Source organism: Pseudorca crassidens, chromosome 5 (assembly GCF_039906515.1).
Source record: "Pseudorca crassidens isolate mPseCra1 chromosome 5, mPseCra1.hap1, whole genome shotgun sequence".
Lineage (NCBI taxonomy): Eukaryota > Metazoa > Chordata > Mammalia > Artiodactyla > Delphinidae > Pseudorca > Pseudorca crassidens.
The window spans coordinates 94,231,613-94,808,328 of record NC_090300.1 but is presented as its reverse complement, the minus strand read 5'-3'; the positions used below and the strand labels follow the sequence as shown (position 1 = coordinate 94,808,328).

General features: G+C 39.9%; 4 protein-coding genes, 1 long non-coding RNA gene and 1 pseudogene across 23 annotated transcripts; 2 read left to right on the top strand and 4 right to left on the bottom strand.

Moving 5' to 3' along the window:
• Positions 1–32,605: 32,605 nt before the first annotated feature.
• Positions 32,606–87,065, bottom strand: CD47 (CD47 molecule). Of its 4 annotated transcripts, none has more exons than XM_067738971.1 (11): positions 86,856–87,065; positions 73,891–74,238; positions 63,473–63,562; positions 46,242–46,349; positions 44,959–45,051; positions 43,828–43,920; positions 42,384–42,476; positions 36,813–36,844; positions 35,415–35,439; positions 34,757–34,789; positions 32,606–32,853 (listed from the first exon to the last, which is right to left on the bottom strand). In XM_067738971.1, exons 1-11 carry the CDS (start codon positions 86,899–86,901, stop codon positions 32,849–32,851), a joined length of 966 nt encoding a protein of 321 aa, XP_067595072.1. In that variant the 5' UTR covers positions 86,902–87,065; the 3' UTR covers positions 32,606–32,848. The 4 variants fall into 4 exon arrangements, with proteins under 4 accessions (XP_067595072.1, XP_067595069.1, XP_067595070.1 ...); XM_067738968.1 differs by lacking the exon at positions 86,856–87,065 and adding an exon at positions 85,638–85,755; XM_067738969.1 differs by lacking the exons at positions 34,757–34,789; positions 86,856–87,065 and adding an exon at positions 85,638–85,755.
• Positions 66,818–67,350, top strand: LOC137225241 (mitochondrial intermembrane space import and assembly protein 40 pseudogene; annotated as a pseudogene).
• A 49,478-nt stretch (positions 87,066–136,543) lies between the features above and the next one.
• LOC137224521 (uncharacterized) lies at positions 136,544–150,238 on the bottom strand. 2 transcript variants are annotated; one of them, XR_010943369.1, is made up of 4 exons: positions 150,081–150,238; positions 149,913–149,982; positions 142,522–142,880; positions 136,544–139,130 (listed from the first exon to the last, which is right to left on the bottom strand). It is a non-coding gene; the product is annotated as an uncharacterized lncRNA (long non-coding RNA). The 2 variants fall into 2 exon arrangements; XR_010943370.1 differs by having other exon boundaries at positions 136,544–138,517.
• Positions 150,239–163,785: 13,547 nt separating this feature from the next.
• On the bottom strand, positions 163,786–224,066 carry IFT57 (intraflagellar transport 57). Its single transcript, XM_067738966.1, has 11 exons — positions 223,729–224,066; positions 221,017–221,179; positions 220,066–220,184; positions 216,136–216,226; positions 208,096–208,164; positions 189,915–190,037; positions 169,823–169,894; positions 168,903–169,034; positions 167,353–167,415; positions 165,477–165,543; positions 163,786–164,194 (listed from the first exon to the last, which is right to left on the bottom strand). Exons 1-11 carry the CDS (start codon positions 223,932–223,934, stop codon positions 164,016–164,018), a joined length of 1,284 nt encoding a protein of 427 aa, XP_067595067.1. The 5' UTR covers positions 223,935–224,066; the 3' UTR covers positions 163,786–164,015.
• A 140-nt stretch (positions 224,067–224,206) lies between these two features.
• Positions 224,207–385,424, top strand: HHLA2 (HHLA2 member of B7 family). Of its 15 annotated transcripts, none has more exons than XM_067738952.1 (13): positions 224,207–224,433; positions 249,411–249,477; positions 273,707–273,822; positions 274,839–274,884; positions 275,667–275,790; positions 276,422–276,517; positions 367,118–367,207; positions 368,785–369,135; positions 370,138–370,404; positions 377,943–378,260; positions 380,818–380,961; positions 383,526–383,584; positions 384,372–385,424. In XM_067738952.1, exons 7-13 carry the CDS (start codon positions 367,144–367,146, stop codon positions 384,417–384,419), a joined length of 1,251 nt encoding a protein of 416 aa, XP_067595053.1. In that variant the 5' UTR covers positions 224,207–224,433; positions 249,411–249,477; positions 273,707–273,822; positions 274,839–274,884; positions 275,667–275,790; positions 276,422–276,517; positions 367,118–367,143; the 3' UTR covers positions 384,420–385,424. The 15 variants fall into 15 exon arrangements, with proteins under 15 accessions (XP_067595053.1, XP_067595055.1, XP_067595052.1 ...); XM_067738953.1 differs by lacking the exon at positions 224,207–224,433 and adding an exon at positions 224,676–225,013; XM_067738954.1 differs by lacking the exons at positions 249,411–249,477; positions 273,707–273,822 and adding an exon at positions 339,810–339,852.
• Positions 385,425–386,954: 1,530 nt separating this feature from the next.
• On the bottom strand, positions 386,955–555,463 carry MYH15 (myosin heavy chain 15). Its single transcript, XM_067737164.1, is given in 48 exon segments — positions 386,955–387,815; positions 389,368–389,504; positions 389,972–390,106; positions 400,921–401,018; positions 401,686–401,790; positions 403,571–403,653; positions 403,656–403,737; positions 406,185–406,310; positions 410,023–410,049; positions 410,052–410,228; positions 410,461–410,653; positions 416,536–416,647; positions 419,469–419,597; positions 421,767–421,871; positions 421,874–422,115; positions 425,641–425,837; positions 428,201–428,319; positions 438,929–439,021; positions 439,024–439,054; positions 452,739–453,046; positions 453,049–453,127; positions 456,876–456,987; positions 460,114–460,259; positions 461,911–462,026; positions 462,029–462,086; positions 463,825–463,980; positions 463,983–464,071; positions 470,692–470,954; positions 474,788–474,924; positions 476,739–476,862; positions 477,767–477,884; positions 481,432–481,467; positions 481,470–481,518; positions 482,352–482,419; positions 484,203–484,217; positions 485,417–485,537; positions 486,608–486,787; positions 493,965–494,135; positions 494,746–494,829; positions 495,566–495,765; positions 528,390–528,528; positions 529,757–529,889; positions 536,406–536,574; positions 539,476–539,571; positions 539,649–539,712; positions 548,799–548,942; positions 551,333–551,439; positions 555,265–555,463. Coding segments are annotated over 46 exon segments (5,682 nt in total). The 3' UTR covers positions 386,955–387,815; positions 389,368–389,504; positions 389,972–390,024.
• Positions 555,464–576,716: the final 21,253 nt, after the last annotated feature.

Below are 576,716 nucleotides of genomic sequence, written 5' to 3'. Positions count from 1 at the left end.
AGGTCATTGCTATACTAACCAGGACCCAAATAAGAGACCTCATTCTACCGTGATTGAAATGTTCCGAGTAATGGGATTTTGAATAAATTAGTTATTCATCATGGAAGAGGTATTAGAGATAAATACCATACCTCATTGCTATTCTGAGCTGTCTACCAGTCATCTACTTTAAGGAGAAAAATAGAAGAATTAATGTGGCTCTGAACAGGGATCTGCTTAATGATTTCAAGGTTTTTATCTGGAGAGGATTTCAATAAACTACTTTAAGAGAAGTGTAATGCAAAAAAAAAAAAAAAAAAAAAAGAAATGCCAAGGGCCTGTATGACTGCTGAAAGGTGAGTTCTCTAAGGCTAGAAATCAATGAAAAGGGTGAATGTTACGGAAAGATTTTTAAGTACTTATTCAGGGGAAACTAAATAGAAAATCAATCAGGGAAATAAAAAATTCATAAATCCAGTTGCTTCTAATTGGCTCAGAACATAGTACAGAATTCAAAGTGTTTGCCTATGAGCAGCTCTGTCTCTTGAAATTATGACTCTTATCATAGGAAAGAGCATTTGGGTTACTTTTTTTTTTTTCTATCAAAGAAAATTCATCGGGCCAAAGCAATCCTGCAAACGGCTCATGCTGAAGAACTCTTCATTATGGACAATCATGGAGAAATTCCTGCTAAAGATTTACTCAAGCTAGAAGGAACATATTTTCCTTTCAAGTCTTTAAACATGTATTAAGCCCCTACTATGTACACAGCATTTAACTGGACCCTGTGGGAGATGTACAGATTAATGAGCTGTGATGCCTGAGTATTCCCAACTTAGAAGGGGAAACAGGCGAATGCCTAATTAACTTTAGGATAAGTACAAATGCAATAAGGGCTTAATAGTAGAGAGATCACTACACGGTATGGGAAAAACAAGGGGCATAGATGATTTCTGACTAAGGAGATCTGCAAAGGTTTCCTGGAGAAGGTGAAATCTATATCAGGGGGTTAGAAGATATTCCACCCAGAGAGAAGACTTGGAGCTAATGTCCAGTGGAAGTGTGAGCTAGGCTTGGGGAGTGCAGAATATTTTATAATAACTTAGAAGAGTTGGCACAAGGTAAAATCCTGAAGAACATGACAGTTATATTTAGCACCATAACATCTGCCTCTGTGTCTCAAACTTTGGTGGGAGCCCATAATTTATGTGCTGCCCTCATTTCTCGTTAGGATGAAAGTTTCCTGATAAACATATACACTCTTAAGTGTTACTGACTTAATAGTTTACCTCTCCCAAGGAGTATTTGCTTTTTAAAAAATTTTTATTATATATTTGTTTAAGGTATAAAAGAACTCAAGATATGGAATTATTCATGATTTAAATAGTAAGGACAAAACTTTAAGAAGTGTCTGGTCCCCTTTTCTTTATCATGAGCATTTTTCAACATTCCAAAGGTTGTTCAGTGTTTGTTTGTGGAAGAGGGCCACGAGGAAAGAACCACACCTTGTTCTAAAGTATTAACCTCTTCCTGGTAGAGGAATTTCAGGTATCAGTGTGAAGACTGTATTTTTTGCGGGGTGGGAGGGGGGGAAGATTGACCAAAAAGGCCTCTGGGAGTTACCTTACTGTTGTGAGATGGGCACATATTTTAGAGACACCAAGTCCTGGTCTTAACTTCAGCTCGTCCTCTTGGAGCATTGAATCTGGGACAAGCTTCTCCACTTCTTGGAGACAAGACCTCCACGTGTGCAAGCTGGAGGTGATCACTGATCCTTTCCAAGACAGAGAGGAGCATATCATCCCCTCACATCATACCAGGAGGTGCCCTCTGATTTCACCTGAAAGCAAAATCTTTCCCAGTACAGACACATAAGGGTGAGGGGCTGTGAATGTTCCTGGAGCAGCTACAGTTTAGGCCGTGGGGGACCTCGTGCTCCCTAGCTCAGCAGGGCCTCATGGCCCTCTCCCACCACCCTACTGAACCCCATATCCCTCTCTTCCTAGTTGTTTCTCCTGGTTGGTCATCTTTCAGATCTCAGAGGACAATTATTTCTTCCAGGAGGCTTTCTCTTGGCTTCCAGGCCAGGTTGGATCCAATATATTCTCACTGTCACAGCCACTTCTAGTTTACTAACATTCAATGTCTACATTCCTTGCTAGACTGTAAGATTCACGAGGGTAAGTATCAGATGAATATGGTTTACAGCCTGGCCCTTGGTCGATGGGCTTACATATTCTAGAATGAATTAATAAAGGAAAGGGGAAAGGAAGGAAGGGAGGGGAAAAGGGAGGAGGGAAGGAAGGAAGGAAGGGAGGGAGGGAGGGAGGAAGGACCCTGTTAAAATTCACTCCATTATCACCATATAGACCATCTAGAGGACTGAAGGATGGTATGTTCAGACTGATGGGGCAACAGCTGAGGAAGAATTAGGAGTAGCTCTGATTAATATGTTATGATCTTTCTGGAAGAACAAAAAGGCAGCACTGGGGCCCACTCATTCTCACAGATGTCAACTTTGCTCTCAGTGCTATTCTTGCGAACGTTCGAATGCCAACATCACGACCCTGGGGCCTCATGAACTGCACATAATAAATTCCCATGAACTGACACTCTTCTGCTCAACAGAGAAATTCATAACATCTTTCACTTGCTTTGCAAACTGGACTTCTTTTACTAAGTATAGTGGATGAATATTTTTAGAGCCTTTCAGGAAAATAGAATATTCCATCAGAAAACATTCTGCTTCTGTTGGCAATTCAAAATATTTTATGGGATCTAAGAATGGAGAAGCTGGATTATTCCTTTCATTCTTATCTTGACTTCAGATAGTTCTTACAAGGGAGGGAATGAGATTACAGAGAGGTGAGGACACAGTGATAGGAGCCTATTGGGACAGCATTCGATTCAATGCAAGGAACAGCTATGAAGTACTTATTGAGTTGAGTGGTTCAGAGGAATACCAGGTGTTAGACACTGTGTTAATAACTGAAATGTTTTCTGCAAGTATGGTGCCGGGTGATGAATTACCTGATTTAATACTATTGAATCTAAAGTTAATATGGTACCACTATTATCCTAACTTTACAGATGAGGAAGCAGGCACAGAGATGAATTTTTAAAAAAGAAAAGAGAGACTTCCCTGCTGGTCCAGTGGTTAAGATTCCACGCTCCCAATGCAGGGGGTATGGGTCCAATCCCTGGTTGGGAAACTATTCCACATGTCACATGGAACAGCCTAAAAAAATAAAGAAAATAAAGAAAAAAAGAAAAGAAAAACAAAACAAAACAAAACCATGCCCAGGGACACATAAACATCGAGTGGTGAGGCCAGGTGTCCAACACTGGGATCTAATTCTTCAGTCTTTGTGCTTAGCCGCCGCTGGGAATGGAAGGGCAGAGATAGAACCAGGAGATACAGTCTCTATCACTGAGAAGCTCGGGGTCCATAGAGATGCCTCAGAGCAAGAACCCAGATTCCATCATATTTCGTATACTTCTTTGTGGTTCTGGAGGCTTCCTTTTGGAATTGGAGAGAAGTTTATTCTGTCTTGTACCTGCCATCCCTATAACCCTTTCTGTCCCTGAAACTGCCGTTGTGCCCACAGCTGATTGGACCACAAATGCCAAAGGAAAGCACTTTCTAGGCAGAGAAAACAGCCTCTGAGAAGTCCCTGAGGTAACTTTTTCCAGGAACTGAGAAAAGGGTGGTATGGAGAGAAAGAGAGAGAGTGTCAGCTGACAGAAAGAGAAAAAAGGGGTGTGCACAGCTGGGCTGAATCACATCCAGTCTTGCAGTCCAATAACTTGGCACCCTTTAAAGCTTTTTTCTTTAAATATTTACTCGACATTTGCTTACATGAGGGGCTGAGCGCTGCCTGGGAAAAGGGCAGAAGAGGAAGCTGTGCTCATTTATTTCACCATCCTAATTTAGCTCTGACCTCAGCCATCACAGACAACCCAGCCAAGCAGAGGTTCTATGGTAGCTAGGATCTTCCTACTTCGTATTGTGCCTCTCAACTGACCTCAGATCTCACTCTAGCCATCAGCTCTTTTTCCTCCAGTGTACCCTTTGGGGGTCTCATCCTCTCCCCATCAACCATTCTTGAGGGTCATGATTCCCCTGTCCCTAATCCCAAAGGTCTGAAGCTTCCCCCAAACATGCAGTAATCCCTAAGCAGAGATACTTCTCTGGTGATACTTTGGTGCCTGGTTATATTCTGGTGTCTCTCACAGAGGTTGCTCCAATGGAACTGCTCCAAGCTTGTCCTTAACTTGTCTCTGAGACAAAGACAGGTGAATTGGAGAGTGTCAAGTTCATGATGGCAGGTGGCATTGACCTAAGGATGTTGGGAGCCACTGGAGGGTTTTAAATGGAGTGGTGTGGCTTATGTTCTAAGCAGACTACCCTGGAGGCAGTGGACGAGATCCTAAGCGAGCCATGATTGGTGGGTCTGGAGAACTGAGAGGGGGTAGAGGCGACGATACTAGTACCCCTCAATTTCAAGTCTGCCGAAGTCCCCAGCTCTGTTTCTTTTTCTTTTTTTTTTTTAAATAGTAATCATTGTTGTCATTGTAATCACCTTCATTATCATGATTTGCAGGGCCCAGTACAAAATAAAAGGGTGAAGTCCCTCTTTTTTTTTTTTTAAGTTATCAAGAAGTTTAAGATGATGATAGCCCGTGAGGGGTTTTCTGAGCATGGGGCTGAGAGACTGCACAGGTCACAACCACCCCCCACCCCAAGCCTGCCCAGCCAGAAGCCACACCCTCTCTATCCTAATACGTTCTACCAGGCGACTCAGCTACTCCCTGTTTCAATGTCTCCTTTGACTTTTTACTGACTCTACTCTGCTTTTTCGGATTTATAGTTTCTGCTTACTGTATGGCATTTGGCCTCTGCCTTGCTGCTGACTGATGATTTTCTCTGAATATCTCATTTTCAGACCGTACACAAGACAGAGTCTGATAGGTCGAAATGGATACTACACAGATCTCTAGCAGAGATCATTTTTTGTTGGGAAGAGCCCCATCAATAATTCATCTCAAGGTCATAGGCTGACCTTGACTCAGGTGTCCACTCCTGGCCAGGCTGGCAGGTGCACATGGACAGAAGGGGGTCCTTCTGTTGTGGCCTCTGTGCACCCATGCCTAATTGCATCTCAGAGACAGAGTTTGGGCTGAAGTAGAAAAGAACAGTCTTACTGCTTTGCCAGGCAAAGGGGGACATAGCAGGCTCATGCCCTCAAAACTGTGTGTCCCCAACCCAGGGGGATTTGGTGAGGAGCTTTACAGCAACGGTTCAAATGCAGGGTTGCCGATGAGGATCAGGGTGTGCGCAAGACCTGCATTCCTTTAATCTGGCCTCAGGCAGTCTCCTGATGAGCTTCTGTGGTTTCCGAGGTTATCAAACTGTGACCTTCTCTCTGGAATGAAGAATGCTTCATCAAGCAGTTAACATCATCCATTTGTTGGGGGTTTTAGTTCTGCAGAAGAGCTCAAAGATATTTTTATGTGTATCCCTTGAGGCAGAACCAGGATCCTGTCCCAAGGCTGCATTATTGTTTCTTCACTGCTCCTCCCTTGTCTCTGCGTCCCCTCCCTTCCCTGATTAACAATTGTTTGAACCTGACCTTTAGAACTCAGGGGAGGTCATGGAGGCTGAAGTCTGTTCCCTGTGAACCTTAAATGGGGGTGGGGGCGCAGAAAGGCGTTTGTGTCCAGGAGCCCCACAGGGTCCTGCTCCGTTTCACTTCATTGGGAAGGCACAAGTGTATTATAGATTTCTCTCCAGTCAAAAATGTAGGGTTGAGTCCTTGTCCAGGCTCTAGAACTATAACAAATTATAAAAAACTTGATAGAGTCTTTCTTCTTGTACTCACAGGGCTTATAAATTTACTGGGGAGAAACGAGACAAAAACCTATGTCATGCTAAGAGGCACCTTTTGGGGCTGTGATAAGAAATGCACTGCACAGGTTATCTACGCCCCTGCCCCTGTCCTCCCAGGGGTCACTGGGAAGTGGGATTGCCCATGTGGCAGTCCTGGTCCCACCACTCAATTGTCATATGTCTTTGGACATATTCTTTTATTTCTCTGTGCCTCAATGTTCTCAGTTGTAAAATTAGGACAATAAGAGTACAGTCCTGATCTCAGAGGGTTTTGTGAGATTATACGAGATCATTTATTCCCTCCTCAGTAAATGATTTGGCCTAATAGTTTCTATTATATATCTTTCTCTTCCTTTTTTCGTAAATTTCTCCTCCTTCCTTTCTTGGACAGGCAAATCATATCCCTCTCTATCTAGAAGGTCTATGCTCCTTCCTGCTCCTGTGATTTTGCTTAGAGTGTTTCCACCACGTAAGTGTGTCTTCCATTCTCTCCCCCCTCCACCCTCCTTTTTAAGCCTGATCTATCTTCACAACCCAGATTCAGTCCAAGACCTTCATGCAACTTTTCTTGATTATTTAAACCCACATAGGGAAAGGGCTTAGACCTCAGAGTGCAGCTCCTCTTTACAGCTCAGGAAATTGAGGCTGACAGAGCCTGGCCTCTTTTTCTGTCCTAATCTCCTATTTACATCACTCATCTGTACCATGCATCATAACGCTTAACCATCCACTGCCTCTGTCCCTCCTGCTTCTTGTCTTAACAGGTACTCATTTTAGCCTTTAGATCTTAGTTCAAAGGATTCTTCCTCAGCCTTCCTCTCTCCAGAATAGATAAATCCTACAGGCTGTCCCTTCTGATAGCAATCTGTTCTTTCCCTTGGAAGACGTCATCAAAAAGCAATTCAGGATTTACTGCTGTAGTTAGCTGTTTAACACCCACCTCTCTCACTTACTGGAATGAAAGTGTTTTTAAAAATCAATTACTTATTGGGTGCCTGTTGTCAAACTCAAGTTCCAGTGCCCAACACACAGAAGCCAAACAAACCAGAACATAGGAGTTTGGAGAGAGAAAGGTTTATTGTGAAGGCCAAGCAAGGAGAATGGGTGGTTTGTGCCCCAAGGACCCATATTCCCTCATAATCTTCAAGGAGGAGTTTTGTTTTTTGTTTTTTTTGCAGTACATGGTCCTCTCACTGCTGTGGCCTCTCCCATCGTGGAATACAGGCTCCGGATGCCCAGGCTCAGCGGCCATGGCTCATGGGCCCAGCCGCTCTGCGGCATGCGGGATCCTCCTAGACTGGGACATGAACCTGTGTCCCCTGCATCGGCAGGTGGACTCTCAACCACTGCGCCACCAGGGAAGCCCCCAAGGAAGAGTTTTTAAAGGCAAAATTTGGGGGGAGGGCCGTAGAGTGTGTGACTTTCTTCTGATTTGTTAGTGATGAGTTAACAGGGTGGAATTCCAGGAATCTCAACCATCAGCCTTCTGGTTCCAACCAGTCTGGGGTCTATGTGATTGTGCTCAGCCTGAAGTTACCATCCTCCACCTGGGCAGGGGGCCTTAGTTCCTGTAGAACTCAGAGATATGTATCTGATTGCTATGCTTATCCCTTGAGGAGGAACTAGGAGTTTTTCTTGCTGTCCTATTGTTTCTTGACTGCTTTTCCTTTGTTTCAACATTCCCTCACTTCCCTAATTAGTAACTGTTTAATTCAGGGGAGGTCTGGGAGACTTAAGCCTTTTCCCTACAAACAAGAAATGGGAGACACAGAAAGACTTTTGCACCCGGGAGGGCCCCACAGGGTCCTGCTCAGTTTCCTGCCTACTATGTGCATGGTAGTGTGCTGGTTACTGGGGATTCAGTGGTGATCAGGCAGATTTGATCACTGTCTTCGTGGGTTTTACATAAAGTTACCAAATTGAGATGTCAGAACGAGTTCTTAGAACTTCTGGGAGCTCTCATGGATGGGAAATAGCTTAAAAAAATCAGCAATACTGGAAATTTTAGCCTCACTAAACTGAAGCAAAATTCTGAAGTTATTTTTACAATCAAACATACGATAAGAGAAATAGCTCAAGTACTCCAGGTAGCACAACGAAGAAAACTATTTTGAAAATGAGATACCACCTTCTTTGGGCTAGATTCTTCTCTTAAAGGCCAAGAGTCAACATTGACTCTGGTCTTAGACGTCCAAACACTCTAATGCTTTGTGTTTTTCTGACTGTTTGTTTCACAAGAACAGTCTAGTTCCTTTTTATCCAAGAGGCAGAACCCTGAGCACCTGAGCAGTTGTCTTCCTTTGTAAACTAATCTGAGTGCAAACAAAGCACTTCATTTGAAGGTCAAGAGTTTCTTTTGCCCTTTATTTAAAGAAACCACATTCTTGTGAAATGGCACTAAATTATAAGCACCCAATCCATTTAGGAGACTAGTAATTTTCTAGGCTTCAAATTGTCCATTTATGGAAAACACCTTCTGTTAGTCTGTTTGAAAATACTCTCCTTAGAGATTACAATGTTCACACCACCCTTTGACTGCTAGTAGATTTCAATTGCCTAATGTGCATTTCTGCTTAGCTATCTTGTAGGCAACTCAATATCAACAAGTCCCAAATTGAATTATGATCTGGTAACTCCTTTTCCATTCTTAACATCTGTGAGTGACACGTCTGTACTAGAAATCTGAGATGCAGTCTCTTATTCAAATACAAACTCCTGCATTTCTTACCTAAATGTCTCCTGAATTTGCCTCCCAATCCCCTCCCCAACTCTTTCTCCTCCTGCCATCCCTCCCTCCCCTGCTGGCTCAGGTCTTCATCTTTTTCACACCTTCACGGTACTTGAACTGTGGCCTCCTAATTTTTCTCAGGACTTTACTTCTGTCTTTCTGAATCTTACACTCCCATTACACCACAGCCATCCGTCTGCAATTCCGAATTTTGTCACTTCCTTGTCTAAATCCCTTCAGTGGTATCCTACTATCACCAGCAGTTTTGCTCAAGATGGTGGGGCTCTTTTGCAAGTTTGGGAGGGACAAGAAGGTCTTCATTGTGCTGGACTATCCATTCACACTGCAAGACATTAAGCATCCCTGTATGCAGGCTACTAAATGCTAATAGAAAATCTCGTTGTGATGAGGAGTATTATCAAACTCAGGTTCAGTTGCTTGAGTCTTGAAAGCCAGTACTTGAGAGACAAACGCTGGTAGGAATGGAAAGGCACTTTATTCAGAAGGCCAGCTACCTGGGGGGATGGCGGACTTGCGTCCCAAAAGCAACTCTGAAGATTCTGCTCCTCCACTAGTTTTTAAAGGGAGGATCATTTGGGGAGGTGGTAAGAGTCTTCATTATCTTCCACTGTGTGCAGACTTCCTTCTGATTTGTTGGTGATGAGGTAACAGGGTGGTGTTCCAGGAATCTTGTGCTCAGCCTGGAGTTACCATCCTCCACCTGGGTGGGGGGGTCTTAGTTCCTGCAGAAGAACTCAGAGACATTCTGTTATCTATATATCCCTTGAGGAGGAACCAGGACCCTATCCCAGGGCTGTACTATTGTTTCTTGACTGTTCCTCCTTAGTGTCTGCATTCTCTCCCTTCTCTAATAAGCAAATGTTTGCATCTGCCCTTTGGGACTCAGGGAAGGTCAAGGAGGCTGAATGAAGCCTATTTCTTACATCCAAGAGATGGGGGACACAGAGAGGATCTGTACCCGAGAGGGGCCCACAGAGTCCTGCTCCATTTCAGGGGGAGCAGAATACACCACCACAAAATATGCCATTTTGGCGTATTGATTAATTGAATTAAATTTACTTAGGAAACAGCCAGTGTAGGAAAGACACTCTGACCCTCTTTTGTCCGTCTGGAAGCAGGAAATAAATCTCCCATGTGAAAGATACTCTCCCTGCACCAGGAGGAAGAAAGTTATCTTTATCACCAGAGATAGGAAATATAGGGCAGAGATGGCTATATAAAAAAACTTGTTAATTCTTTACTAATTTACTACCCCAAACTCAAACCCCTTTGTCTGATCAATTCTTCACAAATTTATTGTTTCTTTATATAAAAGATATAAAAGCTGCCTGCTTTGGTCCCTTCGTTGAGTCTCACATTTTTATGAGCTCCTGTATATACACATGCAATTAAATTTGTTTTTCCTCCTGTTAATCTGTCTTACATCAATTTAATTATCTGGCCAGCCAGAGAACCTAGAAGGGAAGAGTTTTCCTCCTCTACAGTGACAACCAAGAAATGTACACACACATTCTCAGACATGCACTGGTACAGTCCCAGCTGCCAATCACCTCTAAGAGAAAAGTCCATACTTTTTACTATGGTCTGCAAAGCCCTCAGAGACCTGACCCCTACCTAGACCTTCAACCTCCTTACTGCACACTTGGTTCTCTGTTAACAGTAACTGCTGTGCTCTGCCACCTGCGTGACAGCTCTTCTAGTTCCTCACTCAGCTAACTCCTCATTCTTCAAGGCTCACTTCAGGGTCTCCTCCTTCCAGAAGGCTTCCTTGAATACCTTCCTTTACCTTGTTTCTGTTTGCCTCTTGCCTCCATCCCCATTCCAGCACTGACCGGACAAGAGCTTCTCCTCTGGGTGCACCCTGCACCCTGGGAATACTCTCCCAACATCCGTCCTATCAAGTTACCTGGACCTGTTAATGCTTGACTGCTCCAACATTTTTGTGGACAGTGCAGAAGAGACAGATGTGCTTCCCAGGTCCTTCTTCAAGGAAGAACTTGTTGTCTGTATTAGCTCCCTAAAGCTACTGAAACAAATTCTCAGGAACTGTTTGGCTTAAAGCAATAGAAATGTATTCTCTCACAGTTCTGCAGGCCAGAAGTCCGAAATCAAGGCTCTCCCTCTGAGGGCTCTAGGGGGCATCTGTCCATGCCTCTTCCAGCTGCTGGTGCTCCAGACTTTTGTCTGCATAACTCAAATCTGTGCTTCTGTCTTCACATGGCCTTCTCATCTCTGGCTTGTCTGCTCTTCTGTGCCTTATGTGGACACTTGTTATTGGATTTAGGGCCTACCTGCATAATCTAGAATGATTTCATATCATGATCCTTAACTTAATTACATATGCAAAGGCCCTTTTTTTCCGAAAAAGGTCATAACCATGGGTTTAGGAGGTGGACATCCTTTCTTTGGGGGGCCATTATTCAACCCATTGTACTGTCCAGCTGTGAGGAGTGTGCTCAGCAAATAGTCTCCAGCCGTCAGCTCCTCCAGGGGCTGGAGGGTCAGCTTGTAACCTTGTTAGACCAGGTTACCTGATGGATGAAAGTTAGGATGGGTCACTGGAGTTAGGCCACCTTGTCACATGGCAATGATTGGAAAATACCCACAGCGAAATTCTTTCCCCTGTCCTTTCATCTCCTTATACCCCCCATGACCCACTTTCCCTGGGTTTCTGTCAACACGAGTATTTATTGAGAACCTTTTAAACCCATCAGGGAGTGAGATGTTGAGGCTGCGACAGAAGAAACCTAATAGATTCCCTTGTCTTCCTGGAGCCAGCCTGCCTGGTAGGGAAGATGGGAAGCAGTGAGAACACAGGCGGGCTGATGACTAAGCACCATGGTGAACTGTAAGGAAAAGTGATGGCTTCAGAAAGGGATCCGGGTCAGGCTCTGTCCGCCTCAATTTCCTGAGCTGCAAAGTGGGGCTGTACTCTGAAGTCCAAGTCCTTTCAACACTCCGTCTGCTTCGGTGAGTCTCCTTATGTGGGGTGAAATAATTAAGGGATGTTTTATGAAAGCCTTGGGACTTAAGTTGGGCTGCGAAGAATACAGGGTCAAACGGGAGAAAGAGAAGGGGAGACAGTCCAGCCTGAACAGGAGGCAGGAGGGCCCTGGGCATGTAGAGGGAGAGGGGTAGGATTTGCCTGTTCTTTGGGGGAGGAGAAATGGCTTAGGAATAATGAAGAGGGTCACGGATGAGGCATGAAGCAGCAGGAGATAAGGGTGGATAAAACAGGGCAGAGGTGTGAGGCCTCCGAGACCTGTCTGCTGACAGTGTGGAGTCATAGAGCCTTTAGAGGAGTTTCAGAAAATGGAAGAGTTGAGATTATAAAAGTGGTATTGGGACTTCCCTGGCGGTCCAGTGGTTAAGACTCCAAGCTTCCACTGCAGGGGTCGCAGGTTCGATCCCTGGTCGGGGAACTAAGATCCCGTGTGCCGTGTTGGCGCGTCCAAAAAAAAAGTGGCATTTGTTTTGAAGAAAAGTGTTTGAGACACAGTATGGGTATGAAAAGGTGAGAGACCAGAAACTGCAAGGCAGCTCAAGATGCCTTTGCAGTTGCCCAAGGTGGGGGACACGATGGGACTTGGAACTCAGAGAGCAGTATTATGAGAAACCCACGTAAGTTGTTGCTTTATCAATTGGTGTGAACTTTAAAGAGAGAGAAATCTTAACTCCAAAGTTAAGATTCTGGGAAACACCCAGAAATAAGAACACTTGGAAGTCGTGGAGATTAAAAAGACTGCGAGCTTGCTCTGGGACCGTTGAGTTGTGGTAATGTCAGGACATTCAAATAGAAATGTCTGGCTGTTTGTTAGAGACGCCTCATTGCTGCCCTGTCACTGCGGCAGAATTGTCCTGTCACATTCCATCCTAATGGGCTGTCTCTCCACTGCTCCTGGGAAGACAGCCTCCTGTTAGCTCGACAAAGGCATTCTCTGCCTTATCTGGAATGTGACTTTTCCCTTAATTTATAATATCTTCTCTTGAATCTTTTGGTGTGTTAACATCCGTTTCCCACTCTCTAGTGGTTCAAAAAGAGGCGTGAGGGGTCATCAGGACAGCATCGATTTATTTATTTTACAATAAATATTTACTGAGTACCTACTTTGTGCCAGGACCTGTGCTAGGCACTGGGCGTCTAAGAGTGAGTAAAACACCCCTGGTTCCCTTCGTGGTGGGAAAGATGCAGAACAAGGGTGAAGAGTACAAGAAAGGAAAGGGCAGGATTCTTAGAACAAAGAACAGGGAGGTCTGAAGATCCCTGAGGGGTTACAGAAGGCTTTAAAAGAAGCAGCATTTAAGTGAAGCCTTAAAGGATGCTGGGGAGCGACTCAGGGCAGCGCTGCAGGGCTGCCCAGCTCCAAGGGCACCTTGCACGATGTGCTCCGTGTGAATGGAGATGCGCAAGGACGTGGCCCAGAGTGAGGGTCAGGGTATATGGTCGGGGTGGGGGTGGGGATGGAGCAGGGGGCGGTGAGGGACCCCGATCTGGTCAGCGTTTAGATACTGACACATCCTAAAGAAACTCATGAGGCATTAATAAATATAAACCAGCAGAGCTGTTTGCTAATTTTCATGAGAAATTAGAGTATACATTTGTCACGCAGACCAGGGATTGACAGCTTTGAGGTGCTGACTCACGCTAACTAAATTCCCAAGGCATTAATATATGCAAGCCCGCACGCCGGTTTGTTCATTTTCTATGAGAAGCAGAGTGAATCTGTCAAGATTGACAGTTCGTCTTCTCCCTGCGTGGAGGCCCCCTGGGAAGCCCAATTACCCCAGGGTTTCATGGCAAGCCTGGAATCAGAGGAGAGAGCAGTTAGTTACACGACCTGAGGGCTTCAGGACCTTGGACTCTGTGTCTGTTGTGTCCATCTCTTGTCGGGGACAGGCTCAGTGGCTTTGTCAGGGGAAAGAGGAGAGGTGAGTGCTTGGTCCATCCTGACCTCCTTGGCCTCTCTGCTCCAAAGCTTGTTAACCTTCCCAAGTCTCAGTCTTCCTTTAAATGTGTGAACGCTAACTGTAGCTTGGGCTTAACCCACTTACTGCAGCCCTTTATGCAATCAGCTGTGCTGTTGATGTTAGTCATTCACTCCAGGAGCACTCCCAGTGCTCATGTCCTCAGTGTCACTTTTCTGCTGTCCTTAGCCCATGTGTACAAGCTAATTTGGTCCCTTGGGTCGTTGTAGTAATAGCTACATGAATGGTGTTAGGGCAACTGAATCAAATCAACCTTTAACCGGGTAACAAGCAAGATCAGCCTTGGGAGATAATTTAAGCCAAGATTAGAACTCACACCTCCTGACTTCTTCTCTACCCTCTCCCTGGTGCCTGGTGCAGGCCTAGCTAAACACTGCCCCGCCACTGGGGCAGCCTGGGCCTGGCCTCCACTGGCTATTTCTCAGTCTGGATCCTTCGTGTGAAAGGCAGAATAAGGGCCCCCCAAGGATGCCCACATCCTAATCTCTGGAACCTGTGAACCAAGGGACTGACATGGTTAAGAATCTCGAGGTGGGGAGACTGCTGTGGATCATCTGAACCCAATGTAGCCACAAGGGTTCTTACAAGAAAAACAGGGAAGCAGGAAAGTGAGAGAAAGAGCTGCAATGACAGAAGCAAGAGGTCAGAGAAAGAGAGAGATTGGAAGAGGCTACTCTGTTGGCTTAGAAGGGATGAAGTAGACACAAGCCAAGGCATGTGGCAGCCTCTAGAAGCCGGAGAAGGCCAGGCAGTGGCTTGCGCCCTAGTGCATGTAGAAGAAACACAGCCCGGCTGACATCTTGATTTTAGGATTTCTGAAATATAGAACTCTTAGATAATAAGTCTGTGTGCTATCACACCACTAGGTTTGTAGTAATTTGTCATAGCCGCGATAAGAAACTGAAACACTCAGCTTCTCCAGGACCTTCCTGATCACATCCGCCCTCCTGTCTAGAGCGCCATCACTCCGGAGAGCCTGCTGGTGGGAGACAAGGCACCCAGTGCTGGTGCAGGGCAAGGGTTACGCTTCTCAAAGATAGTGCTGCGTTCAAAGCTCCAGCTCTTTGCTGCCCACGCGTAAGTGTTGATTCCGTGCCCTGGGCCCAAAATACAGTTGCACTGTCACTGTGTGTGCTGTGACACAGCCCTCCTAGGGCTCTGATGAAGGTGACGCCTTCCTTTGAAGCTAGTTGTTTAGATCAGCTCTACGGGAGCCCCAAGCAAGATGAGAAACAGGTCCAAGGTTCTCATCATGATGCAAGTTTCGTATCAAAAATTCAGTCAACCGACTGGAACAGGAAATAATTAATCAGGACATTACAGAGCAGTTAAGTACAATTAATTCATACAAAAGAATGTGAGTGTGCAGTTTTAGCTGCCAGAGTGATTTTATTTCCCTGCAAATTTAGTTCAAGATAAACAAACATCAGAGTAATCTTTTCAGGTTTTTCATGACTCATGGGTTATTTCCTCCTTTCAGTTACCAAAAATATTATTAAACCCATACACCAACACCTCTAAGTTGATTATATTCTGAAAAAACAGCTCCATGCTCCTGGTAAATGGGAAATTAACGCTGACACAGAAATCACTTTCCACACGTGTGTGTGTGCGTGTGCGCGCGCTCATGTTTGCGTGTTAGGAGGTGGTTCTGAATAAAATCTGGAGGGAAATTTGATTTCTGCCCAAATATCTTAAAATCTAAGCAGAAATGCATAAAACATTTATGTTGTGAAAACACTATCTAAGAAAGTGACTTCATCTCAAGGGTAAAGTTATTGATACTGTGTGGGTTTTCCTTTCCTCTTATCCTTTTTTTCCCCTTAGCACTGGGAGCTCTTATAAGGAAAGAGGTGAAACATGTAAGGCAATGTGTGTTGGCTGGAGCAACAAACAGCACTTCTGGTCTTCAGGCCAGTCCTTTTATCATAGCTAGGACATTCAAAAAGACAGGCCTGTAAGCAGGGCTTTATGTAGAGGTGGAAGAATTCATCATGCAGAAAGGTTGGAGGGAATATTTTCTCCCTTTTTGGCTTCAGAGAGCACAGTGAGCCCTGTTGAGCTAGAAAAATAGAGGTGGGTTCACGTGACGGATGATGACTGTTCGGAAGTGCAGATCCATCACAGCCACAATTAGAGAGGCAGGGCTTCCAGCTGGCTCTCAGGGTGGCTGGACTTTGCTCTTCCTGATAGATTTACTCCCCAGATTAACCTGATCACAAATTACAGCCAAAGGGCTGTCTGGTCACCTAAGGTGGAACTAGTAATGTCCTATTATGTGAAAATATAAACAGCTCCAATTTCTGACCTCATTCACAGTGTAATGATACTCCTATCTCTGAAGAGTCTTAATTCATGCATTTGGAATCTGTCCACCTTCCAAGAACTTTACTCTGATGTCTTTGATTTCCACCTTTACTGTAGAGGATTTTTTTTTTTTTTTTTTTTTTGGCTGCGTTGAGTCTTCATTGCTGTGTGTGGGCCTTCTCTAGTTGTGGTGAGTGGGGCTGCTCTTTGTTTTGGTGTGCAGGCTTCTCATTGCAGTGGCTTCTCTTGTTGTGGAGCACAGGCTCTAGGTGTGTGGGCTTCAGTAGTTGTGGCATGTGGGCTCAGTAGTTGTGGCTCATGGGCTTAGATGCTCCGTGGCATGTGGGATCTTCCCGGACCAGGGCTTGAACCTGTGTCCCTTGCATTGGCAGGCGGATTCTTAACTACTACACCACCAGTGAAGTCCCAGAGATGGTTGTTTTTTTTTTTTTTTTTTTTTGCGGTACGCGGGCCTCTCACTCTTGTGGCCTCTCCCGTTGCGGAGCACAGGCTCCGAACGCGCAGGCTTAGCAGCCATGGCTCACGGGCCCAGCCGCTCCGCAGCATGTGGGATCTTCCCGGACCTGGGCACGAACCCGTGTCCCCTGCATCGGCAGGCAGACTCTCAACCACTGCGCCACCGGGGAAGCCCCATCGTTGTTTTTTAAAAGGATAGTCTTGGTCGTTTACAAATATATACAGACACATTTACTGATGAAATGCCCTGGCATCTGAGATTTGCTTCAAAATGATCTGGGGCGGGGAGGGAGTGGAGGAGGAAACAAGATCGACCTGAGTTGAAAATACTGACACTGGGTGATGAGAGTTCACTACAATACACTCTATACTTTGGTATATATCTGAAATTTTTTCAAAAAAAAAAAATCAGTGCCTATTTTATTGAGGTATTTGTCCTTTTAACAAACATATTGAAATCATACTGCTCACTACGTTTTGGGATTATAGAAACAAATTAATGTTCTCCGGGCTAGACTTCTTATCATCACTTCACATTTCCTGTTTCTAAGATGACATTGGTTTTAAGACACACAGTTGTTTTCATTGCACCTTTGATGTCTCCTGACTTAAGGTCAAAGCCTACTTGGGGTGGAGGAGGAGAAATGACAGCCATATTAAATTGCACATTGATTTTCAGATGCCCTGATTTCAGACTATCCAAATGACATATCTTAGAATCAAGGAAGGATGGGGATTCTTATTTTCTTTTGGTTCTATAGTCAATATTTGGTTGTACAACCTGAAGCTTTCCCAGGAGAAAATATTATTGTGTTCGGTGTAAATGTGGCTTTGGTCCTTTATATACTTTTTTATCCCCAGTGTGTCAGAATCCAGCCAGCAAGTTGAAATAGGTTAATCTGGTCTTATCAGACGTGTCTCAGTCATCTGGAAGAAGATATTGACACAAGAAGTAACTATGGGTATACTCTTTAGAAACGTGTGTTTGCATCTGGTTTAAAACACTTCCAAGGATTCAAGGTGAATTCAGCAGTCTGAGACCTAAAATGTTTCTGCAGCACCGCCTTCCCGGGCACAGCTGCAGAAAACAGAACCGGGGCTTTGAGCCAGAAGGAACTGGGTTGAATGCTGGTTGTATCAGTTACCAACTGAGTGATCTTGGATGTGTTTCTTACCCTCTCTGAGCCTCACATGCCTCAGGAATAAAATATGTCTGAAGAAACTACTGCTGAGTGTCCTGAGATTTCCACAGAATAACAACATACAGAAAAGCACCTACTGCAGTATTAGAACACAGAAACTCAAGCTCTTAGCATTGTCCTGGAGCCCAGGTCAGGCTCCTACATACTCTGGATGGAAGATTTTAGCCCAACCTTCTGACTCGTATCCACAGTTAACTGGTCATTCTGCAAAGCAATCATTTGGTGGATTCACTGCCAAAGAATTGAATTTGGGGGATATTTTAGTCAGCTCGGGCTGCCATAACAAAACACCACACACTGGGTGGCTTACATAACAAACATCTATTTCTCACAGTTCTGGATACCCTGGGAAGTCCAAGGTCAGGGTGCCACCAGATTCCCCAGATTTGATGTCTAGTCACAGCCCGCTTCCTGGCTTGCCGAGGCCCTCACCTTCCTCTTTTTATGAGGTCATTAATCCCATCATAAGGGTCCCACCCTCATTACCTAATCTAACCCTAGTCACCTCCCAAAGGCCCACCTCCAAATGCCATTACAGTGGGATCAAGGTTTCAACATACAAATTTTGGGGAGACGCGTTCAGGACAGAGGCGGTGAATCGGCTCCTTCCACCCTGACTTGGCACTTCAGACGCAGAAGCTTCAGAACTTTCTCCAGATCTGATCCGTGGTCAGCAGGCAAGCTCCTCTGTGGCTCGTGTGGCCTTACCCAGGGTTGCTGGAGAAACTGTGTATTGTCTGGGTACCTAGCACAGAGTAGGCGCTCACCCGACGGGGATTGAGCGGGTGATTGTAACTGAAGAGAGGCCACCCGGGAATCCACAGCTGGGGCTGTAATTTTGCCCTGTCAACGCCAATGCTGCCGGGTTGCTCTTTTGCTAGGGTGTTTATATACCCTCCATGCGTCATGACAGTACTGATCTTGCTTCTGGTCTCAGTTCCATTTCAGAGCTGGGAAGAGCGTTTACCCACTTCCCAATGCTCTCCTGGCTGGGATCCAGGCAGCACTGAGCAGCCCTATGTAGAAAACTGAGAGAGCTTGTGGCCCGTCCTTGTCCATGCCTGCAGAAGGCTCCAGCACCTGGCTCTTCGCCATCAGTATCAGGCGGCGGTGGCTGGCAGGGACCATCCCACGGGCAGCAGGTCCACAGCGTGCAGACACCAGCTGGCTCCTCTCCCGGCACCGCCCCATCTGCTAGATGAGGGTGGCACCAGGAGAGGCTGGGAGAAGCTGGCCGGCTCACAACCTTACAATATGTGTGCGCCCATGTTGAATTTGAGCTGGGAGAACAAGGAAGGGTTGTGCTGGAAGGGCACCTCGCTGTCCCCAGGGAAAGAGCAAGGAAAGGTTCCCTTCCCAGCCCCCTTTCTAGACCAGCTGACACTGGGATTCTGTCCTTGGGGTATGTAACTTACCTACCTGAGCCTGAATTTCCTCATCTGGGTCAAAGACAGAGAAAATCATAATAGAAAGCCATGTTGTCAATACCAAGCAAACAAAATAAAAGTTAATTTCCCAAATTCCTACCTGCCCAAAGCCTGATGGATGAGATCTGTTGTTTGCTGCAGATGAGGAATCAAGGGCTAAAGATAATGAGACTCCTGCCAAGGTTAGGTGCCAAGCCCACCCCACCTTGACCTTGCGTACCTCTGGAGGAGGAAGGGCTGCACCAAAGTTGCAGACTCCTATCCCCCAAGTTTTCCAGGGAGAGGACAGGAGGTCAAATGGCTTTGAGAGTCAGGCAGGTATCATAAATGGATGGAGCATGCTGGGGGTTTGCATAGTAAACATTAACCACAACCCTCACGTCCACAATGATGCTTTCTCTACTTGCTGGTAAAACAAGTGGTCCTCCGGATATGTGTTTTGTTTTCTCATTTTTCGTGGATTCATGATCACAGAAAAATTATTTCACAACTCCAAGCACAATACTAAACTACAGGCTCAAGTTGCACCTGCGGAAGGAGCTGTGGAAACTCGGGAAACTGTGCAACAACAGCCCCTCACTGGGGGGTGGGCATGGGGACCAGTATGGCCAGATCTTCTACTGTGTTTATTAACAAATGCTGGAAATCCAGATTTTTAAAAAATGTAGAACCTCCTGGTTTTGCTGTTTTGTTTTTTCTCCTTTTCTTTTAATAGTGCAAATGTGGTTTAAAACTTTGTGTACACCAAATAAAACCTACCTGCCTGTGGCCCATTTGTATCCCACCTTCTGCCTAGTACTTGAATCTTGAAGTGTTCTTGCTAAATTATTCCAAATTTAACATTCCACGTGTCCTTCCAAGAAGCTGGGACGTTGGGAGGCTCTGGAATCCTCAGTGACCAGGGGAGCTATGTCTTTGACCTTGACTTGGGCCTTGTGTCCTTAGGGGATGCCAGGAGGCTGGTGCAGGCTGGATAGTGGTACAATCTCCTTTACTCAGCAGAATTTCTTTCCTGGGGTCTTTCTATCACCCTGAGGTGCTGGCCTCTTCTGTGGGCCACCTCCTGACCTCTCCTGGGGTGATATTAAAGAAGAAACACTGTCCAGCTGTCCTCACTGACTTTCTTGGAGAGATGACAGACCAGTAGCGCTAGGGTGAGCCCTTCGGGCATCGAGGTCAAGCCCCTCACTTTACACATAAAGAAGCAGAGATGCAGAAATCTCCCGCCACCTCCCTGGGGTCCACATCTCATGCATGACAGACAGCCAAGGGATGAGATCCTAGGCCTCCTGTCTCAATGCCCAACACTGTTTACTGTCGTGCACTGCCCCTGCCCGCACTGGGTACACTCACCCCTCCAGACCTTCTTTGGAGGTTATTGGGCGTTGGCGCTGCATAAATGGTGAACTTCAGAGCTGAGGCTGGGAAAAGTGGGGAAGGCCAGAGGGAAATTGAGGAGGGGGAAAATTTGGAGGAGGGGGAAAATTTCTCTCCTGAAAGTGAGCAGAATTCACCTGAGATCCATCCAAAAAAGGATTCTTGCTTATTTTGTCGCCAGGGTCTGTGGGCACCCATGCCCGTGGAGCCTGTTAGGTCCTGAAAGGCAAATTCGACCTGCAGGCAGCCCTGGCAGAGGTGTTTCACCCACTGGTCTCACTAGCTCACAGAGCTGCTCCCCCAGGCCCACAAGGGAGGCGAGCTCGGGCTCTGCGAAGACTCGGGCTGCACATCTCCCAAGGCCTCTCGCTCCATCCCCCCGCTCAGAGGGCTCCACTTGCTTGAGATTCAAATCCACACACTTCTCACTCAGCCGAAGGATTTGCTTCCCCTGATGGAATGTATCCTGGGAGGGAAAGAGTGACTTGAAGATTGCTGGTCCTGTGATTTCTAACCTGTGATCTGCTATTTCATCCTAAATGATGCATTCTTTTAAAAAAATCAAGAGCTTCAACTTTCTTTCCAACAACAACCTATTAAAAAATTTGTTACGAAATGGGGAAATGTGTGAATTTAGTTTTTTTTTTCTTTTCCTGCTTATGATGGGGGTGGGGGAAGTAACATTATTAAACTCCTAGTTATATGACACTAGACACTTACATACCTCGTCTCATGTAGTTCTCAAAATATTTCTTGAAGGTGTGATATCTATTTTAAAAACTTTTTTTCCTATGTTACAAATGAGGGGATCAAGGGTCAGAGAAAGTGAGAAACTTTCTAAATATATACCCCACCCTGGAGGGACTGTCTGTGTAATCCCGGCTACTTTCTTAGGCTTTTGCACAGTGCCTGGCTTGATAAATAGTTGCCGATAATGTTATTTCCCAGGGTGGAAGCCAGTGAGTGATGGCATTCATGAAAGATGAAAAAAGACCTTGTGAGATGAAGAAGAAAAGGAAGAGATTTGCATAATAAATAGTGAAATAAGAAATGACTTTGATTTATACCACAGCATCTTTCTTACAAGGGTTTTGAGGTATTTGACAGTTATCTCACTTGCCTTTTCACCAGTCCTGGCGATATTCCTGTCAAGTGAGGGGACATGAAGCACCGAATGATTTAGAAAGGGTCACACACGCAGCCCGAGGGCCAGACTCGGTTACGTCCTCCTCCGCGTGCTCGCCGACAGGCCCCACTGGAATCTTCAGGGCACTCCCTTTTCAGGCACCTCTGGGGAAAGGACCTTCTGCCCCTACCCCAACCCCATCACCTAGGAGCAGACAGTCACTAAACTCAGCAAAGAGGAGTAACTTAAATTCACCTTGGGTTCTTAGCAGGTGGAGAGAAAAAACTTAGAAGAATATGGAGAAGTGTTTAGACAACGCAGATGGGGACAACCTCCCAAATCTGTCTTCTTCCCCAAATCTGATCTTTAATGCTTACTGTGATACCTAGAACATTCCAGGAAATTGAGTTGAATTGAAGCAGAACCTCAAGTAAATACTTTGCTGACCATTTCTGTGTTGCTTTTATTACTAGAAAAAAGAACATACCAATAATTTTAACTATAGTACAGGCTTTGCTTATATTAGTTTGATATAGTATCATTTCATCAGAATCACAAAACGAAGGTTATAGAGGAAGTAGCTTTACAGTCACAATACTTAGGAGATTTCTGTACCCAAACTGGAAATCTAGAGACCTGTAAACTGGAAGCTGAGGGGAGTTCACATGAGACTCCTAAGTACACGCTTGTTACTACCTGTCTCAAAAGCTTGTCTGAGACACAGAAGTCTTAATTAAATGCAGATGAAAAGGTATCCTGAGTTGATTTTCTCATTTAACATTAGACTTTCTTGATTTAAGCAGCTCAGTAAGAAATGAGACATAATTGAGTCTTGCTTTTAATTAAAAATATAGATATATTTATTTATTTACTAGTTCCACTAAGATATTGCTTAATTTTCACTAATGCTGTTGATTTTTTCTTTCTTTCCATAGAGCAATACTCTTGATAATCTTGCTTGGATGCAGTTAATTGTTCTGTGTTTATCTTCCTGGTTTCACCATTAATTCCAGTGTAGAACCAATTATTTTTATATTTTTCACTGCTCAGAACATCCTTCCTACTGAACACTCATCAATAATGTCATGACTCACAGTATACTGTAATTCCGGGTGGAAGGAATTGAGGAATTGGTTTGGAAGAAGAAATGAGAGGGAGGTGTCTATAAAAGATTCTTCATTGGGAAGCACGGAATGGAAATGTTCCTAATGAAGGACACAAGTGCCCCCTTTCTGATATAATTATGGTTCTGTGATTGGCTTTCTGCATTCCTTTTTGTTCCCTCAGAGACAGATGACAGACTAAGAAAAGACTCCTGCATAGTTATTGCATCTCTAAACCCCCAACAACATAAACAGCAACATACCTTAATGGACTGTGACATATTGATTCACTACACACCTCTGGCCAAGAGTCAGGAGTTGAAACATGACATATGAGGATAGTTCAGATTCCCTCTCTGTGGAAAGTATATAATAGTCTCAGCGTCCAAGGCTTAATAGAAAACTAATCCTTCAAATGAATCGGGGGCCTTTAATCAAGCGCTCTCTGAAGCAGGTTCTGCACTCCACTCAGAGGACTTCAGCCAAGCAGCCCCACTTGGCTTCTGATTCCCCCTTGAACTGGGCATCACCCGTGGCCGTATGAGTAGGTGGAGAAGGAATAAATAGAAGCCACTTCCAATTCACAGCACGTCTCCAGCTGCCTGTTTTGCTTTCTATAGACACCCAGGAGCACTGGTGGAGCAGAGGCTCTAATCATTTTAGAGAAGAGAGTGAGCTGATTACATATAACCTAAGCCTGATCAAAACTTCCGACTGAAATACGTGCATTGGTGAAAGAATATTTACCAGGACTCAGTATTTTCAACATCAACTTTCACTCCTGTGTACTTGGATTTAGTGTCTGCTAGTTATTAGCCTAAAGGCTCTACATTCTCCATCAGATTCTATCTACAGTGATTAGAGGGCCTGCTCTTAACACGTTTTTAGAGCCTTGAGCATCAGCCCCTGACATGAATGAGTAAATGGGTGACTTGAGTATTGCTGGCAGGAGAAGCGGGTTCCAAAGACTCCATGTGCTATGAGGACAAGCTCCCGTCTTCCATTCCAGGAAAGGGCAAATCCACTCATCCGTTGCCTTTCTCTAATGTCACCTCCTGCCCTCTTGTTTCACTGAGGGAACCAGAAGGTGTCCTAACAGAACGCTGTGCTTGGAGGAATCAGGTCTGCAGTGTAGCAGCAATTGCATTAGTTTCTACACCAATTCAGTTTATGTTTGATTTGCTTTTTTGGTAATAGCCCAACATAGGTAAATCCAAATTCCAGCATATGTTATGTTCATCTCTAGACTATCATGCTAAGTTTTTTCCTTCTGGGCAAAAGTTTAATAAGAAGAGGAAAAAGAGAAATAGTTGACAGTTCCTGAGTGCTTATCTTGGGCCAGGTACTGTGCTAAATACTTCACACGCATTATCTTTCGTCAGCTTCATTTGTAAAACAAAGACACAGAGGCCCAGAGAAGTTAAGTTACTTGCACAGGGTCACACAGCTGGTGAAGCGCAGGGCGTGGGCACTCTGCCTCTGTGCATGTTGCCGCTCCTCTAAGTTCCTGCTTGGGGAGCCGGCTGCAAGGTTTACCAGGTCCTCAGAAGAGATGAAATCTAGACGCATAGGCAGCATCTCTACTCCACAGAAAAAGGAACTATTGTCAGAAAACACTGAAACCTCTGTGGCCTTCTTTCCAGGGTAAGAATAAATTTGCTGAACTATCCTTTAAGGCACTAATGACTAGGCCGCTGAACACCACCAGCTATTATTATTTTCCAGGCTGACACTTGGCCGGTTCTTTCTCTTCTTTACTTTCAGGCTAATAATTAGATCTAAATCCCTGACAGGACTCTAACCGTCACCCCAGGGGGTTCTAGATTTCTTTACTATTGCTTGCAAAGATATCATTAAAAAAAAAAAAGCCCTTTGAAACTATAAGTTACACTCAGCCACAGCTTTAAAAAAAAAATCTATTATCTATTTGAGTCTTTTGAAGAATACATGCTGCTGTCTCTCTCCTCATCTCGAGAGATCAAACCTTATTTTTATCGCCAATTTGAAGACTAAAGATCCCCAGGAGGACCAGAGAAGGTAGCCTCGTAAAATGTTGTTCCCATCGGCACCTGTGTCATTGCCAGGTTCACTTGGACAGCATCCAGGCTCTTAGAATGTTATTGACTTGGGTATTTTTGTTTTTGTTTTTAATATAAATTTGTTTTCTACATATAGTGAAAATTATGATGGTGGCTTTGCTTCTCAGGGGAAAAATATAAAACTGGGCTTTATGTGAATAAATTTATCTCTTGGCCTCCGCGTGAAGTCGCTTTGAGCAAGAGGTTTAGAGGCAAGGTGCTGCTGTCTATACCCAGCGGTTGCCCTGCTCTCCTCCACTCCCACGCCTATCTGTGACAGGCGCTCAAGTGGTTGTGATCATGCAAAGCAGCTTTTCTCTGTGTAAGCATACCTGACCCAAATGGGGCGCTTCAAATCCTTTGAGGAGCTAGAGGAGTCACATAAATAAGTAACTGGCTCAGGTGGGGATCGCTGGTCTCATTAACGTCTGTTAAAGAAATTGAGTGGCCTCTCAGGGGACCCAGTCGCTCAGGAAAAATCTGTTCTGAGACCTTCCTATCACTTTATATTATGACTCTTTGGAGAATCCCAGTTCCTTTGAGGAGGGAGGCAAAGAGCTGACTGGTCTCTACTAAGCCTAGTCTATTCACACAGTAAAGAAAATGATTCTAGCCAGAAGGCCCCAAAATGATATTTGGTGACTATTCCAGCCAAACATTTTAGCCAAATATTTTCCGGGAGACTGTATCGAATACTTTTTCAGAGATATAAAATTAATACGAGAGCATTTAATTTTACTAAACTTGAGCTTCTGAAAAAGTTGTTTTGTATAATTTCGAGCACAATTATTTTAAGGCAATTACTAAATGCCCCACAATCCGTCCATCAGCTTAAAGCTTAAAGAAAGATTCTATAATTTTCTAACAACTTTCTTTGAATGGGAGTGAGAACTGATACTTGTTGATGCTTTCAAATATATTCCTGCATAGGACCCAGGGAAATATTTTCTGTTCCACTTAGTAATAGTTGTCACCAGAATCACTCCCCGTTTATAGCTAGGCATATAGCTAAAGATATGAGGAGACATGGGTTCTATTGAATTCAGGCTGAAGTTTTAAAAATCCAACATATATGCCTACCAATTCAACTGTGAGAATTGAACAACTGGTAACATTGCAATAAAGAAAGGTTTCTTGGGGTAACCAAATATATGCATCCTCTGACTTACAAGGAGACTTACAAACATTACATTAAAAAAATATCTGGTTGAGCTGGGAGTGTAAACTCCCCAGAAGGTGAGCAGCATCCCTAGAATAAGCTACCTGGGAGGTGCAGTTGGAGGTGTTCCAGCCCAGGGCTCGCGCCTGAGGCGGTGCGGCAGCTATTCCTACAACTGCTGGGAAAGAGGCGTAGCAGTGGGGAAAGCAAAGGTTCCAGTACTTTCCACTTGCCCTCAACATGAGAGCACGAGAGAAAAATTTCCCCACAGAATCTACACAATGATTGGTATGTACACAAAAGTTCACTTCACCCATAATGCAGCCTAACCACAGTACCCCGCCCCCCCCAACAAACAATGCTTTTAATAAAAATGACTCAGAAAGTCTTTATGGACTGACCTGAAGAATTAATTACCATTTATTTTTAAAATGAATAAGTAGAGCGCTTCCATGGAAGATAAAATCCATGTTTTAAACAAATGTGCTTAAACTTTGCAAACAATCCATTTGTTTAGAATGGAAGTCCACCAGATATTATGTTGTCAGTTTAACCTTGAGGAATTTTTCAGGCAATGCAAAGAAAATCAGGAAGCATATGATAGTTGTCTTTTTTGGAAGGCAGGTCTATGATTAAATAAGAGTATTTTTTTTAAATAAATTTATTTATTTTTGGCTGTGTTGGGTCTTTGTTGCTGCGTGCGGGCTTTCTTTAGTTGCGGTGAGGGGGGCTACGCTTTGTTGCAGTGCGTGGGCTTCTCATTCCGGTGGTTTCTCTTGTTGCGGAGCACGGGCTCTAGGGGGTGTGGGCTTCAGTAGTGGTGGCGCACAGGCTCCGTAGTTGTGGCTCGCGGGCTGTAGAGTGCAGGCTCAGGAGTTGTGGCGCACGGGCTTAGTTGCTCCGCGGCATGTGGGATATTCCTGGACCAGGGCTCGAACACTTGTCCCCTGCACTGGCAGGAAGATTCTTTTTTCTTTTTTTTTTTGCGGTAGGCGGGCCTCTCACTCTTGTGGCCTCTCCCGTTGCGGAGCACAGGCTCCGGACGCGCAGGCTCAGCGGCCATGGCTCACGGGCCCAGCCGCTCCACGGCATATAGGATCCTCCCGGACTGGGGCACGAACCCGTGTCCCCTGCATCGTCAGGCGGACTCTCAACCACTGCGCCACCAGGGAAGCCCAGGAAGATTCTTAACCACTGCATCACCAGGGAAGTCCCAATAAGAGTATTTTAAGAGGAGGCTCCCAGCGCCTGGTACTGTGCCATGGTGTTACAACATCGGTAAGAGAACGGCAGCTGCAGGTTTGTAAATCTGCCGAACTCACCTGCTATCTGACCTCCAGATTGACATCGGATGGCGGGTTCAGAACTATAAACCACTTTCTTTTCAAATTGGACTCTTTACCAAGCATTCCTCATCATCCAAATTGGGAAAAGATACCTGGTCTTCCACAAGTGACTATTAACAGAGCTGAAAAGCTGCCGTCTTACAGCCAAATGACTAAATCAATAAATGACTGCTGAATAAGTGGAGTTCTAGTGATTAAATCCATGATCACTTCTATGCAGTCTGCAGTGCTATCTTCGGCATTAAATAATCAATCCAATTATCCATAACTTAGGGTTAAATACACTTCATTTCCCTCTGATCTGATGGATGGGTACTTGAGCATGAAGCTTAAATACTCAAACTAAACACTGGGGGTATAGTTCCGGCACAGTCTCACTTCTAACCCCAAACACTGTAAATTGTGCTGAAATCTCTGAGCTACTGGTGAAATCGTGTCCTGCGTGGATGGTGTTACCATAATCCATTATTTTCTAAAGCTGTCAAACTTGAGCCCTTGAGCTGGAAATGTTGCTGCGCAAAAATGAAATCCATTTGCATCTGGAAGCCTACACCTCCGTGGGAGTTCGAATCAGGTTGAGTGCAGTTCTGTGCTACACAGAACAGCTTTCCGTGCAGGAGGCAGGATAGTAAATGCTTTCTGAACTTCATTAGTTACTCCTGCTGAGAGTGAAAAAAAGTCCGCATAAATGCATAAAAATTGAATTGCCTACGAGGTAAGGAATGAGGCGGTCCTTTGCCGCCAAATATTATTTTCCGTTCAAATGGTTTACGATCACACATACAATGCAGAATCCGAGTACATACCTGCAAGGAAGGTGCCTAAAACCTAATGCCATCTCAATCCGGCTACAATCCCGAGTTTGCTTCAGTTAACTCCCACTCTGTCCCCCAACCCCGCCCCAGATGGAACCCACAACTCCATTCCAGGCCAGACAGACATGTGGCTCAGGCTGGCCCAGTCGGGGTGTCAGAGATGCTCAGCCTCAGTGGCTGAGCGAGAGGTGCATGGCCCAGGCAGAGAAGCGAGCTGCAATCTGGGGTGGATGGGACTATTCAGAAAGGGGGAGGCACTCTTTTATTCTCCCCTCTACCCTCCCTGAACTCAGGAGAAGGTGGGTCTGGGATTGAGGTCAGTCATTCTGCCATCACACGCAATCTCTGAAGGAAGGCAACAGGGAGGAGAGAGACTAAAGCTGAAAGCTGGACAGACGCTGATCCTGAGGACGCTGCTTGGAGACCCACTAGCCAGCTGTACGTCTAAATTTTCAGCTGTATTAGCCAATAAATCCCACTTTTCTTCGATTTAGGTTTACTTTCATTTGCAATCAACATAGTCCTAACTGGTAACCAATTAAAGTGGAGAACCATTTCAATGTACATTTCAGTCTTGAAGAGGCTTATCTCGTTCTACAGATAAGGAGGCACACTGAGAGGCAGGTAAGTGCCTTGCTGAGGTCCTCTGCTAGTCAGTAGTACAGCCGGGACTAGAAAAGTGATGTTTTCACTCTACCAGGGGGAAAATTAATGCATTGGACTTGCTTAGAAGTTTTAATTAAAACTTTGCTCTGATCAAAAGTTTACTTATTGGATATTGTTATACTTTCAAAAAGAATTTATAAATTAATATTTTAAGTCATCCTTTGCATTGTTACCTAGGATATGGACTCGAAAATACATTGATAAACTAAATTTCTCGGTAATGCGCCTGTGGTCTGCTGAAGCAGCGATAGAAAGAAGCCCAACGAAAATAGCTTAAAATGTTTTATTAAGTATATATAATATTACAGGGTAATATTTACAAAGTTATGTTTTTTAAATAAAAAAGTATCTTGGCAAAGATTGCAGATATTCAAAGCTTCAAACAGTGATAAATTGATTTAATACATATAAAAAAAACCTTTAACGGTAACACAGCTGTAAAACAACTTTGGTCTTTAAATCACTGCAAAAAATGGCTGACAAATAGCACACCTTTCATTGCTATGGGAGAAAGCCCCCAAGAGAGGATTTTGCACATAGCAACGCTGGAGTTTTCTTTAGAATGGTTAATGGATATTTCTATGGTGTGGGATCTAATTCTCAGCAATGGCTTTTTGTAAATAATGCTCCATTTAATAGAAACAAAAATGCTTCCCTCTCTCACCAACGCTGACAACAACACTTTTAAGATTCCACTGATGTTGCCTTACAGAGAAGTTTATTACGAATGCTCTCTTTTTTTCCAAAAGGCTAAATTTATGGAAAAGCTGGTCTTAAATGTTAAGAGCTGTCGAAAGCCAAAGACAGGAAAACTTCCTGTTCGCTGCGCATCTCTTAAAAGTTACCTGGATCCTCCTTATTAGCCACAGAAAATGACTTAACAAAGGACCCCAGTGGGTGATGGCAGTCAGTGATTTTGAAAATATGACACATGTAAAACTAATGTTTTTAAACAAACGCTCCATCAAACGACACACAATAAAAAGATAAAGGGTTGCCCAACAATCATTTCTCTAGTTTCCACCAACGGGTAAATAAAGGGGTATGCCATTCCACGCATACACCACAGATGTCATTTTTGAATACCCATGTTAGGACAAGAGAAATCTAGGTGATATAGAGCTTAATTCGTATTAATGAGAAGGAGGAATAAACTCACCACTTTTTAAGCTTTATTGTAACTCAAACCACAATTTGGTTGGTCACTTACTAAACTGACTACAGCATCTTGAAAAGAGCAATACTCCCAACTATGGGATAGCTCCATTATTTTCATTCTGACATTCTCAGAAATTTTAACAGATTGAACCTGGGGTTTCCAGGTGAAAAAAATCGTCACCTTTGAAGGTTTTCAGAGCACGTGAAATTTGTCTAAAAAGAAAACTCGCTAGCTCACCCTCTTACAAACACGGGGAAGTCTAAACACAGCCTGCTCTCAGTCATCAAACTTATGGAATGAGCGTCTAATATATGTAAAACACTGCAGGAAGAGAAAGGAAGGGAAAAAAAAAAAGCCTCTTGTTATGTACGGAGGAATTTTTTAATTGAACAAGAGGCAAGACAAAACCCCAACAAAGTTAGGCAGAGACACGTGAAGTACTAGGAAAGGTAAGTAAGAGATGAAAGAGGCAGCTGGACAGATAGGCACAGATCGCAAAGGAGAGCCAGTCAGGGAGGAAGGGAGGGAGGATGTTTTGAAGGAGAAAGAAATTTGATTTGGCCGAAAAGGTTGGAAAGGTTTGTTGCCAAAATGACAAATGGTGTCACGCTGAGAACATACAGTAAATGAAACTGGATGGAAGAGTCGATGGAAAAATTGGGATCACTAAGTGAAAAAGCAGATTATGGGGGGAACAGATGTATGATGTTCAAAACATTGTTAGCAACTTTAATTTGGTGTGACAGAAAACTTCCTGCCATTATAAGTCTAATTTAAAGAGAATGAACTGGCCCAACGATGCCCAAGTAAGAGGGTTCCTGCTGCTGTGGGTCCCTTTTCCAGAGAAGCTGACGAGGAACAGCAAGGGTGGACTTCATCTGGCGTTTCTCCTGCTACCTCTGTGTGTTGTCTAGGGCAGTGAATGCCTCAAAAGACAGGCAGTGTTAAAGAGAACACGAAGGATGGATAAGTTCCAAGACTGAACCCCAAATCAATGAGAGCTGACTACGTATTAAAGGTTCAACTTTGGTTCATAAAAAAGTTTACTATAAAGATTTCAGACCTGACTTTTTCTTAATAGAGAATAGGAATTTGGATCTTTTTCAAGTCCAACTGCTTTTGCCCTCCTTTCATCAAAATTGATTTCTAAAGGAACAAACAATATTAGTGAAATATAAATATTTTCAGAAGGAGAAAGAGCAGAGGGAGCCACCAAATTTGTATAAAGGAATACAGCTCCCTCTACGTATGAGAATATTTTGGACAGGAACACAATTAGGGAAGAACGTTTTTTTTTCTTTAAGAAGAGCTGTCTTCATAGTGTGTTCACTTTTCTGAGGCATCAGCAGGTTATAAATTTTGGTTTGCCACGGGCAAACCACTTGGTCCCAACGTAAAATATGACAAGGAATTTGGCATAAAAGAGGCACGTGGGAACATTCAGTGGACTAAGAAATAACTATTGATAATGCAACTACACATATGAATGTCTTATTACACAAACAGGAAGAATAACTAGTATTTTTAGAGGGCATTGGTGAGCAGTCAAAAAGCTTGGCAAATTACCTAGAATTTTTAAAAGTTTTAAGTGATCAAATATTCACATCAAATATAAGTCCACCCAATAAAGATCTTTGTTTTTAAATGTTTTCACTAAAAGCATGAAATTAACATTTGCTCTCCTGTAGGTACCCCACTGTTGTCCATACAGAAGATACATGTGCCTATCTTATACATGAGCGCATACACACACACACCCACAAGGGAAGAAAATCTAATAATCTAAAAGTACTCCAGGCGATCACAACTGTCAGAATGTTAATTTTCTTCTAATGGGGGTAGGAAACGTGGGTTTTGTTTTACTTTTCAATCTTAGAGTAAGGTGAATATGAGGCAGGACTACAGGAGGAAGATGAGGGGTGTTTATCATGCAACACAGATACAACAGTAATAAAATCACCCGTTCAGGGTTGGCCTGTTGGCCTGACGGTGACACACATTATGTTGCCATGCAGAAGACTCATAGTTCAAATCTCAATCTTGGTTTTTCATGCCCCAGATCAGAAAAGAAGCGAAGAAACACTGTAGATTGTGCCTTCAAATCCGAGGAAGGGAATACGTATGTTACAACCATCGCTATTTCTGCTGAAAAGTGTGAACATAGTTCTCTGAGAATAAGTCTGGCTCCTTTCTGCAGTGATGCTACCGTGTCACTGGACCATGTTCAAAGAGGAGAAAAAGTGCTACATCTCATACAGCAGCAGAAGCAAATAACAGAAGGACAAGACAGGATGTAAAGGGTTGTGTGAAGAAAAGAAGAAAACATCCATCAGTAAAATTACCCTCAATCTGGAAAGGGTCTGGTACACTGTATGTTGAAGGAACAATGTGTGAGTGGCAACCCCCAAGAATGAAGACCATGATCCCCATCAGTATCACATCCCACGGATGTTCCCAACTGAATTCCTGTCTGTGCTTAATGTTATTCCCTTGACCTGGAAGTGGCAGACACATTATTCAGCTAACACCATAATTGCCACAGTGGCTGTGAACCTGAGTTTTCTAAGGCTTGACGGAAGCCACAGTTTTCATAGATAGCTCTGGGTAACCAGGTTAGTGTCAGGAAATTTTCACCTTGAACCAATTTAAACTGGTGACCTGCAGTCAAGAGGCCCCAGGATCTGAAAGGCATCATTCTTGTAAGTTGCCCACTCTACTTTGCCCCTAATTGAATAAAAATAACAACAGAAAACTGGATATCAATTGGGCACACAACACAGATCATAATTCTTTTATTAACTAAATTAAAAATGCTTTGAATAAAAACTTAACTGTAACAATCATTGAAAGGTCAATTATTTACTTTTTCCCATAGATGGAAACCAGTTACTTTTCTTGTTTTCTTCTCCAAAACAATGAATCAAGGCCACGGTGCTTAAACACAAGTGTACTTCTTTCATGTCGTACTACTCTCCAAATCAGAGTCCATCACTTTACTTCAATTACTCTGGAAAATTGAAAAATGAACATATAATTGCTATGATGTCTATTTTCTATGCCTTAACAAGTTGCTGTATTTTAAAATTTGAAAATCGTTTCAGATATATGGTATCTAAAAATAAAGAAAAATTATTTAATCTTAGCTTTGCAAAGGTCACAGACATAAACCAGGCAAATCATTAGCCTTTTTAGTTGCAGTAAGTAAAAGGCCAATGTCAAATGGAAATAAAAACCAACAAAATCTGATAATCTCCGTTTGCTGGGTTGGTGGAGAAGCCAAGAGACATTGATTCTTCCAAAGCAAAAGATATTTATCCTAGAACAATATTCTATCACTTTCACTTTAGATCGACACCATTCACTTAAGGTAAGAGAATTAAAAATGTGATTAGGTATAAGTGAGAGAGGAAATGGAACTGTGGTCCCAAGAGGGTACCTGGAACCTCACTCACCAAAAAGGCAGTTACACTATGGGCATTGTGCACTGTCAGTAGGAAGAGCCCACCACAGACATTTGGAAAAAACCCACAAATTCTGAACAGCTAAAAATTAGCAAAATTAAGGGAATTTCAAAGGTCATTATAGATTTCATGCGCTATGAACACGCAAAAACTGCTGTCTAACTTCTGATACAATGGTGCAAAAAAAGTCACATCTTAAAGGAAATTAACAAAGGAAGAGGCACTCAAGGTTCTCCTACTGGTTTTCTGAAAATGAAGACGTGTTTAGTTTTTTCATACAACCACAAAGGAATAACACCACAGTAGAAAAGGAAAAAAAAACAACGAAATTAAAAAATAAAACACCAGAATGCAAACACGGACAAACCATGCCACACTTTCAGGTACCAGTTCTTTCTTAAACGCCATTTAATGTATTCCTGCTAATCATGTTTTTTTTAGGAGGGCAGCGGTTAGCAGAGCATGCATTTTTTGTAATAAAGGCTGTGACACAAAGTTACAAAAGTGGGATCATTCTGTGACTGCTTACTGAACACAGTCTAAGCATTGTTTTAAACTTAGTCCACTAGACACAGTCAGCGTGTTTTTAATCTTACGCAAAAATTAATTACACTCAGGGGAATATAGCCTCTTGAGATAAATGCTGCATTTTGCTGTAGAGGTGAGCAGGCAGGTCACAGACTTTAAACAGTGAAATACGAAGCAGACTATTCACATGATCAAGGAATGACTGTAAATAGCAAAGGTATGAAGAAAGTTTTAATAAAATGAAAACATAGTTTTTAAAATGTTAACAGAACTAAAGTATCAGAACATGTTAAGGTAAAATCAAAATGAATGCTTACAGCACTCAATATCTCAGACTTACTTATCTTTAAGAACTAATAAATATAGTCTTTGAAAGTCAATAAAAATTAGAAGTTATTAGCCCAGAGTCTCCCCTCCCAAGAGCTGAAGTGACTAAACATTTCTCTCTCTCTTTTTAAATCCTTTCCCAAAAGGTTAGAACCCACTTCCTGTTTGGAAAAGCAGAGATATTAAGTCTCCATGGGTTAAATGCGACAAAATCACACAAGCACAAAAGAAACCCTGTCAAGATGATAAAGATTTGTGCCAAATTATCTAAGTGTCGTATAAAAAGCATTTTAAAGTTACAGTCACCAGACATTGCATCTGAAAAATACCTTTTTAAAAAAAGAAGTAATTCCTCTTTGTTGTGAGCAGTGAGACTGGTGAGTCTGATTAGTGACACCCTACGGCTTTTATATTACTAGTTTTGCAACTTTTAACAGAGTAGATTGAAGTTTTAGAAACCAAGAAATGTAGGCCTTTATGATTTGACAGTGTCCCTTTTATTTAAAAAAAGCCATACTTTCAAGAATCAATTTTATTTCTTTTCAATGTCCATATTCTAACCGACCTATAATTGTAGGTGCATTTTATACTTACCATCATTCATCATTCCTTTTGATTCTTTAAATGCTAAGAATTAGTAACAAGCCAAGCAGTTAGTAAGATTCCTCAATTAGAAATCATTTCTAGACAAACAAATATGCAGTAATATCATGCCAACTATTCCACAGCTATAAAGCCAAATTAATTTTAAGGTTATTATTTGGTTACAAAAGACTTTCTGTGGATCATACCCACAGGCTCCACAAAGGGACACAAAGTTGGGAATACAGATCTAGATTTAGGGAGAAAGAAAGTGAGATGTTTTGGTCTCACTCCAAGATGACAACCTGTGTCTTCCTGAAATTTATAATTAGAAATTGAAATTAACTGAGATTCTTCTCTACCGGGGGTGTTACATTTCACCTTGGCCAATTAAAAAGGCAACAGTCCCCTCACCCAGATATCACCTGGCTAGCACAAGCAACTACTGGAGAGACACAGAACAGTGCATTTTTCTCAGAGGTGAAAATGTTACAAAAGCAATACTCTTAATTCTTGATGAATAATCAAGAAAAGAGAGGTTAAGGCAATAAAAAAACCTAGATTCTTCCCAAGGCATAGACAGCATTCTAACTACTTTGGGGACCAATTCAAATTATTATGAACTGGTAATGGATCAAGAAGAATTTATAAATTTGTAATAACCACATACCATTAAGGGGTTCCTCTACAGCTTTCTGGAAAATATTTAAAATATATTTACATAAAATAGAATTTATTTCATGTCCTTTTCTACTAAAATTTATATATGCTAACATTTAAACTATAGATAAACAGTGAATATATATAGTCAAAAACCAAAGTAAAGCAATAAAAGTTAGTTAGAAAAGCAAAGCTTGCCAAGTCTAGCTATTAGTTTTATAATTACTGAATTCTTCTCTTAATATTCTTTTTTTATGCAGAATTTCCCACCCCACTCTGCCTCTCTCAGTTCAAGAAATCCTAACTGAGAAGCACAGACACAGATAGCAACATAATAAATAATACAATTAAGCCAGAGATGAGAACAAAACAATCATTTTCAAGTCGCGCAAATTGAACTCAGTAACAGGGAAAGCAAAAGTGTTATGATTTAAGGGTCTAATGGCTGGATTACGTCTAACAGAGGCACTTTTAAAACTTCGGGCTGTTTGTGACCAGTGTAGCTACGGCACCAATGTTTTTAGAGTGAACACCTGGGGTAAGGTGCAACCCCACTTCCCTCGCCTCTCGAGCACGTCTGTTGAGGCTTATCAGCTTTAGGGGTATATGTAATCTCCACTTCCTGCCACAGACAGGAGTCTTGCTTTTGGCGTTCCAGACAGAGCTATTATTAATCCTTTATAGGAAGAGGAGTACAATACAGTCCTTTCAAGATCTTACTTCCATAAAGTAGCTCTTGTGCTTGTCACCAGGATGAGTCTCTATCTACAAAGGTTTTTTTCACCCCCCCCTCATTAATCCCTCTCAGTGTATCTCCTAAATTTGCTCCTTTTCTTGGAATTTTCTCAGGTAGCTTATTAAGGTAGCCAAGATAGAGTAAAAACTACAGTACAGTTTGCAGGAAGAAAAATGCTTATAAAATGGGGGAAGGAGGGAAATGAATCAATTCAGAACAGCTATTTTTCGGCCATATTTCCATTTACTTTATAGATTATCATTTTTAATGAAATCAACTTAATATAAACTTCTCTCCCTCATTTTTAAGCCTGAAATATCATTCTGTATAGGCACATCAAATGGATCCAACAGGTGAGGCAATATATTGGAATCGGCTTCCTTCCGCAGATAACGACCATTATTCTTACACATAAACTTTTCAGTTCTGGGTGTGAGAAGACAGCACAATCTTAAGGAATCATTTATTCTATCCCATTGCCAGTAAATGACCAAACAGAAGTTTTAAAATAGATTGGATCTATCCATGCAAAGGTCATGAAATGACTTCAGTGTTCTCTTAATTTTATGTCACACCAAACAGAGAGCAATGGGGTTCAACATCTCAATCACCATTCCTCAGACTAAACCATCAAGTGACCATACCCAATTCATTGAAGAAATTTTAACTTACCCTAGGAGGTTGTATAGTCTTGTGATTGGAAGCTGATGAAATTAAAAAATAAGAAAATGGATTTAATAAATGAAAGAAATTGAGGCTACATTATGTTTAATTTTAAGATAAAATGTTTACGGCTAAAACTAAAGGTGCCAGAAACTCCACTGAAAGATTTCTGGCTTTGACAGACTATGAAAAAATACAGAACACTCTTAATTATATACGACAGAATAAAATGATGCAAATAGTCCACCCCGATCAAATAATAAACACACACACTCTCTCATTTTGCATGCCATATCTCCCCCCAAATCAGCCACTTGTTACACTTTGTGGTGGAAAAACTTTGGCATTGACTCAGCCCCTCTGTAGGCTCTACACCCCTGCCTACTTGACCCAGCTGGAATGTGGAAAGAATAGGGCAATGACCACTCCATCGCCCACCCTTAGCTCACTGCTCTCGTTCCCTGTAGCCCAGTCTTCTTTTTTTCTTCTTCCATCTTTCCAGTTTTCAAAGCTCCACCTAGCTAACAAACTAAAGAAAATATCAGATCCCTCTGAGTGTAGAGAATTATTCTAGGCAGCCAGTTTTAGTTACAATCAAGCCCTTCTCTGGATCCCTTCTTAGATGTTCAAGTTACCCTTCGCTGCTGCTCAATGGATTGGTTAATGAAGATGAAGGAATACAGGGCATGAAGAAAGTGACAAAAGGGAAAAGAACCGCTCTAGTTGCATAGGGAAGAAAAGAGAACTTCCTTACAAAAACCAAGTGAGAAGGTCCCGGAGCAGCTAAAACCAGTCCTAAATACAGAATCAGAGTCCTACAGATATAAGCATCAAGGGGCAACATCCTGCGAGTGACTCTGTAGGAAGGTGATGCTACTGGATAGTCAGTTCCACCGGTCTCTGGATTGGATGATGGCACTGGATTTACTTATGAGCAGACTGAGGCAGGCCCCCAGAACTGCTCTGGTTTTCTGTGCTAATTATGTCCTACCACTCCTCCATGTCCGCTCTACCAAGCTTCTAAAACTGATGGGAAATGCGGGTGACACCTGACCCAAGCCAATTTATAGAGGAGTCAGAAGCAGGTAAGGCTCCCTCCAACGGGGGGAATGGCAACGGACTGGCCTGAAAAGTTTCTCTCTCCCATTGGAACCTGGAGAGGAGACACAGAAAGAAGACTAGAAAGGTGGTAAAGGGAAAGAGGTGAAAAGGAGACAGAAAGTAAGCAAAGAGAAGCACAAAGCTTAGAGACAAAGGTAAGAAAACACACCAGTGAGAAGACATGAATAGGATCAAAAAAATAAAAACATTAAGGAGAGGATGAGCTAGCTGGCTAGCAGGTAAAGAACCAAAGAGAGAGGAACCAAGTAACTACACTGGCAGGAGGGCATCCGCTAACTCTTGTTACTGAGAGGGCAAATGATGACTCAGTCTTTAGAGATGTACTGGATTCTTCCAATTCCTAAACTACTTACTGTACTCTGTGAGGCCCAGTTATAGATCTGCTCTCATGAGATTCCCATCTCTGTTAGTGTCATGTGTGGCTTGAAAGTAAATCTCCTTTACTGGAGGCACCTGGGGAGTGGTTTGGTCCTTGCAACCAAACAAGAAGGGAACCTCTTTTCAAAGTACTATGGAGTGAAATGTGTTGGGAATATGGGTAAATCACATTTAGCAACCTGCCAAATAAACCAAGCAGAATTACACAACTTTATTAGGGACAATCATGATAGTTACATGTATATACAACTTACTTTAACTAAACCACGTCCTGTGTCTACGTTCTATCAAGGAAAAGAGCTCTGAACAGCTATGTAAATTTCTGATTGGCAATGTGAAGGGTCAGAGGTAAGATTTTAGAGCTATATTTTCGAGCTCATAAATTATTTATCAGAATTAGTATTAAGAACCGCCAAGCAACTCCTTTAATAACCCTAATAATGTGTAAAGAAGAGTTTCTGAGTTCTGATTCTCAGGTCCAAGGAACATCACATTTGGCTAGCCCATTCTGAAACAAAGATATCTATAAAGAACAGGGATTCAAAGGGCACCAGTCAGCTGTGATCCCTCAAATATTATAAAACCAAACAGTGTAGAAGTGAATTTTGCTTGAGTTAATCCTCTCCAATAGGCATATGACCTATGTGACTAAAGAATGATTGTGATTTATCTGCTGCTACCATGGGCCTAAGGCATTGACAGCCATGTATATATATATTTTTAAATCGCAAGCCTTAAGCATTCCATATGAGCTCACTTGCAATGCTTCGTCTGGATTTGTTCTTCTCTCCCAGAAACACTTGACCCATGCTATAAATATATTTCCAGGTTTTGAATTTTCAGGGACAACTTTTTCTATTGATTCCAGATTCACCTCTCCTCAACAAGGGGGAAGAAAATATCACTGAGTTTTATATATCTATTTCATGTCATTCTAAAATATCTGAGATGTGGTAAATATGGTTTCTGACTGCTAGTATGTTGATTCATATCAAAACATGACTATATTCCCTTATACTTAACTAGATAGCAATGGCTTAGGAAAATTAAAAAGTATTGACCCTTATGAAGAATGGACATAGGCATCCTACGTAGGTAACACACCCAACTTCAATGAGTTTAGTTACTTCTTTGTAATCTTCTATATTTTCTCACATTCTTATTGTTCTCAGCCCTTGATTTCATTTTATGAAATTTAATGTTTCAGTAAACAAACAAACAAAAAATCCTAACACAGTTTAAAAAGAACAACAGAGAAAATTAAACTTAAAATCCTACTGTTTAAAGTAATAATTAAGGCTACAAATTTAAACTGGGAAATAATGAAAATGATAAAAGTTAAATCTCTCATAGGGACATAAACTTACTCCAAGATAGCTTGGATTTTTTAAAAAAAAAAACTATCTGAGGATTTTATTACATTTAAATCAAGACACACTCTTTAGACTTTTCCAAAATAGAGCCTCTGCAACAAGTAAAAGTTACATTGGAAGTATTTACAATTTTTACTTCCTGATACAAATGCTCAAATTTGCAACCTTAATGTTATATATACTCAGATTTACACATTTAGATTATATATGAAAAACACATCAACTTTTCTAGTCTACCACGGTATCTAAAGAGCTACTTTCCTGTACCTTTTCTCTTCTTGCCCTTTAACTGACTGAAGGTATTCCTCTGAACTCTGGTATCAGACAAGTTGATTGGAATAGTTAATTTACAATAGTCTCAAAATGTAAATAAAACTGGACTAAATTCTTAACTTACATATGGTATATTTATATGTCAAACTATCATAAAGAAAAAATAATCTGGGGAACTTTCCAGGATTTCAGTTTCACTTTGAATTTGATGTGAGAATAATACGGTTGTAATTATATTATACTGGTTTCACAGGCTTCTTAGGGATGTAGCGGTGGAGAAGGGGGGAGAGCAAGGTCAAGGGGGTAACAGCTAGACAATGCCTATTTCCACTGAGTCAGCATCTCCAGACCTGCTGGTCTTCGTGAGACATGGAAGGCATGTGGGAGCATGGGAATAAAAGGGAGCGTGATCCAGATAAGGAGGGAAGAAAAAGAACAAAGAGCCGACCATCAGTCAAAGACACCTAATACTACATCACGCTATATGGACACTGCAGGTCACATACTGTGCTCAAGTATTCATAGGGAGCAACATCAGCAGCAGTGTCATCTTCAAGAACCAGACAAATGGTGATTAGAAGACTCAACGAAAATAGAATCTGTATCAGCATTCATAATGTGATACTCACAATGCCTACAAATGAATGCCATTCTGCTTTAGAAGTCTTAATTGTGCTTTATGGCTTGAACTAAGAAAATTTCATTGAGGAGACAACTCTGATTTATGAACACATAAACTAAAGGTAAGTAAATTTTAGTTAAGTATTTTACTTGTTTATCTAATAAGCATTAATTAAAGGGGGGCAAAAATATACAAAATAATTGAACTCAATGATTAGTCAGCAAAAGCTGAGGTTCATTTCTTTGAAAGTACTATACAAGTCATGTGGGGGATTCTTTGACTGTAACAATTCAAAGTCTATGTTAATTTTTAGAAACATATAAGGTTTACCTAAAGCAAAGCAGAAAGACTGACTTTTTTACTCCATTAATTTGTAACTTTTGATTATTTTGACAAATGTTTAAGAGTTTGCTTTACTTCATAAATAAAAACCAGAAATCTTTTATTTAAGGGAGATTAATATAACCAGATTGTAGGAAATATCTTTAGCTTAAGTAAGACATCACACTAGTTTTAGGTACTTAATATTAAAGGCATCTATCTCCATAAACATATTAAAAATAAGAATTTACACAGAGATCTGTTATTTGAAAATTGGAAGACTAAATACAAAGTTTAGAAACAATAAGCTAAGTCCACACTTACAACTGATTTTAAGAGTAGTAAAAGCCTAAAATTTAAAACTCAGTGTTCTGATTATACTGGTTTTAACTAAAAATATTTTAAAGTCAAATGTCAGAGGATACTGCTCTTTAATTAACAAAAGTGACAGATTTTGAATTTCAATTCTGTCTACTAGGGGAGTCAAGGTCTGTAAATAGTCTGCAAGAAGAGCAACAAGACAAATAGGTCTCTGTGAAAGGACTCTACATAGAAACAACGGGTGAATTAAAAATCTTTTTTATTAATTAAAATGAACCCTCGGGGCTTCCCTGGTGGCGCAGTGGTTAAGAATCTGCCTGCCAATGCAGGGGACACGGGCTCAAGCCCTGGCCCGGGAAGATCCCACATGTAGCAACTAAGCCCATGCGCTACAACTACAGAGCCTGCACTCTAGACCCCGCAAGCCACAACTACTGAGCCTGCGTGCCACAACTACTGAAGCCCGCGCACCTAAAGCCAGTGTTCGGCAACAAGAGAAGCCACGACAATGAGAAGCCCAAGCACCGCAATGGAGAGTAGGCTCTGGGGCTTCCCTGGTGACACAGTGGTTGAGAGTCCGCCTGCCGATGCAGGGGACACGGGTTCGTGCCCCGGTCTGGGAAGATCCCACATGCCGCGGAGCGGCTGGGCCCGTGAGCCATGGCTGCTGAGCCTGCGTGTCCAGAGCCTGTGCTCCGCAACGGGAGAGGCCACAACAGTGAGAGGCCCACGTACCGCAAAAAAAAAAAAAAAAAAAAAAAAAATCGTAGGCCCTGCTCACTGCACCTAGAGAAAGCCCGCACACAGCAACGAAGACCCAACACAGCCAAAATAAAAACCAAAACAAAACTAACAAATAAATAAATTAATTTAAAAAAAAGAATCCTCAACAATCTCTCCTTTTATTTAGTATAAAAAAGTTTATACATTCTAAAACATACAGCTGTTTTCTTTTTAACTAGTTAATAATCTAAACTTTTCATTAGTTCATATGATTTCTACCCTCTTTTATTGCCCCCCAAATAATTCCAAATTTATTTTAAAAATACAGCAGCATTCACTGTATTTTCTCATTTTTGGAGTTACCAATGCATTTCTTTGGTCCTAAACAGTAAGAATTAACCAAAAGCATTTTCCTGGCATAGGCTAATAACAATAAGGTTGACTTACCAACACATTTCATATAAACTAATCCAAGTAATTCTGCTAGAGCTAAAATACCCAAACCTGAAATCAGAAGAGGACCATGTACTGGGGTACACTCTGAAAAAAACAAATGAAATTCTATATTAGAAATTCACATGAAATAATTGAACTTTTAAAAAAGAACTAGCAATAACAGTAATAATATTCAGTTTTAAGGAGATTCTTTTTCTAATTATCAAGAAACAAAAATTATCTACATATGTTCATCACTATTAAGTCAGTCAGTGAAATGACTCCCAATTACTAAAAGAAAAAAAGCCTTTGTCTGTATAATATGTACCTTATCACACCAAGACTAATGGAAAATAGTGTGTAAAGCTAAGCCTCCAACCAACTGGATGGAGCCTGGTTATTTTAAAAGCTCTCCCACAAATACAGGCATAGCAGTTTGACTGCTGGAACAATCAGCCCACAAGCCATATACAGCCAATATTCTTATGGCAATGTGGAAAGCACTATTCTCAGTGGGGCGAAAATGAGAGTTCTAAAAGAAAGCTCACAGCACCAAATGGCTGGCAAGGATGTGGAGCGACAGGAATTTTCATCCACTGCTGGTGGTAATGCAAAATGGTACAGCCACCTTGGAAGACACTTTGGCAATTTGTTAAAAAACTAAATACATTCTTAACGTACAACCCAGCAAATGCGCTCCTTGGTATTGACCCAAATGGAGTTGAAACTTATGTCCACACAAAAAAATGCACATGGATGTCTAGAGCAACTTATTCTTAATTGCCCCGAACCAGAAGCAACCAAGCTGTCCCTCAATAGGTGAATGGATAAACAAACTGTGGTACATACATACAATGGAATGTTATTCAGTGCTAAAAAGAAAAGAGCTATCAAGACACAAAAAGACACGGTTACTAAGTAAAAGAAGCCAATCTGAAAAGGCAAAATATCGTATGATTCCAACTATAAGACATTCTGGAAAACGCAAAACTATGAAGACAGTAAAAAGAACAGTGGTTGCTAGGGGTTTAGGGGGAGGGAGGATGAATAGGCAGAGCACAGAGGATTTTTAGGGCAGTGAAACTTTATTGTATGATATTATATCTATGACTGTGATCCACGCCATTATACATTTATCAAAATCGTGGCATGTACAACACTAAGAATGAACCCTAATGTAAACTATGGATTCTGGGTGGTAATATGTCAATGCTGGTTCAACAACTGTAACACATTTACCACTCTGCTGGCGGATAGCGGAGGAGGCCGTTATGTGGGGTATATGGGAACTCTCTGTACTTTCTACTCAATTTTGCTGTGAGCCTAAAACTGCTCTAAAAAATAAAGTCTATATATTAAAAAAAAAAGAAGAAGAAAGAAAAAGAAACAGAAAGAAGAACTCTAAGAGAAATCCCTGGCAAGACAAAGTAAGACTAGAGAAGGATGAGACTTTTACCTGAGACACAGAGGCTGAATCCAACCACAGAGAGCAAGTGGCCCAGTACTTGAAGGATCAATATGGCAATGGTGAAGAAGGACATCCCCACAGCTGGAGAGAGGAAAAGTGGGTTGAGAGTGTTTAAAAAGCAATCACTCCTACTTGTATTCTGTGCAATCAAGAATAATATCCTATGACCAAAGACTGCCTCTGGAGTTCCTTGTCAGATGGTAGATTCTTTTCCAGTGATCTAAACCTTGCCTTTCCATACAAGCGGTCAGCTCCAGATACACACATTCAGCAATCTTTCATTTTCACAGTGAGCTGAGGTGGACTGGCAGTTTTTACCCCGAATCTTAAAACAGTGCTGCTTTTACCACCCTTGTGCATTTTACCACGTGAATGGCTATTATGCCTGCCTTTGCCACATGCACACAGAATTGCTCTGGTGGAGAGAACCGTTACACAAACACGCCACTGTAAGCATCCGAACCTCTATCCGTGTGCCTAGATCTGTGATTTTATAGCAAATCAATACCCCTCCAGTGTACAGCAAGCCAGAGATAGGCTCTAAGGCTGAGAGTTAAACATGTAAACAGAAAAAAATAGACTCTAATGATATAAAAAATACATTAATGATTTACTCCCAAAATGCAGTGAAAATGACATCAATTATAGTTGGATATCTACATCATTTTTTAAAACTACAATGTAAAGATTTGCCAGTAACAAAAAAAATAAATAAATCTATTATTTGTTATTTATAATCCTGTTTTGTAGAATTTTAAACAGAGAGGCTTAGCAAAAGAAGAGAAAGGGCATGTTTAATATCTACTTATAGCTTCAAAAAACTGAAATAAATATATGAAGATAATCATTAAGAAATTATGTAGCATAATTTTAAAAACCACTGATATCAAGTGTATATGAAAATCATTTTTTACAAGATAACTGAATGCCTTGAAAACCGAAGTTAACCTTAAAATTAATCCATATGGGGAAAATATCGCTAAGAATAGCCTGGGAAATCTTTTAATAAACCAACTTCTATTGAGTTGTTAAAAAAAATCATACAAGAATATTTTAACCAAAACTGCTGCTTTATAAAATGAAAAAGGTGGGCAAAATCATGCTATAACAAATACTCACCTATCATAAACACACAGTACTGAAGTAATATTAATATTGCTGTAGGAATTACAATTAAACCAAGTCCACAAGCATTCTTTGTTGAATATTCACCTGTTAAAAATTAAAAATACTAATTAATATTTTCCTACGTACTTCCTATTCTTATGGGATGTTAAAGTATTTAATTTATTAAATGTATTAATTTCAATACTACTCTTATAAACTACAAAAGGTTTAAAAATATATATTTCCCCAAAAACTTCACATAAAATAAATGACTTTTTTTTGATTATTCAAGACCAAACTTAAGACATTTAAATGTCAGCATATAAGTCTCAACACGTCAAACCTTGAATTGGCTCTACCCGCTTCTTACCTACCTTACATAATTCCAGTGAGAAACTCTGGAATCTCTTACCATTCCCTTCATTTGCTATATTCAACCTGTCCCAAAGTCAAAGCAGTTGTTCTTTCAAGTTGTCTTTTGATTCATATCCTTCCTCCCCATGTCTTTACTAACTCCAGTTGCAAACAGAGGTGCCAAATTTATGTTCCTAAACATTACACCTATACTGTATTCTGCTCAAAAAACAACAAAGGCTTTCTACAGTTTACACTTGTGAGTCCCAGCCTGTCTCTGCTGTTCTTTCCATGTGCTGCAGACCCTTATTTCCCACTCACACTGCCATCCTTCACAGGCAACTGCAATTTCAGATAGATCTGCTTCCCACATTTGTTCCCACTTCCAGGTATTGGCCAATGAAGTGTGCCTCTGGAGTGCGTTGAATGGTGGCCCTAAAGATATGTCCACCTCCAAATCCCCCGAATCTGTGACTATTAACTTATATAGTAAAAGATATGATTAAGCTAAGGATCTGAAAGAAGGAGCTTACCCCGGATTATCCAGGTGGGTCCTGAATCCAATGACAGGTATTTTTGTAACAGAGAGACAGAGGGAAATTAAGTGGAGACATGGAGCGGAGGAGGAGACAATGTGACCACGGAGGAAATCAGAGTTATGCTGCCACAAGCCAAGGAGCTGCACAGATTGCCAGATACACCAGAAGGTAGAAGAGGCAAGGAATAGATTCTCCCCTAGAGTGTCCGAGGGTGTATGGCCCCGATAACATCTTTATTTTCAGATTTATGGCCTCCAGAACTGTGAGAGAATTTCTATTGTTTTAGAATACCCAGTTTGTGATAATTTGTTACAGCAGCCCTAGGAAACTAATATGCACCTCCCCAGAAATGCCCTCAACCTTATCAATCTTGCTTTCCCTCATAATAACTTTACATCTTACCTGGGATGAAAAGAATGGCTCCAACAATGACAACGATAGTGAGCACTAGTCCAGTAACTAATAGAAAAATGGTTTTCTCCTTCGTATAACTGGATTTATATTTAAGCGCTTAAAAAAAAAACACAAAGAATTACATGAACTCAGTCACAAGAAGTAAAGCCATTTCTGTAACTTACAAGGTACAAAGATTAAACTGATAACTTACTACAATCGAATAACCTTTGAGGAACAAGTCCTTCACATCATGTCAAGCCATGTCAAATCTTTTTCACAATATGTCAGTGGCTAAATGGTGTCATGGCAGTATAAATATGGATGCTGAATTTATAGGTGACACTTTATTGCCCTAGAATGAAGTTATATATATCAGGCTTTTTTTTTTTTTTTTTTTTTTTTGCGGCACGTGGGCCTCTCAGTGCTGTGGCCTCTCCCATTGCGGAGCACAGGCTCCGGACCCACAGGCTTAGCGGCCATGGCTCACGGGCCCAGCCGCTCCGCGGCATGTGGGATCTTCCCGGACCGGGGCACGAACCCGTGTCCCCTGCATCGGCAGGCGGTCTCTCAACCACTGCGTCACCAGGGAAGCCCTATCAGCCTTTCTTAATCGTGGCATTATTAATATTTTGGGTCAGATAAGTTGTTGTTGTTAGGGACTGCTCTGTGCATTACAGAATGTTTAGTACCATCCCTGGCCTCTGCACACTACATGCCAGTAACAGCCTCCAAGCTGCGTCAATCAAAAATATCTCCCAACATTGTCAAATGTCCCCTGAGAAGCAGACTGCCTCAGGTTTACAACTAATATACACATTGCTGATGAGAAATAACTGGCTAATTAGTAATAGCAGCAAAAACAGAACTTTCTTCCACCTTACATAAAATTAGTAAAGCATCTGGAAATCTAGACATTTTGTTTTGAAAAAGTAGAGTAAACATTGGACAAATCACACCTTCTTGAAATCCTGAGGTGGGGGGAAATGCTTTAATTGTTCAAGTAAAACAATTTCATAAAAATAAACTACAAATAGGCCTTAACGTATGTGTTACGCTTTTGTCAAGTATCCAGCTTCCCTAAAAGAATAATGTAATGCATAAGCCTAAAAGTGTTACATTTTTATCCTATATTCACCTTTTGGGTTTTGTTTTGGTTAATATTAACGCTAATTTTTCACCAAGAAAGTTGTTAAAAGCAACCTAAAAGCAGACTGAGTAGCAGAGAGAAATAGAGTGCATGATGAAATTCTGCTGTTTCCTCTACACACGGTACTCTCCATGCCATTCATCAATGGGCGATGGTCCTGAGGGGGAAATTTTAAATAATTTTATGTTTAGCATTTAATTTGCATCCACTAAAATGACAAACAGATCAATTATAGTAAAAACAACAAATAAACTCCTAAATGACCATGACAAAATCTATGTTTAAGGTATTATAACCTAGGGTTAGATTATAACCTGTGGTTAAGGTATTTAAAGTATAATACAGGCATTTGAATTTAAAATCTCTACTCATACTTTAGATTGTAACCTCAACTTCTTCCTCTTTAGAGGGAGATGGAGGGCCAATCAGTAATCAGTCCTGAAGGTAAGTGAAATCCACATTAATCAGAAAAGAGTGAGAAACAATACAGCAAGCTCCCCAAACTTTCATTTGATCCATCCAGCCTCGAAATTTATGTGACTATGACTCAGTCATGTCCCTGCCTTCATACAGGGCAAAGATTTGGGGCTTCCCTACTTTCTAGGGTCAAACACTGGCTAGGATGAAATTCAGTGTAGAGGTCACAAAAGGCACAGACACAGAAAAAGAAACTTTCTCTAGACATGTGTCCATTCTAATCCCATGTTTCCATTTTAATCCCATGTATACTATTATTTAAAGAGAGTCTGAAAGTTCTGCAAAAGGGTTATAAAATAGAAACTGTTTCAAATGTACTTCACAATCAAACATTCATAAGAGACTCTTCTAGGTTTAATTCAGTACATAAAAGAGCTACAAAGATCAAGCAACAACAATTCACCTTAGAGTCCAGTATAAATTCACACAAAAAGTGACTTACACCATGCTTAAGAAAAATAAGAGTTTGAACCTCATATAAAATTCAATCTCTTCAGGCTTACAAGAGCCGTAGGAGAAAAATAATATCAACAATACAAACAAAAATAAAATGCCACAAAATGCTATTATTGACAGGGTTGCTATCATAGAATGGTCTTTTCAAAACCTTTTGGAGGTAGCTTTCATTCCTGTTGATTGGTTCAACTACTAATTTTCAAGGCTACCTAACCTCTTCCTCAAAATTAAGCAGCAATTTCTAACAAATATACTAGTGGGGTCTACTTAAGTAACCACAGGCAATGAAAGGTTATCTTCATGTTTTCTTTTGTAAACCTTTAAAAAGGGTTTCTTTTCACTCATTTTCTTTGCTTACAATGGCCACATTTTAGCAGGTCCCATAGCAAGTTTGGAAAAGTATCTTGTTGCTAGGTTCAGATGTCATGTTTCCAGCTAGCTAAATGGTCAGGAATCTGATATAGATGCCACAGAACCCACTAATCTTAAGGATTTTTTTTGTGTGTGTGATCTGTTCTTGTCCTTTAATAAGTGGATTTGTTCTTATTTATCAAACCTATCAAAACTTTAAATGTAACAATGAAAATAAATTCAAGTAATTCCCCGAACATTTAGCATTAAGATAATTTAATGTGTTCTTAACTGCAGGCTCTTATCAAACTTCCTGGTATGATTTTCTGGCAAAAATCCCCATGCTTTCAACGATAGACCTTAGCTAAAAGTACTGAAATAAATGCACAAAATAAAATAGGGGAAATACAGTATTTACATTTTTTAAAGACTTTTTTTTAAGCGCAGTTTCAGGTTTACAACAAAATTGAGAGGGAGGTACAGAGAATTACCATATACTCCCTTCCCCCACATATGCATAGCCTTCCTAATTATCAACTTCACTCACAAGAATGATACTTTTTTTTTTTTTTTACTAAGGATGAACCTGCATTGACCCATCATAATCACCCAAAGTCCATAGTTTACATTAGGGTTCACTCTTGTTGCTGTACATTCTATGGGTTTGGACAAATTTATAATGCCATATATCCAATATTGTATATTATACAGAGTATCTTCACTGCCTAAAAATCCTTTGTGCTCTGCCTGTGCATCTCTCCTCCCCACCACCCACTCCTAGCAACCACTGACATTTTTTTTTTTTTAACGTCTTTATTGAAGTATAATTGCTTTACAATGGTGTGTTAGTTTCTGCTTTATAACAAAGTGAATCAGTTATACATATACATATGTTCCCATATCTCTTCCCTCTCGCGTCTCCCTCCCACCCTCCCTATCCCACCCCTCTAGATGGTCACAAAGCACCGAGCTGATCTCCCTGTGCTATGCGGCTGCTTCCCACTAGCTATCTATTTTACATTTGGTAGTGTATATATGTCCATGCCACTCTCTCACTTTGTCACAGCCTACTCTTCCCGCTCCCCATATCCTCAAGTCCATTCTCTAGTAGGTCTGTGTCTTTAATTGCCTGCATAGTTTTGCCTTTTCCATAATGCTTTATAGATGGAATCATATAGTATGTAGCCTTTTCAGATTGGCTTCTTTTACTTAGGAATATGTATTTAAGGTTCCTCCATGTCTTTTCATGATTGACAGCTCATTTGTTTTCAGTGATGAATAATATTCTATTGTCGGGATGTACCACCCAGTGTATCCATTATCCTCTTGAAGAATATCTTGGTTGCTTCCAAGTTTTGGCAATGATGAAGAAAGCAGCTATAAACATCCATGTGTAGGTTTCTGTGTGGACTTAAGTTTTCAACTCCATTTGGGTAAATACCCAAAGGAGCACGATTACTGGATCATATGGAAAGAGCACATTTAGTTTTACATGAAACCACCAAACTGTCTTACAAAGAGGCTGTACCGTTTTGCACTCCGGCCAGCAATGTATGAGAGTTCCTGTTGCTCCACATTCTGACCAACACTGGGTATGGTTGGTACTTACATTTTTAACAGATACTTATAAACTTAGTGCTGCCTGACACGGGAATACCAAATATATGGGGAGAAAATGTCAAGTTTTTTCAACAAATTAGGAATTCTAAAAGTTTCCCTTTTATACCATCTATAAAGTAATTAAATCTAGCCAGCTTCTTCTCAGAGATGAGATAGGTTGTTCATTTGCTTGCTCTATAAAAACTTACTGTGTGCCCACCATGTACTGGGCCCTTTTATTAGCCCAAGTCATACCAACCAAATTGAGGTAGGAGTAGAGGTTACTTTATTCAGTAACAGTTGATCGAGCACCTACTATGTGACAATCACTATTCTAAGTGCTGACAGTGAACAAAGACAAGTACTTCTGCCTCAGTGCTCCTGACATTCTAATATGGAATGAGTGTGTGTGTTGGTGGGGAATGTGTCATGGGAAGTGTTACTCCCAGATCTTCTTCTCCAGTTAAATAAAAGGTGTGGGTCTACCCTAGCCTAAGAAAGCCCTATTATGTATTTAATCTGTCAGATTCATGTGAACAGAGAAATGACATGTCCCTCTAGCCACCTGAAGAAACGTGGCTAATACTATGAATAGCTACTCCATTAAGGTTTTCTTGTCTCCTTGTCACTGACATAAAGCACATACGAGACAGAATGCAGGCTGTGGCAGAAGAAGTCTAGTGAAATTACCAGGCTCAACTTGGAGATCAAATAAAACTATCATCTTAGTTTTAATGACACCCCAAAGATGGTATTCAATAAGGCCACATAGACCCACACAGGCTGAAGTCCACCTAACAAAACCCTAAAATCCATGAACTCAATGCCTGTTATAATGCATGACATTTAAATGATCCCTTACTAAGTGATTAGTGAGTTAGTGGCAAACAGGAAGGTTAAACAGTGAGGTAAAATGCACATCAAATAAGGAAAAAATCGGGGCTTCCCTGGTGGCGCAGTGGTTGAGAGTCCGCCTGCCGATGCAGGGGACACGGGTTCGTGCCCCGGTCCGGGAGAATCCCACATGCCGCAGAGCGGCTGGGCCGGTGAGCCATGGCCGCTGAGCCTGCACGTCTGGAGCCTGTGCTCCGCAACGGGAGAGGCCACAACAGTGAGAGGCCCGCCTACCACAAAAAAAAAAAGGAAAAAATCATAAAGGGAGACACGTTTGATTTTATTATTACAGTGCTATCTTCTGATAACTCTCGGAAAGTAATTTTAGAATGTTTTTGGTTTCTGTTGAGCTGCACATCAATATTGTCTCCAATGCAGGATAAAGCACATCTCATAAGTTTTAAAATAAAATTACAATTTCAAATTTTTTATTAAATTAAATTAAAACTACTATTTTAAAAATATTTAACACACATTAAAAAAACAGTGAAGGCTTTGTGAAACTGGATAAAAATGAATATTAATGCCAATAATAAACTGATTACTTGCCAGAAGGAGAGTAAAATAATTTTATAATGGACTCCATACACTATCCAACTTGTTTCGATGAAATAATTTTGTCAAAATGAAGACTGACTAGAAATCACATTCCCAGTCTACAGGGCCCGGCAATAAAAGAGCCCAATCTTTATGAAGCCTGGGCTTTGAAGTACTTTGAATATAAAAGATAAAAGAAGATGATGTCTAACACACTAACTTCCTTTCCTTGGTTCCAAACATTCCTGGTCTTGTGGATGGTGCCACACCTTCAGAATATATGCAGGAAGTTGGGACGTTTGAATTGGGAAAGGGTCAAAGGAATAGCAACTGTATTTCTACAAGAGTATACTGCTAAACTATAGTTTTGTTCAGTTCCTTCCACAATAAAATCAGTGTATAAAAACACGATTTAATAACAGAATTTGATAATTATGTGGACAGGACCAAGGGAAAGCAATGGGAGTCCAAGATTATTTAATAGAATTCTTTGTAATAATATCTATCATGATGATACTTTACTTTTGTGGACAGAAATTTCCTGGTGCAGTTAGTATACGTCTTTACTTCGGTCGGAATGATTTTTCTAATCTACAAAGAAATTCTGTTCCATTACTTCTTTTAAATGTGTTTTCATGGCCTAATCACGTTCAATATTAAGCTACTCCTCAAGATTGCACTCAAGGACTTAGTAGGATCTCAAGGCTGTTGTGATGGAGAATTTTTTTCCTTGAATTTTCCAACAATGATTTCTATAGAGACCCCTAACCAATTTCTGTAGAGACCCTTGAGCAGTAACCAAAATCCTTGTGGAAGGAATAATCTTGAGCAGGGAATAGAAAGTTAGAAAACGAAATGAAAGATGCCTAGAATGCACAAATTTGAAATAAATTACAGCTGTTCTCTCTTTGCCCGGTTCTGACATGCATGAATTTCAGTTACCATCATTTAGTTAAATAACACAAGTCCCCCCAAAACAGAGTTCACAATATATTAACTGAGTAATTGCATAAATTGTAAACTTCTCTGATATCTCTTCAATTCACAAATCACTGCATAAATAACAGATATGCATCATGATCAGTGACCACTCATGTTACCCTTTTCAAAGACTGCTGGTGACTGGTCACTGCACATCTGTTATTCAATTCACGCACAGACAGCAAAGCATATGTTGTGTTACCTCCTGTCTCCCAGTCATAAGCCACTGCAACATTTTACAATGGATAATCAAAAGAGGAAACAGGGCAATAAAGGTGAGGGAGCAAAGAAACGAGATGTGATAATGCTGGAAGCGAAATTCGAATAGAAGGTAACTGCGGTTACAGAATAGCTGACTGTGGAATGTCAACACTACTGCCGTTCAAGAGAGTCTAGATACGCAGCCAGAAGAACTTAGTAAAAGTGAACTTATTGGCATACATGAGGACAATGAGGCGGCTGTGACAAAGAATGAAGATGTCCCAGAGGACGTGACTCTGGCAGAAAAACTTCACATGAAAGGAATTCTTTGCGATGGATAGTTCATGACATTGAAAGTGATGGAAGCTGATCCGATCTTAGAAAGGAGTATGACAATTCACCAAGGCATAGACAAGATGCTTGCTCTGTATTCAGTTATATGAGAAGAGGAGGCAAGCATTTTTCAAACTACCCTTGATAAAATTCTTCAATTCTCAATGTTTTTTATGTTTTATCATGTACTAAATATTAGTTTTACTATTTTCTTCATTTCCTAATACATTTATTACTGACAGTAAGAGAGGTTTTAATGTTTTGACAAAAAGTTTAAAGGTCACGGAACTATAGTAAACTTTGGCATTTATTATTAGATTGTTCTGCAGAGTTTCAGCTTATATGGTCATATTTATAGTCCCGCAGTTCTGTGTAAAGCAGGGATTCACTGAATAATACAACAGTTCTAAAGAAGAAAAAATAAGAATAGATACTCCTATCTCAAAGAATTTCAACATGTTATCCAGTTATTTTTTTTAACATCTTTATTGGAGTATAATTGCTTTACAATGTTGTGTTAGTTTCTGCTTTATAATGAAGTGAATCAGCTATATGTATACATATATCCCCATATCCCCTCCCTCTTGCGTCTCCCTCCCACCCTCCCTATCCCACCCCTCTAGGTGGTCTCAAAGCACCGAGCTGATCTCCCTGTGCTATACAGCTGCTTCCCACTAGCTATCTGTCTTATATTTGGTAGTGTATATATGTCCATGCCACTCTCTCACTTCGTCCCAGCTTCCCCTTCCCCTTCCCCGATGTTATCCAGTTCTTGATATGAAGTTGAACCTTAATCCTATAAAAACTACAGGTCTCGATGGGCAGCAATTGAAATCATTCATCAAACATCTAAATGGTAGAAAATACCTGTTATATTGTCAAAGAGTAAGGAAGGACAACCCTGAAAATCAGCCAGAAACATAATTGTCAGTGCAGTGGAAAACTGAGTTGGTACAGTTTTCAGAACAAAAACAAAATACCTGAAATGCAATACTATTAAGAAAATTGTTACTTTGGTTAAGGCTCAGTGTTTGATTCGAGGATTCTCTGAGCTGTGTGCTAAGCGTAAGAGTCTGCTTAAAAGCTTGTAAGTTAAAGCTAAAGGCAAAGGTATTTAGGAACATTTTCCCGTGAGAGACCTTTGTCTTCAAAATGTGGTCTAAGGCTCACCACGTTTGGGACCCCTTGGCTTGGCTTCCAGAGTTTAGAAGTCTTCTCAAGGCTTCTTTCTCAGTAGGATCGATGGCATCCTGAGATACAGTTCAAGATACAGTTCTGGTATAAAGAAACTCTTTCTCCTCAAAGTGAAAGCATAATCTGCTGTCATAACTGGATGTTTAGCTGACACAGGGTTTAGGTTTTATCTTGGATCACCAAAAAGAATGACACTCTGAGCTAGAAAAACCAGAGAGAAACCCCCTGAGGTCAAGTACAGAAAAAGTTAAAAGGAACTAGAAACTTAGAAAGTCATGGGTCTGAGTTACTATTAATACTTTAGAGCATGTAAAGACTTGATTCAAGTCTTTTTTTTTCTTTTTGCGGTATGCGGGCCTCTCACTGTTGTGGCCTCTCCCGTTGCGGAGCACAGGTTCTGGATGCGCAGGCTCAGCGGCCATGGCTCATGGGCCCAGCCGCTCCGCGGCATGTGGGATCCGACCGGGTCACGAACCCGTGTCCCCTGCATCGGCAGGCGGACTCTCAACCACTGCACCACCAGGGAAGCCCCAAGTCTTTTTCTTGATATAAAAAATGCAAAACCAAGCAGCAAGTGGGGAAAAAGGGGGCTTTCCTGTTGGTGGAATCCCCAGGCCATAAACAGGAGGCCTCCTACAAAGCGTACCAAGGGAGAAGTAGATTTAGATTCATATCTATCCTGAAGATGTGACAGAAGGCACAGAGCAGTGCTACAAAGCCAGGGGCAATTTACATTTCACTTCTACATCTCTAGCATACCGCCCAGTGCCTAGTAATCAGTAGGTACCCTGTCAAAAGACATTTATTGAATAAATAAAGTGGGTCCACATTCTACTCTATAAATAACAGTTTCTTTTACTCAGTGTGTATATCCAGATATAGGTTCACCCTTCTTGGGAAAAGAAAACAAAAACACATTCCAAATAATTTCAAGACAGGGAGGCACTATAATGTAGTGGTAAATAGCACTGTTTCAAATCCCAGTACTACCAAGAAACAGTTGGTGGTGGGCAAATTGCCTAACCAATCTGTGCCTCTGTCTCTTGTCTATAAAATGGGAATGATAACAACAGTATCTATCCCCATAGAGTTCCTGAAAGAAGTAAATGTGATTTCAGATGTAGAGTACTTTGCACAGTGCTTATCACACAAAGCAAGAGCTCTACAAATATTTAGGTACTATTATCAAAAACACCTTTAAATGTGAGCGCAGGCTGGGTGAATCAAGTATATAGGTACCTCCTACACACACACACACACACACACACACACACACACACACACTACATTTACTTGTTCTAAGATGAGCCTAATTAAAAAATTGCCACTATGTGGACATATATACACTACCAAATGTAAAATAGATAGCTAGTGGGAAGCAGCGGCACAGCACCGGGAGATTAGCTCAGTGCTTTGTGACCACCTAGAGGGGTGGGATAGGGAGGGTGGGAGGGAGACGCAAGAGGGAGGGGATAAAGGGATATATGTTTAGGTATAGCTGATTCAGTTTGTTATACAGCAGAAACTATCACACCATTGTAAAGCAATTATACTCCAATAAAGATGTTAAAAAATTATTTACAAAAAAAAATTGCCACAAATATTTTTTTAGGTTTATGATCACATTCCTTAAAATATGATCAATAGAAGGGAGTTCCCTGCTGGTCCAGTGTTTAGGACTCCGTGCTTCCACTGCAGGGGGCACGGGTTTGATCCCAGGTCAGGGAACCAAGATCCCACAAGGCATGGCCCCCCAAAAAATATGACCAATAGAACACATATAAAAAAGAACATTTACCCTAACACAAAAATGAAAATTAAGATGATGTTTTTTAACCATCGAATTACCAAAGATTTTAGAATTATAATGATGTCAAGCTTGTGAGGTAAAAGACAGGTATTCTCACCTGCAGTAGTAATTGATACAATGGTGCTGGAAAACATGTTGGCAACATGTATCATGAGGCTTAAAATACCATCTCTGCCATTTCTAGTGTTACATACCTTTAGTATGTACTAAAGGTATGTAACACTAGATACTTTCATAGTATCAAGAAAATTTGGAAATACCCTTAATATCCATCAAGATGAGAGTTAAGTAAATTATAGTACATCCATAAAAGTAGAGCACAGGCAACTACAAAAAGATTTCTGAAAACACGGGAGGCAAATCAGCATTTACAAGTATGTAAGCTATATGAGTCCATTTATGGTTTTTCCTTTTTCAAGAAAGAAGACAGAAAGGGAAGGAGAAATTCACTAGAATACCTCAATAGTTTATTTCCAGGCTGTGAGACTCTAGATGATTTTTGTTTTTTCTCTAGACTTCCTATGTTGTATAAGGTATCCTAAAGTGATATGTATTACTTTTTTTTAAGTCAGAAAAACAATGGTAAAGCTTATTTTGTAAGAATACGGCTGATAGTGAATACACTCCCGGTTCAGTCCACTAAAAATAATATGTTACTAATGGTAATGTCACGATCAGCACAGTTCAATCAATCCAAATGCAACAAATCACACTTCAGCGAAATGATTTCATGATCTTAGAAAAAGGCTATTGCCTGTTTAAATCATATGACATAGGCCTTAAGGCCTGAGTCTGCCAATAGGGATAAAGGCTTTCCCTAACATCAGTGGACAAGGTCTTCGTGCTATACCGGTCTTTTTCTTGATATAAAAGACTTACTGAAATTCTAAGAAAATTTCCACAAGAATTTTAGACACTGTTTTGAAAGTAAGAGTTGTGAAATATCTTGACAGTTTTCTCCCTTAGCCCTTTCTCCCTCTTTTTTGCCCTTTTATACAAAAGTTGAGAACAGATTTGAAATCACAAAGCATTTCCAGAGTGCCATACATTGAAAAGAATCCTTAGAATACATAATCAGTCATTTCCCTTCCATTTTTATGTATCACTTTAGATACACATGACTTAAACTTCTGAGTAAAATTCATGAAATATATAATAGGTCAATCCACTACAATATTTTACTAGCTTTCATTTTATAAGGGTTGCACTAGTGAATAAAATAAATAAATGAAATCAGCCATTAATTACTCCTTGCCTTATATAAATGTTTACCAGCCTTCAATGACTATTTCAGTGTGCTATAGGGAGATGAGAAATAAATCTTACATTTTAAAAGTTTTGGGACTTCCCTGGTACCATGGTTAAGAATCTGCCTGCCAATGCATGGGACACGGGTTTAAGCCCTGGTCTGGGAAGATCCCACATGCCGTGGAGCAACTAACCCATGCGCCACAACTACTGAGCCTGCGCTTTAGAGCCCGTGAGCCACAACTACTGAGCCCATGTGCCACAACTACTGAAGCCTGTGCACCTAGAGCCCATGCTCCACAACAAGAGAAGCCACCGCAATGAGAAGCCTGCGCACCACAACGAAGAGTAGCCCCCACTCACTGCAACTAGAGAAAGCCCGCACGCAGCAACGAAGACCCAACACAGCCAATAAACAAACAAACAAATAAATAAATAAATGAAGTTTAAAAGTTTAGACTACTAAAAGTAGTCTAGTTTCATGCTTTTCCACATACCTGTCCAGTTTTACCAACACCATTTATTGAAGAGAGACTGTCTTTCCCCCACTGTATAGTCTTGGCTCCTTTATTGTAAATTAGTTGACCATAAGTGTGTGGGTTTCTTTCTGGGCTCTCTATTCTGTTCCATTGATCTTTGTGTCTGTTTTTGTGCCAGTAACATACAGTTTTGATTACTAAAGCTTTGTGGTATAGTTTGAAATCAAAGAGAGTGATAACCTGCAGCTTTGTTTTTCTTTCTTTCTTTTTTTTTTTTTGTGTTCTTCTTTCTTAAGATTGTTCATACAGGGTCTTTTGTGTTTCCATGAAAATTTTAAGATTATGTGTTCCAGTTCTTTAAAAAATGCCATTGGTATTTTGATAGGGATTCATTAAATCTGTAGATTGCTTTGGGTAGTATGGACAATTTAACGATATTAATTCTTTCAATCTATGAGCACAGAATATATTTCCATTTGTCTGTGTTGTCTTCAATTTCTTTCATCAGTGTCTTATAGTTTTCAGATTATAGGTCTTTCACCTCCTTGGTTAAATTTATTTTTTTTGATGCAATTGTAAATGGGATTGCTTTCTTAATTTCTCTTTTGATAGTTCATTCTTAATATATAGATATACAACAGATTTCTGTATATTGATTTTGTATGCTACCACTTACTGAATTCATTTACCAGTTCTAACATTTTTTCCATGGAGTCTTTAGGCTTTTCTATATGTAGCATCATGTTATACATAAATATGACAGTTTTACTTTTGCCTTTCCAATTTGGATGGCTTTTACCTCTTTTCTTGTCTGATTGCTGTGGCTAGGACTTCCTATACAATGTTGAATAAAAGTGGTGAGAGTGGGCATCCTGTCTTGTTTCTAACCTTAGAGGAAAAGTCTTCAGTTTTTCTCCATTGAATATGATGTTAGCTGTGGGTTTGTTATACGTGGTTTTATTATCTTGGGTACACCTACTTTGTTGAGTGTTTATCATAAATGGATGTTGGATTTTGTCAACTGCTCTTTCTGCATCAATTGAGGTAATCAAATGATATTTTTCTTTTGTCTTGCTAATGTGACGTATCATGTTAAATTAATTTGTGGATATTGAAACATCCTTGCGTTCCTGGGATAAATCCCACGTGATTGTGGCCTATGATCCTTTTAATGTACTGCTGAATTCATTTTGCTAGTATTTTGTCAAGGATTTTTGCATCTATGTTCATCAGGGATATTGTCCTGTATTTTTTTTTTTTCTAGTGTCTTTGACGGGTTTTAGTATCAGGGTAAATCTGGCCTCACAGAACAAATTTGAGGGTATTCCTTCTTCTATTTTTTTGGAATAGCTTGAGAAGGATAGGTAATAACTCTTCTTTAAATGTTTAGTAGATTCACCTGTGAAACTATCTGCTCCCAGACTTTTGTCTGTTCAGAGTTTTTTGATTACTAATTCAATTTCACTTCCACTAATTGGACTGCTCAGATTTTCTATCTCTTCCTGATTCAGTCTTGGAAGATTGTGTGTTTTTAAGAATTTATGTATCTCTTCTAGGTTGTCTAATTTGCTGGTGTATAACTGTTAGTAATAATCTCTTATGATCCTTTGTATTTTTGAGGTGTCAATTGTAACTTCTCTTTCATTTCTTATTCCATTTACTTGGGCCCTTTCTCTTTTTTTCTTGATGAGTATGGCTTAAAGGTTCATAAAATTTTATCTTTTCAAAAAGCCAGCTCTTAGTTTCACTGATCTTTTTTTACTGTTTTTTTTTAAAGTCTTTTTTTTCATTTATTTTTGCTCTGATCCTTACTATTTCCTTCTTTCTACTACTTTCGGGCTTTGTTGGTTCCTCTTTTCTAGTTCCTTTAGGTATAAGGTTCTATTGTTTATTTGAGATTTTTCTTATTTCTTGATGTAGGCCTGTATCACCATAAACTCCCTTCTTAGAACTGCTTTTGCTGCAATGCAAAGATTTTGGATCATTGTGTTTCCATTTTCATTTGTCCCGGGTATTTTTTAATTTCCTCTTTGATTTCTTCAGTGACCCAATGGTTGTTTAGTAGCATGTTGTTTAGCCTCCACTTGTTTGTGTTTTTTCCATTTTTCTTCTTGTAACTGATTTCTAGTTTCATACTGTTGTGATAGGAAAAGATGCTTGATATGATTTCAATCTTTTTAAATTTACTGAGACTGGTTTTGTGGCTTAGCATGTGATCTATCTTGGAGAGTATTTCACGTGCACTTGAAAAGAGTGTGTATTCTGTTGGTTTTGAATGGAATGTTCTATAAATGTCTATTAATTCTATCAAGTCTGATGTGTCATTTAAGGCCAATATTTTCGTATTAATTTTCTGTGTAGATGATCTATCCACTGACGTAAGTGGAGTATCAAAGTCCCCAGCTATTGTATTATTGTCAATTTTCCTATACTACTTGCTTTATATATTTAGGTGCTCCTTTGTTGAGTGCATAAATACTTATGAATGTTATATCCTCTTCTTGGATTGATCCCTTTATCCTTATGTAACACCTTTTTTTTTTTTTTTTGTCTTCTCTTAAAGTCTTTGTTTTAAAGTCTATTTTCCTTGATATGAGAACTGCTACCTCAGCTTTCTTTTTGTTTCCATTTGTAAGGAACATATTTTTCCATCCTTTCACTTTCAGTGCATGTATGTCTTTAGGTTTGAAGTGAATCTTTTGTAGGCAGCACATATAGAAGGGTCTTGTTCTTGTGTCCATTCAGCCATCCCGTGTCTTTTGATTGGAGCATTTAGTCCATTTACATTGAAAGTGGTTATTGATAGGTATGCACTTTTATTGTCATTTTGTTAATTGTTTTCTGGTTGCTTTTGTAGTTCTTGTCTGTTCCTTTCGTCTTTTAGTCTCTTCCCTCATGGTTTGATGATTTTCTTTAGCTTTGTGTTTCAGTTCCTTCCCCTTTACTTTTTGTGTAGCTATTATAGGTTTTTGGTTTGTGGTTACCATGAGTTTTATATACATGAACCTATATACACAGCAGATTGCTTTAACCTGATAGTCACTTAAGTTCAAACACATTCTGAAAACTATGTTTTTACTCCCCCCAACCCTGTTTTATGTTTTTGATGTCATACTTACATCTTTCTATTTTGTATACACAAATAACACTTACTGTAGTTATACTTGATTTTACAACTTTTGTCATTTAACATTCACTTTTTAAGTGACAATCCACTGCCTTTACTATATATTTGCCTTAGCAGTGAGAGTTTTCCTTTCATATACTTTCTTATCTCCAGATATGACCTTGTCTTCTCCACTTAAAGAAGACCCTTTAACATTTATTGTAAGGCTGGTTTATGAACCAGCTTGTAAGGTGGTGATGAACTCTTAATTTTTGCTTGTCTGGGAAATTCTTTCTCTCTCCTTCATTTATGAATGACAATGTTGCCAGGTAGAATATTTTTGGTGGTAAGATTTTTCCTTTCAGCATTTTAAATACAGCATGTCATTCCCTTCTGGCCTGTAAAATTCCTGCTGAAAAATTGGCTGATAACGTTATGGGAATTCCCACGATTGTGACTAGTGTTGCTTTTCTTTTGCTGCCTTTAAAACTCTCTTATCTTTAAGTTATGTCATTTTAATCGTGATATGTCTTGGTGTGGATCTCTTTGAGTTCATCTTTCTTGGGACTCTCTATGCTTCCTGGAACTGAATATCTCTTTCATCCCCCAGATTAGGGAAGTTTTAGCCATTATTTCTTCAAATATATTTTCTGCCCCTTTCTCTCTCTCTCCTCCTTCTGGGACCCCTATAATGTGAATGTTAGTATACTTGATGTTGTCTCAAAAGTCCCTCAAACTATCCTCATTTTAAAAATTCTTTTTTTCTTTTTTTCTGTTCAGTTTGAGTGATTTATAGTACTCTGTATTCTAGATCACTGATCTGTCCTTCTGTATCATCTAATCTACTGTTGATCCCCTCTAATGTATTTTTCACTTCAGTTATTGTATTCTTCAGTTCTGATGGATTCTTTTTTCTATTTTCTAACTCTTTGTTGAAGTTCTCACTGTGTTCATCCACTCTTCTCCAGAGTTCAGTAAGCATCTTTATGATCATTACCTTAAACTCTTTATCAGGTAGATTGCTTATCTCTGTTTCATTTAGCTCTTTTTCTGAGAGTTTTTCTTGTTCTTTCATTTGAAACATATTCCTCTGTCTCTCATACTGCCTAATTCTCTGTTTATTTCTATGTATTAGGTAGGTCCATTACATCTCCCAATCTTAGAAAAGTGGCCTTATGTAGATGTCCTATGGGGCCCAGCAGCAAGCTTCCCTATGGCTACCAGAGCCAGATGCTCCAGGGGTGTCCCCTATGTGGACTCTTTGTGCCCTTTTATTGTGTGTGAGGCCAACTCCTGTGGGCACACTGGTGGGCATGATAGGCTCCCCAGCACTGTTGGCTGTGCAACCTGTCAGCATGCAAATGCTACAAGTTGCATGATTGCTGGTAGGCTGTGCCGGTCCCCAGAGCTAATATGCTAGAGGGAGGATTCCAATATGGTGCCCTCCAGTGAAGGTGTTGGAGTGGTAGAACGAGATCACAAAAATGGCTGCCACCAGCATCTCACTTCCGGGGGGAATTCCAGCTGCCTCCTGTCTCTCAGTGAGGCTCTCCAAGATAAGCAAGTGGGTCTGACTCAGACACCTGTCAAACTGCTGTCTCTGTGCTGGGACTTGGAGCAAGTAAGTTTCTGTGCACACCTTTAAGAGCAAAGTCTTGGTATCCTACAGCTCTCTGGCTCTCCCAAACATAAGTTCCACAGGTATTCAGTCAGACATTTTGGGCACTTGTATTCATGGTTTAGGACCCCCAGGATGGGGAGGTGGATGTGGGGCTTGACCCCTCAGTCCTCGGGGAGGATTTCCATTGTTGTGATTTTCCTCCTACTTAAGGACCCTTAAGTGTGGGTCCTGACAAGACCACACCTCTGCCCCTCCTACTCATCTTGTTGTGGTTTCTTCTTTATATCTTTAATTGTAGAGTACCTTCTCTGTTAGTCTTTAGGTCGTTCTCAGAGACAGTTACTCTGTAAATAGTTGTAACTTTGGTGTGCCGTGGGAGCAGGTAAGCTCAGGGGCTTCCTACTCCGCCATCTTGATCGCTCCTTCTACGTCATCCTATCTTGTCAACACCAATGTAGGCTGTAACCATCTCTTTACCAAAGAAAATAATGTATGTGTAAATGCTCTATAAATATTAAAACCAGTTGAGTCAAAGGTATTGTTATTATCAGGATTCCCGATGTTCATTCTTAAGAAGCTAAGGAAAAAAAAACCTTCTTAGGAATTAAAAGTGAACTGAAGCAAAGTATGAGGAACAATATAGACTTCAAGGAGAATATTAATATTGACTGTATATTCTTATTTACCATGTTATCATGCTTGCTAATACAATTTGGTTAAATAAAATATTTCACCAGCATTGTCTGCCAGAAATAACAATTTAACCAGTATAACATAAATGAAAAATAGAAGTAAGTACTTACTCACAACACCAAACTGTCCCCAGAATAGAAGTATAGCCAAAATTGGGAAAATAACAGTGAGGATATTTTCATTTGGAGAAAACCATGAAACTGGGAAAAGAGAAAACAAAAATCACAATTAACATTTACTATAATCACTGTAGCTCCTGCCCATGAATAGTCAACAATATATTTTATTGTGGAGATGGAAAATAAAAACAATTGATTGAAACTTTGGTCTTAGGGCTTCCCTGGTGGCGCAGTGGTTGAGAGTCTGCCTGCCGATGCAGGAGACAGGGGTTCGTGCCCCGGTCCGGGAGGATCCCACATGCCGTGGAGCGGCTGGGCCTGTGAGCCATGGCCGCTGAGCCTGCATGTCCGGAGCCTGTGCTCCGCAACGGGAGAGGCCACAACAGTGAGAGGCCCGTGTAACGCAAAAAAAAAAAAAAACAAAAAAACAAAAAAAAAACCCCCAAAAAACCTTTGGTCTTAAAATAATTAAGTAACAAATTATACATATAATTTAACTTATACAGCAAATTTTACTTATGAAACAAGAAACTAGTTCTTTAAGTGCTTTTCACCACATTTTCCCTAACATATGACTTCTGGAAGGAGGTAATATGGTACAGGAGCTTAGAACAAGGTTCTGTAGCTATAGCGCCTGGCTTTGAAACCCAACCCTAACTTACAATCTCTGTGATCTTGGACAAAGTCTTAACACCTCTCTGTTCTTCAGTGTCCTCATTGTTACACTGGGATAACTGGACTGTTGTGATTGTTAATGAAGTTAATACATGAAAAGGGCCTAAAACAAATCTTGGCACTTACCAAGTGCTCAGTAAACATTAACTTCAATTATTATTATGTGCTCCTACAGTGAACACCTGTATGTGTAACATGCCAAGAATTTACCTTAAACCAACAATGAAGTCTTTCTGTAAAGACTTACTCAGGGTATCAAAGTGTGGAAGTTGTACAACTGGGTACCTTCACCTTACTCTGACTAAAACCAAGACAGATGTGAGCGCTGGCTTTTCTCAAACTTACTCTGGAATAGAAGACGTATTTATGAATAATCAGGCTTCAAATGACTGTTTAGATATAAAGTAACATGAGGGGCTTTAGGTATTAAGTGGTTTACAAGTTACCTAGAGAATGATAATATGACATGATATGTTCTATATAAAGGAAATTGTGATTTTAAGTCTTCAGAAAGATTTGTTGAGAACTTTTGAAGAATTATGTTTAATTGCATCTTATCAACTCTTAAGACGATAATTTTACCTGTGAAATTTCTTCTCTAACAATAAAGCCAAGTAAATGCACTGAAAGCATTTCAAAGTTTGCCTGTGAAGAGGGAATGCGCTGTGCACATTTTCAAATCTTCCACTGCTCTGCCTCTGTATCAGCATGCAAGAAGACTTGTGGGATTTCATACAGTAATACTAGCCATGCATTTCTTGTGTTAGCTTATAATGTTAAGCTCTGGTAAATGTTCACAACAATCCACAGAATATAATATTATGAATTCTATCTCACAGATATTGACTTTCCATAATCTAGCATTTTGCACTTCACATAGTACAGACTCAATTGGTTTGTTGCTGAAGGTTCCGATAGTCAAAAAATAGTGAGTGAATGAAAGAGAGTTTTTTGGGGTTGGGGGGTGGATGCTCTCATGGTTGCAGATCTCTACCAAGAGACAGATGTCTTCAGATACTCTGAATTCATATCTTAATTTCCAACTGAATTGCTGAGCATCTTCCCATACCAAAGAAAACCCATTTCAATTCAGTCTAAAATCCTACCAGGAAAAACTTTCATGAATCATCTTTAGTTTTTCGTATCTAATGCCCAGAGGATTTGGTAAAAGCTCAATGATATAACGACTATTCTTAACCTATTTTGCTCTACGTGCTTTATTATTTTTTTTGAGTTGTGTACATTAACTCCTCAAATCCTCACAACTATTACATGCCTCCTATCATTGAGGAAACTGAGGCCTAGAGAATTAAGGGTCTTAAGTATCTTAAATCTTCATGTCCCAAACTGACTCCTGAAACTCCTCCCCCTACTCCTTCAGCAAACCTACCCTCTCAGTTTTCCCCATTTCAGTAGTGGTGACCCCATTTCTCCAGTTGCTCAAGCTAAAAACCTTGGGGTCATCCTTGACTCCTTGACTTCTCTCACATCTCACTTCTGGCCTGACACTAAATCCTGTGGTTGCTACCTTCAAGATACAGCCAGAATCTGATCTCATGTTCAACATGGGCTGACAATGAAATGTTCTTTCTTCACTGGCCTCCCTCCTTACACAACAGAACAATCTTCAACAGTCTTAGCATATATTAATAGAAATCTACCAGTGAAAATAAGAAGTGTGTTTGACCTGGTCTGACCACTCATTTTTCACTTACTACACAAACATTTATTAAAAGCCCACCATGGGTAGGGTACTCTTCTAGGTACCTGAGATCTAGCAGTGAATAAGCCAGGTGGGGCTACCGGCTTGAGGAGGGGGAGGGGCTGAAGAAAAGACTCTTGTGGGTAGTAAGGCCTCATGGGGAGAGGAACTGGCTCTGAGCCTTGGACTGGAAAGAGCCTGCCATGTGAGGACAGGGGAGAAGATATGCCAAAGGAACAGCAAGTTGGAGCAACTGAATGATGGCCAGTGTAACTAGAATTTAATGATACAAGATAAGATGGAACGAGATTGCTGGGATTAAGAACTCTCTAATTACCTGTTACCTCTCTCTAATTTGTTAAGGTGGGGAAAGTTTTCTCAGCTTGTTAAGAAAGTTTGGATTTTATTCTATAAGCAATGAAAAGTGATCGGAAACCTTCAAGTAGGGAAGAAATGTGACCTGATTTATTTAAAATCTTCTTTGGCAGCCTTGAAGGGAATGGATTATAGAGAAGCAGGACCTACCAGAAAGTTAATGCAGCCATCAGGTAGTAGCAGGAAGGTAGGACACGGCCCACAAATGCAGTCCTGAGCTCAGTTTTACTCATCAAATTTAAAGACATAGTAGGGAATCGTCCCAAAGGAAAATGACTAGAATAGGGATGCTGAAACCATGAGCAATGGCTGAAGGAACTGGGGATTTTTACCTTAGAGAAGAATAAACTTGGAAGAGAAATACCATACCTCCTAGTGAGTGAGAAATTGCAGGGTTGCAAGTTTTAGCTTGACTTCAGGAAGAACTGGAACTGCCTGATAATAGACTAAAATCCTCTGGGCAGTAAAAGTCTCTTCCTGTCATGCGCTTAGGTAAATCTTTGACTGGGAGGGGGCGGGTCCGCGCGGGCCTCCAAGCCGCCCGCCCCTCAGCAGAGAGGCCGCAGCAGAGAGGTCACAGCGAGAGGTCGCAGCGAGAGGCCGCCCCCCAATGCTTCAATCGCCGGAGGTCGGAGCGCCGGGCTGCACCGTGGCCTACTGCTGGCAGGAAGGGAAGGATCGAATCATATTTGTGACCAAAGAAGACCATGAAACTCCAAGCAACGTGGAGCTGGCGTCCGAGGACCCCAATGATCCGTACGAGGAGCACGGACTGATCCTGCCCCACGGAGACCTCAGCTGGAACTGCCCGTGCCTTGGGGGCATGGCCAGCGGGGCGTGTGGGGAACAGTTCAAGGAGGCCTTTTCCTGCTTCCACTGCAGCACAGAGGATGTCAAGGGGTCGGACTGTGTAGTCCAGTTCCGGGCCATGCAGGAGTGCATGCAGAAGTACCCGGACCTCTATCCCCAGGAGGAGGAGAAGGAGAAGCCAGCGGATCGATTAGAGTAAATGGCTGCCTCTGAGGCCATCACAACCAAAAAAGAGGAGGGGTCTAGCTGATGAAGGCCCCGGGGCGCGCTGGGCTCCAGACTCCTTCAGAGAGGATGAACCTCTCCAAGAAAGTGTCTCTCCCTCTGTTGTTCTGTGCACTGTACTCTACAAAATAACGTACTGTGCTGATCAGGGGTCTTGGCCCCTTGACATATACACTGAAAAATGGGTTGTGAGTATGTGTGTCTCACATAACCTATCAGCGAATGTAGCTGCCACTTTTGAATTCTCTTCTCATATTGTCCTGAATTTTGCCTCTTTGAAATAACGTGCTGAATAATCTCAGCAACCCAAACTCATTATCTGGGAGTGTCTCTTGTGAGTGAGCAGATTTATTGTGATTCCTCGTATCCCTTTTAGTAGACTTTATACCTAGTTGGAAAGCGAAAGAGAAACATCTTCCTTTAAAGATGCTGGAGCGGGGCCATTCCTTGTAGAAGAGGCAGGATGATCAGCCCTTGAGTATTTGACCAAGCGCTATGCTTCATTTCTGATATATTTTGGTTTCCAGTTTGCATTGAGCTCCAGGTTTTCTACATTTGGAAAACAGAGCTTTGTACCCTCTGAGTGACTCCCTTTGTAAGTGAAGAGAAAGGCTGTTTATTTCTGTTCTTGTTATTCCCAAAGCCCTGGTTTGGGGTCTGTGTTCACATTGGCTCTGTCTCGGCCTGTTCAGATACAATGTTCTTGAGAGGTGAGAACCTAATCATTGCCAAAGTAGCACCCGAGAGACGAAACGGTGTCAATTAAAAGGAAAGCATGATTTTTACCTGAAAGAAAAATTTTTTTGAATGACCAACTACCTGGGCTGTGATAGAAGTAATTCAGGAATTACATGGGCAGATAGACTAGATGACTAATAGCTGACTCTATACCCCTATGCAGAAATAATAATAAGAGCTACTTCAAAGACAGAGGGTGGGATTATAGAACAAAAAATATTATTGTCTAAGTGATTCTTAACTGGAGCTTATCAGAATTACCTGGAGTTTATCCAAATGCCACATACTCTCCCCTTTCAGCTTCTACCCCAATAACTGTGTGTGTGTGTGGCGGGGGGGCAGGCGTGGGGTGACCCACGAGTCTCTCAATTTAAAATCACTGCTCCATCTCCCTGCTGTAATTTGTCTTCTCTCACTGACATGAACATGTTACCTCTCTCTAATTTGTTACGGTGGGAAAAGTTTGAGGATCACTGAATTGGATGTTTGAGTAGCAAATGAGATGCTAGGGAAAAACCCAATGTTTTATATAAAACTATGTATATGCCCATTAAGCTACTGATTTGTTAGAGTAATTAGTACTGTCAGACGACTAACTCTTTGTCTCCCGAGGGGAGAGGGAGACAAGATACTTCTCTAAGGTCCCTTTCAGTTTTGAGTTTCTATGGCACTAAGAAAATAAATTAAGCTTAAAATGGACTAAGAACAATATTAGATATTTTTCCAGTCCAGGATTAAGAAAGACGATCCAAAGTCAGCCAAACTCTTACTCCACCCAAGCTACGTCTGACAACTATGCCCATTATTCTCCAATTCCTGGTCAGGTAGAGTGGCTCGCAGGAAAATAAACTTACTAGTGGAAAGGCAATGAAATGATACTAAGAGGATGTGGTCTGTGGATAAGTGCTTACATTTTGCTTCCAAGTTTAAACATTATAAAAACCTAGGACCTCATTTCTCTTATCATTGTATACAAAATGGAATGACCTGAAAGAGCCAAGGAATCACTCTCATCCATTAAGCGTGCCTCTCCTTCAAATATATACAAGCTATACCTCCATGCACAGAGAACACGTTTCCACAGAGAATGATCACGATAAAATTTCTGACACTAAAATTCAAGCCAAATTTTTACTTGATGCTTCAGGACTGTGATGGGTTTTTTTTTTTTTTTTTTTTTTTTTTTTTTTGATGTATTGACTTGGCTAGGGTATAGTCCCCAGTTATTTAATCAAAGCCAGAATTCTAAGGTAGCCCCCAAACACCCTGCCCCCTGAAAGCAGCCTTTTTAAATTCCCTCCCCTGGAGGGAGGGATGGGACTGTGAATATGATGGATTTCATTCCCGTGATTATATTGTTTCATATGGCAAAGAGATTTTGCTAAATGTAATTAAGGCCCCCAATCAGTTGACTTTGAAAGAGTGATTATTCTTGAGGGAGAGGGGGCAGACCAAATAAGAACTTAAAAGGGTTTGGGATTGTTCTAGCAAAAGAAATTCAACATGTTCGAGAGGGATTCAACAAGAGGAGGATTCTCCTTAGCTGGCTTTAAATATGGAAGAGGCTGTGTGGCAAGGAATGGGAGCAACCTCTAGGAGCTAAGAGAAGCCCCCATCAGACATCCACCAGAGAAACAGGGACCTCAGTCCTACAATCACATGGAATTGAATTCTGCCAAAACCATGTGTGCTTGGAACAAGACCCAGAGCTCCTGATGAGAACACAGCCTGCTAATATCTTGATTTTAGCCTCGTAGGATTGGAGAACCCAGTCATACCATGACCAGAACTGTGATCTACAAAGTGGTGAGCTAATAAATGGGTGCTGTTTAAAGCTGCTACATTTGTGGTTGTTTGTACATGCACTTGAAAACTAACACGAGGATCTCAAAATGCCTTCATGTCAACATTATGAACATAACGTATCTCATGATGATGGTAATGGAAATGGCAACTTTGCTAAACTTGAGCAGACCCTTTTAAAACAAAACCCTAATATCTTACTCAGAAAAAAGTAAAATTTTAAGCCTCCAAGTTTTTGTATCATTAATACTATAAGTATAAATATTAATAACACATTTTATAACTATTATTATTTACATTTAGTAATCTTGTTGTTTACAAGGTGTTTCCACAGAAACTATATACAGGGGTGGTAAACATACTGGTTTTAAAGACAGACAGATCTAGGTTAAAATCCTGGCTATGACTCTGGTCTTGAACAACTACCCTAAATCTCTCATGCTTCCTCATCTGTTAAATGGTAAGACCTATATCTACCTCCTAGAGTTCTTGAGTTCAGGACACAATATACATAAACTGTCTGGCACATATACATAAACTATCTGTACCCTAATAAATGTAAGATTACTTTACTGTTCTTTTGTACTATCACTTCCTTGAAAGTAGGGATTATGTCTTCATCATCAATGAATCCATAGTGCCTAACATAGCACCCGACACATAGTAGGTGCTCAATAAATCTTTGTTAAGTAAGCAAGATATTTTGAACAAGCCTGTGATGGAAATGGTATTCCCATCTTACAGATAAAAAACAGAGGACCAGACAGGTTGAGTTTTTTTATCCAAATTTTCTTAAACTAGAAAATGGTAATGTATTGAAAAAGCTTTCTAAATTCAAGTCCTGTGCTCTGTCCATGGTACTATACTATATGTAGGCACCAGAGGTATATAAAATCTCATAGAGAGGTATACTTATCTCATAGGTAGTATTTCTAAAATACTGTGCTCCAAAAAAAGGGCACAAAGAATGGCCACTCTTAATTCACATTCTACTAAGTGGAATTCTCTATTACACAATTTCTATTCCTCACTTATGCCTATATTTGTGAAAAAGTACCACATTGTAAAAATGGTTTCTATTGCCTAAATCCCCAAAGTCCCCATGATGGGTAAGTCTCATTATCACAATACATTTGTATTCCACTACAGGAGTCCTGCTCCAATTAACTTTTTGTGCAGAGAGAAGGTTTTTTTTTTTTTTCCAGTAAAAACTGGGTACAAAATAATGACATGACAACAGGAGATGCTGGCAAGGATGTGAAGAAACTAGATCACTCATATGTTGCTGATGGGAATGTAAAATGGTACAACCACTCTGCAAAACAGTTTGGCAGTTTCCTTCACTTTGTTATACAGCAGACACTAACACACCATTGTAAAGCAATTATACTCCAATGGAGATGTTAAAACAAACAAACAAACAACTAAGCATACACTTGCATACAGCTGAGTAATTGTACTTCTGGGCATTTGTTCAGAGGAATGAAGATTATGTGCACCTAAAAACCACTATATGGTAGTTCACAGCAACTCCATTTGTAACAGCCAAAAACTGGAAACACCCAAAATGTCCTACGATAGGTGAACAGTTAAACAAGCTGTGATATACCCATACCATGGGATACTACTCAGCCAAAAAAGAGAGAGAAAGAGAACAAACTATTGATACAGGCACAACCTGGATAGATCTCAAGGGTACTGTGCTGAGTGTAAAAAGCCAGTCTCAAAAGATTACATACTATATGATTCCATTTACATTACACTGTTGAAATGACCAAAGTATAGACATGGAGAACAAATTAGTGTTTGTCAGGTTAGCATGAGGGAGAGCTTTGTGCAAATGAAATAGTTTTATATGATTATGGTGGTAGTTACATAAATATACATATCATAAAATGACAAAGAATATACGTACATTGTACCATTGTCAACTTCCAAGTTTTGATTTTTTTTTTTTTTTTTTTTTGTGCAATACGCGGGCCTCTCACTGTTGTGGCCTCTCCCGTTGCGGAGCACAGGCTCTGGACGCACAGGCTCAGCAGCCATGGCTCATGGGCCTAGCTGCTCCGCGGCATGTGGAATCTTCCCGGACCCGGGCACGAACCCGTGTCCCCTCCATTGGCAGGCGGACTCTTAACCACTGCGCCACCAGGGAAGCCCCAGGTTTTGATATTTTAGTATCATTATATAAGAGGTAACCAACCACTGGGGTAACTGAGTGAAGAGTACCCAGCACCCCTAAGCACCGCTCTGTTCTATCTTTGCAACTTCCTGTGAATCTGTAAGTATTTCAAAAAATAAAAATGAATGCAAAGCCCAATGTCTGAGACCTCTGGTAGAATTTTCTACGTTCTCTACAGTGAAACAGTACTTCCTCATTTGAATGGTCCCAGAGTAAACACAGTTCATATTTTTATAGGGTACTTTGAAAACAAAGAAAGATGAAACAATCACACACAAAATTATAAACTTTCTCTTCATCTCAGATGTTGGTATTACTTTCTCATCCATCTTCATTCCATCTTCTGGCCTTTCAAGTCTCATATCTTGAGTTTACCGCTCAGTGACCTACACTACACTAAAAAATTACTGGTCCCTATGCCTTGTTTTTTCATTCCAATGAAGCTGTACATTCCTTCAGAAATTTCAACTAGATATTAGGTTATCCAACTCCAGATTAGACTCCTGATGAAAGGTATACTCTAAAATAAAGAAAAAAAGCTCTTCAGTCCAAATTAATATCAAATAAATAAAAGTTACAGTGTAAGAGAGATTTCTGAGCAGAAAAGCTTTCCAGATTCTGCTAGCCTGCTCTAAGCCATCTCCTGCCCTCCCTCTCACAACACCCCAGGCCAGCTTCAGCAACCTGATACCTTCCTTCGTAAAACAAACACCCCCAAAACACAATTTACATCTGCAAAGCACTTTGGTTCACAAAGCACTTGTACACAAGGGATCTCATCTGGTGCTCATTAGACTGTAGAATACATAAAAGCAAGTATCTATTTTCATTCCCATTTTAGAGATGAGGTAACTTGACTTGGCAAAGTAACTTCTCCATACCATAAAGGTGAACAGTTAAGTTGCAGAATAGGGGATATAACTCAGATCTGTTGATTCCTAATCCTAAGCAATGTCAAAATATTCTATCAACCTAAGCACCCCATTCCCAACGTGGTAACAGATATTTAGTAACAGTAAATGCGAGAAGAACAGAGGCAAACAGCGGATCCAATTGAACTGATCTGATCCCATTGAAAGCAGAGGTTCTTAAAGTATGATCTAATCCTGAGATCGGTAATATGTCTAGTGATTCTAAATACAGCTTTCAAAATAGGAGGTTGAAATGTACTTCTATGTGGTTGAAGAACTCAGCTGGCACAGCAAAGAATAGAAACAAAGGAGACTTTAAATTTACTCCAGGTAACTACTGCTTTATGCAACTCACCAACTCAAGTTTGTGAAGAAAGGGCAGAATAACGGTGCTATAATTTAAATAATTATAAATAAATAAATTAAATTGGATCCCTAGCTCTCCCACATCTTGGCCGAGGGAAAAAATAACAAAGCAAGGCTAAGCACAGGAAACCTCAAGGAATCATCTATGATAACCTGATTTTTAATATTCTGATTCTCCTCCTAATCTGTTCTTTCCAGAGGAAGCATGGCTGGGACTTGTCAACCATTGATCAAAGTGTAAGGTTAAAAAAAAGGCAAAATAATTGGAAAAAGCCTTGAAAATTAATCACATGAAAGAAAGTACTTTTGATGGCAGCAAACAGAAATGCAGAGGAGATGACCCCCCGGACTGCTCACCGCAATATAACAGTCCTCAGACAAAAAGTTTGAGAACCACACAATGTACAAATTAACCAACAACAAAGGAGATTTACTGTGAAAAGCAGAAGAGCATATAAGATAAAACTCGTGATCTTAAAGCTGCTAAACATTCCATCAACATTTATTATTAATAGTCTGCTTTTTGATTCAAACGAGTTGGTGGCCCCATGTTACCCCCCCCTTTCTAACAGGATCATGTTGCTTCAGGAGAAATAAAAGGGAAACTTTATAGAAGTCTTACCAACACGATATTTTAGTTCTACGATGGTTTCGCCTTCTCTGCTTAATTCTGTTACTTCACAAGTGTAGTTTCCTAAGACGGCTTCACGTTTATCCATCGTCAAAGAGGCAATGCCATTTAGTAATTCTGATGGTGAGATTTTTGCACTAGTAAAGATATCGCTGGAATTGGACCTTTGCTGAACTCCATCAAAGATGAAAATGTCTTTTCCTTTAAATTTCCACCTGACATACAATTCAGCGATGCTCTTCGCCTCTATGTTATTAACAAAACATGGGATGACAACAGTTTGATTGCAAACGGTGTATTCTACAGATTTGGTTGTATTGAATATTAGCTGAGCTGAACCTGGAAAAGAGAAATAAAATGGTTTCATTTCATTACAGAATTCTATACTATGAGATTTTACGTATGTTACAAATCCTTAAGATAAAGAGAAATACTTCTATTGTTCACTTAAGCAAGCAAGCAGCTATAGAGAAGAGAAGATGGGCAAGGTTAAAAAAAGAAACAAATTATTTTAATATTAACATGCACAGCTGATAGACAATACTGTACACTTCTTGCTTATTCATTCCCAGTAAAACAAAATATACATTCTCCCACATCTTGGGAATAAATTCAGCAACTGTGTTAGAACATGCAGGTGTAGTATCTGGCTTTGGAAGCTTTGAAGTAATCATTACTGTCTTCTGATATATGTAGAAAAATACTATCCTTACTATGAGAAAATTTTAAACAGAAAATAAAACCAAATATTATATTCAGTCTTAACTTCTATACACTCCTCCAAATAGAACTTGCTAAACTGATATGAAGTTTATCTCTATCCCTATGTTGCATTTCCGAAAATGGTGTCAGGCTCTACTGTACTTAAATATAAAAAGTAAATCACATGAGTCACATCACATCTTTCCACTAGGATGGAAAGTCTTAGAATGCTAAGGAGAAAAAAAACATTCTCTATGGCTATTTTCCCATTGCAAAATACAGACAGCAACGACATTTTGTATGCAAGTATTATAAAAGATTATACACAATTGAATGGTATTTTCCCACTCCCACATTTCATTGAAACTAAGGAACAACTTCCAAATGTATATTACAGGTATCCCTTCCTTCTAGAAACCAAAAACCACCCAAAATAAAGCTAAGATGCAAGTTGAAACCAAGAGCAGATACTGCTAATAAGTAGCATATATTCCATCAACTCTTTTCAATAGGATAAACTACTGGTTGTTGCCTTATAAAAGAGGGATTGAGAAATGCATCACCTTTCATCTAGAATGTGTAAAAATGTGGAGAAATTGTAGTTGTCTTCCATATTCTTCAGCCATTTATCAACTCTTTCATCTAAGTAGTTCCTTGGTGTTTCTCTCAAAAAAAGCACTAACAAATATAAATAAAACCTCAAGTTTAATCATTCATCTTTAAGATTTTTTCCTTCATCGGGGCATAGGATGGTATTACTCTAGGAACATAATTACTATTCAATAAATGCCCACTGAATTGAATGCTAGGATGCAAAGTGGAATATGAACTGAACAATGTTCAAGAAGTCTGAGAACAAATCCCATCTCTGTCAATTTTCAGTATGCGACCTTAAGCAATTCACTTAACTTCTCTATGCCTTGGTTTACTCTCTGTAAGTAAGAGGATCAAAAAGGGCTTCCCTGGTGGCGCAGTGGTTGAGAGTCCGCCTGCCGATGCAGGGGACGCGGGTTCGTGCCCTGGTCCGGGAGGATCCCACATGCCACGGAGCGGAGCGGCTGGGCCCGTGGGCCCGTGGGCCATGGCCGCTGAGCCTGCGCGTCCGGAGCCTGTGCTCCACAACAGTGAGAGGCCCGCGTACCGCAAAAACAAACAAACAAAAACGAACACTGGGCTGCTTCACAGAATTGTGGTCAGCAACACAGGAGAAAATATATTGGCAAGTGCTCTCTAAACAATACTGTGCTATAAATATGTAGGATGATACTATAAAAACTAAGCACTATACAGCATTTTAATGTAATGTTCCAGACCTTCTCTGACTGGCAGGTCTAAACTGTTACATTTCTGGGAATCTGCAGTCTGAATCAATCCCGTGGGCCTCCATAGCTCACCTCTCCCTAGTTCTTTATATTTCTAGCCACCCAAATATCAGGAAGCCCCAGGCAAAACCTGGACTTCCAACTGCATTCTTCAAAACCTTGGAGTTGTAAATTATTTCCCCTGAGAAATAAGCATTAGTGGGAGACTACAGTGTACAAGGAGAGACGAAAAGTGGCTATGATGTTGGAATTAGAAAGGAAAGAAAGTGTCAGAAAATATGGTCAACGATTTTGAAATGGACAAAAAGATTACCGGGAGTCCTTTCAGCGGAGTGCTGGGCACTGTCTGAGAGATGCGAGTGCTGGGCACTGTCTGAGAGATGCTTTTGGAATATCTGATTCTATAGGGGCCTGTGCATTTTGCTAAGACTGGGCTGCTTTTACAACTTTGTAAGTTGTAGAAAACTGATGGTAATGCGAATGATTCAGATCCATAGAGATACAAATAAACTTTGTTCTGCCATTGATTTCCACCTGGTGGAAGAGAGGAATTTAAACAATTACATTTTAGGGGCTTCCCTGGAGGTCTAGTGCTTAAGACTCAGTGCTTCCACTTCAGGGGGCACGGGTTTGATCCCTGGTTGGAGAACTAAGATGCTGCATGCCTTGCAGCGCGGCCAAAAATTAAAAAAAAATTTTTTTTTAAATTACATTTTACTGTGCTGAGGACACTGACCAATTTTGCATTTGCTCACAAATTCATTTCACCATTCCTGATTTCCCATATGTACATGTGTCTATTCTTCGAATTCTCTTTTAAAACCAAGATGGTTGTACCGTCTTGCTGGTTTGCTTATTAATGTGAAATAAAAACTTTGACACATGTTCATTTTATATTTGTTTGAGTCAAGATTTTATCTTCTAAAAATTATCCTTTAATTAAAGAGATACAAGTGAAGAGTTAAGTTATCCCAGCGATCTTTTTTAGAAGTGGTAAGACCGCTTCTAAGTAAGTAAGAAGCAGTCAGCAAGCACTCCACGATTTCATAACTTCTGTTTAGAAAACAAATTTTCGAAAGAATACAGAAAGCACTGATTACACTGTTATTTGTTGTCATATTAATGCAAACATTTTTATAGCTGAAGCAATTTAAGTAGAATAAATGCTGTCAATAAACTTCAAAGTGAAATTGACCTGGATAAACTATAATTTGAATAATCCTTGCACTAATAATTAATAAATATAGTCCAAAAATGTTGCTCCATCAGCTGTTAACTACAACTTCATCCTCTATAAACATTTGTTAAAAAGCTATTAAGCAGTAAAATTATCTGATTTGGTTTTTCTCTATTTTGCCTACTGCCTTTTGATGAAACAGCAGAGTGAAGAAATGATCTAAAATAGAGCAAATAAAGGATCATATAGATAATTATCATGAATAAGTAAGTTCTGAATAATCAAGAAATGCCTACAGCAGTCTAAATCAGATAGAAATTGATAAGTATAACCATCAGCCATGCTAGAGTTACAGATAAATTAACAAATGAAACGAGAAAATTAACTTATATCAAATGCCAAAAATATTGGACCTTACAACCTCTGTGAATACAGACCACCAACTCAAACCATCTCATAACACAGTCCTCAAAACAGCTGCTATACACTTTCAGAAAAGGCTTAATACATGATACAGTACACAGGTCTAGGTCAGAAATGCTAACATGCAGCAAATGTTTATTGAGAATCACCTGATCTGAAACACTGTGACAGGATGTGGGGATACATTAATGGAAAAAAATGTATGAATTATCTTTAAGAAGCTTAGAATTCTCACTTGGGGGACTGACACATACTTTTTATAACCCAAGGTCATAAGGGCTGTCCTTCCTGAATGAAGTGCTATGGATGGGCAGGAAAGTAATCAGTCTTACGGATTTCAAGGAAAATATTTGTTGGGTCTTCCCTGGTGGCACAGTGGTTAACAATCTGCCTGCCAATGCAGGGGACACGGGTTTGAGCCCTGGTCGGGGAGGATCCCACATGCCGCGGAGCAACTAAGCCCATGTGCCACAACTACAGAACCTGTGCTCTAGGGCCCTTGAGCCACAACTACTGAGCCCGTGTGCCACAGCTACTGAAGCCCATGTGCCTAGAGCCCGTGCTCCACAACAAGAGAAGCCACCACAATGAGAAGCCCGCTCATTGCAACAAAAAGTAGCCCCCGCTCACCACAACTAGAGAAAGCCCACGCACAGCAGCGAAGACCCAACACAGCCAAAAATAAAATAAAATAAATAAATTTATTAAAAAAATAAAAGAAAATGTTTGCTGCTACTAGGGGAACAACAGAAGATTGCCATAGACCCTGACCATTTAGGCCTTCAATCTTTTATCGTTTCACATGTTCCACATAAAAGTTCTCTCCTGTGTAACAACCCTGAAATCACTCTCCTTTTGGAATAGGTTATCTTATACTCTCTGAAGGAGCCCTCTCTTCCTATTTCAAGTTGAGTCCTCCAGATAAGAAACCAGAAGCTTCCAATACTTCCACCTATAAATTTTCCTGCTACCCCAACTATCCACACCTCTCTTCCCCTCATTTCCTCCTCTTCAGAAATGAACCCTGTCACCTGAGAGCTAGTTTACATTTCTGCCCCACGCTCATCAATCTCCTCGAGAACTTTCCCTCGTTGACTATCATCCTCCGACATCCCTCAAGTTCATTTACAGTAGGTTTAAAAAAACTTTTGTAAATGCTTGAATATTAGCCAACTGAAAAACAAAATCCCTTGTACTTGTCTCTGTTTCCTAGCATCCTAGAAAGATAACCTACATGCATTTCTTCACCTCTTATTCACTTCTTAAATCTCTGCCACCTGGCCTCCACCCTGGCCTTTTTCACTACAACAGCTCTTGCCAAAGTCACCAATCATCCCCTGTGAAAACGGAATGCACATGGTTCACTCTCTATCTTGACTTCTCTACAGTTCTTGAGCCAGTGGGCAGCTCCTTTCTTGCTCTTGTCTCTTGGCTTCTACGTCTCTGGATTTCCTCCTAGAGCCTTCACCACCTCGTGGCAGCATTTTTTCTTTATTGAAATCTATTCCTTGACTCACAATAAATATTAGGTTCCTAAGGACTTCCTGTCCAACACTGCCCCCCACCCCTCCCCGCCCCAGTATTCTCCCTCACTCCAGGTTTTAACTACCCACTCATTTTATTTAACTAGGCCTCACCTTTCTCCTTAACTGTAGACCTTGGAAAGCCAACGGGCTGCTATGTGTTTCCACTTGGATGCACTACAGTTACTTCAGAGTCAACATGTCCAAAAATCTATTTACCCTCTGCCTATCTTCATTCCAAATCCTCACTTCCCTAAAGTATTTTCTATTATCCACCAGTCAACCAGACCTGGACCTACGAATCACGCTGGATTCTGGCCTCTCCTTAGCCATGGAGAGTTCTTGTTAGGCTCAGCCTATTTAACAGTTCCTAAATCCAATGTCTGTTGTATGAATTAATTAGACATTCATCATTTCTGCCTTGAACTATTGCCATACCCTCCTAACTAGCTCCCTGCCTTCAGCCTCAATGTTTCCCCATCCCAGCCATGTATTTTCCACAGTTCCCGAAATAACTGTTCCAAATGCAAATATACACTCTTTTGCCTAATATACTTTAAAGCACCCGCCGCCCCCCGACTTTCAGGCTAAATTCTAAGGGTATTAGCATGGAATACAAACTAGGTCCTTCAAGATCCTGTCCAGCTCCACTTCCTGTACTCCCTCATTTCCAAACTAAGCTCCAATCATAATGACCTTGCAATTCCATGGATATGCAAATGCACTCTCTTCTCCATGCCTTTCCCCCCACACACAAGCTGTTCCCCAGCCTAAGGAGGCCTGTACCTTTCACTGGGTGTTCAGGTAAGAGCACAAACTTTGGAGTCAGACCTTGGATGGTGACTTAGCACTTTCTAAGTGTATAACCTTAGGCAAGTTAGTTAATTTCTGTATCTCAGTTTCCTCATCTATAAAACGTGAATATTGATAGTGTACACCTCATAGAGATTTTGTTAAGATTTAATCAGATAAAGAACATGGAGTTCTCATTTCAGTGCCTTTCACGTACACAGCAAATGTTCAATAAATGGCAGCTACAGTTCACTAACTTTGGCTCTTCCTGAAAGCACGGTTGAGATGTTCAATCCTGTCCCCTTCGTTGCTACTACTCAACTGTATTCATCCCTTCTTATTGCTCCCACTGCCCCCTCTTCAAGTGCTGTCACTGCACTTACTATCAAATCTTGTAACTACTGTTTTATTTTACTGATCCCTCCTTTAGGATCAAAAGATAGTAATGCAAGAACCATGTCTTCATTTGGTATCCTATGGATCTAACCCAGGGTCCAGCAAGTAGGACTTAATACATTTCTTCTGAATGTAAAAATTTAAAGTATGAATCCCAAGAAAGGAAAATCTAAACATCATATCAGGGAAGATTCACTCTTGTTCCATATTTCAGAAGAATCCTCCACTGTTTCTTACTTCTATAGACCTGATTACAGTATCGTGAAGCTACATATTTTAATGAAAAATCTAAATCAAGTCAGTTGCAGATTGGATGGAACAGTTCCTTTAAAATTACTTGTAGTGTCTAAGAATGCTCTTCCTACCAGGTGGTCTTTAAACTGGGTCTGGAAGGAGAAGTAGGAATGTTATAGAAAAGTAAGAGCTTTCTAGGCAGAGTACACAATGAGTACAGAGGAATGAAGAAAGAGAATAACCGCAGGCTGGTGATTATTCAGGTGAGCTCTAGGAAAGGGGGCTGGAAAAGATGGTTAGGAAGTATTGTAAAGGCTTCCTTGAATGTCATGCTGAGGAGTGTGGAGTTGAAAACACAAGCAGTAGCAAACCACTCAGACTTATTTACATTAAAAAAAAATAATACAGCAGTATGAAGGGTGAATTGCGGCAGGAAAGGAGATGGGAAAGAAGATACATTAAGAGATCACTGCAGGAATCCAGGCAAATGACAACTGAAAAGAAGGCAAAAAATTACAGTAAAAAAACAAAAAAGGAAAATCGCCATAAGTCAGATGTGGGAGGTAAAGGAGAAGAAGAAAGAAGAATTGTAAAGTTGTTAACTAAAAAACAAACAACCCAATACAAAAATGGGCAGAAGACCTAAATAGACATTTCTCCAAAGAAGATATACAGACTGCCAACAAACACATGAAAGGATGCTCAACATCACTAATCATTACAGAAATGCAAACCAATACTACAACGAGGTATCACCTCACACCAGTCAGAATGGCCATCATCAAAAAATCTACAAACAATAAATGCTGGAGAGGGTGTGGAGAAAAGGGAACCCTCTTGCACTGTTGGTGGGAACGTAAATTGATACAGCCACTATGGAGAACTGTATGGAGGTTCCTTAAAAAACTAAAAAAAATACCATATGACCCAGCAATCCCACTACTGGGCATATATCCTGAGAAAACCATAATTCAAAAAGAGTCATGTACCACAATGTTCATTGCAGCTCTATTTACAATAGCCAGGACATGGAAGCAACCTAAGTGTCCACTGACAGATGAATGGATACAGAAGATGTGGCACATATATACAATGGAATATTACTCAGCCATAAAAAGAAACGAAACTGAGTTATTTGTAGTGAGATGGATGGACCTACAGTCTGTCATACAGAGTGAAGTAAGTCAGAGAGGAAAAAACAAATACTGTATGCTAACACATATATATGGAATCTAAAAAAAAAAAAAATGGTTCTGAAGAACCTAGGGGCAGGACAGGAATAAAGACGCAGACGTAGAGAATGGACTTGAGGACACAGGAAGGGGGACGGGTAAGCTGGGACGAAGTGAGAGAGTGGCATGCACATATATACATTACCAAACGTAAAATAGATAGTGGGTTGGAAGCAGCCACATAGCACAGGGAGATCAGCTCCGTGCTTTGTGACCACCTAGAGGGGTGTGATAGGGAGGGTGGGAGGGAGACACAAGAGGGAGGGGATATGGGGATTATGTATATGTACAGCTGATTCACTTTGTTATACAGCAGAAACTAACACACCATTGTAAAGCAATTATACTCCAATATAGTTGTTAAAAAAATTAAAAAGTAAAATAAAATAAAAATAAAGTTGCTAGCTAAAATATCAATAGTATGCATAACTAGTTAGATTGTGGATTAACTATAGAGAAAAGAGATTTAGGGGTGAATGTTCTTTCAATATTTAATAGGCTGAGTATTAAAGGTACCTGTGGTGCAATGAAATGGAGATGTCCAGTAGATCCCAGGATATATCAATTTGGATTTAAGAAGAAAAGTCTGAGCTACAAAGACTTGGGAAATACCAAGAATATAGGTGGTAATTGAAACTGTGAGCATAAACAGGATCACCCAGAGAGTCCTTGCAAAGCAAACAGAGCAGGTACCAGAGAATAAAGTGTTGGCGAATACCAATATTTATGGAGCAAATAGTTAAAGAGGAGCAAACCAACGATGTGGGAAAAAGAAGTGATAGAAGTAGGTGAGGCAGCAAAGAATGCCACTGCAGACACCAAGGGTCTTAATATGGACAAAACAGATGTCAAGCAGGATGAGTAAAAACAGCCTCTAGAGAGTTAAAAATTCACCATTAGCTTCTTTACCTGCAGCAATGTCAGCAGACTAGGGACTCGGCAGTATAAGAAAGCAGAGAAAGAAGGCAGTAATGGAAAGAGCGTGGAGCCTGGGACAAGGCCAAGGTTTTTTTGGTTGTTCTTCTTGTTTGTTTTTAATATGGGGTGAAACTTGAGCATGTCTGCTAGCTAAGAGGAAGGAATCAATGAAGAAGGAAAGATCTAAGGTTCAAAGCTTAAGGATTAAGGTGATTAGGCAGGTCTCCGAGATGGTGGAAGTGAAAGAGCTGTAGACAGGGGATCCTTTCCTTGGAAAGTGAATAGGAACACTTCTGACACTGGGTGAAGGAGGAGAATGAGACGAACGTTGCCTAAGATATTATGGACAAGTTTAGTAATGGTGGGCGGGAAGTTGAGAGAGTCCACACCACACATCACTATTTTTTGCAGTAGAGTAGGAAGTTAATTATTTGCTTGGAATGGATGTTCAGGATTGGGGTAAGAAGCCCCAGCAGTCACTAAGGTGAATGAAGCAAAGCTTGTTGAGTAAAGACGCCTGCAAGAAATGAATCCTACTAATATTTGCCATCAGGCTTGGTCTCTGGTAGGAAGAACTGGAGTCTCAAACTGAACTGGGTTAGAATTAGAGTCAAAAGGAGGATTTAGTCAGATCTCTCCTCAACAGAATCTAAATAAAGTCTGGGGTAAAATGGAGGTGTCCACACCTGTTTAGTTCTAACTCAAACTAATCTCCCACTCGATTTCAAAGTGGCCTCATAGGAACGGAAATGGTCAACCTAGAATTATAAGGCCCAGGGCAGTTTAAAGTCAGTAACATCCAGAATTACAGCCTTATCAAGCACTTAAAATATATTAAGTATTACTGCGGTATAAAAACAAAAAATCCCTTCTCTTCATAAACTACACTTTAAGTTATTAAGAGGCATACAGTCCGAAATTTGTCTGTATGTCCAAGAGGGCCTTGCAAAATGCTTAGAGCATAACGTGGGCTCACACTTGCTTGAAACAGGAAAAGCAATTTTGATAGACCCTGCACTTGCCAAATCCCTTGCCTTGCTTTTTAACCTATAAGTGTGACATGCATTCAAATATGCACTTATTCTCCTAATCTAAATCTTAAACCCTGGGATTGACCAGATTCTGAGTCTTATACAACTGCTCCATGGAGATGGAATAAAATATTCAGAGCAGGGTGTAACTTCTAATTCCTGTTGCAACTCCATGTAACCACAAAGAGGGAAAATTCAGGTTCTACTGTCTTAGTCTAGGTATATCAGAATCAAATTTCCTGGGTGCTCTATATTTTTTTTACTTTATTACTACAATGAGTTTAGCAAAATTGATCCTACACTATCATTCTTGTTCTTTTATCATAGAAGAAATATCGGCACTAGTACATAAAGTGAAAGTTGCTTTATCACAACCCAAGAGTGCATTATATTATGCTGAGGCACAAGATATAAAAATATAGAAATTTTTCTCTTGTATAAAAAGAGAAAAAAATTTTCTCTTGTATAAAAAGGTATGACAGCAAAAACCTAAAAGATGGGTAAAATGGTTATATGAAAATTACATCACGAAAAGAACATAAATGTATAGTAGCTAGAGTTGAATTAACATCAAGGAATGCAAACTTAGTTTTAATAATGCATTTTGGATTTAGAATGTTTATCAATTTTGGGAAAACCACCTATTTTTCCTCTTTAGAACCTGGCCTTTCAAATTTCCATTAACAATTCAGTGGCAAAGATAAAACATCTGCCAAAATACAGATGACAGCATGAGCAAATGTCCTAATGGTAGGCATTTAGTGTAATGCTTTAGCATACTGCCTCTAGACTGCTGGGCGGACCCGGAAATAAGTACTTTTAAATAGGCATTTACTTCCTCAAAATGGCAAATTGTGGTTAAAAGTAATATATTCTTGAGGAGAGAAGAAAACATTTTTGTTTAAGCAAGCCAAATGACTACTAGACTTATGCAATAAAAATGTTTTTTTAATCATGTGTACCTTTGATTTTAAAAACTCACTTTGAACAAAGAAAAATCATTCAACCACTGATAAGACAGTTCACATCACTGTCCTTATGTGAGTAGCGTTTTATTTACCAGTTAGTGAATACCACTGAAACTGCTGATGTGCTTTTAAACAATGTATAATTGGACATATGGGGGAGGGGGGAGGAAAGGAGAATAGTAACTCATTCTACATCTTGTAAACCAATAAAGGAGGTTGTATTTTTCCTGTAATTAGAAGGAATGGGCATTTTAGACAATTTCCTTTACTACAAAGATCAGTGGAAACTGTAGTGGTTACCAGGAAGTAGCATTTGATTAACAATCATTTATAAATGAAAATGAAAGCAAATCAAACCTGAGTACAAATAAACATACAAATCCATGACTTCCTTACTCATTTTAGAATCTAATTTCAGTCTCCCAAATACTTTGGTTTATAACTACTTGTGTTCTGAGACTGTTAACATCTCTTCATACATGTTCTTTTAAAACTACATATTAAACACACATGCATAAAAATCCATTGTATCCTATGACAAACACTATCCCTTCCTGTTTTATATTCATCAAATGCATAATGCCTCTGTTTTGTTTTTTTTTCAGGTTATTATTAACTAAGTACAATGAAATACCATAAATTCTGAATTCTAAGACTCTGTAGGGACTTGAGCACACTACTATTGTATGTAAATGAGTTCTAATTATATGTGATCATACCTATTACTAAAAGAGGCCTAACCATTTCTATCCCCAAAAGTACCAATCTAGCGCTTCTTTCTAATCTACTTGAAAATAGGACCCCGTTTTTAAAACAGTACATGATTTACACTTTTTACGCTTCAAACTAGCTTTGAGACCAACGGTCTGAATTAGTAATATTTTATTACAAATTCATAATCGGGTTCAATATAAGGCTTTCTGATCATACAACAGGTTTCTGATAGCAGTATTATTTGAGCTATAATGATAGTAATGGGCAGTAAGCCGTTAAGAATGATAACAGAAAACACTACCTTACCTAATATCAACCCTTCAGGTAACAGAGATTGATTATTAGCAGCTCCAACATTCCAGGCGGCTTCAGAGTGAGGAAAGAGAGCTAAGCCGGGACTTAAGGGCATTTTGGAAATAGCTTGAAGTCACAAGCCTTTATGAATGGCACAGTGAGGCGAATAACCCGTTTAAAATGTAATTAACTTAGCATTCTAGAATAAAATGTAACAACTGCTTGTTACTGTTACTCCAACTCAATTCTGAATTTTACAAAAAGTTCACAAGAGGCTCTATAATGTGAAGTGTGACAGGCACTGTACAGCCACGAAAATTCCCATTCCTTCCTCAGTTGTTATAGACGAAGCACACGTTTTAAAAAAGAGAAATGGATTCCAAAAGCTTGGGGGGCCAAAACGCCTTTGGCGTCGAAAGACACTAAATCTCACTCTGCCGCAAATATGCTTTGACTAGAGGTTACTGTCTTCATACTTCAAGCGAAATCTGGATTACTTTTAAAATGGTTCCCCTAAAAAAAGTAGGAAAACTTGAACGTGCAATTCGGACTGTATTAAAGTGGTTGATGGGGCGTGGGAGTAGCGAGAAAGAGTTTCCATCCAGGAAGCTTATATCTAGGGTATTAAAAAAAAAAAAAAAAGGCAGCCAGAAGAATCTTCTGATTAAACGCTGGGCTGGAAATGAAACTTAACTGTGTCCTTTACGTCCCCTTAACTCCTATGTTCAGGTGGGAGGACAAACAGGAGAAATCCCTTCTTTCAGACTTCGCCAAAATGCGCACTTGCATCGCATGAGGCTCGGGCCCTCCCACTCTCCCTCCTTCAACCCCAAATGCGTTTAAAGCACTGAGGAGGGTGCGAAAGAGGGGGGACCCTAACAGCTGCCAACCCCTCTCCTCTGATCGCGCCCTTTCTCTCTACAGCTAATTTTTGCGCGAGGTGCACGGTTTGGAGTCTTCCTCAGTGTGTGCATCTGGAGGTGGAGAACAGGGGAAGATAAGCCCCGCTCTCACCCAGGGGAAGAGGAAGAGGAGGCAAAGGAAGCAAAGAAGGGGGAGCAGATTACCCGCGGGGCCCTCCCACGTCCGCACCCCGGGCGTGCAGGGCCCGCGTGCCCCGCGCCCTGGCCATCCTCTCCAGGGAGCCGCCGGGCCAGAGGGGGCGCAGCCCACACACCCGCGGGGGCGGCGAGACACTAGCCGCAGAGCCAAGAGCGAGTGACCACTCACCGCAGCGCGCCGAGCCCAGCAGCAGCAACACCACCAGGGGCCACATCTCCGCCCCCGCCGCGGGGTCGCCGCCGCCGCAGGTGTCTGGAGCAGGCGCCGCCGCCGTTACAGAGAGGACCAACCGCCGCCTCCCGTCACAGTCAGGACCGGGCGCCCAGGCGGCTTGGCCGCGCGCAGGCGCGCTCCCGCCGCCCCACACCCGCTCCCCCTCCCGCGCGGGCCGCGCACGCGCGCTCGGCCTCGCCCCCGCCCCGCCGCGACTGCTGTTGACGCGTCGCCCTCACGACTCGCGGCCTCGAGTTCCCACTCCCGCCAGCTCCCCAGCGGTGGCGCGCGGCGGGCTTCCCGGTCACGCCCTGCCGCCCCAGTCCCCCGCCCTCCTGTCAGTGTCCCCGAGACTGAGCGCGTATTCCCACGGTCACCGGGGCCTCATTACCCCTGTCCCTGTCTGCTGTTCCCTTTTTGCCTCCCGCACCGCCGTGGGCCCCACTGTCCTCCCTCCACTCGTCCTCTCCTGCTTTCACTCCCATCCTCACGCTTCAGGAACTACCGCCCCAGGCGCTGCTCAGCCGGACCGCGGAGTGCCGGCCCCTCTCGAGCCCAGGATCACTCGCCTCTCCCGGGGTCCGACGTTCTCCTGCGCGCTTGGACCTTGACGCCTCCACGCCTCTCACTTCTGCCCGTTTCCCCCGAAGCTCCGCCGCCTGCCGCAGGAGCTCACACCGCGTGGGGGCGTCCCTACGCTTCCCCCAGCGGGCAGCGAGCCGGGGGGCACCGCTCCGAGGGCAGACAGGTGGCGGGCGCCTGTCTGCAGGGAACTTCCCCTCGCCCGTCGTGGGCGCTCCTCGGTTCACCTGCCCCCAACTGCTTTTGTTTTCCTAGCGGCTCTCGGGTTCTCAGCTCTTTTTCTCGCCTTGTTCTATAGTGTGTTCAACCTTTGAACGGGATTACTCAAACAAGTTCCGCTCGCGGTGGTAAACACTTTGAGATGTGGTTAATTCTGGAACCCTAGGGGCGATCAGGCATGGTCACAAACGTTAGAAGTATCCAAGATGTCCCTTCCTGCACAGTCACTGGGCCTGGTTAGTGATCTCGCCCTGTGCACTCCTCTGCTCAGTTTGGGTTTAGCTTGCTTGAAAAATGGGTTCGAAGTGTGGCTCCAAGCCACAGTATGGACAAGCCCTTTGAATAGCTCACCGAATCACACAGGCCACATCATTCATGCTAAAGCAAAAGCCCTTTTAGAACTACCTTTAACATTTACCCTAAACGATGAAAACTCTTGTCAAAAAGTCATGCTCTGGTGACTACTCTGATGGCGTGCATATCCTGTCCGCTCCCTTGGTTGTTTTTCTCTTACGCCGTGCAAAGCAAAGCAATTCCCCACCGCAATATTCCACTCCTCCAAATCCTCTACCCATGGCACTTCCTCCATTGCATCCCCATAGTAATAACATCCAGGAAATAAAATTACCACTCTGACCCTCTGTAGCAGTGTACTGTATAATATACTGTGTAACTCTTCCCTATGATTATTTTTTGTGTAGACCTTTTCCCCGCAGCGTTATCAATTCTTTAAAATCAGAGAGAGTATTTTAAGTATTCCCTTCTCCATGACTTTCTGTTGAACTGGGAAGACAGAAGGGGTTTTAAACAACTTGTTGATGTGACTTGAGGCAAGTGTTGCTCCAGTGAAATTTGATAGTTTTTTAATGATTAAAGAAAAAAAAGGAAGAGAGAGAGAGAGAGAGAGAGAAAGAAGAAAGAAAGAAAGAAAGAAAGAAAGAAAGAAAGAAAGAAAGAAAGAAAGAAAGAAAGAAAGAAAGAAAGAAAGAAAGAAAGAAAGAAAAAGAATTGCCTGGCAGATATCTTATTAGAACAATGGTTAATAATTATGGTAGTAATGATTTAAATGGCAGCCTTGACACCCTGAGGCTACCAAAGAGACTGATGGATTCTCCTCCCATTGCTGCTTATGTGGATACAAAAGAATCATCCATCAGACTTTGAGCATTCGGGACATTGTGTATCACAGAGCAGCTGGTTGGCTAAATAAGGTTGTCTGCTGTCCCTGAGATCAACCAACCCCCCTAAAGCTGAAGAGTGACTGGGAAGGACTGTCCCCAGCTTTCAGAGGTACAGATCAGTGATTCTCTATTTTATCCTGGGAGCTGCTGAGGCTATGTGCTTAATGTAGCTTTGTGCAGAAAATGGAATAGGCTTAAGTCAGGTAAAGGAGAGGCCACCTGGGTGACCACCTCTGCTCTTAGGAATCTAGCTGGTATAGGTTTTTTTTTTTTTTTTTTTTGCGGTACGCGGGCCTCTTACTCTTGTGGCCTCTCCCGTTGCGGAGCACAGCCTCCGGACATGCAGGCTCAGCGGCCATGGCTCACGGGCCCAGCTGCTCCGTGGCACGTGGGATCTTCCCGGACCGGGGCACGAACCCGTGTCCCCTGCATCAGCAGGCGGACTCTCAACCACTGCGCCACCAGGGAAGCCCTGGGATAGGTTTTGATGGTGGGGCAGGAGGAGGCCTGTTCCAGGAGAGACAATCCAAAGCAACCTACGTGGGTTTGATGATCTTCTCTCTGGGATAACCTTGGGCTCCTTTCTCTAGTACCTAACCACCTCACATTTGTGTTTCCCTTGTAACATTTGCAAGCATTTTTATTTGGATTTTGATCTCATCTTATCTTTATGTGACAGGTTTTCTTGGATGGAAGACAAGGGAGTAGTGCATAGAATGTTTGGAACAGACGTAATACACATTAGGTATATTACCTAAATTAATCTTCATACCAGCCTTAGAATGGGTATTATGATCTTCACTTTAGTGATGACAAAGGGAAAGAGGGACGATGAGCACATTGCCTATTCTGTGTGACACTTATCTCTCATTTGCATCTAACTCCCTTGCCCTCTTCTTCCTACATTTTCTTTTCACTCTGTAATGTCAAAGATGTTATAGTTTCCCCTTTGTAGATGAATAAACTTACAACCCCCAAATAATTGCTACCCTTTACCATTATCAACACCCTTATAGGTGAGGAAAGTGAAGCTTGCTCACAAGCTCAGGGAGGGGATGGTGGTTGGTCTGACTCCAAGGCCAATGAAAATGTTCACAAGCTTCCCTTCTGAATTCATGGTCATCTTCCGTTTCTTTCACTTTCTATCTTAACAGTACATCTACTTTTATCTTCCTCCCCAAACCTACATGCTACCACATAGCTCATATTGATATGATATTGTCTAAAAATTTATATTGATACAGTTGTATCCTTACTGTAATTTTTCATTCAACTAGACCTTTTTTTGGGCCCCATGTTGGAGTGCCATGCAGTGCCATGCATTGTCCCCGATACTCCTGAGAGCTAGCTCAGGGCTGTACCTGCCTAGCTGTGCAAGGCCTGTGCCTTGTGCAGAGCCAGATGAACCTTTCTACATAAGTGGACCCATGTCAAAGGATCCCGCAGTAGACCAAAGCCCAGGATAAGCCCAGTGTAAGTTAAGTCCCCCTTTTCTGTATTTTTAGTCATGTTTGGTGCATATGAGTTACCTTATCATACTGAAAGTACCTGTTTGCGTTGCTGTCTTCAAGTTCAATAGCGACTCCTTCCTAGACTGTAAACCCAATGAGGGGAGAGACCACGTGAGTCCTATTCATTGCTAGTCCCATTGCCTGGCATATCATAGGTAATCAACAAGTGGTTGTTAAAAGGGTGAATGAAAGAATCATAAATAACCTCTCAAGGCCAGGAACTCCATCTTCTATGATTGTCTGGCAAATTATCCATCGTAAGGGGATGTTCCATTCTGAAATTCTGTGAACCGAACTACTGAGCTAACCCTGGTGCTTATCTGGTGTACCAGAGGTTTTTATCACCACTAAGTTCCAATTTTTTGGTTTATCAATCATCAAGCTTGTTGCAGTACATGATGAGTATTATCTCTCTTCTTAGCATCTCTGAATATGATTTTTTCTTTTTGGGTTCATTTTTTGTAATGAAGATTCTTGTATTTTTAACACTTCGGGCCAGTGTGATACTAGCTAACTTCTGTGCCCTGGTCAGGCACTTTACACTCGTAACATTGGACTTTTCCATGCCGAGACCTTTCTACTTTCAGGCTTCTGTGCTTCAGTCATGCTGTTCCCTCTGCTTCACATGTCCTTCCCCACATTTTCTTCTTCTCTCTCCAACCCAAAGAATTCAAGCTCATCCTTCAAGGCCAAGATCAAATTTTACCTCCTGCAAGAAGCCTTTCTCAACCCTACTTTTCCTTTTTCGCATAACTCTCCACCATTTTTCAGGTCTAATGACCTCTTCCATTATATTATACTTTGTTCATGCTGCTAATAAAATGTGTCAATATATATTTCTTTCTACATACCTGTCTCCTCTTCTATCATGTTAGCTAGAAAAAAAGTGAAATGTTTCTGAGTATATTTGTATCTCCAGGGTCTGGCACAGTGCCTGGTTGAGATCTAAGGCTGTGTGTGTGTTAAATCAATCAAGAGAAATCAGTGTGCTATGTAGTATACAGAAAAACTTTAGCCTAGGTTTGAGTTACAGCCACGTACTACCAGTTAACCTTGGACAAGTTATGTAACCTTTGTGAGCCCTAGTTTCCTTTCCTCATTTTAAAAGCTAGATGATAGAATGATAAAAATAATAGAAATTAACCCTTCAAATTGCCTTGAGAATTTAGTGTTAATACTTTTACAGTTACATAGAGCTGTGCCTGGTGCACAGTAATCGCACAGTCAATATCAGCTCTTTTTATTACAATCTTCTTACAGTGAGATGGGTCTCCTAGATGGGCAGTGAAGAGTATTTCAGAAAGATCACCAATTACTGATCTGGAGCCCTGCAAAATTACTGTGGGTTGGTGAACTATCTATAATTTTGATTTAAGCTAGAGGCACATGTCTGTGCCCAGTGGGTAGGCCTTAATCCTCTTGCTCTTCTGCACCCCGTGTTCGTGATTGAATGCTGAGGGACCCACATCTCTGTTGCCTGGCTCAGGGCCCAGTGTCCTAGGATGTTATTTCAACTTGACCCAGTTATTAAAGCATAGGAGTCCCAGTCATTAAATAAAGCCGTGTAGCAATGAGGGTCTGTATTCTCCAGGCAAGGACTGGGGTTGGTTGGTTAGGCAGCTGGAAGATATCGACGTATGACTGGGGAGATGGACTTGGCTTAGGGAAATGGAAGGAAGGCTCCAGCAGCAGGAAATGACCTTCTTCCTCGCCCATGTTTCAATCAGGGGCAAATACTCGAAATAGAAACTGCTTCTCAGTAGGAGGATGGTAAGTAGGACTGAAGGTTTCTGATAAGAGATATCCTGCCAGAGAGATGACAACCTGATCTGGTGTGAATTTCCTTGTGGATGTCAGATGTGCACAGGCTTGTTTTGCCCGGGTCCGGGAGAAGCACAGCGTGTCCTGCTCCTGCTGCGGCTGCTGCTAGCCGCTACCCTTGTGGGGGGCCCGTACTCAGGACAGCGGGAAAGCACTAGAGAAAGGCAGCTTCTACTTTAGGTTGTAAAATGGCCAAAGGCTTATTTCTTTAAGAGCACATAACATTTGGGGTCCTGGAAAGGCCCCTTGTATCTTGCCTAACTCTCCTCTCTGAGGGCAGGTAACATACATATAGCAGGTCACACTATGTACCGAGACCTCACCATGCTAGTGTGTCATTTTCTGTGGCCGCCAGAACTAATTATCACAAATTTAGGGACTTAAAATAACACCCATTTATTATCTCACAGTTCTGTAAGTCGAAGTCCAGTGGGCTCAGCTGGCTTCTCTGCTTCTGGTCTCACAAGGCCAAAATCAAGGTGTTGACTGGGCTCCTTTCCCTTCTGGAGGTTCTAGGGGAGAATTCATTTCCAGGATCATTCAGGTGATTGGCAGAATTCAGTAGCTATAGGACTGAGGTCCACATTTCTCTGCTGGCTGCCATCTAGGGGTGCCCCTTAGCACCTAGAGGGCTCTTTCGGGTCATTGTGTATAGTTGCATGTCATCTCAAAACATGTCAGAGCTAGCAGTGGTACACAAAACCCTTTTTTTGTTGTCATATTTCTTCTGTCTCCCCTTATTCTGCCACATTTCTATGACTGACTCCTCTGCCTTCCTCTTCTACTTTTAAGTGCTCAAGTGATTAGATTGGGTCCCTCAGGTAATCCAGGATAATCTCCCTATTTTAAGGTCTGTAACCTTAATCACATCCACAAAGTCTCTTTTGCCATGTAAAGTAACATTCCCAGACTCCCAGCTATTAGGGCCTTGGAAATCTTTGGGAGGCATTATTCTGCCTACCACAGTTGGGTTCTTTTATATTTATGTCCCTCAATCCTCATCACAGCCCAATAAGGGAAGCCTCATTATACCCATTGTGCATGTGTAGAAACTGAGGTTCAGAGAGGCTTATATCACAGGTAAGAGATAGTGGAGCTGCAGTTTGAATCTTGCTTCAGAGCTCACACTCCTTCCTCCGCTAGAGGGAAGGAATAGTGCAAGCAAAGCAATTGCATGATCTGTTGCTCTCGCTGCGGTTCCCACTATTGTTTCACTAGTGTTGTTTCTCAACTTAGTGCGGTAGTCACCACTGTGTCCACCAAACTTCCAGTTCTCTTCCTAGGTCCCAGGTAAGTGTATCCACTAGGCATCAGCAGAAAACAGGTGGTGCGCTCAAATGAAGTGATTTAGAAGAGATAGATTAAGGTGGTGGTCCCCACCCCACTGGCCGTGGACTGGTATTGGTCCGGCTGGTTAGGAACGGGGCCGCACAACAGGAGGTGAGTGGTGGGCGAGCGAGCGAAGCTTCATCTGCTGCTCCCCATTGCCCCCCATCTCTCACATTACGGCCTGAACCATCCCCCGCAACCCCATCTGTGGAAAAATTGTCTTCCACAAAACTGATCCCTGGTGCCAAAAAGGTTGGGGACCCCTGGATTAAGGGACTGTTTGCAAGGATGTGGGTGGGGTTAAAGGAAACAGACAAGGGCTGTTAGCTAACAATAGCTATTGCTCCCAGGTCCCTAGGTCTGGAGGTGCAAGAGGAGGAAGTGGTCACCAGAAAGGGAAAGGAGAAACTGAAGGAGGGCTTCCAGGCAAGAGCTGTGGCCTTCAATAGAGGAACACAGCCACCACCAGCCTGCTGGAGAGGAAGGTGTCAAAGTCAGCCTTCACTCCCTCCCACCCTCTGAATTCCTGCTGTGGGCAATTCTCAGCTAGAAGCCAGGGGGGAAAATCTCTGCTTAGGCAGTTCTTGAAGTTCAGCTTTCCAGGCTCAGGAGAGTATGGAAGGGTGGAGAGTTGACCTGAGGGAGAATATCCAGCACACCAGGACTATCCCTCCCTATCCCCTTGAAACTGGGTAAGACTGACTTTGCCCAGTGTATTAGTTTTCTAGGGCTGCCCTGACAAATTACCATAAACGAGGGGGCTTAAAACAAGAAACGTTTATTCTAGAAGTCTTAAGTCAAGGTGTCAGCAGAGCCCTGCTCCCTCTGATGGCTCTAGAGAAGAATCGTTTCTTGCCTCTTCCTAGCTTCTGGTAGATGAGGACAGTCCTTGGAATTCCTTGGTGTGAGCTGCAACACTTCACTCTCTGCCTCCATCCCCACATGGCCTTCTGCTCTTTCCATATGTCCTCTCTTCTTACAAGGACACCAATCATTAGGTTAGGTGTCCAACCTAAATTTAGTATGATATCATCTCCAGATCCTTAACGATCAATAAATACATCAGCAAAGGCCTTATTTCCAAATAACGTCACATTCTGAGGTACCAGGAGCGGACGTGAATTTGGAGGGGAGACTATTCAACTCACTGTAGCCAGTAAAGTGTGTTAGCTCTGGGCATGGGATTTGCTGCTCTCTCTTCCCTTCCCCAATAACAATTAGCAGTGCTCCAGACAGCGGTTGCTCCCTCAGCCTGGGTCCTGGAGTGAAGATGGAGCAAAGCGGAGCCCCAGCTGATCTACAAGGGAAACGCAACAAGAATAGAAATAAGTGTGTCATCTCTCCTGAAGGGATAGCATCTGAAGTATTTAATGACCACAGTCCAGCCCTTCAGAGATATTTCCAGCAGCTAATGCAGCTCCCCATTTCCTTCCTTACATACAAAAACACCCTTGAATACTGGCGTTAACCAAAACCACTCTGTAGGCTCACTGTTCCTCTTAGCTCCAACTCCACTGGCAACATTTTACTGCTTATCATTCCTCTTTGGGGCCAAGGTGTAGGAAGAAATGGATTTTAAAGACAGCCTTTTATATCCTTAGATGGGCAAGTTTTCTAGAAAAAAAAGAATGAAGGCTAGAGCACATGGGTGTTCTTTGAAATTAGCTGCAGAGAAACTGTGTACATTTCAGGCTGAGAGTCTCGTCTCCAGTTTCAGAAGAATTCCCCACCTGCAGCAGCTGGGAATGTCTGCTAAGGAACCTTTGTTCTCCGCCAAAACCAGGGCTCCCTATGTGTGCTCCTCCCCCCGTCCCCTACTATGGCCACAGCACAAAATTACTCAAGACACTGTGCCTCATGAGGTTTGCTTATTGATGCTACATGAGTTCCCTGGGTACATCTGTCAACTTACTTTTCTCTAATACTGGTCTAATTGCTATGGGTGTGGGCCAGAGACTCAAACTATCATCAGATGGGCTTTAAAAGTGAAGTGGATAAACTAGGATCAAACTGCCAGACAAGACAGATGTACATATTTGGAATCATGAGAAGGGTTTCCTGATTCCATGTGCCTTTCACCTCACTTATCTGTCTGTCTTGAATGGCAGCCTGGACTTGAAGTCTCCCACACACCAACTGCCACTGCTGCTGCAGCTGCAACTTCTACTCACTTTCTCCCAATCATAGGTCCCATGAACCCCAATAGTAGGAGGAAAAGAAAAAGTTATTGCAACACTGTGCTTAGAGGGATGGTTCTCTAAGCATGGTATCTGGTTCAACAGCATCCGTAGCACCTGGGAACTTGAACCTTACCCCAGAAACTCTGGAGTGGGACCTAGCAATCTGTGTTTTAGGGAGTCTTCCAGGTGATTCTGGTGTATACCAAAGCTTGAGAGCCACCAGCTTAGGGTTTGATCTCAGAAGTCAGGTGGCCTGCCTAGGAGGTCATCCATCTTGGTAAAAATATCATCAGCTCCTCTGTCCCCTTTGATTTGCTGGGAAAGACCCACATGTAGTACAGTGGAGAATCCTTGGAACCCCGGTTATCTCCTGGCCCTCTGGGCATTTTGTATTTGCCGTAGGTCACAAGTTCTACCCAGGCTGTGGTGGTGACCTGGAGACAGAATCATGACGGCCACAAGAGAAGCATCTCACATGGGAGCAGGGCTTCTCTGACGTCTCATGGTGAAGGAGTACATATCCCACCTCGTTCTGAGAGAAACAGATGTGTGCTTTAAAGAGGCTTGAGGATCTCTTCAGTTCTATATTTAGTGAGTTTAGCAATAGTTTAAGAGACTAGTTTTATTGTAGTTTACAAACGGCTTTCTTGTGTGTCCATCAAAGTACTTAGGACCTGAAATCTGTGCTAATCTCTTGAGTTTCCACTACGAGATGCCATTTTGATAAAATGTAGAAATCTTCCATATGGTTATGTAATTGTGCTTCTTTGTCTAGAGAATGAAGTAAGTGAAACCGGGGGATCCCCTGGAGAAAGGACAGATCAGTACCCATTTCACCAGATGACAAATTCAGAGGCACCCACAAGGCAGCATGTAAAGTAGGGGAGAAACGAGTCGTACTCTATCATAATTTAAAAGAAAATGATGTGTTCATTTTAAACAGTCACAGGGGCTAGACCACCTGGAGTTGGCTCTGGTAAACTAAGGTAAAGGGCTCGTCTTAACCTGCTCTATTGCTGGGAGGTACGTGGCATACTTGTCAGGGGGAATGCATGAGCGCTCCTTCCTCTGGAGATGAGAGAAGGGCTCCAGATCGACGAATCAGTCAGATTTGCTAATGGATATATTCCTCTCCTTCAGTTGTTCAGATGATTCTCTTAATTTTGTCAGCAGTACTGGATTGCCTAAGAAAGTCCACTGGTTTGCTCGCACGGCACAAAATCTGGTGAACTAGGAATTTTATATTTTGCCCTTTTTTGGCGAAAAGGTTGCATTTCTCAAGCTCTTCCTCTTTTCCACTCTCAGAACCCTCACTGTGTTTTGGAGCATGGTAAATATGGTCCCAGAACCCTCACTGTGTTTTGGAACACGGTAAATACGGTCCCAGAGGCCAACTGAACATGCTTGTGACTTGTGCTCCAATAGTCACCTCCCCTTTCCCTGTCTCCTCTCTTTGGGGGGCTACGTCTATGCCTATCCAGCTTCCTTTCCTTCCCCAAGAAGTGGCTTTGTGCCAGTGGAACTGGAAGCTAGATGAAAAGCTATCAAAGCACTAAGGGAAGGAATCCATGGTAATGTATGTAAGTGTGTGTATATATCACAAGTGACAGGCTCATTTCCATGCAAGTTGAGATATTCTCAGTGCCTCTAATTGATGCCCTGCATATCTGTGCGCACACACACTCTGATGGGGATATACATGGCTGGATTCACCCCATAGAGGCAAAGTGGACAGCTGCCCACGGGCTGGGATTTGATTTTGCTCTAGGATCCTCTCGGTGACTACCCCCGCTGGCCCAGGCCCTTTGCCTGTTGGGAATTCCCACATCACTGGCCTCTTTGGATTCAGGCACTGAAAGTTGTTTAAATGCAAATTATTTTCTGGGTGGTAGAGACATTATTATTCATTAATATTTGGGTTTTAATGAGTTTATCAGCTTAGAAGAGAACAGGCCAGAGTCTTTTGGTAATAGAAACCAGAGAGATATGTTTTAATAACGATAGGTGGAAAAGAAAGAGTGAGATAGGAAATACTATAGAAGCTATAGCCATAGGCTCAAGGAATAGCACAAGGACACTAGTTACACGGTAAGGAGTAAGATGGAAATAGGAAAGTGGGAAATAAGGTGGCTCCTTGAGTCCACAGATCATTTCTGCCAGGAGCTCCTAGAAATTTTTCCTAGGCAGGAGTGGTTGTAGAAACCCTTGCTGAGACAATGCTAAATTTCACATTTGCTTTGGCATCACTATTTCCAAGGATTTATTTAGTTATTTAAAGGTATTTATTGAACACCTAGTACATACCTAGGCACTGTGGGTGTATCAGAACAACAGACCAGACAGAACCCAATCCTCAAGGAGCTTGCCTTTTAGTGTGGGCTGCAGGGGGTGGGCAGAGACAGCAAACACAGTACGTAAGGGAAGTGTGGTAAGTTAAATGTGATAGAGGCTCTGGAGAAGAAGAAACCAATGAGAGGGGCTGGGGAGGGAGTGCCATTTTAAATGAGGTGGTCAGAGAAGGCTCACTAGAAGCTGACATTTGAGTAAAAAGTGAGTAGGGAGTAAGGAAGCCACACAGATGTCCACGAAGAGATCATTTCCAACAGAGGGGAGAGTAAATGCAAGGTCCTGCATCAGGAGTCCGACTGGCTTGTTTGAAGAAGAGCAGGGGTGTTGGAGGTAGGGGGATCTGTGGGTAGGGCAGTGGACAGTGTGGTCAGACGAGACTGAGCACAGGGGAGAATAGTTGGGGATAAGGTCAGAAGACCGTGGGGAGTCCAGTTAACTGGACTTAACAGCACCTTATAAGACTTAACTTTTACTCTGAGTGAGAGAGTTTTGGGGGGCAGTGTCATTAGCCAACCTTCAATTTAATAGGCTATTGCTGGGGTCGGCCAGAGTTGGCAAACATTCTTAGTAGGTCACGAGGTCTCTGTTGCCACTCCTTGACCATGCTATCATAGCACAAGGTAGACTAATGGGTGTGGCTGTGTTTCAACAAAACTTTATTAACAAGAACGAGGGGCAAGCCAGATTTGGCCTGTGCTGACCCTAGAGTTGTTGCAGTAACCCACCGGAGAGATGAAGGTGGTTTGGGCCAGGGTTGTAGCAGTGAAGTTGGATCAGATTCTGGCTACATTTTGAAGGTAGAGCCCACAGGACTTGCTGTCAGACCAGACGTGGGGTGTGAGAGAAACCAAGGAAACCGAGGAGAGAAGCCAAGGGTGACTCCAAGGTTTTTGGCTTGAGCAAATGGGGTCACCACTACGGAAATAAATGGAGAAAACCTAGTGGGGAGGTTCAGTGTGGGATTGAGGGGAGGGTATCAGGAGTCAGTTTGGGAAATGAAAATGTAAGACGCATTTAGGATAAAGGAATTGGATCATATGTTCCCTTACTCTCCATCCAGCCCTAATATTCTATCATTCCACAACTGTGAGAGAATGAACATCTACCCTAGTGGTTCTGCGGTAATTGTGCTCTTCAGGGAGACCTTCCACGCTGCATTACTCCATCTTTCCCAAATGCAATTGGTGATTATGCAAGCTAGAGATCAGTTGCTGGAAGGGAGGAACACTGAACGGGAGGCAAATGCCAGCTGAAGCTACCGGGGGGGACTTGGAAGAGTGGCAGGAATGGTGTACGTGCCCGCGCAAATTCCTGTGTATCTTAGTTTCCTGGAGGTTATTCATACTGGAGGGTTGTCAGCCCACAAGGCTAAGAATGTTCAGTTTGTTTTCAGAGAAAAAGCAAAGCATCTTCTTCGACTTCACCTCTGCTCCACTCTCAAAACGGCCGCGCTTCAGACACACTCACCCTCTGCATAGATACCCCAGAGCTGGGCGCAGGTCCTGACGGCCCATGGGGACCCGCGGGACACAGACAGGGTCTTTGCCATCAGTTCTGCAGGCAATTTCCTCCCTCTTCTTTCTCATCTCTCCTCCCTGGGAGATATGTCTTCTGTCTGCCCAAATTCTTTCCACCCCAGAAGTGGCTCAGTGCCAGTGGGGTTGTTTACTGTGTGGGGAGCTGGCAAACCACTTTGGGAGTGAGCTGATAGTAATAGATTTAAAATACGAGCATTTATCAGAGCAGCAGATGGAGGCAGCAGAGTGGAGCTCCTAGAACGGAGGGCAGGGAGTGTTTCATTCAAGTGTAAAGCGCGCGCCATCTAGACTCAGCTGGCACCAGCTCACGAAACCAGTGAAGAGAAGGAGGAAAACAAAAAAGGCCACCTTTGTGCTAGGTTCCGGAGGTCACAGCATTCCCTCACCGCTCGTCCTCGGGGTCGCAAAGACTGCATTCACTGCAGCATGGGAAGGAAAACCCTTCTTGGTTGTTTTCCTTAACATATTTTACTTCCCTAAAATATACTAATTTTAATAAAAATTCCGAAGCTCAGAACAAATGGAAATATAGACCATTTCATTTATGTATGTGTGCGTTAGTTCGTTCGACAAACACTTATTACCTGCCTAGACATGCCAGGAGCTGTGGCATACTCTGGGACAGAGAGCCAGGCAGATGTATACGTTGTTGTTGTAATTCCTAAATATTACAACTGTCAGAAGTATTTTCGTTTTAATTTTTTACCACCATCTCCACAAAACACCCTAAAACTACATACATTCAAGACCTATTCTATTTACTGTTGGAACTAAAGGAGTATATTTTTTAGTGCTAAATTTCCTTAGGGCCCAAGTACTATACTCAACACGTTAGTGGGGAAAAAAACCCCATGATATTAATTTCAAATCACCTGTTTGAGAAGCGTATTATTATTTTTCTTACGTCTTTATTGGAGTATAATTGCTTTACAATGGGGTGTTAGTTTCTGCTTCATAACAAAGTGAATCAGTTATACATATACATATGTTCCCATATCTCTTCCCTCTTGCGTCTCTCTCCCTCCCACTCTCCCTATCCCACCCCTCTAGGTGGTCACAAAGCACTGAGCTGATCTCCCTGTGCTATGCGGCTGCTTCCCACTAGCTATCTATTTTACGTTTGGTAGTGGATGTATGTCCATGCCACTCTCTCGCTTTGTCACAGTTTACCCTTCCCCCTCCCCATATCCTTAAGTCCATTCTCTAGTAGGTCTGTGTCTTTATTCCTGTCTTACCCCTAGGTTCTTCATGACTTTATTTTTTTCTTAAATTCCATATATATGTGTTAGCATACAGCATTTGTCTTTCTCTTTCTGACTTACATCACTCTGTATGACAGACTCTAGGTCTATCCACCTCATTACAAATAGCTCAATTTCGTTTCTTTTTATGGCTGAGTAATATTCCATTGTATATATGTGCCACATCTTTATCCATTCATCCGATGATGGACACTTAGGTTGTTTCCATCTCCTGGCTATTGTAAATAGAGCTGCAATGAACATTTTGGTACATGACTGTTTTTGAATTATGGTTTTCTCAGGTTTGCCCAGTAGTGGGATTGCTGGGTCATATGGTAGTTCTATTTGTAGTTTTTTAAGGAACCTCCATACAGTTCTCCATAGTGGCTGTACCAATTCACATTCCCACCAGCAGTGCAAGAGTGTTCCCTTTTCTCCACACCCTCTCCAGCATTTATTGTTTCTAGATTTTTTGATGATGGCCATTCTGACTGGCGTGAGATGATATCTCACTGTAGTTTTGACTTGCATTTCTCTAATGATTAATGATGTTGAGCATACTTTCATGTGTTTGTTGGCAGTCTGTATATCTTCTTTGAAGAAATGTCTATTTAGGTCTTCTGTCCTTTTTTGGATTGGGTTGTTTGTTTTTTTGATATTGAGCTGCATGAGCTGCTTATAAATTTTGGAGATTAATCCTTTGTCAGTTGCTTCATATGCAAATATTTTCTCTCATTCTGAGAGTTGTCTTTTTGTCTTGTTTATGGTTTCCTTTGCTGTGCAAAAGCTTTAAGCTTCATTGGGTCCCATTTGTTTATTTTTGTTTTTATTTCTATTTCTCTAGGAGGTGGGTCAAAAAGGATCTTGCTCTGATTTATGTCATAGAGTGTTCTGCCTATGGTTTCCTCTAAGAGTTTGATAGTTTCTGGCCTTACATTTAGATCTTTAATCCATTTTGAGCTTATTTTTGTGCATGGTGTTAGGGAGTGTTCTAATCTCATACTTTTACATGCACCTGTCCAGTTTTCCCAGCACCACTTATTGAAGAGGCTGTCCTTTCTCCACTGTACATTCCTGCCTCCTTTATCAAAGATAAGGTGACCATATGTGCATGGGTTTATCTCTGGGTTTTCTATTGTGTTCCATTGATCTAGCTTTCTGTTTTTGTGCCAGTACCATACTGTCTTGATTACTGTAGCTTTGTAGTATAGTCTGAAGTCAGGGAGCCTGATTCCTCCAGCTCTGTTTTTCGTTCTTAACATTGCTTTGGCTATTTGGGGTCTTTTGTGTTTCCATACAAATTGTGAAATTTTTTGTTCTAGTTCTGTGAAAAATGCCAGTGGTAGTATGATAGGGATTGCATTGAATCTGTAGATTGCTTTGGGTAGTAGAGTCATTTTCACAATGTTGATTCTTCCAATCCAAGAACATGGTATAACTCTCCATCTATTTGTATCATCTTTAATTTCTTTCATTAGTGTCTTATAATTTTCTGAATACAGGTCTTTTGTATCCTTAGGTAGATTTAGTCCTAGATATTTCATTCTTTTTGTTGCAATGGTAAATGGGAGTGTTTTCTTAATTTCAATACAATCTTACCTTAAGAAACAGGAAACATCTCAAATAAACAACAGGCCCAGTCGCTCCACAGCATGTGGGATCCTCCTGGACCAGGGCACAAAACTGTGTCCCCTGCATCGGCAGGCGGACTCTCAACGACTGCGCCGCCAGGGAAGCCCTTGTTGGAAGATTTTTAATCACAGTTTCAATTTCAGTGCTTGTGATTGGTCTGTTCATATTTTCTATTTCTTCCTGATTCAGTCTTGGCAGGTTGTGCATTTCTAAGAATTTGTCCATTTCTTCCAGGTTGTCCATTTTATTGGCATAGAGTTGCTCGTAGTAATCTCTCATGATCTTTTGTATTTCTGCAGTTTCACTTGTTACTTCTCCTTTTTCATTTCTGATTCTATTGATTTGAGTCTTCTCCCTTTTTCCTTGATGAGTCTGGCTAATGGTTTATCAGTTTTGTTTATCTTCTCAAACAACCAGCTTTTAGTTTTATTGATCTTTTCTATCGTTTCCTTCATTTCCTTTTCATTTATTTCTGATCTGATTTTTATGATTTCTTTCCTTCTGCTAACTTTGGGGGTTTTTTTGTTCTTTTTTCTCTAATTGCTTTAGTTGCAAAGTTAGGTTGCTTATTCGAGATGTTTCTGTTTCTTAAGGTAGGATTGTATTGCTATAAACTTCCCTCTTAGAACTGCTTTTGCTGCATCCCATAGGTTTTGGATCATCGTGTCTCCATTGTCATTTGTTTCTAGGTATTTTCTGATTTCCTCTTTGATTTATTCAGTGATCACTTCGTTATTAAGTAGTGTATTGTTTAGCCTCCATGTGTTTGTATTTTTTACACATCTTTTCCTGTAATTGATATCTAATCTCATAGCATTGTGGTCAGAAAAGATACTTGATACAATTTCAAATCTCATAGCATTGTGGTCGGAAAAGATACTTGATACAATTTCAATTTTCTTAAATTTACCAAGGCTTGATTTGTGGCCCAAGATATGATCTATCCTGGAGAATGTTCCATGAGCACTTGAGAAAAATGTGTATTCTGTTGTTTTTGGATGGAATGTCCTATAAATATCAATTAAGTCCATCTTGTTTAATTTCAAGCTTGTGTTTCCTTATTTATTTTCATTTTGGATGATCTGTCCATGGGTGAAAGTGGGGTGTTAAAGTCCCCTACTATGAATGTGTTACTGTCAATTTCCCCTTATATGGCTGTTAGTATTTGCCTTATATACTGAGGTGCTCCTATGTTGGGTGCATAAATATTTACAATTGTTATATCTTCTTCTTGGATCGATCCCTTCATCATTATGTAGTGTCCTTCTTTGTCTCTTCTAATAGTCTTTATTTTAAAGTCTATTTTGTCTGATATGAGAATTGCTACTCCAGCATTCTTTTGGTTCCATTTGCATGAAATATCTTTTTCCAACCCCTTACTTTCAGTATGTATGTGTCTCTAGGTCTGAAGTGGGTCTCTTGTAGACAGCATATATATGGGTCTTGTTTTTGCACCCATTCAGCCAATCTGTGTCTTTTGGTGGGAGCATTTAGTCCATTCACATTTATGGTAATTATCAATATGTATGTTCCTATTCCCATTTTCTTAATTGTTTTGTGTTCGTTATTGTAGGTCTTTTCTTTCTCTTCTGTTTCTTGCCTAGAGAAGTTCCTTTATCATTTGTTGTAAAGCTGGTTTGGTGGTGTTGAACTCTCTCAGCTTTTGCTTGTCTGTAAAGGTTTTAATTTCTCCATCAAATCTGAATGAGATCCTTGCTGGGTAGAGTAATCTTGGTTGCAGGTTTTTCTCCTTCATCACTTTAAATATGTCCTGCCAGTCCCTTCTGGCTTGCAGAGTTTCTGCTGAAAGATCAGATGTTAACCTTATGGGGATTCCCTTGTGTGTTATTTGTCCCTTGCTGCTTTTAATATGTTTTCTTTGTGTTTAATTTTTGACAATTTGATTAATATGTGTCTTGGCATGTTTCTCCTTGGATTTATCCTGTATGGGACTCTCTGTGCTTCCTGGACTTGATTAACTATTTCCTTTCTCATATTAGGGAAGTTTTCAACTATAATCTCTTCAAATATTTTCTCAGTCCCTTTCTTTTCCTCTTCTTCTTCTGGAACCCCTATAATTTGAATGTTGCTGTGTTTAATGTTGTCCCAGAGGTCTCTGAGACTGTCCTCAGTTCTTTTCATTCTTTTTTCTTTATTCTGCTCTGCAGTAGTTATTTCCACTATTTTATCTTCCAGGTCACTTATCCGTTCTTCTGCCTCAGTTTTTCTGGTATTGATCCCATCTGGAGCATTTTTAATTTCATTTATTGTGTTGTTCATCATTGCTTGTCTCATCTTTAGTTCTTCTAGGTCCTTGTTAAATGTTTCTTGCACTTTGTCTATTCTATTTCCAAGATTTTGGATCATCTTTACTATCATTATTCTGAATTCTTTTTCAGGTAGACTGCCTATTTCCTCTTCATTTGTTAGGTCTGGTGGGTTTTTATCTTGCTCCTTCATCTGCTGTGTGTTTTCTGTCTTCTCATTTTGCTTATCTTACTGTGTTTGGGGTCTCCTTTTTGCAGGCTGCAGGTTCGTAGTTCCCGTTGTTTTTGGTGTCTGTCCCCAGTGGCTTAAGTTGGTTTAGTGGGTTGTGTAGGCTTCCTGGTGGAGGCGACTAGTGCCTGTGTTCTGGTGGATGAGGCTGGATCTTGTCTTTCTGGTGGGCAGGTTCACATCTGGTGGTGTGTTTTGGGGTGTCTGTGGACTTATCATGATTTTAGGCAGCCTCTCTGCTAATGGGTGGGGTTGTGTTCCTGACTTGCTAGTTGTTTGGCATAGGGTGTCCAGCACTGTAGCTTGCTGGTCGTTGAGTGAAGCTGGGTGCTGGTGTTGAGATGGAGATCTCTGGGAGATTTTCGCCGTTTGATATTATGTGGAGCTGGGAGGTCTGTTGTGGACCAGTGTCCTGAAGTTGGGTCTCCCACCTCAGAGGCACAGCACTGACTCCTGGCTGCAACACTAAGAGCCTTTCATCCACATGGCTCAGAATAAAAGGGAGAAAAATAAGAGAGAAAGAAAGAAAGAAAGAAAGGAAGAAAGGAAGGGGGGAGGGAGGGAGGGAGGAAGGAAGGAAAGAAAGAAAAAAAAGAAAATAAAGTAATATAAAATAAAATAAAGTTATTAAAATAAAAAATAATTATTAAGAAAAAAAAATGGATGGGTAGAACCCTGGATAAATGGTGGAAGGAAAGCTATACAGACAAAATCTCACACAGAAGCATACACGTACACACTCACAAAAAGAGGAAAAGGGGGAAAAATCATAAATCTTGCTCTCAAAGTCCACCTCCTCAATTTGGGATGATTCATTGTCCATTCATGTATTCCATAGATGCAGGGCACATCAAGTTGATTGTGGAGCTTTAATGCGCTGCTTCTGAGGCTGTTGGGAGGGATTTCCCTTTCTCTTCTTTGTTCTCACAGCTCCTGGGGCTGAGCTTTGGATTTGGCCCCGCCTCTGCGTGTAGGTCGCTGGAGGGCGTCTGTTCTTCGCTCAGACAGGACGGGGTTAAAGGAGCAGCTGCTTCAGGGACTCTGGCTCACTCAGGCCAGGGGGAGGGAGGGGTACGGAGTGCGGGGCGAGCCTGCGGCGGCAGAGGCCTGCGTGACGTTGCACCAGCCTGAGGCCCGCCGTGCGTTCTCCTGGGGAAGTTGTCCCTGGGTCCCGGGACCCTGGCAGTGGCGGACTGCACAAGCTCCCCGGAAGGGAGGTGTGGATAGTGACCTGTGCTCGCACACAGGCTTCTTGGTGGAAGCAGCAGCAGCCTTAGCGTCTCATGCCCGTCTCTTGGGTCCGCGTTGTTAGCCGCGGCTCGCGCCCATCTCTGGAGCTCCTTTAAGCAGCGCTCTTAATCCCCTCTCCTCGCGCACCAGGAAACAAAGAGGGAAGAAAAAGTCTCTTGCCTCTTCGGCAGGTCCAGACTTTCCTGGACTCCCTCCCGGCTAGTCGTGGTGCACTAACCCCCTGCAGGCTTTGTTCATGCTGCCAACCCCAGTCCTCTCCCTGCGCTCCGACTGAAGCCCGAGCCTCAGTTCCCAGTCCCGCCCGCCCCAGCGGTTGAGCAGACAAGCCTCTTGGGCTGGTGAGTGCCGGTCGGCCCTGGTCCTCTGTGCGGGAATCTCCCCGCTTTGCCCTCCGCACCCCTGTTGCTGTGCTCTCCTCCTGGCTCCGAAGCTTTCCCACTCCACCACCCACTGTCTCCGCCCGCGAAAGGGCTTCCTAGTGTGTGGAAACCTTTCCTCCTTCACAGCTCCCTCCCACTGGTGCAGGTACCGTCCCTATCCTTTTGTCTCTGTTTATTCTTTTTTCTTTTGCCCTACCCAGGTACGTGGGGACTTTCTTGCCTTTTGGGAGGTCTGAGGTCTTCTGCCAGCATTCAGTAGGTGTTCTGTAGGAGTTGTTCCACCTGTAGATGTATTTCTGGTTATCTGTGGGGAGGAAGGTGATCTCCGCGTCTTACTCTTCCACCATCTTCCCCTCGTCTCCGAGAAGTGTATTATTTTTATCATGTCAGGGTAAAGTCGATAAATTAGAAAACACTCAGTTGTTGTCTAATCTCCAATCTACATTCTCTTAGAGTTGTTCTTTGTATTTATTTATTTATTTTTGTTTGTTTTAAAGTCATTTATTCATCAACCTTTGTTGAACATTTATTCAGTTTCAGATTGTGTGATTCCTTGGGCAGGTATGAAGGTGACTGATAGACATTCCTGCCCTGCACACCTGCCCTCCTGCACTACAAGGGCTTGGACCAGAACTATATTCAGGAGAGCTAAGGACCACGGAAGGAAAGAGCCAGGGAGCACCAGGGTTGGAGAGGGGGACTGTGGTGAGGATGATCGAGGCTTGAAGGAAGGTCTAGACTGGATTAAGCTGACCAGCCGTTCTCAGCAGGACAGGTATTGCTCCTTCCAGGAGTTTGAGAATCTTAGGGGGTGTTACTGGTGGTCACTGATGGGAGGCATTTAGTGGATGAAGGCCAGAGATTCTAGATGTCCTGCTATACATGGTTTGGTCCTATATTGCAAAGAACAATCCTGCAGCCAACGTGATGTTTGAGTGTCCTGCCAGACATTTATCTGGGTGAAAATTTGGTTATAATTATCTGAGCCTAAAATCCAACTCATGTCATATATAAACACAAAGTACACTTTGCACGGTTTTAATAAAAATTGCATTTCCAGGAATATGACTCTCTATGAGTCAAAGATTGCATTCTGTTCTTTTTGGAATTTTGTCAAGAGTCAATCACCATCCTGAAAAGTCACATCACTGACTGTCTCATTGATCATCGTATTTGTTTTGCCGATACAATACACCTGAATTGGTCCATTTGTATCTCTCAATCCCCAGTGGTTCTAGGCAAACATTTGTTATGTCTTTGAGTGTAGTTGTGCCCAAGCATTTACATACAGAAACACATATTTTATTCTGTACTACTTGCATTTTTTTCCTATTATAGTTAAAGTATTATTTTGGATTTTTTAAGATTATGAGTTATATGTTACCCATGACATTTGTTGCAAGATAGTAAAAAGCAGGTTACTTTTAAAAAATATATTAAAAACGGGTTCTAAGGTGAGAACCAGTGAGATGGGCAAAGTAGGTGGAAAAAGCATTCTAGGCAGTACTCTAAAATGTGAATAAGAATCGCCTGGAGATTTTGTTAAAATGTGGATTCTGATTCAGTAATAAGCCCCTGGGTGATGCTGATGCTGCTGGTCCATGGACCACACTCTGAGTAGCAAAGGAGAGGAGATTGCAGGTGTGAAGGTATGAAGTCTTGGAAGAGTTTTACCAGGAACTTGGTATAATCAGAGCACAAAATGCGAAGGGTTGTATGGTGGGAGATAACTTAAAGAAGGAGGCAGGGTCAGAGCAGGGAGGACCATGGCCACCCTATTTTGACTTCCTTTTGTAGACAGTAATGTGCCCTGAAAGGATTTTAAGCAGAAATGTGTAATGTTACATCTCTGCCACCATGTGGGACGGCCCTTCTGGATGTAGGAAGTCCAATGAGAAGGCTTTTGCAATTAAGCCTCGCGAGAACATAGAAATAATAAGGACCTGACCTGAGGAAGCCACAGCAGAAGTGGAAGGAAGAACACAAGCTTGATGATTTGGAGATAGATTTACTAGGACTTGGTGATTGACTGAATGTGGGTGGTAAAGGACAGGAAGGATGAAGAATGACTTGCAAGCTTCTAGCATGAGCTCTAGTTGTATGATGATGCTATTATTGACCAGCACTGGGAGCAGAGGAGGGCATACAAGCTTGGGGCAATGTTTAAGGAAATTGATTTTCAGATAAATGAATTCCCAGCGCCTATATCCTATCAAAAACTAGAAAGATGTCCGGTTGGGCTTTGATGTGAGGACTTTTATTGAGCATATTGTGGAGAAAAAGAACCCTGTACACGGTGGGAATGTAAATTTGTGCAACCACTATGGAAATTAAGGTTTGGAGTTTCCTCAAAAAATTAAAAATAGGGCTTCCCTGGTGGCCCAGTGGTTGAGAGTCCGCCTGCCGATGCAGGGGACATGGGTTCGTGCCCCAGTCCGGGAAGATTCCACATGCCGCGGAGCGGCTGGGCCCGTGAGCGATGGCCACTGATCCTGCGCGTCCGGCGCCTGTGCTCCGCAACGGGAGAGGCCACGACAGTGAGAGGCCCGCGTACCGCCAAAAAATAAATAAATAAATATATTAAAAATAAAATATTATATGATCCAGCAATCCCACTTCTGGGTATATTCTCAAAGGAATTAAGATCAGGGTCTCAGAGAGATCGTGCACTCCCACGTTCATTGCAGCATTATTCACAATAGCCAAGGGATGGGTACAACTTAAATGTCCATCAACAGATGAAAAGATAAAGAAAATGTGGTATATACACACAATGGAATATTTTTCAGCCTTTAAAAAGAAGAGAATCCTGCCATTTGTGACAATGTGGATGAACCAGGAGGACATTATGCTAAGTGAAATAAGCCAGACACAGAAGGACAAATAATGCATGATACCATTTATATGAGGAATCTAAAAAAGTCAAACTGGTAGAGCAGAGAGTAAAATGGTGGTTGCTGGTGCTGAGGGAAGACAGAAATGGGGAGGTGTCATCTAAGGGTACAAAGTTTCAGTTATACAAGATAAACAAGTCCTAGAGATCCACTGTACAACAAAATGCTTACAGTTTACAATACTGTATTATATACTTAAAAATTTGCTAACATGGTAGCTGTTACATGTTATTACAAAAAATTAAAAATAATAAGCGAGAGGGCAGGAGGAAACTTTTAGAGGTGATGAATATATCTATGGCATAGATTGTGGTGATGGTTTCATGGATATATACGTATCTCCAACTCATAAAGTGGTATACACAAACTACCTACAGCTTTTTGTATATCAATCAAACCTCAATCAAGGACTTCCCTGGTGGTGCAGTGGTTAAGAATCTGCCTGCTAATGCAGGGGACGGACACAGTTGGAGCCCTGGTCCGGGAAGATCCCACATGCTGCGGAGCGACTAAGCCCGTATGCCACAACTACTGAGCCCGTGTGCCACAACTACTGAAGCCCGCACGCCTAGAGCCTGTGCTCCGCAACAAGAGAAGCCCCTGCTCGCCGCAACTAGAGAAAGCCAGTGCGCAGCAGAGAAGACCAGCACAGCCAAAAATAAATAAATTAAATAAAAAGATTATTATAATAATAATTTAAAAAAAACCCTCAATCAAGTGGTTTTTAAAGAAGTGTATTGTATTTCACTCTAATGGGCATCAAACATACGGGTGTTCTTTTGCCATACTCTAGTGGATTTCTGAAGGAGTGGGGGAGGAACATGTACGATTCCTACAAGCTCCATGGTTGTCCAGGACAGGTGTTAGGATGAGAAGAAAAGGAGCAGTACTAACACACTTATTTTATTATGAAAGTGGATGAAGTATAATCATCTGGTAGGTGTCAGAGAGCAGAAGACACAGGTGGAATGAATTCCTGCTTCCCAGGGTCGATCTCTGTCTCTGTCTTCGTGTCTCTCTCTCTCTCTCTCTCTCTGTGTGTGTCTCAACACACACGCATGCACACACACACACACACACACACATGCACACACCAAAGTTCTGTCTTTGTGCTGTCGCCAGTTTACAGACATTGGCATGGCAGGGAATTTGAGGTGGTCCTGCATGGTCATGGGCCTGGTATCCCCCTTCTTGTGTTTAATTGTACCAAACTCCACAAACGCCATGAGCAACTAGTCTTCTTTGAGTGCTCAGGACCAGTCCTTGCCCGTAATCTTAAATTGCCTTATCTCATTTGATTTTCACAATGACTCTAAGAATAAATTTTGTAAACGACGAAACAAGCTCACAGAGGTCAGGTAATTTGCCTAAGGTCACGCAGAGAGAAGAAATTACAAATCTAGCTTTGATCCCATTTCCTTTCTTACTCAAGCTGTGATTCATTTCCTCTAACCTCTCCCAGTTACACTGAAATAATCGCTGTTCCTCTAACACCCCATGTTGCTTTACACCTCTGCACACACTGCGTACTTCTGCTTGGAATCCTCCTCTCTGATATTCAGCTGTCAAAGTCCTACCTAGGGCCCCTCATGTCTGCGGAGATTCTTCTGAGCCTCCTGCCTTGATGCCCTGTACACATTCCCCTCTTGCACGCATCACGCTTCACTGTAATGATGTGTTTACACATCCCTCCCTGTCTCCAGGCTGTGAGCTTCTGGAGGCAGGGCCAGTCTTAGTGTTCTTGCCTCACTGTGTCCGGCAGATATTACTGTCCAGTAAGGGCTTTTGAACTAAACTGGTGTGTACAGTCCCTGGTGGGTTCTCAGTAAATGTCACTGGACATAATAGTGCCTGGGAAGAACAAACCAGTTTCTAGAGAATGTAAACACTAGTAATGGGAAAAAAAAAGTGGCTTGGAAAATCATAATCTTTGAACGCATTATTTATGTATGAAACTTTTAACGATTGTCTTTCTCTCCTGTAATCCTTCACCATTAATATTAGGCTTACTTATTAAGTTTAGTTTATTGGGAGTCAATGTTTAATTTAAAAATGTAATTCTTATTAGGGTTTTAATAAATAACATGTAATAACTGCCAATGATATTTTAGCATATAAAACACTTAATTTTTAACATAATTAATTTTTAAAGAACATGTAATAGAAAAATTACTCTGCATGCAACTCTACACCTTGACCAAGTTTTAGGTCTAATCTTATCTTTGATTCTCTTTGTGTTTCTCATTCCACAGCTTTCTCTCCTTTTTTCTTCCTATTATTTCTTCAGTAAGGTTTACGTGAAAGAAGATGGACTTTCTTCAGGGCTACTGTAACGTGGGGAAAACAACACTGACTAAAGAAAGACAACAAAATATAGTTACTTTTAATATATAGGAAGATATAAAAATGTCTACAAATAAACATTTTTGGGTTTAAACTTTAAAATTCCATTTTTCTATAGGCTGTGGTTAATTTTATTATAAATTAACAAGTATTTAAAACATCTGCAGTGCTGCCTGTCCTGGCTTTTGTGATTCAGAAGAGGTTCTGGGGTTTTGGCTCACACACACACACACACACACACACACACACATTAATATATCTCTAAAAGCATTTGATTAACAGATACACACAACTATATATAAAATAGATAACCAACAAGGACCTACTTTATAGCACAGGGAAATATATTCAATATCTTCTAATAACCTATAATGGAAAACAATCTGAAAAAGAATATATATGTGTGTGTGTGTGTGTGTGTGTGTGTGTGTGTGTGTATATATATATATACACACACACACACACACACATATATATATATATATAACTGAATCACTTTGCTGTACACCTGAAACCTTGTAAATCAACTATACTTCAATAAAATAAATAAGTAAATAAAACAAAAACCAAACCCAGATGCAAACTAATATCCTTAGCAAGACAGCTCAATTAGTAAATTGTAAACTTTCACTGTCAACTCTAAAAAAATAGAAAAATATTCCCTAAAAGCATCTGTTAGAACCTTCAGGGAACAGTCACTCAGATAACCACAAGTAGTGTTAGTTTATCATACAACCATGTTTCTCAAACTGAGGTCACCACACCTCCGAGGATTACATGAGTTATTGGCCAGGAGTTTACGGAAAGCAACTGAAAAAAATTGTGGCACATCTCCTTAAGTTGTTAATTTAAATTAATGGATTAAACATTATTTTTATATAAAAACCAGTACAGATCTCTTGAGGAGAATGCAAATTTCTCATGAAATTTTAAAGATAAAAATAACGAGAGACTGCAAAGAAATGTTGAACTTGTGATAAGCTGCTTGGGCTGTGTCCCAGACTGCTAGTAGTACACAGGATTTTCTTTTCTTTAGTTAAGTGGAAAGGTCAGAGAAGTATTGTATAGGATTTACATAGAAACAAGGACAATAGCAAGAACTGCTCAACAAAATGTTGGAAATTGGAATGTTGTTCAAAGAACAGAGCAAGCTAAAAAAAAAAAAAAAATTCCAGGATGGCTGTAGAAAATGAATTATCTTGACATCACTTCAGCAGGTGAATGCTTCATCCTCTGCCCTTAAGATAACTCCATCTAGGGTCTATATGACTGCTTTGACAGTTCTTACTGCCACCAGCCAACCATGCTCTCCATTCCTTTATATATCTTTTGCTTTCTTCTTTCTTATTGCATTTGGCTTCTAATAATTTTAGTATATCCAGTAGTCTTTCATATCCTTTCCAGCCGACTCTCTTTCTGGGTATCTTTTCTTCTGCTCCATCTTTCAAATGCTCAAACCAATTTGCGTATTACACGTAAAACTCTCCAAAGAGGGAAAGTAATTCCTTTATTTAATCACCATTATCCCTATTTTGACATAGATTTTGTGCCAAGCTGCCTCATAGAGCACCAGCCAGCCTACATGTTGTTTGCCCTTGAGTTCAGTTCCCACTTCTGGGGAGGTTGGCTGTTGTTGTGTCAGAGGAGTACCACAGCTTAAGGATTAAAATCACATCAGTTGAAGGATTCACCTGGGTCAGGTTTCCTCTGCAGGAGACTGTGGAAGTGTATCATGGACACTCTCACTCTTGCCTTCTCCAAAACAGCCCCTCTAAAAGATGTCAGAAATGGATTCCTTTAGAATGAGGCACAGCTGATATAAGAAGATAAAGATCTAAAGCCCTTTCATTGACACCAGAAATCTGGATAAAATTATATAGAAATTTAAAGAACAAAAACTTTGTTTGAAAGGATCACATAGGTAATGCAGGTATTCTTTCTTATTTATTTTTCTTTCTGTTACTTTTTTTTTTTGTATCTCAGTTACAGAACATTGAGTTGACCATACTCAGTTCCCAGCCCACCATCACTATTGGTCCGAGCAAGGCCTCCCTTTGTTGATTGAGTGATTAATTGGAATCCTCTCCACAATGTCTCTGACAGACATTTTAAACTACTTCTGGAACTCACTATCTCTAAAGGGAACAGATAATACCATATATAGAGCCCTCCAACTCTTAGATAATTCTTTCCTACATTATACCAAAAATAACTTTCCTATAAGTTTGCCCCAATGTTCCCAGGTTTTTCCTGTAGAACCATACAAAAAAAAATCAATTCTTTCCTCAGCTGATAGCCTTTCAACCCTACAAAGTCAGCTATCATGAAGAAGTAAATTTTCCCTTTTCTATGTGAAACATATTCTGTTTCTTAATTGAGTCTTCATATGATGTGGGTTTAAGACAGTTTACTACCTAGTCACCTTCCCTTGGACAAACTCTAGTTTGACAATGACTTTTTAAAAAATAGGTATTTAAATATTTTGAAATTGATGTGCTCTGCCAGTGCAAAATATGATGAGTGCAACCCTCCCCCCTTCCTTAATTTCAGTTTCTATTAATGTATCCTAAAATTTGTATTCATTTTTTAAAAATAATACCATATTTTTGACTCTCATTGAACTTTAAATCTTTTTCAAGTGAACTGCTGTCAATCCAGAGCTTTTCTACCTTGTATTTAAGTAGTTGATTCTTTGAACTCAGATGCAGAACTTAACATTTAACCCTATTAAATTATATATCGTTAATTGCATTCCACCTTTCTCCTTTGTCAAGGTCTTTTTCAAGTTTGATTCTTTAAAATGGTTTATCCATTTTTCCTCCCACTTTCAGTCATCTATTAATTTGATAGACAAAATTTATGTTGGAATTCACCTAACTTACTGATTAATATGTTTAGGGTTTTAGGAAAGAGGGCAGAGAACTTTAGAGTGGCTCTCAAATGTTAATGTACAAAAGAATTATCTGGGACATTTGTTAAACATGCAGATGACCAAGTCTCATTTATGGAAATTTTGATTCAGTAAGTGTGGGATGGGACTTCACATGTGCATTTCTAACAAGCACCACATGTGATTCTGATGCTTTGGGTCCTAGGCTACACTTTAGAAACATATTTAGAAATTTCTTTAAGCCGGAGTTAACAGTAATGTGTTCATTCATTCTAATAGGGTGGTTGTCTACCACAGTGCTGAACACATGGTTAATACTGAATGAATGAGTGAAGGGATGAAGGAATGAAGAATGGGAAGGAAAGCTTAGCTGATAACCCAGTTTATATTTTTCCATGTTAATCATGATACCAATATGATTGACTTTTTCAAATACTTTGTTGCAATTAAATTGTATCTTTGATATTCCCCACTGGGAAAGGTGTATTTTGCATGACTTATTCTTCATAACATATGTAGTCTCCTAATGGTCGTGTCCTTTCTAAGTGCTCACACATCATGCATTTAATTCCTCTAAAATTTCATTGAGAATTAAAGGGTGTTTTATATTCAAACCCAGAGATCTCCCTCTACTAATTCCTGCTTGACTTATAAGAAATTAGGGTGTTTTTAGTGTTTGACTTATTCGTTCCCCTTCAGGCCATGTTGTTCATCTTTTGTTTTAACATCTTTGCAGATATTGGGTTGGCCAAAAAGTTAGGTGTTACAGAAAAACCCGAACGAACTTTTTGGCCAACTCAACAAATAAGAACCCAAGTGCCAGACACTTCAGCATGGAGCGATTTCTTACTTTTCCCCTGAATTTATAGTTTTGAAAACTATCAAAGTCCACAGAAAGACTCAAAGACTAATACAATGTTCTTTACCTAGATCAACAGTTGCTAGCATTTTGCCACATTGGTTTTTTTGTATCTAGTTATAGCTAGATTTCTTTCCCCTGAACCAACTGGTCACCATGTTTCTTTAGTCTCTTTTAGTCTAGAACAATTCCTCTACCCTGTTTTCTGCATTTTTGGGGAGGACATCTGAATTATCTAAGTATGCTTCTTGTTTGTGTTTGTTTGTTTAGTATTTTAAGTGTTGGCTTTCAAATCACATAGTTTTATGTATTCAAAAAATAAAATTAAAGAGTATTTTTTTTTAAAGCTAACTTTAAAATTTGTTCCTAAAGGGGGATTGGAGTTGCATATCACAGAATTCAACACAAATTTTAAGGAATCAGATCCTGAGTACAGGAGAGAGGGACAGAAAGCTGGGTGGAAGCATCCTAGACCCCGTGAAATTTAAGAAAACTTCAGCAAAGCCATTGGGATTTCTCCAGACTAAATCAGCCATCAGATGAGGAAGAGACCTGCCTTGGCATCCTGATGGATTTCAGATCCCAGCCCTGGGTCTGTGGGAGGAGACCTGAGAGGTGACACAAGGCTGCCACACCAGGGTCATGCCCTCTTCTTGGGGTGGTCCTCATTTGATCGATTGCAGGGCTCTCAAGGCGAACTGCCCTCTCACCCCAACTCAGGACAGATCTGGAGGGTCCCCACCGAGGCTCTGTCAAGATTTCATCACAGTTCAATGTCTCACTCTGCTCAGTCCTGCTTCCTTCCTTTAGCTACACCAGCTGAGGATTTTAAGAGCATTCTCTAATAAACCCCATGCTCGCCCATCTCCAAGCACGGCTCCAAGCTCTTATTAGCTATGAATGTATGTAATCCTCAAACACTATGAGGTAGGTGCTATTAGCATCCCTATTTTATATGTGAGAACACTGAGGCACGGAGAGTGGCTAACTGATCACCCAAAGGTACAAAGGCATGACTCACACACAGGCAACTGACAGCCCGGCCACTCCCTGAGCTCTCCTCTGTGACAAGAGATGGCTGTTGGCACACACAGTATCCTAGTTCTATCATATTTTCGAGATGCTTCCTAAGCAAAGATGTAGAAAAACTTCCTGTAGATTTAGCAAGGGAGGGGATTTGTCCTGATCATGTAAGAAAGGCAGGTAAAGGCAGTCTAACCAGACTGCCTTCCAGAGGGCTTTAGCCCTAACTGTTGTTCTTCCAGAGGGCTTTAGCCCTAACTGGGAGTACACTTCACCCTCTGAGCTGACTCCCTGGAGCTCAGTTTTCCTCTGGTGACATGATACACCTGCCACTCCCACTCTTGCCAAAGGAAAGAATGTGCACAGCACAAAAAAAATGAAAAGAGAGATAAATAGGCTTCTCTTCCCAGAGACAAGAGGTAGTTAACCTGACCTATTTGGGTAAGCATTCAGAGCTTGTATAATGTAGCTTAACCAGCCTATTTAGCATTTATGCAATCTGCTCTGCTTTCAACAAGCTCTTTAAGATGTGACTTATTTAAAAATCTTCATAAATAATGCAAGGTCAAAATAGCCACTTCTATCTATAGGAAGACTCAAGGAATTATCAAGACTACTTTTGCAGTTCACAGTTGGGAAATCTTTCCACTCCAGTGATTTTTTTTAAGCCAAAAATAGGATGACCAACTGTCCTGCTTTTGCCTGGGCTGAGAGGGTTCCCAGGATGTGATATATTTTCTTTGCTGAAACATGTGAGTTGATCACACTACAATAGACACTTTATGACCCAACACCATTATGCTACAGGAAATGCCTGTTTCTCTATTGCAGATACTTTCTATTATCTCAAAAATATTATATTTTATTATTAAACTAGAAAATTTAGAAACCATGGAAGGAAATAAAAGAGAAACTAAAAACCACACAAGTCCATAATGCAGAGATCACTATTTAAACCTTTTGGCACATTCCATGCATTTTTCTGTGTGTGTGTGTGTGTGTGTGTGTGTGTGTATACGTATATTTTACAAATCTAAATTGTGCAGTACAAATAATTCTGTGTCCTGATTTTCACTTAGCATGAGCATTCTACCATAACAGTAAATATTTTTTGAAAAGATCATTGCTAATTGTTGTATAATTTCCACTGAGGATGTGCTATACTTTATTTAACAATTCTCCTATTGTTCAGCATTTAGGCTAAATTTTTTTCTGTTAAAGGTAATGTTGCATTGAACATCTTTGGTTTTCTAATGATTTCTCTTGCAAAGGTTTCCAGGACCGAACTGGGTGAAAAGTTATGGGCTTAGTTAATGCTACTGAATCCTATCTCCAAAATGCTTCCAGAAAAGGTTGTACATCAGCAGTGTTTACACCTGCCCCACTCAACTCCTGCCAGCACTGAGAATTTTTTCAAGCTTCATCAATGTTACAGGTTAAAAAAAAGTTACTCTAAACAATCTACATTTCTTTGTTTGTTAATAAAGCTTAAACCTCTTTCATATCTTTCTCATTTGAACTTTTCTGTAAATTGTTTGTTCATATAGTTTCTCAGATTTTGTATTTCATATCTTGCTTCTCAGTTTATATGAATTCCTTACAGTCTAACTATAATAACTCTTTTTATGTCATATTTGTTTCAAATACTTTTCCTGAGTAAATGTTAGATAGACGTTTTTTAAATACCGTTAAAACTTCCCTGGTGGCACAGTGGTTAAGAATGAGCTTGCCAATGCAGGGGACAGGGGTTTGAGCCCTGGTCTGGGAAGATCCCACATGCCGCGGAGCAACTAAGCCTGTGGGTCACAGCTGCTGAAGCCCGCGTGCCTAGAGCCCGTGCTCCGCAGCAAGAGAAGCCACCGCAATGAGAAGCCCATGCACCGCAACGAAAAGTAGCCCCCCACCTCGTCGCAACTAGAGAAAGCCCAGGTGCAACAATGAAGACCCAGTGCAGCCAAAAATAAATAAATAAATTTATTTTTAAAAATACCCTTAAAACCTTAGATGTTAATGACAGTGTATCAAATTCTGCACACATGCATGGGCACACATACAACACTTGGGAGAGGTCTACGCTTTCCTTTAAAAGTCTATTTTTTTTAACTCAGCTCATCAGACTTCAATTATTTTGTAATATTTGAAAAGAATATGTGTAATATATATGTAGTTTTGAAGAAAAATGGTAAAACAAAATCACATGAATTAACCACCCAACCTAAGAACTAAAACATACTAACTACTCAGTGTTCCTCCCTGTGATGGCTAATTTTGTGTGTCAACTTGACTGTGCCCTGGGGTGGCCCAGATTAAACATTATACCCGAGTATGTCTGTGAAGGTGTTTCTAGATGAGATAGCATTTGAATTGGTGGACTTAGTAGATTGCCCTCTTCTGTGTGGGTGGGAATTATCCAATCTGTTTAGGGCCTGAATAAAACAAAAAAGTGGAGGAAGGAAAAATGTGTCCCCTTTGCTTCCTGCCTGCCTGTGGAGCTGGGACATGGGTCTTCTCCTCCCCTTGGACTGGGATTTCCCCCATCGGCTCCCCTGGTTCTCAGGCCTTTGGACTGGAACTACACCACTGACTTTCCTGGGTCTCCAGCTGGCAGATGGCAGATGGTAGATCACAGGACTTCCCAGCTTCCATCATATCATGAGCCAATTCCTTATAATAAATCTCTTCCTATACGTATATGATTGGTTCTGTTTCTCTGGAGAATCCTGACTAATACGCTCCGCAATCTCAGATTCCTGTCTTTCCCAAGATGTAGCTACCACCTGCTTTTGCCTTTATCATCCCCTTGTTTTTTTTTGAAAAAACCGTTTGATCCTGTATATGTTTGTACCTCTAACCATATGTTTAGTTTTCATATTTTTGAGCTTTACAAAAATAGATTCATCTTTTAACTTATCTTCTCAGTCTCGCTTTTTTCCCCCATTAAGTACTATATATAAGATTTATCCATCTTTTATGCGAGTATATGATTCATTCATCTTCACCCCTGGACAATATTTCATTTCATGAATTATATATATTATACATATACCTCTACATACAGGTATATACACAGTAATCGAACGGCTGGGCTGAAGTGTATGTTCATATTCAATTTTATAAGCTATTGCTAAATTGTTTTCCTGTGTGGTTGTACTAATTACATTCCCAACTGCAGAGTATAAGATTCTTGTTGCTTGACTTTCTTGCCAATACTTTGATATTTTCAAGTATTGAAATCTGGTAGCCATTTTTTACTCAGGAGATTTGCACTCACTTTTTAGGCTTATTTGTCCAAGTTCTTAAAGTCTGAAAACTAGTTCTCAAAACAAATCCAACCTCTTTGGATTTGGGCTTCTAGTGTCTCCTTGAGGTCAGTCACCTTGGCATGGTGGCTTTACAGGAAAACCCTTAACAAGCTGTTCATAATGTGTCTTGCTGGATCTAATGTTCAACCCTTCGGAAAAGAGGCTACATCAGTTCGGACAAGTGAACAGCAGATGGAGATAGGGATTGGGAAGACTGGCTCTCACTTTGTTCTGCCCCTGCAAGTTTGCAGGGCAGGCATATAAGTCACGTCACCTCTCAGCATCCTATCTGCTCACTAGGCAAAATGCAGCTGACCTTCCTCCCTGCCCTGCAGTGAGGATGAAATCCTGTTGTGGAGCACTTTGAAATCTTTGGATGAAAAGCCCGACAGAAGCGCCAAGTGTGATTGTTACCCGTGCCAGCAACACTAGAAGATCGCATAAAAATAGGAAGCAAAGAAAATTTCATTTTACAAAAGCGTCAGGGAGAAAATTGGCTGGTCAGAAAGTCAGTCCCTGTTTTTGGTTCACATAGACATTGGCTTTTATAAAATTAGAAAAAAAAATAAATGTACACATGTTTGTCTTCGCCAGGCAGAAACCCTTTGATCGTCGCCATCCCTGTGACATCAGGTGAGTCACTGATGCAGAAGGGAGATTAATACATTAGGAGACTCTGTGAAATCACTTCTTCGTAGTTACCCCCCAAATCTCACCTTTCATTACAAGGCACTAAAGCCATAAAGTCTGAGGAGATGTTTTTTATATATATATATATATATCCTTCAGCTGAAATGGAGACCTGGCCTCTGCTCAGATGTCCTCAGACGCTCTCAGACCCCTATCCTGCACTTCACATGAGAACATGAGAGATAACAGATTTAAATTCTCATAGGGGACATTTGTAACAAACTTTGATATATTAGGAACCCCCAAATAAAGTGAATCATGCCAGTTAATGCGCAGGTTCATTCTAAAAATGACTTAGGCATAATTTTAGTAGCTTAGACCCATCTTTGGTATAATGCTGCAAGAGACTTGTGATGAGCTGTAATCACGTTACTTATGAATCGGATGGGCTGTGGAGACAGTTCCCAACCACAGAAACAACAATTTCAGACCCTGATCTTGCCACCTATTATGACACTCAGAGAATTTAGAACAGGAGCTTTTGATTCTTCTGCCACTTCTTTATTACCCAAGGTTTTTATGTTGGAATTTTAAAAAGTCAACCCCCTAAAGGGTGGTTTGGTTGCTGCACCCCACTGAGAAGCTGAGAAGTAAAAGGTCAGAAGGTGTAGCCATGGGTGTAAAGGGGGATGTGAGTGACATGAGTCCACCCACAGCAACTGTTCCATGAAGTTATGAATCATTGTGTTCAGCTCCTAATTTCCACTCAGGAAGGCAAAACTACTGAGCCTATGGAAATGTTTTGTTCAGAATTTCTCAGAGAGAGGGTCCTCACAGTGTTTCGTGGAATAATTTCTATTCTAAATGGCATAATTAAATTATTTCCCTAGAATTGGCAAGGTGTGACTTTGGTAGAAACACTTTCCATTAGGAAATACCCCTTACAAAAAAAAATGTTCCCTGTAGCACCCAGTCACCTGGCAATCTCTATTTATTCTATTCAATAACACATTGAGAAGGGTCATTCGCACTGGATTTTCAATTGCTTACCTGAAGAAATTAGTTGAAAAGTGGAAATCCAACCTGCTCATAGTTTCTTTATCTGCCCACACCTAATAATTGGTTTGACTGATTTTTCTTTTTAAATTGACAGATTATTTTTGCCTCTGTGAATTACAATGTTACAAGGGTCTTCCTTTAAAATATTTTTTTTTGGATGTTAGAACTGTTCATAGTCAGGGTAAAATTCCATTCCCATCTTCATCATTCTTGTTTGTATAATATGAATTTTTAACAATGGCGGACAGTGGATAATTCCACATCCTGGAAGTATCACGTTGATTAAGACAATGGAGCACCATAGGGAAATGATGGCATGTTAAGGGAAAAAGAATATGAAATTGTATCTGTACCATGATTTCAAATACACACGTTGTGTATATATGAGCATGGACTGAAAAAGGAATATGGACAGAGGAAAAAGGCGGTTGATTAAGATGGTGGGATTATGGAAGTTCCCCCCAGTTGTTTTTAGTTCTCCATTGGCACTCTTACAATATCGCATGTGTAGTAAGTACAGTTATAAAAGCATTCAGTTGGGTGCAGGAGAAGATACAGCAGGAACCTAGTAAAGTGTAAGCTGCAGTTCCCCTCACTTACCTGGGCCCAGTGAGAACCTGAGTTGCTGGGCTCTGAAGAGTGTTCCAGGTGGAGAGAAGAGCCGCGTGACAATCAGAAGAATTTCTATGTCAGCATTTCTGGTAAACTGCCTGAAAAGATCTCAGAAGAAAGGGACTTGATCCTCCAGTGCTCCTGAAATTTGTCATTATCTATTTTCTCATTCAAAGTAAATATTCACTTCCATGCCTAATTTTGTATTTGTAAATCTGCATCATTGTTTTTCCTTAACGAGGGCTCTTGTAATTGTATAAGCTTCATGCTTCACAAACCCTTAAGGTGCCTTTGATTAGCTGGGTCCTCAGAACATTAACTGAGGACTGCCAAGTGTGAAGTCTGCCACCAGAGTCCATCCCTGACTTTTCCTAAGTACCGTTTAGAAAGTGCTCTTGTGTTTGGGTCACCACACTTCTGATTCCACTCTGTCTCCTCCTAAGCTGATTTCGGTTCTTATTAATGGGAAAAGCAGCTTGGAAATACCAGCTCAGAATCTCAGGGTAGGAAGGGCCCTACCTGAGGGTCAACTTCAGCCACTGCTCTGCCACTCCATTCTCCTCTTCAAGGCACATTCCAGCCTGAGCTTCAACCCCGTGCCAGAGGCAACGCACTACTAAGGCTTTTTTCTCGTCTTGTGTCAAACCTTGTGGCTGCTGGTATGGCTCTGTTCTCATGGGTTCAGTAGAACAAGTCCAGCCTTTCAGATGACAATGGCAGAGAGCAGGGAAAAGGAAATAACTCAGTTCTTCCTTAACTTCCCTACTAGGCTCACTGTGAAGGGTTTTAATACAGTGTTGACTTAATCTTCACAGTAACTCTCTGAGTTAGGTATTATTATTATTACCTAGGGTTATTAGATTTAGTAAATAAGATAGAGAATGCCAGTTAAATACAAATTTCAGATAAAAGCAAGTAATTTTTAATGTAAGTATGCCCCTTCCCCCAAAATGTGAAGTGAACTTGTCCTTGGAGAACAGCTACCAAAATGCCATACATTTTTATTGGCAACCGAATTATTATGCCCCTTTTGTAGCTGAGGAAACTAAAGTTCAGAGTCTGGCAAGAAGCAGAGGTGGAATCCAAGCCCAGGTCTTTGGTTTTAAAGCTGTTTTTTTCCCCTTCATCATATGATACAATTATGCAAAATCTCCCTCTGACCCACTCCAAGCAAAACGTGGAATTAGTTCTAGAGAAGAACTACCAAAGCTATTAAAACAAATAAGCAAATGTGAAACAAAAAAAATAACAAACCAAAAATCAAACACATTTTCAGCTAAGAGAAGACAACCCCCAGGAATCTACTGCTCCATTTATTTAACATCGTGGGCAGAATTCCTGGTGAGAAACCAGCAAGAGCTGTAGCTTGAAGTGAACGCTGGCAGCGTGGAGTGAACAACACTGGGAGGTGTGAGGTGACCCTGAGAAACAGAAGAGAACTGTGGGCTGGAAGCTCCTTCCACACAAAGCTGTTTCCAAGGTCTCTGGAAAGCACCCTCCTTTGTCATGGCAGCGATGGGAAAGGGGAGGTTGGGCCCCTGCTGCACGCCTTTCCACCTGGGTGTCACTGGAAACTGATGTCCTAATCATATTTCCCTGTCACCTCTCAGCACTGATTTACTTTCTCTTCCCATTCTCCATGCAGCAGAACTAATTGGCTGCCTAATTGCCAAAACTAATTGCTGTGACATTCATTGTTCATCTGCTCTCTTCTCTGGCTTGAGCTCAGGCAGGTGGCTTACGCAAAGGCAAGGATGGAATTATTTCTGGGTTGCTTTGGGGACAGGGTGCTTCAGAGCAATGTCCCAGCAATTGCTTCTGTCATGTAGGTGGACCAAGGAACCAGCTTCCTTGCTGCAGAGAGGACAATGTTTGTTGGCAGAGGTTCACCTTCTTCTGGCTTGAGATGGTGTTACTCTGACAGATTTTGAGTCCATTAAATCATACTTTTCAGGGAGTCCTTTTCTCCCATTTAGAGATTAGAATTAGATTTGTTGATTAAAAAATTCAGAGAGATGAGCCTGCTTTTCTCTGGCCACACAGTTAGTTAGAGGCAGAGCTGAATCTGGTGCTGGGACTTCCCAATTCCCACAATGATCTCTACTGCACCTCAACTATTAAAGATGCACTCGGGGTTTCCCTGGTGGCGCAGTGGTTGAGAGTCCGCCTGCCGGTGCAGGGGACACGGGTTCGTGCCCCGGTCTGGGAGGATCCCACATGCCGCGGAGCGGCTGGGCCAGTGAGCCAGGGCCGCTGGGCCTGCGTGTCTGGAGCCTGTGCTCCACAACAGGAGAGGCCACAACAGTGAGAGGCCCGCGTAACACACACACACACAAAAATAAATAAAAAAAAAATAATAAAGATGCACTCAATTTTTCTTTTACATTTGTTTATACATTTTTATTAAAACACTGTCAAGTAGTTTCCTCATTGGTAGCTGTTAATATTTATAACTGTTTAATAATAATATTTATTTATAAATATTATTTATAAATAAATATAATATTTATTTATTATTTATAAATAATAATACTTATAACTTAATATTTATTGAGCTGTTATGAATATGAAGCCCTTTCCATGCATTATCTCATTTAATCCTCAAAAACAGCAGCATGAGCAGGTGCTATCAGCATCCTTATCTAACAAATGGGGAAACTGAGGCAGAGGAAGGTTAATAACCTGCTTGGGTTTGATGCCAGAGCCCATCCTCTGGCCAACACAAGGTCATGTGCAGGATCCTGATGGCAGCTTCTAGATTCTGATAGATGGAAGAACTTCTGAAGATGGATTGAAGGTTGGAGTTGGAGCAGTTTGAAATTAATCAACAAAATTATGCAAATTAGTATTAAAATTTATTGTTAAGCCAGGAGTCATGACATCCTCTTTCCTCCATATTGTTGAGATAAACACAAATGGACCATAATCCTGGTTTGGGATGAACTTGAGGAGATCAGGAGGAATTCCTGAGACTTATCGGACAGTGGAAAAGGCAGTGTGTCGAGAATCAGAGGCCTGAGGTTGGGTTCAGTATCTGCCTCTAGCTAGCTGTGTGGTCCTGGGAAGACCTGGTTGCCTCAGTTTCTTCTTTTGTGAAATGAAGGGATTAGACTCCATGGTCTAGGAGACCAAGGCTGCTGCCATTCTATGCATCTCGGATAGCATGTCCAAGATGGAAGCACACAATAGCAGAGGCCTGTAATAACTTTCAAGACAGCTCTCCAGTGGCTGGAAATAAAAGTCTTATTGTTTGGTTCTTGATCTTTTGCCCCCTCGGTGACAGGAAGAATAATAAAAGCAATAACACTATTGTGTGAAATAAGAGTTTTCTCATCCAGAAGTGAACTACAACACATACAATAGCAAACTATTTGGAAGCTGAGAAAATAATTATATAATTGATTGAACAGCGTAGGAAAAACGAATTAGGATAAGGGAAAAGGACTAAGAGTTTAAAAAAGTTTTAGAATTTTGTTTGCTAAAAAGTGTGCATTGTCATGGCCGCTGAGCCTGCGTGTCCAGAGCTTGTGCTCCGCAACGGGAGAGGCCACAGCAGTGAGAGGCCCGCGTACCGCAAAAAAAAAAAAAAAGTGTGCATTGTAAGGTGACTAACATGTAGAAAGAAAGAACTATTTCAGAGAATTTTTAAAAGGAAAGCCTAAGCACAATTAGAAAAACACGAGGAAGGAAAAAAGAGAAATTTAATTTTATCTGAGGAAAACAAAAGTTGTGTTCATGAAAAACAAAGATTTTGAAACAAAGACTTCTGTCTTCAGTTGCCTCTTTTAGAATTCTTCTGGGTAATTTCACGAGGCCCTTGTGATCTTGCAACATCTAAATGCCTATTTGAGGGAAAGGTAGTAAGGCATGAATTTAAAAATTAATTTTCACGGTATAGATTTTACAGTAGAATGCTCCTTAGCAGGATGTACCATGGAAACCTGGTAGAAAGACCCCTGGAGAACAGGGCAGAATTCAAGTTCCCAATCTGCTTCTTCCTGCTGTGTGACCTTGGGCAAGTCCCATCCTCTCTCAGGGCTTCAGTGCCCTCCTGTCTGCATGAAGTCATTGGATTGAATGCCTCCAAGGCCCTATTCTGCATGTTTGCATTTCTCATCATAGAACATGGTTAAAGAACCATTTTGTAGTCCTTGGTCTATAGGCTACAGACATTAGGGTAAAACCCAGAAAGTCTATTTTTAAAATTCGGAGTGTTGGGTCTGGTGAAACATTCATATTTCGGACCAGGAAATTCTGCTGATAGAATGATCCTAGAGCAGTCTGCCTTGTTTGCAGGCAAAAGAGGAAGTGAACACAGGCTCTTCTTTTTCCTGTTTCCTTCTTTCCTCAGGCGAGTGCGCACACTTTTGTGGGGAGCCACAGCAGCAAACCATTCAAGAAAGCACTTGAGCAATTCAGTGTGGCCGTAACTACAGCTCCTCCCAGAGGACCTCGCTGAGCCGCTTGGGCTTAGGGACGCCGTGTGCCCTGCATGGCCATGGGGAGCCAAGTTAGAGCTTCAGCTGCAGCCTGGGAGTGACAGGCAAGAGGCTGCCTTGCGGTGGGGTGGGTGGTGGCAGAGCCACCTATCAAATGGAAACACCTGCCACAGAGGGTTCTCTGAAGCCTGAGAAATAAATGTCCAGGGCTGTGGCCTCCACCATTATTCTGGTTAGAATGCACCTATCGGATCACAGTGCCATGAAGGAAACCAAGAAAACCGCTACTGTGAGCACTGGCCTGCAGAGATAATGAGCCATTGAAATAATTCTGAGATGGCAGCCAGAGGGGCTGGGATGGAGGAGAAGTCAGGGAGTGGGAATGGGGAGATAAGGGGGGCCAGACACAGTAGCCTAGGGGCTGGTTTCACTTCAGATACGTGACCTAAGATCTGCGTGTGTGTGTGTGTGTGTGTGTGTGTGTGTGTGTGTGTGTGTGTGTGTGCATGCGCGGGGGGGTGGGCTGTCACTGGAGGGGGAAGCATGGGGAAAGGGACTGAAAAGAGAGCTGTAAAACCATGACAGGATAATAAGCATCTGAAATATTTAATTACTACAAAGTGTTCTGCGGCTTTATCTACAGCCAAAGTTTCTGTACCGCAGGTTGTACCTTGCAGACGTTTGTGAGATCAATTTGGTCATGCAGGGGTTCTTAACCTGGGTCCACGGACACAGTCTCCTCTCCCCCCAGAGGCACAAGCATAAGACTGTATTTCAGTATAATTGATTTCCTTTGTAATCCTATGAGTTTTGTTTTATGCATTAAAAAACATTAGCCCAAGAAGGGATCCATGAGCTTCACCACACTGAGTAGAAATGGCACCAAAAAAAAAAGGTTAAAATCCCAAGATCAAGACCAGTATTTTTAAAAAGTTATTATGATAGACTAGATTAAAATGAAAAAGAACAATTTGAGCTCTGTATGTGATAAGGGTGAGTATTATTTTGTGAAACTTTTGTTTCAGATACATAAATAGGTGTGTGTACACATACACATATGTATATATATGTGTGCATGTGTGTGTTTATACGTATACATATTTATTTATAACAGTAGAGTATGGTCCAAAAAATTGGTAGCCACCAATCTATTGGCTTCTAGATATTAGGGTAAAAACTTAAAAATCCCATTTAAAAATGATGGCTGCAGAATGTGGTAAAATATTTATATTTTGGATGCAGACATTTGACATTGGACATCCATCCCCTTGGTGGTTGGTCACCAGCTGGCCCTGACCACGGCTTGTAAGGCACGGCTACATCTCTTTCTGCCTTGTTGAGGCCTGAGTTAATCTGAAATGATGAAACCTCTCAGAGACACATGTTGATTCCTGTGGCTACCAGGCACCAAGAAGTGTTAGAAACAGAGGTATTATATTATTTCCTGAGAAGTGTGTCTTCCTGTTATTTCTGCCAGGAAGTTTGTTCTTTCCTGCCAAAACACCAAAGCCATCTGAAGACACAGAGAGAGCGGCTCCCACTCCCACTTTTTTGCTCCCAGCAAAAAAGGAAATGTGAAAGTGAAGACAGAGAAATAGGGGGCAGAGAGGTGAGCTGTGGCAAATGTTCAGGAGAAGGCGGGGTAGGGTCATCAAGGAGAGAAAGGCAAAGAGAAAAACAGCAAGTGTATAAGGCAAGGAGCGGGCCAGCTGACCCACAGCACAGTAAAAAGCTATCGCTCTAGTCTGTTAGCCCCCTGCAGGATTCACAGCATCAAGGATGGTGAAACTAAAAGAAGGAAAAGGCAGTTCAGCAGGAAAGATCAACAAAGACAAATCCTGGGACTAGACCAAACTGGGATTACACTTGAACCAAGCCAGAGATATGGCCTCCCCTGTTAGTGAGCTAATGCTAACTTACTAGTATTTTAAAAATGAAACTCATATTTACTTGGTTAGCGTAGAAAATGTAAGCTTCAGCAGAGCAGGTGGACTTTGTCTACCTCATTTCCTAGATCAGCACTAGTGTCCTGGTAAAGGCACAATCAATATTTGTAAAGGAATGTTAATTGATCAGCCGGTAGTTGCTATTTAAGATTACTTGGAATAATAATAATAGTAATGACTAAAATGTATGCAGTGCTTAATAGTTTAGAAATCAATTTCATGGATATTATTTCATTCAATCCTCACACAGTCCCATCAGTTATCACCACTAGCAACCTCATTTTAAAGATAAGGACACTAGTTTAATGCCATTCGATGGTAAGTGTCTGGGATTTTAATCCATACTCTCCGATGTCAAAGCCAATACAGCACTTTGCCTCTTTTGGAATGTTGTACACTTGATGTAAAAGCCTTGTAAATGTAAGTAGCTATGCCCGTAGTAGGTATGTGTATAAGTTTGGGTCCTCCAGGAAGCTGACACTCTGATGGAGTGTGGCAGGAGGAAGAGGAAGTACCACATGCGAAAGATAAAGAAGGAGGGAGTGGGATGGGGCAGGGATGCAGATCTTGCATCCCTCCTTGTGAGAGAAGAGGTGGAAGGAAGCAGACTCAAGCTGAGAGTGCCTCAGACCATGTTACAGATCTGATGAAGTCTTAACCAATATGAGGGGCATCCCTGAGCAAAGATTACCTGTAGTGGAGCCCCACGTTAGATAGAAATGGCCAGGCTCTGACCCCTCACCTCGCTCATCAATGTCTGGGTCTGCCCAGGAAGCATGTGTCCTTGGCTTGAAGGTTGAGGTGGATTCTGCAGGCACTGCAGCTGGATGTTATCAGCTAACTGCTCTTCTTATAGCTGAGTGACAAGTTCTTTCTCAAGGGGAGAGGCAAGCGGTGCACCCCCATGGTCAGTACAGCAAATATTGAATGTTAGTTAAGATATGACATTTTCTTTACAAATACAGTTTAGGTACGCTAGCTGGATATTGTTTTACGTAGAATACTTTGACTTTCTAGTTAGTAAACTATGGCCTGCGTAAGGACTAAACGTCTCAGTTTGAAAATACTAAATTCCTGCCTACAGGGTTAAGAGAAGAAAAGGGGTTACACTAGGTTGAGCAATTAAAATCTGATACACTGGGTCAGGTCAACTGTTACAAAAATAGGGTGCTGCCACTCCATTTTTCACATTCATGGGGCCTTGGCCTATTGATCACAACACTCTTCCTCATGAGTTGTGTTGTCCGCCTCAAAATTATTCTCAGCATAGTGATCCAGACAGCCACTGACAATTTATCAATGTTGGCATCTGAGATGAAACCAATTTATCAACCCAGCACTAGGTAATAGGGACAAATATGGGTCTTTGAGCAGGTGTGTGTGCACAAATGTGCGTGTGTGTGGGTGCTAGGGAGAGCAAAGAGCTGAGGGAGAGGTAACGAAAATGAACACTTGAACCTGTTTATTAGTTAGGGACTTAAGTTTCAAATACTTTTTAAAAAACATTTTTATTGAAGTATAATTAATTTACAATGTTGTGTTAGTTTAAAAACACGTTTAAAACTTTTTAAAAAGTCTGAACCCAGAATACTTTGTCCTCCCCAGAAGCAACGTTATAAATAAGAATTATACACAAAAGTAAGCACCTAAATTCCTACTTTCCCATACATAAGTATTAATAGAGATGCTTTTGGATCCTAACAAAAAACTCAACACTCATTGACCTTATCGAATAGGGGTTTTCTTTTTCTCCCATAGTAAGAAATTTGTACACAGGCAACAGCCAGCATGAGTTCAGGGTTTTCACAATGCATCCCTGTGTTTCTGTTGCTGCTTTCCTCATAGTTACAGAATGGTTGTTTTTGTTCCAGATGTTGCTTTCAATGCCAGAAGAATTTGGAAGTGGGGTTGCCCTGGAAAGAATGAGGAAAGAACGAGCTCTCTATGAAACCTCCCCTAGAAGACTTCCATTTACATCTCATGGGCCAGACAGGATCACTGACTGTCTCTAGCTTCAAGAAAAATGGGGAAAGCACATGTTTTGTTTTTCAGCCTCGATAGTGGGAGGTGGAAAGAGACAAGGGATTGGGAGCAGCTCATAAACAGCTAACCAGCTGTGAATGACACACCTAGAGGATAGTAACAATTGAATTCTACCGGTTAAAGTGACTCTCAGACATTCTTGAGCACAGGTGGAAAAGACTGTTTACTATTCTACTCATTTCCACTTTCCAAATGAAGGCCAGGTACAAGTACATTTGTTGGATGAGGGTGGATTCTACATATATGTGCGTTAGCAAAATAAATGCTTATTTTGCTCTTCAAAGAACCTATGGCTTAAAATCAAGTCATTAGGTAATTTTGAGCCCAAATATTATGGATACATCATTATTCACTGTAGGATTAACCCAACAACTCACTGCAAACTAAAACAAGAATTCTAAAATTAAAGTAACAATGAATTGTAATTAAAGGTAACAGTAACTTCAACAGAAGTTGAAGTCTCCCGCCCATCATGATAACAGCACTAAAAATGTAGAGCATATTTACTCAAAATTACAGAAGTTCCAAACTATCTCCATGCCTTTAAGGAGGTCACATGCCAAAGATGACAATCCTTTGGTGCTATTCAATCTTCTTAGTAGAATGTAGAATTAAGTCCTTGGTAAACGCTAATAGTGTGTTATTTTAGATCACAATACCATATTTTAGTAATCCTTAGCAACATACTTTGTTGGTTATTAGAAAGAAACTCTCATTATATGTAAAAAAGAAAATCTAAGGCATTGTATGTCATGTATGTCGTTTACTTCCAAGAACTGGAGGAAGGAAATTTTGGGGATTCGTTTTTGGTCCAGTTTTGGATAATACATTGAACGCTATTTTAAAGAATCATGATGCAGTAGAAGACAGAACTGGTTTGAAGTCAGCTCCAGGATTTGAATTTTCATTCCACCTCTGACTACTTGGGCAATTCTCTTAACCTCTCTAAAGCCCACTTTCCTCATCAGTAGACCAGCTACGAATACAGAAACTCTACCAACAATCAAGTTGCAAGTGAATCCATTTGTCGGAAAGTCCAAAGTGACTAAACTTGCAGTCCCAAGTGCATTTCCAGAAATAGGAGCATGAATCAGTTCTGTAAACTTTTAACTAAGGCTAGCAGTCTTATTCATACATGTGCTATGTTGTGAATGCCTAGATGAGACAATAGAGCTTGGCACACACAAAATATTGAATAAATATTTTTTGAATGATTGAATGATCTATTTTCGCCACATCATCCTTGTTTGTGTCTACTGGAAGTCTATGCAGGCAGATAACTGCTCTCCTTGGGAATCTACCAGGGTTCTGAGCTGTCCCTTAGCAGCTAGTCACCATCTTACCACCTCCCCACTGGGGTGGATGTAAGGCAGATTGGAAGAGAATTTCTCTTTGGCTAGAGACAAGAGTTTCAGGAGTAGGGCCCCATCAGCTAATCCTTAAACTTCTCCAATGCCTAGAATTAACCCAAGGCTCCTACCCACCCCGTGTCTAGCCACGCACTCAAATAGTGTTCCACTGTGTCCCTCTTCCCTTCTCTTGACGATATTGTCCATTGCAACAAGCACAGCATCTTTATATGTTACATGATTTGCTCTTTGTCCTTCAGAATCATTTCTACTCTTGAATAATACATTCTATATTAACATGAAACATTCCTACTTTTCTCACCACTTTAAAAATTTAAAAATCTCTTCTGTTTCCATGGTGATTGTATATCTTGCAAAGACTTTTAACACTCAGTGCTCTTGGACTTACTGGACCTGATGTGGTTAATAATGTTCGGGAGAGGTGTCTTAAACACAAACACAGCAAGATGCACTGATGGTAAGTAATGCAGTTTTAGAGTCCAAAAGGCAGCAGCCCACATTCCAACATCAACTGCTGGTACCATGCAGTGTGTTCTCACAGGAGAGTTCTGTTTTTATCTGTGCACATCCATAGGTTGAAAGTCGGCAAGCAGAAGAGTGACTGTAACTAATCTACTTTCTTCACAGTTTTGTTGTTGGAATAAAGTGAAGTGAAACTGTGAAATGTTATTCAGAGCTTTGTTATCATTTCCATGAAACATGCCCCATTTCTGCACTTCCATGTTGGGACACCAGGGCCAGATCTTTGTCCCACAGCAAAAGTGGGAACTCCAAGCTCAATCCCTCTTTATTTCAAACATATGAGCATGTGTTCAGTCATCTTCAATTCTCTTTTTTATTTTCTTTTTCTTTCTCTTTCTTCTCTCTCTGTCTCTTTTACCTTCTTTTGTCTTTATGATATTTCAAGTTAAAGAACATTGTTGATGCTGTTACAGATCAATATATATGGACCAGTGGACCAATAAAGAAGTTAGTATATAAAGTGGCTAAAACCCAGTAAAAATATCTAGCTTCTACATGTCTATTTCATTCTGAGGGTGGTACATGTTTTATTTACACACACACATACACACACATGCAGTCTCACTTAATTCTCCTAACAGCACAACTCTATAATAATGTTATGCCCAATTTTTGGACGAATAAACAAATTAGATAAGTTGCTTAATACACACACACACACACACACACACACACACACACACACACACACACCCACTATCAGGAGAGGTAAGGTTCCGGGTTTGCAGAGTTTTCATCCCCTACAGCAGGAAGGGGAATAGAGACAAAATTCCTATTTGCAGATAACTTGCAAACTCTCTTCATTTTCACAAGGAAAGAGTTCCTATTATTTACTTAATGGAAGAAGGCAAATCATTTGATAAATGTTTTGAATTGGACTAAAAAAGGACACAGATTGAGATTAGGGTGAAGGATTTTTATTACATCCCAGAGCACCAATATAAAGTATGTTGCAGTTATGTTTAACTGAAAGTTTTTCTAAATAATAAAGAGGAGACTCACTGGCATTTCTGAAATGCTATAGGAATGAGGAAGTGGAGATGCCAGCTCATGTTCATGTCATGTAATCAAATAATGAACGACCAATTTTTATGTTAAGTTATAGAATCACACAGTTATAAACAATTTACCTAGAAGGAGGGGGTCATAGAGATAACCTATAGGAAAACAAGATGGATTTTTCCAGCCAAACTTGTCTTGGATCACAACTACCTTAGACATATTGTTAGATTTTATAAAGATATTTTTCCTCTCACACTTCACTTTCACTATCTAGAAGCCAAGTTGAGGTATTTTCCTTGATGAGGGGGATTTGTAAGGACTAGCTCAAGAGTGGAGTGGGCTTTAGGCAAAGCTAAATGCAGGGGAAATTATTGCTGTAGCTGCACCTAGTTTCAGTGTTTGAGCCCAAGCCCTATCCCCTCCCAAGCACCTCGAATTCCTGCAGACACAAAATCCACCACAGAAGCGGCTCCCTGCTCTTTTTACCAGTGCCCTGGGCTTAATTTCTCTTCGCCACCATCCAAAATTTAACAGTTCAAATATTTATTTCTTCAGGGCCTCAGTTTGTGAACATTAATTGGTACCAATACCCATAGTTCTTATGATGTAAAAGTAGTTTTCTTCCGAGTACATAGTTTGCATTTTAACAAAGGTAAAAACAAATGCCTTAGTTCAAAAGACTGGCATCATAGGGTTGTTAAAATTTAACTTCCTCCAGGAAGTATACCCTGTCTCCCTCCATCCCCACAGGTTAAAATGTTATAGAAAGGCTCCCGAGCAAAGCGTACTTTTCCTGCCATGGCACTGAGCACCAATTACTGTGATCACTGTTTAACTGGCCCCCTTCTGGACCCACTGTGAGTTCTGTGTACGTTGCAGCCTCATATATATTCATATACATATGCTGCTCTATGAGTTCCCACCACCTAGTTCTGTGATGAAATACTTGGAGGACCTCAATAAATACTTGTGGACTGAAGAATGAATGAAGTGCTGAGGATTTCAGAAGCTATAGAAGAGTGAGGGGAGAGGAGGGCAGCATTTTCGAGGCCAGATGGTTTTTGTTTATGCTTCCTACTTAGTTATTTTATGAGGCTAGAAGGCCCTGCTGACCAACCTCAGAAAACGGCACTTGAAGATAACAGACACAGATTTCAATATCACTTTATGTGCTTTTAGAAACCCACTCAGCATTGGATGTAAATGGTTAGTTAAGGGGTGCCGTCTTAATCTGTTACAGCCAGAGGTACTGTTCATATACAGAAATTATACAGAAAAAGTCATGGCATCCACGTTTTACTCAATGAGGGAATTCATTGTTCAGGTTGAAACCAACATGAAAATTACTCCCTCCACCAACAGGAGCAGAGAATGAGAAGAAAAACGAAAGTAAAATCTCCCCAGTATGACCTAGAATACAGCAGACCCTCCTTATCTGCTGTTTTGCTTGCTGAAATTTCAATTATCCGCAGTCAACCTTGGTCAGAAAAGATTAAATGGAAAATTACAGAAATAAACATTTCATAAGTTTTAAGTTGCACGCTGTTCTGAGTAGCATGATGAAATCTCGCTCTGTCCCTCCCGGGACGTGAATCATGCCTTTGTCCAGTGTATTCCGCCAGGTAGTCACCTAGGTTATCAGATAACTATTGCAGTATCACGTTGCTTATTGTCAAGTAACCCTTATTTTACTTAATAATGGCCCCAAAGTAGTGATGCTGGCAATTCAGATACGCCAAAGAGAAGCCGTAAAGTGCTATCCAAATTTAATGTAAAGGTGAAAGTTCTCAACTTAATAAGAAAAAAAAAAATCATGTGCTGTGTTTGCTAAGACCTATGGTAAGAATGAATCTTCTCTTTGTAAAATTGGAAGAGGGAAAAAGAAATTCACATTCACCACATTAAGTGATAAGTGCTTAGTTAAGATGGAAAGGGTATTAAATCTGTAAAATAAGATATTTTGAGAGAGAGAGACCATATTCACCTAACTTTTAGTACAGTATATCATTATAATTATTCTATTTTATTATGAGTTGTTGTTAATCTCTTATTGTGCCTAATTTATAAATTAAACTTTATCATAGGTATGTATGTATAGGAAAGAAAACGTAATATACATAGAGTTTGGTACTATCTGTGGTTTCAGGCATCCACTGGGAGGTCGTGAAACATATCCCCTGTGGAAAAGGGCAGGGGGCTCCTCTGGCCGGATAAAAAAGAGAAAAAAGCTTTGAGGGAAACAAAAATAAAAAGAGGAGTATTTCAATGATATCCCAAGTAAATAGTGGCTAGCATTCTGATTCAGTCTCTGGAGAGTATGAGACCTTCCTTAGCAATACAGTGATAAGAGCTCTTCTCAAAGTAAAGCAAACGTGGAGCAAGTGAATGAGAAAATATTGAGAACAGGGGCCAGCTAGACTGCAGCCTCTCAGAGCAGGCGGGGAAGGCTTGGCTGAAAAAGGAGGAAAGGAAAGTTTATCCTAGACCAGAGACTACTCTATTTGTCTTGCCCGTGGGAGTCTTCTTCAGTTCTCAGTGAGGAGGAATTGTGAGTTATATCAGAACTCCACTGTACGGAACATACAGTTTTTTAGTACAGCTATGGCTAAGTCAACTGCATGTAGCTCTCAGTAATATGGCATTTCAGTCATTTTCAATTCTTCTTTTTCTTTTTCCTTTCTCTCTCTCTCTCTATCTCTTTCACTTCCCTTTGCAGTTACGATATTTCAAGCTAAAGAACCTCTCTGATGCTATGATAGATAAGTATATGTGGACCAGGTGGACCAATAAAGAAGTTAATATATAAAGCAGGCAAAGCACAGTAAAAGCATCTAACTTCTACAGGTTTAACATCTAACAAAACATGTGACATGTTCTGTTTATATACACACACACACAATCTCATTTAATTCCCCTAACAGCACTACTCTATAATAATTTTATGCCTATTTAAAAAAATTTTATTGAAGTATAGTTGATGTACAATATTATACGTTACAGGAGTACGGTATAGTGAATCACAATTTTTAAAAGTTATATTTCATTTATAGTTATAAGATACTGGCTGTATTCCTCATGTTGTACAATATATTCTTATAGCTTATTTTATACCTAATAGCTTGTACCTCTTAATCTCCTACTCCTATGTGGCCCCTCACCTGTTCCCTCTCCCCACTGGTAACCACTAGTTTGTTCTCTGTATCTGTGAGTCGGCCTCTTTTTATTGTTATATTCACTAGTTGTATTTTTTAGAATCTATTCCATTTGGAATCTAAAAAATGCCTATGTTAAGATGAATAAACAAATCAGGTAAGTTAAGTAGCTAGGTCAATAACTAGAATGTGGAGCATGAATTCAAAGCCAGATTGTCTGGCTCCAAAGCCTTTATTCTTTTCCCTGCCTATCTTGGGAGATAACATGTACAAAGTAGGACCAAATGAGTGTTGCAATTACTGCTTAGCTTAGATAAAGATGTAATATCCTCCTTCATAGGGAATACATTTCCCTAGCCTTGAAGACGAAATTGCTTTAAAGCTACAAGATACAACTGAAGATTCAGAAGCTATCCATGCACAAGTTTTTAAACACAGCATCTTCATGGTTTCCTCCTTCCTTTAGCCTGGGTCAGTGGACAAAATGGCCATGTTCCTGCCGTAGAGATCTCATCCATTGTAGATGTTCCTGAATAGATGCCTGAGGCTCCAAGGCTTAGGGGAGTCCCTCCAGGGTCCTGCACACCTTCCACAGGGCACCCAGATGAGTGGCATGCCCTGGCACCGGTTCAGGAGCTACCACTTCTACTTCTCCCTATTTGACTTACAGTATGACCTAGTACAGGATCAGAATGTTGATATATTTTAATTTGCTCATATGCCAAATTGCAGTGTTTATATTTGCAACTCTGAAAGTTGATGGGGAGAATAAATAGAATTGGAATTCATAAATATGAACGCCATGAGGTACTTTGAGCTTCACTAAAAGGGGAGATACACAAGACATTACACTGAGAAATTGTTTAGGAGCAGCAAATGGAGAGAAGCAACATTTTGTTTTAAAAAAAAGCCCCACATCACAACCCTTTCATTATGTGCAGCACATAATTTAACAGGTGTGTGATTTATTCATTTATTCACAGACTCATGGACAAACCATTCCATCACAGCACTATTGTCTGTGAAGCAAAACACATTTACAACAAACTGTACCAGCTTCTTCAGAGACACTGAATTAGCTGACCTCCAGAAATCCTTTGCTGCCAGTTGAAAAGAGGGTTAATAATCACCAAAATGGTGAACATGAATAATTAAACTTGACCTCAATAAACTCTTTTCCATCCTGTGATTTCTGGGTCATCAATAACCAGTGCTTGATATGAAAGGAAAAAGTATTTTGGTGTATTATTTCCACTGGAGAAATAATGAAAAATAACAGTTTCTCTACATGCTTCGGAATGGTCAATGACCCTGGTAGGATTCTATAGCCCTGCCCTTCCCACCTTCCTCAGTTCTTCTCTTGGAGGAAGATGGTCTTCTGATTGGTGAGACTAGGGAAAGTGTCCCACCTACTCGCCACATTTCCTTACTGGGCAAAGTTAAGTGTTGATAGGTCACTGTTCTTTTTCTCCTGGTTTCTTAGACCCAAGTGCTCCTAGGAGCTGCACGTGCCTATCTCAAGTCTCCAAGAGGTTAGCTTGTCACTGATGGGTCCAGCTAAGTGATTTGTTCTTGCTTCTCCACTTGCAGGTGGGTAATAAGTCATGGTCCAGTGGATCCCCAGGTATAGACACTGAACAGAGAACTAGGAGGTCCGGGCTGAACTTCCGCGCAGGTTAACAAAGCGCCCTGTGTTTTCTGGCCCTATCAGAAAACTGATCCTCTGCTTGGACGTCACAGTGTTACCCTATCCGGCTTTACTGCTGGTAAAGCTGATGCTGTGCTCTGGTTCTCCAGTTGCTCCTTTTGCCAAGTTCTTAACTGCGTGGAATTGGAAGGTGAGGATTGGATGAGTGATTTTTACCCTGCCCCCCAAACTCCAATAGAACGGGAGCATCCCTGAAGAGAGGCAGGGCAGCAAGGAGATGGGAGGGGAGGATATCGTGGAGGAATGGGTGTGCCTGTGGGTGTGTGTGGAGAGATAGCTACTTTTCACTTTCTGCCTGCCTTTAATACATTACAGTGTCCTAATATAAAAAACTAAAAAGCTATGTTCAAAACTGATCCCGGGGACTAGGATGCTGCTGGCACAGTGAGGAACATGCAATCGATAAGTAAACAGACCATGTCAGCCTGAAGAACTTTCAGAACAACATTTCTACTCCAGAAAAAATAAATAAATAAATAAAAGTAGATTGAGTCTATTTAAATATTCCCCAAGATCTCTGTTAAATTTCAGGTAATAATGTTTCTTCCTTTGAACCTCATTGCATGTTTGCCTTTGACTGAAAACAGCCTGAGCTAGACACCATTTGATATTCACCCTGTGACTATTTTAGTATTGGGGCTGGACCAAAAGAAATTCATGCTCACTGAAATGATTTTCACTTACTGAAACGAATTCACTTTTTTCTTCCTTCAGCAATTCATCAATCTAATGGGAGAAACAGAAGCTATCATAATAATGAGAATAGACTTCTAGGAGCAGCAGCCAATATCAATACTTTAATAATGCAAATTCGATTGCTATATATTTGGCTTCAATTTTTAATTAAGTTTTTTGCCATTGCATGATCCTCTCTCTCTCCACACACACACACACACACACAAACTTTATATATATATATATATATATATATATATATATATATATATACATATTTTATAGCACAGGTATCACATTTGACCAGATCCTATTATCTCTGGACAACATTAATAATGACATGGAGGATATCACTATTATCATCATCATTATCATCATCTTGATAAACATTTTTAGAACGTTTTGAATGTGGCTGTGAACTGCGTTTTGGATAAAGTAAATACCTCCTGTACGATATATCCCAAAACAATAACAGTAATTGAAAATTATAGAGAATGTTTTTTAAAGTAACATATTAACATCATATATAAGTATCAGAATTTCATAATGTGTCATGGCTTAACTTATATAACACAGGACACTCTTAAACTAGAAGGGCTACCAAATTCTATTATTTCATTGTTTATGTATAGAACAATTTTAATTATTTTTAGGGGTAAGTGGTTCTGAGCAGCAGGCATCTATCTACCTAAGAATGGTATGAAATCCTGTGGCTTCTCCCATCTCGTCCCTCTATCTTCAGTAAGATGCTCTGGGCATCCCATAGTTAGCAGGCAGTTCCCAGTCTCTCGCTCCTTCATTTCTGACCTGTTCCTGGGCTATATCCAGCCTGTTCCTGACTCTGCTTTATTGTCCCCTACTCTCTATCTCCTTTTATTCCTTGAACCAGGCCTTTGATTTTGGGTTCCCTTCAAGGACTCTTGCCTCCCTTTCTATCTGCTTGAAAAGGGATAACCCACCCCAGCAGACTCCAGATACAGCTGCTGACCTAGTTTCTCTGGTGGGTGGATTTGGACAGCACAGATTCAGACTGTAATGCGGTTGTTCTTCATCCTTCTGTATCCAGTCATTAAACATTGGATTTCCACAAGGCTTAGCCCTGGGTGGAAGAAGGAAAGTCTACACTGGTTTATAAAATAGTTACTAGATTCTGAGAACCATGCTAAGAGTTTTAAATTCCTCATGCCGTTTCATATTCCCAACAGTGTTATAAGGTAGGAAATATTATTGTCTCTGTTTTATAGATAGGAAAATTTGGTTTAGAGTATTTGCGCCATTTCCTCATGGGTGCACAGTTAGGAGGAAACCGAGCTGGGCTGCAAATCCAGGCAGTTTTACTCCAGGACCCCTGCCCTCAATCACCACTCTGTATTGCATGGGTTACATGGAATCTCTAAGTGATCTCATCCACACTTACGAGTGCAATTCCTATCAAAGCATGATGACTCCTGAACTTCAGGTCCCTCCTCCAGATCTCCATTCGGATGTCTCAGAAACACTTCAAGCTAAGCATATCCAAAAGTTAACATAATTATTTTCCCCTCCAAACCCAGTCCTCTTAAGTGTTCCCTCCATCAGGGAAGGACAGAGTCCTCCATTTAGTGGTACAAGCTAGACACCTAGGCATAATTCCTGACTCATCCCTCTCCTCTCCTTTAATCCTGTATCAAATCCATTATTAAGTCCTGTCACTGATACCTCCGAAATGTGTCTCAAAGCAGTCTTCTTCTCCCCATCTCCACTGCCACCCGCTTTGCCCAAGCCACGGTTATCATTCATCTGACCTGGTTCCATAGACCCCCGAGTGGTGTTCTCACTTCCAACCTTGGCCCTCTTCGTCTGTTCTTGACACTGCAGTATAAGAGGACTTTTTAAAATGCAAACTGACCATATCATCCCCTGCTTCACATGGTTCTCGTTGTTCTTAGATAAAGAACTGTCTGCTTAGCTGGACCAGCAAGGCCCTGTAAAGTCTGACCTCTGCCTGTAGCTCCAGCCTCATGCGAATCTCCTTCTCTCTGTTCTCTGTACTCAGGACCACTTGCTTGCTTTCATGTGGACATCTTCAACCCACTGCAGAGGAAAAATGCTGTTTCCTCTGTCTGAAATGCTCTTCCCACCAAGTCTGATTAACTTGCTCATTCTTCAGTTCTTAGACCACATGTCACTTCTGCAGGGACACCTTCTTGCCGCACCACCCCCGACCTTCCCAGACTAGGACAGGTACTCCTGTAATATATCTTTATAATACCCTGAACCTCACTGTCGTTAACACTTAGCTCTGTTTGCAATAATGCTTTTTTTAATGTGATTATTTACTAAACCACTCTCTTCCCTGTGGGAATATAAACTCTAAGGGCAGAGACCAAGTCAGTTTTTGCTGAACATTGTATCCCCTGCAGGCATTGATAAATATTCATTGAACGAATCCAAGTCGACTTTTAAAACACAACAGAATTCATTTTAAATGCAACAGATTAAATGGCAAGAACTAAATTTCTGTTGAGTGATAGGGAATACATTAAATTTTAAGATAGTTAAAATTTTTTGACTCAAAACTCTCTTCTGTTGTAAGCCTCTTACCACACTCTGAATTGTATAATCCTTTTAATTTTCTTACTGACATATGACAAAAGGGTATGATCTAATCTTTTCCATCCTTGGGTCTTGAAACTTGGCCTCACTGCAGTGTGTGGCAGCCACAGGGTGCTTTGGGATACTGGCTTGGCTGCCCCCTTTCCACCACACTCACTACACTTCCCTGCATCTTCAACCATTTGGGCTTCCCAGCTACCCTGCCTTCAACTCAGAGCCTGTTGCTAGCCCTTGGTTGGGGTGATTCTTAGGCTCTATTTTTTGCTCCATCCTTGGATTTTGTGTCCCTACAGCTTCAGCAGAAGTGGGGAGTGCAGGGCTGGGGATGGAAGGAAGAGAGGATGGCATTGGGAATACTGATGGTTGGGCTCATTCCAGAGGCATGGCAGGAGGGAAATTTGTGAAGGTCTGACCTAGAATCCAAACAGTCTAGAAGAAAGAACAGGGAGTGTTGAGAATTGCATGAAAAGATGAGATACTAATAGGATTCAATATTTTCAGTGTGCTTTGGGGAAATGATTAAGTGCCAGGTCTTCTAACTCTGAATCTCTGAGACTGGCCCAGAAATCTGCACTTTAATATGCAGCCCAGGTAATTTTGATGCATGTGGTCCCTGTACTGCACTTTGAAACAACAGTGGCATAGAGTCACCTTTTATTCAGAGCACTGTTAACACTTATTCTCAAAAAAAAAAAAAAAAAAAAAAGCCCATATTCTTAGCTCTACTGACTTGCTTGGAACAAGATATATATATTCCACCAATGGGCTGATCCTCTGGTCCCTTCTATTAAATATATTAACGGCTATTATTGTGTTTTTATGCTAAGAAGCATAGAGGAGCAGTTACCTGTTTTTCTTTGTGAATCCCAGGAACATCTGTTGCTTAACACCTGGCGTTCTCTGTGACAGGTGTATGCTCGAGATAGCAATGGTAAAAAATCAGATGACGTTGGCTCAGATCACGATTTGCAGCCTGTCACTCCTGCCAAATGGGTCAGTTGAGGTGGAAACCACAATTTGAGCAGATGTGTATTAATAAGTTAGGGAAGTGTGACAATTTAAAGGCAAGAGGACGAGAAGACGGGCTGTCTTGTGAAGTGGGAGAGGCAGTTTTCAACTGTCCAGGAAGATCATTTTCTTTCTTCCTCTTTATAAGTTCTCATTCCCTCCTTACTCGTCCCCCAAAGCTTTAGGTACTTCCAAAGCCTATGAAGGAGATAGAAGTTGGAACATTGTTTGAACAAAAGAAAGCAGTTGTGTCGAGTGGAGACCTCAGCTGGATACTGTTAGATTGTCTGGTTCAAACCTTCCACTACGTAGACAAGGAAATGGAGGCCTGGGGACATTATGCGATTGAGCCCAAGGATGGGCTACTTTATCTTTTATTCTGTCTGGAACCCAAAGCACAGCTAAAGTCCAGGTGTCAGATGTAGTTTATTATTCTTCCCACATTATCACAACATGGTAACTCAAAGAGTTCTAGGCAAGGGAAATGGTCAATGATGTTCTCTCCACTACAGTGGAGATTGTATGACTGCAAGCACCTTGCCTGTCTTGTTCTTCACTGTAACCTCAGCGTTTAAAACAGTGCCAAGCACATTGTGAGTAATTGGTACGTCTCAAGAAGCCCTGTTAGCTTCTACTTCAGTGTTTCTGGGAACCTTGAGCTGCCTATAAGAAGTCTGGCTACTCTGATGGAGATACCAGGTGGATAGACCATGTGCCAAACCAGAACCTGGGAGTGAGACCTTATTTGGAAATAGGGTCGCTGCAAATGGAATCAAGTTAAAATGAGGTCATATGGATTAGAGGGAACCTAAAGCCAGTGGCTGGTATGCTCATAAGAAGGCCATGTAAATACACAGATACACAAGGGGAAAAGGCCATGTGATGACAGAGGCAGAGATTTTAGTGATGCAGCTGCAAGTCAAGGAACCTCAAGGACTGACAGCAACTGCCAGAAGCTAGAAATGAAGAAGGATTCTTCCCCAGAGCCTGCAGAAGGAGCGTGGCCCTGCTGACACCTTGATTTTGGACTTTTAGCCACCAGAACTGTGAGACAATACATATCTGGTTTTGTTTGTTTCTTTTGTTTTTGTTTTTGTTTTTGCATTACATGGGCCTCTCACTGCTGTGGCCTCTCCCGCTGTGGAGCACAGGCTCTGGACGCGCAGGCTCAGCGGCCATGGCTCACAGGCCCAGCCGCTCCGCGGCACGCGGGACCCTCCCGGACCGGGGCACGAACCCGTGTCCCCTGCATCGGCAGGCGGACTCTCAACCACTGTGCCACCAGGGAAGCCCACATATCTGTTGTTTTAAGCCACCAGTTTGTGGTACTTTTTTTTTTTTTACAGCAGCCCTAGGAAACAAATATAAGAGAAGCAGCCTTGGAACTGCATGGAAAGGGAATGAAGACCAGCTATACAGCATTCTGGTTGGTTCTTCAGGTGACTCTAGGCCCAGCTGTCATCTGACCACAACCACATGAGAGACCCCAGGTGTGACAAGCAGAACTGTCAGGGGGCCTCAGACACCTGAGGATCCACGGCATGGGGCGTCTTGGACATTCCAGCCCAGATGACTGCAGCCCCAGCTGTCATCACCTGCGATAGAAGAACCACGCACCAGAGACAGTCCACCCACTGAATTGTGAGAGAGAATAAAACAGTTGTTTTAACCACTACATTTTGGGATGGTTTTACTACACAGCGAGAGATAACCAAAATATTTGGATTCCTCAGAGGCAGCCTCTGAGATAAGGAAGTGATTTATTAGGAGGTACTCCCAGGAATACTAGGAGTGAATGGGGAAGTGGGACAGCAAAGGGAAGACAACCAAGCCAGGATGTGGCATCAAAGTCCCACGGAGGGTAAGTTTGACCTAATCTTGTCAGGAGCACTGGAGACAGTGAAAGTCCTAACTCAACATTGACCCCATCAGGGTCAAAAACACTGGTGTAGCTAAACCCCTTCACCCTTCAGTCATTGGTTAAGAGCTGGCCCAGGGACAGATAAACTCTCAGACACTTCTCGCTCTTTGGGAGGGGTGGGGAGGAGGTTAGGGGAGGTTAGCAGCCTGAGGGCAGCTCTTCAGCAAGGAGACACAGGTGCCAGGAGTGAAGATGCTCACAGAAGCAGGGGATGTAAATTAGAAAAGGGAGGGTAAGCCGTTCATCCCAGTTTGCCAGGGACTGGATTTAAAATGGAAAGCCCCACATCTTGGGAACCTGCTCAGTTCCAGGCAAGTCAAATTAGTTGGTCACCCTAGAAAGGGATCCCAGGGGACATGGGCAGAGCCTGACAGCATCTGCTATAGCGGATGCATGAATATCTCTAAACTGGAGAGAATGGGGCTCACAGGACTCGCCAGAGGCACCTCTGTAAGAGTCCAGGGATGTTGGACTTCAACCAGCAGTCAAGGACCCTCTTAATGATAAGAGCCTGTGACCTATGACAGGTATTAATGATTTCAAACTGTTTCAAACACTGCAGAAGGGCTGAGGATGATCAGAGTGGGGAACTGTCTTTTAGTTTGGCAATTAGACCCATGGGTGAAAGAAGAGGGGCAGACACACAATGGTACAACATGAAACTCAACAATGGGTAGACAGCGCAGCGTCCTCCATGGACGAGGGTGTGAAGGGAACAAGAAACCTGGGAGTTAGAGGAATGACGGGGGACAGGAAGAGATGAATTTAGTGCTAGGATGTTTTTAAAAATGTCTGTGTTGCATAATGATCATTTTTGGATGTTTTCTCAGGGAAAAGAGCTCATGGATGAAAATGAAGGTAAAAGGTAGTCAGGGGAAGGGTGAGACTGGTGGCTGATGGTTCCAGTAGGGGGAAGAAATGAAGTCCCAGTCACTTCAATTACAAGCCCAGAACCTGATTTATGTAATGAACAGAATGGAAATAAGGATTTTATTAGCAGGAATGAGAACTCTTCAGTGAGAAAAAGCAAAGAGAATGGGGAGATTTCATTTAGGCTTATAGATTAATGAATGGTCTGAGGACAGTACACATAAATATGTTCATTTAATCTCAGCATATTAGATGAAAGGTGTTTGTTTTTCAACCAAGAAAGAAATGCTTATAGGATAAACAAAAGGAATGCTATTTTATTTAATTCAACAAGGAAATATATGGAAGAATCCCTGCTCACAGGGTGTAATATGTAGGCTAAATTGATAAAGAGGTTCAAGACAGGTTTGGATAAATTACTGAGTGCAAGTCCATATCAGATTAATAAAGAAAGGTGTTTAAGATTTTCTTGTTTATTTTTTCATATGTATTTGATTTGATTTGAATATTTAGTAAATGTAAAAGTCCATACAGTGAAAACTTGCTCTCTTGACCCCTGTTCTACATCTCCCCAGTCCCTGCCTCTCCCAACAAGTAATCACTGTTATGGATTTTCTTTATCTTTTAATATACTTTTTAAAGTGCATATACAGGCAGATAAGAATAAATTCCTTGAAGGCAAAGAGTTTAATCTGTTTTGTTTGCAGTCATATTCTCAGAGTCTAGAAGAGTTCCTGGGACATCGAAGATGTTCAATAAATATATATTAAATGATCAAATATATTTACCCCCATAATTGTTAAACGAATAGCAGCATCCTATACATACTTGCTTCTTTGCATATTGCTTTGTGTATTTGAAAATATGTCCTTGAGATCTTTCCTTATTTGTACATAAAGACCTTCATCCTTTATTTTTTTTATTTTATTTTTTTTTAGCGGTACACGGGCCTCTCACCGCTGTGGCCTCTCCCGTTGCGGAGCAAAGCCTCCGGACGCGCAGGCTCAGCGGCCATGGCTCACGGGCCCAGCTGCTCCGCGGCATGTGGGATTTTCCCGGACCGGGGCACGAACCCGCATCCCCTGCATCGGCAGGCGGACTCTCAACCACTGCGCCACCAGGGAAGCCCCCGTCCTTTTTTTTAGAGCTGAGTTATAGTCCATTGTATGGATGTGCCATAATTTATTCAACCAATCTCACTAACGACCACCTAGTTAGTTCCCAAGTTCTTGTTTTTACAAATGTCAGTGCAATGAATAATCTTGTGTGATTCTTGTATTTGTAGGATAAGTTTTCAGATGTGCAACACCAGTTTTTAAGAAGTCATGTCTTCCCTTAAATGTCTCAGATAATGGTGACAGAATTCTTGATCAAATGGACCACTGACCTGCCCTGCATGACATTTCTTATGTGTTTTTCAGTGGTCATTGCTAACGCCAGATGTCTTTGGCCTGCTTAAAAAAAACCAGAGAGATTTGCAGGATGAGAAATAGTGGAGTATAGGAAGCAGTGAAATTGACACATGGATGTTTAAGATCAGGCTGAAACATCACTGCAGAATCGAATCTAAAATCCCAGCTCTTGTGTGGCCACTGCTCGGATGGCTAAGCTGGCTGTCTTCACTGTGAGAGATAGGTCTTAATTGCCGCTGTATCATAATACACATCTATGTTTTTACTTCTTTTCTAAGGACAATTGAGTACCCAGGGTTCTTTGCTGATCTCATCACCATAGCCTCTTATTTTCATCATAGCCTTGGGGCTTTGATCTTATTATTTTGGTCAGACTGTGACACCAGGGACATCAGGCTGAAATGACAGCATCCCCCTTGGTTTATCTCAGTGTTGTTTCTTACAGGGGAGTGCAGAGCCGAATTGCACGTGGATGATGGTGCTAAAAGAGAACAGTCTCTGAATCCTTAACCCGGACACACGTGGCTATGCTTCTGTTCCCTGCCATGTTTCCGTCGGAAACATGAAAATAATAATACATGCCCTGCACCCATTGAAGGTGTGGTGGTGAATATTAATAAGCTTCAAAATGCAGTTTGAGCTCTTCAGCCCTGAGGTTCTTGATAAAAATTGGGGTATAGAGTTAGTGAGATAAAGAAGCACATTCCAACCATGACCATTTTTCATTATAGAGTACCTTGACAACTGCTTTAAGCCTCGCACTCCAATACAATACCTAGGAACTTTCAGTACAGCGCACGTGTATTTTTAATATTCGGCTTTATCTTCTTATGTACTAACTGTCGGAGACTGTGGTCGTTTAGTCAATCAGCAGATATGTTTTAGATGTTCACTGGATTCTGTGGAGGCATCAGTCTCAGAAAGAGCCCTGGGCTCCTGCCCAGGAGATTGGCTTTTCTACGACTCCTCCCCAACCACCTGAAAGCCTGTGAGCAGCCGCTTCACCGGAGCCTCAGTTTCCTTTTCAGCAAATCGGGGTAATGACTCCTGCCCTGTGCGTCTCTGTGAGTGAATGGGAAAGCTCAGTGACAACGGATGGACAGGCTGTTTTGTAGGATACGGTCCATTAAAGATTAATATGACTATTAATGTCTATGCAGGGTACTTCCTCACATGGGAAAGAAAACTGAGATGTCAGGAAACAGGGGCCACACACCCCAGGCCAGGGCTTCCCAACCTCAACTGAACTACAGACCGGGAATATATCTAAGTTTTCTACTGTGATATATCAAAATCACATAGGCCTATATATGTATAAAATAGGTACACAGGATATATGTAAAATATGCATATATGGATATAAACTATAGGGATACCAATACTTCAGTGATAGCAACAACAAAAAGATCTTCCTTTCAGTCAGATCACACTGAACTGGGCTATGACGCAAGTTGGTTTTCTGCCCCCTGAAGAGACAAGAAATGTCAAAGGGGCCAATGCCAAACTCAGAGCCCTGCCAGCCCACGTTCCAGCCCCGGGAACAGGCTCGTGGCCTTTGGATGCCCTTAGGAGCCTGGTACAACTCCATTCCAAGAGCTCTAGGGACTCAGTGAGAAGGGGGGAAAAAAAACCTGTTGATCCTTTTTTTTCCCTGAAAGTAGACAGCTAACTGAGGGCTTGGTGATGCTGGTGCCCATGGTGGCGATGAGAGTCTAGGAGAAAGTGAAAATTCACTCGTTTCCACTCAAATGCCTACTGGGCTCATCAGGTAATGTAGAAGAGTGAAGCAGCCAATGTAAGAATTCTTATCATCCAGTGTCGTTATATTTCGTAATCAGAACTGCAACGGACTGAGGTTCAACAGAGAGTATCGATCCTCTTGATCTGAGGTCACAGATGGGATGCAGGCTTCGTGTTGTGGCATCCTCCGATTTTTAGTTGAGGTCTAATGAATTCTATGTGACATTATTCTAAGTTTTGGATGTTGGCGTGTGTATACATGTACTTACACATACATGCACAGATCATTATGTGAGGCAAGCTGGGGTGGTCTCCTGGGGATCCCTGGACCCTCAGGGGTGGAGAGGAGATAGTGGTGCCAGGCACAAGGAGCAGACATGATTATAACTCAACAATATCGTGGTCTCTCCTTCTGGAACTCAGCCTAACCTCCAAGGTGCGGGAAGAGAGGCTGCTGGGCCATGATGGAAACATTCATCAATTTCTTAGGGACTGGCAGCTGAGAAAGACTCCTTTACAACTGTTTTAGATTCCCCGTGTGATTTGTCAAGGATCGGGGTTCCCCCGGCCATAAGAGAGTTAACAGGCAGATAATGGAACTATGCTTTGACAGCTGTGTGGGTTTCTAAGCGAAAACACTGTGCATTGTATTACAGGAAATGAGGGTCTGGGAAGTGGTCTTGGTGACTCCTAGAATCATAAACGCTGGCTACTTCTAATAAGGGGAAAAGGTAAACAGGCCAATGATTAACTTCGTTGCACTTGTGAAATAGAAGAGCTGAAATGTAAGAGCTAAGCAACAGACCTCCTGTAAGGTAATTCCGGGGAACTGCTTTGCTCCAGAACTGGAAGGATAAGTACTTCCAAATGACTCATTGTCTTGTTTCTTTTGACTCCCTGGAATTTCCCAAATGCTAAGCGACAGGCAAGAAAGTGTCTGCCAGGGCACAGCCTAGAACTATAAGTCTGGATAGGGTACTTCTATTCAGTTGATTATTTCAATTTTCTCACCCATTAAAGGGTATAGCAAAGAACACCTTTTCATACACCGTGAAAGCTGATTTGGAAACCAAAGGCTTGATTCTTTTCTTTCACTATTAAGCCTGTGTGTAGAAATCAACCACACCTAATATAATCACACCTGTTTCTATTTTGATGATGAGATCAAGGGATTTATAAGCTGAGGCGTATAACCCCAGGGAAGCGGGAGGGTAGGAAGTGGTGCAAATCAGTACACGTTGAGCACCCAAAGATGCAGTCATGTCCACGGTCCCATTTAATACTCACAGCTTCCCCAGAGGGAGGTGTCATTACCTTCATTTTCTAATGAAACGAGTTTTCTTTTTGAAAGTTTGTTCTAATTGGAAATCAAAGTAAAAAATAAAAGTGATACACAGGAAACAAGGGAAGGAGGGAAAGAAGGGAAACATTAAAAGCTACATTCTCCTCACTTACCTTTAACTGATCTGATTAATCCTTCTTACTTTCCTTCCTCTGGACAGCCCTTAAGGGTAAGCACTTCCAGTCCTTGGTCCTTTCCCAGTCTCTGCTTCTGAAAGATCTTACCTACTCCAGGCTTGAGGTACAGCCTCCTGAAAGACGACTCCCATCTCTAGCCCTGATTCTGTCCTAATTCCAGACCTGTGCAGCCTTGCTGGCTCCCAGCTACCTGAGGGCTCCCAACCCTACCTAAATGGGCAGGGCTGAACTGCTCACGGGCAATGGGTGTGTGTGAGGCCAGAGTCACTCCAGCCCCTTCCAGAATCCCAGTGAGAGCAGGACCAAAGAGCATCTGCCTGAGCCAGGAGGTCAGAAATCTGACTGAAGGGGGCACCTTGGATCGGCAGTACCCTCTGGAAATAATGGGGCTGCTGAGTGGTTTCCAAGGGCCTTGTGTTTTCTGGCATCCTGGGCATTTTGGATCCCCTCCCAGGTGTGTTCACTGCATGGGGACACCCATCCAGTATCCCTACCAAATCCTATTTCCCTACCAGCCCCAGGGCCTGGGAAGACCAGCTCTTATACTCGTTCTCCACAATCTGGCTTTACCTACTTTTGCATTTGGTATCATATCCACTCTGCTCTGACCCATGTCCCTGGATTGAAACCTCAGGATCGCCACCTCCTGATTCCAGACTGGACTAAATCGTAATATCCCTGAGCAGACTCCGTCTTTGCCATATGGGCCCCCTCCAAGGCACGGAAGCTTGGTCCATTTTCTCATTTTCCATTTTAGTTTCAAGTCAGGTTCCTCCACCATCTCCCATACCAACTACTGACTGACAGTCCCAGCAGCTGCCTGTTTGAGTGTATCCACATGCATGTTTTGAACATGCTTCAAATCCCACGAGACTCAGATAAAGTAGGGCCTCTCTCCTGACCCTGCCTCTGGTTCCTTCTCTCTGTTCAAATGGAAGAAGAGTCAGTGGCAGAAGGCCTAGAATGGTGTAGTTGTCATCCACAGCTACCAAGACTTCCTCACTTATTTTCCACTGATGCCTCTCTGGAAAGTCATGACTGGTGTCTCCCTCCCTCACTCAGCTCACTCTGCCCTTTTTGTGTGGCTTTGCCACTAACTGGGTGACTTTGGTCAAAGTTTTTCTTCAAGCTGTTCTGAAAATTTAATACAGGCATACCTTGTTTTATTGCACTTCACGTTACTGTGCTTCACAGATATTGTGTTTTTTACACATTGAAGCTTTGTGGCAACCCTTTGTTGAACAAGTCTATCAGCACTAATCTTCTAACAGCATTTGTTCACTTCGTGTCTGTGTCATGCACTGGTAATTCTCACAACATTTTGAACTTTTTCATTATTATAATACTTGTTATGGTGATCTGGGGTCAGTGATCTTTAATGTGACAATTGTAATTGTTTTGGGGCACCACGAACCATGCCCATATAAGATGGCAAACGTAATGGATAGACGGTGCATGTGTCTGACTGCTCCACTGACTGGCTGTTCCCCAGCACTCCCCTCCTTGGGCCTCTCTAATCCCTAAGACACAGTAATATTGAAATTAGGCCAATTAGTAGCCCCATAATGACCTCTAAGTGTTCAAATGAAAGGAAGAGTCGCACGTCTCTCACTTTAATTCAAAACCTAGAAATGATCAAGCTTAGTGAGGAAAACATGTCAAAAGCTGAGACAGGCTGAAAGCTTGGCCTCTTTTGCCAAACAGTTGGCCAAGTTGTGGATGCAAAGGAAAAGTTCTTGAAGGAAATTAAAGTGCTACTCCGGTGAACACACGAGTGATAAGAAAGAGAAACAGCCTTACTGCTGATATGGAGAAAGTTTTAGTGGTCTGGATAGAAGATCAAACCAGCCATAACATTCCCTTAAGGCAAAGCCTAATTCCAAGGAAGGCCCTGACTCTCTTCAATTCTGTGAAGGCTGAGAGAGGTGAGGAAGCTACAGAAGAAACGTTTGAAGCCAGCGGAGGCTGGTTCATGAGTTTTAAGGAAAGAAGCTGCCTCCATAACATCAAAGTCCAAGGTGAAGCAGCAAGTGCTGGTGTAGAAGCTGCAGTAAGTTATCAGAAGATCCAGCTAAGATACTTCATGAAGGTAGCTGGCTACACTAAACAACAGATTTTTCAACATAGATGAAACAGTCTTATATTGGGAGAAGGTGCCAGCTAAAACTTTCATAGTGACACAGGAGTCAATGCCTGCCTTCAAAGTTTCAAATGACAGGCTGACTCTCCTGTTAGGGGCTAATGCAGCTGGTGACTTTAAGTTGAAGGCAATGCTCATTTACCTTTCCCAAAATTCTAGGGCCCTTAAGAATTCTGCTAAATCTATTCTGCCTGTGCTCTCTAAATGGGACAACAAAGCCTAGATGACAACGCATCTTTTTACAACGTAGCTTATGGAATACACACCCACAGTTGAGACTTACAGCTCAGAAGAAAAGTTTCCATTTAAAATATTACCACTTATTGACAATGCACCCAGTCACCCAAGATCTCTGATGGAGATGTACAATTAGATACATGTTGTTTTCATGCCTGCTAACACAACAACCATTCTGCAGCCCACGGATCAAGGAGTCATTTCGACTTTTAAGTCTTAGTATTTAAGAAATACATTTCGTAAGACTATAGCTGCCTTAGATAGTGATTTCTCTTATGGAATCCGGGCAAAGAAAATGAAAACCTTGTGGAAAGCATTCAACATTCTAGATGTCATTAAGAACATTCGAGATTCATGGGAAGAGATCAAAACACTTACATTAACAGGAGTTTGGAAGAAGTTGATTCCAACCCTCATGGATGATTCTGAGGTGTTCAGGACTTCAGTGGAGGATGTAACTGCAGATGTGATGGAAATAGCAAGAGAACTAGAAATAGAAGTGGAGCCTGAAGATGTGGCTGAGTTGCTGCAATCTCAGGATGAAACTTGAACGGATGAGAAGCCGCTTCTTATAGATTAGCAGAGAAAGTGGTTTCTTGAGATGGAATCTACTCCTAGTGAAGATTGTTGAAATGACAACAAAGGATTTAGAATATGATATACACTTAGTTGATACAGCAGCGGCAGGGTTTGAGAGAATTGAGAAATCATGATTTCTCTACAGAGAAATCATTCGTGAAAGGACGTGTCAATCGATGCAACAAACTTTACTGTTGTCTTATTTTAAGAAATTGGCCACAGCCACCCTATCGTTCAGCAACCACCATCCTCATCAGTCAGCAGCATCAACAGCGATGCAAGACCCTCCACCAGCAAAAAGATGACAACCCTTTGAGGGCTCAAATGATGGTTAGCATATTTCAGCAATAAAGTATTTTTAAATTAAGGTATTTACATTTTTTAGACATAATGTTATTACACACTTAATAGACTACAGTATAGTGTAAACATAACTTTTATATGCACTGGGAAATAAAAAATTTGTGTGACTTTATTGCGGTGGTCAGGAACTGAACAACAGTATCTCTATGGTATGCCTGTACATATATTAAGTTCCTTTCAAAACAGTAGTTGCTCAATAAAGGATTATTATAATTTAAAAAATGTATTACACTATAACCAGCTTGACTTACCGTTGCCCTCCCACGTCATATATCTTTACGTTTCTCAGATTGAAATTATTATAGCATAAAGGGTTCAAGTCTACTACTGTGGGGCCTTGGGCATGTTACTTAGCTTCTCTGCAGCTCAGTTTCATATCTGTAAAATGGAAATAATACCTCCCTCATTCAGTTGCAAAATGAAATCTGGTAATATAGATAAGACGCTCAGCACAGTGGCTGGCATATAGAGTGACAATCACTATATTTGTGCCTTTGTTCACGTTAGTCTTCTTAGAATACTGCTTCTCCTCTTTTTCATTTTGCAAAATTCCAGAAGAAAGACCTGGTTGAAACTTCATTTCTTCCTCGTGGATTCATGTTTCCTCAATTGTGTTCCACTGCATTCAGGTCTAATATTACAGTTTATTGCATGATACATATTTGATTTACCACTTTCCCTGCTTGACTCCTTATCCTGGTATTGATTTTACCTTTCCTTTCTCCCAATGTTCCTCTAATACTTCCTCTCAACCACCTGATCCCTTACTGTAACACACTCCCATGACTTTGTGTCTTTCCTTCTGCCAGGAATGGCTTTTCCCCATTTTTCTTTGCTACTGGAATCTTACTCATCCATCAAGAAACAACTCTACGAATCCTTCTCTGTCTCCTCCAAGTTAGAATTACTTTTTTCAACTAAGCTTCAGTAACACTGTTTATTTCTCTGTTAGGAAACTTAGCATTATAACATTTTAATTATACGCACATATCTTTCCCATTAGACTGTGAGCTCTTGGAGGGAAGGATAATGTCTTATTCATATTTGTTTCCCTCAGTACCTAATATTGTGCTCAAAATATAGGAGTAATTCATCAAATTTTTGTTGTATTTGTACTACTTAAATGTACTAAATAGCATCGCCTAAACCAATAGGTCAGACATATGACGGAAGGTGACACTTCTGGATCAGCAGTACCTTCTGTAAAGCTTGTGGGTTGCTGAATGGTTTCCAAGAACCAGATGAATAGGTGGTTTAAAATGTATCACAATATCCATCTGAAATAAAATATCCAGTCATGAACATAAGTATAAGCTAACATTTAATGACTAACGAAGTCCAGGAAGCGTAAAAGAAACCAGGTCATATGCAAGGGCAATAGATCAGTGAAACTACGAAAAAAATCTAATAAACTCTGGCTGTGATTTTTAGTCCCTGTGTATTATGAAGAATTCTTACTGAAATTTATGCTTGTGGAAAATTGGCCAGCCTCAGTCTCAGCATGGTTGGGTCAGGGACATTTCCTGTTATCAATAGGAAGCTGCTATACAATTAAATGGATTAATGATGCAGTGAACTGAATTAGTTGTTTTCTGATGGAATCTACTCCTAGTGAAGATTGTTGAAATGACAACAAAGGATTTAGAATATGATATACACTTAGTTGATACAGCAGCGGCAGGGTTTGAGAGAATTGAGAAATCATGATTTCTCTACAGAGAAATCATTCGTGAAAGGACGTGTCAATCGATGCAACAAACTTTACTGTTGTCTTATTTTAAGAAATTGGCCACAGCCACCCTATCGTTCAGCAACCACCATCCTCATCAGTCAGCAGCATCAACAGCGATGCAAGACCCTCCACCAGCAAAAAGATGACAACCCTTTGAGGGCTCAAATGATGGTTAGCATATTTCAGCAATAAAGTATTTTTAAATTAAGGTATTTACATTTTTTAGACATAATGTTATTACACACTTAATAGACTACAGTATAGTGTAAACATAACTTTTATATGCACTGGGAAATAAAAAATTTGTGTGACTTTATTGCGGTGGTCAGGAACTGAACAACAGTATCTCTATGGTATGCCTGTACATATATTAAGTTCCTTTCAAAACAGTAGTTGCTCAATAAAGGATTATTATAATTTAAAAAATGTATTACACTATAACCAGCTTGACTTACCGTTGCCCTCCCACGTCATATATCTTTACGTTTCTCAGATTGAAATTATTATAGCATAAAGGGTTCAAGTCTACTACTGTGGGGCCTTGGGCATGTTACTTAGCTTCTCTGCAGCTCAGTTTCATATCTGTAAAATGGAAATAATACCTCCCTCATTCAGTTGCAAAATGAAATCTGGTAATATAGATAAGACGCTCAGCACAGTGGCTGGCATATAGAGTGACAATCACTATATTTGTGCCTTTGTTCACGTTAGTCTTCTTAGAATACTGCTTCTCCTCTTTTTCATTTTGCAAAATTCCAGAAGAAAGACCTGGTTGAAACTTCATTTCTTCCTCGTGGATTCATGTTTCCTCAATTGTGTTCCACTGCATTCAGGTCTAATATTACAGTTTATTGCATGATACATATTTGATTTACCACTTTCCCTGCTTGACTCCTTATCCTGGTATTGATTTTACCTTTCCTTTCTCCCAATGTTCCTCTAATACTTCCTCTCAACCACCTGATCCCTTACTGTAACACACTCCCATGACTTTGTGTCTTTCCTTCTGCCAGGAATGGCTTTTCCCCATTTTTCTTTGCTACTGGAATCTTACTCATCCATCAAGAAACAACTCTACGAATCCTTCTCTGTCTCCTCCAAGTTAGAATTACTTTTTTCAACTAAGCTTCAGTAACACTGTTTATTTCTCTGTTAGGAAACTTAGCATTATAACATTTTAATTATACGCACATATCTTTCCCATTAGACTGTGAGCTCTTGGAGGGAAGGATAATGTCTTATTCATATTTGTTTCCCTCAGTACCTAATATTGTGCTCAAAATATAGGAGTAATTCATCAAATTTTTGTTGTATTTGTACTACTTAAATGTACTAAATAGCATCGCCTAAACCAATAGGTCAGACATATGACGGAAGGTGACACTTCTGGATCAGCAGTACCTTCTGTAAAGCTTGTGGGTTGCTGAATGGTTTCCAAGAACCAGATGAATAGGTGGTTTAAAATGTATCACAATATCCATCTGAAATAAAATATCCAGTCATGAACATAAGTATAAGCTAACATTTAATGACTAACGAAGTCCAGGAAGCGTAAAAGAAACCAGGTCATATGCAAGGGCAATAGATCAGTGAAACTACGAAAAAAATCTAATAAACTCTGGCTGTGATTTTTAGTCCCTGTGTATTATGAAGAATTCTTACTGAAATTTATGCTTGTGGAAAATTGGCCAGCCTCAGTCTCAGCATGGTTGGGTCAGGGACATTTCCTGTTATCAATAGGAAGCTGCTATACAATTAAATGGATTAATGATGCAGTGAACTGAATTAGTTGTTTTCTTACAGCCAAGTAATTGAACTCGTTGTGCATTCTACATATTTTTAGTTGTACAAGCATGATCTTTGAATCTATCGTGTAAGAAGATGCTTGGGCTGCTTTAGCCTACTGATTCGAGAAGCAGTAAAAGGAACTGGGTTTAGTTAGGAAGGCAGTAAAGTAACATCAATAAAATGGTGCAGGGGATGCACATCTGACACACTCAGTAGGTTTATGGAGACAATGAGTTTTGAGAACAATTTGCAAATCTGGTCTAATTCAGTTAGTACTTTAATAATCTACCTTAAAATATGGTGGAACATTCTGTTGTCTATTCACTGCATTTGGTTCTAGTCTATGGAACATTTTAATACTTATTATCAGCGGTGTGCTGGTAAACCGGATCTCTGTTCTGTTTTCTTTTTGTTTTTTAAAGCCCTGCTTTTTAGTGTTTTCCTATTTCTATGGTGTAAGTACTCCCATTATGGGCTGGTTTTAAGCTACCAAGTTTAACAAATGCTCTCAAAGTTTCTGAATCTCTGACAATCAGCTCTTAGGAGATGGTACACCACTGCAAGTTATTACAAACAGTGGAGGAGAGCCTGTTAAAGTTTTAAAATCATGCAGTCTTAGGACTAGAAGTATCCAAAATATTCTAGTCCTACTGCTAACTTTTCAGAAGAAGAAAATTGACACTAAGGAGAAGTAACATCCTAAAAGTCATGCAGGCCATTACTAGCAAACTTGGGATTGGAATCAGAGTGTCTGGACTCCCCATGCAGTATTCTATGCAAAAGCCTTTATATAGGGAGTAGAGAAAAAAGTAGTCATTGGATATAAATGGAAATATTACTGTATAATCTTGCGTTGGGATGTGGATGGGACAGGATGGGTGACAGGGGCTGTGAACGAGAAGTTCCCTCAGAGCTGTTTCAAGCCGTGTTGAGAATCACTTAGGAAACCGTGAAGTTTTTAATCTTGGTTTGTTAAATGGGCAGGCCACTTAACCTTTGGGGGCTTAGGTTTTATGGTTTTTTTAAGTGACAGTTTTTAATATTAGTATGTCTTAAACTCTAGTGTTTGTTACATAATCTAGGGTACTTATTAAAAATCATTCCAGGCAGGGCAAATTTTGAGATTGTATACAGGCCATACTTTAAAAAACAATAATTTAGATCCTCTTTAAAGACCCTTTTAGATCTAAAATGGTTTACCTGTTTACTCGCAGCCAGGAAACATTTCTAGAGTGGTAGCTCCTTAAAGTAGTTCTTCCATTAGCTGCATCAAAGTCACATGAAAAGGGCTTCCCTGGTGGCGCAGTGGTTGAGAGTCTGCCTGCTGATGCAGGGGATGCGGGTTCATGCCCCGGTCCGGGAAGATCCCACATACCGCGGAGCAGCTGGGCCCGTGAGCCGTGGCCGTTGAGCAGCTGGGCCCGTGAGCCGTGGCCGTCGAGCCTGCGCGTCCGGAGCCTGTGCTCCACAACAGGAGAGGCCACAGCGGTGAGAGGCCCGCGTACCGCAAAAAAACAACAAAAAAAGTCACGTGAGGAGCTTTTTAAAATTTCTGACCACCCAAGGTCCCACCAGAGACCTGTGAAGTAAGAATTGAGGGAGAAGAGGGCTGAAAAATTGGGTATTTTTCTAGAAGTTGCCTGTTTGATTTTGATTCCCAATTAGAGTTAGGAACTTCAGCCGTTTCTAGCCTAGAGACTGCTGTGTAAGGTAAGAAAGCAGTAATTAGTTGTTAACCACTGACCCATACAGTAGGGGCTATGTACAAAGGCTTTATCCAATAGCTTCTCAAGTAGGGGATGAGAAGAAGCAGGTGGGCTCTAGGGTACTGTCTGAGGGTCAACTGGAAAATGTCCTTGTAGTACTTAGCAATGCAAGGACAAAGTATGGAGGGGACCAAGATGGGCCTAAAATAAAGCACTGATGGTAAGTCAGCAAATCACAGGTTTGAACTTTGCATGTCTGTATCAACAGCACCCAATTATGGAATTGGGTGCTTGAGACCTGCTATGTAGAACATATTAAGATAAGCATGGTTCTTGCCCTTCTCTTCCCTGTATTTTTAAAAAGACTTGTCAAACAACAGCAACAACAACAACAACTAGTGAACCCCAAATTGTTTTTACCCTTTAGAAATGCCATTACACCTCTTCAAATATAAAGTTTTAGGAATTACGACCTGGCTGTTGGGCACACTCAGTTTTAAAAAGGTAATGCTTTGACAATGGTTGCTATTTGACCGCAAAGTAGAGGGGTGCTTTCTAACTACTATAATTGCATTGTTATAATGAAGACTAAAGAAAACACAAAAAGCCTTTTGGGCTGGCAGAGAAGAGTTTTAAGAAGAAAAGCACTTGGCCATTTAATCCCATGTTCTCTACAAAGTTTCCCAAATCCTCAGTCTACTGACATTCAGAGAGCATCCATCCCATGCTTGTTAACCATCCACACAGCAGAGCTTTGAATCAGAATTACATGTTTTCTCATATTCCTACACAGGTCCACCAGTTCTAATAAAAGGTTGGAAAATAATCTCAGATTTGTATACTGATTTTCACATACCCATTTAATTAAATCTGCATTCTTAAAGCATGTTCTGAGTGAAAAGTGTCTGTGATTACATATTTGCAAAAAGAAGGAATTACATTTGTTGCTTGCAGATTCACAATGTAGATGAGAAGTCCTGAAGAAAATGAAACTTGTTTAACGTTTCTCAAATTTACTGGTTACAGAGACTTTTGCTTTTGTTTAAACTCATGGGAAATGCTGACCTAGATAAATTAAGAGGGCAGTAGAGAAAAACTTCCTTAGAGGGGCCAAAAAATTCTTCCTACTTGGTCAATGAGTAAATGATTATATAAGCTTAAGACATGTTCACCAGGCCATATAATTTTATTGGAGAGGTTATATGATTTACACAGTTGATTGTCTATTTGATTCAGAAGGGGACTAAATTCTGCATAAAGCATATCATTTCCAAGAAACATCATTTTTTTAACCTTTGTATTTTGTAATAATTTCAGATTTATAGAAAAGTTGTAAAAAATGTACAATGGATTTCTATATATTCTTCTCTCAAATTCCCCAAAATGTTAACGGTTCACATTTTAAAAATCATTCTCCCTTTCTCTCTATATGTGTGTGAATATACAAACACACACATATGTATATGTACATTTTTTTCCCTGAACCATTTGAGAGCAAGTTGCTGACATGATGCTCCTTTACCTCCAAGGACTTGTGTGTATTGCTAAAAACAAGGATATCCCTTTATATAACCACAGTACAAATATCAAAAAATTAACATTGATTTAATACTATTATCCAGTCTACAGACCTTATTTGAATTTTACCTGTCTCAATAATGTCCTTTTCTGGGACTTTCCTGGTGGTGCAGTGGTTAAGAATCCGCTTGCCAATTCAGGGGACACAGGTTTGAGCCCGGGTCCGGGAAGATTCCCACATGCCGTGGAGCAACTAAGCCTGTGTGCCACAACTACTGAGCCTGCGCTCTGGAGCCCGCGAGCCACAACTACTGAAGCCCGTGCGCCTAGAGCCCGTGCTCCGCAACAAGAGAAGCCACCACAATGAGTAGCCCGCCCACTGCGATGAGAAGCCTGCGCACTGCAACGAAGAGTAGCCTCTGCTCGCTGCAACTAGAGAAAGACTGCGCGTAGTAACAAAGACCCAATGCAGCCAAAAAAAAAAAGTCCTTTTCTAACAAACAAAGTTTTGTTTTGTTTTTTTTCCTGGCCCAGGATCCAGTCTGGAATCACTTGTTGCATTTAATTATGTCTCTTTCACCTCCTTTAATTTAGAGCAGTTCCTCAGTCTTTGAGCTCATGATGCTATCATTTTTGAAGAACACAGGCCATTTTGAACAGTGTCCCTCCATTGGATTGTCTAATGTTTCCTCATGACTAGATTCAAGTCATACATTTTCAAGAACATGGGCTTTTTTCAGGAGAGACACATGATGGCTATTTGTTCCACTACTAGTAAGGTTAACTTCTGATCACTTAAAGTGATATCTGCCAGGTTTCTCTACCATAAAGTTACAATTTTTCTTTTCATGTAATATCTTATAGGCTTCGAGATTATGTAAATATTCAGTTTTTCATTAAACTTTCACCTACGAGTTTTAGCATCTGTCACCCTAAATAAAGAGGTAAATTGAGGCAAGCTCAAATTACCAGAAATATTGGTGCCATTTTTCCATTTGCTCATTTCATTCTCTGTGTCCCATTTTGGTAATTATTGCAATATTTCACTTTATTATTAATTATTATTACATTATTATATGATTGGTGATCTTTGTTGCTACTACTATGACTATGACTCACTAAACCTCAGATGATGGTTAGCATTTTTTAACAATAAAGTATTTTGTAATTAAAATATGTACATTGTTTTTTAAAGACAATGTTATTGCACAGTTAATAGACTACAGTATATTGTAAACATAACTTTTACATGCATGGGAAACTGAAAAATTCATGTTACTTACTTAATTGTGATATTCACTTTATTGCGGTAGCCTGGAATTGAACCTGCAGTGTCTCTGAGATATTCCTGCATGGTAGTTTCCAGATGGTGATTTCTAAACGCAGTATTCCTTTTACTTTAACTGTCATTCTAGTGTAAGGAAGACCCTTCTCTTCTGCTGTTGATTCATTTATCTCTATCTGTATGGACTTGTGGTTTCTTGTTTCATTCTGTGGGTTATAATTTATTACTATAATTATTTGTTTTGACACTCAATTATCTCAGATTGGCTGGTGGGATACCCCTCAATCTGTGTCCTTTAGTCATATCCCCATCATTCTCTGAGCACGTCCTTACTATCTGGCAGAGCAAGGTATTCCAGGCTTATCTTGTGCTTTCCCTGCCCCAGCCCAGGAATCAGTTGTTTTTCTAAGAAGTCTGGGTATGTCTGTTGGGTTTTTTTCTTTAAGTAGAAAATTTAGAAACCAGGATGTGTTAGGTATTCTCATTGTTATTGGACTGTCACTGCTTCTAGACCCTCTTAGAGGACAGAACTAGTAAATACATGTATATGTGTATATGCATATCTGTATCTATAAGTATTTATATTTTCTATTCATCTATATGTATGAAAAACCTATGAGTTCATACTGATGCTGCCAATTCCAGTCCTGGACCCATCATTTATAATTACTATCTTGAAACTGTGTCAAATCTCATAGACTTGAAGACATTAAATTCACCTGCTGTAGAATAGCAGCTACAAGATATTCTGGAACTGCATAATTCCAGTCATCTACCCATTCACTTACTAAGTCACACCCTATGTGCTAGGACTTGGCTAGGAATATGGAAATGAAAAAGACTTTCTCCTTGTCCTCAAGCAGCTCAATCTACTAGAGACAGTTGAGGAAAAAATAATTACAATATAGTACAATAAGTTCTGTATTAGAGTTATTCACAGTGCTCTATGGAAACAGAGAGGAGGGCCCCCCAACCCAACCCGAGTAAACTGGGTTATTTCAAAGGAAGTAAAAATAGGTTGCTTACAGTAGTTATTGGAAGAGTTCTTAGATTACTGAATTTGCATGAAACGAAGAGTGCACTTTGATTCCAAGCAAAAGTACATTTTGTGGAGAGCTCTGATTTATCTAGAAGGGTTCTCTGCATCAATTGAATTCATCACAAAACTACTCAGCCCTGACAATACCTATGCAAATAAGTTCCAGGGGAATCACTGTTAGTTTGTGGGTCCAAAGGTTAGGTTTCACACTTTCTATTCTGCCCCTTCCTCTGACCATACAGGAAGGGAAAAATTTTGAACTTTTTCAAACTGCCTGTTATCCCAAATTAAATAAACTGACTTTGCCATTGTATCGATTGCCACCCTCTTGTGTAATAGTTTACACATACTGATTTTCTTTTATCTAAACTCAGTCTTGAACTAGAGAGAGTATGAAGGAAAGAAAAAGATTTGTGTGTGTGAGGGTGAAAGTAATGGCTAAAAAAAGAAATTGGGGTGGGGATAAAATATTAAGATAAAAATGAGAAAGGGATTTTATTAGTTTTGTTGTATATATATGTATTCTTATCAAAATTTATCACTAGGTAAATTTATTTTCCCCCTTCTTTTCAAAAAATAAATGTGGACTATCTTGTGGTTTGAGTGCATCTCACCAGTTTCCCCCAGTTCCAAGTTGGTCACTTTAATATTGCTTATTTCACCAATTTAGAAATCCCAGACTAGAAAGTTGCTCAGTAATACATGTAAGTAAAGATCACCAGCATCAGCAGGTTGATCTTGACATGACTTGCTGTCTCTCCTTCTGCTACAACATGATTCTTTAGTATAGCTGATACCATAGAAAAAAGTAGAACTGAGAAATGTATATACATTTTCATCACTATAGGAGCAAAGCCAAACATGACAGAAATGTTTATTTTTTATTAGGTGGCCTTAGATCATAGAAGATATAAAATCAGTTTAGTCATGAAATGCTCGTGATAAATAATAGACTTCAAGTGTTAATAAAGATACTGAAGATTTTTCTGATGCTTTCTTTTTAAAAAATGTAATTTTAGGTAACCATAATGCTGAGGCAAGGGTAGTTTGGGTTCTTGGAAAGAATCCCCAGCCATCACTGGCTGCCTCTGGGTGCAGAAGTACTTGTGTGTGGATCCAGTGGAAGGGGCCAGGCTTATGTCAAAGGTCCATGTGCTGACAGCAGCGGCAGCACCTGCAGAAAGCACGGGTCCTACACATTTGGCATCATGTACCTCTTCCTCAAGTGCACGGAACCATAAGGACAGTGAGCCACCAGGTGGGGGCTTTAACACATGTAATGATTAGTGAAAGCTTCTTTGAAAGTGAGAATTTTTCATTACTTTATTAAATATTATATTCAATTCAAAGGCTTTGACCATCCATAATCATCATTGTATGTATACACACATACAATATGTGTGTATATATGTAAAAAATACCCGTTCAACATGCTTTTAAAGGAATAACTGTTTTGAAGTCTATGCAACATGAAATATGATTTGATATAAAAAAACTAATCAGAAGCCTGAAAAACGGTATGTTTTAATAAGAGCCTATTGCAGATTCTGGAATGATTGTGGCATGCATGTCCCTGGTCATGTTGGACTTCTCCTTCAGTTTTGACTGGAGTAATGTGTGTTCCACAACACCGATTCTAATGTCCATCTGAATAGTTTCTTGCTTCAGCTTCGTTAAACTCTGTTTAATCTTCACCAAAGGAGCTGCAGAATGAAAGTAACATGGAATAAAAATGTTCATTTGGAGTATCAGTGTATTACAGAATGGTATGACATTTTCCTCACTTTGTCTTAAGCCAAAAGTGGGGTTAAAAACACAGCCAACAATTTACTGACATTCACACAGTTTTGCTGTGGCATTTTAAACACCTGAGATTTCTAGGCTGGGAAATGATGCAGCATTTGAGGTACTGAGGCTGAACTTCCTTTCTTTTCTAGAGGAAGAGTTGCTAAAGGTGTGTTTAAGAATGTCTTCTATATATATATATATATATATATATATACACACACTTTTTTTTTTTTTTTTTTTTTTTGCGGTACGCGGGCCTCTCACTGTTATGGCCTCTCCCGTTACGGAGCAACAGGCTCCGGACGCACAGGCTCAGCGTCCATGGCTCACGGGCCTAGCCGCTCTGTGGCATGAGGGATCTTCCCGGACCGGGGCACGAACCCATATCCCCTGCATCGGCAGGCGGACTCTCAACCACTGCGCTACCAGGGAAGCCCAAGAACGTCTTCAATATTTTTTAAGGGGCTAGTATATTTATCTAAAGGAAAAGGGGATACAATGGAAGAAAAAGAGAAGGAAGAACTACCTTTAAGACATAGCTAATGGCTCATTCAAACATTCTACAAACCCCCTATACATCACCTTCTGAAAGATCACTCAGTATATTCTGTTAGAACTCTAGAAAATCTTTCTAGAGCAACGAAGGGCCTTAGGCAATCACCACTGGGCCATGTCAAAGTAACTAGCTCACAACAGAGGATGATTACTGCAGGATTATTAATTCTTCTCTATTTGACCCTTGCCCAGTCTTTGACCTTTCCCCAGGGAAGAGGGGAAAAAAAGGTCATCACATCACCACCTTTGCGCTGTTTGGGCGTACACTTAGTGCTTTTTTTGTACATAAAATGGAATAATGAAGCTCATTTGATGAAAACAGAACAAAATATTATTTTTTTAAACTGGCATAACAAAGTGCATATTTAACTATCTCCTACTCTATTTCTGAATTAATACAGTTTGAATTTTTTAAAAAATCCTAAATGATAGTAAAAAAAAATTACGACTCTTCTCAGTTCATTTATAAGGAAAACAGTATACTGATTATCAGACCTCATTTTTGCACCATGTACCTCCCCTTCAAACAAATTCATTTTAAAAAGCAGCCTTCCTATTTATTAATACCTCTTTAAAAAATAGATTTCTTAAAGATATATTCTTCTTTTGCTCATTTTCTTCTTAAAATGAGTGTGTACTTACCACCATCAGTCATACTGCTGCCTTTTTCTTCCATTTCTTGTTTTACCTTTTCTAGCTCTTCTGTAACCTTTCATTGAAAACAAAAGTTTTCATGAGCACTGTATTTTAATAAACTTTCAAAATTTTTGTATGATGTATTAAAAAATTAATTCAGATATAATACATACATAAAGGGATACAAAGATATTAGCAGTATTCTGGACATAATTTGAATAATAAAGTATGCAGACATGAAAAGCTTTTTATCTTCTGAGAGTGCTCCTATTGTTAAACTTCACCAAATTATTCTTTTATTGACTGTCTCAGGTTGTAACATGATAGAATAAAAACGATCAAGTTGTTTTTTTAGGCATCAAGCACTCAAGCTTTGCAGTTATCTCATAGCATCTACCATGCCAGTCTCTAATGATCAGTTATTAACTAAAACAGCACAAACATCCTAAAAAGATTTTAAATTTCTAGAAGTTTACTACGTATCTTTAATATTACAGTTTTATAAGAGAATATGCCACCTTTTCCTCTACAGGACACTAAAAATAACGTTTATACCATATGGGTATATATAAAAATATTCTAACTGCTTTACTTTATCTAATCCATGAACTCCAAGAGGCACACTGGGCTGTTATATTGGCTCTAATCTGTACTCTATATCATACTCAAAATTATACTCCTATAGCCTCTATAAATTCCAAACTAGCATAAATGTAGGTAGAAAATATCTTTTAAAAATTGAAAAATTTTGATATGATCTAGAATGAAACCATAATCGTAACTTAGTAGGCTTTATTTTTATCATGCTGGTGAGTAAAAACTTCCTTGGGAATAAAGTGCTCATCCAAGTAAAAGCAAATTAACTTCTTTCAGGCACCTGAAATGTTACAACTGGGGATAACTACATACTCCAAAAGAACTAAATGGTTCCCTGGACTCCCTTCAAGTGTTAATTTACCTAACATAAGTGAGCACTTTACTTCTGTATAATGTTTTATCTGCCTAGAAGCACCACGGGGTTAGAGTCTAAATATTTCTAAAGTTATATTTTTAGTATTTTAAAATAACTATTTACTCTTCAAATAATCTCCATAAAAGAAGCTTAATTCTATTATACAGAAAAGTTTGTGACAATTATACTTGATTGTATCCAAAGATAATCTTGGACTTTAGTCCCATATTGGCTACTGACCTTGTTGTAAGGTTTTTTTTCCTCTCAGCTCTTCAGTGAAAAATGGGAGTATATATTATTAATATACATATATAAATATACATGGGTAAGATCTAATATATAATATATATGTATTACTAATATAATTCATGTAGTATGTTATATGTTAGGTCTTACATCTCCTGCAAGATGATGAAAATAAATACACTATACGTAAATATTCTGTAAGTTTTTAGAAGGGAAAGGGTTACAAGCCATTCCCAATTTGTGGACAGAGAAATACGCAGGATCACACACAAGTTACTAACAACAAGCACTAAAAACAAATCTTATATCTTAAAGACTAACATTAAAATTTATTATAAGACATTTAAGTCAATGCTTTACCTACTCTTCTATATATTAATTACAATTATGTTTTAAAAAAGATTAAGGAAGATTATAAATGTGCTAATATTATGAGCATGTGTTATGTTACATTTAGTAAAACAACTTCAGGCATTTTTGTGGAAACAAGTAGTACATAAATAGGTAATTGATTCACTGATAAGACAATTTAGGGATTTTCTCCTGAAGGAAAGGATTTAAGAGCCACAGGAGGCAATTACTAGAGGAAACAACCCACAGCAGTAGCAGATTAAACCATTCATGGCTCTGAACCATGGTACCCCGCTGACAGGTGAGAATCTGGCAGGAGCACACAGTATGTACCTCAGACAGGAGTCTGGTCCTTTCAGTTACTCCACCGTTTCCCTGCTGGTAACGCTCCCTTGCCTGAGGGAGAAAACATTTTGTTTAATGGCAAGTTCAAAACAGAAGCCCATGACTTAAATATGACCTCGTTGTGTTTGTAATTTTTGCATATCATTTTATGACAACGCCCCTCCTTGTTTGTGAATACTATTGTGAAAAGTGACATTTTAACGGTAGCTATTTTATGTCCCTCATAGGCACCATGTATTTAACAAGAGCACTATACAACGATGAACTACCTTAACCTTCATATAATAATTGTGTAACTCACAGGGGCATGGTTCACAATAAAAACTGTCCTCAGCCACTCCTAAACAGTTTAGACAACGGCTCTTGGTCGATCTAATCTGCGTGCTATGCAGAGAAAACATGTTCTAAAAAATAAATCATAATACAGCATCAGAGTCAGTAAGTAATAAGGATTAACAAACAGTATGACAATATGGAATATGTCCTTGGGAACGAACTTAATCAATTATTTAATATCAATGTTTGAGAGATACAGGGTGGCTTTAATCAGAGACTTTTTATACATTTTAGAAGGAAAAACATTTGCAAATAGACGTGTATATGTGTGAATAACTAATTAAACAAATAATAAAACAGTGAAGGTTACTTTCTGCTTGGTCTTTGAGAACTTCTGAAAGTATGGAAGTATCTCAAGTTTATTTCCATTTTTTTCTCCTTCTAACCTTGTCTGCTGAAAGAAAAAAATATGCCTTCAACTGACATTCGCAGTTGTTGAGGAAGACATTAGTAGTCTTCCTCAACATCAGGGAAGAGGGGGCATAAATCCCAAAGGAAAGCCTTTAGATCCCTACTGTTGGAACAAAGCACTGCTGCTTTCAAAGGCTGAAGGTTTTATTTTATTTTGGTAGAATTTCTAAAACTTTGAAAAGATTAAAAAATTTGCTCATTTAATTAAACTGCTTGCCTTCGAACGTGTCTTGCTTTCATATTCCTTATTATGTGGTTGTAAGCCACAATGGCAAGGATGTCTTTTCTCCCTGACACATGTAAATGCATACTATTCCACTTCCTCCTACTCAGACAGTAAATTAACAGCAGACTTAGAAACAAAACCAGGTGTCCTGACACTCTGTTCCTGTTCTAAGCCATGTTTCTCAGCAATATGACTTCTTTTACTTAAATCAAATGAAGAAATACATTTAAAGACTTCTAGGAGATAATTTCTATCACATGTAAAATGGAGATGACAAGTTGTATTTGCTTCCTAAAGTGGGCAGAGAATCAATGTGCTGCTGTTTGTGAAAAGTATTTCATGATTCTCAAATGAAAGGTCCTGTGTCGGGACTTCCCTGGCGGTCCAGTGATTTAAGATTCTGCCTTCCAGTGCAGGAGGCGCGGGTTCAATCCCTGGTCGGGGAAATCAGATCCCACATGCAGTGGGGTGAGGCCAAAAACTTAAAAAAAAAAAAAGTGCTGTGTCAAGTTTAGGGATTAGGGTCATTAATTGGAATGAACCCTGGATATCATTCCTCAGTTACCTCACTCAGCTGGGCTTGAGCTGCACGATATTCTTGAACCAAGTGCTCAAGCTGATTGTTGATGTACTTTTCCCGGCTGCCAATCTTCTCCAGAGTCCTGCTAATTTCACTATGAAGTTTGTCCAAAAGTCCCTAGAAATTTTAGTAGACAGAGAATTCACAAATATATTCTTCAAAAGTAGTTTTAAATGGGTTAAATCTCCCTCAATTCATCTCACAAATTCTCAACCACCAATGAAAAAGTAGTTTGAAATTTTCAGCAACAAAAAAGTCTGTAATGAAAATTATTTTAGTCACACTTTGCAGAATGTTAAAATAAAAAAGCACCTGGTAGTGTTAGTCAATTTATTTGTCCTTACGCAAATCTAAAATATATGTGAGTGGAATGTGCTTTATATAAAGTCCACAATCAAAGTAGGTAAGGGAATAACACAATTTTCTTATAGCACAATTCAAAGATGACTGGAATATTCCAGTTGGAAGTAGATCATTAAACTTATAGCTCTAGGCTGGGACCCATAACTTCTTACTCCAGCTTTGCTTCTTTGTGGTATTCTCCAAAAGTCCCTATTTCTGGCAGGGCAGCAAGCCTGGGAAGCTGTAGGTTCTAGGCGTTGCTGGGCTGATGCTGTTATCCCCTGAGATTCAGTGGGGAAAGAATGATGAAATGATTCTAATGTGCCTACCTATATATCTAGAGTATGTAATAATATACTAGGTATATATCATATTGCTTTTATACAGTTACCTTTCTTTAGTTGGTTTAAGTGTTAGGGCTGTTGAAACATAATATGGTACATTCAATCAGGAAACTCCTCAAGGGCAAGGATTGGGTCTTTTTTCCTTTCGTGTTCTCTCTTAATAGGTATTACACAGATGAGTAAATGTACTCATGTACTCATCTGAAGTAATTCACATACCTTGGTCTCCTTTAGAGCAGATTCAATTCCACTTTTGTGCTGGTGCATTTGGTCAACATGGATTCTCCAATCCTATAGGCATAAGAGCATACAGGAACAAGTAAAACATACTACATTTCCACTACTTTTTTGAAGTTGTATCCTTTATTTTAATTACTTTGGTTGCTGCCCTATTTCAGGTAGGAGAGTCCTATATATAGCTTGCAATCAGATTGTAAAGAAATGTGTGTAGAGCACTTTACGATAAAAGGTTCTAAATAAATCTAAATTATTTTATGTATTCACAGAGTGATGTCTCACAATTTGAATGTAAATTATCCCTGCACTGCTGGTGGTTAATAGTTATGACTACCCATCAAAATGAAAAAAATTCTAATTGCTAGAAAAAAATACCTGTTTAAACAGTAACAATTATGTTTGCCAGAAGCAACTCTGGAATCAAGTAACATATATCAAATATTAGCTTGTCCCTTGAAATTAAAGTGGGACGCTTCTTTGGACTTTGGAATCTCTTTCTTAAGAAAAGAAGTCTGTAATGATAGTTAGAGTTCATATATTTGAGATGTATTGTACTACTGCTAGACCGATCTGAATTTGTGTGTGTATATATATATATATATATATATATATATATATATATATATATATATATATATTTTTTTTGCGGTACGCGGGCCTCTCACTGTTGTGGCCCCTCCCGTTGTGGAGCACAGGCTCCGGACGCGCAGGCTCAGTGGCCATTGCTCACGGGCCCAGCCGCTCCACAGCATGTGGGATCTTCCCTGACCAGGGCACGAATCCGTGTCCCCTGCAACAGCAGGCGGACTCTCAACCACTGCGCCACCAGGGAAGCCCTGTGTGCATATTTGAACTCTCTAATCTAACATTTTAATTTCCTACAAAAGATCCTCAAAATGTTTTGGTTTACATTACTAAAGGTAACAATTTTAAGACTTGAGAAATACTCATCAGAAGAGAAAATATATTAAGGTGAGTTGGAGTAAGTGATGGAGCCAGGATATCCCTCAATCACACACATCTGCTTGCATGCCCTGACGCTCCACTTTGCTATCTACACTATTTAGTGAAGGAAAAACAATTTTGTGAATAATCCCATTCTACTGACTTCTTAACTTTGCAACGTGGGCCAGTGACCATAGGGTAAAAAAAATCCTTGGGTACTTCACACATACCAATTATACAATTACATTACAGCTGCAAAGAACCTCAAAGAATATCTAGCCTGACCTTCATCATTGCAGAGATAGGCAAACAGAGGCCCAGCGACAGAAAGGGGCACACCCAAGGCCACAGAGGTGGTGGTACACCTGGATCAGAAGCCAAATGCACTAATTCCCATGCAGTACCTTTTGGCAGTTCAGAGTTAATAAAAGGAGGAATTGGCTGCGTGACACCAGTGAAAGAGCTAGAGCAGAGAACAAACAGCACTTTCCTTTGTCCTTAAGCATTTTTCTGTCTCATGAGCGGAAAGTATCTCAGAATACAGAGCGTGGAAAGGACCTTGAAGATCACCTACTCATCCGTCTAACAGTCATCTAAAGCAATGCCTTCATTTTGCAGTTGAGGGGACTGTTCACCACCTGTGACTACGGCTAGACAGATGCGGCCAGGAAACAGGCCCCTCCAGCTCAGCCGGTGAACACTGAAACAGGAAGGAGAAGCAACTGGCTGGCCTCCTGCGACGAGACCTAATATGGTTAAGCTTCAAAATGGAAACCTGCTTAAGCCCAAGCAAGCATCTTTATGAAAGATAATAAACCTAACAAGTATCATTATGTTAATCTTTTAAAGAAGTACTCATCCTGCCTGACTCCAAAAAGAATTTTAGAAGCTTAATAAACACCAAACTCAAGTATTCCTAACGGTCTCTGTCTCTGTCAATCGATATATATGTATATGTGTGTATATATACATATATAAATGTATAAACATACACACATATATATATATCTATACATATATAGTTTTAAAATTTATTGTAATTGATGTGTTTAAAATAGTTTGTGTTCTGCTTTTTCTACGCAGCATTATTTTCTATCCAGCAAATGTAAAAAATGTATTTTTTTCATGTTTTGATATTCAAAGTACTTTGAGAGAAGAAAACATGCCTGACTCATCTAAGAAGTATAACTATGATAATTTACGTTGATGGTAAGCTCCACGGAGGAGCTGGCATTTCAGTGGCACCTTGAAGTATGAGTAGCATTTCAACACACTGGAAAGGAGGGGGAGAGTAAGGGTATTTTAGGCTGAGGGAGTAACAAGAACAAAGAAAAACAGGAAAGTATATAGGGAACAGGCAGCCTAGGCTGGCTAGAATATAACACAAAAAGTTCTTGGGGTGGGGTGTGGAAGGTGAATCACAAGGAAACAAAGCTGGAGAGGTAGGTTGAATTAGATCAAGGGCTTTAATTAAGGAGTGTGGATTTTATCCTGTAGATAATGGAGAGCTATCAACGACTTTTGGTTTCAGTTTTAAAGACAAGTCTGTGTTTTGGGAAAGTACAGAGTGAAGGACTGATTAGAAAGGCAAGAGACTGAAGACAGATAGCAGACCAGTTAGGAGGTTGTGTCACGGTCCACATGACAGATTAGCAGGGGTTAATTAGAGCAGCGCTTGTAAGAATGGAAGGGAAAGGATGGATTCGAGGGACATTGCAGACACAGACTAGCAGCACTTGATTATTGACTAAGGGGAAGTGAGGGGTGGCTGAAGTGGAGGTGGGCCAGTAGAGAGAAGATGTTTGTAAGGTTTCTAGTCTGAGGAACTGAGAGGATAGTAATATCACAGTGTGACAAGAACAGAGTAGATTTCAGGGAGTCTGAATTATTGAGGAATTTGGTTTTGCACTTTTTAATTTGATAAGCCACTGGAACACTGTGTATTCTTATTGCCTTTCAAAGTGGAAAGCTAGTAATGATTTATAATTGTCCATCAGGCAAATCTGAATGTTTGTTTCATTAAAATCTTCTAAGTGGACACACTTCCTGATGTACAGCTATTTTTATATAAGCTTTAAAAGTGTTCTTACCCTTTAACCCAGCAATTTCACCTCTAGAAATTATTTCCAAGGAAATAATTGGGGATACACACAAAGATCAATGTACAAGTTCTGTGTAAAACAGCAGAAGACTCTCTATCTAACAGTAGAGGACAATTTCAACTAATTTTGTAATGTTCATTTCATCCCTAAAAATAATGGGGTATGATACCGTTTTTATAAAGCTCAAAGTAAAACTCAAGGATACACACTGTTTGGAGATACACACATATGTGAAAACACACACACACACACACACACAAACACGAAGAAGAAGAGGCAGCAGCAGCTAATGACAGTACACAAACCAGGGGACAGTTGTTACCTAAAGGTGGGAAGGGGCAGCCGCAGAGCAGCACATAGGTAACTTCCAGGATGTTGTAATGGTCTAGTTCTCAAGTTGGGTAGTGGTTTCATAAGTGATCGCTTTATTACTGGATTTTATAATTCTATATGATTGCATATTAAATACATTAGTATTGTATATTGAAATGTTAAATTCATGTTCCCCAAAATATTTCATAGTCAGAAAAAATGCATGTTAACAACATACAGTAATGTGGAAAAACACTGCCAAAGAGTATATTCATTAGCTGTCTAATTTAGTAAAAATTAATATTTGTGTATATCTGTATGTGTGTATTAACACAGGGATTTGAATACTGGTGTTTTTAATTTCTTCCTCATCCTAACAACATTTTCCAAATTTCCTATAAGAGAATTTTGTCACTTTTAATCATCCGGGGAAAAAATGTCAAAAACTTTCTGGGTGCCCAAGACGTTTCCTAAAGGGGTTATAACAGAGAACATAAATGACTGTACTTGTAACAGTTTAAAGACATGAATACACAGCTTTTAAAAAACTGCAACTGAGATGGTTAAAAACTTTACAAACGTTTGTGGTAAGAATGGAGAATATAGGTTTTAATGATATGTAAGGATTTGATCCTCCAAATAAGTAACAGTAAAAGGAACTGTTAATAATAACTATTCTTAAATAAGAGAGAATCCATTGGGTTACAATGCACTTTTAAACATCTTTCCTTACTTGAGACTCACAAAGATTTGGAGCACTAAGTACATATTCTCATCCCTTCCTTTTCACCACTATCCTTCCCTGTAAGAGGGTTATGTGACTTGCTGGCTGGTTGTGGGAGGACTGCACTTCACTGCTCCAGTGATGCCGGCCTTGGCCATGTGCTTCTCTTCGGCCAGTAGAATGATGATGGACATGGCCTATGCCAGGACTGTGCAGAAGCTGTAAGAGGCATCCACCAGCTCTCTTGCCCTTTCTTTCAGCCATGATAATAGGCATGCCCCACAGAGGGGTTTATCCTTTAGGTCTGGAAATATGAAACATGGAACATAGCTGGAATAGAGCCACAGCTGTGCCACGCTTTGGCAGATGTGTATCTTGAGTGAGAATAAATGTATGCTATTCTTATTGTAAACCACTGTGATTTGGGGGTGGTTTGTTATACCAAAAAACTGAGTATATATACACAATTTAGAGGGACAAAAAAGAATCAGATAGGTTAAATGACCTTTCCAAAGTTTTATGTCTGGAAAGCGGAAAGCACTCCATACCAGTGCTTTTCCCACATATTATATGCTGCTTTTCTTTATGATAAAATGAACTACCAAAGAGTATCTAAGGTAAACCAAGAATTCTTTTTGTTATATATCAAGTGAGACCACATGGGCCACTGGAGGTTACTAGTCACCTATCCCAAAGTGCTCTACGTGTGTGTCTATTAAGCATCATTTCTGATCTCTGTTGAAGTTGAGTTTTTCACCTAATCTAGCACATTTCCTCTCTATGGAAATGAGAAGACTAATAACGATATAGAATATCATTTCTTTAGACTTTCTATTTTTAAAAATCCTTTCATACAAACTCTCATGTGTAATTCTCTCTGTCACCTGTGAGGTAGATGGCAAAGGTATTGTTGAACTATAACTTCCCTCCTGGCTCCAAATTCTTTAGCACCAAATTATATATCTCCCTTTTTCAGAAACTGGAGAATTGTGATGACATCTCTGCAGATGGTGATTCACAGTATACTGTAAAATCACAACGTATGAGATCTTTTCGCAGAAGTTAAGGTGACTGGAAGACTATATGGATCTCTGGGTTTTCCTTCAACAGAACAGCACCTGAACAGTTTCCTTTGTGGACACAGAGACATTTTGTTTCTTTGGCTGGATCTCCAGCTCAGTGCTTAAAGTACCTCTCTGAAACTGCAGGGGAAAGACAGACTGAAACATGAGCTAAGCATGGCAAATGGAACTTCTATCTGTGTATAAGTTACACTAATTTACAACTTGTGAAATGTCAAACTCTCAGGTTTTTTTTCACCCAAGTTTGAGCTTCTTTATGTGTGGAGAGGCAGAGTGCCAAAGGACTCTTGATACAGAAAAGCTGAGGAAGGCACCTTCATGTGTACTGGGATGGTTTTCTCCTGGGCTCACGAAAAGTCCATGCCAGAGCACAGCTGACTCTGGCAGCAGGGGCCCTGCCTCTCTCCCAAGGGCAGGCGCAGGGCCCCAAGGCTCTGACGTGCCTTGAATTGCTGTCCATCACAAAATGCAACTTCTGCCATATACCCCACTTTTCTCCTCTATTCTTACTGTTCCTCCCTCAATTCTGTTATGAATAATTAGTGATGAAATCTTAATTCATTGTTCTGCTTTTGCAGTTTTATTTTAATGAATATAAAAATATTTACAAGGGCTTTTATGGGCTCCCTCCATTAAAGGTGCCTAACCCATTTTTTTCTTAATCATCTTAGGCCTTTTTTCTTAATCATCTTAGGCCTTAATTTTCTTAGGCCTTTGTTTCAGCTCTGAATTCACTTTCTCTAGGGATTTTCAAGATCACTCTGGGGAGGAAATCCTATGTACTTCACATCCATTTTGATATCTTTTTAAGTCTAATAACAACAACTTCCATGTTAACATTCAAGGAAGGCTTCATAAGTGTCAGGCACTATGCTCAGCACTGTTCGTACATCATCACATACGATTCTCTTAAAAACTTTATGAGGGTATTGAGATGCAGCTACTTTAAAGTAGGCTTCCCAAGCCCACACAGTGGTAGAGCCTAAACCTGCAAAGACCACTATATCATATTATGTCATTCCCCTGATGAAATGCAGTAAAGCCATAACTAAAAATTTTAATGGGGCAATGGTTAAAGGAGACTTTAGTTTTATCTTTAATATTTGAATTTTTATAAGAATGTATTTATATATCAACTGTATAGTGAAAAAATATATTTAAAACATTTTAGGATAAACATATATATATAATTAAAAACTTTCTCACAAAGAAATAGCCACACCTACATGGCTTTATCAGTGAATTTTCTCAAACATTTAAGAAAGAAATAACAGCAACCTTGTATGAATTCTACCAGAGAACAGGAAAAAAAGGGAGAGCAATTGCCAACTTGTTTTACAAGAACTGCATAGTGTTACACTAAAACCTGACAAAGTCACCTAAAAAACAAGAAAATTAAAGATTAATATCTTTTGTAAACAGATATAAAAATCCTCAACAAAATACCAGGAAATAGAATCCAATAATATACAAAAAGGTAATATAACATGATTAAGTTGCATTTATTCCAAAATGCAAGGTTAGTTTAATACTCAAAAATCAACCATTATATACAGTATTGTAAGCCATATTCATACTGCTTTACATTAGATCTCCAGAATGTATTCATCTTGCATAATGGAAACTTTGTATCCTTTAATCATCTCTCTCCATTTCCCCTTATCCCCAACCCCTGGCAACCACCATTCTACTACATGCTTCTATGAATTTGACTATTTCAGATTCCTCTTATAACAGAGATCATACAATGTTTGTCTTTCTGCGTCTGGTTTATTTCACTCAGCATAATGTCTTCTAGCTTCATCCATGTTGTCACAAAAGTCAGGATTTCCGTTATTTTTAAAGCTGAATATTATTTCATGTCTGTATAATATTGCATTGTATGGATATACAATGTTTACTTTATTCATTCATCAATTGATGGACATTGGTGTTATTTCTGCCTTTTGGCTATTATGAGTAATACTGTTATAAACCCACGTATCTGTGGTCAACTGATTTTCAATAAGGGGGCCAAGACCATTCAATGGGAAAAGAACAGTCTTTCCAACAAATAGTCATGAGGCAACTGGATATCCATATTCAGAACAATGAATTTGGACCTGTACTTCACACAAAATGTAAAAATTAACGCAAAATGAATCAAAGACCTAAATATAAGAGCTGAAACTAGAAAACTCTTGGGAGAAAAAATGGGTGTAAGTCTTCATGAGTTTGGATTAGACAAGGTCTTTTAATTATGACATCAAAAGCACAAGCAACAAAAGAAAACACAGATAAGTTGAACTTCACTGGAATTAAAAACTTTGGCTCAAAGGGAACCATCAAAAAAGTGAAAAGGTAACCCACAGAAGGGGAAGCAATGTTTACAAATCATATAATTGATAATGGGATAGTACCCATTATATATAAACAATTCTTATAACGCAAGACGAAAGACAAATAACCCAATTTAAAAAATGAGTAAAAGTGAGTAAAATGAGTAAACAGACATTTTTTCCAAGGAAGATACACAAATAGTTAACAAGTACTTGAAAAGATACTCAGCATCATTAGTCATCAGGGAAGAGTTTTAAAACCACAATGAAATACCACTTTATATCCACTAGGAAGGTGATTTTTTTAAAAAAAGGAAAAGGAAATTAACAAGTTTTAACAAAGATGTGGAGAAATTGGAATCCTAAATTCTTGCTGGTAGGAATGTAAAATGGTACAGCCCCTGTGGAAAACACTTGGTATTTCCTCAAAAAGTTGATAAAGTTACCATACAATCTAGCATTTCCACTTGTTGGAATTGCTGCCAAGTACACGAAGACAACTGAAGACATATGTTCATACAAAAACCAGCACCATAAACTTTCACAGCCAGTGACAAACTGTGTCTGCTTTAAGCCTACCTCCTTCTCCTTCCTCAGCTTTTTTCATGCTTCAATTTTCTTTCTCATTTGGGAGTAAAAGTTCTTTTTGTGGAAACACTTTGCTTTTTTATTGAATATATTTAATATATTTTGTTCTAACAAAAATTCATTTATTTGTGTTTTGGTTTTGCCTTGCTATATTGTAAATGATAACATTTATGGCCTGACATACAAACAATACATGTTATTGCATAAAAGTCAACTGCTTGTTAACAAATATATTGATTGTTTAGCAATAAAATGGAGAGAGTAAAAAAAAAAAAATCAACCATTATAATCCACCATAACAAGAGAGAAAAAAAGAGGAGATAAGTCAAATGGTCATCTCAATAGATGAAGGAAAAAAAAAAACAATCACTTGAAAAAATTTGACATCCATTCATAACAATAACTCAGCAAACTGGGAACCAAAGGAAAGTTCCTTAATCTACCTTATGATATTTGTGAAAGTCATAAAGCTAACATCATCCTGAATGGTAAAACTGAAATACTGAAAGCTTTCCCCCTGCTAATGTCACTTATAACCAACACAGACTAGGTATTTCAAGCAAGATAAAGGAAATAAAAGGGATAAGCTTGTAAAGAAAGAAATGAGATTGATGTTATTTGCAGATGATATAATTGTATACACAGAAAATGCAAAAGAATCTACAGGCTTACAGTTAGAATAAGTGAATTTAGCAAGTTTGCTGAAGATGTATACAAATATACACACACAGAGAAATGTATTTTTGTATAACAGCAACAAATAAACAGAAAAGAAAATCTAAAAGATACCACTGAAACAAATAGCCCGATGTAATAGAACAGAATGTCCAGATACAGACGCTCACAAGCATGTTCTCTTTTTATGACAAAGCAGAGCACTGGTAAAAGGATAACTTTTTCAATAAACTGGGTCAACTGCATATACATATGAAAACCAAATAAATCTTGAGTTCTACCTCACACCCTCATACTGTACACAAGAATAAATGCTAGATGGACTGTAGATCTCACTGCAAAAGGTGAAACAATACAGCATCAAAAGGAAAACAGGAGAATATGTTCATAACACCGGGAGAAGCAAAGATTCTTAAACATAGACTTAAATAAAGAGTAAACGAAGATTCTTTAAACAAAGATTAAAGCATAAATATTAGCCATACTCCACTCCCTGCAAAAGAGATCATTTTGAGTATATTAAAATTAAGCCGCCTTTATCATAATACACCAATAAGAGTGAAAAGGAAGCTAAAGAGTAGATATTTGCAATACATATATCTGACAAGGGACTCATATCCAGAGTATATAAAGAACTTCTATAAATCAAAAGAAAAAGCAGATAAGCCAATAGCAAAAGACAAAAGAGAATATCCAATTGCCAGATAAACATATGGAAAGGGGCACAATTTCATCAGTCATCAGGAAAATTCATATTAAAATGACAGTGAGACATCACAACAAACCTACCAGGATGACTAAAATAAAAACGACTGAACCAATACTAAATGTTGATGAAGACGGGGAGCAACTGGAACTTTCAGATACTGCTAGGAGTATAAATTTGTGTAACCACTTTCAAATATGCAGACACTATGACCTAGCAATTTCACTCTCAGCAGAAACTGCAGGAGAAAGGTGTACTTACGTTTCCCAAAAGACACTACAAGACTTTTCAAATCAGCATTATTTAAGTCACAAACTATAAACAACTCACATAAGCCAGATGTGGGCTCCCCTGGAAGGGCACAACCTTGAGTTAGGCAGCTCTGCACTGAAGGAGCAGACAGCTGGAGGTTGTCTGCTGACCGCACTCTCTGCGGCTGGGCGGCAAGTCCTTGTTTGGAAGGGGATCTGGACAATTCATCTCTGTTTTAACCACAGGGAGACAGACTTAGTTATTAAAATGATAACTGTAGCTGCAGTGGTAGAGAGGTAGGGCCAAGGGTGAGCTGCAGTCCCAAAGCGATCAGTCTCAAGATTTCACTGTGGAATACTGATGTTCCTGTGACATGTTTAATACTCCATCCACAGTGAATGATAAAATTCTCTGGAAATCTGATGGCAAGAAATCAGGCTAAATGAAAGAGGCAGAGAAGACAGCTTGATAGAAGGAGTTGCATATGTCTAAGCTCACTGTAGCAAATATTTTTGGGACAGGTCAATAATTTATCATTCTCTTTGCAAGGATATGAGCAGCATATTTCCCTCCTCTACCCAGAACACTCCTTTCTCTAATGACAGAACATTATTTGTATTCCCTCCTTTTGCCACTTTGCACAAGCAGTTTTGCCATCTCTTCTTCCTGTTCTAATTGTTAGATTAATTTGCAGCTTCATCACTGCTCACATTTATGTGTGTATTTGTGTGTGTGTACGTGTGAGAGAGAAAGAGAGAGACTGTCCATTAAATTAAGTAACTTTTTCATGAGATTACTTTCTTAATGAAAAATGCCCATCAGGTTGCAGGATAGTTGCAGAGTGTGGCTTTCCTAAATTTTTAAATGTGACATTTTTCTTTAATTGTCAGCAGCTTAAAGTCTTCTGTGGTATACACCTTTGTGGTGTGAGAGCATGATTTTTCTTCATAAGTGTTCAAATAACTAGACATACGACCTAGGAAGAGTTCAGTATGTACGTGTGCTGTATGCTGTATGTGTGTGTTTGTTGCAGGGGGTGTGGCAATCAAGCTGGAAACATATGTTTCCTCGGGAAAGTTCTTGCTTTCTAGATATTGTTCTTGTAGACAAAAATACTACGTGTGCATAGAGGGTAAGCAAAGGCTATCATAACAATCACTGGGATTCTCACACCTGCCTGTAATTGAACTGAAACTGGAGATCCATAATCTCTCCATAAAATACCTTGTTAGTAAAATGATTACATTTCTAATGTGTGCTCAGAAATTATCTTTACTACCATCTGCTACTAAGCATTTTCACATGTTGACTCAGACTTATTATTCATGCTTATTCTATCCACACCCCTTTTCTATGGGCCACACAAATCTTCCCAGCGAGGTTTTCCAGACTTTAGAAGGCATTGCAAGCCTTGAGAAGAGATTTGGCAAGGCAGAGATTGGGGGCCTTCTGAGAATGCAGGAACACCCTTAGGCTAACTCAGAATGTCACTGTTTCACAGGATGCTGAGGAACCATGGTGGAGAGCTGGAAGAGATGACCTCGCCAGTCCCTCTCAACTTTGAGAATCTACTAATCAAAACTTTGATCTCATACTGATACTCAAAAAACAAAAACTGAAAAAATGGAGTCATCTCCATATCTGAAGAACTAAGAAACATTAAGTCACTACCTTGGCCTAAAGAAACAATCACATATAATGGGAAAAAGACTATGGGGGTAACAATTTGTCCAAATATTAAGAAATTTGTAATAAAACACTCTGATAGTGAGAACCGCTCTAATACTGTTGATTGGAAAAATGAGTCAAGGCAATTAAAAAGTGCAGTTTATAGGGAGGTCCATACGATACATGGTTTCTGCTTCAATTCATATTTTATATTAAGTAAAAGGAAACATGAAATTATACTTCGTAATAATGATGTATTTAGGCTAGAAATTTCAATTATAATCAATGTATATTAACTCAATGCTCTCAATCACAAATGTCTATTTGAGGTATATCGACCGTGAGGCATTAGTAACTTTCCTCCTTAGCATTTACATAACATGCAGTCTTTATTGGTTATTTCCTTAAAAATCTACCACTGTTGATGCTCTTTAGTTAGAGATGATGGTAATCTCTAAAGCAAAAACACTTGTTCTCCTATTTCAACTTGTGATAAATGAAACCTTTACGGATCCAGCTGAAACATTTATCATGCTCAGGGTAAATAGGAAGAAAGGCATCATCAACTAACTTTAAACACAGAATACCCTGAATGTTCAACAAGACTGGGACAGAAGCAGCTGAAAATCATTTCCAGTTGCTTAAGGATGGCTGGGTTTTTCTACACCCCTATGCAGTATTTTCAAATGTATAATTTAAGCATAGTATTCTTTCCCACAACCCTGTCCATGACCTACATGCTACAAAGGAAAAAAAAAAACGTTGACCTTGAGAATACAACTTAAAGTCCACCAAATAACACCATATTTTAAAAATAACACAAAAATCCAAAACGGTATTCTGTTTTGTGTAGTCTCCCTTAAAGAAAGCTTGCCTGTAAAAGTCCATCAGTGAATACTTCCCCTCATTCTCTGAGACGACGTGGCAGTTGAGTAATCACACCGGCTGCTCTAAAAATGTATGTGTGTCTAGTTAATTTAGGCAGTTTATTTTGATAGCATTCACCTCTTTCTGATTACAGCAGGTGTTTCAAGGATAAATTTGCTGAAAATTGTATTTTGTTTAAACAACAGCAGCATGTACATTTATGGCCTTACTATATTAAAAAGCATTTACTGTCTCGCAGCAATGGATACAATTACAAACATTTGTGACAGTAACTGGAGCTATTACTCCTGCATGGAGTCTCATGAAGACCAACTTATTGCCACCTGTATTTACATGTGTTACTGGTAATTGCAAAAGCTGATTTTTAAAAATTTGGTTCCTTATTTTTTAGAAATTGTGTGACTATGTTTCAACAAAAGGTCTGTCTACCAGAACATCTGTAAGAATTATAAACGTGGTTTCTCCGTTATTTAAATAACAGGCAGAATTCCATTTTATGAGGAACATATATGTAAAAGGTATTCCTGTATCCTAGCCCACAGAATATATTATACTTTTTTGCTCATGACTGCAAGAAATCTATCAATATAGCCTATCCGGCAACCAGAGTACAAGTCTTGGGAAATGCTCTTTACTCCAAAACTATAATAATTTATAAACCCCTACAGGTCAGAAATATTTAGAAAGCTAAATTTTATTACTCTGCATCCAAACACAGTGATGGCAGAAGGTCAAAGCAAGTTGACCTTCCACTGCTTCGGAATGAAAGAAAATACCCTCCATTGCTTCCAGATACAGATTTGTCTACAAGAGTGAAAAGAGGAAGCCTACCATTGTCCATTTCTGCATGATTTGGCTTCCAATTTCAAGAGACTTAGATCTAATATGGCAATTCTGTGGTCCTCCCAGGTTCATTTAAATGGAATTCCACCTGCTGATTAATGAAGGCCTCTCTATTCCCTCTTAGGTTTTAGCTCTCACAGTGACTAGACAGCCCAAGGGCTCAAGACTATTGTCATGATTCCATCCTTAGCAGAAAGACTCCCAAAAGGTTTCCTGCTGTGAATTACCCAAGGCAACACCTGTACGGTTTATTTACATTAAAACGAAATCCAATTGCTTAGAGTTGAAATTTTAAGTTTAAGGTTCTTTTTACAACTGCAACCTTCAGAAAGTTGGACACTGAAGAACAATTAAGGATGTAAAAAAGCAGTTCAGTGAAGCAAAGGCTTGAAATAATTAGACACACATGCTGTAGTACTTCCTAAGCCTTAAATAAAAAATAATCTCTTTATCTAAATTCCTTGTAATGAACCTGAAGATTTACATAATTACTAAAGACATTTTGGTGGAATGAAGGGGGTACCTAGCCCACTATCTTTTAAAACAACAAAGCAGGAAACATTTAATTATAATTTGGAAAAAAGTCTATTTAAGTCATTAATCAAAATTCTAATTACAATATCCACAGGGCATTAAAGCATGATAGAACATTTGTTCATTGCATTATATACCTAATATTAAATCATTACAATATACAATCTTTTAGGAATAAATACTGCATAATTGAAAAAAAAGGGCCTATGTAAGGTTTCGTTGAAAACTGATTTCACGCTTGCTGCTCTTCTTTAATTCTGGGGAACAGAAATAAATATTATTAATGATTACTTAGTTTCTTTGTAAAAACCCCTGACTTGAAAAAAATCATTCTCCTGATAAAGATTAATAAGAGTGACCATTTTAAGAAGACACTTTCCCTCGGTTCAATGAATGAAGTTGAGAAACTGAACATACAAATGGACAACAGATAACAGCTAGATCATTACCCAAAATATTTAGAATCCTGACCCACAATCTGTGGCACCTAGTCCAGGAAGCCAAATATAACCTCTGTAGCAACTGACTTCTGTAGCAAGGACTTTGTAATTGTCAGCTTCCCCAATTTTTGCTCAAACCGCACTCTCCCGCCCCGCCCCGCATTTCCAATGTAGGACCAATTAGACAAAGCCAAATGTCCTCCCCTAACCAATCACATGAGAGGCCCTGCTTCTAGTGAGCCCACCTCCAAATTTCTAGTCACATATGAACATACTTGAAGCGTTCCCTTTTTTCCACTACACGTCTTTCAAATTCTCCTGCGTGCCTTAAGTTCTCTGCCGACGCAAGTAGTGATGGCTGACTCCCTTGCTATGGCAAGCTCTGAATAGCCTCTGCCTGTTCTCATTTAGGCGGCTTCTGTTTATTTCCACAAAGCCAAATAAAAGCTTGCTGTTTTTAATAGTAAAACAGAAACTAAAAAAGATAGAATAATTTTCCTCAAGAAACGGCATTAATTATTTATTTAGCAATCAAAATTAATCAAAAATACAGAGAGTGAAATCTATATGAATATGCATTCACATTTTCTTTCTATTCCCCTAGAAATAGAGGACATGCAGAATTCTTTCACAGCTCAGCTTCAACCATTTTATTATTCAACTCAGCAACTGTCAACTGACTCACTTAAAAGTTTAAAAAATTACTATTATGGAATTTAAAATATTTCAATCAAGTAGGAAATATTACCCTTCAATAATTATCATAAAGTACCCTGAGGAAGAGCCCCTCACACAGTTAAAAACAGGTAAAAGCAGCTACAACCTACAGGCTGGTCTGACTGTACATTCTTGCAGCAATGAGTAAGTATACAAGATTTCTAAATTTCATTTTCTATTTAATCTTCATTTCTGCTTCTTGCTCTCCATGTTTTCTCTTTCAGCTGGATTTCCAAATTCAACAATCACTTGTTCTCTAAAATGATCCACTGGCCGATCCATTTCTTGCTAGTGGTCTGTGTTCTCCTAAGAAGGTCTGTGTTCTATCCTAAGCATCAGTTCCTGCAGGACAATGCCCTGTCATTTCTCCACCCAGATCCTAGAGCTCCTGGTTTGACCCCAACCTGCTGAGCTTGGCCAAGCCATCTCCCTACCAAGCACTCAGCTGGAGACTGACAGTAACCTTCTAGCACTACAGACAGCCATCTAAAGGTATGGTTTGTAATTTTTAAGGCTATGTGGAAAATGCTCATGATGAAATGATATGTTAAAAAAAGAGGTAAAATCTCAGCACCATACATAAAAGCCCACAGAAATAGTGGTCAACATATATTAAGTGATTCTTCTGGCACCATTCTAAGTGCTTTAGATATGTTAATTCATTTAATACTTTTTTTTTTTTTTTTCCAGTACGCGGGCCTCCCACTGTTGTGGCCTCTCCCATTGCGGAGCACAGGCTCCGGACGCGCAGGCTCAGTGGCCATGGCTCACAGGTCTAGCCGCTCCACGGCATGTGGGATCTTCCCAGACTGGGGCACAAACCCGTGTCCCCTGCATCGGCAGGCGGACTCTCAACCACTGCACCACCAGGGAAGCCCCCTTTTTTTTTTTCATTTAATACTTTTAATAACTTTGTTGAGGTAAGCTTTATAATGAATTCCATTTTACAGATGAGGAAACTGAGGCACAGAGTGGTTGTGTAACCTACCCACAGGTTCCAACCGCTAATAAGTGTTAGACTCAAGATGAGTACTCAAGTGTCCTGAGTTTAGAATTTGTGCTTTTCACCAGTATGCTATATTGTCACTAATTGAATAGGTAAGAGCCTGGGTTGGAGGTTCAAATATCATATCTGTCACTTACTAGGCAGAGGCAAATAACTTCTCTGTGTTTCAGTTTCCTCATCTGTAGTAAAAGGTACCTGCATATCATAGGGCAGTGGAAAGGATTAAATGAGTCAATGTACGTAGTGCTAAGAACAGCACTTGGCACAATGCAAACACTTAGTAAATATCATTTATTATTATTATTTTCATCATATCATATATACCTTTACTAAGGAAAAAATTAGAAAGATTTACCAAAGTGATACTTATATGAATCCAATTACACCCTAGGTAAAAATATAAGGCTGATTGTTATCAATATTCCCTTAAGTGATGGAAGCATTAGGGCAGGAATTTTGTAAATTCTTCCTGAATACTGATACAGATACAAACCTAAGAGAGCTATCATAGAATACAATAATATTACAAAACAATATTGTAACATAACAATAATTAACATTTATTAGGCAGTAACTATGTGTCAGACACTGTTCTTGTTTCTTTACAACTCCTCCATGAGGTAAGGAATATAATTAGTCCCATTTTACAGATGAGGAAAGGAGGAACAGAGAGCTATAGTAGCTTGCCCTAGATCACACAGCTAGTAAGTGGTAGAAATATGAATTTTGGGTGTCAAGGGAAGGTGTGTGAGATAGGCTCCATCCTCTCTGGGTCTTTATAGCTACCAAAGTTCTACTAAGTTTCTGAAACTCTGGGTCAATAAATCAGGATTTGATGGTGGGACTAAATGTGCAATCCCTAGCTTCTAATTCACAGTACACTACCTGCCTCCTCTCCCCTTGAAATATTACTTCTGTATTATTTTTATAATTAACAACAAAATTGTGTTTTAAAAAGACTCAGAGATTAGGATAATTCTTGACCAGTTACAGATTTAAGTCTAGTGAGTATAATCACAGATGTTTGCTCTTAGTGTTAAATTCCACCAGCGTAGTTATATAACACTTGTGGGCACTACTATGGGGTCTAATAAAGAACAATAAAAAAGAGATAAAAAAAATCAGAAAAGGAAAGAGTTAGAGAAATAAAGAGTAAAAAAAAAAGAAAGGAAAGAACAAAAAGTCCAGGATGTATTATACTCGTAGACGATTTTATTAGGTGGCACCGACATCCACTCTAGTTTAGGTGTCCTCAGACTGCCCTTCTAAGGAATTGATGCCTGAGCCTTACTCACTTGGTCAGAACTGAGGCCTTAACGAGGATTGGCTAATGACCTGGTTAATAACCCAGGATTTTGCTGAATTTATCAACTCTCTTGGCAAAACTTCTGACTGTCTTCAGATACATTATTCCAAATTGAGGCAGATCTGAGATGGGTATATAGCTACTCTAGAAGTAATCACCAGGAGCATTCTCTATACCCAGCTCTAAAAAGGGAACTGCTAATACAGTCCATTCAAGCCAGCATATGACAAAAATCCTTTATCTTCAGTTGTGGAATGTATTATTTGCAGTTTTGGCAACATACTTATTTTCCCAGTTGTAATTTGTTTAAGCTAATATTAAAATTTATTTGCATTCTTTGAGAACTGGTAATAGTAACAAGTAGTGCCAGAAACAAGAATAAGCTAGCCTAGCAATAAAAACCTGATTACATTATGAAGAATATACAAAATAAAATACTGGTGTATGACAGGATGTCATCAAGCATACAGACTATAATATGCAAAAAGAACGGAAAAGAAGATTTACTTTTTTAATATAATACACTGCTGGGAAGCATACAAGGACTAAAATGAACCTGTGAAGAAAAAAAAGCAAAACATTCGATCCAGTGCCAAATAAATATGGGACTTTTTTTACTTCTAACACAAGGTAATTTTAAAGAAATTTATCATTGTTTTAAATAGTGCTGACCCTATATTACTTATCTCCTACATCTCTATGCTACTTAAAAATTAATGTAACAGTGATCAGTAAAACACATTGATCTGAAAGTAATTAATTCCTTTTCTTCCCCCTCAAACATGAAGTTGAAATCTTGAAAGGTCCTAAATGCCTGCAGTGAGTAAGAGGTTATTGTTTTGTCCAAAAGTAAAGGAGAGGGTTTGGTTTTGGTAGTTAGGAGTTGAGGAAGAATGGGATCAACCATGATTCTGGTGTCAACACTTCCTGATTAAGGAGGATAATGAGTCCGTGAGAAACCACATGTATAACCAGATTACTTTATTTCTGAGACATGAAAAACATTTCTCTATTCATTAGCCCCTTATTTTCTCAAATCAATGTATAATTTTATTTTTCTTAAGTAAGCTGAATAAAGAATTGACCCTAAAGCTGTAATTCCCATTTGCTACAGCTGAAATACTTAGGAGAAAGAAGGGTTTACGAAACACTGGACACAAGGACCAAATTATCTAGAGAAGAATTCTGAAAAAGTAATCAAATAGGACTCTATGTCAGTATTTTTACCACAAAAATCTAAACTCAAAATGACATTCACATATTCGAAAAAATACCAACCCCCCCAAAACTTTATCTGACATTTTCGAATGTTGCCTGTAACATGGACTGTATAATTAATGACACAGTATATCCTCATAAGGTCAAGGCTGGTAATGAATGGCATGAGACTAAGAGTCCAACCCCGAATTAGTTAATTCTTCCCCAAATCAGGAGAACATTGATTCTTTAAGAATCCAGGATTTTGACTACTGCAGTATTGGTTTATAAAACTGTATAGGTTAGCAGTTACATTTATATTCTCTCTTTCTTTATTCAGTTACTTCTACTATGTGGAGATCAATGACAGTTCTTAAAAAAAAACACACACTCGTGTGATCCTATTAGATTTTAAGTGAGATGTTTGATTTCAAGAGTTTACTTATCTTGAAAGTAAACAAATTAAACTTGCTTCCTCACGGGACTAAGATGTACTTGAGAGTTCCCAACTACACAATTATTTTAACATGTTGTTCTAACTACAGTCGCAATAATAGTGATGTTTAATTGTATGAAGAAAATTTGTTCTGACAAAACTAAAGAATCAGAAATTACATTTTCACAAAAAAATTCCATTTTTGAAAATTATGACTTCCAGCAGAGATCAAATCAGGAAAGAAATTCTTATTAATATGTATTTACATATGAGAGATACATAAACAGAGAATTTACCCCCAATGTACTCAAATAATAGCTGTCCTCCATAATGATTGGGTAAATATATTGTAAACAGGCTGTAGGATTTGCCCACTTACTCCAGATAAAGCTTGTTCCACAGCTGTTCACAGTCCAGGAAGACCTCTGTTGTCCTTATCTTATTTTAGGACTGCCCTAGGAGTCTAGGCTACTTCTTAGCTTCTCTAGGATACAGTTCTACATGCCCAAATCCAGGCAATTGAAGTATGAATTAGCTTCCAAGGCACTGAAAACAGCAATCTTTGTATAGCTGCTACTTTGGGGAGCAGACATACAACCACATTTGTAGAGTGACAAGTTTCCCTAGAACCTTGTTCCATAATTCTGGGGCTTGTCTCTAGCCTCCAAGGATAAAAATCCTTGAATTTTTTTTACCTAGATGTCTCTCTAGCCCCTTTTATAGAGATTATTATAATACTAATAAGAGTAGTATTGTCTAGTCACCTATTAGCTTGTTCTGAAGTTCTTACTCACAAATTGTAGGAAAAAAGTAAGCAGAAACTTGATTAAATGGGCCAGTTCATCTGGCCTAATCCCCAAATCTTTATTGCATATGATTTCTTGATTATGTTCTTAATATTAAACTTTTAATCATGTGTACTGAGTAGATTATGTAAGGTAGCTTCCAGGATGTCTTCTGTTTTGTCAACCAGCAGAGTTCTAAACCATTTTTTAACTCTACTCAGTTAGTATACAGTCACAGAATTCCAATTTCATTCACTATTCACCTAAACAAAATATGATTGCCAAGAAAATATATCAAAATGTATTGAGAAAATACGCCTTAATCCTAGGGAAATGTGATGTGTTCCAAATCATTTTAAAGATACACTCCTTGCTTTGTGGGCCATATTACATTATTTATTCATTCAACAACAATTTATTAAATCTCTATTAAAATAAAACATTGGAAACTGAATCCCTTCTTAAATCACTTTTGTAACTGGGAGTACCCTTGACCCTGAAATGGCCTTATAAAAATCTATCTGAACAAAATGTGTTCTCTCTTCTATACCTTATTGTCAGTCCTGATCGTGACTTTCAGTTGTGGTAGTACACGTTCCACTTCTAGATTCCATTCCGCAGCATCTGTTGTGGATTCCAAAATATCTTCTTGTTTGGCAGACTCGTTCATATCCTAAGAAAGGAAAGATATCACAGGATTGAGAGTTTATAAAAAGAAATGGTAAAATTTTGAGGCATTTTAGCAGCACTGCACAATTTATATCAAGCATGGTAGTATTAAAATTACAGCGGCAGAAGAAATTTTTTTCTGTCCTCTTATCCATGTTGAAAGAAAATGATGCACCAACCTGGTAGAATAGAAAAGTTACTATTTATAAAAGAAGCAAATATGTGATTTAACTATTTTTACAAAGAATAATTTTTTTGAGATATCAGAGTGAACTCAATGGGAATACTGTCAAATGAATAAGCCATTTAGGTATGTTAATTGGTAATGGTAGAAAAGATGCAAACACTCACATGTTTGGTAACAAAACATTGCCTTAGTTTGAATTCACTGTACTGAAATACAAACCCAAAATCTGAAAGACAAAAAAGATAAGATCCCAGAAGTAAAGGGCACATTGTTTACAAATTTTGTATTTATAAGATGATATTTTGGTTAGGTCAAACCATAATATAGCTTAAAAATGTGATTTAATGCAGACCTATTTGAACTCAAATAGGGTAGAGGTCAACTTTCTTGCATTTGTTTTTTGCTGTTGAGTAATAAGCTCAATTCAGTCCTGTCTTTGAATCAGAAAAGGAAAATTTTTTTTTTCCATTTTCTCAGCCCTCCACATTTCGGCATTAAGTATGTATGGATCTGAAAACATAAAGAACGTAAAAATTAATGATTTAAAGATAAAGTTTAATGCATTAATTTTGGTAGTATTTTTCCTTTTATGCTCCCTTGAAAAATTATTTAAAAAGTAAGAAAAATATAAAAAATTATTAATATAGAAAAAAAGAAACCTGAGAGATACAAACAGCCAAATACAAGGTATAAACCCTACATGGATTCTAACTTAAACAATCTGTAAAAAGATGTTTTTGAGACAATTAGGGAAATTTGAATACGAAGAGTATTAGATGATATTAAGGAATTATTATTAATTTTATAGATATGACAATGGCATGATGGATACGTTAAAAAAAGGCTTTATAAATCAGAGATAAATGTTGAAATATTGACAGGTGAATTTACATAATGTCTGAAATTTACTTTAAAATACTATGGGGCGAAGAGAAAAGGAGGGAGGGGCTTTAGAGGAAACACAATCAACCAAAGGTTAACTGTTAAACAAGGTACTGTTGCATAAGGGTTCATTATCTCATTCTAATTCTGTATATGTTTGCAATTTCCCATAATACAACATTTAAAAATAAAAGACTATATAAACAACCTCATGGTGAAATTACATTCTCATTGTGAATTTATGTCACTAAAAGATACTTCTTGTCCAGTATAACACTAAGTACAAGAATAACCTTATATTGGGATTTAATTTTGGGGGGAGCTTGAGGTCTTCAGGGGCTTTGAACTGACTCCCGACTGAGTCTCTCGGTCACTGCTGATGTGAAAAAACCTCTCTCTCTCTCCTACCTCCCAGCTCATATTAGCAAGTTCTAAACAGACTCAGAGCCTTAAAAGGAGCATATATTGCTTTCTGTTCAGAAATTCAGGGGGCTATACAGTTCTAACCACGCAATTAGAGAATGGGTAACTAATATATGCTTTTTGCATTTCACAATATGTGGTCTGAATTTATTCAGTTAGGATAAAAAATACAAGCATTAATTTAAGAAAAGTAAAATGTGGAAACTCCAAATGAAAAATGTCCAAGATTCTATTTTAAGCATTAAAGTGCTCATTTAAATATAGAAACATTGTATTATTTTGAGCACCTAATATAATGCTATAGACCTATATAAACTGAATCCAAGGTAGCACAATAGCATCATAGCTGGGGACGGGTGGCAGTATTCACAAAGCAGACATGTGTGAAGTTATATAAGAATGTATGTGATGGCATGAGAAGAGATACTGGGTCTCCCAGTGGAAACCTAAAGCCACAGGGAAAATTCTCAGTCATGAAACTCCACACTAACATTCATTAATGTTCATATACTTGCACACTCACTGGCACATCCCAGTACCCATCCCTGGCTCTAGGAGGCCCAATTCTGACTGGCTCATTTTCTATAAAAAACCGGGTAGACTTACGAGGATGACAGTGGGGGTGGGAGGATGTACACACTACCAGTGGGATGTGAGCGCTGACATTTGGAGCGTGTGTGTGATATATACACAGGCTTGCTCCTTCCAGGGTTATGAGCTCCACATCCCAATCGCACAGAGCCAGACTGAGTCGAAAAGGGGCACGTCCTTTTAAGCAGCAGTTCTGTATGATTCCTAATAGAACGCAGGTGTTCTGGTCACTGATTTAAAAATAAGTTTGACTTACAGAACCACTGTTTGGGTGAATTGAAACTAGTGCTACTGATTAAATCCTTGAGCCACTCTTCCCCAACCCCATCATCCCCTCCATCCCATCCCCCCTTCTTCCCTTCCTTACAGGAGGGTGGAGTCCAAAATCACCAAACAAAGCCAGAGAGGGTACCCATCCACATTCCCACCTTCTTCAGGCCTGAACATCAGATTGTTCAAGCTGTGCATAACATACTTAAAATTTTCACTCAAGGAAGGGCACATTTTTCTAATTTTCATGAAGGCAAATGGTCAGTATTGGCTCTGTTTGAATCGGACAGTAGAGTACATGGAGATCAAACACCACATCAAGACAGCCCTGTGCATAAGCTATAATACTGTTTGGTTTTATATTGGGCACTTCAGTAAGTTACATTTACCCTTCTTAGCTTATTATTTGGTTCCTTCAGGCAATAATTTGCTAATTCCTACTCCCAATGTCCTGAAATGATTTAATGTAGCAGCTCAAAAATTTTCACTCATTCCTAGGCTATAGTTAATATACTGGGGGAAATGGCCTAGTTACTAAATGAAGAAAGGGCAAAAAAAGAGAACATTAGGCTTGGTAGAACAGCATTAACTTATTCAAACTATACAGTCCCTTTCTACTTCCATCTTTGCACATCTATTTCATAACCTTGTTCCTCACTCAGAATTTCCTAATGCCTAATAAGTGGATACATTAACTGAGCAAGCCCTACATATGAAGTATAAATCATTTTAACCACACCTTGGTTACAATACTTTGAGAAAACCTTTCCTTTCCGATTGTTTCTCTAATAACAAATGGTATTTTATGTGGAGCTATTAGTTAAAGAGAAATAAACTGCTGTTTCCATTTAATCAAAATTTTACATCATCATGACAAAGTTCCTCTCTGAAACAACATTAACGAAGATAAAGCATGGCTCCTGGGAAACTGCATTTTCCAGTTAATGCTGCTGAAGAAACAATTAGAAGCTCAATAAGACACAGGTTATCCCGAAGTCTCATTTATAATTAATTAATTTACCAATAAGCCATTTGTTAAGCTCCTACAACATTCAAGGTAAGAATCCAGGCACTGTGCTTGGTATGGAGAGATAGAAGGATTTAATCCCTGCCTGCAAAGAGTTTACAGCCTATTAGGAAGAGTCTGAGGCTAGTTAGTGGGGGTAATAATTGGTCCTAAGAAAAAGAAACTGATGAGAACTGACCCTAAGACTGCCAAAGGGAGAGCTGAAGATAACAGTCCAAGGCATCCCCTAACGTAACCTTGAGGCATACTACCCAGGGTCAGTTCAAGGATCGAACATGGAAGGTTGGCGCTCCGTACTGCTCCCTCCCCGGGAGCCCCTGCCTCCCTACCTCCCTCCCGGAATGACTAAGGGCAGAGGGGCCCCACCCCCCAACCCCGCCGCCCAGAATGGAGCCCGCGTTTATGCGGAGCTGTAACTCCTGGCTCAGGATCTCTTCCCTCCACTGCTGCTGAGCCGCCCCAGAGCCCAATGGGAGGGTGGAGCGACTCCCAACCCCGCCCCCGCCCACGGCTGCAGCGCCGCCAGCTCTGGAGGGGCCCCTCCGGCCGAAGCCGTGACCTTCCTGGGGACCGCGGGCCAGGAAATCAAATTATCAGTGCCCGAAGGAGACTGACCAGAGGCCCAAGAACACAGGAAATACCAAAAGTCATCACACAAACATCAGCCCCACAGAACCCCTAAAGCCCAGATCCTGAAGAAGCAAAAGGGGAGACAAACTGCCTCAAAAGGGATGTTAGTCATGTATACTCCCTGTAAGAGTACATCAAAGGGCTTGTTTCCACTGAGGATGACAAGAGATGCTACAAAGGCACTTTCAGTTTTCAATATAATGGAAATAAAAACTATTATACTGGCATTGTAATTTATTTTCCCCATACCATCATTGAGGTTGGGTGCCTCTTCATATGTAAAATGATCATTTTTATTTCTTTTTCAGTGAAATTTAATTTCATAGGCTCCAAATATTTTTATTTGGTCACTTCTATTTCTTCTTTTGATTGAGAGGCAATTCAAATATACTTTATATTTGTGGTGTCTTCTCCCACAGCACCCTTCCAAGCTAATTACTGTCCACACGGTCACTAAAAAATTTGTCAAGGAACTTGCTTTCACAGGTCATCCACCACTCAAGACATTTGATGTGAGGGCCATCTGCCTTGCACAGCCTTATATCAAGAGCTCTGTATGGAGCTCTCTGCACTCTACTTTTGGACCAGATAAAGGACAGGATGACGATATCATTATTTCCTCACAACCAGGTCAATGCTCAAACATCATTGCCAAGCTGACAGACAACAGGCCTGGGATCTTCTCCTATGATTTTCCCCAGCTTGCCACCAAGACATTTGATCTGAACCATGTCACCATCACCTTAGTCCTGAGAAGTTTGTTTCTAAAATGAACCTGAGGGACTTCCCTGGTGGCGCAGTGGTTAAGAATCCGCCTGCCAATGCAGGGGACACGGGTTGGAGCCCTGGTCCGGGAAGATCCCACATGCCCTAGAGCAACTAAGCCCGTGTGGCACAACTACTGAGCCTGCGCTCTATAGCCTGCGAGCCACAACTACTGAGCCCGCGTGCCACAACTACTGAAGCCCACACGCCTAGAGCCCGTGCTCCGCAACAAGAGAAGACACCGCAATGAGAAGCCCGCGTACCACAACGAAGAGCAGCCCCTCCTTGCTGCAACTAGAGAAAGCCCTCGCGCAGCAAAGAAGACCCAACGCAGCCAAAAATAAATAAAATTAATTTTTTTAAAAAATAAAATGAACCTGAAATACAACCCCCCCCCCAAATGCAATGTTACTTGCCTGCTCAGAATCCTGTTCCAGAAAGTAGTCTCCCCTTTTCCCAGGTAATATTAATGGGATAGTTAAGCATCTGAAGAAATACTGTGTTCTCTGTGTGTGTGTGTATTTATACACACACACACACACACACACACACACACATAAATATACATAGTTGGTTGTGGTTGGTCTTATGAAGATAGGGGTGTAATAAGAGAAGGCCCTGCATTTCAGTAAGGGAGATCATGTGAGGATATATAAAGCCCTTTGCATTGGATAGCGTGCATAGTGCTGCAAAGCTGTTCTGGTCAACTAGGCTAAGTATGACTACAAAACCTGATACATTTTCAAAGTGCAAAACCTCTTACTTAACTCTGGGGGCTACAGGTAGGCCACGGCTACCAGTAGGGGGAGTAATGTATTAACAGAGAGAGACGGACCTATTAAGTATTAATACAGAAAACTGTTACAGGTGATATACAGTGGAAGCACTGGTCATGTTTTTGGTATACCTGTTGAGTTGCCATCTTAAAACAAAGAACTTAAAACTATCTCTTTGGGGAGAAACTATTCCTAATGGGTACTGCACACACATTACTGGAAAACCCGGTAAGAGAACAGGGACTAATCAGGTTACTGGCCAGAGAAATGTTGACTATGACTTCCTGATGTCAGCAAGAGTTAACTCCACTCATTTCAACTCTGCTAGGTCCATAACAACAAAAGCCTGGTACTACAGGATCTTTTTGATCCCAAGGGTCCAAGCCAGATTGGGCAGTTGGCTCTGGTTAAGACATCCCCCCATTGGGAATAAAGAAGAAAGCTGGGAATAGCGTAAGGCAGTATTTCTAAAACTTGACTAATTATGGCCACCCTACATCCCTTGATCACTGACTGAGACCTCGTCTGGTAAAGGGAACATATATGCCTGCATGGGCAGACCCAAGAGTGAAGCTCAAGGCTCAGGCAAGGAAATGAGAAGACATTTCCTTGGGAATGGAGTCCCCATGTCAGACATTACAGAGAGATCACAAGTTCAGATGGGAGCCTGCTGGGAGGACCTAGATCGTAAGGGCCTGGACAGAAGCTGGATTCACAGACTTCCAGGTGAAAACGGGAGATGAAGGGAGAGTTAGAAGATCCCAACACCGAACTAGTAATGAAATGAGAATAAGTGGAGGTGCTTACGTCTACAATTACCAAGCCAAAATCCCTACCTCTTAGGAAGATCAGACACCACTGTCAGACTGGATTCTGGATACTGGTAAATGCTGACATTTACTGGCTGTAATTTTTTTTTTTTTTTTTTTTGTGGTACGCGGGCCTCTCACTGTTGCGGCCTCTCACATCGCGGAGCACAGGCCCCGGACGCACAGGCCCAGAAGCCATGGCTCACGGGCCCAGCTGCTCTGCGACATGTGGGATCCTCCCGGACCGGGGCATGAACCCGCGTCCCCTGCACTGGCAGGCGGACTCCCAACCACTGCGCCACCAGGGAAGCCCTACTGGCTGTAATTTTTAAAAAATATTTGTTTATTTGGCTGCAGCGGGTCTTAGTTGCGGCATGCAGGATCTTCGTTGCTGTGTGCGGGCTCTTAGTTGCGGCATGCGGGATCTAGTTCCCTGACCGGGGATCAAACCCAGGCCCCTTGCATTGGGAGTATGGAGTCTTAACCACTGGACCACCAGGGAAGTCCACCCTTACATCTTTCTGATGTCTCGTATTGTATGTACTATTCCGTAATACAATGATGCCCTCAGGGCGGAGAAATCTGGATACGACTGATCCCACACTAAATGATCCCAGATAACTAAAGTTGCTCACATTCTGCCTGTATACTGTTCCTGTAGCTTCCTGTTATCAAGATGCCAGTGATCACCTGCGGCTGTCTCCCTGCTTGCCTGTAGTACCCCTTCCTCCTCCTAGGCTGCTGTGGGTTTAGAAACCTAATAACCAAGCTTGTTAGAACGTAGGCAAAGTCAGAATACAGGGGAAAAAAGTGGGCACTCAGGGACAGGGGGCAGTGAGGTTAGGTCTCTTCATAGAATATTTTTAAATGGAAGTGTTTATACTTATTTTGGTTGCTCAGAGGCCTTTTTTGCATTTTTCCTCATCTGCTGTTTTTTCAAGATATGATAGGTGGCCAAAAGGCTAACATAGTATATACGGTCTTACTATGAATTAAACAGGGTTTCTCCTAAGGATATCTAGTGTCCCTGTTTCCTTACAATCTATCAATAAAGCTAGATAGAGGGATAAGTTATTTCAATCAAGAGTGTTCATCAAAATCCAATGATTTTAACAAACTATACTTAAGGCAGAGTTAAAACCTTTCATGTCCCTACAAGCCAATTCTTCTTCATGATTAAAGAAGCACAAATTGTGATTTTGGTTCATTATTTTCTTTCCAAATTAGGTTTTACATAATTTAACACTATATTACTATGAAGAAAAAAAAATGTTTAATACCATAAAAAAAGTATCTTCAGATTTGTTCTGAATAACCAAATTAAACCCCGGCTAATCTATCAAAAGAAATAGATAGATGGTAGCCTCTATCTTTAAATATATGAAGTTCATAAAAGGTTTTCTTAAGTTCAATTTTAAGACTATCAAAAGAAATTTTATTCTAAGTTATAATGTGAACCAAGATGAATAAATTATGCTCCAACAAATCAAAAAAGGTAAAAAGAAAGCTCCCCAAATTAACACAAAATAAATTTAATTTTCCAATAGGAAATATGAAATTATTTTTGAATGACAATTTAACCTCCTATATTATTTCTATTTAATACATCAAACTACCTTTGCTACTACTTTAACTACTTTAGCTACATTGGTACACTAAGTGCTAAGATAAAACCATCTCTGACTTTTTATTTTCTCAAAATAAAACCAAAAGAAAGTATCCCTGGAAGTATGTCTGGAGGAACTAATGTAGACATTATACTTGGTGTTGCAGAGTATGCAAAATAAGTCTAACTTTTTATGGCATGAATTTCTAAAAGGCTTCTTTCCTTCGAGATGGCAACCACATAGATATACCAGTGCTCAAATACCATACTTGGTCAATATCAAGAGAAGGGGTCCCCAACCCCCGGGTCGCACACCTGTATTTGTGGCCTGTTAGGAACCAGGCAGCACAGCAGGAGGTGAGCAGCTGGTGAGTGAGTGAAGCTTCATCTGTATTTACAGCCACTCCTCATTGCTCGCATTACCACCTGAGCTCCGCCTCCTGTCAGATCATCGGCAGCACTAGATTCTCATAGGACCGTGAACCCTACCGTGAACTGCGCATGTGAGGGATCTAGGTTGCACACTCCTTATGAGAATCTAATGCCTGATGATCTGAGGTGGAGCTGAGGCTGTGATGCTAGCGCTGGGGAGCGGCTGCAAATACAGATTATCATTAGCAGAGAGGTTTGACTGCACAGGGACTATAATAAATCAATTGCTTGCAAACTCATATCAAAATCCTACCAGTGAGTGGCAATTGACTTTGTCCGTGCTAGAAGAGGATCAACTGCTTGAGATCGCAAATGACGGTGGCCTTAAAAGTTTGTTTGAGACAACTTCAAATCTCCATACATTCTGGATTAAAGTCAAGGCGGAGTATCCTGAGATTGACACAAAAGCACTGAAAAGCCTGCTTCCGTTTCCAACACCCTATCTTTGTGAAGCAGGGTTTTCTGCAGTGACAGCAACCAAAACGAGATCACGGAGTAAACTGGACATAAGCAACACACCTCGGGTGTCACTGTCTCCCATCACCCCCAGATGGGACCATCCAGTTGCAGGAAAACAAGCTCAGGGCTCCCACTGATTCTGCATTATGGTGAGTTGTATAATTATTTCATTACATATTACAATGTGATAATAAGAGAAATAAAGTGCACAATAAATGTAACGCACTTGAATCATCCCGAAGCCATCCCACCCCCGCTCCCGGTCCGTGGAAAAATTGTCTTCCATGAAACCGGTCCCTAGTGCCAAAAAGGCTGGGGACTGCTGTTGTAGAGGGTGAAATAAGTCTAACTTTTTAATGGAACAAATTTCTATAAGGTTTCTTTTGAGATTGTAACCACATGGATATATCAGTGCTCAAATACATCTGAAGAACTCGATTCATATACTTACTGAGAGGAACATGAAAGTCCACTTAACTGTCAAGAGTAAATATTCCCAGGACTCAGGGAAAAGGGAACTAAGTTGTCTTGAGAATCACCACAGCATGATGTAAATGTTAAGTGGATGAAATCAGGAATGCCGTCTCTGGTCAAACCCCCCCTTCATCACTTACTAGCTGTCATTAAACCTCAGGGTTCCCATCTGTAAAATGGGAATAATAATAGTACCCTCTCCTCATTGGAAGGGTTGATGTGGTGATTAAATTAAATGATGTATTTGAAAGGCTTTCACAATACTTGGTACGTAGTAAGCCCTCAATATATGTTAGCAGCTATAATTATCATTATTACATGCCACGCTTGGTACTAGATACCTTTACATATGGGTTAAGTGCCCAGTAATAACACCATGAATCAAAGGAGACTTATTTCTATTTTTTTCGAATGAGAAAAATGAGGTAGAGAGCAGTTAGGTAATTTTCCCAATGTCACATCATTAGTAAGTGGCAGGGCCCAGGCAATGTTACCCTAGAGCACAAGCTCTGAAACACCTTACTGTACGCCTATCAATCCTTTGTCATATAGGTAACAACTATATCCGCCCAGTTTATTACTTGTTTTTTAACTTTATGGTGTTCCCCACCCCTCCATATATAAGGTTTTAATTTTTATGCGTTCAGATTTATTAGTATTTTTCCTTTATGGTTTTTAGTTTCCTTGCCATGCTTTATCATGCCTATTTCAACCCATGAATATTACACTTGCCACTCATATTCTTGTGCCTCATCATTTTTTAATTTGTTGATCCATGTGAGGTTTATTTGGGTGTAAGATATGAGGGAGGAGTCCATCTTTTTTCTCCAAATGAATAGCCTGTTATCCTATCACCATTTAATTGAATAGTTTTCCTGATTGATTTGCATTGCTTCATATACTAATATAACTGTATATGTGGATTATTTTATGAACTCTGCACTACTTCATTAATCTATTTTTGTGTCAGTATAATTTTTTTCAGACTTACACAAAAAATTACACAAGTAGCACAAAGAATTCCCATATACCTTTCATCCAGATTCATTAAATGTTAGCATCTTACATGACCTCAGGGCAATTATGCATAAAGGGATATAATGTTTATATCCGGGAGCTGAGATTTGAAGAAATTTTTTCTTTGTACTCTTTTGTGCTTTCATTAAAAAAAAAAAACCAATGAATATACTTCCCTTTTAAAAACAATAAAGTTTTTTTCAATAAAAACAAGTAAAAATATATGTTTGATTAACTTCCAAAAACTAGCTGGTACAGGTGGTAAATGCTTCAGGAGTTGGAATAAGAGAGAGAAGTGCGTTTTAATGGCGATGGTGAGATTTAAGTTTAACTTTACAAGGAAGTTTGGGATGTAAACAGGCAGAAAAGGCAAGCCAAGGGTTTATATAGCCAGGAAGGCATCATAAGCCAAAATATGAAATATTGAATGAACACAGCTTGTGAAGATCACACGAGAAGAGAGACGAGGGGCTTAAAAAGGTGAATACTGGGGAGCAAAAAATATTGAATATATTGTGAAAGACCTTAGAGGACAGGCTGAGGAATGTGAATTTTGTCCTTTAAGCCAGAGGGGAGGCAAAGTAAAGTTACAAACAAGGTAAAATAACTTAGCCCACCAAACTTTATTTAGTACCTACTGTATACCAGGTACTGTGCTACTCCAGGGACAGTGAATAAAATGATAAAAAATCCTCATAAAAGAACATGCTAGTTGTGTTTTATGAAGATTTGTGGGTTGTACATTTGTGGATCATAGGATTAAATGGGGCTGGGTTAGAAGGGAAGGTATCACTAAGAAGGCAGAATTTGAGCTGAACCTTGAACATTGAAGAGTCAGGTAGAGAGATGATGGGAAGGCATTTTGGGTAAGAGACAAAGGAAGAGAGGATAGGATGAGAGCAGATATACTCCTGAGGTGTTTCAAAACCTACGAGAGGTCCTCTTTAACTTAACCTGGAAAAGTTATTCCAGTGAAAGAAAATAAAGTTGGCTATGTGGACAGTTGTCAAATTGCTAAGGGTTTTGAAAGCCAGACCAAAAATGTATTGCTTTATAATCTGTATAAACTGTCCTGAAGGCAACGAAAAGCCATCAAAAGTTACTGAATTCAGAATGATCTGACTAAAGCAACGTTTTGGTAAGTAAGACTGAGGAGCGAGATGAAAACTATTTTGGAAAAGGGAGGTGGGGAGATGAAGATGAGAGAGATTTCAAAGGCAGCATCCAGAGGTCTTAGTAACTAACTAGATGTCCTGGATGAAAATGAATCAGTCAGATATTCAAAGCACTAACACTGTTGGGGGGATGGGTGGGGGTGGGTGTATTTAAAGATTGTACGTTTGCAGAGGAGGACTGAAAAAAAGCACACATTCTGGGTATGCAACTAATATACTGAATTACATAATAAATATAGGCTGTTAGTGTTGATTTAGGAAATACAACCTACCCGTTTATAAAAGGACGGCTTTCAAATGATTCCTGGAAAAAAAATCATTGTATTACTTTTCATTAAATTCCCCTTAGTCATTTCCGCAGGGGAGACCCTACGTGACAGCAGATTGAGTCCAGTGGGACTTCAATAATAATTCACGTGACAGATTATGAAAATAAAGCCATGCTATCACCAGAGCTTCCTAATTTACAACAAAATGCAACCTTCTTGATAACTTATATGCTATGTAAGCTTTTTATTCAAAAATACTCATGGTGATCTAGAAATTTATTTGTATTGAGAGACTGGGGCTTTTTCTATTCTCCTACAGCACCTAAGAATGTTTGTAACTAATTCCAGTCTCTAGGAGAGGTAAAAAATTATACAAAATAAGAAATGCATCAAATGTATACTCTAGGCCGGCACCATGCTAGGTGTGGTGCACAAGTTCTATTAATCTTAAAATAACCCTTGGTTGAACTGTGTCCCCATCTTACAGATAAGAAAGCTGAGTTACAGAGAGGATAAATCAGTATGGCCACATGGCTAGTGACATGTGGTCAGGATTTTATCTAAGGCTGCTTTTCCACTGTAGCATTGACCTTGAAGGTATGGACTCAGAGCTAGAAGGGACCTTGAAAAGTCCTTGCTTCCTACTTCTTTCTAGGCTCACAATAACACCATGAATGAAAATAAGGATCTTTCCTATTTCAAGTGTGCGTTCAAAAGCTACACTAAAGATCAAGTAAAAGTCTCTTTTACACCCAGCAAGGACTGCTGTTTGAGCCTCCTCTGAGCAGTGAGGAGTACAGCATTTTTCTCTAACCTACATTTCCTATTCACCTCCAGATGTAAAACTGATGGGGTGGTACGGGCTAGCTACCAGAGAAATAAAAGCATTTACTCAGTAATGTGTTCCATCACACTCGAACATGTGGCGTTTTAATTGTTTCTTCTGTGAAACACCAACGATAGACTTCCCACAGTCAGAGCCCAGATAGGAGAACTCACACCCAAATGTTTCAGGAAAAGAGAAGAAAAAGCATTTTCCTCGAGCAGGAATCAGAACCAGGGGCCTCCTATGGGGCACGTTGTGTTGTAGAATGGTATTTTTTTCCTGTATTAAGAAAGGACATTTTGTTGAAGAGTAAAGTGTAAATCATATGTAAAATGAGGAAAATGTAAAGTATTTAAGATATTAATCGAAGTAGATCCATCTTCTCCCCCTTTTGATCACAATATTGCAGCCTTGCCACAATGACATCCTAAACTAAAACTGAAATGATGATTTTTATTCTACGCCCAGATTTTTACCTCCTTACAGCTTCTGCTTTTTAAGCTAAAAATTCTCTCATTCTTGGTACAATGAATTTTTTGCTAAGTAATTAGAAACCAATTGTGTTTAAACCTTTTGAGATAGTTGGTTTTATGCTGTATAACTCAGGATTTGGTTTCTAAAACCTCAAATTTAGCATCTCAAGTAAGAATGGTGTCTATGGCATGTTTGAAAAAAGTGTTTTGAAATGAAGTGATGGGCATTTAAAAATAGAATTCAGAGAGCACACAGCTTCCCTCCCATCTTTTTTTTTTCCACTGGGGGAGAAGAATGACACATCTGCATCATGCTGCCAGAACACTACTGCTGTGATTCTACTGAGCTTCAGAATGGAGGGGAGCTACAGAGACCACTCATAATTACAGCACAGTTACCATGAACATACAGGTACGTTCCAATCAGCATACTCAAGTTTGAAACAGAAATGACCCAGAACACCTGCCGAACACCTTGCCACCAGAGCCTTCCTTCCCTGCTCCCACCCCTCACATCTCAGAACATTCTACCGCACCCCTAACCCTCACAGGCTCTGCCCAACTGTCAGAGCTTTAATTCCACACAAGTGTCCCTCCCACCACGGCCACTCTCAGGGACGCTTCCGCTCAATTTCAGATTTCAAGACCATTCAGAAATCAGAGGGACAGAAAGAGTGTAGAACTTTGTGGGCTAGCTTCAAAGACTAATATCCATCCATATTTTTTTCTTTCTAAGAAAAAATTCAAAATTTCAATAACTAACCTGCAAATCAAACTCTGGAAAAATAAAGCAATCCTTCACTAATTGCAGAAGTTATTATCTTGCAAAGTACAGGCATACCTCAGAGATATTGCAGGTTTGGTTCCAGACCACCTCAATAAAGTAAATACCACAATAAAGAAGCAAGTCACGCAATTTTTTTGGTTTCCCAGTGCATATAAAAGATGTATTTACAATACACTGTAGTCTATTAAGTGTGCAATAGCATTATGTCTAAAAACATAAGGTATGTGCTAATTTAAAATATTTTATCATTAAAAATGTTAACCATCATCTGAGCCCTTAGCAAGCTGCAGCAGTAACATTAAAGATCACTGATCACAAATTGCTGTAACAAATATAACGACAATGACAAACATTTTGAAACATTTGAAAACAATTTGAAACATTTCGAGAATTATCAAAATGTGACACAGAGACACAGTGAGCAAATACTGTTGGAAAAATGGCACCAGTAGACTTGCTTGATGCAGGGTTGCCACAAACCTTCAATTTGTAAAAAATGCAGTATCTGCAAAGCACAATAAAGTGAAGCGCCACAAGATGAGGTATGCCTGTATTATTGGTCAAACCACAATGGGGTAACAGAATTGGAGGAAGAAATCACAGCAAAAATGGCTTTAAAATACTTTTAAACCTCAAAGTAAATAACTATTCTTAAAAACACCTGCTTCCCAACAAACCAGTGCCAAACAATCACTATAAGCGTTCGTGATTGATAGGAAGCGCCATTTTCTTAGAACACCGGTTTCAGTGCTCATGAAATACTGCTGCTGCGTTACAGTCTGATTAGGCAGACATCTTAAAGTTTAGTCAATGGGCACACAGCATCTCTTCACAAATTCTTCAAATTAGCGGTTACAGGCTTCAATTATGCAGTGGGAGTCAGGAAGCTAGACCTCTAGGGTCTCCCTTCAAGGAAGGACTTGCGCTCAGTTGCGGGCAAGGTGGCCAGCAGCCGGCTTCCAGCTGTCAGCTCCCTCGGGCTCTGTCCCACCTGCAGAGCCACCTTACCTGGGGCCGCATCCTTCCCAGGGCAGACCGCCTCCAGCGACCGGCCCAGCAGGCAACACTTCTCACCCCGGCCTTTCACCATGAACATCTTGCATCCCAAACTCTGTCTCAGTGTCCACTTCCAGAGAACACAATCTGCAACATATGTCTCTTTCATTTACCTTTTCTCGTGCTCCATTTACCACAAATCTCAGGAAAATGCTCATGTACACCCAGCTTCTTGAGTCACCATGATACTTAAGGGCACACTTTTCAGGGCCTAGACTTTGCTTTATTTAATGAAAGAAAGGAATATAAGTAGATTTCTCCCTGTATTATCCTACACAGTACATAGAAGAGGACCCAATTATTGCTGAGTTCTTTTCTCTATGAAGATTAAACTATACTTTCTCATAAAGCTATAAATATAAAATAGCATTCATTCACGTGTGTATTCATTCAACATTATTCAGTACTGAGCACTTTCTACACACCAGGCACAGGTACAAAAGCAGTTAAAGAAGCTTCTGCTCTAGATGAGTTTGCATCCTACTGGTTGAGATAGACAATAAACAAATCAGATGAATACAATGCCAAAGTCTGTGAAGAACAATAAAATGGGGAGGATTAGAGAATGACTGGAGAAACATCTATTGTTTCAAAACCACAGGTAGAGGGGGACTGTTGTAAGCTGCACATTGCTAGGCTGGCAGTCACGTATACATTCAGTACATCAATTTCCTAGATAGTATCCATCATTCTTGCTCTAGTGTAGAATTCATCACATCAACTTTAGTAAAATAATATTTCTTCTGCATTGTGAGCCCACATGCTGCATGAAACACAAAATCTTAAATCTGTGTTACTAACCTATAGCGCAATTCTGTCTTGGGGAAAGAGCAGCCTGAGCCATCGCAAGCTGTAGTCAGATACAGCTGTCTCAGGCAGATGGCTTTAGTGGGCAACATCATAAACTTGCCAGATTTTTTTAAATATGAAAGGGTTTTCTGCCTCATTAGTACTTCATGGCTGACCATCCACAAACACCTGGTGTTCAGACTTCTTCCTCTTGTGAAAATGAAACTATACATAGTCTTAGTTCAAAAAGGTATATGTTATATAATCATTGTCCAAAGGATCTAATACCTAGATAATTATAAAGTCATACGTGGGGGAAAACCCATCCTTACACAGCTTAATTGAAGTGAAAAATTGAAATCAGGACCAATAGGGACTTAGAGTAATGGTAAAGGCAAGTTAAATCACTTTGCTCCTTCCTAATACTCAAACTACTTAGCCCAGAGGGAATTACAGGTGGCCTTTACCGGCCTCTATTTATATCATCAACATAAGAATGAAGAGTACAAATATCAGCTTCTTTCTAAGAATAACGGTGTATGCATCTCTACTTATGCTTTTTTCTTCATACTTTAGAACTCTGTCATCACATCTTCAACACATACAGGAACACCAAGCACCACAGTGTCCTTGCTTAAGATAGGAATCTACCCTGTTGAACTCTTGTTTTAAGGTAAAGGAGAAAAAGAAATAGAATTGGGAGTCTGGAGAAACTGAGTTCAAATTAAGCCACTGTAATTTATTAGCTTTTTAAAAGATCAAACTGTCCCAAGGTGATAAATTTCAGTTTTTGTATCTGTAAAATGAAAATAACATCTTCTCAAATGCCTTACAAGGTCACTAAAAAACGTGTTTTAAAGTACTTTGAAAACTACAAAGTGATGTGCAAATGTATTGTTACAACTGGAGTTTATCTGTTTGGATTTAAATGTTAACACATTATTCTGAAATAATTTTCAATTGAGCAACAAAAAATACATTCTTTCATTTAAGAAGCATTTATTCAGAATTTTCTGTGTTATACTATGGAGAATATAAAAAATGATAGTTATCCGTGTTAGCAAGAAGCTTGTACAAGTCAGATTTGAGAGAAGGAATGTGGGGGGAAGGTGTGGTTTTGGTTTTTGCCAACACCTTTTAAGTACTTTCTATGTGCCAAACATCATTATAAATGCTTTAGATGTAGTAACTCTTTTAATCTTTAAAAACTCTACATAAAAGCTAATATTTTTATCCTCATTTTACATTTGAGGAAGATAAGGCACAAGAAGGTTGGAAACCTGCCAAAGGTCAGACAGCTAGTTAAGTACTGGAAGTCTCAAAGTCAACTCACACACTCAGTCAATTTTACAGATGAGGAAGATAAGGCACAAGAAGGTTGGAAACCTGCCAAAGGTCAGACAGCTAGTTAAGTACTGGAAGTCTCAAAGTCAACTCACACACTCAGTCAAATTAGCCACAGCGTTATGTTATATTACATCTCAAGTTGGGCAGAAAACGCACACATATCATTAATAATACTGACTAATGCTGACTAACAATACTAAGGCAGTGAATGATAAGTGAAGAGATTAGCATGGGGTGAGGTGGCCAAGGAAGTCTTCATGACAGGAACCCAAAACTAGATCCAAACTTGTTGGTAGAATTGAGATAAGAATAATTAAATAAAGAACAAATAAGACTGTGTTTCATACGTACTTTTTTGAGCATGCAATAGGTATCACTTTATTGAAATATAACATACATATAGGAAAACAGAAAAATCCCAAATGTACTTTTGAAATATCTCATTGAGTGGGTTCTCTTTTATAGACTGGATTTATTTCCTAATTAAAACAGAGCAAAAACTGACTTGAAGCAACATATGACTACCTATCCATATACCAGTCTTAATATAAACCATTTTATTTCAAAGAATTACCATTTGAGTATTTCCTATAATCAAGACCATTCAATACTGCCCATTATAATGGAAAATAACTTGAATTATATATACATAACATATATATATATATATGTTTTTCCATAATAAAAAAATAACATATATATATGTTTTTCCATAATAAAAAAATAACATAAGGCAAATCAATTATTTCCAGTTTACATGAGAAGCCCTGAGTTGATATTCCATGGTATGGACAGAAGGCTTTCCCACTTGCCCCTCTGATTTGTATATTTGCTATAATTATAATATTGTATATATAGAAAAACAGCTTCGAGAGCTACTTTTCAAATGACACACAAAGCAATGGCCAAGAATGATTTCTACTTGTTTCAATTTCTAGCAGAATATGTGTACTGACTGCTTGTTGGTCCTGTGTGTATCCTATGTAACTTACCAAGCGATAGGTCTGGGCCTTCAAAAGGCTGAGATCAATAAAGTTTTCTTCATTGTCTGTCTCCTCTTCCTTAGAAAAATAAAAGAGTTTAAAAGTTAATAATTATAAAAGTTGTAATTAAAAAAGGTATTTTCAGATTTCACATACTTAATATGCTAAGCTCTATAGAAAGACTAATGCAGGAAAGGGTATTTAAAAGCCTAGTAGTGTGCATAAAGTAGGGCATAATGTTATCTGTTTTTTGATGATGCCATTTAAAAATAGGACCTCTTTTAGAGTCACTGAAGAAAAGAAAAAAAGAGAGAAAGATGCCACTGCTGTGAAACTGGGGATAAATAAACATAAAAACATAACAAGAAACAGTCCCAAGTGGCATATCTGAAATAAAGAGACACTGGAAGGAGTTAATGGAAATTTTGAGTAACATGACTAAAATGGACAAAAATAAGAGGCTGACAGATATAGAATACTCTCACCTACTCCAGGGACCAATCACATTAACGTATATTTTTGACATCTCATCTTTTATATGCTCAAGTTTAAAGATATTAAATATTAAATGTATATAAGGATGTAAAATATATACATGTAAGATACTAAACTTGTATCTTAGATATTAACTATCTAAAAGAAAAGTTCAGGCAGATTCCAAGCTGGTCCTGATTCCTAGCCCAACTGATATGGGGAATGGGGTCAGAAGAGACCCTTTGAGAATCAATTCCCTCTCCAATATACAGTAAATACAGAGTCTGAGCAGGCTCTCTAAGCATATACAACAAAACTTTAGTTCCCCTTTCTCTTCAAATGTCTTTGTGGTGACAAGTGACATAGTGGGTGAAACAAATTTAACAAGACTATCCAAAGCTTAAAGACATGGTAATAAAGCAAATGGAACTTGGCCCTGAAGTCTTGTACAGAAAAAAAAAAAAAATAAGTGGGTGTTGTTTGGTGGACACTTACACATGTAGAGTTGTACAAAAGCTGCAGTGGCAGATTTCAAAGATAACCCTTATCTTTAAGCATTTAGAAGTATCAAGCTTCTTTTCTGACCACAACACTATGAGATTAGAAACCAATTACAGGAAAAAAACTGTATAAAACACAAACATATGGAGGCTAAAAAATATGTTACCAAATAATCAATGGATCACTGAAGAAATCAATGAGGAAATCAAAAAATACGTAGAGACAAATGACAATGAAAACACGACAATCCAAAACTTATGGGATGCAGCCAAAGCAATTCTAAGAGGAAAGTTTACAACAATACAATTCTACCTTAAGAAATAAGAAAAATCTCAAATAACCTCTCATTACATCTAAAGCAACTAGAGAAAGAAGACAAAACAAAACCCAAAGTTAGTAGAAGGAAAGAAATCATAAAGATCAGAGCAGAAATAAATGAAATAGAGACAAAGAAAACAATAGCAAAGATCAATGAAACTAAAAGCTGGTTCTTTGAGAAGGTAAACAAAATTGGTAAACCTTTAGCCAGACTCATCAAGGAAAAGAGGGAGAGGATTCAAATCAACAAAATTAGAAATGAAAAAGGAGAAGTAACAACAGAGATACAAAGGATCATAAGAGACGACTACAAGCAACTATACGCCAATAAAATGGACAACCCAGAAGAAACGGACGAATTCTTAGAAAGCTAAAACCTTCCAAGACTGAACCAGGAAAAAATATGAACAGACCAATCACAAGCACTGAAATTGAAACTGTGATTAAAAATCTTCCAACAAACAAAAGTCCAGAACCAGATGGCTTCACAGGCGAATTCTATCAAACATTTAGAGAAAAGTTAACACCTACCTTTCTGAAACTCTTCCAAAAAATTACAGAGGGAAGAACACTCTCAAGCTCATTTGACCACCATCACCCTAATACCAAAACCAGACAAAGATACCACAAAAAGAGAAAACTACAGGCCAATATCACTGATGAACATAGACACAAAAATCCCCAACAAAACACTAGCAAACCAAATCCAATAACACATTAAAAGGATCATACACCCTGATCAAGTGGTGTTTATTCCAGGGATGCAAGGATTCTTCAATATATGCAAATCAATCAACATGATACATCACATTAAGAAACTGAAGAATAAAAACCATATGATCATCTCAATAGATGCAGAAAAAGCTTTTGACAAAGTTCAACCCCATTTATGATAAAAACTCTCCACAAAGTGTGCTTAAAGGGAACCTACCTCAACATAATAAAAGCCATATACAACAAACCCACAGCGAACATCATACTCAATGGTGAAAAAAGCTGAAAGCATTTCCTCTAAGATCAGGAACAAGTCAAGGATGCCCACTCTCGCCACTATTATTCAACGTAGTTTTGAAAGTCCTAGCCATGGCAATCAGAGAAGAAATAAAAGGAATCCAAATTGAAAAAGAAGAAGTAAAACTGTCACTGTTTGCAGATGACATGATACTATACATAGAAAATCCTAAAGATGCTACCATAAAACTATTAGAGCTCATCGATGAATTGGGTAAAGCTGCAGGATACAAAATTAATACACAGAAATCTCTTGCATTCCTATACACTAACGGTGAAAGATCAGAAAGAGAGATTAAGGAAACAATCCCATTTACCATTGCATCAAAAAGAATACAATACCTAGGAATAAACCTACCTAAGGAGGCAAAAGACCTGTACTCATAAAACTATAAAACACTGATGAAAGAAATCAAAGATGATACATATGGAGAGATATACCATGTTCTTGGATTGGAAGAATCAGTATTGTGAAAATGACTATACTATACCCAAAGCAATCTACAGATTCAACGCAGTCCCTTTCAAATTATCAAGGGCATTTTTCACAGAACTAGAACAAAAAAATTTTTACACTTTGTATGGAAACACAAAAGACCCCGAAGAGCAAAAGCAATCTTAGAAAGAAAAATAGAGCTGGAGGAATCAGGCTCCGTGACTTCAGACAATACTACAAAGCTACAGTAATCAAGACAGTATGGTACTGGCACAAAAAACAGGAATATAGATCAACGGAACAGGATAGAAAGTCTAGAGATAAACCCACACACCTATGGCCACCTAATCTATGACAAAGGAGGCAAGAATATACAGTAGAGAAAAGACAGTCTCTTCAATAAATGGTGCTGGGAAAACTGGACAGCTACATGTAAAAAATGAAATTAGAACACTTCTTAACACCATACACAAAAATAAACTCAAAATGGATTAGAGACCTAAATGTAAGGCTGGATACTGTAAAACTCTAAGAGGAAAATATAGGCAGAACACTCTATGACATAAATCACAGCAAGATCTTTTTTGACCTACCTCCTAGAGTAAGAAAATAAAAACAAAAATAAACAAATGGGACCTAATGAAACGTCAAAGCTTTTGCACAGCAAAGGAAACCATAAACAAAACGAAAAGACAACCCTCAGAATAGGAGAAAATATTTGCAAATGAAGCAACTGACAAGGGATTAATCTCCAAAATATACAAACAGCTCATGTAGCTCAATATCAAAAAAACAAACAACCCAATCAAAAAATGGGCAGAAGACCTAAATAGACGTTTCTCCAAAGAAGACATACAGATGGCCAAAAAACACATGAAAAGATGCTCAACATCACTAATTATTAGAGAAGTGCAAATCAAAACTACAGTGAGGTATTACCTCACACCAGTCAGAATGGACATCATCAAAAAATCTGCAAACAATAAATTCTGGAGAGAGTGTGGAGAGAAGGGAACCCTCCTATACTGTTGGCTGGAATGTAAATTGGTACAGTTACTATGGAGAACAGTATGGTGGTTCCTTAAAAAGCTAAAACTAGAGCTTCCGTATGACCCAGAATCCCACTCCTAGGCATATATCTGGAGAAAACCTTAATTCGAAAGGGTGCACACACCCCAATGTTCCTTGCAGCATTATTTACAATAGCCAAGACATGGAAGCAACCTAAATGTCAGTCATCAGAGGAATGGATAAAGAAGATGTGGTACATATATACAATGGAACATTACTCAGCCATAAAAAGGAACAAAATTGGGTCATTTGTAGAGGCATGGATGGACCTAGAGAGTGGCAGACAGAGTGAAGTGAGTCAGAAAGAGAAAAACAAATATCATATAATATCGCTTATATGTGGAATCTAGAAAAATGGTAGAGATGAACTTATTTACAAGGCAGAAATAGAGTCACAGACGTAGAGAACAAACGTATGGTTACCAAGGGGGTTAGGAGGGGTGGGATGAATTGGGAGACTGGGACTGACATATATACACTGCTATATATAAAATGGATAACTAATGAGAACCTACTGTATAGCACAGGGAACTCTACTCAGTGCTCTGTGGTGACCTAAATGGGAAGGAAATCTAAAGAAGAGTGGATATATGTATATGTATGACTGATTCACTTTGCTGTACAGCAAGAAACTAACACAACATTGTAAGGCAATTATACTCCAGTAAAAATTAATAAAAGAAATTTAAAAAAAGAAGTATGTAAGACAGTGGTTCTCAAAATGTGGTTCTTAGACAGGCAGCATCAGCACCAGCATCACCTGGGAGCTTGTGAAAATGTAAGGCTCCATCCCAGAGCTACTCAGAAAGTAGAATCTCTGGGAGTAGGGCCACTAAAATAAGATAGGGGAACTCTGCTAATCTTTGGGGAACTGGAAAGATTTTAGTAAAACATGAAACAATATAAATGCAGATTCCATACACTCAACTAACGTTCATATTTTTGGGGATGGGGCAGTGGGGCATAGAGGTGTAGACAAAACTGATCTGTTTACATGTTAAATCTTAAGCATACATGCAGAGCCACACCTTTGAGAAACAGCTCAGTCTATCCTGTGTTTGCACTAGTGATGGTCTACTTAACCAGAGCAAATGATTGAAATGCCAGTGACTTAGTGCCCATGGGAGAAGAGACAAGTTTATAATGTTTTTATAATAACCTAATCAGTACTATTAATATAGGTGATCAATAAATACTGGTTGAATTGTGGTGGACTGAACACTCATAGGCAAAAAGCTTTAAGAGTAGGTACTAGAAAAAGGATTTAAGTTACTAAATATTATTAAGAAAGCATTCGAAAGGAATTTGAATATAAACAGACTCAAAAATAGTTTTAAAATAAATTAAGAGGATTTTAATCTCAGTAATTTAGAAGGCACTCAACAATTTCCTGTCATTTCTTTGCCTAATATGTATCCTCTTAATTCTTTTATTGCCAATTACTAAGGATATGATTATATACTGTGAGAACATTCTGTGAGAATATTCTTTGAAAATATTCTGTGTCATGATCCCAATCCTCCCTCCCTTCCTCTCTGCCTCTCTCTCTCCCTCCTCCCCTCTCTCTCCTCACTTTTTCTTTCCAATGTGTCCTATCTTTATTTGGCCAGTCTAAAACTGAAGGTTTTGAGTTCCTTGTTGATTATAGACTAACTTTACTCTGTCAGAAATGATCTTTACCATCCTTGAGCTATCCCACAAACTGGCAACAAAATGAAGTACTATCCCACCAGCCAAAGGCTTTTTGGCACTGATCCAGCTCTCCTTAGCAAGAGGAATGGGAGAGGTAAGAGAGGGTTCCTTAGGATAATATAATGACAATAAGGAAGAAAGGAAAGAAAAAAATTCAACAGACATGACAGCCTCAGAGGCAACCCCCTGAGGAAGGCCTTCAGCTTGATCTTATGACAGCAGAAGGTCTCTACTTCACAGTTGGCAAGAAATGTGTGAAGAGGCTGCTTTCTAGTTTGTTTCTCTAATTTACACAAACAATAATGCTGCTTTGAACTTTAAATGGTTCTCAGAAAAAAAAAAAAAGCTATAATTTCTAAAAGTTACAAGCAATATGCTGACAGGTGATTTTTGGTCAAATATTTAATGAACACTTACTAAGGCACCAGGCACTGCATAATAAACTGGAGATACAAAAAATGTGCAAAATTGGTTTCTGCCCTCACAGAGTTTTCCTTCTGATTAGTAGGTTTTCTTCCTTTTTTCCCCCTGACGAGCAGTTTTGAGTTATAGGTCTTTGAAGCTAAATTTTTTTTTTTTTTTTTTTTTTTCCCGGTATGCGGGCCTCTCACTGTTGTGGCCTCTCCCGTTGCAGAGCACAGGGTCCGGACGCGCAGGCTCAGCAGCCATGGCTCACGGGCCCAGCCGCTCCGCGGCATGTGGGATCTTCCCGGTCCGGGGCACAAACCCGTGTACCCTGCATCGGCAGGTGGACTCTCAACCACTGCACCACCAGGGAAGCCCTGAAGCTAAATATTGATGCACTAGGACCAGGTATCTGTAGATAAGCTATTAACTAATAACTAATAAACAGTAACTAAGAAGACAAGATGAGGAAGATACCCGAGTAAAATAAGTGAGATGAACAACTGGGACTATGTGAGGACTTAAAATTTTCTGAGCCTGAATGGAAAGATCTATTACACAAAGTATAAAGTCTAAACTTAAAACGCCCAAAATGATCTGGACCTGGTCTATCTTCCCAGTTAATCTTAAGCCACCCTCCCGCTCACTTAGGAGATACGGCCACTGTGGTTTTCTCTCAGTTCCTTGGTCATGCTAAGCTCCTTCCTGCCTCAGAGTTTTTGTACGTCCAGCACCATCAGGTTCTTGCCCAGTGCCTGCTACATAACAGATGCTCAATGAACACATGAATGACTACATTTTTACCTTAACTTTAAAAATTTATCACATTAAGAAAGATACCTTTTAAATTGTTTTGTTTTATAGTGGTCTTTTTCCTTCTATAAATAGCAGTCATCTTTTTAATACATATGGTTTAAAATATTTCTACTGCTAATAAAATACATGTTAAAAACTTTGAAGATATAAAGATGTATAGAAGAGAAAATAATCATCCATAATCCCTCTACCCATATATAACTAATGTTAATATATTAATATTTTTTCTGCATATTTTATATAGTTGAGTTTATGCATATAGTATAAGTTGTCATCCTCATGTCACTAACATTTCTTTTTTTTTTTTTTTTTTTGCGGTAGGCGGGCCTCTCACTATTGTGGCCTCTTCCGTTGCGGAGCACAGGCTCCGGATGCGCAGGCTCAGCGGCCATGGCTCACGGGCCTAGCCGCTCCACGGCATGTGGGATCTTCCTGGACCAGGGCACGAACCCGTGTCCCCTGCATCGGCAGGTGGACTCTCAACCACTGCGCCACCAGGGAAGCCCTTCTTTGTAAACAATTTTTAATGGGTATATGATATCCTACTATCTGATATAGTCTAATTTATTTAATGGTTATTTTCATCATTCACTATAAAATAATGCAGTGATTAATATCTTTGCAGCATATAGTACCTTAATAAATTACTTTAAGCTGAAATATAGAATATACTTTCTGTGGATTCAAAAAAATCACCTGAAAAATTTAATTGGTTTATGACAGTAAAATATACTACAAAGTTTTTTTCCCTGCCATTTTAATTTCAAATCATATGTACACTTCCTAAAACACCAGGGTCAATCCATATCTGGTTCTGAGGAAAAGTTCTTTTTCTCCACCATTTTCCTAGTCTAGTCTGTTGTAGAGACGTGAACATTTAATTTCACACTATGGATAGAATGTTAAGTATGCGGATAGGCCCAGATGCTGCCAAACAATTTAAACAATGTTGGTATGTATAAGTATTTTTTAAGTTCCTGCAGGGTGGTCTTCATCCTAATTTTAGAAGCATAAAGGAGTTCCTGAGAAATGAATGGTGTTCTTATGAAGCGGAATGTATTAATCCTAAATTCTATTGCTCTCTTCTAAATTCTTTATTATTTATGGCCTATTTAAGATCATGAATGGTTGTTAATAAAATGTTAACCCATATAACTAGTGGTCTACTACTTCCTGTCTACATTTGAAGAACCTCTGCTAAAATTCAGACCTCAATCATTATAGAACATGAGTATTAACTTAACTAAAGGTCTAAACAACTGATACTGATTAAGGGAAATGAATCCAATGGTGAAAATGAACAAAAAGTTCCGCAACACACATACCACAAATTCTTCATCCACTTTATTTAATGTTAATTCTGCATCATCTTCTGCAACAGTTTCTTCTTCTAATTCTTCCACTGGGTATGTTGGTCTAAAATAATAAAGCTTAACATGAGATGAGAGTAAAAAACAAAACATTTCAGCAGAGCAAAAAGGCATAATGTGAATATTAAGGATCCCCCCGCTACACCAGTTCTGGTCCTTTTTCACCTGCCCCCTTTTCCAGAATCACTGTTAAATGTTTCACGTATCCTTCCTGAAACCTTCTATGTAAAGAAGCAAAAATGTTTACCTCCAAATTTGAAGAATCAAGTACATAAATGGGATGATACCACGCATACTGTTAGCCAACCTACTTTCTTTACTTACTAATATACCACACTTAAGTATATATACAGTTGACTCCTGAACAACATGGGTTTGAATTGCATGGGTCTATTTACACAGAGATTTTTTTCAATAGTAAATACTACACTGCTACACGTTTTGTGGTAGATTGAATCTGCAGATGCAGAACTGCGGATTTGGAGGGATGACTTATAAGGAAGGCCTACTACAAGTTATATATGGATTTTCCACAGCCTTAAGCTCTGCATCGTTCAAAGGTCAAGTGTACAACTTCTCCTCACCGCCCCCAACATACCTGCACTGTATTCCACTGAACCATAAGTCATATGACTAGCAATCTCTGGCTGAAAATTGACGTTGTTTCTAGTTTCTTTACTAGACAATACTGAAAAGATCATCCTTATACATTTATCGTTTATGTATATCATTTAAAATAAATTTGTACAAGTATAAGGGCTGGGTCGACAACTTTGTACATTTTATTGTTTTGCTCGATATTGCTAAAACCAGCTTCCAAAACGTTACCCTAATTTACACTCGCACAACAGGGACTCTGTTTCCATACATTCGCCAATATGGTAAACATCTGCCAATATGGTAAACAAACTTTATTCCTTTCCAATCATCTAAGTGAAAAAACCTCACTCTTGTTTTAACCGCATTTCTTTCACATGAGAGCGGTTGAATACCTCTTCATATTTCAATTGGTTATGTGTGTTTTTCAGTGAAATGCATATTTATGCCCCCTGCCCTTGTGTGTATATTAAGAAAATTAATGCTTTGCTTAACTGTGTTAAGAATATTTTTCCTATTTATTTCTTATACTCTTAGCTATTCAGGACTGTTACAATTCTTATTACATAGACTTAGCAACATTTTCTTGCATGGGTCCTAGCTTTAACATCATATACATAAGGCTTTTCCATCACATGACACATCCCACATCCCTTTGGTCTTTCAGCACTCCTATAGTTTCATTTTTCACATTTACGTCTTTGATCAATCTGAAATTTATTTAAAAAAATTTTAATGTATCTATTTATTCATTTATTTTTGGCTGCATTGGGTCTTCGTTGTTGCGCGCAGGCTTTCTCTAGTTGTGGTGAGCAGGGGTACTCTTTGTTGCAGTGCGCAGACTTCTCATTGCAGTGGTTTCTCTTGTTGCAGAGCACAGGCTCTAGGCGTGTGGGCTTCAGTAGTTGTGGCTTGTGGGCTGTAGAGCGCAGGCTCAGTAGTTGTGGCACACGGGCTTAGTTGTTCCGTGGCATGTGGGATCTTCCTGGACCAGGGCTCAAACCTGTGTCCCCTGCACTGGCAGGTAGATTCTTAACCACTGCGCCACCAGGGAAGTCCTGAAATTTATTTTGATAGAGGTAATAAGAAGGACTCCAGCTTTGTTCTTATTTCCAAAATCTAAACAGTGGTCCTAACACTAAGTATTGAGCACTCTTTTCTCCATCAAGATTAATGACACACATTTCCCATACTGAAAATACTCAAAAGTATTTGGGGACTTCCCTGGTGGTCCAGTGCTAAAGAATCTGCCTTCCAATGCAGGGGATGGGGGTTCTATCCCTGGTCAGGGAACTAAGATCCCAAATGCCACAGGGCAACTAAGCCTGCGTGCCACAACTGCTGAGCTCGCGTGCCTTAACTAGAGCCCGTGGGCTGGAAACTACAGAGCTCACGCGCTCTGGACCCTGTGTGCCACAACTACAGAGCCCACACGCCCTGGAACCTGTGCGCCACAACTAGTGAAGAGAAAAAACCCGCACACCACAACTAAAGAGAAGCCTGCATGCCACAAAGAAAGATCCTGCATGCCTCAATGAAGATCGCGTGTGCTGCAACTAAGACCCAATGAAGCAAAAATAAATAAAATTAAAAAAATAAATAAATCTTTAAAAAAAAAGTATTTGCATTTATTTCTGGAAAGTTATTTTAAAAATCCATACCTCAGGTTAACAAAATACAAAAATCGACATTTAATATTAAGGAAGTAAAGTACCACAAACCAAATCAATCTTCTTAAAGAATAATTTCCTTTTTTTTTTTACTAGTTTGTTTTAGCATATTTAGATATATAAAATAAGAATCTATAAACACGTAACTTCTACGTCACTTACATATCACATAGTTGATATATTCTCTAATCCCTATTTTCAATGTTTCCCCCTACTTTCCCCCCATGTATATACGGTCCCTATAAATTATACAAATCACAATCCGTGGCCAAGAATAAGATATGCTAAGAAACAAAGGAAGTACCAAATTATCTATTTAATTTGGTACTTTGTTTCTTAGCATATCTTATTCTTGGTCACGCATTGTGATTTGTATAATTTATAGGAACCGTATATACATGGGGGGAAAGATACCAATTGGTTATCTTAGTGGTTAAGATACCAATAATTTCTGGTGAATTTAGAATTCATTAGGCAATAGATTTAATAATTTTTAAAAAATGCCAAATGCAGGATATCTCATAACATTTCATGGAATCTAATAAAGAAGTAATGTAGATTATGTACTCATTCTTCACACTGCACTAAGTGGTACTGTTTGGGTTGGAGCGTATGAAATTACCACTTTTTTTTAGTTCAAAAATAGATGAATATCGGTAATTTCATATGGTTCAACCTGATGATAACCTAAGCCAAGTACGTTTTTAAAAGTATTCATTAATAGAGAGTAGATAACTTTCCTGAGAGAATGTAACTGAATATACATTAAAATATACAAACAATATATACACCTTTCCAAGAAGGTAGTTCTAATCCAAATTCACTGCTTGCTCATGTTTTTAACCTGAATAATGCCTTCCACAGTCTCTAACCTATCAATAATCCCAATCTCCAAAGGACCAAATTTGTATATTTTCTAATTATAACCTATACAAATTGATAGTTTCTTAATATTTTATTCCCTTATCCATGTGGTCAACATTTATTGAGCATCTATGATATATCAAATGCTATGTTAACTGCCATAGAGTACATACAAAGATTTCATAATTTCTAGCAAGAAAGCCAGACCTGTAAACAAATGACTTTAATACCATGGTATAGATACAACAATAGAAATATAAACAAATCACAGGTCAGAGAAAGAAGCAATGAACAATGTCTAACAGAGTGTCAGGTGGCTTCTTCAGTATTATTCTTGCCCAGTCACTATAAACAAAGGAGAAAGTCCCACTTAAAATACTATATTAATTTCCATTTTTTTCCTTAAACCTGTAGCTATCATTTACCCCCATGTATATACTATCTTTGGTTGTATAAATAAATATATGCAAAGAAACTTTTAAAAAATGTCCTAAATTGACCAGGATATACAGTTACAGTTAAATCCTTAATAATTATATATCTGAACTGGGAAGGGGCACAATATCAAAACTGGTTTTGAAGATACCAGATATTCCAATTTTGTCTATACTAAGTTTTCTAATTAAGTGTGGCATTTTCAGTTTAGAACAGTCAAGAAGAAATACTTCCTATCAGTTCAACTAAACAGCTCTGAACCCTTAGAACAAAAAGCTCCGCACATAAAATTACTGTTGCCAGGTGGGGTAATTTTTACCTTTTCCAAGTGAAACCAATATATTTTAATGCTTCTTCGGCTAAACAGTCAAGAACATAGCATACATGTGCTCCATAACCCGATTTTAATTTTGAAGGAGCAAAATCTGCAGTTCTCCCCTGAAATACAAAAGATAAACAGGGTATAACTTGTTATTTATATTGCAAATGTCAAAATATTTTAAGCAAAGTACTGCTGAATAAATATATCACTTCTCTATTCTTCAAATATGATTTAAAATAACTAATTACATTGCTTCTTAGAAATCCATCTCTTTAGTCTTTTTTTTTTAATCCATTGGTACAGAAATACTAAAGGAAAATGAATACGTTTTACTGTCAAAAGTATCAAATTAAAAGGCAATAACCTCATGACAGCAGAAAAAATCATCAATCTTGTTAGGGTGAAAATTCAGTATAACCACTAGGTTGGTATCATATCATTAAACAACCATGGGAAGGATGAAGTGATTCACTTGTCAAAAATCAATAACATGTGTGCCAAAAATTCTTACTGCTTGTCCCCAGGAAAAGTCAGAAAAGTACAACTGTTATCATGGTCTATTAAATCAAAGTTCCCTTTCAAAATACAGTGTTCCAGCTTCCTAGTTTTTAGTCATTTTTTAGAAGGAGAACTAAGTATCCATAAATTTATCTCAGAGACATATCAAGATTAAGAAAAATATTATTACTTTGGGCTATAATGTGTGCACACTAAACATGTTTAGAAGTGGCATTAATGTTATAATATCAACCATTCTGAGACGATTTTACCTGAAAAATAAATCTAGATATAATTATATATATACATATATACACATATATATGCATGTGTATATAGTTATTCAAAGAGAATTCTTCTAAAAGGCTAGCATTTATGTGGCTGTATTACCAATATTAAAAATGTCCTAACTTGAGAACATGCAGAAAGAAGAGAGTTGTTTACACTTACGAATGATCGAAGTTCAGATAATATGTTAGAGATTGTTGCATTAGGGTCATCATATTCTTGAGGCTGCTCAAAGGGGTGTCCTGCTTTATTAATCAACCAAGCAGCAAGAGTGAAAAACATGTAGAACTGTTCCCCAGGATTGGTAGGCAGTGCAAAATAGTGTCTGTTTCAAAAGAAGGGGAGAGGGTAGAATATGAAATATTTCAAACAAGTCCATAGTAGCTAAAGGAGCTAAATCCAAAATTGCCAAAGGATTTTTTTTTCCAAATGGCTTTAACAACAAAACACATTGATAATTCACTCTTTGAAGTTTCTAGTAAACCACAACACTCACATTAAAGTTTTTAATCAACAGGATAAGGGCAATTACTACTGGTCACAAAATATTAGATCAAAGACTTTACATCCAGAAAGTGCAGGTCATGTTAAAAAACCGAGCATGTAGAACTTTGGCCAAAATCATTTATGTGTCAGGAATAATTAATAAGAGAGTACTTCCAGAAAATGGTCATTTGGAATTAAGAGATGCTCAGAGTTTAAAAAAAGACCTTAATGATTATTCACTATGCATTTTTACATTTTTTACAATGTCACTGTTATCTTTGCTTACTGATTCTACCCTATCCTCTAGGTTAAACAGTTGGTCTCATCTTGGCTGCATATTGAATCACTTGAGGATCTTGTCAAACTATTGCTACCTTACTAAACATTGCTTCTTCCCTCGCAGATTAAATCAGAACTTCTGGGAGTGAAGCTCCAGTATGGGCATGTTTCAAAAGCTTCCTAGGTGGTTCTAAGGTGCAGCCAGGAGTAAGAACCACTGTGTTTTATCACATCCCCAGTCTAACAAACATTTGTTGACTTTAGGTTAAATCCCCAGACTACTAAAAATAGCCCTATGAGGGTCAACATGATTTGTACCTAAACATATCAGGAATAAAACCTGCTAGCAACAGTATTCGTCAGTTTGATCAAAGATCTTATTTTGCTTTTATGTGTAGCCATCACTATTGTGTTTACATTTTGATTTATAGATATTATAACTATTTTTCATAAGAATCAGCAATCTACTCCTTCCTGTTTCCAAAACTTTTTCCTGCAGGGTAAGTGTAAATGTTCTCAAAGATAACAGAAAGCTGGAAAGAAAAAAAGGCCATGAAGTCCTTCCAGGTAGGTATCAATATATGTTCACCCACTACTAACAACCCATCTTTTCCGTATCAGCTGCTAACAACTCCAAGACAGAGGAATGGATACTGTTAAATACTGTAGACCTAGGACAGTGGCTCTCAAACTTTAGCAGGCATCAGAATCACCTGGAAGGCTTGTTAAAACAGACTTCTGGGCCCCGGCCCCACCCCTAGGATTTCTGATACACTAGACCAGGGAAAGGGCCTGTGGGACTGCACTTCTAATAAGTTCCCAGGTGATACTGATTCTGCTGGTCTGTTGACTGCACTTTGAGAACGATTAAACGAGGATATTTCCATGCAAATCCATGACTCAAAGTACCCTGCTAACCTGCTGAGGAAATAGTATACAGATTATATCTATAGAACCTTAAGGCCTTTCTTTTAGTTTGAAAAATATACTTGGAGAAAAAAACCACATTTTTATTAACATAGAAGATGTTGGTTGTTTATATTATCCTATTCATTTAAGTAAAAACTTCCAATCCTACAATTTCTATCATGAATCAAGCAACAATGATTCTTCCTCTAACTTTTCTCCTATTATGGACTGGCTTAGCAATATGGGCAGTTTACATGAAGCCTACATATCTTCTAATGTGAGTTACTGGAAGAGAGCAAGAAATGAGATTCAAACTGTCAAGGGAAATTATTTGAGACTAGCTGTAGCCTTTAAGAGAAAGTACTACAAATTCTTGATCTAAAATAAACACAAAAAATTAAGTAAGTACTAATGTGAAGGAAAGCTATAAAACTTATTTATGAGGCTATCACTAAGCTACACTGACTGGAAGAGAAAGTGCTGGCTGTCCACTACCCTCAGTAACTAATGCCAGTGGCTTCAGGATGATGGACTTATTCCCCACCAGAACAGGGCAGGCCTTTGGGTTCTATGAGAGAGAGACAATTCCAATAATTGTCATTTCATTTGTCTTTTTCACTTCTCAGTTTCCGAGAATACTGTTACTGCAAAGGCGGAAGTCTTTTAAACCATAGCAATTAGTGAACAAGTTTACTAACTGCATACAAAGTGCTCAGCAAGGTCCAGGTACCCACAGTTACAAGTTGTAGGGACAGGCTCTCAAAGAGAAAAACAAAAACTAGAGATAGATCTAAATTGATAATGGCATTCATCTTTCGGGATGAGATTATGAGTGACTGCAGTACTATTTTTACACATTTTCTTGTGTTTTCTGAGTTTTCTATGAGGTTGTTTTATTACGTTTATAATCCGAAAAAAAAAAATTGTGTTTTATGGAGCTGCGTGTGTGCTCTAGGCAAGCTGTCTTCCAATCCTATCTGTAGTTCCAAAACTTTACTCTTCCTACAAAAATACGAAGCCTAAGCTCCGTGAGTAGTCCGGCCCTCCGTCGCCAAGTTTGGGGTGAAGTGCCCTTTCCTGCGAAGGAAGACAGAGGCAAGTGTTCGCTAACCCGCGCTTGGCGTTCCCGCGAAGGCCGGAGGAAGGCATCTCCCCAGAGCCCAGCCCGTATCCAGGCGCTCGGGGGACGAGGGCACCCACCTGGACGGGGGCTTCAGGTTGTTTTTCCGGAGGAGATCCTCCTCATAGCGGAGCAACTTCAGCTTCTCCACCAGGTCCTCCATCACCACGAACATGTGGTAGGCCGCGCCGGGGCCCCGTTCCACGACCGCCTCCCCTGCCCCTTCGCCACGGGACCGAGAAACCCCATCCTCCAAACCCGACGGCGTGACCACTGCCGCTGCCATCGCGGAACAGACAGAAAGAGTCCAGCGTCAGCCCCGGCCCACAGACCTCCGCGGCCTGCGCTGGCTCAGCCAAGACCTCCGCGGCCGGTTACCAGGCGACCGCCGGGCAACCCATCACCAGGGAAACTAGACTCCGCCTCCTTCCCACCTTGTCTCTTCTAAATTCCCTCCAACCAGGGAGGGCTCCATGGATGGCGTCACGTGTGGCCCCGCCCCTTCCCCGCCTCTAGGGAGACGGTGGCTGTGAGACAGCCCCGCCCCGTGGGGGCGTGGCGTTCTCCTACTCACGTTAGGCCACGCTTCCTCCCGCTGAAATTTAAACACCGAGGAGGGTCTGCGGGCGTTTCCGCTGTGCTCTCTTGGTGGTCCTTAGCAGTCTTTAGGGGGCTTGGGCCGTTGGTTGCCAAGGGCCCCTGAGTCGGAGTGTGAGTCAGCTGGTAGCAGTTAAAAAGAGTAAAGGAAGACGTGCTGCAGTATTGAAGGCTACGCTAACCTGCTGGTATCTTTTTTACTTTTCTTTTCAAAACTGAAAGTTTTTCACAGTTGTAAAGATAGTCGATATCATAGGTTTCCCCTTACCTCAGGAGCTTTCCAACGAGAGTTTTCATTAATCTTTCTCTCATTCGGGAATGCTGTGTTTAACAATATATTGTAAGATTTGAAGTATTATAATTCTCCGCTGTTACTCCAGGGCTGGGAAAAGTTGTTGGTTGGGAGGGGGTGGGGAAGAAGAAAGGCTGAGGATAAGCAGAAAGGAGGCATGAGGAACGATTTGTTCTACCTCAGAAATAAGAACTCTAAACTCACATCCTGCTGCTTAATCTGTTGCAAGCCCATTACACGTAGTGTAAAGTTTGGGGGTTCCTTGTTCAAAATCAACAAAATAAAGGAGATAATCTTGAAAGGAATTTCCCTGCGCTATAACTCTTAAGTGTGGCTAAAGACAGAGTGTTAACTACTGTACTGCGCAGCTGTTGACCTGGAAAATACAAGAAAGGGCATAATTGACCACAGCTTTACAGTTGTCAAAAAGAGTTTGTGTATCAAGCAGATTTCCTACCAGCTACATAAAAAATGAGGTAAGTGGTGGATGCTGGAGGTTTCCTGGGAGAAGAAAATGTATGGCAAGAGGTTGAATGTATGTTTGTATTTATGTGATTTTTGATCTCTGATCTCCTGTATCTGCTACTAGAGAACATAGAAGAGGCCCATTTTTTGACAGAACTGAAGTTTAAAATTTATTTGTAGTATCTTTTTGTTAGAAAAATGGGCAGAAGAACACTTCTCATTTTAATATCAGTCTAGACCTAACTTGCTTTTGATACCAATAAAGGATCAAAGTGAAAAACCAGAAAGGCAAATACCTTTTTCTATTTACCAAAGAAAAGGAATATGTAAAATGACTGATTTATGTAGAAAATAACCCAAAGGGGAAGACCACTGAAAATTTTTTTAGATAAATGACATCATTTGCCTACTGCAGGTCATTAACAGCTGCTTTTAATAAAAACGAGTGGAAAATTTGGATTTGATTCTGCACCACTGCCGAACTGTTGTTTTTCTTTGCCTCCGTAGAACAGTGTTTCTCCCCCATACATACCAACAACAACCACCATACCTGTGGGTAAAGGGTACTGTGGTATGTCTATATAACTTTCAGAGAACAAGATAGATGCATAGCTTTTTAGGACTGAAAAAAAAAAAGTATAAGCTCAGTTATATGCTTTGAGGTCCTTGATTCATCCACAAGTAACCTGTGGCTTTTTAGATGACTCTCAGAACAGTGTCAGACTTTACAGGTAAATTGATTATAACCAAGGAGATGTTCACTTGAAATCAGGCTGCCTACATAAGATATTCTGACATTTTCAGAAAGTTATATATAACACTCAGAATGAAATAGTCAAACATTGTTTTTTGGCTGATGAGAAATCCTCCAACAACATATGTATTTTGATTGGGGGGAGAAAAAACCTTTCCCAGAATCTACCCATTTCCTTCCCAGGTACAATACTGATGCAGCCTGGCTTGAAACCAGTATGAATAATTATTTTCCCCTTTAACTGTGTGAAGAAGAAAAGATGAAATTAAAATATAAACTGTCCCCCAGTAACTGGCACAGAAGAAAATGAAAGAAACAAAGGAAAAACCAACTGTTCAACACTGCATATTTTCTCACAGAAAGAAAAGATGGGAAAGAACACTGAAATGTCATTTTATTTTTATAAGACCTAGGGATTATTTTTGCTGAAGTTTTGTTTACCCATAACAGTTTAACACTTCAAGAGGTCTTTTGCCTGATGGAGGTAGTTTCCTTCACATGTGTGAGAGTACACGCTCAAATCCTCTTCCAGCTTCCTCAGCCACCCAGGAGTTTTGGGGTACAGTTGTGTTAGTATTTTGGCAGGACTTGCTCACTGGTTGACTAAGGAGTTAAATAAGAGCTTGAAGAGAATGGAATGTTGAGACATGTGTATGCTTTCAAGAATCTTAAAGATTTATCCCTGGCTCTATGTGTTGACCACAATTGATAGCTGGGCTTCTAACTCTTTTATCTCTTGCAAACTATCTGTGAAATGATAGGAGGTAGTTTTTAGGGCCCTTAAGATATTTCTGTGAATGGATTAATCTCTGAAAACTAAAGAGCATCCCAATCAAAAGTGATTTAAGCTAAATAGATTTTCCTGGGAGATGCTGAGCAAGGCTAGGGGTGAAAAGGAGGCAGGTTCAAAGATGGAGGAAGGCTTTCCAGCTGCATCTCCTAATATAAGAAGTCCTTCAGGAAGACTGGGCAGACTTAAAGAACAAAGCTGCTTTGTGTTATAAATGGTCTAGTACCACCCATTTGGGATGTTAAAAACTTAGAAAACCACTAACTGAATAAAATTTCCTTAACCTGATAGAAAGTATTGGCCACAAATCTAGAAAGAAAAAAATGTTTAAATGTGAAGCATTAGAGGCAAAGCCTTTTAAAGTCAAGAACAAAGTGAAGACATCCACTCTTCAAAACTGTGCTAGAGATCAGAGCCAGTACAGTGAGACAAAAAATTAGTAAGTATTGCAGAAGAAAAAACTGTTGCAGGTAATATGATTAAGTGAAAAATCCAAGAGAATGTACAGACAAGCTATTAAGACAGTTCAGCAAGTTAGCCATATATAAGATCCAAACTAAAGAAAAAATATGTAAAAACCAAAAACCTCAAAAACAAACCATATATAGCACCCAGGAATAAGTCTATCATTATGATTACAGAGAAATTGTTAAAGTCATGGAAAATCCAAGTAGGGATACAATATTCATCAATGAGAAAAGTCAGTTATCTTTACCTAATCCATAAACAATTTCAAGTATAATTCCAAGAGGGCCTACACTGAAATTCATGTAAGAGTAAATTTAAAGAAGCAAGAGAAAGGAATCATATCAGGTAGTAAGTTCCCTAATAAAAGTATAACTTAAAATAATAGCATCACAGGAATAAATAGAGAATAGCCTGGAAACAGCTGAGAGTTTACATGGAAACTCAGTATATGACAAAGTTGGTGTTACCAACTAGTGGAGAAAGATGAACTGTTCAATAAATGCTATGGGTTATCCATATGGAAACAAAATTACATTTCTGAATTCCAGCACATAAATTCCATATGGATTGAAGACATAAATGTGAAATACTTGTAGGATGGTTAGAAGGAAGCAAAATAGAGTATCTTTAATCTCAATGTAAGGAAGGATTTCTTGAAGGAAATAAAGAACAAATTTTAAAGAAAAGAGAAACTCATCAAAATTTAAGAAATTAAATACAAATGAGGACTCCATAAACCATGAAGAAAGGAGATACTTGTGACCTATTTAATGTAATGGATTAGTTTCCAGGATACACAAAGATGATAGATCACTGTAAGGCCTCTGTGCCGTGTTGGAGGGTTTTAGATGCATTCTTCTAGGTCAGGATTTCTTGGCCTTAGCACTATTGACATTTTAGGCTAGATAATTCTTTGTTGTTGGGGGCTATGCTGTGCACTGTAGGATTTTAACAGCATCCCTGGCCTCTACCCACTAGATGCCAGTAGCACCCACCCATACTTGTAATAGCCAAAAATGTCTCTAGACTTTGCCAGCTGGCCCCTGGGTGACCATATGCCCTCTGGTTGAGAACCACTGCTCTAGAGACATGGGTTGAAGTAGCTAATGCCTATGTAAAAACCAGGAATGTAAAGGTAAATGAGTGACTGAGCGATGCGTGTATGTGTTATGGGGAGGGACTGTGGTGACCTAGAAAACTCATGAACCATCTCAAGGAGGGGACATTTTTGTCATGCAGGAATTCAGCTCAATTTTGTGATGTTTTATGATTTTGCAAGGATCTGAGCTTGGATTTATATGTCACTGTGAGATCCTAATGACTTTGAGGGTGACCTTTCTAACCCAGAAAATACTATTTCAGGGGCTACTTTAGTTGTTAAATGTATTTAATTTATTAATGCATTGAAGTTCAAAATGAGAAACCTTATTCTTTTATTTTGATATTCAAATCTTATTCAATTTGTAAATATAGTAAATTTGTTACAGTGGAGTTTAATGAGGGGATTTACAAAAATTCCTATAGAGGTTTTAAACTGTTCATAAGCTTATTATATTGTTTTAATATTATCTGACAAACTATTCTAGATACTATAAAATCTCCTGACTCTAAAAGTAAAAAGTGAGAGAGGAGGGAAATAAGTTCTATGAAATATTCCATTACTGGTTGTAAAGGTAGATTTTAATGTAAAACCAAAAGTCTAAATCAGTTACTCAACTGTGTATTATAAATGGGAATCACAAGTCAGTCTGTTTCTCTAACAGGCAGAACTTTCAAACATTAGATACTTAAGTATCTATAGGCACACATTATTCTTTAACATAATTATACTACTGTAGGTTTGACTTTCATCATTAGTTACCCACTTAAGAACTAATCATCATCCCAACCTTAACCTGTGAAATTTCACATCCAATGTTCCAAGAGATTCCTGGGCCAGAGGTCCAGGAGGTTATTGCCCAAAACACCAGTAGGACACACTCAGTCCTAGCTTGCTGTAATAAACTCCCTAACTTAGAAAGGGAAGTGAGTGGTTTTGTAACCCATTCTCCTGGATTTACTTAGTCTTTTAGTTCTTCTCTACTAAATGGAAGTCTTCTAACGCCTCCAAGATTATAGTTAACTGTTTCAGCTAACTTTGGCTCTCAAGGTAGATAAGTGCCATCAAGTTGCATTGTGTTATATGTATATCAAGGCTTTTCTTTGCTCCATGGTCTCATTTTCTTGGAGGAGAAACAAAGTGCATGGGTGAACTGAGTTCCATTTAATGCCTCTGTGTAGGTGATGGCGATGGTTATTGAAGGATTTCAAGTAGAGGCACCTGTGTCGTGGGAGGGGAAGTGGAAGGTGATTAAATTTGCATCTTAGAGTGTTCTGACAATATTGTAGAGAAGGGACTATGGAAAGATGAACATTGATTCAGAAGGCAATTCAAATAGTCAGGTGAGAGATGCTCCTGAACTGGGATGAGAAACAATTAGGATGGTGAGAAAATGATAGATATTCGGAAGGAGATTCAACAGAACATAGTAATGGGCACCATGATACGTTCTCTGGGACATGAATGGCACCATAAGGTGCCCCACTGTGGGGCAAAATGGCTGGTCTTTATACCCTTGTCTTCCTGGGTCATTGGCTGTGGGCTGTCCCAGACACCTCTGGGTGAGGTGGCCTCTATTATCAAGGGTAATTTTCTGGAAAAGGATGCAGCTGTGAACACTGAGTCCCCAATATTCATAGCAACTGGGGAATACATATATCAGCCTGGTGAAAAGGGATCTGGGCAGGCACTGGCAACTTTTACTACAACAGTTGACATTAAAATGCAACACTTCTGAATTTCTTATGTGGTTCTGAAGTAGTGAAGACGGTCTTAAGCTTTTGTTTTTAAAGAGTCTGCTAAAGATTGATCAGCTGTAGTATATACTGTCAGATGGCAAAATAGGTAACTCTGCAAATATTGAAACACTCATTCTAGTTTCTTGATAAAGTCCTATTCCATCATATACGTTAGTAACACTTAATTTGACACATGTTGGGTACTAACAAGAAAGATTGATTTTTCAGTTTTAAAGGTTAAATAGAAATAGGTTTATTCTTTAAGGTCTAGATTGAGAAGATTCAGTTTATTTATGGGACAGCATTTTTTTCCCTCAAGGAAAAATTAAATTCAAGACGGAGGGTAAATAATAAATGTCCTAAAATCTTTCTTAATGGGGGTCCCTAGAACCTAATAAAAGCAAAATCTGCTAGATGCCACACTTTGCATTGCAATACACAGTACACCAGGCTCTCTGATGGCCTGTTTTTCAAATGGTTATTGGCACCTTGTCTTGAGGTTTTGGAACCCATTGCTCAAACCATTACGTGGTAATCAAACATTAAATCCAAACACCTTATGTTTATTCCTAGCTATTTAGTGTGTTAGACCTGCGCGGTCTCCTAGGAGTTTCGACTCGCCCAGGAAACAACAAGAGTCGGAAGTCGATGCAAAACGCAAGAGGTTTATTGAAGGCCGGTGCACCGGGGTTCCTTGGTCCTCACGCAGGAGGTCGAAGAAGGAACCCTTTTGGGCGCGAATATGTCAGTTTTATAGGTTCCCACTTCCCCGTATGTAAATTATAGATTTGGTTGTGTTCTCCTGCTGATTGGTCCCGGCTTAGGCTCGGACCAGAGAGGGAACTTGTCCCCAGCTGCCTGATTGGTCTTTGACAGACACCTTTTTTACATTTTGTTATCTCCCTCCTTCTCGGAAGGGGGCCGGACATCCTGGAAATTCACCCATTGTCTAAGAAGCCCCTATTGTCTGGAGAGTTCTTAATCATTAGCTGGAACAATGTCCCTCGAGTCCCACAAGTGGAGATGATTTCCTACACCATACCTACATATTTTGCTTCATGAGTAGAACAGGTAATCCATTCTGCCTTTGCATCTAGTGAGATTTTGACGAGAGAATTTTTTTCTTTCTTTCTGGAGGTGTGAAGGAGAAAGCCCAGACTAATAGGTCCAGAGATCAGTATTTTGCTTTTGACAGCCACAGAGTATTTTCTAAATTTTTTTTCGCAGTAAATATTTGAGTACATACAATGTGTTAGGCACTATGCTTGGGCATGGTGATACAAAGACTTATGAGCCTCCTCTCTGTGCTCAAATAACTCATACTCTAGCACGGCATACATGTGTAAATTGGCAAGTGCAACCTAGGATATAGAAGAGTAGAGTGCATTCTTTTCTCGTACCCCTCCACAAGACAGTTGGTTGTGCCTCCTCTGTACCCCCATGGCCTGTGATACTTTCTCTCTCTGGAGTCCCATTTTTCTCCTATGCTCTGAAGGGTTGCGAAGTTTTAGGGGAAATTGGTAGGAGAATTCATATGATTGAGGTAGATCTCTTGCTTGGAGAGCTAAACTTCAGAATAAAGGTGATGGGTCCTCTCCTTTGTGTCTAGTATGGGGGACAATGCCCTTTAGCCTTTTGCTTAAGGGTGCAAGGGTGTATGAGCTGACTCTCTACCTAGGAACTTTAGCAAGGGGTCTGCCATTTAGAGTCAGGTATTTCCAGAATCTGGAGAAGAACATGCACCTATGTCCCATTCACTAAGAATTCGAATTGGAAAGTGTTTAAGTGCATTCCAAAGAACTCACCCCAATGTAGTCCTGAATCAAGAGCATAAACTAAAAATGCTTTTGACTTTCTAACAACTTATTTTCAGTATGTCTTTGTGCTTGATCTGCACACCCAATATACATTTCGAAAACTTGTAGCTACCGAGTTCCGAGGAATACTCATAAACTCTGTATAAAACTTTTCTTCCTTCTCTGCAGTACCCCAAGGCAGAGTATGGATTTGTCACAGTAACCTTCTGGGAGAGTAGACAGTTGTTATGGTACATACCCTGTGTGATTGTCTAAGCCCTCAGGAGGAAGGAGAGACCTTCCCCACAGCTCCCACATAGAGCAGGAGTTGCTGGTTTCCCAGAGAGCTGTGAAGAAAATTGCTAGCCATCTACCAGCCCATTCTTACCCTATTAATGTGAAAGATTTATACTTGGTCCATTTTCAGACTTCAGACTTTGAACAGACTTCTCCTTGCTTATTCTCATGCCTGTGAAGAAAAACTGTTTTTGTTTTTGTGGCTTTAAAATAAGATTTTCCCTCAGGTAGAACAACCCACCTCTAATTCTCTCAGTCTTCTTGACTATGATATATTCTTCTTCTTCCAGATGAACTCTAAAATGTATTCAGTGTGAAAATATGTACTCTTAGGATATTTTTTGTAATATTAAGTTTATCATCCAGGGATATAGCATATACTCTATTTGAATCTCTTATTGGGTTAAAAAGGTCTCTGAAAATCTGTTATATTTTCAATTTTTAAACTGACAGGTAATTTTAAAACAAACTGTTGCTGTTACGTTACTTACTTTTGCTAGTAGGTTAACACTGTTGAGTATGGAAACTCCATATTTTACTTTCTGAAGGCAAGGAAAGATTGTTATACTGCAGAAGGTTTGAATCTCCTCAGCTTCTTGGAGGAAGAATAATACTTCTGAAATGGGAAGCCAGAGCTTTTATATGTAAAATTAGAAATGCCCCAGAGGATCTTGCTCTTTCAAAAGGAACATGAAGTCCTTTCACAAAATAAAAAGGAAAAAGGTCTTTATTCTTGCTTGAAATACAATGACAGCTTCCTCCTGTTTTCCCAGCAGACCTAGTCCTCTTTCACACTTTGTCTACATTGTTCCCAGAGTAATCTTTCTAAAATGCAAATATGGACACATCACTGTCCTGCCTGACATCCGTACATGACCCTGCATTTGGGACAATGTCCGCACTTTTTAGCCTGCTATAGAAGCCTCTAGGGGCACATCCTGGGTTTGTGGGGCTTGAAGCTTATGCAATTCGGGGGTGGGGATCCTTCCTAATATAAAATTTTGAATTCAAAATGAGCCTCAGGGTCTTAGAAGGGGTAATACAAGGGGCAATTCTCCTTGAAACATAAATTTTACTAATTTCCTAGGGTATCTGCCTCTACTAAGGGAATTGTTTTATTATCTCAAATGAGTTGCAGTTACCAGGTTAATAAATCATGACTAAGGTAAAGTGTCCAATAAGCTAAAGTTGAAAACTTTTTCCTCTGCCCTTCTAGATTCTTTGGCTGAGGCTCTGTGAATTAGACTGAAAAGACAGATTAATGAGAGAAAAATAAACAGTTTATTAACGTGCAGTGAGCTCACATGCAGGAGAGAAACTCAGTGATGAGTAACTCATACGGGTGGTTAGAACTTGGGCTTATGTAGCATTTTAACAAAGAACAGTAAATGGTAGAGAAGAGACAAGACAAAGGAAAAGGGTTTTAAGCTTCCAAGGTAAATATATGGGGGAACCAATGGAAGATGAGGGTTGTTTTGGTAAAGCATGTTATGTAGATTCCTCTTAGCGCTGTCTCTGGCCTGGTAAGAGTCTCCAGTGATTTACGAATCTAAGTTTGTTTCAGGCAAATGGGGAGGGCAGAGCACATTTTTTTTTTTTTTTTTGGCGTCTGCTATTTCTCAACTGTCTTCAGCTCAAAATAATCCTTATGCTGAAGTGGCTTATTTTTGTGTGTCATATTCTGATCCCCTACAGACTTGAGATCTGACTAGAACTCAAGACCCAGTGGCTGCATATGGCCAGGATGGTTCTTCCTAAAATGAGACATATTTTGAGCCTTTTTAGAGTCACCACAATAAGGAAAATATTAAGCCCATAGTTTTCATACTAGGTTTATTTCAAATAGGTTCCAGTTCAACCCTTAAATTACTAAATTAAAGTTAGTTAAATTACTTCCCTCTGATTTGAGTTTGCAACTCTCTACACGGTAGTAACTAACTTCCTTCGCTAATCCTTGGCTACATGGTTGAAATATCTATTTTAACAGTCTTCTTGTCTGACTGAGCCACCAATCTTAATGATGTTTTAACAATGGCTGATTGGATCCTATATCTCTTCTGCCTTTGTCTGGCTTTGTAGTCAACACCACCAAAGTCGTGCTCTGATTAACTCTTCCTCACACCAGATGATGGTTCTGGTTTCTTTTCAGTTGAGACTGAGATGGTGGAATGATGAGAACGGCTACACATACTTTCATTGTTTCCTACCCCATGTGACCATCCTCTCTTCACTCAGTAAATTTGGTTCCTCCCTTTTCTTTCCTCTAGAGCCTCTTTTTAAAGATGGCAGTGATTTCTTATTCTTTAGGTGACTTTTCTCTAAAGCACTTGTGTTAGTTTGAGTCTTCCAAGAATCAGAGGCCAAAATGTGATTAGACATGCAATCTCATTTATTAAGCTATATACCTGGGATGGAAAATGGGAAGGGAGCTGGCAAAGGCTGGATCAACAGTCAGATCTTGGCGCAAGAGAGACCCAAGTGAAGAATAAAGGGAAGAAACTGTGTATGGAAGTGTTCGCTCCTCACTGCCATGCAGTCCAAGGACCTCAGTCAAAGCTGGCAGCCTTTTGTATCACCCTGTGTATGGGCAGGGTGAATATTCCTAGGTTTCTGCCAGAAGCTGAAGAGAACTTCCACGTGTATTGCTTCCTTCTTTGTGCAGGGAATTCGAGATACAGTGATTTGTCTTCTACTTTGGAGCATGTCCCAGCATACCTATGATCACTGGATTCTTAAAACTTCACTGAAGGGACTGGCACCTGAGAATTTGAACTCTCACCCTCTAGAGGGCATGCATTTTACCATGGCCTCCAGCCTACCAACCACCTGTTGTTCCTGCTCAGTCAGTATTATATCATGGATGTAATGGATAGGTGTGATGTTCTGTGACATGTCCTGAAGGTCTAGATCTCTTTGGACTATGACAAAGGACAGGAGAGTTAACATAGCCCTGAGGGAAAATTTTAAATGAATATTGTCGTCCATCCACGCAAATGCAAACTTCCTGGTTCTCTTTCCTGACTGGGATTGATTAGAATACATTCACTAGACTAATGGCTGGGTATGTGTACCTGATGCCATATTAATTTGCTCTATCAAGCATACCATGCCTGGTACGATAGCTACAATCTAGGATACGTCTTGGTTGACGTTGTGACAGTCTACAGTCATTCTCCAAGAGCTATCTGGCTTTTTGGAGGGGCCAGAGTATCAAATTAAATTGAGATATGATAGAACCCACCATTCCTGCATCCTTCTGATATTTATTTAATGCTGGTACTCATCTTTGCCACACCCCTCCATGGGATATGATAATGCTTTTTTTAAATTATTTTGGGAGGCAGTTTCAGAGGTTTCCATATGACTATCCCCACTATGACAGCTCTCACTCCAGAGGCCAGAGACAATGTGGAGATTACTCCACCTGCCAATTGTATCAACTTGAATCACACGTACAGGCACTCTATTGTCATGGTACATGCTTGCCATGGTGTAACAGAGTCCTTCCTCCTGGATCCCCAGCCCCTTCTTTAGTCAGAGGGTTACAGATGTGAACATCTGGTCTGGGAACTGAGTAAGCAATTGTGACTTTGTTGGTCAGTCACTTTCAGCATCCTGCTCCTCTGTTCTTTATTTGGTTGTAATATTAAGCAACACCCTTGTTAGCTGCCCACATGTTTTGCCTCTAGAGACACCATGCTCTGTTAACCATTTTTACAACTCCCAGCAGGTCAAGCAGCCTTGGCTGCCCTCTGGCCTTGCCAGTCATTATGATAATTACAGCCTCCTGGCTCCTGACAGACAAGTGCTGCCATCTGTCCTCTATTACTTAAAGCCCCTTCATCTCCATGGATGGTAACCAGCCTAGCTATGCAACTGCCTCTAGTATCAACATCCCTGGCTTGTAGAGGAAAGCCATCACAGAATTTCATAGTGGTACTGGTGCCCCTCTAACCAGTGCATTCCTGATGGTGTTGGTAAATGGAGTGCTCTTTGTGCCCTCCTACAGAGCTCGATCTTCTGGTGGGTCTTTTGGCCTTACATATCCATACCACATGCCCTCTTTCCTCAGCTACTTAATTCCTTCACTTGCCTTCTGTTAGGGTAACCTCTTTGAGAATTAGCTGGGCTTTTAGGAACTACCCCAGCTGCTAGTTTACCTACTCTCTGGGGTCCTTGCTAGGGTGTTAAATCCTGGGTCTTGATAAAGTGTCTCTAAGTCCATGAATTCTGGCTTATTCAAATGTACATTCTGTCCCCATTGATCAAGCACTGCAAAATCCACTTCCAGCAATAATTTCCTGGCTCCTACTAGTGTATCCCAGGTCATTCATATAATTCTTTAGGTGTATAGTCTCTTTGCTTCCTTATAAGGCCCAGCCCATCTTCAGCTGGGTTAAGCTGAGATTTAACCCTGTTTATTGTCCTGGCAGCCAAGACATATAGTAGGGGTAGCCCGTGTGTATATCACCTACTGCCTTGTCAGGGTGAAATTCTTGCTGTGCTGGGCTTGTTCTTACTGGGGAGGATTATGCTACCTCTGCAGTCCCAGAGGGTCTAGAAGGTTGCAGAATCAACATCCTCAGGACAACCACTCAGATGTCCCTATCCAGTTTCAGGGTTCTGGGTTTTCCCCACCAGGGCCCTGACCTTCACACAACTGACCTGCCTTGGCTGAGAATTAAAATGTTTCTTGAGCTCTGGAACTTTAATAATTAAGTCTTCAGCCTGCTGTTTAACTGTGTCTACCCTCCTAGCAAGAGACAGGCCTCTTAGTAAGCTACCACCAAGGCTTTCTGGCTCTTCTATTTAGTTTCTGAGTGATGTTTACAGCCCTCATCTCTCATTATCCTTCTGTAAAGTGTCAATGCAACTTAGCAGTAACCAGCCAACCCCTCTATCTTTGTAAGCATTGTTCCCCCCAATTTTTTTCAAATGCCAGTATCATCCCTACCTGTCGCAGCATTCACCTCCTGAACATTTTCCAGAGAGCATTTACCAAGGCCATCATGAATGCACTGGTGAGAGGTCACTAAAATCTAGCAATTTAGCCACTATCTTTTGCCAGAAAGTGTGTGATCCACCTACTAAGGAGGATGGTGTCCTCTGTCTGCCTGGTGGTGGGTAAGCCAGTACCAAACCCCCATCTTACTGTGTGTTTTTTCGGACCATTTCTGGTACTACTGGTGTTTGTCTGGGTCCTCTGAAATCAGACACCAAGACTGGGTTAAGTGTAAAAGGATTTTATTAGAGAAAATGCCTATATGAGAAAAAATGATGAGGGAGATGGAAAAGGCTGGAAGAGCAGTCAGACCGTGGGCAAGTCTGAATGTGAATGAGGAAGAGATGGAAGGAAGGTTGAGTGGAAGCATGCCATTACAGTCTAAGGAAGGCTCAGCAAGGCCGTCAAGGAAGTCCAGTCAAAATCGCCCATCCAAGGAGGTGCATGTCTCCTACAGAACTCAGTCATTGCCTGCAAGCAGCCCTTGGGTGTGTTGCCTCTGTCCAAACATGTAGTGGTTTTTCAGAGCACAGCTGTTGGAGCCTCTGGTCAATTCTGCTCATTCTCATGACCCCCACAGCTTAATCAGTGTTCTAGTTACCATTTTTGCATCACAACATACACCAAAATTTTGCAGCTCAAAACACCATTCTATTATATTTATAGTGTTAAAGAAAAAACAAAATGGAGGCCATAGTTTGAATATACCCCTAAATCAAACACTCATATCACATAACCAAAATAAGCTGTGCTGATTTCCCTGAAATGCTGACTCTGACCTTAAACAAATCTTAAGCTTTCTTCATGTCTGTGTGACCTTACAGCTTCCTAGCCAATAAGCTACAAATTAGTAAACTTATACAGTGCTATTACCCTAAAAGGAATGTAAGTTTCTAGTAACCAGTCACAATAGAAAACAATCTACAGTTGACCCTTGAATAACATGGGTTTGAACAGTTTGGGCCCACTTATATGTGTATTTTTTCAATAGTAAATCCTATAGTACTACATGATCTGCAGTTGGTTGAATCCAAGGATGCTGAACTGTGCTGGAGGTTGGTGTTCCTAACCCTAGGGTGGTTCAAGGGTCAACTGAACTCTTTCATTCATTCGTTGTAAATTGAGGTGTAACTGCTGAGACCTGAGCTTCGTGTTACTTTTGGTTTTGAAGTCTCCCTGTTGCAAAAGGTTTGTCTCTTGCTCAATAAAATATTTATATCAAGTAATGCTCTCTGAATTTTCTTTTGAGAATAGATTGGTCCAGAAACTCAAACAGAGCATAACAAGCATGTCTTATCTTTGCTCTGTGATGTTTGAGGCCTCAGCTAGGAAGACTGGAAGGCTAGGGCGACTCCATGGCTGAGGACTGGGTTCCTCCGAAGGCAAATTCACTCATGACAGGCGCCTCGACTGGGATGGTGTGACGATTAGGATGTCCAATAAGAGTTCGTACACATGGCTTCTCCATGTGGCTTGGCTTTCTTACAACATGATGATCTCAGGGTAGTCAGAGTTAAGAGTTTTCTTTTCTCCCTCATCTGAATTAAATCCAGGTTGATGAAAACCAGGAATTATCCAAATAAACAAACTACAGGGAGCTATTTCAAGATTCTTCCTTTTTCTGAGGTGGTTGATAAACATTTCAACTGTAGTCTGATATTTAATTCCAAAATAATAAAATCCTAACTTGCTTCCTGAAATGGCCTTTCTAAACTGGGAATTAGGGAAGAGTTCTCATCCAAAGGTAATTAAATGGCCTTAATAGGTAACTAATGACTTCTTAAGGACCTTCTCAGTGTATTCAAGTGCAGTGTTTACCACAGTAAGAAAACTATAAGAGAACTGGGAAGAATGACAGGACTTTGTCCTGAAGGACATATATCTTATATCTCCCTTTAAAAATATTACCAAAAAGTAAATGACAAATGTTAGATAATAAAATGGATTAAAGTATTTAATCTCTCTCTGCACAGTGGTTAAAATGCAAAGTAACAGAAGAAGCAAGAGGGAAATAAATGAGACCAACCAAAATACATCTTATGGCTGACTGTCAAATTAGCCCTGAGTTTGTTTAATCTCTATGTGATTTATACATGAAGAGCTAGCTAATTTGTGATATTGTTTGGAGAACTCAGAGGTATCAGAGTGAAGGCAGTTTTTCCAAACTAAAATGAGTTGGGAAGATAAGAAAATCCACCATTTAAAATAAATTGGCTTAGGGACTAGCAAAACTCAGTACAAAGCTCTATCACTAATGAAATCCTTATTGAAAACTTAGCTTTGACCTATCGCTAAATTTAAAATTCTTATTTTAGTCTTGTGTAGCAATAGATATCATTTATTTATAAATTTGATTTTGCCTGTGACAATTTGCATAGGCTGGTAACTTAAGAAATCTACACAATTTTAAAGAGAAAACAAACATCTACTGAAATTAGAAAAACAGTTTTCCTACCAGTCCATGCTTTTCATTATGTATTTGATAAAGCAATAGGTTTACCTTGAGTTGTACAGAATCTAATTTTTGGACTTGGGCCTGTCTTTCTCGAAGATTGGTAGGATTACACCTTTATCTTTATTATATTCCCTTTGTTTTTGTAGTCAGACTAGCATAGAAAAAAGTGGGTTGCTTTCTCCATGGTCTCTCTGGCTCACTTCTGATCAAAGAGAGAATATTTATTTAGAAATGGGGGGTAGTTCTTTTCATTTGTTTTAGCATAAACTACTGGGTTTTGAAAGCTTAAAATAATAATGAAAAATACCATGAATCCAGAAAGATCTGTTTGGGTAGTTATATCCTGATTAGAGATCAATTCTAAGTGTCTTGGAGAGAGGGGAAGTAGGGCACCTATGTTTGACATTAATTAAGGCTACAAAACTAGAGAGGAGATTCTTTTAGTCTGAGAAATTAATTGAATTTATCTGAGTCTTAAGATAATCTTTCAATATACATCAATAAAACATGTATTTTATAATACCAATTTGTCATTGGCAGTTTCTGGCTATAAAGTCAAGGTAATTAAGGATTAACATTTTAGATTACAAAAGTAACATTTGTTGAGAGTCTTCTTAAATATTTAGGGTTGGCGACCCTAATCTGCTAAAAACTAGTTCACTGAGCAGCAGTTATGCTGCTGCCATGCAGATGCCTATCCCCAACCAATAAGAATGTTTTGATTTACTGCATTTGAAGGCGCCTGTACATGTACATGGTTAAAATCTCTACAGTTGAATCTGAAATGCAGCTAGTAGCTATATCATCCTCTTGGGAAAGTAACGTTACTGCTTCTATCTTGCATCATGTTGCTGTGGATTAAAATGCGGAACTCCCTCCCTTTTCATGAAATACCGCTTGTTGGATTAACTACACTACCCTGTGACATTTTGTGATGTGAAGTTTCCTCCCTCAGTTATCACTTTGCTGTATCCATCTTGGGCTTCAACTTTCTATCAATATTGTTCTACCATACAATAAAGATTTTTTCTCCTTTATAAAGAAGAAACACAATCAAAATTAAGCAGTTCTGCCTCTTTTCACTGGATGATTTTTTAATCCTATTCTTCAAGTAGTAGGGTCTATCCTGTCTTTATTGCTTTTTCTTTTGAAAACTTAATTTCAACTTCCTGTTGCAGTCCTTTCTTGTTTTTTGATTATATGCCTGTTCCCTGAAACTATAATTTGGGTTGTTGAATTTATGTATATGTTTCCCTTTTTTCTTTCCTCTGTCACTTCCTAAATGATTCCAGAGTTTAGTTTGAGCCTCCGTTGCAGGCCTGAACTGTCTTTCACAATAATAGACTGTCTGGCATTTGAATGCTCTAACTGCTTTGAAATAAACCTTCCCAATATCTGGTGTACTTTTCACAATGTACTTGACATTCTTTTCGTTGATTGTAATAGATTCTGAGGTGTTTTCACTTTCTTCCAAAGTTTCTATTACTTCTACTTTAAAAAGCATAATATACGTTGATCAGAGTGAAACTAATTCAAGTGGAACAAATACTTAACTTCCAAAAAAGCATCTTCTTAAGAATCCTGCTTCATTCCTCTCAGAAGGATTTGTCACGCAAATCAAGAATTTTATAGTACAAATTTCCCCCACTACCTGAAAGTAGAGCATTCCTATTAAACTTTTCGTAGGCCGAAATGGTGGAAAGCAAAGAAGCAATTATCTTAGGACACATTTTGCTAACGGATGCACAAAGTAAATCAAGATAAAGCACAGATGCTCACAGAAACAGTTCAAAGCTATGGCAGCTTGATGCTGAGATTCTGAGTGTAGTTCCTGGGGAAGGAGTTTAGCGGGGCCACTCTCACTGCTTGAGGCACACACTGCCTTTATAACAGCCCCCTGCAAAACAAATGCTGAATGTAATTTTTGCTTTTTGCCTTTTTTTTGTAAAACCCAAAATCCTCTTTGGATTTCCTTCCATTAGCGAAAACAGGTACTAATGTGGGTAATTTATAAAAATGAAGTGGCGTAAAGCAAACTTTCAAAAAGGGGGGTGGTACCTGTATATTCTTTTTCTTAATATCCCCTCTATAGGAAGCATTCCTTTATCAATAGCCAACTTAGACAAAGTTTTATGTAACTAGAATTTTTCTGTTAGTTTTTACAGTAGAAAAAAATTGGAATCAACTAACGTGTCCGTTGGTACATAGTTAATATTCCATTGTATATATAGGCGCTAATTTAGGCAACATTGAAAAAGATGTTTTAAGATATTGGATGACGTGGAAAAATATGCATGCAATCAAAAAGTAGATTTGAAAATGGTATATAAGCAGCATAATATCAGTGTTCTAAAAATATATGCATATAAAAATAAGGTTAGTCATGTTATTCTGTAACGATGATTGCATTATCTGTGTTTCTTTTTTAATTTTTCCAGTCTCTGTAATCATACACTCTTTAAAAATAAGGAAAATTTACTAGACAGTTTTTTAAAAAATCACATATACACTTCTGTTAACACATGTTTGCTTAGTTGGCGTTCTATGTCTCTTTTATATGTTGTTTTATAATCTAATAATCCCTTGTCAAGTTTAATACAGGGACAGGGAAACAGTTGCTTGCTAAACAATTGTTCTGATTCTTTCTCCTTCATGATAGCTAACGTTTGAGTACTTACTGTGTGGTTAGACACAGTGCCAAGGGTTTTAAGTATACAGTGTTTTATGTATCTAATTTAGACACTACCTTGCTTAAGCCTCAAAAGGAATCTAGTGTTTTATAGATTAGGACACTGAAGGTCAGACTGTCTAAGGTCACACAGCTGATATGTGGTAAGCTATATCTCATCCAAGGACTCTAATGACAAAGCCCATAGTCTTTCCACTACAAAGTGAACATTACCATGCTTTGTCCAGAGTACGTGGGTAATATAGCAGCCTCTAACAGAATTATTTGGATATACAATAAAGCTTCTCCATTGCCCTGATTCTCAGTTAGATTTTTTAATTGAATTAAACTTTTAAGATAATCGTAGATTCACATGCAGTCATAAGAAATAATCCAGAGAGATCCTTTGTCCCCTTTTCCTAGTATACTCCAATGGCATCGTCTTGCAAAACTATGTGCAATAGCATCAGGATATTGACATTGACATAGTCAAGATACATCACCACAGGGATCTCTCATGTTGAACTTTTGTAGCCATATCCACCTCCCTCGCACCTCACTTAACCACTAGCATCTGCAAAACTGTTCTCTGTTTACATAATTTGTCATTTAAAGAATGTTACTTAAATAGAATCAAACAATATGTAGCCTTTTGGAGCTGGTTATTTAAACTCAGCATAATTCTCTGGAGATTCATCCTCGTTGTTGTATGGTTCAACAACTATGTATAGTTGGTACTTTTTTTTTTTTTCTGAGTAGTTTTCTATGGTATAGATGTACCACAGTTTGTTTAACCATTCGCGCATTGAAGGATAGCTGTGTTGTTTCCAATTTTTGACTATTACAAATGGAACTGCTCTGAATATTACAGGTTTTTGTGTGAACATAAGTTTTCATTTCTCTGGGATAAATGCTCAGGGGTGCATTTGTTGAGTTGTATGGTAGTTGCATGTTTAGTTTTTAAAGAAATTGCCATGATGTTTTCTGGACTGACTGTGCCGTTTTGCATTCCCCTCAGCAATGTATGAGTGATGCAGTTTCTCCACATCCTCACTAGTGTTTGGGGTTGTCATTACTTTTAAAACATTTTAATTATCATTTAAAATTTTTTATCATTTTTATTTAATTTTTTAATTAAAATTTTTTGTGATAGTTGTGTAGTGATTATCTCACTGTAGTTTTAATTTGCATTTCCCTAATGTCTAGTGATGCTGAACATCTTTTCATGTGCTTATTTGCTATCTAAATATCTTCTTAGGTACAATGTCTCCTCGTGCCTTTTGTCTATTTTCTTTTGGATTCTTTGTTTTTTTACTTTTGAGCTTTGGAAGTGCTTCATATACTTTAGATACTAGTTCTTTACCAGATATGTGGCTTACAAATATTTTCTCTCAATCTATAGTTTTCCTTTTCATTCTCCTAACAAGGTCTTTCACAAAGTAAAAGTTTAAATTTTTGATGATGTCAAGTTTATAAGTATGATTATGGATCATACTTTTAGTGTCAAATCTCAGAAATTTTGCCCAGCTCTGGTCACTAAAGATTTTCTCTTATTTTTTTTTTTTCTAAAAGTTTCACAGTCTTACCTTTTATTCTTAAGTTCGGGCTGATTTTCTGCGTCAGTCCTAGAATCAACTATTCTAGCCTACAAATCAAAGAAGTATGTGTTATGCTAACTCATACACTAAAACTTGCATGTACATATCTAGAAATATTTTTATATGTAACCATCTATATCTATAGTTAAGCTAAACTTGAGTTTATATTGATGTCTCAGACTCTAATCTATTACCATATGGATCACTCTAGCTTCCTTCCCTTGCTTATCTGTAAATTCCCAACAGTGAGAAAACTGACTCCTATCATCTGCCATCTATTTACTTAATTGCTCAGCTCCAATGTACATATATAGTGGTGTCAGAATTGTTAACCTGTACCCCAGTGGGAACAACTTTATCAATGAGAGTACAGTGCTTACGTACAATTTTCTTTTGTTAGAGACTCCACTCATTTCCAGAGTTACTTTGCTCAGCACCTTTCCCCCACTTTCCACCTTTTCAGTAAAGTTGTTTCATACATTTGTAGTACAATTAGATTGTTTTGTCACAGTTTGCATTCCATCCTAGAATCCCCTGAGCTCCTGAATGATTTTTTAAAATTTGCATGTATTAAGGTGTACTCTTTGTGCTATGGAATTCTGTGGGTTTTGAAAAATGCATAATTTAATGTATCCACAATTATGTTATCATACAGAATGTATGCCTTAAAAATATCCCCCATGATTCACCTATTCAACCTCCCTCTTACCCCTCCTTCTTAGAAAACACTGATCTTTTTACAGTCTCTACAGTTATACTTTTCCAGAATGTCACATAATTGTACAGTATACTGCCTTTTCAGACTGGCTTCTCTCACTTTGTATTATGCATTTAAAATGGTACTGGCACAAAAACAGAAATAGAGATCAATGGAACAGGATAGAAAGCCCAGAGATAAACCCACGCACATATGGTCACCTTATCTTTGATAAAGGAGGCAAGAATATACAGTGGAGAAAAGACAGCCTCTTCAATAAGTGGTGCTGGGAAAACTGGACAGGTACATGTAAAAGTATGAGATTAGAACACTCCCTAACACCATACACAAAAATAAGCTCAAAATGGATTAAAGACCTAAATGTAAGGCCAGAAACTATCAAACTCTTAGAGCAAAGCATAGGCAGAACACTCTATTACATAAATCACAGCAAGATCCTTTTTGACCCACCTCCTAGAGAAATGGAAATAAAAACAAAAATAAACAGATGGGACCTAATGAAACTTCAAAGCTTTTGCACAGCAAAGGAACCATAAACAAGACCAAAAGACAACCCTCAGAATGGGAGAAAATATTTGCAAATGAAGCAACTGACAAAGGATTAATCTCCTAAATTTACAAGCAGCTCATGCAGCTCAATAACAAAAAAACAACCCAATCCAAAAATGGGCAGAAGACCTAAATAGACATTTCTCCAAAGAAGATATACAGATTGCCAACAAACACATGAAAGAATGCTCAACATCATTAATCATTAGAGAAATGCAAATCAAAACTACAATGAGATATCATCTCACACTGGTCAGAATGGCCATCATCAAAAAATCTAGAAACAGTAAATGCTGGAGAGGGTGTGGAGAAAAGGGAACACTCTTGCACTGCTGGTGGAATGTAAATTGATACAGCCACTGTGGAAAACAGTATGGCGGTTCCTTAAAATACTACAAATAGAACCACCATACGACCCAGCAACCCCACTACTGGGCATATACGCTGAGAAAACCATAATTCAAAAAGTGTCATGTACCACAATGTTCATTGCAGCTCTATTTACAATAGCCAAGAGATGGAAACAACCTAAGTGTCCGTCATCGGATGAATGGATGAAGAAGATGTGGCACATATATACAATGGAATATTACTCAGCCATAAAAAGAAACGACATTGAGCTATTTGTAGTGAGGTGGATGGACCTAGAGTCTGTCATACAGAGTGAAGTAAGTCAGAAAGAGAAAGACAAATACCGTATGCTAACACATATATATGGAATCTAAGGGGAAAAAAAAAGGTCATGAAGAACCTAGGGGTAAGACGGGAATAAAGACACAGACCTAATAGAGAATGGACTTGAGGATATGGAGAGGGGGAAGGGTAAGCTGTGACAAAGTGAGAGCGTGGCATGGACATATATACACTACCAAACGTGAAATAGATAGCTAGTGGGAAGCAGCCGCATGGCACAGGGAGATCAGCTCGGTGCTTTGTGACCACCTAGAGGGGTGGGATAGGGAGGGTGGGAGGGAGGGAGACGCAAGAGGGAAGAGATATGGGAACATATGCATATGTATAACTGATTCACTTTGTTATAAAGCAGAAACTAACATACCATTGTAAAGCAATTATACTCCAATCAAGATGTTAAGAAAAATTAATCCATGTCCTTTCCTGATTTGATAGTTTGCTTCTTTTTTTTATAGCTGACTAACATTCCATTTGTACCACAGCTTGTTTATCCATTCACTTATTTAGGAATGTCTAGGTTGTTTTTAGTTTTCTGTGATTGTGAATAAATTTGTAATAAACATTCATGTGCAGATTTTTGTGTGAACATACATTTTCATATTAGTTGAGTAAATATCTAGAAGTATACTTGCTGGATTGTATGGTAAGTCTATGTTTAGCTTTGTAATGAGCTTTTAAACTGTCTTCTAAAGTGATTGTACCTTTTTGCATTCCCATCAGCAATGAATGAGTGTTCTTGTTGCTCTGCATCCTCACCAGAAATTAGGATTCTCAGTTTAAAAAAAAAATTATCCATTATAATAGATGGGTAGTGTAAATTACATTTTTATTCTTAAATATATACTGGAAACAGATTATTTTGCAATGCAGAAGAATTTCTTTTCTGTGTCTTTTTTTTCTCTTTAAATTGGAGTATAGTTGATTAACAATGTTGTGTGTTAGTTTCAGGTGTGCAGCAGAGTGATTCAGTTATACGTATACATGTATCTATTCTTTTTCAAATTCTTTTCCCATTTAGGTTATTACAGAGTATTGAGCAGAGTTCCCTGTGCTATATATTAGGTCCTGGTTTGTTATCTGTTTTAAATATAGCAGTGTGTAGATGTCAATCCCAAACTCCCAATCTTTCCCTCCCCCACACCCCTCCCCCCGGTAACCATAAATTCATTTCTAAATCTGGGAGTCTGTTTCTGCTTTGGAAATAAGTTTGTATCGTTTTTTTAGGATTCTGCATATAAGTGATATCATATGATATTTGTCTTTCTCTGTCTGATTTACCTTACTTAGTATGATAATCTCCAAGTCCATTCATGTTGCTGCAAATGGTATTATTTCATTCTTTTTAATGAACGCAGAAGAATTAATTAAAGGAAATGATACTCTTCAAAGACACTGATAACCATAGTCTTTGCCTCCTCCTCACAGAATAAGAATTGGCCTCACTGCTAAGGAATTTTCTTGAAGACCCCGGAGAGCCCATGTTTGTAAACATTCCCTGGAATCCATGATTCTCAGCCCTATCAGACCCAGTGCACCCTTACAACAAATGTTTGTAATGCCTTCTTTTCTATGCCAAAATGAAATGAATCAGTAATATAACCTAACTGCATAGTTTTAAAAAATCAATATAATTGATTGTTAAATACAGGAGAAATTTTAAAAATTAAAAATTAGATATTCAAGCATGTAGATGTTCAGTCATAAATATATTAAAAGACAATGAAGTAGTCAGGTATTAGTACTTTCTTCCCGAATAAGTGAGAAGATCAGAAGTCACTCCATGCAAGACACAGAGGGAAATTGAAGCATTGGTATGAGTGGACACTAGAATAAAATCTAGTATCACTCTTGTGCATAATTGAAAGAGAACTTATTTATATGTAATGAGGAGGAACAACCCCAGTTGAAGTAGGACTAATATGCCAAGATAAATTACAGACTGTTTTTTTTTTAATTTTTAAAAATTACAGACTGTTGAAGTGAAAGCAATGGTGAGATATTCTTGCAAATGAACTCAGTATTACAAGTATGGTGTTAAAATTTCATATATTGTGACATAAAGTGTTAGTGACAAAGTACATGTCTCCTGCCATTTTGAAATCCCATTACATGTTGGAACATACGTTCAGTCTCAGCTAAAACAGCCTGGGAGGCTATATTCTTCCATAAGCAATAGGGACTATAGAATAGATTGGAAAGAAACTATAAATAAGAGGCTACATGTACCCCAATGTTCATTGCAGCACTATTTACAATAGCCAGGACATGGAAACAACATAAATGTCCAATGATAGATGAATGGATAAAGAAGATGTGGTACATATATACTATGGAATATTACTCAGCCATAAAAAGGAACAAAGTATACCAGAAAGAGGAAAACAAATATCGTATATTAATACATATATGTGGAATCTAGAAAAATGGTACAGATGAACCTATTTGCAGGGCAAGAATAGAGATGTAGACATAGAGAATGGACATGTGGACACAGGGAGGGAAGGAGAGGGTGGGACGAATTGAGAGATTAGGTTTGATATAAATACACTACCATGTGTAAAATAGATAGCTATTGGGAACCTGCTGTATAGCACAGGGAGCTCAGCTCGGTGCTCTGTGACGACCTAGATGGGTGGGATGGGGGGGGGGAGGTGGGAGGAAGGTCCAAGAGGGAGGGGATATAGGTATACACATAGCTGATTCACTTCACTGTACAGCAGAAACTAACACAACATTGTAAAGCAATTCTACTCCAATAAAAAATAAAGGCTGTAGAGAAATTATGTGGTGAGCCATAAGGGACAATATTGTAGTAAGAGCTGAAAACAGGCAACCCCAAAATAATGCCAATGCTAGTTTCCCAATATAAGTGTTTGTCCCTGTACTACAAAGAAATAATGGAAGATGATAAGAATGTGAAATTTAAAAAATATTTTTATATTGAAATGTAGTGTTCTGCTAGTTTTATAATATTCGGCATGAAGTCGCAAAAGGAGTCCCAAAGCTATCATATATTTGCAATCTGCCTTGTCGTTTTTGCAATAATTGCATTTCTACACTGAAACCCTTTTTAACTAATATGCATTTTAAAATGCTGTATAATATTGAGTAGATAGAAAGTAGAGAGATACTAAACTATTCAATAGTTTTAAAAGTCTCTATCCCATTTAAGCTTTTCTCTCTATAACATCCTTCTCTTAAATTATGTTGACTTCTTGCATAAATATATGAAAAATCTTTTTAGTATCTCATCTACTGAAGTATCATTAGTTTGTACTTATAGTGGGTTTGGCACTCTGGGATATTAAAACTGTGTTCAGGAAGATACTCCATGTGTGGGATTGTCCTTTCTGTTTAGAATATCTAACATTCTTTGCCCCTAACCACTAAATGCCTGAGCCTCCGTGTCTCTGTCCCCAGTCGTCAGAAAAGCAAAAATGCTCCCACATTTCCAAGATGTACCCTAGCCTACAGTACCTCCCTTGTTGAGAACCTCAACTAAATCTATGTTTCCTAACCTTTCCTGAGGAATATTGTAAGTTTCAGCTGCTTGAGCGTAGTGAGTGAAATCTGGATAAGTAGATTCTGTAACAATTTCGTGGTGACTGGAGAGGCCATCATGTATTTGATGAAATGGGAGTTTCAGAACAGAGTTCAAATGATAAATGTCAGATTTTGCAAAGGTACGTGCAAAAAATGTCCTTGAGGAGGAAACAGGGTATTAGAGAAGAAGAAAGCTAGGTCAGAAACTAATGTTGCTCATTTTTTGTTGTTTTTTTTAGTCCACAAAACTGGGTGAGGACATGGGAAGAAAGACGAAAAGGAAACTGACATGCCAGTGTGTACCAGGTACCAAGAGCTGTACTGACACTTCCAAATCTAATCTCCATAAAACTCTGAGGAGGCTACACTGTTCTCAATTAATTCTCAGGTTATGGTAGAGGAGACTGGGATTCTAAGAAACTGTGTAACTTTTCCTACCTTGTTTGAAGAACAGAGTCTACCAAACGAGGAACAAGAAGAAAACTGGATGTTGGAAATGGAACACATTGGCATACTCATGCTGTTGAATGGGAAAGCAGGCTTGTTAGGTGACAGATCAATGTTTTGGGAGAAATAGAAAGCCTTTGTGAGATGGTAGGTCCAGACACTCTGTATTCCTAACCTGAGCTAAGGTCTTTTGTCCAAGTGGTAAGAACATACCACTGTTGTACTTCGTTCCCTGTAGGTAGGAACAAAATACACCACCCAAGCTTTAGGCTTTTTGTTTCAGGTCTAGCTGTGGCTAGACCCCATTAAATATTGTGGCCTGTGATTTTACAATAATTAAACATTTCAAATTGAAAAATGGAAGAAGTTCCCATTAGCTCATGTTAAAGATTGAATGTGGGTGAAATGTGTTGCTTTCTACAAGTTTATGGACAGAAAACCTCTAAGTGTTTATGTGCCATTCTTGGTAAGATCTACGTTTAAATCAGTAGGTCTTGTGCTTTAATTCTGGAGTCTCAAAGGTAGTGCTTAAAACATGCTCCTACCAGCTTGTGAGGACCACTTGTTAAATTTTCAGGAGTTTTGCCATCTGTTTATTAAATCCTTCATAGTTTGAAATCAACTGTGATGGCAATATTTACATCTCAAAATCAGAAAACCCTACAAATCCAGCCCCTACTCCCTGCTTCTGAACTAACTGTTAAACATTGTATAGGTATACTCGTCTAAAGGTTATAAAATGATTCACCTGTGGTCATTGGCATTTACTTGTACTCAAGGGTATCTTTCTGTGGCTTACAATCACTGGCCATATGACAACTACTGAAAAACTTATTTGCTCCTTTTACATAACACACTTTTGGTTGGGATGAGGTAAGTAACAAAGTTACTTATTTAGGGGGAGATCTCTAGTGCAGATAGTGGTGGTAATCAGATTGTGCCTCGTTATCATTAAAGCTTTTATTATTTCCCTTCATCCTCATTCTTTTTTCCCAAAGCCCTCTGCTGTCATTGATAAACATTCTAATCGATTTACTGCCTATATTTTTGAATGTGTTCTTATAAAATGTGTACTGTTCTGCATACATATATTAATTTATAGAAATGGTTCATCTCAATCTGTCTTACACTGTTCCATACCTTTTACACCCAGAACTAGTATTAATGATTTTTAATTTGACTATGTTGTAACCAATTGTCCTCTGGAAAGACTTCACTAGTCACTTTCCCATCATCCATTCTTGAGGATCCCCATATTCTCACATTCTTGCCAATACCTGACAATTTTCCAACTTTCTATTTCCAGGCTAATAGGTGTAAATAATATCTTTTCTTAATTTACATTCCTTTGATTACTAATGAGTCTGAGCACCTTGTTATACAGTTGCTAGCATTTGAATTTTCTGTAAATAGCTTGTGGGTATATACTTTGCACAACTTTTTTTCTTTGGTATTCCTGTCTCTTTATTGTACATTCTAGATATTAATTTCTTGTCAATTTCACATCCTGCAAACTTCTTTGGAAAAACAAATTTAAGTTCCTTTACTTAAATTAGGAACCCACAATCTCATATTTTTTGGTGAAAGTGTACTGAGAAGAAAATTGTGGCGATTGGTTCTTTCACCAGTCAAGATAGATTAGATCATGTTTCAGTATCAAACATTTTCCATATCTTTATGGTTTAAACAGGCAGCATACCTGAGAGAGAAATAAATATGTCAACTGTGGATCAGCAGAGGGGCTCCGCTTTTTACAGTAACGCAGGGACTGTCAGATCAGCCACCACCTCAGCATTGCTGGTTGCTAAGACAAAGGGAAAGAGGGAATTCTGAAGCATTTAGCACCAGCAAATAAATGCTTGGCCAGGAGTTGGTCATGCGGCCTTACCCATTTCCAAGAGGTCCAGGAAGTACAATCCTGCCATTTTATGAGAAATAAGCAAGATGCAAATAGTCAGCAAAAATCACTATTATCTGCCTTTCTGGCCATCAGATATGCAGGTTACCACCTTCTTTCCTGCCACCAAAACCCATTCCATCTTTCTTGAGAGACACAATCCAAAAGTCACTTAAAGTCAGTGCATCAGACTCAAAGCCCAGCATCTCTAAGTAATAAATAGCATTCTTTACATCAGGTCCAGGTGTGGTCCTTCATTATCTGGAAACCTGTGAATTAAAATGACAAGTTATTAGTTTCTCACACACCCAGTATAGATTGGTGGAATAAAGGAATGGTAACTGAAACAATAGTCCTGTTCAGATTGGGAAAGAATGGGAAGTCAATTTTAAGATCACCCCAGGAATGTGTTGTCAGGATCCTTTATGCTATGGGTGGAAGATATATATATATATATTTAAGATTTATTATTTATTTTGGCTGCGTCGGGTCTTGGTTGTGGCACGCGGGATCTTCGCTGAGACATGCAGGATCTTCCGTTGTGGCGCATTGGCTTCTCCCTAGTTGTGGTGGGTTTTCTCTTCTCTAGTTGTGGTGTGCGGGCTCCAGGGCACATGAGCTCCGTAGTTGTGGCACGTGGGCTCCAGAGCTCGTGGGCTCTGTAGTTTGCAGTATGCAGGTTCTCTAGTTGAGACGCGTGAGCTCAGTAGTTGTGGCACCTGGGCTTAGCTACCCCGCATGTGGGATCTTAGTTCCCTGAACAGGGATCGAACCCACGTCCCCTGCTTTGGAAGGTGGATTCTTTACCACTGGACCACCAGGGAAGTCCCAGATATATCTAATGAGGACTCAATTCCAAGTTCACTGTTTTCCAAGGTCCTTGGCTTAGGCCTTGGGAAGTTTCTCCTTTCTCCATTATCTTCTGTGGCTATAGTTCAGGAGAGGGTTGGAGAATATATCTGCCTTAGAGATTAAGAAACTTTCTCAGCTTGTGCTTTCAGGCCAAGAATCATTTTAAGTTTCAAATAATCATCAAATTTTGGTCTAGTCTTGTGGTTTCTTTGGACTAAAACAACATATTTAATTAGGTTCTCATCCATTTGATTTCATTCATCAGCATGTGCCAGTAGACATCCACAATAGTTTTCAAGACTGGGCTAAGTTCAATTAAGTGCACAGCTTGAACCTATGAGGATTTGGTGGGAGAATCATAGCCTTTGTCTGTTTTCACTGAGTCATTTTGTCCTCTTTAAATGACATAGTGGATGCCATAACCTTAACTAGATCTATGCTTTCTGATAACGGAAACCATTCAGAAGTTTTCAGTTTTAGTCATGCCTTTGATTTGGTTCTTGCTGTAAGGCTAAATTTTAATAAGCCTCTTTTTTTGTATGAAAAGTCTTCTTATCTTTTACCAGTTGGGGTTGAGAAGTATTTCCCTTCCCAACCCTGCAAGTCCTAGACTTCCTGGATCCTCTCTGTTCCCTTTCATTCTTTCTTGTAAACCAGCCAACTCTTTCCCCAAGTTAAATGAGTTAATCTATTTCTTGTTTGTTGACAAATATAACCAATGGTAATTAAAATTCTCTCTTCCAAGCTTTTCCCTCAGAAATGCAAGTTTATCAAGAAAATACATTACATACTTTCCAAGTGTCACAGGTGACAACTTAACCAAATGTTTCACCACTGTATAACATGGATTGTTATTCTTTCAGCCTCCAAAGTTTATTTTCTTGCTACCTAGCCCCTAGGCCAATGCCAAAAAAATTGATATTTTTGTTAGGTGATACCTCCTTTTCTAAATACTTACTTGTATAATGATCCAGGCATTCTTCTAAGATGAGTGACTAATGTAGCAGGTAACTGTGAGGTTCTGCTGCTTACTGGACTATCTTCCTTTTGTTACTGAATTAGAAGGAGGGGACAATTAATTGGTTCATTGTCTCTTAAGTTCTAATATTTCTAAGTCAGTTACCAAATATAATGTTCAAGTAACACTAAATAAATATAAATATATAAATCATCAGTATCTAAAACTAATATATTGAATATCTCTTTTCCCCCTTGTTACAATTGTAGCAAGCCTGAGGATATGTCTCATATGATTTGCCTTCTTGCCTGATTCTTTCACACAGGTACAAAGAATAAATGGGTAACTTGGTATTACCTGTCTTTGCATAATCAGAAATTTTTGAGGAATTGTGTTGAGGATACTCAGTCTCCAGCTTTGTGGGTTTGTCCTTTCAAGGGATTCTTGAGTAATTTTAGACACTACTGTATTGAAGTACTGATGTGGGGGAGATAGAGAAATGAACGATGCTCCTCTACTCTGGGGGGATGGGCAACAGACTCTTCCATAAGACTTGAGAGAGCTGACACCAGCTTCATGTTTAGAGTTTGTTGAGCAACAGATCTTAGACCCATCCAGAACTGCCAAGGCATAAGAGGTGGATGAAGAGGGTAAAGAAGTCTTGATAGGCTAGAGAGGGTCAAATATGACCCTGAATTAATCACACCACTGAGCTTGACATCAAGAAGACTCAAACTCCCAATGAACCCAGGTGGTTAACACCTGATTATTGGGTACCAGAGTATCAACTCTGGAAGATGGGCAGATGGAAGAAAATGACTACGTCAAAGAGAAATGTAGGCCAACTCGTGAAATCTGTATGTAGAGAAAGGGTTGAAAACTTCCTCTAAAGAGCCAGATAGTAAGTATTTTAGGCTTTGCAGGCCATATGTGATCTCTGTCACATATTCCTTTTCCCCTCCTTCTCTCCTAACCCCTCCTCCTTTTCCACCACCACCTCCTTTTCCTTCTTTTACTTCTCCTCTTCCTCTTTCTTCTGCTATAACTCTTTAAAAATGAAAAAAAACATTCTTAGTTCTTGGATCATGCAAAATCATGCCTGCAGACTATGTTTGGCCTAAGGGCTGTCATTTGTCAGTCCCTGGTATAGAGAAATTTATCCAGATATCTATAGGACCATGGATACTGGGATGCTACAAGGGAGGTTAGGGGACATCTGCAGGAAAAACTCATGTCATATAATGGAGTCATTATTGGTCAATGACTGTGCTAAAACACCAAATCCCTAGGCACCAGCAGTTATGCATAGAAAGTTGTGGATATGCCCTTTCTCCCTACAGCTGCATTGACATAATTACTGAACAAGGATGAGGAAGAAGCCTGAAGAAGGATCTTTAAATAGGAATGCAATTAAATGATTTTGAACTTAGCTGGAAATAATTATTGAATTGGACCACCTTTTCTACTGCTAAGCATACGTAGGGCTACAGAGCTAAGATGAAATTGGTTATAGAGATGGATTTTCAATTATGTCCTTAACAATTTGACTTTCTAATCTATACCTGGTTTATGAAGATGTTTGAACAACCACCAGTGAATTTGTACAATGTGGTTAAAAATAATTGGGGATTCCAAGATAAATAACTTTATCTCTTATCAGAGGTTTGGATAGGCATAGAGGGAAAGGAGTACAAAAGCTATATTCACAGACTAAAGGAGGTCTTGAATGTGCAAAAGATGTAAGATGTAATTTTTAAACAGTTTATTTGAGAAATTTTGTAGAATTTGAAAACTGGGTACTTTTCAAACCAGTTCTGACAACACCAAATTTACAGATACTATCAAAGTTTACTTGATTAGAAAAAAGTTTAGCACTATCTAGGCTATAAGAAAAAAATGGGAAAATTCTGAATATTGGAGACATTTAGGTTTTAAAACATACCAAAAGTTCAATTATAAAAAGAAATTTTAAAATGGCCCCTACGCTCATTCTTTGTGATTCCTGATGGGAAGATCTGTAGGACAAACAAAAAAGTCCCCATATCTTGAGCTGATATCTAGAAAGGGTTATTTAGTTCTTTTAATGCTCTGTATGTTTTGACCTAAGGAATTGCAGGTATCATGCCCACCTTTGGAGCAGTTAAACTCTTTTAACCACAGCTCTTGCGCAATAATCCTGGGAAAAGACCTCTTATGATCTTGAGAAAATCTAGTGCATGTGGCTTTGGTCTTTACATCTCTCCTTTTGAAGGTCTTACTGAGGTTTTGCATGGAACATGGCAGGTGTTTTGCATGGTACCTGACAGGCGTGTGCCAGGGCAGAGTTGTATAGGGTCTGAGTCAGGCTGGTACATGGTAGTATAAACCAGGTCAGGCATCATAGAATCCCCAGGGCCAAAACAAAAAGGAACCCCAAGGCTGGTGTATGGCTGTCAAGAACGTGTGTTTGCATCAACTTCTTGATGGCTTTTGCTGTCTTTAACTCCAAGGCAGCCCAAGTCCCCTTGCCTAGTTCTATAGTGCTTTTGTAGTACCTTAAATATTGGACATAAGGAGACTTCAAATTGTATTGCATTTTATCTCTTGGTCTAATGTCCAGCAAGACTATATTCCTGGAATGACCTGGGAGTCTTCAGAAAGTCTTGAGCCAGCCATTTCTCAGAGATGGGTTATTGTCTTGGCCTAGTCTCCGTCCATGGGATAGGCAGGAACTCTGTTAAGAGGTCTATAGTAGGTACTAATGGGGACAGTTCTGTCCTGATAAGTCCCCAGTCTATCCAGTTGTCCTTTGTTTGCCCAGTCCTTGGGCAGTGGAGAGTATGGCAATTAATGCTTCTGGATATCTTGTTCGGATGATTTGGGGGCAGAAATAGCTACTTCATTCAGTTGTCTGCTTCCTCTGAGGATCTTGAATCAGCAGTTGACTTACAGTTGAATGTCATTTTAAGGTCTCTAATAGTTGTAACTTTCTAATTATGTTAAGAATATTTCTACTTTTACAGCGAATTGGGGATTAATAAGGACAGTAAAGTTTCTGAATTAAGGACAAAGCCTTTCATAAACCATGAAAAATTGCTCTCCACCAAAATGTCTTTCCCTGTCAATGGATAGGGATAAATGTTAGGTTGACCTAGGTAGAAATCATGAAGTCTTACAGTCTCTCTTTTTCAATTCTGCTCACTGCAATTGCTGTGTCTTCAACCATCCAGAAAATAAATGTTCTATTACTACTACATATTCACCTATGGAGTAAACAATTTGAGAAAAGTTATTTGGAGATGCTCAACCAATCCTGTCATTCATAGTTTCAGTCTGTATTAACTTTACAGTTTTTTTCAGCATTATGTAAATTACAGATTGAGGCATAAACTGAGCATATCCTCTCTTACCCTAGAAAAGTTTCCCATTAATATTTAATGTCAGAAGCAATTTGTCTCAATTATAATTAATTGTATCATGGAGGATTTTAACAAGGTTCTTTGGAAGTTATCTGGTGACACCAGGCATCCTTCCTCAATTCCATAGATCTTACTTTCATGAATTTTAAAACTGGATAATTTCCATTTTTGCCCTGATTTGAGGGTCTAATATTATGCTTCTATTGTGGACTCCTTGAACTTCTGCATACTTTTTTTCCTCTCTATTCTGTAAGAGAGTGTATTTGTATTAGAACTTTAGTCAACGCAATCTATTAAGAATGGTGGTCTGCTATGGCTATCTCTTTTACTGTAGGCCTCTATCTTGATGATAACAACTTTCTTGGGTAGAGAATCTTTGTGTTTCTATAACATTTCAAATTCATGAACTACTGAACTACTAATGAGCTATTCCAAAATCAAATCAGTGATGTGTGTGTGTGTGTGTGTGTGTGTGTGTGTGTGTGTGTATCATTTACTAGCAATTTAACATGTCCTTTGTATGACCACAAGTTCAAGCATTTGAGCTGATTTGTCTTCTGTTAAGGGATTGGGTTCTACAAGAGAGTCTAGAGTAGTAATTGCATATCCATTTTGGTATTATTACCTTTCACTTTTAAGATAAAACCTATCAATAACAAAAAAGTCTGAATCTGGTATGGGCATGTCCAGAAGATCTGTTCTAGGATAGACACTTTTCAAAATATAGAAAAAGAAGCATGAGGTTGTCTTTCATTAGGTAAGGTTAATCATGTTGCTGGATTAAGAATGTTAATCAGTAGATAAGAATATGAAGGGAAGAAAATAACAATATTTCATAATTAGTTCAGCATCAGCAGAAAATGCTAGATGTTTTCAGTTAGCAATAGGGACTGTGCTGCATGTGATATCATCAGATTTATAGATGACTGTGTTAGTTCAGAACTTCTGGGAAAACAGATGTCAAAAAGAAGTTAGGGGCTTCCCTCATGGTGCAGTAGTTAAGAATCTGCCTGCCCATGCAGGGGACATGGATTCGAGCCCTGGTCTGGGAAGATCCCACATGCTGTGGAGCAACTAAGCCCGTGCGCCACAACTACTGAGCCTGCATTCTAGAGCCCGCAAACCGCAACTACTGAGACCACGTGCCACAACTACTGAAGCCTGAGCACCTAGAGCCCATGCTCTGCAACAACAGAAGCCACCGCAATGAGAAGCCCGTGCACTGCAGTGAAGAGTAGCCCCCACTTGCCGCAACTAGAGAAAGCCCACGTGCAGCAACGAAGATGAAACACAGACAAAAATAAAAAATAAATAAATAAATAAATAAGAAGAAGTTAGAAGTGCAAGAGCTTCATTGGAAGAAATGAGCTTGTGAAGTATAAAAGTAAGAGGGACAGAGGAGTAATCAAGTACAGTCTTTAGACTGTGATGCAAGTCTGATACTTGTGAAGGAAGAGAAAGAAGGAGAATTAAGAACAAAGCACCTCAAACTAGATAAATCTCAGAGAAAGTCATTTGGTTAACCCAACAGGGACCTCTAGAGCAAAGATTGCCCTTTAAGGAAGTCCCGTGTTAGGAAAAATGGCCAGGACCTTATACCAGAGTGACTGAGCACAACCTGCCTGGGGAGATTGTGTTCTCAATTTGAATGCTGTGGCAGATCTCAAAAGCACAGCTGTTGGAAGTTGTCAGCTAACTGTACTCCTTGTGGCAGGTTTTCTCTTTATAGGAGGTCCTAATGGAACATTACATTGCTGCCCTAGTCCCTACTTTCACTACACAGATCCAGTGAACACAAGTTCAGGAAGCAGCTTCTCCAGAGTTCCCATGGGCCTCTACTCCTGAGTGGGGACTTGGAGGGAGTAACCATAACTTTACCACTGCAGTTGCTCTTGTGGCTGTAACTGATGAGATGAATCCTAGATGACAGTCCAGATCTCTTGGACTGTATTAAGACAGAGAGCCTTATTAAGTGAGGACATTGTTAACTGTCTTTTAGGCAAAATTGTAAAGGAATTTTGTCTGTTTCACATGAATGCAGGTGTTCTGATTCTCATTCCTGATTGGATCAGAAAAAAAAAATTGTTAAATCTCTGGTTGCATACCATGTACCTGAGGCCTTACTAATCTGCTCTAGCAACGATACCACATTCAGCACAGTGGCTGTGACAGGGGCTACTAGTTGGTGAGCTTGCAGTGGACTATAGACACTCTCCAAGGTGCACTCGACTTCTCTAGGATCGGAGTGACAAATTAAATGGAAATATAATAGGGACCACCACTCTTGTATCCTTTTTGGAATGTGATGTTGTTTTTTCCTTACTCTTGTATCTGGTGTGAGAGTATTTCAGAGACTTCCACTTGACTCTCCTGATTCTGATAGCTCCTACCAATAAGGCAGGGACCCATTATTAGGGTTATGTCAACTGACAAATATGTCAATCCTAACTATATGTTTGAAGACTAAGAGACTGATGATGTGTGGCTCTACAAACCAAATAGATGCACTCTAAGGCAGTGGAATCCATTTATTACCTGGTCTCTGCATGCCCCCCTCTAACAGGGGAGCCTTAATTCTGTTCTGTGGGTATCAGTGTCAGTGAAGACCCTGTGTCCCAAAGTCCTTGAATTGTCTGGGTATTCCCCTTTCCCCTATTTTCAAGTAAATGGCCATAATTCTCATTGGAAAAGAACTAGAGGAATCATTACAGTACATACCTACCATGTTTTTTCTTTTTTCTTTTCTTTTGTTTTATATCTTTATTGGAGTATAATTGCGTTACAATGTTGTGTTAGTTTCTGCTGTACAACAAAGTGAATCAGCTATACATATATATATATATATATCTCCCCATATCCCCTCCCTCTTGCATCTCCCTCCCACCCTCCCTATCCCACCCCTCTATGTCATCACAAAGCATCAAGCTGATCTCCCTGTGCTATGGTTTTGAAAAGTCCTTCATCATGAGGACTCAGCCACCTCTTTAGTCAATGAGTTCCAGGTCTTAGAACAGATCAAGTCCAGGAACTACACAAAATAATGTGAATTTTAAATGAGATGACCACATTCAGCTTCCTGCTCTTCCAATCTTACCTTCTTTTGTTCGTATGAACTAGCAGCATCCTCACTAACTGCTGGTCTATTTTGTCTCTGGAAATACTACCACTCCATGTGGGCTAAGCCTCTTGGCTGCCCTTCTAAACTTGCTGGTTGTTAAGGGAATTCGGGGCCCCTGCCTTATGGTATTTAAGCACCACCACCTCTCCCCTATTATTTCCCACTGACCCCATTGCTATGAATAAGCCAACCCTAAGACCACCTTTCCTACTTTTAGCCCTGGCCTGAAGAAGAAAGCAAACACTGACCCTTTTAGAGATGCTGGCATCATACTCTCCAGCACATTCCTAGCAGCCTTGTTGAATGGCACATTTTCTAGGCCCTTGTGTGGAACATAATCCTGTGGTGGGTATTCTTTCTGGCCTCATATAATATATCCATTCCAGCAAGCCCACTCTCCTGAGCCCTTTCTCTACTGTCTGTCTCAGCAACTCAGGCATTTTTACTCTGCACGGTGTGGACCAGCACTGGGTTTCTAAGGCCACTCTAGCAGCATGTTCACTCCAACCCCAGGGTCCTTGCCATATAATAACCATACCTGCCCCCAAGTCAATAAACTCTCATTTATCCAGTCTGGTGCCCTTCTTGCGCAAACACCCTCAAAATCCTTTACAGTGGATTTTGTTCCTGTAAGTACAGGCCGACTAATTTTTGCAATTCCTTTAGGATCTAAACCCCAGCTGTCTTATGCTGGGATTTAACCCTAGTTATCAGCCTTAAAGCTAGGAAACAAAATGGGGGCATTTCTTAGGGTGGACACGTGATGCCTTATGAGGAAGAGCCCTTCAAAGTGTCTTCCTGTATGAGGTCAATATTAGTCTTTAATAGGGAGTGTTGGGCCACCTTTCTAGGCTCTGGTTCAGGGTGTCCACAGAGCCACAGTCCTCAGGGACACTCATCCAGACACCCTCCTGCCATGTTTCCCCAAATGTGGCCTTGTCTTTGGCATAGTACCCTCTGTTTTGGATGAGCTTTCATTAGTCTTTGAATTTTCCCAACCTTACCTGTCAGATTTGGAGTTTGTTCTTCATTTGTACCTGCTCTCCTTCTGAAGAATATAAGAGCCTCTTTGTAAGTTACTAAACAGGCCCCTCTGGTTCCCATACTTAGTTCTGATCTTTTTAGCTGCCCTACAGTGTCCCCTCTGTCATTCATCAACAAAACTTAGCCCTCTCCCCTTTTTTTTTGATAAGTCTGGCTAAAGGTTTATCAATTTTGGTTATCTTTTCAAAGAACCAGCTTTTAGTTTCATTGATATTTCCTGTTGTTTTTTTGTTTGTTTAGTCTCTATTTCATTTATTTCTGCTCTGATCTTTATGATTTCTTTTCTTCTACTATGGGTTTTGTTTGTTCTTCTTTCTCTAGTTGCTTTAGGCATAAGATTAGGTTGTTATTTGAGATTTTTCTTGTTTCCTGAGGTAAAGTTGTGTTACTATAAACTTCCCTCTTAGAACTGATTTTGCTGCATCCCATAGGTTTTGGATCATCGTGTTTTCACTTTCATTTGTCTCTAGATATTTTTGATTTCCTCTTTGATTTCTTCAGTAGTCCATTAGTTGTTTAGTAGCATATAGTTTAGCCTCCACATGTTTGTGTTTTTTGCAGTTTTTTTCTTATAGTTGATTTCTAGCCTCATAGTGTTGTGATTGGAAAAGATGCTTGATATGAGTTCAGTTTTCTTAAATTTACCAAGGCTTTCTTTGTGGCCTAGCTTTTGCACAGCAAAGGAATCCATAAACAAAACGTATTTTTTTTTGGTCTTGTTTTCTCCCACTCCGTAAACAAAAAGTTTAGGGACTGGGAGAAAATATTTGCAAACGATGCTACCAACAGGGATTAATTTCCAAAATATACAAATAGCTCATACAGATTAATATCAAAAAAACAAACAACCCAATAAAAACATGGGCAGAAGACTTAAATAGACATTTCTCCAAAGAAGATATATAGATGGCCAAAGGACACATGTAAAGATGCTCAACATCACTAATTATTAGAAATACAAATCAAAGCTACCATGAGGTATCACCTCACACCAGTCACAATGGCCATCATTAAAAAGCCTACAAATAACAAATGCTACAGAGGGTGTGGAGAAGAAGGAACCCTCCTACACTGTTGGTGAGAATGTAAATTGGTGCAGCCACTATGAAGAGCAGTATGGAGGCTCCTTAAAAAACTATAAATAGAGTTACCCTATGATCCAGCAGTCCCACTCCTGAGCATATATCTGGAGAAAACTCTAAATCGAAAAGATACATGCATCCCAATGTTCATAGCAGCACTATTTATTTATTTATTAGTTTTAATATTTTTATTGAAGTATAATTGATTTATGTTATGTTAATTTCTGCTGTACAGCAAATTGATTCAGTTATACATATATACATTCTTTTAAAATATTCTTTTCCATTATGGTTTATCATAGGATATTGAATATAGTTCTCTGTGCTATACAGTATGACCTTGTTGTTTATCCATTCTATACATAAAAGCTTACATCTGCTAACTCTAACCTCCCACTACATCCTTCCCCCAGCTCCCTCCCCCTTGGCAACCACCAGTCTGTTCTCTATGTCCATGATTCTGTTTTTGTTTCATAGATAGGTTCATTTCATAGATAGTTTGCACCTATGTTGCTGCAAATGGCAGTATTTTGTTCTACCTGAATGTCCATCGACGGATGAATGGATAAAGAAGATGTGGTATATATATATATATATATATATGTGTGTGTGTGTGTGTGTGTGTGTGTATATATATATATATACACACAATGGAATATTACTCAGCCATAAAAAGAATGAGATAATGTCATTTGCAGCAATATGGATAGACCTAGAGATTATCATATTAAGTGAAATAAGTCAGAGAGAGAAAGACAAATATCACATGATATCACATGTGGAATCTAAAAATATGATACAAATGAATTTATTTACAAAACAGAAATAGATTCACAGATATCGAAAAGAAACTTATGGTTGCAGGGGTTGGGGGAGAGATAAATTAGGAGTTTGGGATTAACATATACACACTACTATATATAAAATAGGTTAACAAGGACCTACTGTATAGCACAGGGAACTATACTCAACATCTTGTAATAACATTTCATGGAAAAGAATCTGAAAAAGAATATATATATATATGTGTATATATATATATGTATGTGTATATATATATATGTATGTATATATGTATATCTGGAAAAAAAGCAAAATTTAGCAATAATCAGCCAATTCTACTTTCCTTATATGTATTGTTACTCTTATTATATTTAAATGCCTGAATAGTCCCACTGGCAAGATTATCCCTCCATTGAGATGTTTTTGTTGTCCTAACCAGTGACATTTTTTGGCAATTGGGCCTCCACATTGTGCCAGGGAGTAGCCTTGCCTCACATGCCACTCAAGATGGAGTCCTTCTTGCCACCCAGCTAGTGACTGAATCAGCCCCCAGACCCCATTTACCACCTACTCTCTTGGACCACTCAAGGTACCAATTGTGTTAGGTTGTATCTTTTAGGAAGCAGTCACCAAGACAGAGAAATGCGTGAGTTTTTGTTTGTTTGTTGTTTTGCTGGTAATGCCTGGACACATAAAGAGGAAAGTAAGCAGGAATAGGGAAAGCTTTCTGACTATGACGAAAGTCTGACATTTATGAAATAAGGCAGTGAAGGAAGGACAGTTTGGATAGGAAGAGCATGAGCCTGAGATGTAGCTTTGAGAGTCTTTTCTAAAAAATTTTTATTGGCGTATAGTTGCTTTACAGTCTTGTGTTAGTTTCTATTGTACAGCAAAGTGAATCAGCTATACGTATACGTATATCCCCTCTTCTTTGGGTTTCCTTCCCATTTAGGTCACTGCAGAGTACTGAGTAGAGTTCCCTGTGCTTTACAGTAAGTTCTCATTAGTTATCTATTTTATGCATAGTATCAATAGTGTATATATGTCAATCCCCATCTCCCAATTCATCCCACCCCCTGCTTCCCCCTTGGTATCCATACATTTGTTCTCTATGTCTGTGTCTGTATTTCTGTTTTGCAAATAAGATCATCTATACCATTTTTTTAGATTCCACATATATGCATCAAAATATGATATTTGTTTTTCTCTTTCTGACTTGATGGACCTGACAAAGAGCTCCAGAGTTAAGACAGCATATCACAAGATGGTTGCATTGGCCAGAAATTATTACATTCCAGTATCACTGTTTGTCTAAGTCACTGGCTGGGAGCTGTTTGGGGAGGATTGTCTTTGGCTCAAATACAACAATAGATTCTGAAGATGCTACAGCTGGAGGTTGTCAGTGGCTTGCACTCCTTGTTATAGTTTCTCCCTTAAAGGGAGATCTGAGCAATGTGCTTTTATACTTTTATGCTGCCGGATTAGGTATGGGTTAGAGGTTAGACATTACTTTCTACATTTCAGACCCTTTATCTGAGATCATTTCCCTTCTCTTTGAATCACATTCATTAGAATTTACTTAGTGAATTTATTGTGGTTGTAAAAACCAGAATAATTTAATGTCTTTTTCTTCAGAATGTCTTTAGGTATAGAATGATGTTATCTTATCTTACATATATCATTTCTCTGTCTTCTGCCTTCCATGATGCTCTTTTAAGTGTTCAACCATCATTCTAATTGACTTTATTTTATAGGCTATCTTTTACTTCTCTCTGACTGCTTTTACAGTCTGTCTTTCTTTAATATTTATGATGTGTCAGTGTATGGTTTTATTTTTTACTGCTTCAGACTTCTAGGAAATCTTCGCTTTTTAATAATTATAAAAAATTATCAGCCACTATCTCTTCCTCAGGCTCTCAAGTCCTTCTGGACCTCCAATTAGACATGTGTTAGACTTTTCATTTGATTCTCCGTGTTTCTTGCCATCTCTCTTATATTTATATATCAATCCTTCTAAGATGCATTTTGGATTTCTTTTTCAAATTATACCTCCAGTGTACACACAGCAAATATAAAATTAGTCAGCTTTTTCATTCATACTCTGAATTTTATATTTTATGCACTGTATTCTTCTGTTCTACATATTCTATTTGGTTGTGTTTTAAATCTCTTCGTTTTTGTTCTTTAAAATCTCTTGTTCCTAGCTCAGTCTCAAACATCTCACTTCTTTAAACATATATACTTTTTATTCTTATTGGTAATTCAGATATTTGAAATGTTTATGGGTCTATTTCTGCCAGTTCTTACTCATAATATGTTGTCATTATTATTTTGTGATTTGTCTTTTGGTATGTGTATGGAGGTGCTCAGTTTTCTTGGAGTTTTATCTGTGGTAATTCTTAGAGTTCTGGGTTATTGTTAGGTTCCTAAAGAGGATTGATATTTTCTTTTCTTAGTATCCTGGAGGTTCAACTAATCCAGGACAACTGCAAATTAAATTCTGTGCTTGGGATTTCCTTGGACCACACAGGTAACTTGAATGTAGGCAGTAAGCTTGAGGACTAGTTTATGTTTATGTGTTCTCTGGGAAACATTTATTTTCTTTTCCCTTCCCCTAGCACCAAGTTTGAAAAGGCATGTTTTCTTGATGTGATCTTTTGGGGGCAATGTTCTTTTTTTCCCTTATTTTCTGAAGGAGTCAAAATTTTATGTGGGGATTTTCTATAAGATTCCCTAACTAGATGGGCCATAGGATTTAGTTTTTCCTCATATTAGCTCACAAAGAAGATGCTTGAGAATCTCTAGGGTTCCGCAGAAACTGACAGGTCAAGAAACTGATTTGGTGCCTATTTGTCCAGCATTCCTGGCTTTAAATAATTTGAGGGATTTTTTTCATATTCCTTAATCTTGTCTATTGATATTTTATAGAAGATTTAAAAAATATTTATATTTATTCTCTTAGATTCAGTTGGGAAGTGTTGTTTATAATATTAATCCACCATACTTCTCAAACTATAAATAATGATAGCTCTTTATCTATTATGTGTTTTATTTAATCCCAATTTTTCCCCAAATGTTCCTCATTCAAAAGAAAGGTTGCGTATTTTAGTAACTGGATAATTTAAATAAAACCAACTTTCAATAAAAATCTAACTTACCCAAAAATACTCCTGGGAGAAAACCTCCCTGTTGATGAGAAGGGAAAAAGTTTAACTGTAGTCCAGGAAGAAAAACCTATTTGTCTCCAAAACATTTTCTTTTTAAAAGCCAACTTGCTGCTTTCCTTTGCTATCTAATACAATCTTTATGTTAACAAAACTTTTATCCCTTTCTGGTTTATCCATAATCTATGCTACTTCTAGGGCCTTCATGTTTCTTTCTACTGATCTTCTCTCTTCGTCTCCTTTCCATCCCCACAGGATATTTTGAATGCTCTCATGGTAGGGCAGCATTCAATCCATTGGAACGTAGCAATATGCATTCCCAAGATTCCCATTTACATTATTTTTCCTGTGAAAGACACTGAAGGACTAAAAATTTTTCACTGACCCCTGAAAGACCTTAGCCTCAACTGTTCCTCTTCACCTCTTTCTAAACCAAATTGTCCCATCATTGGCTGCTAAACCATGGCCCCAATTTTGACGTCCCTGCATTTTGTCCTGTGATTAACACAACCTCAGTTTTCTCATACCTTTCAATAACTTATACAATGAAATTTGACCTTCCTTAATATAGCCTATAAAATCTTTAAGTGTCTTTTCCCCCCTAGAACACTCAACTTGAGCACTCATCACACTGTAACTTTTAAAATAAATGCTTCAGTTAACTCCTTTTGTTTTTCTTCTCCTTTCACACCCCTTTGTTTAATAAATGCTTATTAGTTTCCAAGCAATGTGGACCTTAGTTGCTATGGTGACAAAGTGAATAAATATGATACCTGTCCTCAAGCCTTTTTAAAAATTATATAGATAAGTAAATAGGTTCCATGTGATTTGAAACTTCTTCACATCCACTGGTAACTGAAGAAATACAATCTAAGTCTGGGTAAACTTGGCCTCTACAGATGAATAAGAGAAAAACTATGAGGGAATATCTGATTCATATGGAGATGGTAAATCTATGTTTCTGGGGATGGGAGTTCCTTGTATAACATGCAGGGAGAAAATACATTTCCACAGAGGAAGACCTCTGATCTTCATATAAAATAGGCTCCTCTTAAGGAATTTATCCTTCAACTCTCTTCCAGAGTGGGGTAGGAGATCCTGGCAAATTTACATCTTCCAGAAAAAATTTGAAAAATGGGTATGTAAAAGTCAGATGGATTCATTTACTGTTTTTTAAGGAAATGTAAATATTTTAAACAGACCACTGGGGTGGCAACCAAATTGACGTATCTGAGGTTTCTCAAAACACATTAGAGAATCTTCACCTTCAGATTACTTTGATTGTTAGAACCTGGAAGCTGAACCAATTAACCTCAGGGTTATTGTCTCCAGCTCTAAATAACTATTTAATAACTTAAAGAAATTCTCATTGTGTACTCCATTGTTTTAGAATTCTAAAATTATTTTAAAATTAATGTTCTTCACCCAATAAATTATTTACTTTTGGAATGTTATAGTTTAAATTTGATTATGCATAGCTCTCATCCAAGAATTTAATATGGGAGAAATAAGACTCTATTTATTACACTAGCTATGTCCTTATATTGCTGTTCTATAATGAAGGAAAGCCTGGTTTGTGACTGCTAGAAGAGAGGCCTGAGTTTTCCCTTGTGGTGGCTGTATGTAACTTCCTTACACGATAGTCCTTGACTCTGCTGGCAACTGTCTCCACTTCTGTTTTGCTGACCTCACTATAATCTTACTTCACCCTGCTGTGGAACAATGGGGCAACTGGGAATAAAGATAGGGCAAGACTGGTGATAATGGCAGGATTTTATTGCATTATTGCAGTAGTGTGCCTTTTTTTTGTAAAAGGTGAGGATATCGTGCAGAAGAGAGGGTTGCCTTGTCTAACCACTCTGTTCCTATGAGGTAGATATCTGGTGTCATCCCCATTCTGTTACTGGGGAAATGGCCCTGTTGCGAGAGAACTGTCCCAAAGGCACTCTTAAAAATCACAATAATACAGGAGGAGCTTGCATTTGAGTAGTCGTTTGAGTGTCTACTATGAACAAGGGGCTTTGTTAAGGAAATCACATTCCTGTACAGAGCAAAATCGCCAACTCCTAGGGGGAAAGTCAGGAATAGTCTTATCGGTATTGAGAGGATATAAGGGTCTGGCAGATACGGAGCCTGTCTGGAACTAGAAGATTCAGAGGAAGTCTTGTAAAATGCACTTGAAAGATCAGCAGACTGGTAGCATAGTTTCATTTCAAAGAGGAGCAATTCAATATTTCAGTGTCTACGGTGAGTCAAGCACCTTACAAATTCTCTTGTTTAATCTTCTGCACCACCCTGTGAGGTGGATGTTTCCCAGGTCTCACAGATGAGGTAACTGCAGTGTAAAGGTCAAATAGCCAAAGAGACAGTGAAGGACTTCTGCTTTCAGGAAGACCAAGTGGAAGTACTTGTCTCTTTTTCTCCCACTAACTATCAATACAGTGAAAACACTGAACACTGTATGTAGAACAAATATAAGGCTCTGAAAGGTAGAAAGAGGAAGGACAACAGGCTAGGAAACCCAGGACCCAAGGAGCTACAGTTTGGAGAATTCCCTGAGTTTTCTCTCAGCCTCTTGTATCCTAGACTTAGCACTGAAGAGACTGGCAACCAGAAATGCCAACAGGCACAGAGCAAAGGGCCCAAATAAAAGCCTGATCTCTCTACGAAACAGACCAGAAAGGGAAAACCTAGCAAGACAGAAAGCTTTTAGACAGTAACCTCTCCAGTCATACCAAACATCACAGAAAACTGGTGGTGGAAAGCCAAGACTTGCACCTTCTGGAGGCTGTAAGGAAGTGCCACGCCCTCCCTCAGGGGTGGTGGCAGAGAAGGCTGAGTAGGAAGCTGGGACTTTCCTCCTTTCTAGGCAGTAAGGAGAACTTTGCCCACCCCCGCCGTAATGAAGTGACGTCCCTGCCTTTCCCCATTGAAGCTGTAGCAGAAAAAGCCAATTAAAATGTAAAAGTAAGATCTAGAGTCTCATAAATTAAAAACATTTGCTCTGCACAAGTCTCTGTTAAGAGGATGAAAAGACAAGTTACAGATAGAGAGAAAATATTTGTAAACCATGTATCTGACAATGGACTAGTATCTAGAATACATAAAGTATGCTTAAAACTTAACAGTAAAAAGACAAATCATTAGAAAATGGGAAAAAACATGAACAAACGTTTCACTTGAGTATATAAATAAATAAGCACATGAAAAGATATTCAACATTGTTAGACGTCAGGGAAATGCAAATTAAAACCACAATGAGATGTCACTACCTACCTATCAGAATAGCTAAATAGTGATAGCACCAAATGCTGGTTAAAAAAATAGTGACACCAAATGCTGGTGAAGATTTAGAGAAATTGGATCATTCGTATTGCTAATGAATCACTCATACTGCTGGAGGGAATATAAATGGTACAGCTATTCTGGGAAACAGGCAGTTTCTTAAAAAACAAAATATCCCAGCAATTGCACTCCTGGGTATTTATCCCCCCAAAATGAACAACTATGTTCACTCAGAAACCTGTTCATAGATACTTATGGCAGATTTATTCATAACAGCCAAAAACTGAAGTCAGCCCTGATGTCCTTCAACTAGTGAATGGTTAAACTAGAGTACCCACACTATAGAATATTACTTAGTAATGAAAAGGGATGAATTATTGTTACATGCAACAACCTGGATGAATCTCCAGAGAATTATGCTGAGTTTATAAAGCCATTCCCAAAAGGTAATATACTCTCTGATACCATTTATAAGACATTCTCAAAATGACAAAATTAAAGAGATGGAGAACAGATTAATAAATGCCAGGGGTTAAGTAGGGTGAGAGGAGGGAGGTAAATGTGGCTTAAATGTCAATATGAGGTGGTGATGGACATGTTCTGTATATTGACTGTATGAATATTAATACCCTAGTTGTTACAGACTGAATTTTATCTCCCTCAGCAAAGTTCATATATTGAAATCCTAATCACCAGTACCTCAGAATGCAATCATATTTGGAGATTGGGTCTTTAAAGAGGTACTTAAGTTAAAATGAGGTCATTAGGGTGGGCCCTAATCCAATATGACTGTTTTCCTTATAAGAAGCGGAAATTTGGACACAGACATATACAGAGGGAAGACATAAGGACACAGGGAGGAGACGGCCATCTACATGCTGAGAAACCAACCCTGACATCACCTTGAGGTGTTCAGCTCACCTGAACTTTAGCTTCTGAGGCCAAGAGGCCTCAGAAGGAACCAATCCTGCTGACAACTTGTTCTCAGACTTCTAGACTCCAGAACTATGAAGAAATAAATTAATGTGGTTTAAGCCACCCAACCTGTGGTACTTTGTTATGGCAGCCCTAGCAAACTAATACATTAGTTACGATACTATACTACAGTTTCGCAAGATGCCACCTTTCAGGGAAACTGGGTAAAGGGTACATAGGATCTCTTTGTATTATTTCTTACAACTTTACATTAATCTATAATTATCTCAAAAAGGGAAAAATGAAAAAAGTGGTTCTGAGGTTCAAATGCAGGTCTTTCTGTTGCTAAAGTTATGCTAAAAAACTGACACAAACTTTTGATACAGTTCTGTGTCAAAGGGCCATCGGTTCTGAGGCTGAGTCAAAAATCCAAACTATGAATTCAGACTTAGGTGATTGAAGTGGGTGCTGACCTAGAGTCTTAGTGGTGACAGGTCAAAGGTAGCATTTTGCACTGAGGTTTTCCGATTTTCTTTATTGTGGATCAATACTTACTGACTACTTTCTTCCGTATAGAAAGGACTCTATTTCATAGTCCCATATCTGAGAGTGGGGAGTGACCTCAAGCTCTGTTGCTTTCATATATAAGTGAATCTACATCACCAGATCTTAAAGGTATTTGACACCACACAGTGTTCTGTGACTTTCCAAAAGTCATACTGCATAGTTCTAAGTGCAACTATTTCATAACGATTAGGAATATATCGCTTGTTACAGACATTTTTGGTACCACATAGACCTGAAATGCATGTCAGCTACATTGGGTCTTCGACTGAAAATAGTAATCTGAACTAAAGAAATAGTAGTCTGTTTCCATGCTTAAAAAATAAAAATCTAAAAGGCAAAATCTCTCTGTTGAACTCGGGATGCTTCTGTCTGTTTATTATGCAGTTAAGGGATTTTTGTAAGGATTTTCAGAGGTAATTTTGACTTTGCGAGTGTTTTGCTTTATCTGCTGACTTTAGAAATTAACCTCCTCATAAAATCCAATCCTACTTTGCTATTTTGACACTTCTTTTGTCTGAAAGTATTCATTAACATTTCACGTAATTGCCCCGTTTCAAGAGCAAGTATATAATTTCCTACAGAGTGAAGACTTCATAATGCATACCCAATAAAGTCCATCCCGTCTGCCAGTAGTTGATGCCTTCGTCTTACTATGGGCTTCAAAGAGATTTTTCTGCCGTGGATCCTGTTGAATCTTGTTAAAAGGTTACCACCGTTAGTGGCTGTTTATAATATCTATTATTCCCCAGTCATTGTTCTCCTGTGAACTTCTGGCTCTTTTCTATATACTGCTAGTGATTGTTGCCAAGTCAACATATAAGATTTTAAGCAAAATTGATCAGAGTACTTTCAAAGCTTTGTTTTTACCAAGATAGCCATGTAAATATGAATCTAATTTTGATAATAAAATTGAAGAATAGGGAAAGCCATGATAATGTACCTATGAGAACCTATTTTTTAGTGGAATATGAAGTCAAGGATGGGCTCATTGAAACAAAGATATTTTACTTTCTGACTAAGGAGTAAATTATATAGAACTTCAAGAAGAATTTTTTTTAATCAGGTATACATTTTTTTTCTCAAATTAAAAGCAATCATGGAAACAGATTTTACTTTATTATTTTTTCCACTGACATGACCTATTATTATTTTTATGTTCAAACAAACTACACTTTAAATGCTTTTTAAAAGTTGTAGTATTATTAATCATATGGATAATTCTGGTGTTCATAGACTAGTAACTGATAGGTTTTTATAGGTTTCTCTATTTCAGACTTTGAGAGAAATAGATTCCTTGGCCCCTCTATATAGACTCTATGTGTTCTTTAGGAAAACCCTGGAAAAAATTCAGTCAGTTTTTCCACATTGATGAATGTTTCAGCCAGTATATCTAAGATCCAGAAGCTGGGTCTTCATTTCTTTTTTTCATATTTATAATGTAACACACTGCATCTCAATCTTTAGTGACAGTCACAGTAATGTTTACATACAGGCTGCTTGATTTCTGGTATCTGTCAAATATTATAAAATGAGCTTTGTTGGCTCTTAAATCAGAAGCACTGTGGCTAACTGATCTGATAGTCTGCATAAGCTGCATCGAATTGTGCCTTTTGTATTACTATTTATACTTAGATTTGTCCTTTCCGAATCAAAAATAGTTTCACATTCGGCAGTTGTTTTTTCTTAATCCTGTGCTGGTATGTGAAGCTGATAGCAATACGGTACTTCGTCCAAGAGATTTCATTAATTTTTTGTACCAGAAACAAATAAATATGAATGACCATGTTCCATCTTTATAAAATTAATGAAAGCAAATACCCATTAATACATATATGTATATATAATTACAATGGGTAAATGTTGATATTATTGCTATTATAAACCTCAAAGCTATAAGGACATCATTGTATTTTCTCCATTCTGTGAGACTGTTTAAATAAGCCATCAATATATATAAAATCAGAAGCCATAAGAATAAAAATTTTACTTTTTAAAATTTATTTATTTATTTTTGGATGCGTTGGGTCTTCACTGCCGTGTGCGGACTTTCTCTATCTACAGCAAGTGAGGGCTGCCGTTCGTTGTGGTGCATGGGCTTCTCATTGCAGTGGCTTCTCTTGTTGTGGCTCACAAGCTCTAGGTGCACGGGCTTCAGTAGTTGCGGCACACAGGCTCTAGACGGCATGTGGGATCTTCCCAGACCAGGGCTCGAACCCAAGTCCCCTGCATTGGCAGGTGGATTCTTAACCACTGCACCACCAGAAGTCCTAAAAATTTTACTTTTTATTAGAAAACATAGGATGAAAAGAAAACAGCCAGGAAGGTTTATAGATATGGAACTCTATAACTGTTCTAGGAACTGATCCTATAAATGTCATCGGGTACAGATAGCTACTTCCAGCTCTTTTAAATCATCTGCAGAAGGGCAATTTATGTATTTGTCTTCATATTTACATATACATCATTCTTCTTAAATAATCACTACCTTAAAAGTAACCACAATTTTCCATTATTAAGCACCTAATGTGTTCAAGGCTCTATAGAGCTTATAGAAGTTATACTTGATATTCATATATTAAATCTTATAGCTGTTTGTGATTGAAGTGGAAAGAAAAATGAGTATTGAGTTTTAGGTCTGGTGATTAATAGGGTGATAAGAGGAATGAACCAGAAATTGAAAGAATGTGTTTATAGCCTCTTGTAACTTGGGTTCCTCCCAGAAGCAGAGCCTGAGATAAGTCTTTCATGCAAGTAGTTGATTTGGGAAAGGGACCCAAATAACAGAGGGGCACTGAGAAGAGTGAAAGAAAGAAGGAGGGAGGGCTAACCCAAGGGTGTGTTCTTGAGTTAGCTATTCCTGTGGGCAACTGGGGCTTAGTCTTGGTGGGGATGTTTTAAGGAACCATGTAGATGACCCTTCAGAATTATCAACCAGAGACACTGAAGAAAGGAGCAACTTGGCCCCTACAGGCTAAAATTAACAGTGGAGGGTATTAATTTTTTTCTCCTTTGGGATTCTCTCTAGGAAGCAGAGAATCCCTGGGACAAGCAAGACAGACACACAGACTAGCTGAGATGAGGCACCGTCAAGAACACCTATGCACAGCTAGTGGTTGATTCAACAGTGGCCAGAGCCAAAAGGTGGGCTGATGGGATGCGAGAGGGGAATGTGATGCCCATCTCTGACATTTATTCACTAAGTGCATTACTTGTTCACTCTTAGCACCTGTTTCCTCATCCTTAAAGAGTCAGGGGGTAACCTACCCTGCCCCTTTCCCAGGGTTAAGGATTTGTAAAAGCACATGGAAGCAATTTAAATGATAATGCACTGTAAAACTGAAAATAGTTGAGGCTGTTCTAGACATGAGACGTGTAAAAATACAGGGAAAACAGAGAACAAAGTGGAGGTCACAGAAAGAATCTAGAAGGACACGAGAAGCCCCTGCATATGATGTGACAGTTGTGTAGCAACCATGGACCAGGACCGGGAGACACGCACAAATGATGACAAACGTCACATTTAGTATCTCGGAAAATAAGTGTGTGAATTTAACAGATCAAATTTTCTACTAGCTAGTATTAGGAGATTGTTTCTTGCTAGAAATAAATATTGATTGAATTGATTTAGCAAATGCCTAATACATAATGCTTAGTCTGCCTCTCAGACCAATTTAAGATCATCTACATTTTATTCATGTCTGTCTACCCCTCAGCTTTAGAGCTCAAATTCACTTTATTCTGCAGTGCTTTGACAATTAAAAGACTCTAGCTGGATTATTAATTTCAGTCCTGTTTGATCTCTGAGGATTCAGCCAGTAGCTACTCTCCCATCCTCAAGTTACATGACAGTTACACTTTATTTCTTCAGAACTTTTGCAAATGTAATAAGTGTTAAATGCCAGTGTTACTTTAAATTCTCTTCTGAGCCTTAGTGTAGGTGCACGATAGATATAATCAGTGTTAACCATGTCCCATGTGCCGTTTCTCCTCCCATCAACTGGAAAGCACTATGGAGGAACCAGGCAGAGGAGAGCCTAAACTGGTGCATACTTGAATGGCTAACAGATCTCAGAGCCTAACAGCTGAATCTCTTCAAGCAGAGTCCCTATGGGCTTCCCTAATCTAGGTTCCTAATGGCTCATCCTACTTCCTTCCAGGTACCCTGTCCTGGAGAGGTGGTGACAAATACATCCCAAGGGAAAGGTACATAACCTAAAGCTGTTAATCTAGTCTTCAGTCGTGGTGTAAATGTTGAGGTAACTTTATCTGTGACGTCGACCTCAGAGCAAACCTCATCTCTCATCTACTGATATTCTTAAAAACCTTAATTCTATTTTTACTTCAGCTTGAACAGTCTCTGCATAATAAATATCTATATGGTATTTCATCTTAAAACTTCAAAAATGTTCAAAGAATATCTAGTTCTTCTATTTTGAGATTCTGTGAAAGTCTGTTCTCCCCATGTGTGGGCTTTAAGGACCTTAGCTAATTCCTTAAACTAATATTAGAGTGGCTGTGATGTACTGGGAACTATGTGGCCCTGGGGATTCAGAGGTGAAAGCTGGGATTGGCTGCATCTTTAAAGGCAGTCCCACTTTGATCTTATTTCATAATGGATCTTATTAAATAGTGATAAAAGGTGGCACGAGTGACTTTGGGGATCCTGGGAGGGGAGCAATGACCAATTCAGCTTCCAGGGGGTAGTAAAAGGCTCACTACTGATGAGTACTGAGTAGAAGAAGGAGGAAAAGAAAGAGAGGAAGGAGTTTTCCTCAATGTACCTGCCTTCTCCTCCAAGTGTCTCCACTGGCAGGAGGCTAAAGTGGATATGGGCAGTAATGCACGAAGGCTGGAAAGCTAGGCAGGGCCATAGGTTCAAGGGCCTTTTTTTTTTTTCCTGGAGCATAATTGCTTTACAATGTTGTGTTAGTTTCTGCTGTACAACAGAGTGAATCAGTTATATGTTTGTATTCCTTTTGATCCAGACAAAAGAGTCCTGTTGAAGTCCTGTTGAAGAGTCCAACGTTCTCGTGAAGTAACAAGCAAATACTGACCACCTACTATGCACTAGTGTGTAGTAGGCACAATGCTAGTTGTTGGGATACAGGGGTGAGTAAAGCATGGTCCCTAGTATCTACCACACATGTGAGTGTGTGTGTGTGAAAGAGAGGGAGAAGGAAACACCCAATAATTATAATAACGATATGTGATGTGATGTGATAGAATAAAGCAGAGGCACTGCTAAGCTCTCCCCGATGGAGTCCAGGGAAGTCTTTACAAAGAAGCTATCCTCTGAAGCTGAGTTTGTTAATTTTGGGTATTCTAGCAACCAGAAGTGCAATGAGAATTGTAGGTGCGGATAAGCTATGACTCTGTGTACGGTTATGGCTCTTTTTCATGGAACCGTCAGCATCCACTGCAATCAGCAGCAGAATTATCTTTATGACTGTGTAGCAAATTAGAGAGGCGTGCTCTGGACCTGGAGGTCAGAGAGCAGTCCGACCCAAGGGAGCTGCCTGAATCATACTGATGTTCAAGGCTGGCGTGCAGAGCATGGAAACCGGAGTGCACTAGCTACTCCATTATATTATCTGTAACTAGGCATTCTGATTTATGGACCTTAAACATCTGTACTGACCCTGACCTGGGTGGGGTCAGGAGTCCTGTGTAACATCATTAGTTTCCTTGATCTATTAGAGGTGAGTAACAAATATGCCTTCGACTTTACTTTCTGACTCAGAGTGCATTCATCATCACAACCTCTCACACCTGAATTCAACCTGTATCCTTATGGACTGCTTAGCGTTTGGCTGGAAGGCATAAATTTCTAAGTAAGGTAAGAAATTTTTTCTAAGCTGCTTATATCTAAAACTTAAAATAGGGCATGAATGAATAAAAAAGTGTATGGTTTTACTTAATGCCTTATTTTTCTGTTAGAAAAAAACTGACTGGTTATGTAAATTGATTTAGTGCAAATATCTACAGTCCATACATGCAAAATACATGCTTACTAAAAGGTTGTCTTGAGGGATCATGCTGAAATATTTCAAATAAGTTACTAAAAATGATAAAATGCAAAGGATGGAAGTCATAGTGTTCTGATAAAATTGTGAAGGAGGGAGGAGAAATGTTTGTTTTGAAAAGTATTCTGGGAAATTTATGTCTGAGGGTGTATTCTTATTTCTAATTGTTCATCTAGTTACACTACAGAGGCTTGTTAGCTGACCCAGGAATACATTTTTCCCCATATGGGGGGGGAAAAAAGGACTGTGGTTTTCCAGCAGAATCAAGTGACCTTTGAATTCTACTATAAGAAGCTGAAGTCGGGTAGAAATTTACACTGTCTCAAGCGACAGTCATTAAGTAAATCTCATTTTTAATGCCTAAGAAAGGATTCAAAAAATTAAGATTTAATTCTCATTAGATTTATGTTATTTGGGACTTGGGACAATAGAAAAAATACTAAAAGGTAATTTAAGTTTTCTGTGTTATTTGTAACCTGAGAAAGAAATCTAGTTTCCACATTTCCCCAAAACTTAGAGGAAATCATTTCTGTTAAAACAGTAAGCTGGTGTCATCTCCCACATTTATAAGCATGTTTTAATTAAAAGATGTAATAAGTTGTAGTGGTCAGATCATAGTCTCCGGGGTCAAATAATCCTTGGAGTGAATACCAGCTCCACCATTAAGCAATTGTGTATTTTTCTCTGAGCCTTAGTTTCCTAATTGGTAAAATGAGGTAGACAGGACCTGCGAGGTTTGCTGTGAAGAAATAAAATGTATTAAAGCATTTAGCAACATGCCTGGTATGTAGAACATGTTCAATAAATATTGATTATTATTATTTCAGAATATAGATATAAATGACAAGTAATTTCCTAATCATAGCGTTAGTGGGATATTATGATATACTATCATAATACTGAGTCTCCTAAAAGTTTGGTGGTTCTTAAATAAGAGTCCTTGGGGGAAGGCTCTGCTCAGTTTCAGTGTGCGGCCCCCCAGCATGCTCTAGCAGTGGTCTGTGCTGGGGAAGCTACCAATTCCTGGATTTAGTTTTCCTCCAGACACTTAGACAAGACCAAAGCTGTATGAATATTTTGATCAATAGCTGGGGATCCTGGGCGGGCCCTCCCAGCTGTGGTCAGTAACCAGGTGTACATTGTATAGTAAGGAAATTATAGATATCTTACCTCCTGAAACTGGCCGATCAACTAGAAATTCCCAGACACTTGCCTAGGAGGGGAAACTGTTCTAAACTGTTACATTACAGCATCCTCTTTGAGGCTTTGAATGAACCTCTGTGACTGACTTCCAACTCCAGACATGCAAAGATTTCCCCAGCAGCAGCTCAGGGGCTACCAAAGTGCCCAGTTACTTCTTGACTTATTTTAAGCCCTGGGAAAACCAAATTGCCTACTCAGTAAAACTCCAGTCTTTCTCAGACTTCTCCCAGGTGAGACTGGCCCTTGGGTATACACTCCCTAGGGCTCTAACCTGATTTGCCTAGAAAAGAAAACTAGGGTCCAAGTTCATTCCACTTACTTGGAGCTATAAACATATGTCATCCTAAAAATCCTGCTATTCTTGTTTTCTTTAACTTTAGGTCCTCCTAACACCATACTCTCTTTCTCACATGTGTACACCTTTCATTGGTAATCAGTTGTTGTGTTAATGCATTCAAAATCCCTCAAATTTAGCCCAAAGCGAAGTTCCCAGTAAACATTTTATGGTCTCTTTTATGATTTTAAAAAGTATATGTATTTCTTTCTTTTGTGATAGACTTTACCCTTGGAGGCTTGCTTTTCTCTGGATTTCATTTCTAGCGGGTCTCTGTGATAATGCCCTTTATTGCACCCCTTTCTGTTGAGGAATAAGATGTGGCTAGCAAGGGCAGCTTTTTATCATCTCTTCAATTTCAGAATTTTTCTCTGTAAAGACTGCTAAATGTCCCTTCAGAGGTTTACTTTTAAATTCTGAGTAATGGGGTGGGTTGGGGGTTGCTCTTCCTTTGCTCTTGATCTTGGAACTTTGTAGTTTATAAATAGTACATCACTCCTTATCAGCCGTTTAGAGTTCAGACCACTAATCCCCAACCTACTAGATATTAAGATACAAACCAGAGGTATGTAAAAGTACATTTCCAGCTTTATTAATGTAATACTTTCTGTTTCACATGTGTCTTTGCTATGGCCACCCAGATTCTGTCCTACGTACCATCTTTGAATAATGGGGTCCTTTTTATCTAATTTAATGTAGATTAGAGGCAATGTGGAGACCACTTTCTAAAGAGAAAAGCCTTCTCTTTCTGACGCATCTTCTATCTGCCTTAGCTGAAATCACTGGAATGTCCTGTCAATTATACAAGTTCAGTGTTACTAAGACTGACTTCGGTAATATTTATATCTATTGGATGATAAAGTTTGACATCATTTCAAATTAGGGAAATAAGTATTTCTTCTCTTGGAAAATATCCCTGTCTTATACAAGTACTTCATTAAACATTCCATTCCCAGTAATATGTTTAAAATTTTATTCATTATTTTGGGACTACCTTAGCCATATTTTTTCTTTTAAACCTATTATGGTTTAACTGGGCCTTCCTCATCATGATGTCCCAATTCACCCAATCCCTACCTTGGTCTGCATTGAGTATTTTATTTTAATTAATTAATTAATTAATTAATTATTTTCATTGTGTTGGGTCTTTGTTGCTGAGCATGGCTTTCTCTAGTTGTGGCAAGCGGGGGCTACTCTTCGTTGCGGAGTATGGGCTTCTCATTGCGGTGGCTTGGCTTGTTGTGGCACATGGGCTCTAGGCGTGCCGGCTTTGGTAGTTGTGGCACGTGGGCTCCGTAGTTGTGGCTCACGGGCTCTAGAGCATAGGCTCAGTAGTTGTGGCCCACGGGCTTAGTTGCTCCGCGACATGTAGGATCTTCCCGGACCAGGGTTCGAGCCTGTGTCCCCTGCATTGGTAGGCGGATTCTTAACCACTGCACCACCAGGGAAGTCCCCACATTGAGTATTTTTTATGTTTATTTTTTATTAATTAATTAATTTATTTTTGGCTGTGTTGGGTCTTTTCTGTGCGAGGGCTTTCTCTAGGTGTGGCAAGCGGGGGCCACTCTTCATTGCGGTGCGCGGGCCTCTCACTATCGCGGCCTCTCTTGTTGCAGAGGACAGGCTCTAGACGCGCAGGCTCAGTAGTTGTGGCTCACGGGCCTCGTTGCTCCGCGGCATGTGGGATCTTCCCAGACCAGGGCTTGAACCCGTGTCCCCTGCATTAGCAGGCAGATTCTCAACCACTGCGCCACCAGGGAAGCCCTGCACTGAGTATTTTTAAGAAGATTTTTCCATATTTAAAATGACTTTCTTAATTTATATATTCTTTGAATCGTTTCATCTAATCATCTGATCTCTAGAGAATTTATTATACCTCTTTTAAAGCTGTGCTATGTTTTTTAAAACCCTAAACATTTAATGATCATTTACCTATAATTATGTAAGCAATTTTTTTTTTTTTTTTTTTTTTTGTGATACGTGGGCCTCTCACTGCTGTGGCCTCTCCCGTTGCGGAGCACAGACTGGACGTGCAGGCTCAGCAGCCATGGCTCACGGGCCCAGGCGCTCCGCGGCATGTGGGATCTTCCCAGACCGGGACACGAACCCACGTCCCCTGCATTGGCAGGCGGACTCTCAACCACTGCACCACCAGGGAAGCCGCCCTGTAAGCAATTTTTACAATAACTTTTGATATAGTTGCCCAAATCCCCTCAAGCTATGTTTCTAAGAGACACAGGCATCAAGCTAAAATATTTAGCAAAGATGTCTCATTTGTTTAAAGCATTATAAATACAAATCAACACAAAACCAAGATGCCCATTTTTATTAGCAAAGTATTTAAAATGCCTAATGCTGGTGGTCTTGGGGTATGACAAACACAAACATAGCTAGGGTATATTACAAAAGCCTGTTTGAAAGCAATATCTTAATAAATATAGAGCATGCCGAATCCTAGAGTCAATTTCAAATTCGTAAAATGCTAACACATTGTAAAAACCACCCTATACCTAGTCAGTTACTGGGAAGATCATCTCCTGGTGGGTATATTGGAATAGAGTCCTAAGATCTAAGGTGCTACTGGTTATTAACTTTTTTCCTCTGAGATACATTTATTTGCCTGTGGGACCTGTAGAGAATAAAAATACGTGTATTTTTTATTCCCAGTACTTTTATCCTTTTTGATTATAAGGCAAAAAGCCTTTGGCATCTTCTAAACTCCATTTGGTAATTGTGGGTGAGGGGGTCTCATTTCTGAGTTCCAAGACTTTTATAATAGTTAAAACTTTTTGTTTATATACCATATGCTAAGCATTGTTCTAAGTACTTTTATACACATTCATGTTTAATCTTCCAAACCACCTAAGAGGTTTTCCCCATTTCTATCCAATGCCACAGAGCCAAGTATAAGATCCAGGATCTGTGTCCCAAGTCTTATTCCTTATTGGTGTTTCTCAGTAAGATCAATTACGTTATGCTTATATCCCTTCTGCTCAGCTATTATCAGACACAGATACCTAGTCATAATGTGACAAACTGTGGTCTATCCTATAATCAGTTGCCATAATTATGTCTAGAGGGTTAAGTGCTAGGTTCCGTTTTCATCTATACAGTATGTATTTAATATTTACCCATGAGCAAGGGTATATTCAAAAAATTTATTAACCCTTAAGGCAGGGGCACTAGGCAGTCAGTGGGGACACCACCCAGTCAGAATACACACAGCATTAAACAACCAGTAGGGTCATATAAATGTAAAGTGAATAGGTATCAATCTACTCCATAACCAATTCATCCAGGGATGTCTGTGTACCTCAAGAAAATGAGCAGCTAAGTTTACACTGACAATGTACATTATGTTTAAAGATACCATGTGGGATCAACCTTTGGAATTTGATAAGGACTCCATAATTACAACTGCAAGGCAAGCTCTTTCTACATCTTGTGTTGTTTCATCTGGGCCTAGGAATTGGAGATCCTCATTCTACTTGGGCCTTCCGTTCACCTTTAGACATTCTTTCTTTTATTACTTTTAGTTTAAAGAACCATCTTTAAGAGGAATATACCAGCAAAATAAGAATTCTACTATCTCTTAATTGTTAAACACATGCTAAACAGTAGAGCCCATCCTTCCTCCAGTATAAGCTCCAAATGTGGCTGTACAAAGTTTTGTTCTTTCTCATACTTAACTCTTCTCATTAGCTTCACCTCAAACTGGAATTTGTCTCTTCTGATATTTTATTTTATTTTGAATTTTATTTTATTTATTTTTTTATACAGCAGGTTCTTGTTAGTTATCCATTTTATACACATGAGTGTATACATGTCAATCCCAATCGCCCAATTCAGCACACCACCATCCCCACCCTGCCCTGCGGTTTTCCCCCCTTGGTGTCCATATGTTTGTTCTCTACATCTGTGTCTCAATTTCTGCCCTGCAAACCAGTTCATCTGTACCACTTTTCTAGGTTCCACATATATGCGTTAATATATGATATTTGTTTTTCTCTTTCTGACTTGCTTCACTCTGTATGACAGTCTCCAGATTGATACACATCTCTACAAATGATCCAATTTTGTTCCTTTTTATGGCTGAATAATATTCCATTGTATGTATATACCACATCTTCTTTATCCATTCATCTGTCGATGGGCATTTAGGTTGCTTCCATGTCCTGGATATTGTAAATAGTGCTGCAGTGAACATTGGGGTGCATGTGTCTTTTTGAATTATGGTTTTCTCTGGGTATATGCCAGTAGTGAGATTGTTGGGTCATATGGTAATTCTATTTTTAGTTTTTTAAGGAACCTCCATACTGTTCTCCATAGTGGCTGTATCAATTTACATTCCCACCAACAGTGCAAGAGGGTTCCCTTTTCTCCACACCCTCTCCAGCATTTGTTGTTTGTAGATTTTCTGATGATGCCCATTCTAACTGGTGTGAGGTGATATCTCATTGTAGTTTTGATTTGAATTTCTCTAATAATTAGGGATGTTGAGCAGCTTTTCATCAGCTTCTTGGCAATCTGTATATCTTCTTTGGAGAAATGTCTACTTAGGTCTTCTGCCCATTTTTGGATTGGGTTGTTTGTTTTCTTAATATTGAGCTGCATGATCTGCTTATATATTTTGGAGATTAATCCTTTGTCCATTGATTTGTTTGCAAATATTTTCTCCCATTCTGAGGGTTGTCTTTTCATCTTGTTTGTAGTTTCCTTTGCTGTGCAAAAACTTTTAAGTTTCATTAGGTCCCATTTGTTTATTTTTGTTTTTATTTCCATTACTCTAGGAGGTGGATCAAAAAAGATCTTGCTGTGATTTATGTCAGAGAGTGTTCTTCCTATGTTTTCCTCTAAGAGTTTTATAGTGTCCGGTCTTACATTCAGGTCTCGAATCCATTTTGAGTTTATTTTTGTGTATGGTGTTAGGGAGTGTTCTAATTTCATTCTTTTACATGTAGCTGTCCAGTTCTCCCAGCACCACTTATTGAAGAGGCTGTCTTTTCTCCATTGTATATCCTTGCCTACTTTGTCATAGATTAGTTGAGCATAGGTACGTGGGTTTATCTCTGGGCTTTCTATTTTGTTCCACTGATCAATATTTCTGTTTTTGTGCCAGTACCATATTGTCTTGATTACTGTAGCTTTGTAGTATAGTCTAAAGTCAGCAGTCTGGTTCCTCCAGCTCCGTTTTTTCCCCTCAAAATTGCATTGGCTATTTGGAATCTTTCCTGTCTCCATACAGAATTTAAGATTTTTTTGTTCCAGTTCTGTAAAAAATGCCCTTGGTAATTTGATAGGGATTGCACTGAATCTGTAGATTGCTTTGGGTAGTAGAGTCATTTTCACAGTACTGATTCTTCCAATCTAAGAACATGGTATATCTCTCCATCTGTTTTTATCATCTTTCGTTTCTTTCATCCCTGTCTTATAGTTTTCTGCATACAGGTCTTTTGTTTCCTTAGGTAGGTTTATTCCTTGGTATTTGATTCTTTTTGTTGCAGTGGTAAATGGGAGTATTTCCTTAATTTCTCTTTCAGATTTTTCATCATTAGTGTATGGGAATGCAAGAGATTTCTGTGCATTAATTTTGTATCCTACAACTTTACCAAATTCATTGATTAGCTCTAGTAGTTTTCTGGTGGCATCTTTAGGATTCTCTATGCATAGTATCATGTCATCTGCAAACAGTGACAGTTTTACTTCTTCTTTTCCAATTTGTATTCCTTTTATTTCTTTCTCTTCTCTGATTGCCGTGGCTAGGACTTCCAAAAGTATGTTGAATAATAGTGGTGAGAGTGGACATCCTTGTTTTGTTCCTGATCTTAGAGGAAATGCTTTCAGTTTTTCAACATTGAGTATGATGTTAGCTGTGGGTGTGTCATATATGGCCTTTATTATGTTGAGGTAGGTTCCCCCTATGCCCACTTTGTGGAGAGTTGTTTTTTTTTTTTTTTAACATCTTTATTGGGGTATAATTGCTTTACAATGGTGTGTTAGTTTCTGCTTTATAACAAAGTGAATCAGTCATACATAAACATATGTTCCCATATGTCTTCCCTCTTGCGTCTCCCTCCCTCCCACCCTCCCTATCCCACCCCTCCAGGCTGTCACAAAGCACCGAGCCAATATCCCTGTGCCATGCGGCTGCTTCCCACTAGCTATCTACCTTACTACGTTTGGTAGTGTGTATATGTCCATGACTCTCTCTCGCCCTGTCACAACTCACCCTTCCCCCTCCCCATAACCTCAAGTCCGTTCTCTAGGAGGTCTGCGTCTTTATTCCTGCCTTACCCCTAGGTTCTTCATGACATTTTTTTTCTTAAATTCCATATATATGTGTTAGCATACGGTATTTGTCTTTTTCTTTCTGACTTACTTCACTCTGTATGACAGACTCTAGGTCTATCCACCTCATTACAAATAGCTCAATTTCGTTTCTTTTTATGGCTGAGTAATATTCCATTGTATATATGTGCCACATCTTCTTTATCCATTCATCTGTCGATGGACACTTAGGTTGCTTCCATGTCCTGGCTATTGTAAATAGAGCTGCAATGAACATTTTGGTACATGACTTTTTGAATTTTGGTTTTCTCAGGGTATATGCCCAGTAGTGGGATTGCTGGGTCACATGGTAGTTCTATTTGTGGAGAGTTTTTATCATAAATGGGTGTTGAATTTTGTCAAAAGCTTTTTCTGCATCTATTGAGATGTCAATATGGTTTTTATTCCTCAGTTGGTTAATATGGTATATCACATTGATTGATTTGCCTATACTGAAGAATCCTTGCATCCCTGGGATAATTCCCACTTGATCATGTGTATGATCCTTTTAATGTGTTGTTGGATTCTGTTTGCTAGTATTTTGTTAAGGGTTTTTGCATCTATATTCATCAGTGATATTGGTCTGTAAGTTTCTTTTTTTGTGGTATCTTTGTCCGGTTTTGGTATCAGGGTGATGGTGGCCTCATAGAATGAGTTTGGGAGTGTTCCTTCCTTCCTCTGCAAATTTTTGTAAGAGTTTGAGAAGGATGGGTGTTAGCTCTTCTCTAAATGTTTGATAGAATTCGCCTGTGAAGCCATCTGGTCCTGGACTTTTTTTTGTTGGAATATTTTTTTTTTTTTTTTTTTGGTGGTACGCGGGCCTCTCACTGTTGTGGCCTCTCCCGTTGCGGAGCACAGGCTCCGGACGCGCAGGCTCAGCGGCCATGGCTCACGGGCCCAACCGCTCCGCGGCATGTGGGATCCTCCCAGACCGGGGCATGAACCCCTGTCCCCTGCATCGGCAGGCGGACTCCCAACCACTGCGCCACCAGGGAAGCCCTGTTGGAATATTTTTAATCACAGTTTCAATTTCATTACTTGTGATTCATCTGTTCATATTTTCTATTTCTTCCTGGTTCAGTCTTGGAAGCTTATACCTTTCTAAGAGTTTGTCCATTTCTTCCAGCTTCTCCATTTTATTGGCATTGAGTTGCTTGTAGTAGTCTCTTAAGATGCTTTGTATTTCTGTGGTGTCTGTTGTAACTTCTCCTTTTTCATTTCTAATTTTAATGATTTGAGTCCTCTCCCTCATTTTCTTGATCAGTCTGGCTAATGGTTTATCAATTTTGTTTATCTTCTCAAAGAACCAGCTTTTAGTTTTATTGATTTTTGCTATTGCTTTCTTTGTTTCTATTTCATTTATTTCTGCTCTGATCTTTATGATTTCTTTCCTTCTTCTAACTTTGGGTTTTGTTTATTCTTCTTTCTCTAGTTCTTTTATGTGTAAGGTTAGATTGTTTATTTGATCTTTGTTCATTCTTGAGGTAGGATTGTATTGCTATAAACTTCCCTCTTAGAACTGCTTTTGTTGCATCCCAAAGGTTTTGGATCGTCATGTTTTCATTGTCATTTGCTTCTAGGTATTTTTTGATTTTCTCTTTGATTTCTTCAGTGATCTCTTGGTTATTTTGTAATGTATTGTTTAGCCTCCATGTGTTTGTGTTTTTTACGTTTTTTTCCCTGTAATTTATTTCTAATCTCATAGCATTGTGGTCAGAAAAGATGCTTGATATGATTTCAATTTTCTTAAATTTACTGAGGCTTGATTTGTGACCCAAGATATAATCAGTCCTGGAGAATGTTCTGTGCGCACTTGAGAAGAAAGTGTAATCTGCTGTTTTTGGATGGAATGTCCTATAAATATAAATTAAATCTATCCGGTCTATTGTGTCATTTAAAGCTTGTGTTTCCTTATTAATTTTCTGTATGGATGATATGTCCATTGCTGTAAGTGAGGTGTTAAAGTCCCCCACTATTATTGTTTTACTTTCGATTTCCTCTTTTATAGCTGTTATCAGTTGTCTTATGTATTGAGGTGCTCCTATGTTGGGTGCATATATATGTATAATTGTTTTATCTCCTTCTTGGATTGATCCCTTGATCATTATATAGTGTCCTTCCTTGTCTCTTGTAACATTCTTTATTATAAAGTCTATTTTATCTAATATGAGTATTGCTACTCCAGCTTTCTTTTGATTTCCATTTGCATGGAATATCTTTTTCCATCCCCTCACTTTTAGTCTGTGTGTGTCCCTAGGTCTGAAGTGGGTCTCTTGTAGACAGCATATATATGGGTCTTGTTTTTGTATCCATTCAGTGAGCTTGTGTCTTTTGTTTGAATATTTAATCCAATCACGTTTAAGGTAATTATCGATATGTATGTTCCTATTACCATTTTCTTAATTGTTTTGGGTTTGTTTTTGTAGGTCCTTTTCTTCTCTTGTGTTTCCCACTTAGAGAAGCTCCTTTAGCATTTGTTTTAGAGCTGGTTTGGTGGTTCTGAATTCTCTTAACTTTTGCTTGTCTGTAAAGCTTTTGATTTCTCCATCGAATCTGAATGAGATCCTTGCTGGGTAGAGTAATCTTGGTTGTAGGTTCTCCCCTTTCATCACTTTAAATATATCATGCCACTCCCTTCTGGCTTGTAGAGTTTCTGCTGAGAAATCAGTTGTTAACTTTATGGGAGTTCCCTTGTATGTTATTTGTCATTTTTCCCTTGCTGCTTTCAATAATTTTTCTTTCTCTTTAATTTTTACCAATTTGATTACTATGTGTCTTGGCATGTTTCTCCTTGGGTTTATCCTGTATGGGACTCTCTGCACTTCCTGGACTTGGGTGGCTATTTCCTTTCCCATATTAGGGAAGTTTTTGACTCTAATCTCTTCAAATATTTTCTTGTGCCCTGTCTCTCTCTCTTCTCCTTCTGGGACCCTTATAATGTGAATGTTGTTTCATTTAATGTTTTCCCAGAGGTCTCTTAGACTCTGTTCATTTCTTTTCATTCTTTTATCTTTATTCTGTTCCACAGCAGTGAATTCCACCAATCTTTCTTCCAGGTCACTTATCCGTACTTCTGCCTCAGTTATTCTGCTATTGATTCCTTCTAGTGTATTTTTCATTTTGGTTATTGTATTGTTCATCTCTGTTTGTTTGTTCTTTAATTCTTCTAGGTCTTTGTTAAACATTTCTTGGATCTTCTCAATCTTTGCCTCCATTCTTTTTCTGAGGCCCTGGATCATCTTCACTATCATTATTCTGAATTCTTTTTCTGGAAGGTTGCCTATCTCCATTTCATTTACCTGTTTTGCTGGGGTTTCATCTGGTACATAGCCCTCTCCCTTTTCATCTTGTCTATCTTTCTGTGAATGTGGTTTTTGTTCCACAGGTGGCAGGATTGTAGTTCTTCTTGCTTCTGCTGTCTTCCCTCTGGGGGATTAGGCTATCTAAGAGGGTTGTGCAAGTTTCCTGATGGGAGGGACTCGTGGTGGGTAGAGCTGGCTGTTGCTCCAGTTGGCAGAGCTCAGTAAAACTTTAATCCGCTTGTCTGCTGATGGGTGGTACTGCGTTCCCTCCTTGTTGGTGGTTTGGCCTAAGGCGACCCAACACTGGAGGCTACCTGGGCTCTTTGGTGGGGCTAATGGCAGACTCTGGGAGGGCTCACGCCAAGGAGTACTTCCCAGAACTTCTGCTGCCAGTGTCCTTGTCCTCACGGTGGGACACACCCACCCCCTGCCTCTGCAGGAGACCCTCCAACACTAGCAGGTAGGTCTGGTTCAGTCTCCTATGGGGTCACTGCTCATTCCCCTGTGTCATCATGAGCACACTACTTTGTGTGTACCCTCCAAGAGTGGGGTCTCTTTTTCCCCCAGTCCTGTTGAGGTCCTGTAATCAAATCTGCTAGCCTTCAAAGTCTGATTCTCTAGGAATTCCTCCTCTCATTGCCAGACTCCCAGGTCTGGAAGCCTGACGTGGGGATCAGAACCTTCACTCCAGTGGATGGACTTCTGTGGTATAATTGTTCTCCAATTTGTGAGTCACCCACCCAGCAGTTACAGGATTTGATTTTATTCTGATTGCGCCCCTCGTACCATCTCATTGTGGCTTCTCCTTTGTCTTTGGATGTGGGGTATCTTTTTTGGCGAGTTCCAGTGTCTTCCTGTTGATGATTGTTCAGCAGTTAGTTGTGATTCTGGTACTCTCACAAGAGGGAGTGAGAGCACATCCTTCTACTCTGCCATCTTGAACAGATCTCCTTTTTCTGAAATTTTAATTCTAGCCTGTGACTATCCTAATTTTGAATTTATCCTTGATAATACCTTTCTAACTTTGGTTATTCTCTTTTTAAAATTTGAGTTTAGAGAAATCTTTTCAGTCCCAAAGTTTTCTTTGGCTTTTCTGTGTCTTTTTGTGGGCGGGGGTGGGGGGTGGGCAGGGGGAGGAAAGATGATTTGTGATACTATTATTTGTAGTGAATTTGAGAGACTCATCCATTGTGTCATTTTTCATTTTAGGGACTTTTACCACGGAATCATAGCTAAATCCTTAGAAATGTTTAGAAGTTAGTCTTTTCTAAAGTCTATAGCAAATGTCTATCTGTACTGGATGCATATTTTGTGTGTGTGTTTAAATAGCACGATTACCTTATTATGAGTCTCTCCAATAAACAACCCATTTTGTTCTTCCTCTTTTCAGGAGAGTGGAGTTATGTTGTGCTTGATTTAAAGATAGGTGACATGTGTGCTGTGTGAGGTAGTAGTTTGAATGTTAGCCTCAGATCTTGTCAAATAAGGATTCTAGTATCTGAGCCTATAGAGCTTTTGCAGAGCAGAGGCTTTCAATGTTTGCAACCACATCTTCTGCCCCATTTTTCATGAATAGTGTTTGATAGTGGAAGCTCAGAAATGAATTTTCTAGAACTCCCCTCTGTTTATACCTTCCCAGCAAAAAAGATAGCTCCATCATTTTGAACTATAAACCAATATTTTCATAACTTTTTCATTATAGCTTTGACATGAGTAAAGTTCTGTACTTCTTTGAGTATAAAAATCTTTTTCATTACAGCTGTGTATCCTATAATATAATTCAGAGACACTGTGTACTTACCGTATTAATTATCTATTGCTGTGCAGCAAATTAACCCAAAATGTAGTACCTTAAAACAACAAGCACTTAGCTCACAGTTTCTATATGTCAGGAATCTGAGTGCCTCAGGCCCAAGGCCTCTCAAGAGGTTGCAGTCAGTGTATCAACAAGGGCTGCAGTTTCATCTGAAGGCTTGGTAAGAGCAGGATCTACTTTGAAGCTCATTCTCATGGCTGTGAGAAAGATTCAGTTCCTTGTGGGTTGTTGGACTTGAGGGTCTTAGTTCCATGCTGGCTATGGGTATGAGGCCTCTCAGAATTCCATGCCATGTGGACTTCTCCACAGGATAGCTTACAGCATAGAGTGGCTCACTCAGAACAAGAGAGCAAGAAAGGGCCCAAGAGCAAGAAAGGGCCCAAGAAAGGGCCCAAGAGAGCAAGTAAGGGCCCAGTCTTTTTGTAACCTAATCATGGAAGTGATATCTCATCACTTCTGCTGTATTCTATTGGTCAGAAGTGAGTCCCAAATCCAGCTAAGATTCAAGGGGGAGGGAATTACATAAGGGTGTGAATTCTAGGAGGCAGATCACTGAGGCTCTCTTAGAGGTTCCCTATCACACTTACCAGGGGTGTCATGTGTGTGCACATATGAGTATGTGTTTGTGTGTGTGTGTGTGTGTGTGTGTGTGTGTGTGTGTGTAAAGAAAAAATGAGTCTCAGTAAGCCATGGGCTTAATCTAATAACTTATAAGAGGCCAAGCATGTTAAATGCTCCAATGGAAGTGATGACATTGCTATGAAGTGTAAAGGAGAGTAATTTGGATGAGGATCCCAGGAAGCTTCATGGAAGACATGGGGTTTATACATGACTTTGAAAGATGGAAGGGGCTTTGACAAGCGGGTGTTGTCATAAGGGGAATCCCAGTTTGGGACAGCTTGGATTGAGCACAGGGCACAGTCAAGAGACTGGTAAGTGACTATGACCAGAATCCTGGGGTGTATGAAGACTAGGGATAAAGGGGGAAATTTCAGAAAGATAGCCAGGGACTAGATTATGGTATCTTAAATTTTAGTTTGAGGAGTTTGTGTTGTAGGCAACATGATTCTTTTGGCTATTTGAGGAGAATAGACTAGTCAAATCATATATCTGGGCCATCTTTTCTGTCCTCCATGACATGTGGTATGAGGTTAATAGCAAGTGTTTTATATTTAGGCCTTGACGTTTGTTATGAATTTGTAATAAATTATTCAATTCCTTGCCCCACAATGTACGCATCTATAAAATGGTCATATTAGTATGTATTTTATAGAGTTATTGCTAGGATCAAGTAAAGGAATGTTTATAACATATTTAGCAAATTTCCTGTCACATCACCAACACTTACTGAGTGACTTCTATTAATTACAAAGCGAACCACAGAAGATCTTCTCATGTAACTGGGGGAAAGAGATCTTTCTTATTGCTTAATCCATCTTCCTGGCCAGCAAAAAAATAAGAGAGCTCTGTAAGATCAATTTTTTTCTAGTTGACTTTATTTACTTTATATATGTGAGTCTGAGTGCCCACCTGGAAGGCAAGAGCATCTTGAAACCACATCTCCCCAAAGATGTGTAGCTGAAATGGTCACATCTGGACACGCCACAAAGCTAATCAACTTCTCAGCCTCTTGATGATGCACACAGCACAGAGCAGAAGGAGGATGGCTTTGGAATAGGACTCGGGTCCACTGCTTGAATATCTTTGTGACTTTGAGCAGTTTACTTACTCTCTGAACCTCCACATTCTCATTTTAAATGGAGAGCAAATAGGGACTTAAATGGGGACTACTATAGCTCATAACTAATTATCCAGCCCTTTAACATCTTTTCAAAGATTTATCTCCATCGAGAAGGCTCCCTTAACTCCTCATCTTTTTAAGGCTCTATATAGATGTTCTAATTGAAATTTTTTTCTTTTCTATAGTTTATCCTCCATTACCCTGCCATCTAGAGAAGAGAAAGGGGTTTCTAAGAAGGGGAAGTCTCCCTTACTCGACTGTAGATTTTCTTGAAAAGAGAAAATGATTTGTAATTGATGAGTTTATTATAATCATATTTTCCAATTCTGCCTACTTAGAATCTTATTTCTCCTTTTACTATTTTACTCTTTGGTCAATATCATAAAATATCTCAACCTCCATCTTCCTCCCCAATCCGAGCTGACAATATTGTTTTAGATTCAGAATTACTTGTTCCTTTGAACTTGCTTTAATCTAACTTTTTTTAAACCTAATCTCTTCAGATTAGAGGACAGCTATCAAAAACATACTTCTACTCCCTAGCGAACTTAAAATCAGTCTCTGTGGAGGACAGCTATGACCTGGCATGTGGTACATGTAGAGCATGTACAATATTACCTACTTTACTAGACTGGGGGGGCCTGGTGAAAAAGAAAAATGGAAGTTCAGCTGGAGGCGTAGATAAGAATTATGACTCTGAAACCTGTGCCTCTGAAGATGCCCAGTGTATAGTACACAGGGACATCATCTCTTCACCGTGTGCCTTCTGACCAGGGCTTGTGGTGCTGTTGAAGGGAGGAGACACATCAACGGCTCCTATAGAATCACTTAAAAGGAGTTGTCAAGAGCTTCCTCTCTTTCAGGGAGTTCTGACAATTCTTATTTCTTTTCTTATGAACACAGGAATCTTTCTGAGGAATTGCTTCAGGATTAACCAGAAGGAACCCTGGTCTCACTCAATAGTTTCCTTCAGCCTTCCTCAGGTTCCCTAGAAATGGTGGGTCCACCCTCAGTATGCAGATCTTTGGGGCCCTAGAAAATCAGCATGACTTTTTACTAGTTTTCCAGCCTCAGAGGAGTACTTCCACTTTAACAACTAAATGATAGTGGCTCCTCAAACTGTTTTTTAAGCCAGGGACATGTTGTGTGTTTGGAGAATGCTAATTCTGGAAATGAGACCAACCTTCTCTCTTTGGCCTCAGGATTGTGTAGCCCATTAAAACAAAAACATCCTAGCATTTCTTGGAGGAAGAACTGTCCAGATGATATCCACAGGAACCAAATTGCTTCAGTGGCTCAAGTGTTGTTCAAATGCCAGTGGTAACTGGATTAGTCTCCAATTCTAAATGTACATGGGAGAGAGTAGGTAAAGATATGGAAGGGGTGTGGAGAGCTTCCCTTCTTCCAGTTCTTTAAGAGGCTATGCACTTAATGTTCTCAACTGAAAAGAATTTCTTTTTAATCTTCTCATAGAATTTAAAATAATAAACACTAAAGTTAATTGTAGGATAAATTCTTTAGGGATGTTGGTTTACCACTCCTTTCATCTTTGGTTATATTAAGTGATAATTACCAATAGGGGGCCTTTCTGCCACATTTTTATCTTTAAGGGGGAAGAGAAAACCCAAAGCCTTTCTGAAATCTAGGAGTGTTGTACCTAGTGTTTTTCCTGTTCACATGACTAGTCTCATTGTGAGAATCTAAGTGTCTTCTAAAGTAACCACATCAATTGTTAAATATCACTCCGCTACAGATGAACCAGTTTGCAGGGCAGAAATAGACACACAGATGTAGAGAGCAAACATATGGACACCAAGGGGGGAAAGTGGCGGGGGGCAGGTGGTGTTGTGATGAATTGGGAGATTGGGATTGACAAATATACACTAATATGTATAAAGTGAATAACTAATAAGAACCTGCTGTATAAAAAAAAATAAAATTCTAAAATTAATAAAAATAAAGTGAAGTGGTTTTTTGTGTGTTTTGTTTTTCAACAATCTGGATGGAAGGACCTCCCTCCCCAGATTGAGAATCATTGCCATAGTGAGCCATTGTTATTGATTGGTGTGTGTTGTATCTTTTAGATTGCCTAAAACAGAAGAGTGGTAAAAAAAAACAAAATTGACAAACTGAAAAATTATATTTGTAATCTAATTACATGTAAACTAAACTATCAGATTTATAGTTATCAAGATCAACTTGGCAACAAGGAAAAGAAACCTGTTTACTCTTTTCGAAAAAGCTCAAAATGTTAAATCGTTTTTGTAAAAAGATCCAGGACATATAGAATATCCTAAGTGAAAATGGGAGCAACTGATGGAGTCAGGGCTTGGAAATCTTAAGATTGTTGGTAGTGGAGGGGAGAAAGGAAGTATCAGCATGATAGAGCTTTGTGTCAGGGTAGGATGCTCTGAGTCTGAGATTTCATGGGTGGAACAGTTCTGGGTGATGAGGGCAGGAATCCATCTATGGAAATGGCAGGGTGAGTGGAGAAGTGATTAGTTTTGGAGTTCCTGACATTTTCCTCATGGAGTTTCGGATTTGTTATTACATGGGCATCAAAATTACCCACAATGGAGTCTAAAAAAAGGCTACAAATGAACTTATCTACAAAACCGAAATAGAGTTACAGATGTAGAAAATAAACTTATGGTTACCAGGGGGTAAGAGGGAGGAGGGATAAATTGGAAGATTGGGATTGACACATACACACTACTATATATAAAACAGATAACTAATAAGGACCTACTGTATAGCACAGGGAACTCTACTCAATGGCCTATATGGGAAAAGAATCGAAAAAAAGAGTGGATATATGTATTTTTGTGTAACAGATTCACTTTGCTGTACACTTGAAACTAACATAGCATTGTAAATCAATTATACTCTAATAAAATTTTTTAAAAAATTACCCACAATGGATAATTTTGGAGAGGGGGACTGAGTTTTGGTGCTAGTTTTCAAAATCTATGGGAACAGATCAGGATTTAGTAGATAACACATGAGGGACGGGCATAGGAAAGCCAAGATGGATAACCCAAGTCACAAGGTATTTGTTAAAAAACACTTTATACCTATGAAAGATACAAAGAATACTATACCCAACCATATATGCCCCATCCAGCTTAATACAGTTAACACTCCCTAGGGGCCCTTCTGTGTAGGAACAAGGGTCACTTCAGAGGAAATTTTGATTCTCCCAGTGAAATCCAGAGGCACTGAAGGTACAGAAATGATGGTTTGGAAAGACCTCTTTGTACAAGGAGGATGCCAGCTTCATCTGCAGATTCCAGTGTGAGAGAAGGTAGAAAAATGATACATCCTGTCTTAAGGCAAAAGAAAAGAAAGATAAATGGCACCTTTGGGAATGAATCAGATTTCAACTGAGGCTGGAAAACAGCAGAAATCTAAACAGGTTATAGGTTAAGGGCAGTTTACTGTGAAATGATGTTTTCAGAGGGCACAAGGGAGAGATTTTAGAGGGGCGGGAGAAGTAGGAGGCTGGGTCAGAGGAGGAGCAGCACAGAACCTGGGAAAGGGAGAATGTGAGAAGATGAGTGTCTTGTTCACAGAGTGAAATGCCAGCTTTTGCAGAGACATGTAGATGAAAAAGAACAACTCAGGGTTTTCAAGGATAACCTGCCAGGGGTTTCAGTGCATTCATTTGTGTCTTAGGGAAGATTCTACTACAAGCAGCACCTTAGCTAAAGATTTAGGTGCAAATGATTTATTAAAATAGTGCCCCCAGGAGAAACCAGTTAGGGTGGCCAGCCTGATAGGTGGGATGAGAATGTAACCCAGGTGAGCCAATGACATGCAAAAAGTTGTTGGCTCAGGCTTCTCGGAAACTTCTCAACAAGAAGTGCTGGCTGAAAATCCTTTTATTTTCATTGGGAATTGGAGATGTGTGGATGTCAAGCCCGGGACATGATACTCCTGCATGATACTCCTGTACTATTACCATGAGGAAAGCCGGATTTGCATGTGGAGAAACCCAGAGAAAGCAAAGGAGAGACACAGGACCTGGTAACATGATTCCTGGATCAAACTGGTCTGAGGCTCCCAAAATTTTCAGTTATGTTTTTCAGAAAATTTCTTTTGTTTTCTAAGCCAGTTTGTTCCAGCATTTTGTTGTCGTTTTTGATATTGCTTGCAACAGAATTATAAGTTCTCAAACACTTTAAGAAACCTATCATGTTTATCTAAATGTACTTTAATCATGGGACTGAGAGTAATCAAAAATGACTAATGATATCAAATATTTAGGCTTCTAACAGCACTGAAATATTTCATAGCATTAAATGAAAAACATTTTCTTGCCCATTGAAAAGGAAAGAGGAGGTTATACATCCACAGATATCTCTTCTAATTTACGCCTTCTGGTCTTGGAATTTGCCTTTTTACCATTTGAGAGCGAAGAGACCGAGGTCCTCCAAACCAATTTTCCCCATTGAATTTAGCTTTTTGTTTTACGTTCAAAACAACTTTATATCCTAAGTCTGCTCCATAAATTACATTTCTAATTTTTGTACATTCCTGTGTTTTTAGTGTTGCACCTACTTACATAGTTCTGCAAGTTATCTTTGAAGGGTTTTTTACCATTCGTTTGTCTAGCCTGTGGATCCCAAAGATGTGACAGCAGAAATAAATGACTGAATTCCAAGGATACCCTTGCTCTATTTTCCCACTTTTATTTTATTTTCAAACACATCTGTTGTTTTCGGGGGCATTTTGCTTTCTTCTACAGCTATCTTCTTCCAGTCCTTTCTCTTGATGTACCTCCTATTCAACTCAAAATTCTCTCCCCGTATTTTTCTCCCACCATCTGAAGTTGCTGTATTTCTTTCCCCTGCCCCCAATTATTTCAGTGTCCTTGTCTCTTACATTCTTATTTTCTTCCTTAGGCTAATTTGAGAGACTGTGTTGCTCCTCTTTCCCTTTGGATATTTTAAGAGTGGCCCACAGTAGTTTTCATCTGTTTGACAAATTCTTGTAATCTCTCCTTGTAAGAATTCTACCTGTCTTCAGCCTTAAGGTTGTCTTGCCTCCTGTCTTCTTGGAACCAAGCAGCATATTTTACTTCCCACTTCTGTCTGCCTGCTACCTTAACCTTGCTCTCATCATTTCTCTTGTGCTTCCAAGTTGGTTTAATCTGAGTGACATATTTGCTGAGCACTGCGCAGGAGCTCAGCAGTCTGGGTGTTGCTTGCACATTATAAAAGGGAAAGCAAAATGAATCCACTTAACTGAGCCAAGGTGTTTGGATGGTATTCTCATTTTAGAAGAAAATTGAGATATGGGTTTAGGAAATAAGGTTAGTAAGGATCTGAGATTTGATTTCTGTGTTAACACTTTATATTCACCATCTAATTCATACAAGAACGTATACTTACTAGTTACATAGATCTGCTTTTTCCAGTTGGGAAATGGATTTTAATATGAAGATTTAACAATCTGACCTGCTTATGGTATAGAAATTGGGTTCAAAGAGAGAATACCTCATTTTATTTTCTATTTCACTATATAATAGGTCTGAAATAGTAAGCACTGGATTAAACAAAACCTGTAAGTATTTTACTGGGCAGGTGTCCACCTGTCTCCCTTTATTTTGCTCAGTCTGTTGACACAGACATTATTTTATTGACAACATCTCCCCCAACTTTTCTGCCCTGCTAATTTACCTTGATTTGTTCAGGTTACAGCTGAGGACTTTTTGGCTCAGACAGTTTAAGACATTCAGTTCTGTTCAAGGCAAGTAATAGAGTTTTTTGAATTCGCTTTTCAGTTCTTTTCTTTTCCCCAATTCAGTTGTGGCCACTTCCTTAGTGTTTCCTTTCTGCAAGGGATTTTCTCAGGCAGAAAGTGGCTGCTCCTTGAGGAAAGTGCCTTTACCTAGTTCTGCTCCTGGGGGCCTAACTCAGAAGAGATTATGCAGTAGTGCCTTCCTGCAGTTGAAGGGAGAGGAGGTAGGAAGAGGAGAGAAGGTGTTCCTTTCCTCTGCTTTTCCTTCTGATGCTCCATTTCCTTCCAGACTGGCAGGAAAACAGCACCAACTAATAAGAAATAAAACATCATGGGGCTTCCCTGGTGGCGCAGTGGTTGAGAGTCCGCCTGCCGATGCAGGGGACACGGGTTCGTGCCCCGGTCCGGGAAGATCCCACATGCCGCGGAGCGGCTGGGCCCGTGAGCCATGGCCGCTGAGCCTGCGCGTCCGGAGCCTATGCTCCGCAATGGGAGAGGCCACAGCAGTGAGAGGCCCGCGTACCACAAAAAATAACAAACAAAAAAAAACCCATCATGGAATCCATATTTTCTGTTGTCTTCTGTAGAGAACTCAGAGTCCTCCTTTTTTCCTTTTCTCTACCCCTACCTCTTTGTTGCTTGATTGGTTTAGGCAAAAAAGTAAACGTTTCTCTCCCCTCCACTTTTATTTGACATGCAGCAACTTAATTAGGATGTCTTGGTCCTGAGTGTTCTGTATCAACTTTTCCTGGAACACTGGATTATCTTTCAATCAACAATTCAATTTTGTCTTCATTTCAGAGAAATTTTTCTTGTTTTTTCACTTGATTTATCAGGATATATCAAATCTTTCTGTACTATGGTGTGAAATAATAGGAATATATATATATATATATATATATATATATATATATATATATATATATATATGACTCTGACCCCAGTTCCTGGCACAGAGCTCCTAAAATCCTTGTAATTTCCTTGTAAGTAATAGGAATACCTGGAGTATCTCTTATTGTTTCTTTTCTTTTTTTTTTTTTGGAGTATAATTGCTTTACAATGTTGTGTTACTTCTCCATAGCAGCAGTATCAATTTACATTCCCACCAACAATGCAAGAGAGTTTCGTTTTCTCCACACCCTCTCCAGCATTTATTGTTTGTTGATTTTTTGATGATGGCCATTCTGACTGGTGTGAGGTGATATCTCATTTTAGTTTTGATTTTCATTTCTCTAATGATTAGTGATGTTGAGCATCTTTTCATGTGTTTGTTGGCCATCTGTATGTCTTCTTTGGAGAAATGTCTATTTAGGTCTTCTGCCCATTTTTTGACTGGGTTGTTTGTTTTTTTGATATTGAGCTGCATGAGCTCTTTGTATATTTTGGAGATTAATCCCTTGTCAGCTGCTTTGTTTGCAAATATTTTCTCCCATTCTGAGGGTTGTCTTTTTGTCTTGTTTATGGTTTCCTTTGCTGTGCAGAAGCTTTTAAGTTTTATTAGGTCCCATTTGTTTATTTGATTGATTTATTTATTTAAAAAATTTAGCTTCCACTTATTTTTTAAATTTTATTTATTTTTATTTTTGGCTGGGTTGGGTCTTCGTTGCTATGCGTGGGCTTTCTCTAGTTGTGGCGAGCGGGGGCTACTCTTCGATGCAGTGCGTGGGCTTCTCATTGCAGTGGCTTCTATTGTTGCACAGCATGGATTCTAGGTGTGCGGTCTTCAGTAGTTGTGGCATGTGGGCTCAGTAGTTGTGGCTCACGGGCTCTAGAACGCAGGCTTAGTAATTGTGGCACACGGCCTTAGTTGCTCCATGGCATGTGGGATCTTCCCACACCAGAGCTTGAACCCATGTCCCCTGAATTGGCAGGTGGATTCTTAACCACTGCGCCACCAGGGAAGTCCCCCATTTGTTTATTTTTGTTTTCATTACTCTAGAAGGTGGGTCAAAAAAGATATTGCTGTGATTTATGTCAAAGAGTGTTCTTCCTATGTTTTCCTCTAATAGCTTTATAGTGTACGGCCTTACATTTAGGTCTTTAATCCATTTTGAGTATTTTTTTGTGTATGGTGTTAGGGAGTGTTCTAATTTCATTCTCTTACATGCAGCCATCCAGTTTTCCTAGCACCATTTATTGAAGAGATTGTCTTTTCTCCACTGTATATTCTTGCTTCCTTTGTCAAAGATTAGGTGACCATAGGTGGGTGGTTTTACCTCTGGGCTTTCTATCCTGTTCCATTGATCTATATTTCTGTTTTTGTGCCAGTACCATACTGTCTTGATTACTATAGCTTTGTAGTATAGTCTGAAGTCAAGGAGCCTGATTCCTCCAACTCTGTTTTTCTTTCTCAACATTGCTTTGGCTTTTCGGGGTCTTTTGTGTTTCCATACAAATTGTACAATTTTTTGTTCTAATTCTGTGAAAAATGCCCTTGGTAATTTGATAGGGTTTGCATTGAATCTGTAGATTGCTTTGGGTAGTATAGTCATTTTCACAATATTGATTCTTCCAATCCAAAAACATGGTATATTTCTCCATCTGTTTGTGTCATCTTTGATTTCTTTCATCAGAGTTTTATAGTTTTCTGAGTGCAGGTCTTTTGCCTCTTTAGGTAGGTTTATCCCTAGGTATTTTATTCTTTTTGTTGCAGTGGTAAATGGGATTATTTCCTTAATCTCTCTTTCTGATCTGTTGTTGTTCGTGTATAGGAATGCAAGAAATTTCTGTGTATTAATTTTGTATCCTGCAACTTTACCCAATTCGTTGATGAGGTCTAGTAGTGTTCTGGTGACATCTTTAGAATTTTCTATGTATAGTATCATGCCATGCGCAAACAGTGACAGTTTTACTTCTTTTCCAATTTGGATTTCTTTTTCTTCTCTGATTGCCATGGCTAGGACTTCCAAAACTATGTTGAATAATAGTGGTGAGAGTGGGCATCCTTGTCTTGTTCCTGATCTAAGAGGAAATGCTTTCAGTTTTTCACCATTGAGAATGATGTTTGATATGGGTTTATTGTATATGGCCTTTATTATGTTGAGGTAAGTTCCCTTTGTGTCCATGTTTTGGAGAATTTTTATCATAAATTGGTATTGAAGTTTGTCAAAAGCTTTTTCTGCATCTCTTGAGATGATCATATGGTTTTTCTTCTTCAATTTGTTAATGTGGTGTATCACATTGATTGATTTGCATATATTGAAGAATCCTTGTGTCCCTGGGATAAATCCCACTTTATCATGGTGTATGATCCTTTTAATGTGTTTTTGGATTCTGTTTGATAGTGTTTTGTTGAGGATTTTTGCATCTATGTTCATCAATGATATTGGTCTGTAATTTTCTTTTTTTGTGATATCTTTATCTGGTTTTGGTATCATGGTGATAGTGGCCTCGTAGAATGAGCTTGGGAGTATTCCTCCCTCTGTTATTTTTTGGAAGAGTTTGTGAAGGATAGGTGTTAGGTCTTCTCTAAATGTTTGTTAGAATTCACCTGTGAAGCCATCTGTCCTGGACTTTTGTTTGTTGGAAGATTCTTAGTCACAGTTTCAATTTCATTACTTGTGATTGGTCTGTTCGTATTTTCTACTTCTTCCTGGTTCAGTCTTGGAATGTTATACCTTTCTAAGAATTTGTGCATTTCTTCCAGGTTGTCCATTTTATTGGCCTATAGTTGCTTTAGTAGTCTCCTATGCTCCTTTGTATTTCTGCAGTGTCTGTTGTTACTTCTCCTTTTGCATTTCTGATTTTATTGTTTTGAGTCCTCTCCCTTTTTTTCTTGATGAGTCTAGGTAAATGTTTATCAGTTTCATTTATCTTCTCATAGAACCAGCTTTCAGTTTCATTGATCTTTGATATTGTTTTCTTCATTTTTATTTCACTTACTTCTGCTCTGATCTTTATGATTTCTATGTTTCTACTAACTTTGGGCTTTGTTTGACCTTCTTTCTCTAGTTGCTTTATGCGTAAGATTAGGTTGTTTATTTGAGATTTTTCTTGTTTCTTGAGGTAGCATTGTATTGCTATACACTTCCCTCTTAGAACTCCTTTTAGTTTCTCTTGTTCTAATAGTTGTTTTGACCTCTTTTCTGACACAGAGCTTCTGAAACCCCTGCAAATTCCTAATTGATAAGAGTACTAGGAACATCTTTTGTTCTAATAAGGTGACTCTGTGTGGACTCTTAGACGGCTTCTGGGTGGGGACTGGTCACCAGAAAGACGGTCATGACTAGAAGCTTGGAATTTTCAGCCCTGACCCCAATACACTAAAAGAGGAGACAAAGGCTGAAAATGGAGTTAATCATTGATCATGATTAACTACTTTAGGCTACGTGATGAAGCCTTCATAAAAATCCCAATAATATGGGGTTCAGAGAGCTTCCATATGGGTGACCACATCCACATACCAGTAGGGTGATGCATCCAAACTCTATGGGGACAGAGCTCCTGCACTTGGGTCCCTCCCAGACCTCTCCCTGTGTATCTCTTCATCTGGCTATTCATCTGTATTCTTGATCATATCCTTTAATGAACTGTTAAACATAAGTTTTTCCATGAGTTCTGTTTGCTACTCCAGCAAATAATCGAATCCAAGGGGGAGGGGTTATGGGAACCTCCAATTTATAGGCAAATCAGACAGAAGTTGTGGACTTAGGGACCTACTATTGTAGATTGGCCTCTGAAGTAGGGACAGTCTCATGGGACTGAGTGAATCCTTAACCTGTGGGATCTGACACTATCACCAGATGCATAGTGTCAGAATTTAGATTACAGGATACCCAGCTTGTGTCACAGAATTGCTTTGGTGAGGGGAAAAAAAACCCACGCATTTGGTAACCAGAAGTGTCAGAAGTGAATTTTCCTGTGTGAATCATAAAGGAGGCACACAGGAGGAAAGCTGTAGGTTTTTTTTAAAAAAAATGATAATTGGCTTTCAGTAGTATCTCTTTTGTGTTTAGCTAGTTCTATATTGTTATTCTCTCTAGGAATTTTCATGCATATTTTGCTTCCTTATACCTGCAATCCCATATTCATCTTATTCTTTCATTTATCTTATTTTTGTGTACTTAATTCTTTGTGTACATGTTTTGGGTATTACTTTCTATAGATATGGACCTAAGATAAGTGAAGGCTTTCTTTTCTTTGAACGGTTTTATTCTAGGTTGGACTTTAGTTTCTTAGTCATTTGTATGCTATTCCTGAACCCCCACTCCTTCTTGGACTATGGTATGTATATTTACTGTATCAATTCTTTATTTTTCTCAGTGATTAAATAGTCAAATTGACATAGTATGTGTGTGATGGATTCTCAATTTTTGTCTATTGAATCTGAGACCTATGACCATTATCACAACCACCAATGCCACCACCTTGCATCAAGGAACTCTTCGAGGACTGGGTATTTTGTATTCGATCCTCATTTTCTTAGTGTGAGTTATTGGCCGGGGTAGACATTAAGCATTGTGCAATTCTTATTAGATAACTGGGTCAAAGTCTTCTTTAACTATCCCAGTGTTTACGTCAGTTAGTGAGGTGTGTGTATGTGTGTGTGTGTGTCTAGTTTTCTAAGGGAAAATGTGACAAGGGGCTTGGATGATTTCACCCAGTTAAAGATACAGTTGTATAAGCTATAATTTCACTGTAGAGTCAACTCCATTGTTTATGTTCGCATTTCTTTCCTACTACTCCCCAGTCAATAAAAAAGGGGGAAAAATGGTTTCTCTCTAAATTTGGTATATGTTGGTTTCCTAGGGCTCCTGTAACAAATTACCACAAACATCGTAACTTACAACAACAAAAACTTATTCTCTCACAGTTCTGAAGGCTAGATGTCTGAAGTTAAGGTGTCTGTAAGACCATACTCCTTCAAAATCTCTAGGGGAGAATCCTTCCTTGCCTCTTCCAGCTTCTGCTGACTGCTGGCATTCCTTGGCTTGTGAGTATAACTCCAGTCTCTGCCTCTATCTTCTCATGGACTTCTTCCCTGTGTCTGTGTGTCCTGTCCTGTATCTGAATTTATGGCATAACTTAATCCAGTATGATCTTGTTGTGATCCTTACTTTAATTACATCTGCAGAGACCCTATTTCCAAATAAAGACAAATTCTGAGGTTCTAGGTAGACATGAACTTTGGGGTGACACTGGTCAACCCACTATCGGTATACTAGAAAGAACTTCAAAGATTTTGCCAACACACCCACAAATCTACTGGGTCACTGAGGATTGGCTGTATCCCCTCTATTAAAGGCCATTGCTCATGACTTACAGACCACAATCTCTAGATCTGGTAAATTGCTCCTTCAGCCCTAGGTAATAAGTATGTTCTTCTCTGTTGCTAGCCTTGGGGGTGCAGCAGCATCCTTGTTAGTTTCCCTTAACCCTCACCACAGCTTTGTAAATAACCACATTAGTAAACTATTACCGACTACCCCAATATATTGTCACATTTGCTGCTCAGTCCCTGCCTGATTCTACCTCCATGCCTTATAACAGATTTTAAAGGTAGTGTTTCTAGTTCCTCAATGAGAACTATATTTATTGTAGGTTTTTCAGATGTATACTTTATCATGTTAAAAAAAAACTTTTACTCATTTAATGAGGTTTTTAGATTATTTTGTACACTATCAGTTTTTTCTTCATGTGCTCAGATGATTGGATTTTCAAGTTTAATCTGTTTAACGTGTTGTACTGACCTGGGTTCTCTAGGAAACAGAACCTGAGGCAAGGATTAAAATGTTAATACTTTATTTGGGAGGTGCCTTGCGAACCCAGGGTAGTGAGAGAGAAGGAAACTGGAAATGAAGCAAGGAAAGATGGGAAGCTCATGAAGGGATGGAGTACCATGCCGACCACTTCATGATTAGCCAGAAAAGAAACCCAGCTGTTCTCTTGGTAGTTGCATTCATTCAGCATCAGGAACTTCCGGAATGGGCTAAATAGAGAACTGTGTCTCCAAGCAGTAAACGGGAGGACGAAGCACATATCCAAGTTCCATCATCTGGTCCCTTTGATGGCAGTTCAGAATGCCAGGTTCCATGACCTGCAGTATGGCGTTTCATTCACACCTAGAATCACATGTCAAGAATCCAGGTATGTGACTGGTTGGCTCAGTTCTGCAGTGATAGCCAAAAGGGAGGGCCTGGTACTAATTAGGGAAAATGTCTAATCAGGTCCTAATGGTGATGGAAAGGTCTGTGCAGCATTTGAGCCGAGGCACAGATCTGAAGAGGCACGCAAGATTTGGGTCTAACACGAGGTGGGGGCCACCTTTATAGATCTTTCTAATACTAAACATTTGGATTCCTGGAGAAAACCCAACGTGGTCACTGTGGCAGCCATGAACATGTAGGGCTCAGATCTATTGTGCAGAGTATAATTGATTGACAGCCCCAGTTGCTGCCCTCTGGATGAAGCACCACCTTTGTGTTATGGCCATGTTAACCACAGGCCATGGTTGATCTTATTGGATGCTCAGCCATTATTTGCTCAGCTGATGATTGAGCCCAGTGGCAATACCAATACAGGCTCATTCCTGAGGGACATGGGAGTCCTCTGATGGGTGACTGACTTATGGACTCCTCAATGGCCTTGTCAGTACTTCCTGAGAACAGCACTGCAGTCTGAGGTTCTTTTTACTCCATTTCCTTTCTGCCCTCCTTTCACACCAGTCTGAAAGTTCTGCTGACTTGTGTTTCCTAAGCTTCACCCTTCACAGGAATTTCCCTCAATAAATCTCGCATTCATATTATCCCATGTCTGCTTCTTGGCGCACATGTATTAGCACAGTCATGGTCTATTACCTGTTTAAACATTGTTAGATTTGGTGTACTAACATTTTGTCTAAATTTCCCTATGTATTTTCATGAGGGAAATAGGTTGATTATTTTTTCTCCTCATGCTGTCTTTGCCTGGTTTTAATACCAAGGTGATACTGTCCTTGAAGTTTGGTAGAATTCATCTGGAAAACCATCTGGGCCTGCTGAGTGAGTGTGCGTGCGTGCGTGCCTGTATGCATAAGTGTGTGTGTGTGTGTGTGTGTGTGTATGTAGGAAGGGTTTAAACTATTGTCTCCTTTCTTTAATGACTGTTGGATTCTTAAAGCTTTCTATTTGTGTGTGTGTGTGTGTGTGTGTGTTTGTGTGTGTGTGGCAGTTGTGTAAAGATTCCTAGAAAACTCTTTTCAAATCCATTTGCAGAAAACGTTGCTATTACTATCTTTTCAAATCTTGGCTGTATTTGTATTTAGCCTACCTTTTTCATAGTTATACTTTTTCTCACCTAATGTTGCGAGAAGTTTGTCTGTTATTCATATTTAGTCTTGTCAATCAATTTTTGACTTTATCCTTTTCAATTGTATATATTCTATTTTATTTATTTCCACTATTTTCCTGCTATTTTCTTTTGCTGTTTTTCTAACTTCTCAGATTTTATGGTTATTTCATAAATTTTCAACATATATCCATTTTTAATGTGTTTATGACTATAAATTTCCCTTCAAGGACTGCTTTTACTGCATTCCACATATTTGTATATGTTGTATTTTTTGTTTGCTTGTTTGTAATTAAAATTTTAGTTTGGAGTAATTTTAGAGTTACAGAAAAATTGCAAGAATATTAGAATTCCTGTTTCCTTTGATAAGGAAAAATGTTATTTATCCAACCATTTTTTATCAGTACGGACACATGGAATTTAAAAAAAATTTGGGGGGTTATAATCCAATATTATAATTTAATTTGCTGCTTAAAATTTCCAGCTTTGGCCATTAGGGGCTCTTTGAGGTCCTTTGATATGCCCCCATTTTTTAAAATTAGCACTTTCTTTCCCCTCTCTATCACCCCCAAATTTGTATTCCTAGACCCCTCATATTTACCTAGAATAGAGCAAATATATTTTTCTAGAGAAAAATTCTAGACTAAATTAATAAAGCATATTATGGTATCTCCAGTTTTGATATTTATTTATAAGAAAAATCAATTCTTACATGGATAAAAAGTAGTTATATATCTTTTAACTTGCTTTCAGGCAAAAAAATTAAGACTGCAAAATTTGTCAAAAGTGTCAGTTAATAACGTGTTATTTTCATTAATCATATTCTGTTGGAGTTAATAGCATATTGTTCCCCTCTTGTTTGAAAAAATCAGCTGCCTTAATTGTTAATTTTTTTGAAATTTCTTGTCGAGTCAAAGTAATTCATTTGGATTATCAAGAGAAATTTTATAGTATAATGGTCTGAATTCTGATTCTCAAAAGTTGTTAATCACTAGAAATTAATTGCATCCCACATCCATATTGGCAGTGAGGGTGAATTTGCTTGTGTGTTATGATTATAGATTTGATTTCTCATCTGAGCAGATATAGAACTGGATGCCCCTCTGGTGCATCTCAAGATTGATTTGAAACTTTGAGAGTCCACTTAAAATATGGATTTGAGGAAGATGTGAGTACTTGCTGTATTATATTATATATATTTGGCTCTATGTCATTTGCCCCAGTATATACGTATTATATACTTTTTTAATGCAACATTTAACAGACATATTCAGTCTTTTTTTTTTTTAACAAATGGAGTTTTGGCAACTGTGTACTAATATGCCCACATACAAATACTATTTCTTGTGTAAGATTTTACCATTCACCAAAATGCACTGTGGATTTAGTAGAGGGTTATAGCTTACAGATCTTCCAGGTTGTTTTAAAGAAATAGAGAGTTGAGAACACTTAGGAAATTCAATTATTTATTTTCCTCAGTTTACTACATGGGAACAGGTGTGTATTATTGGAAAATTGTTCCACTCCTGGCAAACCTGTGTTTTTTTTCTCCAGGTATTTGATTTGCAAGTGGTTGAGAACAACACCTGGGAGGCTTGTCTTTCTGTGTTTTCTAATAAGCCTATAATCACTGTTAAGCCCCTAGGGGCAGCCTTTGCCTAAACTGTCTCTTGAGTGGTCCCAAGTACTGACACAAATTGACAAATAATTAGACACATGTAAATATGCCCACTAAATTTGGACCTTGGGTTAATGTTTAATTATGTTATTTAGCGCATGGTAAAACACTTCAGATGATGACTAACATTTTGAAAATATCAAGTAATATCCAATATTAAGTATGATTTATCCAGGTGTGTAAAGGGGAAAATGGAAATTCAATCAAAGGGAAGGTCCTGCCAAGTCAACCTATGCCAAAATTATTAATAAAATGGAACTCAATTCTTTTTTTTTTTTTTTTTTTTTTTTTTTCTGCGGTACGTGGGCCTCTCACTGTTGTGGCCTCTCCCGTTGCGGAGCACAGGCTCCGGACGCACAGGCTCAGCGGCCATGGCTCACGGGCCCAGCCGCTCCGCGGCATGTGGGATCTTCCCAGACAGGGGCACGAACCCGTGTCCCCTGCATCGGCAGGCGGACTCCCAACCACTGCGCCACCAGGGAAGCCCCTGGAACTCAATTCTTAATGTTACCTTCAAAATCCTCCAACTTTTCCCTATCCCTTTGCCTAGATTTTATTTGGGGCTGGGAATGGACATTGGGGGGCCATCAAATTTGGTCTCTTCCAAAAAGGAACTGAGCTAGAAGAAACAACACATGGTGTACATCTGATTTCATCAACTAAGACCTGACATGAATTTTATTACTTCTAGATTAATCCAAAGAGATGTCTGTGTCGCCAAACTGGTTTATTCTATAAAATAGCAGAGAAAACGGATGACACACAGTTGTTTTGGTAACCTTATAGCTCACTTGGTAGAAACAGAAGTATGCAGGTGTACTGTAGTGGCTGTGTCAGTTACCTGCCTGTTGTTGCACTCTGCTGTGCATCACAAGGAGCTACATTTCTCTGGCCCTCTTTCTCTCTGGCTTCTGGTAGGTTTGCTACTAGGAAGTACAGGAAAAAAACTTGATTGCTGGAGGGGGAAGCCGGACTAATGCCCCCATCCTTACTTCCTGGGGCGCCTCCTCTGCATCCTTCAGGGATTCTACCCCTACACCCCTGACTGTTAACACCACCTTCCATTGTCCCTCCAGCCCTAGGGGTTGTAACACCTTTTTGTTACTGCTAATCACTGGACTGCCTCACTCATCTCTGTTGCTTGCCACCTCTCCCATCACTCATACGGCCAATTTCCTGTAATTAATTTCTTCTTTGTGAAAGACCTATGGTTCTTGCTGTTTCCTGCGTGGACCTTGTAGACTGCTAGCTATGTCAGTGGACAGGTGTCAGTATGAGCGGTAGCCCCTGTTGATGTCCTGCTTGGATCCTGTTTGCCAGACAGGTGCACCCCACCTCCAGCTGTTATGAGTGTTGGCTACTATTAGCTCATAGACGTACTCTTCTCCAGAGAATTGCCCTTGCCCACAGATGCCTGGGAGGCTATGCCATCCCACCTGTGATGGCCCGTGACCAACGACTGACTGATTGAGGATACAAAATGTTGATACCTTGACTCAAGGATGAGCAAGACCATGGTGCCATTCATGCTCCAGTGCTTCCCATGCCATTCGTCAGAGACCAGACTTAGCCAAACCCATCTTCACTTGGCTTCTTTCCCTTCTCTATCCTGCTTCCCTTACTTCCTTACAGCTTTTCCTTTTTATTTTTTCATTTCACACTGTATTCTTTTTTTTTTTAACAACCTTATTGGAGTATAATTGCTTTACAACAGTGTGTTAGTTTCTGTATTATAACGAAGTGAATCAGCTGTACATATACATATATCCCCATGTCTCCACCCTCTTTGGTCTCCCTCCCATCCTCCCTATCCCACCCCTCTAGGTAGTCACAAAGCACCCAGCTGATCTCCCTGTGCTATGTGGCTGCTTCCCACTAGCTATCTCTTTTACATTTAGTAGTGTATATATGTCTATGCCACTCTCTCACTTCATCCCAGCTTAACCTTCCCCCTCCCCGTGTCCTCAAATCCATCCTCGACGTCTGCATCTTTATTCCTGTCCTGCCCCTCAGTTCTTCAGAACCATTTCTTTTGTTTTTTTAGATTCCATATATATAAGTTATCATACAGTATTTGTTTTTCTATTTCTGACTTACTTCACTCTGTATGACAGACTCTAGGTCCATCCACCTCACTACAAATAACTCAATTTCGTTTATTTTTATGACTGAGTAATATTCCATTGTATATATGTGCCACATCTTCTTTATCCATTTATCTGTTGAGGGAGACTTAGGTGGCTTCCATGTCCTAGCTACTGTAAATAGAGCTGCAATGAACATTGTGGTACATGACTCTTTTTGAATTATGATTTTCTCAGGGAATATGCCCAGTACTGGGATTGCTGGGTCGTATGGTAGTTCTATTTTTAGTTTTTTAAAGGAACCTCCATACTGTTCTCCATAGTGGCTGTATCAATTAACATTCCCACCGACAGTGCGAGAGGGTTCCCTTTCCTGCACACCCTCTCCAGCATTTATTGTTTGTAGATTTTTAGATAATGGCCATTCTGGCTGGTGTGATGTGATACCTAATTGTAGTTTTGATTTGCATTTTTCTAATGATTAATGATGTTGAGTATTCTTTCATGTGTTTGTTGGCAATCTGTATATCTTCTTTGGAGAAATGTCTATTTAGATCTTCTGCCCATTTTTAGATTGCATTGTTTGTTTTTTTGATATTGAGCTGCATAAGCTGCTTGTAAATTTTGGTGATTAATCCTTTGTCAGTTGCTTCATTGGCAAATATTTTCTCCCATTCTGAGGGTTGTCTTTTTGTCTTGTTTATGGTTTCCTTTGCTGTGCAAAAGGTGTTGAGTTTCATTAGGTCCCTCCCATTTGTTTATTTTTGTTTATATTTCCATTTCTCTATGAGGTGGGTCAAAAAGGATCTTGCTGTGATTTATGTCATAGAGTGTTCTGCCTATGTTTTCCTCTAAGAGCTTTCTAGTATCTGGCCTTACACTTAGGTCTTTAATCCATTTTGAGTTTATTTTTGTGTATGGTGTGAGGGAGTGTTCTAATTCTTTTACATGTAGCTGTCCAGTTTTCCAAGCACTGCTTACTGAAGAGGCTGTCTTTTCTCCATTGTATATTCTTGCCTCATTTATCAAAGATAAGGTGACCATATGTGCATGGGTTTATCTCTGGGCTTTCTATCCTGTTCCAATGATGTATATTTCTGTTTTTGTGCCAGTACCATACTGTCTTGATTACTGTAGCTTTGTAGTATAGTCTGAAGTCCAGAAGCCCAATTCCTCCAGCTCCATTTTCCTTTCTCAAGATTGATTTAGCTTTTTGGGCTCTTTTGTGTTCCCATACAAATAGTGAAATTTTTTGTTCTAGTTCTGTGAAAAATGCTAGTGGTAGTTTGATAGGGGTTGCATTGAATCTGTAGATTGCTTTGGGTAGTAGACTCATTTTCACAATGTTGATTCTTCCAGTCCAGGAACCTGGTATATCTCTCCATCTGTTAATTTCTTTCATCACTGTCATAGTTTTCTACATACAGGTCTTTTGTCTCCTTAGGTAGGTTTATTCCTAGGTATTTTATTCTTTTTTTGCAGTGGTAAATGGGAGTGTTTCCTTAATTTCTCTTTCAGATTTTTCATCATTAATGTATGGGAATGCAAGAGATTTCTGTGCATTAATTTTGTATCCTGCTACTTTACCAAATTCATTGCTTAGCTCTAGTAGTTTTCTGGTAGCATCTTTAGGATTCTCCATGTATAGTATCAAGTCATCTGCAAACAGTGACAGCTTTACTTCTTCTTTTCTGATTTGGATTCCTTTTATTTCTTTTTCTTCTCTGATTGCTGTGGCTAAAACTTCCAAAACTATATTGAATAAAAGTGGTGAGAGTGGACAACCTTGTCTTATTCCTGATCTTAGAGGAAGTGGTTTCAGTTTTTCACCATTGAGAACGATGTTGCCTGTGGGTTGGTCATATATGGCCTTTATTATGTTGAGGTAAGTTCCCTCTATGCCTACTTTCTGCAGGGTTTTTATCATAAATCAGTGTTGAATTTTCTCAAAAGCTTTTCCTGCATCTATTGAGATGATCATATGGTTTTTCTCCTTCAGTTTGTTAATATGGTGTATCACATTGATTGATTTGCATATATTGAAGAATCCTTGAATTCCTGGAATAAACCCCACTTGATCATGGTGTATGATCCTTTTAATGTGCTGTTGGATTCTGTTTGCTAGTATTTTGTTGAGGATTTTTGTATCTATGTTCATCAGTGATATTGGCCTGTAGTTTTCTTTCTTTGTGACATCTTTGTCTGGTTTTCATATCAGGGTGATGGTGGCCTTGTACAATGAGTTTGGGAGTGTTCCTCCCTCTGCTATATTTTGGAAGAGTTTGAGAAGGATAGGTGTTAGCTCTTCACTAAATGTTTGATGGAATTCACCTGTGAAGCCATCTGGTCCTGAGCTTTTGTTTGTTGGAAGATTTTTAATCACAGTCTCAATTTCAGTGCTTGTGATTGGTCTGTTTATATTTTCTATTTCTTCCTAATTCAGTCTCGGAAGATTGTGCTTTCCTAAGAATTTGTCCATTTCTTCCAGGTTATCCATTTTGTTGGCATAGAGTTGCTTGTAGTAATGTTTCATGATCCTTTGTATTTCTGCAGTGTCAGTTGTTATTCTCCTTTTTCATTTCTAATTCTATTGATTTGAGTCTTCTCCCTTTTTTCTTGATGAGTCTGGCTGATGGTTTATCAATTTTGTTTATCGCCTCAAAGAACCAGCTTTTAGTTTTATTGATCTTTGCTATTGTTTTTACAGCTTTTTCTTGAAAGTACACTCTTAGAAAATCAATTGCATAAGAATCCCTATCTCTGTTTGTGCTTCTAGGGAACCTGACCTAAGAAAATATATTTCACAGAGGAAATGGAGAAAATCAGTTAATCTTCTGAAATGGTTAAATGGAAGTTGTGAACAGAGTTTCAACTACAGTGCCTAGTAGGGTAGTGATGATGAGAATGAAAAACCCATAGCTGGAGGATCCTTGGAGGAATCTGCAGTTGTTGGAGAACTCAGAGTTTAAATATATAGGAAAATAGTGCCTTATAGAATTAAGAAGATGTAGAAAGGCTATGGCAAAAAGATGATACTGTGTTTTTGACTAAGTGTAGAGTGTAGAGCCCCAAGAGTATTCAAGGGTTAAATACTGGGGGGTGATTAGAAAAGCAAGTATGATCTAAGACTAGGTATACAAACTCTCTGAGACAATTATATAAAGGCCACTTTTCTCAGATTTGAATAACACGTAATTATCCTTTGGAGGAAAAATTCTCTTGTATCCCCCATTATGACTTAAATTATTTTTAGTACAAAATTATTGCTTTTTTGAGGTACTGGTGACACTTCCATGTGGCATGTTATTTGGTCTTCAGTTGATGAAAACATGGCTGCCCTGTCCTTATTAACATGGGACAAAATGGTCCAGCTTGATGCCAAGCAAAGGCAACATTAACACTGAAATTGTGTAGCAGCATTTTAAAGTGGTCACCTAGGAGACTGAGAATAGGGGTCAGTTTATCACATAAATAAACATAAAGTTCCTCAGTGACGTTTAGATCAGGAAGAATACATCATTGGACCATTTGAGGGGAAGGTGGAGGGATGAAATCTCAAGAGTGACTGTCTCTCAAAAAAAAAAAAAAAAAAGAGTGACTGTCTCAGACTCTACTTTGAGGGCAACACAAGCTACGACAAAGACTGGCATACCCCCTTCAGGGTTACAATGACTTCATGAGAGCCCTCCTTTTCTCCTCAGGCCCCAACTAAATTCTCCCTAATTTACAAGGCACAGTTCAGATAATATATTTGAGGGACCATGGATGGCTTCACAGCGGAGGTGTCACTTTCTCTTCTGAGCATACATCATTCCCAGTAGACGTCTAGCGCGTCCCACGTTTAGTGTAGTTGTATATCCCTTTCCGCCGGACTGGACTGTGTGAAACACATTTATTTTTGTCTTTGTGCCCAGAACACCAGCAAGTTGGCAGTCAAACTGTTGTACTAACAAGTACTATTAGTATAAACTGTTGTACTAACAGAGAAAAAGATATTGAGAGGGAAAGTAGAGGAGGTTAGGGGGCAGCCATTGAACCACACTCCATATCTTTGTGAGCACCTACTCTTTTGTCACCATGAGCAAAGCAAATCCTGTAGTGTCTCTTGGAAAAAAGCTGTCTCCACTCCCACATCCTTAGACTTGCCTTTAGCCGTTTTGTGGATTCCTTCTTCTGTTGAATCTGTTCTTGAAAGTCATTGCTTCTCAATTTTAAAATATGACAGGAATACTGTTGGGGGTGAGGGAAGTTGGCAGGAGAAGGCCCCAGATTTCTTAAGCCCTGGCCTGGCTATTCCCACAGCTCTTTTCTCCATGTCTTTTTTTTTTTTTTTTTTTTTTTCCCGGTATGCGGGCATCTCACTGCTGTGGCCTCTCCCGTTGCGGAGCACAGGCTCTGGACTTGCAGGCTCAGCAGCCATGGCTCACGGGCCCAGCCGCTCCGCGGCATGTGGGATCTTCCCGGACCAGGGCACGAACCCGTGTCCCCTGCATCAGCAGGCGGACCCTCAACCACTGCGCCACCAGGGAAGCCCTTCTCCATGTATTTTGCAACTTCCTCCTGTCATAAGACAAGCTGAAAAGACAACAGAAAGTAAGGAGAGGATGATAGAATGTGAAAAAATATTTGTGTACCTACCCTGTAGAGCTAGACATTTTATTTCATCAAGTTGTTGTGGGGATTAAAAAGCCTATTTGTATCCACTGCTACTCCCAACCCCCATTTTACAGGTGAAGGAAGACCTTAAAGACTATTGTATGATCAAAGTCCTATAATTAGTAAGTTTTGAAGCTGGAAGTAAAAAACCAGGCCTAACTCCAGAACTCATGCTCTCACCTGCCTCCTGTTAAGGCACCTCCTGGTATTGACAACAAGGCTCAGGTTCCCCACTATGGAAGGAGCCCACCACTCTGAGTTGGGACTTGACCCCCTACTCATCTGAATACAAATGTTGCTGTGCCTACCGAGAAAGATGCCAGGCTCTGTACCCAAACTTCTTTTCAGCTCTTCAGAAGAACAAATGCCCTTATTTTCCCAGATGGATTGAAAATGGTGCTTTTTGTACTCATGTTAAGTCTTTCTTCAGGGTCTCTCACCCTGTGAAATTAACTTTAAGGTGGCTCAGCGAGCATGTGCCAGGTTGCATTCTTCTGTCTCCCCACCCTCAGAAGAGCTTTGAGATCAGAACTGAGCCCTGGGTGTTTCATACAAGTGCCATGCACACTGAATGAGTGTATTCTGTGGCTCTGGAGAAAAGGACGTTGGCAGCTGGAGAATCCTCAGATATGACAGTGAGAACGTGGCCTCTCACTGTGTGGAATGGGAGTAACAGTCTCCTGGAGCTTAAGCGCGTGCTCAGGGTACATGTCTGTGTGCTGCCTCAGAGCTGTGAGCCTCTCCTTTGCCACTTGACTCTTCAGTTCATCCTGCCGGCCAGTCAGTATCTCCCGCAGCGGCTGCAGGTTGAGAGGAAGCACTTGGTGCTCACCGCTGCTCACCCTCTGTGTAGTCTTAGGCAAGTCTGTTAACTTCTGCTACAGTTCATCTGTCATGTAAGAGGACAAGGCTGGCTAGCATTCCAAGAAGCTTTTGACTTTGAGGATTCTAATCTGCTTGAGTAGGCAAGCTATTAGATAAACTGAGATGACTTATCTTACGGTGGGAACTTTCTCTATTGGAAACTCAGGGGGCTTTTCTCTGAGATAATAAAGCTCTGTCAGATGCTACAGGTGATGGATGCCTTAGCTGAGTAATGAAGCCAGTCGGGGGTTATTAGCCTACGTATGTTTTGGGTTAAATCCTTTTTATTAGAAAACAATGCAGAATTAGAAGATTAATTGAGATTTGGCCCAGTTTTAAGTACTATTTACCAAGCTAGAGATGGCTAGTCTGATCATTTTGAATGTTAAAAGCAGACCTACAGAAGCCTTGTTTTCATGGGAGAAAAGAGTCTTGATGCTTCTTCAAGTTCTTTGGAAACTACGTCAGCTGGCAGCTGGCTTTTCTTGGTGTTTTAAAAGGCACATAATAATCATAAATAGAAATATATGTGGTGATTTTCTTAAGGTTGATTGTTTGTTTTTAAACTGGAATGCCATACCTTGCATATTCTTTTCTCTTGATTTTCAAATACCTATTGCTCCCTTAAAACTACCTCCATTCACAAGCCTGATCTATTTGCGTGGTTTGTACGTGGCTGATGTTTATTTGGGTAATCTGAGGTAGCAGAAGAGGAATATATTTAATCATCTAACCTTTACAGTAAGGAACATTTGAAATGTCAGCATTTTATTTCAGGAACAGGTGAGCTATTGCACTAGAAGGCCTTTATTTATTTATTTACACCCTGTGTCTTTCTGAAAAGGAATCTGAAGCAGCTTAAAGCAGCTTATAATAAAGGGTAAAATAATATGAAAAAAATAGGAAAGAGGAAACAGAGTAAATATTCCAACCACAGGGGTCAACATAGTTGCTGTGATGAAATATGAACCTGTGTCTAAGATTCTTGGAAACTAGGCAAGGTGAGAAACAAATTATATAATCTTTAATATTCAAAAGAAGGGAACAAGTTCTTCTGGTTCAAAACTCAGATCTCTAAGAGAGCACATTATATAAGAGATGTTGGTTTAATCCATTCGACAAATATTTAAGCACCTATGATGTATTCAGATATGTGTCAGGTGCTGGAGGCAAAGCTATGTAGATTTGAGCGCTCTTTTCATGAAGCTCACAGTCTACAGGTGTGATAAATATTAAACTTATGGATCTATAACCAATTCTACTTTTCTTTTGTATCAATTAGTGAAATAATAATAATTCTTATATTCGCTTAAATGTCTCGCCTTAGTATTCTTCCCTGATTTTCCAATCTGAGACCTGAAAGATGAGTAGACATCACCCAGGTTAAGAGAACAGAAAGAGGAGGCTGGGTGGGCTGCAGAACCTGAAGAGAGTGGTACAAAGGAGCCTGCAAAGGCAGGTGGTGGCGAGCATGTCAGCAGTTCCCCAACACACTGATTCAGCCTTACTTTATCAAAGTAAAAATGTGGGTCTAAGTAGATAGCTTTTATTTCTTGAGAAATATTGCCCTTTTATTTTAAAATTACTATGCTGAGTAAATTACATACTTTAAGTCTTATTTCTTTCAAATAAGACTTGGCAACCCTATGTCAGTTCCCAAAATAACTTTAAAGAAAGTTGGTCCCTGAAATCCGAAAAGCTGGGAAACATTGGTCTGCATAGGATCCTCAACAAATATGGCTAGAGAGATGTCTATCAGGATAATAGAGGTTTAGAGCTGAAGCATGATTAAGTAACAGGATTTCCTCAGGGAACTAAGGTAATGTCTTCTAAGCACATAAGCCATGGCTGCCCTGGACATGTATTCAAATTACACAGTGTACTAGGGCATCCGGCTCTGGGATGAGTGGAGACTGAAATTTTGTCCGCATTCCTGTCCCCAAATCATGTACCCTGGTTTAGGGCAGGGTCTGCCTGGAAGAAAGGGAGCCGCCTTTTTTTTTTTTTTTTTTTTTTTGCTGTACGTGGGCCTCTCACTGTTGTGGCCTCTCCCGTTGCAGAGCACAGGCTCCGGACACGCAGGCTCAGCGGCCATGGCTCACGGGCCCAGCTGCTCTGCGGCATGTGAGATCTTCCCAGACCGGGGCACAAACCCGCGGCCCCTGCATCGGCAGGCGGACTCTCAACCACTGCGCCACCATGGAAGCCCGCCTTCCTTCCTTCCTTCCTTCCTTCTTCCCTTCCCTTCCCTTCCCTTCCCTTCCTTTTTCCTTTCTTTCTTTCCTTTCGTTTCTTTCCTTTCTCTTTCTTTCTTTCTTTCTTTCTTTCTTTCTTTCTTTCTTTCTTTCTTTCTCTTTCTTTCTATTTCTTTCTTTCTTTCTTTCTTGACACTGTGGCAACACACATCATCTTCCAGCAACCTAGTCTGATTCAAGGATAGAACTTAACAAGCCTATAGGAGTGTATATGGAATGCAGTTAGGATCTCTGAGACAATTCTTTCAGCCAGATATATTTTTTAACATACACAACTATTCTTCAATACCCATCAGCTAGCTGCTGATGATTAAAAATGGATCTAGATATTTTAGAAATTAAGCTGACAAGTGGAATTGTAAGTAACAGTAAGGAAAGAAGGGGATAGCTTCATGTCCCAGTCATTGATATAGGTACCCTATTAACGTAAATAGTACATAAGTTTACCAAAAGAATCCTGATGAGTCATATCCTAGAGAGGGTAAGGTAGCCTATAATACAGGGAGTTTGCTTCTTGAGAAAAGTATTAGCTTTAACTACAGTCAATTTGGAATTTAGTCCTTATTGGAGCAGTATTTTTCTTAAGCCCTATTAAAAAGTAGAGATGGTTCTCTTTCAAAGCTTTTTAGAGAGGGTATAGCTAGTTATCATCAATAGCCATGGGAAAATAGATCTTAACTAAAAGGTCTACTTTCACAAATATGACCTACTAAATATGCCTCACAGGATGAATTAGCTGCAAAATGCATCCATAGGTTACAGGGTTAATTGACCTGTTCTATGGAGTTCCTTTATAATTGACCAATTATGTGGATGACTGTGCTGAAAACAATGACTTGACTTTGCTAGTGTTCAGTCTAATTGCTGGAAATAAGTAATTACTCAAGTCACTTTTTCCCAGCATCTTTTTCTTCATATTATACCAATTCATGTTCATTGTAGAAAAATTAGAAAATACAGATAAGAAAAAAAATCATTCATAACCCTATCCCGTAAAGAAATAATACTAGCATTTTATTCATGCTGTCAAATATTTTCTACTTACATATATTTTGTGTCCATGTATATTTTTAACGAGGATGTCAGTTGTGCTGACCCTGCCTCTTTCGATCTACCTCAGATCAGCTTGTAATACCACTGCACCCCCCCAGTCATATGGGAAGTTCAGTGAATGTCCTAAGATTCCTAGAATTACTCAGGGACTTTGTTAACCTTGGTTATCATTTCTTTCTTCATCTTGTAGATGTTTCCCTATCTCCACTTGGCATACAGCTCCTTTTCCTCATTCTCCAAAACACATACAGTGTCACTCACAAGGCAGCATAAAGTCCTTTGGCCTCTGAATGCCTTATTATTTTGCTCTTTCTCTGTTTCTTTGCTCTTTTCTTCTTCACATCTCCCACACCACAAATTCACAGTGTGTCTATTTCTTATTCACAGTGCCTTAGGAAAAGGCCTTGATAAGATCACTGCATGTGACATTTAGGACCTAGTGACCTGGATGGGAAGATGTCAATGTCCCTAAAGGAATTCTAGTGATAGTGAGTAAAATGCTTTAAAAAATCCCATCATATAATGTTATTGACTTTAAAATAAAGAATGGGCCCATGCTATGTTTACATTGAAACCACACACATACATCTAACTACGTTGTTAACAGATTTCAGCGAATTTGGCCTTTTTACAACCGTCAGATTGCACTCACAATCTCTCTTCTCTAGATGGTTTGTCTCCATCTGAATTCTGCCGCACATACTATGGCAGCCATGAAAATACTCAGGTCTCCTGCTGGGGGGAGTATAATTGACTGGCAGTGCCAGCTGCTGCAACTCTGGATCCACCACCTCATTTGTACTAATGTCATGCTTCCCATGGCCAATCCCAATCACTGAGCACAGTTGGAGGTATTAATGCAGGCCCTTTGCTGCAACACGAGTGACTTCTCAGATGGATGACTGACATAAAAATTCCCCATCAGACTGGTTAAGGCTTTCTTGGAACCCCACCGTAATCTAAAACTTTTCCCACTCAATCTTCCTCCCCTGTCTTCTTTACAAGTGTCAGAACTTCTTCATCATCTGAAGGCCTTCTCTGCCTTCTCCAGCTCCCTTCTGTTTTCCTTCATGGGTGTGCCCCCCAATAAATCTCCTGTAATAATCCTCTCGACATCTGCTTCTCAGAAGTACCCAAACTAATACAGACATTTAGCAAGTGACCATAAAGCGTCATAAAACCTGTTTCTGCAAGTTTGGTGAAGTACTGAAACTCTTGTCCTATAGGTACTCAAAGTTCCTTGCCTGACAGGTTTATAAGAGGCAGACACTGCTCTTATAAACTAATTCTAGTGCTAACAGCTCTTGTAGTCATAGGCTTCTATTACACTCCTGTTTATGCAAGAGCAGATATGCTTGTACCTTTCACCAATGAATAAATATTTTTAGCATCTCTCATGTTAGTTGGCCGGTCCTTCAGTGCTGATAGAGTTAGTTATCACTGAAGCACTGACAGTAGCTGCTTCTGAAGCACGTGCTCCCGAGTGTACACACTGAACAGTGTTCCTCAAATATTAACTAACTACCCCTGGGGAGTAAATTAAAACCAGTGCATACACCTATTATATGGTCTATGCTTAATTATTTTAAACTAATCACAGTGGAATGTGAACTTTACCCATGTCAGTGTGTCAGTAAATGCGTCATATCTAATGACTGCATAGAGGTCAATTGCATGAATATCCCACTTATTTTAATCAATTCTGCAAGAGTTGGGGTTTGGGATTCCTAATTTTTAACTGTCAGTTTCTGATTTAGCAAAGCCTTTGTGTATACTTTGGAACATTGTCCAAATTTTTATAGAATATATTTTAGAAGTAGAATTATTTGGTCAAAAAGCATACACAGCTTTAAGGTTGTTTTTTTTTTTTTTTTTTGCGGTAGGCGGGCCTCTCACTGTTGTGGCCTCTCCCGTTGCGGAGCACAGGCTCTGGACGTGCAGGCTCAGCGGCCATGGCTCACAGGCCCAGCCGCTCCGCGGCATGTGGGATCCTCCTGGACTGGGGCACGAACCCGTGTCCCCTGCATCGGCAGGCGGACTCTCAACCACTGTGCCACCAGGGAAGCCCAGCTTTAAGGTTTTTGATATTCATTGCCAAAGAGTCATCCAGGAAGTTTGTTCCAATTTACAGTCCAACTATTACTGTATGAGTAGGCTTATTTCTTTATCCTTTATTTTCTGCATGTGAAATTACGTGTAAAATGTAAATGTTTAATCGAAACAACAACAAAAACCTTTGAATCCTCCACCCAGGTTACAAATTAGAATTTAAAATCCTTCCGTGTTTGTTGCTTCGAAACATGCCTTACCAGGCCTCCCCTCCTACAGCGGGGCAAATACAAAGCTAGCTGTGCGAGGGAGAAAAGGCAAGACAAACTCAATAATCTCTGGCTCTTGGGCTTCTGCTTCCAGGGAGTTTACAAGAGCACCTTCTGGGATATTCAGTGGGAGAAGGCCATTCATGAGTTCTGGGAAATCTGAGGCTCACCACAGTCTATGAATTTGGAAGGGTTGTAGTGTAAAACAGGTACTAAACATCTGATATGCCAGAGTGAAGTGAACTGCCCTAGGTTTCTTGCTTCCAAACTCACCATGGCCTGCTTTCAGCTCTCAGAACTAAATAGAGGCAGGAAAGTTCAGTGGGATGAGATAAATGCCCACAGGCAATATAGGCATCAAGACCTGAAGGAAAGAGCAACACACTTATCAGCAAATTGTCAAGAAGACCACATTTTTACCTGGGTCAGACTCTCCAGGGCATTTATCCAGGTGTTTATTTTAAAAAAGACTACACCAAGGCAGTAGGGATCATGGCCATACATCCTGCAGCATGTCTATGTGGACTCTTGATGCCCCAATCTGGTCTAGTTTCCATCTAGCATCTTGGGATGTCTGTTCCCTGTCCTCCTAGGAATTCCTTCATCCCTCTTCTATCTGGAACTCTTTTTGTTTCTCCTGTACCATGTCTTCCTTTTTCTTTGTTTATACTTTCATTTTGGTGGAACACATTTTCAGTAGCTTCTTGAGAAAGCTTATGGGTAGTAAATTCATTTTTTTGAGGCCATCATTCAACCCTCACAAAGTTTGAGAGTTTGACTATAACTTTATGTTACAAGTTATTTTCCTTCAGGAGTCTGGACATAACACCATTTTCTTTCTGCTTGCAATGATCCTATTGCAAAGTCTAAACTCATTATGATTCCTCATCCTTTCTGATCTGCTTTTTCTTCCTGGAAGTTGATAGAATCTTCTTTTCCTCTAGTGTTTTTAAGTTTGAGACGTCTTTGTGTAGATATTTTCATCTACTACTTCCATTCAGTAAGATTTTTTCAGTAATAACAGTTTACTTTCTATTCTGAGAAATTTTCTTTTTTATTGAAGTATAGTTGATTTACAATATGTTATCACTTATATGTGGAATCTAAAAAATAAAATAAATGAATGAATATAACAAAACAGACTCACAGACGCAGAGAACAAACTAGTGGTTACCAATGAGGAGAGAGAAGGTGAGCAGGGAAAGATAGGGGTAGGGGATTAAGAGGTACAAACTACTGGGAAATTTTTTTGAATAATTTTTTTTGTTTTCTGTTCTGTTTCCTCTTTTCTTTCTTTTTTTTCTCATCAGTTTTCTGGGGTTGTCATCCAATTTTCTTTTTTTTTCCTCCCATTTTCTGCTTCTTTGTCTTTTTTGCTATACTTTCTAGGAGACTTCCCCTACTTGTTCTTCTAACCTTCTAGTGACTTCATTTCTGTTATGTTTTCATTTCTAAGCTCTTGTCTGTTCTCCTAAATTTTTATGGCATCCTGTTCCTCTTTTATAGATGTAGCATTTTCTTATTTCTCTGAGGATGATGATAATTTTATTTCATTTGGTTTTGTTGATTCCTCCCCCTCCTGCATTATTTATTTACTTCAAGATGCCTTTTTATGAGGGAGATCAGTTTTTTTGGTTTCTTGGTTTTTGTTTTTTGTTTTTTGTTTTTGCGGTACGTGGGCCTCTCACTGTCGTGGCCTCTCCCGTTGCGGAGCACAGGCTCTGGACGTGCAGGCTCAGCGGCCATGGCTCACGGGCCCAGCTGCTCCGTGGCATGTGGGATCTTCCTGGACCGGGGCACGAACCCACGTCCCCTGCATCGGCAGGCAGACTCTCAACCACTGTGCCACCAGGGAAGCCCGGGTTTTTGTTTTTAATTACTGTCTTCCATGATAGGAGCTTTCCTCAGATATCTGGTAATATCTAAATGTCTGCTTAATATAAAGAATGAGGGGATCTAAAAAGCTCCTCTGTGGCTCTGAGAGCTTGAACTATGGGCCAAGCTTATCAACTGAGTTCACTGTAGAGTGATCTACAGTGAGGGTGGGGGAGGATCTCTGTATTCAGTATTAGGTGTAGGTTGGACGCTTTATCCTAACCTTTACTCTAACTCTAATCTGTGCCAGGATCATCACTCCAGACATCTTGCTTTTAGTTTCTCCAGAGAACAAGCTTCCAGATTTCTCTTGGGAAGGGCTATTACTCAGCAAAGTAGAATAGAGGAGGGAATCTGGAAAGTTTAACTTCTTTTTTTTTTTACATCTTTATTGGAATATAATTGCTTTACAATGATGTGTTAGTTTCTGCTTTGTAACAAAGTGAATCAGTTATACATATACATATGTTCCCATATCTCTTCCCTCTTGCATCTCCCTCCCTCCCACCCTCCCTATCCCACCCCTCCAAGCAGTCACAAAGCACCGAGCTGATCTCCCTGTGCTATGCGGCTGCTTCCCACTAGCTATCTGCCTTACGTTTGGTAGTATATATATGTCCATGCCTCCCTCTCGCTTTGTCACAGCTTACCCTTCCCGCTCCCCATATCCTCAAGTCCATTCTCTAGTAGGTCTGTGTCTTTATTCCTGTCTTATCCCTAGGTTCTTCATGACATTTTTTTTCTTAAATTCCATATATATGTGTTAGCATACAGCATTTGTCATTCTCTTTCTGACTTACTTTACTCTGTATGACAGACTCTAGGTCTATCCACCTCATTACAAATAGCTCAATTTCGTTTCTTTTTATGGCTGAGTAATATTCCATTGTGTATATGTGCCACATCTTCTTTATCCATTCATCCGATGATGGACACTTAGGTTGTTTCCATCTCCGGGCTATTGTAAATAGAGCTGCAATGAACATTTTGGTACATGACTCTTTTTGAATTATGGTTTTCTCAGGGTATATGCCCAGTAGTGGGATTGCTGGGTCATATGGTAGTTCTATTTGTAGTTTTTTAAGGAACCTCCATACTGTTCTCCATAGTGGCTGTACCAATTCACATTCCCACCAGCAGTGCAAGAGTGTTCCCTTTTCTCAACACTCTCTCCAGCATTTATTGTTTCTAGATTTTTTGATGATGGCCATTCTAACTTATTAAATAGTATAATAGGGTCTGACTGCATATTTTGTAAATCTCTGATTGCTAAGAGATTTCAAGCTCTAGTTTATTCCTGCCTCTTCTGCCCCCTATTTGGGCAAGCTGATAAAAAAAGCCAGGGCACTCCTTCCTTTGGCACCAGAGGGAAGTTCAAACCACTCCAGGAGTGAATTCTTCCATAGTCCCACCCCTTAACCATGATAAACACCAGGGCCACTCGCTCTCACTCTCAAGACACTCAAGCCAATTCCAGACCAGCTTGAGTGCTGTCCTGCTCTGCCCAGAAAGTTTCATGATGTGAGTAATACAGTTTGTTCTTACCTCTTAATGTATGCATGGTGTCATCAATCTAGACGTCCCACCTGTTAATAGGGAGGGCATCTTAGTGTGCTTGGGCTGCTATAATAAATTACTATAGACTAGGTGGTTTAAACAGCAAACATTTATTTCTCATAGTTCTGGAAGCTGGAAAGTCCAAGATCAAGGTGCTTGCAGATCCAGTGTCTGGTGAGGGCCCAGACATCTGGTTTGTAGATGACTGTCTTCTCACTATATCCTCACATGGTGGAGAGCAGAGAGAGAAGAAAGTTCTCTTCTTATAAGGACACTAATCCCATCTGAAGGGCCCCATCTCCCAATACCATTTCATTGGGTTATTATAGGTTTCAACATATGAATTTTGGGGGGATACAAGCATGAAGTACATGACAGAGAGGGTCCATGTCACCTGCATTGGATGGCTACAAGAAATAGCTTTCATGGAAGATTTTCTTAGTTTTTCTTTTCCTGCCAGTCCTATGCCTTTAAGCACATTGTGGTATAAATTGACTGGCTCCCACACCTTCCCAGTAGTAGTAACTAGAGATTAGATTTATTGGGTCTACTAAGTCAATTACTACTTGCCCACCTATCTCTAGCTTCCAAAATTTTGCTTACTTTTTTCCCTTTTCTGTTCTGTATCTCTCTCTCTCTCTCTCTTTTTAATTTATTTTTTATTTAAAAAAATTTTTGGCCAAGCCACACCGTTTTCGAGATCTTAGTTCCCAGACCAGGGATCGAACCTGGGCCTACTGCAGTGAAAGTGCTGAGTCCTAACCACTGGACCACCAGGGAATTCCCTGTATCTTTCTCTTTAAAAAAAAAAAAAAAATTCCTTCCCTAAATTTTTATTGACTTAAGAAGGTAAAAAATAAAATTAGAAACATGCATTCAACTGCTGTTTTAACCTGGAAATCCTGGGCAGCTCATTTCTTCAGAACTTGTAGACAATAGGTGCTATCTTTTCATTTATTGCTAAATTCCTGAAATGTATACTGCATTTAGTTCTAATTGCTCTGACAATTCAGATTATTGATATTATTGGATTCTGATCTGGTCCTCTGTTCATATGACTAAAAACCTAAAGTACGATTTCATGAGTCATGGCAGATTCTTAAATTCAGCCATTCAGTTTTCCCTAATTTTGCTTCCTAATTTTAGTGGCACTCCATTGTAACGCAGATGGAAGCCTTCTATCAACGTTCTAGAAACAAGTTGAAATGAAAATGAATTATCTATATCTATCTCTATTCCATTTGTGTGAGAGATGGAAAGATAATCAATTCATGGGTGTCTGTTTAAAATGAAAGCCACTCTTCTTCCCTTCCTGGTTATGAAAATTTGACCCATCTTTTGAACAAATTTAGCAATGATTTAAAATTCTTGGTTATACGTTCCAGATTTAAATTATGATTTCAAAATGCAGTTGTTAAGTTGAAAATAATGATCTTATCAAATGGTAAGCCTGTTTTGGCTTCACATTTGATTTATAGGTTGGTAAAAAAATTTTATTATTAATTCAGAAGTTATGTTTACAGTAAAAGCATATAGATGAAAATTAGTCCCTTTCTTCCATAAACTTTATCAGAGTCCTAGTTTTCTTTCTTACAAGCAGCAGGCCATATTAAATTTATGTCTTGAAAAATGATCTGTGTGAAGATAAGCAGGTATATAAGTATGTGGGCTTTTTTATGCTGACAAGATCATACGATGTATGCTGTTCTATACCTTATTTTATTTAACTGTATATTTCTGAAGATTATACCATATCATCACAGTTAGATCTCCCTTATATTTTTATTATGGAAATAGAATTTTTTGTGGAAATAAAACAAATACAGGAAAGTACACAAAATACATATGTTAAATGAATCAGCACAAAGCAAAAGCCCATCAGTTAAACACCACCTGGCCAGCCAAGCAATAGGATGTTCCTAACCCTTTATGTCCCCTCCAAGTTTTTACCATCTCTCCCTCAAAGGAAACCTCTTCCAAACTTTTATGATATCATTTTCTTTCCTTTAGTTTTACTACCTACATATAAATCCTTAAATCTTATAGCTTAGTTTTGCCTGTTTAGAATTTTTTGCCTGGGTTAGGATTTCTGGCAATTTAAATCCTGCAAATTTAGCAATGATTTAAAATTCTTGATTATACATGAATTGTTTCATGTCTGGCTTACTTAGTGCTTTCTATTTGTCCCATTTATTTTATGTTTTTTTTTTCCTTCAAGAGTTTCTTCTTTCTGGCCCTTACCAAAAATTTATTACTCTACTTTTCTCTTTACTACCTTGAAAGTTACACATTATTTTGCAGTTCTTTTACTGGCTAACCACGAAATTATGACATACATTTTTGGTTTTGAAATCCTTATATTAATTGGTATTTACCCTCTTCATGGGCAATGCAAGAACCTGAGACTCCTTTTAGATATCTTAACTCTTTTATCCCTTTTATCCCCTCCGTTTAACCCCTCTAAACTTTTAAGCCAGTATTGTTATGTCCTTTAGTTCTGTCTATGTTTGGAACACTATCATCATTGTCATCTCATCATCATCATCATTGTCCATTTACTTATTTAAATTCACCTTTTCATTTCTCTTCATTCCTTCCTAAATCTGGGACTTCTGGTATCATTTTCCTTCTTCCTGAAAAAACATGCCTTTAATATCCCTTTTAGTGCTGATCTACTGGTTACAAATTTTGATTTGTGTGTCTTAAAATTATTTCACTCTATTATTGAAATATATATTTTGCTAAACTTATAATTCTAGGTTGGTAGTTATTTTCTTTTAGTATTTTGAAGATATTATTTTGTATCTTCTGGTTTCCATTAACTCTACTAAAAGTCAGCTATCTGCCTAATTGTTGCTCTTTTGAAGGGCAGTCTGTCTTTGTTTACTTCCAACTGCTTTAAGATTTTCTTTTTCTTTGGTTTTTAACATTTCACTATTAGGTGCCTGGTTGTTTGCTCATTATGTATTCTGTTTAGAGTTGTTTTGCCTTCTTAAATCTGTAAATTAATGTCTTTCATTTTTGGAAAATTCTTACCCATTATTCCTTCAAATAATTCTTCTTGCCTATTCTCTCTTTTTCCCCCTCCCTAGAATTCTACTTATATTGCACTTTCTCACTGTATCTTCAGTTTCTTACCTTCCTTTTTAATCTTTCCATTCTTTTGTTTCTCTTTGCTTCATTCTGGATAGTTCTTTCTGACTGATCAATATCCAGACTACTAATTTCCTTTGACTCTCTAAACAGCTGTTAAATCAGTCTATTAAATTGTTGTTAATTTTAGTTATTATTTTCCAGTTCTTGTAATTTCTGTTTATGGTTTTCAGTCTTCCGCCAAAATTCTCTATCTTGTCCTGATTCCTTGAACAAAGTAAGTATGGTTATTTAAAAGTCTATGTCTAAAAACTCTGCCTCTGAAGTACTTGTGAGTTTTATTTTCAGTTATTTCTGTCTGTTTATTATCTTGTCTCTGAGTGCCCGGTTACTTTTTATTGTGTGCCAGATGCTATATTTACAAAAATGTTTTAGAAATAATTTTCAGCTTGGAATAATATCTTCTTGTAAAGAGGATTTGCGTTCTGCTTTTTTTCAGTCATATGGAGTACCAGTATTCTGAAATAACCTTAATCTAATTTCATCCACACAGCATGTAGAAGAGTACAAATGCTACACAAGATGTGATGGTGATGCCTCTTTTGAATGATGCTAAAGTATCTTCTATGGTAAATTGGGAGATACACAATCAGATTTCAGTATAATCTGTACTGGCTACTTGTCTAACCATCAACTGTGTACCAGGTAGTAGTTTAAGTGCTTTCAAATATCATTAATATAGTTCTTAAAACAATGATTCCAAGTTGGATATTACTATTATCCCTATGTTACGGATGTAAAATTGGACAGAGAGGAGTTGGGTTACTTAGCCAATGGTACATGGCTTTAAATGGAAAAGCTGAGCTTTGAATCCAAGTAACCTGGGTCCAGAGTCTCTGATCCTAACCAATGAAATAGAGTGAGAATTTTCTTTAGGGGAAAAAAATTGTAGGTTATTGTTTATGCCAATTTCTCTGAGCTTCCTTAGCTCAGTTCCTGGATGCTGAATGTACTGAACCAAAGGGCAAACACCATTAATAGAATCATTTCACTTAAGTTCTTTCTAGGGGCAAGTTTTGTGAATGGTCACTAGGCTAACTTAAAGAAATTGGTTTGCTAAGAAATAATACTGTTGAGGTGAATTTAGACTCTGAGTACTATATTATTCTGGGAAATGGCAAAATTTGGAATTATGTGGGGAAGGGCAGCTAGGAGTGGGGCTCTTGACTTTGTTTAATGATTACAAATTTAAATTAAAAATGCATTATCTGTTATTTTGGCAGTAGTGTTGAGTGTTTAGGAGAAAATCACAAAAGGATTATTATGTGGGTGTGGGGATCGCATTTTGTGTAAACTCACTGCTGTGGTTCAGAATTGGGAGGAAGCAGAATGAATAGTGGGTTAAGTGTGTGGCCTCTATAGACTCCTTTGCACTGAGAGTAGATGGAGAAACTGCATCTTAAAACTCAGAATCTTTGCTTGATTCATGTGTGGGATTTGTTTATTGTGTTTCTTTTCACAGTGACTGCTCAGGCTGTTTCAGAACAGTTGGCTGAATACCCAGAGAGTGTTTGATTAGCTAAGTTAGGAAGCAAGATGCCATCCAACATAGAGGAAATTTATCCTGGATAAATGTAGATCATTTAGTCAAATTGCTAGACTCTCAGCATGCTATGGCTTCCCTGGGAGAAAATACCATAGGCACTTTCTTAGAAACACAAGTAAACAGAACTTATTTTTGAGGAACCTGAAGAGCATGACTTAACATATGATTCAGGACCAGCCAATATGACCTTAGAGGGAAAGATTCAATAAGAAAAGAAAATGATCAGAGTAAGGCATGAAACTAATCCTACAGAGGGCTTTTTGAGTCAGAACTCCTCTTAGTTGCAAGTGACAGAAACCAGATTTCAGCTTAATCACAGCCATCAAGAGATGGGGAAGAGGACCAAATTATGGTCTTTGGGCTTACTACACTGCATTTCAGTATAAATTTATGCTCATTTTGTTGGATGGACAGAGGACCAAAATAGTTTCAACAGGACTAAATGTACTTTGGAAGGCTCTGAACTTAAAGGGGGCGGGGGAGAGAAAGAATGCATTGGCTCATAATACTGGGAATAACAGGCATGGCACTAAATTACACTTGACTGGATCCAGAGGCTGAAAAGATACCACTGTTGCCCTTGCACCATCCAACTTACCCTTGCTCTCTGTTCCTCTCTTTGTGGGCTTATTAACTCCTACTGCATATGTGCTTCTCCTATGTTATTAGAGAAGAGGGACACAGGTATATTTCACTCTTTCTAGATTAGTCAGGCCTGAGGCAAGTGTTGTATTGGTTACCTACTGATGCATAACAAATAATCCCCAAACTCAGCAGTTTAAAACAACAAACGTTGATCATCTCACACAGTTTCTGAGAGTCAGAAATCTGGAAGCAGCTTAGGTTAATGGTTCTGGGTCTCCCATAGGACTGCAGGTAAGATGTTGGCCAGGGCTGCAGTCATCTAAAGAAGCTGGAGAAACTGCTTCCAAGCTTATTCCTGTAGTTGTTGGTTGGGAGATTCAATTACTTGCCACATGGATCTCTCCACTAGGGCTACTCATACAGCATGACAGCTGGCTTCCCCCAGAGTGAGCAATCAGAGAGCAAGAGAAACCAAAATGGAGGCCACAGTTCTTTTATAACCTAATCGCAGAAGTAACATATCATTTCTGCAGTAGTCTGTTGGTTACACTGTACCAGAGTTGGTCTGTCTAGGATACAAGGGTCTGAATGCCAGGAAATGGAGTGATCATTGAGGGCCATTTAGAGGTCGGCTCCCACAGGGGCTGTAATAGGCAGAACTCTCAGGTGGCCCCAGGATTCTTGCTTCCTGGCGTACACACTCTGTATGATTCCCTTTGAGTGTGGGCTGGGCCTGTGAATATGACTGGGTAGTCACAGCCTTGATTAGAATACACTCTGTGACAGAGGTGAAGGGATTTTGCAGATGTCATTAAGGTCCCATAACAAATGATTTTGAGGTAACCAAAAGAGACATGATTCTGAGTGGGTCTGACCTGAGCAGTGAGTCCTTTAACAGAGGGTGCGAAACTTGAAGCAGTGAAGACACTCTCCTGTTGGCCTTGAAGCAGCAAACAGCCAGGTTGTGGAGAGGGCCTTGTGCCAGGGAATGGTGGGTGGCCTCTGGTTGCTGAGGGTTTCAGCACTACAGCTGCAAGGAACCAGATGCCACTGATAGTTAGCAATCTTGGAAGACAACTCCAGGCCGCAGGTGAGATACCAGCCCTGGCTGACACCTTGATTGCCACCTGGTGAAACTCTGAGCACGAGATGTAGTCAAGCTGTGCCTGACACCTGACCTACACAGATTGTGAGATAATAAATGTGTGTTTTTCTCAGCTATTAAATGTGTGGTATTTGTTTTGCAGCATAGGTACTAACATAGGTGTCTACCTGTGAAAAGAGATAGGTGGATGTCACCTCTGTTGATTTCTCCTCATATTGTGAATTGGGAGGAAAATCCCCAAGGAAGGAAAGACGCTGTTAGAGAAATGAGGGAATGGCAAGGCTGCTGGCAAAACAAACTTAGCTCTCAGAGTTTATTATAACATTTCAAACCTGGAGACCCTAGCTATTTCAAGGATGTGAATCATCAAGCAAACAACATCCTCCACTAATGTCTAAAACATTGTTCTCAAAATGTGATCTGTCTGGAGTGTTTGTTAAAATATGGGCCTCACTCCAGATATAGTGACTTAATCTCTGTGGGGGATATAGCTTAGAGCCATGCATTATTTTTATTTATCATTTCACAGAGTTTTTTTCATTTGGAAGATTTTTGAAATCAGAAAAAAGTTGAAGTACAGCGAACACTTGCTTGCCTCTAACCAAGATTCAGTTGATGAATATTTTACCCAATTTTCTTTATTTCTTGTATACATGTATGTGTACACTATTCTATTGCTGAACCATCTGCAAGTAAGTTACAAGCATTATGACACTTTACCCCTAAACACTTTAATATAGATCTCCTACAAATGAAGTAATCTCATATAATCACAGACCCTTACCACACTGAAGAAATGAAACATTGATGTATTATCTAATATATAGTAAATTTTTTCCAGTAGTCCTCAAAACTGCCCTTTAGATTATTGCTTCTTAAAGTTTGATTCATAAACCAGCAGCTTAGGCATCACAGTATTTTAACAAGAATCCAGTGGTTTCACATGCGCATCAGTTGGAGAAGCCCCGTAGCAATTTTTTGATTGAGGACCTAATCAAGGATCACGTTGCATTTTGATTATCAAAGTTTTCTTTGCCCTCTAACATCTTTAAACTAGAATAGTCCAAGGTTTTCCTATTTTCTTTCTGTTCTCTCCTTCTGCTCCCTTTTTGTTTACCTTTCTTCCCTTCATCTACACTGGCAAAAACAATGTGAAATTTAAAAACTCCTCTATGCTTTTGAAACTAACCACAGAAAATTGTGTAAGTGTTTTTTTTTTTTGTAATAAAGTATTTTTACATTAAAGTATGTACATTGTTTTTCTAGACTTAGTGCTATTGCACATCTAACAGGCTACAGTATAGTGTAAACATAACTTTAAAAAAATTTTATTGGAGTATAGTTGATTTACAATGTTGTGTTAGTTTCAGGTGTACAGCAAAGTGATTCAGTTATACATATACATATATTCATTCTTTTTCAGATTCTTTTCCCATATAGGTTATTGCATAATATTGAACAGAGTTCCTTGTGCTATACTGTAGGTCCTTGTTGGTTATCTATTTTTTCAAAGTATTTTTTAAATTTTTCTTTTATTTCTTTCTTTCTTTCTTTATTTATGGCTGTGTTGGGTCTTCGTTGCTATGCATGGGCTCTCTCTAGTTGTGGTGAGTGGGGGCTACTCTTTGGTTGCAGTGCACGGGCTTCTCATTGTGGTGGCTTCTCTTGTTGAGGAGCATGGGATCTAGGTACATAGGCTTACGTAGTTGCAGCATGTGGGCTCAGTAGTTGTAGCTCATGGGCTCTAGAGCTCAGGCTCATTAGTTGTGGTGCCCGGGCTTAGTTGCTCCATGGCACGTGGGATCTTCCCAGACCAGGGCTCAAACCTGTGTCCCCTGCATTGGCAGACGGATTCTTAACCACTGCTCCACCAGGGAAGTCCTGGTTATCTATTTTATATATAGTAGTGTGTGTATGTTAATCCCAAGCTCCTGATTTATTCCTCCCACCATGTTTTCCCTTTGGTAACTGTAAGTTTGTTTTCAATATCTGTGAGTCTGTTTCTGTTTTGTAAATAAGTTCACCTGTATCATTTTTTAGTTAGATTCCACATATGAGTGATATCATATGATATTTGTCATTCTCTGTCTGACTTACTTCACTTAGTATGATAATCTCTAGGTCCATTAGACCTAGAGATTATTCAAATGGCATTATTTCATTCTTTTTTATGGCTGAGTAATATTCCATTGTATATAAGTACCACATCTTCTTATCCATTCCTCTGTCGATGGACATTTAGGCTGCTTCCATGTCTTGGCTATTGTAAATAGTGCTGCTATGAACATTGGAGTGCATGTATCTTTTCAAATTATGGTTTTCTCCAGATATATGCCCAGGAGTGGGATTGCTGGATCATATGGTAGTTCTATTTTTAGTTTTTTAAAGAACCTCCATACCATTCTCCATAGTGGCTGTACCAATTTATGTTCCTACGAACCGTGTAGGAGGGTTCCCTTTTCTCCACATGCTCTCCAGCATTTATTTTTTGTAGACGTTTTTTTTTTTTTTGCAGTACGCGGGCCTCTCACTGTTGTGGCCTCTCCCGTTGCAGAGCACAGGCTCCGGACGCGCAGGCTCAGCGGCCATGGCTCACGGGCCCAGCCGCTCCGCGGCATGTGGGATCTTCCCGGACCGGGGCACGAACCCGTGTCCCCTGCATCGGCAGGCGGACTCTCAACCCCTGTGCCACCAGGGAAGCCCAACTTTTTGATGATAGCCATTCTGACCGGTGTGAGGTGATACCTCACTGTACTTTTGATTTGCACTTTTCTAATAATTAGTGATGTTGAGCATCTTTTCATGTGCTTCTTGGCCATCTGTGTGTCTTCTTTGGAGAAATGTCTATTTAGATCTCTGCCCATTTTTTTACTGGATCGTTTGTTTTTTTGATATAGAGTTGCATGAGCTGTTTGTATATTTTGGAGATTAATCCCTTGTCGGTCACTTTGTTTGAAAATATTTTCTCTCATTCTGTAGGTTGTCTTTTCACTTTATTTATGGTTTCTTTTTCAGATTATTTTCCCATATAGGTTATTACAAAATACTAAGTATAGTTTCCTGTGCTATATAGTATGGAAACTATTGACTGTTAATAGTAAAATGGTCTCTGGGTGGTGAGACTAGTGAGTTTTAATTTTTTAGTGTATTTCCTGCCAGTTTTTTGCAGAAAGGAATAATTGTAAAATCCTGACTTGCATTGTAAATTTCATAGGAGAACTTCCCATAACATTAAATATCAATCTAACATTTAAAATCACCTCATAAATAATGTACGTTTATATACCATATTATTATTTTAATCTTCCTTTTATTGGACATTTAAATTGCTTCCAATTCTTCACTGTAACAGAAAGCTTTGTCCATACATCTATTACATCTCTGATTATCATTATAGAATCCTAATGGGGTTGCTGGTGCAAAGCTTACAGTAAACTCTAACTGGGGTGTGTGCCCAGCTCATGTTGACTCCTTCAGAGGCTCTGGCTGTGTCATCATTCTCAGTCCTTGTACCTCATCATTCTGATCCAGGAACAGAGCACTTGAATTCAACCTAGTCCCCCTAAAAGATTTGGAAACCTGACAGAGGTAGAAAAGATGGGGTCATCTCAAGTAGGGACGCGGTGCAATGACCTCAGGCTTCTGCAGCTGGGTTTTGACGCTGCAGTACTCCTACTCCTGTCCTTCCTAAAGCTAGTTCGTGCAGCCCTTGTTTGAATCATTTGAGCACTTTAACTCCTTCCTTTCAAATCCATGTCTTACTTGTTATTCTGGGTTCCTTTCTGTTGCTACCACAAACGAAACCTCTAACTGATCCTGATGGTGGTTTGCATACAGCAGGCACATAGAGAAAGGTAGTACTGATATTTGGAATTAGCCATTGGACCTTGCTGAGGTAAAAGGCAGTGAGGCTCCCTTCTATGATCTGGGATAGAAATGTGAAAGCTTGTGGTAAGGGGCTGCCAAATATCTCACCAATCTCTCACTCTCAGGCAACTGGGCATCTCCTTGGGGGTATAGCTGAGTGTCTGGATAGCTGTTTCCAAAATTAAGAGAATGGAGGCTGATGAGTCACCCTGGCCCTGCCTATTATACTGCTGGTTCTGGTCCAAGATCACAAAGTCTTTAAGTGTATGTGATAGGATTCAAATTTAGGCAATCTCACTGTTTAGCCTTAGTTCTTAACCACTTCTTCATAGGCTCTGCTAAATGCAGCTAAGTCATCTTTTATGAAAAGATGCTAATGCCAACTGCCCCCACTGCAGAGTTGCCAGAGTTAACAAACCAAAAAACAAGACTATCCATTAAATCTGAATTCCAGATAACCAATAAGTGATTTGTTTTCGTGTGCATATGTCCCAAATATTGCCTAGAACATACTTGTACTAAAATATTATTAACTGTTTATCTGAATTCAAATTTCACTGGAGGTCTTATGTTTTATCTGGCAATTCTACATGGCCCAACTCTTTATGTCTCTTTTCATTATTGTTCTCTAAGTAACACAAAGTAATATAAATTCAGCACACACATGCCTTAGAGGAGACAGTGAAGAAAACATTTTCAGAGGAAATTTCAGAAATTCAGATTTGCTAAAATCATGGCAGTAGTGCTCACCAGGTAGCCTGTATTCAGTGAGCTAGCCTAGGCCGCCAGCTTTAATTTCAAGTGTGATGGCCTGATAAGTGCAAACCATTGCTTACTACTGTCCTACACTAGGTGACATTGAATTTCTTCTCCTCTATCATTCTGGGGTTTTCCTTGCTCTCAAAGTCTGCAAAAACTAAAAAAAAAAAAAACCCATTAGTTTGGATATATCTGTATGTGTCTGGCCCATCTACCTCTCATTTTGTTCTGCTATTGGAGGTCAGAAAAATCTTCTTTCCTACAAGAGACAGATTGCTGAGCCAGGCTGAAGAGTCCTGTAAAAATGCACATTGCCAACTCTTTTCGTAGGCCAGGACTACAGAGAAGATGCAGTGAAAATGGGATCCCTAAACTCAGCAGAGTTAAGAATCACAGTGAAGGCAAGTGATTGCAGCCCAGGTGGATGTGGTCAGAGATCCAAAGCCAGTGTAGTAATCAGGGCTCAGGAAATAGACAACCAGAAATCTTTGGCTCACATCAAACATGGAATTTTTAGGAATTAAATTGATGATCCAGCCTTTATAGTCTAGTTTTTGTTTGCTTGTCTGTTTTTACTTTTTTGATATATTAAAAAAAATCTTCAATTGCCATCAATGTTTTCAATAGCTAAACCAGGGCACTGGATGTGAATAAGGTATAACTATCCATATGTACATCTTTCAAGACTTTGAAAATATCCTAGGATGTGGTATTGCTTTTGATCAACTGTTTTGAAGGTACAGGGCATGCGAATAGTTACCATTTGGCTTTCCTACTCTAGGTAGCCTTCATAAAAGAGGTCAAAGAGCTGATGTAGGGATTCCAGAAGTTGTTAAGGATAGACATTTCTAGTATATACTCAGAGAAAAATGTGTTAATTATAGTCCCTCGGGGACTAGTGTGAGTAAACCTAGCTGACCCACAGATAGTCCTTCTGGGAAAATAGCATCCACTTCAAGTATTTACAACAGAGAGAATTTGATGCAGGAAACCAGGTGATAGAGAAGTAGGGAAATCAAATAGAAGAGAGTGAGGAACTCAGGAAACAGTAGGAAGTTACTTCTATGATGGAAGGAATTGATGCTATGGGATGCCAAGAATGAGGTCACCTTGTGGAATCTGGAACCCTGGCAGGTCTGCCTGACAGAAGTGTGAACCATGGAAAAGGTGGGGCTCGTGCCAGAAATGCTGCCCAGCACATTATTCTTTACTCAGGTGGTGATTCTCATTGTAACTGCTGTCCATATGTTGTTTCCTGGTAGGTCAGCCTCTGCTCAGTTCTGTTTGTTTCTATAGCTAGAAATTCTCCTACAGGGGTTCCTGGGTTCAATAAAGACACTGGAAAATTCAGTCAGAGAGAGGGAGATACCAACCAATGCTACTAGGAAGATTTTTTAAAGTGAGGTGTCTTTGCCCATGTCCCCATCTGTTCAGGCAGTGAGATCCAGGCCCAGCATGATTCACTGTGGAATGATGATTCTGCTTCTCCTTGCATTGGATTCTGGTCCTTACTCTCCAAAGATTAGCTATCACCTTTGAGAAATATAAATTCTCTCATCTACTCACCTCTTTATCAAACCTATCTTCTGGTAATTCCTCCTTGTCTCACTTCTATCCCCTCTAATCTTTCTCTAGACCCTAGCCCTTCTATGGATCTACCACCACCCTTGCCCTCCCTCTCTCCCCATGCCTACGGACACACTGAGTAACATTCCTTGGCCGCATTGCTCTCTCTAATTATGATCCTAATTCCCAACTACCTTACCTTAACCTTCTGAGTTGTATCTGGGACCATATCTATTGCCGTTCCTTCTCACTACATACTAACTAAAGTTCTGTGAACCAGACTTTTTTCCCTACACAGCTGCTGCATCCAGGAGTAATAATAGACTTGACAAAGCCAATGCTCATTAAAATCAGTGCTTCTCAGTTATCTGTAGTTAAATGAACAGGAAAGTTTTGTTTCTAATCTGTCATGGACAAATTCATCGGGAAGATGTAATAAAAATGGATTGCCAGAAAAATGAAATTCAAAAGAACATAAAATGCAAGCCTTGATTTTTTAATTATTACATACAGTAAGCATAGAGACTTTGATACCAATTTGACGGAGTAATTTTAAATGCTTATTCTCTATTCCTATACTTACATTATGAACCAGTAATAAACAGTTCGCTGACTGGCACCACCCTGCAGATCCCCCACTTTGAGTAGCTCTGCTTTAGATAATATTCCCCCTCAAATTCTGCTTCTGTCTGTGGTCCAAAAGAAATACTTCACCACCACCAAAACACTCTCATACAATATAGATATAAAAGAAGGCGCTTTATTCTAAGACATGGCACAGACTATAGTCATTCTTTCTGCCACTTACCCCTAAGCCAGAGCTGACATTTATGCCTTCCTTTTCCTATTACCCATTCTGTGATCTTACCTTGGGCCCATCCCTCAGCTATTTCCCCAGCAGGGTAACCTGAACCTTGATTCTTGAGCTGTTTTAGTTCTTGGTGCTCTTGCCTATAAAACAGAAATGGTCTCCCATTAACTTCTTCCACAGAACATCAAAACCAAAAAACAAAATGGAAGGGATCCACTAAGTTCCTATCATATTCCTCCTAGCTGTACAGCAGTAATTGCAAGTTCCCTTATTAGTCGTGGTCAATCGCCCCAGGCAAGACAGTTTCCCACTTTTCTGCCATTTTCCCCTGGCATGAAGAACCCAAATGACCAGTTTTAGCTTCCAGTTCAGAAGAACCATGCTGTGTCCCATGATAAAAGCATTCTTCCCTTAAGTACTAAAAGAAAGGATGAATGTCACTAAAGGGACAGTGAATAACAGTCATGAGAGCGGGTTAATCAGTTATACTTGTTAGACACACCAGTCCCTCTTCACTCCGTGGTTCTTAGATCCACATCTTGTAACCAAGGGGAGGCAGTGCCTTATTTAGCACATGGTTCGGAACCTAACCAGTAGTCTGCCAAGTAGTTACGTCATGTAGCTTCCAAGGTGGAATAAGATGCCCTGTAAGATAGCAGAGCTAAGTTCTTATAGGCATTCCACTATGTTAGAAGGCTAACAGCTTCATTGATAGGGAACATAAAATAGTGAATTACATTTGAATTAGTCCCTGGCCTTCTTTCTTTGTTTTTGACCAAGGAACTCCCTTCACAGCCAATTTGAGTGGGATAATATGATGGTATATGGAGTGTTCAGTAAGTCTGCAGTTGGTAGTTCTGACTGAGGCATGGTCAGGGGGAAGTGGAAAAGGGAAATGCTGTCCCCTTCTCTAATGAAAGTGATTAAATATTATCCAACAAGAAGCTGACTTGTCTTTGTTAGGTATGATGCCACATCAGAGATGTGAGCTGATCCCTAAGGCTGACAAGTTGAGCACTCAGCTGTGGCATAGCCTAGTCCACTTTGATACAGAAAAGGATTAGAGGGAAAGAATCTCTCTCCCTGCTGCCATGGCTGCCTTATTCAGGTTCCATGTGAATGCTTGCCAGAAAGGTTTCACCACCGAAGAGGCTCTCAATCACATGGATAGGTAATGATGGAGTCAGGTCAGCTGGGCCTCCTTTTCCTGCTTGCTCAATGGACTCCTGAACAATCTCATGCTCTGGATTCATTCGGAATGTTCTGTACTAACACCCCTTTTCTCAATCTTCTAATCAGCCTTCTTCTGTAGCGTTGCCCAAAAATGTCCAAAAAAGTGGTACAGAGCCTGGCTTAAGGCCTCTTCTTCATTTAGCCAAAACTACATTACCCTCTACTCAACGTCCTACTGGACTGGAAGTTTCCCCTACTCCCTTGTCCTTCAGGGTTACCCACCAGGGGCTCTAGTCCTGCAGGGCCTATTTACAGGTGGTGGCAGCTATTACTCTGCAGAACCGTCCTTGGTGCTCAACAGCTTGTTAGAGGAACCCCCTTTGAGGCCATAAGTTCTGGTTGAAGATGAAGCAGCAGCATGGTAGGCTCCATGGGCATGTAAGCAATCTGCGTGTGGAATTTATTTGTTCTTTCAGAGCTTGATGGAATGCTGGAAGGTGCGCTCAACTTTGTTTTTGCTTTTGTTGTAGATATTGGATCTCTGATCTGTAGAATCTAAAACTCAAGTATCTTCTTCATGAACTCTGTGTTATCTGATCCTCCTAGACACAATTTCTGGAAGAAATATCCCTTGCTAAAGGGAGTAAAGCCTTTCTTCAAAACCAGGAGATATTATTGCAATTCTCTTATTAGGAATTGTCACAGGCATCGTTCAATATCTGGACCTGCCTCAGTCATTGTATTATCTGGTCAGCTTGGTCTGTGAGGAGACCAATATATTCATGCGCACCGATGTGTCAAACACATATACCCTGTGTTTGAAAGGTCAGAAGACCAACTTAAAGCTTTTGTATTGTCCCTTCTTTAGTCTCAACTCTACAGACTCAACACTAAACTTACAGTGTTGAAGTACATATGATTATGTCATGACATGTCCAATTTATTCTTTCTACAAATGTTCATGTCCTAATTGTATACTAAGTTACTTTACTGCTATATAACCTTATTTTTAAAGGCTCCTTGAAACAATTATTTACTCTTTTTTTCTTTGAAAGAAAGAAGGAGAAGCAGGAACCCTAGAGAGTAAAATAGCTAGGCAAACTCTTTTCTAGTTGTATAATAGAAAACTTCCATTATTTGCAAGGTAAAGCTTCAGCTGAGAATCAGTATTTTCCTTTTAATGCTTACACTAGAAAGAAATAGGAATTTTAAGGTTAGTGTGGTTTTGTTGTTAGAAATCTCTTCCTATAAAAAACATAAGGCACATTACAAACTTCCATTGACTCGTAACTAATGTTTATTTTAGCTTCAAGATTAAAAGTAGTTTTTCACCATTAGCAAGAAAATGCATGTCTCTAACTTTACTCTGAATGCATGTCTCTAACTTTACTCTGGTACAACGTGATACAACTTCCTTCAGTATTTTGTTGTAGTGGGAAAAGAGATTATTTTTTTCTTTTATTTATGTAGACAGAAATGGAGCCTACTTCCTGTGTCAGCAGCTCTTCCTCAGGTAAAAGACTTATTTTTATTTTGTGTCACTTTGGAATGTTTGGAGACATTTGAAGACCCAACTAACAGCAATTTAAACTTAACAGGAAGTCTAAAGATATAAAATCCATAACAGGCAGATATAGGGACTCAAAATATTATTAAAAGCCCAGATTCTTTCCATCTTTCTGCTCTGTTATTCTTATTTTGTTGACTTTGTAATCCTCATACTTGTTTCCTCATATCTGTAGGATGGCTGCTACAGCTCCAGGCATCAAAACAGTGCTCAGAAAGTAGAGGGAAGGGGTTTGCCATTAAGTTCTGCTCTTGCATCTATCCCTGTTACAAGGATTCCATAGAAATCCTCCCAACAGACCTCTGTTTATTTTTCATTGTCCAAAATAATATCAAAATGTTTGTTTTTTCTGTTTGATTTTAGTAGTTAATTTTGGATACAAAGCAGTACAAGAGGCTGGCCACACTTTCCTACTTCTTTAGTCTCAGAGTTAGGAGGAGGAAAAGGTGGACATACAGACATATAATTGGTTCAGTACTCAAGAGTGGGATAAATATGGTTAGCTACCAGACTCTCAGTTTGCAAGAAAGTTGGGAAGTTCTGACTGGTTTGCGCCCCTGATGCAGGCCCAGCTCTTCACAGTGTTCAGCACCCTAGTTTCTCCTTTCCCAAATGAAGAGGACTTCTATCCCACATGAGTCATGGTCATCTCATTTACATTTTCTGAACCCCACCTCAGTTCTCCTTTTAGCTAGAGGTGGTCATACCCTGCACAAGGCTGGGTGGAGGGCGAAGGAGTTTGGTTAGCAAGAAAGGAAGGAAATGGTACCAGTGGCTATCACAGTGTCCTTTTCACTTTATCTATTTCACACTGTTAAGTTTGCTTTTAAATGGTTTTCTGTCACATCTATGTATTGATGCTTACAAGCTGGCTCCTTTTATTCATTTTCTGAAAAACAAATCTGACTTCATCATTAGCTTTCCATTTCCTTAGTATCGATTACAGAAATGGTCATGATTGAACCCTTGCACACCTTTCCAGCATTTTCTCTTCCAAGTTGCCTGCTTGTTTTTTTATGTTCTCTCTTTTAGCTGTATCTTTGTTCTATTGTCTGCCTAGACTATCTTCCCTCATCCACTTCCCTCTTCTCTTCCTTACAGGTCAGTTTCTCCTTATCTTTCGAAACCGATGCTTCAGGAAGCTTTCTTTAACACCCCGTCCCCTCTTAAGCTCCAATATTTTTCCTCTGTGCTTCCAGAGCACCTGGTGGGAGTCCTTGGTGCTGCCTGTATCTCTGCATTCTGATTTATTTGTTTATATAATCCATCTATCTTTTGGTGCCACACTGAGCTTTTTGAGATTAGGGACTATCTGACTTACAGTCCCGTGATCTGTAGGAGATGTTCAAATTGTGTGGGATTTTTTTGTTGTTGTTTGCTTGTTTGTTTGTTTTTAAAATAAATTTATTTATTTTATTTATATTTTTTTGGCTGAGTTGGGTCTTCGTTGCTGCGTGCAGTCTTTCTCTAGTTGTGGTGAACCGGGGATACTCTTTGTTGTGGTGCGCAGGCTTCTCATCGTGGTGGCTTCTCTTGTTGTGGAGCGTGGGCTCTAGGCGCACAGGCTCAATAATTGTGGCTTGTGGGCTCAAGAGCGCAGGCTCAGTAATTGTGGCGCATGGGCTTCGTTGCTCCGCGGCATGTGGGATCTTCCTGAACCAGGGATCAAACCCGTGTCCCCTGCACTGGCAGGTGGATTCTCAACCACTGCACCGCCAAGGAAGCCCCAAGTTGCTGTTTTTAATGACAGAAAAGATGGTAGGCTTGATGGATGACTGGGGTTCCATACAAAAAAAGATCTAGTCCTGTATCCTAGAAGGTCAGGATTAATTTGAGGTATTTCACTTTCTCTTGTTTCTCAGAACTTTAATGTTTTCTGACTTTAATTTAGAAATGAGTTGTGAGTAAAAGATAGGGCTGAAGCAATAGAGCTTTACAAACAAAAGTTGTTTGGCAGGATTGACTCTGAGCTGTACAGAAAGCTCGTTGGTACAAAGCCAACCTGATAACCACTGTACTTTGGCAATGACCCACTGAGCTGTGCACACAGAGCTAGGCCAGCAGTCTTTCTTTTCTTCTGGTTTATTCTTTGGGTTAGCTACAGCTTTAAATTCTAAGAACTGAAAGCCCCTAATTCAGGTCTACATAGGCACATGTACCCGCCAGAAAGCAGTCCATTGTAAATCATCACTTAATGAACACTCTAAGTGTTGCCGAATGAGGTCGTATAGACCCCTGCTTGGGCCCTAGGCTGGCCGAGGGCCCCTGCCTCAGTGGGGAAGTTTCTTTTTCTGCTCAGGTTCATGCAGCCAAAAAACAAAACTGAATCAGAGACTGAAGCAGCACAAGCTTTATTCAATGGCCAGAGAACGGAGAAGCAGGAACTTAGTTCACAAATAACTGCTCACCTGGGGGACAATTAAGGCAAGATTTTAAGGGCAAGGCTAATGAAGAGAAGGCATATGCACTGGTTTTAGGCTGGATTCTTCCTGGAACTGGGGTGCCATCTCTTTTCTGCCCTTGTATGGTCCTCTAGCATCTGGGTAGGAAGCAGGTCGAACCATCTTGGTGCAGACAGGCAGAGATCTTACTATAACAGTGAGATGGTAATGAGCTGCAGGGGGACCTTCGTCCCACTTTTGAAGCTCAACCAGCTTGCACCAGTTTTCTTGTAGTTAGACTCTCTTATTCCTGTGCTGTGAACACAGCTAGAGAGTATGGTTAGTTGTGGTCTTCTGTAGGTTTACCTGGAGGGAGGAGCAGGGGTAGGTTCTGGGGCAACAGCACTGGTAACATAGCAGCTAAGAATAAGTCTTGTCAAGATTGCGTTTTGCCTGTTCTTCACACTAAATCCTTGATTCTGATATTTCGCTATAGGTCACTCAACCCTAAAACACCCTGATGTGTAGATACAAAGAGGAGTTATTTACTTCTGTATTTGAAAGGATGATACAGGGATTGAGTTAGGATGGTTAATCTCATTCTGAGGAATACTGAATATATCACTTACCCTACAAGGTATTCAAATGCAACAACTGTGACCATCACAGGATGGGACTCTGATATCAGAATTAGGTGATAAACCTAAATCAACGTTAGGAAGGAAGGCTTCTATTGCAGTCTAGCCCAGATTCTTTGACCTCCAGGTACTGTTGCTGGCCCTCCGTACTACAGAAACATTGTCTCACACTATCTGTGGTGAGAATGCACAGTACCGTTTTAGAGCTTTCATTATTTAGCTGAAATCCTTCCGTTGGACACAATCAACCCTAGTAGTTGGTCTGGTTAAAAAGAAGTGAGGTATCCAAATTATGTATTTTTTTTTTTTTTTTTTTCTCTGTACGCGGGCCTCTCACTGTTGTGGCCTCTCCCGTTGCGGAGCACAGGCTCTGGACGCGCAGGCTCAGCGGCCATGGCTCACGGGCCTAGCCGCTCCGCGACATGTGGGATCTTCCCAGACCGGGGTACGAACCCATGTACCCTGCATCGGCAGGCGGACTCTCAACCACTGCGCCACCAAGGAAGCCCCAAATTATGTATTTTAAACATTTTTAAACTTAAAATACACAGCTGTCTATTCATTTTCTAATTTTTTGAGTGGAGAGCACCAAGGCCTTGTTCTGAGTATAGGGCCACTGTATGATTTTCTATATTATCTTTCTTACACAGACTAAATCAATAACTCACCATCCAGTATTTCCAGTTTTTGTTTCTTAAAAGTGTCCAGGGAGCTTGGCATTTAGATTGTTAAAAAGAATTCAATTCCTTCTAGAGCTTTACAATTTGCTTTCAGTCTTTTACTATTGTTTCTCCCACACCTAATATAAATAGCTGAATTTTCTTCCCTCCTTTTTTGTGCTTTTATTTAGCTTCTCCAAAGCATTCATCTTATTTAACTTAGTTGTTGGAGAAACACCAAGTTTGTCTTGTCCTCCCGTTTAATCAATTAACATAATATATAGTTGAATTATTTAATGATGATAACACACGTTCTGAACAGAAGGGAGTAGAAGTAGACAGGCACAGCCAACAGGCTTCCTGGAGGCATTTGATGTGCCATGGGCATTTTTCAGTGTCTGTTAAAGAGGGAGAGGTGACTGTTTCCAGGAAGTCCTTGGACTTACATCTGCACATGTTCCAAACTCACCTCACTTAATGCAGTCTTGTTCAATTACTTACTACCTTTATGTGATTGGCAGAACACCTGCTGTCTGCCTTGTTAACCCTGGCATTTTTTTTTGGTCTGTCACATTGGCTTTGCAGCCTTCTTGCTAAAACAAAACAAAAAACAAAACAGAAAAAACCCCTCCACTCTGTCCAGCTATATTCTTTCTCATATAGAGCACTGTTGAGGAGGATTATGTAATCTATGCTTTTGCCAAGAAGAAATATTTCATGATAGAAGTCTGAACTGGAAAATGGTCCTTGAAGGCTAGTAAGTGCCCTGGTCCCTTATATGTAATGTAGTTTCCTTTACATGTGCTTTGTCTAGGGCTCCACTTCTAGGAGACCAACCCCTTTGGAGATGGGGGTTTATGGACAAGAATGAAGCTTGTCCCATAAGGAAGAAAACCGTAAGGATGTGTGGGAAGCAGGATGGGGCAGAGATAGAAGCTAAGCAAGGATGGGGCTTTAGGTGAAGTGTCAACCTCATTTCCATGGTGGGGCTCTGGACCACAGAATGTCTCTTGACTTGAAGCCACCACTGGGGCGCAGAGTAGGGAGGGAGTGTAACTGCCAGAACCATAGCTTCCATCACCTAAGGACAAGCATCTGAAAAAGGCTACAGTGATGTGAGCAGGTAGCACTAACTGAGCAATGTGTGCTTGAAAATGAATGGATAAAAGTGATCGCAGGGGATCTGAACAGGTGATTAATGGTCTGCTAACATACAAAATATTAAATATGTGGCATTTTTGAAATAGCTACTATTATTCGGCCCAATTTATGACCTCCCTAGATTTTCTTGGCCTCACCTGTTTCCTGGGCTTTTAACTGGTTGGACAAAGACAGCTCCTTCCCCAATGCCACTGCCACATTTCCAAACCTCAGCAGCTGACCCTGCCTCCCCTGGGGAGGCCAACTTCAGCATGTCCTCCATTGTACCCTGCACAGTGGAAGCTGCAACAGCTACAGGATCCAGACATGACCCAAGGAGACTCCCAGAGGCTGCAGTTTCCCTTGCCCCATATTTCCAGATTCAAAGTGTCATCCTGGGAGACATGACGTCTGGCTTCCTTAGCGGCTGTCCTGAGGGGCCAGGTGCACAACCAGAAAGAGCATGAGAGTTCAAGCCCCATGGGGTAAACTTTGACCAGTGGAGAAAACCTATAGATAAGTTCCTTTTGTTCTCCTCCTCCGATGGATTGTTCTGAGGTGCTGTGTTTCTGCAGAGGATGCCTGGAGAGCGTCCCCTGTGACTGAGCAAGTGGCTCTGCGTTCTAAAGCTATGGCCCACAGGGCAACCGCTACCTCGTATCTGCTTTTCCTCCTTTCTTGTTTCACTCCCCTTCTCCTTCACTCTTGCTGCTCTGTAGCTGCACCTTTTCACCTCCCCCAAAATGTGTTAGCACGTGCTTTTAACCTGGGTTCCAAACAAACCAAGAGCTACTCCCTACACCCGCACCCCACCCCCAAAACGAACTTGAAGCGAAGACAGTACCTCTAGAGATTCAAAATTTCAACCCAATATATGAATCCTCAAGTGGAGGATTTTCATCATAAAACAACGGGAGATTTTTTTGAGTAAGGAGAAGGTAATCCTAAAATTGTTCTTTTTTCTATCTAAACAAAGTCAATCCTATTAAGATCTAAGTGTATGCTGAGGAGAAATCCCTAGGATGCTACAGAGTTTTCCTTTGTTATGACTTCTTTCACAGATTGCCTCAGTGCCCTGAGCACTGTGTAGAGGCACTGAATTTAAAAACAATGCAGCGGAGAAAGGAGCACCCTGGAAGCCACTTTTCCTGAAGGAATTCATAACGTGAACCGGCATGATTCAAGTGATGTGAAACATTCTTGTTTATCGAACAAGAAAATTGACCTTCTATGTGCAGCTGGTCATATCTAGGCCAGCAGTTATGAGGCCAGGACTAGTCTTGACTGTTACTAATGTGCAGACTAGAGAATCTGACCTGAACACAAGTGAAGTTTGTCATTGTCCCAATTAGTGCTGATGGCCTCAGTCAGTGTGGTCTGTAGCTATTAAGATGAGTATAGGAGTAGCTGTTCTGTTCTCTTTATTTTATGTTGTAGAATGGCCTCAATTTTTTCTTCTGTCTGGTTAGTCTCAGCATCTGGATTTCTTTTTGCCATGTTTCATTACAGAGGCTGCTTCTCTTTGCCTTTCTCCCCCACATCTGGAATCCAGCCAAAATGTACCAGAACAAGATGCTTTCTAACATTTGAGCCCTTTTGTGAAGGGTGCTGATTGCAACTTGGGTAGTTTCAGTTTAATCCAAGGTGGAAGATTTCTGCTGCTTTTAGGGAAGAAAATAAGTGTCTAAAAATAAAACTTAGGCATGAAAATAGGGCCAAATACTCATTAACTGCCTCACTTAGCTGAATGCTGAAATTATTTCAAAAGCGTTAAATCAAGCATTTGTGTAGAAGAGGTTGAGTGTGTTTTTTTATTCACAGTACTTTATCTTAGATGATAAACGGGTTACTGTAATTTCTCATTTTATCCAAAAGACATGAATTAACTAGTTTTCAGGGGCCTAATTTTCAGCTCATGCTGACCCTTGAATTGGAGCCCTTGTGTTCACAAGCCTTTTGGAATGTATGGTGTGGGCGAGTCAGGGTATCCATCCAAAGCTTGATAGGCTAGGGTTAAGAATTCGATCCGAGTGTGGCTGGAAGTCTCTGAAGGGATTTAAATAGGAGGCTGTTGTAGACTCATTTATATTTTTAAGGTGCGACCTCGTATGCTGTGTTGACAGTGGATTATAAGGAGGCAAAGGTAGAACAGTGGTATCCATCCAGATAACTATTTTCGATATCCAGGTAAGAGATGTTAGTGGCTTTGGAGTAGAATGGTAATGGTAGAGTTGGAGAGAAGTGCACAAATGATGGAGTTTTGTTGATCCATTAACAAGAGACTGGTTAATGGATTAGATATGGGACATGAGGGAAAGGAAGAATCAAGGTTGATTTCTAAGTTTCTGGACTAAACAGCATGGAGGATATTGAGATAAAGACTGGAGGAGAAATAGGGTAATTTTTATGGTCTTGTTCAGGGTGGAGAACAATGGTAAAGGGAATGAGGTATAAATCAAGGGATCATGTTTGTTGTGTGATGCCTTTAAGGCATCTAAATGAACAGGTCAAATGGGCAATTGAGTATATGACGTTGACTCAGCAGATAAATTTAAGAATCCTTGGTGTACAGATGTCACTCAGAGCCATGGAATACAGGGATCTGTAAGCAGCTCTTTGCAGGAAACCACACTTAGCAGGAAACACCTTTGTCTTGTCACTTTAGCAGAGCTATATTGTAACTAATCTTAAACCAGACACCCCCATGCTCTACTCATCTCCAGCCCAAGCACACCTATCAAGTCTTTGGATCACACAATACCTTGCCTAACCTGTTGGTTCTTTCCGTAGATCAAAGAAGTAGAAATGAAGGATAAGTAATCAACAGATGACCATATCTCTTCCCTAGCTTCCCCTTCAGTAATCTTGTGAACAAACTCTGTTAACAAGACAGCATCTAAAGAAAGATTACAAGAAGTCGAAAAGCCTGCACACAAGCCTGTACACAGTCGGGGCTGGTGACGACTCTGACCCCCTATCTCAATGATTCACTGAAATTACTTCCCTTTAAAAATTTTCACAGCCAAGCAGAATCTTCGGAGTTGGTTTTGTGGGGACATGAGACTGCCTTCTTACCAGATTTCTGGCTTTCTGATAAAAAGCAGCTTCCCTTTCTATCAACACTTGTGTTTCTCTCAGGTATTGATTTTCAAGCAGCAAGCAGCCGGACCTGAGTTCAGTAACAGGCTTATCTAGGGAGAGAGTACCATGAAAGTATAAGTCCTGAGAACTTTCTATACTTCCACATAAATAGGGCAAGCAAAGGAGGAGGTCCAGTAAAGGACTAAGGAGGAGCAGCAATGAGGAAGGAAAAACTAGGAGAATGTGGTGGCCCAGAAACAAAGAGAAGAATCCTCCATAAAAAGGACAAGAGCCAATTGTGTTGAATGCTGCTGTGAGATTGAGTAAGATAGGGACGAATTGTATCCACCATTTTTGGCAACATAGAACTTCTTGGTGTTACTGACAAAGGGTAGTTTATGACATGTCATGTAAGCAGGGGCCTGGAGTGGATTGGGGGGAAATTGTAAGGGGGAAATGGGGGTGGCTATTTAGACAATTATTTCACAAAGTTAATAGAGCTGAGAAATAGGTATATAGTTAATCCAGAGTCAGAGGAGAACGCTGTTTTTTCTCATGTTCTTTTTTTAAAATATTTATTTATTTATTTGGCTGTATTGGGTCTTAGTTGCAGCACGTGGGATCTTTGTTGCGACATGTGGGATCTTTCATTGCGGCTCGTGGGCTCCTCTCTAGTTGTGGCACACAGGTGCCAGAGCGCGCAGGCTTAGCAGTTGTGACGCGTGGGCTTAGTTGCCCCATAGCATGTGGAATCTTAGTTCCCTGACCAGGGATCGAACCCGTGTTCCCTGCATTGGAAGGCAGATTCTTAACCACTGGACCACCAGAGAAGTTCCTCTCATGTTCTTAAGATGGGACAGGGCTTCCCTGGTGGCGCAGTGGTTGAGAGTCCGCCTGCCGATGCAGGGGACACGGGTTCATGCCCTGGTCCGGGAATATCCCACATGCCGCAGAGCGGCTGGGCCCGTGAGCCATGGCCGCTGAGCCTGCGTGTCCGGAGCCTGTGCTCCTCAACAGGAGAGGCCACAACAGTGAGAGGCCCGCGTACAGAAAAAAAAAAAAAAGATGGGGCAAATTGAAATATTTTGCTCATGGGATGGATCTAATAGAGAGAAAGAACCTAATCATAGAGTAGAGAAGGGATGTAATTACAGGGACAGATTTCTTGAAGATAAAAAATGATGTGCGATGCAGAGCAAAAGTGAAGGATTTGGATTTGGGTAAGAGGAGAAGGGGAGGCAGAAAGAGTGGACAGGTGTTAATGGGTTGGTTAAATTGGTGGTAGGGGGATGAGGGAGCATCCCTGGTTAATTTTAATGAATTAATGAATCAAGAACATTAGCTAAAAGGAGGATGGGAAAAGGGGATATTGGAAATTTCAAGAAAAGGTAGAAAATATTGCAGTCATCATGGAGAATGGGAAGTTGAACCTGTAGTACAAAAGTGGAAATGGAATGCTCCAGAGTTACATTAAACAAAGTGGAGTTAGTTTTTGCTTGAAAGAGATTGATTAAATCTTAAATTGTTTTTTAATAGCCTATAAAGGTGAAATGTATTATTACATATTTACATATATTCATAGTAGAAAATGAATTTAATGATTACTTTTAATCTTACTATTCAAGAGATAAGCCTTGTGATATATATCTTTTCATATATTATACAAGCAAATACAACTATAAGAAAAAATACAAAGGTCTTATTTTCATAACTACTACTCTTTTACAAGTTTTTACTTTGCCAAGCACTTTATTTTATTTTTGTTTTATGTTACATTATTTTAATACTATGTTGGTTCCTATTACACGAGAGTGATTTAATATTTCTATATATTTCAAAATAACCACCATGGGAAGTCTAGTTATGATCTGCCACATTACAAAGATATTACATAATTAGGTACTATATTTCCCCCACACTGTACATTTCATACCATGATTCAATTATTTTGCAATAGGAAGTGTGTACCTTTTAATCTCCCTCATGCATGTCTTTTCTTCCCCCTACTCCCTTCACCTGTGGCAACAACTTGTTTGTTCTCTGTGTCTATAACTCATGCTATTTTGTTATGTTCATTTGTTTTGATTTTTAGATTCCACATATGAGGGAAATCATACAGTATCTGTATTTCTCTGTCAGACTTATTTCCATTAGCAAAATACCCTCTAGTTCCATCCATGTTGCCACAAATGGCAAGATTTCATCCTTTTTATGGCTGAATAATATTCCACTGTATATGTATATCAAAACTTCTTTATCCATTCATCTATTGATCGGCACTTATGTTGTTTGCCTATTGGCTATTATAAATAATGTTGCAATAAACATAGGGGTCCATATATCTTTTCTAAGTGGTGTTTTCATTTTCTTTTTATTTAGTTATTTAGTTAGTTGCACCAGGTTGTAGTTGCAGGAGGCAGACTCCTTAGTTGCAGCTCATGGGCTCCTTAGTTGTGGCATGCGAACTCTTAGTTGCGGCATGCATGTGGGATCTAGTTCCCTAACCAGGGATCGAACCTGGACCCCCTGCATTGGGAGCACGGAGTCTCATCCACTGCACCACCAGGGAAATCTCTGGTGTTTTCATTTTCTTCAGATAAATACCTAGGAGTGGAATTTCTGGATCATATGATAGTTGTACTCTTAATTTTTTGAGGAATCTTCATACTGTTTTTCACAGTGGCTACATCAGTTTCCATTCCCACCAACAGTGCACAAGGGTTCCCTTTTCTCCACATCTTTGCCAACAGTTGTTATTTGTTGTCTTTTTAAATTCTTTTTTAAATTGAGGTATAGTTGATGTACAATATTATATAACTTTCAGGTGATTCACAATTTTTAAAGGTTCTGCTCCATTTATAGTTGTTATAAAATACTAGCTCTATTCACGCTGTTGTACAATATATCCTTGTAACTTATTTATTTTATACATAGTAGTTTGTTCCTCTTAATCCCAAGCTCTATCTTGCCCCTCACCCCTTCCCTCTCTCCACTGGTAACCACTAGTTTGTTCTCTATATCTGTGAGTATGTTTCTTTTTTGTTATATTCAGTAGTTTGCTTTATTTTTAAGATTCCACCTAAAGTGAAATCATACAGTATTTATCTCTCTTTGTCTGACTTATTTCACTTAGCATTATACCCTCCAGGTCGAACCATGTTGTTAAAAATGGCAAAATTTCATTCTTTTTTATGGATGAGTGGTATTTCATTGCATATATATACCACATCTTCTTTATCCATTCATCTGTTGTTGGACACTTAGGTTGCTCCCATATCTTGGCAACTGTAAATAATACTGCTATGAACACTGGGGTACATGCATCTTTTCAAATTAATGTTTTTGTTTTTTTCAGATATATACCCAGGAGTGGAATCGACGGGTCATATGGTAGTTTTATTTTTAGTTTTTTGAGAAATCTCCACACTGTTTTCACAGAGGCTGTACCAATCTACATTCCTACCAACAGTGTAAGAGGGTTCCCTTTTCTCCACATCCCCACCTACATTTGTTATTTGTGTTCTTTTTGATGATAGCCATTCTGACAGATGTCAAGTGATAACTCATTGTGGCTTTGATTTGCATGTCCCTGATGATTAGCAATGATGAGCATCTTTACATATGCCTTTTGGCCATCTGCATTTCCTCTTTGGAAAAGTGTCTATTCAATTCTTCTTCCTATTTGTTAATTGGGTTGTTTGTTTTTTTGATGTTGAGTTGTATGTGCTGTTTATATATTTTGGATATTATCCACTTATCTGTCATATCACTTGCAAATACTTTCTCCCATTTGGTAGGTTGTCTTTTCATTTTGTTGATGGTTTCCTTTGCTGTGCAAAAATTTTTAAGTTTAATTAGGTCCCATATGTTTATTTTTGCATTTATTTCCTTTGCTTTAGGAGACAGATCCAAAAACATATTGCTATGATTTATGTCAGAGTGTTCTAACTATTTTTTCTTCTATAAGTTTTATGATTGCTGGCCTTACATTTAGGTCTTTAATCCATTTTGAGTTTATTTTTGTATATGGCATTAGAGAATATTCTAATTTCATTCCTTTACATGTAGCTGTCTAGTTTTCCCAACACCACTTATTAAAGATTCTGTCTTTTCTCCATTGTTTATTCTTTCCTCCTTTGTCATAGATTAATTGACCATAAGTGTGTAGGTTTGTTTCTGTGCTCTCTATCTGTTCCATTGATCTATGTGTCTGATTTTGTGCCAGTACCATACTGTTTTGATAACTGAAGCTTTGTAGTATGGTCTGAAGTCAGGGAGCATGATGTCTCCAGCTCTGTTCTTCCTCAAGATTGTCTTGGCTAGTCGGAGTCTTTTGTGTTTCCATACAAATTTTAAAATTATGTGTTCTAGTTCTGTGAAAAATGTCCTCGGTATTTTGACAGGGATTTCATTGAATCTGTGGATTGCCTTGGGTGGTATGGTCATTTTAACAATATTCTTCCAATCCATGAACACAGTATATCCTTCTCTCTGTTTATGTCATCTTCAGTTTCTTTAATCAGTGTCTTATAGTTTTCCAAGTACAGGTCTTTTACCTCCCTGCGTAGGTTTGTTCCTGAGTATTTTATTCTTTTTGATGCAATGGTAAATGGGATTGTTTCCTTAATTTATCTTTCTGATAGTTCATTGTTAGTGTATACAAATTCAACAGATTTCTGAATATTAATTTTGTATCCAGCAACTTTGCCAAATTCATTGATGAGCTTTAGTAGTTTTCTGGTTGCATCTTTAGGATTTCTATGTATAGTATCAGGTCATCAGCAAACAGTGACAGTTTTACTTCTTCCTTTACAATTTGGATTTCTTTGTCTTGGCTGATTGATGTGGCTATAATTTCCAATACTATGTTGAATAAAAGTGGTGAGAGTGGGCATTCACTGTTGAGTATGATATTAACTGTGGGCTTGTCGTATATGACCTTTATTATGTTGAGGTATGTTCCCTTTATGCTCACTTTCTGGAGAGTTTTTATCATAAATGGATTTTGAATTTTGTCCAAAGCTTTTTCTGCATCTATTGAGATGATCATATAGTTTTTATTCTTCAAATTATTAATATGGTATACCACATTGATTTGTGGATATTGAAAAATCCTTGCATCCCTGGGATAAATCCCATTTGATCATGGTGCATGATCCTTTTAGTATATTGTTAGATTTGGTTTGCTAATATTTTGTTGAGGATTTTTGCAAGTATGTTTACCAGTGATATTGGCCTGTAATCTCCTTTATTGTGATATCTGTGACTGGTTTTGGTATCAGGGTGATGCTGGCCTCATAGAATAAGTTTAGAAGCATTTGTTCCTCTGCAGTTTTTTGGAATAATTTGAGAAGGATAGGTGTTAACTCTCCTCTAAATGTTTGGTTGAATTCACCTGTGAAGCCATCTGATCCTGGACTTTTTTTTTGGGGGGGAGTTTTAAAATTACTGATTAAATTTTATTACTGGCAATAGGTATGTTCATATTTTCTGTTTCTTCCTGGTTCAGTCTTGGAAGATTGTACATTTCTAGGAATTTGTTCATTTATTCTAGGTTGTCCATTTTATTGGCATTTAGTTGTCCACAGTAGTCGTTTATGATCCTTTGTGTCTCTGTGGTATTGGTTATATCTTCTTCTCTTTCATATCTGTTTTTAATGATTTGGGCCCTCTCTTTTTTTTTCTTGATAAGTCTGGCTAAAGGTTTATCAATTTTGTTTATCTTTTCAAAGAACCAGCTCTTGGTTTCACTGATCTTTTCCATAGTTTTTTTAGTCTATTTCATTTATTTTTATTCCAATCTTTATGATTTCTTTCCTTCTACTAAATTTGAATTTTATTTGTTCTTTCTCTAGTTGCTTTAGGAGTAAGGTTAGATTGATTATTTGAGATTTTTCTTGTTTCCTGATGTAGGCTCGTATCACTATAAACTTCCTCTTTTAACTGCTTTTGCTGTGTCCAATAGATTTTGGATCTCTGGTTTTTCATTTTCATTTGCCTCCAGGTATTTTTTTAATTTCCTCCTTGATTTCTTCAGTGATCCGTTGGTTGTTTAGCAGCATATTGTTTAGCCTCCACATGTTTGCTTTTTCAGTTTTTTTTTTTTTCTTGTAGTTGATTTCTAGTCTCATAGCATTGTGGTAAGAAAAGATGCTTGATATGATTTCAATTTTTCAAAATTTACTGAATCTTGTTTTGTGTCCTAGCATGTGATCTATCCTGGATAATGTTCCATTTGAACTTGAAAAATCTGTATAATCTGCTGCTTTTGGAAGGAATGTTCTATATATATCTCTTAAGTTCATTTGGTCTAATATGTTTTCTTATTGATTTTCTGTCTGGATGATCTATGCATTGAAGTAAGTGGGGTGTTAAAATCTCCTACAGTTATATTACTGTCAGTATTTCTCTTTATGTCTGTTAATATTTCCTTTATCTGTTTAGATGTTCCTGTGTTGGTACGTATATATTTACAGTTGTTATATCTTCTTGGATTGATCTCTTGATCACTATGTAATATCCTTCTTTGTCTCTTGTAACAATCTTTATTTTAAAGTCTACTTTGCCTGATAGAAGTATTGCTACCCTGCTTTATTTGATTTTCATTTGCATGGAATACTTTTTCCACCCCCTCACTTTTGGTCTGTGTGTGTCTTTAGATCTGAAGTGATTCTCTTGTAGGCAGCATATATACAGGTCTTATTTTTGTATCCATTCATCTACTCTATGTCTTTTGACTGGAGCATTTAGTCCATTTACATTTAAAGTAATTGTTGATATGTATGTTCTTATTGCCATTTTGTAATTGTTTTGGTGTTGTTTTTGGTTCCTTTCTTCTTTTGCTCTTGTCCTTTGTTATTTGATGAGTATCTTTAGTATTATGTTTGGATTCATTTCCCTTTTGTGTGTGTTTATACATTATAGATTTTTGGTTTGTGGTTAACATGAGGTTTATATATAACAGCTTATATATGTATCCATGATTATTTAAAGTTGCTGATCTCTTAAGTTTGAACACTTTTTTTAAAATGTAAATTTATTTATTTGTTTTTGGCTGCATTGGGTCTCCATACAAATTAAAAAATTTTTTTTCTTTTTTTAAATTAATTAATTTCTTGGCTGCATTGGGTCTTTGTTGCTGCACGTGGGCTTTCTCTAGTCACAGCGAGCAGAGGCTACTCTTTGTGGTGGTGCGCAGGCTTCTCATTGCAGTGGCTTCTCTTGTTGTGGAGCACAGCCTCTAGGCACGCAGGCTTCAGTAGTTGCAGCACGCAGGCTCAGTAGTTGTGGCGCATGGGCTTAGTTGCTCCACGGCATGTGGGATCTTCCCGGACCAGAGCTCGAGCCCATGTCCCCTGCATTGGCAGGTGGATTCTTAACCACTGCACCACCAGGGAAGCCCTGAACACATTTTAACAACTGTAACAACCTTGCATTTTTATGCCCTCCTCCATGTTTACTGTTTTAGCATAATATTTTATATATTTTGTGTATCCCTTAACTATTCATTGTGGATATAATTTTACTACTTTTGTCTTTTAGTCTTCCTCCTAGCTTTATATGTGGTTGATTTACTACCTTTACTGTTTACTTGCCTTTTTGAGGTTTTTCCTTTTGTAATCTTCATACATGACCTTTTCTTTGTGCTTGGTGAAGTCCCTTTAACATTTCTTATAAAGTTGGTTTTGTGCAGCTGAGCAATTTTGCTTTTGCTTGTCTGTAAAACTTTTACTCTCTGCTTCAGATCTGAATGATAGCCTTCCCTGGTTGAGTATTCTTAGTTGTAGATTTTTCCCTTTCATCACTTTAAATATATCATGCCACTGCCTTCTGGCCTGCAGAGTTTCTGCTGAAAAGTCAACTGATAGCCTTATGGGAGCTCCTTTGTACATCACTTGTTGCTTTTCACTCACTGCTTTTAATATTCTTTATCTTTAAATTTTACCACATTTTTTTTTTTTTTTTTTTTTGTGGTACGTGGGCCTCTCACCGCTGTGGCCTCTCCCGTTGTGGAGCACAGGCTCCAGACGTGCAGGCTCAGTGGCCATGGCTCACAGGTCTAGCCACTCCACGGCATGTGGGATCTTCCTAGACTGGGGCACGAACCCGTGTCCCCTGCATCGGCAGGCGGACTCTCAACCATTGCGCCACCAGCGAAGCCCTAAATTTTACCACTTTAATTGCAGTGTGTCTAGGTGTGTTCTTCTTTGCGTTGATCCTGTTTGGGACTCTCTGTGCTTCCTGGACCTGGATGTCTGTTTGCTTTCCCAGGTTAGGGAAGTTTTCAGCTATTATGTCTACAGATATGTTCTCTGTCCCTTTCTCTCTCTCTTCACTTTTTGGTACCCCTATAATGTGAATATTAGTGCATGTGATATCCTGGATGTCTCTTAAACTGTCCTCATTTCTTTTTATTCTGTTTTTTCTATTCAGCTTCAGTGATTTCCACTACCGTTTTCCAGTTCACTGACCTGTTTCTCTGTATCATCTAATCTATTGATTCCTTCTAGTGTACTTTTCATTTCCATTATTGTATTCTTCGTCTCTATTTGGTTCCTCTTTATATCTTCTAACTCTTTGTCAAAAACTTCTGACTTTTCACTCTCTTCATCCATTCTTCTCCCAAGTTCTTTGAGCATCTTTATAATCATTCCCTTGAATTCTTTATTGGGTGGATTGCTTACCTCCACTTCACTTAGTTTTCTTCTGGGGTTTTATTTTGTTCCTTTGTTCAGAACATACTCATTTGCTGCCTTAATTTGCCATTTTTATTTCTATGTATTTGGTAGGTTATATTTCCTGACTTTGGAGATATGGCCTTTTATGGGAGGCATCCTGTGTGTCCCATCAGTGCTGTCCCCTCTGGTCACCAGAGCTGTATGCTCTAGTGGTTCTCCCTTGTGGGCTGCATGTGCCCTTCTATTGTGGTGAGCTGACTACTATGGGTGGTCTGGTAGGTGTGGCTGGCCCCTGGTCCTGCGGGTTGCCAGGCCTTGTGTTGTGTAGGGGCTGCCAGCCACTGGTGGGTGGGCCCACATCATGTGGTGGCTGGCTGCAGAGCCCCAGGGGGCCCTGGGGCTAGTTGTAGCCCATTGGTGAGCAGAGCTGGGTTCTGGGTGGGTGGTTGCTCAGCCAGGGGTCCCAGATATAATGTCAGCCTACTGGTGGGCAGGACCAGTTTTATGACACTGCTGGATATGGGCTCTAAGTTGTCCCAAAGCTGGTATTGGCCTACTGCTGAGTGCAGCTGGATCCTGGGGAGGCTGACTGAGGGGTCCAAGGTGTCTTGTAGCTGGCGTTGGCCAGCTGGTCGGCATGGCTAGGGTTCAGGGGTGTCCAGAGCAGGTGTCTTCCTGCTGGTGGGTGGGGCCTGGGGCCAGGGTGTCCTGGGAATAGAGCCTGTCAACTGGTGGGTAGAGTCATTTCCTGGGGTTTCTGGCTACATGGCCCAAAGTGTCCCAGAGCTGGTATTGGCCTGCTGGTAGGTGGGGCAGGAGCCCCAGGGGTTCCAGAGATGATGCCATCCTGCTGGTTTGTGGGCTGAATCCTGATACAGAAGGCTGTGGGACTGCAGTGGTCTTGGGGCTGGTGTCCGCCTACTGGTGGGTTGGTCCATGACCTAGGGGATCCAGGGCTAATGCTGGCTCAGTGCTGGGCCAAATTGTGTCCTGCAGTCTCTGGCTGCCAGGCTAGGGATCCTGGAGATGATGCTCATTCTCTGGTGGGCTGTGCAGGGTTTAATTCTGGATCATTGGTGGACCAAGCCAAGTCCCAGGTTCTCTGGCTACAGGGCCTGGGTGTCCTAGAGCTGTTATTGATCATCTGGTGGGCAGGGTGGGAGCCCAGGGGTCCCAGGGCTAATACTGGTCCACGAAGAGTACAGCTGTGTCCTGGGGCCCCTGGTTACAGGGACCTGAAGGTCTCAGAGTTGGTGTTTGGCCTGCTGGCGGGTGGGGCGGGGTCCCAATGGCTAGCTTTGGAGCCCCAGGACTCCCAGGCCTACTGCTGGTGTATATTGGGTGGGGTTGTGTCCTGGGTCCTCTGCTGGACAGGGCTGGGTCCTGGGGCTGTTGAGGCCTCAGGAGGTCTTGAGGTAGCAGGCTTGCTGGTGGGCAGGGCTGAGTTGTCCCCACACTGGTGCTGACAGGCTGGTGGGTGAGGGCAGGTCCCGTCACTAATAAACTAGAGGGAGGATTCCAGAATGGCACTTGCCAGCACCAGTGTCCTCACCATAGAACGACCTCCCCAGAATGGCTGCCACCAGTGTCTGTGTCCCCAGGGTGTGTTCCAATTGCCTCCTGCCTCTCTGGGAAGCTCCTAAAGACCAGCAGGTGAATCTGACCTAGGCTCCTTTCAAATTACTGCTTCTGCCCTGGGTCCCAGAGTATGTGAGATTTTGTGTGAGCCCTTTAACAGTGGAGTCTCTATTTCCCACAGCCATCTGGCTCCCAAATGTAAGCCCTACTGGCCTTCAAAGTCAAGCATTTTGGGGGTTCATCTTCCCAGTGCAGGAAACTTGGCTGGTGAGGTTGATGTGGGGCTCAGACGCTTCACTCCTTGGAGAGAAGCTCTGCAATTGTAATTATGCTCCTGTTTGTGGATCACCCACCCAAGGGTGTGGGTCATGACCATACCACATCCCTGTCCCTCCTACCCCCCTCTTTGTGGTTTCTTCCTTATATCTTTAGTTGCAGAAGATCTTTTCTGGTAGTCTTCAGGTCTTTATCATCAACAGTTGCTCCGTAAATGTAATTTTGATGGGCCTATGGGAGGAGATGAGCCTAGGGTCTTCCTACACTGCATTTGGCCACTTGCCAAACATTTTAGCTATTGCTCTGAGAAAGATGGAAACTATTAGAGTGATAATTTTGACATATGGCAAATGTTTTCCCTATTTATTTGTATTTTAATATGTTTTTCTTGCTTTTCCAGTTTTTTAAAGTTTTTTTTTTTGTTTTGTTTTTGGCTGCTCCACTCAGCTTGCAGGATCCTAGTTCCCCAACCAGGGATCAAACCTGTGCCTTGGCAGTGAAAGCACGGAGTCCCAACCACTAGACTGCCAGGGAATTCCCTGCTTTTCCCATTTTTATGTAGACATATCTGATATAGAAAAGTATAGCCATGTTAAAAAGGCCCTTTTCCAAGGCTGTATATTCATTTATTTTATTTTAGTATTTAAAATATAAAAATGAAACTATAAATTATTAATTTACCAGGTTTCATTTTGATAGGATATTATGAAGGAATCTAACTTTATTTTTTAGAATAGTTTTAATCATTCTTGCAACTCATATCCTACAACAGATTGAGTACAACTTTGTAATAGTAGAGCTCCCAAATGATTTCTTCAAAATTTTCTTTTAGAGGTTTTAAAAATTATCTATAATCCCATCACTAGAGAAAATCAGTTCTATTTACTTACTTGAATTTATACCATGGGTGTATGCATTTTGCCATCTATATTTTCTCACTTTTTTTAGTTTTCAAAGTACTGTTTGTAAACCATGATTTTAATGGCTGCTTCATAATTTGCACAATTATTGGACTTAAGAATATGTTTTCAGGTTTTGTTTTTTTAATGTGTGATTATAAATAACACCATAGTTAACATCATTGGCATTTAATTTTTTTTTTACATCTTTAATGGAGTATAATTGCTTTACAGTGGTGTGTTAGTTTCTGCTTCATAACAAAGTGAATCAGTTATACATATACATATGTTCCCATATCTCTTCCCTCTTGTGTCTCCCTCCCTCCCACCCTCCCTATCCCACCCCTCCAGGCAGTGACAAAGCACCGAGCTGATCTCCCTGTGCTATGCGGCTGCTTCCCACTAGCTATCTACCTTACGTTTGGTAGTCTATACATGTCCACGCCTCTCTCTCGCTTTGTCACAGCTTACCCTTCCCCCTCCCCATATCCTCAAGTCCATTCTCTAGTAGGTCTGTGTCTTTATTCCTGTCTTACCCCTAGGTTCTTCATGACATTTTTTTTTCTTCAATTCCATATATATGTGTTAGCATACGGTATTTGCCTTTCTCTTTCTGACTTACTTCACTCTGTATAACAGACTCTGGGTCTATCCACCTAATTACAAATAGCTCAATTTTGTTTCTTTTTATGGCTGAGTAATATTCCATTGTATATTGTGCCACATCTTCTTTGTCCATTCATCCGATAATGGGCACTTAGATTGTTTCCATCTCCGGGCCACTGTAAATAGAGCTGCAATGAACATTTTGGTACATGACTGTTTTTGAATTATGGTTGTCTCAGGATATATGCCCAGTAGTGGGATTGCTGGGTCGTATGGTAGTTCTATTTGTAGTTTTTTAAGGAACCTCCATACTGTTCTCCACAGTGGCTGTATCAATTTACATTCCCACCAACAGTGCAACAGGGTTCCCTTTTCTCCACACCCTCTCCAGCATTTACTGTTTCTAGATTTTTTGATGATGGCCATTCTGACCGGTGTGAGATGATATATCATTGTAGTTTTGATTTGCATTTCTCTAATGATTAATGAAATTGAGCATTCTTTCATGTGTTTGTTGGCCATCTGTATATCTTCTTTGGAGAAATGTCTATTTAGGTCTTCTGCCCATTTTTGGATTGGGTTGTTTGTTTTTTTCTTATTGAGTTGCATGAGCTGCTTGTAAATTTTGGAAATTAATCCTTTGTCAGTTGCTTCATTTGCAAATATTTTCTCCCATTCTGAGGGTTGTCTTTTGGTCTTGTTTATGGTTTCCTTGGCTGGGCAAAAGCTTTGAAGTTTCATTAGGTCCCATTTGTTTGTTTTTGATTGTATTTCCATTTCGTTAGCAGGTGGGTCAAAAAGGATCTTGCTGTGATTTATGTCATAGAGTGTCCTGCCTATGTTTTCCTCTAAGAGTTTGATAGTTTCTGGCCTTACATTTAGGTCTTTAATCCACTTTGAGCTTATTTTTGTGTATGGTGTTAGGGAGTGACCTAATATAATTTTACATGTACCTGTCCAGTTTTCCCAGCACCGCTTATTGAAGAGGCTGTCCTTTCTCCACTGTACATTCCTGCCTCCTTTATCAAAGATAAAGTGCCCATATGTGTGTGGGTTTATCTCTGGACTTTCTATCCTGTTCCATTGATCTATCTTTCTGTTTTTGTGCCTGTACCATACTGTCTTGATTACTGTACCTTTGTAGTATAGTCTGAAGTCAGGGAGCCTGATTCCTCCAGCTCCGTTTTTCGTGCTCAAGATTGCTTTGGCTATTCGGGGTCTTTTGTGTTTACATACAAATTGTGGAATTTTTTGTTCTCTTTCTGTGAAAAATACCCATGGTAGTTTGATGGGGATTGCATTGAATCTGTAGATTGCTTTGGTTAGTAGTTATTTTCACAATGTTGATTCTTCCAATCCAAGAACATGGTATATCTCTCCATCTATTTCTGTCATCATTAATTCCTTTCATCAGTGTCTTATAATTTTCTGCATACAGGTCTTATGTCTCCTTAGGTAGGTTTATTCCTAGATATTTTATTCTTTTTGTTGCAATGGTATATGGGAGTGCTTTCTTGATTTCACTTTCACATTTTTCATTATTAGTGTATAGGAATGCCAGAGATTTCTGTGCATTAATTTTGTATCATGCTACTTTACCAAATTCATTGATTAGCTCTAGTAGTTTTCTGGTAGCATCTTTGGGATTCTCTATGTATAGTATCATGTCATCTGAAAACAGTGACAGCTTTACTTCTTCTTTTCTGATTTAGATTCCTTTTATTTCCTTTCTTCTCTGATTGCTGTGGCTAAAACTTCCAAAACTGTGTTGAATAAGAGTGGTGATAGTGGGCAACTTTTTCTTGTTCCCGATCTTAGTGGGAAGGCTTTCAGTTTTTCACCACTGAGGACACTGTTGCCTGTGGGTTGGTCATATATGGCCTTTATTATGTTGAGGAAAGTTTCCTTTATACCTACTTTCTGCAGGGTTTTTATCATAAATGGGTGTTGAATTTTTTCGAAAGCTTTCTCTGCATCTATTGAGATGATCATACGGTTTTTCTCCTTCAATTTGTTAATATGGTTTATCACATTGTTTTGTGTATATTGAAGAATCTTTGCATTCCTGGAATAAACCCCACTTGATCATGGTGTATGATCCTTTTAATGTGCTGTTGGATTCTGTTTGCCATTATTTTGTTGAGGATTTTTGCATCCATGTTCCTCAGTGATATTGGCTTGTAGTTCTCTTTCTTTGTGACATCCTTGTCTGGTTTTGGTGTCAAGGTGATGGTGGCCTCGTAGAATGAGTTTGGGAGTGTTCCTCCCTCTGCTATATTTTGGAAGAGTTTGAGAAGGATAGGTGTTAGCTCTTCTCTAAATGTTTGATAGACTTCTCCTGTAAAGCCATCTGGTCCTGGGCTTTCGTTTGTTGGAAGATTTTTAATCACAGTTTCAATTTCAGTGCTTGTGATTAGTCTATTCATATTTTCTATTTCTTCCTGATTCAGTCCTGGCAGGTTGTGCATTTCTAAGAATTTGTCCATTTCTTCCAGGTTGTCCATTTTATTGGCATATAGATGCTTGTAGTAATCTCTCATGATCTTTTGTATTTCTGCAGTGTCAGTTGTTACTTCTCCTTTTTCATTTCTAATTCTATTGATTTGAGTCTTCTCCCTATTTTGCTTGATGAGTTTGGCTAATGGTCTATCAATTTTGTTTATCTTCTCACAGAACCAGCTTTTAGTTTTATTGATCTTTGCTATCGTTTCCTTCATTTCTTTTTCATTTACTTCTGATATGATATTTATGATTTCTTTCCTTCTGCTAACTTTCGTTTTTTTTTGTTCTTCTTTCTCTAATTGCTTTAGGTGCAAGGTTAGGTTGTTTATTCGAGATGTTTCCTTATTTCCTCTTTGATTTCTTCAGTGATCACTTTGTTATTAAGTAGTGTATTGTTTAGCCTCCATGTGTTTGTATTTTTTACAGATCTTTTCCTGTAATTGATATCTAGTCTTATGGCACTGTGTTTGGAAAAGATACTTGAAACAATTTCAGTTTTCTTAAATTTACCAAGGCTTGACTTGTGACCCAAGATATGGTCCATCCTGGAGAATGTTCCATGAGCACTTGAGAAAAATGCATATTCTGTTGTTTTTGGATGGAATGTCCTATAAATATCAATTAAGTCCATCTTGTTTAACGTATCATTTAAAACTTGTGTTTCCTTATTTATTTTCATTTTGGATGATCTGTCCATTAGTGAAAGTGGGGTGTTAAAGTCCCCTACTATGAATGTGTTACTGTCGATTTCCCCTTTAACGGCTGTTAGTATTTGCCTTATGTATTGAGGTGCTCCTATGTTGGGTGCATAAATATTTACAATTGTTATATCTTCTTCTCGGATCGATCCCTTGATCATTATGTAGTGTCCTTCTTTATCTCTTCTAATAGTCTTTATTTTAAAGTCTATTTTGTCTGATATGAGAATTGCTACTCCAGCTTTCTTTTGGTTTCCATTTGCATGAAATATCTTTTTCCATCCCCTTACTTTCAGTCTGTATGTGTCTCTAGGTCTGAAGTGGGTCTCTTGTAGACAGCAAATATATGGGTCTTGTTTTTGTATCCATTCAGCCAATCTGTGTCTTTTGGTGGGAGCATTTAGTCCATTTACATTTAAGGTAATTATCGATATGTATGTTCCTATTCCCATTTTCTTAATTGTTTGGGGTTTGTTATTGTAGGTCTTTTCCTTCTTTTCTGTTTCTTGCCTACAGAAGTTCCTTTAGCATTTGTTGTAAAGCTGGTTTGGTGGTTGCTGAACTCTCTCAGCTTTTGCTGTCTGTAAAGATTTTAATTTCTCCATTAAATCTGAATGAGATCCTTGCTGGGTAATCTTGGTTGCAGGTTTTTCTCCTTCATCACTTTAAATATGTCCTGCCAGTCCCTTCTGGCTTGCAGAGTTTCTGCTGAAAGATCAGATGTTAACCTTATGGGAATTCCCTTGTGTGTTATTTGTTGTTTTTCCCTTGCTGCTTTTAATATGCTTTCTTTGTGTTTAATTTTTGACAGTTTGATTAATATGTGTCTTAGCGTGTTTCTCCTTGGATTTATCCTGTATGGGACTCTCTGTGCTTCCTGGACTTGATTGAGTATTTCCTTTCCCATATTAGGGAAGTTTTCAACTATAATCTCTTCAAATATTTTCTCAGTCCCTTTCTTTTTCTCTTCTTCTTCTGGAACCCCTATAATTTGTATGTTGTTGTGTTTAATGTTGACCCAGAGGTCTCTGAGACTGTCCTCAGTTCTTTTCATTCTTTTTTCTTTATTCTGCTCTGCAGTAGTTATTTCCAGTATTTTATCTTCCAGGTCACTTCTCGGTTCTTCTGCCTCCATTTTTCTGCTATTGATCCCATCTAGAGTATTTTTAATTTCATTTATTGTGTTGTTCATCGTTGTTTGTTTCATCTTTAGTTCTTCTAGGTCCTTGTTAAATGTTTCTTGCATTTTGTCTATTCTTTTTCCAAGATTTTGGATCATCTTTACTATCATTATTCTGAATTCTTTTTCAGGTAGACTGCCTGTTTCCTCTTCATTTGTTAGGTCTGCTGGGTTTTTATCTTGCTCCTTCATCTGTAGTGTGTTTTTCTGTCTTCTAATTTTGCTTATCTTACTGTGTTTGGGGTCTCCTTTTTGCAGGCTGCAGGTTCGTAGTTCCCATTGTTTTTGGTGTCTGTCCCCAGTGGCTAAAGTTGGTTCAGTGGGTTGTGTAGGTTTCCTGTTGGAGGCAACTAGTGCCTGTGTTCTGGTGGATGAGAATGGATCTTGTCTTTCTGGTGGGCGGGTCCACATCTGGTGGTGTGTTTTGGGGTGTCTGTGGACTTACTATGATTTTAGGCAGCCTCTCTTTTAATGGGTGGGGTTGTGTTCCTGTCTTGCTAGTTGTTTGGCATAGGGTGTCCAGCACTGTAGCTTGCTGGTCGTTGAGTGAAGCTGGGTGCTGGTGTTGAGATGGAGATCTCTGGGAGATTTTCACCGTTTGATATTATGTGGAGCTGGGAGGTCTCTTGTGGACCAGTGTCCTGAAGTTGGCTCTTCCACCTCAGAGGCACAGCACTGACTCCTGGCTGCAGCACCAAGAGCCTTTCATCCACATGGCTCAGAATAAAAGGGAGAAATAGTAGAAAGAAAGAATTAGTAGAAGAAGGAAGGAAGGTAGGAAGGAAGGAAGGAAGGAAGAAAGAAAGAAAGAAAGAAAGAAAGAAAGAAAGAAAGAAAGAAAGAAAGAAAGAAAGAAAAGAGGGAGGGAGGGTGGGAGGGAGGGAGGGAGGAAGGAAGGAGGGAAGGACAGAAAAAAGAAAGAAGGAAAAAAGATAAAGTAAAATAAAGTACAATAAAATATAATAAAGTTATTAAAATAAAATAATAATTATTAAGAAAAAACATTTTTAAAAATAAAAGAAAAAAAAAAGGACAGATAGAACCCTAGGGCAAATGGTGGAAGCAATGCTATACAGACAAAGTCTCACACAGAAGCATACACATACACACTCACAAAGAGGAAAAAGGGAAAAAATCATAAATCTTGCTCTCAAAGTCCACCTCCTCAATTTGGGATGATTCGTTGTCTATTCATGTATTCCACAGATGCAGGGTACATCAAGTTGATTGTGGAGCTTTAATGCGCTGCTTCTGAGGCTGCTGGGAGAGATTTCCCTTTCTCTTCTTTGTTCTCACAGCTCCCGGGGGCTCAGCTTTGGATTGGGCCCCGCCTCTGCGTGTAGGTCGCTGTAGGGCGTCTGTTCTTCGCTCAGACAGGACGGGGTTAAAGGAGCAGCTGATTCGGGGGCTCTGGCTCACTCAGGCCCGGGGAGGGAGGGGCACGGAGTGTGGGGCGAGCCTGCAGTGGCAGAGGCCGGCGTGACGTTGCACCAGCCTGAGGCGCGCCGTGCGTTCTCCCGGGGAAGTTGTCCCTGGGTCCCGGGACCCTGGCAGTGGTGGGCTGCACAGGTTCCCCGGAAGGGGGGTGTGGATAGTGACCTGTGCTCGCACGCAGTCTTCTTGGTGGCGGCAGCAGCAGCCTTAGCATCTCATTCCCGTCTCTGGGGTCCGCGCTTTTAGCTCCGGCTCGCTCCCGTCTCTGGAGCTCCTTTAAGCAGTGCTCTTAATCCCCTCTCCTCGCGCACCAGGAAACAAAGAGGGAAGAAAAAGTCTCTTGCCTCTTCGGCAGGTCCAGACTTTTCCCCGGACTCCTTCCCGGCTAGCCGTGGCGCACTAAGCCCCTGCAGGCTGTGTTCAAGCCGCCAACCCCAGTCCTCTCCCTGTGCTCCGACCGAAGCCCAAGCCTCAACTCCAGGCCCCGCCCGCCCCGGCGGGTGAGAAGACAAGCCTCTCGGGCTGGTGAGTGCTGGTCGGCCCTGATCCTCTGTGCGGGAATCTCCCCGCTTTGCCCTCCGCACCCCTGTTGCTGTGCTCTCCTCCGCGGCGCCAAAGCTTCCCCCTCCGCCACCTGCAGTCTCCACCCACGAAGGGGCTTCCTAGTGTGTGGAAGCCTTTCCTCCTTCACAGCTCTATCCCACTGGTGCAGGTCCTGTCCCTATCCTTTTGTCTCTGTTTATTCTTTTTTTCTTTTTCCCTACCCAGGTACGTGGGGGTTTTCTTGCCTTTTGGGAGGTCTGAAGTCTTCTGCCAGCGTTCAGTAGGTGTTCTGTAGGAGTTGTTTCACGTGTAGATGTATTTCTGGTGTATCTGTGGGGAGGAAGGTGATCTCCGCATCTTACTCTTCCGCCATCTTCCCGGAAGCCTCGGCATTTAATATTTAATTGAATTTATTTTTAGTATATTTCCTAGAAAAGCAATACATGTCCACTGTAGAAAGCTTTAAAAATAACCGACAAAAACTATTATCCAGAGAACCACTATTTAACGTATACCAAATCTTTATTCATTCAACAGCCATTTTTCAATACCTATTATGTAACAGGTACTGCTTTAGATGTGAAACCTGTTCTTCAGAGTTAACATCCTTCTGTAAATTTAGTGATATGTCATGTCAGCCTCCTATGTGCAGAAATGTGTGTGCTTTTAAAAAGGGACTATACTTCTTAAAAGTAGCATTGTAATCTGATTTTTCTCCTGTAACATTAAGAGCTTCTTTTGATGCCATTGACCCATATTTTACAGTATTATCTTTAATGGTTGCAGAAGAATTATTTGTGTGAATGTACCATAGTTAATTTAATGAATCTCCTATAGGCAGACACTTTAATTCTTTCTTTTCCAATTCCTGTTTGTACTTAAAATCTGTAACTTGTATATTTTGCTTCTCTTTGATAGTATAACTAATACGACCTCCACATGACATGAAGGCACAGGCAGCTCTGTCTTTCTTCTTCATTCTTATATCATCTCTATGTGGATCTCAAGGTAAGCATCTTTATAATACACCCAAGTGTCAGTTGTTTGTATCATTAGATAGGAACATGAGCCACAAGGCAAGGGAGCTGTTTCCTCTGTAGCCATAGCTTATCAACTTTTCTAACTTTTCTTCTATCTACTCTAAGGTTCTTTCTAATCTGTTATCTGCTACCAAATATAAAATCACTAGAAAGGCAAGTTTGATTGATTGGTTGATTTGGTTTTTTTTTTTTTTAAGTGTAAGCTTGGTACTTACTTGACACTTGACAAAAGGCGTTATCAGCTTTGCTAGGCCCTGTGGCAGGCATTTTAAATTATCCAATGAAATATTAGAGGTGTTTAGTAGATCAATTAGGGAGGTCGACAAAAACACTCCTTTTCTTTCCCACCTTTCCATGTCTTTCTTCTCAGCTTGATGCCACATTCCTCTAGCACTTGGTACAGAGATAGACTAAATCTCTCTAAGGCAAAGTGGGACATAGAGTGGAAAGAGCCTCAGAGGAGGGGGCAGAGGAAAAAGACTTTGTGACAAGGCCATATGAACACCCGATTATCCCATCTAGGGTAGCTTTGAGCAAGGTCAAAGGAGTTTAGTCCATTGTCCGTAAGATAAGGTCCTTTCCAGTGCAAATATCACAGAATTCATAGATAGGGCATATGATCTACTAAAATGTTTTGTGAATTGGTTAAAAAATCTGGATACTGCCTTCAGTGATTATGAAATGGGTAAGTAGATTTTCTTTGCAAAAACCTGATTGTGATGAGTCCATTTGCTTTTTAAAATCACCTTCTGAAGTTGACAGTAAATATATATATATATACACACACACACACACACACACACACACACACACACACACACACACATACAAACATATATATTAGGAGGATTGGACCTCTACATTTATATCCAGAATAATATTCCTTAACTATATTTTGACGGACTCATAGTATATCCTGAGAGTTGTCTTAAAGCCAAAATAAATGAATCACTTCATTTCCCCTTTTGGACTCCTCCTCTTATGTGCACCCTTTCTTGAAACTAATGTCTACATATTCCCAACAGACCCCTTAATGCAGCATTGTCTTCTACATGCTCCAAATATTTCCTAACCCAGCCAAGTTAAGTTTATTCTATTCTTTTAGGGCCTGCTAGCTCCAGCTAGCTGGATAAACTAATTTGTTATTGTTATAGTAGGTGTTAAAAATGAATGTGTTCAGGAAATAAAAATCAACAGGAATCTTTAATTTATATAACATACATAATTTCCAGCAACTGTAGCAGGCCAGGATCAGAGGAGAGATGAGACTATTGATCAAGCATGGAACAAAATTTCTATGCTTTATGCTGTTGTCAATTCTCATGGTTACATTGAATACAACAGATACTCGATTGAAATTTCAGACACTCAAACATAGAGCTTCATGGCTTGTTTCTAGTAATTAGACTAGCAAGTGTTCTTGATAGATGATGTGGTCTGTTAATGATCAGGCTGCTGACCTAGGATAGTTCTTCTAGGTAGTCCTGGTATAACGCTTGATAAGCACCCATCACTAATTCTCTTCATAACTGCTCTTGTTTTTAGATACGTTCTTTTTAGCTTCCATAAGTCATCTTCCTATGAGTGAGCAAATAGTCATTGGAAGACTTGATGAAGATGTAATTCTCCCTTGCTCATTTGAGAGTGGGCCCGATGTTGTAGTTCACTGGAAGAATCAAGATAACTATGTTTACTCATACTACAGAAACAGTGACCAGTTGGAAAAGCAAGATCCCAGATATGTAAATAGGACATCCCTTTTCCTTGATGAAATTCACAATGGGAATGCCTCCCTATCTTTCAAAAGATTAAAGCTTCAGGATGAAGGAACTTACATATGCTACGTGGGAACATCACTTGGAAAAATCATAAACAAAGTGGTACTAAAAGTGGGAGGTAAGTGTACATATACCATTTTACAAAACATGACAATGATACCATTCCATGTTTTCTGTAATGCCTTCTTCTTAATTTAATATGCTATGGGCTTCCTTCCAAGATAATACGTACAAACTACGTCATTATTTTTAATTCATAGTGTCTCATAGTTTAGACATGCTATAATTGATGCACCCGTTCCTCCATTAGTAAGTATTTAGGTATTTCTAGTGTTTTACGTTACAAAAAATGTTGTGATGAACATCCTTATATTTAATACTGGGAAATGGTCTGAAACAAAAGTATCAGAAGTAAAATTTTAATATGGCACTTATACCAGCAGCATAAGAGTATACATTTTCCCCTTAAGTCTTATCAACACCTAATATTACCCATCTTAAGACATTCTGCCAATATGATAGCTTAAAAATATTGAATTGATTTAAATTACATTTTTCTGTTTTCTAAATGAAGTTAATTGTAATACTATATGCTTTCCTCCTGTTTGTATTAACTTCATTTATCTAATCATTTATTTATTGGGAGGGGCATTTTCTAATGGGTTGTTTTATCTAGCTCATGTTCTTTCTCCCTCTGTTCCATTTATCTGCTTCAGACCTTGACTCAGAAATCTAAGAATTATGGGTAAACAAAGAATCAAAAAGGCTCTGAGTCAGTACTTGAAGAGTACAAACTGCTGCGTGAGCTCTAGTTTATCAGCTTTGACACCCACATTTTGACTGCTCAGTGAGGCCATTAGATTTTTTTCTAGAATTCTTTCTAGAGAATTGAGCTTTCTAGTTGCTATGTATCCATACATGCTCTTTTTTCCTTGTAGATCACCAGACTATATCTTAAGGTTCTACAGAGTTTTTGCTGTTTTTCCTTTCAGAAACTGCCAAGTTTTGCTTGCAAAGCTTAGCTTTTCATTTCATGGGTATTAAAATAATGTGTTCTGCGCAGATGGGCTAAAAAGAAGCTAATGACAGTTCCTCACGTGCCCTTCTTTCTCCCACATAGCTTTTGTCACACCTGTGATGAAGTATGAAAAGAACACCACAAACAGCTTCTTAATATGCAATGTGTTAAGTGTTTATCCTTATCCAGTTATCACATGGGAAGTGGATAATACACCAATCTCTGAAAACAATAAGGAAGAAATCGGATCTTTGGGTCCTTTTTATATTAACAGTAGAGTAAATATTACAGGATCAAATTCATCTTATCAATGTGCTATTGAAAACACATTGCTGAAGCAAACATGGACAGGGAGATGGACAATGAAAGGTAGGCTCCACAAGGCTTTCTGTGTACCTGTGCTGTCAGAGATTGGGAGGGAATGGGGTTTGATTTACAGGTTAAGAGAAGAACACAAAGGAAGGAAATGCATTTGCAGCAGTTAGAAGACCAGGACTGGAGTCCCAGATCTAATATTACTGGCTCTGTTACCTCACACAGTCATTTTTACTTCTGAGCGCTGGTTCCTGGTTGGTAAAATGGAAGTAATTCTTACCTTGCAAGGTGTTTATGAGTTGAAGGAAAACAATTGTGAAATGGAAAGCAGAAAATACATCCATGAACATTACTGTATTTCTCTATGGTTCTTCTACATAGAATTTTCTACCTGCATTGGACTTTAGAAGATCAGAGGAGAAGGAAAGGATACTTGTTTCCGAGCAGGTCACAACCTCTGATTCTTGCCAGTTTTTCAACCAACAGAAATTAGTATTGCTTCTGTTTAGTCTCTTTCTGTTTAGTCTTCTTAAGTAGTATTAGCCCATTAATCTTCATCAGCACCTGTACTCCTTCCTCTCATTTATTTGAACAAACCCAAACTCTCACCAGTCTCTATATCTATAAGCTACTGTTTAAGAAGAGTTTAAGGAGAAGAAAAATTAATTTGGCACCATTTATCTAATTCTGAGGAAAATTATCAATATTCTTTTATACTTCACTAGAAGCAAAGCAAATTTTTTCTGTAAATCTCTATTATATGGTGAAAGTGGAGGTTAGCTTTCCTTTTTGGCCTTTTCTTCCCCTGAGTTTCTTTTTTTTAATATTTAAATTTATTGAAGTATAGTTGACTTACAATATTATATTAGTTTGGGGTATAAAACATAGTGATATTTTTATAGATTACACACCATACAAAGTTATTATAAAATATTGACTATATTCCTTGTGCTGGACATTACATCTTTGTGACTTATTTACTTTGTAACTGAAAATTTGTATCTCTTAATCATCTTTAACTATTTCGCTTCTCTTCCCATCCCTCTCCCTTCTGGTAACCACTAGTTTGTTCTCTGTATCTGTGAGTCTGTTTCTGTTTTATTATGTTTGTTTTTTAGATTCCACATATAAGTGAAAACATACAGCATTCGTCTTTATTTCTCTACTTATTTTACTAATTATAATACCCTCCAGGTCCATCCATGTTGTCACAATAGCAAGATTTTATTCTTTATTTATGGCTTGGTAATATTCTACTTTGTGTGTCTGTGTAACTCAAATCTTCTTTATCCATTCAGCTGTCAATGGGCACTTGGTTGCCTACATATCTTGGCTATTGTAAATAATTGTTTTATGAGCTATGAACATTGGGGTGCATATATCTTTTTGAATTAGTGTGTTTGTTTTCTTCAGATAAATACACAGGAGTCAAATTCCTGGATCATATGGTAGTTCTATTTTTAATTTTTGAGGAACCTCCATCATGTTTTCCATAGTGACTGCACCAATTTAAATTCCCACCAACAGTGCACAAGGATTCCCTTTTCTCCACATCCTCACCGACACTTGTTATTTGTTGTCTTTTTGATAACAGTGATTCTGACAGGTGTGAGGTGATATCTCACTGCAGTTGCATTGATTTGCATTTCCCTGATGATTAGTGATGTTGAACATCTTTTCATGTGCCTGTTGGTCATCTGTATGTCTTATTTGGGAAAATGTCTACTCAGGCCTCTGCCCATTTTTAAAAATCAGATCGTTTTTTTGTTTGTTTGTTTCATATTGAGTTGTATGAGTTCTTTATATGTTTTGGATATTAAACCCTTACCAGGTATTATATCATTTACAAATATCTTCTACCTTTCAGTAGGTCACCTTTCAGTTTTACTGATGGGTTCCTTCCCTGTGTAAAAGTTTTAAAATTTGATTAGGTCTCATTTGTTTATTTTTGCTTTTGTTGCCCTTGCCTGAGGAGATAGATCAAAAAAGTATTGTTAAGACTTATATCAAAGAGCATACTGCCTATATTTTCTTCCAGGAATTTTATGATTTCAGTTCTTACATTTAAGTCTTTAACTTGTTGTGAGTTTATTTTTGTATATGGTATGAGAAAATATTCTAGTTTTATTCTTTTACATATAGCTGTCTAGTTTTCACACCACCACTTATTAAGGAGACTGTCTTTTTTCCACTGTATATTTTTGCCTCCTTTTTCGTAGATTAATTGACCATAAGTGCATGGGTTTATTTCTGGGTGCTCTATTCGGTTCCAGTGATCTATGTGTCTGAGCTTTGTGCCAGTACCATACTATTTTGATTACTATAGCTTTGTAGTGTAGTTTGAAGTCAGGGAGCATGATAACTCTAGCTTTCTTCTTTCTCAAGATTTTTTTGGCTATTTGGCCAAAAAAATCACTAATCATCAATAATTTGTGTTTCCACACAAACTTTAGAATTATTTGTTCTAGTTCTGTGAAAAATGTCATGGGTATTTTGATAGAGGTTGCATTGGATCTGTAGATTGCTTTGGGTAGTATGGACATTTTAACAATGTTAACTTTTTCCAATCCATGAACACAGAATAGCTTTCCATTTATTTGTATTGTTTTCAATTTCTTTCATCAGTGTCTTACAGTTTTCAAAGTATAGGTTTTTCATGTCCTTGGTTAGATTTATTCCTACATATTTCATTCTTTTTTATTTAATTATAAATAAGACTTTTCTTAATTTCTCTTTCTGATATTTTTTTATTAATGTACAGAAACACAACTGATTTTTTGTACATTGACTCTATCCTGCAAATTTATTGAATTTGTTTATTCTAATAGCTTTTTGGTGGAGATTTTGTGGTTTTTTATGTATGGCATCATGTCATCTGCAAATAGCAACAATTTGAATTCTTTTCTTCTAATTTGGGTTGCCTTTTTTTTTTTTTCTTGTCTGATTGCTGTAGCTAGGATTTCCAATACTATGTTAAATAGAAGTGGCAAGAGTGGCATCCTTGTCTTTTTCCTGATCTTAGAGGAAAAGCTTTCAGCTTTTCACCCTTGAGTATGACGTTACCTGTGGGTTTGTTATATATGGCCTTTTTATGTGAATGTATGTTCTCTCCAAACCAACTTTGTTGAGAGTTTTTATCATAAGTGGTTGTTGAATTTTGTCAAATGCTTTTTCTGCGTCTTTTGAGATGATCATGTGATTTTTATCCTTTGCTTTATTAATGTGGTGTATCAGATTGATTGATTGATGGATATTAAACCATCCTTGCATCCCTGGGAAAAATTATACTTGATCATAACATATGATCCTTTTAATGTGTTGTTGAATTAATTTGGCTTACAATATTTTGTTGAGGATTTTTGAATCTATGTTTTTTGGGGATATTGGCCAGTAATTTTCATTTCTTGTAGTGTCTTTGATTGGTTTGGTATCAGGGTAATGTGGCATTGTAGAATGTGCTTGGAAGTGTTCTCTCCTCTTCAATTTTTTGGAATAGTTTGAGAAGGATAGATATTAACTCTTCTTTAAATATTTGGTAGAATTCTCCTGTGAAGCCATTTCATCCTGGACTTTTGTTTGTTGGAATTTTTTTAGTACTGATTCAGTTTCATTACTAGAAATCAGTCTGTTCAGCTTTTCTATTTCCTCCTAAATTAGTCCTGGAAGAGTATAAGTTTCTAGGAGCTTATCCATTTCTTCCAGGTTGTCCTATTTGTTGATGTATAACTGTTTATAGTATTCTCTGATGATTGTATTTCTGTGATATTGGTTGTAACTTCTCCTCTTTCTAATTTTATTTATTTAGCACACCTCTTTTTCTTGATGAGTCTGGCTAAAGGTTTTTCCAATTTTGTTTATCGTTTCAAAGAAACAGCTCTTAGTTTCATTGATCTTTTCTATTGTTTTTTGGTCTCTACTTCATTTATTTTCACTCTGACCTTTGGTATTTCATTTCTATACTAGCTTTGGTCTTTATTCATTTTTCTTTTTCTATATCCTTTAGAAAAGATACGTCATTTGAGATTTTTCTTGTTTCTTGAGGTGGGCCAGTATCGTGATATACTTCCCTCTTAGAATTGCTTGTGATGCATCCCATAGATTTTGGAACATTGTGTTTCTATTTTCATTTGTCTCAAGGTGTTTTTTGATTTCCTCTTTTATTTCTTCATTGACACTTTGTTTTTTAGTAGCATATTGTTTAGTCTCCATGTTTGTGCTATTTCCAGTTTTCCTGTAATTGATTTCTAACTTTATACTATTGTAGTGAGAAAAGATGCTTGATATGATTTCAGTCTTCTTAAATTTATTGAGACTTGTTTTATAACCTAGCATTGTGACCTATCCTGGAGAATGTTCCATGTGAAGTTGAAAAGAATGTATATTCTGATGTTTTTTTGTATGGAATGGTTTCTAGTTATCTATTAAGTCCATTTAGTCTAATGTGTCATTTAAGATCATTTGCTTATCTGGGAAACTATTTCTTCTTCAATTCTGAACGATAACCTTCCTTGGTAGAGTAACCTAGGTTGTAGGGTTTTTCCCCTTTCGGAATTTTAAATATATCATACCACTCCCTTCTAGCCTGCAAAGTTTCTGCTGAAAAATTAGCTGATGGTCTTATAAGAGTTCCCTTTTATGTGACTCTTTGTTTTTCTCTTGCTGCCTTGAAAATTTTTTTGTCTTTAACTTTTGCCATTTCGATTATGATATGTTGGTGTAGATCTCTTTGGGTTCATCTTGTTTGGGACTCTTTGAGATTCCTGGACCTGAATATCTTTTTCTTTCTTCAGATTAGGGGAATTTTTAGCCATTATTTCATCAAATATGTTTTCTACCCCTTCTCTTCTCCTTCTGGAACACCTATAATATGAATGTTAGTATGCTTGATGTTGTCCCAGAGGTCCCCTTAAACTATCCTCATTTTAAAAATGTATTTTTTCTTTTTTGTTGTTCTGATTGGGTGGTTTCCACTATTCTATCTTCCAGGTCACTTATACATTCTTCTGTATTACCTAATCTGCTCTTGATTCCAATTTTCATTTCAGTTATTGTATTCTTCAGCTCTTTTTTATATTTTCTAATTCTTTGTTGAAGTTCTCACTGTGTTCCTCTGTTCTTTTATTGAGTTTGGTGAGCATTTTTTGTTGTTTTTTTTTTTTTGCCGTACTCAGGCCTCTCACTGTTGCTGCCTCTCCCTTTGCGGAGCACAGGCTCCGGATGCACAGGCCCAGCGGCCATGGCTCACGAGCCCAGCCGCTCCGTGGCACGTGGGATCTTCCCGGACCGGGGCACGAACCCGTATCCCCTGCATCGGCAGGTGGACTCTCAACCACTGCGCCACCAGAGAAGCCCCTGGTGAGCATTTTAATGACCATTGCTTTGAACTCTTTATCAGGTAAACTACTTATCTCCATTTCATTAGGGTAGTTCTTTCATTTGGGACATATTTCTCTGTCTTTTCAATTTGTTCAACTCTCTGTTTGTGTTTATAAAATTAGGCAAGACAATTACCTATCTCAATCTTGAAGGTATGTCCTTTTGTGAGAGTCTCCCTATGCAGTCTCCATGTGCCCAGTGGCTTTGGTGGGAGAGCTGGATATGAAGCAAGCATGGAGAGGGGCCTTTTCTGGGGCACACCAGGGCTATCACTGGCACGGGCTGGAGCTGGGGGGTGGGGTGGGCTAGAGTTGGAGCCTGGTATGGACTGGGGCTTCTCCTGAGGTGTGTTGGGGGCTGCTGCCTTGGTGAGGGGTGGGGACTAGAGCTGAGCCAATCACAGGCCAGGGCTTCTTCTGGGGCATGCTGGGGGTGCAGCCTTGGTAGGTGCAGGCTGGAGCCAGGGGGGCTAGAGCTGGAGTCTGGCACAGGCCAGGGCTTTTCCTGGGGCATATGAGGACTACTGCCTTGACAGGGGTGGAGCTGGAGCAGTGCAGGGTCTCCCTCATGGGTGTGGGTCCTGACTAGATCACTTCTCTTCCCCTCCTATTCACCTTGGTGTATTTTTTTCTTTATATCCTTAGTTATAGATGAGCCATTCTGCTGGTCTTCAGGTCATTCTCAGAGAGAGTTGTTCTATATGTAGTTGTAGTTTTAGTGTGTCTGTGGGAGGAGGTGAGCTTAGGGTCCTCCTACTCTGCCATCTTGGCCCTGCCTCTACCCCTGAGTTTCAAATTCTCAAAATATTCACCAAGAAGACACTAAAAATATGAACTATTCACTACCTTTATATGATGTCAATAGTGTGAGCAGCCAGTGTTCTCTGTTCATCAGCCAGGCAGCAATGGAAACATGGGAAAGGGTTGAAAATATTAAATTGCACATATTTTCTAAGGAAAATCATAATTTCTCATGTTTATTCAGAAATGAGTATCCTGGAGTTCCAACAGTTCCTTAGGCTCAGCGTTATTTTGTCTTCTTGAGGATCTATTATGTACCAAGCTTTGCCACTCTCAGACTGTGAACTTAAGAACCGGATGTGTACTAGATGCTGTGGACTCTTACTTCTGGATCCACAGCATCTAGTACAAACATGTAAAAATAAAACTAAACCAGGAATGCAGCATACAAAGAGAGTGAGTAATTCTGTTCACCATGGTTGGGTGTGGGTCAGGTTTTTACAGAACATATGCTTAAGGAAGTTGCATAAGGGCAGAATTTTAAAAGAGCAGTAGGAAATTCCAGGAGAACATAGGCATTCCAGGCAAAAAACATACTAGACACAAAAGCACAGAGGAGTAAATATTGCTTGAATTTGTGGAAATATAAATGTTTGAGGGTTAAACTGAAGTATCAAAAGATAAGCCTAGAGTAGAAGGCAAAAACCAGATCAAATGGCTTCATCTTGCTGAAGAGCTTGAGCCAGCCCTGGAGGTAGTATGGAGCCAAAGAAGGATATGAAATATTGGAGCGACTGGAAGTGGCATTTTAGATGGCTTGCTTTGGCATCACTCTCGCACAGGTGGACTGCAAAGTAGGTATGTCTAGAACCAGGGAGAACAATTCATGGTAGTCCATAGAGGCCAGCTGACAGAACTAGAGAATAGGAAGGACAAGATGGAGTTAGCTCTGGAGGGACAAGCTAAGAATACCCAGCAGAGTCCCTGTTCTAAGAACTCGGTCCAGTGAGGAATTACCTGCACAGTTAGAAATATACTTCGTACGTGCAAGAAAAGAGACTCTGTCTTGAAAGAGAGATTAAGAAGTGGTTGAGACCATGAAATTAGCAGAGACTGCCACGGTGTAGATAGTGACAAGGACGTAACTCCAGCACTCAGGGTCAGCAGAGGAAGATCACTGAGTTTAAAAGGCTGATAACCATAGCAACATTCTTGAGTGATCACCGCCAGGCTGTAGGAGTTAAAAACCAGGTGTGTCACCTCCCTAGCTGGCCCAGGCTTAGGTCTCCTGAAGCCTAAGCTTAACCTTGGTGGGAGACTTTGAAATAGTAGTAGTAAAGCTTTTAATAAACTCCACAGTACAAATATTTCATTGCTTTCCAAAAGGTATTTTCAAAGATATTTCTAGGTGTAACTTAGAAAATTCATTTGAAAATTTTGTTTTCATTAATCTTTACTTTTCTATTGTGTTTTTAGATGGCCTTCGTAAAAATGAAAGGGAAAACGTTTCACTCTCGTGTAAACCTGAAAACAGTTTTTTCCTACCAAATGAAGATTTCAGGGTCACTTGGTCCAGGGTGGACAGTGGGAATTCTTTGGTCCTGGCTCACTTTCTGAACTCCTCACAAGAAACAATTATCAATGAACCCCTACTTTCACGGAACAAAATTCTGATAAGCCTGCATGACTTCTCTTTGACTTTGAAGGATCTTCGTCTTTCAGACAGTGGAGAATACCTGTGCAACATTTCTTCAAGCAAATATACTTTACTCACCATCCAAACACTGTATGTAGGTAAGTTACAAGTAGGGTTGCATAATGGGTTTCGGGTACAGCAGTAGAGATTGTGAACATCAAACAGGAAAATTAGGTTGCCATTTCAAGAATACCTTTGAATAGAATTTCTGAAAATACTGTTTACAGGGATACTTCCAGTCAAGACAATCTCCTTCCTTCAACCACAGGCAAGTCTTGCATTGAAAAAAAAGAAATTACTCCCAGAAGATTTCCTTTTTAGGGTTTCAGGGCTTCAGAAATGAAGAGGGAACCTATATGTTTTGTTACTCTGTGGGCTGAGCATCTTCAGTTCCTGTTACCACTGTGCCTCAGGGTCTGGGTTTGGGGAGTTGAAGCTGTGTAGGTACAGGAGGAAGTTAGAATTTGGACTCTGCTGGATGCTGGGGAAGCATGGTCTGTGAATCTGGTGAAAACAGTTACCAAAGAGCATTTGAAACATTACGTGTATGCCTGATTCGGCTCATTTTTTTCTTACCTCTATTGGTAGCTAACTGGTAAAACTCATTAATTAAAATATTTCTAGTCCAGTATCCATAGAGTCATAGACTGTGTACTCATGAAGTTGACTTTCAAGGTGGGCTGATCACCCTTACCCTTAAGTGATCAACTTGACATCATGGGAGATCACGGCACTCCTCTTTCTATTCTTTATTAAAATATAAGTCAGTGGAACATATGTTTTAGAAATATTTTTATCATTATAGTTATGAAAATTAGGAGAAATAACAGATTTGAAGGTTTGGAGATTCTATGTAGTGCGTTTTGGAGATAAGAATACAGGGTTGTCCTTGGGTCAAGGACAACTTCAAATAGATAGAAACTTCAAGACACTGAGTGATAACACTCCCTTTGTAGAGTTGCTACTTTGAGGGTACTGAAAACTGAGATGCAGATGAAGCTCCCATTTTTCCCCAAAATAGGACTGTCACTTTTACATAAAATACAGTTAAGCTTTAATTCTATTTTCTTAAATGTTGGATTCATTTTGGAGTTTAGAAAAATAATCAGGAAGAAACAGTCTGAAGACCACATCTGGCCCATCTTTCTAATTAGAGGTCTAATTTTCAGTTTACACAAAGTGAAGCATCATGACCATTCCACCTCTGTCAAAGAAAAGCTTTTCAGAACCTCTCATTCTGAAGTAAAATACTGGTCAGTTGAGACTGCAAGAGGGTTTGCCCATACTTCCCCCCAGAAAGAGGTCTATAGCAGGAACTACCCCATCGGGGCAGGGAACAGGAGAAACACTCTTTCAAGGAAACTTGCTGTTCTGTACTGAACTGCAATTTTCTGCTTGCTGCCTTGCCCAGGAAATACTGCAGTATTTGAAAAGGAGGCCCAGATAGTGGGGCTTATGATTCCTAGAGTCTGGATCTTCTCTAGAAAGGTTGCACTGAATTGAATGAAATTAAATAATTCTTGCTAAATTTTGCTGCTGAATCAATATGTGATCTTGGACAAATCCCTTTACAGATGGGGGAACTGAGGGTCATGGATAAAGTAAGAAGCTATACATTGCAGAATTTTCTTCAGGAGGAAAAATATGCCTATGAAAACACTTTAGGAAGTCAACATTTCTACTTAATTACTCCTTCTCTACGTGGGTATAGAATTTCAGGATGACAAATGTGTGGAGAGATTAATGTTTTATTGGTTGTAAAACATTAAGTAAAAGTATATTCATAAAAACTGACATCCATTATATAGAGCTGTTCATTTTAAAGAAAAGCCATAATTATCTTCCCCCCTGAATTTGACCTCTGTTCTCTAATGCTTGCTCCTTACTCTTTGGTAGAACATGGATTATAAGATTAGCTGATTCTGACTTTGGTTACTCAAGGTCTCCAAGTTTCTGGCTTCTGAGTTCCCCACTTCCTTTAATACTAATTATACCAATGCTAGTTCCAACCAAGATGCTGAAAAGAGTTCTGGCTCCTCCAGTTATTCCTGAGGAGCTCCAAGCACTATCGGTTATCCTGGTGGTCACCTGTCACCTTTTACTCAAGATCATGGCTCCTACTCAACTCTTCTCATCCCCTCTGCACTGCTCATCTCTATTCCTCTAGGATCCTGCCTTGTCCAAGCCAAGGGTACACTGCAACCTCCCTTCATCCCCCAAGGAATACACTAGGCTGAGGCTAGTTTGTAGTCATAATTATTCCTTTGTAAAAGTGTGTTGATTATCTTATTACAGTAAAAAACAATAGAGACTTAAAATACATAGAAGACTCATTGTCTCTCAAGTTTTCAGACTTTTTCTCTCCTGACTCTCATCCCCACTAGGCCCCAAATTGGTTAATATCACAGCTTTGGCAGGTTTCCCACAATAGACACATTGAGGTTGGGAGTTATTATTTATGCTCATGAACAACTCTGGTCCAGACAGGGCTGTTGTTCATATCTTTAATGGGTCTTTTCACTAGCAAGAGTTTTTTCACTAATATGAAATCTGTCTCCCATCCAGAATGCAGAAATAGCTAGTTATAAAATTAGTAAATATACTCTACTCACCATCTATACATTTTCTTTTATTTTCTGGTAACTTTTCTTCCAGCTTATAGACTTTTTGTTGAAGCAAGTCAAGGAACAGTTGTCGGAATAATTTCAACATTGGTGGCAGTCATGGTAATGGTGGCAGTCATGGTGGCAATTTTGTTAACTCTAGCTGTTAAATCAAGATACATGTCTTCCTACACAGGTAATATCTCATGGAGGATTTGGTCTTGTGCCTGGGTGTTCAGGTAGAGGTGTATCAAACATACACCTGCAGCTGCACACCTACACTGCTGCTAGGCATGTAAATAGATCTGAATTTTCTGCAGAGCTGTTTTTAAACTTTTTCAAAAATTCTTTAAAAGGTGCCCACATTTCCACCTAACTATTTACTTCTAGGAAATTATCCTGAGTTAAATGGTCAGAGACACAGCAAGCTATATACAAGCACATCCATTGAATCACACTGCCAGTTTTTCATTGAATTTTTTTTTTTTTTTTTTTTTTTTTTTTTTGGCGGCATGCGGGCCTCTCACTGTTGTGGCCCTCCCGCCGCGGAGCACAGGCTCCGGACGTGCAGGCTCAGCGGCCAAGGCCCACGGGCCCAGCCGCTCCGCGGCATGTGGGATCCTCCCGGACTGGGGCACGAACCCACGTCCCCTGCATTGGCAGGCGGACCCCCAACCGCTGCGCCACCAGGGAAGCCCCATTGAATATTTTAATAATAACAGGAAATTGATTAAATGAATTGAAAGTCACGTGTTATTTAAGTTGTTTTATTTCTCTTTTTTCTACTAAAGAGAAAATTTAGATATGGCAGTAAAATAATACACAGGATGATCTGAATTATCTTGCATTGAAAAATAGCTGAAAAGAAGCCAAAACGTTCTTTGCCTTTGTAGAGAGGTACTACACATCTCTCCACCACACATCTGCCCAGGTACTTCTATTATGTCTGGACTTCCTTAAGTCCCTGGGCTCTGTTTTCGCTTTCTTTGAGTTTCGCCTACAGTTGCTACTGCTCAAAACAGCATTGTCCTTGATTGGCTATTTTATTTTAATCCTTGTTAAGTTTTTAAAAAAACTTTTTTCTAAGTTTTCTGCTAGAAAACTGTGTTACTTATAGCAGTTTAATTACTTGTAGTAATTTAACATGATACATTAAGATTCCATGGTCACAGGACTTCTAAAAAGACTTTGCTTTTATCAACAGAATTAGATCTATGAAAAGCTTGAATTTACTTATTTCCACATTTTACAGATCAGAAAACTAGAATCCAGAAAGTTAACACAAATTCTAAGTAGGTATGTGAAACAGACTCTTATAAGCACCACCTAAGATGACCCAGCTAACCAGTGGCAGAGGTAGATCTAGGGCCCAAGAAGCTCTCCCTCCTTTCATAATCTCTCCGAGAAAGCTCTGAGTGTCCTGGGAGGTTTAAATAGATCCCATGTCCCTTATTTTGATTGATATTTGCCTATTGCCCCCGCTGAAGTTAGGGTTATTTGATATAGCAGACACCATTATTGAAGGTAGGATTTTAAGGGTGATAGTGAGTGAGAATTTCACCAGTTGTAGCCCTGTGATTGTTTATACTAATAGGTCAGTCCCCTTACTTGTTGCTCCTCTTAGCTGCCAGAAGTAGAAAAAGATGGGAGGTTGCAGGTAGTCTAGTTTGTCCCCCACATGTAAACCCTAATATGATGATACTTGTGATTAGATAGGTTCCAATTATAGGAGAGGGGCCACTACATACTGCTCAAGAAGGATGGTTTAGTTTCTATATTGGAAGTGTGCACAAGTCCAACACAAAGTACCTGGCACACTCAAAACTGGACAAAGGGGAGCACAGAAGATAGTGCATTCCCCCAGAACTTTGCTAGAAAACCTGAACTTGAAGGGACAAGAAGAAAGAGCAGTGCCCAAAACCTGCAAGGAGAGTCATGGAACAAGCTGTGTTGTGAGGGCGACCTTCACTCAGAGGACACAGATAGACTATAGGGAAGGAGCTAGAATAAGTACCTGATTTTGCCCTTCCCTCCCTTTGATCTCCACCCCAACTGGAAACCAGAGGGCAGAGAAGCCCTGCAGGTAGAACCCATCCAGGTCAGCTTCCCGTGGCAGAGAGCAGGATGGATCCTGATTCTGGAGGAGCAGTCAGGAGATATCAGAAAAAACCATGTTAGGGTATTGACCACTTAAAATAAAAAGAAGTTCCACAGTTCTGTAGTTAGGTGGGCTGAAAATATATTTCAAGCTGTTAAACTAAAAGTCACAAAACCTCCAGTTCCCAGGCTGTTGTTTCATATGTATGTTTTCTTTTTAAAGTCCCTTTTCTATTACTCTGTTTTAAAATGCCCTTAGTATAAATTATCCTAGATTTTAGCAAGACCCAGAAGGAAGGCCTTCCTTGAGAAATGACATTATGTCTCTTTTTCCTATCCATCACCACCTTGGCTATTTTCCATTGTTTATATCTGGTAGGAATCAGGCCAACAATCTTAAAGAGCCAGGAATTGCTGGCCTGGTTGAATTGCCTTTATCCCTGCTTTGGAGGACGCTGAAACAGCCATAAGAATTTACTGCTGTCTGTTTCTGATGAGGTATTTGTACATTAAATTCATTTTTAATGCTGTTTGTTGGAAAAAAGATTTGAAGAGGGGAGTAACTAACGTGCTTCTAATAATATAATTATACTGAGGAGGGAATAAGGGAGAATTTGGGTGTTTGCAAAGCCATGTTTTTTTAAGTTCTGTTTTTTCTTGTAGCGGGGCATCCATCTACTGATCAGAGATCTAGCCATGACGGTACTGTAGAAGAAAACGTGGTAAGGCATTTCCTTTATCAAACTATTTATAGTATAAGGATGCTTCTGTAAAAGGTAATTGAAGTTTTGACTGATTCACACATCATCATGCAGGACTTTTACACAGAAAAAAAGGCAGGAGGGATTGCAGGATAATAGAACGGGGAAAAAAATACACTTAGGCTTTTCCCACTGTAATTAAACATGCTCTACTTGCTTAAATAAGTGTGTGCTCTTATCATCTCCAACTGTTATTTGTAAAGATGATTTCAAATGGCACTATGTACCAATATACTTATTATTCTGATGGAAACATGGGATTGCATAGGAGTGGAAGGCAATACAGACAGATAAAGAAGAGAAAAGCAGACTATAATTTCTGCCCGGACTCAGACTGCTGACCTTCTACACTTTTCCAGCCACTTCTAGGTTCCTTCAGAACTTATAATTCACTTACGAATTATAGCGTGATTGCATACTTCCTTTTTGCTGCACACCTTTTATTATTTATGAGTTCCATTAATCAGAATAAATAACAGTAAAGAGTGGGGTAAACTTGTTTTTCTACTTGTTAAAATCTCAGGAACATCTAGCAGGAAAATTAAAATTAACTGATAAGACCCAGACTTCATAACTACTTATTTTATAACTGTCTCATGGATCTTGGATTACAGATGCAAACAGTAGCTTAAAGCTCCCTCCTTCCAAAAAACAAAACAAAACACTACCAGCATTTAAATACTTAAGATAAAAATGGTTATTCTGACATGAACAACGGTGATTTTGAGTCCATTTTTCTTGGTTCTAGGCTCTTTCAGAATATTCATTCAGTAAAGGAAGTGAAGACAGGAATTGACAACACAGCACAAACATCCTTAATATCCAGTGATCTCACCTCCCCTTTCTTCACTGCGATTCCAGCAATGGCTTGTCATGACCCAACAATTCTGCCATTGCAAAGACTTGTGATAGTGGAAAGAGAATAATTACCTTCTTTCTCACGCCCTAAGAATCATTCATTGACCCCCCCTACATGCATCAAGATTATAAATGCCTGGATGCCAAGGGTTCCAGTTCAGCTTGGAAAAGAACTATCCCATTCATTTACATTCCTGCTGCAATCAGCCCAGGAGGCTACAGTGAGGTTTCCTCCAAGAACTCAGAAGAAGTGAATCACTAAGAGATGATTCAAAATCTGATTAACTAATGATGGGTGAGTGGTAGAAGCAGAAGTCACTATAGTGAAAAGGTGAAAAACCAGAGCCTAGAAAACAGGCAATGGATTTGCTAAAGTATTGTACTCTAGTTTTATATGAATGGTTAATATCAGTTAAATCAACTAGATTTAGTATGGTGAGTCTTAGGAGCCCCAAAGAGTAAGAATGTCAGTATCTCTAAGACTACCCAGGGTGCAAAGGGCCCTATCAACTCAAGAATTGACATCTCTGGGGTTGGGTTGTACCCTTCAACACCAGGGTTTGCATAGCCGAGTGACCCTAGTTATGAAGATAATTTGATTTACTCTTTTGGCTCAGTTGTCATATTGTTAATCAGATTTCTAATAAATTTAGATTTTCATAAATTTTATGCAAGGAGAGAATGGATAATTCAGCTGACTAGATGATCTGTTCTCAATTTCATCATCAATATAAAAGAAAGAAAGCCAAACCAAGACTTTTGTTAACTTATTCAAGTTTTTAACCGTATAGCTTACAGGAGAAAACCAATCCTCAATTGTGTATTAATACTATCTGATCGAGAGAGAGGCATGGACATATATACACTACCAAATATAAAATAGATAGCTAGTGGGAAGCAGCCGCACAGCACAGGGAGATCAGCTCGGGGCTTTGTGACCGCCTGGAGGGGTGGGATAGGGAGGGTGGGAGGGAGGGAGATGCAAGAGGGAAGAGATATGGGAACATATGTATAACTGATTCACTTTGTTATAAAGCAGAAACTAACACACGATTGTAAAGCAATCATACCCCAATAAAGATGTTAACAACAAAAAATACTACCTGATCCAATTTTCTTTATCAGCTGGACTTCTTTCACAATCTCCTACTTTGCACATAGCTCTGTTGACTTCAGGTATTTGCTACAATGTTGTGACCAGTGTTCATCACAAACGGTAAAGTATTAAGGACGCTTAAAGAAAAACTTTAGAAAAAAGCACATAAGACACTTGGTGAGGAGAAAGTGCTCAGAATTGCTCTAGTCTGCTTACGGTGATGAGGGTGATAAATTTAAAGACCAAAGCCAACACATTGAGGATGGTGGACAAGAAGGACTCTGTGTCCTTCAACGCCGCTCAGTCCCTGAATTAATCTTAGAGCCACCTGTGTGAAGCAGGTTGGATCAGAGAGGCAGACTGCTGAGAACGACAGAATAAGGATTTATTATAGAGATTCAACATTATAGAACTGTGGGCACTGGTGAAGAAGTCTGCACCAGGCTGTCCCCTCTGCATCTGGTGCTGGGCCTGAGGTCGCTGTCGGTCAGTTGTGCCAGCGGTCAGGAAGGACAGCTGGACACGGACTGAGGATGGACTGGAATTTATAAGAACAAACTGGACCCCATGCAGTCTCTCAGGGCCTCCAAAGTCAACACTGTGAGTGACCTGTAAGATGATAAGCTGGCGCCCATTGCCATGGAGCTGCATACCTGCCGGGCGAGGATTCTGACAGGAGCTGAGAGAGCTGCGGGTCCACAGAGCTGTGGCCCGTCCCAGCTAGCTCACCTTTTTAGCCTGGAGTAATAGTTGCCAGCTATCTCTGTGCCTGGGGCCATACAATGACCTTATGAGCACAGAAAGAACCCAGCTGTTCCTTCACTTCTTCCTCAAATCTGGTGCATATTTCTCTTGTGACCAACTTTAATCCAGAACCACACAGGAAACGTACCTCCAGCTTAGCCAAACTGGTACAATACAAAGACAGCATACCAGCTATCACTGATCTGAACATCTTGAGTGGGTGTTGTTTCAGTATTGCACAAGTATGTAGCCTACATGGTTGTCCAGCAGGAGGGTTTTACCTACAAGTGCAAAATGACCAACTATGACTATATGTAAATCACTATAGAATGCTAAGAAAAGCCTGTTGTCTCCCACCATTAGTGGCTAAAAATATAGACTCATGGATGTAGAAATAAGGCCAGCAGAGTTCAGTAATAAACATTTACCAATATGCCTTAGTCCCCGTGGACCATAACATAGCTCATGTCTTCTGTGAATATTACTCATTAAGAAGCAATATGGACAAAGTATTTTTTTAACATCAGAATTTAAAAGATTCTTGCATCTATTTAATTTTTCATGGGAAATGTTTACTTGCCTCTGAGGAAAGTTAAAAAAAAAATCAAAAAAATCCCCACTACACTTGGAAGCAACAATATTCCCTTTTATTATTTCATTTTCTGATCACCTTGTTTAAACTACTTTTGACACAGCATAAACATGTTTTTTAAAATGTCTGTCTCACAAATGAGTGGATATATCGAAACAGAGACTTATAGATACAGAGAACAAACTAGTGGTCACCAGTAGCGGGAGGAGTAGAGGGAGGGGAAGGGGATTAAGAGGTACAAACTACTAGGTATAAAATAAATGAGGCACAAGGATGCAATGTACAGCACAAGGAACATAACCAACATTTTATAATAACTTTAAATGGAGTATAATTTACAAATGTCGACTCACTGTGTTGTACACCTGAAACTAATATAACGTTGTATATCAACTATACTTCAGTAAAAAAATTAAGTGTATGTTTCAAATGCAACTTAAGTTTCTGGCCATAAAACAGTACCTCCTTGTACTTCTCCAGCCTCTGTCCTTTATAAACAAGGACTGGTCATTCTTCATGAACCTGAAAAACAGAATATCAGCGTGTTCTGTGAGATTCCTGTGACTTTCATTAGTGCAACGCATACCAAGAACCAAACCCAGTGCTTTCCAGACGTAAGCAGGACTTAGCCAACTCTTCATTAGCTTCAAAGGGAGGCAGGGAATTGAGGCAATTGTCTGCATCAGAGAAAGCAGACACCGGTAATTCACCGCAAGGGTGTGCTCGGTCACTTAATTTTTTGCTCGCCTTGCATTGCCAGCGAAGGCAGCGCCCTCTATAGAAGACCCCATGAGGGAGACACTAGCCACATCACCGATTTGCTCCACAGACCTGATGCACAGTTCTATGAGAAAACCTTTTCCTTTGGTTTATGACAGTTGAAGGAATTTCAGGCTCTCCTCCTGTGAATGGAAAACAGTCATTGCACTGCCAAGGACGATTTTCCTATTCATCTCTGGCCTCTCAGAAGCAATTTCTGCTTCACTCATTTTATTCTTTGTTGGAAATAATCATGACAAAGTCGAATGCATTACATCTGTTTCCGAGGCCCTTCGACCTCCTGCAGCTGAGTGCAATTGCCGCACGTGTGAAGTATTTCCCTAAACAAATCCATTACGTGGGGTTGCTGGGCAGGTTCTGCACAGAAGACCCCAATCTGAGGCCATAACACTTCTCAAACTGAGGCCAGAGTTCAAACCACTTAACTGGATCTCTCCATATAGGCCTTATCCCTGAGACAACTACTTGCTCATCGATAGGAAACTTCTGGAGTCTGCAAATGTCTCATATTTCTCATATTTGGATCCAAATATATTCAATATAACCAACCAGTCTCTTCTTCAAAAGAGATCCTTCGCCCTCCCATAAGGTAGTATTTATTATTGGCTGCCCTATCTACTTATCTTGAACGGTTATTAGTAATTTATTTATAATAAATAAGAAAGACCAAGCATGTACCATGTTTTTAAAACTGAAATGATGGTGCCTGTGCTAAGTACTCTGTAGGCATTCTGTGGAGGGTATCCAACCCCCTTTAATTCTCTCCTTCTAAAGCCAGATCACACTTTAAAACTGTGTTTCTGGGAACAATCTCAATGAGGAAGCTTAGGCTACTCTAACTGCCACAATATGAAGTTTGTGTCCCCGCCCACAAAATTCATAGGTTGAAATCCTAACCCCCATGGTGATGGTAGTAGGAGATGGGGCCTTTGGGAAGTGATTAGGTCATGAGGGTTGAGTCCTTGTGACTGGGATTAATGCCCTTATGCAAAAAAGACCCCAGAGAGCTTCTTCCTTCTCTTTCTACCATGGGAGGTTACAGTGGGAAGAGGGCCGTCTACAGGGAAGTGGCCCTCACCAGATACCAAATCCGCCAGCACCATGACCTTGGACTTCCCAGCCTCCAGAACCATGAGAAATATTTGTAGTTTGTAAGCCATTCAGTCTCTGGTATTCTGTTATGGCAGCCTGAACAGACTAAGAAAATGACGCTGCCAAGCCTACAGTTTAGTGCTGTCACTCTATCACTTTACCAGGAAAATTAGGGCACTGGCCCCTACTATTGGATCAGAACTAAAGTTTGGTGGACCAGAGATGTAGAGAGTCCCTTTCTCTGTTTTAGGGAAGATAGCTAAAAAGCAGGACTCTTGCATTTGTTCTCATTCATGGCCTCATTTTTTTTTTTTTTTTTTTTTTTGCTGTACGCAGGCCTCTCACTGTTGTGGCCTCTCCCGTTGCGGAGCACAGGCTCTGGACGCACAGGCTCAGCGGCCATGGCTCATGGGCCCAGCCACTCTGTGGCATGTGGGATCCTCCCGGACCGGGGCACGAACCCGTGTCCCCTGAATCGGCAGGAGGACTCTCAACCACTGCGCCACTGGGGAAGCCCCATGGCCTCAATTTTAAACGTGTCCGCCTGGGGTCTCCATATCAATATGATACAAAGTCACATACTTGCCCACAATAGAAGGAGTTCACTTAGAATTTCAAGCAGATCCATCTGTGCTTCTTTAATCATCTTTGCTCCCTGGACTTCTGACGGTTCTACCCACATGAATCTAGGCCCTGGAGCTCAGAGCCTGCACGTTAACCTAGAATTAAGCATTTGAGAATCGTAAATACAGTGTGCATCCCACTCAAATGCTTAGTGCTTCATACTCCCTGGACAAGTAGAATTAATAAATATAGGAAAATTTTGTCAGAACCAGTTGTTTTTTTGTTTTTTTTTTTTTTTTTTTTGCAGTACGCGGGCCTCTCACTGCTGTGGCCTCTCCTGTTGCGGAGCACAGGCTCCAGACGTGCAGGCTCAGCGGCCATGGCTCACGGGCCCAGCCACTCCGTGGCATGTGGGATCTTCCCGGACCGGGGCACGAACCCACGTCCCCTGCATCGGCAGGCAGACTCTCAACCACTGCGCCACCAGGGAAGCCCCAGAACCTGTTTATTGATGTAGTTTTTTAAAAGCCTTTAAGAGAGAAACAAGAAATTTCCATGTGATGACATGAACCTGAAACACAAATGCTTTAAAAGTTAGAGCAGAGCTGAATATCTGACGTACCTTTTCCCCAAATTCTTTTGCTTTAATCTTGAGCTTATTAACTTGAGATTCGGCTATCTCTGCCCTTTACTTAGCTTCATTCTACTCATGTTGCTGCTTCTTATACTTGGAAAGTTATGGACTAGCTTCTGCTTCCTGTAAAAATAAAAAATGAAAAAAAAAAAGGAATCCCTGAGCCTACTAGTCATATTTTTGTTCTTCTCTGACGTTAGAAAGTTGAAAAATGTGTGAAAGGAATCTAAACTTCTGAGTATTGAATGGAATATCATATATTGGTATGATATATATGGATTCAGATTCCTAGCAGGCACCAGATCCATTTTATAACTGTTGTTCCCTGGAAATTTAGAACATGGTCAGCACTTTCCACAAACTGGATGTAGTCCAGCTTTCACAGATTTGGTATGTGATAGATTAACCACAGTTATTTGTTTTGTAATCAGTTTAACATCCTATTCTGGGTAGAGGGAGCTTGTCTTTACAATTATAAGGGTCAACAGGTAATTATTAGACATAGCAGTATTTTAGCCCAAAGCATTTAAATAATCAATTCAAAACCCTTCAAGATATATTATTATTAGGCATAAGCCATTATATATGGTGCTTATCAATTACATTCCATGGAGCTACGGCTACTAACCAGGGTTGACAAGTACATTTCAAGAGATGGTAGTTTTGGCCACAGTTATGTCCAGGCGCATCAGATAAAAGGACTGTGGGCTGCATTTATGCTCAAGCAAGGTTTTAGAGTAAGGAAAGCCCTAGAGTGAGGAAGGTCTCAGGGTGATTACGCAACCAAAAATTTTCCATCTTTACATGATACCATGCTGTTATTTGGCTCATTTTTTTGCAATGCACATGTTTGGGCATAACCACAAGGTCAAGGGAGAGAGCTCTGTCTCCCTGAAGGGAAAAGTTGCACAAATTTTAACGATAGGTAATAATTCTAGTATGAGAAAAAACAGAATGAGCGGACTAAGCTGAGCTGGTCCTCTCTGACAAGCTGCTCATCTAGCTTAGGGCCACATATCTCTATTAATCAAAAGTAAATGGGGGGGAGGGGAAGATGACGGAAGAGTACGACACAGAGATCACCTTCCTCCCCACAGATACATCAGAAATACATCTAAAGGGGGAACAACTCCTACAGAACACCTACTGAATGCTGGCAGAAGACCTCAGACCTCCCAAAAGGTAAGAAACTCCCCACGTACCTGGGTAGGGCAAAAGAAAAAACAAAGACAAAAGAATAGGGACGGGATCTGCACCAGTGGGAGGGAGCTGTGAAGGAGGAAAGGTTTCCACACACTAGGAAGCCCCTTCGCGGGCGGAGACTGCGGGTGGCGGAGGCGGGAAGCTTCGGAGCCGCAGAGGAGAGCGCAGCAACAGGGGTGCAGAGGGCAAAGCGGAGAGATTCCCGCACAGAGGATCGGGGCCGACCGGCACTCACCAGCCCGAGAGGCTTGTCTGCTCACCCGCCGGGGCAGGCGGGTCTGCGGCCTGAGGCTCCGGCTTCAGTCGGAGCGCAGGGAGAGGACTGGGGTTGGCTGCGTGAACACAGCCTGAAGGGGTTAGTGCACCACGGCTAGCTGGGAGGGAGTCCAGGAAAAGGTCTGGAGCTGGCGAAGAGGCAAGAGACTTTCTCTTCCCTCTTTGTTTCCCGGTGCGCGAGGAGAGGGGATTAAGAGCGCTGCTTAAAGGAGATCCAGAGACAGGCGCAAGCCGCGGCTGACAGCGCGGACCCCAGAGACGGGCATGAGACGCTAAGGCTGCTGCTGCCGCCACCAAGAAGCCTGTATGCGAGCACAGGTCACTATCCACACCTCCCTTCTGGGGAGCCTGTGCAGCCCGCCACTGCCAGGGTCCCGGGATACAGGGACAACTTCCCGGGGAGAACGCACGACGTGCCTCAGGCTGGTGCAACATCATGCTGGCCTCTGCCACCGCAGGCTTGCCCCACACACCGTACCCCTCCCTCCCCCTGGCCTGAGTGAGCCAGAGCCCCCGAAACAGCGGCTACTTTAACCCCGTCCTGTCTGAGCGGAAAAACAGACGCCCTCCGGGGACCTACATGCGGAGGTGGGGCCAAATACAAAGCTGAGCCCCTGCGAGCTGTGAGAACAAAGAAGAGAAAGGGAAATCTCTCCCAGCAGCCTCAGAAGCAGTGGATTAAAGCTCCACAATCAACTTGATGTACCCTGCATCTGTGGAATACATGAAAGGACAACGAATCATCCCAAATTGAGGAGGAGGTCTTTGAGAGCAAGATTTATGATTTTTTCCCCTTTTCCTCTTTTTGTGAGTGTGTATGTGTGTACTTCTTTGTGAGATTTTCTCTGCATAGCATTCCTTCCACCATCTGTCCTAGGGTTCTATCTGTCAGTTTTTTCTTTTTAATTTTTTTCTTAATAATTAATTTTAATAACTTTATTTTACCCTTCCTTCCTTCCTTCCTTCCTTCCTTCCTTCCTTCCCTCCCTCCCTCCCTCCTTTAGATAATGAATCATCCCAAATTGAGGAGGTGGACTTTGAGAGCAAGATTTATGATTTTTTCCACTTTTCGTCTTTTTGTGAGTGTGTATGTGTATGCTCCTATATGAGATTTTGTCTGTATAGCTTTGCTTCCACCATTTGTCCTAAGGTTCTATCCGTCCATTTTTTTTCTTAATAATTATTTTTTAATTTAATAACTTTATTATATTTTATTTTATTTTACTTTACCTTCTTTCTTTCTTTCCTTTTTCCTTCCCTCCTTCCTTCCTTCCTTCCTCCCTCCCTCCCTCCCTCCTTCCTTTCTTTCTTTATTCTTTCCTTCCTTCCTTCTTTCTTTCTTCCTTCCTTCCTCCCTTTCTTTCTTTCTTTTTTCTTCCTACTTTACTAATTCTTTCTCTCTACTTTTTATCCTGAGCCGTGTGGATGAAAGGCTCTTGGTGCTGCAGCCAGGAGTCAGTACTGTCCCTCTGAGGTGGGAGAGCCAACTTCAGCACACTGGTCAACAAGAGACCTCCCTGCTCCACATAATATCAAATGGCGAAAATCTCCCAGAGACCTCCATCTCAATGCCAGCACCCAGCTTCACTCAATGACCAGCAAGCTACAGTGCTGGATATCCTATGCCAAACAACTAGCAAAACAGGAACACAACCCCACCCATTAGCAGAGAGGCTGCCTAAAATCATAATAATTCCACAGAAACCCCAAAACACACCACCAGATGTGGACCTGCCCACCAGAAAGACAAGATCCAGCCTCATCCACCAGAACACAGGCACTAGTTGCCTCCACCAGGAAGCCTACACAACCCACTAAACCAACTTTAGCCACTGGGGACAGACACCAAAAACAATGGGAGCTACGAACCTGCAGCCTGCAAAAAGGAGACCCCAAACACAGTAAGATAAGCAAAATTAGAAGACAGAAAAACACACCACAGATGAAGGAGCAAGATAAAAACCCACCAGACCTAACAAATGAAGAGAAAATAGACAGTCTACCTGAAAAAGAATTCAGAATAATGGTAGTAAAGATGATCCAATATCTTGGAAATAGAATAGACAAAATGCAAGAAACATTTAACAAGGACCTAGAAGAACTAAAGATGAAACAAACAATGATGAACAACACAATAAATGAAATTAAAAATACTCTAGATGGGATCAATAGCAGAAAAACTGAGGCAGAAGAATGGATAAGTGACCTGGAAGATAAAATAGTGGAAATAACTACTGCAGAGCAGAATAAAAAAAAAAGAATGAAAAGAACTGAGGACAGTCTCAGAGACCTCTGGGACAACATTAAACGCACCAACATTCGAATTATAGGGGTTCCAGAGGAAGAAGAGACAAAGAAAGGGACTGAGAAAATATTTGAAGAGATTATAGTTGAAAGCTTCACTAATATGGGAAAGGAAATAGTTAATCAAGTCCAGGAAGCACAGAGAGTCCCATACAGGATATATCCAAGGAGAAATATGCCAAGACACATATTAATCAAACTGTCAAAAATTAAACACAAAGAAAGCATATTAAAAGCAGCAAGGGAAAAACAACAAATAACACATAAGGGAATCCCCATAAGGTTAACAGCTGATCTTTCAGCAGAAACTCTACAAGCCAGAAGGGAGTGGCATGACATATTTAAAGTGATGAAGGAGAAAAACCTGCAACCAAGATTACTCTACCCAGCAAAGATCTCATTCAGATTTGATGGAGAAATTAGAACTTTACAGACAAGCAAAAGCTGAGAGAGTTCAGCACCACCAAACCAGCTTTACAACAAATGCTAAAGGAACTTCTCTAGGCAAGAAACACAAGAGAAGGAAAAGACCTACAATAACGAACCCAAAACTATTTAGAAAATGGGAATAGGAACATACATATCGATAATTACCTTAAATGTAAATGGACTAAATGCTCCCACCAAAAGACACAGATTGGCTGAATGGGTAAAAAAACAAGACCCATATATATGCTGTCTACAAGAGACCCACTTCAGACCTAGAGACACATACAGACTGAAAGTAAGGGGATGGAAAAAGATATTTCATGCAAATGGAAACCAAAAGAAAGCTGGTGTAGCAATTCTCATATCAGACAAAATAGACTTTAAAATAAAGACTATTAGAAGAGACAAAGAAGGACACTACATAATGATCAAGGGATTGATCCAAGAAGAAGATATAACAATTGTAAATATTTATGCACCCAACATACGAGCACCTCAATACATAAGGCAAATACTAACAGCCATAAAAGGGGAAAGTGACAGTAACACATTCATAGTAGGGGACTTTAACACCCCACTTTCACCAATGGACAGATCATTCAAAATGAAAATAAATAAGGAAACACAAGCTTGAAATGATACATTAAACAAGATGGACTTAATTGATATTTATAGGACACTTCATCCAAGAACAACAGAATATGCATTTTTCTCAAGTGCTCATGGAACATTCTCCAGGACAGATCATATCTTGGGCCACAAGTCAAGCCTTGGTAAATTTAAGAAAATTGAAATTGTATCAAGTATCTTTTCCGACCACAGCGCTAAGAGACTAGATATCAATTACAGGAAAAGATCTGTAAAAAATACAAACACATGGAGGCTAAACAATACACTACTTAATAACAAAGTGATCACTGAAGAAATCAAAGAGGAAATTAAAAAATACCTAGAAACAAATGACAATGGAGACAAGACAACCCAAAACATGTGGGATGCAGCAAAAGCAGTTCTAAGAGGGAAGTTTATAGCAATACAAGCCCACCTTAAGAAACAGGAAATATCTTGAATAAACAACCTAACCTTGCACCTAAAGCAATTAGAGAAAGAAGAACAAAAAAACCCCAAAATTAGCAGAAGGAAAGAAATCATAAAAATCAGATCAGAAATAAATGAAAAAGAAATGAAGGAAACGATAGCAAAGATCAATAAAACTAACAGCTGGTTCTTTGAGAAGATAAACAAAATTGATAAACCATTAGCCAGACTCATCAAGAAAAAAAGGGAGAAGGCTCAAATCAATAGAATTAGAAATGAAAAAGGAGAAGTAACAACTGACACTGCAGAAATACAAAAGGTTATGAGATATTACTACAAGCAACTCTATGCCAATAAAATGGACAACCTGGAAGAAATGGACAAATTCTTAGAAATGCACAACATGCCATGACTAAATCAGGAAGAAAGAGAAAATATGAACAGACCAATCACAAGCACTGAAATTGAAACTGTGATTTAAAATCTTCCAACAAACAAAAGTCCAGGACCAGATGGCTTCACAGGCGAATTCTATCAAACATTTGGAGAAGAGCTAAGACCTATCTTAGCTTAACTCTATCTTAACTCTTCCAAAATATAGCAGAGGGAGGAACACTCCCAAATTCATTCTACAAGGCCACCATCACCTTGATACCAAAGCCAGACAAGGATGTCACAAAGAAAGAAAACTACAGGCCAATATCACTGATGAACATACATGCAAAAATCCTCAACAAAATACTAACAAACACAATCCAACAGCCCATTAAAAGGATCATACACCATGATCAAGTGGGGTTTATTCCAGGAATGCAAGGATTCTTTAATATACACAAATCAATCAATGTGATAAACCACATTAACAAATTGAAGGATAAAAACCATATGATCATCTCAATAGATGCTGAGAAAGCTTTTGACAAAATTCAACACCCATTTATGATAAAAACCCTCCAGAAAGTAGGCATAGAGGGAACTTTACTCAACATAATAAAGGCCATATATGACAAACCCACAGCCAACATCATCCTCAATGGTGAAAAACTGAAAGCATTTCCACTAAGATCAGGAACAAGACAGGGATGTCCATTCTTGCCGCTTTTATTCAACGTAGTACTGGAAGTCCCAGTCAGAGCAATTGGGCAAGAAAAAGAGATAAAAGGCATCCACATTGGAAAGGAAGAAGTAAAAGTCTCTCTATTTACAGATGACATGATATTTTATATAGAAAACCCTAAAGACTTCAATAAAACTGTTAGAACTAATAAAAGGATTCAGTAAATTTGCAGGATACAAAATCATTATACAAAAACCAGTTATGTTTCTGTACACTAATATGAACTATCACAAAGAGAAATTAAGAAAACAATACCATTTATAATTGCAACAAAAAGAATAAAATACTTAGGAATAAATTTAACCAAGAGGAGTGAAAGATTTGCACACTGAAAACTATAAGACATTAATGAAAGAAAGTGAAGAAGACACAAATAAGTGGAAAGATATTCTGTGCTCATGGATTGGAAGAATTAGTGTTAAAATATCCATACTACCCAAAGCAATCTACAAAGTCAATGCAATCACTACCATAATTACAATGGCACCTTTCACAGAAATAGAATGGAACCACAAAAGACCCCGAATAGCCAAAGCAACCTTGGGAAAGAAGGACAAAGCTGAAGGCATCATGCTCCCTGATTTCAATTTCAAACATATTACGAAGGTATAGTAATTGAAACAGTATGGTATTGGAATAAAAACAGACATGTAGATCAACTGAACAGAATAGAGAGCCCAGAAATATTCATATATAAATGGCCAATTTATGACAAATGAGTCAGGAATATATAATGGAGAAAAGACAGCCACCTCTTCAATAAACGGTGTTGGGAAAATTGGACAGCCATATGCAAAAGTATGAAATTTGACTGTTATCTTACACCATACATAAAAATGAACTCAAAATGGATACAAATTTGAATCTAAGACCTGGAATCATAAGACTCAGACAACAGAAGACAACACAGAGTGTAAGCTCCATGACATTGGTCTTGACAAGGATTTTTTTTCTTATTTGATGCCAAAAGCAAAAGCAATAGAAGCAAAAATAAACAAGTGAGACTACATCAAACTTTAAAACTTCTATACAGCAAAGGAAACTATCAACAAAATGAAAAGGCAACCTGTGGAATGGGAGAAAATATTTTCACATCATTTATCTGAGAAGAGGTTAATATCTAAAAAAATAAAGAAAGTATACAACTGAATGTCAAAAAAATTAAAAACCTGATTAAAAATGGATAGATGATCTGAATAGACAATTTTCCAAAAAAAACATACAAATGGCCAACAGGTACATCAAAAGGTACTCAACATCACTAATCATCAGGGAAATGCAAATCAAGACCACAATGAGGTATCATCTCACACTAGTTAGAATGGCTGTCACCAAAAAGATAAGAAATAACAAGTGTTGGTGAGAATGTGAAGAAAAGGAGTCCTTGTACACTCTTGGTAGGAATGCAAATTGGTGTAGCCACTATGAAAAGTAGTATGGAGTTTCCTCAAAAAAGTAAAAATAGAACTACCATATGATCCAGCAATTCCTCTTGTAGGTATTTATCTGCAGGAAATGAAATCACTATCTCAAAAAAGATATCTTCACCCCCATGTTCATGGCAACAGTATTTACAGTAACCAAAATATGGAAGCAATCTAAGTATCCATCAACAGCTGAACAGAAAAAGAAGATGTGGTGTGTGTGTGTACACACACACACACACACACACACACACACACAGGAATATTACTTAGCCATAAAAAAGATGGAAATCCTGCCATTTGTGACAACATGGATGGATCTTGAGGGCATTATAATAGGTGAAATAAATCAGTCAGAGAAAGACAATATATTATCTCATCTATATGTGGAATCTAAAAAAACTGAACTCACATAAATATGAGAACGGATTAGAGGCTGCCAGAGGGGGGTGATTGGGGGTGGGGTAAATGGGTGATTGTGGTCAAAAGGTACAAACTTCTAGTTATAGGATGAATAAGTCCTGGGAATGTAATATAGAGCATGGTGACTATAGTTAATAATGCTGTATTGTATATTTGAAAGTTGCTAAGAGAATAGATCTTAAGAGTTCTCATCACAAGAAAAAAAAATTTGCAACTATGTGGGGTGATGTGTGTTAACTAAACTTGTTGTAATAATCATATTGCAATGTAAACATATATCAAATCATTAAGTTGTACACCCCAAAGTGATACAATGTTATCTGTTATATATATATATATATATATATATATATATATGAAAGGAAGGGAGGGAGGAAGGAGAGTTTGGTTTAACCAACTCTTTGTGTTGCCTAGAGCACTCCTCCCCCACTTCCACCTTAAAGTACAATCTGATAGTAGATAATTAATTACTAATTTTAAACTTCCTAAGGCAGGGGCCAATATATAAGAAATAACCTGACTGGGGAAATGAGATATCTACTTTAAAAATAAAATCCCTCTTTGTTTTAATCCGCCTAGCTCTCTACCTCTCAGGTTTAAGAAACTTGAAGACTCACAGAATTATGTGGTCATAGGGAATTCCAAACCCAATAGAGGTTTAACTGCTTAAAACCAATTTACTCAGGTGAGTAAATTTACTGTGTGGTAAAGGAGGCCACACAGAAGAAAACTGAAAAAGGCTAGGTGGCTGCTGCTATTAATGTTCCCCCCACGTGGGGAGGCAAAGCCTCTGTTAGGTTTACGTTCATATCTCAGCTCCCTCCAAGGCATTAAGTAACTGTGGTTGCCATAGTTGTGCAGGGCTCAGATTTCCCTTCAAGAAAACAACCTGCCACTCAGCTGTGAGGCGTGCAGGTACCTGAAACCCTCCAACTGCAGTGCCTTTGGGATCTGCTGTAGCATTTATACTGAGATCACACACTCCCCAAGCAGCCCCCAGCCGATAGTGGGGCACAGCCAAGTTACCAGGAGCTGGCATTTTTGCCCAGCATCGGACTTCTTACAGCAATCTATGTGCTGGAGACTTGCCCAGAGCTGCACTGCAACCGGAGGCTCCTTTTATCCCATCCTCCTTCCTTCACCCTTTCCTTTCACAGGTGTCAGACTCGCAAGGTGCTCTGAAAGCTTCCTCTGCCTCAGCCTGCTTGCTCTCCCCTTTAACTTTCCCAGGTGTTACCTCCAATAAATCTCTTGTACTTTAACCCCATCCTGGCATCCAGTTCCTGGAGAACACACCCAAGACTAAATTTTGTTTTCTTATCCCTAGAAATGAAGATACTATATCCATATTTAGATTGGTAAGGATTAAATAACATCTACACACAGATCCCTGAATATAGGAAGCAGACAAAGGTAACATGGAGCAGGTGGATGGAAAGGTGGGAGGAGGGGAGGAAAACTGTCTTTACCTTCTATAACGAGTACAGGTTCCTAATCCTATGTCCTGCTTTATAGCATACCTTTTTAGACACTGGGGAGAGGAAAATAGGATGAATTTCCAGATGCTAGAGGGACATATTGGGGAAGATAAATGCTCAGTGGGGACTGGCCATAGAACTGTTGTGGATGGGGTGACACTTGATTCCCTTTTCCAATACAGTATGATCTTCCTGGAGGATTTTTCCTAGGAAAGGAAAACCGTATTTATGTCCCTTTCAAAATGACATTTCACAATGGCATCTACAATGTACTGTCACTAAACACCCTGCCTCGTAGTCCTTATGGTTACTTTGATGTTAAAGGAGAACAGATTGAGTTGACTCGACATCTACCTTGAACATTTCAAAACCAGGCATTGATATCAAAGAACGTGGAGAGCTCTCTAATGTCTCTTTAAACTGACAGGGTCTAGCCTGTTATCTTGCATAAAAAGGTACTCAATAGGTATTATCTGACTTGATGGCAGAAAATCACTGCATAATTGAATAGATATACTCTAAACATTGGGCAGACACTTGGAAGAAATCAAGAAGTACACCACCATACTAGTACAAGGGAAACACTAAGATTATTGCTACCAAGAAACAAAGATAAAAATACAATAGAATAAGATTGTATTCCTTGGGACAACAGAAACCAAAGAAAGTATAGCTTTGGTGCATTGTTTATGATGAACCTGTTTACAGAAGAAAACGGTAAGAATAATCCATAGGAAAATAGAAAGAAAAAGCCAGACATAATTAACAAGCAGCATTTTGCTTCCTCGTGTTTTATCCTTGCTCAAGAAAAGAGTAGAATAGCACACCTTTCACGTTCCCCAGGTGTTTACTTCCTCAGCCACACATTCCATGGGCGCATTCCCCAGTGTCAGACTGACCCGCCTTAGAAAAGAACCACTTATTCAGCAAAGAAGAACTGTGCAAATAGCTCATTTCATTTCATCTTAATTAGCCCAAGATGATGCTTCTGAAGCGTTCTGCTTTCTTATCAACACTATCCTTCCTACTGCAAGGAAGGAAGACTTTGATGTCTTTGACACCAACTCAACCTCAGGGACCAGCATCAGGACCAGCAGATCTTGCGTGAGTGCTGTCCAAGTTGCTGTAAAGCAGGCGCCTAGGATGGGTTTGCCTTTTCATTGGAACAAGCTGTACTGTGCAGCGGAGAGGGCTAGAAAGTGACCTTTGGCATCTGTGTTTAACAACTGAAACACGTGCACTTACTCTGTGCTGGGAAGGTGCTGGGCCCAGAGTGATGAGCACTGTGCCACTGCTACCATGGAATCTCTGGTCTTCTCCATTTGAAGGAAAGGGAAGAAAGGCTAGAAAATGAAAACACAAGTGAAGGAGTACGTTGCTAGTTTGGCAATACATTAGTTACTGGTAAGAAGTCTGCCCACCTCTTTTCAGTTATTTGCTTAGACCAAGGCTAGTCTACAGGGAAACAGTCAGAAAGCTGCAGGGGCCTCTCAGCATTTGCTGTGTTTCCACCTGGCACCAGCACCAGATAGAGTCCTCGGTGGCCTGGAGTGTTCATGCGGCCAGAAAACAAGAGTGGAAATGTCCCCTGCTCCAATTAAGCTAGTGTCCCATGCAACCTGATGGCTGAGTCACACACACACCCCTTCCCCGTCTCTGCCAGTCACTTCATTTACACATTGTTCGCACTCAGCCTCTCACAGGAAGACGTCTTTCTGAAAGTGCTTGCAGACATTATGTGTGAGAAAAACAAGGAGAGTATAAATAGCTTTTCCCTTCTAATTGCAACTTGCTGCTCACATTTTGCTTCCTGAGAGCTCTGAAACGGGACTACCCCAAACCAATAGCAGCACAGGAGCCCTGGAAGGGCAGGTTGATGTCTCCCGCTGAAGGAGACCAAAGATGGAGAGCGAACTACAGGAGACCTAGGGGGTCGTTTCAGACTTGAGGGAGCACACCCGCCCAGGGTGGAGCACAGCCAGGGGAACAGGGAGTGGCTTTCTGGAGTACCTGGTGGGTCAGCTCTTTGATGCATCGCTCAAACCTGCGGGCTCCCCACTGGGCCTCCGCGATGCATCGGACTTCGCTTTCCAGTTCACCATCCAGTTCACAGACCTGCAAGCAAACCACGGTCTCAGATGACAGGCGGGCAGCCAGCAAGCCAGGCGGGCATTGCATTTGCCTGTCGGCACGATCATTTGAAATAGTGACACCATCAGGGAAGACGGGTGCACTCTCATTCTGGCCGTGGTGAAACAGGGCAAACTCTCTGGGAAAACCGCCTTGCCAAAAGTGAGCTGGCTGAACTATGTGAGCTCATAAAAGGGCTGTTTAGACTCAAGGAGGTGAAAGGCTACTCCATGCAGAGGTGATAAACTTCCCCTCTTGGATTACAAAATTACACACACATATGTATGATGAGTGTACGTAGTGTATAGAGAGAGAATAAGCTATATATAGCCCTCTTTAAGAATTCAGCCAATGTACTGCCTCATCTTAAGCTACTTTCTCCGTGTTAAGCTCTGACTCTCTAAAGAAATCAGACTCTGAGTTTTTGTCACACATATGTCACCCACAGCCCCATAGCCCTGCTTTGTGGGAGAGCTGTAGTGCAGATGAACAGCTGGCCTGCAGCCTTACAGAGTTATACAACCAAGGTTAACATAATATTCATTCAACAAATATTTGTTGCCTACTATGCACCAGACACCAGGGCAAGGGATACAGCAGGGAACAAAACAGGCAAAAATCTCTCCCCTCTATAAGCATCCATTCTAAGGAAGGGAAACACACAAACGAAACAAAGTAAAATACAGACTATGTTAGATGGTGATAAGTGGTATGGAGAGAAATAAAGCAGCTCACGGGGTAGGGGGTTGAAGGGGGAGGGTGTGTTTCATATGATTTTGCAATCACACCAGCTACACAAGTTGCATTCAGAAGGTCTAGCTTTTATCTCTGTGTTCTCTTCCTATGAGTAATTGTTTTTATTAGTCCTTGTTTTATTCTGTCACCAATTCTTTTTGAAAATACAAGCAAATGTGTACATGTCTTCATATTTCCCCTCTTTCTTGCACAGAAGTTTGTATACCCTCAACATCGCCTGTACCTTTTATCATCATTATACCACTAGCCATGATCTCCAGGACATTACAGAGCTCTTCCTCGCTCCTTTCTAATCAGTGTGATTATATGGATGTACCATAAATGTGCATTGGTATTCCATTATACGGATATACCATAAATGTGCAAAGGCAATACTTTATTTTTCAGGGGCCCTTCTGAACCATGAAATCCCAGTCAAATATTCTTTCCATCCTTATAGCATTTGTCACATGACCTATACGGTGTCACTGAAATTGATTCGATAATTTTAAAAATCCTATTTTCAAGCTAGGTCTTCCTATTTATTTTTGAGCTCCCTAAAGGCAGGTACTACATCATTTCTGTCAGGCCTTACTATATATTCACTAAGTCTTTTTTGATCCTTGATTTAGTTATTTCCCTCCCCTTTCTCTGGCTGTTAGGAAACGGGCATTCTCCACAGAGGAAATAACAGGAGCAAAGGCACAGAAGCAAGACTGCGAGGGTGTGTTTGGAAACAGTTGGTCTCCCTGGCTGTGGGGAGCCCTAGAGCTGGCGCAGGTGAGCGGGAGGTACCGCATTGTCACTTAGCAGGATGGCGGATTGCACCCAGTCCAAGAAAAGTCCTATTTAGTGGCCCAAAGTCAAGAAGAATGAAAGAATATACTGAGCTCTGACACTGTCAAAGATCAGAGCATGTTACAAGCAAAAGTGAGGAGGGAGGCAGGGACTATCTGGTGTGATATTACGGGACAATAAGCTTCGAATTGGGAGTTGTCAAGACCCCATGATTATGCAGGTGAGCTCCTACCCTGGATTCGAGTTTCTGGCTTTGCTTTCTATTCCCTATCACGACAGTCTGCTCAGCGTCATCCAGCCTTTCCTGTAAGTCTCTGTCCGCTCCATGTTCTCTCTCATCCTCTCCAAGCGGGCATTGGTGTCTTGCTCCTTCTTCAGTTCTTCTGACGTGTTTGCTACCTAGAAAAGAAGGAAAGGGACTGAGACAGTACAGCAGCCAATCAAGCTTAACATTTCTACCCACAGTCTTCTGTTCCTGATGTGACTAGGTGCCATGCCTTGCCTCTGTGTACTTAATCTCTTCCCACCACGCTCTCCCTGACCTCTGTGGCCCTCGAGTTTGTTAACCAGAAGGCAATCACGATAGCAGCAGCTACTGGAGATTAGGGTGAGGGGTGGTGGAAACAGACCAGAGATGAAACACCATGTGAATATTATTATACAACACCTGTATTGAAAGAAAGATGACCAACTGAAGGTACAGCTTTTAACTGAGTAAAGCACCAGGACGCGTCCTGTTAACATCATGCACCAGGAAACGTGTGGAGTGCCTATGAGAACCTTTTTCACGTCTCACTTCTATAATTCTGTGATTCGCAACTGCAAACAAATTTAGGCTCCAGGAATTTGGTAGCAGCTGAGGCTCTCAGTGCCAACAATCTGGCACAAGGAGGGTTAATTCTTGTGAAGCCCACTCCTGGCTTTGTCTATGTACACTAAGGGCTTGGCGTCTGGCTGCAATTGTTAAGAACTGTTTCATGACTCTCTCAGTGCCTTTAATGTAAGAACACTGCCCTCCCAGACAAAGTTTCTCTATCTATCAGGTTACCAACCATCTGTATAATTTAAGTGTGAGACGTCTGTGTAGATGGTGGGGGCAAAGAATGAACGACGGAGGTAACTGGGTTCTGCTGTGTGGGGTTGGAACTCACAGCTGAACGATTGGAGGATTAAAGCGAGGAAAGAGGTAGTGAGTTCATTTCTCAACATTGCCAAGGAAATCTTATAAAGGTGAGGTTATGCAGATAGAGTCTTCCTAACGTGTGACTGCATATACCTACCAAGCAGGAGTAAAAGCTCTTTTTATTCCTTTCTATCCATGTGGATTTTCGTGAATGTTAAGCATATTATTTTTTCCTTGGCCAAACGCTTTTAAGCTTTCACACACCTCTTTTCCATCAGAAAGCATCTGCTTTGATACAAAATGGCTGAGTGCTAGGCACGCTTCCCCATTCGTCTGGATTCTACAGTGATCTGGTAGCTAGGATTTGGTGCAAAAGTTTTGTTTAGCTCCCCAAATGCTAAATAACTCAGTAAGCTTTTCCCTCCTCTTGAATTTTAAAACGACTAATGTAAAATCGAATTGAATATCTTGTCTCCTCGATTCCCATATACTTTTTAGCGAGAGCATCAGTTTTCATTCACAGGGCAAGGTCAGGGCTGCTGCATGTGTTTGTGTGTCTGATGGACTACACAGACCACCTGATGGGGATGGAGTGGGTGGAGGCTGAAATCAAGCCCAAGCTCTTCTCAGCAAGTACTGGCACTTGCAAGGCTGGGTTCTTCACACACACACTTCTCCTCACCTCCCTCCTCCATGACATTTTTTTTTTTTTTTTGCTGAGTATTGCCTTCTGCTTGCCATGCCTTTTGAGAGAAGTCTGCATCTACCCACGGTGGGGGTCCAGCAGGTGTCTTTTTCCAGTTCCCACAAAGGTACAGTCAAGGCAGCCAACCCTGAGCTTAGTCTCATTCAGGAAAAGCACCACTATCAACAATTTTAAACTTGCAGATAACGAAGGTACACCAATCCTGAAGCCCTTCTTCACCAACCTGACTCTGTTACTGAAGCAATAGTATGGGCTGTAAAAAATAAGTGAAATAGGGACTTCCCGGGTGGCGCAGTGGTTAAGAATCCACCTGCCAATGCAGGGGACATGGGTTCAAGCCCTGGTCCGGGAAGATCCCACATGCCGTGGAGCAACTAAGCCCGTGTGCCACAACAACTGAGCCTGCGCTCTGCAGCCCGTGAGCCACAACTACTGAAGCTCGCATGCCTAGAACCCGTGCTCTGCAACAAGAGAAGCCACTGCGATGAGAAGCCCGCGCACCGCAATGAAGAGCAGCCCCCGCTCGCTGCAACTAGAGAAAGCCTGTGCACAGCAATGAAGACTCAGTGCAGCCAAAAATAAATAAGTAAATAAATAAATAAAAATTTTAAAAAAATAAGTGCAATAAGCATTCTTTGCAGATCATCATAAAGCTATTACAGACCCCAGGAAAAATAGCTATGGGTAAGGAAACACAAGAGGAATTGTTTCTAGACACTAGATACATTGATTTTCAAGTGGAAAGTGGATTAACTTTTAAAAAAATCTCTTGCTTTCATAAGATTTTGCCTATGGCAATTCAGCTGCTCCTTTTCACTGTGTGGACAGGGTGGAAGGGAGGAGCCAGTTGGCCTAATTTTTCAAAATGGGGACAGAGGCAGAGGGGTCAGCTAACCTCCCGCTAGCTATATGGAGAATCAATGGAATCCTTTTTGTCTGCAGCTTTGCCCTTGCCCCTTGGCTACCGCTCCCATCAACTCTGAAAGACAGGAGTAAGCAGACAGTCAATGGACCCACCTCTGTAGGGGGCTTCTTGACCTTCTCTTCTGCACTTTGACACCCTCGCATCGCCTCTTCAGCTTCCTTCTGCATCCTGGCAACATCAACCTCCAGTTTCTTCTTCTGGCGGAGGAGACTCGCGTACTAAGGAAAAGCAACATCCTCATTAGGCAAGTTGAGATCATTGGTGCAAAGGCAAGCTGGTCTGTTCAGAACATGCAATGGGAGGGGCTCTGACCAGGAGGGTGTTTTCCTCTCCTCAGCCACACTCATGAAGCCATACTTCCAGGCCCAGGAGACCACGTTAGACTTGAATGCAAGGGATTTCATCCATCAAAGGTTTAGTACCGGAGAGATGACAGCCTGAGTCAGAAAGGAGAAATGGACCCAGACAACCTACAAGCCCCAAACATGTGTTTGGTTTTCAGCTGGCTGAGGAATACGTTTTTCTGCCTTTTGCTCTTTGATGGGGAAGGAGCAAGTGTCCCAGAGCAGAAGTCAGGGTCAAAAGCAGACATGTGGAGAGCAGGGGTTTAGGGAATAAAACTCAGTTTCCTGCATGCTGCTCCAGGGGAAGAGCATCTTCCTCACTATCTACCTCTGCTTCTATTAATTTTGCAGTGAGGGGGTGGGCAAAGCAATTTAGATGAGCCTCATTCCCCAGGCCTGAGAAACCTCCATTACACTGGAGGATTATTTGTGTTCTTTGGCTGACGCTGCCCTAATCCTTTCCTTCCTGGGTTGTGACATTAGAGGCTGAAACTCCTTTTTGGTCTGTGTTTGTAGCACAGTTTTTCTGAGGGTGTGAAATCTTAGCATAGAGAATGTATTTAAAAGGCATAGCCTTCTTATTTTTAATTTCTCTTCTGTTCATTCACTTTTCCTCTAGCTAGTACCTCTCTCAGTAGCAAGATTAAGCCTTTGGAAATAGGAAGAGAGATACTCCAGCCTCACAGGTTCTACCCTACCTCCTTGATGGCGTGAAGCATCTTCATCAAGGTTGCTTCTTCTGTCCTTATGGAGAGCCAGGCTCTGTGTGCCTCAGGCCTCCCACTGCCATGGGTGTGGCCTGGAGGGATGAGGGTATTTCCTGGAGTATGCTGGGATGTAACTCCATAGGAACTCTTTCTTTGTAAAGAAAGGTACAATATAAATGGTGATTCATTTATACATAGAATCATTTAAAACCTGCTAGGGAGTTGATGGTTAAAATCTTTTCAAGCTGAATGATTGGTTCGGTTTGGGAAGCAGCGGGTGAGGGAGTACTGTGCAGAAGAGCAATCTAGATTGTCACAGCTCAGGTTTGAAAAAGGACACATGTAATTAGACAAGGATAAGTTTGGCCTCATATGTTTGTTCCACGCTAGAAATCTGGGGATGCAGAAGGTTCTAGAAAATACCCATTGTATGTCAATCAGAAGATTGACGGTGTTCCAGTAATTGCAAGGGGGCCACCAGTGGCTAAGGTGGGGGAGAAGTCCTTCGTGAGCAACACGTCACCTAGGCCAGAGCTGCTCAAAGGGTAGTTTCTGCACTGGCAGCATCACCTGAAAACTCGTTTGATTCCTCCTACTGCAGAGATTCTGATTCAGTGGGTCTGGGATGAGGCCTGAGAATGTGCATTTTTGTGTTAGTTTCTCTTGTACGCGTAAAGTTTCAGAAACTCTGCTCTGGAGATCAGGGCTATTACCTAATTTTCTTTCTTCTTTTTCACATCTATCTCCTTCTCTCTATGTCTGCTTTTGCTCTGGTTGATGTCCTTATCTCTCTCTAGGCTAGTGGTTTTTCATCATACTGGGACCCACTGGTATACCATCAGTTATAACATGCATGGCAAATAATTTGTTACCAACAGATATTAAGTACTACAGACAGTGAATGATTTACTTTTTAAAAATTCAATATTCTACTTTATAAGATTCCCACTCATCATATTTAGTTAAGTTTTCTTGAGAGATAAAGAAAATATTGAAGTAAGTTAGCCTGTTGGGAATTATGCATAACATATAGCCTATTTGTTTTATACCACATGGTATCCTAATAGGATCGTGTCATGCACATGGGCACAAACTGTAGGCACAAACTAAATGCACTGCCTTCCAGCAGGTACATCTTTGGTTTATATCAATACTTCCTTTTATCCAGTGTTTCTCAGTGGGGTCACAGTTGGCATTCTGGGAGGAGCAATTCTTTGGGATGTTGAGTTATCCTGTATCTTGCGGGAGCATTAGTATCTTTGGACCTTGCCCACTAAATGTCAGTGGTACTTCCCAGTCTCTATGGCAACCAAAATGATCCCACAGATGTTTCTAAATATCCCAGAGAATGGCACATCTGCCCCTAGTTGCATTAATCCATCCTTCACAACAATCACCAGAGTAAACTTCCTAAAATGCAAATCTAATAACTTGCCTCCCAGTTACTCACAATTCTTCAGCAGATCCCCATTAGCTGCATGATAGAATTCAAACTCCATCAGTCTCAAAGTCAAGATCCCTGGTGACCTGGCTCTACCTGCCTCTCCCTTAGCATCAATTCTGCTGACCTCTCCCACCCACTACCGTATGCTATAGTATATCAATTTTCCTTAACATCCTAAATTCCCTCTTTTCCCCATGCCTCTGACCTTGACTTTTCTCTCTACTTGGCTGACTTCTTCCATGTCCTTCATGACTCAGATTAAGCATACTGTGCATCTACCTAAGTCTAGGATCATCAGGGAAGGCTTTCTGTAGGGGTGTGCTTGCTTTATCACTACAATCCCAGCAGTGCACTGCAGTGTGTTAACTTAGATCTCCACCTTTTTAGGACGATGGAGATATTTTGCATCTGTCTATACCATGCATACCTGTTCAGCTTACGGTGGGTGCCCTAAAAATGTTTATCGAGCTTTTGTCCTAGCCACTATGGCTTCTCCTGATTCCATGAGAATGGCAACGATTTAAGAATTCTTGCTTTGTGTCACTTACATAACCTTCCATGAGAAGCTAGTCCTGACAGTTCATCATATCTGTCAGCAGCCACTCAGAATTGTTTGAAATCTCCTGGCTCTGAAGCAGGAGCATTTATTTCGAATCCTGGGATGCTCGGGGAATACATGGCTTAGCAAGAAAAGGAGAAGCAGGCAAATGATTCTGGAACCCTAGCGAATGTTCCTCTCTCTCTCCCCAGCATCCTAGCTATGAGTACCCTGACAGTTCATTCTTCTGGCAGGGCTTAGTGTTTTGGTTCAAATTGTGTCCCTCCCCCCAAAAACATATGTTGAAGTCCTAACCCCCAATCCTCGGAATGTGACCCTACTTGGAAATAGGGTCTTTAGAGAGGTAGTCAAGTTAAAATGAGGTCATTAGAGTGGGTCCAAATCTAATATGACTGATGTCCTCATAAAAATTTGGAAATTTGGACAATGACAGATACAGAAGGAAGATGATGTTAAGACGCAGAGAAAATGCCAAGTGAAGGAGGTGAATTGGAGTGACGTATCTATAAGCTACAGAACACCAATGATTGCCAACAAACCACCAGAAGCTGGGAAAATGCAAGGAAGGACTCCCTGCAAGATTCAGAGGGTGCACGACCCTGCCAATGCCGTGATTTCAGACTTCTAGCCTTTAGAACTGAGAGAGATTACATTTCTGTAATCAGTTTGGGAACTTGGCTGCTGCAGCCCTAGGGAACCAATGCATCTGGGGATGAATGAAGGGCGAGACCGCCACTCTGCTGCAAAAGGCTCTCCCTGCCTCACCGGCCACCTGCAAGGCTCCACGTGGCAACCGTGTACCATCCTAGGCCAACCAGTGTGGATCCATTGCCTCCCACCAGCTGACATGGCTAATGGCGAGTTTACGGGCCCCACCTGGGTGTGGAAAAGATTGATTTTTTTCCTGTGGCTTTCAGGAGCTCTTCCTCTGCCAGCCTGCGCCCGCATTCTGTCTGCTCATGCGAGGCCCTCAGCTCCTCGAGTTCAGCCTGGAGAAGAGCGTTGCGCAGCTCGGCCACCGCCAACTGCTGCTTCAGCTCACTGTTCAGGCGTGTGCTGTCCTCCAGCTGCGCCCGAAGGTCCTGCGAGAGAAAACACGTGCGGGGGACGTGGATCCCTGGCAGTTCAGTGGGATCTGCACTTACGCATGCGTGCTCTGAACAAGCCCCAGCGATTCAACGTAAGCATCTTCCTGCTCTCCCGAAGGATTAGATTTGCTGTCCTCACGTTTATTGCTCAACACAACCTGCCGCTTGGTTTGCTCCCATAAGCAGAGACATCCCTGCCTCACCCCTGCATTACAATTGAAAATACCTTGATCTGGATCTGAAGCTGGCCCAGGGATTTGGTTGCCTCTGACACCTGGCGGTTGACACGGCTGAGCTGGAGTTCCATCTCAGTGAGGTTCCCTTCCATGCTCCTCTTCAGCCCAGTGGCCTCAATTCTGCTCCGAACTTCAGAATCCAGACTCGACTGCAGGGAGTCAATAGCACACTGCTGCTTCCTCCTAATTTTAGAATAACATTCAGGGGAAAAATCATACACCCAAATTAAGAAAGGTTACCTGCTTTGTACACACAACTGTTTAGGAATCAGAAAAAATTAAAATTCAAGAAAAATTCTGTGTAATTAACAAAATGGGTCTAAAGGGTCTTCATTTGGAAACCATGGAGATGGAAGGGTTAGATCAGTAAGCATTTGTCCATCATAACAGACTAATGTCCATCATTCCCAGACCAACTTCCCGGAAAAATCAAGAAAAGCACCAGAATCTTTTTGAGGTTCCTGTGGGGCAGTCTTCGCCTTATCTAAGAACCCCTCCAGGACGGTCTAGATTCCCTAGAGTGGCTAAGGGTGAAGGAAGGATGCATTTTCAGACAGGCATAATATTTAAATACTTTCAACGGTGAAACATGTCTGAACACGGCAAGAAAGAGCCACCCAGGTTGGAATAAGTCCTGATCGCCAGCAATCCTGCTCTAACAGCCTGTGACACCAAATTCCCCTAGAATAGCATGGTTATCTTTCTCCAGGAGTTTGGGAGTACAACCAAGGATAGGCTGAGAAAACCAACTGCTGTATGATATTGAATTACTTCAATATGCCTTTATAACAATGAAAGGTCCATGCTGAAATCATTTTTGCAAAGTGACAGAAGCTTACACAATAGATGTGTGTTCAGAGAGACAATGAAAAACTGTGGGGAACCCATGGCAATCATTTCCTAGGACTCTTGCAGTAAGTCTGGGACCATGTGACTGAATGCTGACCAATGGACTACGGGCAGAAGTGTTTCCAAGGCTCACACATACAGCCTTTTACTTGTGTGATCCTGTGCTCTCTCTTCCCCATCTATAGCAAACTTGGTGGCCACACATGGATGATCTGGCATCAGAAGATGGAAGGAACCTGGGTTCTTGAGAGACTTGGGATAGTGGCCCACTCTCCATCCTACCCCACATTGGACTCTGACACAAAGCAAAAATAAGCTTTGATGGTTTTAAGCCATCAAGATTTGGTGGTTGTGCGTCAGGACAGTGTAACTCTTATAACACAGGCCCTGTTAAGCTCACCCTATGAAACAGGGCCTAGAACTGGGCAGATAAGACAAGACATACTCATAGAGCCCATCAGCACACAAATGGCAGACACATATTCATCTTGAGTCAGAATTAGGTTCCACACTGAGTTGTCTTTGAGCCTGTATTGCGATCTCTGAGGCCAGCAGCGAGTCACACAGCCTACAGAGGAGTAAGAGTGTGGTCAGAGTTTCCCGTTGGGTGACAGGTGGAGGGGCCACTTTTTGTGACCACCCTCCCCCCATGGATGGGGCGGAGGTTTCAGAAGTAGTTATGCAAATGTACAGGAAAGAACTCTTTCTGGTTCCAGAGTCAGCACCTCTCTGTTGCCAGTGCCATGTCCTGGCTCCCACATGCTGTGGCCAGCCTCTCCTGCCTATCCTTAGGTCCTGGGCTTTTGTTCTGCTCCCAGATCAGAATCCTACAGGAATGCCAGCATGTAATGTTACTAGAGACTGTTATGGCTGAATTTTGTCCCTCCTCTCTTCCCCCCAGCCAAATTCATATGTTGAAGCCCCTAACCCCCAGTACCTCAGAATGCAAGTAAATTTGGAGACAGGGCCTTTAAAGAGGTGATTAAGTTAAACGAGGCCCTTAGGGTAGGCCCTAATCCAATCTGACTGATGTCCTTATAAGAAGAGGAAATATGGACACACAAAGAGACACAGGGATGGGTGAGCACAGAGAAAAGAAAATGTGAGGACCCAGCAAGTTGGCCACCTGTGAGCCCAGGAGAGAGGTCTTAGGCCCAGACTCGCCAGCAACTTGATCGTGGACCTCCAGCCTTCAGAAATGTGGTAAAAGAAATTTCTGTTGTTTAAGCCACGCAGTCTATTTTGTTATGGCAGCCCTAGCCCATAATACTACAGTGACACACACTCAGCATCACTGAAAGCTTTAAGACACTGTTCTGTCTTACATGAGGAAACTCATTTTTGCCACAGTTGACTCTCCTTTTGCAGGAACACTAAGGCGTCTCTAAGCTGGTGTCAAAATCCTCTGCACAGAGATATATTCTACTTAGGCAGACAAAATGAATGTTTCAAATTGTACTTTTTCCACCGTTGTTTATGAAACTTCATGAGTGCCTACAGACAAGTAGAAAGTGCTACGGTTTAAGAGGCTTCTGTATAACACAGGCCTAGAGAATGGCCACTAAACAATCAGTGCATTTCATGCAGAGTCAAGAAATCTTTAAAATGAAAGCTCCTTGAGTACGTTTCTTAAGAAAAATGAAGCAGTCAGGACCAGGGCAATATGGTAAGAAGTTCCTTTTCTTTCTTTCCTCTTTTTTTTCTGAACTGTGAAACACAATTTGAGGAAAGAAACCAAATGCAAACAAGAACAGAACCGTTCTTTTTTAAAACTTGAAAAAGTTAAGGATTTAAATTGACAGTCAATTCAATCAGTAATATTTTTCTCTTGCCATGTTGCTCGTCTATATCAGGGAAATGAAAGATTTTCCTTACTTCTAATACACGCGTTTCAGCTTTAAAGTGATTAACAAGATATTTTGCTAACTAAATGCCGTGTCTGAGTTTGAGCTGCTACTTCTTGAAGTCGCACTAAAATATTTTACTTAGAAATGAGAAGAGATTTAAACATATTCTTCTGGCAGAGGCTCAAACAATAAAAGAAATTAAGTTGGATAGTACATGTAAATTGAGACCACGTGGCAAAGTTCGCTATTACTGAACTCAGAGGAGAGGAAGGAAAAGATGATGGAATGTTACCAGGTACCTGAGGCCATAGGCTGGGGGTGGGCAAACTATGGGCTATGGGCCCAGCCATGACCATTTACTTTCTTATGGTCTATGGCTGCTTTCAAGCTACAATTGCAGAGTTGAGTAGCTACAACAGAGACTCTATGTCCTGCAAAGCCAAAAATATCTACCGTGTGACCCCATACATCTAACCCTTCCACAGATGATCAAACCAAAGCAAACAAGCACACTTCGATAGAGTAAGGCATTTTGACACCTCATTCCCAAAAGCTCCTTCCACAGCACCTCGCTGGGTGTGTCCAGGGAGAGCAGAATGCAGGCCAGGGGCACCCTGGTTCTGGGTCACTGAGAAGACTGCCACACATTTCAGCATTTCCTTGAATATCCTGAGTTGGGAGGGGGATGTATATAGTCAGTGGCCCCAGGAGATTCAGGATGCAACTGACCAACTTGTTCTCGACCCAGTCTGGGGCCTTGCAGCAGGGCCTGACTTAGACTGCAGTCATGGCCGCCAGCCGGCCTTCAAGGAGCCATGATGTCACTCTTCCTTTCCTGTGTGGATGAGGGCAAGGATCAAAGCCGGACATCAAAGCTCCTCCCCTCCTTCCAGCAGTGACTGCATTGTCACCTGCCTACCTCTAGCTCTGCTAATTATAACATTTGTAGGGAAACAAAAAAGCCCTAACACTCCATAAAAGTTTGGGAAGCCCCGTCTAGAAGAGCAGGCACAGCGTCTTGCCAACATGAAGCGCTCAGATATCTGTTGAGCAAGTGAAACATACAACTCGTGTACCAGCTGCTCATTCTTTCACCACCAACAGGCTTCCAGCCCGGCTCATACAGGATCAGTCCTCACCGAATGGAAGAGCAGCGGGCTGGGTGGCAGAGAATGAGTGAATGAGTTACCCAGTTTGCAGCTCTACCAAGGTTTTGCCTTTGCCTCTGAGTCTCTCTCCTGTCCTCCTGGTCCCTTCAGCTTCTCGGGTCCTGCTTCACAGGCCTCCTTCGGTTTCTATGGAGCTTCCCAAGGATTATGTGAAAGAGGACCTTGAACCTCATCTTTCCCTCAGGCAATATTTCCCTTGAGTTCTGGATTTTACCTGGTTTACCCCTGATTGCTCAAAATCGTCTGCTTTGCTAGTATTTCCCCCTGGCATTCTCTTCAGTTTCCTTAAGATCCCATCCTCTCCTAGCCCTGAAGTCAGATTAAACCCTTGGATTTGACCGAGGCATTGTGATCCAATCTCCACTGGCACAGGGCACTCACACCGAAAGGGTCTGCATGGTATTTGTGATATTTTGTTAAGATATGCTCATCTTTCCTTTCTGGATGTACCTGTGACAGTTATTATGAATCATTAACTAAAACTCATGAATAGCTTATTCCTCCCTTCAGCCCGCCCTTCTTTTTTCAGCCCCTTCGCAGCTCCTGCCTCGTCTTCAGTTCTTTCTTCTCCCAGCCCTAGCTGTTTGGATCTCCAGCTTCCTTTGCACTGAAATTATTATAATTGGGGAACAGCTCTACAACATTCAGATGTATCTGACAAGATGCAGACTCTCAGGGTTCAGTTGTACTTAGCTGGGTTTATTAATAGGCACAGGTTTGACGTTACCTGAAACGAGGGGGGTTTTTTTGTTGTTTTTTTTTTTAACGGCGCAAGGAGACATTCGTTTTTGTTCCTCATGGAAGGAAGTAGGGCAAATATCAAGGCCCAATGTTTTTGCCCTCCATCAAAAACAAAAAATTCTTTTACACAAGGACTCAGAGCCTCTTAAGTAGACCAGAATTCACCCCTACAGTCAGTCCTACAGAGGAAAGTGCCAGTGAGTGAGAGCAAAGATAACTCAAAGCACACAGAGGACCAAATTTGGCTTGACATCCTCATTAAAAAAATGACCCCCATGGGAGTTTTGTCTGAAGATGGGCTATGGGTAAGAGGCCAGTTCAACTGAACATGGTAACTTTTTCTTTTAATTGTTTAACAAACACGTTAAAAGCAAGTTGCCAGTCGAACCTCAGACTCAAAAATGCTTTTCCATGCTGACATACGGCATTGACTTAAGGGAACAGATCAGATGCATAATACAATCATAGTTAATTCCATGTGTTTATAATTGTGCCTTTGATCTAGAGTGTGAAGTGCTTTGCCAACATCAGCTTACTGATCTTCCTCACCACCTTCTGTGACACGGAGGGGGCTGCTTTCATCCCCTCACTTCACTGAGAAGCTAAGAAGCAAAATTTCTAAAATCATCAGCTTGTTATTATGAAGCTAAGAAGAGATCCTGCAACCCAGGACTCCTGTTTAATTCAGTTTCCTGACTATTAAGACTCAGCTGCTTCAACAGGGATTCATAAGCAGCTTAGCTCTTGGCTCCGGCCCCTCTCCAAACAAACGGCTACAGGTACAGGCAGGGGGGATGTGGAAACTTCACTCTGATCTGACATTAATTTTAATGCCCAGCATCACATCTTTTAGTTCTTTTCCTCCACTGTTTAGCATTACCAGTCAGTGTCTTGAACGCTCAAGAAAGCAGCTTGTTGTAGGGAAACCCAGACAGTATACACGGTCCTTGTCCACATACTTATTCTTTTTTGGTGTGTTATCTTGAGTCTTGTATGCAAGTAGAAGCTGCTCAAAAAGAATTTTATAAGGGCTTCCCTGGTGGCACAGTGGTTGAGAGTCCACCTGCCAATGCAGGGGACAGGGGTTCGTGCCCCGGTCTGGGAGGATCCCACATGCCGCGGAGCGGCTGGGCCCATGAGCCGTGGCCGCTGAGCCTGCGCATCCGGAGCCTGTGCTCCGCGACGGGAGAGGCCACAGCAGTGAGAGGCCTGCGTACCGCAAAAAAAAAAAAAAAGAATTTTATAAGAAAATCATAAAAAACTGATAGTAATCGTGTAGAGGTATTCCTTTATATTAACAGTGCTGAGCTTACTAGAAAGATTCTAGTGTTGGGTTAGACTGGCTGTTTCTTTGGTAATAGTCCAACAAGGGTCATAAAAGCAGCCAAACACAGTGGGTTCTGTTCAGTTAAGGATTCTAAAATATGCAATTGTTGCTCATCAAAATAATTGTAAATACCTACATTTTTCTATCTCTTCATCTGTCTCTGAAAGCTTTCTTTCAATTTCCGCTTTAGTTTCTGAGAGTTCAAGCTGCAGATGAAGAATCTTGCTTTCGTTGCGTTCCAGAGCTTCCTGAAATATATAAATAAAAAGCACTTAATTCAGCCCACTTTTGGACAAAATTTTTTTTTCTCTAAACGTATATCATTAACGGAGCTCTCTTTAGAATTGCTAGGAATAATCTAAGGTCAGATCACATCCCTGAAGATCGGAACAGGATGAGAGACAAGTGATTACTTTTGTTTGTCACGTCACCTATAGATCTGATGTTCTGAGGGCCTTCAGCTGTAGTTCAAGAACTGGAATCTAAAGCATTTTTAAAATAGACATTTTCAATCTTGTCTGTGACTATATTTCATTTTTTTAATTTATTACCCTTGACTTTTTCTAATGTTTCCATCGTTGGGATGAATCAATAAAAGCATCAAAACTAAAACAAGGAAGGTGATAACTCCTACCTGGAAACTTTTATTTATTTCTGGACATCACAGGGGGATAGAAAAAAAGTTGAAAGCATTCAGAGAGCAAGAAACAGGACAGCACTCAAATAAAGGAATTTATGATGTACTTGACACATAATGCTTGGTGTGAGCCATTATCACCATAATTACTACTATTATTTCAAATGGATTGCTTTGACAGGCAGGGAGATTTCCTGCCCCCTTGAGTATTTAAATATAGGCAAGGCACATACTGCCAGGGATGTTATAAAGGTGTTTCAAGTTTGAAAGCGTAGGTTTGATTAAATCTTTAAAGCCTGTTCCAAAGATAAAATTCGTATAGAAGAAATAAACAGAACACTGGGGGTGGATGTTTATAAAGGGCACAAGGGGTGACCACCATCTATTGGTCAGTTAACCATTGGCAGACAGTCCTGAGGGCAAACGCAATTTTTCTAGCCCCTTCTGAGGAGTGCTTAGCACATACCATCAAAAGTAAAAGATAAAACTGAATAGCAATTTCAAAATAAAAATAAGAAAGATGTTGGGACTTTAATATGGCTTACAGCCTTGCTGCTGTTCTCTCAATACTAACTTCAATATAATAGAAAATAAATAAAAAACAAATGCTGGTATAGCAATTTCCCGAGGGAATGATGCCCTTCCTTCAGGGGGAAACTGTCACCTCTAACCCTTTTGAATGCACTGAGAAAGTGAAGCTTTGAAGGTGACCTGGGATAATTTGAGTTTTGTGACTTCAAAAATAATCTGATAACATTTTTCATAAAGGCTCACTCAGGAAAAGAAATAACCCAGTTTTACAAATACATGTCCAAGCTGATGAAGTATTTATGGATGCAGCTGAAGACAAAACTTGAGAAAATGCGAATAGAATATAATGCCATCTAGTGCTACTGAACGGTATGAGCGCTGGGGCCTTAGTCGTCTCACCTTCAACGGGCAGCTCAATTTAACGTACAAAGATGTTAGTCTACACGTTATATAGGACTAAAGTTGCCCCGCCCAATCACAGCTCTCATTGGCTTCTCATGTTGCTTGAAATTTCCACCATAAAAGTTACTTCTTTGGGTTAAGGTGGTGGCTTTAGAAAGTCCCTAGCCAGGGTGGCCAGAGAACAGACGGGGAACAAAAGGAACAAGTGAATGAGACAAAGTTCACCCACTTTACGAGGACCGGCCTTGTTAGGGGACACTGCCAACTGAAAGGATTCTACATAAAATGTAGAGGCCTCAGAAAACAATTTGCATAAAAAGACAAGAGCTGTGTCAAGAGCGGTCCACTTGACACATCTTCTGTCTGGTAGATTTCTTACAGAAATGTGGTGGTGAGGTAAATTGATCGGACATTGCTTGACTCAGAGCAATCCTCTGGGGTCTAGTTTTTTCATTATCACACCTTTGAAAAGGCCCATGCCTGAAATGGACTTGCTATGCCTTTTAAAAATTATTGTCTCTGTTGGAGGGTGAGTGGGTGAGGGATGCATTTTTAATGTGACTGGGTGTTTAGTCAAAGGGTAGGTCAAGAAAATGAAATTCAGCTGCGAGAAAAGAGGCTTTGTAGGCCTTGTTGACTACTTAATGACCGTGACAGGATAACTACCTTCTGAGTTCACCCTCTTTGGCAAAAAGATTTTCTCAGGGGTCCTTTCAATCACTAGCACACACCTAGGGATCAAGTCAGAGATTTTTCCTGAACTTTTAATCCATAACACTGAAAACACTCCTGTCAAACAACCCACACAAAGATAAGCTTTCAGCAACAAATGTTTGAGAACATTGCTTTGAATTCATTTTTCAAACTACCTAAAGTTTTTTTTGCAAAAAAAAAAAAAAGTGTTTCGACTGATTTTATTTAAAGAGAGGGGCAGGTATGAGGATATTTAGCTATTCAACATTCAACAAATATTTATTGAACCGCTACTGTATGCCAGGCAACGTTCTAGTCCAGTGCTTCTCAAATGTTAGGGTAAATATGAACCACCCAGGGATCTTGTTAAAATTCAAATTCTGATCCAACAGAGCTGGAGAGAGGCTGAGAGTCTGAATTTCTAACAAGCTCCCCAGTGATGCCCATGCAACCAGTCCACAGGCCACGTTTAGAGTAGTGAGGGTCTAGGTACTGAGGATAAATTAGCGAACAAGATAGACATGGTTCTTGTTTTCTTTATAATCAAGAGAGTTGCATCCACGATTGTTTATCCTGTCCCCCTAGCCTCGATTTCCTCATTTGTACAATGAGGACAATAGTTTGCTAGGGTGATTACATAAAATAGTGCATACAAAGAGCCAGGCATAGTGCCTAGCACGCAGTTAACCCCTGAATAAGGGTCAAGGGTTATAAGCGTGTTCTTGCTGTTGTTGTGACTAGAATGCAGGTCTTCTGCACTGTCACAGTGATGGAAGCCTGCTTTGCTCCCTGGAGGTAATACCTCGGCCTCTTCTGAGGTATGCCATTTGGACTTCAGTCTTTTCTTGTTCAATCTACTTCTTGATCTTTTCCATTTCACTTAAGTTCTTCTTTCCTTCTTTCATCTGATTTTTCAGATTAGAAATCTCTTCTGGAGAGGGATGAAAAACAAAGTTAGTGAAAAGAACCAGTCTCAGATCCATGATGTCAGCCAAAAGAGACTGTTCCCAGAGGCCCACTGGGACCCTGGTCATGCCATCCTTGGTAACTTGATGGCAAGGCCACCGCTGGCACGTATGGGACGTTTGTTTGAATTAGAAAAAAGAATCCCCTCTTCAAAGTATTCTTTTGGCATCTGCCACAAAGTTGCCTACAACAGCTGGTGAGGATGGTGTTTCTTAGAGTATTGTGCATTGAACAACCTGTGTGACTGTACATGGCGGTCCTGCTTGTCAGAGCCATGCCAGATATTGCCCGGTGGGGCTCTAGGACCCAGATCTGGAATCCTATCCAGTGGAAGAGCTTAGCTATCAACACGGGTGGAGGCCACTGTGTCAGCTGTCGCTCAACACCAGAATGGGAACTTACAGCATAAGCTGGGTCACTGTCTGCCAGAAGCCAATGCGTGAACCCTCTGATGAACACACGTCTCTGAAAGAGCAAGGCAGCCAGAAGTGACAAAACCTCCAGCACCTGACACTGTTACTGACACTGACTGACACAACACCTGACACTGCTGTTGACACAGTAACCTGTTGTTACTGACACAACACCTGACACTGTTCATGAAGGAAGCCTCTGCAGCCTAAGGTGTGGAGCAGGGCCAAGTGCTCTGGGAATTACCCACAGTCCAGAGGCAGTGGAAGGAATTCAGGGGCTTGACCGCTCCTCTGGCTCTGAGATCCCCAGCTAGGATAGGCTGTGACAAGAATTTTTTAGTTACAAAAACAAACCCATGAGATGGCAAGTCTCATGTGAATAATAAATCCTTCTCTGATAAAACTTCTCCAGAAGAGGGGCTCCCAGGAGAAAACTCAAGGCAGTGGTTCTCTACTCTGACCATACCGTAGAATCACTCAGAGAGCTTTTGAAAAAGACTTCTTCCCAGGCTCCAGCCCAGAGCAAGTATGGTCCCCACACGAACAGCCAGCTTCGCTTGGGGACTTCTTAGACATACAAACTCTTAGACCCCCTCCTAGACTTACTGGATCAGAAACTCTTGACGGTGGGACCCAGCCAACCGCGTTTTAACAAGCCCTCCAGGTGGTTCAGATGCCATGAAAGTTTTCTAACTGTTCCAGCACCTCTCACAGGCCCAGTCAGTGACCTACTCATGGACTAGGTAGGTCAACAGAGAAAGCAAGTTTCATTTATGCCTCCAATAGTAATGAACTTACTCCCAGGGCATCTCAGGGTTGTAATGCACATCACTGTTGGTGCTGGTATAAGTTGGCAGCCTCTTTGAAGGGCTGCTGGGCAATATCTCAGAATTTGAAAATTCACTCCTTTAATCTTGCAATTTCATTTCTAGGAATCTACCCTACTGAAATATTTGTACACGTCCCCATTGTACACAGATGTACAATATAGGATTATTTATAATTGTGAAAAATTTTATCGAAAATTAATAAGGTCTAGTTAAACGTGTTAGTCAGCCTTATCATAAAACACTGTGTCGCTAATAACAGTCACTTGGTAGGGCTCCAGCTACAGGCACATGGGAGGTGGCAGAGCCCATAGTTAAGTGTGTATATGCCGGAATCAAGCTGGCTGGGCTCAAACCTCAGATCTGCTACTCATCAAATGTGAATTTGGCCAAGTTCTTAACCTTAAATGACTCAATCTAATCTGCATTTTACAGATAAACTAACACATAAGGCTGTTCTGAGACTTAAACAATGAATAGTTATATATAGAACAGTGCCTGGCACGTAGTATGGGCTATAGAGATATTTGTTAAATTAGAAAATAAGTTAATAAATGGAAAAAATAAAAAGTATAGAATAACGTGTAATTTAAGTAAAAACTACCTGTATGCATATTATGCAGATTATGAATATAAAGAAATTCTTAATAGGCTTCCTTTACGGACAGGAACTGGGGCTAAAGTTAGGAAAGTACTCTTATGTTTAGAACTCCTTTAATGAAAATAGTATCTGTAGTATAAAAAAAAAGACAAAATCCAAAGCTAGTATTCAAAATGGAGAAGTTAAGACCCAAGCGAGGCCAGGACGATGCTAAGGTTTCTGCGCATCGAGGCAGCCTTGCCCTTGGCGCAGGGCCCTCCCGGGACCCTGCTCCGGTTCCCAGGGCAACGTACCCTTCAGGTTCTTGTTCTCCCTCCGGAGGGTCCGCTGGCTCGCGGTGCTCTCCTCGTAGGTGTGCCTGAGATCGAGGAGCCGGGCGCTGAGGGCCCGGGCCTCCTCTGCGGGGCGTCGGGCATCGCCTGAGGCTGCTCGTGCTCCCGCCTCCAGCCGTGCAGGCACTGGTTGAAGTGCTGCTGCCACCGGTCCAGCGCAGCAGCCGCGCGGTGCACCTTCCCACGATGCGACAGGGTGTCCCCGAGCTCGAGCTACGGTCGGGGCCTGGCCCTCTCCAGGGAGGCCCTTCTGGCATGGGCCACCCCCATGGCTTCGGCAGCCTCCTGCAACCGAATTGCCAGCTTCTTCCTGAGAAGGGGAGGTCCAAAGGGCGAGTGAAGCCACAACCCTCAGAGAGCTCGTGCAGTGTGTCCTTATTAAACACAGCACTTGGGTACAAATGGGGGGTGGGGGGGCTCCTGAGTGTGGCTTCATAGTCTGAAGGGGAAGCAGCTTGTGCCTGACAATGACCTCCTTGTGCCTGTGGAAGCCAGATGTCTGCTGACCACCACACTCTGGCTTCTGTGTCCACATGTCCCTTATTCCCTCCCCACCCTTTGCCAACCTGGACTTGACACTCAGAACCTCTGAATCCCTGTAAGTATCTGCTTCCCCTGAACCTTAAGTAAGCAATACAGACTTTATCAAAGACTTCATAAGAAATGGGAGAAAGAGAAAGATGGTACTGAACACCCAACAGTAAGCAACCGTTAAAAGTTTGGGGGCACGTCTAGTCTCTAAAGAGCTCCTTGGCTTTATTGCTTCCAAGCAGCATTCTTTGGCTCTCTCCTGCTCAGTCTCCCCCTCTCATCATTGGACTCCTAAACATGCCTGAGTATCTTTTCTCTGAATTTCTTCTCCATCTCAGCTCCTCTTCCCAAATTTATATACCCACATCCATCCCAGCGTTATGCTCACTTATCAGGTCCTACTGCTGTCGGGGGTACTTTAGCCCCTGTCTGTCCTCCCTCCAGAATCCTCTGAGATGCAGTGGCTTATTAAAATGCTTCCTCTACCGTCCTTACAATGTTCATTCGCTTCCTTATGGATGCAAAGTGTTCTCTTGTTCCCATCTCCTGCAGGGACACTGGCAGTCCCATTCTTACTCATTCATCACACCTCTTAGTTGAAAGGTACTGTATGTACCAAAGCTTTTTCCAATCTCCAGTTATTAAACAGAAAAAGATCCTCAGGAATTAACATGTTCCACACAGCAGCCCAACAGAGCAGTGTGCTCATAAAGCCCCCTTTTGGTGGAATCCTGCAAAAACCAGTCTGTGCTCAGTGTCTAAGAAAGACCTGGGCTCTAACAACTACTCCTTGCTCACTGGCTTTCTAACCATAGTCACTTCACGTCTTTGCTTCATTTTTCTTAACTGGTAAGAAGAGATTCTTCTGTACCACATGGTGACTATCATTAATAATACTGTATTGTGGGCTTCCCTGGTGGCACAGTGGTTAAAGAATCTGCCTGCCAATGCAGGGCATACAGGTTCGAGCCCTGGTCCGGGAAGATCCCATATGCCGAGGATCAACTAAGCCCGTGCGCCACAACTACTGAGTCTGTGCTCTGCAGCCCATGAGCCCCAACTGCTGAGCCAGTTCTCTGCAACAAGAGAAGCCACTGCAATGAGAAGCCCGCGCACTGCAATGAAGAGTAGCCCCCGCTCGCCACACTAGAGAAAGCCCGCGCACAGCAACGAAGACCCAGCACAGCCAAAAATAAATAAAATAAATAAATTTATAAAAAAATAATAATACTGTATCTTATATGTGAGAGTTGCGATGAGAATAGAGCTTTAGTGTTCTCACCATGACAACAACAATAAAATGGTAATTTAGTGGGGTAAAGGAAGTGTTAACTAATCATGCTGTGGTAAAGATTTCTCACATGTGCATATAACGAATTATCACATTCTACACCTTACTTGTACACCCTACACAATGGTATATGTCAATTATATCTTAATAAGGGAGAAAAAAAAAGGAGATTCTGATGCTTTATCCCACCTAAAACAGGAGTCTTGTAAAACAATTACACATATTTTAACTACTTTAGAAATGCTCAGTTGGAACCAGAAAATAGGAATTTTACTTTGGGTGACCAACTGCGGGGGACTGAGGGGTTGTACCAGGACACGGGGCTACCAGTGCTCAAACTGGGCAAGTCCAGGGCAAACTGGACAATTGATCACCTTCATTTGATTGATAACGTTGCTCTACATTTACTACCAGCTACAATTTTGCTGCTCAACTTGCCAACCATAAGCATCTATGTAGTTTCCTAGAATACGCAAGAAGGTGTAGGAGATGAAGAAATCAGATTCCTATCCTTGGGGAACTCAGAAGCGGTAAATGGGGTCTCAGGGGAGCTTGATTCCACTAAACTAACTCATCATGTGAACAGCAGCCTGGAAATCTAAGTAGACAGATCCTCAGCTTTCCAATTAAAAAAAAATGGAATCCTAGATTTTTTTTGCAGTTCCACGTCCCTTAGGGGTTTTAGTGGGAAATCATAATACAGACAATGCTTTATTTATTTGATGTTCAACTAAGTTTAAAGCAAAAAAAAAAAAGTCTTTGGATATTATCTCATTTGCCCATCATTTCTCTTCAGTTGTCATGTACTACTGGACCACAATTTGTTAGTTCCAACAAATCCATGTGGTCATAAGTAACCTATATACTTTCCCTCTTTTCTGTCCCTCCCTAGGAAACCTTCAAACAGAATGACTGGTAGACACTTTCACCAGAATTCTTCAATTATTAGGAAAAAAAAATCTTGCTTTAGAAGCAAATGCCATATTTTGGATATGAGGCGCCATTTCAGTTCAAAGCCCCACTTTTCTGCAGTCCAGAGTTTTGAACACATTTACTGCAGGTATTTTTAGTATCTGTCATCCCAAAGCCCTTTTTAAGTTACTGTGGCTACAGAGACAGATTGCTTGGTACCCCTTCAGGGACAGAACACAGCAGCTGTTCAGCACGTGCACAGCAATGCCTTTCAAAGATTTAGGTGAAGAACTGAAAAAATAATATTTTTGGTTGATGCTAAAGAGAAATGTATTGATCTTCCCTGAATTTCTGCCAAGCTACCAAGCCAGGGATACACTCTTTCGAGTCAACCTTTAATGATTATAAGCCGGGGATGGTTTGACACTTTCTCTCAAAGACACACAGTCCTTTGACCTCTGAGCAAAATGCTTTAGAACTACATCCTGGTACTAAGTCTTGATTCATGTGGGCCCCAAACTTCTGTAGTTCCTGAGAAGAACTTCTAAAGCCATTATGTAGTGTTGGCTATAAAACCGATATCCTAACCTTAGAGGTGACCCCAAAGTGTTTTCTTTTCAAAGAAACCTTTGTCCCATAGGCAGGATGACAAATCCTAATACGTTTCCAGCTGCCCCTGTCCACCTTCACAGACCACTTTGTAGTGTACAAGTTGTAGACCAGAGACATGATGACTTTAAGGTACGGAGACATGTACACACATGGATTCCATTATTTTGGCGTTCCAAATGAAACACAGGATTTTCGTGCTAGCCTACTTTCAAACCCTAGTTCAAAGTCACATCTATGAAGACTTCCCTCGTACCCCTAGAAATAACCTCTTTTTTTCCCCCAGGACTTCTCTCTAGTCTTTGTCACTCTGTATTATAATTTTCATTTTTGAACCCCTCTAGAGCATGTGCTTCTTGCCAGTGGTGGCTGTTTCAGCTTTGGTCTTGGGTTAGTTCACACACTTGGTGAGGATTAGCTTAGTGTACACATGTGGCCTCCAAGACACAGTCACTGTTCTCAGAGTCCTCTGTGCAGCCCTGCCCCACTCACTTGGCATCCTCCAAGTCCTCAGTGCTCCGGATGGTGTCGTCTTCATACTTGGTTCTCCACTTAACAATTTCAGCATTGTCTTTGAACAGGGCCCAGAGCAGCTCAGCCTTGGCCTCTTGCTCTTCCTGGTACTGCTCTCATAGCAGGTCACAGTCACGCTTGGCCGACTTCACGGCCTGGGCCAGGGCACTCTGTGACTGCAGGGGACACAACACATGTTACAAAAAGGCACCACGGCCATTAACAAACAATGAAAGGCTTGGAGGTGACATTATCTTTTTTAGATAAGGTTAATAACCACCTGTCACAAATGCAAGCCGAACCTGAACCTCATAAGATGATACCAGGGAGAGAATTTGGGACAAGAAGAGAAAGGAGAGAGTATCTAACTGCTGCCGTTACAACAAAGAAGAGGGTTCTATTTAGGGAAATGCCAGCCTGACTATGTGGGCTTCAACAATAGACAGGCCTGGAGTTCTAGAAATAGTGCAGAATGCAACGGTAGCAAGAGGAACACTCACCATCATTTAGGTAATCAGATTTATATTTAGCAATATACAAGAGTTAGATCTTGTTTGGACTAGAAAGGACCAATGAGTTTTGCCTAGCCTTTTCATTCTATTCATAAGGAGAACAGAACCTTTTATTTCACATGTAAATCCCTAAAAACTTTAAAACTTTAAAGCAGTACTAGCCAATAGAACTTTCCATAGTGATGAAAATATTCTATATGTGCACTGCCAATATGGTAACCACTAGCCACGTGGCTGTTAAACACTCAAAATGTGCCCCAAACAAGGTCAAATTCAGTCAAAACTAAATTTAAAATTTATTTGATTTTAATTAATGTCAATTTAAATTCAGGTCGCCACCTGTAGTGTAGGAGTGGCTGCTGTATTTACTGGACAGTAGAGCTCAGTTTAATGACTACTGCTGGCACTTAAGGGGTGGTCTGGTTAACCTAGCAACATCATTCCCAAGAGGTAACCTAGTCTAGTGTGAAGAACCAGGGTCGCTGCCAGTCCTCATGGGTCCTCAATGTAAATTAGGAAACAGCATCTTCTTAGGTAGATGCAGCTCTGAAAGCACAAGGCTTGGTTAATGGCAGTCTCAGGCAGACACCTTTGGGCAGTGAATGAGGAGCCCTAAGAAGGACACAGGCTTTGGAATCTGGGAAACTTGGCTTCAAATTGCCACCCTTCCTCTTATTTAATATATATTTATTGAGCGCCTGTTCTAAGCAATAGTGTTAATTGAAGTAAAAGAGATGGAGACAAAGCCTTTGTCCAACAGAGCTAAAAGGAGTAAGAGGATATGTAAAACAATCATGTACAAAAATTACTAAATAAAATTGCTGACTGCACTGAGAACGTAAAACAGATTGACATGATGAGAAATGGTTGGTTCTTTCTCATCATCCCCCAAAGGCCTTGGGGAAGGGCCTTCAAACAGTGGGAATAGCAGCTACAAACGTCCTAAGGCCTGAATGATGACAGCTTGTATAAGGGGCAGCAAGGAGGCCAGGGTGACTGGAGGGGAGTAAATGACAGAGGCAGCTGTGGAAGGTAAGGTCACAAAAGGAGGCCGGAGCCAAGAAAGGGGGCCTTGTATGCCAGTTGGAAGCCACTGGGAAGTCAGCCAGAGAGATCTTCTAAACTATAAATCTAGTCATTTCACAACCTGCTAAACTTCCTTCACAGTATACTACCAGCTGTATGACCTTGGATGAGTTGTCTTCTCAAAGCCTTGGTTACTTCATGTAAAAAAATATAATTCTACCAGTTTCATATGACTTATATATGAAGGTTTATATGGCATGAGAGAAGCGTCTAGCATGATGTCTGATGCACAAATCATGACAGTAATTTGAAAATGTACATATGATATAGAAAATAAGGAGAGTGGAAGGAATAAAATAAAACATTTAAAAACTGAATTCTGAAGAGTTGCAGTGAGATTATATGCAAGTGAAGTCTTTTGGGGTCTTAGTAAGAAAGAGGCCTTGAATATGAACTAAGAACAGACTTGAATACCAGGGCTCAAAAATCCATCTCTCATCTTAGTCACTATGCTTTAACATTAAAGAACCACTTTCACTGTGGTCACCTGCGAGCAACATTATATATTCTCTTGGGAAGAAATGACTAATGATGACTAATATTTATAATATATTGACAATTTGAAATAATATTGAGCTAATCCAGCCCCATTCATTTTATCCTGCTCTTTTATTTAATTCCACTTCTTTGTGCAATTCAGAATCAAAGACCCATAAAGAACTTTGCCGACTTTCTGTTCTAGCAATAATGCAAAATGAAAATGCATACTTTGTTTGCTCTAAATCTGACAAACTAGAGAAGTGATCTAAATTACTGAGGATGTTCCTTCAGTGATCAGAGTCCTCCCTGGCACGTATAAGATCCAACACATCTTTTTCCATAACTTCTAGGGCACTTTCCCCCCTTCTTTTATATGAGAAGATATTCAGGCTGACCTAGCAAGCACTATTTTTTTTTTAACATACAGTCAAGCTCCTGGTGAGAAACAATAGATGCATGACTTTGGTCTCTTCTGCCAATTGCCATTTCAGGTCTTGAATCGGCAGAGTGAAGGTAATATTTTCCCTGGAAAGTTGCTTTATCAGAGCTTCCTTTTCTTCTAGCCTTTTTAGAAACTCGCCTACAAAAAGATTTCACAAAATAAGTTAATCATGGTCTTCTTATCTACTGCCTCTCCCACTTAACTTGTTGGCTTAAGAGCAACTAATATGATCCACATATTTTTGATATTTATAAAGAGTCGAGGGTCCAGTTATCAGCAAACCATGGCAATGATCCTTTCCAGAACTCTCGAGAGTGAGCTACCATTTATTGAGAATCTTCCATAGAGCAAGTACTTTATATATATTACCTAATTTAATTCTCATAGCTACTTGATAACATAGGTATTATGTTACCCATTTTTCAGAAGGGAAAATATGGTAACTGACTTAAACGTGATTGAGACACAAACCTGGTTACCAGCTATGCAATGGACGCAGATTCAAGTTAAGCTCCTAATCCTGAGGAACGCATTCTTTCTTCTGTGCCCTGCTCCCTTGTGTACTATGTGGCTCTACACATTTCTGACCATATGATCTTTAGATAATTACAACTTCTTTGCCTCATTTGTAAATTGAGGATGGCGATAAAATATTGTTAATGAAAATTAAATGAGTGTGAATGTACTTTGTAGACTGACTTGCTAAATAACTATTAGAAAGCGTCATTAAATGGTACAGAATGTGACCAAGAGAAGGGTAAATTTTATTTCACTCTAGTCTACTCTCCCAGCTTAGCTTACTTCATTAATGATAGGTGAGAAATGCCTTGGTTATTAGAAATGGTATTAAAGCAGAGCCAATCCTGATCAAAGGCAGTTACTTCTATTATGCAATTAGTGCAATAATAAAAGCCTCAAATATTTATGATTCCCACCCCTCTTGCTACAAACAAGTTCTAAAACTCTCAACATTATAAGAGTGTTTGGGTTAAAACAGCAATTCCCAAACTTTTGGGTCTCAGGAACACTTTATACGCTTAAAAAATTTTGAGGACCCCACAGAGATTTTGTTTACATGAGTTTTATATTAACAGTGTATTCGAAATTAAAAGAGGAATTTAAGGTATGTATTTACTCATTTTAACATAATAAAAATCTTAATGACATGTTAACAGAAGCAACGATTTTTAGAGGGAAAACTATGTTCCAAAACAAACAAAAAATTAGTGAGAAAAATAAGCTTATTTTATATTTTTTTAAATCTCTGGCTTAATAAAAGTCAGCTGGTTGAAGAATCCAACTGTTCTGGTTGAAGCATATGAAGAAATCCAGCCTCTCATAGATAAGTAGTTAGAAAAGGGAGATGTGTTTTCATAGTCTTTTCAGATAATTGTGACTATTGTTTGATACTGTACCAAAACTCAACAAATAGAAGTTTCTTAAGGGTTAATGGTATAATCCCTATAAATGAATTTTTTATTCTGTTACATTAAAATTCATGCACCTGTCTTAAACTTTGAATGGATCTTTTACCTACACATGATTTTGCAACATCAAGCAGTGGTGATTTGAAAAGTATACGTTTACTGAACTATGCAGATTTTCCAAATGTTAACACATTTCATCACAGAATATTAAAAAAAATCATATCTGTTAACATCACCACTTATCTCATAAGAAAAGCCTTTAAGGTTCAGCTCAAGATGGGGGAGTTAGAAGATCCTGAGTTCATCTCCTCCCATGGACACACCAAAACTACAACTACGTATAGAAAAACTATCTCTGAGAACAGTCTAAAGACTAGCAGAACAGATTTTCTACAACTAAGGCTATAAAGAAAAGGCCATGTGGGGAATGGGTAAGAGGGCAGAGACATGGTCTAATCAGAGCCCACACCCCCGATAAGGCAATTAATAAGTGGGAGGGATATCACAACTGTGGAGGTCCCCACTGGGGAGTGAGGGGTCCAAGCCCCACATCATGCTCCCCAGCCCAGGGTTCTTGCACCGGGAAGACAAGCCTCCGTAATGTCTGGCTTTGAAAACCAGTGGAGCTTAGGGCCGGGAGGGCCAGAGGACTGCGGGAAACTGCAGACAATGCTTGTGTACAAACTCACTTGCTCCTGGTCCAATAGAGAGGCAACAGCTTGAAAAACACCTGAGTCGTACAAGAAGGAAATTCATTGACTAATATTAGGACATATTTTGGAGGGGCAGGGATCTGGCAGAACTTTCTCCAGTGGCAGAAGCACTTGTGCACACCTTTTTATTTTTATTTTTTTAACTCTTCTGCCACCTAGCTGGCTGGCCCAGGACTGGTGGGCACCATTTCTGTTACTTTCAGTCAACCTAGCTAACACAGTGTACCCTGCCCCAACATTCCCTTGAGGACCCACCTTGGAAGGCCCCTCAAAAGCCACTCCATGTCCACTCCATCGGGCAGGTGGCACGAGCTGGCACTGGTGCCCCTCCAAAGTGGCTCTTACCCCGTCCAACCTGGTGAGCCACCTTGGCCAGCATCAGCACCCCCTCCAAGAAGCTCCCACTTGGGGGTCACCCCAAGTGACCCACAGCACACCTACAGCAGTCACAACCAAGCTATGCAGCCAGCCAGGCCTGGGGCCAGCCCCCTCAACCAGTGTGCCCACAGCAATTGTGGCCCAACCACAATAAGAGGGTGCATGAAGCCCAAACAGGGGAACCCCGGGAAAAACTGGCTCTGGTGACCATGGGGAATTGTGCCACACATAAGGCCACTCTCTCAAGACTAGGATATGGAGCTGATCTACCTAATACATAGGAACAAACACAAAGAGTTAGGCAAAGCGAGGAGACAAAGGAATACTTTCCAAATGAAAGAACAAGACAAAACTCCAGAAAAAGAACTAAACAAAATGGAGATAAGCAATTTATCAGAAAAGAATTCAAAGTAATACTCACAAAGATGCTTACCAAACTTAGGAGAAGAAGGGGTGAACTCAGTGAGAACTTCAACAAAAATATAGACAGTATAAAAAAGAACCAATCAGAACTGAAGATTATAATGACTGAAATGAGAACACATTAAGGGAATCAACAGCAGATTAAAAGATCCCAAAGAACAGATCAGCAATCTGGAAGATGAGGTATTGGAAATCACCCGATCATAACAGCAAAAAAGAAATCTCTCTTTTTAAGAGAGATTAGTTTAAGGGACCTCTGGGACAACATCAGGCATACTAACATTTGTGCTATAGAGGTCCCAGAAGGAGGGGAGAGAGAGAGAGAGAAAGACATAGAGAGAGACAGAGAACATATAGAGGGAAAATACCTCAACATAATAAAGACCATCTATGACAAAAGCACAGCTAACATAATACTCAATGGTGAAAACTCAATGGTGAAGATGGCTCAAAGATCAGGAACAAAACAAGGATATTCGTTTTTGCCACTTTTATTCTACACAGTACTGGAAGTCCTAGACATAGCAATCAGAAAAGAAAAAGAGATAAAGACATCTAAATTGGAAAGAAAGAAATAAAACTGTCACTATTTGCAGATGATATGATACTATACATAGAAAACCCTAAAGACTCCATCAAAAAACTATTAGAACTAAAAAACGAATTCAATAAATTTGCAGGATACAAAACCAATATACAGAATCAGTTACATTTCTGTACACTAATAACAAACTATCAGAAAGAGAAATGAAGAAGACAATTCCATTTACAATTGCATCAAAATGAATAAAATACCTAGGATTAAATTTTTTTGTTTGTTTGTTTTGTGGTACTCAGGCCTCTCACTGTTGTGGTCTCTCCTGTTGCAGAGCACAGGCTCCAGACGTGCAGGCTCAGTGACCATGGCTCACAGGCCTAGCCGCTCCATGGTATGTGGGATCTTCCCTGACCAGGGCACGAACCCGTGTCCCCTGCATCGGCAGGTGGACTCTCAACCACTGCGCCACCAGGGAAGCCCCCTAGGATTAAATTTAACCAAGAAGGTGAAAGACCTGTACTTGGAAAACTATAAGACACTGATGAAAGAAACTGAAGATACAAGTAAATGGAAAGATATTCTATGTTCATAGATTGGAAGAATTAGTATTGCTAAAATATTCCTACCCAAAGCAATCTACAGATTCAATGCAACCCCTATCCAAATACATTTTTGGCATTTTTCACAAAACTAGAACAAATAACCCTAAAATTTGTGTAGAACCACAGAAGACCCAGAATAGCCAAAGTAATCATGAGAAAGAACAAAGCTGGAGGTATCATACTCCTTGATTTCAAACTATGCTACAAAGCTACAGTAATCAAAACTTTATGATACTAGTACAAAACTAGACACATAGTTCGATGGAACAGAATAGAGAGCCCAGAAATAAACCCACACTTACATGGGCGGTTAATTTACAACTAAGGAGCCAAGAACATAGAGTGGGGAAAAGACAGTCTTCAATAAATGGTGCTGGGAAAACTGGAAGTTAAATGAAAGGAATCAAAATGGACTATTTTCTCACACCATGCACAAAAATAAATTCAAAATGACTTAAAGACTTAAATATAAGACTTGAAACTATAAAACTCCTAGAAGAAAACATAGACTATATACTTTTTGACACTGGTCTCAGCAATATGCTTTTGGGTCTCTTTCCTCAGGCAAGGGAAACAAAAGTAAAAATAAACTAATGGGATCTAATCAAACTAAAAAGCTTTGGCACAGCAAAGGAAACCATCACAAAATGAAAAGACAACCTACTGAATGGGAGAAGATATTTGCAAATGATATATACAATAAAGGGTTAATATCTAAAATATACAAAGAATTCACACAACTCAATATCAACAAAACAAAAAATCTGATTTAAAAATGGGCAGAGGACCTGAATAAACATTTCCCCCCCCCAGGGAAGACATTCAAATGGCCAACAGACACATGAGAAGATGCTCAACATCACTAATCATCAGGAAAATGCAAATCAAAAGCACAATGAGATATCATTTCACACCTGTCAGAATGGATACATCAAAAAGACAACAAATAACAAGTGTTGGTGAGAATGTGGAGAAAAGGGAGCCCTCATGCACTGTTGATGGGACTGTAAATTGGAACAACCACTATGGAAACAGTATGGTGGTTCCTTAAAAACTTTAAAAAATTTTAAAACCTTATACAATCTATCAGTTCCACTTCTGGATACTTACTGGAAGAAAATAAAAACACTAATTTGAAAAGATATGTGCACCCCTATATTCATAGCATCATTATTTATAATAGCCAAGATATGGAAGCAACCTAAGTTGTCTTTCAATAGATAAATAATGAAGATGCAGTGTGTGTGTGTGTGTATGTGTGTGTATGCAATAGAATATTACTCAGCCATAAAAAATAGTGAAATTATGTCATTTGCAATAACATGGATGAGCCTAGAGGGTATTATGCTAAATAAAATAAGTCAGACAAACAAAGACAAATACCTTATTATTTCACTAATACGTGGAATCTAAAAAAAAAAAGGAACAAACACAACAATACAGAAACAGACTCATAGATACAGAGAACAAAGTGGTGGTTGCCAGAGGGGAAGGTGGTGGGAGGGTTAAGTGAAACAGGTGAAGGGGATTAAGAGGTACAAACTTCTTATTTTAGTTATAAAATAGGTAAGTCATGGGGACATGATGTACAGTATAGGGAATACAGTCAACGGTACTGAAATAACTTTGTATGACAGATGGTTACTAGATTTATTGTGGTGAGCAATTTGAAATATAAATAAATGTTGAATCACTATGTTATATACCTGAAACTAATATCATATTTCATGTCAACTATATTTCAATAAAAAAGAAAGAAAAAAGAAAAGTCTTCAAGAATTGATAGCCATCAAGCTTATGATGGTACCTAACTGTTTTCCGAAATCTAATTTTACCTAAAAGCTCCACTTTTATTATTGGCAACAAATATTGTCAGCTGTTTCCCTTGTAGTGACAGGCTCATTTTGTTCATTTTTGAGAAAATATCTGCAATATCTAAGTCTGAATAAGCATAGTTTGTCAAATGTTCTTTCAAGTAAATATGATTCTTCCTGAAAAGATTGCTAGTTCAACTCAGAACTTGCACAATCACACATCCTACTTCAGTATGAAATGGAAGTGCTTTATGCATACTTTTTGTTTTGTCACACAGAATATTAAAAAGATATATACTCGGGGTTGAGATGTAGTATAATTAATTTTTACTTTTTCATTAAAGACATTCTTAAGTAAAACTGACTTTTTTTATTTTAAACTGTTGAGTATGGACCAGCAAATACAATGATTATAACTGCAGTGTGGTGCTACTGCCTCAGCTTGTGATAAAGCTCCAGCAGTTTTAATCGTCATTGCTTTTGCACCATCAATAACAGCAGCAAAAGAATTTAAAAAGCAAACAGAATCTTAGTATTAGAATGAAATAGTTCTAACCTCTTACTTAGTTCCCCTAAAAGAGTCTTGACAATTGCTGGGGTTGCATAGACCAAAACTGAGAAGCTCTGGGTGATACATCATATTTAAAAGTTTTCTGGGGAAATGCCAATCCATTAGGGCAGCAGTCCCCAACCTTTTTTTGCACCAGGGACTGGTTTTGTGGAAGACGATTTTTCCACAGACGGGGTCGTGGGGGATGGTTCAGGTGATAATGCAAGCAATGGGAAGCAATGGGGAGCGGCAGATGAAGCTTCGCTCTCTCACCCACCACTCACCTCCTGCTGTGCGGCCTGGTTCCTAATAGGTTGTGGACCGCAGCCCAGGGATTAGGAACCCCTGAATTAGGGGGTTAAGACAAACATATCACATATTTTATAGAACTAGGACCCACTTAACATGGCTTAATTGTTCACATTTACTATTGGTCTCCTTTGAAAGCAGAGTATAATCAGTGGCCAGGACAGGCCATGAAAAAGAAACTTCGGTGATAGTAGCAAAAAAAGCAGCAAAAAATCTGGAGCATAGACCTAGTGAGAGGAGGGGAGGTTTGGATAGGTATATACCTAAAATTTAATTTGTACAAAAGCCAAAAGGTAAAGCTAAGAATAAAGGAGGAAATAAAAGGTCCTGCATCCTAAGCAGAATTATCATCTCAGATCCACTTTCATTTCACTCACCCACCAATTTCCTCATCAAAAAAGTGAGTAGAAAATTAATGCCAATAGGTAGAGAGGTAGGCAATGCCTATGAAAAAACTTGTATACAATACTACCTTCAGAGCTGAACAAAAAGGTATACTCCAGCTTAGTCTCTGAACTGAACAGTCCCCACACAGACTACATCCTAAATGGCACAGAAGATCAAACTGGGGGTTTTGTAATGAGGCCAAGTGTGATACACCCTGTCACCAGCATAAGAGTCCTACTTAGTGTCCCTGCTAGAATCCAAAACTCTTTCCTCTTCTAGATTTCCAGGTTTGTTATTTTGCCAGTTCATTTTAATTTAGCTTTGACTCTAGATTAACATCTAGAAACAGAGGTGTCCATAGGCAGAAGGATAAACGGTTTTCACTCTCGTTTTAAAGTGAGTGCCTCTGGGCATCAAAAACACATTGTTTATTTTCATTGACCTAGGAATTCTATCTTTGGGAATATATTACTAAAAATAATTCTAATTACAGACAAACAGCTAGTCACATGCTGTTCATAGCAGACAAGCAAGTTACAGGACAAGATGAAGTAACCATTGTCCATCTACTTGATGGATTCGAAGCACTCTTGTAAGTGATTGAGTATGCAAGATACAAAAAAGCTCATGACAAACTGAAATTGAAAAACCTCAAATAGATTGCCACCATGTAAAATATAGGAAAAAGATCTAACTAACAATAGCGGTTGACAGTTAAGAATAAGCCAACGGAACATTGTTCTACTTTCAATTGATCAAATGTTTGTGGATCTCCAATAAGTGGCAGGCATGGTCTAGATGACTGACAAAAATCAGTGATCAAAACAAAGACCCCTGCCCTTGTGTAGGGTACATTCTGGCAGGTGGAGACATGACAAACTTATTTATTATGTCAAGCATGTAGCGTCTTTGAAGGTATTAAATGCTATGAAAATAGAAGCACATGGAGAAAACTGGTTGAGAGCACTCAAATGTCACCTTCCCAACAAGGCCAATCCTGACTCCTCCCAGATCTATTTGATTAACCCTCATCTTTAAGTCTTTGCTGAAATAGTCAGGACAAGGGGAAATAGTCAGGGCAAGACTCTAGGGTGGGAGTGTGCATGGTATGTTCAAAACACAGCAAAGAGGTCAAAGTGACCAAGGCAGAATGAGAGAAGAGAAAGTAGAAGAGGTCAGAGAGATAATGGGGCCCAAGCATCTGACCCTTGTAGGCCATTGTACAGACTATGGCTTTTTTTTTTTTTTTTTTTTTTTGCAGTACGTGGGCCTCTCACCATTGTGGCCTCTCCCGTTGCGGAGCACAGGCTCTGGACGCGCAGGCTCAGCAGCCATGGCTTACGGGCCTAGCCGCTCCGCGGCATGTGGGATCTTCCCAGACCGGGGCACGAACCCGTGTCCCCTACATTGGCAGGTGGACTCTCAACCACTGCGCCACCAGGGAAGCCCCAGACTATGGCTTTTACTGAGTGTAAAAAAGGGGTGTGGGTTCATACTACCCGAGGCAATCTACAGATTCAATGTGATCCCTATCAAATTACCAGTGGCACTTTTCACAGAACTAGAACAAAAAAAATTTTAATTTGTATGGAAACACAAAAGACCCTGAATAGCCAAAACAATCTTGAGAAAGAAGGACACGGCTATAGGAATCATGCTCCTTGACTTCAGACTATACTACAAAGCTACAGTAATCAAAACAGTATGGTACTGGCACAAAAACAGACATATGGATTAATGAAACAGGATAGAAAGCCCAGGAAAAAACCCACACAATACGGTCAATTAATCTATGACAAAGAAGGCAAGAATATACAATGGAGAAAAGACAGTCTCTTCAAGAAGTGGTGCTGGGAAAACTGGGCAGCTACATGTAAAAGAATGAAATTAGAACATTCTCTAACACCATACACAAAAATAAACTCAAAATCGATTAAAGACTTAAATGTAATACTGGATACTATAAAACTCCTAAAGGAAAACATAGGCAGAACACACTGTGACATAAATCACAGAAGTATCTTTTTGCATCTGTCTCCTAGGGTAAAGGAAATAAAAACAAAAATAAATTAATGGGACTTAATTAAACTTAAAAGCTTTTGCACAGCAAAGGAATCCAGAAACAGAGGAAAAAGACAACTCTCAGAATGGGAGAAAATATTTGCAAACAATGCAGCCCACAAGGTATTAATTTCCAAAATATACAACAGCTCATACAGCTTAATATCAGAAAAACCAACAACGCAATCAAAAAGTGGGCAGAAGACCTAAATAGACATTTCTCCAAAGAAGACATACAGATGGCCAACAGGCACATGAAAAGATGCTCAGCTTCACAAATTATTAGAGAAATGCAAATCAAAACTACAATGAGGTATCACCTCACACCAGTCAGAACTGTCATCATCAAAAAGTCGACAAACAATTAATGCTGGAGAGGATATGCAGAAAAGGGAACCCTCCTACACTGTTGGTGGAAATGTTAACTGGTGCAGCCACTATGGAGAACAGTATGGAGGTGTCTGAAAAACTAAAAAAAGAATTACCATATGATCTGCAATCCCACTCCTGGCCATATATCTAGAGGAAACCAATGTTCATAGCAGCACTATTTACAATAGCCAAGACATGGAAACAACCTAAATGTCAATCCACAACTGAATGGGTAAAGAAGCTGTGATGTGTATGCGTATATATATATATGTGTGTGTATACATATATACACATACACACACAATGGAATATTACTCGGCCATAAGAAAGAATGAAATAATGTCATTTGAAGCAACATGGATGGACCTAGAGATTATCATATTAAGTGAAGTAAGTCAGAAAGAGAAAGACAAATATCATATGATATCACTTATATGTGGAATTTTTTAAAATGATACAAATGAACTTATTTACAAAACAAATAGTAGACTCACAGACATAGAAAACACACTTATGGTTACCAAAGGGGATAGCAGGGATGGGGGAGGGACATAAATTAGGAATTTGGGATTAACATACACACACTACTATATATAAAATAGGTAAACAAGGACCTACTGTATAGCACAGGGAACTATACTCAGTATTTTGTAATACCCTACCATGCAAAAGAATCTGAAAAAGAATACATATATATGTATAACTGAATCACTTTGCTGTACACTTGAAAGCAACACAACATTGTAAATTACCTATATTTCAATTTTAAAAATAAATTTAAATAAATTTAGATATAAAAAAGAGGTGTGGGTTCATTACTGAAAATTAGGAAAAATACCTATTTCAATGAGGTAGATGTGATGAAGAGGCATGTTTGTAGACTGTGTGGACAGCCTCTACCATCCTTTGATCTTGAAAGCTGCTCCAGTCAACTGCATGTTGCATTTTCCCTTCAAGGAGGAGACCTGGGTGGGGACTCCCAAGGTGGTACAGAGGTGATCTTTCCCAGACAAGAGCGTGTCTGTGGACAAGGTAACATCAAGGGCCTCATTTGTCCCCTAGAATTTTTAAGTGCCCACTCAGGCTCAATAACTGTTTCACCATTTCAGTGGTCTCTCTACCAGTCTATGGGATTGAGACTCATAAGTGAAGCGTCACTGAAAGTTCACTTACCATTTTCACTCCGTAGCGTTGTTTTCTGTGCTGTCAGATCATTTGCCAACTGAGTCACTTCATCTAGTTTTGCATTTTCTTCATTCAAGTGCTCTCATACAGACTACAGAGCTTCTCAGCATTACCCTATGAGTTGAGAAGGAAAGATTGGACATGGTTTATAGAGACCAGGCTGAATTAGCTGCATAAGGAAGGAGGGGAGGGGTGGTTCCTGGGACCCTTGTGCTCTCCTCTGCCCTGAAAGCCACAGCCAGCATTGGGAAACCATGTCTTCTAATTTAGGAAAGCACAATACACTCAGGGTCTGGGCCCCTCAGAGGCCCAAACTTTTCAGATTATAGGTATTAATGGAGAAATGACTCTTTGGGTATCGGGGACCCTCTCTAGAATTCATTGCTTTTCTGAAGAAGAAAACGTGTCAGTGATGAAGTACATATTCACTTCCTGACATTGTATTATATATTTAACCATCTTTCTTTCCTGCTAGAATATGTTTCATGAGGGTAGAGATTCCATCTAATCACAGATTATGCCCCCAGTGCCTTGAATCGTGTCTAGCACGTATTAGGAGCTCAGTTAACAAGGGGGTAGGCTCAGAGGGAAGGGAAAGGAAAGATGGGAAGAGATGGAGGAGGAAGGAAGGAAATCCAAAGGGCTGACCAAGAAGGATAGGAGAAAGCAGATGGATCTGAGCTGCAGGAGCACAATCACAGAAATTTAAACTGTCAAAACAACTGGACCCTCCCGATCACTAAGGCTGCAGGCTCCTGATTACCCTGTTGAGTTAACATTTCAATCCTAAACTCTAACTCTCAGAATTGTTCATGTTTGAAGAAATGGATATGCCATGTGGCCTTTGCACTTCTACCTGGTTAAGTAACCAATCTAATCATCAGACTCTTGCCACACTCTGGAAACTAATGCCAATACCATGAAGCCCAATATTTTCAGGATGAAGAGCTGCCAAATGTAAGATGGTGCTACCCTCTTTACCTAGCTATAATTTGCATTCTCATTATTAATATGGTCAGAAGTCATAAAATGACACTGGTGGTACTCTAGAACCACAGTTCCATAGATTTCACATAGCTGTTTTTGTGTTTTGCTCTTTACATGTATTAAATCACAATTCATAAAACAGCCCTATGAGACTTTGTCTCTATAAAGAAATAGTACTATGGAAAAAGTAGGAAGAGGAGGGACAACTACAACAAAGAAAGTATCACACCAATGGCATTCCAAGAAAATAGTGAAAACTGTGAAATCTGGTAGTGAGTCTAATAGTTTCCATGTTAAACTAATTTTTATGATATGGCAATGGCCAAGGACCAAAGACATTTCAAATATGACACCAGGTTTGGTCCTCTGGGAAACTTCTGAATCAGCAAATATTGGAGCTCTTCTGCTGGAGCCTATGCTCTGTTGAAGACTGTTCTCTTTAAGCTTACCCTAATGACTATTTTAAACTCTTTATGAAAGACTCCTAGATTACATCTTATATTCCGAAGGCCAAATGTAGTGCTTGACACAAAATACGCACTTAATAAATGTCTAGGACACTCAAATTACTGCAGACTTTTGTGAGAGGTTGGCCAACATACCCACCATAGTTTACTTAGAAGTCACCTTCAAGTTTTCCTTATAAATCCCAACCTCCAGACTTGTTTTGTTTTGTTTTGTTTTGTTTTGTTTTGTTTTGTTTTTGGTGGTACGCGGGCCTCTGGCCTCTCCCGTTGCAGAGCACAGGCTCCGGACGCGCAGGCTCAGCGGCCATGGCTAACGGGCCCAGCCGCTCCGCGGCATGTGGGATCCTCCCAGACTGGGGCACGAACCCGCGTCCTCTGCATCGGCAGGCGGACTCTCAACCACTGCGTCACCAAGGAAGCCCTGTTTTGTTTTTTTAACTGACTTGGGATATTATCCACTGATTAGCAAACAAGGGAAGAGGCACATCAGGTGCCTGCCCATTTGGAGGCTGACAAGGAATAGTTCTATTCTCAGATGTTCCATAGCACACCCACGCTTAGTGGTGGTTATGAAACCAGACCTGGCAAAGATTCAATGATCAGCTCCCTCTACAATGCCATCAGCATCACGTAGTTTAGAGCACTGATGGCAAATGCCAGCCACACTCAATTATCCACATTCTCCACTTGCTACTAGAAGCTATAGTAGTGACACAGGTAACAGTTTTTAGATAGTCTGTACTTTCTAATATTTCAAAGGTTGAATATGTTTGCTCCCACTTCTGAAAGTCATTTGATAGTCAAAGTTGGCACACTTGCTGTTTTCCTCACAATATTCCTCAAGAACTCAGATTGCCTCTGTTTTATAGATGAGAAAACAGAGTTAGAGAGGCTAAATACCTTGCCCAAATTCACACAGCTAGTATGCATTGGGTTTAGGATTTGAACTGATAATTGCCTGTGCAGATGCAAAAAAAAAAAAAAAAAAAAAAAGTTAGGCACTAGATACCTAAGCATCCATTGTATGATATAACAACAAAGGAAATGTTAAGGATGAATTGACTTAACGTCCTAGTTGGCTCAAACTGTCATGAATCCTGGGTCCCAGAAGAAACTGGATAAAAATATGATGACTCTGTGAACCATCTTTATTTTATGTTCTCTCCAATAATAAATGACACATGAACTGGGGCCAAGAGGAACACAGCCAGATGGGAGAAATGCCAATTCTGCTTGTGGTCATGAGTGTGCTCTGCTACACGCCTGTTTGCTGAGGGTAAAAGAATACAGATCTCTATAAGACAACTTAGTCAGTTTTGTGGATATGGCAAGCAAAGGAGCCAGAGAATCTCCAGTTTTCAAGAGAAGCTGGCTGTGCACATCTGCAGAGTAGGCAGCCACTGGGCACACAGGAAAGACACTTGCCCTTAGGCACCGCTTCAGGTCGTAGTTATCCATGGGCATTGTTTACACTGGTATAGTATTTTCAATTGGAAAAGTATTTTCATAAGCAGGGTCTGCAAAAGACAATGAGGTTGTTCATCTAAAGGTGGCCTGTACAGAGGTATAACATTCAAAGGGGTGGTACCTTCAAAAGAACTTCAAGTTTAAGCCTAAAGATAGACACTAAATTTTGATACCAAGAAGGAAAAGGTTAATGAAATAATGCACACTCATCCTAAAGCTGGCTCTTAAAATGATGCATAAAAATGCTGCCTCCTAGAAATTCAGGAACCAATGGGAATTCAAAATGATCAAGATAATTGTGAGATTGCCTATAACTTCTAAATTTCCCTGGGCCTCTCTGTCAGCCGAATATACTTTCAAAAATGCTTCAGTTTCCACCGTACCACGGAGTATTGGCATTTCTGGCATTATAAGTCAAGAAAAGATGAAGTAAAAAAAAAAAAAAAAAAAAGAAAAGATGAAGTAAACAATACAAGATAAAGTTCAGCATAATGGATATGCCTATGAGGGTGAACAGAATCACTTTATCCCACCAACAAATATGTAAGGCAGAATGAAGTCACCCACAGATATACACAGGATTTGGAGCTGAGGCCCAGCTCTGCCATATAATTTTTGTGACCCTGGACAAATTGTTAAACCCATGAGCCACAGAATTCCCAAGAGACATATGTAACAGATTAATGCTAGTAACTGAGTGTACAGATTATGGAAAGCATGTAGTAAACATGAGTAAAATAAGACCTAGCTTCTGCCTTAGAGATGTCTTCTATTGAAGCAAAGTGAAAAGACCATACAATGCAGCAGTAAAGGGGGACACCAAAAGTGCTACAAGAATTAAGAAACAGATAAAATTTTAATATGAAAAGTTGAACTTGAGCATTCCAGGGGGACAGTTTAGTTGGAAAAGGCATATTGGTGGGAAAGTGGATATTTGGCTGAAATAGAGGGTCCAGGAAACAAAGTACCAGAATCTAAAATATTCAGAGAAAGTGGAGTCAGATCACAAGCCATAGGGTACCTTGAAGGGCACAAGTTTGGAGTTCACTTTGAAGCAGGGACATGATTCAATAAAGCCATCTCTCAAAATATCCATACAGATACTATTTAAAATAGAGGGGAAAAAAAAAGACTAAAAGCAAAAAAACATAATTTAGAAAACCACTGCAATAGTCCAGTTAAAAGATAATGAAAGTCATACATGTGAGTGGGAATGGAATAAAAAATTGCAAGACAGTGCAAAATTGACCTGCTGTAATAATTGACTGGAAAGCCAAGAACAGAGAGGAAACAAATAATCAATTCTAGGCTTAGAGTCTGGGTGACGGAAGAAACAGGGTGCTGCTGGTAACAAAAATGTCCATAGGAAATGTGTCAGCTTCAGGAGAAGGGGATAAGTTTGGTTTTAGACATGCTAATTTGAGGAAAGGGAGACATTACTGAATTTTGAAAGAACCAATTAAGAAAATTCTTTTAAGAGAGACCTTCAAGATGGTGGAGGAGTACGACGTGGAGATCACCTTCCTCCCCACAAATACATTACAAATACATCTACATGTGGAACAACCCCTACAGAACACCTACTGAACGCTGGCAGAAAACCTCAGACCTCCCAAAAGGCAAGAAACTCCCCACGTACCTGGGTAGGGCAAAAGAAAAAAGAAAAAACAGAGACAAAAGAATAGGGACGGGACCTGCACCAGTGGAGGGAGCTGTGAAGGAGGAGAGGTTTCCCCACACTATGAAGCCCCTTCGCGGGCGGAGACTGCGGGTGGCGGAGGCGGGAAGCTTCGGGGCCGCGGAGGAGAGCACAGCAACAGGGGTGCGGAGGGCAAAGCGGGGGGATTCCCGCACAGAGGATCAGTGCCGACCAGCACTCACCAGCCTGAGAGGCTTGTCTGCTCACCTGCCGGGGCGGGCGGGGCTGGGAGCTGAGGCTCGGGCTTCGGTCGGAGCGCCGGGAGAGGACTGGGGTTGGCAGCGTGAACAGAGCCTGAAGGGGTTAGTGCGCCACGGCTAGCCGGGAGTGTGTCCGGGAAAAAGTCTGGACCTGCTGAAGAGGCAAGAGACTTTTTCTTGCCTCTTTGTTTCCTGGTGCGCGAGGAGAGGGGATTAGGAGCTCCGCTTAAAGGAGCTCCAGAGATGGGCGCGAGCCTCGGCTATCAGCGCGGAGCCCAGATACGGGCAAGAAATGCTAAGGCTGCTGCTGCTGCCACCAAGAAGCCTGTGTGCGAGCACAGGTCACTATCCACACCTCCCCTCCCAGGATCCTAGGCAGCCCACCACTGCCAGGGTCCCGTGATCCAGGGACAACTTCCCTGGGAGAACACACGGTGCCTCAGGCTGGTGCAACGTCACGCTGGCCTCTGCCGCCGCAGGCTCGCCCCGCACTCCGTGCCCCTCCCTCCCCCCGGCCTGAGTGAGCCAGAGCCCCCGAATCAGCAGCTCCGTTAACCCCGTCCTGTCTGAGGGAAGAAAACACGCCCTCAGGCGACCTACATGCAGAGGCCGGGCCAATCCAAAGCTGAACCCCAGGAGCTGTAACAAAGAAGAGAAAGGGAAATCTCTCCCAGCAGCCTCAGGAGCAGCGGATTAAATCTCCACAATCAGCTCGTGCCCTGCATTTGTGGAATACCTGAATAGACAACGAATCATCCCAAAACTGAGGCAGTGGACTTTGGGAGCAACTGTAGACGTGGGGTTTGCTGTATGCAACTGACTGGTTTCTTGTTTTATGTTTATCTTAGTTTAGTATTTAGAGTTTATTATCATTGGTAAATTTGTTTATCGATTTGGTTACTCTCTTCCTTTTTTTAAAAATATATAGATATATATATTTTTTTCCTTTTTCTCTTTTTGTGAGTGTCTATGTGTATGCTTCCTTGTGTGATTTTGTCTGTATAGCTTTGCTTTTAACATTTGTCTTAGGGTTCTGCCTGTCCTTTTTTTTTTTTAATAAAGTTTTTAGCACTTGTTATCATTGGTGGATTTGTTTTTTGGTTTTCCTGCTCTCTTCCATCTTTCTTTTTTTAAAAAAAAACTTTAATTTTTTATTTTTAATACTTTTTTTAGGTTTTATTTTAATAACTGTAATTCTTTTTATTTATATTTTTTCTTTCTTTCTTTCTATCTTTTTTCCCTTTTCTTCTGAGCCATGTGGCTGAGAGGATCCTGGTGCTCTGGCCTAGTGCCAGGCCTGTGCCTCTGACGTGGTAGAGCTGAGTTCAGGACATTGGTCCACCAGAGACCTCCTGGCTCCACGTAATATCAAACGGCGAAAGCTCTCCCAGAGACCTCCACCTCAACACTAAGACCCAGCTCCACTCAACAACCAGCAAGCTACAGTGCTGGACACCCTATGCCAAACAACTAGCAAGACAGGAATACAACCTGACCCATTAGCAGAGAGGCTCCCTGAAATCATAATAAGGTCACAGAAACTCCAAAACACACCACCGGACGTAGTCCTGCACAATAGAAAGACAAGACCCAGCGTCATCCACCAGAACACAGGCACCAGTCCCCTCCACCAGGAAGCCTACACAACCCACTGAATCAAACTTACCCACAGGGGGCAGACACCAAAAACAATGGGAACTACGAACCTGCAGTCTGTGAAAAGGAGACACCAAACACAGTAAGTTAAGCAAAATGAGAAGAAAGAGAAACACAGAGCAGATGAAGGAGCAAGGTAAAAACCCACCAGACCAAACAAATGAAGAGGAAATAGCAGTCTACCTGAAAAAGAATTCAGAGTAGTCATAGTAAAGATGATCTAAAATCTTGGATATAGAATGGACAGAGAGAATGAAACGTTTAACAAGGACCTAGAAGATGATGAACAACAAACAATGATGAACAACACAATAAAGGAAATTAAAAATTCTCTAGAAGGAATCAATAGCAGAATAACTGAGGCAGAAGAATGGATAAGTGACCTGGAAGATAAGATAGTGGAAATAACTACTGAAGAGCAGAATAAAGAAAAAAGAATGAAAAGAATTCAGAACAGTCTTAGAGACCTCTGGGACATTAAATGCACCAACATTCGAATTATAGGGGTCCCAGAAGAAGAGAAAAAGAAAGGGACTGAGAAAATATTTAAAAAGGTTAGAGTTGAAAACTTCCCTAATATGGTAAAGGAAATACTCAATCAAGTCCAGGAAGCACAGAGAGTCCCATACAGGATAAATCCAAGGAGAAACATGCCAAGACACATAGTAATCAAACTATCAAAAATTAAATACAAAGAAAAAATATTAAAAGCAGCAAGGGAAAAGCAACAAATAACATACAAGGGAATCCCCAAAAGGCTAAGAGCTGATCTTTCAGCATAAACTCTGCAAGCCAGAAGGGAGGGGCAGGACATATTTAAAGTGATGAAAGGGAAAAAACTACAACAAAGAAAGATTACTCTACCCAGCAAGGATCTCATTCAGATTTAACAGAGAAATTAAAACCTTTACAGACAAAGGAAAGTTAAGAGAATTCAGCACCACCAAACCAGCTTTAAAACAAATGCTAAGGGAACTTATCTAGGTGGGGAAACATAAGAGAAGAAAAAGACTTACAAACCCAAAATAAATAAGAAAATGGTAATAGGAAAATACATATCAATAATTACCTTAAATGTAAATGGATTGAATGCCCCAACCAAAAGACACAGACTAGCAGAATGGATACAAAAATGAGGCCCATATATATGCTCTCTACAAGAGACACACTTCAGACCTATGTACACATACAGACTAAAACTCAGGGGATGGAAAAAGATACTCCATGCAAATGGAAATCAAAATAAAGCTGGAGTAGCAATTCTCATATCAGACAAAACAGACTTTAAAACAAAGACTATTACAAGAGACAAAGAAGGACACTACATAATAATCAATGGAACAATCCAAGAAGAAGAAAAACAATTGTAAATATTTATTCACCCAACACAGGAGCATCTCAATACATAAGGCAAATGCTAACAGCCATGAAAGGGGAAATCGACAGTAACACAATCATAGTAGGGGACTTTCACACCACACTTTCACCAATGGACAGATCATCCAAAATGAAAATAAATAAGGAAACACAAGCTTGAAATGATACATTAAACAAGATGGACATAATTGATAGTTAAAGGACATTCCATCCAAAACCACAGAAGGCACTTTCTTCTCAAGTGCTCATGGAACATTCTCCAGGATAGATCATATCTTGTGTCACAAATCAAGCGTTGGTAAATTTAAGAAAATTGAAATCGTATCAAGTATCTTTTCTGACCAGAATGCTATGAGACTAGATATCAATTACATGAAAAAATATGTAAAAATTACAAACACATGGAGGCTAAACAATACACTACTTAATAACCAAGAGATCACTGAAGAAATCAAAGAGGAAATCAAAAAATACTTAGAAACAAATGACAATGAAAACATGACGACCCAAAACCTATGGGATGCAGCAAAAGTAGCTGTAAGAGAGAAGTTTATAGCAGTACAATCCTACCTCAAGAAACAAGAAACATCTCAAATAAACAACCTAACCTTACACCTAAAGCAATTAGAGAAACAGGAACCAAGAAACCCCGAAGTTGGCAGAAGGAAGGAAATCATAAAGTTCAGGTCAGAAATAAATGAAAAAGAAATGAAGGAAATGATAGCAAAGATCAATAAAACTAAAACTGGCTCTTTGAGAAGATAAACAAAATTGGCAAACCATTAGCCAAACTCAACAAGAAAAAAAGGGAGAAGACTCAAATCGACAGAATTAGAAATAAAACAGGAGAAGTAACAACTGACACTGCAGAAAAACAAAGAATCATGAGAGATTACTACAAGCATCTATATGCCAACAAAATGGATAACCTGGAAGAAATGGACAAATTCTTAGGAAAGCACAATCTTCCGAGACTGAATTAGGAAGAAATAGAAAATATAAACAGACCAATCACAAGGACTGAAATTGAGACTGTGATTAAAAATCTTCCAACAAACAAAATTCCAGGACCAGATGGCTTCACAGGCAAATTCTATCAAACATTTAGAGAAGAGCTAAAACCTAACCTTCTCAAACTCTTCCAAAATATAGCAGAGGGAGGAACACCCCGAAACTCATTCTACGAGGCCACCATAACCCTGATACCAAACCAGACAAAAATGTCACAAAGAAAGAAAACTACAGGCCAATATCACTGATGAACACAGATGCAAAAATCCTCAACAAAATACTAGCAAACAGAATCCAACAGAGCATTAAAAGGATCATACACTATGATCAAGTGGGGTTTATCCTAGGGATGCAAGGATTCTTCAATATACGCAAATCAATCAACGTGATAAACCATATTAACAAATTGAAGGATAAAAACCATATGATAATCTCAATAGATGCAGAGAAAGCTTTCAACAAAATTCAACACCCATTTATTATAAAAACCCTCCAGAAAGTAGGCATAGAGGGAACTTACTTCAACATAATAAAGGCCATATATGACAAACCCACAGCAAACATCGTTCTCAATGGTGAAAAACTGAAAACATTTCGTCTAAGATCAGGAACAAGACAAGGTTGTCCACTCTCACCACTATTATTCAAAATAGTTATGAAAGCTTTAGCCACAGCAATCAGAGAAGAAAAAGAAATAAAAGGAATCCAAATCGGAAAAGAAGAAGTAAAGCTGTCACTAGTTACAGAAGAAATACTATACATAGAGAATCCTAAAGATACTATGAGAAAACTACTAGAGCTAATCAATGAATTTGGTAAAGTAGCAGAATACAAAATTAATGCACAGAAATTCTTGCATTCCTATACACTAATGATGAAAAATCTGAAAGAGAAATTAAGGAATCACTCCCATTTACCACTGCAACAAAAAGAATAAAATACCTAGGAATAAACGTACCTAAGGAGACAAAAGACCTGTATGCAGAAAACTATAAGACCCTAATGAAAGAAATTAAAGATGATACAAACAGATGGAGAGATATACCATGTTCTTGGATTGGAAGAATCAACATTGTAAAAATGATATACTACCCAAAGCAATCTACAGATTCAATGCAATCCCTGTCAAAGTACCAATGAAATTTTTCACAGAAGTAGAACAAAAAATTTCACAGCTTGCATGGAAACACAAAAGACCCCGAATAGCCAAAGCAATCTTGAGAAAGAAAACCAGAGCTGGAGTAATAGACTCCCTGACTTCAGACTTTACTACAAAGCTACAGTAATCAAGACCATATGGTACTGGCACAGAAACAGAAATACAGATCAATGGAACAGGATAGAAAGCCCAGAGATAAACCCATGCACATATGGTCACCTTATTTTTGATAAAGGAGGCAAGAATATACAATGGAGAAAAGATAGCCTCTTCAATAAGTGGTGCTGGGAAAACTGGACAGCTACACATAAAAGAATGAAATTAGAACACTCCCTAACACCATACACAAAAATAAACTCAAAATGCATTAAAGACCTAAATGTAAGGCCAGACACTATAAAAACTCTTAGAGGAAAACAGAGGCAGAACACTCTATGACATAAATCAAAGCAAGGTCCTTTTTGACCCATCTCCTAGAGAAATAGAAATAAAAATAAACAACTGGGACCTAATGAAACTTAAAAGCTTTTGCACAGCAAAGGAAACAATAAACAAGACAAAAAGACCACCCTCAGAATGGGAGAAAATATTTTCAAATGAAGCAACTGACAAAGGATTAATCTCCAAAATATACAAGCAGCTCATGCAACTCAATATCAAAAAAACAAACAACTTAATCCAAAAATGGGCAGAAAAACTAAATAGACATTTCTCCAAAAAGATATACAGATGGCCAACAAACACATGAAAGGATGCTCAACATCACTAATCATTAAAGAATGCAAATCAAAACCACAATAAGGTATCACCTCACTCTGGTCTGAATGGCCATCAATAAAAAACCTAGAAACAATAAATGCTGGAGAGGATGAGGAGAAAAGGGAAGCCTCTTGCACTGTTGGTGGGAATGTAAATTGATACAGCCACTACGGAGAACAGTGTGGAGGTTCCTTACAAAACTAAAAATAGAACTACCATATGACCCAGCAATCCCACTACTGGGCATATACCCTGAGAAAACCATAATTCAAAAAGAATCATGTACCACAATGTTCATTGCAGCTCTAGTTACAATAGCCAGGACATGGAAGCAAACTAAGTGTCCATCGACAGATGAGTTGAGAAAAGATATGTGGCACATATATACGATGGAATATTACTCAGCCATAAAAAGAAACGAAATTGAGTTATTTGTAGTGAGGTGGAAGGACTTAGAGACTGTCATACACAGTGAAGTAAGTGAGAAAGAGAAAAATAAATACCGTATGCTAACACACATATATATGGAATCTAAATAAATAAATAAATGGTTCTGAAGACCCTAGGGGCAGGACAGGAATAAAGACGCAGATGTAGAAAATGGACTTGAGGACATGGGGAGGGGGAAGGGTAAGCTGGGACGAAGTGAGAGAGTGGCATACATTTATATGTACTACCAAATGTAAAACAGATAGCTAGTGAGAAGCAGCCGCATAGCACAGGGATATCAGCTCGGTGCTCTGTGACCACCTAGAGGGGTGGGATAGGGAGGGTGGGAGGGAGACGCAAGAGGGAGGAGATATGGGGATATATGTATATGTATAATTGATTCACTTTGTTATAAAGCAGAAACTAACACATCATTGTAAAGCAATTACACTCCAATAAAGATGTTAAAAAAAAAGAAAATACTTTAAATATAATCAGAGGAAATAAAAGAAATTGCAGGGGTTAAAGGAGTAGGATGTAGTGAGGTATATACCTACTTGTGGGAACTAGTTCCCAAAGATGGCCCCCCAGGGAGCCACAGTCTCTAGTATTTGCAGCCATGTGTAGACCTTACCCCTGTGACTCATCACTGTTGGGAGTCACACAGAATCACTCCACTGTATTGTAAGCCTTCCTCACAAGAGTTTTTGCACCTTTGGTCTCTTGGAATATTTGCTTTTAGTGCCCTGAATTGCCATGTAAGAAGTCCAACTCCCCTATGCCTGCCATGCTATGAGGAAACCCAAGTTAGCTACATGGAGAGGTCACACAAAAAGAGAGATTTCCAACCAGCCCCCAACTGTCTAGCTATCCCAGCCCAGGAGCCAGACACACAAATGAGTAAACCTTCGGATGATTCCAGTCTCAACCGCTATCTGCGATAAGCCTGTCAACCTCCAGAACCAAGAGAGAGAATAATAAATTATTGTTTTAACTCTAAGTGATTTGTTACATATCAGTAGATAAACAGAACATTACTTTTTGGTCAAGGAGTCAGATTAAGACAGATATGGACAGACTTTGCTTTTTTCTCAAAATACCATTCTTAGTGTGGAAAAGCCTTTTGTTTTTGGCAGTGGGTGAATAATGCCCATGTGGAAGAATATTTTATTCTTTGGAACAAGAAGGAAATAAATGGATGAGTGAATAGCTTATAAGGTGAAGAGAGAAGTTATAATTAATGGTCTTAATCTTATCAGTAAGATGTTAACATTTATTAAAAGGAAGGATTCAGAAAGGCAGCATTTATTAAAAGGAAGGATTTAGAAAGGCAGGGTTAGAAGTCTGTTTTTCTTCTAAAATAAAACAAAGTGAGTTAGAAGAACAAAGAACTTCTGAGCAGCAATGAAATTCTATAGGAAGTTGGAAAGTATAAAATTCACACCTAATTAGTATGGATTTATGGTGAACCTATCAACAGTTTTATGATTTTATGACTTCCTACTAAAATGTACAGAAACAGAAGAGTTCCTGAGGATGAATGAGAGGCAAAGAGTATGAAGAGAGAGAGGTCTTCCAGGGCTCACTTGGGCTGACAAAAGAAGATGAAGCCTACAAGGGCAAGGAGTGAGAATATTTTCATTGTTGAGGACAGAATCGATACAAAATGCAGAATACAGAAGAGACAGAGGAAGAGAGGTCCTAAGTCCTCACTAGATTTATATTCTAAGATAATTGGAGGTGGGTTGGCAGGGACAGTGGAAAGAAAGAGAAGGAAAAGCAGGGTAGTTGTGTTTCTACTCAACGTGGTCTTTAAAGGAAATTAATGCTAAACGTTTCAGGAGTCACTCAGTAGCTGAAGAAATTCTACATTTTTCTGACCACCGTCCATAAAGATCAAGCTTTATTGTTGGTTCGCCTTTCCCGGGTGACTATAAATTCTGCTCACAAGGACAATTTGGCACCAGCTACTTGCTCTGTGTGACCTCAAGCAAGGCTCCTCTCAACTGCCAGGAGGTAAGGCAGCTCTCACCTGTGATCTGATACTAGTCATTCAAGATGAGAGCTGGCAGTGTAGAGATTAATGGGCTCAGTGAAGAAGGAACATGTGATAAAGTTTCTCCTAGTGTTGGCTCGTTAAAGAGATGCCAGAGGACATGAAGGAGAAAAAGTTCTCTCCTCCCCGCAAAGCTATTTGTGCCGCCATTTGTTCAGAAGGACTCAAAGTACCTGAGCCCCACCGTGGAGTGCTCCCAACTCAAAGCCATCCTTCAAGAGAGAAGCACCACTCATGAGCTAGTGGTTTCACTTGTCCAGTCTACTTACTACATCATCACTAGAGAGACTCACAAGGAACATGGACTGGAATTCCAATGAAACCAGAAGCCACTGTCAGGCTACCTTCAGGGGATGGTCATGTGACTTTAACAATCACTGAGATTAGACCTGATCCAGCCAATCTGAAGATTTCTAGCCTCCACTGGCAAATACTCTGAGTCATCAATTTGCTTTAACTTTCTTTTCCTTCCCCTCCTCTGCCTACTTCCATGTCCTAAATCCTCAAGGAGGGCTTGGCAATGTTCCTTACCTTAGCTCTGGTCATCTGCTCAACATGGGTCAGGACATCATTCACTTTGAGCTGCAGGTCACTCTTGTCTTTTTCCAGTGTCTGCTCGACCTGTTGTAGATTTTCTACCTGGCTCTCCAGCTCAGCCAGGCTGTCTCCGTGCCTCTTCTTCAAAGAGGCAGAGGTTGCCTCAAAGTGCAGTGTGGACTCTTCCATGTCTCAGCGGAGCTTCTGGAATTTTGTTTCTTGTTTCTTAGTTATTTCCAGTTGAGCCAAACTGGCCCCTGCTGTCTCCTCCAGCCCCTCATTCAGGTCTTCCAGCTCTCGGTGAGGTCAGTTCTCTCCCTTTCTACCTTGGCTCGAGTGGTCCTTTAAGCTTCCAGTTCGTCTTTCAAAACCTGTATCTGAGCCTGTAGCAATAAATAATTTTGATTTTACTAAGCACTTGTAGCATATTTTATATTCAAGAGCTCTACTGTATTTTTTTTTATTTTTCACAACTAACACTTTTGGTTCTCATTTTATAGTTAAAGAAGATAGAATACAGAGAAATTAAATGATTTGATCCAAACCAATACCAAGAGCAGGATTAAAATTTGTAATTCCTCTCAATTTCCCAGGCTTTGGTGATAAGCAACCTCATTATACTATATACATGAAGAGGAAATTTTAATAAAGAGCACTTTCCAAAGGAATAGAAAATATTTTTCATATAACAAGGAATCATTTTAAAGAGAGCTTATTAAAAAAATAACATGATGAATGTTATATACAATACCTCATTTATCTGGAATTTGCTTACCTGACAACCTCAACTATTGGAAACTTGGGCAAAAATCTGATTAATAGACTAAATATTTTGAGTTCAAGCAGCTAACTCACAAGCATCAATTTAATTTTACACACAATTCTGACAAACCTGGTTACTTGGTTTCTTAGTGTGTAGGTGATTTAAGGTAGCAGGAAAATTGAAATAAAAAATAATTTTATTTTGGTGGAGGAATGAGACTACTAAATTGGATAGTAATCTGATATCATTAGAAGCAGAATTATAAGACAAAGAAAAGAAGTGATAAGAACTCTCAGAGCCCAAAAGTCTTTCAGTGTAACGGCAAAGAGCTCGACAAATCTTGATAGCATCATTGTGGGACAGTACAGTAAAACCAAGGATGGTGGGCTTCCCTGGTGGCACAGTGGTTGAGAATTTGCCTGCCAATGAAGGGGACATGGGTTCGAGCCCTGGTCTGGGAAGATCCCACATACCGCAGAGCAACTAGGCCCGTGAACCACAACTACTGAGCCTGCGCGTCTGGAGCTTGTGCTCCGCAACAAAAGAGGCCACGACAGTGAGAGGCCCGCGCACCATGATGAAGAGTGGCCCCTGCTCGCCGCAACTAAAGAAAGCCCTCACACAGAAACAAAGACCCAGCACAGCCAAAAATAAATTAATTAATAAAATAAAATTTAAAAAAAAACAAGGATGGTCATTAACATCACCTTAAATAATTAGGCATAGGTTAGAGTATAGGGAAAAAAGGATAACTTCTATTTTAGAATATTAAAAATTTCATTAAATGAGTATGATTGCTGAGAGGAAGCTAATTTCTAGACCAGCCCATTAAGTAAGTCTATCTAATCTGTAGATGAGTTATGACAGAGAAGGTGCCAAAAAATGTATGATTTCCACATCCAGGTAATCGTGATCCCCTTCTAATTAGTTATCTTGGGATCCAATACCTTTATTTATAACAATACTGTCACTGAACCAAACATTTCTGAAACATTTCTTTAGAAATAACTTTAGTGCTACAGTAATCAAGACAATATGGTACTGGCACAAAAACAGAAACATAGATCAATAGAACAAGATAGAAAGCCCAGAGATAAACCCACGCACCTATGGTCAACTAATCTATGAAAAAGGAGGCAAAGATATACAATGGAGAAAAGACAGTCTCTTCAATAAGTGGTGCTGGGAAAACTGGACAGCTACATGTAAAAGAATGAAATTAGAACACTCCCTAACACCATACACAAAAATAAACTCTGAATGGACTCGAGATCTAAATGTAAGACTGGACACTATAAAACTCTTGGAGGAAAACATAGGCAGAACACTCTTTGACATAAATCACAGCAAGATCTTTTTTGATCCACCTCCTAGAGTAATGGACATAAACACAAAAATAAACAGGTGGGACCTAATGACACTTAAAAGCTTTTGCACAGCAAAGGAAACCATAAACAAGACCAAAAGACAACCCTCAGAATGGGAGAAAATATTTGCAAATGAATCATCAGACAGAGGATTAATCTTCAAAATATATAAACAGCTCATGCAGCTCAATATTAAAAAAACAAACAACCCAATCCAAAAATGGGCAGAAGACCTAAATAGACATTTCTCCAAAGAAGACATACAGATGGCCAAGAAGCACATGAAAAGCTGCTCAACATCACTAATTATTAGAGAAATGCAAATCAAAACTACAATGAGATATCACCTCATACCACTTAGAATGGGCATCAACAGAAAATCTACAAACAACAAATGCTGGAGAGGGTGTGGAGAAAAGGGAACCCTCTTGCACTGTTGGTGGGAATGTAAATTGATACAGCCACTATGGAGAACAGTATGGAGTTTCCTTAAAAAAACTAAAAATAGAATTACCGTATGATCCAGCAATCCCACTGCTGGGCATATACCCAGAGAAAACCATAATTCAAAAAGACACATGCACCCTAATGTTCATTGCAGCACTATTTACAATAGCCAGGTCATGGAAGCAATCTAAGTGCCCATTGACAGACAAATGGATAAAGAAGATGTGGTACATATATACAAAGGAATATTACTCAGCCATAAAAAGGAATGAAATTGAGTTGAATGAAATTTGTTGAGACGTGGATGGATCTAAAGACTGTCATACAGAGTGAAGTAAGTCAGAAAGAGAAAAACAAATATCGTATATTAATGCATGTATGTGGAACCTAGAAAAATGGTACAAATAAACCAGTTTGCAGGGCAGAAGTTGAGACACAGGTGTAGAGAACAAACGTACGTATGGACACCAAGGGGGGAAAGCAGCGGGGGGGTGGGGATGGTGGTGTGATGAATTGGGCATTTGGGATTGACATGTATACACTCATGTGTATAAAACTGATGACTAATAAGAATCTGCAGTATAAAAAAACAAACAAAAAACAACTAATACTAAACTTTCTTTGGGTTATTTGTATGGAAATATGTTAATATAAATGTTTCAGACATTAAAAATAAAAAGAAATAACCTTTAGATAGTATTTTTTAAATCATCAGGGTAAGAAAATTTGTATTTTGGATAAATTGAACATTTTTTGGATAAAGTATCATTTGAAGAGAAGTCTGGTGAATATGATAGGCAGTCACTTGGAGATTAATATTGTCTGAAAGCTTACCCATAAAGTAGTGAGACTGGTCTAATTTGGCTCAAAATATCTCAGAAGGTAATAATCAGAAAAAAGTTCCAAAATTATTTTGAATAATAGTTACATTAGTGAGATAACTACTTACCTTCAAAGGAAAAAAATCCATCTGCATGTATACATGAGGAGTTAAACGTATCCATGCTTTAAATTACTTTATAATGTGGTCATATAGTATAAAACAGTTGCCTGGTCTCAAACTTATAAATAGCTGCCCATTATCAAATAATGTTTTGAGGCTACAAGTAGCTACAAGACAGATTTTCAGCATAATTGCCTTCTAAGCACAAAAACTAATCATCATAAAAAATTAAATTGGTAGCATTGAATGCTTACCATGGGTCAGGCACTGAGCTTACCACTTAAATGTACTGTTGCATTTAATTTTAGCTCAAAGGTTGTCAGGAGGATTAATGAGTAAAAATGTAGATGTCCAGGGTTTTAGCACAATACTTAGTTTATGTCAAACGTTCAACAAATTAGCTACTTGTTTTTTTATTACCTTCGTGATTAGGAAATCTAAGCTTAAACAGTAATGTTCTCCAGAGTCACGTATCTATAGAATGCCAGGTTACCTTCTCAACCACTGCTCTTTTCTGCCTCATCTATAGTTGGCTAGAGCTATGGGTACCTTTGCAGAGCGTTTGTCACTGAAGTCAATCATCACCCATGGATCTAACTACAGGTGCACACAGGTATTTGATAAATGATTCCCTGGAGCCCTTTAACCATCTTCTGAAGCTGAGCCACCAGGCCTTTCTCATTCTCCACCTTTGAGCTCATCTGATTCATTTCTGATTCTTTCCTGTTAGGGAAAAGAGGTATCAAGTGGAATTGCTCAGCGTAATAACATTTTGTTTAAATATTCTTTAAATTATAGTAATAACACATGAAGTCATTCACTGTAAAAAATTCAACTATTACATCTATAGCTGAAGTCTTCTTGGCTATTATACCCAATCTCTCTTCCTTGCCTAGAGGTAACCACCATAATCAATTCGGTGTGAATCCTCCAGACATTTTTCTGAGGATTGACATATGTTTGTGCTTATATATCAGTAGAAATAGTTTCATTTTCTTTACTGTGAAAGGTATAATACTGTATACATTTGAATTTATAATTCTACAACATTTTTAACCCAATAATACATGGAGATTTTTCCATGTTGGCCTACACATAGATTACTTCACTTAAAAATTAACTGTGACATACTAGTTTATGATTTAGATATCATGTGGTTATTTATCCATTTCCCTATTAATAAACATTGAGGTTTTCCCCCAAATTTTACTTTTACAAATAATGCTGTTCATATACATGCACCCTTGTGTACATGTGAGTGTCTCTACAGAGTGGATATTGAGCAGGGAATTGGTGCGTCGGGTATAGGTATGTGTTTAAAAACTTATAACCTTGCCCTTTGGCCTCCAATAGCAGTGTGAGGTTATTTCTCTACATTTACACTTAACATTAGCACACTTCTAAATTTTTCCTAATCTAACAGATTAGTATGTCATTGTTTTATAATGAATGTCCTTGTTTACTAGTGAGGACAGCATGTTATCAACTATGAGGATTTTAAAATGGGCAATAAAACAAATGAACCGTGTCCGTTGCCCATTTTTCTGTTAGGTTGTTCATCTAATTATTGAATTATAGATTTTCCTTTAATACTCTTGATCTTTATTTTTTGATATCTGCTGTAGATATTTCTCCCACTTTCTAATTTGCCCCAGTTTTATTTATGTTGGCTTTTGCCACATAAATGTTTAAAATGTCGAGGTATCAACATCAAATTTATCAATATATTCCTTTTATGCCTTTGGATTTTTGTGACTCATTCAGTCTGACCTGCCAGTTTCCTAAGACTTACCACCTATATTGTCTTTTAATGGTTTTGTTTTTTAATGGTTTTTGCTGTTTTTTTTTAATTGAAGAACATTTAATAGGAGATCTACCCTCTCAACAAATATTTAAGTATACAATTTTATTAACTATAGGCACAACATTGTATGTCACTCTAGAACTTAATCATCTCTAGAACTTAATCATCTTGCACGATGGAAGCTTTATGCCCATTGAAGAGCAACTCCACATTTCCCCCTGCCTCCAAGCCCCTGGATGCCACCATTCTACTCTGTTTCTATGAGTTTGACTGTTTGGGATGCCTCATATAAGTGGAATCATGCACTATTTGTCCTTCTGTGACCGACTTATTGCATTTAGCATAATGTCCTCCAGGTTCATCCATGTTGTTGCATACGGCAGGATTTCCTTTAAAAAGAGGCTGAATAATGTTCCATTAAATGTATACACCACATTTTCTTTACCCATCCATCCATCAGTGGGCATTTAGGTTGTTTCCATATCTTGGCTATGGTGAATAATGCTGCATTTTCTAATGATTTTAAAGCTTGATTTTTGCATTTAATTCTTTAATGAAACTGGATTTTGTGTTTGTGTGAATAGCGTGAGGAAGAAATTTAACTTTTATCTCAGAAGATGAAGAGCTTATAATCTGTGTTATTTATTAAGTAATCTATCCTGTCATCACCATTTTAAAATGCCACATTTTCATGTATTGTCTCCATATATACATAGGTCCATTTAGAGAAAATGCTGTATAATAAATTTATCATTTCCTGAAAACATGGGTTTCTGAAATGCCAGAGCTCTTTGACCTGTGGCCTACAAGGACATAGAGTATCATTTTCACTTTGCTGAGCTGAAACACAATCTTCAAAATTGAATGCTTAGGGAACTCTATCATCATTTTACCTTTCACTGTTCCGTTACATTCATAGGGTTACTTATTTCATCTTTTCCTACCTATCAGGTCGGAAACACCTATCAAGTTCAGTAACTTATTGGCAGGCTATTAATCAAGTCTGACCACAAGCATGTGTAATGGAAACTCATGTACACAGACAGGAAAACCAGAAGCTCATAGTTGCTCACTTGACTTTCTTCTTCACTGTGGGCTCCAATAACCAGTGGGCTCCCAGCTTTAACCTGGCCTTATCTCACTCTTAGATCTCACTGTTTCCCTCTCTTATTTGATCTATTCCAAATAACTGGAAAATCCCTAATCGTTAGAAGAAAGTCTAGCTGGGGACTCCCCTGGCAGTCCAGTGGTTAAGACTACGGGTTCCCACTTCAGGGGGCATAGGTTCAATCCCTGGTCAGAAAACTGAGATACTGCATGCTGCATAGCTCAGCCAAAATTTTTTTAAAATATGGAGAAGAAGAAGAAAGTCTAGCTGAACAGAGGAAGACAAAAGGGACAAGGTGAGAAAATCCATTTCACTGAATGATGAAACTAAACTGAGAGGGCCGTCTTGCCCTGAGCTCCTTGGGAATCCATGTGAACTGAAGGTCTACTGATTTTGATCATGTTATGTTTTGCTTTCAATTTTAAGGTTTAATACTTATACGGTAAATTATTTGACCAAAAAAAGTTAGATAAATGTTAATGAGGTTATATCTGGCAAATAAGTTTTGTTTTGTTTTTTTTTAAATGATCAGATGTTATATGGGACTTCATATTAGGATTTATTTTCTTTTTTTTTTTTTTTTTACTTTAGGCCATTGGTCTCATCATGAGTAAAAGAAGTGAGCGATTTTTATTTTGACTTGTAACTTCAAATTCCAATAATTCGCATCTCCTGTGCCTTACACCTTTCATTCGCATCTACTGGTCAGCCTTCTCAGTTACTTTCTTGTAGGTTATTACATAATTATAAAAAGAAAGTTCACATAAAGTCTAGCAAAAGAAAAAAAAATCAATTTCCTAGGCTTGTTATCCTTCTTTCCTCCCCTTCAGGTCTTAAGACATCTGGCCCTAGGGTCATGAGGATAAATGACATGAGAGAGCTGTTTCCTCCGATAAAAGGTCTCCCAGAATCTCGAGTCAACAGAAAGGTGACTCACCTCCTCAGCTTTCCTGCTAGCTGCAGCTGCCTGCTCTCCAGGTCCTCCATGCTTTCCCGGTTCAGCTTTACCTCGCCCTCCAGTTTGCACTCTTCCTTTTCCCAGTTCATTCTCGCTTTGCTCTCCTGTTCAAGGGCACCCTCAAGCTGACAGAAGGAGACATTATTGAGCCCAATAAATAAGTAAAGTTTATACTTTACTAGATGTGTTCATTAACCACTTACCTTCTGGAAAAAGAAAGAAAAATACAAGCAGAGTCTGTAAATGATGCCCAGTTATGTAGATATTTTAAAATAAATATTGTACACATCAATAGGACAACAAAAGAATCTAGAAATCATGGTGATGAAGGAAAACTTTAAAGATTAAGGAATACGTGTTCTAGCCTACAGAAGAAGCCAATAATAGATGTCTAGTGAGTCCTTGTTTGATTGCTTTCCAGTGATGGGAAGCTCACTTCTTCACATGGCAGCTCACTTCATGGGTAGATAAGTCCATTTACTCAGGAGCACTTCTTCATAAGAAGCCAAAGTAGTCTCTGTAAGTTCATCCCACCGGCCTAAGCTCTGCTCCCTGGAGCAGCACAAGCAAATCTGTCTCCACATGATCATTCACGAATATTAGGCAGCTGTCCTGAGTCTTCCAACTCAGTATCACTGACCCTTTCAAACGCATCTCACATGGCGTGATTTCCACACCCTCCTTTACCACCTTGGTACCCTCTATGGTCCATAACATTGTGTCATATTCTGGTACCTCCAACAAGGTGATCAGAACATTCAAGTTCTGTCTGTAGTGTTGCCAACCATGATGTTGAGGTTAGCTTAGCGGGAGGCTAAATAACAGTTACAATATGGCTAGTTTTCAGTGATATATTTACTTTGCCACAATAGAAGCTATTTCCTGTGACTAGCAAAAGATATAAAATTCGAATAGGGGAGAAGGGAGAATTTCTGGAGGGCATATGCAAAAACCTGAAGATAAATGAACTCTGCGAGAGAACAAGTGTGTGTGTTGTTTGCACACAACCAATAAATCCCCATATTGAGGCTTTGTGAGATATGTATCAGTGGAAATAGGAAGAGAAGTCAGACGACTAATAGGTAATAGAGGAAACTGATAGAAAGGCATGAGGAAAAAGAAGCAGATAATAAAAAAAAAAAACCCTAACCACCCTTGTCAGCAATTTAATAAAAGCTAAGCTTTGGGGACTAATAAAACAGTGAATGCACACAGTGTCAGCTGGGAGGAAACAGGAAGAGTGATGAACCTAACCACTGAGACTCGTCTGAAGCATCTTTATTTCACAAGGTATTTGGAGGCAGAACAGGGGCACCATCTCCAGAATCTTACAAGTGTTTTCCAATAGTGTTGGTAGAACACAGCTTGTGACTTACATATCTTTTTACTTTAATAAACCTCAGTGCATGGCTGGAGACACAACAGGGCCTTAAAGCAATCCTTCAGTACTAGTGTCAGATAAAGCGCCAACATATCTGCGGGGCAAAACACCAGGTTCTGTCGGGAACAGTCAGTCAGATTGATACCCCTTCACGATTCATCTCAGTGTTCTCCCACTGCCCAGGGTTGTGTGAAAGTTGCATATAAAAACAGACAGATTACATGCTGGGGCCCTTCTTCTACTGTAGTGGCTCACCTCTTATTTCTAAATAATGAGGGAAACTAACCATGCTACTAAGTTTTCCTGAAAATGTCAAGATAAATGAACTAAGTAAAAAGTGGAGGTTTGTACAGATGTAGACACACAGCTAACTAGCAAGACATATCACTACTGACCTCGTTCGCTGGCTGCTCTAGTGTCAGCTTGGTTTTGCTCAGGGTGAGGGTTTTCTCCTCTTCCGCGTGCAGGTCCTCCAGGGTCTGCTGGCAGGCCTCCCGCGCACCCTGGCTGCTCGCTGAAGTTTGCTGACGTCCTCACTGAGAGACTCCACCTCCTCAGTCAGATTCTTAACCTGTGGGGAGAAGACGACAACAGTTCCTTGAGAGCCACTTATGGAAGGTGGGGTATAAACACTAAGGGCCATCTCCTCTCTTTTCTAGGACCAAAAATCTCATGCGGTATCCACTGTTATAAAGAACTAAATTTAGCCAAATTCCTGATGGACTTTTTAAAACTCTAAATTCACTTTTTCTTTTACACACAGACACAAATGATCTGTTAGCTCTCCTGGTCGGGGAATGGGGTATTCTGGTTAATCAAATATTATCAGCATAGTGGCTTCCCTGGTGGCGCAGTGGTTGAGAATCCGCCTGCCAATGCAGGGGACAAGGTTTCAAGCCCTGGCCTGGGAAGATCCCACATGCCGCGGAGCAACTAGGCCCGTGAGCCACAACTACTGAGCACGCGCGTCTGGAGCCCATGCTCTGCAACAAGAGAGGCCCACGCACCGCGATGAAGACTGGCCCCCGCTCGCCGCAACTAGAGAAAACCCTCGCACAGAAACGAAGACCCAACACAGCCAAAAATTAATTAATTAAAAAAATATATATATATTAATATATATATATTATATATATATAATATATATATATATTATAATATATATATATATTATATATATATATAATATATATAATATATATATATATATATATTATATATATATTACATGCCCCAGCATGTAATACCAACACTATATATATATATTATATATATATATATATAATATAATATAATATATATATATTATATATATATATAAAATAATATATATATATATAATATATATATATATAATATATATTATATTATATATATATATATAATATATATTATATATTATATATATATATTATATATATAATATATATATATATATTATATAATAATATATATATATTATATATATATAATATATATATATATATATATTATCAGCATAGGTCAGTGGATGGCCAGTATTCAGAGTGCCGTATTATTTGTATAACAAGAACACCACTAAAGGTAATTTAGCTTTCTTTAGAGTATTCAGGGCAATATTAATCTTGTGCCTCAAATCCTAAGAAAGTGGCAGTTAAAGAGAGTTCCAGCTGATAAAATAGGCAAAGGTGTAAGCCATTTATATCAGGTCCAAGTGCTTTTTATGAAAGGGAACTGATGTACAAGAGTTGCTATTTAATCATATGCCAAAATTACGATATTATTCTGGAGACTTTTTTTTTTTATCAAAGGTTTGATACAGACCCCTCAGCTGACTTCAGTCTATACACAGATGCACAAGATAAAAACCTCAGTTAAAATGAACAAAACATTAAGGTCCTTAGCTGGAATTAAAATGACATCTCAAGGTCAAGCTCCAAATCAACGACAGAGGTGGGAATTCAGACGTGTCCCAAATCACCTTTCAATAAACTGCATCCTGTTCCCTCTCCTTCCAAAAGAGGATACTTAGAGAGGCCCAATGAAACCATTTTGCTCTTTCTATCAGATTTCACATGCAATTAGATTGGAACAAATGAAAACATTTCATTTGGGAGATTAAGTGGGGTTCCATAAATTCAAGTTGGAACTTTGAATTAGGATGGCACAGTTCACCAGATCCTTCATTTGATGCCAGTTCTGACTCCCAGTGCTGTAAAGTTGCGGACCACTGTGTTAATTAATATAAACAGAGCAAGTCTGGTCCTGGAGCCCGATTGAGAGTGTGGAATTCAGGCATCTAGGCCTTCCTGACATTATAGAAAAAGTACCTTGTACTCTGAAGCACGCTTCTCCTTCTGTGACTTTGCCAATAGTGTCTCCAGGTCATCGATTTCTTTCTTCTTGGACGCGGAACATTCATCTTCGACTCTCCGCCCTCCGGCAGTCAGCTGGGAATTTACCTCCTCTTTTTCCTCCCCCCAACCCCCAACGCAGGCAGCGCCTGGACGCTGGCCTCCAGCTGGATCTTGGATTTAATCAGCGACTCGCGCTGCTCTTCAGCATTTGCCAGGGTCTCTCGTTCCCGCCATGATGAGGAGAAAATTGTTGCCAACAGCTGGAAGTAATTTAACAGCCAGGCGAAATGCTGCTTAACACACAGCAGAGAGATAATTGCCTGTCCTCTGCCCGGCACTTTCACCTACCTTTCCTAAGCAGTTGAAATAATATTCCCAGTTCCCTGACCCTATGGTTGAGAAGTGGAGGAGTTGCTTGTGTTTGGAGGCGCTTTTGATCTTTCAGGCCATTCAGTAGATTAGATTACCTCTTCTAAAGCACTTAATAGAATCCTGGTGGGCTAAAGGAGCTAATGTCCCTCCAAAAATCAGTGGTGTGCTGATTAAATCACAGCTACTGGAAGCATCCCTGCAGGCATATAGTTTGAGGGCGGTACCTGCTCAGAATATGGTCTTTTAAGAAAGTGGTGTTCCCTCAGACAATAGAATATTTATAATATTATTATAAGGACCCTGATGCACTTATTTAATATATAAGCATCTTCTAATAAATAGAGCTGGGCTGTATTTTTTTTATTCATAAGCTGAATTTACAATTCATGAGGTTCCTTGAATATCACTAACTAGACTTTACTATTATTTCCAACTAAAATATTTTTCTTGAAGGTTCTGCCAGCAGTAAATTCCCCAAGTTATAACCATAGAGTGTGCAATCCTCCTTCCTCTTATTTTTTCAAACATACTGCTGCCAACTCTCACTGTGTGGCCCACTCTTTCTGTGTTATGGTCCAAGTCAAAAAAGAAGGGGCCGATTGCTTTTTGCTACAAAAGCACCTGTGTAACTTTGAACTCCTTTCACTTGTCTCCATTTAGAGGCTAAATAAAACCTCTTTTCTGTGAGCAAGTTCTTAATTACTAGAGGTCTCGTTGTGACATAACTTCACACATATCTCCATATTTCATCTTTAGACCTCATCCATCCTCTGCAATTTGGGCAATCTATTACCTAACTATTTGCTTGGCTTACGTTGTTTCATCTACTTAGATCAAGAGCAGAGAAGGGCAAAAATCCAGGCTATTGGATCCTGGCTAACTCTCAGCCTGTCTGCCCAACAAATGGGGCTCAAAGAGGCACAGATGGGGGAGGTATAAAATAGTGAATCCCCAACATCATTGAAGACCCAAGAGAAGGACTAAACTAAAAACAAACAAAAATGTTAAGGATCCATGCATATCAGAGAAGCTTCCAATGCTTGAGCAATAATGGGGATATTTGATCTTAGCTCATCCCAGGTTGACAGGCAGAATAGCTCTTTGCTCTCTTCCATTCAGCACTTGTACAGGACCTGTCACCATCACCAAATGAAGCCAACAATCCAATCGACCATCATCGATCCTCTCATTTAACATGATGGCAGGTTTGGGGCCAGCTGAGCAGTGGTGTGACAGCTTAACAGTAGGGACATCCTTTCCCCAGTGGCAGTTATTTTCTCATGTACTCACAGTGTTAATTGAAATGGGTTCACTCAGTGCTTCCGGTATTTTGAGTTAGTGAATAATTTGAAAAGAATCCTTGTTTCCTTGATTCCTACTGTATGGAGGTGTGTTTCTTAAAAATCAATGAGATAAAAAAAAATCAATAAGATAAAATATTTCATAGCCAGGTCAGCTTTTTAAATCAGTTACAATTTGAACTCATCTCAGCCTTCCAGGACTTGCCCTGCAATTGGCTTCATGTGTCTCCTATGCTCCCCACAATGATCTTTATTCATGTATCCCAGACTTTTACCCACCTTTCCCTTCACAAGTTGGGTGTATTTCTATCCCCACATCAGCCCAGGTAGTACTGGCCACTCTTTTTGTTGAGAGGAAGAATGATGAAAACTAGGAGGCCAGGTCTCATCCTAGGCTCCCTGTGTCCTAAGCCAGACAAAATATGATATTACAAACCGTGATTCTCACAATATGGATCTTAATGTAGGTTTGGAGCGGGGCCTAGAAATCTGTATTTCTAACAAGCATCCCAGGTGAGGCTGATACACACTAAAGTTCTTGAACCACTGCTATATTAAATATGTATCAGAAATGTGGGTCTGAATGTAAACTCTCGTAAAATACGGCCTATTGGAACACTGATGGGTAGCAGAGTCCCAAAAGAAACGAATAACTTCGGTCAGCCTAAAACTACTAAATTTTCTGTTTTCCGTAAGTCCAAAAAGCAGGAAAAAATACAATATGTTTATATAATGTATTTGAACCCAGTATTATTTAACTTAGCACTGTGCTAAGTGCAGTGGAGAGTACAATAAAGGTGGATAAAATTTCATACCTGCCTTTGGGATGTAACAGTAGTCCTGGTAGCTAGAGAAGAGGAATAAAAAATGGAGTGAATAAGGGCACATCGGCATCAGATTAGAGATGGAGGCTCAGATGCCTGGGCCAAGGGTTTGGATCCTATAATGCACATATTGCAGGATCTGAAGCTTGTTCATCAGGGAAGCAACATATTTGTTCAAGACAATGGTTCTCAATCCTGGCTGGATATCAGAATCACCCATACAGATGATTTGGACCCACACAAGACCCACTTAGTCAAAGTATCTGAGAGTGGAGTCTAGGCACCTTTCTTTTTATTTGTTAATGCTTCACAAATAACTTTGATGCAAAGTCAAGGTTGAAAACTGCTGTTTTAAGAACTCACCTCATTGTGATATTGACTTGGACTGGGAAAGGGCAAGTAGGGAGATCTAAATCAGGAAAACCAGTTAGGGGCATACTGCAATAATCCTGAAGATCTCAGTAAAGCTTTTCTCAGGACCTATTAAGATCCTATCTTTTTTTTTTTTTAACACCTTTATTGGAGTATAATTGCTTTACAATGGTGTGTTAGTTTCTGCTTTATAACAAAGTGAATCAGTTATACATATACATATGTTCCCATATCTCTTCCCTCTTGTGTCTCCTCCCTCCCACCCCTCTAGGTGGTCACAAAGCACCGAGCTGATCTCCCTGTACTATGCGGCTACTTCCCCCTAGCTATCTATTTTATGTTTGGTAGTGTATGTATGTCCATGCCACTCTCTCACTTTGTCACAGCTTACCCTTCCCCCTCTCCATATCTTCAAGTCCATTCTCTAGTAGGTCTGTGTCTTTATTCCCATCTTACCCCTAAGTTCTTCAGGACCTTTTTTTTTTCCTTAGATTCCATATATATGTGTTAGCATACGGTATTTGTTTTCCTCTTTCTGACTTATTTCACTGTGTATGACAGACTCTAGGTCCATCCACCTCACTACAAATAACTCAATTTTGTTTCTTTTTATGGCTGAGTAATATTCCATTGTATATATGTGCCACATCTTCTTCATCCATTCATCCGATGATGGGCACTTAGGTTGTTTCTATCTCTGGGCTATTGTAAATAGAGCTGCAATGAACATTTTGGTACATGACTGTTTTTGAATTATGGTTTTCTCAGGGTATATGCCCAGTAGTGGGATTGCTGGGTCGTATGGTAGATCTATTTGTAGATTTTTAAGGAACCTCCATACTGTTCTCCACAGTAGCTTTATCAATTTACATTCCCACAGCAGTGCAAGAGTGTTCCCTTTTCTCCACACCCTCTCCAGCATTTATTGTTTCTAGATTTTTTGATGATGGCCATTCTGACAGGTGTGAGATGATACCTCATTGTAGTTTTGATTTGCATTTCTCTAATGATTAATGATGTTGAGGATTCTTTCATGTGTTTGTTGGCAATCTGTATATCTTCTTTGGAGAAATGTCTATTTAGGTCTTCTGCCCATTTTTGGATTGGGTTGTTATTTGTTATTGAGCTGCATGAGCTGCTTGTACATTTTGGAGATTAATCCTTTGTCAGTTGCTTCATTTGCAAATATTTTCTCCCATTCTGAGGGTTGTCTTTTGGTCTTGTTTATGGTTTCCTTTGCTGTGTAAAAGCTTTTAAGTTCCATTAGGTCCCATTTGTTTATTTTTGTTTTTATTTCCATTTCTCTAGGAGGTGGGTCAAAAAGGATCTTGCTGTGATTTATGTCACAGAGTGTTCTACCTATGTTTTCCTCTAAGAGTTTGATAGTTTCTGGCCTTACATTTAGATCTTTAATCCACTTTGAGCTTATTTTTGTGTATGGTGTTAGGGAGTGATCTAATCTCATACTTTACATGTACCTGTCGAATTTTCCCAGCACCACTTATTGAAGAGGCTGTCTTTTCTCCACTGTATATTCTTGCCTCCTTTATCAAAGATAAGGTGACCATATGTGCATGGGTTTATCTCTGGGCTTTCTATCCTGTTCCATTGATCTATCTTTCTGTTTTTGTGCAGGTACCATACTGTCTTGATTACTGTAGCTTTGTAGTATAGTCTGAAGTCAGGGAGCCTGATTCCTCCAGCTCCATTTTTCATTCTCAAGATTGCTTTGTCTATTCAGGGTCTTTTGTGTTTCCATACAAATTGTGAAATCTTTTGTTAGAGTTCTGTGAAAAATACCAGTGGTAGTTTGATAGGGATTACATTGAGTCTGTAGATTGCTTTGGGTAGTAGGGTCATTTTCACAATGTTGATTCTTCCAATCCAAGAACATGGTATAACTCTCCATCTATTTGTATCATCTTTAATTTCTTTCATCAGTGTCTTATAATTTTCTGAATACAGGTCTTTTGTCTCCTTAGGTAGATTTAGTCCTAGATATTTTATTCTTTTTGTTGCAATGGTAAATGGGAGTGTTTTCTTAATTTCAATACAATCTTACCTTAAGAAACAGGAAACATCTCAAATAAACAACCTAACCTTGCACCTAAAGCAATTAGAGAAAGAAGAACCAAAAAATCCAAAGTTAGCAGAAGGAAAGAAATCATAAAGATCAGATCAGAAATAAGTGAAAAAGAAATGAAGGAAACAATAGCAAAGATCAATAAAACTAAAAGCTGGTTCTTTGAGAAGATAAACAAAATTGATAAACCATTAGCCAAACTCATCAAGAAAAAAAGGGAGAAGACTCAAATCAAGAGAATTAGAAATGAAAAAGGAGAAGTAACAACTGACACTGCAGAAATACAAAAGCTCATGAGAGAGTACTACAAGCAACTCTATGCCAATAAAATGGACAACCTGGAAGAAATGGACAAATTCTTAGAAATGCACAACCTGCCAAGACTGAACCAGGAAGAAATAGAAAATATGAACAGACCAATCACAAGCACTGATGTTGCGACTGTGATTTAAAATCTTCCAAAAAACAAAAGCCCAGGACCAGATGGCTTCACAGGCAAATTCTATCAAACATTTAGAGAAGAGCTAACACCCATCCTTCTCAAACTCTTCCAAAACATAGCAGAGGGAGGAACACTCCCACACTCATCCTACGAGGCCACCATCACCCTGATACCAAAACCAGACAAAGATGTCACAAAGAAAGAAAACTACAGGCCAATATCACTGATGAACATAGATGCAAAAATTCTCAACAAAATAGTAGCAAACAGAATCCAACAGCCCATTAAAAGGATCATACACCATGATCAAGTGGGGTTTATTCCAGGAATGCAAGGATTCTTCAATATATGCAAATCAATCAACGTGATACACCATATTAACAAATTGAAGGATAAAAACCATATGATCGAGCTTCCCTGGTGGCGCAGTGGTTGAGGGTCTGCCTGCCGATGCAGGGGACACGGGTTCGTGCCCCGGTCTGGGAAGATCCCACATGCCGCGGAGCGGCTGGGCCCGTGAGCCATGGCCGCTGAGCCTGTGCGTCCAGAGCCTGTGCTCCGCAACGGGAGAGGCCACAGCAGTGAGAGGCCCGTGTACCGCAAACAAACAAACAAACAAACAAACAAACAAAAAAACCATATGATCATTTCAATAGATGCAGAGAAAGCTTTCAACAAAATTCAATACCCATTTATGATAAAAACCCTGCAGAAAGTAGGCATAGAGGGAACTTACCTCAACATAATAAATGCCATATATGACAAACCCACAGCAAACATCGTCCTTAATGGTGAAAAACTGAAACCATTTCCACTAAGATCAGGATCAAGACAAGGTTGCCCACTCTCACCACTCTTATTCAATATAGTTTTGGAAGTTTTAGCCACAGCAATCAGAGAAGAAAAAGAAATAAAAGGAATCCAAATCGGAAAAGAAGAAGTAAAGCTGTCACTGTTTGCAGATGACATGATACTACACATAGAGAATCCCAAAGATGCTACCAGAAAACTACTAGAGCTAAGCAATGAATTTGGTAAAGTAGCAGGATACAAAATTAATGCACAGAAATCTCTGGCATTCCTATACACTAATGATGAAAAATCTGAAAATGAAATTAAGAAAGAGCCTGTCTTTTGATTTGCTAATGGGTTACGTGCTAACTACAGAATTTGAATTAAGATCCAGAGCTTCCTGACTCCCATGATAGATTTCCATCTGTTTATATAGTTAAAACCCATCTAAAAGTTTGTCCCTTTTTCAAAGACATACTGTCAATGAAATCACTTCACTGTAAAGGGTGTCTCTCTAAGTGTTTCCACTGTCTGTGTTGGATGAAATTCTACAGTATTTGCATAGCACGTGCCTCTATTTTTTTTCAAGTCAATACTGCCTGCAAAACAAGGGAATCTAATTAGAAACTTGATTTGAAGAAGAAATGGTGGGGCTAGTCACAGCCTGCAGCTGAAGAAGCAAGTCATTCTTTTCCTGGTGTAGGGAGATTTGCTTGGCTTTCAGCTCCTCCCTCGGAGATTCTGATTTCGCCAACGCTTTTTGCAGCTGCACACACTCTTCCTTCAGTCCAGCTACCTCCTTTCCCATTCCAGCAGATCTAACAAAAGGCTTGATCTTGAAGAAGAGCCTCATCCACGGCCAGCCCTTCACAGCCATGAAAGCTCTTACGTTCCACTGGATCAAAAGAAGTGCATCCCTAAGTTGAGGGGGAAAAAAAGAAAAGAAAAGAAAGTTAACCTAGACTATTTAAAAGAGTTACTTTCCGGATTTCCCTGGTGTTGGGTGGTTAAGAATCTGCCTGCCAATTCAGGGGACACAGATTCGATCCCTGGTCCAGGAAGATCCCACATGCTGCGGAGCAACTAAGCCCGTGCACCACAACTACTGAGCGTCCGAGCCACGTGTTGCAACTACCGAACCCGTGTGCTGCAACTACTGAAGCCCACATTCATAGAGCTCGTGCTCTGCAACAAGAGAAGCCATTGCAATGAGAAGCCCGTGCACTGTAATGAAGCGTAGCCCCCACTTGCTGCAACTAGAGAAAGCCCACACGCAGCAACGAAGACCCAACGCAGCCAAAAATAAATAAAATTTAAAAAAATAAAAAAATTTAAAAGTAAAAGAGTTATTTTCCAAATTAAGATCCCTAATAAGCACATCTTTTTAGGAGTCATTATAAATCCTCATTAGTCTTCAAAGCACTTCTACATCCAAGCTCTCATCTGATTCTATCAAAAACCCTTTGAGGGACTTCTGGGGCTAACAATGTTGTGGACTATTTGTCCTGAAAATGTTTCCACTACAAACATCCTTTAAATGAGAGCTGACCCTTAAAGAGGGTAAGAACTATAGAGGGCGCTAAAAAAAAAAGCAGAGCGAAGAGTGAATGCTTGTACAGTTTGACCATCCTTATGGAAGGAGGAAGCCAGGCTTGGTATTGTAGGGTTTGTATTTTTATATCCTCGTGGATAAAGAGACAGGCTGTGATTTTCAAAGAATTTCACCCTTCATGAAAAGGAGGATTTAAAAATTCACCCACTGGCACAGAGAGAAGTCAAAGAGAAGCACATCTGATTTGGTCTGGGCTCAGGGTGAAGAAAAAAGATCCTATGCTAAGAATGTTTTTTATATACTATGAACCAGCACCACCGGCGTGTTTGAGATTTAAATTATACTACCTGATTAGTGTAGAAATACACAAGAAATTAGCATAATCATTTTTTTACACTGGTAATAAATACCCTTTGGGCCCTTGGGGGAAAAATACAAAAGTGCACTGAAGAAAATACCCTAAAATCAAGCACTAGAGATTTTCTTAAAGTCCCCTTGAAGATGAGCTTACAGTTCAAAATTACAAAACACATATAGAGGGGCTTCCCTGGTGGCACAGTGGTTGAGAGTCCGCCTGCCGATGCAAGGGACACAGGTTCGTGCCCCGGTCTGGGAGGATCCCACATGCCGTGAAGTGGCTGGGCCCGTGAGCCATGGCCGCTGGGCCTGTGCATCCGGAGCCTGTGCTCCGCAACGGGAGAGGCCACAACAGTGAGAGGCCCGCGTACTGAAAAAAAAAAAAAAGAAAGGAATTAATCTAAACTGATTCAAGAAGAAAAAAATCTCAATAGGCTTATATCTATTAAATAAATTAAATCAAAATTGTAAAATCTTTCATGAAAGAAACACCAGATCTAGATGGTTTTATAGGCAAATTTTACCAAGCACTCAAAGACAGATAATCAAAATAAATTGTTTCATGTTTTGAAAAGAGAAAATATTGCCTAACTCTTTTATGAGGTTAAGGTAACCTTGATTCAAAGTCAGATAACAGCAGAAGAAACAATTACAGGCCAAACTTATTCATGAACATTGAGGCAAAAATACTATAATACTATAAACCATCCCACAATGTATGAAAAATATCATATTTTATAAACAAAGTGGGTTTAACTTTTTTTAATCTATTAATTTAATTCAACACATTTATGGGTTAGATGCAAAAGAAGAATTTAACCCTTTCTTGGTAAACGTGCTTAACAAAATAAGATGGAACGAATGTCCTCTATACAATAAATCATATCTACCAAAAAAAAATCTACAGAAAACATGATATTAAGAGGAAAGCGATATCTTTCCCCAAAGTCAGAAATATGACTAAGTCTGGCAAAAGTTTTTGAAGTTGAAATACCACAAGTTGGTGAGAATATAGAGCCATGTGACTTTCATATACTTCTGGTAAAGAGCAAAACAGAAAGCATTTTGGCAACATCTCATAAAGTTGGAGTTGTGTATAGCCTAAAACCTAATAATTCATACCTTAGAGAAATGCCACTCAAAGTGTGGGCCTCAGTCAGCTGCTACCTAGGTACTATCAGCCAATGGACCAGCATTTTGAGTAACATTGCCCTCAAGAAACTCTTGCATATATGCAGGGGAAGACATTTACAAAAACGTCACTGCAGAACTGTTTGTAATAGCAAAAACTTTTAAATAACTTAAGTTTACTTGAGCTGGGAATGGATAAATAAATTGTGGTATATTCATATGATGGAATACTATATACGAGTTAAGATCAAAAATCTAACCTTAGATTTATCAACATTAATAAATTTAAAAGCTAGTACTGAATGTAAAGAACAAATTTTAAGATAATACACAGAGCATATTTATGTGAAGACTAAAAACATGCAAAATCATGTAACTTTTTAAGGACACCTGCATATCTCCACAGAACTTGGATCAAGGGAGAAATATGCAAGGGGCTTCAACTGAGTCTGTTAGTTTATTTTTTAAATATATTGTGAGTAACTACAGAAGAATGTTAAACTTTATATGCTTTATATATGAAATATGAATGAAACAGAGGGATAAAAACGAATTCAGGATCTCAGGAGCTAGGAATAGGATCTGGATCAAGGGAGAAATACACAAAGGTTTCAACTTTTTTAATTATTTATTTTTAAGAGAAAATGTTAGGAACTGATGTACTTTGATGATAGTTCCATGAGTATGCATTATAATATTTTCTGTATTTTTTGTATTTTAAATATTATATAATAATTCCTTTAAAGTCATTCTATGATTTAGAGAGAATGGATAGTAAAGACCTCATTTTAGAGATGAAGGAAGTGAACTTGAGAAATTAAGAGTCTTACCCAAGTTTACAAAACTGGTCATAGAAGGCATATCTCCTGAACCCCAAACTCTCATAAACTCCCACACCACATTGGGCACTGTATGGAGGTCACAGAAGACTCTTAGTAAATGTCTCTCTAATATCGTTGACATCACTATGTAATAATATTTTTCTTCTTCGGGGAAACAGAGGGAATTAACAGACTGTCAAGTAAGCAAATTATACCAAGACCTGTGGACCTCTCTCCAGAAGGTAAACTGTGGTATGGTAAAAAGTAAATACGACAACCACAGAATCCCTTACTCATAGTCCCTCTATTTGGAGATTTTGTTAGCTTGCTTTCCATGATTCTATTAAAGGTTTTCTTCTATTAAACAAAATCTATGCCTCAGTGTCCAGAGGTGATGATAAATGTCTCTAGTGAACCTGCCTGAAATGAAGTAACAGAGTTATGGTTACATGTCACCAAGAGTAAGTTTCTGACCCAGGGGAGGCTGTAAAGTGATCAGAACACCTACCTACTTTGCAGCAAACTTCCCCACAGAGCTGGCTGTGAGATGTATGCAAACACTTCTAGGTCTGCTTCTGTTTTGAATTATGAGTCACACTGCTCTCAGAGATCCAGACTTGGCCAATTATAAAGAATCCCTCCAAAAGGAAGACTGGAAGCAGTGCAAGAAATATCTGAATTATGCTTATTCTTAGTTAGATAGGGTAATAGAAGCCCTTTGTGCTCTGTTTGGTGTTCCATAATTTTAAAAATTTCAAGTTAAGTCCCAGACTAAGCAGAGGTGGCAGAGCTCTTTACCCTGACCTATTGTAAGGCAATGAGCTAAAGTCACATTGACTGAGGCACACCATTACTCTAGCAGTGGGGACGCAGGGTGGGGATATCATACCTCTCTCCCAGAATCCTCTGGAATTTGATTTGCATCAATTTTCCCCGTACCCTGGCTTGGAACAATGTAAAGACTTTAGATGGTCTCTCATCTCTCATTGCTTTCAGTTGGCCCAGAAAGCCGGCTTTTAAAAACACCTAAAAGAAATGTCAGATGTTACTTCTACTCATAGTGGGCATTCAGTAAATGCCTGTTGAATGGCCCTGTGAGCGATTGATGTATTTGTTTATCAGTTCTACTACTTGTTAATATTTCTTAATGTGTAAAATGTAAATTCTAGAAAGTTTGGTTTTATAAACCTAAAGTTTGCCACACACACACAAAAAAACAACTTTATTTAATCCTGTGGTTATATTGGTTCCTTAAGAACTTAGACTATCCTCCTCCTGATCTATTAGTAATGTCTAGGTTGTCTAGGGAACTTGGTTTACGTTTTAAGATAGGCCCAGGCAGGGGTCTGCACAGTTTTTCTGTAAAGGGCCAGATAGTAAATACTTTTAGGCTTTACAGGCCACACACAGTCTCTGTAGAACCTCCACTCCCACCCCCATCGCCCTCCTCCTCCACCTCCTCTCTTTCTTCTATTTCTTCTTCTTCCTCCTCTTTAAAAATAACCCTTAGAAAATGTCAAACTATATTCATCTAGGGGGGCCATATAAAAAATAGGCCATGGATATGACCCTTAGGCCATAACTTGCTGACCTCTGCTCTAGAGAAAGTCACTTTTGTCTTAGACAATAAAAAATACACATAAATATTTTTTCAAGAATCATTAGTAATGGCCAAGATGAGGTGAGTGAGGTACCTAAAGCACAAATTTTAAGGAAGCACTCACTTTCAGGGTTGTACAAGTCAGTACTTATACAACCTGAAGAGTGAGTGCTGCCTTAAATTTTGTGCCTTAGGAGGCTGTCTCAACTCATGCTAGTCCTGCCCTAGATGAGTAGTATACAGCAAAAATAACTAAACATACAAGGAAGCAAGGCACCAGGAGTGAAAATCAGCAGAAACAGACTCTCAGGTATTCAAAATGTGGGAGTTGAGTAATATTTTATAATCATGTCCAACAGAGTTCTTTTTTTAAGCTCTTCATCCCAGACCCTCCAATTCTCCTTCAAATAATTTGGCCTTTATATGGATGTCATTAGAAACAACCTGATATTGACTAATGGATAAAACCAAATCTGTTAGTCAGAAGTTTCCCAAAATATGTGGATCATGTTAAGATCTTCAAGATGAAGCAGAATTTAGTGAATCACATTTAAGGAAATTAATTTTGGATTAATTTTTTGGATGGTAGGGTTGACCTTAACATTTTTTTTTTTTTCCTGCGGTACATGGGCCTCTCACTGCTGTGGCCTCTCCCGTTGCGGAGCACAGGCTCCGGACGCGCAGGGTCAGTGGCCATGGCTCACGGGCCCAGGCGCTCCGTGGCATGTGGGATCCTCCCGGACCAGGGCACGAACCCGCATCCCCTGCATCAGCAGGCGGACTCTCAACCACTGCGCCACCAGGGAAGCCCGACCTTAACATTTTTAGACAGTCTTTCAGAATTAATTTCCTGAAAGTGTACTTGTGGATGAATCAGTTCACATGCAGACAAGCAGTTATCTCCAGTAAGTTGGTTCAATTTTGTCTAGCTCTGATGTGTATACACATTTTCTAGCACACTAAAGTTGATTCAGTATTTTATATCTTGGCACAAACTTGCTTAGATGAATAATTATAAAAATGTAAATGTAGTCAAGACTGAGGTTCAAAAAACATTGAATTTTGAATTCGCTCTCTCAAATAGTGCTGAAGTTTTCAGTTTCACCGGAGCTCTGTTTGTATTAGTTGTGGTCACAAGAGCTGTAGAATGCCTTATAATTGCACTTTCATGGGTATTTTAAGATACACAGACTTTCCTCCCACTCTTCTCCAAAAGCATTCTTTGTAGTTCTCTGGTTACCTTAGTGATTCCAAAGTGGTACTGTGTATGGTCTATCTCCAAGGAGCCAAGTAATTCTTCAGCTGCTTTTCTGCTGCTCACAAACTTGCTCTTTGGAAAGGCCCTTTGGTTCAGAATGTAGTACCTAATTTAAAATAAATAAAGAATAAATCCTGAGGTTGAGGTGCAAATAAAGAAAAATCTGGACAAGTGAGACAAAAGGAGGTATATATAGACTTCCACCCCTCCTACCAATATGTTCAATTTTCACAAAACTCTTGGCAGTAATAATGAGGATACAAGCAATAATTCCTTACTTTGGAATAATAGTTTGTACTTTTCATAGTGCTGTAGAGACCACCTCACTTGATTCTTGGCTCAATTAGGGAGGGAGGGAGGGAGAGATTAGGAGAAAAAGAAAGAAAGAGGCAGGCTTAAGTACATCTCTATCGTGCAGATAAGGAAACTGAAAAGCAGAGACGTTAAAGGTCTTTTCCAAGATTCCCTCACCCTAATGGTGAATTGGTGGAAAGCTAGAAATATACTTCTTAATTCTGACACAGGTACTCTTTCTACTCTACTCTACTTTGCTCACATTTGCTTGATCACCTATAATTTACACATTTAGAATTTGGGAAATAGAAAGCAAAGGTGCCTCTTCTGCCTTCTGCTGCACTCCCTGCTGGCTTCCTTCCTCTCACAGGATTGCTAGTAAAGCAACAGCCTGCTTGGATGGCAGCTACGATTAAGTACATACAACATTTCAGAGACTCAATTCAGCTTCCATATCGTTCTTCTCTATATATTTCTTCTATATGTGGGTCTATTATCCAGTAATAGAGATTTAAGGATATTACATCTACATAGATGTTGGATTTAAGGGGAAATAATAATGGAACTCTGTCATCATATATCTCACCGCCACCAAAACACATCGATCTGTAGTCTGGAGGATATCAACCAAACAAACAATGCATGCCTAAACACTCCAAGAGAAGAAAACGAAATGGACTGCCCCAGGCTTCTTGGATCCTGGGGTGTATGTTTACCTTTGTTTAAAATCAGCATACAGCGGTCGGTTTGGAAAACCTTCACTGCATATCCTGATCCCTTCCAAGACACCATTACAGCGCAGCTGCTGTAGAACCAAATAAGCATCCATTACATCTGAAGAAAAACGGTCACAATGAGTCCATGTCTAAAAAAATGCTTACCCTAGATTTTGTCCTAATTGCTGCATCTGAGGTTAAAAGAGTTTGAATCTAGTGTTCTCTACGTCATAGGTAAGAGGATTCACTCACTCCCAGCCTCATGGCACTCAAAGTACCCATCCTATTAGGTAGGAGTCTCCGAATAGGATTTACCTGGAATGAAACCTTTAGTTCACAGTTAGTCAAGATTTTATAAGCAAATACTCCTAGAAGATGAAAAAAATACATTTTTGCTAGAATGCAAATGACTGGCATTATACTCATTTGCCAGCCAAAAACCAGCTAAAGAGGGGATAAAACACAAAAGAGAACTGGCATCTCCAAGTAAGAAGGGGAGGGATTACAAGAAGGGGGAATACAATGAAAGGGGAAGGTGAGAACAGCCACAACATTGTGTTTACTGTTCTGTATTAGGAAAGAATGGGCCACATCCCGGCCTACGTTCTCTCCTGATTATCTTGAGAAAGCCTAAGTTGTATTCGATAGTATAAGCATTCTCCTAGTACCCCTTTGTTCCTGAGATGGAGCCCACTAGAACTGCAGCTGCAATCTCTGATAGGAGCCTTAGAAAAGCCAACCAATGAGCCACTGTATCTGGCTCTCAGCAAGGCTTCTGGAAGAAGCCAAGCAGCACTCTCCTAACAAAGACCTGCTAGAGTGTTATAAGGAAAATGGAATGAGATGATTCTCTGCTTATGCCCGGGGTCACAGAAATAAACTCCAAGCCATATATTCATAGTCCTGCACTCCCATCCCTTTCATAGACAGAAACAGATCATCTGTAAGAAGGAGCAGAAGTGGAGTTCTATGACACAATAGGGTCAAGCATGCTCATTCCCTTTAAGGACATATGAAGAACTGTTTTGATTAGATCATGAAGCTTTCCTTATGACTTTCTCTTAAGACTTAGAAAAAAAAAAAAAACCTGCTGAAATCAGAGCTGATTCGATGGGAGTCAACTCTAATAGGTAACAGAATTGCTCCAAAATAGAGGTAGCTAATTAGATTCCTTGCTAGATGGAAGCAGTGTCCCTGGATGCATTCAGAAACCCAGCTGATAAGAAACAATGAGGCAAAAACATACAGTGTGAATGCACATGAAGGGTTTGCATTGCAAAAACTCAAACTGCAGCATCATTGTTTAGCATCACACTTTCCCAGAATAGGTCACAGGCTGTCAAGATGGGAGTCTTAATTACAGGAGGTTAATAAAAATGCAAGGTACTACAGAACCTCAGAAATCAGAATCAACAACATCTGGCTACATATTCCAAGGGTGATTAGTGCTCTGAAGACATAAGTGCTTGTCACATATACAACTTTGAGGCTGACAGCCTCCAACCAAGCTCCACAGAAGCCTGTAATTCCAAACAGAAGCCTGGGAATCTTCAAATCCAAGATGTAAGGAAAGTGATCCATGTAATTAATATCTGTAAAAACTTTGTTTTGTTAATTAAAAACATAAATAATTCACAACCACCTATCTATCTCATCACCACCCTAGCACCATCCATTCATCAACAAGTATTCACTACAAAAGCCAAGAAATGGAAACATTCTAAGTGTCCACTGATGGATGAATGGATAAAAAAGTTGTGGTATATGTGTATAATGGAATATTATTCAGCCATATAAAAGGAGGAAATCCTGCCATGTGTGATAACACAGAAGGACCTCGAGGGCATTATGCTAAGGGAAATAAGCCAGACAGAGAAAGACAAATACCATACAATCTCATTTATGGTTCTAGATATTTTCACCATAAGCTTCTTTGTCAAAAGCATTTTTGCTACAAATGTTTTCACTGCATAACTAATTGGCCATGCAGCAATTTTGCCATAAAAGATAAAATAACTGGTTGACAGTTTGGTTTCAACTGGTTGACAATTTGGTTTCATTTCTCCATTGACACAATACTCCCATTTTCTATACATGAATCTGAAAGAGGCTGAGGGCCTCAGAGGTGCAGAGTTGAACCCACATTTTCCATAGAACTTGGAACATCTACCAACAGACATGTGACAATATGCCAAGTACAAACAACAGTGTGGAAGGCTTTCATAACACAACACAAAGCTGTTACAAACATGTATCCTAGTATTTGGAAACCGATACCTCTCTCAATGAGGGAAGAAATTTTAGCAAAAAAGAAAATACGTGATGCAGAACGAGGAGATGAATCAACAAGCCAAAAAATGTATAATGAACTATGAACAAAGACTTGGAAGATAAATGCTTAGGTTCAACCCACAAAGTAAAATCAGATATTTGTACCATATTGTCGTGAATCTACACACATTTTAAATTTATTCAAATATTTTATATTTCACAATAGTCTTTTTAATTTTGTTATTCATTTTTCATGTTTCATTATGTCCTTTTTAATGTCCCTCTTTTATTTTTTGTTATTTTATCTTTTATGACAAAATTGCCTTACCGCCAATTAGTTATGTGGGGAAAACGTTTGCAGCAAAAATGCTTGGGGCAAAGATGTTAATAGCAAAGAAGCTTATGGTGAAAATGCCAGACACACTCACTTAAATGTGGAATCTTCAAAAACCAAACAAACTCATAGAAAAAGAGATTCGATTTGTGGTTACCAGAGGTGGGGTGGAGGAGTGGAACTTGGATGAAGATGGTCAAAAGATACAAACCTCCATTTTTAAGATAAACAAGTAGAAGGGATGTAATGTGCAACATGATGACTATAGTTAACACTGCAGTATGGTATGTTGAAAGTTATTAAGAGAGTAAATACTAAGAGTTCTCATCACAAGGAAACTTTTTTTTTTCTCTTTCTTTTTTTTGTATCTATAAGAGGCGATGGATGTCAACTAAACTTATAATCATTTCATGATGTATGTAAGGCAAACCATTATGCTGTATACCTTAAACGTATAGAGTGCTGCGTGCCAATTATATCTCAATAAAATTGGAAGAAAAATAAAATACTTCTTAAAAAGTATCTACTGCCCAGAAGTACATAACTAAAGAGACAGGTAGTTTTAAGGAGAGGGAAGATATTACTATTATGAAGGAAGACTAGAGGGAGTTCTCAACAATTAGAAATGGATTTAGAAACTCTCTTTATGGTCAATTTAGATAATTTAGAACAAATGATTTCCTTTATGCTTAAATATCTACTTTAATCCCCAAATTGATTATTCAATCCCTTCTTATTATACTTTGCCCTTGTAGACAATGGCACAGAAGCTCATCCACATTTTAGCGTGAAATTCAAGGAGGAGTTTAAATGATAATGTCAAGCATTCTAATGTTATCCAATTGAGTCTGCTTTGTGAAATCCTTCTGTATGTCCACTTGAATCTCAATTCAAAGGCAATCTTGAGGAGGTTTAAAAAACTCACTTTTAACTTATTTTAGCTTTTCTATCTGAAAATCTACCCTTATATAAAACAAACTGGTAAATATTTCATTAAAACATTCAACATAGCTTAAATCAAATGAATTTCCTAGTGTGGATTACAAAGAAATCTATTTACCTGACATTTTGTTCACATTGGGATTTATGCATCTCAAAAATGAGGTGCTGTTGATTTCAGGTTAGTCATCAACTTATTTAGGTTTTCCTAAAACAGAGATCATAACCAACACAAAATCACTTTGCAAATCATTAAAAACACCAATCTATGCCACAAAAGTCTCCATGTTGACCAACTTAGTCTTAAAGCCAGATGCATAGCAACAATAAAATAATGAATTCAACATTCTTCCCTGCTTACCAAAATACATTATTTCCTTCCCTTGACAAGTCAATATTTATCTGACTGACATAGTTCTGTTGTGTATCATATCTACCTGTTTTAAATTTGGTAGCAATACTTTATGAATGGGCAATAAAATGGCTTGAAGAAAGAAACTGTTTCTCAAGTTTCCTGCCTGGAAAATTTTTATCTTAGCTCAGTTTCTCTGGAAGCAGAATCTGAGATGGAGATTCTCATTCAAGAGATTTATTTGGAGAAGGAGGGAAGTACAGTAGGGCAGGGGGAGAAAAAAGCAGTGGTATGGACTCAGTTTAGTCTGAGTCCTGCAGAAGCTCTGAGCAAAAATGCACCAATTATACTACAGTTGGTACCTCCTTGAGACAAGGGAGGGGCCAGAATCTGAAGAGGAGAGTAAGGAGACAGATTAGCTTCCCATTCGACCAAGGGCAATTCTGGCAACTGTGAATTATTATGAGCTAATATTTTCATAAGTGGTAAGATGGGCTGATAAAGAGGATCTAAGTAGGACACTGACAGTGTCCACGAAAGTCCATTAATATCAAGATAATCTTTAACTTTTCCAACTTGGTTAACTTCAGATACTTTATCCTTATTTGAAGATGTAAAATTTCAAATAAGTAATAACATATGCAGATTGTGAGGTAGTTAATATATGAATAGATGCAATTAAAAATTACTTTATGCAGAGATGCAACCATTTGGAATGAAGCTCCTTTCTTGCCTTTCTTCTCCCCAAACTGTAGAGCTAAAAAAAGAAGAAGAAAAGCACTAAAAAGGCCCTTTTCTGTCACATTACCATACCCTGCTGATGAAAGCATAAATGTGTCAAAGTTCTAGAAGCAATATGGCTATGTCTACCAAAAGCTTTAAAAATATTCATGTCTCAACACAAAAGTCTATTTCTGGTGCTTTTCCTTAAGGAAATAGGCAACTGTGCACAGATACTCATTGCAGCATTGTTTAGTCATTAAAAAAAAAATAAGCAAAAAATTTAAATGGTAACAAATGTCTACCAACAGGAGATTGGTTACTTAAATTATGAAAGAGTATGCGTACAATGAAACACTGCAATCTTTTAAAATGATGATGCAGATCCATAGAACTGGCATGGGAAGATTGCTCGGATTTATTTTGAGAGAAAAATTAGGCTACAAAATAGTTTGTATATTATGATACTGAGTGTGTATACATGTTTTTAAGTGTGATTGGATTACGGGTGACTATATACATAAAAAATGTTGGGTAGAGTATACACTAAAATATTAGCAATTGTGATCTCTCTATGTGAGATCAAAGGTAACTTTTATGTTCCTCTTTTTAGTTTTTCTGTATTGTCTGTGTTTGGGGCAACACTCATGCATTACTTCTGCAATTTATAAAAACAATCTATTCCCACTTTCTTGAAGCAAAGGAATCTATGCTAAGCCAAACTGTTTTACAAACATTTGTGTAGCACTAACTCATGAAGGTACAAAAGCATAACAACAAAATCCATAGGCAATCTGGAAAAAAAGGGCCAGCTGTCAATATGAAAAACTGATAAAATACTCTCTAGCTTGAGTAGCAACTGTGCTGAGGCAGATGTCATGAAGTTTAATCACTGATGTCCTATTGACATGCCCCAAGCCTTCCAAGTGAATCACTTGACTTCTTTGTACTTCCCCATGGAAAGGGGATACTACTACTTTCCTTTAATTTTTTAAAAGAATTGTAACTGGTTTACAGTACTTGGATTCTCCAGAAGAAAGTATGGTTATTATGAGTAATTTAATTGGGATGAGTCAGATATTTGGAGGCAAGTCCTTTTTCAGGGGGTCCTTAAAAAATAATGAAAAAGGACATTCTGGACAATTCTCTTAGTTCAAAAGAACACAGCACACCCGGAAGAGTCAGAAGATAATTTCCTCTCTCATTCTCTGCCCAAACCACTCTCTGATTTCTTATGACCAGAGAATTACTCATCTGGGAGCCATACACTTATGTGGCCACTGTTTATCAGACTTCTCAGAGGTACTTCAGAAGCTATTAGAATCAAGCAAACGCACTACCTGCAGATTTTCAGGGTCCATACACAATAGATTCCATTTCTCAAGCTCCTCTTGAGGCGGGCCAACAGGATTTCAGGCATGCTTCTGAATTATGTCATCACGTGCTAATGCGGCTGGGAAGTGCTAAATTCTCTCCATTCCCTGGCCATGCCATCAGGAGTCCCAAAGCAGGCAACAGGGGACAGGAGTGAGCTTGAAGCTGGGTGTAAGACAAGAGGGTGAGAATGTCAGAAAGTAAGAGGACACATCCCACTTAAAGAACAGCTAGTACAGTTTGCCCCATTGCTACAAGGGCATCTGAAATCAGACTGGCCAGATTTTCTATTTTCCCATAATTTCCATTTTTCAAAAGAAAAAGGAAACCCAAATGTGTACGTGAGAACTTCCAATTTTTTTTTTTTTAATCAGTGTGGACCAAACGTGTTTGAAGACCAGTTCTGCTCAGGAGATGCCAATCTGGCAGCTATGAACTGTGACAACTGTGTCCCTCTGCTGCTGGCAGTAGTCCAGACGTGAGGGTAATGGCAGCAACCTGGCCTCTGTGTCCTCCAAGGCTTTGTATCACGGTGCAGAAGTCTGAATTGGATCCTGAATCCAGGTAGCCTGTCCATCTCTCTGTTTTGTTTTTTTCCAGAAGACAGTGAGAGTGGAATAGGCACGAGGCTAGTAAGCACAAGTCCTGTTTCCTACCTTGCCTTTGCCATTTAGTAGTGTTAAATTAATGAAGCAAGGAAGCCATCAGACTGAGGTGGCTCTAATGCTGTGTGGCAGCCTATGTAAGCAAACAAAATCCAAGTCTGTTAATGCCCCAAGGTTACCAAATCAAAATGCTAAGGACAACCAATCGCAAACAGCCAACTGGGCTTTAGATACAGCTAATCAATAATTTCTTTACTTTGCTTCTATCTTTTTTCTATAAAAGTCTCTCCCTGAGCTCCTGTGGGTGGAATGCTGTTAACCACTTCTGATTTGGTGCTGCCCAATTTCAATTGCTTTTTCCTCAAATAAACTCTTAAAAATTTTAATATGCCTGAGTTTATCTTTCAACAGTAGATTTGTGAAACTTTAATTCTGTACTTGCTCCTATAAGATAGGGAGAGATTTCCCTTTACATGAATCTAAAAGGGCTAGGACAAGGATTGAGTAAGATAATGAATCTAAAAGTACTTTGTAAATTACAGACTACTAAACAAGATTGGTTGTTAGTTGGTCAGCAAGTATTTATGGAGTGCCTGCTAAACAGGCATCTGCTACATGCTTGAGGATACACTTGAACAAGTGAGACATAATCTCTGCTCTCATGAAGCTTACAAAAACCCCATTACTATAATATAAAAGCACTGTGAAAGAGAATTCCAAGATACTTGGGGGATATGTATTAAAGGAGCTTGTTATCTCTCCCAAATCACTTATCAAAACATGGTTTTCTGCTGTCTCTTCAGCTTGGTTAAGTAGAAGATAAAAGCAGGCTGGAGCAGTCTCCTTGAAATCTATCCACCTTAGAGCACCATTTCCCCGAAAAACCACCAGCCAGAGGACGGAAAGGCTAATAAGAGGGGATGACGCAGACCACGGGGATCAAACACAGATATCACAGGAAAGAAGCCAGGATTTTATAAGTGCTGAGGCAGACATGGGTTCCATTCGGAGGCTGAAAAATTGAGGAAGATTTTTCAACTCACCAGTGTTGGTACTGATGTAATTTTCAAAGAGTTTTGCCAGGAGTCTGTTGGACGACTTCTGAAATATAGCCACCACTGTTTCATTAAGAAAGGCTTTGTTCTTGTCAAGCCAGCCACTGACGTTATAAGGCACCTTTGGAAAGGCATGCAGTTCAGGTAACAAAAGAGGTGAATGCGTAAGTTACTTAGAAAATTGTGTATTCCTTTTAAAAAAATCATAAATTGTGTGGGTCCTTTAATTTTAAATCAGTTTGATGTAACAGTACTGAATAAATACTCCAGAAATCTATGTGCAACCCAAAGAGATGCTCAGGCTTTACCATTTACATTGTGGAAAGAAAGGACGAGAAGGGGAGGGAGGGAGAGGGAGAAAGAATCAGGGAGGGAAAGAAACACCAAGGAGAGGGAGGAAGAAAGAGATGGCGTTTCCAGGAGAAACAATTCACATCAGCCCTCCTTCATAGGCAAGAACAGATGCAATAAAACAACTGTCTCTGACACAGAGTGAGCATTCCAAAAACATTATCAATGATATTTTACTATAAATATCATTATAATTAATATTCAAGGATATCAAAGAAGAGATTTACAAACACATCTAGGTACAACTGGCAGGTCATTTTTAGGTCAAAGTATTATTTTATCCTTCGTCAGTTCTCTTTTTGTGCCATTCAGAATTACTGACCAGAAGCATAAAAGCAGAAAGAAGGGGCATGTGCACGCACACATACACACACACACACTCCAGTGGGGAAATGAGGAGAGGGAGTGAGGGTTATTAGGAATCTTTGTTGGTCATAGTTTGGAGACCATTACTTCACAGTACTCTTTATGAGAGAAGGGAAAAAAAATCTTCAATAAAAAGATCAATTGAAATCACTCGTTCACACAATGTTAAGTTGAAAGGAAGGACAAGTAAGGAAAAGCCCATGTCTTTGATGGTCTCCATAACTTTCTGAAGCTGTCTTACTTTGAGTTGGGGTGACAGAGTCGATTTTGAGATTTTTGACCTCTGTTTTTATAGTATGGGTGTTTCATATCCTAAGTGCTAAAAGGCTACACCAACGTTTTTCGGGGACCTGAGATTTATTTTGTTCATCTCTTTAATCTAAACTTTACTTATATATTATCTAAGGATTTGGGCTGAGTACATTTGAAACAGAGGCAGGAAAATTCAGGGCTGAGGGTCTAGAGGTAACTTACCACTCCTGCACAATGGACAAGGTCAAAGTGAGCTTCATCTTTCTTCTTATTGTCAGGCTTGGGCTTCTGGAAATGAACTGGCTTTCCAAAATGGTTGTCAGAAAGTTTGGTCTTGAAAGTCACATCTGCAGCCTGATGAAACATACATTCCTCTTCAAGGATGGAAAAGATGCCCATTGGCTGTTGGAGATACAGATGAACAGCAGCTGAAAAAAACACCAGTAAGCAGTATTTTCAGTAGAGGGTCAATGTAAATTCTTTCCTATGAACCTAATTAGTTGACAAGGAGAAACGAGCTTCACTACATATAATTAGCCAATCATCCATTCAACAAATATTTATTAAATACCTACTAGGTACCAGGCACCAGCAGGAGCTGGGGATGAAGCCATGAGCCACATTCACAAAGTGTCTGTCCTCAGGGTACTTACATTCTAGTGGAGCAGACAGACAATAAACAAGTAAACACTAAATAAATAACTTAGTTTCCCATAAAGGCTCTGAAGAAATCATGCAAAGTAAAGAGAGAGGATGACTGGGGCTATGTGAGAGCTATTTTAGTAGGAGAGTCCAGTAAAACCCTCTGACCTGAATGAGAAGAGCAAATCCTGAGAAGACCTGTGCACAATTGTACTGGGCAGAAAAATGAAGAGCACAAAGGTCCTGAGGCAGGAGCACCCTTGGCAAATTTCAGGTCCTACCAGAGGCAAGTGTGGACAGAGCAGAGCTAGTCGGAGAGAGTGCGTGGAAGGAGAGATGCAGTACTGGATCCCAAAGGCTTTACAGGCCATGGTAAGACATTTGGATTTTACTTTAAGTGTAATGGGAGGCCTTTGGAGATTTTTTAAGTGATGTGATTTAATTAATACTTGAAAAGGATTATTTGTTTAGGAAGGGGTTGGCAAAGTAAAGCCTATGGGCTAATCCTGCCTATGGTCTGTATTGGAAAGCCGGTGAGCTAATAATGGTTTTTACATGTTTAAAGGGTTGTTTAAAAAAGCAACCAAGAAAGGATATGTGATAGAAAACTGATGACAGCATCAGAAAGCTTTTTCTCTAAAGGGCCATATAGTAAAGCTCTTAGACTTTGTGGGCCACAGAGTCTCTGCTGCTCCTTTGCCATCAACTCAGTCATTTCAGTCCTGAAAGCACTAATTGACGATATGTAAATAAAACAGGTGTGACAATGTTGCATTCGAAGTTTATTTACAAAAATAGGCTATTTTTACAAAAATAGGCTGACTTTACAAAAATAGGCTGACTTTGGCCCACAGGGTCATAGTTTGCTGAACGCTGATCTAGTTGATTGATAGTGTTGGAGACTGTGAGAGGTCACTGAAACGTGATGCTGGTGGAGAGTAGAGCTGAGTCATAGCTTGCTGATGGATAGAACGTGGGGTGTAGTAGAAAGAGGAAGGATGACCAGGTTTTGGTTTGAGCAAATGGGTAGTGGATGCTGCCATTAACCAATATAGGGTATATACACATGGGGAAAAACAGGTATGGGTGGGGGGGAAAGATGAAGGATTCCTACATTTGCAAATCTATTTGTGGATTTGTATGTTCATTTATCTACTCCACAAACATTTTTGAAATGCCTTCTATGAACAAATCACTCTACCAAACACTTTGGGTTATAACAGAAGAATCAGACATGGGCTCTGGCTGCAGAGCATCTAACTGAGAAGACAAGACATGCACATAATATGTAGACTACAAAGCAAACAGAAAATGTCATGAGAGTTCCAAGATAGAACCATGACCCCTTGGTCCAACAACATAGATTTCATGATTCTCTACCAATCCTTTGTACCTAAGAACCACAAATGCTCAGGTTTGGGAGAGACATAGGTCTGGCCCAACCCACCAAAAAGCTCCTTGAATTCCATTTACAATTTCTCTCTAAAAAGTAGGTTAGCCTATGCTTGAATATTTTCATGGAGAAGGAACACACCAACTCCGAGTCAAGGCTCTGGCTGGGTGATATATGAAAAGAAAATTTGTTTGTGGTTTAGAATTCTTTGTTCAAAATTATGCCACTGGAGCATACGAATGGGTCTAATTTGGATTATTACATTCTTGAAGAACATGTTTTTTATCCACCTGAGTCTATCATTCTAATATATGGACTATGGTTTTCTACCTCTTTTGTCTAGTCTCATAGGCTTAGAATCTGCACTTTATAGAAAATGTATTGAATGACATTCCATCAATAACTCTTGTACTGAAGGGCTCTGGCACATCTTCTTTCCTCCCAAGCATCCAGGTGGGGGATGATGCACTGAGTAAATATGCAAAGTCTTGCTCCTGGCGGCACTGACCTTGCAAGTTCTTGGCAAAGTGAGAAATGTGGAGGAGAACAAGCAGGAGGAAGGAGAACCTGATAAAACTAAACAATTGAGTCACCAGTACAGGGTCTTAGAGGTGTGGACTCCATCTTGTAGTGCATATTTTCCTACCACAGAAATAGTCAACCTTCAGTGAACACTAGAATGAATCATTTAAAAATGTAAGCATCTCCTGGGATGGTGCCTGTTAACAAGAGGGATGTGGCAAAGCCTCACAGGGAGAAGCAGCCCCCATCTCCAGCAGAGCCACCTTCCATACATGAGGACCATCGTGTCCCTGGGACACCAATGAAGCCATCTTCTGTTTGGAGATGAATGGATGTTTTATGCAAAGCAAGTAGATGTCACAGCTCAAAACGTAACAATTAAACCACTGAGGAGGGAAAAAACGCTATTTCTTCAGGGTCTTCTCTATTTCTCCAATGCTTAGGAAGTATAAAACCCCTAATAAATTTGAGGGCTTCTAGCAAATTAATTTCCAAATAGGTCAGGAAAAAAAGTAATTGTGTTCTGTCCCGTAGCATCAATTGTCTTCTAGCACACAGTATATGGTCTAAGTCAGTTGCCCTGACTCTGAACATTAATGCTGTAACCTCTCCTTCTTCAAATCTTATCAATTCTGCCTTCCTCTCTTTTTACATCTGTTACTTTCTTATTATTTCCATGTCTGCTGTCCTGATTCAGGGCCTCTATTTCTCACCTGCTGTAATAGATTCTTAATTGCCCTAACTCTAGCTTTCCTCCCATCCTAGACCCCATACAAAAACCCACCAGATTAAACCCAAGCATCTATGACTGCCCCATTGCCCAATGTGGAAACTTCTCTGGCTCCCCATTGCCTAAAAAACTGGCAAAATTCATTAAGATCCCTTCACAGCCTGACCCTCCTTTTTTACTTCTAGATACTTCCGTTTGTATACTCCGAGCTCTAAGCAGATTTTGAAATGTGTCCATTGCTTTCCTGTCTCTAAGGCTTTGCTCTTGCCTGTCCCTTCACATGCTCACTATCTTCCTCTTTTCACCTGCTGAAATCATATCCATTTCTTCAGACCCAGTTGAAAATTTACCCCCCTTCCCAGCAGGCCTTCCTAGATTCCTGCAGGCAGAGGTAACCTCTGCTCTTCTGAGCGCTGTGGGCCTTTGTCTGTGCCTTTACTGCATTTATCCTGACACATATTTCTACATTTATTAGACTTACAAATATCCTATTTGACTGCATACATCCTAAGGGCAAGGGCTATTTTTAACAAATGCTTAAGTTTTCCACAGCATTTCATTCAAAGTTTTATAAATAGTAATGTAGTATTAGGCCTAAAATTAAGGTCCAATATTTTGTGGGCTTTGACATCAGGGGAACACCAGGAAAGCCTCAAATGACCTGATCAGGGGTTCCCTTCCCCATGTACTACAGTGGGTTAGGTCATACAGCCATGCAACATTCTTTATCATGGGAACAGGCACAGAGCCTGCTTCTTCTTTTTTTTAAAAATTTTATTTATTTATTTATTTTTGGCTGCATTGGATCTTTGTTGCTGCACACGGGCTTTCTCTAGTTGCAGCGAGCGGGGGCTACTCTTCGCCATGGTGCACTGGCTTCTCATTGCAGTGGCTTCTCTTGTTGCGGAGCACGGGCTCTAGGCATGCAGGCTTCAGTAGTTGTAGCACACGGGCTCAGTAGTTGTGTCTCATGGGCTCTAGAGCGCAGGCTCAGTAGTTGTGGTGCACGGGCTTAGTTGCTCTGCGGGCAAGTGGGATCTTCCCGGACCAGGGCTCCAACCCGTGTCCCCTGCATTGGCAGGTGGATTCTTAACCACTGCGCCAACAGGGAAGTCCCGAGCCTGCTTATTCTTGAGCAAGTGATTTCAGTTACCTGCAAGCCCATATTCAAACAAGACAATCACATCCTCCAGTGGGAATCAGTGTCACCTCACCCTATTATTACTACAAAGCCCGGCTCCCACAGCTCTCGCTTTTTCATTCTGCTCCCAAGTGTAACTTCCATGTGACCTCACATTGCAGGCAGTGTCCTCCTCCCCCAGGCTGTGAGTATATGTGACTTATAAGCTGCTGTCAATCTCATCTGTCCAGTGTCAGGGGTCATATGTTCAGCCATTCCCATAACCCTAGGATACGAATTCCTCTCTCACCAGTGGAGTGAGGAGGAAGTGATCAAAACAAGTAGTTGCTAAATACATTTACTTGTTAAACTTTGGAAACTAGTAAAATTTTGGTCTTAAGACATCTTTGCAATTATATCCTCAGTACCTTGAGTGCCAGGATGATGTCTCTGGTTTGTGTTTCTCACAACCCTTAGCAGAGTAGGCCCTGAGGTGAGTAAAATCTAGGTCCTCAGCAAATTTCTGTTAAGGAATTGATTGATAAGTGAACACTAAGACATACAGGTTCAAGCTTTGGGACCTGGGCTGCTTTGCTGTGGGCAATAGTTAGGCAGAAAGTAAGAGTTGTGAGCCAAAAAACACAATGTTATATGTTTAAAGAAAATATTCATGTGCATACAAGGGATAACTAACTAGATATTAATGTGATTCACTTTATAATAAAAACACCAGAATTAGCATATCCAAAGAACTCTACTTGGGAGACAACAACAGTCATTGCCAGGATGCTACCAGGATTTAAATATTTTAGAAACTTCTATGGGATATCTGACACCTTTGACTATTGGCATGTGGAAACATCCTGTTGTCTGACCATGGATCATTGCATAGAAACAATCACAAGTTATTTGGGTCAAGTCAGACAAATAAGGTGAAAAATGTGACAAAGTTGGTAATACAGTTTGGACTCAAAAACAGTTAAGATGATCAGTATTAAAGTTAATTTTCTCTCAAAGATAGTAACAATCTAACAATTTATCCCAATCCCTGTCCCATGAGGGACTTTTTCCAAAAGGGCTGAATTGTTGGAAGAAGGACGTAGCCTCTCAAGGTGACTCATTGAAGGGGCAACAGTTTTTAAATATATAATTTTGGATGTATTTGTTTTAAAAAATAATAAAAAGTATCTCTTTACCAATACCTAATGTAAAACCATAAATGTAATCAATGTTAATACTTTGATATGTAAATTATTGATGCTCAAGTTCTAAACAAACTAGAACATTTCAAGTAATCAGATAAGTGTGAGCTAATCCTGTAATAGATCTGTTCACTGCATATGTATAGAAGATTACTGTATGTTTGAAGACCAAATTAACAAAGTTGGTATGAAAATACTTTTTTTTAGTTTGATATAAACTTTTCTGTACAGGTAAAAACACAAAACTTACATGTATGAAAATCTCTCTTTTCCTGATATACACACACACAGATGCATTCTATAAGACATATTACATGTACTGATGTATTTTAGTTCCTTTGAAAACTTCCCATGATGCATTCTGTTTCAAGGAGTGAGTTTGATCATTAATATTTCCTACAAATTTCCTTCACGTACCTGAGCAAACACAACGATCTTTTCAAAATATAGAATCGTTTCAAGAAACATTTTGGTATTCTGCATTTGCCTGATCTGACCACCTTTGAAATCATTCACAGGAAACCAAAGACTTATCTTTTCCTTCTATCATCTGCTCAGTTTTGTTTCTTTTTTCTCATTTTATCATATCAGTAGAAAGTACAACAGGAAATTACATCTAGGTTGCTAGTGTCTTATTTAGAATAACCTTGTCATAAATAAGATAACAGGCTTCAGATCAACTACAAATCAGTAGCATTCACAGGGCTATTAGGATCTGAATAATGTCTGCATCCCACCTTCCTGCCTGAACACAGTATCTTGTCATAATCAGAGTAAGTAGATATTATAGGTGACAATTGCCCAAAGTTAAATCTGCCCCTAGAAGGGGCTCCAGTTCTATTGTTTCATTTCTAATTAGGAAACTATAGCTTTAATAATGCCACCAAATATTTACCAGATCATGGTTAGGTCATTATTATCATTATTTTTAATCAGCTCACAAGCTGGTTCATTATCATTATTTTTTTAATCAGCGTGTCCTCCCCCCAGGAAGTTCACTGGTTATAAAACAAGAAAAATCAATGTGATGTCCACTCCTGTTAGGAATAATGGTTACTATCAAGGAAGATTTAGTTTCATCTAAGTCTAACATATAAAATGGGTGGGACAGTGATTGATACAATCTGGACCCCACAAAGGACAGTGAAAGGTCAGTCACCCTTGCCCCTTCCTGACAGGGTTGCTGAGAATCAGTTGTGACAGCATAGCATAGCTTCCTAGACCTGTGTCCAGAATTCACTGCAATCCATGGCTATAGCAAGACACAAGGGCATGTTGCTGCTCACACCCCACCATGGTTGCTCCCTTGGACAAAGCCACAGGAAAAACCATACTGAATTTCCCCAGAAAATCTGGTTTATCTTTTCCAGAACACATGGAAATAGTTCAAAGTAGAAGAACATCATCGAATTCAGAAACCATACACTGCAGCTAATTTACTAATAAGCCATGAAGTATTGTCATAAATTACTTAAACTAACTGGTACTTGTCCAATTAAATGAACAAACTACATCCTTCAAGGCAGAGGCCTTGAGGATTTATGGCAATGATTTGTTTGCATGCTAATTTGCCAAATTTCGTTAAGCTGCTCTGGGTCTACTCACGCACCTTATGTTAATCAGCCAGGCCCTACAGGGTTCATCTTTTCAGCTCTGTGTTTTTCCAGTCAAGAACAGGACCCTTTTTCATCTCAACAAGCTTCCTCACCTATTAACAGTGGAGGTCATGCGTAAGCAGCAAATGTGTAGCGACAGTGTGAGTTAGAGATGATGGAGTAGGTAACTGACGTGAGAGTTTAGTTACGATGCCACGGTGCTGCACAAAAAAGAACATTAAGAGAAAATGTGCAGAGCTCTCCTGCCCTATTTCCCATCCCCTTCACAGAGCCTGGGTCCTGACATGGATCAACATGGCAGGCAGGGACAAGTCTCCTTAAACGAAGACGGATGAGGAGAAAAACATGCATCACCTTCTCAATGAGATCTTTGCAGGCTTGCAAGTCCAGGACAAACTCAATGGACACCCAGTCAATGCCTTGTCTCCTCTTTTCCTCTTGCTTCAAAACCAGCATGTGCTGACTGAAGAACTGTTGTAAATTTTCAATGGTAAAATTAATGCAAATTTCTTCAAGGCTGTTATACTTCAAGGCTGTGATTAGGTAGGAAGAAGAGATAAAAATAAAATTGAGAAAATGGTTATTATTGAAGGTGATGGTTAATTAACTTGATTGTGGTGATTATTTCACAGTGTATATGTGCACCAAATCATTAAGTTGTGCTACTTAAATATATACATTTTTTAGTTGTCAAATATAACTCAATAAAAAAATGAAATAAAATTGAGGTCCACTTGCAAAAATGTAAAGAGAAAACCATAACCACTATCATATGTTGGCAAGTAGACCCAATAAGTAAAAATAGCACAATTAAATTCTTACCTCCTTCATCTATACCTGCAAACTAAAGATTATGACAGTCAAATAACACTTAATGATACTACAATTCAAAATCATAAAAGATGTCTTTATTTACCTCTATTTAAGGCTGAATTAATTTCTTAGCACTATTAATTATAATAATAGTTATTGTTATTTGCTACTATTAATAATAGCTTTTTCCAACCAAAGTAACTCTTCAGGTTTGCACAGAATGAATCTCACCATGCTTTGACTAAATTTTCTGAAATTCAATTCACATAGTCTAATCTCCTTGTAAATATACATTGACTTCATTCTTACTAAATATACTTACATTAAGCATCTCAAAACCAACGATGTCAAGAATGCCAATGAAGATTAGCTTCAAGATGGCGAACAAGTAAGACATGGAGATCACCTTCCTCCCCACAAATACATCAGAAATACATCTACACGTGGAACAACTCCTACAGAACACCTACTGAACGCTGGCAGAAGACCTCAGACCTCCCAAAAGGTAAGAAACTCCCCACGTACCTGGGTAGGGCAAAAGAAAAAAGGGAAAACAGAGACAAAAGAATAGGGATGGGACCTGCACCAGTGGGAGGGAACTGTGAAGGAGGAAAGGTTTCCACACACTAGGAAGCCCCTTCACTGGTGGGGACATGAGGTGGCAGGGGTGAAGCTTCAGAGCCACGGAGGAGAGTGCAGCAACAGGGGTGCAGAGGGCAAAGCGGAGAGATTCCCGCACAGAGGATCGGTGCCAACCAGCACTCACCAGCTCGAGAGGCTTGTCTGCTCACCCACCGGGGCGGGCAGGGGCTGCGAGTTGAGGCTCGGGCTTCGGTCGGAGCGCAGGGAGAGGACTGGGGTTGGCTGCGTGAACAAAGCCTGAAGGAGGCTAGTGCGCCACAGCTAGCTGGGAGGGAGTCCGGGAAACTCTGGAGGTGCCGAAGAGGCAAGAGACTTTTTCTTCCCTCTTTGTTTCCTGGTGCGCGAAGAGAGGAGATTCAGAGCACCGCCTAAATGAGCTCCAGAGACGGGTGCGAGCCGCGGCTATCAGCACGGACCCCAGAGACGGGAGCCTGTGCAGCCTGCCACTGCCAGGGTCCCGTGATCCAGGGACAACTTCCCCGGGAGAACGCACGGGGAACCTCAGGCTTGTGCAACGTCACGCTGGCCTCTGCCGCCGCAGGCTCGCCCCGCACTCCGTGCCCCTCCCTCCCCCTGCCCTGAATGAGCCAGAGCCCCCGCATCAGCGGCTCCTTTAACCCCGTCCTGTCTGAGCGAACAACAGACGCCTTCGGTGACCTACCACAGAGGTGGGTCCAAATCCAAAGCTGAACCCCGGGAGCTGTGCGAACAAAGAAAAGAGAGGGAAATTTCTCCCAGCAGCCTCAGGAGCAGCGGATTAAATCTCCACAATCAACTTGATGCACCCTGCATCTGTGGAATACCCTAATAGACAACGAATCAACCCAAATTGAGGAGGTGGAGTTTGGGAGCAATGATATATATATATTTTTTCCCTTTTTCTCTTTTTGTGAGTGTGTATGTGTATGCTTCTGTGTGTGATTTTGTCTGTATAGCTTTGCTTTTACCATGTGTCCTAGGGTTCTGTCCATCAAATTTTTCTTTCTTTTTTTTTAAGTATAGTTTTTAGCGCTTGTAATTGGTGGATTTGTTTTTTGCTTTGGTTGCTCTCTTCTTTCTTTCTTATTTTTTATTACTTTTTAAATTTTTTTATATTTAATAATTATTTTTTATTTTAATAACTTTGTTTTATTTTTCTCATTCTTTCCTTCTGTTTTCTCCCTTTTATTCTGAGCTGTGTGGATGACAGCATCTTGGTGCTCTGGCTAGGTGTCAGATTTGTGCCTCTGAGGTGGGAGAGCCAAGTTCAGGACATTCGTCCACCAGAGACCTCCCAGCTCCACGTAATATCAAAGGGTGAAAATCTCCCACAGATCTCATTTTCAACATCAAGACCCAGCTCCACTCAATGAACAGCAAGCTACAGTGCTGGACATCCTATGAAAAACAACTAGCAAGACAGGAACACAAGCCACCCATTAGCAGAGAGCCTCCCTAAAATAATATTAAGGTCACAGACACCACAAAACACACCACCAGACGCAGACCTGCCAACCAGAAAGACAAGATCCAGTCTCATCTATCAGAAAAAAGGCACTAGACCCCTCCACCAGGAAGCCTACATAATCCACTGAACCAACCTTAGCCACTGGGGGCAGACACCAAAAACAACAGGAACTACAAACCTTCAGCCTGCGAAAAGTAGACCCCAAACACAGTAAGTGAAGCAAAATGTGAATACAAAGAAACACAAAGCAGATGAAGGAGCTAGGTAAAAACCCACCAGACCGAACAAATGAAGAGGAAATAGGCAGTCTACCTGAAAAAGAATTCAGAGTAATGATAGTGGAGATAATCCAAAATCTTGGAAATAGAATGGAGAATATACAAGAAACTTTTAACAAGGACCTAGAAGAACGAAAGAGCAAACAAACAATGATGAACAACACAATAAATGAACTTAAAACTTCTCTAGAAGGAATCAGTAGCAGAAAAACTGAGGCAGAAGAATGGATAAGTGACCTGGAAGACAAAATAGTGGAAATAACTGCTGCAGAGCAGAATGAAGAAAAAAGAATGAAGATAATAGAGGACAGTCTCACAGACCTCTGGGACAACATAAAACGCACCAGTATTCGAATTATAGGGGTCCCAGAAGAAGAAGAGAAAAAGAAAGGGACTGAGAAAATATTTGAAGAGATTATAGTTGAAAGCTTCCCTAACATGGGAAAGGAAGTAATTAGTCAAGTCCAGGAAGAGCAGAGAGTCCCATACAGGATAAAACCAAGGAGAAACACGCCAAGACACATATTAATCAAACTACTGAAAATTAAATACAAAGAAAAAATATTAAAAGCAGCAAGGGACAAACAACAAATACCATACAAGAAATCCCCATAAGGTTAACAGCTGATCTTAGAGCAGAAACTCTGCAGGCCAGAAGGCAGGGGCAGGACATATTTAAAATGATGAAAGGGAAAAAACTACAACCAAGATTACTCTACCCAGCAAGGATCTCATTCAGATTTGATGGAGAAATTAAAACCTTTACAGACAAGCAAAAGCTAAGAGAATTCAGCACCACCAAAGAAGCTTTACAACAAATTCTAAAAGAACTTCTCTAGGCAGGAAACACAAGAAAAGGAAAAGACCTACAATAACAAACTCAAAACAATTAAGAAAATGGTAATAGGAACATACATATCGATAATTACCTTAAATGTAAATGGATTAAATGCTCCTACCAAAAGACATAGACTGGCTGAATGGATACAAAAACAAGGCCCATACATAGGCTGTCTACACGAGACCCATGTCAGACCTAGGGACACATACAAACTAAAAGTGAGGGGATGGAAAAAGATATTCCATGCAAATGGAAATCAAAAGAAAGCTGGAGTAGCAATCATATCAGACAAAATAGACTTTAACACAAAGACTATTACAAGAGACAAAGAAGGACACTAAATAATGATCAAGGGACCAATTGGAGAAGAAGATATAACAATTGTAAATATTTATGAACCCAACAAAGGAGCACCACAATATATAAGGCAAATGCTAACAGCCAAAAAAGGGGAAAATGACAGTAACACAATCATAGTAGGGGACTTTAACACCCCACTTTCACCAATGGACAGATCAACCAAAAAGAAAATAAATAAGCAAACACAAGCTTTAAATGATACATTAAACAAGATGGACTTAATTGATATTTATAGGACATTCCATCTAAAAACAACAGAATACACTTTCTTCTCAAGTGCTCATGGAACATTCTCCAGGATAGACCATATCTTGGGTCACAAATCAAGCCTTGGTAAACTTAAGAAAATTGAAATCATATCAAGTATCTTTTCTGACCACAACACTATGAAACCAGATATCAATTACAGGAAAAAATCGGTAAAAAATACAAATACATGGAGGGTAAACAATACACTACTTAATAACCAAGAGATCACTGAAGAAATCAAAGAGGAAATAAAAAAATACTTATAAACAAATGACAATGAAACCACAACAATCCAAAACCTGTGGGATGCAGCAAAGGCAGTTCTAAGATGGAAGTTTATGGCAATAGAGTCCTACCTTAAGAAACAGGAGGAATCTCAAATAAACAACCTAAACTTACACCTAAAGCAATTAGAGAAAGAGGAACCAAAAAACCCTGAAGTTGGCAGAGGGAAGGAAGTCATAAAGATCAGATCAGAAATAACTGAAAGAGAAACAAGGGAAACAATGGCAAAGATCAGTAAAACTAAAAGCTGGTTCTTTGTGAAGATAAAATTGATAAACCATTGGTCAGATTCCTCAAGAAAAAAAGGAAGAAGGCTCAAATCACCAGAATTAGAAATAAAAAAGGAGAAGTAACAACTGACACTGCAGAAATACAAAGGATCATGAGACATTACTACAAGCAACTCTATGCCAAAAAAATGGATGACCTAAAAGACATGGACAAATTCTTAGAAAAGCACAACCATCTGAGACTGAACAAGGAAGAAATAGAAACTATAAACACACCAATCACAAGGACTGAAATTGAGACTGTGATTAAAAATCTTCCAACAGATAAAAACCCAGGACCAGATGGCTTCACAGGCAAATTCTATCAAACATTTAGAGAAGAGCTAACACCTATCCTTCTCAAACTCTTCCAAAATATAGCAGAGGGAGAAACAAACCCCAAACTCATTCTACAAGGCCACCATCACCCTGATAACAAAACCAGACAAAGATGTCACAAACAAGAAAACTACAGGCCAATATCACTGATGAACATAGAAGCAAAAATCCTCAACAAAATACTAGCAAACAGAATCCAACAGCACATTAAAAGGATCATACACCATGATCAAGTGCAGTTTATCCCAGGAATGCAAGGAGTCTTCAATATATGCAAATCAATCAGTGTGATAAACCACATTAAAAATTGAAGAATAAAAACCATATGATCATCTCAATAGATGCAGAAAAAGCCTTCAAAATCTTCAACACCCATTTATGATAAAAATCCTCCAGAAAGTAGGCAAAGAGGGAACTTGACTTACCTCAACATAATAAATGCCATATATGACAAATCCACAGCCAACATTATTCTCAATGGTGAAAAACTGAAACCATTTCCTCTAAGATCAGCAACAAGACAAGGTTGTCCATTCTCACCACTATTATTCAACATTGTTTTGGAAGTTTTAGCCACAGCAATCAGAGAAGAAAAAGAAACAAAAGGAATCCAAATCAGAAAAGAAGAAGTAAAGCTGTCACTGTTTGCAGATGACATGACACTATAAATACAGAATCCTAAAGATGCTACCACAAAACTACTAGAGCTAATAAATGAATTTGGTAAAGTAGCAGGATATAAAATTAATGCACAAAAATCTCTTGCATTCCTATATATTAATGATGAAAAATCTGAAAGAGAAATTAAGGAAACACTCCCATTTACCACTGCAACAAAAAGAATAAAGTACCTAGGAATAAACCTGCCTAAGGAGAAAATGCCTCCTTAAGCATTACAATAGGCATGACATGGAAGCAACCTAAGTGTCTATCAACAGATGAATAGATAAAGAAGATGTGAACATATATACAATGGAATATTACTCAGCCATAAAAAGAAATGAAATTGAGTTATTTGTAGTGAAGTGGATGGACCTAGAGTCTGTCATACAGAGTGAATTAAGTCAGAAAGAGAAAAATGTATATATATATATATATATATATATTCCATATATATACGGAATCTATAAAAAAAAGATGATCATGAAGAACCTAGGGGCAGGATGGAAATAAAGATGCAGACCTACTAGAGAATGGAATATCTTTTTCCATCCCCTCACTTTTGGTCTGCATGTGTCCCTAGGTCTGAATTGGGTCTCGTGTAGACAGCCTATGTACGGATCTTGTTTTTGTATCCATTCAGCTAGTCTATGTCTTTTGGTGGGAGCATTTAATCTATTTACATTTAAGGTAATCATCGATATGTATGTTCCTATTACCATTTTCTTAATTGTTTTGAGTTTGTTATTGTAGGTCTTTTCCTTCTCTTGTGTTTCCTGCCTAGAGAAGTTCTTTTAGAATTTGTTGTAAAGCTTCTTTGGTGGTGCTGAATTCTCTTAGCCTTTGCTTGTCTATAAAGGTTTTAATTTCTCCATCAAATCTGAATGAGATCCTTGCTGGGTAGAGTAATCTTGGTTATAAGTTTTTCCCTTTCACCACTTTAAATATGTCTTGCCACTCCCTTTTGGTTTGCAGAGTTTCTGCTCTAAGATCAGCTGTTAACCTTATGGGGATTCCCTTGTATATTATTTGTTGTTTTCCCTTGCTGCTTTTAATATTTTTTCTTTGTATTTAATTTTCAGTAGTTTGATTAATATGTGTCTTGACATGTTTCTCCTTGGATTTCTCCTGTATGGGACTCTCTGCACTTCCTGGAATTGATTGACTATTTCCTTTCCCATATTAGGGAAGTTTTCAACTATAATATCTTCAAACATTTTCTCAGTATATTTCTTTTTCCCTTCTTCTTCTGGGACCCCTATAATTCGAATGTTGGTGTGTTTAATGTTGTCGCAGTGGTGTCCAAGACTGTCCTCAATTCTTTTCATTCCCTTTTCTTTATTCTGCTCTACAGTAATTATTTCCACTATTTTATCTTCCTGGTCACTTATCCATTCTTCTGCCTCGGTTATTCTGCTATTGATTCTTTCTAGAGAATTTTTAACTTCATTTATTCAATAATGTTCATCATTGTTTGTTTGCTCTTTAGTTCTTCTAAGTCCTTGTTAAACGTTTCTCGTTTTTTCTCCATTCTATTTCCAAGATTTTGGATCATCTTTACTATCACTACTCTGAATTCTTTTTCAGGTAGACTGCCTATTTCCTCTTCATTTGTTTGGTCTGGTGGGTTTTTACCTTGCTCCTTTATCTCCTGTGTGTTTCTCTGTCTTCTCATTTTGCTTAACTTACTGTGTTTGCAGTCTCCTTTTCACAGGCTGCAGTTTCATAGTTCTAGTTGTTTTTGGTGTCTGCCCCCAGTGGCTAAGGTTTGTTCAGTGGGTTGTGTAGGCTCCCTGGTCGAGGGGACTAGTGCCTGTCTTCTGGTGGATGAGGCTAGATTTTGTCTTTCTGGTGGGCAGCACCACGTCTGGCTGTGTGTTTCAGGGTGGCTGTGACCTTATGATTTTAGGCAGCCTCTCTCCTAAGGGGTGGGGTTGTGTTCCTGTCTTTCTCATTGTTTTGCATAGGGTGTCCAGCACTGTAGCTTGCTGGTTGTTGAGTGGAGCTAGGTCTTAGTGTTGAGATGGAGATCTCTGGGAGAGCTTTCGCCATTTGATATTACATGGAGCTGAGAGGTCTCTGGTGGACCAATGTCCTGAACTCAGCTCTCCCACCTCAGAGGCACAGGCCTGACACCCAGCTGGGGAACTAAGACCCTGTCAGCCACATGGCTTTTGGAAAGTCTGATGTCTTCTGCCAGCGTTCATTAGGTGTTCTGTAGGAGTTGTTCCACATGTAGATGTATTTCTGATGTAATTTTGGAGAGGAAGGTGATCTCCACGTCTTAATCCTCCACCATCTTGAGGGTCTCCCCCCATCCCAGACCTATAAACCAGAATTTTTACTCTAACACAATCCCCTCTGACTCCTACACACCATAAAGTTTGAAAAATACTGGTAGAGTATGTTAGGAATCTCGAATCCCCAGCCCTCGTCCTTCTGCTGCTGTTGCTAATAAATTGTATAACCTTTGGCAAGTGACCTAACCTCCCTGGGCTGCAATCTCTTCACCTGAATTATGCTCTTAAAGATTCTTTCCAGCCTCAGCTTCCACCTTCTTTATTATATTAATTCCCAGGGCCGTTCTCAACTCTGTGCAGGGAGAATGGCAATTTAGTGCATCATTCTGACTCAGATTCTCCTACTATAAAACTCAGGCTGCATTTCCCCTCCCTGGAGGTGTGTGGCAAAAGCTCTCTCATAACCTACTAGGGAGAGCTCCAACCTCTGTGCCTGCTGCTGCTGTACAGATGCAGATCCTGTTGCCGTGATGCAAAGGCACTGCTGTAGTAGCAGGTTTCTGATAGACTCCAAGTAGGAGTGACTTTCAGCTGGACAGTCTCCAAGCCTGGAAGCAGAATGTGCTCCAACGACTTAACATTTAAAATAGGCCTATTGCATCCATCCTTTAGCTGCCCAGGAGAGTGAACACAGCAGGAGCCAGTTTGTGTCTGGTAGTGATTTAGTTATGAGTCACTCACTCCCTGATCAGTTATCTTGAGTCATTTCCACAGTAATCCATAAGCCGATGGCATCACAGTTTTTTATTATTGGCGTCAAGAGCACACCCGCACAAATAAAGCACCAGGAATGATTTTTATCCTCCGGAGCACCGAGGAATCACTCTCTGTCTATAGCAGTCACTTTGAAAGTTAAAAAGAACATGACTAACTTGCTCACTCCCTTTTAATTCCCTAAATACTTGAGAAGTAGGAGTGGGAGAGAAACTGGCCATGGGTGGGGAGTAGCAAAAAACAGGAAGAAAGCCTGAAGTTGTAGCAGAGGAAGCAATGGATGGTATGATATGTGCTGAATCAATTAATAAAACTGATAATCCAATATACTGCTCACCAATTAATCATTTTCATCACTTTCTGTCCAATGAAGGACGACAGAGGCAGGAAAATCTACATGCCCACTTTTCAGGGACTAAATGGACCTATGTCTGAGCTCTTTTCAAAATAACCTCACAGAAGACTTTGATTACTTGGGGTTCGAGAGTATATGACAGAAAAAAACAAAACTGAAAAGAAGTGGAGTCAAATAGCCATATTTTTAACCACCTTGATCCCTCACTTTCTCATCTGTAAAATAACAATATTAAAATATTCTTGTCTCATGGTTGTTGGGAGAGGTTCAATGAGACAGTGGATGTAAATATACATAGCACAACATTTGACACTTAGCATCCAGTAAATATTAGTTCCCCCTTTCCCATCCCTTTTCCACTTTTATCACTTCCTCACCCTCAATCCAGTATTTATTACCCATGTTACCTTGAGCAGTTAATCGTTCTAAGGTTCACTGTCTTTAACTATAAAATGGAAATGTAAATAAGATCAATTTTGCAGGCTTGCTGTTAGATTAAATAAGCTATCCATACAAAGCACATAGCATAGCACCCATAGTGAACATTCAATGCCTCTTATTATTATTGTTTGATCATTATTAATCTTTTTAAAGTAAAATAACTTATTTCTGATCAGCACAGTCAGAACTCTCCTGGAGTCATAAAATACTAGGCCTGAAGAACCTTACTTCCTGATAATCACGTATAGTGTCTCTCAACTCGGGATGGTGCCTCCCCCTAAGGGTGGGGGGCATTTGGAAACAGGGTGGGCATTTTTCCATTGTTATAGTGACTGAGAGTATTACTGGTATTTAGCACCTTGGAGCAGGAATGCAAAGCCTCCTACAATGTGTGGACATGCTCATACACAAAGAATTATCCCCTTTAGATGCCAATCACCCCACCACTAAGACACACAGAAGAATTTAACTTCTTCATGGGTGCTCAGAGAGATGGAGTATTTGACCAAAGTCCAAGAGTTAGTTAGCATTAGAGCTAGAACTAAATTTTGTATAGCGTGTTAACACTGCAAGAATTTTTGCCATCTTTTGCAATTGTCATCAACAGCATATACATCTCTATTCTTAGCCATGACAATTGTCTCTATAAAGTCAGTACAATTCCTAAGAAAAGAAAAGCCTTACAGTGTGCTTTCTTGCTTTGTCTCCAGGAGATGGAAGAAGAGAGAGAGAGAAATAGAGAGAGTGCATGAGCAAGAGGGAGAGTTGGGGAGGGAGGGAGAGGATGGAGGATGAGGGTTTCTTTTCTTTTACTGTTGAATAATAATATATTAGCTTGCTTCACTGATTCCATTATAGTAGAGGCTGGGGTAGTAACTCAGTCCCTGAGAACACAATATTAAAGAGACGAAGGTTTGATTTCAGTCCTCCTATGGGTTCATTAGTTTTACACAGAGCAAGTCCTCTTCTATAATCATAGCATGTCATGCAGGCATGTGGTGGCGAATGTCTTAAAAGGCAAGAAGCTGCCAAACACCTATAACCTCACTACCAAGAAATAGCTTAGCTACTTGTCCTGCTGAGTATGGTTCAACATCAGCTCAATATTTTATTTTAACATTTATGGCTGTGATTAGATGGCCACTGTCTTGAAAGAGTGTGGGTGAGGGGCTGGTGAGCACAGGGAGCTTCCAGGGGCTGAGTGAAGAGGTGTCTCTGATGTCCGTGAAGAACAGTCAGGGATCAGTGTCTTTCAAGGATGTAACTGTAGACTTTGGCAGGGAGGAGTGCCAACTGTTGAACCTTGCTCAGAAAAGTCTGTACAGGGATGTAATGCTGGAAAATGATTTCAATTTGATCTCAATGGTGTGTCAAGTTCCCAAACCAGAAGTCATTTTCAGCTTGGTGAAATATCAAGCCAGAGCTGTCTAGAATACATAGGAAGTACAGAATGGCTAACATACACCTCTGCAAAAAAGAAACATAGGCAGACCTTGAAGACAGCAGAGGAATAAGACGTGGAGATCACCTTCCTCCCCACAAATACATCAAAAATACATCTACATGTGGAACAACTCCTACAGAACACCTACTGAATGCTGGCAGAAGACCTCAGACTTCCCAAAAGGCAAGAAAATCCCCACATATCTGGGTAGGGCAAAAGAAAAAAGAAAACACAGAGATAAAAGAATAGGAACAGGACCTGAACCTCTGGGAGGGAGCTGTGAAGGAGGAAAAGCTTCCACACACTAGGAAGTCCCTTCACTGGTGTGGATGGGGGTGGGAAGCTTTGGAGCCACAGAAGACAACACAGCAACAGGGGTGCAGAGGGTAAAGCAGAGAGATTCCCACACAGAGGATCAGTGCCAACCAGCACTCACCATATTGAGACGGTTGTCTGCTCACCCACTGGGGCAGGTGAGAGCTGGGAGCTGAGGCTTGAGCTTCAGAGGTCAGACCCTAGGGAGTGGACTGGGGTTGGCTGCATGAAGATAGCCTGAAGGGGGCTAGTGCACTACAGCTAGCCAGGAGGGAGTCCGAGAAAAAGTCTGGACCTGATGGAGAGTCAAGAGACCATTGTTTTGGGGGGTGTGAGGAGAGAGGCTTCCTGCTCCATGTGCCCACAGATGGCAGAGCACCGCCTAAGTGAGCTCCAGAGACAGGCATGACCAATGGCTAACATCTTGGACCCCAGAGGCAGGCAAAGACCTCTATTACTGCCGCCACTGCCACTAAGAATCCTGTGTGCAAGCACAGGTCACTACCCACACCCCTCCAGAAGGCTGTGCAGCCCGCCACTGCCAGGGTCCCATGATCTAGGGCCACCTTCCCTGGAAGAACACATGGTGCACCTCAGGCTGTTGCAACATCATGCCAGTCTCTGCCACTGCAGGCATGCCCCACATTCCAATTATGACTACCATACTCCTCCCTCTAACTAGACTGAGGGAGTAAGAGAGCCCTAATCAGCCACAGCTTTAACACCCTCCTCTCTGGGTGGGGAAGAGATGCCTGAGAGCGGCCTACACGCAGAGGTGGGGCCAAAACCAAAGCTGAACCCCAGGAGCTGTGCAAACAAAGTAGAGAAAGGGAAGTTTCTCTGTGCAGCCTCAAGAGCAGCAGATTAAATCCCCGCAATCAGCTTGATAAACCCTACATCTGTGGAGTACCTGAATAGACAACAAATGTCCCAAAATTGAGGCGATGGAATTTGGGAGCAACTGTAGCCTTGGGGTTTTCTTACTGCGTTTGATTCGTTTTTGGTTTTACGTTTATCTTAGCTTAGTTTTTAGTGCTTGTTTTCATTGGTGGGTTTGTTTACTGGTTTGGTTTCTCTCTTCCTTTTTTTTTTTCTCTTTTTGTGAGTGTGTGTGTGTGTATGTTTTTTTGTGTGATTTTGTCAATTTAGTTTTGCTTTTACCATTTGTTTTGGGGTTCTGTCTGTTCACTTTTTTTTTCTTCATTTTATTCCATGCCATGCAGTTGGCAGGGTTATGGTGCTCCAGCCGGGTGTTGGGCCTGAGCCTCCAAGTTGGGAGAGCTGATTCCAGGACACTGGGCTGCCAGAGACCTTCAGAGTCCTTCCAGCTCCACATAATATAAATTGGTGAGAGCTCTCTCAGAGATCTCCATCTCAACATTAAGACTGAGCTCCACCCAATGGCCAACAAGCTCCAGTGCTGGAAAACCCACGCCAAACAACTAGTAAGAGAGGAACACAGCTCCATTCATTAGCACACAGGCTGCCTAAAGTCATATTAAGTTCAAAGACACCCCAAAACACACCAGATGCGGCCCTGCCCACAAAAGAGACAAGATCCAGCCCCACCCAAAAGAAGACAGGAACCAGTCCCCCCCACCAGGAAACCTACACAACCAACTGAAACAACTTCACCCACTGGGGGCAGACAAGAGAAATAAGAGGAACTACGAACCTGCAGCCTGCAAAAAGGAGACTGCAAACACAGTGAGTTAAACAAAATGAAAAGACAGAGAAATATGCACCAGATGCAGAAGCAAGGTAAAAACCCACCAGACCAAACAAATGAGGAAGAAATAGACAGTCTACCTGAAAAAGGATTCAGAGTAGTGATAGTAAAGATGATCCAAAATCTTGGAAATAGAATGGAGAAAATAGAATAAATGTTTAACAAGGACCTAGAAGAACTAAAGAGCAAACAAACAATGATGAACAACACAATAAATGAAGTTAAAAATACTCTAGAAGGAATCAATAGCAGAATTACTGAGGCAGAAGAATGGACAATGACCTGGAAGATAGAATACTGGAAATAACGGCTGCAGAGCAGATAAAGAGAAAAGAATGAAAAGAACTGACAACAGTCTCAGAGATTTCTGGGACAATATTAAATGTAACAACTTTTGAATTATAGGGGACCTAGAAGAAGAAGAGAAAAATAAAGAGTCTGACAAAATATTTGAAGAGATTATACTTGAAAACTTCCCTAACATGGGAAAGGAAATAGTCAATCAAGTCCAGGAAGCACAGAGAGTCCATACAGGATAAATCCGAGGAGAAACATGCCAAAACACATATTAATCAAACTATCAAAAATTAAATACAAAGAAAAAATATTTAAAGCAGGAAGGGAAAAGCAACAAATAACATACAAGGGAATCCCTATAAGGTTAAGAGCTGATCTTTAAGCAGAAACTCTGCAAGCCAGAAAGGAGTGGCAAGACATATTTAAAATGATGAAAGGGAAAACTCTACAACCAAGATTACTCTACATAGCAAGGATCTCATTCAGATTTGACGGAGAAATTAAAACCTTTACAGACAAGCAAAAGCTAAGAGAACTCAGCACCACCAAACCAGCTTTACAACAAATGCTAAAGGAACTTCTATAGGTGGGGGAAAACAAGAGAAGAAAAAGACCTACAAAAACAAACCGGAAACAATTAAGAAAATGGTAATAGGAACATACATATCAATAATTACTTTAAATTAAATGGATTAAATGCTCCAGTGAAAAGAAACAGACTGGCTGAAAGGATACAAAAACAAGGCCCATATATACGCTGTCTACAAGAGACCCACTTCAGACCTAGGGACACACACAGACTGAAAGTGAGGGGATGGAAAAAGATATTCTATGCAAATGGAAATCAAAAGAAAGCTGGAGTAGCAGTTCTCATATCAGACAAAATAGACGTTAAAATAAAGTCTATAACAAGAGACAAAGAAGAAAACCACATAATTATCAAGGGATCAATCCAAGAAGAAGATAAAACAATTGTAAATATTTATGAACCCAACAAAGGAGCACCTCAATATAAAAGGCAAATGCTAACAGCCATAAAAGGGGAAACTGACAGTAACACAATAATAATAGGGGACTTTACACCCCACTTTCACCAATGGACAGATCATCCAAAATGAAAAAAAATAAGGAAACACAAGCTTTAAATGACACATTAGACTACATGGACTTAACTGATATTTATAGGACATTCCATCCAAAAACAACAGAATACACTTTCTTCTCAAGTGCACATGGAACATTCTCCAGGATAGATCATATCTTGGGTCACAAATCAAGCCTTGGTAAAGTTAAGAAAATTGAAATCATATCAAGTACATTTTCTGACCACAATGCTATAAGACTAGATATCATTTACAGGAAAAAATCTGTAAAAAATATAAACACATGGAGGCTAAACAACATGCTACTAAAGAACCAAGAGATGACTGAAGAAATCAAAGAGGAAATCAAAAAATACCTAGAAACAAATGACAACGAAAACACGATGACCCAAAACCAATGGGATGCAGCAAAAGCAATTCTAAAGGGAAGTTTATAGCAATACAATCCCACCTCAAGAAACAAGAAACATCTCAAATAAACAACCTAACCTTACACCGAAAGCAATTAGACAAAGCAAAACAAAAAAACTCCAAAGTTAGCAGAAGGAAATAAATCATAAAGACCAGATCAGAACCTCCTAGAGAAATGGAAATAAAAACAAAAATTAAAAAACGGGACCTATTGAAACTTCAAAGCTTTTGCACAGCAAAGGAAACCATAAACAAGACCAAAAGACAACCCTCAGAATGAGAGAAAATATTTGCAAATGAAGCAACTGACAAAGGATTAATCTCCAAAATGTACAAGCAGCTCATGCAGCTCAATAACAAAAAAAACAAACAACCCAATCCAAAAATGGGCAGAAGACCTAAATAGACATTTCTCCAAAGAAGATATACAGACTGCCAACAAACACATGAAAGAATGCTCAACATCATTAATCATTAGAGAAATGCAAATCAAAACTACAATGAGATATCAACTCACACCAGTCAGAATGGCCATCATCAAAAAATCTAGAAACAATAAATGCTGGAGAGGGTGTGGAGAAAAGGGAACACTCTTGCACTGCTGGTGGGAATGTGAATTGGTTCAGCCACTATGGAGAACAGTATGGAGGTTCCTTAAAAAAACTACAAATAGAACTACCATATGACCCAGCAATCCCACTACTGGGCATATACCCTGAGAAAACCAAAATACAAAAAGAGTCATGTACCAAAATGTTCATTGCAGCTCTGTTTACAATAGCCTGGAGATGAAAACAACCTAAGTGCCCATCATCGGATGAATGGATAAAGAAGATGTGGGACATATATACAATGGAATATTACTCAGCCATAAAAAGAAATGAAATTGAGCTATTTGTAATGAGGTGGATAGACCTAGAGTCTGTCATACAGAGTGAAGTAAGTCAGAAAGAAAAAGACAAATACCATATGCTAACACATATATATGGAATTTAAGGGGAAAAAATGTCATGAAGAACCTAGGGGTAAGACAGGAATAAAGACACAGACCTACTGGAGAACAGACTTGAGGATATGGGGAGGGGGAAGGGTGAGCTGTGACAGGGCGAGAGAGAGGCATGGACATATATTCACTAACAATCGTAAGGTAGATAGCTAGTGGGAAGCAGCCGCATGGCACAGGGATATTGGCTCGGTGCTTTGTGACCGCCTGGAGGGGTGGGATAGGGAGGGTGGGAGGGAGGGAGATGCAAGAGGGAAGAGATATGGGAACATATGTATATGTATAACTGATTCACTTTGTTATAAAGCAGAAACTAACACACCATTGTAAAGCAATTATACCCCAATAAAGATGTTAAAAATAAATAAATAAATAAATAACAATATAAAATAACCCAAAAAAAAAGAAAAGAAAAAAAATGATGAAGAAGAAAAAAACTATCCTCTATAGTTCACCCCCACCAAAAAAAAGTATTAAATATAATATTACTTAAAATTCACAGGAGGAGAAACAAGTGAAGGTGAAAGTATTGCTAAAATTAATATAAAATTTTCCTCAAAACAAGAGCTATTAGTACTGAAAAGTTCCATTTAAACAGTTTTTAAAAATCAAGTTTATCTCTTAGGGGAAAACATACACAGAACACTCTATGACATAAATCACAGCAAGATCGTTTTTGACCCACTCCTAGAGAAATGGAAATAAAAACAAAAATAAAAAAATGGTACCTAATGAAACTCAAAAGCTTTTGCACAGCAAAGGAAACCATAAACAAGACGAAAAGACAACCCTCAGAATGGCAGAAAATATTTGCAAATGAAGCAACTGACAAAGGATTAATCTCCAAAATTTACAAGCAGCTCATGCAGCTCAATATCAAAAAAACAAACAATCCAAAAATGGGCAGAAGACCTAAATAGACATTTCTTCAAAGAAGATATCCATATGGCCAGCAAACACATGAAAGGATGTTCAACATCACTAATCATTAGAGAAATGCAAATCAAAACTACAATGAGGTATCATCTCATACCCGTCTGAATGGCCATCGTCAAAAAATCTACAAACAATAAATGCTGGATGGGGTGTGGAGAAAAGAGAACCTTCTTGCACTGTTGGTGGGAATGTAAATTGATACAACCACCATGGAGAACAGTGTGGAGGTTCCTTAAAAAACTAAAAATAGAATTACCATACGACCCAGCAATCCCACTACTGGGCATGTACCCTGAGTAAACCATAATTCAAAAAGAGACATGTACCCCCATGTTCATTGCAGCACTATTTACAATAGCCAGGACATGGAAGCAACCTAAGTGTCCATCGACAGATGAATGAATAAAGAAGATGTGGTACATATATACAATGGAATATTACTCAGCCATAAAAAGAAAGAAAATTGCATTATTTGTAGTGAGGTGGATGGATCTAGAATCTGTCATACATAGTGAAGTAAGTCAGAAAGAGAAAAACAAATACTGTATGCTAACACATATATATGGAATCTAAAAAAAATAAATGGTTCTGATGAACCTAGGGGCAGGACATGAATAAATACACAGACACAGAGAATGGACTTGAGGACATAGGGGTTGGGAGGGGAAGCTGGGACGAAGTGATAGGGTAGCATTGACATATATACACTACCAAATGTAAAATAGATAGCTAGTGGGAAGCAGATGCATAGCACAGGGAGATCAGCTCAGTGTTTTGTGACCACCTAGAAGGGTGGGAGAGAGAGGGTGTGAGAGAGGTGTAAGAGGGAGGAGATATGGAGATATATGTATACATATAGCTGATTCACTTTGTTATACAGCAGAAACTAACACAACATTGTAAAGCAATTATACTCCAATAAAGATGCAAAAAAAAAGAAACCCAACCATTTATGGAGCACCTACTGCTTGCAGGGCACTGTGCTAGATGCTGAGGTATTAAGATGAATTAGACACAGTCCATGGCCTCAAGAAACTCTGATTACCACAGAGGACAAAAATGTAAGCAAATTATTCCCATAGAATTGGTATTACGGTAGAGGAAGAATTATTGATTTATAGAGTAAGCTGAACTAGGAAATTGATTTTGATTAGTTGTTGAACTGTTTTAAATAACATAGTCACACCAGATGCCTTAATAAACCAAAAGAAAGAGAGTTTATTGTAGTCAAAATAACTGTCTTCTATCACAAATTTCCACATTTGTCTATCTCATTTTCAGATTTAAGATGTATACAGAGTAAGACAGTCTAAGCGTCACCTGAATACTAGCTGTATGTCCTTTGGAATGTTATTTATGTTCCCTAAGCCTTGGTTTCCTCAACTGGAAAAAACATAAGTTAAGTATCCCTGCCCTACTTAACTCTGAGTATTGTTGTAGGAATGGAAGGAGATAATATGAATGCTTTATATATATTATATGTGATCAAACCACTTCTTCTTTCCAGAAAGACTACATTTCTGAGCCCCTTGTAGCTAAGGAGAGAATTCGACTAATTCTCACCAATAGAATATTAGTAAAGGTGATATCACTTCTAGCCCTAAGCATTTAAAGTGGGTGTATTTTCTTCACAAATCATCTTTTCCCCTGTGCAGCAACATGGGAGGCCTTGCATTCCAGATTGCCTAAGTACAAAATTGAAGAAGGTGGTCCAATCTGTATTGGACTTGGTATGAGTAAGAAATAAATGCCTACTTTATTGTCACTGAGATTTTACTGTGTGTGTATTACTGCAGCATGGCCTACCTCATACTGACTAACACATAACAGATGTAAATTATTATTTTGAAATGCACTAGCATACTTAGATGGTCTCATTACCTGGCAGCTCTGGGACTGTTTATTGCAAAGCCTCAGGATCAGCAGTCCTCAGAGCACTTGTTATTCTATAGTTAAAACATTCTCCTGAATACTGAATAAAACCTATATGACCTTCCATCTCTCACTTCTGGTCTCATTTTTCCCCTCTCTTCAAATCAAATGCTAACTTCAGCATATGTTCTGAAACTCTTAATGAATGTGTCTGATTGCCTAAAAAGTCAATATTCCAAATAGGTGATAGATGTCAATTTGCCAATTTTATTCATGTCAGAAACCAATAGCTTTAAAAACTTCTTAGCTGGACAACAAAGATGTTGATCACAACAAGTAAAGGACTTGTCTGCATCTGCAAAGAGACTTGTTACCTAAGGGAAAGCTGTCAAAATGGTATATTTCAGACTAGAAAGACTCAACACAAGAGCATTTACTGTGGTGTACATCACAGATGAAAACATTTGGAATACTTACCAAAGTCACTTTTTTATAGAAGTTCTTGTTGCAGACATCATCAGAAGTTGAAAAATACACAAATACGAAATGTGTACAATTACTACAAGATCATAGAATCGTAATGCTCTGGAAATACCTTACCTGTTCTAAATTTGGCCTCTAGTAACATATTCATTACCAACTTTGATTCTAGGATGGATCAAGCCCTTCACCAGCTCAGAGGAGTTAACGCCCATGAGGAAAGCAGCTTTGTCAGCATCTGGTCAGAAGAAAGGAAGGAAAAGAAGGGAAGGAGGGAGGGAGAGAGAAAAAGAGAAGGAGGAAAGTGGGGAGGGAGAGAGAGCAAGGAAAACACTATTAAAATTCATTCCACTGTAGCCCAATAGACTATCCAAAAGATGGAAGGATGGTTTGTTTAGAATGATATAGCAAGGTAGATTGTAGTTTGGGAATAAATGCATGAATCCTAAATGTTTAAAAGCCTCTATTTCTTAGAAATGCAAATCAAAACCACAATGAACTGCCACTTCACACCCACTAGAATAGCTATAATCAAAAAGACAGACAATAACGAGTTTTGGTGAAGAAGTGGAGAAATTGGAACCTTCGTACGCTACTAGAATATAAAATGGTACAGCTGCTATAGAAAACCATTTGGCAGCTCCTCAAGAGTTAAACATAGTTACTATAGGACCCAGAAATTCCACTCTTAGGTATACACCCAAGAGAAATAAAAAGTATGTTCACACAAAATCGTTGTACACAAACGTTCCCAGTAGCATTATTCATTATGGCCAAAACACGAAAAAAACACAAATGTCCATCAGCTGATGACTGGATAAACAAAATGTGGTATATTAATACAATGGAACTTTTTTAGTCGTAAAATGGAATGAAGTATTGATGCATGCTACAACATGGATGAGGCTTGAAAACTTTATAGTAAGGGAAAGAATCCTGACACAAAGGCCATATATTGTATGATTTTATTTATATGAACTGTCCAGAATAGGCAAGTCCATAGAGACAGAAAGTAGATTTGTAGTTGCCAGGGGCTAGGAGAGAAAGGAATGGAGAGTAGCTACTTTAGGGTACAGGATTTCTTTTTGGAGTAATGGAACGTTCTGGAATTAAGTAGGCGTGATGGTCACACAACATTGTGAATATGCTTAAACTCACTAAACTGTGCATCTTAAAAGGATAAATTTTATAATACGGGAATTATAACTCAATTTTTAAAAAGAATCTTTTTCTTGATACTGGCCCTCTTCTGAAAAGAACTATTTATCTGAAGGACATGAAAAATCTCATTTTCGTTATTTGCCTATTTTCCCCTTCTACATATACATTTGTAGATCCTTTCAATGAAACCGGAACTTGGACCATGTCATTGGATAATTCAAGACAGCTGCCAATCAACAGAAGCCAGAACACTTGCCCAGTATCTTTCAGAAACCTTTCCTTTTCCTGTGAAATCTCTGCCCCATAGTGCCCTCTGCTGCGTAACAAGAATACTTACAACCCATACAATTGTACTTTTATAAAACAGCACTTCTATCTTCTAAGGAAAGAAGTGAAGAATAAGTGTTATCAGAAGGAAAAGTAAATAGACATGTATCACACCACGTGTTAAAAAATGGCAATAACACAAAAGAATGCCACAGGCAAAAAGTTATAAACACATTTCAAATTGCAGATTTTTTCAGTTATCAGACAAAAGAAATATTTTACTCAATTGAACCTCTCTGCTGTCTTCCATTTTTTTTTTTTAGCGGTACGCGGGCCTCTCACTGTTGTGGCCTCTCCCATCGCGGAGCACAGGCTCCGACACGCAGGCTCAGCGGCCATGGCTCACAGGCCCAGCCGCTCCGCGGCATGTGGGATCTTCCTGGACCGGGGCACGAACCCGTGTCCCCTGCATCGGCAGGCGGACTCTCAACCACTGCACCACCAGGGAAGCCCTGTCTTCCATTTTAAATGGATCCTGAGATATGCTAGTATATCTGATGTAGTAACTCCATAAAATTAATGTCTTAATATAGAAGAAAATCCAGTCTTTCCTTACTTCACTAAGAAGTACAAAATTTCCTGAGCAGTAACCACAAATAGAGAACAAAGTAAAAACAAAACACATTTAGAGAGCTGTATGTCATTTGTACTAACAATATCCATTTCCTTTCTGTCAGCCTTTAAAATTTTCAAAGGCTTGAAAAGCTTGAAATGTTTGATTTGCTTGTTAAATAAAATCAATGTATACTATACATACATTTCTAGAAGCTCTACACCTACTCCATATCAATGATAATGGTCTAGGTACTCAGTTGCTATGAAACCTTTCAAAATGCAAAGCCTTTTGGGAAAATAAATGGAAAAATCAAAAGTAAAGCAGATATGCTCATCCTATGCTGAGTTATTCCTGCTAGGAGTGCCATGTTTGGAGACAAAAGCCTGATTATTTCAAGTTGAGAAGCCAATGGGTCAGAATCATAGACTTTTTGAACCAGAAGAGACTTTAAAGAGCATCTAACCCAAAATGAAAATATTTCAAAGGAAGGGAGAAAGGCAGCATGCCTGATGAATCTGAGCAGAGATGAATAGTAACCAACAATGTGAAAAACGAACAATTCCACAATATCTGTCCAGAAAAAAAAAGACAGGAGTTTGATTTTCTATGCATTGGAAGCATTCAGATGGACAATATAGGTAACAATAGTCTCAATCTCATACAACCTTTTCCCAGTGTTAAGGACAGTCCTTTGAGTCTATTTTTATCCATGAACAAAGGAAACCAAAATTCTCTGTACAGTATCCCAACTTAAGCTCTAACAGAAATAGCCTTCAACATTACAGAATTATTTCTCATCTACTCCAGAGACACTCAAGGATATGCAGATAGAGGAGTAGTGGATTTATCCCACAGGTGTACATTAGACATCTCATGTTCTCCTTTTTTTTTTTTTACAGAAAATAATAGTTGTCATCATATTCCAAAAAAAAAAAAAAAAACTTCATTTGCATTAAAAGTTAAATCTATGAATAAATGTCCTGACATTTAGGAGATGCCATCATGAAGACAGCATCATCTGTAAACATATTTTCAACATGTAAGCTGATGTGTTCCCCAAAGAGGCTTTATGAAATTCCTATCAATAAACATCATTTTCTAGGACGTTGTGAATAAAACCATGAATTTTAACTTAGGTTTTATGATATTACCTGGGAGAGGTTTAGCTAGAGGGGGTTCTCAAATGGTGGTGTGGATTAGACTAGCCTGGGGAGTTCATAAAGGAACAAAGGACTAGCTCACTGAAGAAGGTTAGGGTCTGGGCCCATGTTTTAGCATGTTTGCTGGGTGATTCTGATACACATGAGGGTCTGAGAACAGTCCTTCTCAGAGGGTCCTCAACCTTGTCTGTACATTGGGGTCACCTGGCAAGTTATAAAAACAAATCCTTATGCTTGCATCCTCCCTCAGAGATTGGTTTCCTTTGGTCTGGGTGAGGCCTGAGCTTCAGGAATTAAAAAGCTCCCCAAGTGCTTTCTGATGTGCAACCAAGTTTGAGAACTACTCTCTAGAGAAGGGTAGACAGGTTTGGTGAATACATTTAGAAGATGGAGAGAACAAAGTCTGACTGCAACTGAAAACAGGTAAGGAGGTAGAGAAAAACAAGAGGCAATCCTTTCCAGTGTGACAATTCTATCCCAGTTCTATCTGATCTGTAAATAACCAGATACAAAGAAACAAAATCCAGTTTTGTCAAACCACAATCTGGCTAATGTGGAAAAGGGTTTTGAAAATGATCTTCAATTAGTCTTTTATGTAGGGTTATAATACGGTTTCTGAGCCGTTCAAACTTCCTTAATTTATTGAACTGAGTTTCTGAGCACTTGCTATGTGCAAGGCCTGGTGCTAGATGCTATAGTAAGAAGATAGATAAACAAGACAAAAATCCTTGCTGTCAAGGGGTTTATAATCCATGAGAGTAAATAAAACACAGGCAAAAATAGCAAGTCAATAAAACAACTGCCTATAGGAGACAAATCATGAGTATCATGAAAGTTTGAAAGAGAAAGAGATCCCTTCTGGACTGCATGACCAGAGAAGACTTCAAGAAAGAAACAGCATTTCATCTGAGCCTTGGAGGATGAGAAGGGTTTTGATGGGCAAGTATGGGAGAACAAGCATTTCTGAGACAGGGAACAGCATGACTTAAAGGCCCAGAGGCAGGCAGTGCAGCGATGGTCAAAGACGGTGGATAGTACCAACAAGTTAGGAAGTGAGATAAACAGAAATGTGGGTGATTTGTGGTCTCAGGAGACATCTGATGCCACTGTAGGTATTAATTAAATAATGGGGATATGTTAAAGGGCTGTTAGCAGAGAAATGACATAATAAGAGTCAGGCTTCAGAACGATTAATGTTGTGGAAGCATGCAAGATAGACGAGAGTGAGATTACAGAGAAAGCGAACCCACTGTGGGACACTGGAGTGCAAAAGTGCTGAAAGTCTAAACTAAGAACGGGAAAGGGAAAAAGAGAGACTGAGAAACATGACCAAGAGGTTTCTAACCCAAGAAGCAGAGAGAAGAGCAGTACTGTGAATATGAATAGAAAAGTCAACAGGAAGACATCACTTGGGGGACGCGATGATACACTGAGTTTTAGCCATGCAGGGTTTAGGGTAGCAGTAGAATATGCAGTAGAAAGTTAGAAATATGAGGTTGGGACTCAAGAAGGAGGTAAAGGCAAGGATGTCCCCTTAGGTTTGGGTCCCTTCCCCCTTTCCATCCTCTTCTCCATCTGTCCAGCTCCTTCAATTCCTTCTTAAATGACTGGGAGGAAACGTACAAGTGCTTAATATATTAATATTAAGAGCCCTTAGATATCAATAAGAAAAATCCCATACCTCAATTTTAAAAATGGGCTAACAATGGAAATAAAAATTCAAAAAAGAAACAATACAAATAGGTAATAGCCCACAAAAATGTTAACTTTATTAATACTTAAATGTAAAATAAAATCTGGCTAACTGGCAGGAGGAAAATTGTAACTGCTAATATTGGTGAGCATATTGAGAAAGTCACTCAACTAGAAAAAGACAAAGGATATGTCCTATGTCCCTGAGTGGGTAGGATTCATTTAACAAATAATTATTTACTACTACAGTAAGGGCTACTATGATACGGTGCCAGGCACTGTATTAAAACCTAGAAATACAGCAGTGCATAACAAATTAGGCCCCTGCTCCTAGGGAGCTTACATCTGATGGAGACTGGGGAGTAAGACACCCAATAAAAAACAGCTGTATGAATGACGCAAACAAAAATATTCAGGGTAAGGAGATAGAGGATGATGAGAAGGAGGTGGGAGCAGTCATGGAAGGGTTTTCTGATAACATAACATCCAAGAAGGCACCTTGACAAAGTGAGGGAGTCAGCCATGAAGATACCTAGGAAGAGTCCCAGATAGAAGGAGGAGTTAGTGAAAATGTCCTGCAACAGGAGAGCTCGAATGATCCCAAAAGAGCCAAGAGACCTGTGGGCTGAGTGAGGGGAGTGAGTGAATGGGGAAAGGGTAGGTAGGTGGGGGTTCTGCACCTGATTCCACTGAGGTGCGTGGGTCCTCGCTAGGCAGTTCTGTGGCACCAGCTGGATGTCTCAACTCTTACACCAACTACCTGGAGATAGCATCAGATTCCACACATTAAGAGTTCAGTCCTACAAGACTTCAGATTGCTTCCTCCAATTCAGATGCCAATTGTGAGTCCAGGTTTTCACTTAGGCTACTGACCGACCATCTACAGATTGGAGGTTCCAACAACACCCTCCTTGGGTTCAGTTAATTTGCTAGAGGCTCACAGAACTCAGAAAGACACTTTACTTATTAGATCAATGATTTATTGTAAAAGAATATAATTCGGGAATAGCCAAATGGGAAAGATGTATAGGACAAGGTATGCGTAAAGGGTACAGAGCTTCCACGCCTTCTCCAAGGATGCCAGTTTCCCCAAATCTCCACGTGCTCAGCAACCAAGAAGATATCTCAACACTGTCCTTTTAAGATTTTATTTTTTAGGCTTCATTACATAGGCATGTCGATTGAATTATTGGTCACTGGTGATTGAACTCAATCTCTAGCCCTGCTCCTCTGCCCTGACAGGGGTGGGATTGAAAGTTCCAGCTCTCTAATCATAGGGTTAGTTCTTGTGGTGACAAGACCCTATCCATAGGTACAGTCCAAAAGTCACCTTGTTAACATAAAAGGCACCTTTATGGCTCTCATCACTCAAGAAATTCCAAATTAAGAGCTCTGTGCCAGATATTGGGACAAAGACCAAATATAAATTTCATATTATCAAGCATAATATGGAGATGGGATGATAGAGAGATTTAGAGAGGTAACAGAAGGAGGCTATGATGAGGATTGAGGGTTTATTTTGAGTAAGATGGAAGCCACGCATGAACCTAGCACCGAGGAGGGAACATGGGCTAGTTTACTCTATGAAAGGATCACTGCTGGCTGCAATATGTAGAACTACAGTGATGGGATGAGGGAGGAGACAGGGAGATCAGTAAGGAGGTTATCACAACAGTCTGGTGAGAAATGGTGGCTCAGGCTAAGTGGTGGCAGTGAACATGTGATTGTGGGTAGTTGTGAGTTTTACATATATTTAAAGGTAGAGACAACAAGAAAGAGAGAAGTTCAGGATGACTCTAAGATTTGAGTCAGGAGAATCCAGTTGACATTTATTAAGAAGACTGAGAAATGAAGGGGCAGGAAGAGATGAAGAGTTCAGTTCTATACATGTTGAGTTTGAGTTGATTAGCTAAGAAATGAGCAGAGAAAAGTTTCAAGAGTTGAGCTCAGCAGACTTATAGCAGTTAGAAGTAAGGAAGATGAGGACGCTCCAGTAAAGAACCTGAGAAGGAACCACCATGGAGACTGTATGAGATGTGTTGCTTCATTTGCTTATCTGTATTTTCTAATTAATAACTATGCCTTGTTTTTGTAATAAAAATAATTTTAAAAACTTTGTTTCAAAGCGTTGGAAAAGCAAAAAAAAAGAACAAGGACAAAAACAGCAAAATAAGGCAGCAAGATGCCATGAAAGCATATATTAATATATTAATATAGAAGATGTTTACACAATATTCAGGGCACATTTCCTTACTGTATTTTCCTCTGAGCTCAAGTGTCCTCTTCTCTGAGGGGACTTTCTGACCACCCTATCAACGATAACCCCCTAACTCCTATTATTTTTTATTCTTTTACTCTGCTTTAATTTTTTCATTCTGACTTCACGCATATTTGTCCATTTATGTATATATTGTCTATCTCCCACACTAGACAATCAAGACAGGGATTATATCTTGTTCATAGGTATATCTCTAGCACCAGGAATAGTCCCCCACACAGACTGCCCCCCAAAAATATTTGTTAAACAATAAAAAAACAAACAATGCAACCAAAAAATGGGCAAAGGAATTGAATAGATATTTCTGCAAAGAAGATATACAAATGTCCAATAAATACATGAAGATACTCAACATCACTAATCATCAAGGAAATGCAATTCAAAACCACAATGAGCATGTCTCCCCACAACTAGAGTACCTGCTGGCTGCTGGTGGGGGACCCTGGTGCCCAAGGAGATGGGAGGAACCCCCAAGTGAACTGGTAGGATGTGGGGGTACTGAGGGAGGAGGAGAAGTGGAGACCAGACAGATCAGTGACCCTGAGGCTGGGGAGATCAGGAGAGGCAGGTGGGAGAGGCCCTCTAGGAGGAGCAGGAGAGGAGGCAATTGCCCCAGCCACTCAGGCCTGGGGAGCCTGCTGGGCTCCCAGGCTGGTCCCCTGCCCTCCAGGGCGCACCCCCTCCCCCTGGCCACATTGGTCCTGGGGACATAGGAGGGAGGTCAGGAGATCAGGAGAGGCAGGTGGGAGGGGCCCTCCAGGAGGAGCAGGAGAGGAGAGGGCATTTGTCTCGCCCACTTGAAACCAGGAAGCCTGCTGGGCTCCCAAGTGAGGTCCCTGCCCTCTGACATGGGGGCGGGAGGCATGCCTGGGCCCCTTCTGTTCTGTTGAGCCTAAGCCCTGACGCCCCCACAGCCCCCAGGGCATTTTCCAGCCCTGTGGGTCCTAAGGATACACCCCACCCACCGCCCAAACCTTGCCCTTGCTTAGGCCCCACCTTCTACAGCTAAGGCCCTCACCCCCCCCTTTTTTTTCTTTTCTTTTTCTTTTCCCTCCTCCTCTTTTTTTTACTATTGTGGTACGTTGTACCTTCCAGTTGTTGATTCATCTATATTTTAATTTTTTTATTCTTTCTAATATATCTGTTAGTTTTCTAGTCTAATTTTGTTTTTTACTTTGTTATTGTACTCTCTCTCTTTTTTTTTTTTTTTTTTTTTTTTGCAACCCCATGTGGCTTGCGAGCTCTTGGTTTGTGAGCATGGGTTTGGGCTGAAGCTCCTACAGTGGGAGCTCCAAGTCTGAACCACTGAACTAACAGAGAACCTGAGACCCCAGGGAATATTCATCAGAATGAGGTCTCACAGAGGTCCTCATTTCAGCACCAGGACCCAGCTCTACCCAACAGCCTACAAACTCCAGTGTTGGAAGTCTAAGGCCAAACAGAAAGTAAGACAGGAATACAATCCCACTCATAAAAAAAAAAAAAAGAGAGAGAGAGATGGCAAAAAATACATCACAGATGAAGGAGCAAGGTAAAAACCTACAATACCAAATAAATGAACAGGAAATAGGCAATCTACCTGAAAAAGAATTCAGAGTAATGATAATAAAGATGATCCAGAATCTCAGAAATAGAATGGAGGCACAGAATGAGAAAATACAAGAAATTCTTAACAAAGATCTAGAAGAACTAAAGAACAAACAAACAGAGATGAACAACACAATAACTGAAATGAAAAATACATTAGAAGGAATCAATAACAGAATAATGGAGGCTGAAGAAAGAATAAGTGAGCTGGAGACAAAATGCTGGAAATAACTGCCAAGGAGCAGAATAAAGAGAAAAGAATGAAAAGAATTGAAGACAATCTCAGAGACCTCTGGGACAACACTAAATGCACCAATATTCGAATTATAGGGGTCCCAGAAGAAGAAAAGAAAAAGAAACGGTCTAAGAAGATATTTGAAGAGATTACAGTCCAAAACTTCCCTAACATGGGAACAGAAAGAGTCATCTAAGTCGAGGAAGCACAGAGAGTCCCATACAGGATAAACCTTAGGAGGAACACACCAAGGTACATATTAATCAAATTAACAAAAATTAAATTCAAAGAAAAAGTATTAAAAGTAGGAAGGGAAAAACAAAAAATAACATACAAAGGAATCCCCATAAGGTTATCAGTTGATTTTTCAGCAGAAACTCTGCAGGCCAGAAGGGAGTAGCAAGGTATACTTAAAATGTTAAAGAGAAAATTCTACCCAGCAAGGATTTCATTCAGATTTGATGGAGAAATCAAAAGCTTTTCAGACAAGCAAAAGCTAAGAGAATTCAGCCCCATCAAACCAGCTTTACAACAAATGCTAAAGAAACTTCTCTAGGTGGGAAACACATGAGTAGAAAAAGACTCACAAAAACAAGCCCAAAACAATTAAGAAAATGGTAATAGGAACATACACATCGATAATAACCTTGAATGTAAATGGATTAAGTGTGCCAACCAAGAGACACAGACTGGCTGAATGGATAGAAAAACAAGACCCATATATATGCTGTCTACAAGAGACCCACTTCAGATGTAGGGACACATACAGACTCAAAGTGAAGGGATGGAAAAAGATATTCCATGCAAATGGAAATCAAAAGAAAGCTGGAGTAGTAATACTCATGTCAGATAAAATAGACTTTAAAATAAAGACTGTTACAAGAGCTAAGGAAGGACACTACATATGATCAAGGGATCAATCCAAGAAGAAGATATAAAAATTATAAATATTTATGCACCCAACATAGGAGCACCTCAATACATAAGGCAAATGCTAACAACCATGAAAGGCAAAATCGACAGTAACACAATAATAATAGGAGACTTTAACACCCCACTTTCACCAATGGACAGATCATCCAAAATGAAAATAAATAAGGAAACACAAGCTTTAAATGACACAATAGGCCAGATAGATTTAACTGGTATTTATAGAACATTCCACCCAAAAGTGGCAGGATACACTTTCTTCTCAAGTGCACACAGAACATTCTCCAGGATAGATCACATCATGGGTCACAAATCAAGCCTCAGAATATTTAATAAAATTGAAATCATATGAAGCATCTTTTCTGACAACAATGCTATAAGATTAGAAATCAATTACAGGAAAAAAACTGTAAAAAACACAAATACATGGAGGCTAAACAGTGCACTACTAAATAACCAAGAGATCACTGAAGAAGTCAAAGAAGAAAAAAAAAATACAAAGGAACAAATGACAGTGAAAAGATGATCCAAAACCTATGGGGCGCAGCTAAAACAGTTCTAAGAGGGAAGTTTATAGCAATTCAATCTCACCTCAAGAAACAAGAAAAATCTCAAATAAACAATCTAACTGTACACTTAAAACAATGAGAGAAAGAAGAACAAAGAAAACCCAAAATCAGTAGAAGGAAAGAAATCATAAAGACCAGAGCAGAAATAAATGAAATAGAAACCAAGAAAACAATAGCAAAGATCAATAGAACTAAAATCTGGTCCTTTGAGAAGACAAACAAAATTGATAAACCCTTAGCCAAACTCATCAAGAAAAAAAGGGAGAGGATGCAAATCAATAAAATTAGAAATGAAAAAGGAGAAATCACAACTGACACTGCAGAAATACAAAGGATTATAAGAGACTACTACAAACAACTATATGCCAATAAAATGGACAACCATGAAGAAATGGACAAATTCTTTGAAAGGTACAATTTTCCAAGACTGAACCAGGAAGAATTAGAAAATATAAACAGAAATATCACAAGTAATGAAATGGAAACCATAATTAAAACTCTTTCAACAAACAAAAGTCCAGGACCAGATAGATAGAATTCACTTCACAGGCGAATTCTATCAAACATTTAGAGAAGAGCTAACACCCATCCTTCTCAAACTCTTCCAAAAAGTTGTAGAAGGAGAAACACTCCCAAATTCATTCTATGAAGCCACCATCACCCTGATACCAAAACCAGAAAAAGATATCACAAAATAAGAAAATTATAGACCAATATCACTGATGAACATAGATGCAAAAATCCTGAACAGAGTACTAGCAAACAGAATCCAACAACACATTAAAAGCATCATACACCATGATCAAGTGGGATTTATCCCAGGGATACAAGGATTCTTCAATATACGCAAATCAATCAATGTGATATACCACATTAACAAATTAAGGAATAAAAACCATATGATCATCTCAACAGATGGAGAAAAAGCTTTTGACAAAATTCAACACCCATTTATGATAAAAACTCTCCAGAAAGTGGGCATAGAGGGAACCTACCTCAACATAATAAAGGCCATATACATCAAACCCACAGCAAGCATCATACTCAATGGTGAAAAACTGAAAGCATTTCCACTAAGATCAGGAACAAGACAAGGATGTCTACTCTCGCCACTCTTATTCAACATAGTTTTAGAAGTCCTAGCCACGGCATTCAGAGAAGAAAAAGAAATAAAAAGAATACAAATTGGAAAAGAAGTAAAACTGTCACTTTTTGCAGATAACATAATACTATACATAGAAAATCCTGAAGATGCCACCAGAAACCTACTAAAACTAATCAGTGAATTTGGTAAGGTTGCAGGATACAAATTAATGCACAGAAATCTCTGGCATTCCTATACATCAACAATGAAAAATCAGGAAGAGAAATTAAGGAAATAATCCCATTTACCATCACAGTAAAAAGAATAAAATACCTAGGAATAAACCTGCCTAAAGAAGTAAAAGACTAGTACTCAGAAAACTATAAAACACTGATAAAAGAAATCAAAGATGACATAAACAGATGGAGAAATATGCCATGTTCTTGGATTGGAAGAATCAACATTGTGAAAATGACTATACTACCCAAAGCAATCTACAGATTCAATGCAATCCTTATCAAACTACCAATGGCATTCTTCACAGAATTAGAACAAAAAATTTTACAATTTGTATGGAAACACAAAAGGCCCCGAATAGCCAAAGCAATCTTGAGGAAGAAAAACGTAGTTGGAAGAATCAGGCTCCCTGACTTCAAACTATACCACAAAGCTACAGTAATCAAGACAGTATGGTACTGGCACAAAAACAGAAATATAGATCAATGGTACAGGATAGAAAGTCCAGAGATAAACCAAAACACATATGATCACCTAATTTACAACAAAGGAGGCAAGAACATACAATGGAGAAAAGACAGTCTCTTCAATGAGTGGTGCTGGGAAAACTGGACAGCTACATGTAAAAGAATGAAATTAGAACACTACATAACACCACACACAAAAATAAACTCCAAATGAATTAAAGACCTAGATGTAAGACCAGGCACTATAAAACTCTTAAAGGAAAATATAGGGAAAACACTCTTTGATATAAACTACAGCAAGATCATTTTTGACCCACCTCCTAGAGTAACGGAAATAAAAGCAAAAATAAACAAATGGGAGTTAATTAAACTTAAAAGCTTTTGCACATCAAAGGAAACCATAAACAAGACAAAAAGACAACCCTCAGAACAGGAGAAAATATTTGCAAATGAAACAACAGGCAAAGGATTAATCTCAAAAATATACAAACAGCTCATGGAGCTCAATATCAAAAAACCCCCAAATAATCCAATTAAAAAATGGGTGGAAGACCTAAATAGACATTTCACTAAGGAAGACATACAAATAGCCAAGAGGCACATGAAAAGATGCTCAACATCACTAATTATTAGAGAAATACAAATCAAAAATCAAAACAATGAGATATCATCTCATACCAGTCAGAACGGCCATTATCAAAAAATCTAGAAACAATAAATGCTGGAAAGGGAACCCTCCTGCACTGTTGGTCGGAATGTAAATTGATACAGCCACTATGGAGAACAGTGTGGAGGTTCTTTAAGAAACTAAAAATAACTACCATATGACCAAGCAATACCACTACTGGACATATACCTGAGAAAACCATAATTCAAAAAGAGACATGCACCACAATGTTCATTGCAGCACTATTTACAATAGCCAGGACATGGAAGCAACCTAAATGTCCATCAACAGATGAATGGCTAAAGAAGATGTGGCACATATATACAATGGAATATTACTCAGCCATAAAAAGGAAACGAAATTGAGTTATTTGTAATGAGGTGGATGGACCTAGAGTCTGTCATACAGAGTGAAGTAAGTCAGAAAGAGAAAAACAAATACCGTATGCTAACACATATATATGGACTCTTAAAAAAAAAGTACTGATGAACCTAGTTGCAGGGCAGGAATAAAGATGTAGACATAGAGAATGGCCTTGAGGACACAGGTAGGAGGGGGAATCTGGGGTGAACTGAGAGTAGCATTGACATATATACACTACTGAATGTAAAATAGTTAGTTAGTGGGAAGCAGCAGCATAGCACAGGGAGATCAGCTTGGTGCTTTACGATGACCTAAAGGGGTGGGATAGAGATGATGGGAGGGAGGCTCAAGAGGGAGGGGATATGGGGACATATGTATGCATATGTCTGATTCACCTTGGTGTACAACAGAAACTAACACAGTATTGTGAAGCAATTATATTCCTATAAAGATCTATTTAAAAAAAAAAACCACAATGAGACACCACCACCTTATACCCATTAAGATGGCTCTTATCAAAAAAAAAAACAAAAAAAAAACACGGAAAACAGCAAGTGTTGGTGAGGATGTAGAAAAATTTGAACCCTTGTGCATTGCTGGTGAGAATGGAAAATGGTACAGCCACCATGGAAAATATGGTGGTTCCTTAAAAAATTAAACATAGAATTTCCATTTAATCCAGCAATTCCACTTCTATGTATATACACAAAAGAAGTGAAAGCACAGACTCAAACAGGTATTTGAACACTAATGTTCACAGCAGCATTATTCACACTAGTGAAAAGTGGAAGTAACTCAAGTGTTTATAAAGAGATGAATGGATAAACAAAAAGTAGAATATACATACGATGGAATGTTATGCAGCCTTAGAAAGGAATGAGATTCTGACACTTAACACAACATGTCTTGAAGACATCATGCTAAGTGAAATAGACCAGACACAAAAGGACAATATATATTGTATGAATGCACTTATATGAGGTACCCAGAGTAGTCAAATTCAGAGATAGAAAGTAGACTAAAATTTTCCAGGGGTTAGGGGTAGGTGGTAATAGGAAATTATTGTTTTATGGGTATAAAGTTTCAGTTTGGGATGATGAGAAAGTTCTGGAGATGAATAATGGTGATGGTTGCACAACAATGTGAGAGTACTTAATGCCACTAATATGTACAGTTAAAATGGGTAAAATTTTATGTTGTGTATATTTTACCACAATTAAAAATATAAAATTTTTAAAATTATTTGTTGAAAGATTTGAATGAATGTTTTTTCCTTTTTGTTGCAATTGCCAGGAATTTTAATATTAAATGAAATAATTATGACTATGATTCCTTCTTTTCATAATTGTGATTTTCTATTTTGATGATCATTCTAGACAGATAACTCATTATAGATCTTTTTGGTAAGCAGGCATGACTATAGATTTTTAGAATATGAATAAAAAACAAAGGGAAAAGAAGCCATTTTGTTTTCAACCCAGTGGATAACTCCTCCTTTGGAATTCTACAGATCTTTGTTCACACCTTCATTATGTCACTTCATACATCTCATGGTAATTTGTTCCTTTTTCTGTTTTTCTCAATAGTCTATATGCTGAAGGCAGGCTACGTCTTAGTCAATCCTATGTCACCCAAGTTTAGCAAATTTACTGGCATCATCAATAATTAATTAAGGAATGTGTCTTATCCTGAGATACAAGGATTCTAATTCAGAATGTTGGCTGAGAGAATAATTTGGTGGCACAGCAATTGAGGGAGATTGCTGATTAATTTCAACATTTTCCAAAAACTAAGAGGTGAGTTTAACTGCAAGGAAAAGGGGAGCAGACCTGGGGTCAGGGATTTGAAGGGCATACATGCCATGTCTTTAAAGTAATCCTTACTTTCTGTGCCATCTGCTTCCACTTGCTCTTCTCTGGGCTTCTGTTTAAATTTCATGTTTCTGAAGTGCAGGATGGCTCCAGTGAGTTTGTAGGATCCGTACTTCTCATCAGGAAGAAAGCCCAAAATGTCCATGGCTTGCTGTAAAAAGAGAAGCAGATGGCCAAGTCTTCAGTTGCCTAATGGCTGCAGTAAGCACCTCACCCCCGCTGTGTGTCACACCTCCCTCCACTCAGTGGGCTGTGGGCTGCCAGGAGACAGATCACCACAGCCCTGAAGTGAAGTGTGACAGCTCTGCTCAAAGCAATGCAAATTGGCCCTGTTGGTGCTTGGTCACCCACAGTCTGCTTATCCCTTTAAAAGAGAATTAGGAAGGCTTATGACTTGACTTGTTTAATTTCCAGTAGTTTTAGAACTTTCCGCGGCTGCCCTGACCCCCTCCTCTCCTTTCCAATAATCTATCATTAACTGGCTATATGAGCTAAATTATTTTGCCTTTCATGGTTATGGAAGAAAGTAGCACCATATCTGATAGGTTGCTTATTTCTGGGATCCCATATGTTCTCCCAGCTTTATTCCAGATACATTTTAAAGACTGGCAAAAGGAAGTATTTAAGAAAAGAAAAACCATGTCACCAAAGAACAGCATCCTAGGAAGCCACTGCACATGGTAAGAAGTGTGTTCTCACACACTCCAGGAGGATAGAAATCGGTACAATCTTTCTAGTGGTTAATTTAGAATATGTATCAAGAGACTATAAAAAATTCATAATCCTACCTAGTAATTTCACTTTTAGGAATCTAGCATACGGTGACTCTGATATATAGAAAAAGCACTCACCTACAAAGACATTCACCACAGTAGGAAAAAAAAAAAAACACAATCTTGAGTCTAACAGTAGGAGAATGATTAAATAAACTATAGGATTAATGTCTGATAAAATATTAAGTATCCATTTAAGTGTTTATGAAGTTTGTAATAACATTAACAATGCTTAAGAATAATCAAAAAAGCAAAGTATATATCACATAGCATATGCAGTATGATTATAATCTTTGATTTTAAAAAAACCACCAAAACAACTATGTAACAACAATCCCAAATAGAAAAAAATAAAGACTAAAAACAGTGGTTGTCACTGAGTTGAAGCATCTTCCTACTTTTCCATATGTACCGAAGTCACTATATTGACAAAATAAATAAGTATAAAACTTTGGACAGAAACCGTCCTGGAGGGGCTCCTTCCACTCTCCACCCCCAGGGGAAGGAAGGTCACTTCTCCAGGACCCTTTGGAAGAGAAGAGATCTATGATGCTTTCTTTCATTTCTCATTGTCATTACCATACTTTGATAACTAACAAGCCTTACATCTGTGGCCAGCAATTCTTCAGTATCATCTGAGCTCTCCAGAGCAACTGCTCCATGAGAGCAAAAGTGAAAGTCAGAGGGATTTTCAGACACAAGGAGCGTATCTGCAGTGGGAAAACCATCAGTTAAACAGCTTAAAGAAATCCACAAGGCTTTAGAAAATAAGTGACCAATATTCACAGTTTACTCTTACGGCTTACAGCATACTTGTAAACAAGCCAAAATAAAATCCATAGTCTACACCCAAACCTCTGCAATCAATTTCTGCCCTCTATTAACTTGTCAGTCATGTGTTAAGGCCTCCCAAGAGAAGACTAGGCAGGCCAAACCTGAAAGCAGATTCAATTGCAGCAGCTTGAATTGGTGTGCAAAAAAAACAGATACTGCATGTTGGCAAAACTTTGAAAACAGGAATTTGGCCTAGATACATGGTTGAGGGTCAGAGGACAAAAAGTGGTTTGTAAATTATAACAGGCCTGAGCTTCAAAAGCTAAGAAGCAGGCCGACGCTGGGGTCAGCACCCAGGGAACATTAGCAGTGTCATCCTGTCACATCACGTCCTCCCTATTAGGAGGCTGAGTCTGTCTTTCAAGGGATCCGTAAATCAGCTACTGTGTTCAGTGCTGCACCTCTGATATGTCTAAGACTCCTCACATGATTCACTTAGTCAGGAAGCATAATGCAAGCTGAAGCCAAGGCAAGCTGTCAGCAGCACATCTGCCACCGACGTGGCCAAATCACATTAACCTCTTAAAGCCTGACACTCGCTCCCAGTGAAGTTTTTTGAGCCAATCTGAGTTTTGTTTAGCACTCAATGAAGTGAGGCTCTATTATCCTGAACCCCAAATCTCAGAAACAAAGAAATTGGGCTACGTGAATGTTCATAGCAGCTCTATTTGGAAACAACCCAGATGTCCATCTGTAATTAACAGAACATTGTCTATCCACACAATGGATTATTATTACTTAGCAAACAAACGAATGAACTATGAATATGTGCTACAACATGGAAGGATCTCAAAATAATTATGCTGAGTGAAATAAGCCAGAAAAAGAAGAGTATATACTGCGTGATTCCATCTTACAAAATTCTAGAAATGCAATCTAATCTATAGATTGCAGAGACCATATTAGTGACAGAAAACATATTAGTGGTTGTCTAGAGACTGGGTTAGAAGAGGAGGGCTTGAGGGTGTGAGGATGGGCAGGAGGGAGGGATTACAAGAGATAACGAGAAAACTTTTGAATGGATACCTACATTATTTTGATTGTGGTGATGGTTTCACTTCATAGATACACATGTCAATACTTACACTTAGGTCAATAATACTTTGATAAAGCTATTTGATAAAAGTAATTGGGCTAGCCCAAAAGAAATCAGGCTGAATGCAAGGACAATATATAACTTAAATAGAAATATAATTCATAATAATTTTTTTAAGTATTTACTTCAATGGTGATTCAAATGTCCCTGAAATGTTACTACTTCTCAGGAATCTCCTTATATTCTTCCTTATGCTTCACTTCATATTAACAAATATTTGTTTGAGATCCAATAATATGCCAGGCATTATTGTAAGTTTTAGGGATACATCAGTGAAAAAAAATCCCATTCCTGCCCTCATAAAGCTTATATTCCAACAGGAGGAGACAGAAGTAAAAAAATAATAATAATGAGTAAAATATATGACATGTAAGATAGTAATTGCTATGGAGATAAATAAAAGCAGGGAAAGGGAGTAAAATGTGTTGGAGATGCAGAGTTGCAGTTTTTAATAGGGTGATCAGGGAAGGCCTCCACAAGTCAAGTTTGAATTATGGGAGAGAATCATGGATAAGTACGGAAAGAATGTTCCAGAAAGAAAAAAGCCAATGCAAAGGCCCTGGGGTGGAAGGTTGCCTGGGATTTTGAGTTGCTACAGTTGGTCAAAGAAGGGGTAGATCATGAGGTCAGAGAGGCATCAAGAGTGCCTCACAGGCTATGTTGAGGATTTGGGCATTTCTGCTCTATGTGAGATATGAAGCCATTACAGGTTTTTGAGCAGAGGAGTGACATGATCTGATTTTTTTTTTTAATTTACTATGGCTGCTGGTTAAAGACAGAGGGACAGGGTGGGAGCAGGGATACCAGGAAAGGGTTAATTCAGGAGGGAGATGGTGATACTTGACTGGGAGAATAACAACAGACATGGTGAGAAGTAGCCAGAGCTTGGGTTTTGAAAGTAGAGTCAATAGGATTTGCTGATGGAACAAATGAGAATAATGTGGGAGGAAGGCTGATCAAGGATAACTCCAAGGGTTTGTGCCCAGGCAGGTGGAAGGATGGAGATGACTTCAGCCTACCTGGGAAACACTGTGGTAGGAGCAGGTCTTGCGGGGTGGAGTTTAGGAACTAGGCTGTAGGGATATGAAGTTTGAGATGCCTATTCAACATCCAAGTGGAGACATAAAAGAGTCAGTTAGCTATCAGTCTGAAATACTAAAGAAAAGTCCGGACTCCTGATCCAACTTTGCAAGTCATCAGATAGAAATGATCTTTAAAGCGGTCAGCCTAGATGATCTATCACCACAAGATAGAGCCAAGGACTGAGCCCCAGGGTACTCTGAAGTCATGGACTGGATGAAAGAGAGAAACCTGCAAAGCTATGCCCAGAGATTTAGGAGAGAAACAAGGGAGGGTGGTCTACTAGAAGCCAAGGTGGGGAGATTTTCAAGGAAGAGGGAGTCAGCAGGGGTATCAAATACTGTCCCGACTGTATACTGTCAATAATCTCTCTATATATTCTTTTGCAAGGTTCATTCATGACTTTACTGATGACTCTCAAATCTACATTTATTTTCTGAGCTCCAGACCTAGTCTCCAACTTCCCATTGGACATTTCAATGTGGATGGCCATAGGTAGCTTAAACCCAACATTAACACAACCAGATGGATGATGTTTTCCTTATCTTCCCTGAAGGTATTCCTCTTCTGTGGTTCCTTATGCCAGTGAATGTCACCACCACACCCAGGCCAGATATCTGGGTGTGACAATGTCCTGTCCCTTCACCTCCTTCACAGCTCAGATACAGACATCATCTCCATTTCTTTCAAATCAAAGCATTTGTTTAATCTTTTTTCTCTACCATAGGTATATGCTATGGGAGGATGTAAGGATACAAAACTAAAATAGTCCTTTCCCTCGAGGAGGCTGGAGGAACCACACACCTAAACAGGAAACACTGCCGTGTGTCTTTAGGGGGTGGGGCATGTTTCAGTGGCTGACTCGTTAAAAAAAAAATTTACTTTCCAAGATTGCTTTGCCATGAATTACCTGTTAGATCATTCTAGATCAACCTTTCATAGAATTTTCATTTTACTCTCATGCTTATTATGTCATTTTTGATCATTTTCATCCTGGTCATGATGATCAAATGTGCTATATCTGACATTATTTTCTGCATGTTAAATATAGGAAAATGGAAGGCTAGAAAGGCTCACTACTTGCCCAGGGCCAAATTAATGATAAAACGGACATTATTTTCTGCATGTTAAATATAGGAAAATGGAAGGCTAGAAAGGCTCACTACTTGCCCAGGGTCAAATTAATGATAAAACGAACTTAGAACACAATCTCTAGTGTTTCTGTTAGACTACGCCACCCACAACTGAAACCTGTATGAGTAAACATGACGGGATTCCATTTCCTCCTTTGTCATAGACAGAAGCAGGGTCTTACTTCTGTGCAAGCTCAACATCGGACAAACACAGAGGGAGACAGAGCAGGGGGCAAGAACGCCACATGCCCAAGGACTAGAGGACCAGGTGGAGGGAAAGAGCCAAGATTCAGGAGGGGGCTGGTAATAAGACAGAATGGTGAGCCCAAGTGCTATATATGCATTTCTCCCTCAGCCCCTCCCCGCTTCCAGATGCCTCATTTCTGGACGTCCCTCAGCACACGCGATAGACTTTCCTGCCATCCCCTTACAACCAGAAACATGGCTGCCGCAATGGTAACCATTCACTGGAGCAGTTGCCCTCAGCATGAAGTGGGGGCTTCAGAGAATGCTGAGGCCAGAAGCATGACTGTTTGAGGAACTCTGAAAGGCCTTTAGATCAAACATCTCCCCTGCCCTGGGTCTTATCAAAACTTATTTTCAAGGAACAGTAAATTTTAATTGGTTTGAGGCTTGAGGTTATCTCAGAGGAGTATCATGTAAACGGGGATTCCTTTATTTAGTTAATTTCTTTCTACCGCGGGAAATGGCCTTAAGAGAATAAGAAAAAGAACTAAATGCATTTTTATGAGACACTATTAAAGTCAGAGAGACTGTCTAGGCCAGTAAGGGCCCACACGGAAGATTGTTGACCAGGCTGGGGCACCTGGAGGATGGGAGGAGGCAGGCGGGGACAGGGAGTGTGTCATGAAGGATGGGGGTAGGGCAGAAAGAGAAGGGGTGAGGGGATGCTAAAGGTAAAAGTCAACTGCTTCACAATTCCAAAAAGTGCAGGTGTCAACCGTTATATAGGTTCATTTCTAGGGCCCACTCTCCAGTAGGAGATGCAGAGAACCCATTAAGGGTGAGTGTTTTATCATTCAAGGCTTTGTTTCAGACACAGACCTACTAGAGAATGGACTTAGGGATATGGGGAGGGGGAAGGGTGAGCTGTGACAGAGCGAGGGAGAGGCATGGACATATATACACAACCAGGCGTGGGGTAGGTAGCTAGTGGGAAATAGCTGCATAGCACAGGGAGATCAGCTCAGTGCTTTGTGACAGCCTGGAGGGGTGGGTTGGGGAGGGTGGGAGGGAGGGAGACGCGGGAGGAAAGAGATATGGGAACGTATGTATATGTATGGCTGATTCACTTTGTTATAAAGCAGAAACTAACACACAGTTGTAAAGCAATTATACTCCAATAAAGATGTTAAAAAAAAAAAAAGGCTTTATTTCATGTCATCTTGACTTAAATTTTACTTTCTGAATGGCTGAATGTTCTCCAGGACTGTGCTCACTATGAAAAGGAGTGAAGCTGACACTGAGCCAAAAATAAACAGTTTAGGATCTCACAAATGAAGTTCTGTAGCTAGTGCCTCTATGCCACATTACCCGTCATTACCTGTTCCTCAGTGGTGCCGTGTACAGCTGAAGAGGTTGTGCACTGCCCAACTCCAGAGAGAATCATTCACATAGTCTATGGTTTGAATTGCATTCTCTCGAGTTGGGAAGCACACAGTCTGCACAACCATACACACATCTTATGCCGCTTAATAACCAGTGGGGAGAAAGTGAGTAAAGATATGAGACTAATTCAAGAGAGACCTAATGGGTAAAGAGGATAAACTGAATATGCTCCAGAATAGGAGGTCCAGATGCTGACCACTTCCTTCCCCAGAGGCATTCAGGGCACCAGTAGACATTCTCAGGCCCACCTCTTGGCAACCACCACTGTGTATTACTGTCACTTTATGGAGTGAGTTCTCAGGGCATTAGGCAAAGTGTCAAGGATTCTAAGAGTCAAGGACTTGTTTCCTGACCTCCTCTCCTGAAGTTTACACACCACTTGAATAGCAAGAGTGAGCACGATAAATAAACATAAAGAAAAAAATCAAATAAAAGAAGAGAAAAAGGAAGATATATGCCAGACCAAGATATACAGATGATGTTGAGAACTAAAGGATTTCAAGGAGCCTTATCTGAAGGGACTGGGGAAGTGGGTTCTAGCTGTACCTGGAACAAGACTCAGCCTTAACTGAAAGGAAAGGGGAGATGAGATCTTCCAGGCCAGGTAGAGGCTAAATGAGGACTGGCTCTGGGGTGACACATCACTCCATTTCCTTGGCTCCTTGAGTGGGTGGCCAGCCTCTGCTGTCATTTTTCACACCCGATTCGTTTGTCATGCACAAATACTCCTATTTTTGGAAATTTGGACACAGTCCTCATACTGCTTAGCTGTGCCCTCTTGTGTCACTCCTCAGGACACTCTAAAGCTCTTCTTTGGCAGCCATGAATAGAGTTTAAAATTTTTAAATACCCCAAGAATGACAATTGGTGTCATAAACAAATGAACTGACAATACCCAATTTTCACCACCAGATGTCAGCCTTTATACACTAATCAATTTCAGCAGCCCACAGACGGAACAAAGTACATGAATTCATGATAAGCATGAATTTTCCATAGCAGCCCAGAGTCTTCAGATGGTTCTGAGTAAACAGAGATGCTCCAAAATATCTTGCAGTCGCTGCTGGCACTCACATTGGACCCTATGTGTCAGATACCCTGCACAGCATAGAAATGAGTGTCAAGAATGTTAGATTTGGCAGGGCTAGTCAAAGGAAGACCAAAACAAAAAAGAAAACAAAAACAACCTGTTCCAGGGTTATGTAGAGAGAAGGTGGGAAAGAGAGTACATGCTGCTTTCGTATCACCAACTGCACCCATGGCAAAAATAACTGTCCAGTTTGTAGAGCTTTCTCCTTTTGGAGAGAAGAGTTTGGAGTTGAAGACCATGTAGTCAAAACGCTGCTGGATTTATACCATACGTCATCTAAGCATAATGGGCTGTGGGGGATTCTTCCCCATCAATTTGCTCACCTGGATCTCCAATCTCATCCCACAGTCACTCCTGTGGGAGTACTGTTGTCCTCAGTGACAGATGCAATACCTTTGAAATCCAATCAGCTTGTCAATCTCCCCTTCCAATGACTTTCCATAGCACTCGAGATGTAAACTCTCATCATAACCTGCAAGGTGCTGCTCGGTCTGACCCAGCCTATCTGCCCGTACATTACCCCCTCCACCCCTCCATTCTGCCCCTGACGATGGCCATTGTTCTATTCCAAGAATAAACCAAATGCATTCCTGCGTCAGGGCCTTTGCACTCACTGTTACTTCCTCCTGGAAATTTCTTCCTAGAAATCTTTGCCTACTTGTCCCTTACTCATTTAGGTATCTGGAAAAACCTTGCCTTCTTCTTCCCCCCCACCCCCCTCGCCAAGAAGCTTTCAGGATCTTAGTTCCTTAGTTCCCTGACCAGGGATCAAACCCCGGGCCCCTGCAGTAGGAACATCAAGTCCTAACCACTGGACAGCCAGGGGATTCCCAAAACATTGCCTTCTTAGAGAGGTCTTATCTGACTCTTCTATCTAAAATATAACCTCCTGGGGAGTTCCCTGGTGGCCTAGTGGCTAGGATTCCAGGCTTTCACTGCCGTGTCGCCTGGGTTCAATCCCTGGCCAGGGAACCGAGATCCTACAAGCTGTGTGGTGCAGCCAAAAAAATAAAAATAAAATAAAATAAAATAGCAAAGGAAACATAAACAAGACGAAAAGACAACCCTCAGAATGGGAGAAGATATTTGCAAATGAAGCAACTGACAAAGGATTAATCTCCAAAATTTACAAGCAGCTCATGCAGCTCAATATCAAAAAAACAAACAACCCAATATAAAAATGGGCAGAAGACCTAAATAGATATTTCTCCAAAGAAGACATACAGATTGCCAGCAAACATATGAAAGAATGGTCAACATCACTAATCATTAGAGAAATGCAAATCAAAACCACAATGAGGTATCACCTCACACCAGTCAGAATGGCCATCATCAAAACATCTACAAACAGTAAATGCTGGAGAGGGTGTGGAGAAAAGGGAATCCTCTTGCACTGTTGGTGGGAATGTAAATTGATACAGTCACTATGGAGAACAGTGTGGAGGTTCCTTATAAAACTAAAAATAGAACTACCATATGACCCAGCAATCCCACTACTGGGCATATACTCTGAGAAATCCATAATTCAAAAAGAGTCATGTACGACAATGTTCACTGCATCTCTATTTACAATAGCCAGGATATGGAAGCAACCTAAGTGTCTATTGACAGATGAATGGATAAAGAAGATGTGGCACATATATGCAATGGAATATTACTCAGCCACAAAAAGAAATGAAATTGAGTTATTTGTAGTGAGGTGGGTGGACTTAGAGTCTGTTATACAGAGTGAAGTAAGTCAGAAAGAGAAAAACAAATACCGTATGCTAACACATATATATGAAATCTAAAAAAAAATTTTAAATGGTTCTAAAGAACCTAGGGGCAGGACAGGAATAAAGATTCAGACATAGAGAATGGACTTGAGGATACGGGGAAGGGGAAGGGGAAGCTGGGACGAAGTGAGAGAGTGGCATGAACATATATATACTACCAAATGTAAAATAGATAGCTAGTCGGAAGCAGCCGCATAGCACAGGGAGATCAGCTCGGTGCTTTGTGACCACCTAGTGGGGTGGGAGGGAGGGAGACGCAAGAGGGAAGAGATATGGGAACATATGTATATGTATAGCTGATTCACTTTGTTATAAAGCAGAAACTAACACACCATTGTAAAGCAATTATACTCCAATAAAGATGTTAAAAAAATAAAATAAAATAACATCATCCAAACCCCATTTCACTGCATCTCCTCACCCACTTTATTTTTCTCTATAGACCTACCATTCTCTGGAATTATATGTTTCTTTGTTTACTTGTTTGTTACCGTCTTCCATACTAGAATGTAAGCTCAGGGGGGCAGGGACCTGTGGGTCTTGTTTACTTCTCTACCCTCCATGCTTAAAAAGCAGTGTATACACAGCAGCCCCACAATAAATATTTGTTGAGTGAATACAGGAAATTCGTTCTCTTACCCTACAAGTTGCTTTTCCATTTCTGTTCATGGCACTTCTTTTATCCCAGTCAAATTACCAAACCTGGGAGTATTTTTGACTCAACACTTTCCCTCATTTCTACATTTTATCATTGCCTAGACTTTTCTATTCTTCCATGAGTCCATCCCCTTGCCCTCTATTCCCACAGACAGTGCCTTAGACAATTGTCTTGTCATCTCATCCTGGGACTATTGCAATCACTTCCCTCAGTATTTCTGCCTCCAGTCTATCCTGCCCATCACACCAGCCTAACTGCCACTGCCCTCAACAAATCACGACCTCCTATTACCCCATCCCGCCCCACAAAACACAGGAACACATACACATACACACACTCACACACACACATGCACACAACACCCTCCCAACTTCCTGAGTTCAGACCCCATCAGAATAAAATCTCTACTATTCCTCTATGAAAATCCTTTCCTCCAGTTCATCTGGTCTCTCTGTTCCCTGATCTTGCCTTACCTTTTCCTGACATTGTGTACACTGTTCCTCTTACCGGAAATACCCTCCACACATTACTCTGGTTACATCCCCTTCCCATTCTCCATATCCCAACCCAAGTCCTCCTTTCTTTACAAAACTCCCATTAACCACTAAACACTATGGTGATGTCTCCCACCTCTGGCCTCTTGTCTATAGCACCCACTTAAATGATTAGTGGTTTTAATCATTTAAGTCTTTAAAATTTTCTAGTGCTTTTTACACACACCCACACCCACACACACACACGCACAAGCATGTGTGCAGACATGCATACACACACATTCATTTACCTCTGCTGGGCATCCTACCCACCTCCAAATACTACCAAATTGAAACAAAGTGTTACCATTTACTCTCTACCCATGTAAAATTACAGAACACTGGTTCTATAACTGGTTCAATTTCTTAAGTTTTAGGATGAACAAACTGAGTCCTAAAGAGGCTAGGAGACATTAAACAGCACTTTTCCAGTTCCAGTAATCTGACTATTGTCTCTTGTTTTAGAATGAACTTCAGCTCCAGAATAATACACTTACCATGAAGTTCTTTTTTCCCAGACAGAATTTGATAGAATATATGGTAGTTCCTCTCTCCAGGCTGCTGGAAAACAACCCGGGATTTTTCAAGCAAATCTGCATGATGAGACATGAGTAAAGATTCAAACGTAGGTGTAGAAGAAAAGTAATTAGACAGTGCTATGGCTACTTACAGATGTCGATGTCTGCAGATGACAGCTTGCCTCTGGCACAAAAGTGCATCCCGATGAACTGGCCCTGGGTGGACACAGAACACAGTCTCCTATTGAAACATTCCAAGCAGTTGCAATGGCTTCATTACACACATCACTCCCAAAGTGACTACTTGCCCCAAAGTTAAAAAAATGCAACACGGGTCTGTGATGGCACCAATTAATGTCGAGAGGCAGCTGGAGTGTCATCAGGACGAGCAGTGGTCCTGGAGTCTAGCCTCAGACCTGCTCATTGCTGGCTGTGTCTTCTGTTTCTCTTCTTCTTATTATTTTTTTTATTGAAGTGCAGTTGATTTAAAATGTACTAGTTCAGGTATACAGCAAAGTGATTCAGTTATACATACATATGTGTGTGTGTGTGTGTGTGTGTGTGTGTGTGTGTGTGTATTCTTTTTCAGATTCTTTTCCATTACAGCTCACTACAAGACACTGAGTATAGTCCCCTGTGCTATACAGTAGGTCCCCATTCATTATCTATTTTATATATAGTTATGCGTATATATTAACCCCAAACTCCTAATTTATCCCCTCCTCCTTGGCTGTTCATTCTTGCGTGCATTATAGAATCTCTCTGGGCCTCAGTGTTCTTATCTAAAAGTGAGAAAAATAATATCTGCTTGGCGTATTATTCCATTTATTAAACAGACATTCGTTGAGCATCTGCTATGATCCAGAAAACCTGCTAGGCACTGGAGATACCACATTAGAAAAGTAGGTGTGTTCATGGCTCTTCTAGATTCTAGGTGTAAGCAGCTAATGTAACAGCTCTAATGTAGGAACATTTGGTGTGTTTTGAAATCAAAAGAAAAGGCAGTTGTGCAGGAGTGTAGCAAGTAAGAGAAAAGGGGGCAGAAAATGGAGACTGAGGCAGGCCTGTCAATGAAAAGCCATAAGATAGGATCTAGTGGGGCAGAGAGTCTGCCCAGAAGTGACAGAGCCCAGGTGCATCAAGACGCAGCCAAGGAGGCAGTCCAGGGGGTTAGAGCCCGCAGGACGAGGATGTTAGTACAGAGGGGAAGGCAGACTGGTAGACGTATACCCATGCAAGGAAGGAATCAGACCAGGACTGCAGCCAGGCAAGAGAAGGAGAGTGGCCAATACAAGGTGATTAAGCCATTAAGTTAAAAAATGGAGGGCTTCCCTGGTGGCACAGTGGTTGAGAGTCTGCCTGCCAATGCAGGGGACACGGGTTCGTGCCCCGGTCCGGGAAGATCCCACATGCCGCGGAGCGGCTGGGCCCGTGAGCCATGGCCGTTGAGCCTGCGCGTCTGGAGCCTGTGCTCCGCAACGGGAGAGGCCACAACAGTGAGAGGCCTGCGTACTGAAAAAAAAAAAAAAAAAAAAGCAGGCTACTGGGGGTCACACACACAAACATACACATGTATATATATACACACATACATACACATATGTGTACCTCTATGCATACGTACATTTACATATAAATATGTGTATTGTCAACTGAAAAAAATGCACAACCTAAAAGTTGAGAATTATGCTTATTCGGCGGACATTCTGAGGACTTAAGCCCAGAAGACAGCCTCTCAGGTAGCTCTGAGGGACTGCTCCGCAGAGGTAAGGGAGGTCTCTGGATATATAGGAGTTTTTGCAACAGAAACCAGGTAGTCAGAACATCAAAAGATTACTGCTAATTAAAGAAAATCAGACATCTCAAGTTAATGAGTTTAGTGCTTTTCGATGTATGGGAAGATGCAAGAGTCTGGCTCATTGAAATTGCCCCTTTGATATGCACCTTAACTATCTAGGGCCAATATCTTGCTTTTCTCCAACCTGAATCCCCTCAGGGTGCACAGTGGTGGGGTAGGGGGCGACTACAGTGGCTGATGGCTTGATGGCTGCAACATCCTTTTTTACTGATATGGCAGGTGACATTCTTTGTGCATAGTATACATACAGAGTATTAATCGAAAGAATTTAACCTGCATTTCTTGATTTTCTGAACCTTCTTTCCTTCTCCCTTCTTTCCTTCCTTCTTTCCATTCATCCATTTTGTTTACTTTGCTTTTCTACTTCTTTATTCCCTTCTATCCTTCCAACTTTTTTCTTGTTCTTTTTCAGTTGCTTTCTTTCCTTATTTACGTTTCTTTCTACTTACTGTTCTTTTCTTTCTTCCTTTTCTTTTACTCTCTTCCCTTTCCTTTATCTTCCTTTTTTCCCTCCCTCTCTTCCATCTTTCCTTTTGCACTCTCGGTTTTTTTCTTTTCAGCTTTCTTTCTTTCATATTTAAGCGGAAACTCCCTCCACATTCTAACAAATCCCCAATCTAGCAGTTGTTTTATTGCCCAGTATTAGTACCCACTATGCAGCCGGACATAGCAAGCAGATATAAGTGTAGTCAGGGCAGCTCTAAGGCTTTGGAGGGAAACCAGCCAAATCAGCAGGAGGCTGTTATGTAATTACGCCTAGAGTCAAACAGGAAGCCTTCTGCAAATGTCCTTGTAAATTATATCGTGGCTCCCTGCCACTCATTCTTGGCATAAAACGGATTAGTGAAGCTTGAGTTTGAAATCCAAATCCTTCTTCTATCATGGGACTGCTAGTTATCAAAAGCTACTTTAAAAAGTGCTTTCTCCCCGTGCCCCTCCAAAAAATCCTCAGTGAAAAATATGCAGGGGCAGGGGGGCCATAGGCAAGAGTAGAAACAATAATTGTAGTAAGTGAATTTGGAAGTGCTTCCTAAAATGACTTATTACAAGGAGTATAGGAAATTATGAAGGAGAAAGTATTTACAGATCTGTAAAATGTACTAAAATATAAAACATTATTAGAATTTGCTGAATGAGCTTCCCTACTGGGAGTATAAAGGAATTTGACACTATTAAGATAAATATTTTCTTCCTGAAATTGACCAAACCGCAGAAACTTCTCAAGCACATATTTCTATGTATTTTTAATTGTCTTAATGATGAAGCTGGCGGACTTCCTTGAGGAATCTAACAATATTATGAACATTAATCAATAACCTTCTTTGATGTTCTAAAAATTTTTTTGGATCTGTGTGCTCAGGCATGAGTTTTACCATTTGCTAAACACTAAAGACTCTGATATATTGCTCAATCATGTTACTTACAAAGCGAGAGGAGTTGTCATTTCTCAGGGTTTTGGCATTTCCAAATGCTTCCAAGACAGGATTCACTCATTTGATTTGATTTTGTAGAGTTCCCTGGGATACAGGTAAGAGAAATACAGCTGATGAAACTTTTCCCAGAATTCTGTAATATGGCAAGTCCTCCATACCCAGGTCAAACCTCATTCTTGTTTTGGTAACCAGTAGCCAAAAACTACTTCCAAATTTGGTGATGAAAGGTTATTTTGGAATGGTAACTCAAAAATAGATGGATGAGGGCTTCCCTGGTGGCACAGTGGTTGAGAGTCCGCCTACCGATGCAGGGGACACGGGTTCATGCCCCGGTCCGGGAAGATCCCACATGCCACGGAGCGGCTGGACCCATGAGCCATGGCCGCTGAGCCTGTGTGTCTGGAGCCTGTGCTCCGCAACGGGAGAGGCCATAGCAGTGAGAGGCCCGCGTACAGCAAAAAAAAAAAAAGATGGATGAAAGATTGACAATATATGATGCCCCATGACTATATGTGGGAGTTCATTTACTTGCAATGCTTCTCTTTTGGTTGACATTGGCCTGAGTAGGAAAAGAAAACTGGTATTTTACCAAAGTAAACAACAACAACAAATACCATAGCCTATTTCCAAACTTCATTCCATATATTCCCCCTCATTGCTAATCTGCCTCTCTTCCCATTCAATTCTCACACCTGGAAATTTATCCAAAAATAATACAGCAGGGCTTCCCTGGTGGCGCAGTGTTTGAGAGTCCACCTGTCGATGCAGGGGACACGGGTTCGTGCCCCGGTCCGGGAAGATCCCACATACCGCGGAGCGGCTAGGCCCGTGAGCCATGGCTGCTGAGCCTGTGCGTCCGGAGCCTGTGCTCCGCAACGGGAGAGGCCACAACAGTGAGAGGCCCACGTACCACAAAAAAACAAAACAAAACAAAACAAAAACAAAACAAACAAAAAATAATAATAATACAGCAGATGCGGCATTATTAAATTACATTTTTGCTTGCTATTATTCCTAAGTAACCTAGAGGTTCATACCAAGCAGTGACTTGAAATGGTATTATTGGTCTTGAATTTGAATCATATTGGCTCAGGCTGATGGGCCAAAGCAGGTCACCTACACTGAGAGAGTCCTAATGACCACTTAGCACCTAAACTGCAACATAGCTTTGTTTTTTTCCAGTCAGCCTCAAAGATACATTTTATGGGGGGCATTTTATAGTATGTGGTATTTAAGAATTTATAGATTTACAAATACTATATTCCTTCTATGTATTATGGGTCTACTGTCCTTTAAAGAAATAAAAGGGCTATATAAGCAAACTTTTTCACAGAACTTTTATGTATTATGTATTGTGTTATGTATTACCATAGGGCTCAATGGTTAGACCAAACAAACAAATGCACACAAAACAACCTAAAATGTACACACAAATGAAGTAATATCTAGTGAATAATAGAATCCAGTGATACCTAGAGAAATCGATCAAATTCAGGAATGTGGTGGTCGGAAAAGAAACTTTCCATGGTGTGGAAATTGGACTAGATTGCTATTTTGATACACTTCTTATCTTGCAAATACAGCAGGAAACATCTAGGATCATACGGAAAAAGCAAAGCAGCAATGCCAGACATAGATGAGAGGCTCCAACAGCTCAGTAACTCATTGATTTTGAGTTTTGCTCAGCATTATCTAATCTTATTTTACATACCAACTCTCATGGTCTAGGTATCCTCAGATTATTACCATCAACCTGTTAATGGAGCTAAACAAAGTAAGCTAAAGCAAAAATTACCAAGGATTAAAATAATTAGAGAAAGAGAGAAGGTAAAGTTTTCAGAACGTAGAATGTGATTGCAGTTGAGTGTACATCCATTGGGCATTTGGGATTTGGTCCAGAAGTTAGTGGTAAAGGAAGCAGAGTTCTTTCTATTGGTACGTATTTGAGGGATTCTGACAGCTCACAGCAGCTAAAGAAATACCACAAAGAAGATATTTCAATATTAAGAAATATCAAAAGTGGCCATTCAAAACATTGGTAAACCTAGTTTTGGGGGAAGGTGGTTTGGATCTTAAGTAGCTAATTCTCAGAGGGTCCAAGCAACAAAGATCAGGCCAGTAAATGCCCCTTGAAGCAGATCTGAAACAAATTATGTAATTTAATGTTTTCGGATTATTGGTTCAGAGTACTTGACGATCCTCCCAAGAGGCAAAGGAAAAATGGGGAAGATGACTTTTCTATAATTTTTTAATTGTTCTGTGGTGCGGTTTCCTCCTTTCTCCCCATAAGTGATCGGGGCAGAGCCTCCATGATTAGCAGATAGGGCCACCCACCTTTTCTGCCAAGATTTATAAACACTTACTGGCTTTTCTTCGGATTCACCCGTGGTTGCTATGGTGGCAAAGTACTGGATAATATGACACAGTTCAATGACACAGCTAACTGGTTGAGATTATAAATGCAATGAAAGGTAAATAATTTGAACCATATAAACTAAGGCAAGAGGGAAAGTTTTATAGAAAAGTGGAACTTAAGAGGGAACTTGAAGGAGATGCAGACATTTAGTTGTTTGGGAGAAGGAAAAGGACATCTCAGGCTGGAAAAACATCATGAGCAAAAATCTAGAGTAGGGAAAGATCAAAGACTTTATAAAAATAAGAAGCCTGTTCCTCATGGTCCTGTTAACAAAAAGCTGTAGAGTATCTTTGCTAATTAGAGATAGGTCTCCTCACCACCAACTATTCAAGAGATTGTCACATATGAAGGCTACCATCACATGGCCAGGTCCCTCGGAAGACAACCTACCAAACATTCTACCAGGAAGTTGAGCTTTAGATTTCCCTTTTACCTTTGATAATCAGCTAACTTTGTAATGTGGAGAGAACACAACGGTGAATTTATAGCCTCTCACCCAAAGCATCATAGGATCAAGGCCTGCCTTTATCTGCCTGAAACTCCAGAAAATAGTCTATCCTCTGCAAAGGGCTAAACTTTAACCACCCTTCTAGCTCTAAGATTCTGAGACCTATTATTTTTCTGGGGATGGCTGAAGTCAATGGACAGCCCAACACACGTGGCAGCATCCTCACTGCATAGAAAGAGCAAGAATTTGAGCATTTGACTGCTTCTAGAGTTCCAGCCTCTCCCCTCAACCACCAGGCTGACAGTTCACCTGGCCAGCCAATGCTCTGCCTATCAAAATTAACATACAATATGGTATCAGTGAAATCCTTTCCATCCTTCTTCTTCACTCCCTTTTCTTGTCCCTCTAAGCCTCACCATCTTTTAGTTCCCACTACTTAATGTACCTTGGCCTGCCCCATTCTGGTTGCTCACAACAGCAAGTTATCTATTCTGTGGTCATACCCACTGGACTTTCAGTCTTTCCGCCCAGTTAGCCAGACCAGAGAACTTTGAAAATGATTATTTGGACAGGGAGCTCTCTTCATCAAGAAAATGATTAAGACCAGCATGTGCACCGCAGGTTCCAAAGGATCTTCTAAAATGTGAGGCAGCCTAGCTGGCACCATATTTGGCTAATCACTGACTAAAGTGTTATGACAATTTCCTATCTTACTCTTGCCTAGAATGTATTCGGTACCTAAAGAACAACAATTCAAAGGCAGTGAATTTATGTTTCATAGCCAGTGAAATGTAGGTGTCTGCTTCGATTGAAACGCTCACTGCTAGCCAAAAAGAAAAAGCAAGGCAAACACTTCACGTGAAGAGTACAGACTGATTCTTTCGATCTACAAAAGAAAGGAAAATGTCAGATCATTCTTCTCTCAGAGCTGCCATGTATTGGCACGAACTTATTCAAAATTTCCTTGGTTACAGTTTGAAGTCAGACACAAGAAGGATTTGCTCTGTATACAGTTAGAAAAAATACCATTTCAATGGTACAAAGTAAAATAGATTTTCTCTTGACTCTATGTAGGCCAGCCATAAGATCATACAAATTCTATCACTCTCTCCTTGCTCCAAATACAAACGGTAAATGACGAATGGTTGACATATCGCTATTTTAAGACTTTTATTAAGCCTGGTGTAATAATAGCTACAGAATAACCTCTTTGTGCCAGACATTCTAGCAGGTACTTTTTGTAATAAAAGCTGACATCTACAGGGGGCTCACTCTGGGCCAGACACTGGGCTGAGCACTTTCAAGGCATTATCTCACTTAATTTGATATGCGAGCTAATCGTCCCCATAACCCTAGGAGGTAGGCCCTATTTTGCTCACGTTTTATCCAGAAGGAAGTGGAGGCTTCAAGTGATTAGGCAACTATAAAGGCCATGCTCCGCTCACAATGCCTACCTGCCTCTTAGTGACACGGAGAAAAAGGAGATCAGATATTTTTACCCTTCATTTTGTAGGGCAGCCACTTACTGTGAAGCATATCTTGAAAGGCATTATTGGCCACAGCGAAGATGTGAGGGGGAGCCTCTGATCGCCTCTTCCCTTTGTAGATGGCTGCCACTGCTCTGTGTTACTGGAAGCCACTTTTGAGGCTCACACAGGAGAGACCCGAATATATCTGACAGAAGATCAGAAAAGATTTCCAAAAACAGGTTAGGCATACTTCCAGATTTGTCAGCTCTTTCAATGTCAGGTAACATTTGCTCGAATATTTACTTATAAAGGAACTAAAAGAAAGAGAGCTTTTGGATTCTTGCACAGTAGGGACTTCTGATAGGAAGAGACAGAACCAGGTTAGAGTAACAAGGGGGCCTGGGATTACCTCTCCCCTCGGAGATCTGTCAACCACTAACTTGTCTGACACACACACACGCGCGCGCACACACACACACACACACACACACACACAACTTTGGAAGACAAGGAGGACGCTGACAGAAGCCTTGTTGATTTTGGTAACCCGCTCTCAGGCATTTGAGGCCCAAAGGGAATCTGTGCCTCAGCAAGATTAGGAACCTGATGCTTAAGGCACTGGGGTAATAGCTCATGTGGGTCACTCAAACTGTGGTGGCTGGACTGTGGCTCCCCAAAAGATATGTACACGTCTTAATCTCGAGAACCTGTGAATGGCATCTTATTTGGAAAAAGAATCTTTGCACGTGTAATTAAGGTAAGGACCTCAGGATGATATCTGGATGGGCCTTAAATCCAACAGCTAATCACCGTATAAGAGACACACAGAGGAGAAGGTGATGTGGAGATGGAGGCAAAGATTGGAGTGACACGGCCACAGGGAATATGCCAAAAGCTACTGGAAACCGGCACAGGTAAGGAATGATTCTCCCCTAGAGGTTCCAGAGGGAGTGTGACTGCTGAGCTTATTTGATCTTGGACTCCGGCCTCTAGAACTGTGACAGAATACGTTTCTATTGTTTTAAGCCACCCTGTTTGCGGTAATTTTGTTATAGCATCTTAGGGAAACAAAGACAGTCACACTGTAAAACAGAGTGCCCAGGAGCAAGCTGGCTGCATGGCAAGGCTGCTATAGCAATGGGTCCCAAATGCCATCATCTTTGCCTCATCTGCTCAGTGCAGCTCCTGCTGAATAGATTCTGAGTGAATTAAAGAAGCTGAGCAACCAATCATCACCTACTTAATGATGATGAAACAAAATTATTCCATTTATTGAGCACTAACTAGGTAACAGGCACTGAACTACATGCTTTACATTCTTTTATTTATCCTCCAAGCTACCATGGAGAGACAGACATTATTATCCCACTTTACAGATAAGGTGACTTCGAGCAGAAAACTACTAGTGAGAAACAGAGGTGGCATTTGGACACGGGTCTATCATGCTCCGAGCCTCATGCCTTTACTTTAGGATGAAAACCTGTGGGAAGGGATATGAATACTGACCAAATAAAACTGGGGAAACGCTAAGATAATGTCCCTTCCTAGTGGGCATTTCTCAAGGATTATTCTCATATGAGTATGCTTAAATTCAATATCTTTTTCACCCAAAAGAGGGCTGGGACATCGCCAATGTGATGCCAGCATTCTGTTTCAGTAGTGAAGCATATACACGTACATAGATCATCCAATGGTTATAGCGCCTCTTCAGGGCATGCAGCACAGATGCTTCATTGAGGTGAGTCAGCATTGCCACGTCTTCAATCATTTCAAACTCTGGGGGATTCATCTGCTGGATTTCGTCCTCCTTGACACTCAGACTCTGCAGAGAGGAGAAAAATGTAAGATATATTCCCCTATTTCTTCTATGCTCATTCATTATTGCCATGCATTGGGAAGAATTTTCAAGGAGTTAAGAAAAAGGTGCCTCATTAGAGGACGGAGCCAGAGGAAGTTAAACCAACCTGTTTTTCCCAAGAATTCCTCCGACTCATGTTCTCTCCTTGCCCGAAGATGAAGTTTTTTAAAAGTGGTTTTGTTGGGCTTCCCTGGTGGCGCAGTGGTTGAGAGTCCGCCTGCCAATGCAGGGGACACGGGTTCGTGCCCCGGTCCGGGAAGATCCCACATGCCGCGGAGCGGCTGCGCCTGTGAGCCATGGCCGCTGAGCCTCCGCGTCCGGAGCCTGTGCTCCGCAGTGGGAGAGGCCACAGCAGTGAGAGGCCCGCGTACCGAAAAAAAAAAAAAAAAAAGTGGTTTTGTTGAATCAAAATTTTCTAAATTGCAGTGCCCTGATCCTGTGGCTCCTCAGACTGAGATTGCCCCTGAGAGAACACACATTATATTGCTCATGATCTAGCCTGATCTAACCTCCCCTAGGCTCTGATTCTATTTTTCTCTCCTTTCGTTACCAACTTTAAGTATTACTCTCCACCCACTGGCTTTATTGCCTTTGTTAATGTTACAAAGACCAAAGGTGATTGGAAGTGTAGTCACTTCTAACATCAGGAGGAGGAAACCTGGAGCCAGGGAGACGCTGGCCCCAGAGTGGGGCTGGGGGGAATGGGACCTCCATTAGATGGTGAAAGGTCAAGCAGAACAAAGCCACCCACCTTTAGACTCCTCTTTCTATATCATTAACTTGTTGCTTTCATGTTCTTCTTCCTATGATTTCTTTCATCGTTGTAACCACATTATATTCACAGATCATCATAAATACTGTTAAAAAGACAGCAGTTTTAAAAAATGTGCTCAGAAGAACAAACTTCTCATCTGGAGGCCTAATAAAATTGAACTGGACACAATCAAGAAAGTGAAAAGACAACACACAGACTGGAAGAAAATAATTGAATCCCTTAGTTTCCTTATTTAAGACATTCTGAATTTTTCCCTTGCCTAAATATGTATATTCCTATTGATAAGGACCAAGTTCTGCCCTTAATTCCATTAATTAGTTATATAAAAATCTACCTAACTTGTGATTTTTTAAATGTACAGACACCATCAGAAGGCATATTAGGACATCATAAGTGGTAGTTTTTGAGTGGCCTCCAGAATTTTACAATTCAGATGGCAATGCTTTAGATCATAAATTGTCTAAATACAAAGATAAGGGCATGAAAAAGACAAACTTTCTTGATAATGATCGTACCTGTTTGTTTTAGGATGTGGCTTGTTATGGAGTCAGGAAGGGCAGAATTGGAAGGAGATTGGTGAATTGCATATGGGCAGGAAATGATCTGTAAAATCTATAATGGAGTGTTCATCCAAGTCAGGGCAGAAATAGGGCCCAATTCTCTGCCATGGAGCTGGCAGGCACGTGAGGTCAGTGATGCAAGGCAAAGGTTCTGAGAGTAGGCTGTCTGTACAATATTGCCCTGTTGCTCTGAATACCTTGGTGACAGGCAGAAGGGGTTGGGGACTGTTACAGTCTCACTACACATTCTCTCTATGACCTCTCACAGTCTAACTTATGCCCCAACACTGGACCTAAGCTTCTCTTTCAAAGGTCATAGGTGACCTCCTAATTCTGAAGTTCAAGGCTCTCTCCAAGCCCTAAATCTCTTTCTCTAGCGTTTGACATTACTGACCATTCTCCCATTTCTTGGTTCCTCTGACACTGTTCTATTTTTATTCAGATTATCCCACTCTTTCCTGATCCTACAAACATAGCTTGCTTCACAGTTCCTAAGGTCATTATTTACTCCAAGATGCACCTTTAAAAAAGAACTTGAGGGCTTCCCTGGTGGCGCAGTAGTTGACAGTCCGCCTGCCGATGCAGGGCACACGGGTTCCTGCCCCAGTCCGGGAAGATCCCACATGCCGCGGAGAGGCTGGGCCCGTGAACCATGGCCGCTGAGCCTGCGCGTCCGGAGCCTGTGCTCCGCAACGAGAGAGGTCACAACAGTGAGAGACCCGCATACCGCAAAAAAAAAAGAACTTGAAATACGATAGAAGAAGTGGAAAAAGTTGTGCATTCTAGAGTCAATGAGCTTTACCACTGGCAGCCGGTTTACTCTGATTCTTCAATGTCCGTCATTACATCTTTGATAGTTAAGTGGAGGAGCTTCTTAAAGATTAATGAGTTTTCTAAAGTGTATCAGTGGCATCTCCTACCCCAGGTTTTTAACAAAACAATTGGAGAAAGGACACACCTAATTATTAAATTAAATAGAGAACTTAGTCACCAATGGGCTGAAATAAAGATTTCTTTACCTTTCCATCTGTTGTCTCAACAATTATTCTGTCATCATCTCCACCCCCTTTAATCTCAGCCTCAACATAAGCATTCTTCACATCATGAATCCAGCATTTCTTCTTCCCTACAGAGGGGAAAAAAATGGATATTTAACTACAGTCCCTGTAGGAAACGTACATTGGACACTTTCATACTGATGGACATGGTCTCATTTCTGCTAAGTCTGCTTGTTGACCTGGCATCACCAATATAGGAAGTTGCAAAGTTAGATAAGATCATGAACGCTCACCCTGAAGATAAACCTACATAAGGACTGTTTAGGAGCAAGAAGCGTTTCAGCAAGTGGAGATTGGGAACATTTTGCTACCAGACGGTTACCTGCAAAGCCTTACCCACCTCTCCCAATCCCCACACTTACCTCCCACTCACAGCCCCAGGTGCTTGGTGGTTGGCCTGGTGCTCTCACCCTTCCCAGCTCCCTCCAAAAAACTTCCCTCAGAAAGGTCTGGTTACAGCTAAGTGAAAATTTAGGTTAGTGGCCATGTCTGTCCGTCAGGGTTTCTTTAGACCTTATTTTTAATTTTGGAATGAAAGCCTGCTAAGAGAATTATACGGTAGACTTGGAGGGGGGAGAATTGAGGAGAAAGAATATGGATGATTGCTGTCATAGAGCATAACTGAGTCATATTATTTTTCCCCATATATTGTTTTTCTCTCCCCCTGCCTCCTCAACCCCATGTCTCACGCCTTAGCAAAGCAGCCCTCTACAAAGCAATGAACCAATAAAAGGCTTTGGGTGACACGAGGCAGAATTCTTCTGAACGTCTGAGGCAGCTTCTCTTGGCCTCCTGGGATGCTTCTCAACTCCTCTCCCACCTGAGGCAGATCTCTAGGGAAGATGAATAAGAAAGAGTCTCTTAAAGGAAAGTGAGTCTTACCAGAAGCTCACAGAAATCCCCGTTCACAGCTCCTCAGGTAGATGGGGGGAGGGGGCAAGGAGAGCATTTGGCTGGAAGAGGGAAAACCTGTGCCTAGGGCTGTGGGATGCACAGGGGAGACCCTACTGCAGCCACAGCACTGGTAGGTAGTGCCAACTCCATCCCACCTCCCCAACACATGAATCACAAAAGCTAGCAAGCCTCACTGCTGCAGGATGGGCAGCCTCGCCAGACGCTCTCCCCAGAGGTGGACGATAGGACTTGAGGACTGAGTGTGGAAGAAGGAGGTGAAGCAGGGCAGCACGCACCCCTCTTCCATCACACTTGTCTCTGAAAAGAATTTCACTGCTCACTACTTTCCTGCCATCACCACCTACACTGTGCTCTCTTTCCCTTTCCCTGGTTACAACCAATTCACCACTCAAACTGCTGGGCAAGAGGATTTTTGTATTCCTATCTGATTGATTTTGCATTTGCTTCTACTTGTTGTTTGCATTTTAAATACTGGTTTTAATTGTATTGATCATTTTGGGGTTTTTTTGCAAAAGCTAATTTGGCTTTGTGTTATGTCTATGAAAACAAGCTTGTTTTTGAAAAGCGCCCATTTGCATACATTGTGTGTGCTTAAGGTACTGCATTTTAAACCAAGTGTTATTACTTGAAAGAAACATGGGTACCACCTGGCACAGATTTCCCTTTTGTCATTTTTATTTTTTTTAGAAAAAGAACCTGGGAAGAGAGATTAACAGACTTGTCCACAGTCACATAGCTAATTAGTGACAGTCATTAGAATAATGACACTAGAAATTAGATCATTTACCTCCTAAATCAGAGCTTTTCCACTAAAGCATTCTTCCTCTATATTATATGCTGAGCTTTTTTACCTCCAGTTTTTCTCTCAGAAATTATGTTCATCACCTGCCTCATGATTAGCTCTTTCTTTTATCACCTCTGGAAGCAGTGGGAGAGAAGAATTTTTGGAAGCACTTACCTACTTGAGACCGAGTCCCAGAGAAGGATCGTTCTGAAGATGAAGTAAATAAACTCAGTCAACTTTTAATTCCTTGAATTCTCATGAATAATTGCAAGGATGGAAACATAGACAGCAATGGCTTTGATTCAGGCCACCTGGATTTTAGGCCTGGCTTTGCTAGTAACAAGATACAAGGCAATGCCTCAACTCTTTGGGCCTTAGTTTTCTCATCTGCAAGCTCAGGAGGTTCATCTCTATGATTTCATAGTTTTAGATGACTAAATATATTTTCCAAAATAAAGGTAACATGTGTTTATTGCAAAAAAGCTTTACAAGTAGAGAAATGTGTGAAGAAAAACATTTTAAAATAATCTCCCATAATGGAACAACTCAGAGATAACCACTGTTATCTATCTGAAGCATTTTTTTCAAGTCTTTTTTTCTATGATATTAATCAAAATTGAAGGAATATTGTATCCAGTTTTGTAGTTATTTTAACTAGATGGTTTACTTGTTCTATAAAAATCACTTACATTTGCCTTGAAATGGTGTTTTGTTTCTATTTCTGAAAGCACACTTCCTCCCTGACACCCAGCAATTCTAGTTTTCTAGGTAGCATAGTAATGCATTGTGTTTATTTTTCACATTTATTGTCTTCTTTGATCCTCATGAAGGAAGGTAGGCAGAGAAAGCATATGTTCCCATTTGAAAGATAAGGAAACTGAGGCTCAGGAAGGTAAAGTGATGTGCTCTAATTAGCCAGAAAGCATCAAGAACAGGGAATTTGAACCCAAAACTACTTGCCAAATACTCTTATCACACAGCTTCCATTTGGCCTGAGTTCCAAAAAGCAGACTCCATTGTCTACTAGCCCAGGGGGATGAAAAACTTCTGCTGACTCTCCTCTTTGTGCTGTCAGTGCATTTCTATGAGGAAGGATTGTTTGACCAAAAAAAAAAGAAATTATGTGGATTGTTATAGTTTAAGGAATTGTTTACAGTGCTGACTCTACTAAATGTATCATCCAATTATCTCGAATGCTTTGGCATTTTGATTTTCTCTCTGGTACCACTAGGATCTTGTCCCTCATTATCTAACTATTTGTGATAAGCTTCTGCATGACCAGTTCTGACCTCAGGGATAGTTCTGTTATTGTATTTGATTTGACGGATTATAATTAGCTACTCTAAAATCCAATCACAGTAATGACATCCAATGACTGGAAACTGGGAACTGATCTAGGACTGGTCTATGATGGAAATAGAATGTGCTACCTAACTGGCTTGAATTATAATTGGTCATATTAAAGTCTAATGTTGACTAATTCGGAGTACTGGAACAACTCTCAGTCGGGGTTTATGCTGTGCTGTTGAATACTTTTTGGAATTGAGATATATAGGTGGCTTGATGCTGGATCACACTGTGAAACTGACTGTAAGTCTCCAATTAACCAAAATTCAGAAGATGGCCATGCAGCCCAGACAAGTAAAGAAAGAGGGGGGAAATGTAACATTTATTTAGAGATTTTAATGTAGTACTCAGCCTTTATCTTACGGGTAAATCCTCATTAACCTTTGTCCTTGCCTATAACTGCTAAGAAATTACTCAGCAGGGTGAGAAAATCCCCCAATTATCTTCTGTTTAGTGTTGGCTGAGTGACCCTCCTGACCTAGGAGACAGCCAGGGGGCAAAGTTCCAGCATCAGCAAATCCTGAAGAGGGCCCAGGACAACTTCTGTTTCTCCCACCTTCCTGGAGCCTTTTCCTTCATTCTTCCTAACAGTGCACCAACCCCCCTGCAGTCTCAGCCCCCTCGCTCTCCTCTGCTATTTACCCACATGAAGAGGCTTCTGAGAAAGACTTTATCTGGGGCCATACCGGGGTGCTCCTTGAAAAGAAAACCTCTTGTAGGGCCCAGTAAGCAGGGCTTGGGCCTGGGTTGCCTCCCAGGCCTCCTGATCTTCCTTGCAAACTTCCATCTTTACCCTCCACACCCTGAGCTCCTCAACTGCTCAGTGGTTCATGGAGACAGATTGCACCCCAAGCAAATAAGTTAGGCTCCAGAACTGATGGCTTCTCTCCACTGTTCAGACAGTTGCCGCCTGGAAGCAGTAAAATAAAGTGAAGCCAGCAGGCGCCACAAGTCTGGCCATCGAAGGCCGTGGCCTGGAGCAGAAGCAGCTCAGCCTCACTTCTTCTGAGATAGGCCGCGGCCTCGCCAAGCTCTGACAGGTCCATCCTCCTTAAAGGGATCCACCACATCAGGCTGAGGCCTAAACGTGAGCCGAAAGGATTCACTCTGCAGAAGACGTGTAGGAAGGAACCAGGGGAAAGGAGACATCAGGCACTGAAGTGAGAAACTAGTCACCACAGATGGACCAACGAGGGTTAAGTCTTCTTTTTCACTACCTCTCTGCTGTGTCTCAAGTATATGACAAAACTGTACACAAGGAATCTTACTCTAGCAGGATCAACTTATCCACTAGTCACAGAAGGCCCAGTGCCTAGAGTCCATGATGCTTTTAAGGGCCCACAAAACTATTTTAATTTCTTTTAAAAGCAGAAGAAAAATATGAATATAATCTTAATGATATACAATAATGAAACCAGCCTGGATTCTGTTAATTGATCTTTATACCAACACAGTTGTAAAATGCAATTTTTAATACTTTTTGTGAAGGAAGGGGCCCAGAAAGACAAAAGTGCCTACAGCCCATGAAAGTCATAATGCAACCTTAAAGAACAGAGCTCTGACCTGGGTGGGTGGTGGAATGGGGCAGACTGAGAAATGTCGAGCTGTGGACACCAGGGCCCTTGTAGGAGTGGAGGAAGGGCTTGCAGGTATCTAGGTGCATCCAGGTGGATGGAACATCGTAGGCAGATCATGGTGGCAAAGAGGGGAATGTTCAGCGTTAGAAAGTAAAGGAATAAAAAGGTGAGTACTGCAGCAGAGATGAGTGTCTAGAGCAGATGGTATATGAAACTGCTGGCAGACAGATCTTTAGGAAGCTGTCCTGGGGCAGCACATGCTGAAGGAGGGAAGCAGGCTGTGTGGTGAACGGAGTGAGTGGGTGTAAGGAGTTCATCAGCTCAAGCAAGGCAAGTTCCAGTCTTGGAGGAACTGAGTTCCTGGGCAAATTATCAGGGCTAAATTCATTGAGCATTCAGTCTGTACCAAACACTTTACTTATTTTATCTTTAATCTGCACACTTTACATTTGAAAATGAGAAGAAGAAATGAAATCTGGGCTATCACGATCCCAAATGAGAGGTCATTCTCTCCAATTGGACAGAAAAGGTCTTAGGCTTTTTCCTCTCCACTCAAGCTTGCACAGCAAGTCTTCTTAGCCCCATTTTATAGATGAGAAGGTAGAGAAGGACTTTCCAAGGTGGCTTAGCTCTGGGACCTCATGACTGAACAGCCCATTGTCTACCCTGTCCGGAATGAACTGCAATCGCTTTGTATTTCATACGTGGGTGGAAATTAACAAGTCTAATCATGTATTTTACTGCACTTAATCTATTCTTTGCTTCGTGGTGACTTGGGTGCATCCATGACAGCACCTCTGGGATCTAAGGAGTGCGGTTTAAAGCAAAGACTGATGGTCCAGGACAAGAGCTAATTTTATCTCTGCCAGAAAATAAGCACGTGACTTGTAGGAAATCACTTAATCTCTCTAGGTTCAGTTTCCCTCCCTACACAATGCAAGTCCCTGTAATCTATAGGGACATTTTTCAAGATAGAGAGAAGAAAAGTACTCATGAGAAGCACGTGAGCCAAAGCCCAGAGATGGGAAACGGAGTGACATTGCCCAGGAGAAAAAGATAAAATTGACCTTTCTGCAGGTGAGCAGTCAGATTTAGGATTTGTAATAATAATACTTCATAAGTATTTGAATAGTTAACATGGAGCTCGATGAAGAAAAGCTCTGAAAGTTAGGCAGAGAAACTTTGGAACAGACTATAGGAAACATCATAGACTCTGGGCAAGGACACGAGGGGAAGCAGTATTTTAGGAAAATGGCTCTGGCAGCATATTCAGGGTGAATTGGAACGGGGAGAAACCATAGTCAGGGAGACAAGTTGTGAGTCTGTATTTGTGAGAGAATTAAACCTTCTCCTCCTCTCACTACGTGTGACTTCCTGGTGACTTGTTCAATAGACAGTAGAGCTCAGGAAGTGTACTTTGATATGGAAGATATCCATAAGTTTGTGTGTGGGTGTGTGTGTGCGTGTGTACACATTTCCTGGAAAGATACCTAAGAAACGGGTATGTCTCTGGGGAACAGGATATGGGTGGGAGAAGGAGACAGTTACCCTACACTCTTTACAATTCTGGTCTGTTTCAATTTGTGGCATGTGCATGTACTTTCATATATAACAGATTTTTTAAAGTAGTTCTTATTATAACATCCAAGGATAAAGAGCTCACATCAAAATACAGAGCACACAGCTGTGTAAATCTCTTTCCTAGTCTGCACCACTTAGCATAATTAAAGGTGTAGAAAGCAGCCCTGGATAGGAGGAAACTGCATTGCCAGGAGTATAACTGTTTGGAGGTAGGTAACTGAGGCCAAGAGGATGACCTACATTAGTACCTTTGAAGTAACTACAAAGTGCAGATTACATGTATCCATTATTCACAGGGTACTTAGGCAACATTGCTCTCAGAAAGTTAGCCTCAGACAGAGGCCTTAGATACTTATGCATGTTCGTGGTACAGCCAAACAACTATTACAGTTCTGTTCTAGCACTCACTTTTTCACTCTCTCAGGGACTGAGTAAATAAGTATATAAACCACCATGCTTCCATTTACATTGACATGATAACAATTTCCAGAGTTAAATGTGTCTTGGTTACCTAGTAAAGACAAGGAGTGGGAAAGCCTTATGTGAAAGGGAGAGTTGACATGTGAACTTTTCACCTTGGCCTGGAAAGGCTCATACTGGTCAGAACCTAGCTGCCCTTGATAGGCGATAAGTTAACTGTCATGTGAGAAGTGACGCCAGTGTGGGCGACTGGCCATTCCAGGTGTCTGGGGACTGAAGCATTTCCCAGGACTTGGGACTTTCAGTGCTCAAATCAGGAAAGTCCCATACAAGCTGGAACAATTTGGTTACCCTCCTTTTAAGTCTAGAGCATTTAGTTATTTTTAAGAATAAAATCTCTAGTTTGGAAATTAGCTATTTTTATGCTGGTTGTATTTTCTGTGGTTCTCTCTCTCTCTCTCCAGGTATTTCGTCAATAGCTTTTTGAAAATGTCCATTTATTCTCTCATCCAACATGTACAAATTGCCCACCTACAACTGCCCACACTAGGCTTGGGGGCTACAGTAATGGGCAGGATAAATATGCTCTTTTCTCTCTTAGAGTAATAGACTGGGACTGGGTTGGACAGGGTCGGGAGAGGGAGTTCCTTCTGTCATGAATTACAGCTACACTTTAGGCAAATTTGAAGAGAAAAATCTTCATGCCCCCCCCCCCCCACCCGGGGAGGAATGGTGCTGGTCATGCAGCAGAGGTCAGAATGAGGGAGCCCAGGGGACGGTGGAAGCCAGGGGAAGAGGTGAGTTTGTACAGCTGTGACGCCCAGCTCACCACTCAGCTGAAACCTTAGGAGGGGTGATGATTTTCTTGACACGAGAGGCCTTTTCCTCACACTGTTCTTTCACAGGCTCCTTCTCGCCCCCAGCATCCTCTGCCTGCCTCTTCAATGGAAGGGTTCCCATCTTTGGAAATGAACGCTGCGAGTCATTTCCAATTTCTCCTTTTCTCTCATGCCCACATTCAATTGATCACCAAGTTCTCTTGATTCTATAATTCTCAGGTTCTTAGCCACCTTTAGCAGACACGGTTTGGAGTGTCCACTGAGCCCACACACTTCTCTGAGAAGTGCCTGCCTTCATACACAGAAAAGGAACCACAAACTGTCATGTCTGTAAGGTGACACTGATCACTGGCCCAGCTGATTACACCAAGTCTGAGTACCCAATCCAATCAGGGACAATCACGGTGTCTTTTCCTGGAAGACAGATTTGAGACTTAGATGCCACTCTCATTCTGGGTCTTTTGCTTGAACTGAGTGGTGCAGGCTTGGGGGTTGAGGTGGGCATTGTGGTGTGGTCACGTGGTGCCACATGCATGGTAATCAGCAGAAGCATCAACAGAGAGGGAATCATAAGAATGAGGAGAAGCAGCCATAAAGAGATGAGGAAAGAGAGAGAAAAAGAGATTGCTTGCCTGTGTTCCAAATAGCTTTCCCGGTTACAGACCTCTTGAGACCTAGATTCAATTCCTGCCTTTGGCTTTCAAAAAATCTTTCAATAACCTTCCAATAAATCCCTATTCCTTTCCCCTAAACTCAGCTTTAAATGGTCTTAAGTGAGTTTCTGGTTTTTCCATCAACATATCCTTAACGAAGACGTTATGTCCCAGTCTCTGTACTAATACAGGTTCTTATTTCATCTCCTAAGATGTTGTGAAGATTATATATAAATAAAAGTCAGCACAGTGTCTGGTGCATTGTAAAACTTCAATCAATGTTAACTACTCTTATTACTATTCACAAGCATTTGTTCAGGCTTTGAATGCTAACTTGATTAGTGAATCTGAAATGTGTAAAACTGTAATAGAGGACAATACCTTGGAGAAGTAGGGAGGGGAGATGGAAATTCACAAAGTGGCAGTTGTAGTTGGGTGGATGCAGGTGAAACAACGGGATCATTTACTTGGGCAGTGCTCTATCCTGGGAGGTCACGTTGACTCTAGTCCTCTCACTGATGACCACACTGAATCCATCACAGGGCAATCTTACCTTTTTCAATCAGGGCCAGACAATACATTTCTGGAGGGAGGAGACACAGAGAGTGTCTCCTTTGAAATCCTCACCACCTTGGCATTTTAGTGCTTTTACTGTAAGCAGAAATTCAATCGAAGCCTATTAAGTAAATTGTTAAAAGAGTTAAAGTCTTTTCACGTTAGCAACCTCAACAGTTTTCAAGTTGGTTTCCTCATAATTGATTAGATTCAATTGAGTTCTTCATCAAGTTAGGTTATTATGCATGTTTACTTTCAAGGGCTTCCACTGCTCGGAAACCGTGATGCAAGTAATAAGAAGAAATAGTAATATTCCTCTGAGTAAACAAACACTAAGAATCTCTTGACAAAGCCTCTTCCATTATTAAAATTGGAGACAAAGTGCCTGAAAACGAGAATGGATTTATCCAGATGTCAACAGAGGAAGGGGAGAATTATCAAGCACTTAAATGATTCCCTAAAAGCTGGAACGTGTGTCTCAAGGCAGAAGTGAAATACTTTTACTTACAAGGCCCAGTGAATGCCACAAACCTGGGGAAATGCTGCAAGATGCTCTTAATTAGTGGCATGACTGGGGAGACAAGCGATGCCGAGATCTAATATTCATGCTGCTGGGATAATCTGTTACGTGCTTCAACTCAGCAAGATTTACTCAGTAGAAAATTGCTAATCACTTCATCTTTTTGCATAAATCCACCCCCCCTTAACCAGCTATAATACCTACATTTTATTTATTTATATGCTGATTAGCTTTCTAAAAAAATCAGGGACTTTAAGCAAGTTTACCTCCTTAGGAGAGAAATGTTAAAATATCGAGTTGAATTGAATTACAAATCAAGCAGATCGCAGAAATCATTGATTCTTTGGAGCACTCGTTTCAAAGGGTGATGATGATTATGACCCCACGTCTCCAGGCAATCCAGTGCACACTCGCCACTCTGCCCCCCTCCTCCTGGTCTCTCCCCAGCCCACCACCTCCATCACGCCACAGAAACTCTTCTTTCTAATGATCTAAAGACAAATCCTAATGGTGCTTTTTGGTCTCTAATCCTACTCCCTGGTTCTGGGATACCTTCCTCTTTCTGTTCTCTTCCCCTGTGTCCATTGACTAATCAAAGACCCATCCCCAACCAACATAGTGCTTATCAGTGACATTCCCCTTGAGCTCCCTCCTTCCACTGGTGCCCCTCTCCCAGCTTCTGGGGCCCCTTCTATCCTGTCCAACACCACCTTGCCACCTTGTCCTACTCCTTCCTGTCTCCCCACCTTGGATCAAAACTCTGATTCTCTGTACTCAGCTATTTGCTATTTACCCAAAGAAAAAATTCTGATTAAATTCTGTCATGCATTCATTTTTGAGTACGCCCTCTTAGGCTCTGTGGGTTAAAGGAGCAATAAGACCTCAAGAAGTTCCCATCCTATCTGGGGCTGGGCTACAGAGATGTGTATCAGCTCTTAGAAGCTCAAATGAGAACTGCTAGGATAGAGCTGTACACAGGGTGATACAGGTCATGGAGGCATGACTCTCTCACTTATAATTGTATTTTAAAAATAAAAGTTTGCACTCAAAGGAAAGAATCTCATATGCCCCTGAAATGATACCTGTGGATTCAGTAGCAACGCTATTTTATAAGTGCAAATAGTAGTTACCATTTCTGAGGATTTATTGTACACCAGGCACTGGGTTACGTGCTTTACATATATTAACTCTTTTAAATCTCACAGCAGTTCTATGAGGGACATATAAATAACCCACATTTTATAAAGATGCACACTTGGAGAGGTAGCAAGTGATGTCTCTGGTTTGGAAACGGGATACATGAGAATCATCCTTGATTCCTATTTCTCCCTTCACCTTCATATCCAATCATTTGCCAAACTCTGCTGACTCATTATCTAAATATTGATCAGAACCATCTGTATTTTTCTATTTCCCCTCCAGCACCTTGATCAAGGCCATTATCATTTCTCTCTTGGCTTATGACTTTACTCTCTGAATTGGTCTCTTGACAGTAGCCAATCCAGAGTGAAGCTGCATATACAGAAACACAATCATATTACTATCTTATTTAAAACCTTTCCATGTTTGTTACTAGAGATAAAGTCCAAAATGTTAACAGGGCCTGCAGAGCCCTCCACCCGCTGGCCCGCCCATCGTCCCCATCCTGTCTCCCTTACTCTCATTGCAGACTTGACCTGGCTGGTGCATTCCTGGTGAGCACCAAGAGTGTCTCTGACCTCTGGGCATTCACACATGAGGTGAATTCTGGCTGGAACCTTCAGTCTTGCCCCTCTCCCTCTGGCTAGTTCCTCTTTACCCTTTGGGTCTCCATTAAGCAACCTTTCTACAGGAACATGTTCTCTACGCTGTGTCCCTCTTAGATATGTTCTTAGATCCCTTTACTACGTGTATCATGGTAATCTTCATTCTATATTGTTACTATTATTTAATTGTCTAGCTTCTTAACTAAATGTAAGCTATCTTAGGGCAGGGACTAGGTCTGCTCCATTCAGAGCAGACTCCAGTCATTTGCACGGAGTAGGGCCTTAATAAACGCTTAGGGAATGAACCAACAAGCAAATTAGACCCACCAGTCTGACTCCTCAGTTCACGCTCCTAAGTGTGATGCTGTACAGCATCCTGGCTGAACTCCAGCTTAAGGAGGGATCATGTTAGTGGTTAGAAAAGCATCACTACCCCATTCTCTACTTTGGATGAGAAATGAAAATCTAGGTCTATGGTTAAAAGGAGTATGATGAAGATAAAAGTCAACTGGTTGATTATATCAAGAAAACTGAACTTGCAGGGAAAGGTTTAAATAAGTAGCTTATTTTTTAAAGAAAAGTATTTGTTAAGAAATCTGTATTTTATTATTCCAAAATTTTTGAATCCATGGACTTCTAGAACTAAAAGTTATTTATTATTAGCTATCTTAATGCTCCATAATTTATAGGTGAGCATAAAAGGTACCAGCAAAGGGCTTCCCTGGTGGTGCAGTGGTTGAGAGTCCGCCTGCCGATGCAGGGGACACGGGTTCGTGTCCCGGTCTGGGAAGATCCCACATGCCGCGGAGCGGCTGGGCCCATGAGCCATGGCCACTGAGCCTGCGCGTCCGGAGCCTGTGCTCCGCAACGGGAGAGGCCACGACAGTGAGAGGCCCACGTACCGCAAAAAAAAAAAAAAGAAAAGGTACCAGCAAATAAACAATTGTCCCAAGTTTAACAGGCAATGACAGTGGAGCCAGGCTGAAAGTATGGACAGTTTTGAGCAGAGTTTAGAAAAAACTACTCATGATAGATCTATGAAGAGGAGCTGAAAAAAACTAAGATTAGGGGCTGTATCTTTGTGCTTCAGAGTTGAAGGCAAATATATTCTCCCATAATACACTAGTTATAACCACACTCAGAGAGTAAATATTAAATAGAATAGAACATTGTCACGATCTAGTACAATATTCCTTATGGTCAGTGACCCATAATCGGCATAACAGCTTAACACCGAGTTTAGAATTGCTGGTGCTATTATTCAGCCCAAATGATATGCATTAAATATTTTAGTAATTCTAAAAGGTGATGTATAATATAAATCAAAGGTATTATTTGTATTATTCTCATTGATTTTGTATTTTTCTAAATGATATGTTCTTAATCCAGGATAATTAGATGAGTTTCGACTAAGTACAGTTATAATCAACATCTTCACATGATTGATATTCAAAGATATACTCCTCTAAAATAAAACTGGAGTATTATGTATTCTAGTTCAATTAAATTAAACAAATACTTTTTGAACACCCAATAAGTGCCAAAAATTGGCAAAATACTAGGGATACCTGAATAATTAATACATGGCTTCTGCTCTCAAGCTTTAAATCTAGTAGGAGATAAGACTTGTCAACAAATTGTTTCCAGCGTAAGTGCAATAAGGGACATACATTTGCTAAGAGATTATAATGAAAATAAAACAAATTGTTAAAATTCTTACCTCAGAAGGATTCCATTCAATAAACACATTGAGTTTTTTGTTTTTTCCTTAAAATATTTCATTTCATGTAATGAATAACCCCCAAGGTAAAAATATCAGTAAAAATAGCAAATTGTCTTTTGTGCCTGTCATTCAATGTACTGGTGGAAAACAGAGAGATAAAAACCTACCTTGAAGAGAGCAAAGGAAATGAGTAGACCAGTGCTGAATCAAGACTTTATACACTTTTGTAAAGGTCAATAGTGACAACTTCAGACAATTTTGCCACTGTTTCCAAATTTGTCTACTGGTTTTTGAGAAGTTGACCCCATGGATCTGGATTTGGCACCCAAAATGTCTCTGAAGCAAGGGTGTAGGATGCCAGAAAACTGTACCATTTCTATAACCAAAATCCGCAGACTAATTTAACTCATTCTTTAAATGCTTGCTGCATAGTAGGATTAGACAATATTAATAAGAGAAGCAGCAACACCCCTCTGGTGACATCAATTTTGGAGTCTTGGGGTCTAATGCTACCTCTCCCAGTGATTTTGAACAATCAAGTTAAGGGTCTCAACATTTTCCACGTTGGCAAGTTAACAGTTAACAATAGTTGTCTACTATTTATTTAGACCATTCTACCAATACTAAGAAAGAACACATATTAATGATTTACTATGTTCCAAGCACTGTTCTAAGTACTTTGCATATATGAATGCATATAACAACACTAAAAAGTAGGACTTTTATTATTCCCACTTTACAAATGAGAAAATAGAGGCAGAGGTGATAAGTTAGTAATTTTTGGAGACAAGATTTGAGCCTAGAATTTGGGGCTTCAAAATCTATTCTTGTAACCATTATGATATACAAATATTCACTCATAATTCTGACAATGTTCTTTAATATCTTCCCCCAAAAATGTAATTCTAGAAAGTGTCCTTTCTATCCAAGGAAATATATTGCTATCTTCTTCCAATTGCCAGAACATTTTCTTTTGCTGCGGTTGCTAGGTAAAGCAAACAGCTGATTGCTATAAAGCTAAAAACAGCTAGACAAAGCCTTGGCTTTGAATCACTTTTCCAGGACTTGAAAGCCTTTTGCGAAACCTGAAAATGTCTCCCCGGAGCAAAGGAGTTTCTGAACTATGTTTAAAATAACTTGGGAAGTGATGTAAAAATGTGGAATTCTCTGAGGTTATAGGAAACAACTCATGCAATCAGTTCTCAGCACTGTTGGGCCAGTTCTGCATAACTTTTCACCCAAACCAATTAATTCACCACTTTCCGTTGAGGAAAAAAGAAGAGAGTCGAGAGATACCTATGCTGAAGCCTATGACAGCAGTGTTACGGGCAGAAATGGGCTAGTAGTAAATGCTGAAGCAAGTACTGCATAATTATAGCTAATCAGTTATGCTAAAGTGAGCCAATATGGCAGCCTAATTGAGATGATCCTTGTTGCTTCTTACAGGAATGCAATTTAATTAGAATGAGTACACTGACATCAGTAACCTCACAGAATCCCAGGCAATATGAGATAAGCAAGAGAAGTATCACCCTGGCTGGCTTTCAGTCTGTAGGAAATGGACATTGAAGCTGTCTACTTGGCCTATGGGATACTGGAAGTCATTTTTTCTGTGTGTTTAGGGCTTGAGAAAACGGGTGTGTTATTGTGTTTGGACATTTAAAGAAGAATCAATCCAGATAAAGCAGACAAAAGAGTTTAACGTGCATTTCAAGGAGCTCTGAGTTTTCAAAATTCCAAAAGCAGAAGAAACTAACCAGATTGGATTTTCAGAGGGGTCTAATTTGGAATAAATAAGAGGCAGCTATTAAGAGTCATAAACCTGTTTCCATTGTGAATAGTCAGGAGGAGAGACGGGTTCCTGTGGACTCTGAGGGCAGGTGGTGGGGAGGAAGCGGAGGGGTACATGCTGAGCGACAGGGAGTGTTTTGGTTCAGTCTATTGAAAAAAAAAATCTCAAGAAAAGGCAGGATCAAGGAGTAGCTGATGTGGCCTAGCTGGCATTTGGTAGCTGACCAACCTACAGGGTAGATAGGCAAGATAGCTCTGGATATTAAAATGTGGCCTCTGATATCTTCTGATAATTCCAGGAGAGTGAGGCAGGGTTACTCATTCTCTGGCTTAAATAGAGAATGGGGATCAAAACAAAAGCCTTCTTGTAAAGTTGTGTCTTAAAAAAATAAAACAGGTGAGAGCTAAATTTTGTCAACAGCTGCTATATTCAAATAATCAAATCCCGCACATAATTGACTGGACAATAATATTAAAGTCATTATGTATTCCTAACAGAGAAGCACCTTTGAAGATTTGCTGTATATTGATGACCAGAAGTCATTCTAGTTAAAATGTAGTTGATCAAGCACTCTAATACACAGACCCAAAAGTCAAATCTCAAATCTTAGTATAATAATTGTGAAGACAAAATGTTTTGCAACATTGACTGCACAGATGTTACTACCATTTGAGAGCCAAATAATTCACATGATGTTGCTTTGAATCACAATTTATTACAAGTAATTCTTTCTGTTTTTAACTTAGATGGAAGGGTCAATATCATAAAAGATGTTACAGTATGTTAGTGAATGGAGGAAGGGAGAGAGGAGTTTGCTGCCGATTTAAAAGAAGAAAAAAAACAGCACTATCAAATCCTCTCCCTTCCAGGGTGCCCATCTTTTTCCCCTCCCAACTCTATCGGTGCGATTTGAGGATGAGCACATTTGTCAAAGGACTTGATGTGTGGATGTAAAGTGATGCTTTCATGTTTGTTAGAAAATAAGATCATAGGTTTATGAGGAGGATAATTGTTAAAGAAGCGTGTGGTATTTAAATGAGAATGAGTTACAAAAGTATCATAGTGTATTTAAAAATTACTTGATGTGGGCTTCTCTGGCGGTGCAGTGGTTGAGAGTCCGCCTGCGGATGCAGGGGACGCCAGTTCGTGACCCAGTCCGGGAGGATCCCACATGCCGTGGAGTGGCTGGGCCCGTAAGCCATGGCCTCTGAGCCTGCGCGTCCGGAGCCTGTGCTCCGCAATGGGAGAGGCCACAACAGTGAGAGGCCCGCGGGAATAGTGGCTATCTCTGTGTAGTCGGATTATGGATTCTTTAAAAAATTATTTTGCAGCTCCATATTTTCTTTTTTTAAAAATTTATTTATTTAATTTATTTATTTTTGGCTGCATTGGGTCTTCATTGTGGTGCGCTGGCTTCTCGTTGCGGTGGCTTCTTTGGTTGCAGAGCCCTGGCTCTAGGTACCCGGGCTTCAGGAGTTGTGGCCTGCGGGCTCTGGAGTGCAGGCTCCGTAGTTGTGGCACATGGGCTTAGTTGCTCTGTGGCATGTGGGATCTTCCCGGACCAGGGCTCAAACCCGTGTCCCCTGCATTGGCAGGTGGATTCTTAACCACTGTGCCACCAGGGAAGCCCTATATTTTCTAATCTATAATAAACATGCATTTTTTAATATCGTTATTGGAGTATAATTGCTTTACAATGGTGTGTTAGTTTCTGTTGTACAACAAAGTGAATCAGCTATAAGTATATACATATATCCCCATATCCCCTCCCTCTTGAGACTCCCTCACATCTTCCCTATCCCACCCCTCTAGGTCGTCACAAAGCATCGAGTTGATCTCCCTGTGCTATGTAGCTACTTCCCACTAGCCGTCCATTTTACATTTGGTAGTGTATATATGTCAATGCCACTCTGTCACTTCGTCCCAGCTTCCCCTCCCCCACCCGTGTCCTCAAGTCCGTTCTCTACGTCTGCATCTTTATTCCTGCCCTGCCACTAGGTTCATCAGTATAAACATGCATTTTTGTGTAATAAAAATTTATCTTAGGGCTTCCCTGGTGGCGCAGTGGTTGAGGGTCCGCCTGCCGATGCAGGGGACACGGGTTCGTGCCCCGGTCCGGGAGGATCCCACATGCCGCGGAGCGGCTGGGCCCGTGAGCCATGGCCGCTGGGCCTGCGCGTCCGGAGCCTGTGCTCCGCGACGGGAGAGGCCACAGCGGTGAGAGGCCCGCGTACCACCAAAAAAAAAAAAAAAAAATTATCTTAAAATAAGATGCTGGTCAGTATTTCTGGATGTAAATTAGGGTCATAATTGAGTGTATGTCTTTATATATTCACATATATAATATATACTATATGCTTATACATATATAATTAACATATAAATAAGTCAAACATATTATACACCTTTTTTTTTTTTTGGTTTGCCTTTGGCCTCTTGCCGTAATCTGTATCAGAGTTTACAGTTTCTTATACTTCCACTCACATCTTCCTTGCTTTCCCCCCTACCCCACACATGACCCAGGTTAACAATTTAGAATTCATCCTTTGATACTTTCCTCCATGCTGAAATGCTCACATAGGTATGCAAACACATCACACATTGTTCTTGGTTGTTTAACAAAATGAGATCAATTATATATAGGTCTCTAGGTCTTACTTTCCTCACTCAATAATGTCATTGAAAACCTGTCAAACCAACCACAGGAACTCTAATTCATTTTAATGGCTGTATGATATTCCATGGTGTAGATGTACCATAATTTATTCAGCAGTTCCCCTATTGAAGTTTCTAGATTTTTTTTGCCACCATGAAAAATATTGTGATTGGCATCTTTGTATGTGTGTCATTACTCAAAGTTTTATTACTTTGGGAAAGTGTCTCAGGAGTGGGAATATTAAGTTAGAGAAAATGCATTTAAAATTTTAATAGATATTGTCAGATTGCTTTCCAAAAAGGCAGTAACACTTAACAATTTCACCTGCCATGTATGAAAGTACACTTTTTCCTGCATTACTGACAGTAATTGCATTCTCATTCTTTTTAATTTTTGACAAACCAATAAGTGTAAAGTAATATCTCATCTTAACTTTAATTTCATTTCCCAGTCTATTAAAGAAATTGAGCATCTTTTCAAAAGCTTATCAGTCATTTGAATTGATTTTTGTCTGAGTTGTTTATTCTGCCTATTTATTTTGCCTATTTTCCTATGGGGGTGTTTCGTTTTTCTTTTCAATTTGCAGCTGTTCTTTGTACATTTTGTATGCCAGTCCTTTGCCATCTGTATTATCTGTTTAATTTACCAAATAATTTGTCTCCTGAATTTGTTTGTGGTATGAGTTGTATTGTATTTTGATACAGTTAAATATACCTATCTTTTCTTTTTATAACTAAGAATATTTATTTGTCTAGCTTTGGAGGATTATAAATGGTTATATTTAGCCAGTATTTCTTGGTAGTCCCAGTATTAGGTGCCAAGGCGAACGACAACAATAACAAAATTGCCTTTTGCAAATGGACAATTTGGGAACAGAAAACTCCAAAATAACAACTTAAATAAGACAGAAGTTTATTTCTGTCATAAAGTGAAGTTAAGAAGGACTTAATCCAGAGCTTGGATGTATACTCCACTGTAAGGGATCAAGTTTCTTCTTTCTTGATGATCTATTGTGCATGGCTTCTATTCCCCATGTCAGCTCATGACTCAAAATTCTGTTGGCGATCCAGCCATTTCGTCCATTTCCAGTCCAGAAGAAAGAAGAAGGAAAAAAGCGCCAAGCCCTTTAAAGATTTTTCTCAGAAATTGTCCACCATTTCCATTTACACCACATTAACATCACATTAAGAACTTAATGACACTTAATTGCAAAGGATGCTTACATTTCCCTGGTCACTAGTGAAGACAGACTACGAAACAGTCTTTACTTCAGGTGGCTTCTTGCTCAGCTAAAAACCGGGGGTTTCAATATTTTGGAAGATGACTAAAGCTTACCACAAGAGACCTTCAAAACAATAATTAGTCAAGAGACTTTGAGACTAATGATTTTGGGGAAAATATATCTTTTATGAAGGCTTTATACTACTCTAAATAGATAAATAAATGATGAGTAAATACATTAATGAATTCACTTCTAATATTTTTCCAGAGCTCACTTACTTTCCCTAACCTCTCTCTTCCAACACAACCACTCTCCAGTCATCTTCTTCTCTAGCCAAGTGGCAACAGACATTTTATAGCAGATGATGCCCACTTATTTGGAAAATTGTTATCAACCAAAAGTGACCAGACACCACTGAATAAAAAAGTGACTTTTTTTTTTCCCTATCCATTGCTCTGGTTCATCAATTGCCTGATGCTCTCAAGAATCTGGAAACTTCCTTCATGAGGCTGGTAAAAAGGATCGAAGAAAGAATTCACTGGAGAAAAAACATTTTCCAGTTAGAAGGCTAATGTTGCTGGGTGTTTTTTAATGAGTGGCTAGTGGCTAGACTCAAAAGAGTAACTGCTGTTTAGATGCTCTCATGTCTAGCTTATTTTTTAATAAGATTGCACATTGCAAAAGAATGTAATAAATTTTATCTTTAAGAAGTAAAGATAGAGGCAATGCAGATGCCATAGTTTATAATGTGGGTCTGTTATCTGGCTGCCTTTTGAACCCAAGAGATAAATTTCAAATTATATTTCCCCACCGTTTGCCATGTATTGAAAATAATGCAAACTTTTTAAGCAAATCAGGTCTCTAATTTTGAAATAAGATATCTGAATTATTAAAGAAATGGTCAGGAATTACAATTAGGGCCACATGACAGGCAGACGTATGTCTTTTTATTTTATTCTTTGATCATGTCTAATAGAAATAAAAGAAAAAAAGAAGAAATAAATATCCGGTGCTGAGCTGCTCATTTACAATTCCACTATCTCTGAAAACTCCTGGATCTGTCATTCAGCAGGATGACTTTTTCCCTCATGACTGAAACTGAATACAAATACATGAAATGGGCCAATAAAGTTAGACTCTTAAGGCAGTGATGCTTCAATAAACAAACTTTCCATGCAGCACTTTATTAATCAATTCATGCCACCAACAAGCATGTTAAAATTATAAGTCATGCAAATCAGAGCTACCTGATTTTGCAGCTGTGAGGCATATACTTCTTTAGTCCTCACAGTAAACTGAAGATGGCAAAGTCGTCAAGTCTGAAATTTATTTTCCCTGTTCTGCTTCCTTTTCCTATCTCTGTTCTCTCACTTGTGAGGTTAATGTTCTCTGATTTTTTTACGCACTTCCAGTCAGTTCAGTTAATGATCTGATTATTGGGCAGCTGCGCATGGGGCTCTGTGCCAGTCATGAGGTGAACACTGGTAAATAGGCAGATCCCTGCCCTCCAGGTGCCCAGGCCCTAGAGCAGAACTGCACAGTCCTATGGTGAGACCTATTACAAATTATTTTAAATGGAATAGTACTTGTAATACTTATGTTTTCCAGTGATTTTTTTTGATCAATTGTATATTTCTTTTTTTTTTTTAGAGAATATAATATTTATTTATTTATTTTTGGCTGTGTTGGGTCTTCGTTGCTGCGCGCAGGTTTTCTCTAGTTGCAGTGAGCAAGGGCTACTCTTCTTTGCAGTGTATGGGCTTCTCATTATGATGGCTTCTCTTGTTGCGGAGCACGGGCTCTTGGTGCCCGGGCTTCAGTAGTTGCAGCACGTAGGCTCAGTAGTTGTGGCTTGAGGGCTCTAGAGCGCAGGTTTAGTAGTTGTGGCGCGAGGCCTTAGTTGCTCCGCGGCATGTGGGATCTTCCCGGACCAGGGCTTGAACCCGTGTCCCCTGCATTGGCAGGTGGATTCTTAACCACTGTGCCACCAGGGAAGCCCCTCCAGTGATTTTTATTTAAAAAATATAAATTAGAATATGCAGAGAATCAGTGATATATATAATAAGTGTTTGATATGACATTAAAAAATATATAAATTAGAACAGATTTGAAAATATCCATACATTAATACATATTACTTGCAATCACTCACACATGTTTTCTCCAATGGAAGCATCTAGCTGACACCTGGTCATAAACTCCAGCCCATCTTGGTCTACACCCCAAACCCTAAGCCTTGATTTTATGAAAACTTGTCATGTATGTGACTGAGGAAAGAGATGAGGACTAGACTTATCTGATGCACTTGTCTCAGAAAAAAAAGAATTTGAAAACAGATCACATGCAGTGGGTTAAAATTCATTTACATTATCTGTAACTAATTCATCTTGAAGAGCTCTCAACTATGTTCTCACACCTTAATACTTAATATTAAGTATTAATATAATACTAGAATATATTACTATGCTATACTATAATAAATTAATATATAAAGTATTAATATAATACTTAATATTTCTAATTGGGGAGTCCAAAAGGTATCCTGCTAGAAGTGGCTCTTAAAATTTAGCGTCTAGGGCTTCCCTGGTGGCGCAGTGGTTGAGAGTCCGCCTGCCGATGCAGGGGACACGGGTTCGTGCCCCGGTCCGGGAAGATCCCACGTGCCGTGGAGTGGCTGGGCCCGTGAGCCGTGGCCGCTGAGCCTGCGCGTCCGGAGCCTGTGCTCCGCAACGGGAGAGGCCACAGCAGTGAGAGGCCCGCGTACCGCAAAAAAAAAAAAGACCAGACTCACTTAACCTTGCTCTGGTGACTTAGACACTGGCACACATAGTACGCCTCCAGACTCCAAGAGAGGAAAGTCTTCCCCCCAGGGCTCCCCGTCCCAGCACAGATCTACATGGAAATATCCTTTACTACCTCCCACTGCAAAGGACTCTCAGCTGTAGAGGCTATGTTTTATGAGACAATTTATGTTCATTTTTAAAAAAATCATCACCCGTCCCACCCCCAAGTAATGTCTAGAATGAATTTCCACCATTCCTATTTTGTGTTGACCATGTCTCAGAACTTCTCAGTATCTACACTAGTCAGGCCAATTTGGGGTTTGACAAATATGTCACCATAGACAAAATCTTGTTTTGGTTTATCAGAAGAGCCTAGAGGTTAAGCAGTAGGCTCTGAAGTCAGGCTGCCTGAGTGTGAATTCCAACTCCACTCTTACCTAACAAGGTGACACTGAGCAAGTTCCTGAGTTTTCTCATCCATATTATGCCTACATCTTAAGGTTTTTATTTTAAATAAAATTATATCTATAAAGTCCTCAGAACAGTACATGGAAGAGAGAAGGTATTCAGTGGGTGGCAATAATTATTATAAAAGAACTGTAACTACATTGGGGCATATAGGAGTAGAATTTATTCAGTTTCTCACTAATTAAGAATGGCCATATCCTGGCAAGACTAATAGGCAGGTATATAATGAATTTCTTTGGATCTTCAACTTCTTGCAATAGTCTTCGTGGTGAAACAGGTTGAGCTCACAGACACATTAAAATCAGGGATAATGGCTGTGACTTTCTGCACTCAGTCAAACAACATGGTAAGGAATTTTGTCCTTAAAGAGCAATGACCCAATTTAGGAGGTTGAGCATACGTCTCAATTCATTTCAAAAGCACTAAACTCACACTGAGTGTGGCAGGAAGATCTGAGCTCCTATAAGACTCTGTGCTCTGGGTACTGTTATCATCTCCTGTTTATAGGGAAGGAATCGAGCCTTGGGGAGGGAGTGACTGCACAAGGTCACAGTGTTAATATCCAGCAGGACCAGTACTCAAAGTCAGGCAGGCTGACACCAGAAGCCATGATCTTCACCCTTCTGGCCCTTTGTCTCTGGGTTGGTCCCAGAGACAACTATTTTCAGTAAATAATTAGATTCATGCAGCTTTGGTGTCAGTGGAAAGAGAGAAGGTGACATGACATACTCCGTCCTACCAGGTACAGAGAACAGACCTGGAGTGCTGGAAAATTTCAGCACCACGACCCTTGGTGTCTGAGAAAAGGAAAGTGAGAAGTTGTGTGTTGCTGGATTGGACACAGAGCACACAGAATAAAATCACATGGAATGTTTTACCATCTGTCTGGATTTTTTAAAAGTAGGCTGATTACACTTATAATGTCATCTCATGATTACTCAGAAGTTACATCATAGCCTATTTTTATTCTGTCATATAGTAATTTGTGTGCTGCAAATTAAGACTAGCAAGAATAAAACTCCAGGCTCCTGCTGTCAGGCTATTCAACATTTTCTTAGACAGATTACAAACATATGTTGAATATCCACTCACTGCCCAGTCTTGGTGCTAAGCTTTTGGGAAAAATATAAAAATATCAGACACAGTTCCCATCTTAAAAGAGCACATGATCATATTGGTAAGATGAGGTAAATGCAACTAAAATTATTAGACCAAAATAGAGGATCAGATAAGAGGAAGGTAGCCAGGAAGATGGTGTTGCAGTGACAGCATGGGAAGACCTGTGGATAAAGAGGTGGAGACATACAAGCTGTATTTAGTCATTCTGCCTGCAACATGACAATACACTTGAAATTCATACTGAGGGCAGATTGTGGAGGGCTTTGGCTATCTGGCTAAGGACTTTAGATTTTACTCTAGATTTTAAAAATATTCTTCTAAAGGCCAAATACATTTTTCAAACTAACTACAATGTAAGCAACTTGACTGAAACTTCTGTATTTAGCAAGATGGAGAGATGGAGTAGATTTACCCTCTTACCTAAAACAGCTAAAAATATTCACAGGAGATGTGATACAACGGTTTACTAGTCATTATTCAACAAGCAAGGAAGGGCAATGATCCTTTAGAGATGAAACAGACAAGGTGAGCCCCATGACAGCCCCAGGTGACTGCTTGGAGAGTTGCCAGGCCAGGGCATAGGGAGTTTTCAGCCATCTCCCTGAGTTAAGGAGATGGACCTGGGAGTCTGAAGTGACCAGGGTGGCTAGGGTTCATAGAACGGAGCATTGGAAAGGAGAGAGCTGCTCAGAGAGGAGTTCTGGGTACCTTCAGAGGATCTTCCCCAAGTCCTCAGCTGAGTAGTGATCAGTACATTCCTGTGAAGAAAGAACCACCCAAAAGGACCAGAGGAGAATTGTCAGAGTCCACCAGAAATAGTTCCTGTTTCCCCAAGTCAGGGTGGAAAATCTCATACTTCATGGGAAATCAGGAAGAATATTCAAAAAAGTTTTGCCTCAATAGCGGGGAAAATTTGCCCAAGGCTAAGCACTGTGCTAGTACTTCCTATAAAGCTTCAAAATCTGAATTGAAAGGGTCAGTTTCCAAGTAACTCAACTGCATACCAGAAAAAAAGCTCAAAAATATTTATAGGAATACAAATATGTCCAACACCCAATAAACTAAAATTCTGGCATCCAGTTAAAAAATTACCAGGCATTCAAAGAAGCAGGAAAATACAGCTTAAAATGAGAACAAAAAAATCAATCAAAACTGACCTAGAAATGACATGGATGATAGAATTAGTAGATAAGAACATTGAAACAGTTACCAAACTGTATTCCATATATTCAAGAAACTAGCAGAAATATTGAACATGATATGTAGAGCAAGAAATCATTGCTCTGGTCAAGAAATGTTAATGCTAATGAGCTAAATCATGTGTTTCAGTGAAGCCCAGTTTGAGAATTATTGCTCTGGGCTATCGGAAGCCATTGAAGACTTTTCAGCAAAATTTGACATGAAAATAATGAAATGAAAATATTTTAGGAAGATTGAATTGATAGTGAGATTCAGGATGGAATCGACGGGGAAACTAGGAGCAAAGAATTTAGGCAGGAGATAACTGTAATAATATAGCAGGGAAATGATATTTTGGCCTAAAAGAATAGAGGTGAAAATAGAGGTAGGGAATGGTTTGTTATTTTATTTATTTATTTTTAGCTTACATTTTGTTATTAAGGCCACCTAGTGTGCCTGGCAGTTTGTCCATTTGAAGGGAAGGATCAGTGGGGCTGTCTCTTAGGCTGATGACTTCAGAAGTCTGCAGGATAGCATTCAAGCCCATTTTGATAAACTTAGAGCTACACTAGGTATCCTGGAACAATGTCAAAAAAAAAAAAGGCATTATCTTTGAAATTTCATGAAAACTGGGTCTTCTTTTTAGAAATAAGAAACAATAATTCATATGGTGTACGAAGGTTAATATTGTAAGGGTACTTGGTTTTAAGTATAGGCTGGTTAATTGACTGGGGTCAAACTTTGTGACAAGCCAAGTTATGAAGGAAGAGATATGGATTTAAGCAGAAGTTTTATGCACAAAAGACACTGAGAAGGAAAGAAGCAACTTAGGAAATGGAAGGTGGTGAATTAATGACTAAAAGCAGTGCTGTCTAATAGCAATGGAATTCAAGCCACGTGAATAATTTTAAATTTTCTAGTAGTCACATTAAAAAAGGTGAAGATAGGGCTTGCCTGGTGGCGCAGTGGTTGAGAGTCCGCCTGCCGATGCAGGGGACACGGGTTCGTGCCCCAGTCCGGGAGGATCCCACGTGCCGCGGAGCGGCTGGGCCAGTGAGACATGGCCGCTGAGCCTGTGCGTCCGGAACCTGTGCTCTGCAACGGGAGAGGCCACAACTGTGAGAGGCCCGTGAACCGCACAACAAAACAAACAAAAACAAACAAACAAACAAACAAAAAAAACACGTGAAGATAAACAGGTGAATTTAATTTTATTAAACAGGTAATGTTTTATTTAAATCCACATATCCAAAATATGTGGACAATCTAAAAATGATTGAGAAATTTTACATTGTTTTAATATGAAGATACACACATTAATCTAGTGTGTATTTCACCCTTATAACACAACTCAGTTTAGACGAGTCACATTTCAAGTGCTTAGTAGCTGCACGTGCCTAGTAGCTCTTATATTCAGCAGCGGAGCCCATGATCATCAGGCAGCCAGCATTTCTCTCTTCTCCGGTT

Bases quoted from the DNA above. Each gene is read 5' to 3' on its own strand.
- CD47 (XM_067738968.1), bottom strand. From the start codon at position 85,740: ATGCCCTTAAGTCCCGGCTTAGCTCTCTTTCCTCACTCTGAAGCCGCC. The intron at 74,239-85,637 runs GTAAGGTAGTGT...TCTCTTTTCCAG, and splicing joins ACCTGAAGGGTTGATATTAG to GTTCAGCTCAGCTAATATTC. The intron at 35,440-36,812 runs GTAAGTTAAAAT...AATATTTTCCAG, and splicing joins AGACTATACAACCTCCTAGG to AAAGCTGTAGAGGAACCCCT.
- HHLA2 (XM_067738963.1), top strand. From the start codon at position 367,144: ATGAAGGCACAGGCAGCTCTGTCTTTCTTCTTCATTCTTATATCATCT. The intron at 369,136-370,137 runs GTAAGTGTACAT...TCTCCCACATAG, and splicing joins AGTGGTACTAAAAGTGGGAG to CTTTTGTCACACCTGTGATG. The intron at 380,962-383,525 runs GTAATATCTCAT...TTTTTCTTGTAG, and splicing joins ATACATGTCTTCCTACACAG to CGGGGCATCCATCTACTGAT.
- IFT57 (XM_067738966.1), bottom strand. From the start codon at position 223,934: ATGGCAGCGGCAGTGGTCACGCCGTCGGGTTTGGAGGATGGGGTTTCT. The intron at 169,895-189,914 runs GTATAGAAGAGA...TTATGCCTATAG, and splicing joins CGATCAGGACTGACAATAAG to GATTGGAGAATCCATGTTGA. The intron at 165,544-167,352 runs GTACATACTGTG...TTTCAATGAAAG, and splicing joins GGACCAGACTCCTGTCTGAG to GTTACAGAAGAGCTAGAAAA.